This window comes from Elephas maximus, chromosome 20 (genome assembly GCF_024166365.1).
Source record: "Elephas maximus indicus isolate mEleMax1 chromosome 20, mEleMax1 primary haplotype, whole genome shotgun sequence".
Lineage (NCBI taxonomy): Eukaryota > Metazoa > Chordata > Mammalia > Proboscidea > Elephantidae > Elephas > Elephas maximus.
Window position 1 is genome coordinate 18736980 of NC_064838.1, and position 576716 is coordinate 19313695.

Genomic DNA, 576716 nt, shown 5'->3' on the forward strand with positions numbered 1-576716 from the left:
CGCAGGGAAATCACATCAGATGACAAAATGGTAGACGATCATAATGCTGGGAATCATGACCTAGCCAAGCTGACAGATCCTTTAGAGGGTACCCAATGCAACCGTGATATTACTGTTCATTGAAAAGACAAAGAAGAGGGCTTGATGCATAGCAGGCACCTAATAAATATGTACAATGACTAGATGACTCACTATACAGCCAATAAATACAATCATTATAAAGACAATATGGCAAAAATGAAAATGGCTTTGTAAGGAAAAGAGAACAGGATGCAAAGTTATGTGCACGTATTGATTCCAACTACATATTTATTTAAACTTTGCATCCAGAAAAGACTAGAAGGAACTATCCCCAGATGTCTGCTTTGATTATTTGACAACAATGAGAAAATTAGTGATCTTTCCCTCTAGGTATCATTTATCACGAATGAGTTTAAGCAAATTTAATCAAATTTATTGGCCAAAAGAGAGCTAGGCCAAGAGAAGACAGCACAAGTGTTCTTGAAGAAAGATAAATTATGATTGCCATATAGTATTTCTAAACAGGTTTCTCGCCCTCACCTCCAAACTCAGGGTATCCCAAGCTAAACCAGTATTTCACAACCTCTCTCCTGCCCAAGTCTTCCTCAACCTGAGTTTCCCATCTCTGTTAGCACACCTGCACATACTGTGTCAGGTAAGCTCCAAGTTCCAAGTCATTGTTTTCTCTTCTCCATCCCTTGCCTCCCACCTCCAGGCATTGCCCACATCCTCCCAGCCTTCACTACAACCTCTCTGCCCTCTGACCCTGTCCCCTTCCATTCCCAATGTCATCACCCTATCTCATGACCTTTCCTCTCTCCTGTAAGCTGCCCCCATGCCTTCCTACACTGGGGAAGGTAGTCAGTTTCCTGTCACAGATACAGGGCACGCAGCATTCCTATTAAACTGGTTGGGGTGGTTAGGCCTCACTATTAATATTCTCGGTGAAAACGTCAACTGTGATTTTTTTTTTAAAGCAATGGTTAGTATAGAAACTAATTTTGGCTTCGAACATTTCGACCAAAATATCATAACGGCAATGAGGCAAAGGATGAGAAAAGACAGTAAATGTCAACTCACGAGGAAGATAAAGGTCTGACGCACAAACCAAAGGGGCCTGAGTAAGCCAGAAGGATCACTGTAAACATTCAAAATCGCACACCATAGGCCAACGTAAATTTGTCCGTTTCAAATGTAAACATATTGTCTTTTCCCACCAAAACCTCTAAAGAAAAGTGCCCATTCAGGGAGATGTGTCAGAGGTAATTATTCTATGATTCGGTGGGGACCCTGAATGTTGCTTTGAAGGCTTAATGGTATGCACACCCCAGTTTCAGATGCACAGGTATTTCCCTGGGTGGTGCGAGCAGTTAACTGCTTGAATACTAACCCAAAGGCTGGCAGTTTAAACCTATGCAGAGGTGCCTCAGAAGACAGGCCTGGCGATCTGCTTCAAAAAGGGCACAGCCTTGGAAACCCTATGGAGAACAATTCTGCTCCTCACACAGGGGGTCACCATGAGTCAGAATCAACTCAACGGCAATTAATAACAACAACATGACAAAACAGAAGATAAAGTAAAACCTGTGAAAGCCAGAACCTGCGTAAGGCAGAAATCTGTCAAAGAAGGAAAATATTTTCCACTGAAACGAGTGACAGAAAAGTGGGAAGACTGTCAAAGGCAGCAAACTTGCAAGACCCTGAAAAACAAGGCAGTCCCGTCGAGTTTCAGCTCTCACAGGTTTCCCTGTACATATAATCTGATAGCATTCCATGTCAAACATCACTAGCTTGTTAACTGGCTCTTCAACTAGATATGTCAGTATGATGTATGTGTATGTACATATGTATATACACATACATATATATATATATACGAATGACTGAAAGTGGTTTTCTGACAGATTCAAATCCACAAGGGAATATTTATTGCTGACTATTTTCAACAGATAGAATAAATTAATTTGAAAAGCATTCTGCCCATTTACCCTTTACTTTTTTCAATAAATTAGTCAAGTGTTTTATGAATTTGAGCAATGTTTGAACTTCCTTTTAAGAAACAGAATTCTTCAAGATTCCTGATGTTGGAAACATGGAAATGTTATGTTCTGTAACAGCACTGTCTCCAACAGAAATATAAACTGAGCTACATATGTAATCTTAAATTTTCTAATTAGCCACATTAGCAAATGAAAAAGAAGCAGGTGGGATTAATTTTAATGCTATATTTTGTTTAACTCAACATATCCAAAATATTATCCCCTCACCATGCAATCAACATCTCTGAAATTCAAGGTGTATTTTCCACTTAGCCCATCTCAGTCTGGACCATCTAAACTTCATGTGCTCAACAGCCACAGGCTAGTAGCTACATATTGGACAGTGTCTTTCCAGAATATGGTACTGTGATACCTATGGAAAAGAAATTTCCTAAAGAAACGTTTACCTGATTCTGTTTTAGAAAACTATCCATATTGTCTGGGTTGGCTGTGTGTATTTCTACATGCAATGTCTTTATTAGCTCTAGATGGGAAGTGCTAGAGAATTTCTACATGGCTTTCACCCTCCAAAACTATACTCACATCCTTAAATTCTAACACTCGTTAATCAGGTTTTTTGTTTGTTTGTTTGTTTGTTTTTAAATAAAAGCCCCTGTCCTTTGGTCTTATTTACAGTTTAATAATTAAGTGATCAGGTCTATGATATTCCCCGTGAACCCTACAACTTTAAGAATTTATTTCATTAAGGAGTCACTTCTTCTGAAAGAAATTTACTGACACATCTCATTTTCCCTCCTGTTCCTGGTAAGAGACACCTATGGTTTTCAAAGGAAAAATTGTTAAAGGGCTTTTATGTATCACTAGAACTTTAAGCCAGCCCTCCAGTTGGTTTCCATCATTTTTCTTCCTGTAGCAACGGGTACACCACGAGAGTGTGACACAGTGCCAGCCAGAGGATCCAACAGAGACAGCACAAAGTAGTGCTCCTCACCCTACCACCCAAATATCAAAGTCCAAGGAACTGTTAGTCTAGACAGTTCCTCAAACTCTGAACACTTAAATTTCTTCTTAGTTCCACCAAATTCTTTCCTTTTCAAGTATGTTTCTAATGAGTGCCCAGAAAATGTAAAACTCTCATAATCAAATGCAATTGAAGCATCATAAAATGAAGTCTGGGGACTGTGTGTAGGCTGCCATGACTTGGCTCATTTTCCTCATTTCCTTAATAAAATCGATTTAAAAATAACTCTCCATTCATATATTTATAGTACAAAGTGAGAGATATAACTTTTTTTGATTCAAATAATTAAACAGGTAACCTCAACAAAAGCTATTTCGACTATACAAAATCTATATAACGAAAAGTTAAAGGACAACTTCTAACCCTCTGATACGATCTCTCTTATAATACTTAGGCTTACAGTCATAGGGCTGGGCTGATTATCAGTGCTACCTCCAAGTCAGGTAACCATGACACCTGCAAAATAGGTACAAGCAATACATATACCTACATCTAAAATCCTCTCAGATTATTCAGGTAACATTGGAGAAGGATATTACAAGGTAATTTTAATATTGAGGATTTGTATCCGTACATAAAGTACCGACTGAAATAGATCTTCAGAATGAAATTTCCTAAAGCGATTAAAAATGTGAAACCTCACAGTTTATACAAGACAAGAAACATTTGGCTGCAAATGGTTTTATAATTTTGCTCATTAAAAATTATCCCATTTTCACTTTGGATTCATCAAAATAACAGAAACAGGAATAACCTTCCCATGCCAGAAACACAAGCAAATGATGAAAGTTCTACTCTCAAAAAAAAAAATCTTTAAAAGTTGGCAAACATTTCATTAGGCTACAAATCAAAATTCGTCTGTCTTTGACATCTCTTTAATGTCTTCCAGATTCTGCATCTACTTTTTTAATCGTGCCCTGAATCACTAAGAAATTAAAACAGGCTAAAATACCACTCATCCTGGGCATCTAGAAAAATCGTCTGATACAACCTTCAGGCCCCTCCACATGAGCGAGAGACACATTATACCACCCACCTGATTTATGTATTCAATATATTTCGCAATGAGAAAAACATATATAATATTCCCAGAATCATGCTGCCTTCGTCATTAAATCTGCTACATGTGAAGAATACAAATAATTACCGAAAAAAGGGCCACTGTGAACTCTCTCACCTGAAGTTTGCCAAGTGGAAATGGGTACAACTGATTAAAAATAAAACCATTATCAAGCTTCCAAGGTGTTGCCAACAAAATATGCTCTAAAAAAAAAGAAGAATGCAAGTGGCAAGGAGGGTGACTGACAAATACTCATTTCTTGGGAAAGCTAACGAAGGCAATGTTTACAGCGCACACTTATTTATTTACGCTTCCCTTCCCTGAGGCCTCCGTGTGCCATGGGAGTCGGTGTGCGTTAATGGCACTGAAAACCAGAGAACCTTCCAACTGCAAGTTGCAGCAGTCACGGTGTCAGTGGAAACAATGAATCACAGATATTCAACCTAGGATGAGTTGTGGCAGCACCTAACATGTGTCACCAATGTGTCATGTGACATGGCTGTTGCCATGGTGAAGCTCCATGTTCAGGAAATGTGTTAAGTCTCTTAGAAGGCACCCAGCCATCCCCCCAGTTACCCGTGCCCATGAATGTACTTGGAGATCTTTCTCGTGCCGGTAACATGGTGATTGGCTTCCATTCTGGGAATCCGGTTTGGGAAAGGGGGGAAGGAAGTCACTTGGGGAAAGCTGAAGTAAATGAAATTCTCTCTCCAAAACGTCTGTGTGTGGGGACTTCTGGCACATTCAGACCAGCAATAACCTTAAAACAATTAGTCTGAATTGTTCCAATGGAGTAAGAGTGGACTTTCCTCCAAAAATGGGGGTAGGGAGGGAATTTTTATGTTACTTGTATAATTTTTAGGTGTTAAAACAAAGGATAAAGCAGAAGAGACCAAAAAACTACACAACTGCTTGTAAAAAACACTTGTGAAAGCAGAAAAATTATACGGATTAAAGATAGGTGGGCAAATCATCAAGGTCATTTTTACCAAAACATCCTCCTCTTCATTTCACTTAGCTTTCCTTACCCGAGTCTCCACTTTCACCCTAGAACTGCTCTGCTCATCTAGAAATAGGAATAAATAGAGTACGACACTCCCAAAGCTGAGGATTAAATGATCTATGGCAACTAAAGGACTGAACACATGGTAGACACATAACAAGCTGCCACTGCAGTTATTCCTGTTGTTTGCTGTCACCCACCTGGACCCCAGCTCAGGGTAACCCCATGCACAACAGAACAAAACACTGCCTAGTCCTGCATCATCCCCATGATCGGTTGCAGATAGGACCGTTATGATCCATAAGGTTTTCACGGAATGATTTTCAAAAGCAGATCACCAGGTCTTTCTCCTTCGTCTTTCTTAATCTGGAAGCTCTGCTGAAACCTGTTCAGCATCACAGCAACACACAAGCCTCCACTGGTGGTGGCCACACATGAGGTGCACTGGCCAGGAATTAAGCCTGCTCTCCCACACGGACAGCGAGAATTCTACTAGCAAATCACCGGCGTCTCACTACACTTACTAGAATGATAGTAATACTAACGCTTCTACACAGTTAGCTGGTTTGGAAGAAAGAGATGCTTATTCCAGCATACCGGGTTTCAAAGGGAGATTTATGATTCTTTCTTAGCAGTTTCTTTGCTTGCCAGCTTCCCAGACTTGGAATTTAGGAAGTGGGGTAAGAAAAGTCAAAATGTCTCCCTTCCAAATGAGAGAAGACAGTTTTGTCAAAAAGAGGGGCCTTTGAGTTATCTATAAATGCACATACATATAGAAAATATGCCTCTATGGCAACACTGCTATAGGAGATGCCCAAAGGGGGCAAACAGGACATTCAAAACCCAAACAAGACAGGAGCAGCTGAAGGAGCACAGGACTTTTAGCCTGGAGGACCTGGTAACTGTCCTCAAATATTTGATGGGCTATCACAGAGATTAATTTACAGAACCACAACAAATTATCAAGTGGAAAGTCCATGGGTGTACGGTTTTAGGCCAGCGTAAGAAAGAACTTCCTAGCACTAAGAGTTGGTCCAAGGTATACTGGACATCTTCAAGGATAAAGTCTTACTATCCACATAAACCCTTTGCCATTGAGTTGATTCCAATTCATAGCAACCCTGTAGGACAGCAGAACTGCCACATAGGGTTTCCAAGGCTGTAACCTTTATAGAAACAGACTGCCACATCTTTCTCCGTCAGAGTTGCTGGTGGGTTCAAACGTCCAAAGTTTTGGTTAGCAGCCAAACGCTTAACCACTGCACCACCAGGGCTCTTTTCACCATCCCCAGAGGTATTCAAATACAGTCTGAACGTCCATGTAGTGGAGCAGTCTCAAACATTTTGGCAGAAGATGCTTGGGGAGCAAGAGATAAGCCTCACTATTTCTCTGAACGCTGAATGCCTAGGAGTCTTTGATTGTGTATAATGTATATCATTAAGATAAGACTGTGTATAATGTATATCACATAAATACATATATACACATAAAATTCATATCTGAGACACTATAGAAAGACAGTGGGAAGTTCACTGTATTGAACACAAACATTTACTATTTAGGGTACACTTTTGGACTGATAAACAAACCCACTGCCGTCAAGTCAATTCCAATTCATAGCAACCCTACAGGACAAAGTAAAACTGCCTCACAGGGTTTCCAAAGGACAGCTGGTGGATTCAAACTGTCAGCCTTTTGGTTAGCAGCTGTAGCTCTTAACCACTGCACGACCAGGGCTCCTTCGGGGTAATAGCTAGCTTTATTTACTGAAGCAAAAATGTCATGTTGAGGACTAAGGTGCACCTGACCCAAGCCATGGCATTCTGAATTGCCTCATATGCGTGCGAAAGCTGGATGATGAATAAGGAAGACCAAAGAAGAATTGATGCCTTTGAATTACAGTCTTGGCAAAGAATACTGGATATCCCAAGGGCTGCAAGAAGAACGAAGTCCATCTGGAAGAAATACAGCCAGAGTACTCCTCGGAAACAAGGATGGTGAGACTTCATCTTACAAACCTTGGACATGTTATCAGGAGGGACCAGTCACTGGAGAAGGACATCATGCTTGGTAAAGCAAAGGATCAGTGAAAGAGATGAAGACACTGAACGACATGGACTTACACAGTGGCTGCAACGACAGCCTCAAGCATAGCAAGGATTGCGAGGATGGCGCAGGACCAGGCAGTATTTTGTTCTGTTGTAACAGGGTCACAATGAGTCGGAACCAAGTCCATGGCAACAAACAACAACATTTACTGAAAATTTACTATGGGCCAACTTTATTCTAATGCCTTATGTGTATTAACTCATTTAATCCCACAATCACCATGCTAGTTAGGCACTATTATTATCATTCCTATTTTAAACATGAAGAAACTGAGGCACAGAGAGATACAATTTACCCAGGATTACAACTGATATGTGCCTGACCCAAGCCATGGTCTTTTTAATTGTCTCATATGCATGCAAAAGCTGGAAAATGAATAAGGAAAACAGAAGAACTGATGCGTTTGAGTTGTTTTGTTGGCAAAGAATATTGAATACATCATGGGCTGCCAAAAGAATGAACAAATCAGCTTTAGAAGAAATATAACCAGAATGCTCTTTAGAAATGAGGATGGTGAGACTTCAACTTGCTTACTTTGGACACATCATCAGGAAAGGCCAGTCGCTAGAAAAGGACATCATGTTTGGTAAAGAGGAGTGTCAGTGAAACTCAGCAAACCCTCAATGAGATGTACTCACGCAATCCTTGCAACGACAGACTCAAACATACCAACAATTATCAAGACAGTGCAGGACAGGGCAACATTTCATTGTGTTTACTTAAGGCTGCCATGAGTCGGAGTCGATTCAAAAGACTCTAACAACAACAGCAAATTTGCAGACTAGAGATTCAAACCCAAGATCCTGCGTTCTCCATCATCACGCTTAGCTGCTTATTACGTTTTAAAGGTTCTACATCTTGGCGCTGGATCCTGGCAGATATTTTTTAGTTAACAAAAACAGATAAACTATCAATGTGCAAGGTTTTCAACTCAATTCTATCTTTTTTATATTCTCTCCCTCACCTCCTATCTTTTTCATTATGATGGACATTTATGTGAAAACATATTTGCTTCGTAGGGAATCATCTTTTCTGGGTGTTTATTTCCCAACCACAATAATACATTAGCTCATGAACTATGGCTTGTTGACAATCAACAACTCTTTCTCATTTACGTACAAGTCAGTTTTATCATGACAGCTGATAAAGAAAAAAAATTTTCTGGATTATTTCTCCTATACCTTTCTTGAAGAATATCCTTTTCATTTCTCTTCCTGGGTCAGGTGTTTCCACCACCCTTTAATGCATGTCTTAAGAATTGTCCCCAGTCACCTTCTTCCTTACACACCTTTATCTCACTTGACTTCTTAGTGCTGTTTTCTCCTGAGGCCTTCATTTTCAAAATGCCCTGTTCTAGGAATTTGCTCTCCCCATGTTTCTCCCCCACTTAACTTCCTCCACCCATTTATAACATAAAAGATTACAAACTTCTGCACACAGAGGAGAAAGGACTGTTTTGAGGCATCTTCTCTCCAGAATGTTCACAATCATTTTTTATCATTCTTGTCCTTCAGAGATTTCTTGAGAGAAAATGAACTGACACACACAATATAACTCCTGGTTTCTTGATAAAGAAACACTCCCCTCATGATAAAATAAAGGATGTTTAGAAGAAGACTTCTCACTTTAATCATTCAATACCACCTCTAAGAATTTTGCTATACCCAAGTACTGCTTGTGCAACAATTCTTATATTTTTCCTCAAGCCTCTCAAATTTTTATTAAATGTTGGGTTTAAGCTCTATTACCTCAAAAACTAAAGACTTGATGTGATAACTATATTTTCTTTAATATACACTGTAAATAATACCTAATTTAATTTTTTTAACATGTTCATTTATATCTTCTAGAAACTCCATCTTGAATTCCACTGTTGAGATTCACAACACATTTAGAAAACACTGGTTTTGAAGAGAATATAAAATCTTACATCACTTTGCAAAGACTACTTTTCTTCTTCAGTTGTTCTCCATTTCACTTCATCTTTTACCGAGCCTCACTTTTACTTCTAGTTATGTGTTTCTCTGGCTTTAAAAAAAGGAAGCGGGTGAACCTCCCTGAATTTTACTCTAAGTCAGTACATAATTCAATTAAACAGCACAACATATATCAAGATGAGAATTAAACAATAACTGATGACATTTTATTATTTCATCATAACCAAAGACCAAATGATCAAGCTAAAACGTCAGAGAGTTAGAACAAAGAGCTGAATCCTTGCCATTGCTTCATTCCATACCTTTTCAAACCAGGAGTAGCCCCACTGGCCAAATCTAACCTAATGCCTGTAAGCCAAGAATAGCTGGAAAAAAATGAAAATAATATTATTCAGTGATGTGAAATTCTCATTTCTGTGTCCATAAATCAATGTTATCAGAACATAGCTATGCCATCGGTTTACCGCGTTCCCATTACAATTGCAGAGTTGAATAGTTGGCCTGAAAAGTCTAAAATATTTACTATCTGGCCGTTTACAGAAAAATTTTGCTGACCCCACTGTACACAGAATAGCAAGACTGGACTCTGCTCAACACACACATACCCAAACCAATTTTTTTTAATTATGAAAGCTTTCAAAAAACACATTAGTGGAAACAATGTCATAAGGAGCCTCCATATACCCAGCATCAGGCCCACATAAAAAGGTGTTCTGTAACCAGGGCACTGGCTAGAAGCATGGATACCCAATTATCAGTTCCACTTTCAGGCCTCTAATACATCCACCTGAGTTTTAGTCCCCCTAATTCTCATGGAAGGAGTCCCCACCTCCCCATGGTTAAGCACTCAGGTGCTAACTGAAAGATCAGTGGTTCAAACCCACCAGCCGCTCCTTGGAAGAAAAGGTGCAGCAATCTACTCCTGCAAAGATTGTTGTTGTTAGGTGCCATCGAGTCAGTACCAACTCATAGTGACCCTATGTACAACAGAACGAAACACTGCTCGGCCCTGTGCCATCGTGCCATCCTTACAATTCCTGTGTTTGAGCCCATCGTTGCAGCCATTGTTGTCAGTCCATCTCGTTGCACTGACCTTCTACTTTACCAAGCATGATGTCCTTCTCCAGGGACTGGTCCCTTCCGATAACACGTCTAAAGTATGTGAGACCAAGTCTTGGCATCGTCACTTCTAAGTAACATTCTGTCTGTTCTTCCAAGGCAGATTTGTTTGTTCTTCTGGCAGTCCATCATATATTCAATATTCTCCGCAAGGATTACAGCCTTAGAAACCCCATGGGGCAGTTCTACTCTGTCCTACAGGGTCACTATGAGACAGAATCGACTTGATGGTTACGGGTTAACTCTCATGCAATCACGAAGACTATGAACCATCACATGAGCAAACTATCCTGATATCTTTTTAAAGCAGCAATATTATTAACAATTAGAAAACCTCCACCGCACATGCACAATAACTCTCTTATATTTTAATATGCATATCCATAGTCTGATTATAACTGCTTTGAGAGATTGACAGGACAAGACTGAGTGTAATGGTTCCAAAGGAGACACTACAGTTGATCAGTAAACAATGCACGTTTTTTGAAACTGTCTAACTGCATATTTACACTTGTCAACTCTAGTACACTTTGGTGACAGAATTCCTTTTCAAACATCTATGTAAAAACTCTAATACCAACCAAAAAAAAAAATATTTTCAATAACCACAAAAACACTTGTAGAATGTACCATAAGGTTTAAATTATATCCACCAAAGACTGCCACCTGGAGTATTAACTGCCACATCTTCAATACTCCCAGTTATGTTAGAGTATTTGCAAATGTCTCAAAAAGGTGAAAATACAGTAGCTAGTAACATATATCTGGCACTTACAAGGTGCCAAGCACTATATTAAGGACTCTTCACATCCAAGAAGGAGATCCAATCATTCCCCCCATTCAGCAAATGACAAAACTGAGGTTTAATGAGGAGATGTGTACTTGGCCAAAGTTATACCATCAGTGAGGCCTCGGACTAGGACCTGAAGCTACAATTCTGACTTCAGAGACCAAGCTTTCCCTCCTCAAGCATAGGGCTGTGCCTAGGCTTGGGCCTACAATATTGCATGTTAACACGCATCCCAGGCATTCTTTGTATCAAACTTTGAAAAACTCATCCCCAATATTGAATATACCATGGATCGCCAGCAGAATGAACAAATCTGTGTTCAGAGAAGTAGAGTCAGAATGCTCCTTAGAGGCAAGGATGTTGAGACTTCATCTCACATACTTTTGATATGTTAACTAGGAGGGAGCAGTCCCTGGAGAAGGACATCATGCCTGGTAAAGTAGAGGGTCAGCTGAACAGAGGAAGACCCTCAACGAGATGGACTTACACAGTGGCTGCAACAATGGACTCAAACATAGCAACAATGGTGAGGATGGAGCAGGACCAGGCAATGTTTCCTTCTATTATACATAACTCAGCATGAGGGGACTTCCAACCAATGTGGTGCCATAGACAGAAGCACCACGCCATCGTTCCACAGCAAAGACCTGAAAAACTCAGTAAAACAGAGTGGAACCTGGAGTGTCAAATGAAGAGATAAAGAACTCAGCCAAACACCAAACGGAACAAGAAACTGACAGAGGACAGAGAACAAGGGGAGATACATGTGGAGGTCCCCTATCAGCTAACACACCACAGATTCACCATCCTGGAATCCTGTCAGGGATCAGCAGTCAGGGAGCATGGGAAAGCAGCTTCATACAGCTCCCAGCAGGAGAGAGAGCATCCGGTAACCAGCAATACACGCTTTCCAACCCCCCTATCCTCTCCCCGCTACTCTACCTCTGCACTTCCTGGCTGGCTCCAGTGGCTCTGCCAGTCAGGAAGTGCAGCATCCATGCTGCCTGGATTCGACCCACCCACACCGGAGATCAGCGGACCGGGAGTACAGGAAAGCAGCTTCATGAAGTTCCCAGAAGCAAACAGAGCACGTGGTAACGAGTGATATATACTTTCCTAACCCCCTTCAGCCTCCTCTGCTTCCCGCCAGCCACAGTCATTTGACCAAGAGGCAACTGCTTTAGACCTGGGCCACTTGAATTTGCCCCACCCACACTAGCTGGCTCTCTGAGCTGGTGTTGCTACTTTCCGTTTCTCTTGGTTTCTTCCCTGCCTCCCACCACCTCCCCCTTCTTTCTCTCGAACACCTGGCTCCGTGTGCCATCTTTGCTTCTTCTTGAAAGGTTTTGAAGCCACACTCAACTGGGGACCACTACCCCGGCTCGCAACCCCATGTTGGTGGGATCCCTTGGGCTTTTTCTTTTTTTGTTTTCTTTTTCTTTTCCAGGCTTGGCAGCCACTTCTAGACGGGCTGCATTGCATGGCTTAGGAGCCACTCACCAATCTGCACAGCCTCGTAGGTGGGATTCCTGGGGGAATTTCTTTTATTTTTTTCTCTCTTTTTCCCTTTATGTCTGTCTTCATTTCTCAGCTCTCGTCTCCCTATACTTACCTTATTTTCTTATCTCCTGAATAGCTGGTGCTGTTCAGCTCCCTCTAGTCAGGCTATACTGACCAGGCTGGGAGCCACTTCCCCTTTCTTCATAGCCACACTGGTGGGAACCCTGTGGGTTTTCTTTTCTTTTCCAAATTTTTACCTAGTAATTTTTTTCCTTCCCCCCCTTTTTTTTTTTTTTTTTGCTTTTCTCCATTTCTCAGTTTCTCATCACTCCACTCCAAATGGCAAGCTCCCTTAGCACTCTTTTTTTTTTTCCTTTGTTTGTTTGCTTGTTTGTTTTTGTCTCCTGTTTCTCTCTCCTCTCTCTCATACCCATATTACCTTCATACATCACAACCTCACCCTTCTTTCCTGCCTACCTGCACCATACGCTGACCATCACGACCCCCAAGCAGCACAGGCACGACTGAACGGAACCTTCCCAGCACTGATTCCAGGCCCTTCCTGTCAGTCCTAGTATGTGCCACAAACAACTCACCCCAGCCCCTCCCCTTCAGCTGGACCTCCCCTGCTGCACCATACCTGAGTAACTGGCCTTCGCCATTGGACAAGGAGGTGAAAAATATAGTGACTACAGACAAGCAAACAACGAAGAATGCACAGCCCACCTACTCAGAAATAACCAAATAAAACAAAAAAGCAGGATAAAAGAAACAAATCCACAATCAAGAAAATAACTATTCAATATCCCGAAGATAGCAGACAATATCAAAGCATATAAAAAAACAGAACAAGATTGTACCAGTAGACCTCCAAAATAAAACACCAGATGACTTTCCCCTAGAAGAAAAGGCACTAGAATTACCTGACAAAGAATTCAAATCTCTACTATTCAGAACTATCCAAGACTTGACGCAAAAAGCAGAAAAAAATGAAGAAAAAATAGACAAATTCATGGAAATACAGGCAAAAAAATGGAAGAAGTTCATAAAAATAATACAGGAACAAGATGCCAAAATAAATTCACAACTAGAAATCATACAAAAACGACAATTAGAAATCCAAAAGATAAATAAGATTTCAGAAATAGTGTCATAGACGGGCTGAGGAGCAGGTTTAAAATGACAGAAGACAGGATCAGGGAAATTAAAGACAAATATGTGGATACAACTCTGTTTCAGGAAAAATCAGAAAAAAAGAATAAAGAAAAATGAAGAAACCCTGAGATTTATCTGGGATACAATTAAAAGTAAAAATATGCAAGTGACCAGAGTTCCAGAACAGGGAGATAAACAGAAAACACAGAGAGGATTATTGAAGAACTGCCATCAGAAAACTTCCCTAATACCATGAATGATGAAAAGCTGACCATCCAAGAAGTGCAGGGAACCCTATATATGATAGACCCCAAAAGGAAAACACCAAAGCATACCATAATCACACTCGCTAAACCCAAAGACAGAGAAAAAATCCTGTGAGCAGCTCAAGAAAAACAAAAAGTCACATGTAGAGAAACAAAAAGGCTAAGCTCTGATTATTTGGCAGAAACCCTTCAGGCAAGAAGGCGATGGGATGACATACAGAAAACTTTGAAAGAAAAAAATTTGCCGACCAAGAATAATATATCCTGCAAAACTTTCATTCAAATATGATGGTGAAATTAGGACATTTCTAGATAAACAGAAATTAAGGGAATATGTAAAAACCAAACCACACTTCAAGAATTATTATGGGGAGTCCTTCAGTCTGAGAACAAACATCATCAGACCACAGCCTGAATCCAGGATACAAGATTGTACCAGCCAGATACCAACCTAGGAAATGAACTCTCAAGGACTATCCAAAACCAAAAGAATTGCAACAGGGAACCAGAGAGGTAAATCTGTAAATGACAACGTCAGAACAATAAAAGAGGGAATAAACAGTGTAGGTATAGAACTTTCTAAAGAAGAGGAAGGCAAGGCGATATCAAGTAATGATACACTGGTTCAAACCTGGGAAGGTAAGGGTTAATTTCAAGGTAACCACAAAGAAAGCTAACAAACCTACTCATCAAAATGAAGAAAAACAAAGTCTCAATAAAAACCCAATCTACAAAAACAAAAGAAATGAAAAAAACAATCCACAAACAAAAGGAATTCAGCACAGGAGAGTAAGAGGAACAAAGAAAATGTTAGCACCACAAAAGAAGCATTACAAAACGACAGCAATAAACTCACACCTAACAATAATTACAGTGAATGTAAATGGCATAAATGCACCCATAAAGAGACAGAGAATGACAGAATGGATTAAAAAAAAAAAAAAAAGGATCCATCAATATGCTGTCTACAGAGACACACCTTAGAAACAAAGATGTGAATTTATCAAAAATCAAATGATGGAAAAAATATATCAACCAAATAACTACCAAAAAAGGGCAGGAGTGGCAATACTAATCTCAGATAAAATAGACTTTAAAACAAAATCCACCATAAAAGTCAAAGAAGGGCACTATATAATGATTAAAGGAACGATCTATCATGAAGACTTAACCATAATAAACATCTACGCACCCAATGACAGGGCTCCAAAATACGTTTAAAAAAAAAAAAACTCTAGCAGCACTGAAAAGGGAAACTGATGCTTCCACAATAATAGTAGAAGGCTTTAACATACCACTCTTGATAAAGGACAGAACATCTAAAAAGAAACTTAACAAAGATACAGAAGAGCTAAAAGAGCACAATCACCCAACTTGGCCTCACAGACATATATAGAACACTCCACTCAACAGCTGCAAAGTATACATTCTTTTCCAACGCACATGGAACGTTCTCCAGAACAGACCACATCTTAGGCCACAGAGCGACCCTCAAAAAAATCCAACACGTTCGAGATGATACAAAGTATCTTCTCTGACCACAACACCATCAAAGTAGAAATTAACAACAAAAAGAGTAAGAAAAAAAATCAACTACATGGAAACTGAATAACACCCTGCTTGAAAACCACTGGGTAATAGAAGGAATCAAAACATTCCTAGAACCGAACAAGAATGAAAACACATCATACCAAAACCTTTGGGACACAGCAAAGACAGTCCCACGAGGTCAACTTATAGCAATAGATGCACACATCAAAAAAGGAGAAAGGGGCAAAATCAAAACATTAGCTACACAATTAGAACAAACAGAAAGAGAAAAGCAAAAGCAGCCCACACCCACCAGAAGAAAGGACATAATAAAGATCAGAGCAGAAATAAATGAAATAGAGAATACAAAAACAGCACAAAGAATCAATAAAACGAAAAGTTGGTTCTTTGAAAGGACCAACAAAATCGACAAACCACTGGCAAAACTGACAAAAGAAAAACACAAGAGGATATAAATAACCCAAATAAGAAATTAAATGGGGGATATCACAACAGGCCTAAATGAAAGAAAAAGGATCATAACAGAGTATCATGAAAAACTATTCTCCAACAAATTTGAAAACCTAGAGGAAATGGACAAACTTCTAGAGACATACTACCTACCCAAACTAACACAAAATGATGCTGAAAATCTGAACAGACCCATAACAACAGAAGAGATTGAAAAGGTAATTAAAAAAAAGACTCCCAACACAAAAAAAGCCCTGGCCCAGATGGCTTCACTGGAGAATTCTACCAAACATTCAGAGAAGAGCTTATACCAGTACTACTCAAACTATTTCAGAACATGGAAAAGGAAGGGATACTTCCAAATTCATTCTATGAAGGTAGCATAACCCTGATACCAAAACCAGGAAAAGACACGACAAAAAAAAAAAAAAAATTGCACAGCAATAGCTCTCATGAATATAGATGCAAATTATCAACAAAATTCTAGCCAACAGAATTCAGCATCATATCAAAAAAATAATATACCATGACCAATTAGGATTCATACCAGGTATGCAAGGATGGTTGAACATTAGAAAAACAATCAACGTAATCTACCACATAAATAAAAGGAAAGAATCACATGACCATCTCATTCGATGCAGAAAAGGCATTCGACAAAGTCCAACACCCATTCCTGATAAAAACTCTCAATAAAATAGGTATAGAAGGGAGATCTCTCAACATAATGCAGGGCATCTATGCAAAACCAACAACCAACGTCGTTCTTAATGGAGAGAGGCTAAAAACATTCCCCTTGAGAACAGAACAAGACAAGGATGCCCTTTATCACCACTCCTATTTAACACTGTGCTTGAAGTCCTAGCTAGAGCAATAAGGCAAGAAACAGAAATAAAGGTCATCCAAACTGGTAATGAAGAAGTTAAACTGTCCCTATTTGCAGATGATGTGATACTATACATAGAAAACCCAAAAGACTCCCCAAGAAAACTACTGGAACTAGTAGAAAGATTCAGCAGATTAACAGGATACAAGATAAACATAGAAAAATCAGTTAGATTCCCATACACCAATAAAGAGAACGATGAAAAGAAAATCATGAAAATAATACCATTTGTAATGGCCCCTAAAAAAATAAAATTCTTGGGAATAAATCTAACCAGGGATGTAAAAGACCTATACAAAGAAAAGTACAAAACACTACTGCAAGAAACCAAAAGAGATTTACATAAATGGATAGGTAGACCCGATATTGTGAAAATGACAATTATACCCAAATTATACCCAAAGCGATCTACAAATACAAAGCAATAGCAATCCAAATACCAACAGCATTCTTTAAAGAGATGGAAAAACTTATCATTAACTTTATATGGAAAGGGAAGAGCCCCGGATAAGTAAACCACTATTGAAGAAGAAGAAAAAAGAATAAAGAAGCATGATGTCCTTCTCCAGGGACTGGTCCCTTCTGATAACATGTCCAAAATATATGAAATGAAGTCTCACCTTCATCGCTTCCAAGGAGCACTCTAGTTGTACTTCTTCCAAGACATATTGTTCGTTCTTCTGGCAGTCCCGTGTGCTATTTAATATTCCTCTATACCAAAACCCACTGCTGTAGAGTCAATTCCAGCTCATAAAATATTCCTCTATAGTCTTCCTTATTCAGCATCCAGCTTTCGTATGCATTTGAGGCAACTGAAAACATCATGGATCGGGTCAGGTGCACCTTAGTCCTCAAAGTGACATCCTTGCTTTTCGACACTTTAAAGAGGTCTTTTGCAGTAGATTTGCCCAACGTAATACGTTGTTTGAATTACCGACTACAGTTTCCACGGGCGTTAGTCGTAGATTCAAGTAAAATGAAATCCTTGACAACTGCAATATTTTCTCTGTTTATCATGATGTTGCTTATTGGTTCAGTTGTGAGGATTTTTATTTTCTTTATATTGAGGTGTAATTCATATTTTTTTACCACAATAAAAGTAAATACAGAGAGAAAAGCCACTTTAAAAATGATTAACTGCTTGTTTTGTTAAAAAAAAAAAATTCCATAGGCCGACTTGAAACTAACCTTGTGACAATCCTGCTGGAAGTCCGTCCTGGAAGAGGAGAAGTCCCTGAAGTCCACAGACAAGGACCTGGCAAAATAGCAGGACTTGGCCTCTCTATGGCCTCACCCTCACCCTCAGACGCTAGTCCAGTTAGCCAAGGCTTCCCCTTCCCAGCGCGCATTCTCTGGAGCAGCTGGCTTGCTTGCCCTATGTGATTCTATCCCTGAGGTTAAGGAAGAAGACTCATCTGTTCAGGGTCAGGGGCTCAGGCAGCTGCCTCCACGAGGAGCATCTCGCTTTAGAGGAGGGTGAAGAAAGCATGCAATGCAGAGTCCAGTGGTATCAGGCAGTGAGATTTTTAGACTAAGGGAAAAGCCAGCAGGTGAGTAACACTTATGAAAGAAAGTATTCCGTTTTATAGCACTGGCACTATAAAAATCCTGTCTGTAGATTCAACTGCAGTTTTTAGATGAACTGAATTCCATTTCTTTCAAAAAGACAATGGATGCTTAAATGAAATAAAAGGATCTTAAAGAACCAAGGAATCTACCAAGATGAGGAGGTAGCATGTCTGGGTGGTTAAGACATAGGGTTTGAAATTGGTCTGACTTGGGATCAAACACCACGTGATGGTTAATTTTATGTGTCAACTCAGCTAGGATATGGTATCCAGTTGCATGGTCAAACACTAGTCTAGATGTTGCTGTGAAGGTATTCTGGAGACGTGATTAACATTTAAAATGAGTTGCCTCTAAGTAGATTGCCCTACGTAGTGTGGGTGGGCCTCATCCAATCAGTTGAAAGCCTTAGGAACAAAAACTGAGGTTTCCAAGAGAAGAAGAAATTCTGCTTCAAGACCGTGCCACAGAAATCCTGCTGGAGTTTCCAGAGTCTCCAACCTACCAGCTGCCCTGTGGATTTTGAACTTGGTAGCTCCCACAATCACAATACTTAAATCTCTCTCTCTCTCTCTCCGTGAGTATGTATATATACGTATGTATGTATGCGTATGTATGAATATACGTACATATACACACAACACACACACATATATACATATGTTGTTGCTAGTTGTTGTTGAATTGATTCCGACGCATGGCGACTCCATGTGTGCAGAGTAGAATTGCCCCATAAGGTTTCCAAGCCTGTGACCGTTCAGAAGCTGACCACCAATCCTGTCTTCTGAGGCGTCTCTGGGTGGGTTTGAAACTCCAACCTTTTGGCTAGCAGATGAGCGCTTAACCGTTTCCACTAACCAGCGACTCCATGTATATATTGTGTTGGTTCTGTTTCTCTGAAGAACTCAGACAAATATATCCCACTTCTAACACTTGTTATATGATCGTGAGGAGATGACTTAAGCTCTGAGCCTTGGAGCCTGTCTTCTCAATAAAACAGAAATAATAATAATAACCAAAGCAGAGAGATGCTGTTAGCATTAAATGAGTTAACTAACATGATACCTAAACCAGTGTGGGGAGCATAAGTGCCTAATGAATGGCTTCTATGATTATTTATTACAGTCATTATTAAAGTTTCACAGAACCCAAGGAAGGTTGAAAAAAGGTTTCATCTCATGGGCCACCTCCAGTCACCTGGTAGTGTCGACATGAAACAGTCCTGCACAGAGAAGATCCACAGGCACCATTGGAATAGGCTGGGATTGGGGCCGCTGGTTTCCACATTTTTGGCCAAGATCAACCATATCATTCTATGAACATGGGTCCCAAGGAATGAGCAATTCACATGTTCACCCACAATCACTTTCCAGAACCCTCCTCCTTGTTCCCTCTGGTTAACAAGATCAACACCAAAAACCCAACCTAACCAGCTGCCGTCAAGTCGATTCAAACTCCTAGCAACCCTACAGGACAGAGAAGAACTGCCCCACAGGGTTTCCATGGAGTGGCTGGTGGATTCGAACTGCCTACCTATTGGTTAGCAGCCAAACGCTTAACCACTGCGCCACTAGGGCTCCAAAGATCAACACAAATAATAATAAATTAAACTACACATTAAAATGAACCCAAAATGTACGTTAACTAAACGGTAGCTTAAATGCGCTAATTGCTCATTTTTCTTTAAGGAGAAATTAAAGTGATGGCAATTCTAAACATGGTAGCTCAGCAGGCTGCACGTGAACTGAAAGGAGATTTCCTTCTCTGAGCCTCTGTGAATTACTTGAACCAAGAGAAGAGAGAACAGCATATTTTCAAAAACAACACGCAATGTAGTTTAAGTTCTTAGAATTTTACATCACGGATGGTATCACTTCAAATATAATAGCTGAATGTCTTCCTCCCTGGTACAGCTTGCTTCTTCAGTGTATTGATGAAAACAAAGATTAATATGCAAAAGAAAATTGTAAGAAATTTGCCCTGCATGGGTCAGTACCTGGTACACCCATGTGCCCCTCCCTTTTAGAAAGAAAAGGCACCCAGAGAGTGAAAGTCTGGGTCTGAGCTCTCACCCCACCACTTCCTTGCCATCTTAGAGCCCTGGCTGACGTGAAGGTAAGAAGAGGGAGAGAACAGTCTCTTTGTCTTTCCCAAAGTCAAAACCAAAAAAACCAAACCAGTTGCCATCAAGTCAATTCCAATTCACGGTAATCCCATGACCTCATGTGTGTCAGCGCACACTGCACTCCATAAGGTTTTCAAGGCTGTCATCTTTTCAGAAGTAGATTGCCAGGCCTTTCTTCCAAGGTGCCTCTGAGTGAGCTTGATCCTCCAACCTTTCAGTTAGTAGATCACACCACCAGGGACTCATAAATTGAAACGAACACTACACAACTACAATGTTTCACACACATAACACCAAAACCAAAGGAAGGCTAGAAAATAAACTACCTTACAAATCATATAAATACTCTGTGTACACATCATCAAAAATCCAATTGCTTACACATCCAGTTAATTACCAGATTTTGCTCATGTGTGTGATTCTTTCATCCATGGAACAAACACATACTGATTAAATACTGTGTGCCAGGCACTGAGGTGAGTGCTAGGTACACAAACTACAAAGGCTGGTTAAAGGCCACTTGCCTTCCATGTTATTTTGTTCTTATTCATGTAAACGGTGATTTTATAAGCTTGCCTACAAGAATTTAAGTGGAATGAGACAAAAAAAAACTTTCAACCTCATAGGTCAACTAATAGTGACATACCGGAGCGTTATGTCAGGAATGATTCTGAAGTCACATCTGTGTTCAGCAGGACAGAGTGTGATCAATTAGTTATGTCTGCAAGGGGCACAGGAATAGGGGGAAGGGGGATGTCTGTAAGATTAAAAGCGTGCCAAGAATGCTTGCCACCACTGATTTAGGTTAATTTTGTAGAGATGCCATGTGAACAAAAGCCTGGCCTACACATTAAACTTCCCTTTGTGGTGAATCTGTATGTCCAGAAAAAAGTATGTATGATCCTATAAGGGGCTTAGGGAGGAATGGAAAATACCTGCAATATAAATGCAGATTACTTTTATTACAAAGTTGGATCATATTCTAATTCCTAGACTAATTTCCTATATCATAAAACCTATATTCGATTTTATAAACAGCATACACCAAGAATCATAAATTCAGTTAATGTAGAAATTTAACAGTTTTTTTTTTTTTTTTTTCCTAAATAGAAGTGAGAAAAGGCTGTTTAAGAACAAGAATCTGAAAGGACAGAGAGGGCTCTTTCTTTGAAGATAAGTTTTTTTTTTCCCTCTGACTCTATCTCCTTGGGGACAAAACTAGAGAAGAAATAAATTTCACAGCTAATATATATAAAGTAACATGTTTAACATTATCCAATAAAGTTATATCTACCTACACCACATAAATTTATCTCACGTTAACCGTCATCTCCAACAGAACTCATTAAAATAATGTTAAGAGTGCCCACATTAAATGCAATCTTCTAATTGAAATTTAATCTTACAATAGTAGTTGGTGGGTTTTCTTTTTTAATTGACAGAGTAATCTATTAGTTTGTCTTCCAGTTTTGTCTGAAGGTTTTAAAAGTAAATTTGACCTACAGATGAGCTGGCTACTGCTGTGAGGTGTTGGGTATCGGGGTGGGAGTGGGGGGTCTTCTTTTGTCATCTTCAGAACTCCTCTTGTTGCTGATAGCCAGACAAGGATGGACACTCTCTCACCACCCTGAGTTACTACATTACTAATACATTCCATTACCTCCACGTAAATGTCATGTTAATTTCTGATCTTCATCAAGCCAGACAATGGTTTCCACCCTGGCCCCTAGCCAATTAGCTATGTGGAAAATATTCAGTCAATTACATTACTTATATTAGGTTAAGGACTAGAGAGAAGGCAAAATAAACGCCTCGAAAATACTTCGGAGATAAAATGTAAGCTGACACTGTCTTCACGAGCTCGGGCCTAGGTTATACAATCTGATAGGCAGCTGCCAGCACTCATAAGTGCTTATTAAATCTGGTCTCTCTTTATGGCAGGAGCGCAGATCTGTATTTTACCAATATTAGGTTCATCCTGTTATGAAAGGGACCAAAATACTTATGATCACTCACTCCAGCTTATAAAACATATTATGTAGTTTATTAAATTGTTAAAATTACTTTTCAAAGTCAAAATTTCAGGGGCTGGGAGCTGAAGCACAACAAGGTGGCCTGGCCCACTGACAGTGTGCAAAGCAAGGAAGCCTGGAGAAGGAGTCCAGCAGCTGGTTTTCCTGACCCCAATCACCTGCCACCTCCCCCACCTCCCCCTGGGAGCTGCACTGCTAAATCCTCACCCCCAAAACTGACAACAAATATCCCAAATCTCAAGTTTTATAAAAAATGAAGGAATTCCCAGCCAAAAAGTACCCACTAGCAAGTCTAAAGCGAGAAGGATGGATTTATCTTTTTTTTTTTAACCTCTTCCTAGGTGTCCCTGGATGGTGCAAATGGTTAACAGGCTCAGCTGCTAACCAGAAGGCTGGAAGTTCACATCCATCCAGGGGTACCTCAGAAGAAAGGCCTGGCAATCTGCACCTGGGGAATCAGCACTGAAAACCCTGTGGAGCACAGTTCTACTCTGACACATGGGGTTGCCATGAGTCAGCGTCAATTCAATGACAACTGACTTACTACCTCCTCCTAGTACATCCAAAACTAGGAATTTGATCTTGAGCAAGATCAAAAGAGGAACAGTGGGCAAATAAAGTAAAACAACTGGAACCCAAACAATGTCAGGTGAGACACGATTACATCAGACCACGAGCAAGGGTAGGGACAGTACAATGCCAAGGCAGAGAATGACAAACTAGTATATTTGCCATCTCTCTCTAGTCAACGATTCTCCGGAAAACACTATGCAAATCCAAGCTATTATTATCACATTTATTAATAACATTGTGGCTAACTGCCTATTAAATATGCACTAGACTTAGTCGCTCTTCACTCTTTAAGTCTTGTAATATGCATCATATAGGCACCAATATGAACTAAAACTTCACACCAGGGAAACAGGAGCCAACTCTGACTCCCTGCTGGTGAGAGGGGCATTAAAGAGCCACATCACAGAGACAGCCCTGAAGTGTTCAGCCCTTCTTTCTCTCTGTCCTGCCCTTAGGTCAATTTATTATGTAGGCATGGCTATTACCAGCAAAAATCCAGTACATTACCCATATTCTGACCGTACAAATTTGCCATAAGGATCTATTCATGCAAACCTTTTATCTTACAGTTTTCTTCCCTTGCATTTGAGTGAGACAACTTGTTGTTCTACCTGCCTGCCTACCCTTGTGACTATGAACCCCAGTCTATCATGAGGAGGCTTGCCATGAAACACTTCACTCAGAATTAGTTTATTTCAGGCCTAAAGACTCCACATCATCAGCTTTAACAATTAATTGGCATTCCTCTTGGTTACTCAATAAACTGTAAAGTTCTAAAAGGCCACAGGACTGGGAATGAGTTTTTGACACTAGAACTACTAGCTATCAGATGCATAATGCATGGAAGGCCAAGTTATTGCATCAGGGAGGAAGAGAATGACTCCTCTGAGCAAACCCTGTAGGTGCACCCTAAGGAAAAACAGGGAGGAGGTTAGGCAACCAAACACAGGCACCAGCTCATGAGATTTTGTGTATCTCTACTTCCTACTAAAAATATAGTGAAAGTAAATTTATTACGATCTGATAAATACAAAACACTTCCTTATTTAGCAGAAACTGGTATGCAACTGGGCCTAACACGACGTTCTATCAATTTAAAAAAGATACCATTTCCATTACAGTTCTTCAGATTCAGTTTTCAAATAATGGGGCTTACCCAATTGAAATTAATGAATAAAATGAGTTTAGTGAATCGACTCTACGGCACTGGGTTTAGTCTTCAATAAATCCATTCATGTGGTTTTGTTAAATTTCATACATCAATTTTATGATAGTGAGATTAAGTCAGACTTTCTCAATACCGGAGACAGAGATGACAGGTAACCTAAAATCCAAGTTCGTTGTGAGTTCAATACCTTCAGAATTCCAACTGTTTGAATTTTCATGTGTATATGAGATAGACCCAGGCTTTGCTTTCAAAACTACCTGGTACCCGAAAGATAAAATTTTCTTAATACATGCAACCTGCTCAAAAATTTATAGATTATTCACAAAAGTCTACCGTAGGTTTGCAACAATGGAAAAAGGTCACAAACCTTCATAGGTGAGGAAACCAAAGGAATTTCCAAAGATCACCCAGTAGGATGATCAGAGATCTCTAATAGCTCTAAAATTCCATGACTTCATGAACCATTTCTTTTCACTGGGGACATCCTTGCCTTTTTTGCTCTGCTGTTCACTATTTGTCTTATTTCTTGATGATGAAAGAAAGAATACTGTAAGATTTTTTAATTTTTATTTTTCCTTTACCTCTGGGTCCATCAGAGTGCGATTTCAAGTACAAGTAGTCAGATAACGAACTAAGCTCCGTGGAAGTGAATTTGAACGCATACAGGCTCTTTGAGGAGCATTTGGTCTCTAATGCTGGGCTAATTGCTTCTTTAGGCTCATTTTTCTTCTCCATGAAATGGGAGGGACTTGTTGAAATGATTTTTAGCTGTGAGATCTTTAAACATCTGGTCCAAAGAGCTAAATGAATAGTGATGTCCTAAAGAAAACACTTCGCATTAGAACAGGTTTGCTAAACTGAAGAGGCTGGATGTTCTAATCCTTGCAAATGAAATATGCTAGAAAGAGCCACTGATTATGAGCCAATAAACTGGGGTCCAGCCCTGACCAAACCCAGCGACTGAGATCAAGTAGACTCCATGACCTTAGCTGCCCCATTCGTAAAATGCGCGGATTTAAAGAGACAGCTTCTAGGGTCTTATTAGCATGAACAGGACAGAATTCTCTAACCTACCTGCTTTGTTTTAAATACATAGGAAATCAAGGCACAGAGAGATGAACTTGCACCGTGTCAGTGAACTAGTAGGTCTTCCATCTCCCAATACAGTGCTCTTTCTGCTTCACTACACTTCCCCCTATTAAATAAAATCTATTTCTATTACAACTCCACTAAGGCAAATGAGATGAATTTATGCCAGAGGCTCTTACAATTAAATACCATCCAATACAAAATCTGAAACCAAATGGCTCCCCGAAAAGTTAACTTCATTGGACAACAAAAGTACCATAGAATGATGTCAGAGTTTTTACCAAAATGCTCATCTCAGTCAATTATTGGTTGCTGATAATGCAAGTCGCAATTATTTATCTGTTCCTAAAGAGGGATCAAACCTTGGTGGTGTAGTGGTTAAGTGCCACATCTGCTAACCAAAAAGTTGGCAGTTCAAGTCTGCCAGGCACTTCTTGGAAACTCTATGGGGCAGTTCTATTCTGACCTACAGGGTCACTATGAGTCGGAATTGACTCGACGGCAACAGGTTTGGTTTGGTTTGGTTTTGGGTTAAAGGGGGATCATCGGTTTCTGGGAACATGACAGACACTAGTAAATACGGAAAATACACATAACAGGAAAAGATGGTCATGTCCCTTCTCCCTAAAAATTATGATGAATAACCTGATGAGGTAAATTCTGTTAGAAAAAATATGCCCAGAGTCTTTCAGAAAACCTTTGATGGTACAAAGTTTCCAACAACTTTGGCTTTCTGCAGAGCTGTAACAATGTGAAAGGCTTAGGGTGGGATCTTCTCAATGAACAAAACCGCCTTAAATTTCCCCAGAAACTCAAGATGAGGTCATTATGGCCTTATTTCATGGCAGTACATTTCATCACCAAGTTGTAAAGGAACCAAAAAAGCAATTACTCATTCAATTTTGCATGTGGTCCATTTGGATAGTCCAGCCTTCAGTGTCTAATAAACAAACCAAAAAACAAAGTTCTTCTGGGTCACATTACATCTTTTATAAATCCTCAGATCACTGTATGAGTTGTCTGAAAAGGTTATACCAGAAAACAATGACAGAGTTTGTCCCTTCTTTCCAAATGAGAGACTCTCTCATCCTCAGGGTGCAATTGTCCTGATGGGCTTAGAATTTTTATCAGTTTCCTGCACTCTGTAGGACGCTTTCAGCAGATTTTTGCCCGCTGACTTTTCAGACGAACAATCATAAACATGCACTCACCCTTTCAGCTGGCAGGCATCACATCCATCCATTCATGGTTGACAGCAGAACCAAGAAGGGATCGAAGCCCTCACCATTGCCCAAATGGTTGGTTCGGAAACTGGAATTGTCAGCAAAAGCTCCTGGGACACTGCAACACAAAAATATTTTTTAAACGTAACTAAGATGTAACTTCTAAAACCACCACTTCCTTGAACTTGAAAACAGCAAGACAGACATACAGTCTAGATGGGGGAAAACACCTTCCCAATGAGGGTATGTCACTGTATCAAGTGTGATGCTGTCAAGTATCAACCAGAAACACCGTTTTGAAAGGTATGTTTACCAACTACTTCAACACATACACCGAAACGCGGCCATTTATTGAAAACCATGTACCACTTTAATTATTTTAGCATTACAAAAAAAAAAAAAAAAACACCTCCTATTATAAAGTATTCAAATAACAATAAACTATTTTAACTCAAATCTTAAAGGGATAAATGCACCATTTCTTTTCAAGTAATGATCTTTTCCAAAGAATGAAGAAACACATGAAAACATTAAGTAATAATTATTCAAAATGTCCTGTACTGCATGCACTGCTGTGGTTTTTAAAACAATAACAATGAACATTGAAGTTAGTAGAAGTAACTAGAATAATGTTTTTCTCTATAAATAGTTCTATTTTATTCTCAAAATGGTTATGAATTACCTAAGTGTTATGAATTGAACTGTGTTCTCCAAAAAGATATGCTGAAGTTCTAAGTCCTATCTCTGAAAGGGCAACCTTGTTTGGAAAAAGAGTTTTTCTTTTGTTATTAAGTTAAACAAGGTCATTATCAGAGTAGGTTGGGTGCTAACCCCTTCTGAGTGGTGTCTTATAAAAGCGAAGAACAGACTCAGACACAGTTGCACAAAGGGGAAGGATGCTATGTGTAGATACGTCTACCAATTAAGGACACCAAAAAACTCCTGTGACTACCAGAAACTAGAAGAGATCAGGAAGAAGCAAACAGAGCACGGTCCTGCTGACGCCCTGAATTCAGACTCCTAGCCTTCAGAACTGTGAGACCATGCATATTTGTTCTTTAAGGCCCCTCACTTTGTGATACTTTGTCAAGGCAGCTCTAGGAAACTAACACAACAACACTTGTAGAGATATTTCCATCAAGAGAAAACATACTGTGCAACGTCCACACCTCCAAGTCAAGAAGCCTGAATCCTGGACCAAGTACGTCAGCCATCAGCTATGTGACCCCAGGAGAGCCACTGGATGTTGCAGGGCTCCAGTCTCTCGGTCTGTAAGGTCAAGGCATTAGCTGACAATCTCCAAGCCTCTTCCAGCTCTAAGCGTCTGTCTTTTTTGATAAAGCATGCTTATCCTAAATAACTTATATTAGCTTCTCTTTTAACCTTCCTGGTTAAAAAAAAAGATTTTTACCACAAATTGCTCTTATGCAGAACAGCTATCAGCACCAAAGATTTGCTGTGGGCAGAGGGCTTTACTTAGGAGAAGCCTCACCTGGGTACCAGTACCCATCCCTGGCGAGCCAGCACCCACAGCAGCTGATGCATCTCCTGGGTGCCCACACCAGACTTCCACTGCTCTCCAGAGAGCACAGCTCCAACTCCTGAGGAAATCTGTTCTCATGCATCCTAGATCAGTGCTTCTCAAACTTTAGCGCACCTAAGAATCATGTGGCCAGCTTTTTAAAAGGCAGATCTCTGGGCCCCACCCCCAAAGATTCTGATTCCGTAGGTCAGGAGCGGGGCCTGAGATCCTGCACTTCTAACAAGCACCCAGGGGAGTCTGATGCTGCTGAACACCAGTGACATTTTCAGTCCAAATGAGGACACTCCATTCTTCAAACCACAAGCAGCCTTGAGACCCAAGAAGCATTCCCAAGGCTTGAAGAGGTTCCACAAAGCTCTGGGGTCTATAATGCATAGTGAAATAGAAGTGGACTGAGGTTGTCTACCATATTTAGTATAAAATCCAAACTTCTTTCCATTGCCCAGAAGGTCTTACATAATCTGGTGCATAATCTGGTCACTTGCATCTGTCTAATGTCACCTCAAGCCACCAACCGACTCCCTAGCTACACTGCAGATAAGGTGGCCTTACTTCTGTTTCTGGAAAGCCAAGTGTTTCTGCCTCAGGGCTGGTTCACTTACTATTCCAGCTACCCAGAATACTAGTAGCCTATTCCTACACTAAGGAGTCCTGCTGGCACAATGGTCAAGCCTTGGAAATCCTATGGAGCAGTTCTGCACATCAGAGACATCGAGTCTTTCAAGGACAGATACTTATTCGAGAGTTCTACCACTTTTACAAGGAGCCATGGTGAGGCAATGGGTAAACTGCTCTGTCCTACAGGGTTGCTATAAGTCAGAACTGACTCAATGGCACACAACAACAACATTCTTACACTACTTGCTCCTTCTCATCAGTGAGTCTTAGGGACAAAAGCCACTTCAAAAGGCCTGCCCTGTGTACCTACTTAAGCTAGGTCCCACAGCTACTCTCAGCTGCTTCACCTTATTCGCTTACTTCATAGCTCATCATAACTCATAATTTCTTTTTCTTGTGTCTCAGTCATCTAGTGCTGCTATAACAGAAACACCACAAGTGGATGGCTTTAACAAAGAGAAGTTTATTCTCTCACAGTGCAGTAGGCTAGAGTCTGAACTCAGGGGCACTGGCTCCAGGGATAGGCTGTCTCTCTCTGTTGGCTCTGGAGGAAGGTCCTCATCATCAGTCTTCCCCTGCTCTGGGAATACCTCAGCGCAGGAACCTCAGGTCCAAAGGACGTGCTCTGCTCCCAGCACTGCTTTCTTGGTGGCATGAGGTCCCCCTGTCTCTCTGCACAATTCTCTCTTCTGTATCTTAAAGAGAATGGCTTAAGACACTATCTAATCCTATATATCTCATCAATATAACTGCCACTAACCCATCTCATTTCATCATAGTGCCAGGATTTACAACACATAGGGAAATCACACAATGCTGGGACTCATGGCCCAGCTAAGCTGACAGATATTTGGGGGGGACACAATTCATTCCATGATATCTTGTTTATTCACTTGTCTTCCCCACTAAAATATAAGCTCCATGAGATAAAGGAATTTCTCTGTTTTGTTTATCACTGTACCCCAAAACTTCAGGAAAAATGCCTGGCTCATAGGAGTCACTCAGTCTTATTTATTAACAAACAAATCAATGATTGAAAGAATTAAATCGTCAACATTCTGTAAAATAATATATTTGCCATTTATCGAAAACTCACTGTGTGTCAAATAGTGTTTTAAATATTTTACAACAGTTATTTCATTTACTTCTATCTTTGCAACAAAGCCCCTGGCAGATTAGCACAATGTGCAGATAAGAAAACTGAGGCACAGAGAGTTTTAGTAACTTGCCCAAGATCCCCCAGTAGCAGAGGCTTGACTCTGTAAAGCTTATGCTGTATATTTTTCAGGCTGATACACTAATATAAAAATTCTGAGTGCCTGCCTTGCACTAGACACCCTCTGACTCAAGCTTGCTCCACTGAGTTCTGGCTGTGAGACCTGGTAACGGAAGTTATTAAGCTTCCTGAAGCTGAGCTTCCATGGCACACAGGGCACAGGCTGGACTAAGGCAGCTACGACAACCTCAGATGCCCACAGTCACCAGGCAGATCATACAAGTGTGTGAGACAGGCCAGGCAGAAGCTAAAAGGGAGAGGCCTGCGTGTTCCCCACTAAAGGGGCAAATACTGCACTGCCCAGGCTTCGAGAGTTTTCCATTTGACAAACAAAGGCAGTCACTGAGATTACCATTTTCTGAAATTTCAGAATTTTTCAATAATTTTTTGATTGTTGTTGTTGTTAGTTGCCTTCAAGTTGACTGTGACTCAAGGCGACCCCATGTGTGCAGAGGAGAACTGCTCCACAGGGTTTTCAAGGCTGTGACCCTTCAGAAGCAGATCACCAGGCCTGTCTTTCCAGGTGCGCCTCTGGGTGGGTTCCAACCACCAAAACTTCAGCTAGTAGTGCTTAACCATCTGTGCCCATCCAGCAACTCCCAAGTTTTTTATACATAAAAAATAAAATAAAAACTTGCAGCCCCTGCCACCAAATGATTGCTATTGTGTGCCACCAAGTCGATTCCAACCCTATATAACAGAGTAGAACTGCCTCAGAGGGTTTCCCTAGGCTGCAAGTTAACGGATGGGGATCGTCAAGTCTCTTCTCCCACAGAGCAGCTGGTAGGTTTAGCAGCCAAGCTCTTAACCTTTGCGCCACCAGGACTCCAGGCACAAAAAGACTGCTGAGGTCATACCATGTCTCCAGTTCTACGATTCTAGAGCAGTTCGAAGGACTGAGGGGCCCTTAGAGCAAACAGAGAAACACATGGTAGGTGGGTGGGTGGATTATCTTGAGCAGATTTTCTAAGGAATTGGAAGACCAGGTGGAAAATACATTCCATAAAATCAGAATAGCATATTCAAAGACTTTGGGGGTGAGCAGAGCCCTGGGGGCACAGTAATTAAGAGCTCGGGCTGCTAACCAAAAGGTCAGCCCTTCAAATCTACCAGCCGCTCCTTGGAAACCCTATGGGACAGTTCTACTCTGTCCTATATGGCCACTATAAGTCAGAGTCTATTCGATAGCAATGGGTTTCGGTTTTTGTTTTTTGGTTTGGGGTGAGCATAGGCGTATCACTAGCAAAAAACACCCACTTAGGAAGGGAGCTGGTGGGGGGTTTCACAGGGCAGTTTAATTTTTATTCAGGATTTAGAGTAGTGACAGGTTTCATAGTTAAGACATAATTTGGTCAAACAAAGCTCTAAGAGTATAATCATTACTACTGTTGTCTTGCTTGATTTCCTGATACAGTAAAGTAACCAGGTATATCCAAAAGTAAAGGAAGACCCACCACTATGGTTTATGCAGATTGTTTTGTTTGTATGTGTGTGTTCTGTTAAAAGTCCAAGAGATTCAGGGCTGAATTCCATCTCCACCAAGCTCTATTAACTTTGACCAAAGTCCTTAAGCCCTGTGAGCTCTAGAAATGAAAAATACAGCAATTGAAATAAAAAACACAACAGGAAGATGAAACACACCAGAAGAGAAGATAGATATCTAAATAAATTATCCAGAACACAGCCCAGAGGCAAAAACTGTCCACCTAGAATTGTATACCCAGAAAAATTATCTTTCAAAAATGAGGGTGAAATCAAGATCTTTTCACACAAACAGAAGTTGATCACCTCTCTCTAAAGGGCATTTTGAAAGATGGATTTCAGGCCAAAGAAAAGTGATTTCAGAAAGAAGATTCTCCCTGTTTAAGGCGAGTTAAGTGGGAGCTAAAATAACGGTGAACTTGTGAGCAAATGAAAGTAAATGTGTTAGCAAAACAATGCGCAGGTTTCTAAATTAAAAAAAAAAGTCTGACAGCACCAAGGAGCCCTGGCAGTGCAATGGTTAAGCACTTGGCTGCTAACAGAAAGGCTGGCAGTTCAAACCCACCCAGTGGCTCTACAGGAGACAAAGCCTGGTGATCTGCTCCTGTAAAGATTACAACATACATTAGCACCACTCTGGGGCCTCTGGTAAAGGGCCAGAAAGTAAATATTTTAGGTTCTGTGGGCCACAGGGTTTCCATGGCAACTACTCAACCCCACCACTGTGGAATTAAAGTAGCTATAGGCAATATATTCATGACTGTGCATGGCTGTGTTCCAATAAAACTTTCTTGGTTAACACTGTAAAAAACAAAAAAGCTTATAGCCCAGATAACCTGATGGAACACCTCTACTCTGTCACATGGGGTCGCTATGAGTCAGAATCGACTGGAAGGCACCAAATAACAACAATAACTGACAGCGCTGCCATTACTTGCTTTCTAAAGCAGTTCCCTCATTATTAATACTGTGGCCTGACCCGGAAACCCCGGTGGTGTAATGGTTAAGACCTACGGCTGCTAATCAAAAGGTAGGCAGTTCGAATCCACCAGGTCCTCACTGGAAACTCTAAGGGGCAGTCCTACTCTGTCCTATAGGGAGCTATTCTGTCCTATAGGGTCGGAATCGACTCGACGGCCATGGGTTTGGTTTTTGGTTTTGGTGGCCTGACCAGTCACCAACACCATGGATCTCAAACATAAGTATGCAACTGAGCACTTGCTTGAAAGGCAGATTCCCGGACTCCACAGTTCAGAGATTCTCAATCAGGTCCTAACAATCTGCATTTCTAACAGGTACCCCAGGAAATTCTGATGAAGGCCGGCCCTTGTCTGTACTCTGAAGATCTGACCACTTTACAGCAAGGAGTTCAGTGAGCTACCCAAGGGCTAAGCCCCCAAGAGGTTAGGCTGAAAGCACCACCCAGCCTTTGTTCTTCTCCACTTTACCAGAGCCCCAGAAGGCACCTTGACCTAGCAGGTCAGCAGTATCCAGGCCTCAACCCTGCTAATCAAGAGCTGCAATAAATTAAAAGCCCATTAAAATATTTTGGAGAAATGCCTAGAAGCACTGAAACATTAATTGTGCCATATTCAATCTGTTTTCCTAGAAATCTGAAAAGCCAGATTATCATCTTGGGGGTCATTAGAAAGGATGAAGCTTTCTCCCTTTTCAATTTACATATTTAAAAATGCATGTATGCTGTCCATGGCTAAGGCCCAAGCTTTCTAAGTCCCATGGCTACTACAAACGCCACAGTCTAGCCAGGGAATAAGAAGTCTGGGATGCCATGGGGCCTGTCTTGTTTTTCAAAGCCAGGAAACCAAACGCTCAGGTTCTGTCATTGCAAAACAGCTCCGGGAAAATAGGTAGAGGTTGCAACAAAACAACAGCGATGTTTTCTTGTTTTGTTCTCCCCTGTTTATTTTTCCCTGAAGCCATCCTTGCTCTGTACAAAAGTCTACAGGGAGAGGGAAAGAGCAGCTGTGGTTCCCTGAGGCCAAGACCCAGCAATCAAGTTGTTTACCAAACACTGCCAGGCACCAGGAAAACAACAACAGCACAGGCAGCCTTTGCATCTGTTTTTCAAAAACAATCTCCCAAAGTCTGGGGCCTGCTTGGAACTTCCCTGCAAAGCTGAGAGGAGAATTTGGAAACCAAGAGGATGAAATGCAAGTGGGATTGGCCCCCACGGCCTGAATGTAACCCATTACTCCATCTCTTTTAAGGAGTGCCTGCCCAAAAAAGGGAAGGTTTGGGGTCTGCAGCTTTAAGAATTTCCAGCAGTGGCTCGATATGGACAATGTGCATTTCCAAGCTTGCAGTGGCCATCTTAGCAAACTGGTTTCATCTACTGAGCCTCCAACGCCTCACAGACATCTAGTAGCACTTCTCAAACTCAAGCCAGCACCAGAATCTCCAGGAGGGCTTATAAAACGCAGACTGTTAGGTCCCTCTCCCAGAGTTGCTGATTACATAGGTCCAGGATGGGGCTCGAGAATTTCTAATAATTTTCCAGGTAACACTGGTGCTATTGGCTCAAGGACCAAACTGTGAAAGCCTCTGTTCTCTAGCTAGATGTTTCCTAGCCATGCTGAGGGTCTGGAAGCTTGTTTCTTACCCTGCCCTCTCCCATGGACTGTCTGGGTGAGGGTGGCAGTGCAACACCCAAAGGAGTGAATGAAACACACAAGTTTTCCATGTGCTTCTCCAGAGCCTCTGTCCTCCCTGGGTGCACAACATCCAACAGGTGCCCTGCCCCTTGGCTTCCACTAGAGTTCAACCAATGGGAGGTCTCAGGAGCACAGAGAAAATGGAGTATTTATTCTCCTGGCGCTCTCTCACCAAGGCACTGTGAGTTAACTGCCCCCCTCTACGAAAGGCCACAGCTCCTGCCAGGCAGCCCTCTGCACACATCTTCTGTCTGCAGGTTCCAGCTGCCACTACCCGCCTCTTGTCCATTTTGGCCTACAAGGGGTAAACACCGTCTACTTCCTGCAGGGACTGACTGATACGAAGTCAAAACCAATGTGCTGCCCAATGGATCTCCCTTGGTCTTATAATGCTTAATCTGGAATTTTATGCACATATACTATCTATCTACACACACAAAACCAAAAACCAAATTCACTGCCGTCGAGTCGATTCCGACTCATAGCGGCCCTATAGGACAGAGTAAAACTGCCCCACAGAGTTTCCAAGGAGCGCCTGGAGGATTTGAACTGCTGACCTGTTGGTTAGCAGCCATAGATAGCCCTTTACCACTTCGCCACCAGGGTTTCACTCTACACACACATGTGTATGTTATTATTGTTGTTGGGTGTCTTCAAATTGACTCTGACTCCTAGCAACCCCATGTGACAGAGTAGAACTGCCTGTCATAGACTGAATTATGTCCCTAAAAAACATGTGTGAACTTGGCTAGGCCCTGATTCCCAATATTGTGTGACTGTCCTCGATTCTCTGATCTGATGTAATTATTCTCCATCTTGTGATGTGTTGTAAATCCTAACTTCTATATGTTAATGGAAGCCCTGGTAGTGCAGTGGCTAAGTGTTTGGCTGCTAACCAAAAGGTAGACAGTTTGAATCCACCAGCTGCTCACTGCAAACCCTACTGGGCAGTTTCTACTCTGTCCTATTGGGTCGCTAGGAGTTGGAATCGGCTCAACAGCAAGGGGTTTTATTTATATATTTTTTCCATATATATTTTTTGTATATATTTTCATATATATTCATATATGTATAGTCACATATATATTCATATATATACATATGTACAAGAAAAATCAAACACATTGCCATCAAGTCAATTTCGACTCATGGTGCCCCCATATGTTACAGAGTGGAACTGCTTCATTGGGGTTTTTTTTGGCTGTAATAGTTATAGATGCAGGCTGCCAGACTTTTTTTCTGTGCTGCTACTGGATGGGTGCAAATTGCCAAGCTTCAGGTTAGCAGTCAAGCTCAAACTGTTTGTGTCAATATGTACACACACACACACACACACACACACACGTACATATATATATATATATATAAGCACAATATACATACATATCTTTTTTATTTATTAAGAATAATGCAGCTAAATCAGATTGGTCAGAAGGCCTGGCAGACCACAGCGAAGGCCATTTCACGTGGTTCGCACAAGTTCTCCTTTGGGTCCCACATGCCACAAAGAACAGTGGGGCCACTTTGTTTAATTAGTTACACAACCTGATAGGAAGGAACACATTTGCGAGAGCTTCAATCCTTCTCTAATTTACTAACTTAGTTTCCTTTGTTGAAAACGGTACCAAAATAGAAAGGGAACAGAAGTGGGTGGAGCAGGCTCCATCACCAACCCCTGTGAATAACTTTCTGACAATGCTGAACCCTGTTCAAAAAGCTCATCGGCTGCAAAATCCTCCTAAGAAAGGTGTGTGTTGTCAGCTCATAAATAAAATGCCAATCTGCCTCAATTATTAATGCTCAGTAAAGAACAAATAATACATTGCTTTTAAAATAATAATAACTCAAATGTACCCTAATTAAACATCTGTCTGAACAGCTAAGTTCTAAAGTTTTAGTCAAAATGGCCACCCAAATTTAACCCAATGGTTCACTACATCAATGCCCAGGGCCTCAGCAAACCCACCCTAGCTCATTTCAGTTAAGTTTCCCAGAATTAATCACTACACCCACCTCTCACTTATTGACATGGTTAAGATCCAAAGACCAGGTCATTATGTGAAAACAAGCATTATGTGAAAATGGAGGATGACCACATCAGATCACAAAATGGAAAATGACTACATCGTTACATAACTGCCAAATCACATCATTATATACCTGCCAAACCACTGAGAAACACAGCCCAGCCAAGCTGACACATAACCTTAACCATCACAGCCAGCATTACTCTTGCCTCACACCTTGGCGTACATTATTGCCAGATGTGTGACGTTAATGCATGAAATAGTTGGATAGGAGGTTTTTTACTACTGTCATAAATACGAAATGTGGCATACAAGACGGTCGGTAAGTGAGGAGTAGGTGTAGTACTTTTACTAAACTTTCACTAGTGAGACTTCTTTCAACTCCCCAGAGGATTCTTTGGTATCTACGCTCAAAAACAAGTTTTTAAGTGAACCCACCAGGTTAATTAGACACATGGGAAACACGGTTTATATGTAATTACTTTTCTGCCTCACTGATGCTCAACCAGAAACCTCTTGTTTGTTTGTTTGTTGATTGCTTTCCTTCACTAAAAATCTTCTTAACATTTCATTTGAAACTTGAGGGCTGAGGAGTTCTTCCTGCTGCCTGTCTGTTCTACCCCTCTCTCTCTTCCCAGTCAGAAGCCCAGCTTATGCCTGAACTCTTGTATAGAAAAAGACTGATTAAACTATGGGCCCCCACCTTCTATTTGCCTTCTTAAGGAAGAGATGCACACCATCCAGCCCCCTCCAGGACATTCCAGAACCCCTCTTCTGTGTTCAAGAAGCTCCATTCATCCCTGCACAATGGCTCCAATATTCACGTCTTCCCACTGTTCTCAGAGACAGATATCTTAATGAATTCAGAGACTTGGCTTTTTCCCTAAAGCTGCTCCTCTCCTGGCAATGTTTTCCAGAAGCCACTCAACTCCACACAACTTAGGGCAAATAAAGAGGGAAGAAGTGGCCCGTCTTTAGTGCCTTCTGATAGAGCCAGGGTATCGCTCTGCTATCAGCCCACCTGGCCAGGCACCTATCACCAAAGAGAACACTAGCGTACTTCTTCTCCACTGTGATTCCTAGATCCTTCAAAACTCTTCCTTTAGTGACCACATGTCAGGGAACCATTGCTCCCAGCCCAGCCACATGGCTTTTACTTCTAAATGCCAAGGATACTCTTCTACACCTTTCTTAGATATTTCAGTATCTGGTTCACAATTTCTGTCTAGTTCCCTTCTGGGTGATCACGTCTACCAATCTCAATATCTATGAAGATGGTCCTTCAACAGCTTGGCCAAGGTGTACAGCAAGGCCTGGTACAGAGAAGGCACTCAAAAAGATACTTGCTGAATGAATGAATACATGACTGGTTATCCTAACTTTCTTAACCTGAAAAGCTTCTAGTTCACTCAAGGAGCAGTATAGTAGGGTAGATGAGAGAACAGACACGGAATCTGATGGGCTAGATCTGATCCAAGCTCTGCCGCTTGCTAGCTGTGACCTTCGGCAAGTTCCTCTGTACCTAAAAATCTGGGTTACTGTTTGTTCACACACAGTACAGGCTTACTGAATGCCAGTTAACTGCTACTACTTTATCTACACCTGATGCATACCCAAAGGTAGATCTCAACATCCCTTAGAACTGCTCCACCTCTAAGACTTTGAATTCTGAAATTCTCCATTGACTACAACTTCCTGTCATGCCATCTCTTGGCCGGGGGTCCTTTCTCTTGAAGTTGGCCCTGGAACAGGTGAAACATGCCACCACCACAGAAGTCCATAGCTCCTCCTCACATGCACAATTCATCTTCCCCTTCCGGAACTGCCTCTCTTTTATGCCACCTCAAACTCAGTCCATGGCAATCGGCGTCCTGAAAACCCCTGTATCACCCCGGATGGCCTCATCTTTTCTATCAACTTCCTGTTCAAGTTTTGGTTCCTTCACCAGAATGAGCTTGGTGAGGTCAGCACGGGGTGGGACTCGTGTTGTTTTGTTTGCATATATCCTGGATGCCTATACTACCATACTTAGGACATGGAAGGTCCTTACACGTGCTATTAACCTGGAGTTCCTCTGGGGTGCCCGGAAGAACCCTCATAAGCCTACTTGGCACTTAATCTGTAACAATGTGCTGTTTAAGAATTATGGGATCTCTAAGTTCAGTTTTATGAATACCTTCCACTCATGGCTCAGTTCAGTGGCACAAAATACAAACCTTCCATTCCCACTGGCAAACTGGGTTAAGCTAAATTAGCAGGGCTTATGCAAGGCGGGGCACCTGCTGGCAGGGTGAGTGGTTTCCCTGTCCCTGAGGCCCAGGGGAGCCTAGGTAGCTCCCTGGAAGGACAGTCAAGTGAACAGATAGCTGGCTGCCATCTGGGCTCTTGAAAAGTCTTTGTGGTAAACATGTTTACTTTCTTTTCATTGGCTAAGCTTATCACAATCTCAAGTATTTTGTTTTGAGTCCTTCCCTATAAACATGTTTACTTTGAGATGATGCCTTTTTTGATAGCTAGCACACTTGTTTTTCACATTTTTAAATTCAAAACATATTTTTCACAGCCTGTGATAAACAACTCAAGATGGTAAACAAATTATATTATCTCACCTTCACACTAGAGAGGTGATCCCTAAGTATCTGTTTAAATGTTTGCACCAGGTTGTGGGTAACCAAGGCTCTCTACTGGATAAGAACAAGACTCATATTCATATTCATGACGTTACTAACAAGAAAAAACTACAATGAAGGATACTGCAGAAGGTGGAGGGTAGCAAACCTAAGCCCCAGTTTCCCCAGTGGTAACAATCAATGGGAAGCTGACCACAGTGGCACTAGAGGTTGACTTGTTAGCTGATGGGACGCATATCCTCTGTGAAAAGTTACAGCTACATAACAGCTGACATGGAAGAAAAATAAGACAAGTTCTCAAAGACTCAAGAAACTAACTAGGTCACAATGTTAGCTACGATGTATTTTGAGGCTGGTTTTCTGTGATGATTTTTGCCAGCCTTTCAATTAGGAAAAAGTAACAGCTTCAAATGTGAAAGGAGGAGAAAGTCTTCCATTACTGAAAAGGGAAAAAAGAAATTTAAAAAAAAGGCCGGGGGGGGGAGTAATTTTCAAGAAAACCAACGGTCCTTGAAAGTAAGATTTAAAAGTGCCATTTAGGATTTAGGAAAAGTCATTGGAAGAGTCAGTCTGGGGGTCCAACATGTGAAGTCCCATCACAGTTGGTAAAATCTCCCTTCTAGAGACTTCTCCAAGCACCAATATTCCAACTAGAAACAAATCCATCTAACTACAGCCTTCAAGGTTAATTACAAACTACTTAAAGGAACAGAAACATAGAGGCCAAAATCTTAGTTAAGCTAAATAATACCCTCCCTCCCACTTACTCTTCATCCCAAATTATCTTCTAAGTTCATGCCCAAGGTAAAGAATTTTAAAAACAACAACAAAATGTTAAGGTCGCAGTACCATAATATGACCAAAATCCTTAATTAGTAACCATTATTACTTCATCACGTACGGCAGTATAAAAAAGCCACAGTTGGCATCTAACGAATTCTGACTCAGCAACCTCACGTGTGTCAGAACAGAACTGTGCTTCACAGGGCTTTCGATGGCTGATTTTTCAGAAGTAGATTGCCAGGCCTTTTTTCTGAGGTGCCTCTGGGTGGGCTCAAACCTCTGGCCTTTCAGTTAAAAGCCAAGTATGTTCACCAATTCCACACCCAGGGCCTCCATATGATAGTACGGGAGGAGATAACACTACAAGGCATAGCAATCCCATCACGGCACCTTACCCACCATTCAAGATGGATAATCTACAGAACACAAAGACATCAGAGTGTAGAGGTACTAAACAGACCTGTTTTTCAAAAATATAACAGGCTTTGGGGGCCCATCAAGTCTGGAGGAGGAACCAAGGGCATTTTGAGGCAGCTACCATCTCTGACGTTCAGGAAGGAGGACCAAGATATAGTAGCCTCCTGGGTGGTGTCAGCAGAAGAGCAACAAGGTCCAGGGACAGGGCACTGCATGACGACTTAGTAGGAAGACCACATGTTGTCTCAGCTTTGCCAACAACTATTTTAGACTTGTGCAGGTCAGTGAGTTTCTCAGAGCCTGGGTTTCCCTTCCTATTAGGTGACGGCATTGAATCACACCTATGTGAACAATACCATGTCACAATTTTATCTCTCTGCCTAGGTTAGGGTAGATCTCTCTTCTAGCAAATTATCTGTGTACCAATATTACAACTAGAAAATCGAGAACACAGCTTCAGGGGACAACCCGAGAATTCCACGTGGTATAATCCCATCAATACAATACTTGGAATGCTTTCGAACCACCCACGAGAGCACCTAAGCTCCCACAGCTTAGAAGGCGCAGAAATGAGACTTCAAATTACCGTGACACTTGCTAGTGACTAATCACCAAGCACACTTCAGCTTTCAGGTGCCTGAACAGACAGCTTGACTCAGTGGAGAAAGGGTTCCTCAGTCAGCCATGCCCATCTGACCCACTGTCTCAGAGAAATTTTTCCTCAGTGTTAAAAACTAAAACAGTTAAATAACAACAACAAAAAAAAATCACTTGTGAAGCCCTTCCAGCCAATGCTTACAAAGTTGAAAGGGAAAAAATAAATAAATAAATAAGCACAACAGTAAGCAGACAGAAGAAAACGACTAGGCTTAAAGTTATCCAAAGTATGATGGCTGCACCTCCTTTCAAGAAAAGAGGCGCACACATTCCAGGGTGTGGAATGATGTGGTCTGGAACAGACTCAGGAGAGCAGGAGAAGCACTGAAGATGAGGACAGCTGAAGTGGTGAAATGGCTGCCATAAATGTAAGAAAGAGAAAGAACACATTAGTTTTTCACACTGGGGTTCAACGGAATGGTACAACTTTTCAATATTCTCCTGAAAACACCCAGTTCTAAGGCCAGCTAATATTTATGGAGTCCTCAGTCTATGCTGGAGGCCAGGGTGGTGCAGTTTACTTGCACAGCTGCTAACCAGAAAGTTGTGGTTTGAGTCCATCCAGAAGTACTTTGGAAGAAAAGCCTGGCTATCTACTTCTGAAAAATCAGCCACTGAAAACCGATGGAGCGCAGTTCTACTCTGACACGTATGGAGGTACGATGAGTCAGACCTGACTCGGGACAGCTGGCTTGGTTGGTTTTTTTTTTTTTGGTAATGTATGTCAGGCAGAGTGTACTAAGTCTTCTCATACATTGTCTTACTAATCCTTGCAACAGTGACCCAAGCAAGTATTCTCATCTTCTAGGTGAGGAAACCAAGGTTCAGAGAAGTTAAGTCCTTTACCCAAGGTGACGGCTAGAAAGTGACAGAGCCATGTCTATCTGAAACTCAACTCTGCTCTCTTAACCAGGACTGACTACTACTGAACACGACTCTTCCAAGAGTTCAAACAGGAAATGTGAGAACATTTGGAAAGGCTCTAAAGGAAAAGCTGAACTGGGAATACAAGGGTTATAATTCTACCCTGATCTCCGCACTGCCTCCGATAGTTTAAATCCCTGGGCCTTCTTGGTGTGCACAGTCAGGAGAATCCTGGGAAGTAAGGAAAAAAACGAGCCAAGGCAGCCCTGGGAATGGAGCTTAGAAGCCGCGGTGGACATCTCCATCTAGAAAGGAGACAAGGCGAAGGGGTTTGTACAGATGAACCATGCACCCGCTCATTCCCTGCAACAGGCTTTCTGCTCAGTCTCCTCTCTGGCCTCCCTCTTCCTTCAGAGTCACAACTATGGGCACTGTCCCTGCTTCCCCTCCCACCCCTCCTCTCCACCAATGTCTCCTGTCTAAAGCCTAAAGGATGAGATTATCACTTCCACCCGGAAGCCTCTCAAACGAAACTAAATCAAACATTTATTGAGCCCACTCTGATTAACTGTGGTACATGTGTTGGGGAGCAGAGGGGACACCCAGGCGCAGTCTTCTTAGCAGCACAAGAAGTTAAGTAACAATATGCAATTTAAATAACTTTCCAGGCAACAATGAGAGCTGTGTCATGGGGAGTACATGATTAATTGCCAGATGAATTCTACAGACAATAACTGCTACAAAGTTCAAAAGGAGGGAGAGATCTCTTCCAGCAAATATATTCCAGGTTGTAATCACTCCCCTGAGTTCTAGTTCCCAATCGGCTTCGACCCAGAGCATTTGGCTCTGGCTGCCTGGGGTTCAATCCTAGCTGTGCCACTGATAGGTCAAGTTATTCAAGCTCTCTGAGCCTCAGTTTTGTCAGCTGTAAAATGGAGGTAATGACAGTTTCAGTGTCATGGGATAGCTTGAGAATTAAATAGGAACAATGCATGTAAGCCTTACAGCAGGGTCAGACCAAAAAAACCAAACCAGTTGCCATCACGTCGATTCTGACTCATGACAACCCCACGTGTGTAGAGTACAGCTGTGCTCCATAGGGTTTTCCAGGCTGTGACCTTTTGGAAGTGGAACTTCAGGCCTTTTTTCTCAGGTGCCTCTGGGTGGTCAAGCACTTAACAATGTACATCCCCCAGGGACTCCTAAAACACGGTTAAAACAAAAAAACACCTGTTGCCATCGAGCCAATTCTGACTCAAAGCAACTCTGTAGGACAGAGTAGAACTGCCCCATAGGGTTTCCAAGGCTGTAATCTTAACAGGAGTGGATTGCCAGGTCTTTTCTCCCATGGAGCAGCTAGTAGGTCTGAACTACCAACGTTTGTTTCAGTTAGCAGCTAAGCACTTAAATCACTGCACACCAGGGCTCCTGAGAGCATGGTAAGTGGTGTTATTATCATCTCCTCAAAGATCTCTGGCCCTTGCCTCCATGGACTCATACCTACCACATGAGTTCTCAAGCTCTCCAGAACTGGCTCCCCTTTCCCTGTGTCTGCCAATGCCCCGTCTTCTAATATAACAAGCCAGAAGCCTTGTTAGGTCGTTCCACTCTGCCCTTCATCTCAATACCTATCGGCCACCACATTCATATATGACTTTGTCTCCATATTGGCTCTTTGTCCACTTCCAATATTCTAGGACAAGAGCAGGAATCAGGGAGTCAGGGTGCCTGTATTCCACTCCCACCTCTGTGACTGAGCAGCACTGTGATTTTGGACAAATTACGTAACTTCTCCAAACCTCAGTTTCTGCATCTTTAAAATGGAGTTAGTGGGAGTCCCCACTGCAAAGTGTTGCTGTGAAAGATTACATTACACGGGTGCAAAGATTAAACTTGCACAGGGTCTGGCCCGCAGTGAGAGCTCAGCACACGAGAGCTGGTCTTCTCACCTTCCTTGGACCACACAATTGAACCTGGGTGTCTCCCACTGGTCTCTCCTCATCCTTCTTCATCAGTAACTGCTATGGACTGTGTTCCCCCAAAATATATGTGTTGAAACCCTAACTCCTGTACCTGTAAATATAATTTGCTTTGGAAATAGGGGTTTTCTTTCGTTACGTTCATGAGGCCATGCTAGTGTATAAACCAAAAACAGCAAACCCACTGCCATCGATTCAACTCCAACTCACAGTGGCCCAACAGATAAGAGTAGAACTGCCCCATAGGGTTTTCCAGATCATAATCTTTACAGAAGTAGACTGCCACATCTTTCTTCCATAGAGCAGCTGGTGGGTCCAAACTACTGACCTTTCACTTAGTAGCCAAGCGCTTAACCTCTGTACCACCAGAGATCCTTCTACTAGTGTATGGTGGACCCTAAACTTCATCATTTCTGAGTTATAAAAAGACCAGAATAGACACAGAGACACACACAGGGAGAAGACAGACACCAAAGAACATCCTAGAATGCCAAGGATCGCCAGCAGACACCAGAAATTAAGACAGCGGCTCACAGAAGGAACCAACATGGCCAAGACCCTAATCCTTGGCTTCCAGAACTGCAGGAAAATGAAGTTCTGTTCTTTGAAGCCACCCAGTTTTCTACTTACGTTATATTTTATGGCAGCACTAGGAGACTAAGACAGTGACCCATATAGCATAATTATGGCTCATTTTTCTTCTGTGCCCATCCATCTAATACGGTTTCACAAATGGAAGAGAGCCACTCTAATATACGGCGAGGGACAGAGTAAAGTGGCACAACCGTTCCAGGGGGTGACTTGATACAGCTTCCACAGCCTGAACACCAGGTATTCCTGGTCACTGGCTGTTCTCTGGAATTGATTCTAATGAAAGAGCACTCACTGGGAAAAATTCAGCTGCAAGGATACAAACAAGTACATCACAGCATTGTCTATGTTATATATAAAAAATACATATAAACAGTCAATTAAAAATTAAGTTCATTATGATTCATACTTATGATGAAATACTACACAGCTATTAAAAGTGCTGTAAAAATAAACAAGGACAGAGAAGGGAATATGATCCCAAAGTCATACCAAAATCACCAAATGTTTGCTGAAGGAAGTGTTGCTAAGTAACAAAAAGTAATAAAAACGTGTTACAAACATTGATTCCTTTTAGAGTTTCAGTATTTACTGATGTGTGCTGACTGCAACAAATGAGCACATTATATACAGTAGGTGACTGCACAACCAAGGGGCCCTGGTGGTGCACTGGTTAAGTGCTCAGCTGCTAACCAAAAGGTTGGTACTTCAAACCCACCAGCCACTCTATGGGTGAAGTACCTGGTGATCTACACCCGTAAAGATTACAGCCTAGGAAACTACTCTGCCATATAGACTCACTATGAGCTGGTATCAACAACAAATTCCAAAACCATTTTAAAGACATAAAATGGGGACACAGAGAAATTACATAAGTACCTTGTCCGAAGTCACAGAGCTAGTAAAGGAAAAACTAGGGTTTAAACTCTTATTCCAAAACCTTGCTCTTTTCTAACTGTTGCTGCTGCTCATGAAAGTACTAGTATATTTATAGCTACATTAAGTATATTTCCATAGAAAAAGAGCCTTGAAAGGCAGAAAGAAAAACACTAGCTGTAATTCTCTAGGGGGAGGGATTATACATAATTTTTATTTATTTTCTTTGGTTTGGTTTTTAAATTCTTTATGTTAATCATAAATCACTGTTACAAGAAGAAAAAGAGAACAACATTTTTTCCTGTTTTAAAAAACTCAGATATCAGTCCATCCTCTTCCCCAGCCCTGTGATGGATGCAGTTGCTGGCTGGGCTAGAGTGGAAAGGCGGTGTGGCTCAGCGGTTGGGGTTCAGGGGCTAGAGGTAGATCTCTGGAGTGTGGATTCTCTGTAGCTTTGGCAAGGCTGTTAGGGCTACTGTGAGGACGGAACAGTGCATGCAAAGGGCTTTGAGCAGGGTTCGCACATACTAGTTTGCAAATATTACTAGTTGCCATCGAGTTGACTCCAACTCACAGCGACCCCATGTGTATCAGAGCAGAACTGTGCTCCATAGGGTTTTCAGAAGTAGGTCACCAGGCCTTTCTTCTGAGGTGCCTCTGAGATGACGTGAAACTCCAGCCTTTTGGTTAGCAGCTGAGCATGTTAACCACTTGCACCACCCAGGTTATCTCTGTAAATATTAGCAATTAATACTGCTAGTGTCATTCTCACCATACTCAATGCATTTAACAGCCTCCCTCTGGAGATGGTGAAAAAGCCAAAAACTTGGTCTAATTCAGTGTGTGCCAACCTCTTTTAACCCATGTCTCCTTTTGATAATCATGAGATCTTACAGCCACCCCTCCTTGGCCCCTGATCTCCCTGTGTTGGCCAAACCAACAATGTGGACAGGTCTACAGCGTGACTGTCTGGCTCTGAACCCCAGCTCCTACGCTTGCTGGCTCTGAAATCTCACGGATATCGCTTACTCTCTCTGGCTCAGTTTCCTCACGGGGTTGTCGTGAGGAAAGAAGGGGGTACTGTATGCAAGGCCATCAGCCCTGAGGCCAGCCACACTAAGTTCTCAGTAACATTACCTATAATTATTACTTCAGCATCTGCTCACACGTCTCTACTCTCCAAGTGGATTTCATCAATCTTTACTCTCAATAAAGGTTTTCTTCCCATGATTTTCCATAGAAACCCTGATGTCATAGTGGTTAAGAGCAACCGCTGCTAACCAAAAGGTCGGCAGTTCGAATCTACCAGATGCTCCTTGGAAATCCTATGGGGCAGTTCTACTGTCTTTTAGGCTTGCTATGAGTCAGAATTGACTCGATGGCAATGGGTATTTTTTGGTTTTATTATAATATGAAACCAATTTTTTCAAATGACACACGCCCTCCTGGAGACTCTGATTTCCTCCCCAGCCCGTGGAAGAACAGGGAGTAGTCTCCAAATTAAGAATCCATAGGGCTTTGGCAGTCTGAGCCTGTACTGGTCCTGCAGAAGATGTAGGCACACAGGTATGGCGAGATAGCAGGGTTTCTCTCCTCCCCTAAACGCCCAGGTGCACTTTCCTCCACAGAGTTCTCAGTTACCGTCAGTCTCCTAGCGCTACTGTAACACAAATACCAGACACGGTGGCTTTAAAGAATAGAAATTTATTTTCTCACAGTCCTGAAGACTAAAAGTCTTAATCAGGGTCTATCCCTTCCTTGTCAGTAGGCCTGGGTGTTCCCTGGCTCTTTGGTTTGCATACAATTTTCACATGGTGTCTGTCTTCCCCCATATGTCTCTGTGTCCATTCCAGCCTTTTATACCTCATAAGGGATTAGGTTTAGGACCCACCTCAAAGTTCCTAGGTGGCACAAATGGTTTGTGCTCGACTGCTAATCTAAAGGTTGTGTTACAGGAAGAAGGTTCTTGCCTCTCATTGGTCAAGAATGCGCAGGTAAGGCATGTAGTTTTCCACATGAGCAAAGCTTTATTGAAGAGGCTTGCAAGCAGAGATGAGGAGGGCCTAGAGCAATGCATACCCTCATCTCACAGAACAAAAGACAGGCCAAGTTTTTAAAAGTTCTTGGGCAGGAAAAGATTCATGTTTATTCATAGGCACAGGCGTGGATATGTTAACTGAGGTGCCCATGCAGCAGCTTTCCAAGATGGCTCCTGTCCTGGAGGCCTCTGGGATTCGCAGGACTTATTATGGGGTGTCACGCCTGCGCAGTCTCCCGCTCCCTGGGGCTCAATTCCCTGGCTGGGGCTGTAGCCCCTCACTGCCCCTGGTGGAAGGTCACACAGCGGTCACAGGTGAATGTTCTGCACATGTCCCTGGGCCTGGTCTTCTCCAACTGATTCTGAAAGGCAACTTTAAAGAAGTTTGTGGGCGATTTTTAGATACCCTGCCCCCCTGTTCTGGGGAATGGTTTTGTTTCTGTGTCCTGGCCCATTTCTTGTTATTTTGTTTGCAGATTTGGGGTCCCTTCTGTTCTTTGTCTTAGTAAGTCTCTAGGTTCCACACTCAACCCCCTATTACCCCCCTTTCAGTATAGTCTATTTCTCTTTTACTTGCTTTTCCTCTAACCACAGCAGTCTCTTCACTGTTTCTCAAGCAGGCACCCTTCGATCTCAGGGCCTTTGCTCCCTGTCTTAGTTGGTGGTTCAAATCCATCCAGTGGTACCGTGGAAGAAAAGGCCTAGTGATCTGCTTCTATTAAGGTAACAGCCAAGAAAATTCTATGGAGCAGTTCTACTCTGTAACACCTGGGGTCACCATGAGTCGGAATCAGCTCAAAGGCAATTAAGAACCACCACCACACTGGTATGACCTCATTCCTATAGCAAAAGAAACACCCAATTCCAGACAGGATCATATCCACAGGTACAGAGGCCAGGATTTTGATACACATTTTGGGGACACAATTCAATCCCTAATACTGTGGCACTCCTCACAGTCCCCAGATCTACAGAGCAAGCCAATGCCCTGTGAAATGTTCAACAAAGATCCCAGCCCAGAAGCCAAACTTTGGCCAATCCAGTCAGCAGGCCCAGCTATCGTTCACATCTGTTTGCAAAAAAGGCAGGAGAGAAAATGTTCATTCCTGGCATGGACTCCCCATTCTGGGCTCACGAAATAAACATTAATCAAAGTTGAAGGTCATTTTTAAAAATCACTTCGTACTTCATTAAACCAAAGGAAAAAAAAAAAACCAACAAAAAACAAAATGGAGTTTCTTGAACCACAGCATATAATTTACAAAGTGCAAATATCTAAGATACGTGTGCTAAATTTAAAGAAACAACTATTATTAAACATCCCATTATGTAAGGCAGTGAAATATATTTGCACTCGTACATCCATTATATTTCAACTGAGCCTCGCAATGTTTGGCAGTTGTTTCCTCCGGTGATAATAAAAGGCTTTTCTTTCCATTAAATATCTAAATGAAGTCAAATAGTGTATGTTAAATAAGTCCATAAGTCCTTCTGTATGATGCAATGAAGTCCTGAAATGCTTATCTGCTGAGCACTCTAACTCAAAGGCCGGTGGTTTATGTCCCCTGCGGAGCCCCGGGACCCTGCTGGCTTGGCCAGACTGTGAAAATAAGCTTCAAATGACCAAACGCAACTGCAACTTTAAAAGTAGGAACCAGACCAGACACAACAAACCACAGTGTAGTCAGCCGAGCTTGTCATAATTCATGTATGTGGAATTCAACTGTAAAAGCGTTCACAGAGCGCTAAATTTCCTCCATGGGGCATTCCATGCGGAATGGCAGATTCTGAAATGCTGCCGATAAACGACTCCTGATTACAAGTCTACAAGTTGTAGCATTAATCAAAGAAATATTTATCCTGACCTTAGAACAGCTTGGTCTGTGCTACCAAACCCTTAACAATCAGGCAAATGCCAATATTTTCCAGTATCCAGGTTATAAAACTATGGACATTACTAGCCGCCCCATATTAACATTGGGCTGGTTGTGTGTTTTTTTCTTTTGAATTTTATTTCTACATTATTCTCCATTTCGATGGCCTATATAATGATCATTTATAGCAATTCTTAAAAAAAAAAAAAAAATCTCATCATGGTTCAATGACTCAAAAATATAATTCTTGCAGATTTTTAAAAGAGAAACTTAAACTGAATGGATAAATATACACATGAGTAGATTTCAAAGCCATGCATGTATATATAGATGTAAATGCATGAAAATGTAATAATCCAATTAGCACATCTTTTCTGCAAAGTAAATTAATCTTAACAAAACTGGCCTACACCTCAGGTAGGAGTTGGGGGAACTGCCAGTGAAGATGATGGTAACAGCTGACATTCACTCAACATTTACCGTGTGCCACGCGTAGTGTTCAGCCTTTGACATGCATTTTCTCATTTGGGCCTCCTCACAACAACATTCTGATGGAGGAACGTATATTTTACCAATGAGGAAACTATGGATCAGAGATGTTGAGTCACCTGCCAAGGTCACACAGCAATTAAGTGAAGGAACTAGGATTTGAATCTAGTCAAATTGTGCTATATTGCCTCCTAGTGGTGCTTTGGAGGCAGGATATGGGGCCTGGCTAAGGGTAAGGCCCCAAACCAAACACTTATAAGACCTCTTATTCTGGCTGGGGACAGGCAGCACAGCGTAGCCCCAGCTCAGGTCAGGAGAAGATCCAAAGAGCAGACACACTCTGCAAGAAGGTGAAAAGCCAAAAGGGGTATATCCTGCCTCTCCTGGAGACACAGACAGGCAAAATCCCCACCCCAAAATGAATCCCTTCCCAAATATTACTTTATTGCTTTGTTACCAAAAGCATATGAATGTTCCTGAAGGGACTAACTCCAGGCAAGGAACACTCAACTAGCACGTATTCAACACAGAAGAGTTAGGCTGCTGTATGCTGTCGAGTCACTTCCGACTCAGAGCGACCCTACGGGACAGAGTAGAATTGCCCCATGAATTTCCAAGGAGCGGCTGATGGATTCAAACTGTCAGCCTTTTAATTAGCAGCCAAGATCTTAACCACCACGCAACCAGGTCTCCAGAAGAGCTATAGCACTACTCTTTTGTCTAGAAAGCAATCCAACTTTTCCTGGGTGATAAAAGATTGATAAAGGGATGAAAGAAGCAGAAGAGTTTCACTGTCCATTTTCCAAACGCTTCTTCCTACAGTAGCTAGTGACTGCCCAGGAGGCAGTAAGAGACCTGAATGGGAGGCAGCAGCCTTGGATTTCAGTTTCCACTCTGCCCCACATCCTGGTGTGGGGTCTCCTCCTCCCACAGTGAGGGGGGAAGGAAAGATCCTCTCCAATCCATGTTTATCTCAGGCTTTCTGTGACTCTGAGAGCTCCATGATTGCATGGAACCAGCACTCCACTCCAGCAAAGTACAAGAACTAATAGCTAGTAGCAAGGGAACATCATCTTTAAGAGCTAAATGGACAAGATTCTTGACAGGGGCCAGCTGGGACTAGGAGCACACAGGAGAATCCCAGAATAACCAATAAGTCAGTTTTAGGATAACATGAAAACAATTGCCAGGCATCCCCAATTACCCAGCTCCCACATCTAGCCCAGACCACATTTTTCAGCTCGACATAGGACTCTATCTGCCACCACCTCATGTCCCCCTGAGACATCATCTCAGACTCAACATGTCCAGGACTTGATCTTCCCCTAAAACAGGCTTCACCCACATCCTTCTCTATCACAGGTAATAGCAACTATATCCTTCTACTCACGCTCAGGTCAGTAATCTTTGAGTCAATATTGACTCACATCTTTCTCTCAAATCCTGCATCTATTCCATTAGCAAGTCCTATGGAATCTGCCTTCAAGATTGATCTAATATCTAACCACTTCTCCCCACCTTCGCTGCCAACTTCCTGGTCACAGCTTGGTCACCTCCCATGGGTTACTGTAAAAGCTTCCTGTGAGGTCTCCCTGCTTCTTGCCTTGTCTCCCTATGGCCTGTTCTCAACATGGCAGCAAAAAGGATCCTGTTAAAATTTAAATCCAATCAAAGCCTCCAATTATGTCAGGAAACTCAAAATGAAAGTCAAGTCCTTTAAGAGTGTGGCCCCAGTTTGCTCTAGGTGCCCATCTCACACCACCCAGCCACAGGAGCCTCTTTGTCACCATCATTAGGCACCCTAGAGTTGATTTTTGATTCATAGAGACCTACAAGACAGAGTAGAACTGCCTCACAGGGTTTATTAGGCTGTAATCTTTAGGTGAGCAGATGGCTAGATCTTTCTTCTGTGGAGCGCCTGGGGAGTTCGAACAGCCAACCTTTTTCGTTAGTGGCCAAGCGCTTAACCATTGTAGAACCAGGACTCCTTGAAGCAGCTTTAATAAAACAAAACAAAACCCGTTGCCCTCCAACTCATAGAGACCCTATAGCAGCTTTACTGCCCCTCCAACATGCCTGGCATGCTCCCAACCCAAAAGCCCTTTGCATTAACTGTTCGCTCTGCCCAGAATGTCCGACATGACTAACTCCATCACTTTATTCAAGAATTTGCTCAAACAGCACCTTTAACGAGGCCTACCTGGCCACATCATCTGAGTCTACACCCTACTTCCCCTCTATAGCACTGCCATCCCCATTACCCTGCTGCATTGTCCTACCTTCCACACACCTTCTCAGATATAATAAGTAAATTACATAGTGTCTGTCTGTCTCCATCCCCTCTCTTTCTCCCCGGAATATGAAAACCAAGAGGGCTGTGGTCCTTGTTTTGTTCAGTGATTCATCCCAAATGCCTAGAAGAGTACCAGATACAAAGTGAGCACTTAATAAACATCTGATGAATGAATAACTGAATGGATGAATGGATCCCCAGAAGGAGTGGGCCATCTGAGGAGGTTCTCTTCCCAGGACGGAACAGCATGTCGTCTTTGCCTCCCCAGATGCTAAGGAGGGAAAACAGATAAATCTACACTGAGGAAATACCCGGCACATCTACAGCAGCTCCCCAGCCTGCACCCAGAGCAGGCCCCGCAGAGCAGGTCAGGTCACTCACCCGCCAGGCTCCACCACAGCCTCAGAATTCATTTCAATTAACCCACTCCCAGTAAGGGAGTCCCTGGGTGGCACGGTTAAGTCCTTGGCTGCTAACTGAAAGGTTGGCTGTTCAAATCCACCCAGAGGCACCTCAGAAGAAAGGTCTAGTAATCTATTTCAAAAAAATCAGCCATTGAAAATCCTACAGGCAGTTCTACTCTACATACATGGTGTGGACATGAGTTGGAATCAACTCATCGGTGACTGGTAGTAAGAAACTATAGAAGCCTGTCCTCTACCTCTCCTCTTCCTATGCGTCTTTCCACTTGATAACAAGACACCCAATACTATGACTAGAAGAATGCAGTTCAAACATGTAAAAATATTACTGAATAAAAATCAACTAGACTGACAATGTTAGAGCAGGCAATTTCAAATGGAAAACATAAAAATTACTATTTTTTCTAGAAATCAAAATTTTTAATTCAACAGCATGAAGAGAATCAAGTGATCTACTTTCAAGTTTTATTTTAACTCCAAATGCTCAGTCCATGAATTTTAAGGCAAAGCACCATCTCCTTGGTACAAGCCGATATTTTTAGACCCTCTTGTAATCACATTGGGCCTGTGATCCTGTATAGTATGTAAGTAGAGCTTTAATATTCCATATCCCAAGTCCCTGGATGGCACCAATGGTTAAGTGCTTGACTATTAACCAAAAAGGTTGGCAATTCAAACCCACCCAGTGGTACCTTGGAAGACGGGTCTGGTGATCTGCTTCCAAAGGTCACAGCCTTGAAAATCCTATACAGCAGTTCTATTCTGCACACATGGCGTCGCCATGAGTCAGAATCAACTTGGCAACAACTCTTTTGGTTTGGGGTTTACATTTCATACCTTTTATGTCTAACCAAAGTGCTCTGCATTACTTGGGACAGAAAGCTGCTTCGTGGCCCAACACCTCTGTTCTTTGCGAATTTTAAGCTCACGTTTCCAATGCCATTTTATTGTTGTTTTACACTCAGACGTGATCAAGTTTAAAAGAAACGTTCCACTAAATGGTACACGCGTTTCCCTTTGATCGGAATTTACACAGCACAAAACCCTGCATATTTGTACAGCTGAGCTCGCTGCAAAGTCATTGGAATTGCACTTGCAGGGAAACAGTCATTTTCAAGCTTTTATTAGTTAATATAATGATCGGAGACAGGGGTCATCAAAATGCCTTTGCCAGAGCCAACCTAACATTACTGCAAAATCCCGTTATGAAATTAAAGCGGTCTGCGCGGGGGGGCAGGGAGGAGAGAGGAAGACTTTCCAGTGGTGTGGCTACAGAGGAGAAAACAGTAACACTGTTGCTGGGGTGCTGTGACAACTACGGCACTTAACATAAGTTATATCTAATTCAGCTTCACCAGTTCAACATAAGGAAAACTATTTCTGCTACCAAGGTAATACAGGAATATATTATTCAGGAAATCAGCAAAACACACATACACACATTTTTAAGGAAAGAATGAAGGGTCAAAATACGCATCGTCTCCAACATTTACAAACTATTCTGTCTAGAGCCAAGAGAACGGACTAGAAGGATGGCCAATGGAGTTCCTTTGAGACCCTGTAAAAGATTTTGTTTAATCAAAAGCTCATTAAATACAAACTTATAAAAGAGACTTGAGAACTAAATGCAGTGTATGATCCTAGATGGATCCTTGGCTGGGCAAAATAACAACTACATCAGGCTCTGCTGGGACACTGACAAAATTAGATCGCTGCCTTGTATCAACGTTGAACCTCCTGATTTAGAGCACGGTGCTGAAGTTATGTAAGAGAATGGGCTTATCCTTAGGAAATGCACAATGAAGAATGTTACACTTAAAAGGTGCCTGAGGTTTCAAACCTGCTCTCAAATGCTTCAGGAAAATTATATGCAAATGTACAAAAAAAGTCAGTGCATGCAAAACATAAAATAAATGAATAAATAAATGGCTGCCGCGGCGTCAACCCCTGACTCATGGCTACAACATGTGTGTCAGCACAGAACTGCCACACTGGGTTTTCAATGGCTGGTTTTTCAGTAGGTCACCAGGCCTTCCTTCTGAGGCATCTCTGGGTAGGCTCTAACCTCCAACCTTTCAGTTAGCAGCCGGGTGCGTTAACTGTTTGTACCACCCAGGTACTCCACATGTACTTACATATTAAGCAGGATCACATATACATATACATACACATACACATACACGTACACATACACATACACATGGAGCCCTGGTGGCACAGCGGTTAAGAGTTCAGCTGCTATCCAAAAGGTCAGCAATTCAAATCCAGCAGCTGCTCCTTGGAAACCCTATAAGGCAGTTCTACTCTGTCCCATAGGATTGCTATGAGTCGGAATCGACTCAACGACAACAGGTTTGGTTTTCTGGTTTTATATATATATATACACATGAGACCCTACGAGGTGCAAACGGTTAAGTGCTCAACTGTTAGCAAAATGGTTGGCAGTTCAAACCTACCCAGAGGTGCCTTGGAAGACAGGCCTGGTGATCTGCTTCGAAAAGGTCACAGCCTTGAAAACTCTATGAAGCACAGTTCTATTTTGCACACATGCAGTCACAAGTCAGAATCAACTCAATTTGCTAATAACAAAAACAACATTATACATATATGAGAAAGAACGATGAACAGAGCCAAGTGTGAACAATTAGCAAGCCTGGCTAAAGGGTATACAGAAACTCTTTGTATCATCTCAGCAGCTTTTGTGTAAATATAAATTGTATCAGGAGAAAATCAAGCTCATACTTTGTATTCTAATCTCAGTCCTGTAAAACACAACCTTGGTTATATTCTAGAAAATGAAATAAATAAACTTGATTAAGACGCATTCTTCTCTTCACTCATTCATTTAGTCATGCAACAAATATTTATGAAGCACCTACCCAGTGCCAGGCTGTCTCACCTCTCAGAGCTGACTGTGTGCTTTGCTTTACCCCCTCTCCTCTCCCACCCACCATGTATTTCAAATACCTGCATTATACACACGAGAAAAACATGGCTTCTCATTTTAGAAATGAAGTCAGCCACACTAGGCGGTACCAAGAAAACAACCCATTCTTTAATAAAGCGCTCTAAGTAGTCAGAACGCAGGATCAGAATATTATGTCTCACTTTCACTAGAAATATGAATCTCCACTGAAGGTGATCTACCCCCCTCTCTCCACACACAAAAAAAAAATTAGACATGCCATGCAAAACACAGATGACAAGCACAACACATCTGCAAGTCTATGTCCATACAGACTCACAGCATCAAAGAGAGGACAACAAACAAATGCTTTCAAAGGATGAAAATGCTGTCTAGTCATGTGTGACATGAGTTAAATAAGTAACAATGCAAGAATGTATTTGTCTACCATTGCCCAGGGGTTTCTTGGGTTGAGCAGCCAAACTGGCAACGGGGATTATATTATCAAGTAGTATTCTATACCACTTTATTAACTGTCAGGGAAATGTCTATTATAATAATCGTCAGTGAAATCATGTTAGTTTACTACCACCAGAGCAACCTGGCCAATCAAATTGAGATTTTTTTGGTCCAATCATTCCCAGGCAACCAACATTCCATGAATGCTGAGCTGATAATACCACTTCTCCTTTACCTTAAGTCTAACATTCAAATCCAAGAGAAGAAAAGGCATTCTTCTTTACTCCATACCGGCTCAGTAAGCTGCCTGAGTTCAAATTCCACCTCCTCCACTTGCTTAGCTACATTACCTTAGCCAAACTACTTGGCCTTTCTAAGCCTCAGTATCCTCAACTGTAAAATGGGAAAATAACTTCACTGGGTTGTTGAGAGGATAAAAAGAAATAATTAGGTTATGTGTTCGGATCCACTGTGACCTGCACTGAATATTTGCTTCATCTTACCTAATTCATATTTCTCCGGCGTGTAAGTACCTGGATTAGCCCTCTCCTAGAAATACACCACGTACACTAGATAGCACCTCAAATTTTTAAGTCCATGCAGTAACTGCAGCTGCTTAGGAAATGGCACAATGGTAAATGAGAGTAATAAAACCTTCCCAGTCAAATACTCTCAATGTACCTACCCTCTTTGGAAACCCAGGTGGCTTAGTGGTTAAGAGCTATGGCTGCTAAAAAAAAAAAAGAAAGAAAGGTCAGCAGTTTGAATGCACCAGGCGCTCTTTGGAAACCATATGCAGGCTGTTCTACTCTGTCCTGCAGGGTCGCTATGAGTCAGAATCAACTTGATGGCAACAGTTTGTTTCCCTCCCCTCCCCCGCTTAATGAAGAACTGTGATGGTGTCACCTTGGTAGGTTGTTTGGTCAGATACTAGTCTAGATGTTGCAATGAAGGTATTCTGTAGAATGATATTTATAATCAGCTGACTTTATGCAATTACCCTTAATAATGTGGCTGGGCTTTATCTTATCAGTTGGAAGGCCTTAAGAGCAAAAACTCAGACTTGCTGAAGAAGAAGGAATTCTGCCTCAAGACTGTAACATAGAAATTATGCTGGAGTTTCCAGCCTGCTGGCCTGCCCTACGAATTCCAGACTTGCCAGCCCCCACAATCAAGTAAGCCAACTCCTTAAAGTCAATCAATCAATCAACCTCTCTACATACACAGACACACACACACACACACACACACACATCTAGTTCTCACTTCTTGACACGGTTAAGTTCCAAAGACCAGGTCATTATGCAAAAATTGGCATTATGTGAGAATGGATGAGTATTTTTTTTTTTCTGTTTTCAGACCATCCACTTGTCTGATTTTTTTTTTTTTAATATGACCATGGAAACAGTAACAGCTAAAATTTACTGATATGCTCATCACTGTGACGAGTCCAGTTTTGGATTATTCCACTGCAAAGAAGGGAGGCTTGGAGGCAACAAAGCTGGATAAAGCCGGGCTGTGTGACTGGAGAGTAGGCTCCGCTCCCACCCCTGCAAGCCCGGCATTCCTGATCCCGGAGCCTACTCTGCCCTCTGGGGCTGGTGAGTCATGGAGGCTCAGGCTTCCTGTGATGGCACTCCCAGCGAAGCAGAGACTCCAGGCCCAGATCCACTCACTTTGGGATGTCATTAAACACAAACATTTCTTCCAAACACCCTCTCCAATGCCTCTTTCTTTCCTCCCTTTTCTCCCCACAGCAATTTTGAGCTGCAGGGCCATAGGCCGCATAGGAGCTGTGAATCCAGAACAGGTGCCCACTGGCTCAGTGTTGTCTGCATGGAGGAAGCCAGCCCCACGGCGGCTGGACCTAGCACTCAGCTTCCCAGAGGCCACCTGGAGACCATCCTTGAGGGAGGGGGTGCCCCACAGCCATTGCCGCTATGCCCGCTGCCTCGTTAATGTACAAAATATTTAGATAGATTTTTTACTGTTGTCATTAAGTGCAAAATGTTGATAACAAGATTGTTGATAAACGAGGAGTAGGTATGTATATATATATATATGCATATATACACACACACAAACACACACATAAACCCACTGCCGTCCTATCGATTCTGACCCACAGAGACCCTACAGGACACAGTAGAACTGCTCCATAGGGTTTTCAATGAGCTGCTGGTGAATTTGAACAGCTGACCTTTTGGTTAGGAGCCATATCACTTAACCACTGTGCAACCAGGGCTCCATATAGATATACAGACACACACATATGTATCACACCCATGTATGTGTATGTATGCATATTTATGCATATTTATGTATGTACGTATCTATTGGTACTGTTTTTCTGAAGACCCCTGACTGCTAAAAACTGCTTGGGGAAACCACAGAGAATCTTGCTGAATATTCTACAGTATGCTTTGTATTTTATCAAAGTACACGGGATCCAAGAACTCTAGGAAACTTAATACAGTCAACTGGACTTGATGAGCTCACCAAATCATCATCAGCAATTAGGACTACCCAACTCCAAATTTCTATCCCGTTAGATAAACAGAAATCTTATACAGATGGGAAAACTCAAGTTCAAGGTCAGTCAACCATAAACCTTCCCACTTTTATTATGTGCTCAGGAACATGACAAACGGCATGAAAGATAAGACTATATATGGAAAACACTACCCCTGCCCTCTAGGTAATTACAATCCAGTTCCATTTGGAAATGTAAATTTATAAATGATTTGGACCCCTTTTTTCCTCTTTGGCAATCTTTTCACCTGTTTTGAAATATATACATACACATAGGAACTGTAAATTGTATTGCTAGATTATGATTTGGCTGATTTCCACTTGCTGCCTTCAGTTCAGTGTCTTTAATCTCTTTCTCAATTTGTCTTTCAAATTTTCATAAAATGGAAATTAGATATTTCAGCAATCTACTTTTGAAAAAAACAATTACTGTGCCATAAACCTCACAGTTCTCCACCTCAAGAACCAGATTATAATCTCATCCATCTAGCCAACAAAGCTATTCAGAAATTTGAAGAGTTATTTCCTTCCTATATGTATATTTGTTCCCTCTGAATCTTAATAATTGCGTTTTGACACCTTTTATTATCACACTTTCATTACTATCACTCTGGGTGTACAGTGATATACTACACTCCCTGTAGTAGAGGCAGCTTGCCTACCACAAATCCTTTTCATTATCCTGAGCACACAGGTAGACTACATTTCCCAGCTTCCCTTGTGGGTAGATGTGGCCACTGACTGAGCCAACGAAATATTCGCAGAAGTGATATATACTACTTATAGTCCTAGTTCATAAAAACCGCCCTCATGTGACACTCCCAAGCTGGTGATCTTGGAAACCGCATACAGGAGATGGCAGAGCCATAAAATGGAAGGAGAAAGGGTGCCTGAATCAACACTTGGAAGAGAGAACCTGCCAGTCAAGAGAAATATATCTATTTGTTCTGAGTCATTAAACATTTGTGGATTTATTTGTTACAGCAGCTAGCATTCCATTAGCTATTATACCATCCCCCTGTGGCGTTACAATCAATTCTACAAACATTTGTTGCGCTTCTACTAAAGGCCAGGGTCTGTGCAAATCATCAGGGGATACAATGTGGTGAGAGAACTGGCAGAGTTTCTACATATATAAAGTTGGCTCTGTAATGTGGGATAAAAGAATGAAGTGGGTGGAACAGGGTGAAGTGTGTAGAGACCTATCAGCACAGTAACAGGCAGAACTTGTTCCTGAAGGGGCCTTCTATAGTGCAGCGTCACAGAAAAGTTTTGTATCTTAGATGTCATGTTTGAAGCTTTATTCTCTGTCATGAAGATCAAGTGCCCCTAACCTCTTTAAATCTCCTATTGCAAATGTAAAAGCACACGGCCTCCTAACTTTCCAACAACTATGTTAGAATTCTCTTGGGACATCATGGATCTCTTTGTAATGCTCCATCTCTACCCACTCATCCCTTCTTCCCAGGTTATCCATCATCATTTTCCCAGTTTCTCTGCTTCCAGGCAACAGATACCTATCTTTACTTAATTTGGGGTTGCTTTAACTCTATTGTTTGGCTTAAAAATAAATGAAAGACTTAATGTTTAGGATGCATGAAAGAAGCCAAAAGTCCAATCCTTCCACAACTTGCAAAGCCAAGAACGATACTGGGGCAGAAGTGCTTTAAATTACAAAATGTTCATTTGCTGTTCAGTCTCTGTGAGGGTGCTACCCAGCCCCACTGGGATTTAAGTAAATGCTTTGTCCTCTCCAGAGTCTGAAATGCTTACCCATAAGCATGGTGGCCAGGCTCTGCTGAAGGCCGTATCTACTATAAAGAGGCCTGTGCTAAATAAGACAAACATATATCAAAACATTCTAAGAACAAAATTTTTCAACTAAGAACCAAGTAGATCACCAGATAATCTTTTAACATTAAAATTATATAAAAATCTACCATCAAGTAGAGAAAACAAGCCAAATAAAAAAGGCGAAAAGAAAGGCAAAGACAGGCAGGCAGACAGATGAAAAGAAAGGAGGAACACACACCCACACATGCATCTCTCCCTATTAACTCCATACGTCTACCCAATTATCTTGGGACATTTCTTCATCTTATTAGGAGTGTCTAAAGTACAGAGCGTGTTCTCCTTTAGCCTATAACTGAGCCACCCATAGACTTCTGTTTGCCTCATCAATTTCTACACCTTTTTGAAAAAGAGATCATTTTACATTCCTTTCCAGTGATGGAAACGGGTTCACATTTTTGAGAAACATATATCCATTTCTTAGCATATGTGCAGAGTGACTTCCCAGCATGAAGCTGGCTGACCCCCTTAAATGCTCTCGTTCCAAACACAGGGGAAAGCCCATTCCGTGTGAGTCCACAGGAATCCTTGCAGAATATCAGATGTGAACCTCTTGGCGGCTCATTAGAAACAGTCCTTTTCTATAACTGAGGTTAGATATGAGGACATATGTACAAGGATATAAGGAGGCCTTTCCCTCACATGGAAAACCTGGTAGCGTAGTGGTTAAGAGCTACGGCTGCTGAACAGAAGGTCAGTAGTTCGAATCCACCAGGCACTCCTTGGAAACCCTATGGGGCAGTTCTACTCCATCCTTTAGGGTCACTATGAGCCAGAATCAACTCTATGGCGACGGGTTTAGTTTGGTTTTTGGTTCCCCCACATTTCCCATAACAGCAACAAAATGCAATTCCAGTTGCCCTAAAAATGTCAACGTGTGACTGCCCTCAAGAAAATGGACTCATATCTGAAACATTCAGGCAAAAGAATGGGTAAGTCAGGTAGGCCCAAAATTCTGAGAAAAGTGTTTATCAGAAACCTGTAGGTCTCGGGTCCCTGCTTAGTCTCTAGATGCCAAAACGGGTTGGCAGTGACAAGTTAATTGAGATTTCTACGACTTCTTTTTCTCTCTAAAGCAACTCAGGTAAAGTTGCAAAGGCATAATCAACAATGACAGTGCCATCTGAGAGAAAAAGGGTGACCTCTCTGCCACCCACACCAAGCAGAGCATATGCAAATAAGAACAGAAAGAAAAACACACCAGGTAAGAAATGAGGACCATGACCAGTCCCCGTCGACTTCTACCCGATGTCCAGTCGGCAGTCATTCATGATGGTGAACGCGCCACAGTCCGGGGGGCTGACTGAGAAGTAGGAAGACAGTTAAATACAGGGAAATGAGTGTTCAGTCAGGGATTGTCCCAGGGCACCCACCACAGCAGGACGTAAGGGCTCCTAATTTAGACTGAAGGGGTTGTTGTTGTTGTTCGTTGCCATTGGGTCAGCTCTGACTCGTGGCGACTGTATGAATAACAGAGTTAGACCGAGAATATCAAGGCTACTTGATAAGCGATATTTAAACTGCAACCTGAAATGACAAAAGTTAGTGGTGGAGGGTAGTGGCTCGGAGGAAAGAAGCTCCATGTTCCAGGCCTAGAACTGCAAATCAACAGCCTTTGGGTCAAACATAGTCCAAAGATGAGTCAAACGTAGTCCAAAGATGAGTTTTATTTGGCAAGACTAGATGGACTTTGCTTTTCTTTGACTTCTAACATTTAGTAATCTATTTATTTATTTATTTATTTTAAGTTTTCTGGTTTCTTTGGAAGATACAAGGAGATCTGGCTGCATGGCACTAATATTTCCCCCATAGCAAAAAGGGGATGAGGCTGAACACTCCAACTGACCCATTTGGTCATCTGCTCAGCCCCTGTAGGCTTTTCAGTTTGTATCCCCTCCTTCTAAAAAAAACAGTGCTAATTGCACATGCAAAGGCCCAGGGAACATTTTACCACATCACCAGTGGCCCCAAAAAGCTCGGCCTTGGCTCCAAGACACCACACTTCTTAGAAAACCCTCTGACTTGGTACATTGTCAAATCTCTTTTCTTGAAAGCCATAAAACATCTGAGCAGCAAGAAGCGATGCCAGAGTTACTACTACAAAGGGCAGATAACAAAACCAAAACACAAACAGCCACCCACAAACATCTAAAACACCACACACCAGCATTTGTAAAGCAAACCCTTGAATCTGGCAGAGAGGCACTGGCACCAGAAACACTGAGCTCCGGTGGGCAGCGGGCCAATGGCAGAGGCAAGGGTCCCTGGGCTCGTCTGTCCTGCTGGCACAGCCAATCTAGAGAAACCTCTCTTTTCATAATATTCCTATTTCTCTGGGTAAACTCTACTCCGCTTAAAAAGAGAGACAGACAAGCCCAAAAGACAGGAAATACCACCAGACTCCTTTTCCTGTGATGGTGTTTTCCGAGAGACGCTAGGAAATTGGGGGTGCTTATTCAGTCAGAGACAGAGAGAGACAGAAAGAAAACAGGCTCTGGCTCTGAAAGGCCTGAGTTTCAATCCCAAATGAGCTACATGACCTTGAACGAGGGAACTGACCTTCCTGATTCTCAGCATCCTCATCGCTAAGACAGAAAAAGCACTGGCCACCTCCCACTTTGGCTGTGAGGGTTGAATACAATTTATATAAAGTGCCTCTAATATAGCAGGTGGCACTAGAGAGGTTTAAGACTGCTACCATAACCCCAAGTCTTTCTGGGCCAATGCTACCTTCTGTCAATCATCCCATGTACTGGAGTATAAATTCATCAAAACACTGTGCACTGGCGTCATGTGGAAACAAAGACATAGAACTCGTGACTTGGGGCCATCGACTTTTCTAGATTATCAGTGCATCTTGGTCGCACATTTGCACAAGTTAGGGATACAGTGGTCTGAAGCCTGAAAGGGCCTTCCACAAAGTCAAATTTCTCATAATTTTTTCTTCAAATTCCCATAAGGTTGCATCCTGCTCCATGATATTCTAAGGAGTCACAACACTTCCACATTTAACCATGTGAGCTGGACAAATAGAAAAAAAAGAGGGAAGTGATACGTAGTGAGTTCAGAAGGGCCACTGCACCACCCTGAGAGTCATACCTGTCCTCTATGGGACGATTCCATTGCTGACCATGGCCTTTCTTCTTCCCACTGCTGCCAAGGGCAGAAGGGGTGTAACAAAGAGGATGACAGGGTATCCTGCACCCGCTGCCTTGACACAGTAAGTCCAGAGTCAGCTGACGGTGCAGTAGGCAGATAACCTCGACCGTAGGTGTTTCTACTAAGGCGATGAACAGCTTGAATAGAATGAACAGGAAAGAGAGCAAAAGCTGATGTTCGGGTACCGTGACTACGTAAATCTGTGAGAGGAACTCAACAAAATATCCCAAACCGGATTCTATTTTCCACCAAAACCAAATTTCATTTAAAAATATAAATTAATTAATTTTTCAGAAGAAATAAAAAAGACTAGAACTATAGCAGACAAGGTGTTCCAGATTCTGGCTCTTGTCCCTTTCTGTACTTGGGTTCAATGAGACACCCCTTATTCTTAAAATAAATGCCCTCTTTCTTTTTAATTTTTATTAGCTGATTCTGGCTTCTGGTACTAACAAGCCAAAAACCAAACAAAGAAAAATCACCAAAATATTAACAATGGAATATCTCTGGGTGGCAAGAATCAAGGACAGTTTTTTTTCTCCATTTAGCTTATTTACGTTTCCTAAATTGTCTACAGTGACCTTTTTTGTTTATATATATATACATATATATATATATTTCTCGCATCCATACCAGAGATCCACGAATCTTCTCGGTTTACAACACTCAGTGCTTTAGCAATTTTTTCATGGCAGCCTCCTTATGTCAATGAAATACCTAACCAAATTAAGTAACCAAAACCAAATTGGTTGTCATGGAGTCAACTCTAACTCCTGGCGACCACGTGTGTGTCAGAGTAGAACTGGGCTCCATAGGGTTTTCATGACTAGCATCTTTCAGAAGTAGATCACCAGGCCATTATTCCAAGGTGCCTTTGGATGGACTCAAACTTGTAACCTTTCAGTTAGTGGCTGAGTGCTTAATCATTTGTGCCACTCGAGGACTCCATTTATTAAGTAGTAAGGTCCCAACAATTTAATAAATACATAGTCCTTACAACTTAGAAGCTATTTGGGGAAAAAAAATTGAAAGAAAAAATATTTTTATTCCATTCTTACACAACAATACTTACTAATGGAACATATGTGCCTACTGCACACTGCACAACATCTCAAAGCTTGAAATCAGATTGGACATTACCACCCTTGTTTTCTGTCCCACATTAATTTTTTACTTGCTTTTTTATCACAGAAACCCAGCTTCGCAAATATATGACACTATCACCGGGGATGTTAACACAGTCTAACATGGAAACTGAGTAACCTAGTAGTTTGCAAGTATCACTGTGTTTCGTGCCAACAGCCCTGTGAGCTTGCTGTGATGGCCCAGGGCGCCTTGGCGCAGAGTTTGGGAACTGCCTGTCCTGCCTGTATGCATTCATGTAGGTATGTGTACATATAGATATCTTCACAAGTTTACTAACCCTTTGCACACTAGCAAAATAAACTTTTTCATATTTAGCCAAGAAGGGCATACTTTTTTGACAAATCATCCACCGTATCTGTCTGGCTTTTGATGATACTACCCTTAATTGACCAAAGAATCAAACTCATTGCCATCGAGTTGATTCTAATTCACACAAGCCTACAGCACAGAGCAGAACTGCTGAACAGGGTTTTTCAAGGCTGTAATCTTTACAGAAGCAGACTGCCACATCTTTCTCCTACGGAGCAGCTGGTGAGCTCTAACCAGGGAACCACCAGTGCTCCTTCATAACAGAACTGCCCCTGAAAAAGTGTAAACCCAATAGCAGAGATAACTGCAACTCAGAAACATGCGATTCATCTATCTTTAAGATAAGCAATAGCCTAAAGATTTTTTTAGCCATTAAAGCCTTCTCTCCTAAGCCAAACTGTGAGCAAATATTTTAACCTTAGATCAATAAAAAGAAGCCAAAGACACCAGTATATTATTTGGAGAAATAAATCCAAGACAGCAGAAAGAGTCACTTCTTTTTCCCCCCATAGGATAAGTACTCCAGGGTGACATCCAAGTCACCTTAGGTGACATCGTATGTTCACTACTTTGTCAGTTTTTCTAACTGCATATTGCATGGTTTCCTCTGTGTGTGTGTGTGTTTTCTTCCTAATTTTACTTTTTCACATAAGCATCCATAGATAACCCATTGAGTCCATGGCTGAAGAGCAAGATGAAGGGACAGGCATGAATATACTGATGGTGGGTCCCCAGATGACTCAGCTGTGACTGGAGTGTGAATTCAAACTAGACCAGATCGCTTTTCAAGCTCCATCTCCCCCATCCCGTTTTATGAGTCTTGCTAAATGGGGGGGAGGGGCACAGCAGCAAGGATCACCCACAAAGCTGAGACACATGTAGCCAGTTTGGGTTACTTATTTCAACATGGAAATAGGGGAATGTGTTCATGTTAACTTTTTTGCGGGGGGGAATCATTATGTTACCTTACTATCAAATGCCAACACAAAATTAACATTGAGCCATGAAATACCAAATGTAAAAAGCTAAAAGTAGGAAATCATCTCAACTCAGTGAGTGATTGGGCAGAAACTTTTCTGGAAAGCGAAGCAAGCACAGGCCCCACTGCCTAGCTGGAAATAAATCTTTAAGAGAATGAGCAATCCACTTCCTAGGCACTAGGATTAAAAACTCAAATCAAATTTTAAATCTGGGGGAGCCCTGAGGCCTGGGCTGCACTGCCCTGTTTTGCTGGGTTTCTTCAGGAGTTAATTTTAACTTCCTGGCAGATGCAAATACATTGGGAGAAAAAAAAAAAGGCAAGCCAATTAAGACACAAGTGTTTAAAGACACAAGGAGTAATTACAAATGTATTATTCATACCTAATTTACAAGATGAACTTCTTTCTGTAAAATATTAAACTGTTTACATGCAGGCAGGGAAGACAATTTTCAAACCGTTCGTGTTCCACGACAAGGCAATGTCTATTAACAACACAACAGCTTCTGGTCAGCTTACAGTGGGGACAAGGCAGTAATCAGAAAATGTTTGACCTCAAGATATCTACTTGACCCCACAGAAATGCAGACTAGCCTGCTATAAAATCCTAAACAATGGGGCAGACAAGGTCACAGGGTCAAAGCGAGTATTAACAGGTCACTGTGCGGCCCTCTTGGGAGCAATTACTTCCAGTCATGGCTAAGTGGACACTTGATTGAATACCACTAAGACAGCTCACATCCCACGGATAACAATCCTCACAGCGATTAAGAATTAAAGCCCCCATGATTCAGCCTTTATTACTCAAATGAACCTAACTCTTCCATAAAAAACTCTTGGTATATGCCTGATGCAAGGTCTAAATTGAAATGCCACCTCATTAAACAATAATATCTAATTTTATCTAAATGAATTTTCATGAAAGTGCGCCACACAGCTCAGGAATTTTTAAAATGAATTATCACGAGTGATACATAATTTCACCAAAACTGGGACGGGGAAAAAAAAAAATTAGCTTTCAGGATAGACGGAAACATCAATGTTGAATGAAGCGCTTGGCCCTCCATGCCTAGAGAGAGCAACAGCGCCTATGAGCTGGCACAAAACATTGGTAACCTATTTTAAGAAAATCCCTAATTTTTGCTAATGTCAGATAAAAACAACAACAAAAAAGACAGTGGTTCCCTCAAATCGGCCAATCCCCAGTGGAACTTTAAAATAAAAACACAAATTTCAGGTCCTCATTCAAAATCAACTGTATGTGGTCCCGGGAAGTCTACTGTTTTAATTAAATCTCTCAGGTGATTCTGATACACAGCCACCTTTGAGCGTCTTGGTACGTACCCTGTAGACAAAGGCCTCTCAACAAGGTCATGAAACGGCAGTGGGGGAACCAGGAAGAGCTCAGAATCTTCCTTCTTCCGCCCTTCACAGCCTAACTGACTGAGGCCCTTATATTTATTTTTACCATCACCTTTTACTTATGGCAGGCGATTCGTTCTCTAATTACATTAATACCTGTAAAATTTCTTTTCAACCTAAAATGACTTACGTTTTAAGAAGGTAATATTAAGAAATATTACTTAAAAAATAGTACTGGTGGTATTTGATGTCGGTCAACACAATGATCAAAACCAGGGTGGGACTGACACGTGATGATCTAAGAACTAGAGGGGCAGCATAAAGTAAGAATCCAGAGTTCGAGACCAAATCGGTCCCTTAGCTGATAAGATGGGCACTCTCTGACAGAGAATGCTGAAAATTAGGATACAGGTACAGATGACCTCTACTGATTCGCACCCACCCGCTGCCTTCCAGTCGATTCCAACTCATAGCGACCCCATAGGGTTTCCAAGGCTGTAAATCTCTACAAAAGCAGACCGCCACATCTTTCTCCCATGAAGCCGCTGGTGGTTTCCAATCACCCGCCTTTTGGTTAGCAGTCGAGTGCTTGAACCACTGGGCAACCAGGGCTCCTTGCTGAAATGAACAGTTGGTCATAATCTAAATACGAACATATCCACAAAAATACACATCTTGTAGAGACCTATAAGGAATAAGAACTTGAGGAAAAAATTATTACAGGAAAGGGTTTTTAACCAAAGCAAAAACGGGGTTCTAAGGAGTAAATAAATCATTTTAGGGTCTTACATTTTAATCCATGTTTATTTTAAAATCCTCTTTGAACATGGCACTGGGCCGGTATACTACATCACCTACCAAGCCTCAGCCATTCCATCCATGGGTTTAAGTGAGTTAGAAAAAAGCCTCTCTCTCCCCACTTCCCCCCCCCCCCCCCCCCAGGGATACAGTCCTGCATGGCTTGGTGAGCAGAGGGCATTATATTTAAACACTTTTTAAAAGACCCCCATCCTGCAGGCTGATGCCACCAGGGCCAGGGCCCAGGGCCCAATAAGAAAAACACAGCCTAGAATTCAGCCCTTCAGCCAGGCACACTTACGCCGTGAACAAACCAAATTTCACAGCACCAGAGCAGTCGGCCAGAACAGCAACAGGTGGTTATGGCTGTTGAACAACTCCAGGGCAAGAAGGGGCAAGGATTTATTAATGATGGCTGATGACTCTCTCAAGCATCAGCAGGAAAATCAACTAGTTCAAAATTAGGAAAGACACAGTCCCTGCTCTCCAGGAGCTCACTCTCAAAAGCAGACTAGAAAGAATCCTGTTTGAAAATCTGCTCCCAAGCTAAGTGACCATCATGAAGGCCTTAACCTCTCACGAATTCAATGTCCATGTCCCAACCCAGAGGTTCGATTAGATGATCTCTCGGGTTCTCTTTAGCTCTAACCCTGTTCTATTAAATAACTAGGGGAAAAAAAAACACCCACACACACATTATCCTGCAAACTACGGAGCCCTGGTGGCACAGTGGTAAGAGCTTACGGTGGCAAACCAAAAGGTCGGCAGTTCAAATCCACCAGCCTCTCCTTGGAAACCCTATGGGTCACTGTGAGTTGGAACTGACTCGACGGCAACGGGCTTTCTGTTTATAAGCAAAAGGCAAAGCAGTTAAGAGCCCAAACTCTAGATAGACCTGGGTTCAAATTCAACTCCATCAACTGTAATCTGTGACTCACGAAAGTGGCGAAGGTACCTAGAATCCAGGTCACTTTGCTCCTCTTCCTTGAGGCTGAGGGAGAAAAAATCCTCACGAGAGTATACTTAAATAGGTATATTTCTATTTGCTCTCCCCCGCCTCCAAAGAGAGGACAGTCATGCAGCGGGGGTGAAAAACAAACAAGGGCAAAAAAATACATTTGTGTGATGTCATTTTTGACAAAGGATCTAAAATGGAAACGCCAAGGGAAAGTATGCTATTTAAGACTCAGAAACTCGCCTGACTTTTAAGGAGTTCATTCTGTACTCTCTATGCTTTGATTCCAAATGCATTAGTTTCTTCTTAAATTACAGTTTGCCGTATTTATTTGCTCAGGATCATATTTTTTCTTAATTTATCAATGGCAATGCTTCAATAATGATACAAGGTCTGGGTCACTCAAAGAGAAGGTCAATGGTGTTTTCAGGACATGAAGATGCCAGAAAAAAGCGAAAGGATTTTGTGCATAATTTGTTTTTTTTTAATACTCACACATCTAAAAATGCAGACCGACCCCCAACAGTGCAGGCTCTATTGTGGTTTCTTTTCTGTTCTCTTTATAAAAACATGTTTGTGCTTACACCTCCAGGCACTTGTGCAGTGTTAAATAAAAACAACCCCAGTAAATTGCTGACAAACAGGTAATACAAGTAGAAAGAATTCCCTAACTTTCAAACTTTCAACTCAGGGGAAAAGCAAAAGCCGAAGTAAAAAGATATCCCCAAAGTCATCTGGTAAACATGCTTTCCCAAAGAGAATGTGAAATGCATAGCAAAACAGACACTTAACTAATTTTAAACGCCTAATTATATACCGCCTAAACAGAATTATCAAGAGACTTGATTGACTTCTACAGAGCTGTGATTGCCATCAAGCAAACTCAGAGAAATAATAAATAATGCTTGACCTTCTGACGTCCTCAAAAATTATTCATAATATCCAAGTATGTGGGCCATTGGCATTCCAATCCAATATTGAGAGGGACACAAAGGTCGCTGATTAATTTAAAGTTAGTGATTCATGCAGGTATAAAAACGTGTGGTATTTAAGATAGCTTACCAAACCCCCGACCACTCCCCTCCACTGCAGAGGGGGCAGCGGGGAAGGAGTAGATAGTTTCACAGAACTTAAAAAGTCAAAACTTTGTCTGGAAGGTAGGAGGTAGGGGTAGAAGGGAGAAGACAAAGGGGTACTCTTTCCAAGCGGTTTTCTAAGGAAGTCTTCAAGTCTTGAGTATCTTCAACAAATGGTGATTATGAAATGCTGAGCTGGGAGTCATGCTAAGCTAAGAAACATTTCTGTCTGGAGACAGAATGCCATACAAGATGAAACTTTGCCCCAAGAGGTAAGATATGTCTGCAATTATAAGACATAACTGAGATTTCAATACAAAAGGCATTTCTGTGATTGATAAAAAGAAAATCCAAAGACCAAACCTTCCAACATCAGATTCAACAACTCAGGTGGGTTGAAAAGTCAGCACTTTTTCCTGTCAAGTTAAGCATTTTGGTTGTGTGCTAACATGATGTTACATAAAGTTTTCAGTTTGAAAATCAAATTATGGTTTTTATCTTTAATCTACTGGAGCCTGTTAAAAACAAACAAAAAAAATATGCTGCCGTCAAGTCAACCCTGACTCATGGCAACTCCATGTGTTACAGAGAAGAACTACTCCATAGGGTTTTCTGGGCTGTGATCTATGGAACCAGTTAGCCAGGCCTTTCTTCCACAGTACCACTGGCAGGGTTAGAACCACCAACATTTAGGTTAGTAGCCGACTGCAAACTGCCTGCACCACCCAAAGACCTGGAACCTGTTAGTATGCGTCAAATATTTCGTGCACGTATTAGTCAAAACAATATTCTCTTCACATTTATATTTAAATTAAATCAAAGACTGAAAGAAAATATGAATTTGCAGTTACCTTATCCAAGTCTCTCTTACCCTCTGGAAAACTGCATCGAACTCTCGATCTGAAGGGGGGCTATCAGATAGAAGCATTATCTAAAAAGTAATTTCTCCCAATATCAGTACTTCTTATGTTCCACTCACCATGCTACACACTTTATTAGCACTATCTCATTTAACTATTACCACAACAACCATACAAGGCAGGTGCAATTATTCTAATTTTACAAATGGAAAACTGAAATTAAGCAATTTAGCTAAAACATGCTGCACGTTAGCACAATCAGGATTTGAACCCAGGACCATATGACCCCATGTATTTTTTTTTTTATGTAAAGGTGAGTCAAACACTCAATGAAGGCCTGCCATCGTGGAAGAGAGGAAGGAGGAAAAAGAGCAGAGCTACCTTACACTGATTTTACCATCCTGCCCCCAAAAGTCCTCACTGTGGAAATGAAAGTAGATTGTGACTTTTTATCTAGAGTGTTCCTACATACAGTGCAGTACGACCAGACCAGAACAGCACAGCACAGCTACAGCCTTCTCCTCACTTCCTCATGTGTAAATCTCAGGTCAGGTGTGAATAAAACCTTTGTTCTTTATTTCCACTATCTCTACCAGAGAGGAGGGACACATAAATAAATATAATTGCTTCCTGGCCCAGGGCTTAGTGCATTGCTTGAGTAAAGCAGGAGTTAGTTCAAGTTAGGCTTAGGATTCAATTCCTGGACCCTGATGAGATGGATTTACAAAGCTATCCTCTCTCAGGTTCGCTTGGGTTCCAGGTGAGCAGCTCTGAGGAAGAGCCCACTCAGCTCCAGTTATGTATAAAAACGACTACTATTCTCAAGGAAGAAACTGAAACCCTCAGCCCAAAAAGATCTCAGAGCAAGACATTTCCATTCTCACATCTCCCCTGGTTTAAACAGGGGAGTTCTGTTTGAGCAACAAATTGGCCAGAAAGAAAGAAAAAGGAACAAAAGAAACTAATAAAAGGAAACAAAGAAAAAAACCCTGCTTTGTTAGGACAGAGAGAAGAATGAGTAACAAACAGCCAATGTTCTCATGACCATCTCTTTTTTCTTTTGCCTCCTTAACTAACTGCAGGATTATCACTGGTGTGATCGTTTAGAAGGGGATGATTTATCAGCTCTGACTAGGTAAAGGTAACACTCTTCAAGCCAGGGGTGTCTGGGATGGGCCAACAAGTTGAAACCCACATGGAGAGGGCACGACTGGGAATGTATGTGTGTGTGGGTGGACAGATCTTTCCACCATGGTGTTCTCTAAACCCAATATAATATATGGTTCTACCTCATTCTGTACGTGAATGGAGGAGGACACATGAAATTTATAGCCCAACTCTGTGTGCTCTAATGTTTCAGAAAACTATAAAGAGATGGTTGTTTATATGACTTCCGCATACTCAATTCTACCTTCAACTTTTACTTATTTATCTGTGCTGTATCAGCTCCTACAGGGATTCAAGAAATGATAAGGCAGCCTTGTTTATGTCCTCTCTTGCAAAAGTTTCTCTCCCACCCACACCTGGCACGGTAAAGAAGCTATTAATGCAGAAACCCAAACAGCAAAAAAGTGGATAGCCTCACAAACCAAATACACTTCCAGGTGGCTGTCATCTTGCCTTCATTTTTTTTACCCCAAACCATTGGCAAGGTGTTGAATGATTTTTTTTTAAATTCATTCGGTATTAGCCTGCGCTTTCTGAAGTAAGAAATCTAAAAGTACATCTACAAAAATGACTTGCTTATTAAAACTCTCAAAGGCGCCAAAATCTCCTCCCCATCCATGCCCCACTGTGCAGAGAGGAGATGAAGTAAAAAAGGTGGGGCGCTTTTGTACTGAATTTGGCAGGATAAGTAAAGGGAAGCTTCTCTTCCCAGTTCCCCACCTGCCCCACCCTGCTCTTCCACAGAGAGAGAACAGAAAGTGCCTTAAGCAACAACTAAGTTTATACTGGCCACTCCACATATCTAGCAATAATTTCGTGATGTGTTTTTAAGCATAAATTTTTGAGGGGGAGGGGAGGCAGGATCTACTGAGGTACACACACTTCATCCTTGAAGGAAACAAGAATGAGTCATATTTAAACAATTCAAAACATAGCACACAGGACCCTGGTGATACATCTTTCTGGAATAACCAGAAATAAAGATATTAGAATCTACTAGAAGGGAAGGTTATCTATCATACCAGTTTTAAGAAATACTTTAACAGCAGCCAGTGAGAACTTGATTGCAACAAAATATTTTCAATTTTTGTAATACCAAAAAAAAAAAAAACCCATTGCCATCAAGTTGATTCTAACTTATAGCGACCCTACAGGACAGAGTAGAACTGCCCCATAGAGTTTCCGAGGAGTGCCTGGTGGATTTGAACTGCTGACCCTTTGGTTAGCAGCCACAGCACTTAACTACAAGGCCACCACGGTTTTCATTTTCATAATAGGAAATAGAATTACAACAGTGCTTCAACATTTCCCAACTGTTAATTAGGCAAGGTATACACACTCTCTTTGAGCGCTTCTAAATCTATGCCTGTCCCTCCGCTACCAATTCTTAAATTCTTCAGAACAATGATTTTGACTTTTTTAAGGGATTGAGAGAGTTGAGAGGTTCAAGGGTGATGCAATCTGAGATGCTAACTGAAGGGTTGGTGGTTCGAACCCAACCCAGCAGGGCTGCCTCAGAAAGGCCTGGCAATCTGCTTGCATAAAGGCTGTAGCCAAAAAAAAAACCCATGAAGCAGTTTTACTCTGTGCCACGTGGGAATGCCAAGAGTCAGAGTCAACTCAGCAGCAATAGCTTTAGTTTGGTTTGGTTTAGGATGGGTTGAGAAGCTATGCGAAAGACAAATTTTAGGCTCAGACTTATTCTTTTTTAATGAGCAATAGAAGTCTTGGCTAATATTTAAAGACTCCTCCAGAGATAACCAAGAAATACGAGAAACAACAACAGAATTCAAAATCTGTTTATTTAGAACCCACCTTGTTCCAAAAAGGAAACCCTGGTGGCATAGTGGTTAAGAGCCATGGCTGCTAACCAAAAGGTCAGCAGTTCAAATCCACCAGTTGCTCCTTGGAAACTGTATGGGGCAGTTCTACTCTGTCCCATACGGTCACTATGAGTCAGAATCGACTTGATGGCAACGGGTTTGTTTGGGGTTTTTTGTTGTTGTTGTTTTTGATCCAAAATGGATTTAAGATGGCTATAACCAACAATGAATACAGAGAAACCCAACCTTGCAAGAAAGAGGGGTGTGATTTATATCTAGGATTAGAAATCTTTTTCTCTAAGGGTAGTTGGAACAGCCCAATTATCTTTCCCTTAGAGCAGCAGTTCTCAGAATTCACTGTGGATAAAGTTACCTCCAGAACCACCTCCCCCCCCCACAAAAAGTTACCTAGTCTACTTAAAAATATAGATTCCTGGCTCCACCTTTGGGAAATCAGAGAATCTGCAATTCAACAATCTGAAGCAGACACTGTGCTAAAGGTCCCCAGAGCCAAGGGGCCAGATTCCAACTGCCACTCTTGTAGGATGTTGTTTCATTTGTCTCGTTCCCGTTATTTGTTCCAAGTCTTTTATTGGCAAACCTAAATTGAAAGCGTGAACGTTTCCTCAATGTAGCAGACAGCTCTGCGCCAGAGCTGACTGGGCCAGGAGCATACACATAGCTTGAGCTGGGGCAAACTCTTCACATTCTTCCCTAGGAACTGGGACTGTGATATCATGAAATCACATTGTATTCAAACTTACTAACACAAATGCAACTCCTGGTGCTTGGAGAAGGAGTAGGAGGGAGGGAGGGAGAGAGTATTTGCTATTAGTGCAAATTATGAGCAAATGCCCTGGAGCCAAAGGAGTGGAATAGCCAATATTCCTTTAGTAGATCTCCAGTCCCACAGGCCCCACCGAGTGTGAGCATCTGACCTCACTTAGGAGTGATTTCCAGGACTTTCAAAGGAAATTTTAACTATAAGCAATTTTCATCTGACAAGCTGACTGCAGGACCTGACCTCCAGGTAAGACGCAATTTCACTAGACCAGAACACAACAGGTCCACTCAGGACACAGAGGAAGCAGGCTGTGTCATGGGACTGCAGGAACCAAGGGGAGACTGCAGAGAGAACAGCACAAAGCAGATGCACAGTGAGAGCCAGAGGGGAGGAGAGAGCACCGCCTGAGCTCCTGGTGATTCTACTTCCTGAGGTATGGCTGCACCCTAGGGTTCTGAAGATAGCCCACATCCTCTCAACAACGACCACTGCCACCCCATTTCTTTTCCCTCACACGCTTGGCTTGTCTCTTTACTAAGGCTCCTACAAAGGACACTTAGTATACAAAGTGCATGAATAAGAATCCTCCTCCTCAAAGTCTATGGGTTAAGGGTGACCCTCAGGGGCAGTCATGGTGGACCATTTGTAGACTAACAGCCAAGGAGGCAGTCTGCAGAGAGACGGGAAAACAAAGCACATCTGAGACACAATGAGACACAAGAAGAGTGACACACAGAGAGAAGATGCCTTATTTCCAGAAGGATTCCAGCTCCCGATTTTCCCCATAAATTCTATGACACAGCTCTGCATCATTCCAACGCCTTCACCTCTGTTCCTTATCATCAAAAAGTCCCTCAAATTATTATTTTAAAAATATTTTAGACCAAAGAAGAAAAGTTTCTGCGGTTGCAGTAATTCACTTGTGAATCAAGAATTTGGAAGAATGCAATTCACACATTCCCCACACCCAGCCACTCTTACCACCCCTTACCCAACTGATGACATGGCCAATGTCTTCACCTCCTCACTAGTCACCCTCGTCAGCTACTGGCGAAGTCCTCCTTGATACACTCTGACTATTAACACTTAACACTGTCCAAACTACTTGCAATGGAAACTGAAGTTGGAGGGACTCTTTTCTCAACCACATTTATTTATGAGTCATAAATAAAGGAGACTGCATGAATCACTTAAGCACTTCTAAACAATTTCCATTCCCTATCTATCTCTGTCTCTCTCTTCTTTTGTATTTGTGTCTTGTAGCTATGTCCTGGAAGAGCACAGGAAACATAACTTCCAGAGGAAAATCCTTGCATCTAAAGCTGAAACATGCATGAGTGTTGAAAACAATGAACTGAATCCTAGCAGAGGCAGAACAAAGCTTGCTGCCACCATATGGGAGAAGTTCTACAGTCCCACCTAACACCTTCTTGATGTGCCGCGATCTTAACCCACCATGATGATGGTTTGTCTATGGGGGTAACAGGGAGTGACGTGGGGAGGTGATGCCTACACACAATGTGTCATTTTCCTCAATGGCAACACATGCTAAGCGCAATGGCCATGCAGAGACTTAAAAGTGACTTACCTCCCCACTGTTTCTCGCCCACCTGAGCCATCGAGGGAAGGTCTGGCGAGCATCCAAGGAAGTGACACAGAGAGCGGGAAAGGCAAACAGAGCACTTAGTCTGCACAAGCAGGAGGTTTATAAATGGAATGAACCACCGGTATTTTAACCTCCCTGAAGGTCCTAACCAAGTTCGGGGCACTAAATTAAACAAAGAAGCTCGAAAAAATAGTCGCTGCAGAGGGTTTTGATGGTGGACAGCCAATAGCCTGCCGAAAGACAGATGATAACGGGAGTGCAGAGCAGCCAGCGAGGCGGACTCGGTTCCAGCTGAATTTAGGGTCAAAAGGTGGCTGAAGCATCCCTTCCCAGAAAAAGTGAGTCACGAGGAAAGTCTGAAAGGAGGCAAGGTGGTGGATTTGTTTTTCCCCGGGCTGGATGTGGGTATTGGCTTAGCAATATGGAAAAGAGTACTAGAAGAGAAAAAAGGAGTGGCCATTCCAGAATGACTGGGGGATGCAAGGTTAGTGAAGGCACCAGTCAGGGACGGAGGCAAGTCAGGGAAGCATGAAGGGACTACACAACTAGAAGGGTCTAAGCTGCCTGGGTGGATCCGGATGGGTCAGGCAGGCACGATGGTTCACAGCGGTTTAACAGTGAGGGTTCTGGAACCAAACCAGGTCAGGATCCAGCCCTGGCAACTACTATTGGCATCACTTGCTTCTGCCTCTGAAATTCTCAAATGCCTCACAGGGAAAATAGGAACAAAAGCTGGTACCTCCCTCATGATGTTACTAAATGTATTTGGAGCTGTTAGCACTGTAGTGTACTCCCTGGGTGTACAAGCAGTTAAGCACCTGGCTGCTAACTGAAAGGTTTACGGTTTGAGTCCACCCAGAGGTACCTTGGAATAAAGGCCTGGTGATCTACTTTCAAAAAATCAGCCACTGAACACCCTCTAGAGCACAGTTCTATTCTCACACGCACGGGGTTGCCATGAATCAAAGTCACCTTTACAGCGACTGGTACTGGCACCACCGCAGTAGCACAGGAGTGGGTAAACCACAGGCCCGAGAGCCAAGTCTGCCGACCACCTGTTTTTTTCACAACCTGTGAACTAAGAATAGTTTCTACGTGCTTAAGTGATGGGGAGAAAAAATGAAAATGATACTACATAGTGACATGTGAAAATTTCAGTGTCCTATACGCAAAATCTTACTGGAACACAGGCACTCCCATTCATTTACGTGCTGCCCATGGCTGCTTTTGGGTTACATCAGCAGGAATGAGAGACCTGAGAGACTGTATGGCCATCAAAGCCTAAAATATTTACTCTGTGGCCCTTCACAGAAGCAAACACCAACCCCTGTATTAGCTCACAGAAAGCATTCAGTTAAGGAAACTGAGATGAAAATCCTTTTTATGTTTTTTGAGATAAAGTTCACATATCACAAAATTCACTCTATGAAAGCATACCACTGAATGGTTTTCAGTATATTCAAATTGTGAAAATCTTCTCACAACGTGAGTTGAGAACATTTTTACCATCCCCAAAAGAAACCCCATGCCATTAGCAGTCACTTCCCATTTCATCTCATCTCTAGCCTCTTCCAACCACTTTCTGTCTCCGTGTGTTTGCTTACTCTAGACATTACATATAAATGGAATCATGTAATATTTAGTCTTTTGTTTGGCTTCTGTCACTTAGCAAAATATTTTCAAGGTTCATCCACGTTGCAGCACAAATCAGTACTTCATTCTTTTTCATGGCTGAATAATGTTCTATCGTATTGATATACCATGTTTGGTTTATCCATTCATCAGTCAATGGACATTTGGGCTTTTCCACTTTTTGGCTATTATGAATAATGCCGCAATGGACATTCATGCACAAGTTTTTGTGTCAACATTTGTTTTCATTTATATTTAGGAGAGGGACTGCTGGGTCACATGGTAATTCTGTTTAATCATTCAAGAACTGCCAAGCTGTTTAACAAAGAGGCTGAACCATTTTACCTTCCCACCAGCAATACGCGAGGGTTCAAATTTCTCCATGTCATTGCCAACACTGGTTGTTGTCTGTTTTTTGTTGTTGTTGTTGTTTGTTTATAGAATAGCCATCGTGGTGAATACAGAGTGGTATTTCATTGTGGTTTTAATTGTACTTCCCTAAATGACAACAACGTTGAATATCTTTTCATGTGTTTATTGACCATTTGTGAATCTTCTTTGGAGAAATGTCCATTCCAATCCTTTGCTCCTTTTTTAATTCCACTGTCTTTTTATTTTTATTAAGAGCTCTTTATATATTTTGGATACCAGACCCTTATCAGATATATGACTTGCAAATATTTTCTTCCATTCTACAGGCTTTCTTTTTACTTTCTTGGCAGTATTCTTAGAAGCACAACAGATTTTAATTTTGTGAAGTTCAATTTATCCTCCCGTCTGTCTTGGCTACTTTTGCTTTTGGTATCATGTCCATAAAACCATCCCCAAATCCACAGTCACGAAGATTTGCTCCTACGATTTCTTCTAGGAGGTTTATAGTTTTAGCGCTTACATTTAAGTACGGGTATACCCCACTTCTCAAAAGTTCACTCTACGCCACTTCACTTTTACAGAAGACCTATTTGGAAGCCCTGGTGGCGTAGTGGTTAAGTGCTACAGCAGCTACCCGAAGGGTCGGCAGTTCGAATCCACCAGGCACTCCTCGGAAACTCTATGGGGCAGTTCTACTCTGTCGTATAGGGTCGCTATGAGTTGGAATCGACTCGATGGCACTGGGTTATATTAGTACCTGTTTCCGTTAACTGCAAGAAATCTGAAGAGGATTTTCGCTTTTATGAAAAAAGGCAAAAAGCAGAAACAGTGTTCAGCATTTGTTTTGCAGCAAGCCGTTAAAGAGGCAGCGCACACCCCAAGCAGGCTGTGTACTTATTATATCATTCCTGCTTTTATTATATGTTAGTGTTATTTTAGGTTTTGTGTGTTATTTGGTATGATTTGGTAGGTTATTTTTTGGGTCTGGGAACACTCAAAAAATTTTCCCGTAGAAATTATAAGTTAATGGTAATTGCTTCTTCACTTTACGCCATCTGGCTTATGAAAGGTTTCATGGGAATGCCGTACTTTCGGACAGCGGGTGAAACATGTATTTGATTCATTTTGAGTTAATTTTTATAAATGTTGTGAAGTACGGGTCCAACGTCATTCTTTTGTATGTGGATATCCAGTTGTCCCAGTACCATTTACTGAAAAGACTATTCTTTCCCCAGTTAAATGGTGTTAGTGCCCTTGTTGAAAACCAATTGACCATAAATACTAGGGGTTGCCACTGGACTCTCAACCCCCACCTCTTAACAAGCTCTCCTTCAGTGTTTTCAGCTAAAAAGTTTGAGAAAATGTCACTAGACAAGGAGGAGAATGAGGGTAAGATGGAGAGAAAGTACCTGAGCATTTTGCAACCACCGCTGGTTCTCTGGACAACGAAGTAAACAACATATAATGACACCCAAAGGTAAAACAAGGAATCCTGCCGAAGGTGCTAGATGGGTAACAGAGGGAAGAAGGAGAGGGAGGGCGGGAAGCGAAAACTCTGCAGAAGGAAAAGTTAAAACCCATGGCCAAATGTGGCATTTATCACTCCTGTAGCTTTCCTCTGTTGTAAGGATAATGGATCACCAATTAAAATAATAAACATTCACTAAGGACAAGCATACTATGTGCCAATATCATACTAAATGTGTCATTTCTACGGTTGTCCCCATTTTGGAGCAGAGAGAACAGATACTTGGGAATGTTACAGCAACTTATCCCAGGCCTCACATTTGGGAATCACCACAGGTGGTATTTAAACCCAGGTCATCTGACTCCAAAATTTATTTGTTAACCACTATGCTTTGTTGTTGCTATTAGGTGCTGTCAAGACTATTTTAACCCATAGTGACCCCATGTAACAGCACAGAACTTTCCCATAGGGTTTTCGAAGCTGTAATTTTTATGGGAACAGATCTCCAGGTCCTTCTCCCATGGATCTGCTGCACCACTATGGATGAGTATGTATAAATACAGAGGTATAAGCACATATTGTATACATTTATTCACAAGCGCAGTAAATAATCTCATATGTTGACACAGTGCTAAATGTGTTTTTGATTCCAAACACAAATCAGAGTTTGGAAGGAGACAGTTGTCCTTATGGTTTTTAGGCTAACAAGTTAAAAGGTTAGGAAACACACAACAAAAAGTTGCAAATATTTTGCCATTAAAAGCACACACACCATGAAGCCTGAGTTTAGGTCGTTTCTTGCAGCCACTGGGACAATGCTGGGTTTGAGTCCTGGATCTGTCTCCAAACTGATACGCAACTTTAGATGACCCCCTTGTCTTCATAATTGCCCTGCTGTTTTCATGAGTCTGAATCAACTCAACAGCAAGGGGCTTTTTTTTTTTTTGAATCTGGAAGGCTATGCCAATTCAATGATTCTGCCAAACGATTCTTCTTCATCTATGCTGTCAATTATTAGGTAATCAGCTTTCATTGCATGCATATTTACACCTTTATCAAACCCCCTGGCCAATAAGAGAAACGCCGGTGGTGTAGTGGTTAAGTGCTATGGCTTCTAACCAAAGGGTCGGCAGTTCAAATCCACCAGGCATTCCTTGTAAACTCTATGGGGCAGTCCTACTCTGTCCTACAGGGTCACTATGAGTCGAAATTGGTTTTATTTTCGGGCCAGTAAGAGTTTTCCACCCAGATTAAGTGGGAAGAAGAAGTGGGCATATTTAGAAGTGCCCTTGCTGAGAAAACCATTTTTAAGAAGGGAAAAAAAGCAGGGTGTGGGGGGTTGGGTAGCGAGATTTGTCTTGATAAAGTACATCTTGAGCCCTTCCTCCCTGGCTGGTCCATATTTTAAATCACTTCCTTGCTTTCACACAGTAAATCTTCTGCTAGATGTCTAGATTTGCTGCAGATCAGGTTACGGTGTGAAGGACGAAAGATAAAAACAATCTGCATACTTCCATCTGGCTCTTCAGAACAAAGTCTCGAGACTTGAAATGTGAGGAGAGAAGCATGCTACTCTGGCTGTACAACAGATACAGCAAAATGTCACAGAAACAAATCTTTCAAGAGAATCAGAGATGCTGGAATGCGTCACGAACCGAAATTTACTCTGAGAGCATTGAAAACAAAAAAAGAGTAAGACCCAGGATATACTGAACACAATGCTGTCTGTAGTACAAGCAGAAGAAAAGTTGAGAAGAGATTGACATATTGATGTATTACCAAGTCCACATTGTACATGTGTGCATGTGTATACGTGTGTGTATATATAATGTATATACGCTATTGTCAGTAAACGACCTGGAGTTTAAAAAAAAAAAAAAAAAAGGCTTCCATATGATATAAACAAAATCTTGCCTAGTTTTTAGGACTCAAAAATCAACACTCGATATTTGACTCTTGTCAAACTATTCCTTCACCACATGGCACTGGCCACATGAGATGGATTTTCAATATGAAAGAAACCAGAAGTTCCAATACAAACGCGGGCTTTCCAATATATAAAAATTTAAGAAAAGCCAGGGTCTGTGCAGAAAACCTTAAACTGGTTTATATATCAAAATCACGAGGTTGAAGCAGAAATGCCGCATTAAAATAATTGACAAAATGGCTGGACGATGAACATTTTCCTCCATGAAAAAACAACACCCTTAATGCTTTTCATATGGCACATAAATTTTACAATACCTGCAGGAATATTTTCATTGGTTAAACCAACACCATAGGTCTTTTTAGCTCTTAAGCATATTATGATGCTTGCCTCTTTATAGCGTTTTTGTTGTTGTTTGCACCCAATGTAATAAGCTTTGCAGAACAAGAAACAAACCACAGTAAAAAAGAAAAAGGGACTACCCTTTGTAACTGTAACTTTCATGAGAGGGGTGTGTGTCAGGGGGGAGCGATCCAAATCTCGTTTTTATGGCTGCTATCTTGATGCAATTAGTGTAAAATAATTGTCTGCACAGGCCAAAGTCGAGGCCAAGTTGAGGCACTTGAATGCATTCCCGAAAATTATTTCCCTGCCGCTCCCTTCAGCCTGCTGCAGCAGATGTTGGCTGTTAAGCCGCGCAGACGACACAGTTCATGGCTTTCGAAGACGGCTGTGTGCCACATCTGCAGTTGATGAAACGGAGAGCAGAAGTGTGGCAGACACACAGAGTGTGAGCGAGGCAGGCAGGCGCGGGCTGGGCCAGAGGCACTGTCTTGAAGGCTGGCCTAAAAATAGACACACACTCACGCTCCTCCACCCTCCGCATCCAACCTCATAAAACCAGGCCTGCCTGTCCTATTATGGAGTCGGCCTATGGCAGACACTTCCTGCGTCCAACTTGGGCTGCGGATACCGCGAGAGCATCGAGGCTGGAGAGGAGGGAAGCAGGCTGTGCAGCATCCCCCAACTGTAGTGCGGCTCGCCGAGCCTCGGTAGAACTGGGCTGCGGTCCAAGTTCAGCTGGGCCCCCAGAGAAAGGCAATGCTTGTGTTTAGCCCGCACAATACTGACATAACATTAACAGATTTACATATGCAAAACTGTGAAGCAACAGGCATTCCCCCTCAATTGACCCACAGCTTGTAGTGTCTGCCGAGTTATTCCCCGCTTCGGCTCTGTAACCAAGTGGGCGGCATGTGAATACCATCTGGGTACCACTTATTGAAAACTGGCAGTCGCTCTGTAATAGGCAAGCTGGCAATAAGAGGGAAGGGAATAAATTGCATCATTTAGTTAACATCCACTTGCTTTGCGGCTGTTAAAAACCCATGACTGAATAATAATTTGGTTATTTCTTTTGCCAGAAACTGCTGTCAGCCAAATTGTACTACGCAGGCTGCAGAAGTCGACTTGCAAAATTTCCACTTGAAAAGGGATTGAGAAGGAGCAGGCAAAAGAGGCATCCGTATCCGGTTGTGAGCAGAGGCACCTCCTGCAGCGTGGGGTCTCCCTGTCCTGCAAGTGTTCCCACTATCCCACACGGTCACCCTGACCATGGCACCAAGCTGTGGTGTACAGTGATGCCCTGAAAAAGCTCAGACTCAAGGTTGTATGTGACCAGTGGACATTCAGCTGGCTCTCAGCTGGCAATGGGGACAGAGAGGGCCAGGCAAAACTGTCCTGGAATTGACATCCCCCAGTCCTGCCTCAAAAGCAAGGGGTGAACAGACCCCAGGAAACACAAGGAAAAGTCCCCAATCCCTTCAGTAGTAAGACTGTATCATTTCTTTCTGGTTTACTCAAAATGCTTTCAAACAAGATTCACAAAGAAAGTGACAGAAATCTTTTACCATCTAATAAAGGTAGAAGCATATCTCTGGTAAAGACCCATGTATTTGAAGTGATTCTCTTTGGCTATATTTGTAAAAACATGAAATTGTCTTATTTACTATATAGTTTCTGTGTGTGTGTGTGTGTGTGTGTGTACAGTCAGGTGCCCCATAACATTCATTCTGGCAACGTCCAACTACGTATACTTCTGTGGTCCTGTAGGTTAAAATAGACTCAGAAACCCCAACTGGAGAACGGGATGTATTGTCACATGTGACAATCACGCCGATACTCAAAAACAAAGAAAAAAAATTCTCCAAACTGTTAAAACTATTAGCTCCATTGAAAGCTATAAGACTAATGAAAATGACCTATATCAGATATGGAGAATGAGGACCAAAATCAACGTGAACCCCTCTCAGCATGTTGACGATCACTGCTAAGGCCCTCAAGTTTGTTTGAGATGCTTAAAGTACAAGCAGGACCAGACTATGATACCTAGTTTAGCGTTAGCTCTGAGTGGTTCAAGCCCTTCAAACAACATTTTTGCTGCGAAGTGTAAAAGTGAGGGGTGAGTCTGCGTGTGCTGATGCGAAGGGAGCAGGAGGCTTTGCCAAAACCTTAGGTAAACTAATTGTAGAGGGAGGTTATTCGCCCCAGCAAATTTTTAATATGGATGAAACCTCCTTGTTCTAGAAGCGAATGCCTGGAAGGACCTTTATCTATAACACGGTATTTGCACAAAGTCCAGATTATGTAACGTCCAATGTCACAGAATGCCTCGTGGACGTTAAGCAACGCGTGACTGTATATACGTGTGTATGTGTGTGTGTGCTTTTGTGGCTGGTTTTTTAGAAGTAGATCACTGGGCCTTTCTTGAAGGTGCCTCTGGGTGGACTTGAACCTCTGACTTTTCAATTAGAAGCCAAGCACATTAACCATTTCCACCACCCAAGGACTTCATACAGATCTAAATGTCTATATTTGTATTTATTCAAATAAATATTGGTATTTTTTGTATGTACTTATCTTTTTTTAAAAGATATATAGGATATCTGCTATAGAATTGGTTACTTACACATATTTCAGCCTTGATTTTCCTAAAAGACATAGAAAAAGATGGAAGGTAAGGCAGTCTCTGCTGATAATGGAAAAACTTCAAGTGAACAAAGTTTGCCTGATCAAATGACAACTGGGACACAAGAAGAGCATTTGCAGTAATGTCAATGGCAAAACCGCACGTGTACAAAATTCAAGCTTAGGCTCTCTTTACTTCCGTACTTGGGAAGGAAAGGCTGAACAATCTTTCAAAGCCCAGAACATATTAAAAGCCACTCGATTTTATAAATGCAGAGGTCTTTCTGAAAATAACATAGCTGACTGCTCATACATTAAAACAGGCAGAGTATGGACTATGAAGACAGAGGAGGAAAAAAAAAAAAAACACAAGACCAAATTGTTATGTATTTTACAAACTACAATGCTTGTAAGTTACCACATGTTTAAGTGAAACTCCAGTAATAGTTCTTTTCAGGGGAACAACACGAATCAAGAAAGATAATAAGGCTTTTTTTTTTTTTTCTAGATTTAGCTTATGATTATAATCTTACCTTGCTCTAAACAGCTTACAAGGCAAAGAAAAGACTAAATAAATCCTATATCTAGAGATATCAAAAGATATTTGGGCTGTAAAGCAATGGAATGAATTTGATTCTGGAATGAATAAGACAGAAAATGATATTTCCAAGTCACTGAGCTTATAATCAGTTTGTTAAAGGAAAGTATAATAGTTATTTTATCCACATAGACACACACACAATAAAATTAACATGCTGTCATGGAAATATCACAAAGCAAAGATGTCACTCTGAGGACTAAGGAGCACCTGACCCAAGCCATGATATTTTCTATTCCCTCACATGCAGTCGAAAGCTGGACAATGAATAAGAAAGACTGAACAAGAATTGAGGCCTCTGAATTACGAGGCTGGTGAAGAATATTGAATATACTATGGACTGCCAGAAGAACAAACAGGTCTGTCTGGGAAGAAGTTCAGCCAGAGTGCTCCTTGGAAGTGAAGATGTCAAGATTTCATCTCATGTACTTTGGACATGTCATCAGGAGAGACCAGTCCCTGAGAAGGACATCATGCTTGGTAAGGCAGAGGGTCAGCGAAAAAGCAGAACACCCTCAATGAGATGGACTAACACAGTGGCTGCAACATAACAATGACTGTGAGGATGATGCAGGACTGGGCGCGTTTCATTTTGCTGTACACACGGTCGCTATGAGTCGGAGCTGACTCGAGACGGCACCTAACAAGAACAAGCATGAGAAGTGGTTTTCACCAAGATGCTGCCATTTTCTAGGTGTGTGACCTTGGGCAAGTCACAGTTTCTCTTGGCCCAATTTCCTTTCTTGAGAAATAATGACACATAACAAGGCAGTGTTAGAATTCCCTAAGTTCAAACAAAATAGGAGCCTTTGTGGCACAATGGTTAAGCACTTGGCTGCTAAATGAAATGCTGGCAGTTTCAACCCACCCAGCTGCTCTATGAGAGAAAGGCTTGGCGTTCTGCTCCCATAAAGATTACAGCCTAGGAAACTCTACGGAGCAGCTCTACTGTGTCTCATGGGGTCGCTGTAAGTTGAAAATTACCTCAAACAGCACCTAACAACAACAAACAAGATAATGGTTTTCCTAACAGTTTCCTATTGCACATTTATCATTATAAAATGTGAATTCTCCCAATGAAAACAAATGAATAGGTTATGTAGAATTTCAAAATTACTCTCATTTTACTTTGCAAATTAGACATAGGGTAAATATTAGTAGGTTTCTTGTTTGTTTTTAAAAATACACATGTTGAAGGACTGAACTGCCTTTTATAAATATTTATCTTCCAGAGCATCGTATCTTCCTCAGCATTTGTTTAAAATCTAGAAAATTTCCAGGAACTACAAAATTTCCCGTTTAATATGTAACTTTTCAATTTTATAATCCAAAATTAACTCATATAGGCAATCATTATTGCAACACACAGAAACCATGAATAAAAGTCTAAAGAACCTGCAACTCAAATACAGTTTGCTCCATTCTAAGATTCTGGAAAATACTGCCTTCCTAGAGAACATTTTTAAGCTACTACCACGTCCAATTTCATTACTGCATTTTCAAAAAGTAATCACGCTCTCCTAGTGGCTTCCACTGTTTTATTCACTCTAAGCTTTTCTACCAGTGAACCTTGGCACAGTTTTCCCCAAATTGGTTTAAATGTTGCATATGTTCTGGCGAAAGTCCAAAATTCCAGCCAACATCAGCATTTTCTAGTTAACTTTAGTCAACTGTGTTGTCTTTCAAAAGTGGAGACAATGCAACTGACCCTTGGTCAGAGGAGTTTGTGTGAGGGTTTTCCCCAGGACTAGTTATGGGTTTGTGCTAATCCACACCGCACCTTGACACCTTCCACCTCCAACATCCAATTGCAGCCGTTCGCCAGCCAGCTGGCTAAGGCTAGTGCTTGGTGGCCAGGAAAGAGAGGGAAGGGAACTGGTCCATGAGAGTCAAGAATTCCTACTTCACCCTCATTAGCAACAGCGCTAAGCAGCCAAAGTCGAAACTTAACATTAGCCAAATACACCTGACTAACCTTGTAAAGAGTAGAGATTTGCTCATTAACTGGGCTTAGAAAGGTGTGACCTACAAACCTTAAGAGCTATTTTCAGGTCCTTCAAAAAAACCAAACCCACTGCCGATGAGACAATTCCAACTCATAGCAACTCTATAGGACACAGCAGAACTGCCCCATAGGGTTTCCAAAGAGCAGCTGGTGGATTTATACTGCTCACCTTTTGGTTAGCAGCCTGAGCTCTTAACCGCTGCACCACCAGGGCTCCTTTCACGTCCTTAATGGTACTAATTTTGTGACCAAGTTGCAAATTCCTTGTGGTTCTTCTAAGGTCTCTTTAAAAACCTGTTTTGATGTTGGACAGTTGCAACTTTGGCCATATCACACACACGCATGCACATGCACACGCGCACACGCACGCACACACACACACACCACTTCCATCATGGAGGCCTCCGAGAGCTTAACAAAGACCATCCAGCAAAATAAAAGGTCACCTTCTAGCCAAGGTGCAAGTTACCCAAACACCCACATGCTACTGATGGGCCACCACCAAGAGCACTCCCCACATACACAACTCCCCGAAGGGCACTAGCACCAATGCTACCCCCTGCTTCCCCAGCATGGTGAGCAGAAGCTCCTGGATGGCAACAGCTCACTCTGATCAGGCAATGATTCAATGATGGCAACTTATCCTGCCAGGACTACCTAGAATCACTCATGGAGCCAAGCACCGGCTTGTTCTATAGTTTCCTTCTGAAAATGAAACTTAAGGATCCATTTTCACTAAGAACTCTGGAACAGAAAATAAAGAGAGAGGAAGGGAGAGAGAGAGGAATCGACGGAGAGAAGAAGGAAGGAAAGAAGGCAGGGAGGGAGAAAAGACAGAAGGAGGGAGGGATAAAGAAAGGGAGAGAAAGGAAGGAGGGAGGGAGGAAGGGAGAGAAAAGAAGCAAGAAGGGAGGAAGGGAGATGGAGAAATTTTCTTGCTATGAAGACAAAACAAATTGCAAAATCTAGAAACAAATAATCATGGCTCAATTACAACACAACTGTCTTTGCTGTCAGTTTTAGGAAACAACTCTCATCAAAGGGAAAAAAAGGTTCAAGGGAATTCACTATGTCTGGGCTTTACATGAACTAAAAATTACAGGCTTCTGTAGCCATTAGGATTAGGCAACACTCTTCTCTCAGGCAGTTCAGGCTTTTGCCCCTTTTCTTCCTTCACTCTGACACTGTGAGGATTCTGACTGTGGCTACCAAAAAGTAACCAGCGCAGCCTTCCACTACCAGATCAGGGAACAACCAGTGCAGACAGCAAGCAGGTTTGTGGAAGCACAAGGAAAAGGTTCTTTGTCTGAGGAAAGGAGAGCCTGGCAGGTAGACAACATGTCAGGCCTCATCCAGGTATATGGTTGGGGTGGTGCCGGGGTGGGACCCAGACAGTCTCCACAGGCCACTGCACTTCTGTGTTCCCAGTTCAACATCTTTTTAAACGGCTTGGAATGCTACTGAGAAGCTCACCTTACACAGCAAGGGCCACTCAGAGTCCCAACCAAGGGGCTATACTTGTATTTTCTTCCCTCTGTATCATTCAAAGACAAGTTGCCACACTCGGGGCTGGACTCAGAGATGAGGGTGAGTTAATGACACAAGAAGTTTTTGTGGAGAATACTTATTTCTGACACAATTACCTAACACCCTATTCAAACACACACCTGGCTGGCTGCTTATCAGTGACAACTCTTAAACATTCTAGCATATTCCAGGAAGGCCCAGAGAAAGAGACAGCTGCTGGATTTTTCTACCTTTTGTTGGCCATCAGCACCTCCCATATTTAAGAGGTCTTTTGGCAATACGGTTTGAGCTCTGATTGTTTACATCTACACTGACTGGAATGAAAGGTCTTCCTCAAATCAGAAAAGGCCTCTCACACCAAAAAGACTTAGCTGGCCCCAGTGGAGGGGTGAGTACAAACAGCCAATTTCGTAACAGGCCAAAGGGCTGGCTTGGAAAAGAAGGGAACAGGGAGAGAGGATGAAGCAACTTTGCAGTTCCTCTTCTGCTGGGGCCTCCCAATGGTGCTCACTCTTTGTGTTGAAGAGATATAAACTTCCATACGGAGGGCCCAGCTGGGGCTTAAGTACACGTTTGAAAATGTGAGTGACTTACAGGTTATCCTAGCCACTGATCATCATTAGTGTAAACCTGCTGCTATTGGGTTGATCCCGACTCATAACGACCCTATCGGTGTATGTTTTAAAAAACTGGCCCTATTAAATTAATACAGTCCGTCAGTGTGACGGCTTGCATGTTGCTATGATGCTGGAAGCTGTGCCACAGGTATTTTAAATGCCAGCTGGGTTACTCATGTGAACAGATTTCAGTGGAGCTTCCAGACTATGAAGAAAGGCTTGGCAATCTACCTACGAAAATTGGCCAACGAAAACCTTATGGATCACAACAGAATCCTGTCCAATACCATGCTGGAAGATGAGCCCCCTAGGTTAGAAGGAACTCAAAATATACAGTGGCCACAATAACAGACTCAAGCATACGCACAATCAGAAAGATGGTGCAGGACGGGGCAACATTTCGCTCTGTTGTACGGGGGGTCACCATGAGTTTGGAGCCAACTCAACGGCAACTAACGATGACAATACTGAATTAAAGGTTAATGTAAGTGGATGCTGGAAAAACAATGAGACAAGACCTCACCTGTAGGTTCAAACTTGAAAAATATATGTCTTCATGTCGTTACGGATTGAAATGTGTCTCCCCAAAATGTGCTGTAAATCCTAGCCTCTATGCTGTGGTTGGAGCGCTGCTGGCGCAGTGGCTAAGAGTTCAGCTGCGAACCAAGAAGGTCAACAGTTCCATTCTACCAGCTGCTCCTTGGGAACCGTATGGGGCAGTTCTACTCTGTCCTATAGAGCCGCTATGAAGTGGAATTGACTGAAAAGCAACAGATTTGTTTTTTGTTTTGGTATGCCTGTGGTTATAATCCTATTTGGGAATGGGTTATCTGTGCTATGTTAATTAGGCAGGATTAGTACAGGGCGTGTCTTAAGTCAATCTCTTTTGCTATATAAAAGATTAAACAAGGGAGCAGAAGAGAGACAGGGGAACACAGATGCCAAGCCACATGAAGAATGCCCAGGAGCAGAAGCTCAGAAGTGACAAGGACCTTCCTCCAGAGCCTACGGAGAGAGAAAGCTTTCCCTTAGAGCCAGCACCCTGAATTCCAACTTGCAGCCTCCTCAACTGTGAGAAAATAAATTTGTTTGTTAAAGCCATCTACTTGTGGTATTTGTTATAGCAGCACTAGATAACTGAGACATATGTTAAGAACAGAAAATTAATTTTCTCCCAAACAGCACCACGAAGATAACTGGTTATCTATTTGCCCCCCCTCCCCCAATTCTCTTATTTATTCCTTCCTCTATATTCCCTACCTCCCTCAAACTAGGCTTGGCCTTTACTGCCCACCCCAAGAAATGTGACTAAAGTCAAAATAAAAAGTCAAAACAAGTGCTAATAATAATCATTAACATTTAATCAGCACTTGCTATGTAAAAAGTATTAAACACTTTATGTGTATTGTTCTGATTTATTTACTCAAAACAAGAGCCTGATGAAGTAAATATTCCCATTGTACAGATGTAGAAACCAAAGCAGAGCGTTTAAGTTAACATATTCGAGATCACTCAGCAAGCAAGAGACAGGTAGGATTCAAACCCAGGCATGTTAACCTCAAAGAAGCATTAATCAAAGAAGTTAATTTTTACCCTTTGAGCTAGTAGGGCTCCCACAAGCTTGTTATACATTGGATTTTCAAGGTTAATTTTAACTCCATTAGATTCATGCATGGATTTTATATATGATGCAACCCAACTCTAAGTGACATAAAAAAAAAAAAAAAACTACGTTTATATCACTCACCACTAATAACTGTAAGAACGACAAGTTATTTCACCTATCTTCCCTCCTACCTAGCGTTTCCTCCACAGCAACAACTCAGTCACTGGTTGTTTGCCTCTTTTCAACTTCCGTACTAACTAAAAATGTATTTTTTCGATTCTAAAACAAATATATTTTAATAATTGATTTCCAGAAAATTGGATTTCACAAGTTAGATATAACAATGGGAATTAAACATTTTCTCAATTATGGTAACTTTTTTTTTTTCCCCAAGTTGTGCTGACTTCTCCAGTATATGACCATAACTTTTAATTTTTGGAAAAACTGAGATTTGCTGAAAGACCCTAAAGATGACAGAAAAGGTAAGTTATATTTTAAAATACTCCAATTGGAGAATGTGCTCCTAAAAAAATACTATCTGGTTAACTTTTAATGTTTTTTTCTCTCTTCTGATTTAAACCATATCTTTCTAAGATGTGAAGCTAAGCATATGTCCAAAGTTTTTTTTGAAAGAACTTTTATTTTTAAAACCATAACTATAAATTTAATACAAGTTCATTGTATAAAAACATCTCAAATGATATGGCACATATAAATCGAAGCAAGAGTTCTCTCCTTCCTTACCCTCTCACTTCCAGCCCTACCACGGGTTATCCTTCAGCGATGGTACAAAGAGGGTGGGTTGGGGTCTTGGAGAGCCTTAATGCTCCCTAATCTCCATTACCACCTTCCCCCTCCAAGAAAAGTGATTATAAATCACCTAGCAAGATGGTTAAGAGCACAAACCCTTGAGCAAGGCTGTCTGGGTTCGAATCCGATCTACTCCACTTACCAGCTATTTGACCTTAGGCTAATAAATTACTTAACCTCTCTGTGCCTTGGTTTCCACATCTGTAACGTGACAATAACTGTAGTACTTACCTCACTGAATCATGGTGAGGGCTAAATAAATTACATGAGCTAATAGTTATAAAACAGAACAATGCCTGGCACAGGAGCTCTATTTAGGAGTCTATTAAATACGTTTTTAAAATAAAATAATGCCAAGTGAATAAAGAAAAAAGCCAGAGAAGCATGTGCCTACAGGTCCTCAGTAAACTTAATCTGTGGAAAAAGAAAACCATTAGGAAAAGAAACCAAACCTGTCGCCATCGAGCCGATTCCAACTCACAGCAACCCTACAGGACGGATTAGAACTGCTGCAAAGGGTTTCCAAGGCTGTCATCTGTACAGAAGCAGGCTGCCACATCCTTCTTCTACAAAGCGGCTGGTGGGTTCAAACCGCTTTCCGTTAGCAGCCGAGCACTTTAACCACTGCACCACCAGGGCTCCTAAATTTTGCTCCTATAAACTCGGCTAAGTATCCCACTTACATGAACAGAGCCTCTATTTTTTCTAATCCATTTTGGTTTTTGGTTCAGTTTATGCCACCAGCTCATAGATTCAGGTACCAGATAAAGAAGTGAGTTTTTTCTAGCTATCTGTATTCCCCATATTTTTACCTCTCTATGGCATGCAAATGAGGTAAAGGCAGCAAGCCGGCTGCACGACCACAGCTTGAAGACTCCCCTGCAAACAGAAGGCGCTCCCTCTGCCCCTGCTGACGAGACAACGAGAAGCTGCCATTGTCAGAGTGTTCCCCTCGCCTCGACTTCGGAGGGTTGGGTTTTTCTCAAGAGACAAATTATATAACTGGAGAAGCAAAAACTCATGTTCACTTCGGAGGTATTACCAACAAACACTGAGAAAACTGTTCACTCTAATATTTATGCACTTCAGAATGAGATTCTGAGGAGAATAATGCCTGAAATGGATAGCTTGAGTGTTGATTTTGGCGAACATGTTCTAGCTTAAATTCTCAAAGGAGTAAATATAAATTTTTCCAAAGGAAGCAATTCCTACAGCGTAAAACGATCAAGGCTCCATCCACAAAAACATTCTATAAAACGTCAAGACATTTATAAGAGTAAAGTGTGCTATAAAACAAAATGACATAAATTACAGGATATTTTTATTTGTTGACTCAGAACACAACAATATATAACTATCTTGCCCCAAAAAATACTCCTGGGAGTACTCAAATAGAGGGTAGAACATAGAGAAGGCACATTTTCTTCTTCGGTGAGTAGTTGGCGTTTGGTTGGTCAAGAGAAAACCTTGGACATTTACAAAAACCAAAATAATAACTGTGGCAATGGCTTGGACAGACAGATGACAAAGGTTACAACCACATTTGACATGCCTAATGTTTCCAGGCTTCTCAAGTTACCGTCTATGTTCAATGTATACATTTCTCACACACAAATAACATTCTATCTTTAGTGCCTTGTTTTTAAGGGAATTTTGCATCTCGGCTCTAAAACCAATTATAATTTTTTGGGGGGGGAGGGGCAATGTAGAAAAATAAAGGAGGAATCATTGCTAGGTATGTGGACCTGATTATACACTGTGATGCAATGAAATGACCTCAGAGAGAAAGCTGTAAATCTTTTCACCTCCATCATCCATTACTGGGCTTCTAGTATAATTCAGACCAAAAGAATGTAAAGGATGGGATACACTATTAAAACAAATCCCCTTAAGTTTTTCCATATTATTGAATTTCATCAGATGCTTCATCTCTAAGCATTCCATCTAGGCGAGCATTTAGTACTTTTATTTTATTCTAACTTTCTGCCACAATATTCTGCCACACACACTTTCATCCTTTACAAAAGGCCTATCTTTGCGTAAACACCATCTGGAGACAGATAAATAAGAAAGTCCCGCCCTTGAGAGCTTTACTCTAGCTCAAAAGAGAACTGCATAAAGAACTACCTACCTCCACTGCTAGTATAATACTGTTCCGAGGACCTTTCTTTGACACATATCTTTACAAGACAAAACACATTAAATACATGCTTCTAGTCAGCAAGAGCCAATGTAATAAAGCAGGAAAATGAAATATGGAAATAGAAGATACCTAGATGAGATGTCAAATGTCCTTGCTTTCTAGAAATATAATGATGACAACGACAAAACATAAGCCCTAATGAAAGTTCAACAAGAAGGTCAAATATAAAATATGTAAGAATACAGACATTCTACACACCAAAAAAAAAAATCAATAATAAAATATGAATGGGATATATCTTTCTTACCTAGATACAGACACAGAACTACAAAATTTTCATGATAAGCAAAAAGAAATGCTTAAATAAGAGGATAATTAAACTTCTGAATGGACAGATTCATACAGAAAAAATGTCAGTTCCTCTGAGGTAACTTAATTACTTCAAGTTTCAATCAAAATGCAAAAGGAAATTACATTTAGGTCAACAAGAAAGTCACATGTCAGTTTTGAAAAAAATATTTAAACAATAAAAATTAAAACTAAATTAAAATATAATTTTTAATGTTTAATGGAGATTAAGAAATATTTAATATTAAACACAAACCTGAAAAATTGCAATGGCATAGAACTAGCAAAGAATTAAGCAGACAAATCAAAGAAAATACAGTAACAATATTGATGATAGTTACAATGAAAGCTTACTGCAGTGAAACCTGTGAGAGCTGGCACTCGATGGGACTGCCTTGTTTTCCTGGGTCTGGCAAATTTTCCACCTTCGACAGAGTTTTCTTTTGTCTTACCACTTTTCTATTGCTCGTTTTGGTGGCAAATATTTGAGTTTTCCTTCTCTGACAGGTTTCTGCCTTACACAGACAGCTCCACCTTTCACAGGTTTTATTGTATATGCTAATTGCTTTATTGTTAGGGTTACCAAGTAATTTTCACCTTAACTTACATTCTTTCAAAATTAATTACCTTAAAATTAATAACAGCATAAATAAAATACTGTTCTTAGTGCATATTCTTCTACTTTAACCCGTTTTAATCAGTTTAAAATAAAATCAGTTTAATTAACCACACCTGTCTCTATTACCACATCACCAATAATTTTCTGGAAGGTGTTAAGAAAAATATTGGCGTTATCATTTATATTATTTTCATAAAATTACCTGAAATCTTCTTCAAATTCGTATTTTACGCTCAATAAATACGAATTGCTAACACTTTCAATTGTCAGTATCTCTGGTCCATAAGTGAAGAAATACTCTCTCTACAGGTGTTTAGGTACCTGTTACCTACAACAAACTCCCCTAAATTGAGAATATTCTCAATTTTACTATTTTGTATTGAAACATATAAATATTTTAACCTGAATATTTTCATCAGTCATCTTTTTAGCTCCATTCTAAGTATCTTTCTTTGAGAAAATATTTACAAGACAAAACACATTAAACTGCTTTATGATTCTTTAGAAAATCTGGCAAAAATTAGATGGTACAAAATTGTAGGCCTTGTCAATTTCATTCCATTTCTCTATGGCATTCACATTTACCTGATTAAAAATAGGAGCTCCATCAAAAAATCCTCCACACAAGGTGAGATACTTTAAAGTACAGGAACAGAATTTAGAAACGAAAACCTCTTCATACTTTCTGAGTTCTCATTATCTCATTTATTCAGTTCTTCCCCTGCTTTTGCAGGGATAAAAACTACAATGTCGTTTAGTTTGAAACTTTTTTTCCCCCAGTAACTGTGATCTGCTAACAGCTTCTAAGGAAAGTCACCAGTGTGAGTGTGCTTGTGGTCCATTCTTTGAATATTAAGATTTCCAACTCTTTTTGAATAAAATGCAACCAAAATTTGAAGTACACATTTACAAAAGTTAATACCATCAAGAAATGCTTAGACTGATTAACAAAATTACTTCTCAAAATTGCAAACATTTCTAATATTCAATTAATGGCCAAAATATTTGTTTGTATTCAACATCAATGAAAATACAAAACTGTGTAGTATGGTTATCTGTGTATATATATTAAAATACTTATAAATATTGTTAAGTATAGCTTTTACTCAAGCGATGATACTGCAGTTTGGATGTAATTATGAAATATGTGTTCACCACACAATCACTTACAAATGTATATTTGGCCCACAGTTTTCTTAATCTAGTAAAAAATAGCTCTTACCACTAATATGTTCCACACCAAAATTCGTATCTGTATCATTACCACAAAATCAAATTACTTTATCTTTAATGCTAAAATTTTAATGAAATTTACAAAAGAACAGAATGAAATTCCAAGAAATTTACTGTGATCCCACAAATGGCTGGGGGAAAAATTCAAACTATCATTGGAAACATCGAATCATATTGATGTACAAATGGCATCATCTACTGTGTGTAAATTAGTTCTCTAAATTGTGCAATACATTAACAGCTATCAATTTACTTTCAATAGTGTTCAATAATCCAAGACAAGTGAAATTAATTCAGTAAAAGTCATTTGATCTAAATGAAAAGTCATGCTGCACAGAATAAAACACAAGTGACAAGTGTAGCTCCTGCAGCTCTGTGTGGGCACAGTTTTCTTAAAATAGTTACTAAATTTTGAAAAAGATGTGGATATTTCTTCAGCAAATGGGTCTCGTAATTTTTCCGCATTCAGTGATTTCACTATGACCCTCTCTCCCTCCTCCCCCCATGGATGGTAAATGTAAAAAACATTTTATGGAAGTTAATACTCATGGTCAACTTTTTTGAAAAATGGGGGAAGAGGGGTGGGAATCCCATAATATTTTCTTAAACAAGCTCTGATTTTTTAAAACTCATTGTTATCAAATGGTTTTACAAAATATTTTTATAAACTTAATCAAATAATAAAAATAATTATAAATGCACACTATTGAATAAATAACAAAACCATAAAGCCTACTATAATAAGAACATTCAGGCTACTTTCTTACACTCTGCAGTGTGACTCCTCAGGTTCTATTCCCTGTATATTTCATATAAAATAACCTGAAATTCCTCAGGCTTCCCCTAACCTCACTGACCAGATAGTTATTGGTTCCTAGACACTCAAAGCAGAGCACACTTTCCTATTAACAGAAGTGATAATTATGGTGTGCCTAGAATGAATTAAAGAGAAATCAATTATTGTTGGACAGCTTGAAGAAGTCACTACACGGGCATCGCACACTACAAAGTCAACTATGCAGTAGACATCTACTTACAATAATAATTTGTTATAAAATGAAAAATGTGAGACAAATGCTAAACCAGATAGGATTCTACGCCCAGAGGTTTACAACCAGGCCTGCCCAAACTGACAAATACATGATCATATACATGATCTCATTTACTCCCCACAGCATTCCCATCGGATGGGTCAAGCATCACTCCCATTTTCGATGAAGAAATAATGGCTTAGAGTTGTATAGTAACTTGTCCAAGGTGACAAAGCATACGTTGGTGGAGCCTGACACCAGACTCCAAGCAGTTTTCATTCTCTATGAAACAGAATAGAAAGCACAGAAACAAACTCTATTGTACATGAAAACTTAGTGTATATAAATGATTTTAGATGAATAATGGAAAAGTACTACTTAATAAATAATTACAGAACTACAAGTTACCAATTTTTTACAATACAAATCAATCCCTTTCCTCACACCATACACTGAAATAAACTCAAGATGGATTGAGAGTTAAACACTTCATAAGAGAAAGAGAACAAAAGAGAGAGAGAAGAGGAAGAAGAGGGAGCAAAAGAGAAGAAAACATAAAGCAATTATAAGAAAAAAAGTCTGAAGGCAAAAATGAAAAGATGAAGAATGCCCAAAACATATAACTATGTAAAAATCATTATATACAACATTAAAAAGAATTTTTGAAAAATATTAAAATTCTTAATGTAAAAAAATATCACATTATTAATTATAATGCAATCACTATATTTTTTAACTCTCTATATAACACAAATAAGTAAATCCCAAAAGTACTGCAAATGGCCAAATTCAAAGAGTGTGGAAGGTAAAACTTCATTAGTTATTAAATAATAGTATTTCACCACAATTCTGTATCATATTCCATGGAGACAACTGTCAATAAGAAAAGGGGGGAGAAGTATTCAGCACTGGCCATAGTGCAATGAAGTGAATTCTACGATCGTCTCTTATGGAAAATAAGCTAGTGACATAATCAAGAGTATTTCAATGTTCACCATCCTTTGACCCAGTAAATCCACTTTTAGAATTTATCCTGGGGAAGTAATTGGAGATGCAAATAGGTGTATGTATTAGAATGTTCACTGCTACATTATTTATAATTGCAACAGACTGGAAACAATGTAAATATCCAACAAAAAGCGACTGCTTAAATAAGTTGTAGTACACTATAAGCAAGGAGCCCCGGTGATACAGTGGTTAAGTGATAAGCTTGCTAACCAAAAGGTCAGTGGTTTGAGCCCACCAGCCACTCCTAGGAAGCAAGATGTGGCAATCTGCTTCTGTAAAGATTTATAGCCTTGGAAACCCTATGGGGCAATTGTACTCTGTTCTATAAGGTCGCTGTGAGTGGGAGTTTGACTTGACGGCAATGGGTTTGCTTTTGGGTATCACAAATGCGTACTTTTAAGAGCTAATTTTTGATGAATGCTTACCATATGCCAGACTCTATAATAAGTGTGCAGGGGCCCTGGTGGTACAGTGGTTAAAGCGCTCGCTGCTAACCAAAAAGTTGGCAGTTCAAAACCCTCAGCCTCTTTACTGGAGAAAGATGTAGCAGTCTGCTTCCGAGAGTACAGCCTTGGAAACCCTATCGGGCAATTCTACTCTGCCCTACAGGGTTGCTATGAGTCAGAATCGACTTAACAGCAAAGGTTTGGTTTTTGATTTCTTACACTATAAACACGATAGATTTGTAGCAGTCTTTAAAAAGATGCCTACAGAGAATATTTAACAAATCGAAAAAACATTCATGATATAATATTAAATGAAAATAAGCAGGAAATAAAATTGTTTAATCTCACTTGCATGTGCTTGTTCCTAAGAAGAGGAGAAAAGACTAGATTTAAATATGCCAAAGCAGTTAGTAACTTTCTTTTTAACAAACCACAGTTCTAAAAGCTGGGCATATCACAGAGATCTCTTTCTGAACAAATAATAGGGAAATTATTAGCTTACTACATGGATGAGAGAGGAACAATGTCAAAATTCCTAAAATGTGTGTGTTTGGAGGGGAAATAATTAAATGATAGAATACCTCCATATATCTTCTACATCTTAAATGGCCGACTCAGAACTTTCCCTGAAAAGATATCTGATTTAACAAGTCTATTGTGTCCCCAGATTATGGCACACAGCACAAAATAATGACCATTGTGCAAAAGTGTCCTTAAGAACCCACTCTCTTCATGGTTAACCAGAGCCATCCATGAAAAATAAAATGAATCCTTCTTCTTGGCTTATTCTGTTGATGTGAGACACACAGTAGGGAGGTAACTTGAGGCTGACTGGTTACTTTCAACTGTCTACCCCCCCCCACTAAAAAAAAAGTGAAGGGCAGAGAAAAGGCAACTGGAAAATTCCAGTGTCAGTCTTGCCTTTGACCTTCTGCTCCTTGAGTTCTTTATCCAAACAATACAAGAAGACCTTCAATACCATATTACCTTCACTGTTACAACAATGCTGGGGAAACTGGCTTTACCCATGCTCTTTTCTTAGCCTGAAATGTCAGTGTCCCACGCCCACAGTGTCTCCCTTGAAACCCTATATTTCTTTAAAGGCAATGCAAGTATGACCTCCTTGGAGAATGTTTCTTTACTCCCCCATGGGCTTCCACCACCCATCTCCAGTTGCGGGCATTGCTCACTGGATTCCCAACCTCCATTCCCATATTCCTCCTTCTTAATGGAGCTCCGACCTGATTCAGGCATGTACCCTTCTCCCACAAAACCAAAGAGCCTCAGGGAAAGCTGGTCCTACTCCCATCCCCAGAGTTGAGCCTGACTGGTGGTTATGATTAGCTTAGAAACCCAGGCTAAGCCAATCATGGAATGACAGCCACCTAGTCATGGGAATGGGCAATTCAGGCTAAGAAGGTAGAATGGAAGTTGGGGTGGGGGAGAGGCAGGATCCTGAGAAGCAGGTTTCTCGCTCTTAAGAGCAAATGAACCAGACAGTCTCTCTCTTACTCTGGAAAGAGTGGACTCAAGGGGATCACTGAGAACTCAGTCACTGGATTCAGTGACTAAAGGCCACCCCATCCCTGAACTTCTACTCTACTTTAATGAACTAATGTAGGCCCACTAAACAGTAAGTTTGGCCAGTGTGAGTTAAGATTTCAGTAACATGTGAACGAAAGCCCTCAAACTGGTAGAGTAGACAACTGCTGTTTTTGCCATCTAAACATCATTTCTTATTCTTTTATAAACAGAATTTTATTTTCCCTTTGGGAATCATCCCAACCCATTCTTAATCCCTGTGGTCTGGGTGGACTGACCCCCTCTACCCCTTAAACTCCAGTCAGAGCATTACATATCTTCCACATGGTGACTGGTTGAAAGACCATTATATTAACCTACTGGGCCAGTGAGAGACCTATGCAGAATTCCTACTAGAGCTATGGGGAGAGAGAAGCTCCTTTTCCGCTGGACATGCTCAGGTGGTAGCATAGAAAGACAGACCTACCGATAGTCATCTTAGCATAAAAAGAAATGAGATGCTTATGACTGAAGGAGACAACAAGAAAGCAAGGACAAGAAATGCCAGCCTACTGACAACACTGTTTTAGCGCTTGGATCCATCTGTTCCCAAAGCTAATCACCACCAAACTTTGTTACGTGAGCCATTAAATAATCTTCTGTTTCTTAAGAGAGGTTGAGGTGAGTTTCTGCTACAAGTGCTCCCATTACACCTTGCCACCATTACGGCAACCAGCACCATGGGCTGTGACTATGTTTTTGACTCCCCCACAGACAGTGGGCTCCTGCAATACAAAGATCATGTTTTACATCCTTGTATCTTCAGGGCCTAGAAAAGAACCTACGCATACAAGCAGGTTTGGTACTTGAAACGAATCATTAAACTCTTCTTGGTCCCAGTTTCCTCATTTCAAAAAGACCAGTTAATCATAAAGACAGGTAACAAGAGTTAGCAAGGATATGGAGAGGCTGGAACCCTCATACATTGCTGGTGGGAATATAAAATGGTACAGGCACTTGGGAAAATCACCTAGCAGTTCCTCAAAAGGTTAAACCATGTGATCTAGCCGTTTCACTCCTAGTTCAGGCCAAGAGAACTGAAACATACACCAACACAAAAACTTATACACAAATGCTCACAACAGCTTTATTCACAATAGCCAAAGAGTGGAAACATCCCAAATGTCAACCTACTGATGAGTGGATAAACAAAACAAGGCATATCCATAGCTGAAACCAAACCAGACCCGCTGCCGTCAAGTCGATTTTGATTCATGGTGACCCCATGTGTTACAGAGTAGGACTGAGCTCCACAGGCTTTCCTTGGCTATAATCTTTACAGATTATAAAGACGTCCCTGAAGACTAAGGCGCGCCTGACCCAAGCCATATTTTCAACAGCATCACATGCACGTGAAAGCTGGACAATAAATGAGGACCAAAGAAGACTTGACACTTTTGAATTATGGTGTTGGCGAAGAATATTGAATATACCATGGACTGCCAAAAGAACAAACAAATCTGTCTTAAAGAAGTACAACCAGAATGTTCCTTGGAAGCATGGATGGTGGGACTGTGTCTTTTATATTTTGGACACCTGTCAGGAGGGATCAGTCCCTGGAGAAGGACATCGTGCTTGGTAAAGTACAGGGTCAACAGAGAAGAAGAAGGCCCTCAAAGAGATGGATTCACACGGTGGCTACAACAATGGGCTCAAGCATAACAACGACTGTGAGCATGGCGTAGGACTGCACAGTGCTTTGTTCTGTGGTACACAGGGTCCCTATGAGTCAGAACCAACGCAATGGCACCTAACAACAACAATCTCTACAGAAGCACATCACCAGGTCTTTCTTCCGCAGTGTCACTTGGTGGGTTCAAACCACCAATCTTTAGGTTAGGAGCTAAGCAAAACCATTTGAGCCACCCAGGGAACTTTATATCCATACAGTGGAGTTTTATTCAATCATAAAAAAGAATAAAGTACTGATACATGCTGCAACATAGATGAATCTTAAAACCGTTAACAAGATGGAAAACACTAATCATTAACTTTATATGGAAAGGAAGAGGCCCTGGGTAAGGAAAGCACTATTGAAGAAAAGCAATAAAGTAGGAGGACTTGCTCTACCTGACCTGAAAATCTACTATACAGCTACCGTAGTCAAGACAGCCTGGTACTGGTACAACAACGGGCACACTGACCAATGGAACAGAATCGAGAACCCAGGTGTAAATCCATCCATCTATGGTCACCGTATTTTCAACAAGGGCCCAAAGTCCATCAAACAGAGAAAAGACATTCTTCTTAACAAACTTAACAAAACTGGATGTCCATTTGTAAAAAAATGAACAGGACCCACACCTCCCAACACACATAAAAACTAATTCCTAAAGGATCAAAGATCTAAACATAAAACCAAAAACTATAAAGATCACAGAAGAAAAAAAAATGGATCAGCACTAGAAGCCCTAATACACAGCATAAATAGGATACAAACCATGACTATCAATACATATATATCGGAAGATAGGCTAGATAACTGGGATCCTCTAAAAATTAAACACTTATACTCACCAAAAGGCTTCACCAAAAGAGCAAAAAGAGAACCTACAGACTGGGAAAAAGATTTTTTGGTTGTAACAACCCTGAAAAAGGTCTAACCTCTAAAATCTATAGGAAAATCCAACACCTCTACAACAAAAAGACAAATAATCCAATTAAAAAATGAGCAAAGGATATGAACAGACACTTCATCAAAGAAGATACTCAGGTGGCTAAAAGACGCAGGGGGAAATGCTTGAGATCACTACCCATTAGAGAAATGCAAATCAAGTCTACAATGAGATACCATCTCACCCTGACATTACTGGCACAAAACAAAAAAACAAAAAATAACAGGTGTTAGAGAGGCTGCAGGGAGAGAGAAACTCTTATGCACTGATGGTGGGGATGTAAAATAGTACAACCATTTTAGAAAATGATATGACACTTCCATAAAAAGCTAGAAATAGAAATACCATATGATCCAGCAATTCCACTCCTAGGGCTATACCCTAGAGAAATCAGAGCCGGCACACGAATAGACATATGCATAGCCATGTTCACTGTGGCATTATCCACAAAAGCAAAAAGATGAAAACAACCTAAGCGCCATCAACAGATGAATGGAAGAAACATTCTATGGTACATACACACTATGGAGTACTATGCACTGATAAAGAATAATGATGAATCTGCAAAGCATCTCACAACACAGATGAATCTGGAAGGCATTATGCTGAGTGAAATAAGTCAATCACAAAAGGACAAATACTGTATGAGACCACTATCATAAAAACTCATGAAAAGGTTTACACAATACAAAATCTTTGATAGTTATGAGGGAAGGGAGGGGTGGGGAGGGAAAAACACTAACTAGACAACAGATAAGTGGTTAACTTTGGTGAAGGGTAAGACAGAGCACAATACTGGGGACATCAGCACAACCTGACCAAGGCAAGGTCACGGAAACTTCACAGACACATTCAAACTCTCTGAGGCACTGAATTGCTAGGCTGAGGGCTGGGGACCATGGTCGTGGCGGACATCTACTTCAACTGGCATAACACAGTTTACAAAGAAACTAGTCTATGTTCTACTTTGCTGAGTAGCGTCAGGGTCTTAAAAGCTTGTGAGCAGCTGTCTAAGATACTCCACTGGTCCCACCCTGTCTGAAGCAAGGCAGAATGAAAAAAACCAAAGTACAAGGGAAAGATTAGTCCAAAGTACTAACAGACCACAAATAGCACCACCTCCACCAGACTGAGTCCAGCACAACTAGATGGTGTCCAGCTACCACCACCAACTGCTCTGACAGGGATCACAATGGAGGGTCCCAAGCAGAGCTGGAGAAAAAAAAAAAAAAAAATGTAGAACAAAATTCTAACTCACAAAAAGTGACCAGACTTACTGATCTGACAGAGACTGGAGAAACCCTAAGAGTATGGCCCCTGGACACCCTTTGGACTCAGTACTGAAGTCACTCCTGAAGTTTACCCTTCAGCCAAAGATCGGAGAGGCCCATAAAACAAAAAGAGACTAAAGAGGCATCCGAGCCCAGGGGCAAGGATGAGAAGGCAGGAGGGGGACAGGAAAGCTGGTAACGGGGAACTCAAGGTCAAGAAGGGGAGAATGTTGACACGTCGTGGGGTTGGCAACCAATGTCAGAAAAATGGGAAACTAATTTGCTCCGTAAACCTTCATCTAAAGCTCCCATCCAAAAAAAAAAAAAAAATTATGCTGAGTGAAAGAGGCCAGACACAAAAGGTCATATATATGATTCCATATATATAAAATATCAGAATAGGCAAATACATAGAGACAGAAAGCAGATTAGTGGTTGCCTAGGGCTGGATGGGGGTGGTTTACGAGAAAATGGGGGAGAAGGAGGGAGTAACTGCTAGATTTGGGGTTTTTTTTAAAGAAAATGTTCTAAAATTTATGGTGGTATGGTTGCTCAACTGTCTGAATATACTTAAAACCACTGAAACGTAGGCTTTAAATTGGCGTATATATATGTATGTGAATTATATTATAGTAAAGCTATTACCAAAAAAATTTTTAAAAGATGGTTGAACCAGATAGTAGCAAATTATCTCTTGCCACCATAACGTGTATGATTTTCTACAGTATTTTAGATGAAACAGGAACAAGCCCTTTGCCTCTCTGTTCCTCATAAGGCTGTCATGAGGATGGAATGAATTAGCACACAGAAAGCATTACAACAGCACCTATACACACGAAGCATTTTATAAGTATTATTGTTATGAACCCTGGTGGCACAGTGGTTAAATGCTCAGCTGCTAACCAAAAGGTTGGCGGTTCGAACCCACCAGCTGCTCTGTGGAAGCAGTCTGCTTCTGTAAAGAAGACAGCCTTGTCCTCCACTAGAATGAGTCCAGTAAAACTAGATGGTGCCTGGCTACCACCACTGACTTCTCTGACAGGGATCACAATAGAGGGTCCCAGACAAAGCTGGAGAAACATGAAGAACAAAATTCTAACTCAAAAAGAAAAGACGAGACTTGCTGACGTGGCAGAGACTGGAGAAACCCTGAGAGTATGACCCCCAGACACCCTTCCAGCTCAGTAATGAGGTCACTCCTGAGGTTCACCCTTCAGCCAAAGATTGGACAGGCCCATAGGACAAAAGAAGACTAAAGGGGTGCACCAGCCATGGGGCAAGGACTGGAAAACAGGAGGGAACAGGAAAGCTGGTAACAGGGAACCCAGGGTCGAGAAGGGAGAGTATTGATATGTCATGGGGTTGTTAACCAATGTCATACAACAATGTGTGTACTAATTGTTTGATGAGAAACTAGTTTGTTCTGTAAACCTTCATTTAAAGCACAATAAAAATAAAGAACAAACGTCAAAGACACAAGGCAATTTTGAGCCCAGGAGACAGAACAGGCCACATAAACCAGAGACTACATCAGCTCGAGACCAGAAGAACTAGATGGTACCCAGCTACAACCAACGACTGCCCTGACAGGGAACACAACAGAGAATCCCTGAGGGAGCAGGAGAGCAGTAGGATGCAGACCTCAAATTCTCATAAAAAGACCAGACTTAATGGTCTGACTGAGACTAGAAGGGCCCTGGAGGTCATGGTCCCCAGACTATCTGTTAGCCCAAGACAGGAACCATTCCCAAAGCCAACACTTCAGACAGGGATTGGACTGGACTATGGGACAGAAAATGATACTGGTGAGGAGTGAGCTTCTTGGGTCAAGTAGACACATGAGACTATGTGGGCAGCTCTTGTCTGGAGGGGAGATGAGAGGGCAGAGAGTGTCAGAAGCTGGCCGAATGGACACAAAAATAGACAGCAGAGAGAAAGAGTATGCTGTCTCATTAGGGGGCGAGCACCTAGGAGTACATAGCAAGGTGTATATAAATTTTTGTATGCGAGAATGACTTGATTTGTAAACTTCCACTTAAAGCGCAATGAAAATTAAGTAAATAAATAAATAAAAAGAAGATGCCTTGGAAACCCTACAGGGGCAGTTCTACTCTGCCATATAGCGTCACTGTGAGTCAGAACTGACTTGACAGCAACAAGTTTGTGGGTATTTTTCCCAAACAGACTCAGTATAAATCAAATTCCATTGAATGGTAAATCATCATCATCAGGTACTAATGTGTTCCTTTGCAGTGTATTTTCATTCACAACCCCACTAACACAGGAAATGACAAAATATATTCCCACTGTAGTTTCCTTTTTTTTCTTTCCCTGGGGAATGAATGAAGAAAATGTAAGAAAGTTACGGCAAGTAGCAAGTAAATGTTTTTCATCTTCCACTTGCAAAGCCAAGCCCTGATACCCGTCGGCTACAAACTACTTCCATGTGTCTGCATCTCAGGCAAAGGGGAAAAAGGGCCAAATGTTCAGGCCTGATGATAGGACTTTGGGTTAAAAATCAACACTCCCCAACCAGTTCCCAGGCTTGGGCTTTTGCCCCCCAAAAGCTGTCAAGATACGGAATGATTTTAAAGAGTTCTACATGAATTCTCTCAGTGGCTGTTTCTACCTGGATAGAGAAGTAGTAATGACTGTAAGCATAATCAGGACACCTACAGTAGCACCTACAATTTAGCCAGGACTCCCTACACCCTAGGCCCTCTGTCCTATTCTAAGTGAATAACATGCATTCGATAACTTAATTCTCACCACCAACCTTATGCAACAGGTACTATTACACCATCCTGCGGATAAGGAAACTGAGGAACAGAAAGGTTTAATTGCTTATTCGGTCACATGGCTCAGAACCAGCAACGCCGGGAATCTGAGTCAGACCATGTAGATCCCTGTTCACATGGTTTATCCCCACACTATGCGCTGCAATAGATTCTTGGCAAGGCACAAAGAAACTGCTTTCTCTAGGCTTTAGAATAAGGAGCTAATAATACCTATCTTTTTTTGAAGGCTTAGGGTGTGCCAGATACTGGGTGTTACATAAATTATGCTCACAACATCCCTAGTTAGGTTCCTAGTATCATCACCAAACCATCCTACAGAAGAACAAACTGAGACTATGCAACCTGTCCAAGGTCACCCAGACACTAAGCAGCCAAACTGGAGCCCAATCCTATTCCCTCCAATTCAGAGACCATGGATGTCAGTGATGGAATAATTTGATTTTTCTATTAGCGGCACTGGGTTTTCTTGCAGTCTCCCTCAAATAGGAAGTTGAACAATGATTAGCGTGTGACTTATGGGCCCCATAGATATGGGTTCTGGATCTTCTGGGCCTGTTCCTTAGTCTTCATTTCTCCTCTTTTCATTTAGTATTTCCTCCTACCCAGCTCCCCATCCCACTCCTACCTTCCAATGGCTTTCTTTAACAGCAATGGGAAGGGAAGAATTACTCCTTTGGCAAATATGGGATGGAAACATGGAAATTATGGAATATGAGCCTAATGAAGTTGGGGAGATGAATGAAGGAGCCAGGTGGCCATGCAAGGTGAGACAGAACACAGGGAGGTGGGTGAACAGGGCCAGAGAACAGCTGGGATGACGCAAGCTAAAGAAGAAGGGACACAATGTCCAGGCCAAGTGGAGGGCTGGGGGATAGATGCAGAGGCTCGGGCTGCTCTAAGGGGTCAGGCAAGGTGTTTGAGATGCTCTCTTACCAAGCGGAGGATATGACGACTCAGTTTCATGGGCAACTTACCCAGATGTGCATGGCCCACTTTTCAGTTCAACAAAGAAGCACATACGGAGGCCTCTCCAGGATGGTGGGTCAACCTGGACAAATGTGATTCAATTTAACGTATCTTTGAAGGCCCACCACATGCAAAGATCAGCATATGGCCAGAACGAGGAGAGACTTTACTTGCCACAGAGGAGTCCATGGGGGATGCAGATGGTTAACACACTCGGCTGCTAGCTAAAAGGTTGGCAGTTTGAGTCTACCCAGAGAAACCTCAGAAGAAAGGGCCTGATGATCTACTTCCCAAAACTCTGCCACTGAAAACTCTGGGGAGCACAGTTCTACTCCGACACTCATGGGGCCACCATGAGCTGGAGTCCACTCGTCAGCAACTGGTACCTGCCACACAGCCAAGGCCACCATGGCCCCTGTCTAACCTGTTCAGGACAGACAACCAAAATCAGCCCTAAGGACCAGGCTTTGTTTAGACAAAACCCTTCCAGCTATCCAAGTACTTGAACGTTTGGAGTGCTTGGCGCTTTAGCCGTGGGTCTTGAATTTTCAAATTTTCCACATTTCAATGGAATAGAGGGAAACATCTAATGCAGTCTCAAGCACAGACTAAACTTTGTAACTCCAGAAACATGGTGCTGATTCATTTATTAAAGACACTTTCCTGACACCCAACAGGGGCAGCCTCAATGACAATGTGAAATGCAAACGACTAGACAGCAATAATGAAATAGTGATCCCATGCCTCCTTACTAGCGAAGCTGGGCTTGAACACCACCTCCAGGCACGAGGGTTTTCCTCCATCTCACCCTTCCTGAAGCAGAGCAAGTTGGTGCCAAACTGCCGTATGACTTCACTCCCTGTAATTCGCACGGCACGCGTGAACACCCACAGTACGCCAGATTATCGGTAAGGTGATAACACTTGTATATTATACCTCTTTGGCACAATTTGAATGAGGCTCCCTCAGGCTGCCAAAGGTTTCATTTCCTGTTCTCTGCACCTGCACCAATTTCAGAAGCAATAAAAACACCCAAGAAAACCATATTATAGAGGCTTATTCAAAAGCGCAGAGACGAAACCAAAGCAAGTCAATACAAACCCCAAAACAAAGCCTGCCGGGGCAACATAACAACAATGAACCAGAGGTCCCTCCTCTCACGGGAGGCATATGCGGTGTGCCTCTTTCAGTTTTAGAGTCATCAATGCAAAGGTGCTCATCTTTTATCTGCCTGGGATATTGAATATGACTTTTAACCAAATAAACATGGAATAGTAACTGTAAAAACTAACATCTCTAAAGCTCCTATTTTTGCCAGGTACCGTGCATCACATTCTACACGGATGATCTCATTTAATCCATAGATCAAACTTATAAGTTTTGTCATTATACCCCTTTTTATACACACACACACGGGCATTGGTGGTTCAGTGGTAAAACTCTCAGCTTCCACGCAGGACACCCAGGTTTGATTTCCGACCAATGCACCTTGTACGCATCCACCACCCGTCTGTCAGCGGAGGCTTGTATGTTGCCATGACACTGAACAGGTTTCAGCAGACCTCGCAGACCAAGGCAGACCAGGAAGAAAGTCCTCGTGACCTAATTCGGAAAATCAGGCAATAAAAACCCCATGGATGACAATGCACTGATCTGCAACTGATCATGGGGATGGCATAGGACCAAGCGGTGTTTCATTCCATTGTGCGTGCGGTCACCATGAGTTGGGGTCTGACTTGACAGTAGCTAATAACATAACACACACACATAGAAGATGAAGGTAATTTAGAAAAGTCGATAGGCTTTAAGTCACAAAACAAGGGTTAAAAAGCCTCTTTAAACCCAATTCTGCTTAATTCCAGAGCTGTGATCTGCGCACACACGCAGTGTGACCTGCACACACGCACTGTGACCTGCACACACAGTTATACAGGATTGGATCAGGTTTCACCTTCAACCTGCGTCACAGGCTTATGTGGCATTTTCAGCCCTGAGACACATTTTATTAGTGAAGGGAAAAGACTTTTGCAGAGTTTTGTTTTGTTTTAATTTCTGAGTGGGAGCTTATACTTTGGTGAACGAGCAAACAGTGCTTTTCAGAAGTTAGTTCCATGCAGTGTTTGAAGGATGAAAATTAAAAGGAGGGAAGGGAAGAAATCAAGTCATTCATTGAGGGGACAGGGCCTGTGGACACCAGTGTCTTCTTTCATTCTGTCCCTGACAGGGCATAAGAAGAATGGGAAACGATGGCTTCATGGATTTCAGACTGCCAGTTGGCGTCACTTGATGGGCCAGCTTTCAGTGGAGATACAGGACTACAGTGGGCATTAAAGCAATTCTATATCAGGACCTTTTTAACGTGAACTTATCATTAGGATATTTTATTTGGGTTTTTACCAATTTGTTGTGTAAAATTCACTGTATCAAAGAGAGTCTTCGATGGATTGAACTGGACAATGGGTTGGAGAGAGATGCTGATGAGGAGTAAGCTACTTGGTTCAGGTGGACACTTGAGACTATGTTGGCATCTCCTGTCTGGAGGGGAGATGGGAGAGTAGAGGGGGTTAGAAACTGGCAAAATGGTCACGAAAGGAGAGACTGGAAGGAGGGAGTAGGCTGACTCATTAGGGGGAGAGTAAGTGGGAGTATGTAGTAAGGTGTATATAAGTTTATATGTGAGACTGACTTGATTTGTAAACTTTCACTAAAGCACAATAAAAATTATTTCAAAAAAAGAGAGTCTTTGCTAAATATACATATTGGGGGTGGAGCTAAATAGACTTAATAAGAATTCAAACCAAGAACTGCTCAAGATGACAACTGTCTTCTGGTCTAATGGAAAAATCAATCTGTCAGGTCATAATTAAGTGCTCAGGCTAGAAAGCAAAAAAGGTGCTTATACTTGGTATAAAATCCACTGACGTGAAGTCGATTCCGACACATAGCAACCCTACCTGACAGAGTAGAAGTGCCCCGTGGGGTTTCCAAGGAGTGCCTGGTGAATTCAAACCGCTGACCTTTTGGTTAGCAGTGGTAGCTCTTAACCACTATGCCACCAGGGTTTCCATACTTGGTATAGTACATAGTATATTATTGGTAGTCAGAATGTAACTGAACACCCTATTTGTTACAGACATGGTAACTATGCCCAAAGATGATTCACTGGGTGCTGAGCAGCCAGATATTTAGGTAAATAAACCTGTTGCTGTTGAGTCAATTCTGATTCACAGCCACCCTACAGGACAGAGTAGAACTGCCCCCACAGGGTTTCCAAGGAGTAGCTGGTGGATTCGAACTGTTGGCCTTGTGGTTAGCAGCATAACTCTTAACCAATGCACCACCAGGGATAAAAGGCAGAAAAAGAAGAAACTCATAAGCTTGTTGACAAAGGCCCCCGTGAATAATAACGTTGGATAGGATGTGTAAGTGATGTTGTGTTAGAACGCCTAAATGGAGATGTTCAAAAAGAACCTGGAGGTGTGGAAAGGCTCATGGTGGTTTTATTTACTAAGGTATTCCCACAGCACCTAGCAATGCTTCCTAGCTCATAGCATCAAAGCTGGGTCAACAAACGATAAATTAACAAATGCCTGAAAGAGTGAACAAAGGAGTCAATGAGTGAAGATGTGAACACCACACACCTTGCCAGGGAAAAATAATACAGACAGACTACATAAACACATTCAAATCCCAAACCTGACTATAAAGCCCTTGTGTAGTCTAACGTCTGACCCAACTAAAGTATCATTTCCAGTCCCTGGAGTGCAAAAATTAAGGTGGTTGTGGAAAGGCAATTCAAGAGGCAATCTGGTAAATAGCTGGATGGAAGGGCGCTGATGTTCAAAACCCACGACTGTCTGCTGGAGAGAAGCTCGACAGGGGACCAATCATAGCCACTTATTTTTCCTTCCTTTCCTCGCTGCGTACCAGACCCGTGGGTGGGGAAGGCAACTAATTCTGAAGAAGCCTCGCCACCAGTGGGTGGACACTGGTGCCAACCTGTTTGTTGCAATCTTTTGCTTCATCGAAATGGTCACAGGGACATGAAAAGCCCCCTCCCCCGGCCTGGCCCCTGAGGTGCTCCTAACAAGCTCATCATGCCTCCTCCCCAGAAGAACACATACCACACCTTCTCTCTGGGCTCTCAGAAACGGCCTCTATGTCAGCTCAAAAAGCAACCCCTCCCAGTACTCCCAGCTCCCTCAAAACCGGCTCATGCCATTTTGTCAGGAAGAGCTATGGTGCTGGATGGAAAAGAGCAGGAGAGGAGGCGGCGGTGAAAAAGATGTCGGCAAAGTTGGAAGAAAGCCAGAAAAGCATGGGAGATGCGTTTTTAACCTTCCCAACTTTGACTGAGCCAACGGTCTCAAGAAAAAGAAAGGAATGAACCACCAATCCCTTGTTCTCATAAACCAAACTGGGGCATCAGAAATAATTCCCATTGATAATAAACAGCCACCAAGAATCAAATGTTGATGCTGAGCCAACCACTGTTAATTGTTTTGCATACATTTGCTCAATTATGCCTCGTGTCAACCCTAACATAACACTATTACTGCCACTAAGATAAACTGAGACTCAAAGACGATCACTTGCTTAAATAGATGTCAAAGCTACTGAGTGGCAGAGAAACAGTGCATATTACAAGAGAGGAAAAAAAACTATTTGGCCCAGGGGGAACACTCCAGAATGATCCAATTACGTTAAAATTCTAAAATTTGGTACGACCAAAAAAAAAAAAAAAATCCATGCTTGGCTTCCAATCCAGTTAGGGAAGTTCACTTTATTTTCACCAGTGAGGGTGCCCGAACAGTCCAACACAGAGGTACGGCATCACCATAAAATGACTTCTGCATCTAGGGTGGCATCTGTCAACCACGTCTCCCAGGTGTGGCTAGTCTGTGACTTCAGAAGGCAGTAAATCAAATCGTGCCCCTCCAGATAGTCTGTCTGCTTAATAATTAACAGTAGGGGATAAAAGGAGGAAAGGAACAGCTCTTTTCTGAGGTTGCCTTAAACGTTAGGTCCAGCACGTATCCCAGAATGAAGCTGTGAGTGGCTGACAATGAAGAGCAATGAAAGTGACAAGGACAGAAAGTTCAGTCACGGTGGTAAGGTCAAGGTAAAAGGGCTGAGTGAGGGAGCCTGAGCACGAATAACCTCACTTGCTGTTAGCTGCTGTGGGGTCAACCCCCGACTCCTGGCATCCCGATGCACAATGAGATCAGACCATTGTGATCCATAGGGTTCTCACCAGCTAATTTTCAGAAGCAGATCGTGGGTCTTTCTTTCTAGTCCATCTTAGTCTGGGAGCTCCACTGAAACCTGTTTAGCAGCATAGCAACATGCAAGCCTCCACTGACAGATGGACGGTGTCTGTGCTTCTGATGCAGTGGCTAGCAATCGAACCCTGGTCACTCACATGGAAGGTGAGAATTCCACCACTGAACCACCATTGCCCCAACCTCACTCATTAAAAGAAAAAAAAAAAAAAAACTATTGCTGTCGAATCAATTCCAACTCTTAGCAACCCTATAGGACAGAGTAGAACTGCCCCACAGGGTTTCCAAGGAGCACCTGGTGGATTCGAACTATGCAGCCGTAGCTCTTAACCACTATGCCAATAGGGCAGCTCTATAGGGTCGCTATGGGTAGGAAATGACTCGATAGCAATGGATAACTTCACTCATAGGACCCTGCAAAGCCTGTAGATAACACCCAGTCAAGGACATGACAGAGAAGTTGGATTCAATGGCTATCTTGCAACTCAGGAGACATGTGTGTTCTCAAAGGGATTTGCAACCCAGTCTGGATTCAGGAAGAGAGAGCCAAGATTGATGAGTGCTGTCTGCCAGGGGCCCATGGCAGTGGCACAAGAGGGCCTCAGATTGCCATGCCTGTCCCAATCCAGTCCTTCTCTTTTACATGTGAAGACACAACTGGGCAGAAAAGCAAAGCCCTTTAAGCAAGCTGATGAATCCTAGGCAGGGCCAGTTTCATGGGTGTGTGACCTGTGCAGTCATACAGAGCCTCATAATTAGAAGGGCCCCATTTGGTTTAATGCTCTGCTATTGTTCTTGATCTTGAGGAGCTAGTGGCAGTGGTTAAGAGCTCAGCTGCTAACCAAAAGGTTGGTAGTTCGAATTCACCAGCTGCTCCTTGGAAACCCTATAGGGTAATTCTACTCTGTCCTATAGGGTCACTATGAGTCAGAATCAACTTGACGGCAATGTGTTTGGGTTCGTTTTTGTTTGTTTGTTTTGGTTTATTATTCTTGAAATTCTTAATTTTTTAACAAGGGGTCTCACATTTTCATTTTGTATTAGGCACTGCAAATTATGCAGCTGGTCCTCCCCCCACTTTTGGTTTGTCCTCTGAACTTTCAAAAGCCTCTGAAGTTTTGAACTTTTCTTCTATCTTTCTACAAACATTTGTTTCACGGGCCATTTACAGTCTTAGTGTGAGACCTGGCTTGATTGTTCTAGATTTTCAGAAATTTAAATAGATATTTAACGCAGAAAGCAAACTTTTTTTTCCCACCTCCTGTCTAATACATGCTCTGACCGGTGAACCAAAATGTGCTCAATATAACTTCTGGAGCCCAAGGAAGAGTAAGACACAGATGTCACTAATGGGATTAATGGGAGTGAGGGGGACAGAGTGCTTTTTCAACCCCAAGATGCTTAAGAATCTGAACCACTCACTAAAATCAGTTCCAGATACTCAACCTTATCCTATTTTATCCACAGCAAATGTACACCTCCCAAATACACGCACGTGCGTGTGCGCGCGCACACACACACACAAAGGTATATAGCACGTGTATCCAGAGAAAAAACTTGCAGCTCTACAGGCCTATTATCTCCTTGCTCCCATGCAGATTACAAACATCAGAAAAGACAATTTGGTCCTTATGTTACTGCTCTCAAAAGGGGTTTCCTAGCAGAGAGAGAAAATCAAATATAAATGCATACACTGGAAGACCATGTAGCTACTGACAATTATAAAAGAACACTGTTTTATGATACAGGTAACATTCTTGATACAGTGTGGAATAAAAGTAATAATAAAGTACATGAAACAAAGCTGTAACATTTTATTTTAAATTATATATATATATACCTACATACATGTATATTATTTTAAATAAAACATACATATACATATACGTTATTTGGAGCCCTGATGTCACAGTGGTTAAAAGTTACAGCTGCTAAGCAAAAGGTCAGCTGTTCAAATCCACCAGCTGCTCCTTAGAAACCCTATGGGGCAGTTCTACTCTGTCCTTTAGGGTCACTCTGAGTGGGAAATCAACTCAACAGCAACAGGTCTTTTGGGTTTGTATATATTATTTAAAATAAAATACATGATCATGCTCTTTCTCTCTTTATGTATATATATACATACACACACACACACATACATACACACACACACACAAGGAGCCCTGCTGGCACCATGGTTAAGCACTTGGCTACTAACCCAAAGGCTGATGCTTTCAACCCACCCCATGGCTCCACAAGAGAAAGACCTCGTGACCTGCTCCCATAAAAATTACAGCCTAGAAAACTCTATGGAGCAGTTTTACTCCACCATACTAGGTCACTGTGAGTCAAAATCGACTCAATGGCACCTATTAACAACTATACATATATGCATACGTATACGTATTATATACGTACATATATACATACACACATACATATACACGTATCGGCATGTGTGTATACACAAATACACACACACAGTCAAGTGCGGCATAACGTCCATTCAGGCAATGTCTGACTCCATACCAGAGTAAACAGAGGTAGTCATACATGTAAAAGCCTGAAAAGTCAGAATGATAGGTGGAGATTCATGGTATTTTTTTAGATATGCACTTTTAAATACTGTGGATAGGTCAAACAATATGAAAAATGCATCCATCTGTTACGTTTACTGACAGTGACCATGCACATCTTGGCATCTGCTATTTTCTAGTCTCTCCTTTATAGTGTAAATTACCCCAGAAGATGAGAGGAGCTGGGATTTAGAGCACAGGTGAAGAAACTGGCCTAGGGCAGGAGGAATTGCATCTCTTTCACTGTCACTAGAGGAAATTTATGCCAATTGTTGGTTTCATGGCTTTACATACTCTGAGAAGTGGAAGAGAGCTAAAAATGGAAAATTTGAGGAGCGTGGCGGTTTGAAATTTCCATGAAGAAATTTGCACTAGCAAGAAGCAAAGGAGAAGTATTGACACGGAAGCAAAATAAAAGGTTTACAAACAACACGGAGGTGTAAAATCAGTGAATGCTATTGCTCGCGACCTGGGCATGCTCACACAACATCCAAATCACATGATGTCCTATTTCACAGAATGTATCGTGGATGTTAAATGACACGTGACTGTATATGTATATACAAATATATATATACTTAAACGTATATACCCACATAAATGTGTCAATGTAGATAGCTACATTCACATATGTACATAAATAGAAATATGGATATTACTGTGGGGAACAAGGCTGGATCTAATCCCAATGGACAGCTAACTTGGTGAAAATCACATCCCCTCTCTGAGCCATAGTCTTCTCATGGACAAAGGCAGTGCCTGGACCAGACCATTTCTGACGTCCTCTGCCATCTCTGACTGGTCACAACTTCCTGATACCCAACTCTGGGGTCAAGGCAGCCAATAAACTCCTCTGTTAATACCCCAAGTCTCGAAAGCAAATTGGTCCTAGCCTGCCTCCTTGTTCTATAAAGAAACTTCAGAGGTTACTTGGCATGACTAAAGGGAAAGAAACACTATATACGTATATATTTTTTTTAAGATACAGATATGGGTATAGATAATGGTTATGGATATCTTACAACCCAGGCATATTTAAAAAAAAAATATTCTGAGGCATTCATTATAAGATTCTTCTCAACTCAAGGACTGAAGACATTTTTAAGCTGAACAATGGAAGTTGGAGGGAAACCGCTTCATCCTCTTTAAGCCTCTGCTCCCTCACACTGGGGCACGGTCAGGTTCCTTGGGATTTTCCCTTTCTGAAAGAGAAGCTGTTTGGCGAGGCAGGCTCTGTGACCACCCATGATCTGAATTACACACAGGTGTTTGAAAATACAGAGGGATCGAGCATAATTAAGAGCATTAAGCAATCATCTCAGCCCAAGGAGGCAGTTGAAGAAAACAGGGAACGGCATTTGTGCAGCACTTTGGGAAATAAATTCCACAGCCTTTCACCAAGCTGAAATCTTGGCCTTGGACACACATAAAAATGAGCCTGGCCTGATCTTAGCTCCCAGTGGACAGCTGCCAGATCACAAAATTTGACCCAATTGGCCTGCCTTACCATAGTGACGGTCCCTGCTGGAACAGTGGATGGTATTGCTGATAAGAGCCAACATGCACTGGCTGGACAGCAGACAGGAAAATGGCAGAACATGGCTGGCCAAGGGAGGGTGGGAATTTTAGTTTTCAAGACAATCATTTTTACAGTGCAATTTTTTTTTAAATATTATCGTAGTGGCCTTCAATCTGGTTTTTTTGTAAAATTCAATCGTTCTTTCTTTACATCCTATAAAACATAGCTAATTATTCTCTTATTTTCTCTCTTGTCACTTGGTGCTGTTCTAAAACAACTGCTGAGCTCTGTCGAGGGAAGAACATCTTTCATGGAGAATTGCACTAGAAACCCTTTGCTTTTGCTTAGAGGCCACTGAATGTATGTTGATGGTAGTGGGATAATTTGGAAAAAGAGAGCAAGAATTGATTGTACAACATGAATGTAATCAATGTCACTATCGTGTACATGTAGAAATTGATGAAAGGTTGTACACACTCTTGTGTGTATATCACTATAATTAAAAAAAGAAAGAAACCCTTCACAACAGAGATGGTAGTATCTATGTTTTCCACAATGTTTCATGAACCTAGAAAAAGATGCTAAGTTACAAGCATTATTTCTACTTCAATAATCCATTACCAAATATAACTTTGACATGAGAAACTCAATTTTTTAAAAATTAAAGCTGTTATTTAATGGATATCACTGACTCTAATGGTTGCTGTCTAATATACAGCAGTCTTTAAAAAAAATAAATAAATAAGGCATTCTCCAAACATTTTACCTTTGTGTTATTTTTCTCCGTTCTTCAGGGCAACACTATCTACCTTTAGACACATTGTATTTAACATCTCCGGTCATTTATGCTATTTGCCAAGTATCTGATATTCCTAATAAAACGTCAGTACAAATAACCAAGTTGTGTAGAAGGGGGAAAAAAAAGTTCTTCCAAGCTTCCCTGGCTGATCAAGATAAACATTTCTAGATGACCTAAGTCAGTAAGCCACGCTGACACCAATGCCTTTTATCTCTCCTCTTGAATTACGAAAGATTATCATTTTACTCAGCAATCAGCCAGACTAAATTGAAACTCTGTACATCAGAATTAAATATGTTCTGTCTACTCAAAGTGAACAGTGTATTATTTATCACTAATATTTAATGACAAAAAAACTGATAACTTTCTCTGATTATCCCACTGATTTCATCCAGTCACGCATCATCGATTCTTTGGGCCGTTAGCATAAACACAGGGCATCGACTCCGGCTAATGCGGCCAGTTTGATAACAGAGCTGAAAGTAGACACACACTATTTTAAAAACATGCTCCGATTTCCACCTAAGTATATATTTTTTTTATATCTTTATTTATATGGCTTTCTTACCATAAAGATGCCAGTCCTTTAAAATATGCAGAAAGCACTTTCTACTCTGAAGAGCAAGGTGCTATATCATAACAGGGATACAGAAGTATAAAGCGCCTGTTAATTAAACATCGCTTTTTAACTCGCTAGCCTGCATATGTAACTGTTAAGTTCTAAGCCAAGTCTTTAAATAAGAATGAGAAAATGGCTAGGCTCCTTCAAAAGAATGCTTTTTGCCTGCTTGTTGCTTTTCTCCTTCATGTAAGAGATCAGCCAGTCTACATATTATTTTTTTACATCAAATTCTTTGGTAAATGTTTGACTTTGAAGGGTCTCCCCCCCCCCAAAAAAAAACACAGCAGATGAACAAATTATGATGCTCAACTCGGGACTGATGGTTTCATTTTAACCCTAAATTGTTTCCAAATTTATTATATTCCAAATGCTGCTGGGTTTTAGGTCTAAACAGGGAGAACTTGTCTTGGATTAATAGTCACCACTTCTGAACAAGGTTCATGTAGAAAAATGTATAAACTACAGACAGCTACCTGTACTGAACGAATTTTGCCAATTCTACTGAACCAAAAAAAAAAAAAAGCAACTTAGCAAAGAACACACACAGTAGGATGCCATCAGTATAAACCTTGAACAGGCCCAAAAAAAACCTATGTTTTGAGAATACATACATACATGTTAAAAATATAAAGAACTGCAATGGGATGAAAACAGCTGGCTGATGACAGTGCCACCTCCAGGGGAGAAGCACAGAGGTCAGATGAAGAAGGGACATGCCAGGAGCCTGTTACAGCCTGGATCAGCAACATGTTCTGTCTTAGCCTGAGCTGCAGGTACATGGGTACCCCCTGAATTATTCTTTATTCCTTTCTGGTGTCTTAGGTTAGCGCGTAGTAAAAATTGAAAGATGTAAGCACACCGTTTTAGGATAAATAGCTTTATAAGTAACCACCAAATTTCTTTCCTCAAAAGTTGTCCTTAGCTTTAAGATCAAAGTGCTCGAGGCCAAGACATTCCATTTTAGTCAAGACTCAGGGCGTGGGTTACAAATGTAAAAACCCCGCACCCTAGGATAAAATCCATTTCTGCTGTTTTCAAAAGTATTTATGACTGTCTTGTATTTAAAGAATTCTCACCTCAGCACTCTGCTATGAGAACTCATCTCAGATGCTGAAATACTCCCTACAGTTTATGAAACTGACCCCTTTGCTTGCTAGCAGAAACAAACTATAACAAATGCAGAAACGAGATCCCTCTTTAAGCACCTTTTTCATTTTGAGCCAAGGTGAACACACAAACAAGGAAGAAGCAGCTAGAAGCATACCTTGTGTGTGATTTCGGGATAAAGGAGCATAGGGGAAAGGTGAACTTTAGCCAGGTGAGAAGCTTTCTTCCTGACGCCCCGTTTCCATCCAGGAATACTTAAACCTTGCACTGCAGTTGCCATAAAGACAGAGAGACAAAAGAGAGAAGCACCCCCAGTCAACGGCCAAAAAAGGTAGACTTGCTTCTACAAGCATAAGAATTTGTTGTAAGCTTACCAAAGTTATGGCTGAGCGTTTACTATCAACAGGCATCGTACTGCAACAAAAGCCATTATTTAGAAAATAAGATGAACACATTTAAGCAGTTGAACCCTTCTTAAACCCCAAGAAAGCATTCAAAAGAGCTGGTCTGCAACGACATGCCTGGTGAAGGCCACGGAGGAGAACCCAGAACGGGACGATTGCGTATTTTAATAGAGAATGTTTTCCAAAATTATTACAGTTGCACGCGGACAGCGATAGGCTCTGAAGATGCCCCAACCCCCTCTTCAAAAGGTCCAACCAGTTTCTTTCCACAAAGGAAACGCAGCAAACTCCGTATTAGAGAATTTCTATAATACATCACTGAAAAAGGTCCCTCATTGATTCCCTAACAATGTATCAGTTAATTACTTAACCTTTCTTAATGAAATGATTCACATCCTTTCAACAAAAAAGGTGGTAAGATTTAACATCACACTGTAGATTTCATCAGTCAGTGACACTAATAATACTACGTGTCCTCTGCCCTTGCATCTTCTATTTTTTCAATCAGCTCTGTGTTTCACCTTTTATAGAAACCCTTTATTCGGTGCTAGAAATACTCTAGTTTCAAAACTTGCCCCATCAGATTATTATTATTTGTGTGTGTGTGCACGTGATTCAGGTTCTGAATAGAAATAAAACAACTTTCTACTACAAGAATTACTCTAAATGCCACCTGAACCAGAAGTCAAAGCAACCGTGAAGTTTCTAAACATAAAAACAATTGCCAACTTTTGGGTACCTATTAAAATAAAACCACACCCGAAATCAAAAATGGAAATTTAAAAAAAAAAAAATTTTTTTTTTTTTCAGGTGAAGGCATTTTGGACCACTACTCTATTGCTGGGCAACTTCAAAAGGTGTGTTCCTAATGCAGACAAAAAAACGATGTATCTTACAACTTTCATTTAAATAACTCTTTTGATCTTAGCAGTTAGATCTTTAGCTGAAGCCCTGAATACTGAAACAAGCCTTCTTAGCATTTTATCTTCCTTTATCTCATAATCTTGTAGGATGCATTGTTTTTAGAATTCTGCTTTATTTGTGTGGCATCCTTGGCCAGGCTATTTCCATCAATATCCGTGCATGTCTCGTCACATAAAACTAGAGAATTTTCCAAGATGCATAGGGAAATTGACATAGTTGTGCTAGCACGGTTAATCTAATGAGTAAACATTTCAGATTTTAAAATTAAGATGGAATACTCAGAGAGGGGGGGAAAAAAAAAACCAGAAAGCCATTTGACACTAATTGGTAGCTACAACATGACAATGCCCATTGGGAAACACGGATGCAAGCAAGGCATAATTTGAAAGGAAATGCCTGATACTTGGTAAAAACGACCCATGCTCCAGGTTGTTCCTGTCCTCTTTCTGAACTGTGAGGTTCTTGTTCTGCCTGCTGTTTTTCTTTTTGCTTGATTCTGAAAAAGGAGCCCATAACCCTCTCTTAAGTTTCACAACACCCAAGCAGTTAAAAAGGGTCACTGGTCTTCATCCAGCCTTCTCACAGCCGAAGAGTCCAGTTCTCCCACTTCGGTGGGCATCAGAATCACCTGCAAATGTTGACCCCATACCAGGTATGGCACCTGCAAGAGTGGCACAACTATGTCTGCGACTGGAACAATGGCTGTGCTGTGATTCTAACGCTCGTGTATAAGAGCCACCTGTCCCGGCTCTTAACAAAAATGCAAAATACATTACAAATAACATAGGGTAGGCCTCAAGGTAAGACAAAACAAAAATCAGTAAAATCCAAGTGAGATAAAGATTTCAGTTCCAGAATTTAGCAGCATAAATCACTAGGCCCCTGGGTCTCTGTTTTCATCTGCATTACCTGGGGAAGTCTGCTAAAAATGCACCCTTTTACGTCAACTAGCAAAAATTCTGTTCCAGAATCTGTATTTTAATGATCTTCTTCCACCCCCCACTGCCACCCCCCCACACACAATGATTTGGATGCAGGTCATCAAGGAACCTCACTTTGAAAAATCCTGAATTAAGACCAAAGGCAACCTCCTTCTACTTCATACATGAGCATCCACTTTCTTCTCTGTGCTCATCTGTCTTTAGAAGGAGAACCTGCCAGCATCTCTGGTCAGGTGTCCCCAGCTCAGTGGAGAGAGACCAGGCAGGAGAACTCAAGTCTGAAGAATAACAAAGCACCAAGCCTTTCAATCAGTAAGCTCAAAGGATGTACTTTAAAATACTACCCCCTAACTCACAAAGGGGGAGCCTGGAGCAGAGAGGTTAATGGTTTGCCAAAAGTCACATTAAGACTCAACTGCAGGGCTGGGAAGGAGACAAACACTCCTCAGGAACTGAGGTTTTGAGTGTGATGCTAGAAACATTATTGTACTGGTGTCCCAGTAAATACAACTCATCACAAAGTAAACTAAAACCAGAGAATCTGGTACAATCTGGATGACTATAAATTAGTATGTGGCCAAATCTAAAATTCAGGAGAAAGTCTTTGTTCCATCCTAAGTCAATCTATTCTATTGATTTTTTTTTTTCTAGTGCCATCATATAGAGACCCAATAATGCCCCATTCAGACCCATTTTTTTTCTTTCAGCAAATGGTCCCATAACACATTAGCCTCTAATATCTTCAAACTATTGAAACCAAAAGGAATGACATGAGTTTTCTATTCATTGATTCCTCCCATTTCAGCAGTTTGACTGAATTAGCAGCAGTTTGACGAAATAAACCCATCACAGGATGCTCCTGAATACAGAGAACTAAATCGTATACAGAATTTTTAAACACAATTTTATATATACTCACATCCTTTAAAAAAAAAAAAAACTATTTTATTAAAGTGTGATTTGGAAAGTGCAATTAGCTTTGCACAGGCATTGCTGAGATGTTCCCGAACACACCAGACGTATGTAAATATTTCGTGATAACAGTTCCATTTGAGTAGATCTGTCAAGATATTTACAGGGCTTGACAGTACTTCTGTCTTTAATTAAATTTTTGCCCAGATACTTTAATGTAATTTAAATAGATTATTAGTTGTCAGGATCTAATATAAATTTTGTTTACGATTTAGTTACTCTAAGTACTCAGATTGAAGAAACTCATTTAACCTCATGACTGAGCAGCTTTAAGCGTCAAGTCGAGACCACTAAAAAGCTTCCACTGCCCTCTGCACCCTCCCAATAATCTTAAATTAAAAATTACTATGACTTAATTGCAATTTCCAGGCACTAAATTGAGTCTTTTTTTTTTTTTTTTTTAAAACAAAACAGCTTGGGGAGGGTCCCAAAGAAAAACCCACTTACACCTGTCCAGGTACCACGTTCTTTCTTTAAAACAGCTCCTTCCCCCAGTGGCTGGCTGGGTAGGAAATGTTTTTCTCATGTTAAGTCGCCGTAAAATAACTACCAAACAAACACCTGTTGTGCACAAGGCAGGCCATATATTAAAAACTGGCGTCGGGGGATTTCAAAAAGAAAAACAAGCCTTGTCGAGACATCCACCAGCCAATCTGGTCAATAGATTTTATGGCTGGGTAAAACAACACAGCAAGGAAACGGACTCACAGCTTCTAGCACAACTTTCTCCTGAATGGGAGCTGGCTTCTACATAAAGCTTGAAAAACGCCTTTGCACAAACTGACTGTAATTAATAAGAATTATTTATTAAAGAAACAAAGAACGCGGTCTAATTTTCTTCCCTGATTGCCAAGCACTTTACTCCACTTCCTCTTCAGAGAACACCAGCCTTGTAGCCCTAACTGCAAGAACATTTATCTGGGGGATACAAAACCAAAGCACTTCTTGAAATCAAACGTTTCTTACAACATTTATTTTTAGGCTGGCTATCCAAGCCAAATCTGTTTCATTTCTACTAACCACATCGTCTCATACACGCCGAAATAAACTATATGTGTCCCAGGGAAAAACAGCTGTCATGCATAAGATATCCCAAATTTGACCTCGTTGGCCCCTATTTCAGGAACTCGCCTCATCTCCTAGTCTGCTGACACTCCGGTTTTTGGCATCTCTACCCTTATTTCATCCAAGCACCATGTAAGAGAATTTTTTTTTTTTTTTAAAATCAGTGGAAGATGGCTCCTTGATGAGCAAACTGGCTTGCAGACCAGTGGAGGAAATCACAAGAAGTACAGAAGCCCAACTGCAAACTTCCTTGACTCACAACCTCAGCGTTACATCACCTGGCTGCATTTACTGCCACCGACTAAAAAATAAATTTAAAAAATTCCCCTGCAAACCGTCAAAGTATATGTTGGCTCACGTATAAAGTTCACCTGTCTATTCAGCAGATGCCTCTCTTGAGGTTGTTTTCTTTAGAAAATTAACCCCTACCTGCTTGAGATCTTTATACACTCTAGGTTCAAAAACACACACACACACAAAAGAGAGAGAGAGAGAAAGGCCAATATTGCTGGCTTAACAAAAATGGCATTGACTATGACTGAATTCTATAAAAGAAGTACGACACCTAACAGGATAAGAAAGGAAAGCAAAGAGCCCTTAATAAAATTAATAATAATAAAAAAAAAAAAACAGAAATACTACTTGTGCAAATCTACATATGCTCCGGAAACCCTTTCTCAGCCACAGAGAAACAGCTCACGCTCAATGCCTTGAAGTTGCAATTAAATTGTAGTAATTTAAGATTATCGGGAGAGCAAAGGGCAGTGGGAGCTATTTGGAGGGCTTCCCTCCCCACTTAATGCCCTTCAGTCAGGGGTTAAATGAGTTTCTTTAACGTAAGTACCTTAAAGTAACTGAATCATAAACAAAATTTATACTATTTTCTGACAGCCTGCAATCTATTTAAATTTTATTAACGTGTGCCTAAAATTATTTTTAAAAGACAGAACTCTTGCTATGCCTTGTAAATATTCTTGGCACACCCACTGAAATGTAATGGGTACTAGAACACATAACACTATCTGGACACACAGGCTTTTTTGTGATGCAGAATCTGACGAGATAACGTTTCAAAAGTGAGCTTGAGTCTTAAGAAAAACATACAAACCAAATAAGCATGCACAATAAGACTGGCTGCAAAGAGGAAGCTGGGTTCAAAAGAAGTTGTGACATCTGCTATATTCTCCCTTCTCTTTCTTAATTCTGGCATTGGGCATGCTGTGGTATAAATATATTTGCTTAGGAAATATCACAAACCTTCTGATAATTCAAACAACTGCTGAAAACAGGTATATCCTTCCTCAGAGCCTAAGAATGCAAATTTACAAGGCCTGGGGTATAGTCTTAAGAGAAACAAGGAGAAACTTATTAGCAAAAAACCATGCCTGGGCTCAACATTATCAGTTAACTTGTGCTATTGCTGGTACAAATGATTTAACTAGAAAACATTTGAAGCTTTTAAAAAACATTACATATTGCAGAAGATTGCCTAACAGCAACCCTGTGTATTCTTAACTCACACTGTTTAATTATACAGTAAAAGGTATATCCAACAAACGCTACAGACTCTGAAACACGTTGGGTAGGATGGTTATGGAACTCTGGCTTATAAAAAAACACAGAGTGCTTAGTACCTGATCCACACTTGTTAATTAAAAACATAATCCTTAAATGACAATTATTTTTATTCTTCTGTCTATGTTTACTTGTCCTATTTCCTACTTTGTTCTACTTAATTGAAAATAACATTTAATTTGGAAATGGTTTATAGCAGGGGGGAAAAAAAAAGTGCTGCTCAGTTTATACTCCAGGATTTAAACATAAACACAAAATCTCACAGGCATCTCCAGCAACACAAGACCCTTAATTTGAGACAGTTAATTTGAATAGTTGATGTTTCTTTCATTATACTTTGATAAACCTGTGAAAACAAAATGCTACAGTAATTACTGTTACTGCTCCCTTTAAAAATGTAAAGCAGTTAAATTTTCCTAGACAACAAGCAAGGACAAGTTACAGGGAACTTGAATGAAAGTAGCAAAGTGGTCATGCTGAACATCAATCTATAAAAGGGGGTTATGCCCTCTCTTGCCTTTTTAAATTCCCAGAGTGGGCTGACACAAAACTTCATCACCAGGAAAAAAAAAAAAAATTTTTTTTTTTTTTTTTTTCAGATTCACATCAGCTTTAAACCCTCACATACAAAACCCTGGCTTCTCTGACAAAGCAGATCTTCTAAACTGGATGTGAGAAAATGTTCTCTAACTCTAGTGTAGGAGTCTAATGTTGGTAAAAAGAATTCAACTGCACTGTTCTGGGCAGCAAGACAGCCTCCGGACCACTTAATATTCTTTCAACACCTTTTTAGATGGAATGTCCTCATAAAGAAGGATGCATTAAAAAAATAACTTGTATAGCAACTCATCATCCATAAGGAACTCAAATGCTGCCTAGAGAGGGGGCTGTCTATTTCGTTCCAAGTGAGCTTTCACTTGCACAACAAAGATCACCATTTGCAATGGTCCACTTCTGCACAAGTGAACATATAGCCTTGCTGCTTGATCGAATAGTCCAGGGCTCTCCATGTAGCAGCTCCTGACAACAACCCAGCAGCAGTTCTTTTTGATCTCTCCTGCTTCCTTAATTTGGGTTGTCAAGGATCAGCAGTTGGAGGCTGTTTACTTTTCCAAAAAAAAAAAAAGTGATTTTTTTTCCCCCTGTCTCTCATACAATGACTAGTCCAAAGTCTAAGGGGGGGGTGGGGGGGGGGCAAGGCAGCCAGTGGCAAGATGGTAAACCTTTTTTTTTTTTCTCCTTTACAAAGAAATTTTAGTTGACACCTTTTGAATGGTAACTACTTGAGTTCCTTTTTATATTTTTTAATGCTGTACAATTACAAGATGTTTCAAATAGAAAGACAGAGAGGAAAAAATCCTTTCCAAATTCCTGAAACTGTGAGCCCAATTTTCTTTTCCTGGACTCAAAAAAGCTGGGTATTTCCAATTTGTGAATCAAAACTCCAGTGGAATTCCAAACGACATTTGATATTATTTCTCTCAGAAACCAAAAATAGCAGGAACTCTTCTGTTTCAATTACGAAGATGACTCCTAGGTAGAAAACACCTGAAGTCTTACCATTTCTTTTCAAATTCCGGTTAAGACATCTCCCCCAAACTGATTCTAACTGTGGAAAAATGGGGGAGGGAGAAAGGGAAGTCACAGTTTTACAACAGTTTTTTAAAATGTATTTTCAGTAGTAGAAAAATTCCTTAAAAATCCTTGAGGTTTTCTCAGCTCAGCTATTGTGTCAACCCTCAATGCTCAAGCATATGAACTAAAGGTTAAGTGCAGGCTCGTTTCAATAGGAATCCAGAAAATCCCTCCAATATTCTTGTTTAAAGAACAGTAACAAAAAAGGAAACGCTAACTTAGAAAATACCTGTGACCGGACATGAGAGCAACCCCAAGCACTCAGAAGTGGACTGAAGAAGCTCAAAAGCAACTAAATGAAATATTTATATTAATTTCATTATTCTGCCCAAGCCTCACAAATGCGGGCTTTGGGTGGGGGAGGGAGGGAAGAGGAAGAAAGAAGTTTCATTTCGGGTTTTCTGGTGGAGCAAAAGGAAAATGAATTAAGAGGAACGCGTAGGATGAGCCCAGACTAAATCAATACACTTTGTAATCAGCCCAGCAGGGGTATTTGAACACAATGACTTGGAAATAATTAATAGTTATAAGGGGAGAGTGAGATGAGAAGGGGGGCGAGGGATGTCACCATATTTTATCGGAGTACTTTACAATCCAAGCTAAACTTTGATCTCCAGATTTTCGAATTTAGGGAAGAAAAAAAAAAAAAAGGAGAAAGTCCAGTATTTGGAAGCACCTACCGGCTCGAAGATGGTCACATTACCGGCTCCGGCCACCTAATCGCTGCGCTCGAGCCGCCCAGGCTGGAGCTTTGGGCACGGAGATCCCCGCGGTGCAGCCCTGGGCTCTCCGGTGTCCCTTGCCCCCACGACCCCGCCCGCGTCTTGCCCCTGGCGTCCGTGGCTGCTGGCCGCCTCGACTTACCCGCCGAGTCCAGGGAGGGAATGGGAGCGCCGTCTTCACGCCCGCGCAGGAGGCGCCGGCAGCACCATGGTCCCCGACACCGCTGCCGCTGCCCCTCGCCCGCTCGCTCTCCGTGCGCTCTGTTCCTCTTACAAAGTTTCGGGTTCTGCGGTCGACAAGAAACCAGGGCGACCCTCAGCAAGTCTTCCCCACGCAGGTTGGGGGGAATTTACGGTGGTGGGACGAGTGAGTGGTCCTGCGGGGCTGGGGGAGGGGGCGAAGACAGGGAGGGCGGCGGGATCGGAGGACCCACGAGCGCGCGTAGAAAGAGAGGATGCGACTCTGGGAATCCCTGCGAGGATCCCGAGACCGAGAAAGAGACCTAAGCCAAAGTCTCAGCACCTTCTCGGCAATCTGTCTTACAAAGTTGCAACAACAAAAGGGGGGGAGAGAAGGGGAATAAGGGGGTGGGATACAGATTCGATCACAGGCGCAAGGTTTGGAATTACAACTGTTTATTTAGCCCTTATTCTCACAGGGGGCGGGAGCTGAGCGAGAACGGGGGGGGCAGCAGGCAGCGATTTCGAAGAGAACACTTGGGAGGGGGGCATGCGACTTTGTTTCTGGGTGCGGAGCTCCCCGGTGCCCGCGTGTGTCACCGCTAGTCTCCGGGGACCGAGGCGGAGCTCACAACAGGTGGGGAGGGGGGCTTACCGAGGGCCAAAAAGGAGAAGGAAACAAAGTTTCCGAGCGCATTGGTGTCTGGGGAGAAGGGGGGCAGGAGGCGGGGGAGAGGGGAGGCGGAGGCAGCTAATGACCGCGACCCCACGGTAACTGGCAACTCCACGACTCCAGCGGTGCTGCCGTTGCAGCGGTCCCTACCGAAGCGCACGCCGCCCCGGCTCGCTGGCTCTGCGGAGTCGCCTACACCAGACAGGAATGGAGCGCCGGGAGCTCGGGAAGAAGGCGGCGTGCTGGCGAGGGACCGAGAGCCTTCAGTCGCCGGGACAGGGCTGGAAGGACGCGGCGACATGCGCGTCGCTGGACGGATCGGGGCTCGGGAGATGCTCCCGCGCCCCCAGCTTAAGAGGGGCGTAAAAACAAAATGCGTTTGGGGGGGGAGGGGAATGGGGGCTCGGCGACTCCCCGCAGGGTGCCCCGCTCCCACCCGCGGGGTTAGCCACGTGTCGCGGGCGCGTAGTCGGGAGGCTGGGGCCAGCCGGGACGAATGCGTGCGGGGATGCTTGTCTGACTGGGGGTGTACGGGTGTGTGTCTTAGTTTTCTGGGCTCTGAGGGGCGACGGGGAAGCACCCCCGCCGCCAGGTTCGGGTAAGGCGCGCGCTGCACCGGGATGCCCCCAGGCGCGGGGCCCTTGATGCGGGTACCCTTAGTCAGTCTGCCCCGGCCCACCGAGCAGCCCAAGGGACACCCAGGGGGCACACACCCGGAGAGAGTGAAGGGAAAAAGTTTGCTCCAAGTCCAAACTTCGGGCTCAGGAGGTGCCTGGCGCACGCCCCCCGCCCGCCACGATCCCGGCCTAGGGCCCCAGTGCTCAGCTGGCACCCCGACGCCAACGCTGAGCACCAAAGTTCCGACAGGCGGCCTGGGCTTATTTATTTCGCTCCCCGCAGCGATCGCAGAGAGTGCAGGGGGAGGCGTGAAGGACCGAGTGGGAGACGATCGCGCCTCCTGGCCGCTGCAGGCTCCCCCCACCCCCACCCCCACCCCCCTTATTTGACTTATGCAAATAGACCCAGGGGTGCGGGGTGCTGCTTGGGGGGCCCCCACCCACCCGCACTCAGGCCTGCAGCCCCCACCCAACCCAAGGCCTGGGTCCCAAGGGGGGGGAGAGAGAGAGGGGAGGGGTGGGGGGAGATGCACGTGGAGCCTAGAGGTGGAAAGTAGTTTTTTTCTTTTTTTCTTTTTTTTTTGTGCTGGTTGTTGTTGTTGTTTAAAGTGGCGGAAACAAGGCAGGAGGCGGCTTGGGAAAAAGTGGAGCAGAAATGGAAAAATACAAACTCACCCGCTGCAAATGGTCTCTCGGTGCAAACTAAGGTGTTTTCGGGCCTTTCCCCGCGCGCGCCCACTCCCGCCCGCGCGCGCACCCCCGCGCACACACTCACTCGCGCACACACGCGCGCACACACACGCACTCCCGGGCGAGGGCCGGGCCGCCGCGAGTACAGCGTGCAACCGCCACACAATAAATAACAATAGATTCCTCCGCTCCGGACTAGCTTCCCGGAGCCGAGCCAGCGCCAGTGGCGGCGGCGGCAGTGGCAGAGGCGCGGACAGCGCTGGGCTGGGGGCGCTCCCCAACTGGCCCCCCAGCCTCTTGCCAGGGCCCCCTCTCTGCCTCATGCGCTCCCAAGGCACCCCCCACCCCAGTGCCCCCAGAGCGCATGCCGCTTCCCAGACCGCTGGGCCGTTTGCGCCCACCCCCCTCCCCTGGGCCTCCCGGAACAAATAAATAAATAAGGCGCGCGAGAGGCCAACACGTCGCGGAGGGAGATGTTGTTATTTTTTGCTGTTGTGCGTCCCTGACGTCACATCCACCTGCTGGGTAAACAACAAGGCTTGCGGGTGGAGGGGGGGAATCGCAATTGCCAAAGCGTTGAGGGGGTGGGGGACACCGAGAGGCACAAGCTGGGGGAAGGGTGACCAGGGAGGTGGGAATGAGGGGCGTCCAGGCTGGACGGGGAAGGGGAGAGGGAGATAGAGCCCCACAGACCAGAGAGAGGAAGGGAACGCCAGAGCAGTCCCTGGCAAAAAAGAGAGATCTGCCAGGAAAGACCTGGAAAATAAGGGCATCATGGGGAGGGGGCGGATTCTTCAGAGGATGGGAAATGGGGGACTCATTCAAACACGGGAAAAACGAGAGAGAGAGCATTAACAGCTAGGGACGAAGATGAGAGTGCGATGGCTATTTGCTTATATTCTGAGCTAAAAATACAGAAGGAAGGGGAGAACACAGGCAAGGATGTGAGTTTCCTCCAGTTAAAAGTGAAAGTGTTTTGCCATCAGTGACAGTTGAAGAAGCGGGAGGTGGGGTGTGTTTTCAGCCCCCTTTCTCCTCCTCTCCCATCCTCCCTCGGTCTCTCCTCATTCTTCCTGCACTTTGTCCAATGAAAGGAGACGAGTTCGGGAGGTGAAAGTTCAACAGAAGGACAAACCCCTGTCTGCAAGGAAACAGAAACCCGCCAGTAAGGGGTTTGTCCCCTGGATCTCGGAATCGGGAGGGAGTGTACTGTGAGACAAGTTTCCCCCCTTCCTGGTCAGTCACTGCAGGAATGTGTCCTTGGGTCCAGTTTGGGGGAAAGTGGCCGCGTTCTTGCCATGGTTCCTCTTAGGAAAACGCCTGGGGGCTAGCATGTCAATCAGTTGTTTAACACAAATTACCTGCTCTACCAGAGATCTGTCACAAGCAAAAAGCTTTGCCAGGTTTTTGAAAAGGTGAGATTTTTTTTCTTTTGGTTATTTTGAAGTTTGATTGAATTTAGAAATTTGAAGGAGTAAGTTAGGAGCTCGAATGAACTATATTTTGAAATATATAAAACAAAAGGCCTTAGTATGTCTTTGACTTTTATGAACACAAATAGAGAATGAACAGATTTATATCTCGAAAATGTGGATTAGACCTCTGTTGACTTTTTGCTGTTTGTATTGTTAATGGAAATGAGTCTTTTAAACCCATCACCCCAGATGCTGCCAAGCTCCAAGCCAGCATTTCCAGCTACTGGCTGGCTGGTGTACCAGGCCAGTTCTTTATGAAGTTAATATATTGAAAACCACTCCTGTGGATTCCTACAAAGTACTTCCCCTTGGGGGGAGGGGAGCAGCTCGCTGTCCCTTTAGTCTTGAGACTTCAGCAGAGTGTAGATTAAAAAATATTCTAGAAAGGTTATTACAAATTCTTTTGGATAACACCTTTTCATAAATATTGTTAAACATTCATTTTCCAGACAAATCTAAACCTCAATTTCAATGATAGCCTGAGACTACCAGTTTAAATTGTATTTGCTTTACAAGTAAGAAATAACAAAGCTATTCACTGGTGCTACAGAGTATAGCCAGAGGAAGAGAGAGTACTCTAAGTAACCCCAACATAGTAGAACTCATGCTTTGCAGGGTTGCATGCTATCCAGACAAGACCTCCGTTGGATCTTTTAGACTAGAATCTAGATAAATACAATGCATTTTTGTTCACGTAGAACATCCTAGCTACTTAGAGAGGCTAGGATTCATGGTGTCTTTGATTCAAGATATTAATGACACACCTGTAATGTTCTAGGCCGTATAGTAGGCACTGAGGATGCAAAAATAAATACAATGCCTGCCCTTGAGGAGCTCACAGTCTGCAGCTGTCAGTAATAACAACTAATATTTATTGAGTAACCACTATGACCTAGGCCCTAATCTAGAAGCTTTAAGTCAAGGCAGTTAATACTCCTAACAGCTCTGACATCACTAGAAATTCCATCTGCTGCACTCACATGGAATTAAATGGAAATCTACTAAGTAGCCAGTCTATTGGGGGAAAAAATCATCCTTGATTTCTAAAATATTTATGCCAGGTATAACGTGTTTATGATATACTAAGTTGTAGAATTATAACTCAGGGGAATTGCAATTTATTTAAAGGTGACAAATCTATTCATAGTCTGGAAAGAGCAATTCTTGCTTGGCTCTTGTTTTTCAGATTGAGCGGTATGTTTTTTAAAAATTATTATTGCCAAACTGGAAAGATCTTGAGACTGCTGCTGACCTTATTCTGCATTTTAACTGCCTTTAAATTCCATATTCACTTGAAAGTGGACGGCAGAGTCAGGTTGGCAACAAGTTTTGCCAACAAAAGGAAATCCCAGTTGCAGGTCCCATGATCTGCTGTACTCAGTTTTGTCTATGATACTGTCTAATGTACCACTTTATTAAGGAATTCCATGTCTGTTTGGTTTACGTTAGAGGGAAACTTAACCGCAGCTTAACATATTGTTCATTTTCAACACTGTCACATTACATTCACAGGGAGCACATTTTAATTTCTTTATCAGTAATCGACTGGAGGTTTCTTTTTGTTAAATTAAAGCAGGAAGGATTTTTAAATAAAGGGCATGGGGGTAGGACGCCACCTTTTGGTGATAAAACAAATAGAAATCCCTTTTTAAACAGATGTCCCTGACATAATTTCATTTTTAATTACACCAAGCCAAAGGTGCTGGTCCTCATTTTGTTATATTTTAAGTAACAGGGGAAAAAAAAAATCATTGTAAATGCACAATTAACAAACTAGAGTTAACTGCAGTTAAAATGTCCCCGAAGATACTAGATGACATTGGTGGCCTGTCTCATAGTGCTATTAACTGTTCATCAAACATGAACTTCCTTCCCCAGATACTGTGTCAAGGAATATATGCACATTATGGGAAACAGAAAGTGGAATGGACATTTACTGCTTAACAAGATACCAAAATTCTATTGTAAGTTTAAAGTTAAATAGAATTTTTTAAATCCCTGGATTCCATTTTTTTTAAAGTGCTGGTACCACCACCTCCTTGATTTGTGCCATATCTATATAACAGTCTCTGAATATATAATATGCTGTACTCATTAGAGTGATTATAGTCATTAGTCCTTTAAATCAACCTACTTTTTATTTACTTTTATATTACTACCTTAAATGGGAAACCAGTATCACCCTTCATAAATTGAAAACAAAGTCACTGATTTCCCTTTATTACAAAGGGAGAGTGGCAAGTGCTGAGAGGCACCGATGATATCATCATCAATGGGGATTTTTGTATTCTTTTTCTGGACAGTCAGAAGGACTGGAAGTGATTGAAAAGAGGATACATTTCTCAATATGTAATTCAATGTTATCTAATTCCATGCTCTCAGGGGCAAGACCCCTATACCTTGAGAGACACGGGCACAATTAAGTGTATCAGTTTAATTTACAGAAGAGGAAGCTGAGGCGAGGCTTAGGGAGGTTAAATTACCGTCTAAAGTCCAAGAGTGGGTTAGTGGCAGGACAAGGATTAGAATCCATAGTTTTCCGACTTGGGTCGTCCTTAGTTGCCATCCAGTCTATTCTGACTTGTGGCAAACCCGTGTGTGCAGAGAATTGCTCTATAGGGTTTTCAAGGCTGTAACTTTTCAGAAACAGATCACCAGGGCTGTCTCCTGAGGAGCCTCTGGGTGGGTTTGAACTGCCAACCTTTTGGCGAGTAGCCCAGCACTAATCAGTTGTGCTACACAGGGACACGGAGCCTATGTTTATTTCCATTTCTCGTTTCTATTTCGCAAGAGTGTTGAGTGACCAGTCCTCAAACACTGTCTCAAAAACAGCCAGCCTGCATATCTCTTTACAGACAGTGGAGAACCTGAAGTCACAGAGGGTCAAGATCAAGTCCAACTACCTATAGGCTCGCCTTCTCCTCTCCCCACAGACGTGGCAGATATCCTGTACCTGAAAACTCAGAGAAGAGGGTAAGGAGAAAAAAGCAGTAATGGGAAGAGAGGGAGGAAGAAGTAAGAGTGGGCCTACTGATCTTTAAATGAAAGCTTAAATTCCTAAGTTTCCTTCCAAGAAGATAAGAATGGCTGATGAAGATCGTGTGTTCACTGTAAGTGGCAAGAGGAACCTATCCTTTATGTTCTGATGTTGCTATATGTCCAGATACGGATGGAATCTGCAGGAAACCTCTTTATGTTAAAGAATACCATATTAACCAGCACTCTCAAACCACATTTGGTAATTGAGTAGCTAGACACCTCTTTAAAAGTGTTCTCCCCACAGCATCTTGTTAAGAGGCTAAAATCTGAGACAATGTTGCATGTTCTGATGTTTTAGCCAAGAAAGGGGCCTTAGTTACAGAGACTGCATTTCCTGCTCTTCTAAGGACACAGTTCCAATAACATAAATAAACAAGGCCCAAAGATAGCTTTATGTCTTTCCAAATTGATCCTTGTGAAAAAAAGGTTGCTGGTAACTGTACAAGAGTGTGCTTTGTCCTGTGGGTCCCAATGGATTGCAATCTCTATAAGCTACAATGTATAATTATAATGAAGTGGCTCAAGCGGTTTGCAATCAACTGCTAACCCAAAGGTTGCTGGTCCCAGCCCACCCAGTGGCTCCACAGAAGAAAGGCCTTGCAGACCGCTGCCGTAAAGATTACAGCCAAGGAAACTCTATGGAACAGTTCTCCTGTGTAACACATGGGGTCGCCCTGAGTCAGGGGCCAACCCCACACCCGCTAACAACAGCAATAACCCTTAAGGGGTCTTGAGCGGTGCAAACAGTTAACACGCTCAGTCGCTAACCAAAAGTTGGTGTTTTAAGTCAATGGCACTGGGTTTTGGGTAGAGGTGCCTCAGAAGAAAGGCCCAGGGATCTACTTCCAAAAAATCAACCACTGGAACCCTGTGGAAAGTTTTACTCTGACACAAATGAGGTGACCATGAGTCAGAATCAACTTTAACCTTTAGGCACTCACAGTGCAACGTGTTGGTGACTTGGTACCCTATTTGACATGGGTACTAGAACAATCTACAGCCTTGGTACTCAAAATGACATGTGCTGACCTGCAGCATGGGCACCAGCCAAAGGTCTGTTCCAAACCCCGTGCCGTCGAGTCGATTCCGACTCATATAGGACAGAGTAGAACTGACCCATAGAGTTTCCATGGAGCACCTGGCGGATTCGAACTGCTGACCTCTTGGTTAGCAGCCGTAGCACTTAACCACTACACCACCAGGGTTTCCAGAAGGTCTGTTAAAATGGAGACTTTCACACTCCAGCCTAAGCATACTGAATCAGAATCTGTATCATAGTAAGACCTCCTAGCTGAGTCACAAGCACCTTCAAGTTTTGTTCTGCAGTACCCACAGCTCCTTCTACAACAGGCCTCATCTCAATACCTTTATAGCATTAAACTACTTGATGGTCCAAAAAACCCAGTGCCATAGCCTTGTAAACTGCCCGCCACACCTGATTCCCCAAACTGGCATCTTCTTTAGACTTTGTTGGCTCATTGTTTTTCAACCACTTGCAAAGTTAAGCCACTAAATCACCTATGTAAACTAGGATTAATTTCCTTGATATTAATCGCAGGGTAACTTCCCTCTCCTGTTACCCGGAAGAGGCTGCTAATTGCCCTCCAATTGTTTACCTTTGTATAGTTTTATGAGTGCTCGAGAAAGATGGAAGACATTCCCCCACCAGGCCAGAAACAAATGCCAGACAGGTTTTGGGAAGTCTGAACACTTGCTATGACTACACCTTGTTAGTTGAAGGGATTTGCTTTCTTTGTTTTGTTTTCTTTTTTATGGAGGGGATGACGCCTCCATAATTATAGATGTTACTGTTTAAAACCTAGAATGTTTTCCAAACCACTGAGGGGCCACGCCTCTAGCAGCCCATGAGCCATGCTGGTTGAATTCTCTTCCCAGCTCTCTACACAGTTCATAAAGGCATGTCCGCACCACTAGATTTACATTAAGTATAATGAGGGGAAAGGGGACCCCATCCAAGTATTGTTGCTTCCTGAATAAACATGAAGCAACCACAGGTAAACCTCACAGCTGATGGTTAATTTGGTGCTGTGGAGTTTTCAAAAAGACTGTAGCTAGTTAGTTCACCTTCTTAACAAGACAACAGGTTAAGCTTGTAACCCCCTCCCCCAAAAATAATTAAAGCTATTGTTTTAATACTACCCTAAGGCAATGTAATTAAGTCTCTGAGTGAGTAATTGTGTATCTGAATTCCAAATAAGATTTCAGATGTAAAGCAAAGTTCTGATTCTAATCTCTGAGAAGTGTCTTGGCTTATATTTAGAATCCACAAATGTCAGGTCAGCATTACAATAGGCATTGTTCAGTAGGGCTGGAGACAAACTGTGATTGTGAGAGAGAAATGAGGCAGGTCAGCCCACCTTCAGGAGGAGTGAGGCTGTATGCTGCAAACTGTAGAGGATTTTAGAAGGTACTAAGAAATTTTTTTTTTTTTTTTTTAAGGCATACTAGGAGTCCCTGGGTGGTGCAAATGGTTAACACGCTTGGTTGGTAACCGAAAGGTTGGTTGTTCTAGCACCCCCAGAGGGCCCTTGGAAGAAAGGCCTGGCAATCTACTTCTGAAAAATCAGCCATTGAAAACCCTATAGCCAAAAACCAAGCCCAGTGCCGTCGAGTCGATCCTGACTCATAGTAACCTTATAGGACAGAGTAGAAGTGCCCCATAGAGTTTCCAAGGACTGCCTGGTGGATTCAAACTGCCAACCCTTTGGTTAGCAGCTGTAGCACTTAACCACTACACCACCAGGGTTTCCGGAAAACCCTATAGAGCACATTTTACTGTGACACACATGGGGTTACCATGAGTCAGAGTTGAAAGCAGCCAACGATAGTGGTGGTGAGGCACACTAAACATGGTGATATGCAATACTTTCATAGATGAAAACATCTTAGCATAAGCATGGAATCTTTAAAAAGTTGTAACATCTATTAAATGAACCTTTCTTTTTTTTCCCCCAATGCTGCCCTTGAGCTATTGTTAAAATCAAAAAGCTATACAAAGATTGAAAATCTGTCACACACTCTGGATTGGAGTCAAAGGTATCCATATGGCCAGTTTTTAAATACATATATTCTCAAATAGATACAAAAATATATGTTTGTGTATTTACAAGTTAGTATTGTTCTTAGTGTTGTGTGCTATCAACTTGATTCTGATGCATAGTGACCCTATAGGACACAGTACAACTGCCACACAGGGTTTCCTAGGCTGTAATCTTTATGGGAGCAGATCACCAGGTCTTTTCTCCCATGGAGCCACTGGTGGGTTCAAACTGCTGACCTTTTGGTTAGCAGCCAGTTGCTTAACCATTGTGCCACCAGGGCTCACTGGTATTTGGAAACCAAGATCTGGGTGCTCATTACTATTAAGATTTAACAGCTGTCAGTGGACAGAGCTAGGAAATACGTGAATGTATACTAACTCATAGCCCTGGGCTGAAGTGGTTAAGAGCTCTGCTGCTAACCAAAAGGTCGGCAGTTGAAATCCATCAGCGGCTCCTTGGAAACCCTATGGGACACTTCTACTCTGTCCTGTAGGGTTGCTATGAGTCAAAATTAACGCCATGGCAATGGGTGTTTTTTTGTTTTTGTTTTTTTTTCTTTTTGTATACTAACTCAATACATATGCTTCCTAGCTCTGTCCATTAAAAGGATCCCTGGTGGCGTAGTGGTCAAGAGCTATGGCTGCCAACCAAAATGTCGGCAATTTGAATCTAACAGCTGCTCCTTGGAAACCCTATGGGGTAGTTCTGCTCTGCCCTATAGGGTCACTTTGAGTCAGAGTTGACTCGATGGCAACAGGTTTGGTTAGGCTGATCCATTAAGAGGGACTACCCAAACCCAAATCCACTGCCATTGAGTCAATTCTGATTTATAGTCACCCCACAGGGTTTCCAAGTCTGTGAATCTCTACAGAAACAGACAGCCACATCTTTCTCCAGCGGAGCCGCTAGCGTTTCCAACAGCTGATGTTTCAGTTAGCAGTCAATTGTTTTAACCACTGCGCCACCAGGGCTCCTTTTTTAAGAGGGACTAAAACCAAACCTATTGCCATCAAGCCCATTCCAACTCATAGCAACCCTTTAGGACAGAGTAGAACTGCCCCATAGGGTTTCCAAGGAGTAGCTGATGGGTTGAACTACTGACCTTTTGATTAGCAGCCAAGCTCTTAATCATTACACCACCAAGGTTTCCCAAAATCTCAATACTAGAAGCAACTAAATCTCAGTAGTAATGAGCACCCAGATCTTGGTTTCTAAATAACATTCCCCAATAAAAGAAATCAGGGCTCCTTGGGGAAGTAACTGATTTCAAAGTGGGCAGGAAAAATATAAGACTGGAGCATCTTATAGTGCCAGAAAGTAAGGAAGTGGTTAAAAAAAGGGGGGGGGGGAAGCATATCAAAAAGGCACAGGAGCTAACCTGAAAGAGCTCCCAATGCCCAAAGTAGAAATATCTCAAGCAAGAAAATGATAGTATTAGATTATAACCCAAATAATGAAATAAATTAATATGAGTCCATATGATATACAGATATAGCTAGAAAACTACAGAAAAAAAATAATAAATGGAGTAGATGTGATAGGTCTTCCTTACAGAGGACTGCTGGGGGTGGGACCCAGCAATCTCTGTTTTAACAAGTCATTCAGGTGATGCTGCTCCCACTGGCCGAGAGAACTCTGTCAGGTAATTTAAATGATTGAAGCTTGTGGAATACAGTAGGGAGAGGTGGGGCCTGTGGCAATTTCAAGCACACTAGCCTGGACCTTTTGGGGGGCAGATGTTGATTGCTGTCATCAAGAAAGTCCAGGGTAGGAAGAGTTTTTCAATTTTCAAGAGAGGGAAGAAATTCAGATTTTTATTTAAATATTCCTCAGTTGTAAAAGTCTAGGTAGGCCAATCAAAACAGAACTAGAAAGTATATCAAGCCACAGGCTGCCCATTTATGACTCTTGTCTTTGAGGAAACTGCGTCAGCTCAGGGTAACAGGGTACATTTCTTAAGCAAGTGGAGTGAAAACAACCAAAAGAGAAGAGAAATTTGGAAAGTCCTCTTTATTCTTAAATTCCTTCACAAGCATTAATAAATTTCCCCCAAACATCCTGGTGAAGAAGGCTTATTGGGGTTCTGAACTGTTCCTGCCTTCCTACATCCTGAATCACTAGTCAGCAAAAACCCACATTTCAAAATACCATAGTCAAATGACATTGTTTAGAAGGTATTGTTTTTTCAGAACGATTCTTTACACCTCCCCAGTAGAGTGAGGTTAAAAGTTTTACTGGGCTATTCAAGGAGAGTCCAGTGCCAGGTTGACCTATACTATCCATCTGGTCTGCTATGAAGAAAGGCATGAAATAGTGAAGTTTGTCTTTATTTTTTATTTTTTCTGTTTCCATCCTTGCCTACACTTTCTGCTCAAATGAGTCCAAAGCCACCTATATTAGAGTCTCTGCCCTCAAGGAACTTGCATTCTAGCTGGTGGAGGACATGTAGTAGTACATCCAAGGTGAACTAAGGTGAACACCTTGAAAGAAGCATAAAGAGCAGGGGAGTGACTAACCACCTTGGACAGGCAGCATCTGGAAAGACTACAGACAAGAGTGGATTTCAGATGGGTCCTGCAAGATGAGATTCCAGCACATGGGACTGGAACCATAGAAGGGCCCAACAGTGAAATTCAGCACCAGACATAGGCCTGGAACCTGCAACACATAGGGTAGGGGTTCCTGAGCTTTGCTGCACATCACAAGCATCTGGACTTCTTTAAAATATGTGATGCCAGTTCCCAGTCCCAGACATTGTGATTTACCTGGTCTGCAGTATGACCTGAGCACTGGGAGTTTTAGAAGCTTACCAGAAGATTCTAACATGAAGCAAAGTTTGGGAACCCCTGACCTGCAGTGAATTTGAAGACAGGAGTAAACATTCCCCTCTGCTAGCGTGACAGATCTAGGGGCCTTTATTCTCCTCAAACACCCTGTCTTTCCACAGTGGCCAGCATCCTTTCCTCAAAGAAAACCCATCAATTAAGCTAATTTCCCAGAAGCGGGGGGAATAGTGTGACCTTCAAAGCCCTTGCATCAGAATCATCTGGAGGGGGTCATTAATGTGAGAATCCCAGGAACCCACTTCTTACCTGCTCAATCAGTGTTTTGGTGAGGGACCATGGAAATGAGCATTTTTAGAAGCTTACTGTCATGGATTGAATTGTGTCCCCCCAAACTTTGTGTCAACTTACATCCAAACTCCCTGAGGGACTGAATTGCTGGACTGAGGGCTGTGGGGACCATGGTCTTGGGGAACATCTAGCTCAATTGCCATAACATAGTCTATAAAGAAAAGGTTCTACATTCTACTTTGGTGAGTAGCATCTGGGGTCTTAAAAGCTTGTGAGCAGCCATCTAAGATACTCCATTGGCCTCACCCCTTCGAGAGCAAGGGAGAATGAAGAAAACTAAAGATACAAGGAAAAGATTAGTCCAAAGGACTAATGGAGCACATCTACCACAGCTTCCATCAGACTGAGTCCAGCACAACTAGATGGTGCCTGGCTACCCACTGACTGCTCTGACAGGGATCACAATAGAGGCTCCCAGACAGAGCTGGAGAAAAATGTAGAACAAAATTTTAACTCAGGAAGAAAGACCAGACTTGCTAACCTGACAGAGACCGGAGAAACCCTGAGAATATGGGCCCCGGACACCCTTTCAGCTCAGTAATGACGACACTCCTGAGGTTCACCCTTCAGCCGAAGATTGAACAGGCCTATGGAACAAAACAAGACTAAAGGGGCACACCAGCCCTGGGGCAGGGACTGGAAGGCAGGAGGGAACAGGAAAGCTGGTAATAGGGAACCCAGGGTTGAGAAGGGAGAGTGTTGACATGTCGTGGGGTTGTTAACCAATGGCATAGAACAACGTGTGTACTAACTGTTTGATGAGAAACTAGTTTATTCTGTAAAGCTTCATCTAAAGTACAATTAAAAAAAACAAAAATTTGTGTCAACTTGGCTAGATTGTGTGACTGTCTACCATTTTGTCATCTGATGTGATTTTCCTGTGTGTTGTGGATCCTACCTCTATGATGCTAATGAGGCAGGATTAGAAGCAGTTATGTTAATGAGGCAGGGCTCCATCTACAAGATTAGATTGTGTTTCGAGCTAATCTCTTTTGAGATATAAAAGAGAATGGAGCAGAGAGACAGGAGGACCTCATACCACCAAGGAACAAGAGCCAGGAGCATAACACAGCCTTTGGATCTGGGGTCCCTGCGCTGAGAAGCTCTTAGTCCAGGGGAAGATTGATGAGAACGCTGACAGAAAGAGAAAGCCTTCCCCTGGAGCTCATGCCCTGAATTTGTACTTCTAGCCTCCTAGACTGTGAGTGAATCAATTTTTCTTTGTTAATCCCATCCACTTGTGGTATTCCTGTTATAGCAGCACTAGGTGGCTAAGATACTTACCAACTGGTTACGAGATAGACTGAGGCTTTGGAATCATCCCATGGGAATTTCCAATTGTAGACTCTTCTGAGTCTCACCATTTTAAAAAGGAGCCTTTAGAAGGAACGAAATCCTTGGGTGGTACAAATGGAAAGGTTGGAGGTTTAAGTCCACCCAGAGGTGCTTTGGAAGAAATGCTTGGTGATCTACGTTTAAAAATTCAGCCTTTGAAAATTCTGTAGAGCACAGTTCTACTCTGATACATGTGGGGTCACCATGAGTAGGAACTGATGTCACACCAACTGTTTTTTTTTTTTTTCCTTAAAGAGGGCAAGACTTAAAGGAACAAATCAGTACATCTTATCCTTGTTAAACGTTCCTAGAGGTCATGGTTTTAACCTCCTCATTTTCCACAGGTGGAGAAAGAGTCACAGAAAGGTTAGCTGCAATGCCTCATAGCTAGATATGGTAATGTCCTGGTTGCTGGCAGAGCCTTGGGCATAAAAAATCCTAGCACCACCGTTTACCAACGTGTCACCTTGGGCAAGTTACAGAACCTTTCCAAGCCTTCCTTTCTCCCCAGTAAAGTGGCAGTAATAATTGTACATATCTTACAGGGTTGCTAGAAGGACCAAATGAGAGAATGCCTAGGGCTTGGCACAGAGTAAGTGCTCAACGAATATACGTTAGCTTGTTCAGAAGTACAGAGCTTGATTCAAAACCCAGGAGCCCTGACTTCAGAAGGCCTTCTTCACATTTGGAAGAATTTAAGGCCTTAGAGCTCAGATGTGGAGGAATGTTTTTAAGCTGGGATTGTCTCATTCCCTTCCAAACCCTTCTTCTTAGGCTACCGACCCTGTCCACTTCTGAAACCAGCTCTGCCTCCCTCGCCTTTGCTAACTGTTGGGGCAAGAATAAGATGGGGATTTTTTTAAAGTCAGAACTGGAAAATAGCAACAGAAGAAATGCCTTCCCAGGCAGGGACACCCTCACGAAGCTGGGCAGGGTCCCTCTAGATCAGGGTTTCCCAACTTGGCATGACTGATGTTTTGGGCCAGGTGGTTCTTTGTTGGGTGGGGGTTGTGCTGTGCGTTACAGGATGTTTAACAGCATCCCTGGTTTCTACCCACTAGATGACAGTAGCACCCCACCCCAGTTGTGGCACCCAAAAATGTCTCCACATGTCCTCTGGGGAGTAAAATCATCCCAGATGAGAATAAATGCCTCCCGGGCAGGCAGCTCTCTCTCTGGGCCACCAATATCCCTCTCCCTGCTACAGGTATTAATCTGATAACCTCCTCTAGAAGGAAGAACAGAAATCAGTCTCATTTCTACTGGTAACTAAGTAACCAAACCATTTCCTTTTCACAACAAAGTGGCCTAAGATAAGGCTGTTTGTAACCTGAGCAAAGCCCTGAGGTTCCAAACCAGTTGCCACCAACGCATTTTCTATTCTAACAAAGCTCTTGCCAGCAAAGCTTATCCCATCATGATTAAGCAAACTTTACCGGAGGGCAGGACTCCGTAAACGTCAGATGTATTATTACCCTCCTAACTCTAAGCCTGCAAACAAAACACAATGAAGGAAGTAGTGATGAATAGAGTCAGAACTTTAGGATGTGGCATCTCAGGATGACGCTGGGCTTTAAAGTAGTCAAAAACCTCATCTGGATGTTCTAACTCACACTCCCCTTTCTCTGGAGGACCCCAGGGCATTTGCATCTCAGGTACAGAGGCAACGAAACTGACTGGACAGTTACCATGTGGAGGGTCAGCTCCCCTCACTAATGCCACCTTCTTACTACTCCAGGACTCCTGAACCACTAATGTAGCTTAGCTTGTCATCATCGTGGTGATTTTATTGATCAGTTATGAGAATGTGTGAATGAGTACTACACTGATAAACCAATCTGAGCAAAAATAAGTTGTTTGTTTCCAAGGCTTTTGCAACCCTTGTCATTTTCGTTGTTTTAGCTTTAACATGATTTCAAAGATTCAGTGTGACTTTGGAAGAACTTTCTTATGAAAAGTAGAAGTGCGCTTCTGCTGGTGCCCCTCACACAAGCAAGTCAATTTCATTCACTCATTCATTTAAATATTCACTGCATGCTACCGTGTACCAGGTACTACTCTGCCCATTAGGGAACAGTAGCAAACAAAGGACAGAAGAAATCCTGGCCATCATGGAACTTACATTCTAGTAAGTTTCTTGGTGAATTATGTATAATTTTTTAATTGAACAATTTTTTTTTTTTTTAAGAAGAAACCAGAAGTGGTAGCCACCAACGTAAACTGACCAGGTCAACAAAGAGGATGTATTTTGTTAAGAGTTATCAGTTAAACAGTAAGAAAATACCAAATAAAACTTCTGTAGATTTTGAGGCAGAGAATAAGAATGAAGAAATAAATGAATAATAATGGTGTAAGAACCAACCACAAACAAGCCTGAAGGTTAATTTACCCATAGTGGAAAAATCAGGCCACTCTGTTGACATTGTCATTAGCTGCTGTTGAGTCGGCCCCTGACTCATGGCAGCCCCAAGTGTTACAGGGTGGAGTTGCTCCATAGGGTTTTCTTGCCTATAATCTTGACAGAAGCAAATCACCAGGCCTTTCCTTCCACAGAGCAGCTGGGTGGGTTCGAACCACCAACCTTTGGGTTGGCGGCGGTTCGCAAACCGCTTGCGCCATCCGGGCCCTTCAAAATCTGGTCACTCTCAAAACACACCTGTGCTCTAAGCTTAGCTAGAGGAAGGACATGGGTCGCAGAAGGATTCAGAACACAGAATAATTCTAAAACATTGTTCTTACGAAGGAGCAGGGAGAAAGAGAGAGAGAGACCGCGAGCACCTCTTTTGATGGCAAGTGAGCTGTGGCGTTGCATTGAAAAGAGCTCTGGCCCCAGAGAGAAATGGCTGGATGAAGATTATGATTCCGGCATCCCTACCAGCCTCCGATTGGCACAACAAAACCAGCATTTCCTCCAGGCAACAGAAAAGAGCCTCTGCTGGATGCTTGTCTTAAAATACAGAGTAGCAGAAGGTAGAAGACGCCCAACCAAATCTTCTTTGGTTGTTCCAGCAGATGCTGGGCCAGCGTGAATCGTTCACTGGAGGGAAACAAACGGTGTGTTTTTTTGGGGAGGGGGTCGGAATTCAGAAGTTAGAATTCTGGAGAAGAGATGATAATGGTCACTGTAATTTACGCTGTCATCCTGAGGCTAAACAGCAGTATCTGTGCTCCAAAAGACTCAGGCCTGGCTGGCCTGCTGTTTGCCCTGATGCATCTTTGTGCTGGCGGAAAGTTCGCATGTTTCTGATTGTTTGGAAGCGTATTATCGAGTTGTTTGTTTGTTTCCATCTTGCCTATAAACATTCCTTCTGGGGAAAAGAAATGATGTGAGCTGAGCAAACACACAGGCTCTCAAAAATGCTCTGCTCCAGGATCCAATAAAGCCAGATTTTTCTAGGGCAAAGAGAATCTTAAAGAGGAAGACCTGGGCTTTTCTCACAGTTTTATCTCACGCTAAGTACTGAATAATATACATTAAAAAAATACATGCGTGGTTTTTTTTTTTTTTTTAATTACAGCAGCTTTGGGTTTTGTGGCAATAATAAAGTTGGTTTCTTCAGTTTATAATGAAATAAAATAGAGTTCAGAATTTCTTCCTGTCTAGCATGCTTTCAGATTCTCTCAAAATAATCTGTTAGGACTGCCTTATTTATGATACAAATATTTTATGTCTTCTATGCTGTGCTGGGGTGCCGGAGTCTTTACCTTGCTGTTCCCTCGATCTGGCCTGCTGTTTTTCCCAAAGCTCCTTGATGCCTACATCTTGCTCACCTTTCAGATCTCACCTTAAACGTCACCTCCTCAGAGAAACTTCTCCTAATCTCTTCCAGGTACATTCCTCTTCTTTTCCTCCTTCAAAATTAATATTACAATTCCGGTTTGTTTCTTCAGTTATTTGTACATAGATGGTCTGTCTCCCTCCCCTAGAAATAAGCTCCATGAGGCCAGAGACCTGTCTGTTTTGCTCACTACAAATTCCTCAGTGGCATAAGATGGGCACTTAAATCTTCCAGTGACTCAATGAACAAAAGTCACGTGACAAGGAAAAGTCACGTGACAAGATCACACTGCCATCAGGAGACACATCTCTTTCAGTGTTTGTTTCCCTCACTATGAAATAAGAATGATACCCAACTCAGAAATGAGAGATTCAAATGGAAAAGAAGGTTCCCTTTACAGGGACTCTAATGATAAGAGAGTGGCCATGCTGTGGAGGAGGTTGTGAAGGCCACCAAGAGACCTGGAAGGGAGTCCCAAGAAAGCAGTCTCCCTGGGGAGGGCCTGGGGAGCCTCTTCAAGGTCACCACCCACCTATGACTCCACCAGCTCCCAATCCTGCATGTCAGAGCTAAAGGGCAAACCTGAAAGATAGCAAAGACAGGCTTTGGTCTCTGGTGATCTCCAGATCTCCTGACTCAACATACGCATTTATTTATGTCCTTTTAGACATAAGGAGTCCCTGAGTGGTACAAACACTGAATGTGATAATCTGCTAACCAAAAGGTTAGAAGCTGGAGTCCACCCTTGGAAGAAAGGCCTAGTGATCCGCTGCCAAAAAACCAACCAGAGGAGAGCATGGTTCTACTCTGACACACATGAAATTGCCATGAGTCAGAGCTGACTGGATGGCAACTGAGTTTTTAGACTTAAACCCTCACCCAAACCTCAAAACCACGAAGACCTTTTAATTATGAACAGGCAGACAGGAGATCTTTCAAAGTTATTGAAAATTGGAAACGTATGCCATAGGGAATAAAGCCAGGCAAATATCATATTCAGAACTGAAACACATGATGATGCATAACTCTAAAATGATGCAAATTAAAACATGCACACACACCTGAATTTATGCTTCTAAATGAGTACAATACACTTCACAGTAGTCACCTTGCCCTCTGAACTTACTCTAACAATGATCCCATTCATCAAACCACACTTGGATCTCCCTTTTTGGTATTCCCATGAGAAAATGAAGACATTGATCAAAACATCGCCTCTTATGGTAAATTCTATCCATGTGGCTGTGTTTGATTTTTGAAAATCACCCAACAAATACACAGCCTGCTGTGGAGGACAATCAAGCTGGTAATTCCTGGTGATTTTCTGAAATAGTGAGGCCTGTTTTCCTTGTCTGGTTCAGAAAGAAGCTTTAAAAGCAATAATCAAACGTGAAATTCAAAAAAAGATATTTCACTGGTAGCATCATTGAAACATATGTTTAAGGTTTCCCCAAAGGTGGGAAACCTTAAAGGACAATGTTCTTTTGGATCTATAACACCTAGTATGTTTACTTAAAAATTCCGTATTATATCTTGCAGAACAACCTTATATGGGAAAATTAGCTTACAAATAGGCAAAATGCCCATTCTCAAATACTAAGTGTTATATTAAGGGGCTGAATGTTTCCATTTTGGTATCTAACATGAAAAATTAAAATATAATTCTTAAAGCACACACACAAAAAAAGAATAATAAAATATAATTCTTATTGCTTTCAATCAGGCATAAGCAGGGTCAAACTAATAGGAGACAGACTATTGTACCACAACTCGTCTGTCAGTTTGTCATACTGTAGTGGCTTGCATGTTGTTGTGATGCTGGAAGCTATGCAACTGGTATTTCAAATATCAGCAGAGTCTCCCAAGGTGGACAGGTTTCAATGGAGCTTCACAAGAGCTGCCTCCTCAAAATAAAGTTAACCTTAATGACATGGATAAAGTTTTTGTGACCTTTATTTGCTAATGTGCCATGACTCAAAATGAGAAGAAACAGCTGCAAACATCAATTAATAAGCAGAACATGAATGTACAAAGTATGAATCTAAGAAAATTGGAAGTCATCAAAAATGAAATGCATAAAGATCGATACCCTAGGCATTTGTTGTTGTTGTTGTTGTTAGGTGCCATCGAGTTGGTTCCAACTCACAGTGGCCCTGTGCACAACAGAACGAAATGCTGCCCGGTCCTGAGCCATCCTTATAATCATTGTTATGCTTGAGCTCATTGTTGCAGCCACTGTGTCAGTCCACCTCGTTGAGGGTCTTCCTCTTTTTTGCTGACCCCGTACTCTGCCAAGCATGATGTCCTTCTCCAGGGATTGATCCCTCCTGATAACATGTCCAAAGTATGTAAGACACAGTGTCACCATCCTTGCTTCTAAGGAGCAATCTGGTTGTACTTCTTCTAAGACAGATTTGTTCGTTCTTTTGGCAGTCCATGGTATATTCGATATTCTTCGCCAACACCACAATTCAAAGGCGTCGATTCTTCTTCAGTCTTCCTTATTCATTGTCCAGCTTCCACATGCGTATGATGCGATTGAAAATACCATGGCTTGGGTCAGGCACACCTTAGTCTTCAAGGTGACATCTTTGTTCTTCAACACTTGAAAGAGGTCCTTTGCAGCAGATTTACCCAATGCAATGCATCTTTTGATTTCTTGACTTCTGCTTCCATGGCTGTTGATTGTGGATCCAAGTAAAATGAAATCCTTGACAACTTCAATCTTTTCTCCATTTACCATGATATTGTTCATTGGTCCAGTTGTGAGGATTTTTGTTTTCTAGGGATTTAGTGAGCTAAAATGGACTGATATTGGCCATGCTGAATGAGACAATCATATATGGTCTACTATGCTGGAAATGACAAATTGAAGAGAAATGGCGTCACTTTCACTGTCAAAAAGAACATTTCAAGATCTATCCTGAAGTACAACGCTGTTGGTGATAGGATAATATCCATATGCCTACGAGGAAGACCAGTTTATACGACTAATAATATTCAAATTAATGCATTAACCACTAATGGCAAAGATGAAAAACTGAAGATTTTTACTAACTTCTGCAGCCTGAAATTGAACTTGGAAACAAAGGTGAATCAGTAGTTGAAAAATATGGCCTTGGTGATAGAAACAACACCAGAGATTTCATGACAGAATTTTGCAAGACCAATGACTTCTTGATTGTAAGTACCTTTTTTCAATAACATAAACAGCAGTCATACAAATGGACCTTGCAGGTTGGAATACACAGGAATCAAATCAACTACATCTATGGAAAGAGATGATGAGAAGCTTGATATCATCAGTCAGAACAAACAAAACAAAGCCAGGGGCTGACTAAGGAAGAGATCATCAATTGCTCATACACATGTTCAAGCTGAAGCTGAAGAAAATTAGAACAGGTCCACGAGAGCAGAAATATGACCTTGAGATTATCTCACCTGAATTTAGAGACCATCTCAAGAATAGATGTGAAACAATGAACACTAATGGTGGGATGTGTTGTGGGATGACATCAAGGATAGCATACATGAAGAAAGCAGAGGGTCATTAAAAAGATAGGAAAGAAAGAAAAGACCAAAATGGATGTCAGAACAGACTCTGAAACTTGCTCTTGAACCTGGAGTAACTAAAGAGAATGGAAGAAATGATGAAGTAGAACTAAACAGAAGATTTCAAAGGGTAGATTGAGAAGACAAAGTATTGTAATGAAATGTAAAAAGAACTGGAGTTAGAAAACCAAAAGGGAAGAACATGCTCAGCACTTCTGAAGCTGAAAGAACTGAAGAAAAGATTCGAGCCTCGAGTTGCCATATTGATGGATTCTATGGGCAAAATACTGAAAGTCGCAGGAAACATCAACAGAAGACGGAAGGAATACACAGTCGCTGTACCAAAAAGAATAGTCAACATTCAGTCATCTCAGGAGGTAGCATATGATCAAGAGCCAATGGTATTGAAGGAAGAAGTCGAAGCTGCACTGAAGGCACTGGCGAAAAACAAGGTTCCAGGAATTGGTGGAATACCAATTGAGCTATTTCAACAAATGGATGTGAGGCTAAAAGTGCTCCCTTGTCTATGCCAAGAAATGTGAAGACAGCTACCTAGCCAACCAACTGTAAGTGATCCATACTTGTGCCCATTCCAAAGAACGCTGATCCAATAGAAGGCGGACATTTTTGAAAAATATCATTAATATCACACACAAGTAAAATTTTGCTGGAGATAATTCAAAAACAGTTGTAGCAGTATATCGACAGAGAACTGCCAGAAATTCAAGCCAAATTCAGAAAGGGATGTAGAATGAGGGATATCATTGCTCATGTCAGGTGGATCTTGGTTGAAATCAGACAATACCAGAAAGATGTTTACCTGTGTTTTATTGAGTATATAATGGCATTCAACTGAATTATAACAAATTATGGGTAACATTGAGAAGAATGGGAATTCCAGAATACTTAATTCTGTTTGCAGAACCTGAACATAGACCAGAGGCAGTCTTTCAAACAGAACAAGGGGATATCACGTGTTTTAAAATCAGAAAAGGTATGTGTCACAGTTGTATCCTATCACCATACTTATTCAATCTATATGCTGAGCAAATAATCCAAGAAGCTGGACCATATGAAGAAGAATGCGGCATCAGGATTGGAAGAAGACTTATTAACAACCTGTGATATGCAGATGACACAACCTTGCTTACTGAAAGGGAAGAGGACTTGAAGTACTTACTGATGAAGATCAAAGACTACAGCTTTCAGTATGGATTACACCTTAATTTAAAGAAAACCAAAATTCTCACAATAAGTAACATCATGATAAATGAAGAAAGCGTTTAAGTTGTAAAGAATTTCATTTTACTTGGCTCCGCAATCAACTCCCATGGAAGCAGCAGTCAAAAAATCAAACGACACATTGCATTGGGCAAATCTGTTGCAAAAGACTTCTTTAAAGTGTTACAAAGCAAAGATGTCACCTTGAGGACTAAGGTGTGCCTGACCTAAGCCATGATATTTTCAGTTGCCTCATATGCATGGAAAACTGGACAATGAATAAGGAAGTTTGAAGAAGAACTGATACCTTTGAATTATAATGTTGGCAAAGAATATTGAATATACCATGGACTTCCTAAAGAACAAACAAGTCTGTCTTGGAAGAAGTACAGCCAGAATGCTCCTTAAAAGCAAGGATGGTGAGACTGTCTCAAATACTTTAGATATGCCCCTGGAGAATGACATCATGCTTGGTAAAGTAGAGAGTCAGCAAAAATGAGGAAGACCCTCAACAAGATGGACTGATGTAGTGGCTGCAACAGTGGGCTCAAACATAGTAGTAATTGTGAAGATGGTTCGAGACCAGGCCATGTTTCATTCTTTTCTACACAGGGTTGCTATGAGTCAGGACAGACTCAATAGCACCTAACAACAGACTATTGTAAACACAATCACTCATTTTATAAAAGTCACAGTACTCTGCATAATTATAACTTGTTTTTTAATACTTTTTAAAATGAATGAATGTGCAAGAAAAAATTTGGAAAACAGTATAAAAATAAGTAGTAAACACTCATAATCCCATCATCTATAAATAATCAAGGTAAACACCTAAGCATATATCCATCCAGGCCTCTCTCTAATGTGTGTATTTGTGTGCACTGTAGACAAAAAACCTGGAATGGACGACCTATTCTGCCACTTACTAACTGTGGGATCTGTGACAAGGTACTTATGTTCTCTGTGCCTCTGTTTCATCATCTGTAAAATGGGAATAATAATGCTTGCCTTGTGCAGTGTACTGATCCAAGGATCATAAAGCTCACAGCACTGTGTCTCACACATAGTAAATACCTACATAAATTATATCAGCAGTATTATTATATGATTTCAAATGCAGCTGTTTTCACTGAAAATTACATCTGAGCATTTTCTATGACATTATTTTAAATTCTATTACAAAAGCATAGGTAAGACTTGGAGTTACTAACGTGTTATTCGAAAGTGTCCATGCAATGATAAATAGATAAAGCCTGGTGGGAAGGCAATGACACCAGAGCCACCTGAAAAAAGTTTTTTTTTTTTTTTAGATATAGATTCCTTGGGGCCCAGCACCAAACCAACATAATTAGGATTTCTGACAATAGGATCAGGCACAAACATATTAAAACAGTTTTAAAAATCAAACCCCTACCTCACACCATATAAAAAATTTAACTCAAAATCAATCAGGGACCTGTAATATGAGTGCTAAAACCATAGAAGTAAAATAAGGGTAAATCTTCATTTGACAATGAATTGTTGGATATGGCATCAAAAGCACAAGAAACAAAAGAAAGAAGAGATTCACTGGACTTCATCAAAATTAAAAACATTTGCACATCAAAGGATCTTATCTCGAAACTGAAAAGACATCCTACAGAGTGGACAAAAATATTTGCAAATCATATCTCTCATAAGGGTTTAATAACCAGAAAATATAAAGAACTCCTACAATTCAATTTACTTGGTCCACAATCAACACCTATGGAAGGAGCAGTCAAGAAATCAAATGATGCATTGCATTGGGCAAATCTGCTGCAAAACACCTCTTTAAAGTGTTAAAAAGCAAAGATGTCATTTTAAGGACTAAGGTACACTTGACCCAAGACATGGTCTTTCCGATCACCTCATATTATGCGAAAGCTGGACAATGAATAAGGAAGACTGAAGAAGAATTGATGCCTTTGAATTATAGTGTTGGCAAAGAGTATGAAATATACCATGGACTGCCAAAAGAATGAACTTATCTGTCTTGGAAGAACTACAGCCAGAATGCTCCTCAGAGGCGAAGATGGTGAGACTTCATCTCTCATACTTTGGACATGTAATCAGGAGGGATCAGTCCCTGGAGGACATCATGCCTGGTAAAGTAGAGGGTCAGTGAAAAAGTGGAAGACCCTCAATGAGTTGGAGTGACACAGTGGTTGCAACAGGGGACTCAAGCATAACAATGATTGTGAAGGTGGCACAGGTCAGGGCAGTGTTTCGTTCTGTTGTACATAGGGTTACTATGAGTTGGAACCAACTCGATGGTACCTAACAAGAACAACACACAACAGCAAAAAGACAACTCAATTTAAAAATAAGGAATGGATTTGAATAGACTTTTCTTCAAAGAAGATATACCAATGGCCAACAAACACATGATAAATGCTCAAAATCAAAACCGCAGTGAGATACCACCTCACACAAACTAGGATGGCTATTATTAAAAATCAAACAGAAAATAACAAGTGTTGACAAAGGTATGGAGAAATTGGGACCCTCCTGCGTTGCTGGTGGGAATGTAAAATGGTGCAGCCGCTGTGAAAAACAGTTTGGTGGTTCCTCAAAAATTGAATCATACCCCAGACACCTTTTTAACTCAGTACCGAAGTCACTACTGAAGTTCACCCTTCAGCCAAAGATTAGACAAGCCTAAAAACCAAACAGTAACACATGTAGTTCAACCATGTATATGAGTCTAAATGGGCACACCAGCCCAAAAGCAAAGACAAAAAGGCAAGATGGGACAGGAAAACTGGACAAATAGAAATGGAGAACCCGAGGTGGAGAAGGGGAGAGTGTTGATACATTGAAGGGTTGGCAGCCAATGTTACAGAACAATTTGTGTATTAATTGTTTACCGAGAAACTAATTTGCTCTGTAAACTTTCACCTAAAGTGCAATAAGAATAAAATAAATTAAAAAAAAAAGAATAAAGGCAAAATGCAGACACTTTCAGACTAAAAAAAAAAATTAGTCATAGAATTAACCTATGACCCAGCAATACCACTCCTAGGTATAAACCCAAAAGAACTGAAAGCAGGGACTCAAACAGATACTTGTATGTCAATGTTCATAGTGGAATTATTCACAATAGACAAAAGGAGGGAATAACCCAAGTGTCTATCCACAGAAGAATGAATAAAGAAAATGGAGTATATACATCCAACAGCATATTATTTAGCCATAAAAAGAAATGAAGTTCTAATACATACTACAGCATGGATGAACCTTGAAAACATGATTGTAAGTGAAATAAGCTAGATACAAAAGGACAATTACTGTATGATTTCACTTACATGAAATATCTAGAAGAAGCAAAGGCATAGAGACAGAAAGTAGATGAGTGGCTACCAGGGGCTGAGGAGAGAGGATAAAAGGAGTTACTGCTCGATGAGTACAAAGTTGTTGTTTAACCAAACCTAACTCACTGCCATTGAGTCGATTCCGACTCATGGTGACGCTATAGCGACCCTACAGAACAGAGTAGAACTGCCCCATAGAGTTTCCAAGGAGCGCACGGTGGATTCGAACTGCCAACTTTTGGTTGGCAGCCGTAGCTCTTAACCACTATGCCACCAGGTTTTCCAGTTGTTGTTTAGGGTGATGAAAATGTTTTGGAAATAGATAGTGGTGATTGTTTTATGACATTGTGAATGTAATTAATGCCACTGAATTGTACACTTTAAAAAAATGGTTAAAATGGCAAATCTTATGATATATATATGGGGTAGTTCTACTCTGTCCTGTAGGGTCGCTATGAGTCAGAATTGACTCGATGGCAATGGGTAATGGGTATATATATTCTTTTTAAAAAACCATATCAAAGAATTTTTAAATCTATGGGTGAATTTGGAGTTAGTACAGTGGTTCTAACTGAGGAGTAACTTTGCCCCCAAGGGACATTTGGCAATGTTTGGAGACATTTTTGGGTGTCACAACTGGGGGAAGGGTGTTACTGGCATCTTGCGGGTAGAGGCCACAGATGCTGCTAAACATCCAACAATGCACAGGATAGCCCCCACAACAAACAATTATCCAGCCCAAAATGTCAACAGGGCTGAGGCTAGAAAACCCAGACTGGTTAAGTGCTTAAGTGGTTAAATGCTATGGCTGCTAACCAAGAGGTTGGCAGTTTGAATCTACCAGGTGCTCCTTGGAAACTCTATGGGGCAGCTCTACTCTGTCCGATAGGGTCGCTATGAGTTGGAATAGACTTGACGGCAATAGGTTTGGTTTTTTGGTTTTTACCGAGGTGAAGCCCTGTGCTAAATTGTTCACATGGATTATCTTGCTTTAACCTTCCCACCAGTTGTATCATCCAGCATCCATACTCTATAGGTGAGGAAACAGGCCTACAGGATTAGTAACTTTGACCCAGATCACACAGCTAATTGTACAGGGCTCAATTTCATTGAGTCCATGCCCTCAACTGACACCCTTCTGCCTTGCTCTGAGCTTCCCCTTGTCTCTAGATATCTTCGGAGGCATATTTTGATCTACACTGGTAAGGAGTCCCTCTCATAGGCCAATCGCATTGGCATTTTAATGACAATCTGGGATACCATGTCAAGAAATTGCATGGATGTAGATGGCTCAACAGATAGAGAGCCATGATGGATTATTAATGTCTGCTTTTTTTTTTTTTTTTTTTATGATGTGGGAGGAAAGAACAGTGATATTCACGCCACATATTTGTCATCACTGGACTTAAGGTCTGTCCAGAGTCAACTACCTTTTTTATCCTCCATGAGCAGCTTCAATTCTTGGCCAAGAGCCACTTGCAGAGTTATGCACATCAAAGAGAATCAAGGACTGTGCAGTCTTCTGCCAGGGCTTTATTCATCACACAGTTTTCCCTGGTTGTAGGGAAACTGCCGAAAACTCTCAGGTCCCAGCCTACGTAAGGCAGAAAACATCAAAGTTTGTGAAAATCACAGCACACCTCCACCCAGAGCCAAAGCCAAGAACAAACAACTTTGGGGGTTGGATTAATTTCATAAAATAATCTGGGTGACTAAAGTGAAAAAAACAGCAATGGCTGTAAACTTTAGGGAGGCCATAAAAGAATCTACTACATTTTTTAAAAATTATGCAATGTTTAGCAAGCTGAAATTACTGGAGAAAAAAAGCAATCACACAAACTTTACTAAACAAAGTCACAAACCAACAAACATTTCAACCACTGGAACCATGATGAGGAGCTGAAGCTTGTTTTTAGTTACAAAGATCTGAGGGATGGGGTGGGAAATAAACAAAAATCCAAGGGGAAAAAAATCATTAATAAGATACTCTGAACTATTTTCCCACAAGTAATCTTTTAAAAAGAGAAGAAAAAAAAAAAAAAGCTGTACTGGATGCTAAAAAAGCTAATCTCCCGCATTCCTGTCCAAATAAAACCTCTTTGTGAGCAGTCAACCAAAAAACTAAAATTCCATTGTCATAACATTATGTCTGTGGGGTATCACTTCAGAAAATCTTTTTTAAAAAAGGGGGGGGAGGGTAATTAATACATAACTCTGTAATGAAGAAGAAAAAATTAACAAAATAAAAGCTACCCAAAAACAAACTACAAGAAAACCTGGATTTATATCTTTTCAGTGTATAATTTCAAGGGCTTCCTGTTTACGAACAATACACACACACAGAGGACACCCACATCATATTTTTCCAGGGAGTTAGATATTTAAATAAAACAACATTGGACTTTCTTTAGTAAAAGGAATGTAATTTCTTCTTAAACCTCCTCTATCATTGATGGATGAACTGGTACAGCTTTTATTACAGGAGTAGAAAACTGATTCTAAGGGATCATATTTCTTCTGCCTGAAAGATTCTAAGACATTATGGAGATCAAACAACATATAATGTATAATTTTTTTGTTAAGAAATAAGTTTTTTTTTTTTTTAAATCAAATCATCTTACAAGTAAGATAATCGATTTCTGCAACATCAAAGCTATTAAGTATTGAAAACTTGATTTAAGTAAGATGAATTTTGCTCATGTCGAAGTTAAGGAAACTCTGGAAGAAATGACAACGTGGTACTAAATTATTTACATTCATGACACCTTAGCTGTGTCTACCAGGCAAGAAAACACTGTGATGAAAAGTAAAATTCAGTTAACTGGCATGATATTTTGTCTAGTCACCAACAGCTGGAATTTCTTTAGTATTTGCTCACACTCGCTCATGCTTACGCGCTCTCAGCGTATTTGGGAGTTCGACAAGAGTGCTCTTCCCACAACTTTTCCCTGTCATCTCACACTCCCCGGGCCTCATGAGCTCCTTGCTATGTAGGCCTTTACACAGCCACTTTTGTTACCAGCAGTTTAGATGGTCCTGGTTTATACGTTGACTGCTAATGGTGGACATGGATAGAACGAAATTCTTACTTCTGGAAATTTTCTGAGTTAAGAAACACTTTTCCTACTAGGTCAAAGACTATGACTCTGCCATGATAATTCTAAAAAAGATTTAAGGGGCGGGGGGAGGGGTATTACCTGGACATCCACACCCTTTCCTTTTTCTCCAAATGCTTCTTGCGTCTTTTTTGGTTTTTGATAATAGATTTGTGTGTGTGTGTGTGTGTGTGTGTGGTAAATATATATAACATAAAATTTGCCATTTTAACCACTTTTAAGTGTACTCTTCAGTGGCATTAATTACACTCACAATATTGTGCAACTATCACCACAATTTCTGAAATTTTTCACCACCTCAAACAGAAACTGTGTTCACATGAAGCAGTAACACCCCATTCCCTCCTCCCAGCCCCTGGTAGCCACTAATCTACTTTCTGTCTCTGAGAATTTATTTACCTATTCTACATATTTCATGGAAGTGGAATCATACGATATTTGCTTTTTGGTGTTCCACTTACTTCACATAGCATAATGTGTCTAAGGTTCATCTCTATTGTATGCAGGATGTATCAGAACTTTGTTCCTTTTTATGGATAAGTAATATTCCATTGTGTGTGTGCCTCACATTTTATTTATCCATTCATCTGATGATGGACACTTGGGTTTTTTCCTGCTCCTTTCATCTAGAGAAATGGAATTTCTTACAAGTGAAGGTTGATCATCTCTCAAGTCCCATATCTTTAAGGGTCAGGAGACAGAGTGAGAGTTCTCCAAACTCCCTTTCACCTCTCCTCAAACCTTCCTTCCATCCTCCTTTGGAGTTCCCACTTGCACTGAGGCCACCACCTCCCCATCCTCTATGGCCCAGGGAGTGGCAGGAGAGCATGTTTATGATGAGCTGGACTTAAAAAATCACTCAACCTTGGGAATTAATCCTAGTTCAGTCAATTATGATTTGTGAGACCTCAGGCAGGTTACTTCCCCTCTCTGATCTTCGGTTTCCATGTTTTTCAAATGGATGTAATGATAGTATGCTTTATTTAAAGATTGTGTTAGTTTAGGTCCTTTGAGAAGTCGACATCCAGACAGATTACACGTGCAAGAGATTTGTTGGGGGAAATGCCCATGAAGGGAGATGGGGATTTGGAGGAGGCTAAAAGAGCTGCCAGGCCCAAAACACATATAAACCCCATGTGGGGGAAAGAGGGAAACAAGTAAGGTAGTGGAAAGTGGGAAGGAAAAGTCTTAGATTGCAGTACACTTCTAAGAAAGGTTCAGCAAGGTTGATAAGAAGTCCTGGAGCCAAATTTGCTTGAATCTCATGGTAGCAGGCCTGTGTGAGCATCCCTGCTGCACTTGGTCACTGGTTGGGAGAAGGCTATGGAATGTGTGCTCATTGCAAATATGATAGTGAATTTAGAGTGGGACCATCAGCCAATCATGCTCCCTTCAGTGGAAGATTGGGGAGGAGCTTTTTTCATAGCCACCATAAGAATTAAATTCAGGAGAGGCGAGGCCAAGATGGCAGAGTAGTCAGACATTTCCTGCGGTTCCTCTTACAACAAAGGCCCGAAAATACAAGTCAATTGATTATATATGACAATCTAGGAGCCCTGAACATCAAAAGCAAAGTTGAGAAATCAGACTGAGTGGCAGGGGGAGGGAGAGATGGTTCAGAAGCAGCAAGGAGTTGCCAAACCTGACCAGGCAGGAACCAGCACCCTGCAGGCCAGGATCAGCTGGTACCAGTGGTAAGGCGAGCAGTGGAATTCAGAGATGCATTTTCTACATCGAGAGAGACTGAGCAGTGGAGAATCTACTTATGCCTCCAGAATCAGTAAAAAGCAGGGGTGCTCAATCAGCAAAAGATAAGTATCTGTGTCTAACCTATTGCGTGGATCAAAAAACACCCCTTTGGAAAAAACTCTCTCCCACTTACCCATCATAAGTCCTGAGCCATTCTCCCAGTCTTGGAGAGGAAACAAATTAACAAATGGGGAAAAAATAATCTGCCAGCTCCCCTAAGCTGGGAACTCAGAGCAGAGACAGCTCCTTTGCATAGGCACAGGGATAAGGGATCCACAGACTTTGAATGCCTCTGACCCCTGCATAAACCTGTGTGGGCACATTTCAACAGTGTAGGCCCTCATTACCACAGTACAACAGGGTATATACCTGAAGTCTAACTTCAACTGTTTCAGCTATCTGGTTCGTGACATCTGGCACAGCACTGCCTACTAAGCAGGGTCCTCACCTACCCACATCAGGGGCCTGAGGACTGGTGGCTCCACCCAAGCCACCTAGATACCTGCAACAGGGGTACAAGAATAGTGGTGCCTCCCAGGCCTTGCAGCCAACAGCATTGGGTACCCATAGTCTGGCTGCAAAACCCACCCACCTACGCGTTCTAGGGAGCAGGGGCATGCTTTCTGCACAGACACTCAGGGGCAGTCGTCAGCCCCCTGCCTTGCTCAGCACATGACCCCCTACTGCAGCAAGATACCTGTGCCTACATCAATCACCACTGCTTGTCTAGGACTCTAGGAGAGAACCTGCACCACGCACTTAGTGACCAACTACCTGGGCACCTAAGTTGAATCCATACAAGAAAAGTAAACAGATTTATGGGCTCACACACCTAGTAATGGCTCTCCTGGTGACAGGATATTAGAGCTTTGAAGGCGTCAATAATCAAATTGGCTCACTCAAGCAATTTGGACATATCAAAACAAGAAGCTAGGACACAGTAAGCCAACATAAAATAAATGAATACGATAATTTATTGATAGCTCAGAGACAACAATCAATATCAAATCACAGAAAGAGGCAGACCATGATGGCTTCAGCAAGCTCACAAAACAAAGAATCAGGAAATCTTCCAGATAAAGATAACTTCCTGGGAATACCAAGGTAGAATATGAAAGATTAATATACAGAACTCTTCAAGGGATCAGGAAGGAGATCATGCAAAATGCAGAACAAGCCAAAGAGTACACAGATAAAGCAATAGAGAAGCTTAAAAAGATTAGAGAAGACCATAATGACAAATTTGATAGGCTGCAAGAATCCACAGAGAGATAGCAAACAGAAATCCAGAAGATTAACAATGAAGTTTCAGAATTAGACAACTCAAAAGAAAGTCATAGGAGCAGAATGGAGGGAATGGAAGTCAGAATTAGTGAGATTAAAGATAAAGCACTTGACATCAACATATTTGTGGGAAAATCAGATAAAAGAATTACAAAAAAATGAAGAAATCCTAAGAGTTATGAGGCACTCTATCAAGAGGAATAACCTACGAGTGATTAGAGTACCAGACACAGGGGACAACAGAAAATACAGAGAAAATTGTTGAAGATTTGTTGGCAGAAAACTTCCCTGATACCATGAAAGATGAGATGCTAGCTATCCAAGATGGCATCAAACCCCACACAAGGTACATCCCCAAAGAAAGTCATCAAGATATATTATAATCAAAATTGCCAAAACCAAAGATAAAGAGAGAATTTTAAGGGTGGCTAGGGATAAACGAAAAGTCACCTACAAAGGAGAATCAATAAGACTAAGCTCGAACTGCTGAGCAGAAACTACGCAGGCAAGAAGGCAATAGGATGACATATATAAAGCCTTGAAGGAAAAAAACTGCCAGTCAAGAATTACATATCCAGCAAAACTGTCTCTCAAATATGATGGCAAAACTAGGACATTTCCAAATAAACAGAAGTTTAGGGAACTTGGAAAAACCAAACCAAAATTACAAGAAATACTAAAAGGAGTCTTCCGGCTAGAAAATCAATAACATCAGGTAACAACCCAAGACTAGTACACAGGACAGAGCAACTAGATATCAACCCAGATAGGGAAATCACAAAATAAAATCAAAGCTGAAATGCTCCAAATGGGGAAACAGAGATGTCTTTATGTAAAAGATGACAAGTTAAAACAAAAAAGAGGGACAAAAAATGTAGTCATACGTCTTTCATATGGAGAGGAAATCAAGGCAATATAAAGAAATAAAATTTTGGTTTAAACTCAGAAAGATACCCAAAAAACCCAGTGCCATCAAGTCGATTCTGACTCATAGCAACCCTATGCAAATCCACCAGCCACTCCTCAGAAACCCTATGTGGCAGTTCTACTATGTCCTATAGGGTCGCTATGAGTTGGAATAGAATCCATGGCAACAGGTTTTTTTTTTTTTCCCCATGAGTCAGAAAGATAGGGGTAAATATTAAGGTAACCACAAAGGAAACTAACAATCCTACACATCGAAGTAAAAAATAAGAAAAACATAAAGACTCAGCAAATACAAAATCAACAACAATGAAAAAGAGGAAAAGAAAATATATAAAGAAAAATGACTCAGCACAGAAAATTAAGCAGAACAAAGAAACTGTCAACAACACAAAAAGAAGAAATCAAAATGACAGCACTAAACTCATATCTATCAATAATTATGCTGAATGTAAATGGACTAAATGAACCAATAAAGAGACAGAAAGGGGCAGAATGGATTAAAAAACACGATCTGTCTATATGCTGCCTGCAAGAGACACACCTTAGACTTAAAGACACAAACAAGCTAAAACTCAAAGGATAGAAAAAAATATATATGAAGCAAACAACAACCAAAAAAAGAACAAAAATGGCAATATTAATAGACTTTAAAGGAAAATCCACCACAAAGGATAAGGAAGGACACTATATAATAATTAAAGGGTCAATACACCAGGAGGATATAACCATAAAAAATATTTACACACCCAACAACAGGGCTCCAAAATACATAAAACAAACACTAACAGCACTGAAAAGAGGGATAGACAGCTCCACGATAATAGTAGGAGACTTCAACACACACTTTCAGTGAAGGACAGAACATTCAGAAAAAAGCTCAATAAAGTCACGGAAGATCTAAATGCCACCATCAATCAACTTGACCTCATAGACATATACAGAACACTCCACCCAACAGCAGCCAAGTACACTTTCTTTTCCAATGCATATGGAACCCCATATTAGGCCATAAAGCAAGCCTTGACAGAATTCAAATCATCGAAATATTACAAAGCATCTTTTCTGACTGTAAAGCCATAAAAGTATAAATTAATAACAGAAAAAGGAAAAAAATCAAACACATAGAAACTAGACAACACCTTGCTCAAAAACTACTAGGTTATAGAAGAAATTAAGGACGAAATAAAGAAATTCATAGAACCCAATGAGAATGGAAACACATCCGACCATAACCTTTGGGACACAGCAAAAGCAGTGCTCAAAGGTCAATTTGTAGCAATAAATGCACACATCCAAAAAGAAGAAAGGGCCAAAATGAAAGAATTAACCCCACAACTCAAATTGAAAGAGAGCAGGAAAAGGAGACTTCAGCACTAGAAGAAAGCAGCTAATAAAAATGGGAGCAGAATTAAATGAAATAGAAAATAGAAAAACAATTTAAAGAGTTAGCAAGATCAAAAACTGGTTCTCTGAAAGATCAATAAAATCAATAAACCATTGGCCAAACTGAGAAAAGAAAAACAGGAGAGGAAGGAAATAACCCGAATAATGAATGAGACAGGCAATATCACAAAGATCCAAGTGAAATTAAAAAAATCGTAACAGAATACTATGAAAAACTGTACTTGAACAAACTTGAAAACCTAGAGGAAATGGACATATTTCTAGAAACACACTACCTACCGAAACTAACACAAACAGAGGTAGAAAAACTACATAAACCTATAACAAAAGAAGAGATTTAAAAGGTAATTTAAAAACTCCAAACAACAACAAAAAAACAGTCCTGGCCCTGACAGCTTTACTAGAGAATTCTACCAAACTTTCAGAGACGAGTTAATACCACTACTACTAAAGGTATTTCAGAACACAGAAAAAGATGGAATACTCCCAAACTCATTTTATGAAGCTAGCATAACCCTGATACAAAAACAGGTACAGACACCACAAAAAAAGAAAATTACAGGCCGTTATCCCTCATGAACTTAGATGCAAAAAAGCCTCAATAGAATTCAATAACATATCAAAAAAATAATTCACCATGAATTATTCATACCAGGTATGCAGGGATGGTTCAACATTGAAAAATAATCAATGTAATACATCACATAAATAAAACAAAAGCAAGAACCACATGATTTTATCAATTGATGCAGAAAAGGCATTTAACAAAGTCCAACACCCATTCATGATAAAAACTCTCAGCAAAATAGGAAGAGAAGGGAAATTCCTCAACATAATAAAGGCCAGTAATACAAAGCCAACAGACAATATCATCCTAAATGGAGAGAGTCTGAAAGCATTGCCCTTGAGAACAGGAACCAGACAAGGATGTCCTTTATCACCACTCTTATTCAACATCCTGCTGGAGGCCCTAGCCAGAACAATTAGGGTATATAAAGAAATAAAGGGCGTGCAAACTGGTAAGGAAGAAGTAAAAGTATCTCTACTTGCAGATGATATGATCTTATACATAGAAAACCCTAAAGAATCCACAAGAAGACTACTGGAACTAATAGAAGAGTTCAGCAAAGAATCAGGATAAAAGATAAACATACAAAAATCAGTTGGATCCCTCTACACCGACAAAGAGAACTTCGAAAATGAAATCACCAAATCGATACCATTTAAAAGAGCCCCCCAAAAGATAAAATACTTAAGAATAAATCTAATCAGAGATGTAAAATACCTATGCAAAGAAAACTATAAGACGCTACTGCAAGAAACCAAGAGACCTACATAAGTGTAAAAATATACCTTGTTCATGGATAGAAAGACCCAACATTGTGAAAATGTCTATTCTGTCCAAAGCCATCTATAGATACAATGCAATCCCAATCTAAATTCCAATGGCATTTTTTAATGAGATGGAGAAACAAATCATATGGAAAGGGAAGAGGTCCCGAATAAGTAAAAGATTAGTGAAGAAGAAGAACAAAGTGGAGGCCTCACACTACCTGATTTTAGAAACTATTAGGCCGCCATGGTAGTCAAAACTGCCCGGTACTGGTACAACAACAGATACATAGACCAATGGAACAGAACTGAGAATCCAGATGTAATTTCATCCTCTTATGAGCAGCTGATATTTGACAAAGGCCCAAATGCCATAAATTGGAGATAAACAGTCTCTTTAACAAATGGTGCTGGCATAACTGGATATCCATCTTCAAAAAAATGAAACAAGATCCAAACCTCACACCATGCACAAAAACTAACTCATAATGGATCAAAGACCTAAATATAAAATCTAAAATGATAAAGATCATGGAAGAAAAAATAAGGACAATGCTAGGAGCCCTACTACATGGCATAAACAGTATAGAAAACATTACTAACAATGCACAAACACCAGAAGAGAAACTAGATAACTGGGAGCTCCTAAAAATCAAACACTTACGCTCATCCAAAGACTTCACCAAAAGAGTAAAAAGAGACCCTACAGACTGGGAAAAATTTTTTGGCTACGACAAATCTGATCAGCATCTAATCTCTAAAATCTGCAAGATACTGCAAAACCTCAACAACAACAAAAAAATATAACCCAATTAAAAAATAGGTAAAGGGTATGAACAGGCACTTCACCAAAGAAAACATTCAGGTGGTTAACAGATGCATGAGAAAATGTTCAGGATCATTAGCCATTAGAGAAATACAAGTCAAAACTACTATGAGATACCTTCTCACCCCAGCAAGGCTGGCATTAATCCAAAAATCACAAAATGATAAATGTTGGAGAGGTTGTGGAGAGACTGGAACACTTATACGCTGCTGGTGAGGATCTAAAATGGTACAACTGCTTTGGAAATCAATTTGGCATTTCCTTGAAAAGCTAGAAATAGAACTACCATACAATTCAGCAGCCTCACTCCTTGGAATATATCCCAGAGAAACAAGAGCCCTCACATGAATAGATATATGCACACTCATGTGCATTGCTGCACTGTATACAAAAGTAAAAAGATGGAAACAACCCAGGTGCCCATCGATGGATGAATGGATAAACAAATTATGGTATATTCACACAATGAAATACTACACAATGATAAAGAACAAGGATGAATCTGTGAAACATCTCATAACATGGATGAATCTGGAAGACATTATGCTGAGTGAAATTAGTCAGTTGCAAAAGGACAAATATTGTAGGAGACCACTATGATAAGAACTTGAGAAAAGGTTTAAATACAGAAGAAAACATTCTTTCATGGTTACAAGGGTGGGAAGGGAGGGAGAGAGGTATTCACTAACTAGATAGTAGACAAGAACTATCTTAAGTGAGGGGAAGAACAACACACAATACAAGGAAAGTCAGCACAACTGGACTAAACCAAAAGCTAAGAAGTTTCCTGAATACAGCCAAACACTTCGAAGGACGAAGTAGCAGGGGTAGGGATCTGGGGACCACGGTTTCAGGGAACATCTAGGTCTGTTGGCATAACAAAGTTTATCAAGAAAATGTTCTGCATCCCACTTTGGTAAGTGGTGTCTGGGGTATTAAAAGTTAGCAAGCAGCCATCTAAGACGCATCAATTTGTCCCAACCCACCTGGAGCAAAGGGGAATGAAGAACACCAAAGACATGAGGAAAATATGAGCCCAAGAGACAGAAAGGGCCACATAAACCAGAGACTCCATCAGCCTGAGAGTGGAAGAACAAGATGGTGCCTGGCTACCAGCAGTCACTACCGTGACAGGGAACACAACAGAGAGCCCCCGATGGAACATGAAGAAAGTGTGATAACGAACTCAGATTCTAGTAAACAGACCAGACTTAATAGTCTGGCTGAGACTGGAGGGACCCCAGATGACATGGTCCCTGGACTCTCTGTTAGCCCAAAATTAAAACCATTCCCTAAGCCAACTCTTTAGATAAAGATTAAACTGAGACTATGAAACATAAAAGGATACTGGTGAGGAGTGTGCTTCTTAGCTCAAGTAGATACATGAGACTAAGTACGCAGCTCCTGTCTGGATGTGAGATGACAAGGCAGAGGTGGACAGGAGCTGGTTGAATGGACAAGGGAAATATAGGGTGGAGCAGAGGCATGTGTGCTGTCATGTTATAGGGAGAACACCTAGGGTCACATAACAATGTGTGTGTCAGTTTTTGTATGAGAAACTGACTTGAATTTCCTAAAATTTCACTTAAAGCCCAATGGAAAAAAAAAATTAAATTCAGTAATGTACATGAAGTTCCAATCCCCCGCTCAGAGTAAGAGCTCTCTAAACAGTAATGATGCTGATGATGACAATGATGGTGACATCACTTTTCCAACTCTACTGAGGTTGTTGGAATCTGACTCACAGCTTTCATCCACTCATACCCTCCCATCATGCTCAGAGGCTACAAAATCCTTGTTGGTGAGCTAGCATTAACCTGGGGTGTCCTTGTGCTCCTATACTCAATTGACTTCCCCTTCCAATTACTTCAGCAAACACCTACTGAGAAATACCCTGTATTTTCTCATCACCCAGCCAAGCAAGGTGAATTCTATGATTATACCAGTTTACTGTCTGGAGAAATATTCCAGGCTACAGGAAGGGGAAACAGAAGTGAGCCTGGCAGACTCCCTGGGTTGGAGGGACAGAGCTGGGAGTCCTGAAAGGCCAAGGTGGCTAGAGTCTGCAGGGCAGAATACCAAAACCAAAAAAACCAAACCCAGTGCCATCGAGTCGATTCCGACTCATAGTGACCCTATAGGACAGAGTACAACTGCCCCATAGAGTTTCCAAGGAGTGCCTGGTGGATTTGAACTGCCAACCCTTTGGTTAGCAGCCATAGCACTTAACCACTACACCACCAGGGTTTCTGGCAGAATATCAGAGATGAAAAAACTACAGGAAGAGGGGACTCCAGAGATCTGCAGAGCTCCCTTTGTTACCCAGCTGAGAACTGATCGGCCAGCGATGCATGTTGTTATGGATTGAACGGTGTCATGCAAAAACATGTGTTGTAAAACCTAACCTCTATTCCTGGTGTTATAGTCCCATTTGGGAATGGGTTGTCTTTGTTATGTTAATGAAGCAGGATTAGTGTAGGGTATGTCTTCAGTTTTATGTTTATGTCTTCAGTTAATCTCTTTTGAGATATAAAAGAGATTAAACAAGCGAGTGAGCAGAGATGGGGAAAGATAGATGCCAAGACATGTGGAAATCTCCAAGGAACCAGAGCCAACAGAGAGAAAGCCTTCCCCTAGAGCCGGCACCCTGAATTTGGTTCTAGTCTCCTAAACTGTGAGAAAATAAATTTCTGTTTGTTAAAGCCACTCACTTGTGGTATTTCTGTTACAGCAGCACTAGATAACTAAGACACATATGAAGAAACAATCCAAAACCTGGGGAAGGGGGCGGGGAGGAAACAGCCAAAGAATTAGAAGAAACAATCCCTAGTGCTCACACAGGACTATAAATAGCTGATAATCCCAAGAATCGACTAGAAAACCTCATAATTCACTGGGCTTCAGGTAAAATATTCAGAAAGATTTTGCTTCACGAGGGGGTAATAATTAGCCCTAGACTAAATGATGATGTGGTTCCATCCAATAAAGCTTAAAAGCAAGAACCAAGAGGAACAAACTGTTTGCAAGTAACTTAACCTTGCCCCAGAACAAAGCTCAAAAATATTTATAGAACAATCCAGCACCTGAGAAAGTAAAATTCACAGTGTCTGGCATCCAATCACAAATTACCAGGCATAAAGACAAACAGAAAAGCAGGACACATAAAGAGGAGAAAAATCATTCAAAACCAACCCAGAGCTGACGCAGATGTTAGAATTACCAAAGACAGTAGAAGTTATTATAACTGTGTCTCCCAAAGGAAATCAGAAAATATTTTGAATTCGATGAAAATAAAATACAACAGAGAAATTTGTAAGATACAGTTACTGCAGTGCTTGGAGGAAAATCTATAGCATTATATACTTGCTAAAAAGAAAAAGTCTCAAGACAATAATTTTAGCTTCCCACGTAGGAAGCAACAAATACAAAGCAAATAAATCCCAGACAATTGGAACAAAGCCTAATAAATACATTAGGGAATTAAATTAGGTAATTAAATAAAAAACTGAAAAATAATAGGAAAAAAAATCAATGAAACAAAAGTCTAGTTCTTTGATAAGATCAGCAAAACTGATAAATCACTAGCCAGACTGCCAAAGAAAAACAGTGAGAAGACACAAATTACCAATATCAGGAATGAAAGTGGGGATATCACTACAGATGCCACAGACTTTGGAAAGATAAAGAGGGAATATTACTAAAAATAAATTTAAAAACTGAGGAAAACTTACCAATTTCTTAAAAGCAGTAAACTATTAAAATTTATCCAAGAAGAAATACATAACCTGAATAATAGTAATCTATTTTTAGAAATTGAATTCATAGTTGAAAATCTTACCCCGAAACATCCATCCAGTCTCAGATAATTTCAATGCCAAATTCTACCAATATTAAAGATGAAATTACACCAATTTTAAACAATCTTTCCCAGAAAACAGAAGAGGAGGAAATACTTCCCAACTCATTTTATGAGGTCATCATTACCCTGCTACCAAGACCAGATAAAGACAATAAAGAAAACTATGGACCAATATCCCTCATGGACATAGCTGCAAAAATTCTTAACAAAATATTAGCAAATCAAGTCCAACAACATATTACACTACTATTAAATAGCCTTGCATTACCAGGATAAACCCCATTGGGTTGTGATGTAATGCATATACCCAACATCACAACGTAATGGGATTTATCCTGGGAATGCAAGATTATTTAATATTAAAAAATCACTGTAATCTGAAATAGCCAAGAAGAAACAGCACATGACCACATAATTGATGGAGAACAAATCTGATAAAATTCAATATTCATTATAAAAACGTACAACAAACTTGAAATAGAAGGGAACTTCATTAACTTGATAAAAAACATTATGCTTAATGCTGAATTGGCAAGATGCCAATTTCACTACTCCTACTCAGTATTGTACTGGAAGTTCTAGACGGTGCAATAAAGCAAAAAGTAAAAATAAAAGACATCAAGATCAGAAAGGAAGATATTAAATTGTGCCTATTCACAGATGACATAGTTATATATACAGAAAATCCCAAGAAATCTACAACAACAAAAAAGCTTTCAGAAATAATAAGTGAGATTAGTATGGTCATAAGCATTAAGGTCAGCATACAAAAATCAATTATATTTCTATAAACTACTAACAAACAATTGGAATCCATTTTTTTTTTTTTAATCCCATTTAAAATAACTCCAATCTAAGGAAACCAAAGACTCAAAGAAGAAACTAGTCTCGAGGACTAATAGTAGTCTGCATGAACCATGGCCTCATCTACCTTGACCAGAAGAACTAGATGATTCTTAGCTACCACAATGGACAGTTCTGATCAGGGCCACAATAGATGGATCCTGATAGAATGGGATAAAAATGTGGAACAGGATATCAAATTCTTCAAAAAATGCAGGACCTCCGGTCAACAACGTACCATAGACAGGAGCACCATGCCGTCCCTTCACAGCAAAGGCCTGAGAAACTAAGTAAAACAGACACAAACGTCAATCCAGGACCCAAAGTGTCAAATGAAGAGATACGGAACTCAGCGAAGCACTGAATGGAATAAGAAACTGACAGAGAACGGAGAGCTAGGAGAGAGACGCGCAGAGGTTCCCTATTAGCTAACCCAGCACGGATTTGCCATCTTGGACTCCTGTTGGAGATCGGTGGACAGGAAGCAAGGGAGACCAGCTTCATGGAGCTCCCAGCAGGAGACAGGGCACCTAGTAACCATTGACACATGCTTTTCCACTCCCCATCCTCTCCCCACTGCTCTACCGTGACGCTTAGCTGGCTGCAGTGGCTTGGCCGCTAGGAAGTGCAGTGTCCTTGATGCTTGAATTCACCCTGCCCACATCAGAGGTCTGTGGATGGGGAGTAGAGAAAATCAGCTTCACGAAGTTCGAAGCAGGAGACAGAGCACCAGGTAACCAGCTTTGCACACTTTCCTAACTCCCACCTTTCTCCCCCCCAAACCAATCAGGCTCCTCTGCTTCCCATCAGCCACAATCTCTTGGCCAAGAGGCAACTTCTTTGGCCCTGGGCCACTTGGATTCACCATGCCCACACCGGCTGGCTCCCTGAGTGCCATTTGTCTGTTGCTAATGTTTTTCCATTTCTTTTAGTTTCTTCCGCGCCTCCCACCACCTCCCCCTCCTTTCTTTTGAATACCTGGCTCCATGTGTCATTTTTGCTTCTCCTTGAAAGGCTGTGAAGCACTGCTCTACTAGGGAACCACACCCCCAGCCTGTGACACCATGCTGGTGGGATCCCTAGGGGTTTCCCTTTTTTTTTTTTTGCTTTTGTTCGTTTGCTTTCTTTTTCTTTTTGCAGCTTGGGAGCCCCTTCTAGCCAGGCTGCACTGAACGGCTCAGGAGGCCTTCCCCACTCTGTGCAAACACATTAGTGGGATCCCTGGGGGCAGTTCCTTTTTCATTCTTTTTTTTCCCGCTCTTTTTTGTTTTCTGTCTTTCTTCATTTCTCAGTTCTTGTCTCTCTATACTTACCTTCTTTCCCTGTCTCCTGAATATGTGGTACTGTGTGATATTTATACATCCTCTAGCCAGGCTATACTTTGCAGCCTGGCAGCCACTTCCCCAGTCTTTTCAAATGCACCAGTGGGACCACTGAGGGCTTTTCTTTGTTTCTTTTTTTCCCCAAATTTTTGTCTGGTTATTATTTTTTCTTTTTCTTTCTGTTTTCTCCATTTCTGGGTTCCACATCTCATCACTCCAATGGGTTGCTCTCTTAGCACTTTTTGTTTTTTGTTTGTTTTTGGCTCCTGTTTCTCTCTCTCCTCTCTCCAATATCCATATTGGCTCCACACATCACAACCTCCCCCCTCCTTCCTGCCTACTTGTACTGTGTGCTGAACATCAAACCTCCGAGTGGCACAGGCAAGGCCTATTACAACCTGCCCGGCACTGATTTCTGGCCCACCCTGTTGGTTCTAGTGTGTGCCAAAAACAACCCATCCCAGCCCCTCCCCTTCAGCTGGACCTGCCCTGCTGCACCATAGTTGAGTGACTGGCCCTGCCCATTGAACAAGGAGATGAAAGGAACCATGACCACAGACAAGCAAACAACAAAGAACGCACAGCCCGTCTGCTCAGATATAACCAAATAAAACAAAAAAAAAAAAGCAGGACTAAACAAACAGATCTACAATCAATAAATGAAGAAAATAATTACTGAATGTCCTGAAGATAACAGACAATATCAAAACATATTTTAAAAAAAGACAGGATGGTTCCAGTAAGCACCCAAAATAGAACACCAGATGACTTTCCAGCAGAGGAAAAGACACTAGAAGTACCTGACAGGGAATTCAAATCTCTAATATTCAGAGCGATTCAAGAGTTGAAGCAAAAAAGCAGACAAAAATGAGGAAAAAATAGTCAAATTCATGGAAAAGGCAGACAAATTCATGGAAAATACAGACAAAAAATGGAAGAATTCATGAAAATAATACAGGAAAAAATGCCAAAATAAATTCACAACTAGAAATCATACAAAAACAACAATTAGAAATCCAAAAGATAAACTAGATTTCAGAAATGGACAGTGTCATAGAAGGGCTGAGAGGCAGGTATGAAATAGTGGAAGACAGGATCAGTGAAATTAAAGACAAACATTTGGATACAACACTGTTTGAAGAAAAATCAGAAAGAAGGAAGAAAGAAAAATGAAGAAACCCTGAGAATGATGTCAGATAGAATCAAAAACAAAAAATTTCGAGTGATCAGAGTTCAAGAACAAATGGAGAAAATGGAAAACACAAAGAGGATCATTGAAGAATTGCTGACAGAAAACTTCCCTAATATCATGAAAGATGAAAAGCTGACCACCCAAGAAGCTCAACAAAACCCGTATAGGATAGACCCTAAAATAAAATCACCAAGGCATATCATAATCACACTCGCTGAAACCAAAGACAAAGAAACAATCCTGAGAGCAACTCTAGGAAAACAAAAAAGCATATACGGAGGAGAACCGATAAGGCTAAACTCTGATTATTTGGCAGAAACCATGCAGGCAAGAAGGCAATGGGATGACATATACAAAACCTTGAAAGAAAAAAACTGCCAACCAAGAATAATATGTTCTGCAAAGCTCTTGTTCAAATATGATGGTGAAATTAGGATATTTCCAGATAGACAAAAATTAAGGGAATCTGTAAAAACCAAACCAAACTTACATGAATTATTAAAGGAAGTCCTTCGGTCTGAGAACAGACAACATCGGACCACAACCTGAATCTAGGATGCAAGATTGTACCAGGTATATACCAACCTAGGAAATGAACTCTTAAGGACTATCCAAAACCAAAAGAAGTGTAACAGGGAACCAGAGAGGTTAATCTATAAATGACAACAATGTCAGAACAATAAAAAAGGGAATAAACGGTGTAGGTATAGAACTTTCTAAAAGAGAAGAAGGCAAGGCGATATCAAGTAATAATACACTGGTTCAAACCTAGAAAGATAAGGGTAAATTTCAAGGTAACCACAAAGAAAGCTAACAAACCTACTCATCAAAATGAAGAAGAAAAATATGAAGCCTCAATAAAAACAAAATCTACAAAAACTAAAGAAATGAAAATGAATCCACAAACAAAAGGAATTCAGCACAGGGGAGTAAAAGGAACAAAGAAAATGTTAGCACCACAAAAAAAGCACTACAAAATGACAGCAATAAACCCACACCTATCAATAATTACAATGAATATAAATGGCCTAAATGCACCCAGACACAGAGAATGACAGAATGGATTTAAAAAAAAAAAATAGGATCCATCAATCTGCTGTCTACAGAGACACACCTTAGAAACAAAAACGTAAATTTATTAGAAATCAAAGGATGGAAAAAATACATCAAGCAAATAACTACCAAAAAAGAGCAGGAGTGGCAATACTAATCTTAGATAAAATAGACATCAAAACAAAATCCATCATAAAAGGCAAAGAAGGGCACTATATAATGATTAAAGGGGTGATCCATCAGGAAGACTTAACCATAATAAACATCTATGCACCCAATGACAGGGCTCCAAAATACATAAAACAAACTCTAACAGCATTGAAAAGAGAAATTGACAGTTCCACAATAATTGTAGGAGATTTCAACACCTCACTCTTGGTAAAGGACAGAACATCTAGAAGGAAACTCGACAAAGATACAGAAAAGCTACAGGGCACAATCAGCCAACCTGACCTCGTAGACTTACACAGAACACTCCACCCAACAGCTGCAAAGTATACATGCTTTTCAAATGCACATGGAATATTCTCCAGAACAGACCACATCTTAAGTCACAGAGCAACCCGCAACAAAATTGAAAATATTGAGACAATACAAAGTATCTTCTCTGACCACAATACCGTCAAGGTAGACATTAACAACAGGAAGAACAAGGAAAAAAAAATCAATTACATGGAAACTGAATAACACTTTGCTTAAAAACCACTGGGTAATAGAAGAAATTAGAGATGGAATTAAAAAATTCCCAGAATCAAATGAGAATGAAAACATGTCATATCAAAACCTTTGGGACACAGAAAAGGCAGCGCTCAGAGATCAATTTATAGCAATAGATGCACAAGTCAAAAAGAAAAAAGGAACAAAATCAAAACATTGGCTACACAACTTGAATAGAAAGAGAACAGCAAAAGAAGCCCACAGCCACCAGAAGAAAGGAAATGAAAAGGATCCAAGCAGAAATGAATTAAATGCAGAATAGAAAAACAATGGAAAGAATCAACAAAACCAAGTTTGTTCTTTGAAAAGATCAACAAAATCGACAAATGGCAAAATTGACAAAAGGAAAATATGAGAGTACTAAATAACCCAAATGAGAAATGAAATGGGGGACATTACAACAGACCCAACTGAAATAAAAAGGATCATAACGGTATTATGAAAAACTATACTCCAACAAATTTGAAAACCTAGAGGAAATGCACAAATTTCTAGAAACACACTACCTACCCAACCTAACACAAAATGATGTTGAAAATCTGAATGGACACATAACAAGAGATTGAATAGGTAATCAAAAAAAAATTTTTTTTCCCAAACAAAAAAAAAGCCCTGATCCAGATGGCTTCACTGGAGAATTCTACCAAACATTCAGAGAAGAGCTTATGCCAGTACTACTGAAACTATTTCAGAACATAGAAAAGGAAATGATACTTCCAAATTTATTCTATGAAGCCAGTATAACGCTGATACAAAAACCAGGCCAAGACACTACACAAAAAGAAAATAACAGACCAATATCTCTCATAAATATAGATGCAAAAATCCTCAACAAAATTCTAGCCATAGAATTCAGCATCACATCAAAAAAAAAAAAAAAAAAAAACACCACAACCAAGTAGGATTCATACCAGTTATGCAAGGGTGGTACAACATTAGAAAATCAATCAACATAATCTATCACATAAATAAAAGGAAAGAAAAGAATCACAAAATCATCTCAATCGATGCAGAAAAGGCATTCGACAAAGTCCAACACCCATCTCTGATAAAAACTCTCAAAAAAATAGGTATAGAAGGGAAATTTCTCAACATAATAAAGGGCATCTATACAAAATCAACAGCCAACATCATTCTCAAAGGAAAGAGTGTGAAAACATTCCCTTTGGGAACAAGAACAGGACAAGGATGCCCTTTATCACCACTCCTATTTAACATTGTGCTGGATGTCCTAGCTAGAGCAATAAAGCAAGAAAAAGAAATAAACGACATCCAAATTGGTAATGAAGAGGTTAAACTGTCCCTATTTGTGGATGATATTTTTTTATGATACTATACATAGAAAATCCAAAAGACTCCATGAGAAAACTACTGGCACTAATAGAAAGATTCAGCAGGTTAGTAGGATTCAAGATAAACATACAAAAATCGGTTAGCTTCCTACATACCAATAAAAAGAATGATGAAAAGTAAATCAGGAAAACAGTACCATTCAGAATAGCCCCTAAAAGAATAAAATACTTAGGAATAAATCTAACCAGAGGTGTAAAGGACCTATACAGAGAAAACTACAAAACACTACTTCAAGAAACCAAAAGAAATCTACATAAATGGAAAAACATACTGCGCTCATGGATAGGTAGACTTGACATTGTGAAAATGACAATTCTACCCAAAGTGATTTACAAATACAATGCAATCCCAATCCAAACACCAACAACATTCTTTAAAGAGATGGAGAAACTTATCACTAACTTTATATGGAAAGGGAAGAAGCCCTGGATATGTAATGCACTATTTAAGAAGTAGTAGGACTCGCACTACCTGACCTCAGAACCTACCATACAGCTACAATAGTCAAAAGAGCCTGGTACTGGTACAACAACAGATACACTGACCAATGGAACAGAATTGAGAACCCAGATGTAAATCCATCCACCTCTGGTCACCTGATCTTCGACAGGGGCCCAAAGTCCATCAAAAGGGGAAAGACACTCTTTTTAACAAATGGTGCTGGCAGAACTGGATATCCATATGCAGAAAAATGAAACAGGACCCATACCTCACACCATACACAAAAAGTAATTCAAAATGGTCAAAGACCTAAATATAAAGCCAAAAACTATGAAGGTCATAAAAGAAAAAATAGGATCAATGCTAGAGGCCCTAATACATGGCATTGACAGGATGCAAACCAAACCACACCCAACAACACACAAACTCCAGAAGATAAGCTAGATAACTGGGATTTTCTAAAAATTAAACACTTATGCTCATCAAAAGACTTCATGAAAAGAGTAAAAAGAGAACCTACAGACTGGGAAAAAAAATTTGGCTATTAAAAATCAGACAAAGGTCGAATTTCTAAAATTTATAAGAAAATCCAAAACGTCTACAACAAAAAGACAAATAATCCAATTAAAAAATGGGCAAAGGAAATGAACAGACACTTCACCAAAGAAGACATTCAAGCAGCCAACAGACACATGAGGAAGTGCTTGCAATCACTAGCCATTAGAGAAATGCAAATCAAAACCACAATGAGATACCATCTCACTCCGACATTAATGACACAAATAAAAAATCAGGGAATAACAAATGTTGGAGAGGCTGCGAGGAGATCAGAGCTCTTCTGCACTGCTGGTGGGAATGAAAAATGATACAACCATTTTGGAAATCGATATGGCACTTCCTTAGAAACCTAGAAATAGAGGTACTATATGATCCAGCAATCCCACTCTTAGGAATATATCCTAGAGAAATAAGAGTCATCATACGTATAGACACGTGCACACCCATGTTCCCTGCAGCATTGTTCACAATAGCAAAAAGATGGAAACAGCCTAGATGCCCATTAACAGATGAATGTATAAACTGTGGGACATACACACAATGGAGTATTATGCAACCGTAAAGAACAACAATGAATCTGTGAAGCATCTCATGACATGGATGAATCTGGAGGTCATTATGCTGAATGAAATGAGGCGATCGCAGAAGGACAAATATCGTATGAGACCGTTACTGCAAAAATTCATGAAAAGGTTTACACACAAAAAGAAAATTTTTGATGGTTACAAGAGGGGGTAGTGGAAAAACACTAAATAGACAATAGATAAGTGGTAACTTTGGTGAAGGATAAGATAAGACAGTGCACAATCCTGGGGAAGCCAGCACAATTTTTACAAGGAAAGGTCATGGAAGCTCCATAGACACATCCAAACTCCCTGAATGACCAAATTGCTGGGCTGAAGGCTGTGGGAACCATGGTCTAGGGGAACACCTAGCTCAACGGCCATAATACAGTTTCTAAAGAAAATGTTCTACATTCTACTTTGGTGAGTAGTGTCTGGGGTCTTAAAAGCCTGTGAGCGGCCATCTGAGATACAACACTGGTCTCATCCCTTCGGGAGCAAGGGAGAATGAAGACAACTAAAGATAAAAGGGAAAGATTAGTCCAAATGACTAATGGACCACATCTACCACAGCCTCCACCAGACTCAGACTGAGTCCAGTACAAGTAGATGGTGCCTGGCTACCACCAGGGACTGCTCTGACAGGGATCACATTAGAGGATCCCAAACAGAGCAGGAGGAAAATATGGAACAAAATTCTAACTCAGAAAAAAAGACCAGACTTAATGGTCTGACAGAGACTGGAGAAACACAGAGAGTATGACTCCCAGACACCTTTTTAACTCAGTAATGAAGTTACTCCTGAGGTTCACCCTTCAGCCAAAGACTAGATGGGCCCATAAAACAAAACAAGACTAAAGGGTCACACTGGCCCAGGGGCAAGGACTAGAAGACAGGAGAGAACAGGAAAGCTGGTAAAAGGGAACCCAGGTTTGAGAAGGGAGAGTGTTGACATGTTGTGGGGTTGTTACCAACCCTTGTTAAACAATGTTATGAAACAGTATGTGTACTAACTGTTGAATGAGAAACTAGTTTGTTCTATAAACCTTTTTTTAAAGTACAATAGAAAAAAAAAAAGAAAAAACAATATGCGTATAAAGTTTTGTGTGAGAAAGTAACTTGAGTATCCATCTTAAGTACAATAAAAAAAATACACAAATCATAAAAATTTACTTCAGTGATGAGGAAGAGTTAGACAACCTTGGCATTTTGTCAACTGCAGTAATAAGTCTACTTGTAGAAGGTTCTGAATTGTCTGGGAGTGGAGATAGGGCTTCTAGTCAGAAAATTAGTGAGAGTTGTCTGTATGGCCCTTTTCTTTTTTTCTTCATGTATTTCTCAGTAACATCTCACTGCTTCCTGAACCTGCCTATTGACTTTAGCAAAGCAATTAGGGTAGGAGTCCATGTTTTCAAGCAACTGAAGCCCCTGATTTTGTTTAGAAAAAACTTCAGCTAATTCTTTTACCAAAAAATTTTATGACAACTTTTGCCTTTCCTCTTCCTCATTATTTCTTTCACCTTCAGTATTTCTTTACTCTTCAAATCTAATGAAATCCTGATCTGACAATTCCCCCTTCTTTGTAATCTATAAGCTATTTCACATCGGTGATACTAAGTTCAAAATTCAGCATTCTTGCCATACGGATGACTTTTCCACTGATCCTTTCATCGCATTATCCTGACCAAATGCTTGGAGGGTGTCCACATAACTCAGCAATTTTCTCCAAATCCCCTACATGCATTTTCCCATAACTTCCTCCCAGGAAAATACAATGTTCCAAATACAATGAAGTATATTATAGTTCTTCTGGAAATCGCATAATGTTACCATACCTCCATTTCTTGCAGCTATTGCCTGAACAAACGTAATCTGAAGGTAGTATGCCTTGTAAGTGGCAAACTGCACCTTGATCCACAGGCTGAATCACGGCTGTTGTATTGGGAAGTAAAGACACCCCTTTCACATCTTAATTTAGATCATCTACGTGAGGTTAGCACAATCATCATCCAGGCCTTGGAGTTACTTCCGTAGTGGACTGCCAGCATATTTTTGTGAACATTTTTGAATGCTCGAGGGGCTTTCAGAACAGTAAACACAAAAAGGTTTTAATTTAAATCCAGCAGCATTTCCTCCAAGCAGCAGTGTGATTCTGTCTTTAAATGCCTTCAAACCAGGCATCGACTTCTCCACTTTGTGAATATAGGTCCATTGTGGCATCCTTTTCCAAAACAAGCCTGTTTCGTCCATGTTGAAAATCTGCTCTGATAGATCTTCTTCATCTCGTTTTATCTTATGGAGCCCATCCTTAAATTTTTCAGCAGCTTCAATATTGGTGTTTCCTGCTTCTCCAGTTATACGCAAATTATGTAAACAAAATCTGCATTTGAAGGGATGAAACCAGCCCTTAGCGGCATTAAAGTACTCAAGGTAGTTTCTTTGCTGTTCTTCAGGTTTTCAGAAAGTCTGCATGCTTTCATTTGAATGGTCAGCATACTCATAGGAAACCTCTTCAGGATTTGCTCTTCTCTCCAAATCAACAACAGCTTCTCCAGCTCATGGATTGGCCCTTGCGTCTTCTTTGTTAAAACTGTCGATTTTATACCAATCGCTCCTTTAACTGCATCCAAAATCCTAGTCTTATCCTTAGTGATTGTCCAAATGGTCAAATGAAACATTCCTTTCTCACACGCTATTTCACCAACTTTCTTTCCATTATCATAGGCCTTAATGATCTTCATCTTTATGTCCATGTCTAGAGGCTTCCTCATCTTCTTTTATGGAGCATAACTGACATGGCATGACTTCTTTTGCTAGATATATCATTGGGGGTCTAAGCAGCACAGGTGTTACAGTGCAAGGAACTTCAACAACTTGGCTTCAAATTAACAACCGATACTTCTGATGGTATGAAATGCTGAGTAAGATCACACTATAGAGGGGCCTTGGTGGTGGAGTGGTTAAGTGTTTGGCTGCTAACCAAAAGGTCAGCAGTTTGAATCTACCAGCCGCTTCTTGGAAACCCTGTGGGGCAGTTCTACTCTGTTCTATAGGTTCGGTATGAGTTGTGAATGACTGGAGGCCAATAGATTTAGGTTTTTATTTATTCTTTTTTTATAGGCCTCGTCTACAATGAAGTCAGTACCAGTGTCTTAACAGTGAAGTCAGAGTTGTACTACCGTACAACTCGTGGGTAGTTCAGCTGTCGAATGTTGTTAGAGTTGAACATTGCCCAACTTTCTATCCATTACGACTCCTAACATCAACACCGACTTCACTGTAGACAAAGCCATTGTCTACTATAGGGCAGTGTTTTGAACAGTAAATCTTAACATTGAACATCTAGGAGTGAATATCTGCAAATGATAACATTGGCAAATTACGTACTGCAACACTGTATGTAGAACATATTACTAAGGATAAGACATACAAAAACAAAACAAAACAAAAAACCAGAACAGACAGGCGTAAGTGTGGTTTCTCGTAACTCGAATACACTGTAAATCAGAGAATACCTGTACTGGGAGAATGAAAAGACAAGCTACCAACTGGGGATAAACATTTGGAAATCACATATCCAATGAAGGGCTTCTATGCAAAATATATAAACTCTGAAAACTCAACACAAAGAAAAAACGACTAATCCCATTTTAAGATGGGCAAAATATTTGAATAGACACTTCACCAAAGAAGATATAAGGATGGCAAAAAAAAAAAACACAAATTAGGGAAATGCAAATTAAAACCACAATGAAATACCACTATACACACCTATTAGAATGGGGGAAAAGACTGTCCTTATTGAGCACTGCCAAGAACATGGAGCAACTGGAATTCTGATACATTGATGATAGGAATGCTAAATGGTGTAACCACTCTGAAAAACAGTTTGGCAGTTTCTTATAAATTTAACCCATGTAGCCCTGCAGTTCACTCCTATGTATTTATCCCTGAAAAAAGGAAACTTAACGTTCACACAAAAACTTACACACGAATGTTTATAATAGCTCTATTCACAATCACTCAAAAACTGAAAATAATCCAGTGAATATGGATAAAGTGGTACACCTATACCATGGAATACTATTCAGCAATAAAAAAGAATGAACTATTGATTCACATAACAACTGGGATGGGTCTCAGAGATATGCTGAGTGAAGGAAATCAATCTCAAAAGGTTACATAATGTATGATTTTATTTATGTGACAATTTGAAGAAGGCAAAATTATAAGGATAGCAAATAGATCATTAATTACCAGGGCCTAGAAAAAAAAAATTTTTTTTTTTTTAGGAGTAGGGGGGAGGATTTGACTATAAAGGGGCAGCACAAGAGAGTTTTGGGGGGTGATGGAACCCTTCTATATCCTGATTGTGGTGATGGTTACATGCACCTACATGAGCTAAAACACATAGAATTGAACACAAAAAAAAAAAGTCAGTTTTATGGTATATAAATTTTACAATAATAATTAAAAAACAAAATAGAAATAAACTGATCATTGTTCTTGGGTAGCACAAATGGTCTGTGCTCAACTACTAACATAAAGACTGGCATTTTGAACTCACCCAGTGGCATCACAGGAGAAAATCCTGGTGACCTGCTTCCACTAAAGATTACAGCCAAGAAAACCCTATGGAGCAGCTTCACTCTGTAACACATACGGTCTCCATGAGTTCGAATCTACCCCATGGCAACAGGCTGATTTATGCTGTAATGATTAATGTAGCACAAATGGATAGCCAACTTTGAAGATTCATTCTTTCCCACCATCTCAGCATAAGAACATCAAGTTGTTGATTTTAGAAGCAGAAGTGTCTGTTGAATTGGTTCTCTCTTTGCTAATCCCACTCTGACTTCACCAGTTCAATACATTCAGAGTTCTGATCCGGATTACTTTTGTTGCCTCCTAAATGGTTTCTAGTGGTTAGGAGCCCTGGTGACACAGTGGTTAAGAGCTCAGCTGCTGACCAAAAGAACAGCAGTTCAAATTCACCAGCTGCTCCTTGGAAACCCTATAGGGCAGTTCTACTCTGTCCTATAGGGTCACTATGAGTGGGAACCCACTTGACGGCATGTACCAACACAAATGGTTTCCCTGCTCCTCGTTTCTATTGGTCCTGAATTTTCAGAAATCTGTGCATGTCAGTCTCTTGCTTAAAACAAAACAAAAAACCTCCAATGATTTGCCATCAGCTCCTGATAAAAGCCCAAACTCTGCCTCCATTTTCTGCTTCCACTAATCTTTTCACAATTCCTCGAGTTAGCCTTGCCTTTTCTCACTTCCCTGCCCTCACCTATGCTGTTCCCTCTTCCTAGCTTTCCTTTTTAATTTGAAAACATTATTTTCATCCTCCAAGACCCCTCATTCAAAAGTCACCTTCCCTGATTTTTTAAGCCTTCCCCCCACCCCACCTGTACTCTCCTGATATTTTTTCTACCCTTCCAGTGGAGACCTCAGCATGTTATGGGACTGTTCTGTTCCTGCCCATTCCCCCCACAAAATGGTCAGCTGCTTGAGGATAGTGGGGTGGTGTCTATTTTCAGTGACAAACGTAGTGTCCGGCACTGAGCAGGGGCTCAATTCACATTTGTTGAACTGAAATTAGAATAACTGATACCAACAGAAAAAAATATCTGCTGAACTTTCACTTTTCACTCCGTGGTCCTGGTGCCCTGTAGAAAACATTCTAGTCATGAGTGTATTTTTTATCAGTTGCTTAGAAGTCCTCATTGAGAGTTTATTCTGTGCAAAGCACCAGAGTTTCTGTAAGAAGTGATAGAGGCATACACTGAAGAAAGCTAATACCATGCAGGCAAGATTAATGCCCCCTAGATCTTGAATCCTTTTAATATTTATTCTAATACCATTTTCCTCTTTAATAGAATATGAAAGTCATTCAGATTTCAATAATTCAGGATATACTCCTGACTCAAATATGGGTTTAGTCCTCTAACCACATTTGCTGTTCTTCTAGAATACTTTCTTGCTTTCTGCTTTGGGTCTTCATGAGTTGTCTCTTTTTTAAAGTAAATCAGTTACTTCCTCCACAATTTTTTCTTCCACTGTACGATTATATTTGTCTTTTTTGAAAATATTTTTGGATTTCCAGTCTAAGAGATGCAATGTTGGATTGGGAAAGACTTTGTTTTTTAAGGCTGTCATTCAAACTTTCAAAAAAAAATCATAAGAGAAAGAGTATTATCCCTGTGCGTCGAAATAAAAGAACCAACCCACACTCCCCACGCCCATTGTCAGGCATTTGGACAACACTTTACAACAGGGAGTGGCAGCATTTAAGAAAGCATTTGCAGAAAAAATTTTCTGACCAGTTTTTCTGTATGCATGTGTTTGTTTTTTTAAGATGGAACTTTTTGTTTGTAAGAGCACTAAAACATTTTCGTTTTCGAGAGATATAATATGATCTTGGATGCCATTAAAAATATATATATATCATACTAAGCAGTGATCTAAGCTTTTTTGACCATGTATGTTATTGTTGTTAAATGCTGTTGAGTTGGTTCCAAATAATAGTGACCCTGTGAACAACAGAATGAAACACCGTCCTGTCCTGCACCATCCTCACAATCGTTGCTACGGTTGAGAGCCCATTGCTGTGGACACTATGTCAATCCATCTCATTGAGGGTCCTCTTCTTTTTCACCGTTCCTCTACCAAGCATGATGTCCTTCTCCAGCCAACATGTATACCTACAGCTAAAATATTTTGAGCCTGCATGAATATATGTAATTTTACTTATTTGTAAATTATATGGAGTCTTTGGGCAATGCAAACAGATAAGGCACTCGGGAGCTAACCAAAAGGTTGGAGGTTCGAGTCCATCCAGAGGTGCCTTAGAAGAGAGGCCTAGCAATCTACTTCTGAAAAAGCACATAGGTTTCTACTCTGACACATGGGGGTCACCATGAGTTGGAGTCAATGACAACTGGTTATAAATTATACATGTATATATTTATATAAACAACCATACTAATCTGCTAATATGTAAATATACAGCTATGCTGATTTGAGCATGATAAACTATACATAAAAATGAATATTTTAAACAATGAGATTAAATGTAAATGATAAACAAGTTCTAATGTTTTCTCTAAACACCAATGTATCCTGTATGCCCCGAGAGATGTATATACTACACTTTGGAGATCATGCATGTAGAGAATGTACCCTTCAGCCCATTTCTAAAGTCTCTGTGGGGTTATGTTAGGAGGTAGATAAATTAGAACTAGTACGAAGACAGTGATAATAAAACACAAACAGGAGGAATATCCAGCTCACAGTTCCCCATTGACCACATCTATACCACTTATGCCCCTTCCAGTCTTCTGATAACCAGCTCTAAACTCCTGGCTGTAAGGCGAAGCCCTCAGGGCAGGCTGGACGCATCATTATCCCTCATCCTTCACGGGCCACAGGGATGGGCCAGGGGTGGTCATGTGGTCGGCCAAACTAATCCGTAGAAGTCACGCTGTAATTAATTTTTAACTGGAGAAATTACCCCTTTTTTCTCCTCTGGATAAAAACTGCAAGAGTTTTTCCGTTTATTTTTGTTTTTTTTTTTTTTTAGAGCTTCTGGCATACATATCCCATATCCCGTGGAGAATGCCCATTCCATTAGTAGGAGCTCATAAATTCCTCATAAAAAAAAAGTAGCCATTGGTCCATTCCTACTCATGGTGACCCCAAGGGTGTCTGAGTAAACTGGGATCCACAGGGTTTTCAGTGGTTGATTTTCTCAGAAGTAAATTACCAGACCCTTCTTTTGAGGCACCTCTGGGTAGACTTCAACTGCCAACCTTTCAGTTAGCAGATGAACATGTTAGCCATTTGCACTACGACCAGGGAGTCCCATGAATTCCTGCTTAAAATTGGAATGAGTTGAGTTTTTGCTGCTTGCAATTAAAAGCAGTTTATAAAAATCAATGAGAAATATCTTGAGGGGGGTGGAATCATTCATTCACTCAACAAATATTTTTTGGCTCCTATCATGTGTCAAGTACTGCTCTAGTTACTAGGAATAAAGCAGTGATCAATCACAAAAAAAAAAAAATCCCTGAACTAATGGAGCTTACATTGTAGTGAGGGTGACATAGAATAAGACAAGTAAATAACATCTATATCATGCTACAAAATAATAGAAGAGAAAAAATAAAGGCTAGAGGAGGGTAGAAACACCTAGCCAGGGTAGTCAGGGAAGGTCTCATTGAAGTAGTCCGGGGCCAAGTAATGAGAATATCTGAGGGAATAATGTTCTTGGCAGAGAGAACAGCAAGTGCAAAGACCCTGAGGCAGGCCTGTTGTGTTTGAGGTACAGCTAGGAGGCAGGTGTGACTGCAGCAGAAGGAGCAAGAAAGAGAGTAGCAGGAGGTAAGAGAAAGGTAAAGGGGCCAGATCACACAGTGCCTTGTGGGCCATAGGAGAACTTTGGCTTTTATACCATGTGAGATGGGTAGGATTTAAGCAACACAGTGACAAGATCTGACAATTTTTGTAACTGTTATCTGAGAAATCTTGAAAGAGCTGGGAATACCTATTTTGAATGCTCTCAGGAGGGCCGGGTACTGCTTTAAGTATCTGAAAAGCAGGTCTACTAGGGGCAATTATACAACTCCGGGGAGAAAAGTGTGAAGCAATAGGAGATCAGTGGAGCCTACAGGGTGTCAGATTTCAGCTCAGGTGAATCTGGCCCATGCTGCACGTTCTGCTGCCCCTGCTCCTGACACCTCTCCCTGCAAGCTGTACATGGCAGAGCTGCAGCTCCTTGGCTCCTAAGCATTAAACCACCACCAGCACCTACAGATTTTGCCTTTGTGCTATCCCTTGAGCCAATGGCTGTCCCAAATAACACACACTAGCCTTGAAAAGAATCCCAAATATAAACTAGCTCTTTGGGGCTATTTCTGCCCAGTTTTTAAGGCTGCTAGGTTGTAATTTCAGAAAGATGCATCTTAATTCTGCTCACCCTGTGGGCATAAGTCCACATGAGTGACACAACCACTTCACTGTGGTATGAGCCTGCCTGAGGTGAGAGATCCCTCTTCTGTGTTCAGCTAAAAGCACTGCCCAGCTATTCCACTCTTAGCTATAGAGCCAAAAGACCTGAAAGGAGCAACATGAACAGACACACGCATGCCAATGTTCACCACACCATTATTCATGATAGCCAAAAGGTGGAAACAACCAAAATGTCCATCACCTGAGGAATGGATAAACGAAATGTGGTATAGGCATACAATGGAATATTACCCAGCCACAAAGAGAAGCAAAGTCCTGATGCATGCCACAACATGGATGAAGACATTATCCTGAGTAAAATAAGTCGGTCACAAAAGGACAAACACTGTATGGTATCACTTATAGGAAATAAGCAAATATATAGAAACCATAATTAATGGTTACCAGGGGTGGGAGGAGGAACCCTGGTGGCACAATGATTAAGAGCTTGGCTGCTAACCAAAAGGTTAACAGTTCGATTCCACCAGCTGCTCCTTGGAAACCTCATGAGGCAGTTCTACTCTGTCCTATAGTAAAATGACTGGACAGCAATGAGTTTGGTTTTTTTTTATTTTGGTTTTTGGCTAGAGGCAGGAGGGAGTGGGAGAGGAGGAGAGGTTTTTGCTTAGAACGCACTGAATGTATGTTAATGGCGGTGGCGTGATTTGGAAAAAGATAGCGAGAACGGTTGCACAACTTGAAGAATGTAATCAATGTCACTAAAGTGTATATGCAAAGATTGATGCAATGTTGTAGGTTTTGTTGTATGTGTTTCACTATAATAATAGTTTCAAAAAAAGCAGCAATGCTCGAACTTCTCCAGTCTCCACAAGGAACCCATGTCCACTGAATATGGTTTCTGCCTATTGAATATTTAATGTGACCCACATACGGTGTTTGAACTTATGGACTGCAAGAGCAGAAAAACCAAAGCCAAACTGAACCAGTTATTGTCAAGTCGATTCCGGCTCATAGTGACCCCATGTGTCTCAGAGTAGAACTGGACTCCACAGGGTTTCAAAGGTTGTGATCAGGGACCTTTGTATTTATCTCATGGCGATAAAATACTGGTTTCACAACTGTCAACTCTGATCAAATGGACTGGTTGCCTGAAGGTCTAAGATGAATAACTTATGGAGTTTACAGGAAAACCAAATGGCTGAGCATTCTCTGCCATGAGTTAGTGATGGGAACTGACAGCACAGATACCTAGAGTCTGTCCTGCCGTATCTAAACTAATCCTTCTACTTTGCAGACCAGGAAACCAAAAGCTTTAACACCCCCACTAGCCAAGGGAAATCTAGACCAACTCCCCAGTTCATATGCCCTGTAATTAAGCTACACCGGTCAAATGTGGCTCTAGGTTTTGACTCAGGCTACTATTTAGGGCCACCTTTATTGGTTTTTTTTTAGGAGGAGGTGACTATAAGTATGGTTTCAGATATTGTGAAAGGCTCCAATACCCCTACCATAAGTTCTATAACCTCCCTCCAAAGCCCCAAATTCTATATCCATTAAACATGAAGTTTCTCCTTTTAATTAAAATGTTAATATCTTTGGATAGAGGCAACAGGAAATGACTTAAATCGTGTCCTTCTTAGTGTGAATGATATTATTATACCGTCCAGTAAGAAATCTCTCTTTAGTGGTGTCATTTAAATTTAGGGAAAGAGCATAAAAAACCAGTTACACCAAAGGTGGATGAATGAGGATTAAGCAGTAGAGACACTGAGATATGAAGGTGGAAAAGAGGGGCGAGGAAAGGGGTGGCTGGAGACGCCTAAAGTCACCTTAACGTACTCAACAATTCTGCCTAGAGTCCACCCTGTTCACACATTTCAGTGTTGAACAGCAAAGTGATTTGCATCCTCCAGTGGAAGTGATGCTGGGTGCAGTTGATCCTTCACTGTCTGTAATGGACAAGTCATTGTACTTTTTAAAAAATCAAGCATAAATTAGAGCCAGATTTTATCACTCTGCCTTTACTTTCCAGGAGAGTTTATGAAAAAAGTCCTTTACCATAAGACAAATGTCTTTATCTCTTTCCATTGGGGCAAGGTTAAAAATGCAAGTGTTCACAGGGACCACCCAGATACGAGCAATGAGAAAATAAAGCTAGGTTAATGATGATCAAGGACGGCAAACATTTAGTCTTGTGTCACGAAAACAATAGAGAAGGGTGAGGGCTGTGGCATGCTGGACAGCCCAGGACCACTTCAAGAAAGCAGCTTTCAAAATCCTTCTCATAGTGAGATTGGGAGTCTAAACACCAGGCTTTCCAGTTTTTCAATAGAGTCAGAAACATTTAGCTCCTTGTATGAAATATCCTGATTTTCAAATGCAGACATTTAACTTTGAAAAATGCTGAACATTGTACAAGGCAATCACATAATCTATGGCTAAGTTTTGCCCATGGGCTGCCACTTTTGCCATCTCTACATTAAGGTGGATTGACAGACTACAGCTCGTGGGCCAAATCCAGTCCACTGCCTGTTTTTATCAAGTTTTATTGAAATATAGCCATTCCCACTCATTTATGTATTATCTATTGTAGCTTTCAAGGTCCCTGGTGGTACAAACAGTTTGTGCTCGGCTGGTAACCAAAAGGTTGGTGGTTCAAACCCACTCAGCGGCACCATAGAAGAAAAGGCTTGGCAATCTGCTTCTGTAAAGATCACAGCCAAGAAAACTCCATGGAGCACATTTCTACTCTGATGCACATGGGGTCACTATGAGTTGGAATCTACTCAATGGCACAATAACAACTGCAGCTTTCACACTATACCAGCAGAGACGAGTAGTCACAATAGAGGCCATATGGCCCACAAAGCTAAAAATATATTCTATTTGGTTCTTTACAGGAAAGATTTGCTGGCTCCTTGGATTAGGGCCTTAAAATTGATAGACTCTTCCAGGACCTTAGATCTTTTCCAATAAGTTGGGGCCACCTTTTTTAAACACAGAAACAAGGAAAAGCCTGAAACAACTTTCATTGGCCTGTCTGTGGTCATTGTATCACATACAGACTGCTAAAAAAAAAAAAAAAAAAAAACCAAAATTGGTTGTGTTGTCATCACAAAACTGAATAATCTGTGTGAATACTAAAAAGCCATGAAATAGCAGAACAGTAGTTTTGAGAGAGACACTGGGCATAGAAGCAGACACACCTGTGTTAGAATCCCACTTCTGCCACCATTAGCTGTGAGGACTTAGGCTATTTGACCTTTCTCAGACTTAGCTTCATCATATAGAAAATGGAAACATTATTAAATGAACACTAATCCTTACCTTGCAGGCTTTATGGTCAGGCCTGGAGATAATGTGTTAAAGCATTTGGCACTTATTATAAGCTCAATAAAAATGTGGCCAGTAGTCTTAATGATGGTAGTTTTAACAGTATCATGTTGATTCAAACTTTGTTACTGAATCATTTTTCTCCTTCTTAGACCTTCTTTAATAAGAAAAATGACTGTAGGTCTCATGGTGTTTCAAAGGAAGGTTCAGGAGAAACAGAATATTCCTTGCTTTAAGAACCAGTTACTTATTACAGGGGCTGGAGAATGAATCTCTTCAATGTTCAGGAAATATGCAGAGTGTTCAAGAAATGTTGGTTCATCTGTATTAATAGGAAGGGTTAAAAATAGAGTCAGAAAAAAATCTTGATGTTGAAGTTTAACATTTTTTCCTTGCACCATTTCTAAAGAAATTGTCACCAAATAGAATTAAATTGGACAAATCCTGACTGTAGAACCCTCTACAGTATGACCGACCCATCATGAAATAAAGGGGCTCCATGGAGGTGTGGGGGGAATATTCTTGATTACAAGAGACTCAGGAGATATAACGCAATGCACAGTCCTTGACTGGATTCTGGTTTGAACAAGGATGGATAGAAAAGAACTTTTGATATATTTGAAAATTTTAAATTTGGACTGTGTATTAAACAATATTAGGAATTTAGATTAAATCTGTTAGGTTTGATAATAAAATTGTGGGTATGTCATTTTCAGGGATACATAATGAAGTACTTAGGGTTAAGATATAATAATGATTCTAATTTATTTTAAAAACACTGTAACCAGAAAAAAATAAATAAAAAGAAAGAAATGAAAAACGAAGGAAGAAGGAGGGGAAGAGAGAGAAAAAAGAAAAGTAACAAATATGGGAAGACGTTCACTGCTGTTAAATCTGGGTGATGGGTATACTAGTTTATATTCCTGTTTGTAATTTTTTTACAGTAAAAAAAATCAATAATAAAAAATCCATGTCTTTGCTGAGTTCTTAAAGATGCTAGATTATATTTATTATCATTGGAAATTGTTTTTAGGGCAAGGTTGCCCTTTGGTCTCACAAGAATAGTAAAGTCATCTTTTCCATTGAAGTCTAGGCATTTTAGTATGAAACAAACAAAAATGTAATATTACTAATAGTATTACTATTAGTTTTCTTCTGCTGGTGTAAATTTAGTGGCTTAAAGCAACATGAATGTGTTATCGTATAGCTCTGTAGGTTAGAAGTCCAGCACAAATCTCACTAGGCTAAAATCAAGGTGCCAGCAGGGTTGTGTTCCTTCTGGAGGCTATAAAGAAGAAACTGTTTCCTTGACTTTTCAAGATTCTAGAGGCAGCCTGCCTTCCTTAGCTCATTGCCCCCTTCCTCCGTCTTCAAAGCCAGCAGCCAAGAATCTCTCTCATCCTTTTTCTAAGGTCACATCTCCCTATCACCATATACAGGAAAGGTTCTCTACCTTTCAGAAACTGTGTCATTAGATTGGACCCACCTGGAAAATACAGGATACTCTCCCCATCTTGAGGGCCATAACCTTAATGACATCTGCAAAGTCCTTTTTGCCATGTAATGTAACATATTCCCAGGTTCCAGAGACTAGGGCATTGATACCTTTTGGGGGCTATCATTCTCTCTACCACAATCAGTATTTAAAAAGTAACATACACAAGATAATATCACCCATAAGTAATGTGCTCCTTTAAAAAGATCACCTATATGAGACCAAATGGTAAACAATTACTTTAAAACAAAGATGAAAATGTAAGGGGCCAGGGAAATCGGAATGGAAATAATGAGAATGTCCATGCGTTGTGAAGAATGCAACCAATCTCACTGAAAAATTTGTGTAGAAATTGTTGATGGGAACCTAAACTGAATGTAAACCTTCACCAAAAACAACAAACTATTATTTAAAAAATAATTATACATGATATCACAAATAGTAGTATTACATATTAATCATACCATCAGCACCAGTATCTCCCATTCCTTCAGCATCTACTGCAAGCCAAGCAATGCTAGGGGCTTTATGTGTATTTGCCCATTTAATCCTCACAAACATGAGGTTCATACTGTTATTGTTCCTACTTTGCAGATAACGAAACTGCAGTTCTAAGAAGTTCAGATATTTGTCAGAATGGGAACTTGAATCCAGGCCAACCTGGCTATAAAATTCTCACAGGGTGACTTCAGTACGACCCAACCACTTTCATATCCCTGATTTCCTACACACCTTCCTATGTCTATACCACACCCAAGACTTAATCTGATATATGTTGCTTACCCACCAATTGGCCAAACTTTGATTATTCATCTTATTTCATCTCCCTCATTTCTTTTTTTAAATAAAAACTTCTGGCTTAGCTCTCTATTAGATTTCTCGTAAAGAAAGCCCTCCCAAATATTTAAGCAAATACTGTCACCAGTTTGAAAGTCATTCACTTATGCAAACTGACCAGGAAAGATATCACTTATAAAGCATTTGATTTGGAAATTCTGTGATTGTTCGTCCAGACATTTTCAAAATCGGGTTTTATCAGGAGATGTGGGTTAAAAGAACTCCTGGAAGGAAATTTGTTAGTAAAGAGTCAGTTTCCCCTGAAATGCACTGAGTGGGCTTGCTGCCTTTGGGGTTTGGCCATGAGGGGAGCACAGAGGTCTCAGACGGTTGATAGATGTAAATTAATGCCTTAGAATCACCACTCATTTAACGTGAACAACCACAGCATCTAGGGACTTTGGCATTCCTGTCCAAACTTCATCCTTCCCTCTGCCATGACAGGAAAGCAAAGCTACTCTGAAGTATCTTTCAAAGCATTTGCAGAGATTACATATTTCAATACTTATGGCATGCCCCCCAAAAAGTATAAAACTAATTTGCACGTGTATGTCTTGATTTCAAAATGATTTATAGTAATTATATTCCTTCAAAGTTGTTCAAATTTTAAAACTATTCTATCTAATAAGCTCTCCAGACCAACCAGCTGCTGCCAAGTTGATTCCAGCTTATGGCAGTCCCATGTGTGCCAGAGTTGAACTGTGCTCCATAGAGTTTTGAAAGGCTGATTTTTTCAGAAGTAGATCACCAGGCCTTTCTTCCAAGGCACCAATGGGTGGGCCCAAACCTCCAATCTTTCAGTTAGCAGAAAAACACATTAACTCTTTGCACCACCCAGGGACTCCTTAGGGAGCTCTCCGTAAGGAACTGAATTTAGTGTATATACTTTAAAAAACATTTTCAACTTTTTTATTATATAAGCCCAAAGGACAAAAGGACCACATGAACCAGAGATTCCACCAGCCTGAGACCAAAAGAACTAGATGGTTCCCACCCCCCCTCAAAAAAAACCCTGTTGCAGTCGAGTCGATTCCTACTCATAGTGACACTGTAGAGCAGAGTAGAACTGCCCCAAAGGGTTTCCAAGAAGCACCTGGTGAATTTGAACTGCTGACCTTTTGGTTAGCAGGCAAACTCTTAACCACTATGCCACCAGGGTTTCCAGAAGGTGTCCAGCTACCACCAATGACCTTCTGAAAGCGAACACAACAGAGAGCTCTGGATAGAGCAGGAGAAAAATGTAGAACTCAAATTCACGTAAAAAGACCAGACTTAATGGTCTGACAGAGACTGGAGGAACCCCCGAAACTATGGCCCCCAGACACACTTTTAAACCCAAACTGAAACCATTCTGGTAGCCCATTCTTCAGACAAAGATTAGATAGGACTATGAAACAAAAAATTAATACATGTGAGGAATGTACTTCTTAGTTCAATCAGATGTATGAGACCAAATGGGGAGCTCCTGTCCAAAAGCAGGATGAAAAGGCAGGAGGGGACAGGAACTGGTCTAACTGATACCAGGAACCTGGAAAAGAAAGGGGGGAGTGTGTTGTCACATTGTGGGGATTGCAACTAATGTCACAAAACAATATATGTATAGTTCTGGCCAACGTGGTGCTGTAGATGGAAGCACCACGCCATCCTCTACAGCAAAGACACAAAAAACAAAGACAAATGTCAACCCTTGAATCCTAAGCATAAAACGAAAAGGTAAAGAAGTCAGCCAAGCACCAAATGGAATAAGAAGCTGACAGAAAACAGCAAGGAGAGATACATGTGGAGGTCCCCTATCAGGTAATGCAGCGTGAATTTGCCATCTTGGACTCCTGTCGGAGATTGATGGACAGGGAGTACGGAAAGCAGCTTCATAGAACTCCCAGCAGGAGAGGGAATACCCGGTAACCAGCGATATGTTTTCCCACCCGCCATCTGTCTCCCCACTGCTCGACCTTCCCTGCTTCATAGCTGGCTGTGGTTGCTCAGCTGGCTGATAAGTGCAGGGTCCATGTCACCTGGATTCACCCTGTCCACATCAAAGATTTGGTGGACAGGAAGTACAGGAAAGCAGTTTACAGGAGCTCTCAGCAGAAGACAGAGCACCTGGTAACCAGTTATATATGCTTTCCCACTCCTCATCCTTCTCCCCCTTGCTGCTCAGCCTCCTTTGCTTCCCAGTGGCTGCAGTCTCTTGGCCAAGACTGGCTTTGACCCCTTGACACTTGGATTCGCATCCCCCACACTGGCCAGCTCCTGGAGTATCTTTTGTTTGTTGTGGATGTTGCTTTTTTCCATTTCTTTTTGTTTCTTCTGTGTCTCTCACCACCTCCCCCTCCTTTCTCTTGAACACTTGGCTCTGTGTGCCATCTTTGCTTCTTGAAAGGCTGTGAAGTGCAACTGAACTTGGGAACAGCTTCCCTGGACAGCTGCCACACTGGTGGGATATCCGGGGCTTCTTTTATTTTGCTTCGTTTGTTTTCTTTTTCTTTTCGAGGCTTGGGAGCCACTTCTAGCCAGGCTGTACTGTGTGGCTTGGGAGCCATTTACTTGGTCTGTGCGGCTGCAATGGTGGGATCCTTGGGGGCATTTCTTTTTTTTTTTTTTTCTTTTTGCCTTTATTTCTCAGCTTCTTGTCTCTCTATACATACCCTCCTTTCCTGTCTCCTGAATACCTGGTGCTGTGTGACATCTCGACCCCTTCTAGACAGGCTGTACTGCGTGGCCTGGGAGCCACTTCCCGGGTCTTCGAAGCTGCACTGGTGGGATCTCTGGAGGCTTTTCTTTCCTTTTTTCCTATTATTTATTTATTATTATTTTTTATCTCTTCCCCTTTTTCTTTTTCTTCCCCTTTTGTTTTTCTTCACTTCTTGGTTTCCCATTTCTCCACCCCAACAGCAAGTTACCTTAGCACTTTTTTTTTTGCTTGTCTGTTTTTCACTTGTTTCTCTCTGCTGTTTCCCATACCCATCATAGCTCCACACATCACAACTGCCCCCCTCCTTCCTGCCTATCTGCACTGTGCGCTGAACATCACAACCCCAAGCAGCATAGGCATGGTCTACTGGAACCTACCGTGCACTAATTCCCAGACTGCTCTCTTGGCAATAACACATGCCACAAACAACCTATCCCAGCCCCTCCCTTCAGCTAGACCTCCCCTGCTGAATCATAGGTGAGCAACTAGCCTTGCCCATTGGACAAGGAGGTGAAAAGTATTGAGCCCACAGACGAGCAAACAACAAAGAATGTACAGCCCACCTGCTCAGAAATAACCAAGTAAAACAAAAAAGCAGGACAAAACAAACATATCTACAATCAATATATGAAGAAAATAACTACTGAATGTCCCAAAGATAGCAGGCAATATCAAAACATATGTAAAAAAAAGGACAGAATGGTTCCAGTAGGTGGATGAATTTCCAGTAGAAGAAAAGGCACAAAAACTACCTGAGAGGGAATTCAAATCTCTAATATTCAGAGTTGAAGCAAAAAGCAGACAAAAATGAGGAAAAAATAGATAAATTCATGGAAAAGGCAGAAAAAAATCATGAAAAATACAGACAAAAAAAGGGAAGAATTCAGGAAAATAATACAGGAACAAAATGCAAAAATAAATTCACAACTAGAAGTCACACAAAAACAACAACTAGAAATCCAGAGGATAAACAAGATTTCAGAAATGGACAGTGTCATAGAAGGGCTGAGGAGCAGATTTCAAATGACGGAAGACAGAATCAGCAAAGTTGAAGACAAACACTTGGATACAACTCTGAGGAAAAGTCAAAAAAAAGAGCAAAGAAAAATAAATGAACCCTGAGAAACTATGTGAGATACAATCAAAAAAAACAAAAATTTGTGAGTGATCGGAGTTCCAGAACAACGGGAGAAAATGCAAAACAGAGAGGATCACTGAAGAATTCCTGTCAGAAAGCTTCCCTAAATAGTATGAAAGATGAAAAGCTGACCATCCAAGAAGCTCAATGAGCTCCATATAAGATAAATCCCAAAAGGAAATCACCAAGGAATATCATAATCACAGTCATTAAAACCAAAGACAAAGAAAGAATCCTGAGAGCACCTCAAGAAAAACGAAAAGTCACATACAAAGGAGAAACAATAAGACCAACCTCTGATTATGTGGCAGAAACCATACAGGCAACAAGGCAATAGGATGACATATATAAAACCTTGAAAGAAAAAAGTTGCCAATGAAGAGTAATACATCCTGTAAAACTATCATTCAAATATGACGGTGAAATCAGGATATTTCCAGATAAACAGAAATTAAGCGAACATATAAAAACCAAACCAAGCTTACAAGAATTACTAAAAGGAGTTCTTTGATCTGAGGACAAACAACATCAGACCACAGCCTGCAGCTACAATACAAGATTGCACAAGTCAGGTACCAACCTAGGAAATGAACTCTGAAGGACTATCCAAAACCAAAAGAATTGCAACAGGGAACCAAAGAGATTAATCTGTAAATGACAACATCAGAACAATCAAAGAGGAAATAAATAATGTAGGTATAAAACTTTCTAAAGGAGAGGCAGGCAAGGCAATACCAAGGCAAAACTGGTTCAAACCTAGGAAGATAAGGGTAAATTTCAAGGTAACCACAAATTAAATGAACAAACCTACTCATCAAAATAAAGAAGAAAAACATAAAGCCTCAGTAAAAACAAAATCTACAAAAAACAAAAGAAATGAAAAAGAAATTCACAAACAAAAGGAATTCAGCACAGAAGAGTAAGAGGAAAAAATAAAACGTCAGCATCACAAAAAAAGCACTGTAAAATGACACCAATAAACTCACACCTATCAATAATTACACTGAATGTAAATGGCCTAAATGCACCCATAAAGGGACAAAGAGTGACAGAATCCATCAATATGCTGTCTACAAGAGACACACCTTAGAAACAAAGACACAAATTTATTAAAAATCAAAGGAAGAAAAAGTATATCAAGAAAACAGCTACCAAAAAACAGTTAGGAGTGGCAATACTAATCTCAGATAAAATAGATTTTAAAACAATATCCACCATAAAAGACAAAGAAGGGCACTATATAATGATCAAAAGGGTAATCCATCATGAAGACATAACCATAATAAACATCTATGCACTCAACGACAGGGCTCTAAAATAAATAAAACAAACTTTAACAGCACTGAAAATAGAAACTGACAGTTCCACAATAATACTAGGAGACTTCTCAAACACACCACTCTTGGTAAAGGGCAGAACATCTAGAAAGAAACTCAACAAATATGCAGAAGAGCTAAAAGGTACAATCAGCCAACTTGACCTCATAGACATAAACAGGACACTCCACCCAACAGCTGCAAAGTACACATGCTTTTCCAATGCACATGGAATGTTTCCCAGAATAGACCACGTTAGGCCACAGAGCAACCCTCAACAAAATCCAAAACAATGAGATAATATGCAGCGTTTTCTCTGATCACAATGCCATCAAAGTAGAGATTAACGAGAGGAGGAGCAAGGAAAAAAAAATCAATTACATGGAAACTGAGTAACACCCTGCTTAAAAAACACTGGGTAATAGAAGAAATCAGAGATGAAATAATAATAAAAAAAAATTCCTAGAATCAAACGAGAATGAAAACACATCATACCAAAACCTGTGGGACACAGCAAAGGCAGTCCTCAGAGGTCAATTTATAGCAATAAATGCACACATCAAAAAAGGAGGGACAAAATCAAAACATTAGTTATACAACTTAAACAAATGGAAGAGAACAACAAAAAAAAGTCCACAGCCACCAGAAGGAAGGAAATAATAAAGATCAGAGTAGAAATAAATGAAATAGGGAATAGAAAAACAATAGAAAGAATCAGCAAAACCAAAAGTTGGTTCTTTGAAAGGACCAACAAAATGGACAAACCACTGGCCAAAGTGACAAAAGAAAACCTGGAGAGGACACAAATAACCTAAATAAGAAATGAAACGGGGGACGTTACAACAGACCCAACTGAAATAAAAAGGATCATAACTGAATATAAAAAAAAACTATACTCCAATAAATTTGAAAACCTAGAGGAAATGGACAAATTTCTAGAAACACACTACCTACCCAAACTAACACAAAATGATGTTGAAAATCTGAACAGACCTATAACAAGGGAAGAGACTGAACAGGTAATAACAAACAAACAAACAAAAAGCTCCCCCACCCCCAATAAATAAATAAAAGCCCCGGCTCAGATGGCTTCACCGGAGAATTCTACCAAACATTCTATGAAGCCAGCAGAACCCTGATCCCAAAACCAGGTAAAGACACCACAAAAAAACAAAAATTACAGACCAATATATCTCATGAATATAGATGTAAAAATTCTCAACAAAATTCTAGATAATACAATTCAGAATCATATCACAAAAATAATACAGCTTGAATGGGTAGAATTCATACCAGGTATGCAAGGATGGCCCAATAGTAGAAAATCAATCAACATAATCCACAACACAAATGAAAGAATCACATGATCATCTCAATTGATGGAAAAAAGGCATTTGAAAAAATCCAACACCCATTCCTGATAAAAACTCTCAATAAAATAGGTATAGAAGGGAAATTTCTCAACATAATAAAGGACATGCATCCAAAACCAACAGTCAACATCATTCTTAATGGAGAGTGGCTGAAAACATTCCACTTGAAAACAGGAACAATACAAGGATACTCTTTATCACCACTTCTATTTAACATTGTATTGGAAGTCCTAGCTGGAGCAATAAAAGGCAAGAAAAAGAAATAAAGGGCATCCAAATTGGTAATGAAGAAGTTAAACTGTCCCTACTTACAGATGATATGGTACTGTACATAGAAAACCCAAAGGACTCCACAAGAAAACTACTGGGACTAATAGAAAGATTCAGCAGGTTAGCAGGATACAAGGTAAACATATAAAAATCAGTTGGATTCCTATAAACCAATAAAGAGAATGAAGAAAAGGAAATCAGGAAAACAATATCATTTATAATAGCCCCCCTCCCCAAATAAAATACTTAGGAATAAATCTAACCAGGGATTTAAAGAATCTATACAAAGAAAACTATAAAACGCTATTTCAAGAAACCAAAAGAGATCTACCTAAATGGAAAACATACCATGCTCATGGATAGGTAGACTCAACACTGTGAAAATGACAATTCTACCCTAAGTGATTTACAAATATAATGCAATCCTGATCCAAATACCAACAACATTCTTCAAAGAGATGGAAAAACCAATCATTAACTTTATATGAAAAGGGAAGAAGCCTTGAATAAGTAAAGCACTACTGAAGCAGAAGAAAAAAGTAGGAAGACTCATACTACCTGACCTCAGAAAGTACTATACAGCTATGGTAGTCAAAACAGCCTGACACTGGTACAAAATATATTGACCAGTGGAAAAGAATTGAGAACCCAGATGTAAATCCAACCATTTTTGGTCACCTGATCTTCAACAACGGCCCAAAGTCCATCAAAAGGGGAAAAGACACTCTGTTTAACAAACGGTACTCGCAAAACTGGATGTCCACCTGCAAAAAAAATGAAAAAGGACCCATACCTCACACCATATACAAAAACTAATTCAAAATGGATCAAAGACCTAAATATAAAGCCAAACAGTATAAAGTTCACAGAAGAAAAAAATAGGATAAACACTAGAGGCCCTAATACATGGCATTAACAGGATACAAACCATAACCAACAACACACAAACTCTAGAAGATAAGCTAGGTAACTGGGATCTTCTAAAAATTAAACACTTATGCTAATCAAAAGACTTCACCAAGAGAGTAAAAACAGAACCTACAGACTGGGAAAAAAGTTTTGGCAATTACAAATCAGACAAAGGTCTAATCTCTAAAATCTGTAAGAAAATCCAACACCTCTACAACCAAAAGACAAAAAATCCAATTAAAAAATGGGCAAAGGAAATGAACAGACACTTATTTCACCAAAGAAGACATTCAAGCGGCCAACGGATACATGAGGAAAGCTGGAGTTCACTAGCCATTAAAAAAAAAAAAAAAAGAGAGAAATGCAAATTAAAATCACAATGAGATGCCATCTCACCCTGGCATTACTGGCCCAAATTAAAAAAAAAAAAAAAAAAGGAAATAACAAATGTTGGAGAGGCTGCAGGAAGATCGGAACTCTTATGCACTGCTGGTGGGAACACAAAATGATACAACCATTTTGGAAAACTATATGGCACTTCCTTAGAAAGCTAGAAATACTATATGATCCGGCAGTCCCACTCCTAGGAAAATATCCTAGAGAAATAAGAGTTGTCACATGAATAGACATATGCACACCCATGTTCATTGCAGCATTGTTCACAATAGCAAAAAGATGGAAACAACCTAGATGCCCATCAACAGCTGAGTGGATAAACAAATTATGGTACATACACACAATGAAGTACTACGCAATGATAAAGATCAATGATGAATGTGTGAAGCATCTCATAACATGGATGAATCTGGAGGGCATTATGCTGAGTGAAATAAGTCAATCACAAAAAGACAGATATTATATGAAACCACTACTGTAAAAACTCATGAAAACGTTTATACCAAAAAGAAACACTCTTTGATGGTTATGAGGGAGGAGAGGGATGGGGATGGAAAAACACTAAATAGACAATAGATAAGTGGTAACTTTGGTGAAGGGTAAGGCAGTACACAATACTGGGGAAGCCAGCACGAATTGTCCAAGGCAAGGTCATGGAAGCTCCATAGGAATATCCAAACTTCCTGAGGGACCAAATTGGTGGGCTGAGGGCTGTGGGGACCATGGTCTCGGGGAACATCTAGCTCAATTGGCATAATATAGTTTATAAAAAAAATGTTCTACATCCTACTTTGGTGAGTAGCGCCTGGGGTCTTAAAAGCCTGTGAGGGGCCATCTAAGATACAACACTGGTCTCACCCCTTCCGGAGCAAGGAAGAATTGAAGAAAACTAAAAATACAAGGGAAAAAGACTAGTCCAAAGGACAAATAGACCACATCTACCACAGCCTCCACCAGACTGAGTCCAGTACAGCTAGATGGTGCCTGGCTACCACCAGCGGCTGCTCTGACAGGGATCACAATAGAGGGTCCCAGACAGAGGTGGAGGAAAATGTAGAATAAAATTCTAGCTCAGGAAAAAAGACCAGACTTGCTGGTCTGACAGAGACTGGAGAAACCCCAAGAGTATGGCCCCCAGATACCCCTTTAGCTCAGTAATGAAGTCACTCCCAAGGTTTACTCTTTAGACAAAGACTAGACAGGCCCATAAAACAAAATAAGACTAAAGGGGCGCACCAGCCCAGGGGCAAGGACTAGAAGACAGGGCAGAAAAGGAAAGCTGATAAAAGGGAACCCAAAGTCGAGAAGGCAGAGTGTTGACATGTTGTGGGGTTGTTAACCAATGTCGTAAACAATATGTCTACTAACTGTTTAATGAAAAGCTAGTTTGTTCTGTAAACCTTAATCTAAAGCACAACAGGAAAAAAAAACCAATATGTGTATAAATTTTTGCATGAGAAAATAACTTGAGCTATGAACTTTCACCTAAAGCACACAGGAAAAAGAAAAAAAACTAAAACAAAAACATTTTGAATATTTACAGAGGCTGAAATTCCAAGGCACTTCTTTTTCTCCACTAGAGAAAATCTCTTTACCTCACACAATCTCTACAAAGAGCATTTAAGCCAATGTCAAGAGATCACCCTCTTTTATGGATGCGAAACTCCTAAATCTGTGGGCCTTGAGATGGGTCGTTTGCAGCCCCAGCCCTCTATAAAATCCTCTAATTGGTTTGCTCCTTTTTTCCTTCGCCAGCATCACAACAGACCTTGTCGAACCAACTCGAGATAAGTGATATGTTACTATTTCATCATCTGGGGAGAGAGGAAAAACTTCGAAAAAGCAAATTGTTTGGTAATATATATGCCATGGTTCCACAGGTACACTGTGTTCATCTCATAAGTGGCATGCATACCTCTCCAGTTGGCCAGTTGGCTCTGAAAAGTTACAGATACGTCTCTGACCTTTTTACCGAACAGGAACAGTGTAACGACGCAATGGTAGCACTTCACATTTCTTTTAGCATCATCTTTCAGGAGCTGAGAGGGCTGCCCAGGGCCTTCACACAGAGCCGCCTCTTTGGTCTCCAACTTGGCTCCTCCAGAGCCATTTTTAGGACCTCCTCCAGAGGCTCAGGCCCAAACAGATGTCCCTCTCGCCCCCACTTCAAAATGGTGTGGCAGGAGGGAACACAAGAGAGAGAAGCAAAAAAGAAAACTTTGGTAACCATGTGTCACAGTATAAAAAGTGGTTCATATATTAAGTGAAACTGTAAAGCCAGAAAATATGCAGATAGTTCATGGGCACCGTGGAAAATAGCTTCCAGCTAAACCAAGGAGGTGTGAGCTTTAGAGGATTAGATTGATGGTAACATGCCAGACCAGTTGGGGTTTTGACAGGGGAAGTGAAACCTGAACACCCAAAGGCAGGGGTTCTCAGCCTCGTACTACTGACATTTTGAATGTTTAGGGGATTGTCCTAAACATTGTAGGGTGCTTAGCAGCATGCCTGGCTTCTGCCCACTAGATAACCATAACACCCCATCTGTGATAACCAAAAATGTCTCTAGACATTGCCAGTAATGAGAATTGCTGACCTGAGACATGTGTTTAGATTACATACGATGCTTCTGGTCATAAATGTCACATATGTTCACATATGATATGTTCAATTGAATAGGCTTTTTGGTGTCCTACAGATGGACTTCTGGTGGCGAAAAGCTCCACTACTAACCAAAAGGTCAGCAATCTAGCAACTGCTCCTTGCAAATCCTTTGGGGCAGTTACACTCTGTCCTACAGGGTCACTATGAGTCGGAATTGGCTCAGTGCCAACAGTTCACAGATGGGCTGACTACATTTTAAAAATTCAACTCTCAGGAAACACCACGAGGAATCCTGTCTCCCAGGCACATCAATGTTATCGATTAGGGAACTGAGGTCTGAGAGAGGGACTGCCTGATCTAAGCACTCGATTTAATGACAGCCACAGGAAGCAAGATGGGTGAGAGAAGGGGACACAAAGGAAGTGATGAAAGGAAAGCGGAAAAGGGAACGAGCAGCTGTGTCTAGGAGGGGTTTGGGGAAACAAACACACGAACTCCAAGGTCTACTGAAAGCAGTAGTTCTCAACCCAATTCACATTTCAGAATTACGTGAGAAGCTTCAAACAAAGAAAACGGAACTCAAACCTGGGCTCCACCTGAGATCAATTGGATATGAATCTCAGAAGAGGGGGCTTGGCTTTGGCAGGTTTTAAAAACTCTGCAGCTCCATCTATAAGCAGCCAGGATTGGGCTAGAGATGGATCTAGAGGGAGATGCCTTCTAGACCATGGCCCTCTGAAGACCTGCTGGTGGTTTCAGAGCCTGTGTGCATGACTTCTAGAACACCTTCAGGAAGAACGCCCACTGTGATGCTTCTTTAACTAAGGATGGTGGCTTCCCCAAGGCAGAAGAAGAGATCATTACCATAAAACAAGTCCTTGGCTCACAAAAATGCCTGGGGATTAAGCGAGGAACGCCCACCCTTCCTTTATCAGGGTACCCTTTAGAAGAAGGACTGGGTGCTCTGCTCCTAAGCACCTAACAACAGCAGACTGGCTGAAATAGAGGACTTATTCATTAGTTGAGCAGATGTGTGTTTGTAGCAACGCTATTTGCATGAGAACAACATTCTGCCTGGAAAACTGGGTATGCAAATTTAACCCTGATTTGGCAACTGCAGGCCTAACTCTGCAGAAATGAATACATCAACTGCTTCCTCTGGCTTTCAGCGCCTAAACCCTGAGAGAAACCAGAGCTCCCACTTCCTGCAGTCCGCCTTGCACTTCCCCAGCTTACTCAGAGGCAGCCTGTATTCCCTCTTTTTGAAGATTCCTTTTAGCAATTGCAAAACCCACCGTGGGCACCTCGGACCTGAGTACAGAAAACAGAATGTAAGGGACTGTGGACACCACCACTGATCCTTAAGCTCTGCAGAACTTTCTACCATCACCATGCATTCCCAATCGTCCTTCTGCCTGGTTTCTCAAAGGTGTCGTAGTGGACATCTGTTGTGTTTGTCTGCTAGGCCCACATTCTGCCGCCTTCTGGTAACAACACCCTGGTTTTCTGTTTTTTTTTTTTTTTCCTAAGGAACCACTCCTCCTCACTCTCAGTCCTCAAGGTCCAGGTGGCCCTGGCTCCACCCACAGCCCCAGGTGAAGCACTGGAACTCAGGCCTGGCTCAGCAGAGCCCTGCCTCCCTCTGGCCACAGTGACTGGTCCGAAGATGGGACCATGAGCCAATCAGGGCCAAGGAGACTGGATCCTGGGAGGACTAATGCTTTCCTTGAAAGAGACTCCTATTGCAGACTTCCCTGAGAAGACGGGGCTCAGCCTGGGGCTGGGATGCCACCTGAGAATGAAACCTGCGGAAGGGAGAAATGAGGCAAGAAATGGAAAAAGAGAGACCCAGCCTGGCTCGAACTTTGGGATCAGGCCTTGTCTTAAGCTTCCACCACTACTCTGGACTCTTTACTGACCATAACCAGTTAATCCCCTTTATGCTTACGCTGGAGACCCTGGGTGGTGCAAATGGTTAAAGTGCTCAGCTGCTAACTAAAAGGTTGGAGATTTGAGTCCATCCAGAGGTGCCTCAGGAGAAAGGCCTGGCAATCTAGTTCCAAAAATTCAGCCACTGAAAACCCAATGGCGCACAGTTCTACTCTGAGACAAATGGGGACGTCAGGAGTTGGAACAGACTCAACAGCAAATGGTTTTATTTTTTATATTTTTTATTGTTGTAAATACATATATATATATATATACACATAACATTTGCCAATATAACATTTTTTGCGTGTACAATTTAGTGGCATCAATTATACTAATCATGTTGTACAATCGTCGATAACGGGTAACTGGTTTTATGCTTAGGCCAATTTGGGGTACACTCCTATCACGGGGAATTGAAACAGTCCTTGTAAGTGTAGGAATTATGGGGCTTCCTCTGGTAATCAAGCTACTTGCAGTTTGCCTAATTCATTGTACTTTTCTGTGATCCTTTCCTTTGGGTCCCTAAAAAGATGGCCACAGGTTCCTACAGCTTCTTATTACCCATTAAGTCCAACCTCCTTGGCATGACATCAAGCTTTCCATAACCTGACTTGAGTCACCTTTACCAACCTTTGCTCCAGTCTTTCCCTTCTGGTATCATACTCTTGCCTACAGATTCCTCAGAATCCCCCTACTGCACCACATCATGGCCTTGTCCATCCTCTCCTCTGTCCTAGGGCCACATAGCCTTGAGTTTTACCTCCATCATCACCCCTCCCATCAAGACTCCCATGACACCATTGGCCAGAAGCCCTGGTTTCCTGGTCTGAGTTCCTGCTGCTTGTTGCTTACAGACTGCTCCACATAGGAAAACATGGAGCACAGAGAAGGCACATGCCAGGTGTCGATAACATCTGAGCTATTATTATGACTTTGGTCTTCATGTGGATTCTACTAAACTGCAAGTTTCTTGAGGGTCCAAGTCCCACTTACCCTTATTTTCCTTGTAATACAAAGAAGATATAGTATAGAATGAAGAAGTGCATGGATGTGTGTATATCTCGTTATTACCTTATTAAATAAAGATAGGAGTTTCTGGGTGATGAAAATGGTTCATGCACTCGGCTGCTAACAGAAAGCTTGGTGGTTCGAGTCTACCCAGAGGCACCTTGGAAGAAAGCCTGGTGATATACTGCCAAAAGAATCAGCCACTGAAAACTCCATGGAGCACAGTTCTACTCTGACACACATGGGGTCACCACAAGTCAGAGTTGACGCAAAAACAACTGCCTATTAAAGATAAGATCTGTTTTCATATTGTCAACAAGGAGACCACGAGATGGAGGCGCAGAAGGAGTTACCAGGAACCACTCGGCCCGTATGTGAGATGATGAAGTGGGAAGCTGGGTAAACGGGATGCAAACATAGCATATAGATGAGGGACACAGGCTTTGGAGTCAGACCAGTCTGGGTTCACAGCCTGGCTTTGCCATTATCGTGCAATCTTGGGCCACTTTTTTAGTCTCCCAAATCACTGCTTTCTCATTGGTAAAATGGTGCAGGGTAATCAGGAGACTTATTATTATTCTAGCATATGTGAAGCATTTAACTCATTGCCTCATGTGTAAAACTTGTTCAAGAAACAGCGGCCAAAGGATGGAAGATCTCTGCAAACCCACAACATGTACAAGAGATATCCTCTTGCACCTTGCCAATTTCCCAGTCCTCCTAGTTGTGAGCACTGTATTATCATTGTTGTTAGTAGCTGTTGGGTTGGTTTCAAATCATGATGACCCATGTACAATAGAAAAAAAATGTTGCACTGTCCGGCACCATTTTCACAATCATTGGTATGTTTGAGTTCACTGTTGCAGCCACTGTGTATTTTGAGTGCCTTCTAACAAATGGGGCTCATCTTCCAGCTCTATATAGGACAGTATTCTGTTGTGATCTATAAGGTTTTCACTGGCTCTGTTGTGGAAACAGATTACCAGACCTTTCTTCTTAGTCTGTCTTAGTCTGGAAAATCTGCTGAAACCTGTCCACTATGCGTGACCTTGTTGGTACTGGAAATACTAGTGTCCAGCATCATAGCAACATGTAAGACACCACACTATTACAAACTGACAGATGGATGTTGGGATTTTATATTGCCATGACTACATCTGTGGAAAGAGACAATGAAGATGCTCAATATCGTTAGTCAGAACAAGGCCAGGGGCTGACTGCCTATCAAACCAATTGCTCATATGCAAGTTCAGGTTGAAACTGACGAAAATTAGAACAAGTTCACGACAGCTAAAATATGACCTTGAGTACATCCCACCTGAATTTAAAGATCACCTCAAGAATAGATTTGACACATTGGACACTAATGACCAAAGACCAGATGAGTTTGGGATGACATCAAGGACATCATACATGAAGAAAGCAAAAGGTCAATAAAAAGACAAGAAGAAAAGAAAAGACCAAAATGGATGTCAGAAGAGATTCTGAAACTTGCTCTTGAACATACAGTAGCTACAGAGAATAGAAGAAATGATGAAGTAAAAGAGCTGAACAGAAGATTTCAAAGGGCAGCTTAGAAGACAAAGTCAAATATTATAAAGAAATGTGTAAAGACATGGAGATAGAAAACCGAAAGGGAAGAACGTGCTCGGCATTTCTCAAGCTAAAAGAACTGGAACAAAAAAAAAAAAAACTCAAGCCTCAAGTTGCAATACTGAAGGTCTCTATGGCCAAAATATTGAACGATGTAGAAAGCATCAAAATAAGATGGAAGGAATATACAGAGTCACTGTATCAAAAAGAATTGGTCAACATTCAACCATTTCAGGTGGTAGCATATGATCAAGAACTGATGGTATTTAAGGAAGAAATGCTCTGAAGGCATTGGTGAAAAACAAGGATTCAAGAATTAATAGAATTCTAACTGAGATGTTTCAACTAAGGGATGGAGCACTGGAGGCGGTTACTCATCTATGTCAAGAAATTTGGAAGACAGCTACCTGACCAACTGACTAGAAGTCCATATTTGTGCCCATTCCAAAGAAAGGTGATCCAACAAAATGTGGAAATTATCAGGCAATATCATTAATATCACACACAAGTAAAATTTGCTGAAGATAATTCAAAATGGTTACAGCAGTATATCAACAGAGAACTGCCAGATACTCAAGGTGGTTTTAGAAGAGGACTTGAAACAAGGGATATCGTTGTTTATGTCAGCTGGATTTTGGCTGAAGCAGAGAATACCAGAAAGATGTTTACCTGTGTTTTATTGACTCAGCAAAGGCATTCAACTGTGTGGATCATCACAAATTATGGATAACACTGTGAAGAATGGGAATTCCAGAACACTTAATTATGTACATAGACCAAGAAGCAGTTATTGAAACAGAACAAGGGGATACCGTGTGGTTTAAAATCAGGAAAAGTGTCCATAAGAGGTGTATCCTTTCACCATATTTCACCATATTTCCTCAATCTGTAGGCTGAGCAAATAATCCAAGAAGCTGGGCTATATGAACAACAGTGCAGTGTCAGGACTGGAGGAAGACTCATTAACAACTTGAAATGTGCAGATGATACAACCTTGCTTACTGGAAATGAGGAACACTTGAAGTACTTACTGATGAAGATCAAAAACTACAGCCTTCAGTATGGATTACACCTCAAACCTAAAGAAAACAAAAATCCTCACAACTGTACCAATAAGCAATGTCACAATAAACAGAGATAATATTGAAGTTGTCAAGGATTTCATTTTACTTAGATCTATAGTCAACACCTACGGAAGCAACAGTCAAGGAATCCTATGACGTATTACATTGGACAAATCTGCTGCAAAAGACCTCTTTCAGGTGTTAAAAAGCAGTCACTTTGAGGACTAAGGTGCACCTGACACAAGCCACGGTATATTCAATCACCTCAAATGCATGCAAAAGCTGGACAATGAATAAGGAAGACCAAAGAAGAATGGATGCGTTTGAATTATGATGTTGGTGAAGAACATTGAATATACAATGTACTGCCAGAAGAACTAACAAATCCATCTTGGAGGAAGTACAGCCAGAATGCTCCTTAGAAGCTATGATGGCAAGACTTCATCTCGTGTACTTTGAACATGTTATCATGAGGGACCAGTCCCTGAAGAAGGACATCATGCTTGATAAAGTAGAGGGTCAGCAAAAGAGAGGAAGAACCTCAACAAAATGGATTGACACAGTAGCTACAATGATGGGCTCAAGCATACCAACGATAATAGATTGTGAGGATGGCCCAGGACCGGGCAGTTTTTCTTTCTGTTGTACATAGGGTCACTATGAGTCAGAACCAACTTGACAACACTTAGTAAATAATAATATTTGTTTTTCATCTTCTAGATCCTGAAATTTCAGTTTTCCATCTCAAGCAAGGTACATTACTCCTTTATGTCTCCCTGAAATTTAATATTTAAAAAATTTATCCATCTTCCCTTTGCTTCCTTTACCTCAAATCACTCACCCTGAGCATGCTGTCCTGGGATACCCAGCTCTCCTCTTTTTTTTTTAATTCATTTCTTGCTAAACCTGGTCATTTTTTAAATATACCCAACTCTACAGGATTTTGGAGAAAGTTCAATAGGATAATATTTGTGATAACCTAGTTATGAGTTGGAAATCGAAGACTATTTCTGTCCTTATTTCTCTTGCTGTAGGTAAGTCAACAAACACTGACCTCTTAATCTTAGTACACAGTGCTGTGCTAGGCACTGGGGATATACAATGAACCAGATAGACATGTTTCTGTCGTCACCCTCTTCAGGTTTTCAGCAGCTTCTTTTCTGAAAATGGAAGGGAAAATGAAGACTGGAACTTAACCAAGGCTCTTTTCCCATGCCTTCTCCGTCGTTATTAAAATTGCAACATAAAAAAAAGAAAAAAACAACGATCCTTCCTACAAGAAGGAACTCATAATCACCTGCCTCTAAAGGTGAATATGTTCGCTGCTTTTTAATTATATTGGCCTTATTGTTTCATAGGAAAATAAAAACAGTCTCAACAGGGAGACTGCGTGGAGTGGAGGAAGCCAAACATAACTTATATACCTTATTAAAAACAATTAGGGATTGTTTGATGAGGCAGACTTGGCTCCAGATGGCCAGCCTCCGTATAACCATGGTTCACATTTCTTCTCACCTTCCCCCAGCCTCTTCTCAAGTTTTGCATCATCAGTTTTCTTAAAATACAAGGATGGGATTGTAAAGGACGCTGTTCCCACATTTGTTCCTTTTTTCTTCTCGGTGACAATCGAGTCATTTCTGCACTAATATTTATTGACTCTGGGTCCTCGGGGCTTTTCCTATCACCATCTTGGTCCCAACTCTCAAGTTGCCACTAGACTGGTTAGGTAAAAGACATTTCATCAGCCTCCTTGGACCTCCAGGTTTCCTTTACTGTTTGAGCAAGTTTTCCTGAGGGGACCTTGAGGACAAAGCATTTACCAGCTTGCAATTTAATTTTCAGCATTAGAGAACCAGGAGAGATACAAAAGGCCACTGTGAGGCAACGCTGGCCATCTCCTCTAGACTCACTTCCTCCTTTCCCACCTCCATCTTTGTGTTTCAATAAAACCAAAAGGTTGGAGGGTCTCCCACACACGCCACACATTTTTCTGTCTCTGTGTCTTTACTTACACTATGCCTTCTGCCTAGATTGCCCTTTTCCTACTTCCTGAATGTGATCGTTAAGGTGATGTGTGTTGGCTAGGCTGTGATTCTCAGTGGTTTGACAGATATTATGTAATCATCCTCCATTTTGTGATCTGATGTGAGCAATCAATCAATTGAAACGGGAGTTTCCTTAGGGGTATGGCCTGCATCCAGTATGTATAGATGTTCTGGCAAAGCTCACCCTCTCTGGATCCTGGATCTGACTTGTCATCCTCTGACCTCTGGTTCTTGGGATGTGAATCAGCAGCCTGCCATTTGACCTGCTGATTTTGGGTTCGTCAGACCCTGCAACCACGTGAGTGAGGAGAAGCCTCTGGCCTGAGCCTGACCCACAGATTAGGGACTTACCAGCCTCCACAACTGCGTGAGCCATTTCCTTGAAATCTCTCTCTTTATGTGTATATGTGTGTTTGTGTGTGTAGTTGTTGTTCTTAGGTGCTGTCGAGTCAGTTCTGACTCACAGTGACCCTATATACAACAGAACAAAACACTGCCCAGTCCTGCGCTATCCTCACAATTATTGTTATGCTTGAGCCCATTGTGGCAACCATTGTGTCAATCCATCTTGTTCAGGGTCTTCCTCTTTTTCGTTGGCCCTCTACGTTACCAAGCATGATGTCCTTCTCCAGGGACTGATCCCTCCTGATGACATGTCCAAAGTATGTGAGATGTAGTCTTGCCATCCTTGCTTCTAAGGAGCATTCTGGTTGTACTTCTTCCAAGACAGATTTGTTCATTCTTTTGGCAGTCCATGGTATATTCAATATTCTTCCCCAACACCAAAACTCAAAAGCGTCAATTCTTCAACCGTCCTTATTCATTATCTAGTTTTTGCATGCATATGAGGTGTTGAAAACACCATGGCTTGGGTCAGGTACACCTTAGCCTTCAAGGTGACTGTTCACGTATACATATATGCTTTACTGGTTTTGCTCCTCTAGAGAACCCAGCATAAAACAACTGGTACCAAGAGCGGGGTCTAACCCAGTCCCTTCGAGTCGATTTCGACTCACAGTGACTCTATAAGATAGAGTGGAAATGCCCCATAGAGTTTCCAAGGAGCACCTGGCGGATTTGAACTGCTGACCCTAAGAGTGGGGTCTAGAGGAACAAAATCACGAGTTTTCTGAATTGGTTCTCAAGTCTGACTAGTGTTACAAGCATTGTTGTCTCTGTCAGTAGTAAAGAGGGCACTGCTAACCCCTGGTGTGAAGTGGCAATAGAAATACTCCAAATATCACCACAAATGAATAAAATATTTGCAAGAAACAAGGCTCTGGGTGATTGCATATTTGATACTTCTTTACAATTTTGTCAGAATGAGGAGTATAGGGAGGCTGGTTGGTTAGCCCTGCTTTTGCTAGACAAAGTTGTGAAGGAAAGGGATGAGCTCAAACCTTCAGAGTCACAGCTCCAGCTCTGCATATAAGGCCTAAAGGTTGTCACTTGTGCCCAGAAAGAAAGCCTTATTTCTTGTAGTAGGAGAGCTGATACTGCTGAAAACCAAACCTAGAGTCTTATCACAAGAGTGGCTGGATTACACCACCAACTTAATTCCCAACCTTGAATAGTATCTGAAGTTAAAGTGAGGACATTGATTGGGAAGAAATGAGATCCTGAAACATAAGATGGGGACATATGGGCAGTGTCATGGATTGAATTGTGTCCCCCCAAAAATATGTGTCAACTTGGTTATACCATGATTCCCAGTATTGTGTGGTTGTTCTCCATTTTGTGATTGTAATTTTATGTTGAGAGGATTAGGGTGGGATTGTAGCACCGCTCTCACTCAGGTTACCTCCCTCATGCAATGTAAAGGGAGTTTCCCTGTGGTGTGCCCTGGACCACCTTTTATCTCTCAAGAGATAAAAGGAAAAGGAAGCAAGCAGAGAGTTGGGAACCTCATATTACCAAGAAAGCAGCACCAGGGCCAGAGCACGTCCTTTGGACCTGGGGTCCCTGTGCCTGAGAATCTCCTCGACCATGGGAAGATTGAGGACAAGGACCTTCTTACAGAGCGGACAAAGAGAGGAAGCCTTCCCCTGGAGCTGACACCCTGATTTGGACTTTTAACCTATTAGACTGCAAGAGAATAAATTTCTCTTTGTTAAAGCCATCCACTTGTGGTATTTCTGTTATAGCAGTACTAGATGACTAAGACAAAAGATAATCAGGAAGCTGGGGACATTGAGCCCCTAAATTCCACTGAATCATTCCTGCCAACAGCATCAGTCCTCTTACTCCCAACTGAACAGACTACTGCTAAGCCACCCTCCTGTGTGAAACCATTATGCTTTCTACCCCCATCTGATGAGATTAACATAGCCGTACCTGAAGTGTCTTTGTCTGAGATATTGCCTGGAGTGGTGACTGGGGTTTTGCTTGGGGCATTGCCTGAGGCAGATGCCTTATAAGACATTGCTAAATGTCTCCAGGATCCATCCCACCACCCATTTTTGCTTCTAGGTCTATAACTAGACTTAAGTCCCAGCAAGCCCAAAGAGGTAAAGTAGAAAGTGTGACTCAGGGGGAGGTACACTACACTTCAAAAAAACTGCTTGATTTTTCTAATATATACAAGCAGAAGCCTAGGGGATCTGTGTGGGAATGGCCACTAAGGGTGGGGTAATGGTGTAAGGAATATAAAGTTGGATCAGTCTGAATTTTTTGATATGGGCCCCCTAAGCACATATTCTTTATTCACTATTTCAGCTCAAGAGGTTACAAAAGGATCTGATAGTTTATTTGGTTGTTTCACTGAAACATGGATTAAGTGGTGGCCTACACTAAGTCAAGGTGAAATGCTAGACCTGCCTTGATATACTGTAGGAGAAGGTATCGAAAGGGTTAGAGAAATTGGCATGTTACAGTGTATTTATCATGTTGGACCTACAGACCCATCCATGAAGTGCCCAGAGAACAGGTCTTTTACCACAATGATGAGAAACAAATTTGTGAAGGCAGAACCAGCACCCCTGAAGACTACTGTGATTGCTATTTTATGTAAGTCATATTTGACAGTGGGAACTTCCCTAACTGAATCAAGACACCTAAATACAATGGGGTTGGTTGGGCACTGTGGTGGGAGGTGCCAAGTGGCAAAACTTTATCACCAAAGGCAAAGTGGGCATGGTTACTGTAATGGATAGCAGAATCAAAGCAGTAATCAGAATTATCTCACTTGTATGGACTTATGGCATTGGCTACCTAGTCATGCTGTCCCTAGGAGTGAAATAGATGGGAAATCTACTAAATATTTACTTGATCTGTACAAGCATAAGAGTTCTAGGTCAAGTGAATGGCAGTCTAACTTGAATTGCCAGAATAGAGTCACGGCCCCTCAATCAATTCTCAGACTTGAGCCAGTTCACAGACTCACAACCCCTTGAATGAAGAGGAGGCCAGGTCCCCTTGAGGAAGGACTTCACTACAAAAATTTATACTGTTAATCTTTCTCATAGCCTTCCTCAAAGTGATTTACAGCCTTTTATAAGAGTGACTGTTCATTGGGAAAAAGAAAATAATCAGACTTTTGGAGGATTGCTAGATACTGGCTCTGAAGCGACACTAATTCCAGGAGATCCAAAATGTCACTATGCCCCACTAGTCAGAACAGGGGCATATGGAGGTTATTAATGGAGTCTTAGCTTAGGTCTGTCTCATAGTGGGGCCAGTAGGTACCTGAACCTATCCTGTAGTGTTTCTTCAATTCCAGAATGCATAATTGGAATATGTACACTCAGGAACTGGCAAGACCCTCCCCCCCAACTGTGTTCTGATATATGGAGTAAGTGCTGTTATGGTAGGAAAAGCCAAGTGGAAGCCATTAGAACTTCCCCTACCTAGGAAAATAGTAAACCAGAAGCAATACTGCAGTCCTGGAGGGACTGCAGAAATTAGTGCCACCATCAAGGACTTGAAAGATGCATGGGTGGTGATTCCCACCACACCCCCATCAAACTCACCTATTTGTCCTGTGCAAAAAACAGATGGACCTTGGAGAATAATGGTGGATTACTGTAAACCTAACCAGGTGGGGACTCCAACTACAGCTGCTGTTCCAGATGTGGTGTCACTGCTTGAGCAAATTAATACATCTCCTGGTACCTGGTATGCAGCTATTGATCTAGTCAATTCCTTTTTTGTCAATTCCAGCTTCAAAGGAACACCAGAAGCAGTTTGATTTCAGCTGGCAAGGCCAGCAATACACTTGCACCGTCCTACCTCAAAGGTATATCAATTCTCCAGTCCTACATCATAATTTAGTCTGTAGGGAACTTGATCACCTTTTTCTTCCACAAGATGTCACAGTGGTCTATTACATTGATGACATTATGCTGATTGGACCTAGTAAGGAGGAAGGTAGTTCTAAATACCAGCTATGACCATGTGACCACTCACAGAAACAAGGACTGTAATTGTTTTTAGTATCCCTTCCTTGTTTTGTTACATGTGTATGAGCACATATATATGTTGTTGTTGTTAGGTGCAGTCGAGCTGCTTCGGAATCATAGTGACCTTATGTACAACAGAAAGAAACACTCTCCAGTCCTGTGCCATCCTCATAATCATTATGTTTGAACCCCTTGTTGAAGCCACTGTGTCAATCCATCTCGTTGAGGGTCTCCCTCTTTTTTGCTAACCCTCCACTTGACTAAGCCTGATGTCCAGTCCCTCCTGATAACATGTCCAAAGTTTGTGAGACGAAGTCTTGCTATCCTTACCTCTAACGAGCATTCCAGCTGTACCTCTTTTAAGACAGATTTGTTTGTTCTTCTGGCAGTCCGTGGTATATTCAATATTCTTCACCAATGCCATAATTCAAAGGCATAAATTGTTCTTCAGTCTTCCTTATTCATTGTCCAGCTTTCACATGCATTTGAGGCAATTGAAAACACCATGGCTTGGGTCAGGCGCACCTTAGTCCTCAAAGTGATATAGATAGATATAGAGATAATCTTTGTTTTCTTCCCTCCCTTATTCCATTTCTTATTATACAATATAAGATGTAAACAGTGCTAGTGCATTTTTGTGGTTGTACACGTTAGTTGTATCATGTTAGGTGTAAGTATGACTTTTTAATTGTATTTATTTAGAGATTACATATGGTTTAAGGAGATGTTGGCAAGGGATGGACTGTGATGGTTAAGGTTATGTGTCAATCCAGCTAGGCCATGAATCTCAGTGGTTTGGCAGATATTACACAATCATCCTCCATTTTGTGATCTGATGTGAGCAGTCAATTAGTTGAAAGGGGAGTTTCCTTGAGAGTGTGGCCTGCATCCAATATGTATAGATGTTCTGGCAAAGCTTGCCCTCTCTGGATCCTGCATCTGACTTGTCATCCTCTGACCTGTTGATTTTGGATTCCTCAGCCCCTGCAACCCTGAGAATCAGGAGAAGCCTCCAGCCTGACATCTGACCCATGGATTAGGGACTTGCCAGCCTCCACAACTGTGTCAGCCATTTCCTTGAAATAAATCTCTCTTTTTTTTATATATATATATACATGGAAACACTGGTGGCGTAGTGGTTAAGTTCTATGGCTGCCAACCAAGAGGTCGGCAATTCGAATCCACCAGGCACTCCATGGAAACTCTGTGGGGCAGTTCTACTTTCTCCTATAAGGTCGCTATGAGTCAGAATTGACTCGATGGCAGTGGTTTTTTTTTGTTGTTGTTGTTTATATATACGTATTTATATGCTTCAGAAATACAGTCAGGATGCATCTTAAAAGTGAGTATGGTAAGACTTCGTCTCCTGTACTTTGGACATGTTATCAGGAATGACCAGTCTCTGGAGGAAGGACATCGTACTTGCTAAAGCAGATCAGTGAAAAAAAGACGGATTGACACAGTGACTACAACAATGGGCTCAAACACAGCAACAATTGTGAGGATGGTACAGGGTCTGGCAGTGTTTCTTTCTGTTGTACGCAGGATCGCTATGAGTTGGAAATGACTTGATGTCACCTAACAACAACACACTTCACTGGTTTTGCATCTTTATGGAACCCACCCTAAGACACTGACTCACTAACTGCTATTTACCTCATAACATTCAACTGAGTTATCACCTTCCTCTCTTGCATCCCCTCTCACTCCTACCACCAGGTTGGACTGATAGCTCTTTAAAAAAAAAGGCTGGTCAAACCTAACTATCCTCAACAGAGGACTGTTAAATAATTATGGTTCATCCATACATTGGAATCTTACACAGCCATTGAAAAGAGTGAGGCAGCTTTGTATGAACAGATATGGATCAATACCCAAAACATATTGCTAACTGAAAAAAAGATATAAAGCAATGTTTGGTGGCCTACCATTTTGTGAAAATACCTGTGTATCTTTATCTATTCATCCACCCATCCACCTACCTTCTACCTAAGTATATATCCATCATCCATCTATTTATCCATCCATTCATCACTTATTCATCCAACCATCCACCCATCCAACCACCCATCCACCCATCCACCCATCTACCCATCCACCCACCCACTCATCCACCCATCCACCCATCCACCCATCTTTAATAGAGGCTCTTTCTGAAAGTATGCCAGAGAAACTGAGAATGAATATGCCTTCTGAGAGAGAGAAGTTGACTGAGTGCGAGGAGAGAAAAAGATATCTATTTTTCACTGCATGGTCTTTTGTCCTTTTTTTACTTTTATATTACATTCACATGCTGCCTATTGAAAATAAGTGATTTTATGATCACTGCAATTTATTTTTTACAGCTTGGGTCAGCTGTACAAATGACTCAAGAGAGTTGCTTAATCCCTCAGAGCCTCAGACTTCTCTTCTGGGAAATGGGAACAATGATAGTAGCTTCCTTACAGACAATGAATGACTTGCTTAAACAGTGCCTGACACAGAAAAGGTCTCAGTAAGTGCTGGCCCTGGCGATGGTTTTTATTTCTCGTATGGAATTAAAGCACTTCAACAACAGTCAATGTCTGAAAAAGGAGTCATAAGTGAAAACCTGGGGAGGCAGAAATAGACTGTGGTGGTAGCAAATGAAGCTTACACAGAATGAAGTATAGTATATGATGCTCAAATTATGTGCTACGCAAAGATTGTCTACAGCAAGATTTATCAACAGCAGTGCTGTGGACATTTTAGACTGGATAATTCTTTATTGTGGGGACTGTCTTGTGCGTTGTAGAGTGTTTGGCAGTGTTATGAAATGAATTGTGTCCCCCTCAAAAGATATTTTGAAGTACTAACCCCTGGTGCCTGTGAACATGACCTTGTTTGGAAATAGGGCCTTTGAAGATATTATCAGTCAATATGAAGTCATACTGGAGTAGGGCAGGACTTAATCCAAGATGAGTGGTGTCCTTATAAAAAGAGGAGAAGAGACACAGACACAGAGAGAAAATGTTTGTGTGAAAAAGAGGCAAAGATTGGAGTGATGCATCTAGAAGTCAAGGGACACTGAAGATTGCCAGAAACCATTAGGAGGAGGCAAGGAAAGATCTTCCTCTGGAGTCTTTGGAAAGAGCACAGTCTTGGCCACACCCTGAAGTTCAGAATTCTAATCTCCAGAACTGCAAGAGAAGAAATTTCTGTGGTTGTAAGCCATCCAGTTTGTGGTACTTTGTTATGGCCATCATATGAAACCAATACAAGCAGCATCCTTGGTCTCTACCCACCGGATGCCGGTAGTCCCCTAAGTTCTGACAACCAAAAATGTCTCCAGACACCGCTAATTGCACCCTAAAAAAAAAAAAAACTTGGGAGCAAAATCACCTCTGGTCTGTAGACCAGTAGCATCAAGATCACCCTAAGCTTACCAGAAATGCAGTGTCTCCACCCCACCTCAGACCTACTAAGTCAAAACTTGCATCTTAACAAGAGCCCTCAGGTGACTGGGTGTGCATTTAATTGTGAGAAGCACTGCCCTACATCAGTGCCCCTTCCCTATACATACACACATACCCACACACACATTCCTCTCCTAATCACAGGAATCACTAGAAATTTTGTTAAAATACAGGCTGTTGGGTCCCACACCAAACCTGCTGAATTAATTCTCTAGGAGAGAGGGATGAGTTGATATTTCAATTCAATTCTTAGGATTAGGAAGGTCTAGGAAACTTCACAGTGTTTCCACAGATGGACAAAATTTAGCAGTTACTTTCAGCTTCTGGCCAACATGGTGCCATAGAGAGAAGCACCACACCATCCCTCCATAGCAAAGACCAAAAAACTAAGTGAAACAGAGACAGACGTCAATCCTGGAACCCAAAGTGTCAAATGAAGAGATAAAGAATTCAGCCAAGCGCCGAATGGAATAAGAAACTGACAGAGAACAGAGAGCAAGGAGAGATATGTGTGGAGGTCCCCTATCAGCTAACGCAGCACAAATCCACCACCTTGGATTCCTGTTGGAGATCAGTGGACAGGGAGCACGGGAAAGCAGCTTCGCGGAACTGCCAGCAGGAGACAGAGCACCCGGTAACCAGCGAGACACACTTTCCCAATCCCCATCCCCTCCCCGCTGCTCTACCTCTGTGCTTCCTGACCGGCAGCGGTGGCTCTGCCAGCCAGGAAGTGCAGCATCTGTGATGCTTAGATTCGCCCTGCCCACATTGGAGATTGATGGACAGGGAGTACAGGAAAGCAGCTTCACGAATTTACCAGCAGGAGACAGAACATCCAGTAACCACCGATACTTCCTAACCCCCACCCCCCACCCACTTGGCCTCCTCTGCTCCCCACAGGCCTCAGTCTCTTGTCTGGGAGGAAACTGCTTCAGCCTAGGGCTGATTGGATTCACCCCGCCCACACTGGCTGGCTCCTTGAGTGCCATTTGTCTGTTGTTGATATTGATTTTTTCCATTTCTTTTGGTTTCTTGCGTGCCTCCCACTACCTCCCTTGCCTTTACCTTGAACACCTAGCTCCATGTGCCATCTTTGCTTCCTCTTGAGAGGCTACGAAGCACCACTCCACTGGGGAACTAATCCCCTGGCCCGTGACACTACCGTGGTGAGATTTCCAGTGTTTTTTTTTTTTTTTTTGCTTTGTTCTGTTTTGTTTTGCTTTCTTTTTCTTTTCACTGCTTGGGAGCCCCTTCTAGCCGGGCTGCACTGCACAGCTTAGAAGCCACTTCCCCAGTCTGTGCAGCTGCATTGGTGGGATCCCTGGGGGCATTTCTTCTTTCTTTCTTTCTCTTTTTTTTCCTTCTCTGTCTTTCTTCATTTCTCAGTTCTCATCTCTCTATGCTTACCTTCTTTTCCTATCTCCTGAATACCGGCACTATGTGACATCTGTATGTCCTCTAGCCATGCTATACTGCACAGCCTGGAAGCCACTTCCCCAGTCTGCACAGTTGCACCAGTGGGGCCTGTGGGAGATTTTCTTTTTTTCCAAATTTTTATTTAGCTCCTATTTTTTCTTTTTCCCATTTTCTTTTTGTTTTTCTACATTTTTTGGTTTCTCATCTCTCCACTCCAAAGGCAACCTCCATTAACACTCTTTCTTTTTTGGTTCCTGTTTCTCTCTCCTTTCTCTCCTCTTTCCTATACCTGTATTAGCTCTACACATCACAACCTCCCCCTTCCTTCCTGCCTACCTGCACCATGTGCTGAACATCACACCCCCAAGCAGCACAGGCAAGACCTACCAGAACCTGCCCAGCTCTGATTCCCAGCCTGCCCTGTTGGCCATAGTACATGCCACAAAGAACCCATCCCCGACCCTCCTCTTCAGCTAGACCTGCCTTGCTAACACCATAGCTGAGCACTTGGCCCTGCTCACTGGACAAGGAGGTGAAAAGTATCATGACCACAGATGAGTAAACAACAAAGAATGCACAGACTGCCTGTGCAGACATAACCAAATAAAACAAAAAAGCAGGATGAAACAAATCTACAATCAATAAATGAATAAAGTAACTACTGAATGTCCTGAACACAGCAGACAATATCAAAACATTTTTTTTAAAAAGGACAAGATGGTTCAGTAGGCATCCAAAATAAACACCAGATGACTTTCCAGTAGAAGAAAAGGCACTGGAACTACCTGATAGGGAATTCAAATCTCTAATATTCAGAGCTGCCCAAGAGTTGAAGCAAAAAGCAGACAAAAATGAGGAAAAAATAGATAAACTCATAGAAAATGCAGCCAAAAAAAAAAAAAAGCAAGAATTCATGAAAATAATACAGGAACAAAATGCCAAGATAAATTCCCAACTAGAAATTGTACAAAAACAATTAGAAATCCAACAGATAAACAACAATATTTCAGAAATGGACAGTGTCACAGAAGGGCTGAGCAACAGATTTGAAATGATGTAAGACAGGATCAGCAAAATCAAAGACAAACACGTGGATACAAATCTGTCTGAGGAGAAATCAGAAAAAACAACAAATAAAAAATGAAGAAATCCTGAGAATTACGTGGGATGCATTCAAAAGCAAAAATCTGCAAGTGAACGAAGTTCCAGAACACAGAATATGCAAAAACCAAACCAAACTTACAGAACTTATTAAAGGGAGTCCTTCAGTCTGAGAACAGACAACATCAGAACACAGCCTGAATCTAGGATGCAAGATTGTAGCAGCCAGATACCAAACTAGGAAATGAACTCTTAAGGACTATCCAAAACCAAAAGAATTAAACAGGGAACCAGACAGGTTAATCTGTAAATGACAACAACATCAGAGCAATAAAAGAGGGAATAAACAATGTACATATAGAACTTTCTAATGGTGAGGAAGGCAAGGCGATACCAAGTGATAAAAGACTGGTTCAAACCTAAGAAGAAGCGTAAATTTCAAGGAAACCACAAAGAAAGTTAACAAACCTACTTACCAAAATGAAGAAGAAAAACATGAAGTCTCAATAAAAACAAAATCTACAAAAACAAAAGAAATGAAAAAGGAATCTACAAACAAAAGGAATTTAGCACAGCAGAGTAAGAGGAACAAAGAAAATATCAGCACTACAAATGCTGGCAATAAACTCACACCTATCAATAATTACACTGAATGTAAATGGCCTAAATGCACCCATAAAGAGAGAGTGAGAGAACGGATTTAAAAAAAAAAACAAAAACAGGATAAGTCAATATGCTGTCTACAAGAGACACACCTTAGAAACAAAGATGTAAATTTATTAAAAATCAAAGGAAGAAAAAAATATATCAAGAAAATAGAAAAAAAAAAAAAAGAGCAAGAGCGGCAATACATTCTCAGATAAAATAGATTTTAAAACAAAATCCACCATAAAAGACAAAGAGGGCACTATATAATGATTAGAGGGATGATCCATCATGAAAACTTAACCATAATAAACATCTATGCACCCAACGACAGGGCTCTAAAATACATAAAACAAAGTCTAACAGCACCGAAAAGAGAAACTGACAGTTTCCCAATAATAGTAGGAGACTGCAACACACCACTCTCAGTAAAGGACAGAACATCTAGAAAGAAACTCAACAAAGACAGAAGAGTTAAAGGGCACAATCAGCCAACTTGACCTCATAGATATGTATAGAACACTCCACCCAACAGCTGCAAAGTACACATTTTTTTCTAATGCACATGCAGCGTTCTCCAAAATAGACCACATCTTAGCCCACAGAGCAACCCACAACAAAATCCAAAACATTGAGATAATACGAAGTATCTTCTCTGACCAAAATGCCATCAAAGTAGAGATTAACAACAGGAAGAGCAAGGAAAAAAAGTCAATTACATGGACCTCAATAACACCCTGCTTAAAAACCACTGGATAATTGAAGAAATCAGAGATAGAATAAAAAAATTCCTAGAATCAAATGAGAATGAAAACACATCATACCAAAACCTTTGGGACACAGCAAAGGCAGTCCTCAGAGGTCAATTTATAGCAATAGATGCACACATCAAAAAAGAAGAAAGGAACAAAATCAAAACATTAGCTATACAACTCGAACAAATAGAAAGAGAGCAGCAAAAGAAGCCCACAGCCACCAGAAGGAAGGAAATGATAAAGATCCGAGCAGAAATAAATTGAACACAGAAGAGAAAAACAACAGAAAGAATCAACAAAACCAAAAGTTGGTTCTCTGAAAGGATCAACAAAATCAACAAACCACTGGCAAAATTTACAAAAGGAAAACATGAGAGGACATAAATAACCCAAATAAGAAATGAAATGGGGGACATTACAACAGACCCAACTGAAATAAAAAGCATCATAACGGTATTATGAAAAACTATACTCCGATAAATTTGAAAACCTAGAGGAAATGGACAAATTTCTAGAAGCACACTACCTACCCAACCTAACACAAAATGATGTTGAAAATCTGAACAGACACATAACAAGAGAAGAGATTGAACAAGTAAAAAAAAAAAAAACCTCCCAACCAAAAAAAGCCCTGACCCAGATGGCTTCACTGGAGAATTCTACCAAACATTTGGAGAAGAGCTAATGCTAGTACTACTCAAATTATTTCAGAACATAGAAAAGGAAGTGATACTTTCAAAGTCATTCTATGAATCCAACATAACCCTGATACGAAAATCAGGCAAAGACACCACAAAAAAAGAAAATTACAGATGGTATCTCTTGTAAATATAGATGCAAAAATTCTAGCCAACAGAATTCAACATCATATCAAAAAAATAATATATCACAACCAAGTAGGGTTCATACTAAGTATGCAAGGATGGTTGAACATTAGAAAGTCAATCAATGTAATCTACCACATAAATAAAAGGAAAGAAAAGAATCACATGATCTTCTCAATTGATGGAGAAAAGGCATTCAACAAAGTTCAACACCTCCTATTCCTTATAAAAACTCTCAATAAAATAGGTATAGAAGGGAAATTTCTCAAAATGATAATGGGCATCTATGCAAATCCAATGGCCAACATCACTCTTAACAGAGAGAGGCTGAAGACATTCCTCTTGAGAACAAGAACAAGACAAGGATGCCCTTTATCACCACTCCTATTTAACATTGTGCTGGAAGTCCTAGCTAGAGCAATAAGGCAAGAAAAAGAAATAAAGGGCATCCAAATTTGCGTTGAAGAAGTTAAACTGTCCCTATTTGCGGATGATATGATACTACATGTAGAAAACCCAAAAGACTACACAAGAAAACTACTGGAACTAATAGAAAGATTCAATAGGTTAGCAGGACACAAGATAGACATACACAAATCAGTTGGATTCCTATACACCAATAAAGAGAATGATGAAAAGAAAATCACAAAAACAATACCATTTACAATAGCCCCCCCCCCCCCAAAAAAAACTTCAGAACCAGCATACAGCTACAGTAGTCAAAACAGCCTGGCACTTGCACAATGACAGATACATTGACCAATGGAATAGAATTGAGAACCCAGATGTAAATCTAGCCACCTATGGTGACCTGATCTTCGACAAGGGTCCAAGGTCCATCAAAGGGGGAAAAGACAGTCTTTTTAACAAATGGTGCTGGCAAAACTGGATGTCCATCTGCAAAAACATGAAACAGGACCAGTACCTCACACCATATACAGAAACTAATTAAAAATGGATCAAAGACCTAAATATAAAGCCAAAAACTATGAAGTTCATAGAAGAAAAAATAGGATCAATGCTAGAGTCCTGAATACATGGCATTAACAGGATAAAAACCACAACCAACAATACACAAACTCCAGACGATAAGCTAGATAACTGGGATCTTCTAAAAATTAAACACTTATGCTCATCAAAAGACTTCACCAAAAGAGTAAAAAGAGAACCTACAGATTGGGAAAAATGTTTTGGCTATTACAAATCAGACAAAGGTCTAATCTCTAAAACCTACAAGAAAATCCAACACCTCTACAACAAAAAATTGCCGTTAAAAAATAGGCAAAGAAAATGAACAGACACTTCACCAAAGAAGACCCTCAAATGGCCAACAGACACATGAGGAAATGCTCACGATCACTAGCCATTAAAAAATGCAAATCAAAACCGCAATGAGATACATCTCACCCCAGCATTACTGGCATGAATCAGAGAAATAGGAAATAATAAATGTTGGAGAGGCTGCAGGGAGATTGGAACTCTTATGCACTGCTGGTGGGAATGCAAAATGATACAACCATTTTGGAAAACAACATGGTGCTTCCTTAGAAAGCTAGAAATAGAAATACCATATGATCCAGCAATCCCACCCCTAGGAATACATCCTAGAGAAATAAGAGTTGTCATATGAATAGACATACGCACACCCATGTTCACTGCAGCATTGTTCACAACAGCAAAAAGATGGAAACAACCTAGATGCCCATCAACAGATGAATGGGTAAACAAACTGAGGGACATACACACAATGGAGTATTACACAATGATAAAGACCAACGGTGAATCTGTAAGGCATCTCATAACATGGAGGAATCTGGAGGGCATTACGCTGAGTGAAGTGAGTCAATCACAAAAGGACAAATGTTGTATGACACCACTACTGTAAAAACTCATGAAACTCATGAAAACGTTTACACACAATCTTTGATGATTACGAGGGAGGGGAAGATTGGGAATGGAAAAACCCTAAAAAGACAATAGATAAGTGGTAACTTTGGTGAAGGGTAAGACAGTACAAAATACTGGGGAAGCCAGCACAACTTGTACAAGGCAAGGTCATGGAAGCTCCACAAACACATCCAAACTCCCTTAGGGACTGAATTGCTGGGCTGAGGGCTATGGGGACCATGGTCTTGGGGAATATCTAGCTAAACTGGCATAACATAGTTTATAAAGAAAATATTCTACATTCTACTTTGGTGAGTAGCATCTGGGCTCTTAAAAGCCTGTGAGTAGCCATTTAGGATACTCCACTGGTCTTACCCCTTCAGGAGCAAGGAAGAATGAAGAAAACTAAAGACACAAGGGATAGGTTAGTCCAAAGGACAAATGGACCACAACTACCATGGCCTCCACCAGACTGAGTCCAGTACAACTAGATGGTTCCCAGCTACCACCACTGACTGCTCTGACAGGGATCACAATAGAGGGCCCTGGACAGAGCTGGAGAAAAATGTTGAAGAAAATTCTAACTCGAAAAGAAAGACCAGACTTGTTGGTCTGACATAGACTGGAGAAGCCCTGAGTATATGGCCCTGGACACGCTTTCAGCACAGTAATGAAGTGACTCCTGAGGTTTACCCTTCGGCCAAAGATTAGATAGTCCCATAAAACAAAACAAGACTAAAGGGGCATACCAGCCCAGGGGCAAGAACTAGAAGGCAGGAGGGGACAGGAATGTTGGTAATAGGGAACCTAAAGTTGAGAAGGGAGAGTGTTGACATGTGGGGTTGTTAAACAATGTTATAAAACAAAAATGTGTACTAACTGTTGAATGAGAAACTAGTTTGTTCTGTAAACCTTCACCTAAAGTACAATTAAAAAGAATATATATATATATATACATACAAACACACACACATATATATACACACACAAAAAAATTTAGCAGTTACTTTCTAGAACTGCCTGAGGAGAGTGTGTCTTAGCTTAAGAACTTGCTCTCTGAATGTTCAACAAATTTTCATTGAGCACTAGGCTAGGAACGAGTGGCTATAAGAGACACTTTCCTTACCAGAATAGAGTTCAGACCCTGAGAATGGACTGAATTGTAAGGAAGCAGAATCTAGGTGATGTTGTTTGAAGTCCTGGATCCAACTGTACCTGAACCCTTTGACTTCCAAGTTACATGAACAAGTAAATACCCTTCTTTGCTTAAACCAGTTTAAGTTTGATTTCTAACCGTTTTTTTTCTGAGTCTCAACTAACACACTACCCTTTAAGATCGTCAGACTAATTTTGCTTGTTATGACCGCACTGATGAAGCAAACTTCTAATCCTAATGTGGTGTTCCATGAAGCTCTGTCCACAGAGAGGGAACATAGAACTCAATGAGCATGAGAATGTGGTGCCTTTTGCAGATGTAGGTAGCATTGTAAATAAATTGAATTCTGGCTTTATACATCAGTCTCTTGTGAGTTTGGTTCTCATGTTTCAGTGCCCAGGGTCTGAACACCTCTGGGTATCATAGCAAACTGAGAGTAGAACTCCCCCCTAGGGTTTCCAAGGAGCAGCTGGTGGATTCGAACTGCCAACCTTTTGGTTAGCAGCAGAACTCTTAACCACTGTGCCACCAGGGTTGCATCTAAGACCACACCCTGGAAGAAAGTGAAACCTACACCCCAGTGGACGACTTCCAGGGCAGACACCCACTGATTTTAGGTAGGACGTCAAATAGCAAAAGTCTTTAAACCCAGTTGATCTGGAGATGATCTCCATTCAATAACATGCAACAGAGTGCTGTAACTTTTCTTTCCTTCTCCTGTTTCTAACTCTGTTTTGTTCGCACCAGGCTGCTCTATTTTAGTTTCTCTTCCTCTACCTCCCAAGACCTATAAAATATCTACAGTTAGTGTCCCTTTTTCATAGCCCTTTACCTAAACCAATAACTCTTTGTAAGATTTTACTTCAGGGTTCTCCCGCTCATCCCAAGTGCTTACACAAAAGGGTGCTTTGAGCTCCTCTATCTGTTGCTCCATTGTATTTCTCTCTACATGCAACTTGCTGAGCTGATACCATTTCTTCCCAACATTCTCAGTTTCACCAAATTATTTGCCGCCATTAACAAGCCATGATCTGATCTTGGTGTTTATTCCTGAATATGTACACCTAACAGCCAGCCTGCATCCCCTCTCCCCACCACCCCTCCACACCTTCCTACTTCCGTCCACTGCCCAACACCTAAGAAATGAGTGTTAGCTGCGTTACACAGAACAGCAACATGAGTCCCACTCACATTCCCTGCGGGTTGGCATTCAAACACATTCAAACTTTTTGGAAGGCAAAGACAATGTGTATAAAGAGCCTAAACTCAACAATGAAAACCCTGGCGGCATAGTGATTAAGAGCTAGGGCTGTTAACCAAAAGGTCAGCAATTAGAATCCACAGACACTCCCTGGAAACCCTATGGGGCAGTTCTACTCTGTCCTATAGGGTCACTATGAGTCAGAATTGACTTGATGGTAACGGGTTTTTTTTTTTTTTTGGTTTAACCCAGCAATGGCACATCCAGGAGTTTATCCTCAAAGAATAGTAAGATAACTACTCAGAGTTGTCTGATAAAAGATATTCTGCAATATCTATAATGTTGGTAATTTGCAAATGACTTCAAGGTCCAACAAGAGAGGATCAATTAAAAAAATGATAGTATGGTAAATACCTACAATCATGGCAATCTGTATATAAAGCAATTTGATTGAGCTCCTCTCCATAACCTGGAGTCAAACCTTGGCGAGCTAAAGTCCTTTTCTTATGTGTTGGGGGAAGGGCAAAGCCAGATGGCAAAAACGTCAAACAATTCTTTCTTGGGAAGAAGAGAGATGGGTAGTGGGTCCCCGTGTCCATGGAATTCTTCTGGCCTAATCACCCCAGATGGGCTGATGCAATGGTGCCAGCTAATTGAAAGATTCTTGTCATCTTTGCAAGTCCCAGAAAGACCGCGGACTCAATCACCCCCACTAATATTTAAGCTGTAATGGCCAGTCACCCTCAAGTGGTGCCAAGCAGAACTGGAACTGGAAGGAGTAAGGTCTTTCAGTTGGACCCCCTCCTCCCCAGAAATCCTGTCCTTCAAACTGCCTAAGTCCACTCTGGTGCGACCTTGGCTAACTTCTCTGCCCTCATTGTGCCCCTGTTCCCTCATCTGGAAAGTTGGGGTAAGAATAGTACTCACTTCATAGGGTTCATACATTTGATGTACTTAAAAGAGCAATTGACACGTGGTTTGAATATGGAAGCATTTGCTCTCATTATTATTGGTACTAAAAGTTATTTATCAGCTCTTTTTTTCTTCTTACTATGCAAAGTTGGGATTCCGAAGTGAACAGCTGCACGGTGTTATCATCTTTCTACGCATTCACACATAACAATTTTAATGATCCATCACAATGAATAATTCGACGTTCCTTAACTCTCCTTACGCTAAGCTGCGGACTGCATCAAGCCCAGCTCAAACAGCGATCCTGCTCGTCCCATCCCTGCAGCGAAGCCATTCATAAATAAAAAACGGCTTGTTTTGTCGGAATCAATTCACAAGATAAATATTTAAATAAAATGGGGCTTCAATTGTGCTCTCTGATGATAATTGCTGGTTCACACTCTGTTTCTATATCAATGTGTTTTATTTTTTCCCCCAAGCTGACTAATGAACAGAGCTGTCAGAAGCCCACTGCTCATGATCTAGTGAGGAACACATTAACAGTTTCACATAAATATAAAAACCATATTCACTGCAGCTAGGGAAATACATGCATAGTGCACAAAGACTCCAAAACACACGGTTACTACCAATAGATAGAGAAGCATGGGTGATAAATGCAATTGGCTAAGTCATCGACATTCTCTTAACACAGGAATCGGCCCTGCGTCACCGCAGCTGTCAATAAAAACATAATCCAAAGGACAAAGTCCTTTGAGCTTAAACCGAAAAAACCCACTGCCGTTGAGTTGATTCCGACTCATACCAACCCTAGAGGACAGAGTAGAACTGCCCCATAGAGTTTCTAAGGAGCACCTGGTGGATTCGAACTGCTGACCTTTTGGTTGGCAGCCATAGCACTTAACCACTATGCCACCAGGGCTTCCCCTTTGAGCTTAGGTGTCCCCTATTTTGGATAGCCCGCAAAATTCTGTACCTGAGAGTCTAAGAAGGAAAAAAGAGCATTTTTACATAATTTGGGGATATCTGCAACCCCTGCACTGCACAAAATCACAGACTCTCGAATTTATACTCTCTTCAAAGTGGGGAGAACCTAGGATTTTTATCCTGAAGACTCCAAATTCTTTTAAATGTCATTTCATTCATATCCTTCCTATCTCTGTGGGCTGTTCTGTTTCAATTTTACAGTTTATTCATTCCATGAAAACATATTGAGCCATGACCACGTGCCTGGCACCGCTTGGGAAGATGGAGTCCAGAAAGACAACTTGCAGGCTTTGACAGCCATCGAAAGAGCCAGAAGCAAGAGGTCACTGGCTCCCAAATCACAGCGCTCACAAGAAGAATTGTAAACTCTCAAACCGCAGTTTGCTGAGATAAATATTTAAATAAAATGTGTTTTCCACTGTACTCTTTGATGACAATTACTGGCTTACCTCCTATAATCGTACCAATGTGTCTTTATCTCCTTGTCTCATGCTGATTAATAACCTCAGGATCCAGAAACACTAACTTGTGATTCTTGGTAGCGCACACAGTTAAGTGCTCAACTGCTAACTGAAAGGTTGGTGGCTTGAACCCACTCAGTGGCGCTGTGGAAAAAAGTCCTGCTGACCTACTTCTGTAAGGGTACAGCCACTGAAAACCCTACACAGCACAGTTCCACTTGGACACACAAGGGGTGACCGTGAGTTGGGATTGACTCAATGGCAACAGGTTTTTTTTTATTTATGTTTTTAATTGATAAAAGAGGAGATACAACTGTTCAAAGCTATGGGGTTCTCTATATATTTTTATACCATCCCTTGCCAAGGCAGGGACAATGGGCAGAAGGAAGTTGCAAGGCCTCCTAAAAGCTCAACCATTGATGCTGACATGAGAAGGCTCAGTGCTCAGAGCAAATGTCCTCTGTGAGGCAGGTCCCTCAGCAATTCCCTGAAATCCCCATCTCCATGCTTCTGAGGAAGCACCCTGGCAGCGTCACCAGTTCTGTCTAATCTACTCTCACCAGTGACCCCAACCAAGTCAACAACACCCTGGCTAAGGCTTGGAAAGTTCAAGAACAACAACAAAAATAATAATAATGCTGCATAACCCAGGAAAGAAATAAGATAGGCACTTCCTTGATTTCTTTTCTCTCTGAGGCCTAATTTTGTGGTAGTTTACTGTTTAAAAATCTTCACTTCCTACCCTATCACCTCTATAATGGAGTGTACTTCCTTTCCTCTTGGTTTGGGCTTGGCCATGTGACCTGCTTTGACCAATGGGATGTAAGCAGATATGGCATGCCCAAAGTCTCAAAAAGCATTTTTGATATTGGGCATGCTCTCTTGTCCTTTTGCCATTGCCCAGAGAAAAGGATGCCCATTATATCCACGGTATCCCACTGATCCCCGGAGGAAGATGAGAGACAAGTGGAGCAGGCCACCCAGCCAAACCTCCCCAGCCAGCCCCAGCCTAGATCATCTAACCCTTAGTCACCCTGCAGATGTGGGAGTTAATTGGTACTTTTTTAAAAAAGCTATCAAGGTTTTGTTACTGGTTGTTACACAGTAATAGCTCACTGACACAACTTATTTTTTATTGTACCCATCCTTTCTTTTGCTCCTGTCTCAGAGAAAGACACTTCCCTTCTGCTTTTCAAAGCCTTTCACGCACTTCGAAACGCAACAAAACATAATTGCTAATTGACTGAAGAGAAACTTCCCCACCCAAATCCTTGATTTCCCCAGGACTTTGATCCACCATTGCCCTCTTTCACTTGTAGTTCCAACATCAGCTTTCTTCTGTTTTGTCTACACCCTTAATCACTTCTCCTCAGCCTCCAGGGCAGGTTCTTTCACCTGCCCTTTAAATGTGGGTGGCCTCTTTGCTTCCTTCCTCATCCCATTTCCCATTCATTCCATAAATATTCGTCAAGTACCGAAAAGGCAGGAGGAAAAGTAGAAGGTGGCAGGGTCATGAAAGGCACATGAAAAGACAGCTTCAAGAAGTTATAATTGGTCACTTATGGCAAACACTGCCATGTGCTCAGTAACAACGGTCACCTCATGCAATTCAATGCTCTCATCTGCCAACGATTATCAACTACAAAGCCACGACCTCTCTCATGAGCCCTGGATCCATATTTGCAACTGCGTGTTGGACATGTTCACCTGGAGATCCTGCAGGGATTCCTACTCAAATTACCCAGGCCTGATCTGTTAGCCTGATCTGTCAGCCATCACCCAGACATTCCCTTCCTGTGGACCTTGTTTTGGTTATTGATATGTGTAGTAGATGCTGGTGGTGTCTTCTCCATATTTCCTTGGGTCTTACTGTTATAACACACTCTGCAGACTTCTAGCTGCCCAAGGGCTTCTCACGGGAGATAAAGCCTATACCAAGCCCTGGTGGCTCAGTGGTTAAGTGTTTGGCTGCTAATCAAAAGGCCAACAGTTCAAATCTACCAGCTGCTCCTTGGAAACCCTATGGAGCAGTTCAACTCTATCCAATAGACTGGATGTGAGTCAGAATCAACTCAACTGGCCAATGGGTTTGGTTTCTGTAGAGCCCATCCTACCCCGCGAGCCAGATGTGCCAGAGAATTAATGCCCCACAATACATAGGCTTTAGCCAAGGACTGTAAGAGATCTGGTCGATAAATACCCCAGCTCTCTCACCCCTCAAGTGGGATCTCTCTGAGGCGTGTGTTCTATTCTGATTCCCAGAGTTCCATAGTGGCAGCTCCAGTTACCCACAAGCTTGATAACTGGCTAACTTCCCTGTCCTGGCTTACTTTTCCACTTCCCTACAGTGTTTTCTGGTATCGTCTTCCAAATAAATTACTTGTACAGGAATCCTTGTCTTGGGACCTACTTCTGGGAGGAACTCAACCTAAGTCAAAATGACTACTCATCTAAGCTAGAAATCTTTGACTTCCTCTCTCTTACCATCCATGTCTAATTGATAACAATAGTACCTTATTTATTCAATCACTCATTCAAAAATATTGCTGAGAATGTAAATAAGGTAGGTGCTAGGGATGCAGCTGTGAACAAGATCGGCAGGGTTCAAACCCTCAAGGAAATTACCCTCTAATGGAGAAAAGAGACAAATACATAAATAATATCATTACTTGTAGAGATAAGTTTTATGAGGGAGTAATGAGACAGGGTAGTGAGACAAAGAAATAGGAAAAGGCCCTTTTTAGGTAAAGAGGTCAGGAAAAGACTCTCGGAGGGGACATTTGAACAGAGGCCTGGAGAACAAGCCAACCATCTGAAGATCTGGGGGTGGAGGAAGAGAATTCCAGGCACAGGGAACAACATAGGCAAGGCCTGAAGGTGGAAAAGAGCATGTGTGTTCAAGGACTGGAAAGGAGGTTGGAGTAGGTGAAGCATGGATAACAATGGAGAGGGTGATTGTTGTGGGTTGAGTTGTGTCCCTCAAAAATGTGTGTCGACTTGGCTGGGCCATGATTTCCAGTATTGTGTGACTGTCCACCACTTTGTCATCTGATGTGATTTTTCCATGTGTTGTAAATCCTATCTCTATGATGTTAATGAGGCAGGATTAGATGCAGTTATGTTAATGAGGCAGGACACAATCTGCAAGATTAGGTCGTGTCTTGAGTCAATCTCTTTTGAGATACAAAAGAGAGAAGCGAGCAGAGAGACAGGGGGACTTCATGCTACCAAGAATGAAGAACTAGGAGGGGAGCCCATCCTTTGGACCTGGGGTCTCTGTGCTGAGAAGTTCCTAGATGAGGGGAAGATTTATGACAAGGACCTTCACCCAGAGCTGACAGAGAGAAAAAGGCTTCCCCAGGAGCTGATGCCCTGAACTCAGACTTCTAGCCTCCTAGGCTGTGAGAGAACAAATTTCTCTTTGTTAAAGCCTTCCACTTGTGGTATTCCTGTTATAGCAGCACTAGATAACTAAGACAGTGGCATAAGATAAATGGGACAGGTGGACAGGGACCAGACTGCATATAGTCTACTGGGCTACGCTTGTTGTTGTTGCTAGCTGTTGACAAGTTGGCCCTGACTCATCGCGATCCCGTGCACAGCAGAAAGAAATGCTGCCCTGATCTGCACCAAACTCCATGATCAGTTGTAGACCAGACAATGTTCTGTTGTGATACACAGGGCTTTCACTGGCTGGTTTTCAGAAGTAGATCACCAGGTCTTTCTTCCTGGTTCATCTTAGTCTAGAAGCGCTGCTAAAACCAGTTCAGCATCACAGCAACATGCAAGCCTCCACTGACAGACAGGTGGTGGCTGCTCATGAGGTGCTCTGGCTAGAAACTGAGCCTGGGTTTCTTGCATGGAAGGTGAGAATACTCTCATTGAACCACGTCTATGATTACCTGTTGCCATTGAGTCAATTCCAACACATAGTGACCCGTTAAGACGGAGTAGAACTGCCCCATATGGTTTCCAAGGAACGCCTGGTGGATTCGAACTGGCCACCTTTTGGTTAGTAGCTGTAGCTCTTAACCACTATGCCACCAGGGTTTCCAAGGCTGTGATTAGGAGTCTGGATTTCATTCTAAGAACCATGAAAAGCCACAGAAAGGATTTAAGCTAGATATGGCATGATATGATTTGAATTTTGAAAAATCACTCTGACTAATGTTATAGGAAGAATATTCTGGAGCCTGCCAGAGTGGTAGCCCAGAAGTTCTTGTAATCTGGTCCCTGTTTCAGACTCAGTGTTTTGGTTCTCACTCTCATCATCTCTTGCCCATACGATTATAAGAGTCTCCAATTTTCCCCTTGAAGGTATGCACTGTGCACACAAATCAACAGAGAACACAGAAAATATGATATATGTCCTTGCAGAGCCTCTAAGTTAATGCCAGATACAAAAAATGTAAATGGTCATGATAAAACAGCACATTGATGGTGGAGGGTGATATGGGAGCACACTGGAGATATATAGATGGAACTCAGGCCTGGTGGTGGTAAGGGAGGGATTTTATTTTTTTAATTTTATTGTGCTTTAGGTGAAAGTTTACAGCTCAAGTAAATTTCTCATTCAAAAATTTATATTGTTTTGTGACACTGGCTGCAATCCCCACAATGTGACAGCATGCTTCCCCTTTCCACCCTGGTTCCCCACGTCCATTCATCCAGTTCTTGTCCCTTCTTGCCTTCTCATCTTGCTTTTGGGCAGAAGTTGCCCATTTGGTCTCGTATATTTGATTGAACTAAGAAGCATGTTCCTCACATGCGTTATCATTTGTTTTATAGGCCTCTCTAATCTTTGCCTGAAAAGTGGGCTTTGGGAGGTGTTTCAGTTCTGAGTTAGCACAGTGTCCAGGGGCCATAGTCTCAGGGGTCCCTCCAGTCTCTGTCAGACCAGTAGAGGGGACTTTTTAAGGGAAGACGTGTCTAAGCTGAGGCCTGAGGGAAGAGTAGGAATTAGCCAGTTACACCAGTTCATGTATAAAGGTCAAAGCCGAAAGAGCATAGTGTGTTTGAGGAACTGAAAAGCTGGATCTGGGAAAAGCATACAGAGTGAGAAGGGAAGTGTTAACAGATGATACTAAGAGGTGCAATCTCTTCAACATTCAAATAATGCTTAGTGAATAAATAAGTGTGTGAGTGAATGGGTGGTGGAAGACACAAGCCAAAAGGACGAAAATTCTAAGCCATGTTTTCTAGTCTTATAGTATTGCCACTCAAGAATTTACACTGTACAGTGGATGATAGCCTGACAAGTGTCATTTATTGAGTACCTATTACTTGCCAAGAGTGCACTAATTAAGCATCATGTATAGAGAGTTTTTTTTTTTTTTTTATAGAGAGATCTGTAGACACAGCCCTTACCCTGGAGAAATTAAAGGGCATTTGAGTTTTGATGGTTGTACAACGACTGTACTTTGACATGTAAATGACTATCACTGAGGTCTAAACAAAGTGGATTTAAGAAAGGGATTATGTATTGGGGTCTATTTTCTGAATACAGACTCTCTCACACTCTCATTCTTACTCTCTCTCCCTCTGTCCTTTCTTCTCTTTCCCTCCCCTCCTCGCTAGTCTATGTGTCTCTGTACCTACCTACCTACCTATCTGTCTGTCCATCTTTTAAAATCTGAATCGTAGGCCTCACTTCTAGCTTTGGTCACCAGAAAGAAAGAAAGGCCCTAGGCCCTTTTGCTATTGAATTATTGAGTCACCCCTAAATAGTGACTAGTCTGAATTGAGATATACTGTAAGCAAAATATAAATATAAAAAAGGAATGTAATATATATCATTAATAAACTTTTATACTGATTACATGTTGAAATGATAATATTGAACATACTGGGTTAAAGAAAATATATTATTAGAATTAATTTCACCTGTTTCTTTTTACTGTTTTTAACGTGGGTACTAGAAAACTTTTAAATGGTATATGCGGCTTGCATCTCGGGCTCATATAATTCAGCCAGTTCTACATGTTTTGAAAACGTGAATTTGTCCCAAAGTGATTGATACATTGAGGAATGATATGAGCATAAGGTGAATTTTGTGTTTGCTTATGAGCAATTTCGTCTGCAAAAACACTAGGTGAATGAAGAAAAGTGCATGCAGCTAAAGTAAGCCACATGCGAATACACGCCATGTGTGTGCACACGTGTTCACACGCGCACATACCTCAGACATCTGCCGGTTACTTCAGTTCACCGAGCCTGTTCTGCACCACACGTGACCATGTCTGGTGTTACAACTTGCCTCCTGCCTTCAGATAATCCTCCTTCTACCGCAATAACTCCTAAGCAGCAACCCTTCCGACACCCACTTCCACAAGCACACTCTAGGTATCTATCAAGGTCAAGAGCAATATATATTATAGTATTTATGTAAAACTTGGCTACTCTCCTTTTTAAAAATGTGTTCCTTGCAACATTTTCGAGCATTGTGTCCCTACCACCCTCCCTTGCTCCCATAAGCTCTGAGGTTTTTATTGCGAGATTTTGTACATCGTTCATACTGGCTGCATGCCTATTGGGCAATACCGCACCACAGACCTTCAGTTCCCAAAGAAATTCCTAGTGTCTCAGTTCTACTGTTTGGCCACCTGCTCAGTAGGACGCTGGATCTTTCTTTAAAATGGTCCTTTATGAATGGATAAACAGGATAAACAAAGTGTGGTGCATAGCACAATAGAATATTACTGAGCCATAAAGAGAAAAGCAGTCCTGCTGCATGCTACAACATGGATACACCTTGAAAACATCACGCTGAGTGTAAGATGTCAGTCACAAAAGGACAGCTATGGTATGGGTCCACTTATATGAAATAGGAAAAGGTACAGAGGCCAAAGCTTATTAGTGGCTACCAGCGGTGGGAGTGACGGGGTAAGGAGGAGTCCCTGCATAGAGGCACTGAGGTTCTGTTAATGGGGGTGGAATAATCTGGAAAAGAAGAGCTGTGATGGCTACACAACATGATGAATGTAATCAGCATCACTAACCTGTATGTGCAAAAGTTGTTGAATCAGCACAAGTTTTGTTATGTGTAATTTTGTTGGTGTTGTTAGTTGCCGTCAACTTGATTCCGACTCATAGCAACCCCCACATATGCAGAGGAGAACTACCTCAGAGGGTTTTTCAAGGCTGTGATCTTTCAGAAGGAGATCGCCAGGCCTGTCTTCTGAGGCACCTCTGGATGGAGTCACACCTCCAACCTTTCAGCTAGTGGTCGAGTGCTTAACCGTCAAATGATCCTTTAAAAAAAAAAAAAAATACGAGAGGAAAAAATAACAAGAAAAAAAACTATGTTTCTAAAGTCCCGTAGGGCCACGAGCCAAATAATCTATATTTATATGCCTAATGATGACTTTGATTTAATAACATTACTGCTAACATTGCTGTAAACCTGAAAACAACTGTTGTGTTTTTATGAGCAGCGCTGGAGGGACTGCAATAAATAAGCGGTGTTGCTGCTTCGAGGAATATAGGTTTGGCTGGTGGATGTGACAGACAGCGTGACTGTGAAGAAGGGCTCCTCCATATAAATCCCAGATGTCATGACTGCTGTGACATCACTGGGGAGGCGCTGTCGCCTGGGATTCCTGCTTCTGAGATGACGATGCTTTATTCTTTTTCTGAAGCCCAGCCTTATCCCCAGTGCTGTTAGAATGGACTCTGGGGGCTTGATTGAAAAACCAGTGCAGAATACGGACTCACTTAAACCAGAGACTTCCTTAAAAGCTTTCGGTTCAATAGGAATGTAAGTCATTTTGATTACTCAATTTCTATATTTATTAGGAATGATAAACCAAAGTACTTGAAAATAATTTCCGTGGCTATGAACCGTGGCGCTTGATCGATGAGGGACACAGCAGTCAATTACCCTTTCGCTTTATTTTGGTCCCCGGCAATCAGTTGGGATCAATACTCTCAATCTCGATTGATAGCAGAGCACAAATCTCAAGCAATTTTTTTAAGTGGGCTGTCACAGTTTGTGCGGGCAGCTTCGAAAGGTCCCAAGCCACCCCCTTCACTTGCACGTGGACAATCTAGACCAGGCATGTGCTTTCAGGTGTCCCTGGGTGGCCCAAAAGGTTAAGCGTTCAACTAACAGCTGAAAGGTCGGTGGTTCAAATCCACCTAATGGTTCCTCGGAAGACAGGCCTGGTGATCCGCCCCCAAACAGTCACAGCCAAGAAAACCCTACGGAGCAGCTCCACTCTGTACATGTGAGGTCGTCACGAGTCTGAATCGACTTGACGACAACTAACAAAACGGCTACAAATGTGCTGTCCATGTTAATGTAGTTAGTTGCCAGGACTTGTGACAAGTGCACACAGAATGAAAGGCTGCTCTGTCCTGAGCCATCTCCGTGATGGGTTGTGGTTTGGATCGTTATGACCCATAAGGTTTTCACGGGCTGATTTTCAGAAGTAGCTGGCCAGGCTTTTTTCCCTAGTCCGTTTTAGTCTGGAAGCTCTGTTGAAACCTGTTCAGCATCATGGCAACATGCAAGTCTCCACAGACAGATGGGTGACAGCTGTGCACGAGGTGCACAGGTGGAACTCTAACCCAGTTTCCCACATGGAAGGCAAGAAGTCTACCCCTGAACTACTATTGCCCCCATCCACGTTAATGTTATTGTTGTTAGGTGCCGTCAAGTCGATTCCAGTTCGGTGACCCTACATAAAACAGAACGAAGCGTTGCCCATTTCTTACAATATTAGATACGTTCAAGCTCATTGTGACAGCCACTGTGTCAATCCATTTCGTTGAGGGTCTTCTTCTTTTTCATCGGACCTCTATTTTATCAGGCATGGTGTCCAGAAACCAGGGACTGGTACCTCCTGATAACATGTCCAAAATATGTGAGACAAAGTCTTGTCATTCTTATTTCTAGGGAGCATTCTGGCCGTACTTCTTTTAAGATGGATTTGTTCATTCTTCTGGCAGTCCCTGGTGTATTCAATACTCTTTGCCAACACCATAATTCAAAAGGTATCAATTCTTCCTCTGTCTTCCTTATTCACTGTCCATCCTTTGCATGCATATGAGGCAACTGAGAAGGCCATGGCTTGGGTCAGGCGAACCTTATTCCTCAAAGTGACACCTTCGCTGTTTAACACTTTAAAGAAGTCTTTTGCAGCAGATTTGCCCAATGCAATACGTGTTTGATCTCTTGACTGCTGTTTCGATGGGCATTGATTGTGGATCCAAGAAAAATGAAATTCTTGACAACTTCAATCTTTTCTCCATTTATCATGATGTTGCTTATTGGTCCAGTTGTTTTCTTTATGTTGAGGTATAATCCGTACTAGAGGCTGTCGTCTTTGATCTTCACCAGTAAGTGCTTCAAGTAGTCTTCACTTTTGGCAAGCAGGGTTGCATCATCTGAGTGTCACAGATTGTCACTGAGTCTTCCTCCAGTCCTGATGCCACATTCTTTTTCCTATAGTTCAGCTTCTTGGCTTATTTGCTCAGCATATAGATTGAATAATCCACATCAATAGTGCCAGCCATTTCCGCATAAGTAGCTGTGAACGACCTGCTCAGTGTAAGCAGATGCGTAGCATCACAACTGCCTCTCATTAAATCCCACTTTATCTTCTTCAAAATTTAGCCACCTGAAATACTCTCAAGTCCAAAACATGGTGAGATCAATTAATAGTGCAAAACGAAAGAACTAGAAGCTAAATCTTGTAAAACTCAACAAGGATAAAGAAGAGAAGGACTACAACCTGGGGAATGATACCCATACATTCTAAAAGTGCTAAACAACAATAAAAAATAAAAAACATGGAAATTTTCATGAAGGTGCAGACTCTGGGCAAAGGCTTCTTAACTCATTCCTCATATGTCCTCTTTGGGGTAGATCAGACTATGTGATCCACTGGATTTTCATCGGCTAATTTTTGGAAGTAGATCACCAGGCCTTCCTACCTAGTCTGTCTCAGTCTAGAAATGCTCCTGAAATCTGTTCAGCATTACACTAACACACAAGCCTCCACTCACAGGCAGGTGGTGGCTGCGTTTGAGGTGTACTGGGCCAGAAATCGAATCTTGATTTCCTACACAGAAGCGAGACGTCTACCACTGAACCACAGAGGCAGAGAAAAAGAAAAAATACAAGATGAGGTCTATGGCCCTAAACAACAGCTGAGAGATATCACAAAAACCCACTGAATAAAGCCTGGCCACAGCCTTACACTCAAGATCTCCTGACAGAGGGGCCACGCTACAGTGGAAATGTCATAAAAGAAAACTGTCATGAAGATGGGAAGAGTCTTCTTTGATATTAGTGCCCTAAGCTCCAAAGTCAAAACTCGCCTTTCTCTCCTGCCCTGTCATGCCCCATGGGAAATCCAGAACTGTGATCTGTATACAAGGGCATCTCTTATAAGACCATGCTGGGTAGTTGTTAACAGAGCCATAGAAAGTGTCACAGGAGTCCCACATTGGACTTGCTTTTTGTGGGCTAGCTTGGGTTAAGTGAGCTCTCAGATGTAATCTGAGATCAGAAAAGCCCTGTTAGAAGCCTGCCATAAGCCAAGTAAGAGGCGAGAGAAAACCAAGCAATTATTAAGAAAGCATCACATAGACAGAAAACATTATTTATTTCATGATAAATATCCATATCACTCTCTTCTACCAATGTTAATAGCTAATGTTTCTCTCAGGAAGTAGCTTCCAGAGTTGACCGTTTTCATGCTATTGTAGTGGAAACTTTCTAGACTATCTGCTCAGCTCACAACCACCCTCCTAACTGCCCATCTCACCCACAGAGGTGAGGGCCAGGTAGCCAGGTTGATCCTACAGCAGTGCTCCTCAGACTTTACCTAACACTGTGTGAAAACAGAGATTCTGATTCAGCAGGTCTGGGGTAGCCCGAGAAGTGGCAATTCTAACCAGCTCCCTAGTGTCGCGGATGCTGATGATGCCAAAACCACACCTTGAATAACAAGGGGGTACATAACCCCGCTCCCTGGCCACAGGTGATCAGACCTGAAGTAAACACCTGACCTGGCTGGGCCAATCAGTTGCCCTCCCAGAAATTTAAACTTAGGAGGAAGAGGTTGGTCTGGTCTGTCAAATGTAGGCAGAACTAAGAACTCAGGAGCTGTTGTCGTTGTTGTGGTTAGTTACTGTCAAGGCAGCTCCGACTATGGCAACCCCAAGTACAACAGAATTGAACATTGCCTGATTCCGCACCATCTTCACAATCATTGGCCTGCTCAAGGGCATTGCTGGGGCTACTGCATTTTGAGTGCTTTTCAGTCTCAGGGGCTCATCTTCCAGCACTGCATTGGACAATATTCTATCGTGATCCATGAGGTTTTCATTGGCTAATTTTTTGGAAGTAGATCACCAGGCCTTTCTTCCTAGTCTATCCACCATTGGTGACCCTGCTGGTATCTGAAATATCGGTGGCATAGCTTCCGGCATCATAGCAATGCACAAGCCACCACAGCCTGACACACTGACAGACGGGTGGTGGCAGGAGCTGTGGGATGACCATCTTCTGCCATGTGGATTGAGAAATGGGGAAGACCAGGAGAGAAGGAAAAAGCTGAGCAGGTATGCAAGAGGAGAGGCACAGAGAGGGCTGCTTGTGTCTGCAGCTGTTAGTTCCTGGGTCCAGATCCTACTTACACCTCTTTAGCTTTCCCTCACTGGGGTTCTATAAGACACCACTTTATCATTATAATAATTTTCTCTTTTTTACTTAGCTTGTTGTAAGTTGCTTTCTGTTACTTGCAGCCAAAGAGTCCTAACTATACAGTATTACAGACTCAACAGTTATTGTGGGCAAACACTGGTCTTTTTCATCTGAGACCTTAGCAAGAGAGCATAGAAGATGCTTCTTAGACACTTGATGACTGAATGCACAGTACACCAGGCTTGGTGCTCTCTACCACTTCTCTGTGCCCAGATTTGGAGAAACTCTGTTACTTCCTGTCTCACTGTCAATCCTAGAAATCCAATTGTGAATGCAACACATTGACTGTCGATTTTTCTATTTATGCCATCTATTCCCTCGGCACGCTAATTTCATTCTTCATATCTGGCAAGGGAAAACGGGACTCAGGGAAGGTGTATTTCCCCTTTAAATACCATGAAAGTTATGAATATATCTTTCCCAAACTGCCAAAATAATTGTTTCATTTACAGAACTGAAATTCTCCAGGGAGCGAGCGTCCCAGTGATGTTCTAAATTGCTAACATCAGATATGCAGAAAACAAATATGGAGCAATCCATATGCTCCCAGTCCTGGATTTAGCATCTCAGCTCAACAAAAACTTGCATCTCAATCACTTTCAGTCAGTTTGGTGTTATGAGTACATTCAGGGGTAGGGTTGGATCCCAGACATTGGCCCAGAACCTTCTGCACAGAAAGGCTCTGTCCGCACAGCCCAAGGCTCTTCCCCAAATTGCCATTTAGAGAGTTCACTTTAAATTAACCCTTATAGGCTGCAGATTCCAGGCAAAGCAGAAACCTGAGAACTCCCTGGCTATCTGATTACAAGAGGGGAAGTTGCCAAATTTTCTCCCTCTTCTTTTTTTTTTCTTTTTATTACTACTCAGAAAGTCCTATCACCTGGGTAATGGGGGTGTTTTGGGTTTGGCTAGGAGTTTGCCACTTTTCAGGGGCTCCATTACGAAAATGAAATAGATGTAAGAAGAAATAATAGATAAGAATTTGATGTAGTGATGATGATAATGTTAATACTAATAGATGACATTTATATAACACTTTCTAAGTCTCTCCTTACATGTATTAACACATTTAATCTTCAAAATAACCCTATGAAGTCTTAAAAGCTTGTGCGTGGCCATCTAAGATACTCCACTTGTCCCACCCCATCTAGAGCAAGGGAGAATAAAGAAAACCAAAGACACAAGGGAAAGATTAGTCCAAAGGACTAATGGACCACAACTACCATCGCCTCCACCAGACTGAGTCCAGCACAATTAGATGGTGCCCAGCTACCATTACCAACTGCTCTGACAGGGATCACAATAGAGGATCCCAGAGAGAGCTAGAGGAAAATGTAGAACAAAATTCAAATTAAAAAAAAAAAAAAAGACCAAACTTACTGGTCTGACAGAGACTAGAGAAACCCCAAGAGTAATGGTCCCCAGACACCCTTTTAACTCAGTAATGAAGTCACTCTTGAGGTTCTCCCTTCAGCCAAAGATTAGACAGGCCCATAAACCAAACAAGACTAAATGGGCACACCGGCCCAAAAGCAAGGATGAGAAGGCAGGAGGGCATAAGATAGCTGGTAATAGGGAATCCCAGGTTGAGAAGGGGGGAGTGTTGACATTTTGCAGGGTTGGCAATCAATGCCGCTAAACAATATGGGTATTAATTGTATAATGAGAAACTAGTTTGCTCTGTAAACCTTCATCTAAAGCACAATAAAAGAAAAACAAAATAACCCTATGAAGTAGCTAGTCCCGCTATCCTCCCCATTTTACAGATGAGGAACCCGAGGCTTAGAAAGATGGACTAACATTATTAACTAGGTGTAGTGGGACAGCTCTGGCTTTTTCCTGCCAGCAGCCATTCCTCCTTTTCTACTGAGAATGCCTCCCTTTCCTACTAAAGAATCACCCTTCCCCTCTACACACTGCTTTGGTGAGAGAATGGTCCTAATTTATACTCTAGGACTATAAGGTCCTCTTGAATTCAGTCATTGTTGGACCATAAGCTACACAAGGGCAAGCACTGATCTTTTTCATTTCAGACTCTAGCACAGGGCACAATTTTGGTGCTTAATAAATATTTTATGCATGAATGCATGAACACCATAATATACTGGCATGATGTTCTCTACAATGTCTGTGTTCTTAGGATGTGTTCTGGTTGGTTGAGCCTGGGTCATGCATCTACGCTAGAACAATCAGGAGTTCTCCTGGGAATTGTAAATAGACTGACACATGGACAGAAGCTTTCTGGAGCTGATTCATCCATACAGTGCTGCCCTGGAGGGGTTGCTACCTGTGACCTGGATCTGATCCTGTCCTGTACTTTCCAGGCCCAGATATTCAGCATTTCCTTCAGCTCTACAAGATACGTCTTATTCCACAAACAAATTCCTTCTAATTACCTGAGCCAGAGTTGGTTTCTGTTGCTTGCAACCAAATCACCCTGACTGATACACTTGTGTTCTAGCTGGCATGTCTATACCATTTGTGATGTGGTTAGACCTGGAAGAGTTAACTCACAGGGGTCACAGGGCAGTGCTGAAGGCCCAAGACCTATCATTAGTCATAGCCCCTGGCATGGAACATTCATTTGCTCAACAAACATCATTCACTGGGCCCTTCTATGAGCCTGGAGCTGTACTAGGTCATTTCCCTAGATTTTTCTCTTTCAATCATCATAATACACTGATGTAGATATTATCATCCCCACTTTGTCAATGAGGAAATTAAGGCTCCAAGAGGTTAAGTAACTGGCCCAAGAATGCAAACATACTAAATGGTATAATCAGGACTGAAAATCATGTCTCCCTGAGACCAAAGCAAGTACTCCTACAATTGTACCACACCACCTCCAGCACTTGGCTCACTTGTAAGGCTGAGAATTACAGCTGCTCGATCTTGGGCAAAGGACAGAGAAGGTCTAAATGGAGACAGAGTTCAATGTGGATTAAACTCATTCAGCGGGTAGGAGCAGGAGGCCAAGTAAGTCATTACACACTCTGTTTAACAACTCTTTCAGATGAATAGAATATTGCCTTGTTTAAGTAGAAACCTTGTCTGAGTCAATGAAAGTCCTAGGAATTGGTTCAATCTTTCAAGTCCCCTGGCTTCCATGCTCCAAGTATGCCAAAACCCCTACCATCATGATCTAACAAGCACATGCAAGTTCTTCTGTCCTAAAGATATCCTCTCAATGCCCTACATCCTGTAGGAATCAATTTACAATCAACCTAAAATCCAATACAACTCATTAAGGGCAGTTGGAAATATTTAAGTCAAAGAACAGTGCATGACGTCACATGATCAAGTAGAATTTCTCTCCCCTTTTTTTGCATACATCGAATAGCGTTTTTTTTTTTTTTTTTTACCTCACAGCATACGCTTCAGCTTCTTTTCATTTCCCTCTGGAGAAACCCCTCCTGGTGCTCAGTCTACGTGTCTGAGTGGGGCTGACCTTGGTTCTTCCACTCTCCTTAGGTACAAGATAGGCATGTAGCTCAGGTCTGCCAAACAAATGCCTTCTATACCCCTGGCTACAGCACTTGGTTGACATTTGGCCATCCAAATGGTTTCATGTGATCCAGTCCTGGGGTTTTTGCTGACTAATGATAATGAGAAGCCTTCCTCCCGCTGGGATTATCAGTGAAGGAGGCTTAAGTCTAGAGCTACCTGGAGAGGGCACAACTGTTGAGAATTGTAGAGGAGAATGAAAACTCATTGTATCATTTGAGCTCCTAGATGCAGCTATACCTGAAGTCTATACATGGGACTTTATAGTTACAAAGTCAACTAGAATCTCCCTTTTGTTCTTAAGCCAGTTGAGTTGGGTCTCTGAATCTTCTAAGCAAAAGAGCCTTTAATAATACCATTGACTCAGCCACGTGTTTTGGAATCACATTTACCCACTCTGAATCACTCCTGCTTTTTTCCAAAATCTCCACCAAGGTGCCTAAGATTTGCCAAATTTTAAAATCTTATTCATTTTTTTTTTTTACTTTGAGCCCGACATTTCTTTCACCTGAAAGTTGAAGGCTTTAGCATAACAAAGGGGACACCCATTCATTCCCATTTGTTAGATAATTCAATTCTCTGTTAATAAACCCAACTAATGTACTAAGAAAGACATTTAGGAAAAAAACACCTAAGATGTTATGTACATTATGTCATATCCACTAAAAACCTACCAAGTTCCAGGCTGCTAGAAGGCAGAAAAAAAAAAAAAATTCCTGTCTTCATGGAACTTATATTCTAGCAGAAGAGAAACAGGCAATAAACACATAAACAAGCAAAGTGGGAAAAAGTAAGAGAAAATGATATAGGAGGTAATGCTGTTTTAGACAGACGGCCAAGAAGATCTTCTCTGATCTGGTGATGTTTGAGCTGATACCAGCGTTAGCTGGGAAGAGTCGCCTAGGCAAAGGGAGAAGGTAGTTTACAGGCCCTGAGGCAGCTGTGTGCTTGGTGTGTTCCAGGAACACCAAGGAAGCCATTGTGGCGGGAGCAAAGTGAGGGAAACAGTGATGGGGGTAATTCAGCCAGGTAGCCAGAGGCAGCTCATCTGGCCCTCTAAGCCAAGAAGGACTTTAGGTTTGATTTTGCCATGCTGGGAAAGATTGGAGTGTTTGGGATAGAAGAATCGCATGACTACATTTATATTTCAAATATGAAACCCTACGGGACTGTTCTATTCTGTCCTATAGAGTCACTATGAGTCAGAATTGACTCAAGGGCACCCAGCAACAGCAACAACCACCTGACATCCAAGTGGAGATACTGAAAGGCAATTAGATACAGTGACTCTGGGGTTCAAGGGCAAGATCTGAACTAGAGACATAAATTTGTGAGTCATCAGCATATGGGGCTGGAGGCACACAATTCCCATTTATTTAATTGAGTGTTGACTTAGCTTCTGCCTGTGTGCAGCCCCAGAAACTGGATATGGTGCCAGACATGGTGTCTGGCATAGAGTAGCCACTCAACAAATATTTGTTTAATTGAATAATTAAACTCTTTGTGGGAACAGCCATTCACTGAACAAGAATTTAAAAAACTACAAGCCTTTAAAATAAATAGCTCTCTTTCTGGAAAAAACAAAATGTCTGAACAAATTTTTAAAAATACACTGGCACTTCTGTTGCAGTTTGCAGAAATAATATTTCATTTGTGATCTCTCTGGCTGATGGTTGCCAAAATCCAGTGCCACTTGACACTATGCTATGGTACATAAACAGAACAGGAGTGACATGACCAGATGTGGTATGTCACAGAGAGGATCAATCCACTTGGAAAACAGGAGAAGATGCTCTGTCTAAAACCAGGCGCTCAGAGTGTATTTCAAAATTGCCAACCTCTATTCAAATTAATTTGGCGGCGTCTGAAGAAAAATGTGGTCACGCGAGGAGGTAAAATTGTGACTACCAACGTGAGATTCAGACAGCTATTTATCTCCAGCCCACAAATGTTTTCTACGCAGAATAATCTGCACATGCCAGATCTTGATAATCTCAGTTACATGCAAGCATTTGGGAGCAGCTGATCCTAAGTGTACAGCAACCCTCTGGCATGTCGGCGTGTGGAATACGTGATAGGGCTGTGGGAGATACAGGAATTTATCTTTGGGTAATAACATTGAAGTGAGCTGCTCCAACCACACAGCCACAAATGCAGAAACTTCGGGATCTCAACTTAGTAAGTGAAGATTTCAAAAGCCTCAGCTGTCTATAACATTCTCTTGACATCTGTTTTCCCATCTTCTTTATGATTAACCATAGGTTATTAATCCACTAGTGCAATGGGTACAGCCTTGAAATTGTGTTGTTGGCCACTATTGAGTAGGCCCCTGACTCATGGGGATCCCATGGACAACGAACAAAATGCTGCCAGGCCCTGTGCTGTCCTCATGATTGGTTGTGGATCCGACCGCTGTGATCTATAAGATTTTCACTGGGTGATTTTCAGCAGTAGATTGTCAGGCCTTTTTTCCTAGTCTGTTTAGTGTGGGAGCTCCAGTAAAACCTTTTCAGAATCATAGCAACATGCAAGTGTTTACTGATGGATGGGTGGTGGCTGCACATGAGGCGTGTTGGCTGGGAATCAAACCCGAGTCTCTTGCATGGGAGGTGAGAATTCTACCACTGAGTAGAGTCTGCAAAAACCCCAAGTAGAGTGGTACGGGATGGGCAAGTCTTCATATTACCCCACAGTCCATGTTTCATTGGGAAGTGAAAACTGTTCACACTAAAGTCAGATTTTGTTTTCCTTCTTAATTCACATTAGTTGTGTCGGTGGATGCTAAAGTATTTGAACTTGATATTAATAACATTTGAAGAAACCAAATAGTTTCTGGAAGGCATGTGAAAATTTACAGTTGTTTGAGTTGGAATTTGGACTTTGAAAGCTAGGATATACTTGCCAACTGTGAAAAAAGATAACTAGTTTTAAAGGCTGATAACCCAACTCAAACGTGCTGGGAGAGGTTAATTTACTTTCTCCCTAAAATTTCATTGTTGGAGGTTGGGCCTTCCTTCTGAGTTCAGAGGAGGAAGGGACCAATATTTCCCCATATTCTTTTTGTTATAATGGAAAAAGATATTCAGAATGGATTCCACAAAAAGCTTTCTTAACCTGGGGCTATGCTGAGTCACCACCCTCCTCCAGATATGAATTTCCTTGGGGTACATGGGTCTCCACCTACCTGCAATGACAACAGGAAAAAAAAATTACTTTCATTGCATTTGTGTCATGAAAAGACTTAAGGACCAAAAAAAAAAACTTCAAATTCCTGCTTCTGAATGCTGGCAAAATACAAGGGACTTGTATGTCTAATAATAGCCAATGAAAAACACTTAACACGTTTCTAATGAGCACCACCACCAGAAGCCAAAAGTATTTTCTAATAATTTTCATGGCAGAACTGAGTGCCAGGAATCTTTTCCGATCGACAGAATAATTTCATTCACCTGGGTTTTAATATATGATGCAACACTGTATTTCAGTAATGTGTCCATTTTTAACTACGTTTAAGTGCTTGTGGCTCTATTAGCCACTGCTGATGACTACTATTAGTAGAAAATTTAACCTTGATGGTCCCTGCTACCACAGTTTGGTGTATGTCATGATCCATTACTAACCTGGAGACTCACAGCCACTCAAATTATTTTTATTTAGCCAAGTCTCATAACTTTTTACCATTTATTTAGGAAATAATTAAGGCAATAGTAAAGATTTTAAATATATATTCAGAGGCCATGAACTCCTCTTCTGCCATTTTATCACTGGGAGTATATATAAGACACAACATGCTGTAGGTAGTCCAACTGGAGATGGTAAAAAGTCTACACTGCATGGTGCTATCCATGAATTTGGTCAGACTATGGAAACTGCATCTTAGTGTTTGGACATTGAAGCAAGCTTTCAATTTAGATAAGAGAGAACATACACAAGGACACGTGATATGAGACAGTTTCAACAGTTAGTCCAGTTTATCAAATCTAGAATGTATACAAATGGGAATAATTGTTGATAGGACTGAAAATATGGTAGGTTGGGGTTACTGATAGCTTGAAAAGCTTCGTAAGGAAAAGCAACTTAACTTGGAAGGCAATGAGGAACTATTGGACAAACACCAACCAGTGAACAACATGGTTGCTGGTGAGTTTTAGGAAATATCTTCTCAAAGGATGGGTTTGAGGGGGAGATGAGAGACTGAGAGTAGAGACAGTAGTAATATGAGTGAAGAAGGCTGTGGCAGTGGGGATGGAAACAAAACCATGAGAGAGATGCACTCCACTGACCTCAGTGACTCTTGGGATGTGAAGGATGTTGGGACAGAAAGGTCAACAATGACTGGTTTCAGGTCACTGACAGGAAAAAGAGCAGGAAGAGGAGCTGGTGTTGAGTGGAGAGAAATATGTATGGTTCTATTTTGAAGATGTTGAGTTGGAAGAGCCTAGAATCTCAGGTCTTTCTCTGAGGCGAAAGATACACATAAAGGTCTAGATTGCAAAATGGCCGGGATGGAGGTAGTGTTTGGGCTCTGTGAGAGGACAAAGGAGCTGGAGTGTAAAGAAGGAGAAAGCTAAGGCCAGAACCTAGGAAAAGGAAAATAGAAGTGTGGTAAACGAAAAGATGGAGAGAGTGGAGAAAACCTAAAGCACATAGTGACAAGAACCCTAAGGAGAGGAAAGTTGTAAACGATGCAAATTCAAGAACAAGACCTAGAAAATCCATATCAAACCAAATCCAAACCCATTGCTGTTGCATTGATTCCAATTCATAGTGGCCCTATAGGACACAGTAGAACCGCCCCATAGGGTTTCCAAGGAGCAGCTGGTGGGTTTGATCCGATTACGTTTTCCTTAGCAGCCAAGCGCTTAACCACTATGCCACCAGGGTTCCAGAACAGCTGAGTCAGATTGAAAGAGGAGAAGCAGAGACGACAACATCCAGACGTGTAATCTGCTGTGGCTCTTTGCAGAGATGTACAGGTGAAGGAAAGGAGAAGATAGGATGGTAGCATGAGGACATCTGGGGACTGAGATATATCACAGCTGATCAGAATGACAGGAATAGTGGAAGGCCAAGGTGGGGCAGACTGATAGTACTGTATCTAATACAAGTTGAAATACCTAGCCATGAGTGTCAGGGTTGGGTAGGAAGGACATCAAAGCCAGAATGGAAATGATAATGCCCAAGGAGAAACTGCTTGGGTAACGCGTGTGTATATGTTGTTGTTAAGTGCCGTCGAGTCGGTTCCAACTCATAGTGACCCCACGCACAACAGAACAAAACACTGCCTGGTCCTGCGCCATCCTTACAATCGTTGTTAGGCTTGAGCTCATTGTTGCAGCCACTGTGTCAATCCACCTCGTTGAGGGTCTTCCTCTTTTCTGCTGACCCTGTACTTTGCCAAGCATGATGTCCTTCTCCAGGGACTGATCCTTCTCCTGACAACATGTCCAAAGTATGTAAGACGCAGTCTCGCCATCGTTGCTTCTAAGGAGCATTCTGGTTGTACTTCTTCCAAGACAGATTTGTTCGTTCTTTTGGCAGTCCATGGTACATTCAATATTCTTCATCAACACCACAATTCAAAGGCATCAATTCTTCTTCAGTCTTCCTTATTCATTGTCCAGCTTTCACATGCATATGATGTGATTGAAAATACCATGGCTTGGGTCAGGTGCACCTTAGTCTTCAAGGTGACATCTTTGCTTTTCAATTCTTTAAAGAGGTCCTTTGCTGCAGATTTGCCCAGTGCAATGCGTCTTTTGATTTCTTGACTGCTGCTTCCATGGCTGTTGATTGTGGATCCAAGTAAAATGAAATCCTTAACAACTTCAATCTTTTCTCCATTTATTATGATGTTGCTTATTGGTCCAGTTGTGAGGATTTTTGTTTTCTTGACGTTGAGGTGTAATCCATACTGAAGGCTGTGGTCTTTGATCTTCATTAGTAAGTGCTTCAAGTCCTCTTCACTTTCAGCAAGCAAGGTTGTGTCATCTGCATAACACAGGTTGTTAATGAGTCTTCCTCCAATCCTGATGCCCCATTCTTCCTCACAGAGTCCAGCTTCTTGGATTATTTGCTGAGCACACAGATTGAATAGTTATGGTGAAAGGATACAACCCTGATGCACAACTTTCCCGACTTTAAACCAATCAGTATCCCCTTGTTCTGTCCAAACAACTGCCTCTTGATCTATGTAAAGGTTCCTCATAAGCACAATTAAGTGTTCTGGAATTCCCATTCTTTGCAATGTTATCCATAGTTTGTCATGATCCACACAGCCAAATGCCTTTGCCTAGTCAATAAAACACAGGTAAACATCCTTCTGGTATTCTCTGCTTTCAGCCAGGATCCATCTGACAACAGCAATGATATCCCTGGTTCTGTGTCCTCTTCTGAATCCAGCCTGAATTGTTGGCCTGATTCAGAAGAGGATGTGTGTGTACATGTATACACGGTTTTGAGTGACTACTGAGTGAAATGGTCATAAAGTGATATGTTTTACATAGAATAAAAAAAATTGAATTAGTTCCTAACATTTAAAAATTGAGAATTCTTCATAAAAATTTGTTTTTAATTTGTCTTGATAAATAGGATGGCAACAGCTTTTTAGCAGTGTGACTTCTCCCTTCCTTGCAACTACTTGGCAGCAGTTCTCAGGAGCTGCCTGGTGATGGCCTCCTTTGGCTAGGGCAAGTGCTCTCCAGGGCCAGAGTCCTCACCATTTCCTGTTGCTAACCAAACCCGTTCCCATCCATTTATATTATCACCCTGGCTCCTCGAAATATGTAAGTTTACAACCCCTATGCTGGAGGCTCTAAATTAGTCAGTGAAAAGGAAAAAGAAAAAAAAAAAAACAGTAATGGATTGTGATCAGAGGCCATTTCAGACAGATCTCAAAGGCTATCTTTTTTATAATACAAAGACTTACAATGCAACTGCTATGATTATCTTCTAAAATATAACTATAACATACATATGTAAATATAGATTCACACTCCCTTATCCACAATTCTGAAATCCAAAGGCTCTAAAAATAGTTTCTGTTTTGTTTTTAATTAACGTAGTGGTGGGAACACCTGAGTTAAGCAGACACTGGGGCTCTTTAGAGAATTTATTTATCCCACTTAATGGAAACATTTACACATTTCATTGTAGAAATAGTAATGTATCAACTATAGGATACATAATATATGGTCTATGCACCATAAAACCAAAAAAGAAAAAAAATCCAAACTCATTGCCATTGAGTCAATTCTGACTCCTAGTGACCCTACAGGACAGAGTAGAACTGCTCCCCAAGGAGAGGCTGATGGATTTGAACTGCCGACCTTCTGGTTAGCAGCTATAGCTGTTAACCACTACACCACCAGGGTTTCCTATGCATGACAGTACCTTTATAAAATCCCCCAAATTCTAAATTCTGGCACCAAAGATTTCAGGTAAGGAATTGGGACCTTCAAATATCAACTTTCCCACACCTCTGAACGAAGGTTAGCTTTTTCCACTTGAGAAAAAAAGTGTTCCTTGTTGGAAAAAAAAAAAAAAACAAAGTGGCATGGGGCAGGGGAGGGCCTAACACTGTATTTTATAAAGACAACAAGCAGAGGTGGAGGGGCAAAGGCGGTATTCTCAAAGAAGCAAGTAGGTGGAGGTGCCAAGCGTGCGAGCATTTCACAACAGGCTTTTAGCCAACAGGAAGCAGGAGGGCGCAAGTTTATTAAAAAGCCAGTCATTTCTCACTGCTCCATCCCCAGACAAACCTTCATTTAATGTTCCGCTCACACTGAGAAACAGACATCTTAATAGGGGAGTGGTTTTACAAGGGGAGGAAAGAATCTGCAATTGCCCCCAAGTCTACTGGCTAGAGGAAGATTGGCTGAGACTCCCTCTCTGTTCCGCAGACTCTCTGGCATAGGCTTGCCAGAGAAACTAGCCAACCCTGTCTTCCAAAAAAAAAAACAACGAGGCTTAACCCACCCGAGAGATAACCCACCAGCTTTTGTGTCAGTTGGAAGTGGGGCTCTGTGCACTTCCAAGACACATTGGCCTGCATGGTTTTCTAGAGCACAACATCCCTTGGAGCATTTCTGATTGGGCTGACCAGTACTGTTAGCTGCCTGATATTCCATCTACTTTCACCACTAGGATGGAGGGGAGGAGAATCATTCAGAAAAGGGGTCCAATGTTCTCACGTAAAGCCAGGCTCCCCGGTGACCTTGTCTTAGCCAAGTGGAGTCATACTGTCTGCAGGGACTCTGAGCACTTCAGAAAACCATCTTGTGGCCGTTCCAGCAGCATCCTGTACTTCCCCCCGCCAAAAAAAAAAAAAAACCAGGCTCTGCCGTGTAGGGCATTGAACAGGGCTGGGATCCCTGCTTGCTAAGCAGAGAAAATCATGTACCTGGTTTTATGCCAAGCCAAAGAGAGTACCCACTTGGTATCACAATAGCCTAAGATCTCCAAGAAACAGATTGGAAAAAAAAAAACAAACTTCTATGAAGCCAGAAAACGCGCCGGCGAGGCTGCTGTTTTCAACTGCACCTGAAGCTACAGAGGCCCTACAAAGGAATTTGGAGGAGCTTGAGCCCCCCTCTTTGCTCTTTAGTTCCTCAGGGACTGCCACTAAACCGGGGCCACACTGGCAGGCGCAGCGCCAACGGAGCCCTTCTCAAACAGAGCATGGCAAAAAGGCTGCCTGCTGCACCAGTATCCCAGAACACTTTTTATTCCCAAAGGCCCATATGTAAAAGGCAATGCTGGCTTTGTGCAAAACAAGGGGATAAATGCACTGGCAGCGGCCTGCAGACTCCACAGCCAGGCCCTGAGGGGTTGGCCACTTTACTGAGAGCATCTCCACCCCCCTCCCATTAAGACAGGGAAGAAAGGAAGACTGAGAAGATGGTTAAACAAGGTTTTCATTTGGTCCTTTGTTAATATCTACCTGAGACCGAACCAAGAATAAAAAATACTTTTCCCATTTTGGCACTTTCAGCCTCAGTCTGATTTCTCTCTTTCTTCCTTACTATGATTTTTTAAAATCTTTTCTTTCAGGTTATATTTGAATTCATTTCCTCTGAAAATGTAAAAAGGCCTGTCTGCATTGAATTCCTAGATAGCTTCTCACTGATTAAAGCCCAATGCGCACACGCTCTTAGCGCATGTCCTAGTTAAGGTATCTCCGTGGGAATGATTCCCGAATGCATACATGCAAACCTGGAGACAGGCTTCGCATTCTCTCCGGCCTTATCCCCTGTAGCTGACTCATTCCATAATTTATGTTACAGTGCCATCTTATGGTAGTTTATGACCACCAGTGAGGGATGGGAAAACTGGGCTGTCTCTGGCGTCTGAAAGAAATCTATGAGTTTAAAAATTATCTTTATTTAATCACACTAGATAAAGGCATCAGATACGGTGGTCTATAAATAAGAAAGCTGTTTGAACGTGGTGCGTGAAAGGCCGAACACTACAAAGAATATCCGAGTAGCCACACTAATCTTAAAGACAACCGATTAATTTTTTTACACGCATTTATGTTCACATCCAGTGACCATTACTGCATAATCCGACATTTAAGCAGCAACATTCTTTGTGAACGCCATGACGTATTTGGGAAGAATATCAGAGGGCGTGTCTGTTCTAAGTGGTGTGGGGCCTGGAATGCTCAGCTCTGAGTTCTCAGCGTGCATCATTTCTCCCTTCTCATCTCCAAGAAAACCCACAAAACTCTCTGGGCCCACATCAGCATGACCCGAGGAAACCCAACCCCACTGTTAAGCCCGATCATTTGTGAATGTATTCCAGTCCTGGGTTTAATTCTAGAAGATTCCTTGGAGAAGCCTCATCCCGGAAGTCTGCCTGCCAATTTCTGGAGGCTTTAAGGCTTGTTTCCTCTCTCCTCTCCAGGTTCCTTTCCACCCACCATTTAACGTTCATCGTGAACGGGCCTGAATTTAATTCCTTCATCAGAACTCGCCAGTTCTGTGGCTGCACTGCCAGTCATTATCAGGAGAGGACCAGCAAGAAGACGGTTTCAATTCCAGGTTTGCATGGACAGGGCCCTGGGTACATGAGGAGCCCTGATGGCACAGTGATTAAGTGCCCAGCTGCTAACCAAAAGGTCAGCAATTCAAATCCACCAATGGCTGCTCCTTGGGAGAAAAGGCCTGGTGATCTGCTCCAATAAAGATTACAGTCTGGGAAACCCTATGGGGCAGTTCTACTCTGTTCTACAGGGTCACTATGAGTCAGAATTGACATAACAACAACAACATGGATAAATGAACTTAGCTCAGGAGATGGTGATCTTGGGATATCTGGGGTATTAGCTCGGGATTTAATAAGGCAAATGTCCTATTTTGTTGACAAAACAATCTATTAGCTAGCAGTGTGATCTACTTCTAACTCCCACATTCAAGAATTCTTCTGTTCCCATTCCATCCCCGCTCCAGATTGCCCCGTTTATTTTCTCATCACACCTATAGCATCAAGATTAAAAGTTTGAGCTGAGGCTGCAAGGCCGGAAGGGCATCTTCAGTCTTCAAACTCTGGACACCCCTTTTCTCTTCACAAAGAAGATGCAGAACGCACAGTGATTCGTTATGAAGCAAGAAAAATTAATATGCATTTAACCAGATGCAAAACAAGAACCCTGGAACAAAGGCAGTTTTTAAAAAGGCATTTGAATGTCAAATATTTCTTGGTTTCTTTCTGCCCTGTCACAATTGAATTGCTTTTCTTTTGAAACGGCTCCATTTTCGATAACTGGAGGAATCTGAGTTTCCAGCGACAAATTCCTAATAAATTGTGGTGGATGTCGTTGGCTTCGTTTCTGCCTCTTTCAATCTCTCCTCGAGTTCCTTTTTCCTCCCCAGCCCCCATCTCTGATCTGCTAGGAACTTACCTTTGCTGACCCCTCTGCCCTCTCCTGCGTGGGGCTGTTCTTGCTTCAGTCCCTGAACTTGAACTGTTCTCTCTTCAACTGTCAGCCCCAAATCAGCAGGGAAGCGTCTGGTACCCACATTTTTTCCATCTTTTGTTGAGTGTGTGTTTGTGTATCTGTCATTGTTTTTCCCCTTTAATCAGAAGAACATTACCAGAGACTCCAACACATTCGGCTCAGAGTCTGAATGGACTGTGCCCATTAGGAATTCTCCAAAGTGCAGGTTGACGCCACAACATGACCCCTTACAGATGCAAACGTGACATCATGGGTTGCCTCACCCCCGCCCCACCTCCCAGCAAGTAAGGCTTTTCATTGCTGTCCCAATTTACATTTCTCAGTTTACCAGTCAAGAGATCATTTTTCCAATATCCATCCTGCGAGCTCCATCTGGGATCCCCCAAACAAGCTGTGGTCCTCTGACTCTCTCGCAGGCATGAATTATAAAAAGGCTGCAGGCGAGCAGACGAGGGGTCAGGCCTTCTTGATCCTGAGCCACCGAGAGCCTTACTGCCTGGAAACGTGCAGGGAAAGAGACCGGGACACAGGAAATAAATGCCTGCCTAGAAGGAATCGCTTCCATCCACTGTAAATTACCTTAGGGAAGCCCGAGTCGCAGTCCTCAAAAAACCACAGCAAAGAGCATCCACTATCACCACAATTATCCTACCATGTTCATTACTATCCTCCCAAGCTTTCGGCCTAGTCCCTTGTGTGAACAGAGAACCAGATGGGAGTTTGGGGGGCTAAAATGGATACACCAATTATTTATAGATTCGGACTAAAAATCATGTGAACTGCCTTCTGTGGAGTTCCATCTTCTGAGAACAGACTGGAAATAGACGCAGTTGTAGAAAGTCTCAGAATCATTTAGAATAATCCTTAACATGATATTGCAAGGAGGGAACGGCGGCGCTAAGCCGGAAGAATTTTAGAAGCTTCTTTGTAAAGAAGGGCATAGTTTTACAACTATCTTTTGGAGATCTCTAGAATGAGACCCTGTGGTTCAACTTTATATCCTGTTGGTTTTAGTAACATTGCCCTTAGCCATTTTTTTTTTTTCAGGCTGGGAAAACCTTTAAAATTCAACATGACTGCTTGTATAACTACGCGTCACCAGCTTAGGAGTAGAAGGAAATTGTTCCAAGAGTCTTTCACGTGATAAAGGATCAACATTTGCTGAAAAGACTAAAGAATAACCGATCTTCTTTATTAATAGTAAGTATTTTATATGGCTAAGAGGAACCCTGGTGGCAGTGACTAAGAACTCAGGTGCTAACCCAGAGGTCAGCAGTTCGAATCCACCAAATGCTCCTTGGAAAACCTATGGGGCAGTTCTACTCTGTCCTATAAGGTCACTATGAGTTGAATTCGACTTGATGGCAATGGGTTTGGTGTTTTGGATATGACTTAGTCGCTATGAGTTGGTGTTGACTCAATGGCAACAGGATTGGTTTTTTTGGTTAAGACCACCACCTTCTGTTTGTCACACTGTGGTGGCTTGCGTGTTGTTGTGATGCTAGAAGCTATGACATCAGAATTTCAAATACCATCAGAGTCACCCATGGTGGACAGGTTTAAGTAGAGCATCCAGATGACGACAGACTGGGAATAAAGACCTGGCGATCTATGTCAGAAAATTAGCCAGTGAAAACTCCACAGATCACAACTGACTATTGTCCAGTACAGTACTGGCAGATGAACCCCCTAGGTTAAGGCACTCTAAATACACGGTGGCCATAACAATGGACACGAGCAGACCAGTGACTGTGAAGATGGCGCAGGACTGGGCAACATTCCTGTCTGTTTTATGCGAGGTCGCCATGAGTTGAAGCCAACTGCGTGGCAGCTAACAACAATAAATATATGACTACATATTGTTAGAGAGAATTTCCTTGGTCTTCACTGTATTTTTTAACTTTGACACCTATTTAAGTTATAGTTCCTTTTGGGGGGGGGTGGGCAGAACAACGTTGTTGAAAGAGTCCTTTCTTAAGGTACTGTACTAAGTACTCCATCTGTGTTGCTTCATTTAAACCTTACAACCTTTTGTATTTTACAATGAAATAATAGCCTGGCTGAGAGAGGTTAACCACCTTGCCCAGGGTCACCCACTCAACTATGGATCCCAAGCTGTGGCAGCTCCCAAGTACTGCCTGTACCACCATAATTCGGAATTGAGAAATGCTGCCTTCTGTTATCACTCGTAAATCTAAAAACCAAAATGGAGGGCATTTTTGGAGAATGGCTGAGGCCATTAACATTGTTTGGGATGCTTACATTTTCATCTCCAAAAACCCACTTAAGGGAATCAGCAAAACATTTGCCTTTTTTTTTTTTTTTTTAATATCTTTAGAAAACAGAGTCTCCTGGAGGTCAAGGACGGGGTGAGGTTCTGCTCTGTCCACGTCTCCTTTCTAATAGCAGACTCGTGTGGTCAGCAAGCTACCTGGAAAGCTTAAAATAAAAGGAAAATTTAGAAAGGAACTTCTATTTGATAACACCAATACCTGAGTTATGATGCTAATTTTAAAGTAAGCTATTTGCACTGATTTAATTTTTATTGATATCCATTTGAACTCACATAACATCACTAAACATGTGGAAAATTAATAACTTTAATTAGCCTTTACTCTTTACTTGCAAACAGTCCTCATTCGTCAAAAAGTGAAGATTTTGCCATTCTATCACACATGCTTGAAATTAAACAAACTTTTATGTTTTCCTGGCTAACTGTAACTCTCAACAAAAAAAGCACTCGGACAGCTTCCCAGGTGAAAAGGGAGCAGCCGTATTGCAGGTCAGGCCCTCACCCCCGGCTTTGTAGTTTTAACTGAACCACGTATGTGAAGCTTAATGAGGCTATTCCAGGCCCTTTGCTTCATGTCGCTTGAATAACGCCAGTTAGAAGAAATACATTTTCTAAACCTTATGAGGAAGCAGGCATTGAGTTATCAATGCTCATTTTCTATGGATGGCAGGGGGCCCTTTCAAGTCAAGGACCTAAAATTAAAGCAGCCCTATTTTTATGACGCTCAGAAAGTTGCAAATACAGAAACAAATCTTTCCCTTTCCCTTTAAATCCCCTTGTTCCAGAATTTAATTTTCCCACTGTCATGGCACAAAGGAACCCTGGATGGCACAAATGGTCTGCAATGGACTGCTAACCAAAAGGCTGGTGGTTCAAACCATCTGCTAAGAACACCCTATAGAGCAGTTCTACTCTGTGACTTATGGGGTCGCCATGAGTTGGAGGGCTGATTCCACTGCGGCTGACAACAACCAGCGTCACGGCACAGAGTGTTGTGGGAATGCGATACTGTGGGTGTGTATTCTCTCTGACTCTTTGTACTTCAGCTGAGCACTACCTTAGATCATCCTTGACAAGAGAGTAAAGGTTATCACTAGCATGTTGAATAATGGATGGGGTCCATTGTATTTTCTTGTTTAGGAAAATAAATCATCCTGAAAACTTTTATTATGTTCTATGTAAAATGGAGGCACATCAGCACTTGTTATGTTTTCTTCTCCTGAGTCGGTTTGGCAGGGCGCCTTCGGCTGGAAAGAACAGCCAGGGGTTGCCAAGCAAGGGCTGGCTTGACTCCGTGCCCATCCCTCTGGGGGATGTAAACATCCTGCACTGAGATACTTCACCAACCTGGTGCTAGAAGCCTCCTGTGCATGACGGTACAGCTGGAAGAACTGGAAACCATGAGTCACGGCAGCAAGTAGGCCCTGCTGGGTAGCCAGGAGGTCAAACATTTAAGCTTCCTCTGCCACTCACCTCCCCAACACGAGGATGGTGGTGGTGGTTGTTATTAGCTGCTGTCGAGTTGATTCCGACTCGTGCTGACCCCACGTGTGCAGAGTAGAATTGTGCTCCATAGGGTTTTCAAGGCTGTGACCTTCAGAAGCAGATCGCCAAGCCTGTCTTCCGAGGCACCCCTAGCTGGATTCGAACTGCCATGCCTTTGACTAATAGTTGACCTCTTACCATTTGCACCACCCAGGGACTCCTAATATGAGAACAGCACTGAAGTTAGTGGAAAAACATATAGAAACAGATAGGAAGAGCAGAGAAGACTAAGCTTTACTGAGTCTGCACCAGCCGCGTACATGCCGGTGCCATATTGGGTACTTTTACACGCAGTATCTTGTGTCATATTGTGTAGGACGGCTCAGAGGTTAGGGTCACAGGCTGCAAAGTCAGACACACCTGAGCCACTCATCATACAACCTTGGGTAATTTGCTTAATCTCTCCAATTCTTAGTATTTTCATCAGCAAAATGGGGATATACCTGTTAAAATCATTTCATACTGAGTGGTGAAGAGCACCATGCTCAGTCCCCAGAGTACAACCTCTCCTGTTGTCTTGGCTGAACCATCCACAATCCAGCAACTAAAGGGAGACTCCTAAGCACAGCAGAGCCTCAAAGGCTTGTTTAGCGGTAAGGGCTGTTTCATTGATCTGTATCTACACCACACCAGTTGTCAAGTAGCTTTAGCAAGCTGTCATAGGGATAAAAGTGGATTCTATAGAGCTTATCACATACCAAGCCCCAAATTAATGATAGTTGCAGTTATGCCCACTTTACAGATGGGGAAAGCTAGCCTAAACAACAGTAAATAACACGCTGACAGTCATATTATGGAAAGAGGGTATGAATCTAAATGAGTTGGATTCTCAAGCCTGCATCTGTTGACCTTGATGGATCAATGGGAGAATCATCAGAGCCCATTTAATGATGGCATAGAAGAGCTTTCCTCCTAGAGAGATGCATTGCATCAGCTAGATTTCAGATGTCCATGTTCATCTTGAAAGTCACTCTTGGGGACTCATCACAATGACAAGTGTAGTCCAGTTGTTGATGGAAATATTTTAATTATAGGACCAGACTTATTGCATGGAAATTGCTTTCCTCCTGCTTAGTGGAATGGGCTGGCCTCAGTGGCAGAATCAAGTTTGACAGGGGCACAGTTAATTTCCTCAGCAACAGGTTGACATGATGCCATTCTTACGTTTGGGCACTCTGAGTGAGCAGTGAGTTGTACCTGTGTGGTTTCTGGTAGTCTTGGGGAGGGGTGCTGTACCATACCTATTGCTATCGAGTTGATTCTTACTCATAGTGACCCCATGTGTTATAGAGCAGAACTGCTCCATGGGGTTTTCTTGGCTGTGATCTTTACGGAAGCAGGTTGCCAGGCCCTTCTTCTGTCGTGCCACTGGATGGGTCCAAACCACCAACCTTTAGGCTAGCAGCCAACAGCAAAGCACTTGTGTCACTCAAGTTGCCAATAAAATGATTTCTTTCAAAGCTGTTTTCAAGGTAGAATATTGCTAGGATATATTAAAAACAGTACGATGGTTCTCCAATCAGAAATGTGATTTTTATGTTGTGGCCATACCTTAGATTCTAGATTCTGTTCTCTAATCCCATATCCTGCTTTTCTATCAGCCATGAGCACTTGAGTATGAAATAGTTATCAGGGGTAGGGTTGGGCGAGTCCACTAGACCATAAAGCAGTTAAGTTTTACTAAGGGAAAAGGGGAGAGATAGGGACATTATCGGGGGGAGGCCAGAGTAGAGATTATTCCAGAGGCAGAGAAGAGGTAATTTAGGACTTTGCTACTCAGAGTGTGGTCTGTGAGCCAACGGCGTCAACATCATTTGGGAGCCTGTCAGAAGTCAGAATCTCAGGCCCACCCCCGCCCTACAGATGAGGCTGTGTCTCAGTCAGATGCCGAGGCGATGCGTATGCACATTGCTATGTGAGAAGCTCTGCTCTAGTAGGGTCCGGCTTCTGCTCACACTCGGTGGACAGGACTTGGTGGGGGATGGTGCCAAGCAGAAAATGAAGTTGTAAGAGACGGGAAGGTGCCCAAGGGTTTGCCTAAGAGGTTATCCTGTCTGAATCGGCTGGAGCAGAAAAAAATCTGTTCTCGGATGACGAGCAGGCAGCGGTTGCAGTTGCACCCAGTGTGATGGCCATCTGTGTCTAAAAAGTGAAGCTGGAAAAAAAAAAAGCAAACCAAAGACACCCCGCACAGGAGTGGGGAGCGGCAACGCAGGCTAAGCACCGCCAGGTGTTTCACTGGGAAAGCCAGTCTTGAAGATCAAAGGCAAGTCAATTGTAAAAGAGAACATCTTGCCCACCAAACCCAGGCCCTCTGAATGTAGAGAGGGCAACATCTGAATAGACCAGATGTTAGCTGCCAAGGGATCTTGGAGCCTAGAATAAACTCACCTAAATAGCTCCATGGCATTAAAACCTCATTATCTGCCAGGCCCGCTGCTAAATACAAACACAGGCTCCATACACAGATGTGAAAGACGTCCTTGAGGCGCCGGGTTGAGGGGGAGGAATTTTCTTTCCCTATCGTAAATGGGGAAACCCTGGTGGCACAGTGGTTAAGAGTTCAGCTTCTAATCAAAATGTTGGCCTTTGGAATCTACCAGCTGCTCCTTGGAAACTCTGTGGGGCAGTTTTACTCTGTCCTATAGGGTCACTATGAGCCAGAATCATGGAAAACTGGGCAGTAATCAATTATAGGCGAGGCGCTGCAGACAAGTGAGTCTAGTTTTTGGAAAGAGTTGTGTGAGCACTTCCCATTAAGCAATCTGGGGCTGCCACAGGTGCCAAGGTGGGGTAGGTAGCTTCTTTCTGTACAGCAGAATGGGGGGTTCTGTCTCTAAGTTCCCACCCCCTGGTGCTGGTACCTCAGTTCCGGCACCACAACGCTATCACTCCACAAGCAACCCTGGGGAATCTTGGGGGAATGGCAGGGAAACCATTGTTTCATCAATGTGTAGATTTTCCACAAGTACAAGCTGGTCTCCTCTTAATTGCCCCCACAGAGATTTTCATAAATACATTTAAATATAATAATTATTATTGCGATTTTACTTTGTTCTCCTGGATGGCACCTTTTCTTCAAGCAGCTCAAAGAACTATTCTGAAATTATCCAATTAATCTTTGCAAAAGTGCTGTGAAGAAGGTGGGTGGCAGTTTCCCTAAGCTTCCAGAGGAGAGAGAGAAGAGACACAGTGAGGTTAAAGGGCCCATAGTAAAATGGGGATGGCTCAGGAATGAAAATTGGGGTCCTGGGACCCTGTTGTCCCAAACAGTGCTTGGTAGTCAACTTTAATGTCATCCTAGGCCAGTACTCTTAAGCCATGGTTCAAGAACTTTTATTGAGATCTCAGTGCCACCCCTTCCTAAGATCATCTTGTGTAAGTCATTTAGCACCCCTGGGCCATGTATTGGAGCCCTGGTGGTACAGTGGTTAAGAGCTCGGCTGCTAATCAAAAGGTCAGCAGTTCGAATCTACCAGCTGCTTCTTGGAAACCCCATGAGGCAGTTCTACCCTGTCCTATAGGGTCACTATGAGTTGGAATCAACTTGATAGCAACAAGTTTTTTTTCCTTTTTTCGGAGCAGGGGCATATACCAAATGCAAGAGATACTTCAATAAGATGTGGTATAGAAGGACTGCTCAGCTGTTCAGGGCAGGGCTCAAAGCAGTTGCTGCAACCCTCTTTCCCAAGCCCTCTTGGGAAAGTCCCTGGGTAGTGCAAATGGTTTGCGCTTGACTACTAACTGAAAGGCTGGTGGTTCGAACCCGCTCAGTGCCACAGAAGAAAAGTCCTGGCAATCTGCTTCTGTAAGTTTACAGCCAAGAAAACCCAATGAAGCTCAATTCTACTTTGCAACACATGGTGTTGCCACGAGTCAGAACTGACTTGAGGGCATGGGGTTGTCTCCTACTGGCCAGCTCAGTCTTTGGAATCCAGTCGCTGATGAGCACTTTGAGAACCACTAGGTGGCTTCATGCACCAGAGTGTGAACAGCACATTTAGCATGGGAAGGAGCGAGAGGGTCCAAAAACGAGTCTGGACACCCTGGTTCAGACCTGGGTTCCAACACTTCCTAAGTCTTACAACTTTGGGCAGGTCACTTAAGCACTGTGAGCCTCTGTTTCCTCATCTGTAAAATGGGGAGGTGGTGATTAAATGAGATGGGGCATATAAAGTGTCTGGCATCGAGTCAGCCCTCAGTAAGTATATAGAGAATGGGTATGAGGAGGAGCCAGGAGTCAGACTGTCTGTACTTGAATCCTGCACACCAATTTCTAGCTAAGTGACCTTGAGCAAGTCACTTAAACTCACTGGATAAGGAAGGCTCCTATGAGGTTTAAGCAAGTTAACACATGCAAATATAACAGAATTTGGCACAGAGTCCATGTCTGACAAATCTCATTACTAATTGTATTATAATCATTGTTTTAATTTCTTGGTGTTTCTTTTTTGTCATATGCATAAGGAGCCCTGGTGGTGCAGTGGTTAAGTGCTCAGCTGGTAACCAAAAGGTTGTGGGTTTGAACCCACCAGCTGCTCCACGGGAAAAAGATATGGCAATCTGCTTCAGTAAAGATTACAGCCTCGGAAACCCTGCGGGGCAGTTCTGCTCTGTCACATGGGGTCGCTATGAGTGTGAATCGACTCGACAGCAATGGGAACCATGAACACTGGCCTCCACCCCCAAGAAAAGATATTGCTTCAAAATTTGAAGGTAATATAGAGGGGGGAATAGCTCAGTAGAGGTCCACTTTCCACCAGCACATTAGAAGAAGTATCTGTCAGCTGCAGTCACAGAGACCTGGAAGGTGCTGCTTACTGACTAAGTGATGCTGAGCAAGTCACTTCACTTTTCTGCATCTGAGGTAAGCGCTCTGAAAACAGGGGCAACCTGCTAACTGCCTGGTTTGTTAGAAAGATTACACAAGCTAACATACACACAGGAGTCCCTGGGTGGTACAAACATTTTAACATACTTGTCTGCTAACCGCAAGGATGCAGGATCAAGTCCACCTAGAGGCACCTTGAAAGAAAGGCCTGGCAATTTACTTCCAAGAAATCACCCACTGATAACCCTGTGGAGCACAGTTCTACTCTGGCAACCTGGGGTCACCACAAATAGAAGTCAACTCAACAGGAAGTCATTTTTTTTTTTTAATGTACACAAACGTACTTTTTAAGCTCTTAAAGGCTACATAAATGAAAAGGGTTATGAATTTAGAAACACACACTTAACACTTTCAAAACATACAAAGAGCTGGATTCCCGTTTGAACAAAGGAAAACTGAACATTTGTTTTTATGTGTGCTTCTATTTTTTGTTACTGCGAATTAAAAAAAAAAATTATTTTTTTTCAAAAGCTCTTTTCTCAGGTAGAAGGATGAAGATATTTTAACTACGGGGGGTGCCAGCACATTGGGTTTGGGCTTCCCCACCGGCTGCTGAGAAACCAAACAATATGTCCACACACCCGGAAGACTCAAAGTAACGGCATTTCTCTTTGCTGAGTGTCCTGTGGATACTTCAAAGACTGGAGACCTTGCAGATGTCTGGGTGGTGATTTCCTTCTAGCAAACACATGAGAAAAACTCTAATAAGAGAGAAATCTTGAAAGGAAATTTGGGGGCACAAGCAGAAGGAAGATGGCTTGACAGCTGAACCCGGTAAGCACCGCTGTCTGATATTCACTTCTCAGATGTACGGCATGCATCTGCAGCCAAGGTCGAATTCTTCAGTTCACCTCCAGCACTTACAGCAAGGAAGCATTTCTATGGTTTTTTAGCCTGTTAACAGTCAAACCTGAACTTGACTGGAAAGACTTATAACAAATACTGCATTCCTGTCAAGACCCTCCCCACAAACCCCTACCCCCGTCAGAAGGTGAGAAGAGTACCCTGCTCCTGTCTGAGGAGTGGGTGGGGCTGGGCAGAGGCAGCTCCAATCACCAGTGGTGTTATGTCCAAATTTGAGTTTCTTTTCCATTTTTGATTCTCCTCCCAAAGCAAATTTCCCTTAACATGTAGTCAGGGAAATTTTTCCCTTCAACATCTTTGAAGCTCTTACACAGAAGGGGAAAGTTCTTTTGTGGATCAAAATCTGCTTCTTTGAATCAAGAAGGAGCTCGTCTTTCAAAATAAGAATTTATTAAAAAACCACAGTGTTGTCTACCAACCGACAGACGAGGAAGGTTAAGAGTCCAAGCAGTCAGCAGCCTACCCTGTAAGGCAGGGCCTGAAGGGTTTTCCCATGCTTGGGATGGGGGCAATGATGTTGGGGGACCAACCACTTTGCGGCCAGTACACTTTCCCTGGCCATCAGTAGAAGGCTTTGCAAGGTGGTGGCCTGGATTTGGGGGTGATGACCACAGATACAGGACTGAATGAAGCCCCCTCACCCATGGGGGCACCAAACCCACAGGGCCAACCAAGCCTGAGAGGTGTCTTGCCTGTCCGCCTACGGTTCACCCCAGTGTTGTGTTATATAACAAAGATCCTTGGAACCCCTGCAATGAGTCAGGCAAGGTGATCGTATGAATGAATATGCATGGTCACTGCTCTCTAGTGAGAGGGACAGACTATCCCAAGGCCATATAATCTGTGCTAAATTTGGAGATCACCACGTCTGTCAGTTTATTGTACTGTGGAGGCTTGCATGTTGCTATGATGCTAGAAGTAGCATATGATCAAGAATCTATGGTACTGAAGGAAGAAGTCCAAGCTGCCCTGAAGGCCTTGGTGAAAAACAAGGCTCCAGAAGTTGACAGAGTACCAATTGAAATGTTTTAACAAATGGATGCAGTGCTGGAGGTGCTCACTTGTCTATGCCAAGAAATATGGAAGACAGCAACCTGGCCAGCCAACTGGAAGAGATTCATTTTTGTGTCCATTCCAAAGAAAAGTGATTGAATAGAATGTGGAATTTACCTAACAATATCATTAATGTCACATGCAAGTAAAATTTTGTTGAAGATAATTCAAAAGTGGTTGCAGCAGTACATCAACACAGAACTGCCAGAAATCCAAGACTGATTCAGAAACGGACGTTGAACTAGCGATATTACTGCTGGATCTTGGCTGAAAGAGAATACCAGAAAAGACGTTTAACCTGTGTCTTTTTGACTATGCCAAGGCATTCAATTGTGTGGATGATAAACGGTGGTTAACAGTGGACCTTGGTATACCAACGATCATGAAGACGGTGCAGGACCCGGCAAGGTTTCACTCTGTTGTACATGAGGTCACCATGAGCTGGAGATAAATTGACCGCAACTGACAACAAATACTGGGGAGGTGCTGGGTTCTGAAAGAATATAAAAGGGGGAACCACCTAGGCTGAGGGGTGGTTCCTGGAGAAGTAACCACTGGTATCAGTAATAGAGTGTGGGGGTATGGACGACACCAGGTGACATTGTCAGAGGGTGATACCAAAATGACTATAAAATTTTTGTGCAGTATTTCAGCAGAAATTTATTATTTTTTATAAAAATATCTCTGTAGTTAGTCAAAACAAGAACATTTTTTTTACAAGCCCAGCTTACATGTATCAGTATACCTACAAGGCTAAAACTCTATGCTAATTTACTTTTTGTGCTTTGTAATGCACCTGCCCCCATGCGTCTGTCAATTTGTCATACCATGGGGGCTTGCGTGTTGCTCCGATGCCGGAAGCTATGCCACCGATATTCAAATACCAGCGGGGTCACCCATAACAGACAGGTTTCAGCTGAGCTTCCAGACTAAGGCAGACTAGGAAGAAGGACCTGGAGGTCTATTGGAAGACAGCTGCCTGGCCAATCAACTGGAAGAAATCCATATTTATGCCTATTCCAGAGAAAGGTGATCCAACTGAATGTGAAAATTATCGAACAATATCATTAATATCACACGCAAGTAAAATTTTGCTGAAGATCATTCAAAAGTAGCTGTCAAGCATAACGATTGTGAAGATGGCACAGGACCGGGCAGTGTCTCATTCAGTTGTACATGGGGTTGCTATGAGTTGGAACCGACTCAACAGACCTAACAACAACGAGCTCTGGTCAATTACAATGACGTTTCGAATCATGTGTTTTTGTCTGCATGGGCTACAAGTAGGCACTGTTGTTTCTATTGCCGCTTGTGTTGCTATAGTTACTGATTCTGTCAAATTTTCTGATGTTTTAGCTACAGTATTGTAGCAATTAGTTTTTGTGAACCTATAACTTTTTTGAGAATGAAGTAGTAACTAAAGGAAAAGAAGGAGTGATATATGGGAATTACAAATTACGAGTAACATTAGTGCAAAAAACATTACTAAGGATTCTGTATGGTCTGGTGTCAGGGACTGAATTGTGTCTCCCCACAATGTGTGTCAATTTGGTTAGGCCATGATTCCCAGTATTGTGATTGTCCACCATTTTGTCATCTGATGTGATTTTCCTGTGTTATAAATCCTGTCTCTATGATGTTAATGAGGTGGGATTAGAGGCAGTTCTGTTAATGAGGTAGGACTCAGTCTACAAGATTAGTTTGTGTCTTAAGCCAATTTCTTTTGAGGTATAAGAGAGAAGGGAGCAGAGAGACATGGGGACCTCTTACTACAAAGGAAGTGGCGCCGGGAGAAGAGCGTGTCCTTTGGACCTGGAATTCTCTGTGCCTGAGAAGCTCCTAGGCCTGTTGAAGATTGATGACAAGGACCTTCCAGAGCTGACACAGAGAGGAAGCCTTCCCCTGGAGCTGAGGCCCTGAATTTGGACATCTAGCCTCCTAGACTGTGAGAGAATAAATATCTCTTTGTTAAAGCCATCCACTCATGGTATTTCTGTTACAGCAGCACTAGATGACTAAGACATCTGGTACGGAAGGAGGTCCCTGGGGGAGGGAGGCTGACACCATGAGTTACCACACTGGATGACACCAATCCTAGTGACATCACGGAGTAACACCCCAACAGAGGCATGGAGGATGAGTAGACAAGTGGGTGGGGGAGGGAGGAGAATGAGAGGAGGGTGCTGCAGGAGGCAGAGCAAAGTGCAACGCCGGAGCTTGAGGGACTCGAAGGGGGGCTTGCTCACTTCTGGAGGGAGGGAGAGATACAAGCAAAGGTCAGAAGGTACAGGCCTTGTGGGAGCCCAGACTTTACCCACAGGGTAACAGGGAGCCACGACATCACTGAGTTCCTTCCCACTGCCTTCCTGGCTTATGCTAATTGCTAAAATGTATTGAGCCTGACATATAAAAAGCTGAGAATATGACACAAAATGAGGGAGTACCATTTTCTTCTCCATTTTGCAGTTGGAAAGACTGAGGCTTTGGGATTCAGGAACCTGGCTAAGCCTATCCAGCTACTGGGTCTTGATGCTGTAGTGGAACTTTTTGAGTTTTGTGACCCAGAATCAATTTCCCCCCTTTTTGGGGAAACAGCTCCATGACTTCACCCCAGTTCTAGGGATAGGTATGGGACTTAAGTCTGGTCTGTCACAGCATTGCCATACCCTATCCACAGTGACTGGCTCAGGAATGAGGTCCAGCTAGAACCAACTGGCACACTATCTTGGAACTTACTGGGACAGCTGAGAGAAAGAGGCCCACTTTGTCTCTTTTGGACCTAACACTGGGAGGACTTAGGTCTAGAGCTGGGTCTGGAGAACGAGGGCAGCACGCAGAAGCCAAGCAAGAGATCAGGTCCTAATGACACAATTTAATCTTCTGAATCAAACTGTGCCTGAAGCCATTAGTCCACAACTTTTACGTCAGTTTTTTTTTTCTTTTTGACAGTCTGAGCTGCTTTTTCTGTAACTTGCGACGAAGTAGCCCTGATGCAATGGCAGATATTCTGACCCTCTCTTATTTTACCCTAATAAACCAGAAACCCTGGTGGTGTACTGCTTAAGTGCTACGGCTGCTAACCAAAAAGGTAGGCAGTTCGAATCCACCAGTTGCTCCTTGGAAACTCTATGGGGCAGTTCTACCCTGTCCTATAGGGTTGCTATGAGTTGGAATCAACTCAATGGGTACGGGTTTGGTTGCTCTTTTTTTTTTTTTTTTTATTATAAGCCACCAAAATTGATTCGGGGTTTTGCTAAATTCTTACATTTAAAAAAATTTTTCTCAGTGAGCATTTAAAGCTTTGGAAAAAATTGAGCTTTGCAAAGAAACACAGAATAGTGAGGATGTGTTAAACAGGTGTAAAATTATAGTTGTGTGGGAAGAAGAGAACTGGATATGAGTGGGGAGAGGGGCTGAGGTGCAGATCCTGCCCTGGGTCTCACCAGCTCTGTGATCTTGGACAAATGACCGTTCCTCTCTAAGCCTCAGTACCTTCAGCGATAAAACAAGTGTCACCCAGAGACCCTCACTCAGGGCCACTGACCTCTTCATAGGCTGGTTTTGAATAATCAAAAGTTGACTCCCACTGACTCCAAAGGTAAATGGAAGGTTATCTTTTTTCCAGAAAGTCCACACTTGTTCATACGTGGCAGGTGTTGCTGACGAAGGCTCATCTTTGAGCTTTTGCTCAGGGAGGTGGAATTATGTAACTGACAGACACAAAAGGATACAACTGGTACCAGACCTTGTAAAGCTCACCTGGGAAGGGGTGGCAGAGAGGGACCGATGAGTGTCCATCTTGGCTGCCAGGATCAGCGGGCAGTACCCCACACCTAGCCAACTGAGAGAGAGGACACTTCCCAGCCTCACTCTCAGCCATTGTGGAGCCTCTCTACAGCAAATCCTTTGCATGAGTTCCCGAGGCTCAGCTGGGCTTGGTTTTCTCTTGATGACTCCAGTCAAGGCACTGGAAGGCAGAGTCGTGATCCCGTGAAAACCACACTTGTTTATAAATGCTGAGACTGACAGGTTACACATGGGTAGTGGCTTTAAAAGACTCATGGGGTGAAAGGTTTACCTATTCCACTAAAAATTAACCTTAACATGTCTACAAGACACCCTTCTACACCTGCTTTGAACATCATACAATGTAGAAAGTGTCTCTTAAGAACAGGAGATGACCTGTCTGGGGGGGTTGGATATGAGAGGGTAGAGGGGGCCAGAAACTGGCCAAAAGCACACGAAAATATAGAGGGAAGGAGTGTGCTGTCTCATTAGGGGGAGAGCAATTAGGAGTATATAGCAAGGTGTATATAAATTTTTGTATGAGAGACTGACTTGATTTGTAAACTGTCACTTAAAGCACAATAAAAACTAATTAAAATAGGAGATGATATAGGGTCTGCCACTGGAACAGGCTCTTGATGGACTCTGCTTATTCTGTTACAGGGAAACACATTTTATTCTCCAGCTGGGCAATCGTCAAGCTAATTTAAGTGTTTGTGCCTGCAACGTGTTCGATTTTAAGTTGTGCTCACAATGAAATCCATGAATGGGTACACAGAATGGCTACTGAGGTTTGATAGAATTAAGGGTATGTCTTCATCAGAAGTCCCAGGATGCCTTTCCACAGACAGGAATCGGCTCCTCAGCCTCCGGAAACACTAGGAATCTCTGTCCCTAACTTCTGAGTCCTGGTGATGTCCTAACTCCTAACACAACTTCGACCTCTGCTTTTTCATTTGAATATATCCTAGAGCTGCTCTGTCGGTAGACTCCACATGGGCAAAGAGACAGGGCAATTTAGCAGGACAAAAAAAAAATCGAAGTAATAGGAGTAATTAACTCCCATTTTTATACTCTTGGAATTTGACACATGCTCAAATTCTGGCAAAATGTCCAGAGGAAACTGCTAACAGTGCATAACTCTTGTCCTGGTGATTATAATTCGGCTATCTAAACACTTTTTTTTTTTTTTTTAAACACACGCACAAGGCATAAACCATTTTGAGGACAAGGCGCAACAACGACAAGGAAAATGATTAAAGTCACAAACCTCTGAAGCTTCTTCAGGGCCAAGAATGTCTGCCCCTAGGCGTGACAATGATGAATACTTGTTGACCGAGGTGAATGGTGACTGACTAGAATGTCAGGGGACTCTTGTGCCCTCAAACTCACTTCTAGGTTAAGTTCTGCAGGTGTTCGACCCACACCAATGAAGCTTATGGGCTCAGTTTCCTTTAGAGAATTTCCTAAACATGGGAGGAAGGTGCTGCTGATAAATTGTTTCTTTAGTACCCCCTGAGATAAGATGGCTGCCGCTTCACAAGGCTCACCTCTCTCTCTCACGCCTCCTTTTCCTTGTTTTCTTACTTCCTTGACATCTCTTTTGCCACCCGCCTTCACCCTGACGGTGGCCCCAACAACCCAACTCTCTTCCATATTTTCTGATAATAAAAATTGCTATATTCTACTAGCATCATTTAGGAATTTAAAAAAATTTGGGGGGGGTAGGTATTACTTGTGTTTGCTAATGTTACTCATGGATTTAGATTTGTGCGTTTTGCTTACATATTAAAGGAAATACCATCAGGGCCTTCTTTTGAAAATTATTTTTATACTGTAAAAAGGGATTTTTGTAAAAATAAAGTTTCTAGACTCCACTTTAGAATGTGATTTTAAAACAACTGGACCAAGTATCCACCTTGACCAGACCACTGTGCTACCATGAGGTATTAATATCAAGACCTTCACGTGAACAGCACTTAACAGTTTGTAAAAGGCCTTCACGTGTATTTTCTCATCGAATCTGCCACATCCTGTGACCTGGGTGTTCATTATTCCTGTTACCCAGACGAGTAAACTGAGGCCCTGAAAAGTCACAGATAATTCACTCAGGGCCACAAAACCAACAAGTTAGGATGTATGAGGGGAAAAGTTTGTCTTCTGACTTAAAACCCAGTGTGCTCTTTCCCACTCCATAAACAATCTCTGAAAATGGAGAATGGGTTTCTTAAGATGGAATCTGTGATGAGCTTACGGAAATTTCACTCCTCCATTCAACGGCCTTTGTGTGACGGGCTCTGTGTGCCGTGGGGTGTGGAAAGGCCTGAGAATTCTCAATTTAGGGCCAGCGATGAGGCCACACTTACAAATGACCATATATGCTGCAGAATGGACTCTGACTCATGGCGACCCCATGTGTGTCAGAACAGAACTGGGCTCCATAGGGCTTTCAATGGCTGGGATCCTTCAGAAGTAGAGTGCCAGGGCTTCTTCCAGGCGCCTCTGGGTGAATTCAAACTGCCAAGCTTTTCGTTAGTAGTGGAGAGCTTAACCACTTAGGCCACTCAGGGAATCCTTAGGGACTATTAAAAAAACAACAACAACAAAAAAAACCTTTTTCCGTCCAGTTGATTCTAACTCACAGCGACCTTGTATGTTACAGGCTAGAACTGTTCCATAGGGTTTTCTTGGCTGTAATCTTTGTTTTTTTTTAATCTTTATGAAGTAGACTGCAGGCCTTTCTTCCACAGTGCTGTCGAGTGGGTCCCAAATGCCTGCCTTTAGGTTACCAACCCATTACAGACGGCTTTCACCACTAAGGGACCCTTCAAGGGCCATGTAGTTGTAAGTTGCCATTGAGTTGATTAGGACTCAAGGGCCATGGTGGTGGTGGGGGGGGGCTAAAAGAAAATTAAAGTGTCTCCTTCTGTATTTCAAAACAGGAGGGGTCCTCTCAAGCTTGAGATATCAGAACAAGCTTCATGGAGTAGGTGGCCTTGGCTCACCCTCAGTCCATCTGGAAAGCATGAGCTGGGAGGGATCTTGGGGATTGGAGAGACAAGGGGCTTGGCTGCCCCGGCTGAGCGCACACATGTCCACATGTCAGAGAAGAGTGGGAGCTGGTGCTGACACCAGTGAACTGGTACCGTGTGAGGGTGGGGGCCGTCACTGTATATTTGGCTATATTGCTGGAATCTAAAATACAGGTTTAAATTATTAAGGGTCCTGGAATGCCACAACCATTTTGAAAACTGCCTGTCAGGATCAGAAAGATACTTGGAGGAAGGATCTTCAAACCAAGTGTCAGAAATGAAAGATGGGCCTGTGTGACCCACCGTCACTCCGCACGTGTATCAAGCATGAATCACTTGGCATTCAACCCACGGTTCAAGCCGGCAGGGTGGCGGCAGGCAGGGCTGCGTGGAAGTAGATGCCACAAACTTATAAAATAGGAGCCCACATTATTTTAAGTTTCTGCATTTTGCCTCCATATTAAAGGAAAATACCATCAGGGCCTTCTATTCAAAATTATGATATAATGGGGTGAACCTTTTTTTGAACTCTTTTGTGAAAAGCATAAAGCACCCCAGAGCAGTCCGGAGACCATATTTTGTGCAACGGCAATTCTTCTAAATATAGAACTGAGAGCAATCACGAGAAGGATGCGAGCGATGTCCTTGGCCGCTCCACAGAACAGGCGGATGAGAAAGCTGCTAAGAGGGTTTTGCATTGAAATCCTGCACTCCCTGATTTAGCAGAAGGCTTACTTGGGCTCTCCTGAGTGGGATGCCAGAACAGACCCAGACATGCATTCTGAAGCCTGTGGCTTCACCTTGGCCGAGGCCTGCCTTCACAGGTACACAAATTCTCTGAACTCTGGGAATTTCTCTTTTTGACCAGGTAGAAGTAAATTGACTTATCCAAATTTGGGCTCTAATATTTGTCAGATAATCACAGGCCGATTTCTTTCTTTTCTTTCTTAACCTCATCTTCACAGAAGAAACATAAAAGAGGAGATCTATAAACATTTCAGATTCGTAATATACTACTTCCTCTAGGTTCTTCTAAGCGGAAACTTTGCTCTTGAGAAAAGGTGAGCATCTACTAAAAAGCAATTTTCTCTGTCAGGAGGGCTCGCCGGGCACTCGGTCGCAGCTGAAATGTGTTTTAATAAGGTCTTTTTCTCCTTTACAAGGCCGGCTCGCTTTCAGCTCCGTCCCACAGCAGAGCGGAGGAAGATGGCTCTCAGATATCCTTTGTTACCCTAATCAGAGCCAGAAGGGCTGTATTGACTTTCAGGCCTTGGGGAGTTGTAGTTCTTTTGTATCCATCTCATCCCAGAAATCAAGTTTGATTAATTTGTCATCAAGGAAAATGTGTGATGCCCTCGGCGCCAGGCCTTTGAAGTGTGAGGATGAACTCGGGCTGCGAAGCCCAGGTCAGCAGGCGAAACAGCAGTGGCGCCGAATCGAACAAGTTCTCCTCCTCAGAGCTGCCTGTTCTCATTTAAAGCTCCCTTTTTTTTTTTTTACCTTTTCCACACAAGGGTTCCGAGCTCGATCGCTCCCCGTGCAGGGTCCCATTTTAACTTTTTTTTTTAATATAATTATCATGGCTACAAAGCAAGCAAGACTCAGAAAACATTCAGCTGCTCCACAAAGCAGAGGAGGTGGAAGGGTTTGACCTCCCGCCAATCTTAAAAGACCACTGAGAGTGGGAGAGCCGAGAAGGCCGAACGTGGCGTCAGCACGTGCTTCCGGAATGAATAATGGCGGAAGGGGTCTCCAGCTGGGTCGCGGGGCAGATGCTCATTTATGATGCTCTGGTCTTGTTAACCTGCACTTAGTGGAGTTCCCAAACTGCTGAAAATGCATAAGATAGTGGCCCCAAGATATTATTTAATCCGAGACTTAGTGTCATATTTCTTGTTCAGATGCTATGTATGCTTTATAAAGAGTTACAGGGCTTTTAAAAATTACAGAGTAAGCAATCTTTATAAATTCCACAGTGTAAGAATCCCCATATTTAACATGCTGGTGCACAGGCCCTTTTATGATTGTTGCCCCTCAGGTATATACATAAAGACACTGAGAATTATCCAGCACAAGTTAAGGGCTCGCTTGGTTTTTAAAAGATGTTTGAAAAGCGCCAACAAATTATAAACAGCCTTTGTGGTTACTGAGTCCAGTGTCAAAACTATAATTAGAGAGTTTTAAAACAATAATGAGATTAGTGAAAACACTCAGCTTCAGAATTCTAGAATTAAAAAAAAAAAAAAACCTGCTTATGACAACATTCAAATATTCCTTCATCCAAGCACGTACTGAGTTTGTACTATGTGCCAGGTATGTGGAACTCAAGGATGTTTAAGACATACTTCTGCCTTTCTTTTTGTTTAGTAGTTCAAAGTTTTAATGATATTTATCAATCCACTAAGTCGTAAGTCCCATGAAGCAGGGATGATGTCTTGTTTATTGGTGTATCCCTAGTACCTAAACACATTGTAGTTGCTCAGTAAATACTTAGTGAATGAATGACTCAATATCATCTATATTGACTCAGCTACACTGACGCCTCTCAGCTTTCTTTTAAGGTAACCAGGATTAAAAATATGTGCATGTAATATAAGGAACTCATGGGAGCTTCCCACAATCCTTCCTCCAATGGCAAGTTTGAGTGCCTATGATCACAGTGACCAATATGGGACTTACGCTTCAACAAGCATTTGCTCAGCCTAAAAAGAAATTTCATCAACTGAAACTCCTTCTTATATTCCTGAGTAATAATTTTTTTTTTTTAATAATGGTAATAATGTCCTTAGAAAATAGAAGATTCATAGAGATCCTAAATTGGTTTCATGACAAACTGATTCAAAAGTCAGGTACAGAGAAGTCAAGTAAGGAGGTATATTTGTTTTTCCCAGAAATAGTATGATGAGATGGAAAGATCAGTGAACAAGCAATTAGGGTACTAGTGGGTTTGACCAGAGTGTTGTTACCAACTACTTGTAGGACCACAAACAAGTTATGCTAGGTCAATACCTCAAGAGCAAAGTAAGTAAGTTCCATTGGATCAGTTCAATCTCCTTAGCGTATGGACAAATTAATACAGCCAACCAACGGAAGTACCATTTGCTAACTCTCTACCACGGGCAGAGAGTTGAGCTGGGTGCTTTATACATGTTCCTTACTTTGAAGAGCTTTACTCTTCTACAGAGCATCTTCCCTTCTACAGATGGTGAAACTGAGGCTCAGAAAATTTGAGTAACTTGTACAAGGCATAAACTAATGGATTTCCACCCAGTAAAGGCAAATACTACACAAAGCTAATCATTCACATTCAAGGCTAAATTGGACTTCCCAGATGCATTCCATCTAGAAAGAACCCCACAATCTCCCTGTAGCTTTAAATGGCGAAGCCACCAAACCTTTTACCAGGACACCTCAAATGCTGGTCAAAGAACCAAATTCTACCCTCTCTGCTCATCTACTTTCCAATTTCTTGTAGAAGGATTTGCAAACACAAATAGTTAAAGGTCACCAGTAAGAAGCAGAAGAGGGATTTTGCATGATCCATCTGTGCTGGGATAATCCAGATTTGGCCGTGAATACATTTAAGGGCCCACACTACACCAGCAATTCCTTTTCACCTGCCATCCACACCAGTCAAATGTGTTATTCTTGTACATTCTTTGCAGTGGGTGTTAGGCATGTGTCTCTACAGATTGGGCACTCAATAAGTGAGACAGGAAAGCAAGCTTCAAATAGAAATTTTTACAATTCCCAGTTAAAATCTTGAGAAAATAAGCAAGTAGATGGTGTGTCCTAGTTGTAAACTGGTTTCAAGACAAATCTGCTCATGTGGGGCCAATGCAAGAGACAGATTTAAAAATGGATAGTTTTCCACATAAGGTATGGACAATGGAAAAATTAGTGGTTTTAACAGCCAGGAAATTTGAGGATGTGGCTTCAACTTTGCCACCAACTGCTTATGAGACCTTAAGCAAATTATTTAAAGTTTCTGGGTCACTCTGTCACTTCTTCATCTGTAAAATGAAAAGGTTCCGCTAGACCATCTACTTTTCAATCTTTTTCTTAAAGCTGTAGATCCCCTTTTTTTTTAATGGACTCTTACAAGGAACCTCAAAATTCTTAGACATCTTGCAGTCTTGTACTCCCATCCAGGCAGCCTAGCATCAGGAGAACTAGCTGCAGCCATAAGGACTTTAGACATATTTCGGCTCTGTGGCTTACTAACTGTGTGAGCTTGAGCAAGTTATTTCACCTCTCTAACCCTCAGTTTCCACATATGGAAAATGGGAACAATAATAATAAAATCAACTTCATAGTTTTTTTTTTTTTGAGAATTAATTCATGTGCTTAGATGTCATGTAACTCCACATGTTAGCTTTTATGATTATTATGGATATTATAGCTATGAACAGAGCTGCTCACTATAGCAAAGGCATGTCAAACTCTGCCCAACCACTAACTTATGGGGGAAGCAAATGATTATAGAATGTCATTTTTCACTTACCATTTAAAGGACTTATAGAAAGCTTTTCTGAGCCCAACTTTTCATAAATAGAAGAGCTTCTATATATAAAAAGATAGAAGAGATGTTTATCACTTGCGTGAATAAAAAAGAAATGCAAGCAAGTGCCTACCGTAAGACAGAATAGCTATGACTTTAGTGGCGAGTGAGGGGGCTACAACTGGGTGATCCATGGGAAGGGGGCTCCTGGGGCAGCTGGCAAAGTCGGATTTCTTGACCTGGATGCTGATATAAGGATGTTCTATTTATAACAATTCACTAAGCTACAGATTTGTTTTGTGTCGTGTTCTGCATCTTTGTTTTATTTTACAATAAAAAAGGTTTTAAAAAGTGACATTTCATAAAAGAAAATAAATGAGTACATAAATTATGCATACTGGCGTCCAAAATGTTAAAATTTGGCCACACAACGCATGTTGAGTGTGGGTGTTACTGTTTTACTACACCTTTTAAAATGCCTTAAAATATAGGAACTTTTGTTTGCAGCATCAAAAAGTATTTCTGCAGAAACAACCTCCTGGAGAACACTCTTTGAAAACTCATGGACCTCTGTTAAATTTTTATTTACGATGCCATGATGTTCGGTTTAAAAAATAGATGCATTCTGAGAATCAAAGTCTTGTTCTTCATAACTTGACTATTTTCTGGAAGCACCAATTATTTCTGCCTTAAAACGGTACCACTCTTTCCATGTATAACCTATATTTCTATCATTTTTCTTTGGTAAGAGTGAGTCATAAAACCCAGAAGTTTCCTAAGACCTGAACCTTTTCTCTTGGTCTACACTTTCTAGAATTCTATCTGGGCAAAAAACAAATGATTTAAGTCTTCTGAGTTAAAGAGGAAATTGGGGAGTAAGGGCTTGCCCACATCTCTGAGCTGGGAGGAGCACACACATGCAGCCACACCATCTGTATAAATGGTACCAGAGTTCAACATGCTTATGATTATAAAAGCTTATGATTTATGCTTGCTAGTTAAATATGCTTATGATTTAAACTTATTTTCTCTGGCAAGAAATAGGCTAGTCAGCACTGCAGCCTAGCTGGCTGATGGGAAGTAGATACATATTTCAATGATACATATTTTAACTTGCTGAGCCTTGTAAACGCTACTGTTTTCTTTTCTTCCAGTAACAAAAGACCTATCATCCCGCAGGATTCCAGAGATTTTTAATACAGTCACTAGTGAAAAGCAGTTTGAAAGTTCTTAAATAGCATTTATCACACTATAAGTCACTGGGAAAGAAAAGACTCATGGTCTCAGCCTTCAAAAACCTAGATTTTAGGTGGGGAGGCAGAGAGTATGCAAACAAAGCAACCAAGAACACATTCCAAACGTGCACTGATGAACACTAGATGATTAAGTACTCACAGACTACCTGGTATTCAGTATTCAGACTCAAACAGGAGAAAGAGGTATCAGGCAATATTAAAGCCTTCAGAGTACCATGCTCGACCCTCAAAGATTTCGTAAAATGCACTGTGTTAAAATTAATCGGGCGTCACATATGTAATCTTGGGCTGCTTACTTCTATGGCGAGAAATGAGGAAAAGCTGCAGATTAATTAAAGAAATAAGTGTCTGCTGGGTTCTTTATTATTTTTTGTCTTTAAAGAGATACATTAGCCAGCCAGAAAGGAAGTGTAAATTCACTTTATATACGTAGCTGTAGAGGGACACTTGAATCTCATGGGCAAACTGGAGGACAAACAGAAATAAAAGTAACTGAATTATTCTAAAACGGAACCATTCTTGGTTAAGGGTAAAGGAATGTAATTAAAATAAGTTAAATGTTATTTTCTAAGAAATCAAGATGTACCCTATTGCCAAATGTATTGAACAAGGGAGTGTAAGAAAGAGAAAGAGCTGCTTCCCATCAGAGTAACACAGAGAGCCTAGTAGGTGTCAGGGGCTTTATACACATTAGAGCGGGTGGGCAGAAAATGTCAATATGTGCTGGAATAAACAGTTATGGTCATGACCATATGCATATGCAGAACCTAATTACGATTGAGCAGCGTGGCTGAGGAAATGACATGAGATTTTAAGCACAGGGAATGCAATAGGTATTTCCATATTATAAGAAGTCAAATACAGAGTGAGAATTAGTGGCAACAGATTAGAAAAGTTCTCAAAGTTTAGGGGAACAAGGGCTTCCAGAAACTAATGAACACCTAAACAAACTCCGTGAAATTATAACTTGAAGATGGATGGAACACGAATTCATAGCAAGAACTTTTCGCATGAATAGTCTCAACATTTGTGCTAAACACATAAATCACTACATTTCCAAGCCAGAAAAGCAGAGTCTCGTCTTACCTTTTTGCTGCAAAAGGCTGGAATAAAGATTACTGACTTATAGAAGCAACTTTCACATGTATCTTAACATCAAACACAACACACAATATAAAATCAAAAATAACTAGAACAGAAAAGTTTTCAGTCTGACCTTAAAAATACTGAGCAAATCACTAGACGAAGCCAGATCAAAAGGAAGGACATTACACCAGCTTGTAGCCAGATGTGGAAGGGTCCCAACCACACAGGGCACAGATGGTATAAAATGGGGGGAGGGGTACAACAGATCCCAAACATAAGGCAAATGGACCTGGTGCAACTTCACAGATAAGACAGTTCTAAAGAATGAGTAACTTTCAATGCAACTGATAAGATTTTAAATTGGGGACAAACAGTACTAGATACCCCAACCTAGGGTCTCCTCACTGGTTTAAGGTCTGAAATTCTTTTGTGTAATCATTTAAAGGAAACCAAACTCGCAGTCAGGAGGCACACAAAGTGATGGTGACTTGTTATTAAACGAATACTGAGAAAATAGTTACAATTTATTTTTAAACCATACAATGGTTGTGAACCACATTAGAGGTCTGAGAAATTTGGGGGGAATTTAATGTATGCTCATAAAATTAATAGCTTTATATGAGAACAGAAACCCTATAATAAGTTGATGAAACTGCTCAAAGTCCTTGTATATTCTCCATTCAATGTAAAGTGCTAAAATGAACATTTTCACCTTCATTAAAAGTTGCTTCTTCAAATTAAAAAGAGGTACGATTATTTTTCTATGGAAAACTTAGAAACACCATATTGACTTCACGCTTATTTCCATAATGCAGTTGCTGGCTTAGGACATCCCAAATAAACCCGTGTTCCAAAGTACAAGTTCAAGAAAAGTTCTCTGACTTCAATATTAGAAGCTGACATTTTCATTCCTTTAAAAATCCTGCATTCCTTTAAATGAGTTGACTTTTTTTTTTTTTTTTTAGGGCAGCAACCAAAACAAAAACGTTGAACACAGATTCCTTCAACATCATGATCTCGGAAGGACACAAGAGCATAGAATATCCAAAAGGCCACTTCACTGGATATTCTAATAAGGTACATTCCACATACACATATACAATGGGACTCTAAATTTTAGTAGCAATGATGGACAAAAAAATATTGACTTCACAATGACTTTTCCTTATCATTCCTGTGGGCTGGGAAATAACTTCTTGGATTTTTTTGGACACTTCTATGTATTCAAGAATCCCTCTGGTTTAGTAACAGCTTTGCTGAGCTACGTTTAGAAGTGACAATTAATTTTAGTGGAAATTCATTCCCAGGCTACTTTGATAGCCATTTGAAGAGTTTTGCGTTATTTTACATGCAATTTTATAGCTCTATAACGTTCATTTAATCTTGTTCAATGATGCTGAACCCTAGATGCCATAAGACATTACAGAAAAGCAGTTAGTGCACATATGGAGTGACTACTTTTTTCTGAACATTAATTTTTCTCTTAACAGGCTGAAATGGTATTTAGAAAAGAAAAAAGCCACTACTCTGTATTAAAGGTTTTTATATTATGGACTTCCAGAGATGGGCTACCTATTACTGCTGTGGTCCTAGCCATAAAGTCCTTATTTATGAGCACCATCTACTCAAGTCTTGGTAATAATGGCTTTCTCCAGCCTTCATAATATTGTTGGTATTATACAGTCAAATCAGGTCACCTGAGAGAGCTTGGGGGCGGTGGGGGAGGGGGGGTAAAGGGAGGAGGGAGTTCCTCATTTGTCATATGAGGGGGTTGGATAATCAGGATTTCTCAAAGTGAGGTCTAAAGACCTCAGCATTAGAATCACTGGAGTGCTTGCTAAAAATGCAGACAAAATTCTTGTGACTGAGAATCTCAGGTTGGGGTACTGGAGACATCCACATATTAAATAAATACCCCAGTTAGCCTTCTCCATGCTTAGGTTTGAGAAGCACTGGTAGATGATCTCAAAGGTTCCTTCCACTCTAGAATTCTACGAGCCTGTGAGTTTTCCTTTGAAAACAGAGCTGTGTCAGTAAGATGGAAGTGTCTCTACCACACAGTAGGGTGACTTTTAGCCTGAATGGCTCAACCTAAATAAGAAGTGTTCTGAGATTTTGATGCAAATGGAAAAATAATAGAAAACAAAAACAGAACAGTATAATCAGATGTGTCCAGAATCTATCTGGGCTTTTTGTTCCTGCGAGAAGTAGACAGGGGAGTCCACTCTACTTGCTATACAGAATAGAATACAGGGTCTCAAATACACTTTTCACCGCACCTCAATCCCTATCTTTTTCCTCTTTATCCTCTGATTCCTCCCAGCTATTGAGGCAATTATCTGGGGTTTTTACAATCCTGAGTCACCAAAGTCGTAAGCAATTTTTAATTGATCAGAATGTATTCTTTTAAGAAATAAACCACATACAGGCAGTCCTCTACTTTCATATGTTAATGAGTGAAATCTTACAAAAATGTATAACGTTGGAACAGTGAACCATAGACTTACATTTTTAAAGGGGGGCTGCATATGCAAAAAGCTAAAAAATATATAAAATTCTAATTTTAGTCCTCCTTTTGGGTACAACATTTGATGAAAATATTTCCAGTATTTCCTACATATTCATTTATTTCGTTCTTTCTCTTCACAACCTGTTGACTTGCTGACAGGCCCAAAGAGAGCCTAAGAGTTGAGATTTTTAGCACACCTGGAGAGTTTTATCCTGGCCTTATTTTTATTAGGTATATGAAACCAAAATTTATTATCGCTTGTATCATTTTTACATTTTCTAATCACATTTTTTATAAAACCCTAAGAACAAAATGCAGTAGGATCTTAAAATAATCACACAAATGTCGCTGGATAAATGCTGATAAAAACTGCTGAGCCAGAACCGTTGGCTGGAAGGCAGCGCCACCATGTGACCGCTCCAAATGCTGTCAGCCTTGTGTAAGCACAAAAGTTGGAAGCCTTGAAGAGTGGAGCATCTAACTGCAAAGGGCCACCCTCTTGTCATAATCAGGTTACTTTCAAACACCACACTCTAATGCCACTTCAGTCACTGACAGCAACTGATGAGCTACAATGAGGGTCTCTGATTAGGTATAGTCAGATCAGTGGCCAGATATTTAGTTGGTGATCGGGGCGACTAGTTGGGGGAGGAAGGGGTGGTTAGGTTGACAGACTGAATATTCTTAGTTTAAGGAGGCTTAGACTGGGATATAACCTACAGACTTCAATGCCTGGCACTGTTGCCTTCTAGTTTTATATCCTTTTAACTAGAGACAGGTTCAGTCAAGGCTTGGCTGGCACACTGTACAGTAAGACCTGTGAAAGCCAGAACCTGTGTAAGGCGGAAACCTGTAAGAGAAGGAAAACTCAAATATTTTCCACCAAAACAAATGACTGAAAAGCAGTAAGACTGACCCTGTCAAAGGCGGAAAACTTAGGAGACCTGGAAAGACAAGGCAGTCCCACTGAGTTCTGGCTCTCACAGGTTTCACTGTATATTGTATCTACCAGACCCAGTTATACCGAAAGTTTCTTTCAACTATGAAGTCTTGTGCTGTGTGGACAGTGTAGACTTGAGCTAAATTCAAGAAGAAGGCTAGAAGTTTAGAGCCAGTCTAAACTTATTCAAAGTCTACTAGAATCGTGTTTTCCTACCCATCAATCGTACCATACATTTAATAGCAATGTACATGTCAAATGTAAATTATACCCTCATTTTAGAAATGTGGAAAAGTGGGAGGAAAAGGAAATGTGAACACTGACTAAGTCAGCACGTCCGAAAGTGCCTATGAAAAAAATCAAAATGTAGACAAGTTATTTTAAACAGGGATTATTCTTCCTTTTTGGCTAAGTGTAACTTTCCTGATGTAAGCAAGCACCTGTGAGATGACAAGCTGGGGAATACTGGGAGAAAGAGCATATTGCTTTCAATCCGATTTCCTGGCACTGTATCACAGACCTGAGGATCACAAAGACAAGCAAGTGAGCGCTCTGGCTTCTGTGTGGCTCTTTGCCGGGAGTACCAGGCTGCACCTGCAAGGACTTGGCTGAAAAGAGCAGACTCTACTGAAAGTTAGTACTGTCCCCAGTACTGGCTGAGGTCGGTAAGCCACCCTAACACAAAAGTCATAAGCCACACAAAATTCTTCCTGGTATCTCAGACAAGCATTAGCTTCTTTAATCTAAGAAGGTAATGAGAGATTTTTAAACTGACTACATCAGCTTTTTACATCAGCTTAGTTCATACAAAGTCTCTTATGAACTAAATATTCAATTAAAACAATTTCCAGAGGAAAATCTGACAAAATCCTCTCTTAAAAGTAATTTAGATGATACATTCTTAACATTAAGCAAATTAAATCTTTCTCACAGTATTTTCCAAAGGGTCAGAAATAGTTGCAGAAGTTTACTGAGACAAGATCAGCTTTATGTGTTGCTCATGTTCCATGATCATTAACAATAGAAACCAGAAAAAAAAAAATCAACGTGAGCCTAACATTCCTATTTATTTTATTTTACTTCAAAGGCTACATACACACAAAAGTTGAACACATCATCACAAATCCTTTAAATAAAGTTCAAAAATAAAAATACGTCAAAACCCATTTACTTCAGGAAATATATGTGACAATTACAGTGAAGATAAAGTCAACTGTATCCTTTTTTCTAATCTATCAGAAAAATACTTATATTATAAAAAAGAATTTTCATGTCCAGAATAATTTTTATAAATCCTTGATGAATAATTTAAAAACCAGTTGGACGTTAGTACAAGGTTTAGAGAAACAAGCCCTGGGCTTTGGAGAAATGGATTGGGTATCATACCTCATTTTGAATTCACTGAAGAAACTCAAGTTTAGAAATAAATTTGTGTGTGTGTGTGTGTGTGTGTGTGTTTTTTTTAAGTCCGATCATCGTTATGGTTGATGTGGTTAGCAGTGAAAGCAAAGGGCACAATTTTTATAGATATTGTTGAAAGTCCTTTAAAATGTGTGAATGGAGAATGTTATTTACAAACACCTGCTGGAGGCTTGAAGTGACCTCATCTCTCTCTGCTGGTCAATATTGCAAGAGGAATTAAGAATCCTGGATACAAGGACAGTCTGGGTGCGTGGCCCTTTGGTGAAATGTATAAGTACATGCTAGCTCCTGGGACTCCAAAAACAAGCCCACAAAAGGAAGCGTCTTCAAAGGGCCCTGCCCTTATGCAGGTAAATGCAGCTGGAGGCTTGGCAGAGTCCAGAGGAAATGGGTGCAGTCTGAGCATGTCTCAGTGCTCCAGAGGGTGGCCAGGTCCTTCCACTAAAACCGGTAATTCTTTGGTAGCATAAAGCAATGCGTATCAACAATTCCAATGAGTTATACAGACAAAAAGCACTCAAAGTTCAACTTTATGAAGGTTCAGAGTCACCCCATAAATGAGATATAACTTTCTACTCCTAAATAAAAAAAAAATGGGGAGGGGGAAGCTGCCCATTTGGAAGACTATCAATTACGGAAACTGCATACAAGGTGAACAGGAAAAGGGGATCATTTTAACAAAATGTGTTAGCATTGATCTGTGAAGCCCTAAGTGGGTTCACACCCCTGAAATTCGGACAATTAAAATTCAAACAATTAAAACATCACCTCTTCTTTAAATCCGAAATACCAGGTTTCCTATTGGGAGGAATCCTTTCTCAGCACTCTAAGCTTTCCTTTGAAAAGGCCAATTGAAATTCTAGTTGAAAATGCTTCCATCCATGGAGGGTCCAAAAACCTAGAGTTTGATTTATATCCTGAGACTGAACTGTGATAATAGTTACCAGCTTGGGGAACCCAACTACTCTTTTTCTTTTATCATTTAAAAAAAAAAGTTTTAAGAAGGAAAAAGAAAAAGCGTGTGTGCTCTCAGTGCAAAATCAGATTAAGAATGGTATTTCTTTTCCCTGGGACAGAAAAAACAATGCCCAGCTCACAGCCTGAAGGAATGTCACAACAAATACTCAGAAGACAGGTTTCATCAAGCTACTATTCCTCCACGTATAGCGTGGTTTTCCAAAGCAATATTGTCACGGTTATGCACAGTCTCATTAACTAGGTATAGGAGAGCTACTTCCAGGGAACCCAATTTCTTGTGCCTCAATGAAAGAGGAGTAAACAATAATTAGACTGAATAAGGAATTAAAAAGGGCAAAAAAAAAAAAATCAGAGTGAAAAGAACAGAGAATTTAGAAAGCCAAAAAATAAAACTAAACCAAGTACCGTGACGGTAGACACCCACGCAGCCGCCCCCGCCCCCCAGCTGCTACTTGAGTGCTAACTGCCCGATCTGCAAGGACAGAAACCACTCTAAATCGACCAGCTTCGAGAGCTTCGGCAAGTCTTCTCTTCACTCTCCCTCCTTTTAAGACCGTTTCCAAAACCAATCAGCAAAGGACAAAGAATTCTGTACAGAGTGCAATTAGTGTTTTCCACGTCCACCTTCAAAAGCATGATGCTCTTCATGGGCTAAAGGACAGAAAAAAACAAAAAAGAAAAAAAGGAAAGAAAACTTTAAGCGAAGGATGGGGCAACCCTTCTCTAGGCATCTTATTCAGTTTCCCCAAATGTTGGCAAGAACTCAAATACCTTTTTGCCTGTAACTGTTAGCTAAGGCGTGCATTTCCTAAGAAACGTAGTAATGAAAATTAAAACAAGGAATAAACAAGCAGTGGGATGCTGCCTGTTTCTTCTCACTGTGCCAAGAGGATGAGTCATCCTGACAAGCTGCCGAAGAGAGGATGTTGGCTGTAGGCAAGCCCTGCAGGGAAAAAAGCACCCCACAGAATGCATGGGGTGGGGCCCTCAAGTTACCCAAGACAGGGCCCTCCAAAAGCCTGTATTTAAAAATAAAAAAAAAAAAGAAAGAAAGAACAGCATAAAAAACCAAACCCACTGCCGTCAAGTCGATTCCGACTCATAACGACCCTATAGGACAGGGTAGAACTACCCCATAGAGTTTCCAAGGAGCACCTGGTAGATTCGAACTGCCAACCTCTTGGTTAGCAGCCATAGCACTTAACCACTACACCACCAGGGTTTCCAGAACAACGTAAGGGGGTAGCAATTATATTATGCCCTCCCCCACCTCTGAACTCCCACTCTGGGAAATGACGTTTCATAAAATTGATGGGTCCTTCCCCCCGCTGCCCCTCATCCTCAGTTGGGTTTTTTTCTTCAGTGGATTTGCAGCCCTATTGTCTGGCTGACAAAATTACTAATTACAGTTAGGAATGCTAGAATTAAAAAATTATGCTACCAAAAATATTTCCACATGCTTGCAGTTTGTTTTAATGTGGAGGGTGGGCAGTGGGAGTATTATTAGGAAATATGTAACATTTCCTCCAAGACAAAAGGCCTAGTCTGAAAATCCACTTTCTTGACCTGGTTAACCATCATGAAGCAAGGTCAGGCCTTGGATCCTCTTCTCTTCAAGTGGAAAAGCTGCTGAGGCTTGGGGTCTGACCAAGCATGGGGTGACTCAGGATCGTGTGTGCTGCACTCCCTACCCATCTCTACCCCCACCCGCCGTGAGTTGTGTCCTCTAGGAGGGCAAAGATGGCAGGGGCCATTTTTACCCCTTAAAAAACCAGCTGCCGTCAAATCAATTCTGACTCATGGCGACCCCACTGCGTCAGAGTAGAACTACGCTCCATGGGGTTTTCAGTGGGTGTTTTTTTCTGAAGTAGATGGCCAGGCCTTTTTCCCGAGGGACCTCTGGGGGGACTTGAACCTCCAGCCTTTTGGTTAGCAGCTAAGTGTATTTGTTCTCCATTCTCTGTTTTTAACATGGACTAAATTCTTCAGGCTATTGCTGGGGGTGGGGGGGGGGTGGGGGTAAAGGATAAATATTTTCCCTTCGAGATCATCCTGGATGTTTATTTACCCCAACCTACCCTTCACGTGGATAAACCACTGTAGGGGAGGGCCACCGTAGAGCCGGAGGGTTACCCCGGGTCTGCCAAATTCCTAGAGTGGCCTGTAATCTGAACTAATTTAAATGAGCACTTCTCACAGCTGTGACTACACAAATGTTTCACTTTTTATGATTTCTTTTTTAAAGAAGGATTTTAGGGCAGACGCTAAATAAAATGTGATTTGCTCTGCAATAAAATATACAGTCCAGCTGGGTCAAGTAGAGGAGCCGCAGAATAACTCTGATGCGAGTCTCTAAATTACAAATCAAGAGACGTGGGCTGTCCAGAGATTTTTATTACTTCTAGGTGTGAGGGACAGTCTGGGGTGGTCACAGGTGAGACACTGAAATACTAGCATTTTGAAAAGTTATGGAGATGGCAGAACAAAACATTCAGAACTGAAAGTATCCTGAGAGATACAGGAAGTTCTGTCAGCCTTTGGTTAGACTTAATAGAAAGGGAATAAAGAAATGCTCGAAGCCAGGGGTCAGCAAACTTCTTCTGCAAAGGGTTGGCTGTAAATATTTAGGCTTTGCAGGCCATATGGTCTCTGCAACAACTATTAACTCCCACTGCAGCATCAAAGCAGCCACAGACAACGTGAAAAAAATGAGCACAGTTGTATGGCAATATAACTTTATCTATGGACACTGAAATGTGAATTTTATATAATTTCTACGTGTTACAAAATATCCTTTTTTGATTCCCCCCCCAACCACTGAAGAAGGTAAAAGCCAGTCTTAGCTGTGGCTGGTACTAAAACAGACAGGTGGGGAAGGGGGGCAGATCTGGCTCTCAGTCTATAGTTTGCCAACTCCAGCTCCAAACAATTCTCACGTCAGAAAACACATTTGTTATTCAGCTGCTCTGAAGAGCTGAACAGAATTTGGGGGGATCTCTGTACAGTGGGAGCTTCTCAGTCAAGTAATTGATGTATATCTAAATCATATGTAATTTCTCAGTCGCCCCATCTTCACCCCCCTGCTGGCGACCTTGACCAAATATGCTTGGGATCTTGCTACACGCAAAATCTACCCTGTCACCTAAAAAAAAAATAGCTCCTGTAAATTTGGGACTTCTTAAACCAAGACCCTGGTCACAATACAAAGTAAAAGCATGGAATTGGCCATTTCTGACTTAGCTCACCCTGAGATCAGTCTTCATCATGCCGTGACTGAGATTTCTGCCCCAACCTCATTTTTCAACATGAATTTTGCAGCACCTGGTGTATTACCCTATTGAGTAAAGGACTGCCTGCTTACAAGAAGTAGAGAATTGCTTGTTTTCCAATCCAAATTTTTATTTGAATAACCTTTGAGCTTTTAAATGTTGATTTATGCCATTAAAACATGGATTTCTACTGAGACCTGTAGTGGTTCTACATGACTCATGAATTTACAATGGCATCTACCTTTAGGGTGTCTATTCAGCTTGATTCAACTGGCCAAACTGCAACTCTTTTTTCCCTTGTTTGGCTTTTTTCTTCCCCCCAGCAATCACAACAGCTAGTTACTAAGCAGTGAATCCTCCTGCCCTTGTTCAGTCTTACCTGATGAACGCCATGGCCCTAAAAACTAGCCTAGCCGCTCTGAGGTCTAATTAGCTAAGAAAACACTCAGGTGAGCCTGCAGCTCACCAACATGTTACCTGGACGTTGAATTATAGAATTTTAAAGCAGAAGGAACCTTGGAGATCATCTAAGACCAACCTCCTCCATAGTCAGATGAGAAAAGTGAAAGGGTGACAAGCTGTGACTTGCTCAAGGTCACTGCTGAAGTGGGACTAAAGTCCAGGGTGCTGGACTTTATTACCCCAAATGTAAATCTAAAATTGCCTTTCTCCTCTTTTGAGTCAACACAATCAGAATGTGGACCCTGTTCAAAGGTGGCAGAGAATGTTTTAGCCCCTTATATAACTGGCAAGGGAACACACCTCCTTTCTGGAGAGTTTCTGCCAGACTTGGTCCTGTGGAGTCAAAAAAAGAGAAAAACCCTTGGTGACCTTTCAATTAATATCTGGTTTGATAGTACAATTAATATTCCCTAAAGGATAGAAATGGCATCTACAGATTTGCAATTTCCACACCGCACAGTCAATAAGTGACTTCTGCAGCGCCGTCTTCCTAGCTCTTTTATCCAAACTTGCATTTAAAATTCAGAAGCTCAGCCCCAGCTGAATATCTGCCTCGCCAGAGCAGCCTGATGGCTTAAAACCGAAATCACGTGACCAGTGATTGTATGATTCCTTACAGGGAGGCCTTGGTTTCAATTTCTCTATCATGCTAGGATGATTCGGAAACAAAATTTAATTTTTTCTCCTTTCTTGGCAAGGGGTTGAGAAAAGTGAAACGATAATGAAAGTGAGAAGAATATCCTCTATTTCAACAATTTTAAGATGTACTCTCCCCACCCACCCCCAAATTTGAAGTGCTCTGAAATCAATAAAAAGTCATAGTTTAATTGGGAGCCTTTTCATTTTCTTTCTTAGTAACACTAAAATAATGGGGCTTCTTATCACGAAGGGCATCTTAGATTCAGAGAAATACAGCAGTTAAAAAAAATGAGTTACTGACTCTTGAACAGCTTAGAAAATAGGAAATTTATCATATATGTGTTGGGCTGTCAATTCTTGTCTATAACTCACTGTTAAAAGCGTAGCCTGCAATTTGATCTACCAAATATTGGTTTAATAGCGCTAAGCTGTTTTCATTATGAAAAAGATGACTTTTTAAAGAGAGTACACAAAAGAAATGAACATGAATCATGATGGAAACAATGGGTCCACACACCTATTCGTAACACCGTTAAGGTTTCACTGCTAGGTGGGAATTCTCTCTCCATTCTGCATCAGAGTCCTCGGTAATGAGGAAGTCTGAGGATTGCTGTAGAACACTCAATCATCCCTGTGCTCAGAACAAGTTCCCTCCCCAAATACAGATGTTCTACTTTACACATTCCTGTTTGCGAAGGGATGATTAAGTATCTACCTGCCAGCTCACATAATAACATTTTTGTTTCAAATAGAATGTGATTTTTTTCTTGCTGAGAATGACAAATTGAAGATCAGGTTTAGATTTTTGAAACAACAAATATAATATATATTCTCCTTTCCTGATCCAGGCAGTTAGGCAAAATAAAGTCTCATTTTCATCTCCAAGACTAAACTTATCTTTTTTTTTTAAACACTTCAGTGTATTTCATTGAATTATATTCTAAATTACAGAATTTCAAGTAATTCTGCCTTCATCTCACTGGCAACACAGTTACTATTTTTGAAAGTATGATGCTAGAAAGTAATAACTGAAAATAGAGCACTTACGTTTATAAAATACTGCTTTAAAAGGTATGTGGGGCAGAAGTTCATAGATCTTTTCTAGAACAGTTGCTTCACCCACTAATGAGGCATTGACATTCCAGATTTGGACGACATCCTCTCGGTCACGAACGCTGACACTAACTCCTATTACTTCGTCATCTGAGGGGAGGGCGGAGGAACAAAGAAATGAGTGATAATTCTAAGTCACCCTGTAGTATGTTTTAAGCACTTATCATTTTATCTGTACATTATGGATAAGATGAAAAAATAAAGCTGGCACAAGAGAAATCATCATAAATACTTGTCTCTAAGGGGAATCTTTGGAAAAAGTTAGTGTATAAAAGCGGAAGCAGTGACATCCCGTTTATCCAGGGACTTCGATAAACAAAGTGTTCCAGCCAAAGACGTCTTCCAGATAAGTCATTTACCCTTTTTAACATCTTACCAAAGCTTTTTGACTTTCCTACCCTGTTTTGACTGAGACTCTTTCTAAAATGGGTTGCATAACCCTTCCCTGCACTCTGAATGCCAAAGTGGACTCAAATGAACTTTTCCTCGATGCCTTGCTGCCTAGACTGAGAACAGTGAGGATTTATCCTGCCACGCTTTCAGAGACCTTTGGTGTGGTTACAGCTATTTGCCCCAACATTAGCTGGACCCAAGCTATGTCTTCTGTAGTTGTGGTTTGCTTGTCTGCTCCTTTCCTATGCATTCTTCCTGCTGTCAGGTGCTTCCCTCTAGCAATCCCCCTTCTGGTTTTGTACTTTTAGCCACAGGCTAAAGAACCAAGCAACACATGTTAGCACTGTGTAGAGAGTAAGAGTAAATATCTTCTGAGTTTGGGTCTGCTATTTTAGTCCTTGGAAGTCCCTGAGTGGAGCAAATGGTTTGCCCTCGACCACTAACCTAAAAGTTGGCGGTGTGAACCCAGCTGGTGGTGCCATGAAAGAAAGGCCTGGCAATCTGCTTCTGTGAAGATTACATATGAAAACCATATGGAGCAGCTCTACTCTGTGACACATGAGGTCGCCATGAGTTGGAACTGACTTCATGGCAATGGGTTTGGTTTTATTATAGTACTTTAGGGAGTGGACATTAAGGTATTATCATTAATTCATGTTGTCTTTTTTAAAACTAAATTCTGGATTTGGGGCTGCCTTTTTTTTTTTTTTGACTTAAGAAAGGAGGAGCCCTGGTGGTGCAGCAGTTAAGCACGAAGCTCCTAACCAGAAGGTCAGTGGTTCGAACTACCAGCCACTCCACTGGAGAAAGACGTGGCAATCTGCTTCCATAAAGATCTACAGCCTCAGAAACCCTATGAGACAGTTCTACCCTGTCCTATAGGGTCACTATGAGTTGGAATCAACCGGACGGCAATGGGTTTGGTTTGGGTTCTGGATTAGATGTAAGAATGGTGGCTTGGTAAGAGAGGTTTGGTTGTACTGTTACATGCTCCCTTGCAGCCACTCTTTCCACGAACTTGCAGTGAGGTGGCAGAAGTAGAGACCATGACTCCTGGCTTTACATTTTCATGACGGAATAAAACAGGGCCAGGCCTCTGTGCCTGCATACTGGGCATCAATAAGGAAATGCAGAAGCTAAGCAGAATCAAAATTAGGGAATTTTGCCTTAGTTAATACGCTTTGCCTAGCTTGCTAACTATGCCTGCCTCTGTAAATCTACATATTTATGTCACCAGTTTGTTCAGTCATCCTCTGAGGGTTAAAACATTCCAGTATTTAGAGGCAATTTAAATAGGGACATGTCCAATTTACTGAAAGAATTCATCTTGAGTAAAATAATTCCTTTCTTTCCTTCTTCCTTCCCTTGTAAATGAATTTGATCCTGGCTAAATGTGTGTAACTTGACACTAAATGGTCCATTTACATAAATGTTCAAAATCAGGCAAAATTAAGCTACGGTGTTAGAAGTTAGATTGGCGGCCGCCTTTGGGGGGAAGGTAGAGCCTGGAAGGGAGACTGAGTGGCGGGTTGTGGGGGGACTGAATACATTCTGCAACTCGATCTGGATGGTAGTTAGAGAACATGTTTACTTTGTGGAAAGTTATCAAGCCATACGTGTATATTTTGTATACTATTCTGTATATGTGTTATATGTGAATAAAAAGTTCCAAATAAATAATAAATAGTACCTGATTACAGCCATCCAAAGAAATTTATTATCCCATCAAGAGGTGTTTTATGTGCATTTCTTATTTTTAATTTATACTTTAAAGATACACTTGCTAGAGCTCTGCATAAATTTTATGTGAAAATAAAGATGGGAGCTTTACAGTCTACCACTTTCAAGAATGACGGTGAAAACCCTAGATCAGTCTTTCAGGGAAAGCATAGCGTTTCCCCATCTTCCGATTTTGTCCATTTCTGCCCTATTGGTCAGAGGACACTGTAACTGATGGATTCTCAATAGGCTGACCTGTGGATATTTCAGTTTGGCTTGGCTTTTGGTAACTAGGTGGTAACTAGGCACAACCAGGGGACCTACTAGCACAGCCCTTTCACAAACTGCATGGTAAGAAGGCTGGAAGTCTTACGCAAAGGCAGACCCCTTAGCAATCATGTTAATATTCATCAGTAGCATCAACCAGCAAAACCTTGATCATTTCAGTGTACTGGCTGCATGAGACTTTACAGCTAGGAGGAGCCTCTGTTTAAACATGAGGGGAGGGCAGTCTAGAGAGGTTAGCTGACTTGTTTAAAGTTGCACAGCTAGTTAATGGAAGAGCTAATGGTTAATAGTTAAAGGTATTCTAGCTTCCTAAGTCAGCCATAGAACAACAGGTCTTCTTTACTTAATACTGGTTACTTATTATTACTTATGGTATTTTCTCTGGTTCTGCAAATGGGAATAATTCATACAGAACACTTCCTCTCCCTGGGATTTATGTATTTATAACTATACACAGGATACATACTGTGAAGTTACTAACTATTCTCTATCAGATAGAGGAAATCTTTTTTTTTTTAAGACAATTTCATTTTGCCCAGGCTTAAGTGAATAAAAAGTGGTGTAAGAAGTAGGCAAAACAAAAGTGGAATTATTGAAATTGATAGTGAGACGAATCTGAGAACTTTCTGTGGGACTGGCAAAGCCTACATGGCTTCCAAAGAAGCCTGGGTGGCACGAGCAGTTTGCAATTGCTACTCAGCTAAAGGTTGGTGGTTCAAACCAACTCAGTGGCTCTGTGGAAGAAAGACTTGGCGAACTGCTTCCAGAAAGAGTCCAAAAACCAACCAAAGCCAATGCCATCGAGTTGATTCAAACCGTATAGAGTATAGCAGCACCGCCCCATGAGGCTGCCACCATATAGAGTACAGCAGCACCGCCCCATAAGGCTTCCAAGGCTGTCATCCTTACGGAAGCAGATTGCCACATCTTTCTGCTGCAGAGTGGCTGGCTGGTGGGTTCGAACCACCGACCTTTCCATCCGCGGCCAAGCACTTTACCGCTGTGCCATCAAGCCTCCTTCCATAAAGGTTACAGCCAAGAAAACCCCATGGAGCAGTGCTACTCTGTAACACACAGGGTCGCCATGAGTTGGGGACCGACTGGACAGCAGCTAACAACAGGGCTTCCAAAGGCAACACCATGTAAGAAGCCTGAGGGAAAATTACTCAACACCATTGAGTTAAAAAACAAAAACAACTTTCTAAACTCAAAGCTGCAGAGGAAAATATTATTCTAAATGTTACCTCAGGAGTATTCAGAAGTAACTACCCAAGAAGAAAACAAAATTTTAAACTAGCAATTAAATTCTCTTCTTTGAGTGATTTCATGATCAAAACAAAACAAAAAGTACTCATTGAGGCTCTTGGAAATTCACTCAATATTTGAAAATGGTTTCTAAAGTGAAGTCGTTAAGGTCTTAGTGTTATAGCTTCAACTGCAGGACCACGGGTAATAATGGTGAGGGCATCCCCGCCTATGCCTGAAACCCCCTTTGAGGCAGGAGACCAAGGCAGTAACAGGAAGAGGGGGAAGGAGTTGAGAGGGCCAGAAAGGGCTGTGCCTACCTCACTGAACACCTCAGGCCCTTCTGGAAGATTTGAAACAAGTAAAGGAAACCTGTTACTAATTGCATTAACAACCCAACTGATGTCAAATTTTTCTTTTCTTTATTCCCATTCATTTTGGACAGATCACTGTGGATACTACTGAGCTGAGCTATGAGGGAAAAATATGATATGTACGTACATATATGTGTATATCATATACATGTATGATATGAAGCAAAGATGTTTTCAAGCCCTGCGTTTCATGATCCGGTATTTTCTCTCTACCTCTAATAGACAGGTTGGTGAATTATAGCCAACAGGCCAAACCCAATCCTCTTCCTGTTTTTGTAACTAAAGTTTTAATGAAACACAGCCACACTCACTCATTTATGTGCCGCCTCTGGCTGTTCTCACGCTGTAATGGCACAGGTGAGTTGCTGCAATAGAGACTGTATGGCCCCCAAAGCCTAAAATATTTAGTATCTGGTCCTTTAGAGAAAATGTTTTGCAACTCTTGCTCTAATATTTTACTCATCTATGTTGATCCATGTGTTTTAGCTGCTCAAGTTTCTGGCTGCTTCATAACTCTGCAGTTTAAAGGGTATTTATTTGTTACACTTTACAGAACTAACTGCTAATTTGATTCAAATATTTAACCACACAACTGCAGTTATAGGGGTAGCAAGAAAGTTTGGGAACATGACTGTATCTCTAGAGCATTCTAGAATTCCAAAAAAGAAGAGTTAAAAAAACAAACTCATCCCCCTCTGTGGTGATCTTTCAGTAGATGCTAAACACACACACACACCACCACCACCACGACCACCACCACCAAACACCAGAGTCACATGAAAAAAAAAAGTAACTTTGTGGTTACAAACAACTTCAAAACATGTGAACAGTGACACATACACACACAGAGACACACACACAACCTTCCACAAGGACCCAGCATGAGGCGCGTGTGCACACACACACGCGCGCGCACACACACGGACACACGGACACAAGGACGCACGTACGGGCAGAGCTGCGTGCTTCTTTACCTGCTGCGGCACAATCTGTGAACTGTTCCCCGATAGTTGCCAACAGCAACTCTTTCCAAACTGTGGACTGATGTGAGAAGAGAGTAAAAAACAAAACAAAACAACACAGACAGAGTTTTAGACTCTGACCTTCAGGAGCTAAACAAGTCACACTTTCTGCAATTTCACCTGCATTTCCCTGCCTGTATCTGGGGCCCACAGACAGCACCCAATCATAGGTGCAAACACAATAATGGCATTTATCTCACTGGTTTACGAACAGCTTTAGAGAGAAAGATACAAGTGATCCAAAGTCTTAAGGACGTTAATCTCTACTGAAACCCCTGATGAAGTTCAGAAGGAACAGGGAAAAATGCATTCAAACGATTTATAATTTCCCAATTTCTTTACCTTTCACCAATTCAAAAAATATCAACTGATTATATTATATTTGAATGACATTAATAAAATCTTTCTCTTCAAAAACATTTATCCCTCTTTCACTCTTTCTTTTTTGGCTTGTAACGTGCTTCAAAAGTCACATAAGTAAAGAAATTAAGGAAATTTCCAGTTTACTGAATACTAAAAAACCCAAAAAACCAAACTGGTTGCTGTTGAGTCAATTCCAACTCATAGTGATCCTACAGGACAGAGTAGAACTGACCCATAGGGTTTCCAAGCAGTGGCTGGTTGATTCAAACTGTCGACCTTTTTGTTAGCAGCCATAGCTCTTAACCACTGCGCTACCAGGGCACCTGTTGAATACTAACTGTTGCAGTCTAGTCAATTCCGATTCACAGTGATCCTATAGGACAGAGTAGAACTGCCCCATAGGGTTTCCAAGGAGTTGCTGGTAGATTCCAACAGCCGACCTTTTGGTTAGCAGCCGTAGCTCTTAACCACTGAGCTGCCAGGGCTTCTACTGAGTCCTAGAGGCTTGTAAATTTGCATTTCTTTTCGGCATTGTTGATAGCAAGTGACAAAACTTTACGTGTGTGTATGCATTTCCCTGGAAGAACCTGTGCATGTTCTGGTTGGCCTCCTACTAGTGAGGAAAAACTGGGGTTCCCTCTACTCAAGCTCTACTAACGCCATCCAATACGCAGCCAGCATCAACCCACAAGTACCTGGAGGGCTAAAAGTTCTTCCATTTATCCCCCTTGGAAAGTTCTTGATCCCAATTACCCTCCTTGTCATACTTCACAGACTCCAAAGTCTCCCAGAGCTGGGTTTGAATCCTGACAGGCTGCCTACTGTCTGTGACCCCCGGTGGGTCATCAACCTCTCTGAGCATCAGCTTCCTTATGTGAATGAGGGATTAATACTAGAGCCAACCTCCCAGGGGTTGCTGTGAGTGTGAAATGAATCAACTGACGCATTCAAAGGGCTGAGCACAGCCCCCTCACCCCTTTTTTTTTGCTTGCAACAAAAGGGCTCAACATTATTCAAGATCCCTCTTCCATAAATACTTGTGTCCCTGCTATAAACCAGGTGCTCAATACGTATTAAGTCTAATCCTAGTGTTTAACATTATGTTCTAATGAACTTAAAGCAGTCCAGCTGAATTTTTAACCAAGGCAATGGCAGTTAACCAGAGAGCTGAAGAGTGAGTGCTCACCCTCAAGGTGGTTTCCTCCCTCTTGCCTTAAGCCTCCTTTCTGGTCTACTTGTCTGGCATCTAGAAACCATTCTTTCCACTTTCCAGCTGTCCCGTGGTCTCCTACATTGTTAGTGATAAGGTGAGGGACGGAGAGAAAGTTAGGGAGGTGAGCACTCACTCTCCTGTTTGAATTCCACTCACTGACCCTGAAGAGTAGGCTGAACTGCTCGGGATGAGGGTCCTTGTATAGACACGAAAGCGTTATTATTTGTGACTGAGTGTGGCCAAGTGGGCTTATAGGGAGAGAGGGGACAAAACTGTCTTTCAGCCACTTTTCAACTGATGTTTTCACCAGAACTCAGGGTCTAGTGTGACTAAATGAGGAGTGTGGAGGGGCAAAATGCATTCTTACTGAAATTAAAAACAAAAAACACTTAAAATTCTCTCACATTCTCTGCTTTCTCTTCTTTTGGGGGGTAAAGGGGTCTTTATACACCTTGCCTGGTGTGTTATTTGCTTCCCTCATGTCTTTTATTACGTATGCCAAATAACACTCAAACTTGGACCTATACATCTTGACTAATGGTTTGCACTTTTAACAAATAAATCTGGTCAGACATTGAGGTATGTGCTTATAGGGAAGGGGCTAGAGCGCGAGAATCTGGTCTCTGGAGACATTTCAACCCTCTGAGTTTACCCACATGAGAGAAAACATGCAAAAATGGACAGGGTGGTATTTGCCCTTTCATCCATTTTCAAAGAGGCTTTTTGGTTTTCTGGGGCTCAGGGTAACAGATTTTAATGTTCGTTTCAGTCAATACAATGAATTAGAGCCCAAGTAGATATGCCAAGGATTAAAAAACACTCCTAGGAAAAGGAGGTGTCTGAGGGGAGGGAGGCTAGGCATAGCCACCCCCGGAAACTCCAAAGAATAGCAAGATGCCAAGGCTCCAGGCACCCCTATCCCATGGCTGCCTGTTCACCCTCAAAACTGCTCCCCGTCAGAACTGCTCATCCCAGTGGAAGAGAGACAAGCTTTGGTGGGAAGGCTCCTGCTTCCCAAAATGTAAAACGAACTTCCACATTTACTTATGGCTGCTGAGGAGATGGCTGCCATAAGGATAACCAGCTTTCTGTAAAGTTTATTGGCTTTTAGCTCTTGCGGATGACATGACACAGGTCACATCACATCATTTCTATAGAGAAACGATGATATGTTTTCAAGATGATGGTGTAAGGCAAACCACCACCCAAATCAGACCAGAATTTCTCACACACCGTCCTGTTCTGAGACCACCGGGCGGGCTGCTAGAAAAGCACAAAATGTTCACCCCTCACAGGCATCCACCACCAACCCCGAGCTCGGCCAGTTCAATAAAGGGGCCAGAACCAACATACCGTGCTGTCCTTGGGAACTTTCATTTTCCACACGCCGCCCTTTGCATTACTTTCCTCCTCCCTGGATCAAAGACAAACGTTTCAAGTTATACTCATGGATCAAGTAGTTCCACAGACCTTTAGATTAAGTATTTCCTCATATATTTAGCTGGACAATAGGTTTAAATGACCTTAAAAACAAAAACAATTGGGTATTCTTCAATAACCTCTCCCCCAGTTCTTCTGTTGGAAACAGAGGCTGGTGGTAGACAAAGGAAGCGAGAGGGATGGAGAGGGGAAGAAGTGGAGTTTGGTAGCCACAGGGTAGGGAGGATGAGGGAACACAAGTCTTCACCCTCCAGGAAGGGGTGTTGGGAGGCTCACTGAATTATCTGGGATTGGAAAGACTAATACACCTGCTTCATATATGTGTGATGTGCTCATGACATGTGTGATGTATTCATGACATTGCCTCATTTGATTCTCATACCAACCTTGTGTCATAGACCTAACCGGGGACTCTGCCACAGCAATGGACATTTGCCTTGTTTGCCTGTTTAATATCTGTTCCCTCTTTTAAGGGCACTCAATTTCCCTTTAGGGAGCCCCTGTTCCCTACCCTTATGTCAGACCAATTCAGAAAGGGCTGACCCCACATTCTGGCCTCAAGGATGGGCTTGTGACCCAGGTTTCCTGGGAGAACCCTGCCTCTTCCTAGTCTTTGTGACTGACCAGGGATGAAAAGATGACCCAAGGTGGACCAATGAGAGTCAGTCCTGGGATTTTGGTGGGGCCAGTGAATGCTGATGTTGCTAAACTTGTAGGGTGGCAGAGTTTATGAAGGTCCTCTTGCCACCACGAACGGGAAGGTCTTCCTGAAAATGAAATCAACACAGAGGGAAGCAAAGCAAATCGATGGAGAGCATCGGGTTCCTAATAACATCTCAGTACCCAGATCTAACACTTCCAGAAATCAGCCCTACCAGTGAACTTTCTAGTTAAAGGGCAAAAATACTCTGTCTTTTCCTTAAATTAGGTTTATGTCATTTGCTACCAAATGAACTGAGATACATTTCCACTTTCTTAATGAGTAAATAACTCAGAAAGATTGAGGGAAGTGGTATAAAATCCTATTACTAATTGTGACTTCAGCCTAGGCAAAATGGCTTACTGCCCTCCTCCAGCCTTATCACTGTTGTTGTTAAGTACTATTGAGCCAGATCCAACTCCTAACAATCCCATGCACAATAGAACAAAACAGTGCCTGGTCCTGCACCACCCAAACAATCATTGCTATGGTTGAGCTCACTGTTGCAGCCACTGTATCATTCCATCTCATTGAGGGTCTTCCTCCTTTTTGACAATCATCTGCTTGACCAAGCATGATGTCCTTCTCCAGGGACTGTTCTCTCCTGATAACATGTCCAAAGTAAGTGAGACAAAGTCTCACCATCTTCGGTTTCTAAGAAACATTCTGGCTGTACTTCTTCCAAGACAGATTTATTTGCTCTTCTGGTATATTCACTCTTCTTTGTCAACACCATAATTCAATTGCACCAATTCTTTTTCAGTCTTCCTTATTCATTATCAGCTTTCGCATGCATATGAGGCAACTGAAAATACCATGGCTTGGGGAAGGTGCATCTTTGCTTTTTAACACTTTAAAGAGGTCTTTTGCAGCAGATTTGCTCAATGCCATACATTGCTTGATTTTTTGACTGCTGCTTCCATTGGTGTTCATTGTGGGTCCAAGTAAAATGAAATCCTTGACAACTTCAATCTTTTCTCCATTCAGCATGATGTTGCTTATTGGTCCAGTTGTGAGAATTTCTGTTTTCTTTATGTTGAGGTATAATCTATACTGATGGCTGTAGTCTTTGATCTTCATCAGTAGATGTTTCAAGTCCTCTTCCCCTTTGGCAAAGGTATGTCATCTGCATATCCCAGGTTGTTAATGAGTCTTCCTCCAATCCTGATGTCACATTCGTCTTCATATAGTCCAGCTTCTAGAATTCCTTGCTCAGCATACAGATTCAGTAAATATGGTGAAAGGATACAACACAGACATATACCTTTCCTGATTTTAAACCATGCAGTATCTTCTAGTTTGAACTACTGTCTCTTGGTCTACGTACAGGTTCCACATGAGCACAATTAAGTGTTCTGGAATTCTCACTCTTTGCAACGTTATCCATTATTTGTTATGGTCTACACAGTGAATGCCTTTGCATACTCAATAGAACATAGGTAAACATCTTGCTGGTGTTCTCTGCTTTCAGCCAAGATCCATCTGACATCAGCCATGATACCCCTCCTCTGAATCCTGCTTGAATTTCTGGCAATTCCCTGTTGATGTACTGCTGCAACCATTTTTGAACTATCTTCAGCAAAATTTTACTTGCATGTGATACTAATGATACTGTGCGGTAATTCCCACATTCCATTAGATCACTGTTATTTGGAATGGGCATGAATATGGATCTTTTCCAGTCGGTTGGCCAGGTAGCTGTCTTCCAAATTACTTGGCATAGATGAGTGAATGCTTCCAGCATTGCATCTGTTTGGTGAAACATTTCAATTGGTATTCCATCAATTCTTGGAGCTGTTTTTCACCAATGTCTTCAATGCAGCTTGGATGTCTTCCTTCAATACCATTGGTTCTTGATCATATGCTACCTCCTGAAATGGCTGAATGTCCACCAATTCTTTTTGGTACAGTGTGTATTCCTTCCAACTTCTTTTGATGCTTCCTACGCCATTCAATTTTTTGCTCATAAAACTCTTCAATACTGCAACTTGAGGCTTGAATTTTTTCTTCAGTTCTTTCAGCTTGAGAAATGTTGAGCATGTTCTTCCCTATTGGTTTTCTAACTCCAGGTCTTTGCACTCTTATCACTACACCAAGTTATTAAGAAGGAAACGACCTTTCGCTAGACCTTGGCCCATGATCAGTGTCACAGACCATCTGTGTCCACGTGAGAGGTGTCTGCAGTGATACGAACTTTTTTTGGCAGTGCAGTAGACCTGAGCACCACATTTACCTCCCTCGCCTCCCCATCAGCCTATAAGCTTTTATACTCCACTGGCCAGGTTATTAATGAATAATTGAAAGAACAAGCCAAAATGGTACCCCATCCCATAAAAAGGACCCTACTGTGCCTTCCGTGTGCTACTAATGACCTATTTATGGTGAAACTGCAATGGGCGGGGGGTGGCCCAGTGGATGAGCACTGAGAGATCTCCTCATCATCCTGGAGCCCAAGTTGAGGGGGCTGGTGGGCAGGGGCTTATTTCACAACTAAGTAATAGCTAAAATTACTTTCCAACATTACTGGGAGACAATTACTTTGGCATTCCAATTTGGCATGAAGTAAATATTTTATGAGGCTCATAACCATTTCCCTCCCACCTTAGCCTCAAATTGCACGTCAGGCACTTACCAAAGTGGTCGCCTCTCTCCTCTCATTAAATGATAACTACATCTCAAAGGCAGGCTAGTCACAGGAGGAATATTATTGTACACACTCCAGAATATCTTTAAAAGAAAAACACTTTGTTTAATATACCCAGTATCGATCTAATACACCACTAGATTTTAAAATTAATGCATTAAAGAAAAAGTTAGATTCTTATTAAGTTCTATTCATTCCAAACAGATTTTTCTCAGTATCCCTTCTAATTTTCTCCTAGAAAATGCAACATAACGTTAAAGAATGTTCCTTGCTGAAGTCAAGCCAAGTTCTACATTTCAGGAAGCTACGGTTATTACGCAAACATTCCTATGTGCGTGTCTGCACATAAAACTGTGAAAGGGTCTTGCTAGTGATTTTTCTGACAGGTAGATGGTATCTAATAAAGCCTGTACTGCAATATATGTACTGAACCGTATTTTCTTATAACACAGGTTCTCTTTTCTTTTTAAGCTGAATAGGATTGGGGTGTGGGAGTGTAGAGGGGGAGGCAAAGAGAACCACCTCAGGCACTCCTTCCTCTTCCCTTTTCCCTCCTAGAAGAACAGGGAACAGCTGAGCTGCTCAAGATACAGGGTGGCCAGTAGGCAGGCAGATTATATAAAAACAATAGAGCAACAGTAATAGTAAGAACAAGGATGACCACTGATACTTATCCAGAATGTTCTGTGTGCCAGGCTTTGTTCTATGAACTGCTACCTCTTATAATGCCAACCTTACGATGAGGTGCAATGATTTTCCTAGTTTTAGAAATAAGGAAACCAAGGCACAGAGACTATTTGGTCCACAGAGACTGTCTGGTATGATTATTAGGAGTAGAACAAGGGTTGAGGCTACAAAGAATAAAACGCTTCCCAGTTTGTTTGAAATAAGCCATAGAATTACTAAGCAAGTGAATGTAAAACATGGTTCTGCTGTGCCAACGTACATAAAGACTTAGTTAAGAGGTGATTGTCTGGGTCTCCTAGTAGGTTTCAGGAAAACGGTACAAATAATAGAGCAACTAGAAAAACGAATCCTAGGGCATTGGAGTTGAGTAGAATGAATCGCATGGAATTTTATCTATGTTAACTGATAATACTGATGGGGTGTTTGATCCTGTCTTGTGGAAAAATTGCAAGGGCAGCAACAATGAATTCTAAGATCAAATGGGAGCCAAAACACAACACGATGGTGGATTTATTAATTTAGAATCCACCTTGGATCTTTTCTACTGAAATGGTGCTAATGGAGGGAACAGCATAGCTGAACACAGATTTGTAGTAACAGTAGCTCCTCAAATAGACATCTGTCCCTATGGAGGTGCACATCCTATAAACACTTTACCATTAGTGTAAATAATAAGATGACTCCAAAATTTCGGTTTCTGTCTGAGATATGAGTGTAAATAAGTAGAGCTGGGATCTGAACCCAGGCAACTTGAATCCCAAACCCATGTTCTTAACCACTAATGCTACTCCCTTTAAAGACAATACTATATGTTTTAGGCACATCTTTCTCCAATCTTGGAAGCCACAGACCAGGACGTGGAGTCACAAGAACAGGGACATCTGTTGAAGATGTTTGCCCACAGGAAAGATGCCCTCGAACCACACTGAACCTAGGTTCCAGTCTAGGACCCCCACTATGACGCAGCAATGAGCTTTGTAGAATATGTGGACAAAATGATGCTAAAATGAAAACCCCTGCCTTAGGTAAAACCAAGAGGACCCTGGTGTAAGCCATCTTCAGATCTGAAAACCAACCGCCACTGAGCTGATTCTGACTCATGGTGACCCCATGTGTGTCAGGGTGGAAATATGCGCCGTAGTTTTTTGGAAGTAAATCATCAGGCCTTTCTTCTGAGGTGCCTCTGGGTGGACTTGAACCTCCAGCTTTTCTGTTAGCAGTTGAGTGTGTTAACCATTTACACCATCCACAGACCCCAAATTTTCTAAAAGGCATCCCAAATCAGAATGTCTGACCTCACACTTCTGCCAAAGCTCTCAAATCCTGTTTACCTAGTGTTTGAAGCACTTTAGGGAAAAAAAAAAAAAAAAAAAAAAACCAACAATATGTTTCTCCTGTTCCAAAAGTAAGAAAAACACTACAAGGATTATGCTGATGATAGTAGTTTTAGAAGCATCTCTTGAAAACAAAAGCATACACCCAGTTTTATGAGTCTTGGCAAACCTGACAGGAAGGGATTACAGCCCAAGAAGACAGAGCAATAGACTTAGCTCTGACTTAACATACTGATGAAAGCACGTACTGGCATGCTTGTGCGTGAACACAAAACGGGAGTAAAATACCTGGTGACACCATTGACAAGAGTCCCATTTTAAAAGTACTTGGCAGATAAGAGCTCTGCGTCCTTGTCGCAAACCTTGTCCAATGTGAGGAATATTTGTTAAGTGTGTGTGATTGCGAAATAGCTAGAGAAAGGAATTCATAGCTCCTGAGAACCCCTTACGCCCCTGTGGAAGTGCAAAGGCTTTATGCCAGAAGCTTGATAACTCATGATTATAATTTTTGATTCTCTGTAATATATTTAAAAAAAAAAACTGAGATGCCAAAATATTACTGTACATAGAGCCTTCCAATAAATTTCAAAAGCCTTCATTTAGGCTTATAATTAATTCCATTTAGTCTGCAAATAGTAGATTGTAGTAAAATTGTAACAGATTATAGATGGTAAGGCGCCATGTTTATTAGTGATGGTTAAGTGTTTAATGATAACCTAAGGACAAAAAGTTGGGCATCATTCATTCAGTCAACATTTGAGGACACCAGTTTGGGACACAGCACTGTGACAAGTCCTTGGGGAACTAAGCTGAATACCTGAGGGGTGGTCTTTGCCCACAGGCAGTCCACTCCTTAGCAGGTAAGTTCACAAGCACCATTCTGGCACCCCTCCTTGAGGAAGTGAGGCAGGTGGAGTGTCTTCCAACGGAGTCGAAGACCTGGATTTAAGAGATGGGTTCTCAAGATAACCTTCATAAGCCACTTAGCCTTGAAACCCAAGATTCCCTGTCTGTGTAATGGATATGACACACCTACTGCATTGGGTAGTTTAATGATTAAATGTGGTGTGAGAGCACTTTTTTAAGTAAGGGAGTGGTAGACTCATTGGACAGTAGTGACCACTTGATAAATCCCCAATCTACTAGCTCTGATTGGAGCAAATATGCCCCACCTGACCATTCTTCTGACAAACAGTTCATAATTCATCACTAGAATTGGCAAATCTCTTCCTCAATTTCCTACAGGAGTGTTCTAGAGGGAAAGAATATACTTCGTCCATTCTGCCACTCTCTGTCTCTTAACTGGTACATTTAATCCATTTACATTCAGTGCAATTAACAACAGGTACGAATTCACTGCTGTCATTTTGTTGTACTTCTTTTTGGTGGCATTAACTGGTTCTTTGCTCCTCTTAATTTTCTGTGAATACTTCTTGTATATGGATTTTCTTTTCCCATCAATTGTTGTTGTTTTTGTTTACTAAGTCTTTTTCATTTTCTTCTTTATTTTGGTGAGTAGATTCATCAATTCTTTGTGATTACCCTGAAGTTTACCTTTACCCTCTTAAATTTAAAACAGTCTGCTGTATCTTGAAATTGCCTTGACTTCCTTTCCATATCTAAGTTCTATAACTACTCCTTTTATTTCCCCTTTTTGTTTGGAAGTTGTCATTGTTTATAGCTTAGTAGTTGGCTTTGTAGCTTTATTTCACTGTTGTGAAATCTTTATCTGAGTTGGAAACCCTGGTGGTGTAGTGGTTAAGTGCTACAACTGCTAACCAAACCGCTGACAGTTTGAATCTGCCAGGGGCAGTTCTACTCTGTCCTATAGGATCACTTCGAGTCGGAATCGATGTGACGGCACTGGGTTTGGTTTTGGGTTTTTTAACGTAGTTGGAATCTGGGTGATGCTGTCATGTGTCTTTATCTCAGGCTGTTGTCTGATGTTATTGATTCTCTATTTGAAGCACTCCCTTTAATATTTCTTATAAGGTTGATCTGATTTTTACAAATTCCTTTAGTTTCTTCTTATCTGGGAATGTCTTAGTTTCTCCATCATTTTTGAAAGACAACTTCGCTGGATATGTGATTGTTGGTTGGCACTTCCTTTCTTTCAGGATTTTATATATGTCGTCTTATTGCCTTCTTGCCTGCATGGTTTCTGACAAAAAAATCAGCACTTAGTCTTATTGGTGCCCCTTCATAAGTGATAGTTCGTTTCTCTTTTTTCACAAACAGAACTCTTTGTCTTTGGTTTCAGAAAGTTTGATTATGATATGTCTTGGTGCATTTCTTCTGAGGTCCCTTCTGCATGGGGTTCGTTGGGCTTCTTGGATGGAAACCTTCTTGTCTTTCATGATATTTGGGAAGTTTTCTGCCAATATAGCTTCAAAAATTCTCTCTGTACTTTTTTCTCCTCTTCTGAAATTCCTATTACATGTAAATTATTCCTCTTGATGGTGTCTCACATGACTCAGGTTTTCCTTCATTCTGGTTTCTTATTGTTCCTCAAACATATTCGTATCAAGGGATTTGACCCGTATTTCACTGATTCTTTCTTTCATTGATTCAATTCTACTTCTGTGTCTGCCCATTGGATTATCTACTTCTGATATTTTATTGTTAATCTTTTGAATTTCTAGTTCTTTTTGTATGGTTTCTGTCTATCGAGTCTGTCATTTTGTTCTTGTATTGTTTTCCTGAATTCTTCTAGGTTGCTTTCTGTGTTCTCCTTGATCTCTTTGAGGATTCTAAATATAAGTCTTTTGAATTCCTTCTCAGGTAGTTCTATTATCATTTGTTCCTAGGAAAGTTTTCTTTCCCTTTATTTTTCTCACTTGTTTGAGCCATCTTATCCTGTTTATTCATATGATCTGTTATCGTCTGTTGTCTCCAAGGCGTTAAAGTTATTTTATTTATATATTTATTGATTGATTATATGCTTGTTTTGTCCTGATTTTTTTGTTTTGTTTTGATATATCAGGTAGGTAGGTGGGCATGTTCTGCTGATCACCAGCCTGGTGGGAAGGGAACACTCCCCACCTATTGCTGGATGGGCAGGGTAGTGGTGGCAGGACAAGGATGGGAGGGGCAGGTGCACTTTGCTGATCACCAGGTGGGTGCGGCAGTGGCAGGGGGCAAGTGGGGCCATGGCAGGCGGCAGGCAAGGCAGGCATGTGCCACTGCCAGTTGTCAGTCCAGTGGTGCAGGAACATGTGCTGCTATTTGTCAGGTAAGTGGAGCAGCAAGGAGGAGGGTGGGCTGGGCAGACACGAGCCACTGCTGGTTGGCACAGAAGCGCAGGCTGCTACTCACCAGAAGGCAGGGTGGCGGGGTGCTGGTGGTGGTAAACGTGCATCATCCATTACATTAGGGCTCGGGGGGGAATGGGGGCTCATACAACAGTTCCCGGGTATGTGGGGCTCACACCACTGGTCACTGGGAGCGTAGGGGAGAGGGGTGGAGCATCTTTCTCTGGTCGTCACCAGGCATGGGTGCCAGGGCATTCTCCATAGGCTGCAGCCAGCAATTGTTACCTGGCCCTGATCAAATGCAAGGTGCAGGGGGCTGCCAAAAGTCTGGTCAGGTGGGGCATCGCCTGCTGACACTCTATGGATCTACTACTCCATGTGCCCCACCTATCCTAATGGTCAGGGACTGCCGTTGGTGAGTGGTCTTCTCTCTGGTTCCTGGCTCCTTCCATGGAGTTCTCATTCGTCTTCCTATATTTTCCCTCCTTAGATCCAGTTCATGTCCTGCTCACCTTGCTTCACTCCGAGTTTGTCTACACAGTTTCTCTGTCTCCTATTAAGAATTTCGTGAAGTTGCCTTTCAGTGCTCCTCACCCAGGGTCACTGCTCACTGCGTCTCAAGATGGGCATACTGTGCCAGGCCAGCTGACAAGGTACCTACAATCCATAACTCTCCTCATTTGCTGTTTTCATTCAGTTTCTCCTTCCAATCAGTGTTCGATCCAGTTCTTCATCCTTGTTTTTTGATGGTGTGGGTTCCAGGATTGCCACTGTATCTGTTTCACTGGGTTTCTTGGGTCTTTGCTATAGGCAGATGGCATGGTGTGTCTGACTAAGCCGTCATCTTGGGCCCTCTCTCAAAAGAATATACTTCAAAATACTTGAGAAGAAAAGAAGCCATGTGTTGATAGGCAACAAAGTAATACTTTTGTTTTATAAAAACAACAAAACAAAACCACGTCCAGAGGAAAAAATCCAGGATTTCCTCCTCAGGTTATAGCATGTGTAACAGCAGAGTATATTTGAAATATTAAACACAAATATTTTCACTCATTAGGTATTTCTAGTTGCCTGGGGCTTCCCACCCACTGGATCAATGGTATTTCTGGCTTTAGAGGGAGGGCAGATAGAGCCTGAGCAAAGAAGGCAACTGAAGAGCTGAGCAGATGTTTTGAACTATGTGTCTGCTATGAGCAGACACAACAGGCTGAAAGCAAAGTTCTTTTGATTTGCAAGAAGAGCTAAGTACTTGCGAGAAAAATGGGTTTTGCTTTGAATCCTAGGGCTTGACCTAACGTGAGAGCTGAAGTCAGGAGGACTGATTATCCAGTCAATAAGAAGAAGGATAGAATGTTAGAGCAATTTCCCACAACACAGAAAGAAGTTAATTTAAAAAAACAACGAAATAAAGCTCTGAGTTGGGGAGTTAAAAGCTTGGGGTGACAGAAGAGTGGGGTTAAAATTCTGACAGAATGGAAGAGAGGCTCCCCAAAAAAGCAGGGCAATGTGTGCCTTGCTTCCTGAGCAGAGACCATGAGGCTACAAGCCTCCTATAGAAGGTTCTCATTCCTTGGTGCTGAGTAATGTGGTGACTGGGTCAGAGAACAGCTGAGGAGGGAGGAGGGGTTACCCCTGGTGGGCCTGCCACAGCCTTAAGAGTCTCCCTCGTTCTGGTGGGTGTGAGGAAGGCAGCCAACATTTCCTAGGTCCCCAAGTTGGAGCAGGAAATTGCCAGAAGGCTTGCAGACAGAAAGAGGCCTGAGGTCTGAATGTGGGTATTCAGAGTAGGGGCCTTCATGACCTGCAGGGTCATGGATGGTGGCCAGGTGGGACCTGTGTATTTCTGCATGTGCCAGCTCATATGGAAAAGGGGAAGAGATCAATCGTTTTCCCTAAAAGAGACTTAAATGGGAAGAGATCAAGTTTTACATTTGAAATGACTAAATAACTTTTAATTTGCAAGGTTAAATCCTTCACTCCCCCCACAGGATCTTTCCATCATCCTCCATTATCAGCCATGGAGTCACCCCTGGCTCATGGTGACCCCGTGCACAATGGGATTGAACTGCTGTGATCCACAGGGTTTTCTTTGGCTGATTTTTGGAAGTAGTCTGTCTTAGCCTAGAAGCCCTGCTGAAACCTGTGCAGCATCACACCAATACGCCAGTCTCCACTGACAGGCTGCAGCTGCGGTCGAGGTGCACTGGCTGGGAATTGAACCAGGTTCCCTGCGTGCAAGGCCAGAATTCTACCACTGCACCACCACTGCCCTCCCCCCCGTTTTAATACTGACCTACAATACCTCTCCCCCCGGGAGGCAGGGGGCGCGGGGGCAGGAAACAGCTGTCAGATCCCATGGATTTGGAAGGCAATCTGATGCCCTAGCTGAATGAGGCAGAACGGCACAAACTTCACAATCTGGCTGCTTCACCTTTTGGTAAGGGATGATGCCTTGATATCATTGGCAGAGTGCACACCACGATTTTAGTGAGTACAGGGGAACATTCTCTTACTTTTTTTATAGTTTGTGTCATGGATTGAATTGTATCCCCCCAAAATATGTGTCAACTTGGTTAGGCCACGATTCCCAGTATTGTGTGATGGGCCTCCATTTTGTGATTGTAATTTCATGTTAAAGAGGATTAGGGTGGGATCCTAACACCCTCATCCAGGTCACATCCCTGATCCAGTGTAAAAGGAGCTTCCCTGGGGTGTGGCCTGTACCACCTTTTATTTCTCAAGAGATAAAAAGGAAAGGGAAGTGAGGGAGGGACCTCATACCACCAAGAAAGCAGTGCAGGGGGCAGAACGTGTGCAGCGAAGCTAATAGCCCAGGGGAGGATTGAAGAGAAGGCTGACAGGGAGAAAGCCTTCCCTGGAGCTGATGCCCTAAATTTGGACTTTTAGCCTACTTTACTGGGAAGAAATAAATCTCTCTTTGTTAAAGCCATCCACTTGTGGTATTTCTGTTATAGCAGCACTAGATAGCTAAGACACTTTGTATGTATTTTCATGAATACTTTTTGTTTATGACAAACAATACCAGATTTCCATTTGCAGAAGAAACATGAAGTTTGGTTTTAAGTAAATTTAAGTGAAAAGTAAGTCAATTTATAGAATATACTGGGTAGAACACAGTACAAGTGGGACATGGTATGCGGCATTCGTGAAGGTGACAACATAACTGTGGTCTGGAACAGAACGCTGTGCAGGAATGAGTTCTTATGAGGGGAATTTTTAGTCTTGTGGCAAGCAGGGCTGAAAGGTATTGGGGCGAGGGAGCTTTCCCTTGCAAATCCCGTGGGCTGGTAGCTCTTCATCCTCCCGCAGGTAAGACTGAGCTTGTTCAGAAGCTGTGCTCCATCCTGTACTGTATCCATTTAGGATATAAAAACACGGGAGAACGTGGAAAATTTGGAAATGTTTACAAAAGAGTAAAAGGAAACCAATACACATCTGGAAAACAAACCTAGATGAAAAATAGAATTTTCCAAGAAAGGCAGGAAAATAGGAAATGAATTTAACTTCAAGCACAAAGAATTATTGCCGGCCCGAGATAAGTGTGTCCTCAGGAGGGGTCATTGGGTCATTTGGGAGCACCAACTCCTCTTCTCAGTCAGGGTGGAGCGGAAGAAAGAGGATTGACTTACGTGTGGGGAGAAAGTTCCAGATCCAGAGACACAGCAGGATGCGCTGTCTGCACTGGAGAGAAACCTCTCAGCCTCAGTTTCCCCCAGATAATAAATAGGGACAGCAATTCCTTCTTCACCCCCAACAATGTCTCCAACTTGCTAAGAGCCTCAAAGTATAAAAAGCCACTTTGTGTCTTTATCTAAATCTATCATTAATAATACACAATTGTTACATGTCATCCAAACCTATGTGGGTGAAAATACAGACGTGATTAGGGCCACAGTTTCTCTTTTGTTTGTTTTTAGTCCTGACAGAGTGAGAAGTAAAGAATCAGTCTATCATCACAGAATAAAAGACAGTGGGAGAAAGGAAGCAGGTCCTCCGATAACTTTAAAACTGGTGTCCAGATTAGTTCGCAAATAACTAGGGAGTATTTTTTATCCATGAGATGGAAACCCTGGTGGCGTAGTGGTTAAGTGCTACCGCTGCTAACCAAAGGGTTGGGAGTTCAAATCTGCCAGGCGCTCCTTGGAAACTCTATGGGAAAGTTCTACTCTGTCCTATAGGGTCTCTACGAGTCGGAATTGATTCGACGGCACTGGGGTTTTTTTTTTTTTTGATCCACGAGATATTAAGGATCTTCAGAAGCTGAAAACCCCTAAGTTACTGATAAATTAAATATGCTTTCATAAGTGGAGGTTTTAAAACCTGCTGCCGTTGAATCAATTCCGATGCATAGTGACCCTACAGTAGAGGTGTTAGTGGTGTGATCCCAGGTATAACTGCTCGGAATAAAGAGCCTAGAAGCAGTGGTCTACAGTGGTCTGACATAAAGTGTGACTGAGGAAAGTACACAAAGATGTCCCAGCAGAAGCAGGCAAAGATGGCAGAAGAGCTTATTATTACTTCCAGGCACTGCCCACATGCTTTTTACTTCATGACCCCATTCCATTCTCATATCAGGATAAAATCAGTCTCATGATGAACCTCATTTTACAGATGACTAAATTGGAAACGCTGGTGGCACAGAGGTTAAGTGCTCTGGCTGCTAACCAAAAGGTCGACAGTTCGAATCTACCAGGCGCTCCTTGGAAACTCTATGGGGCAGTTCTACTCTGTCCTATAGGGTCACTATGAGTCAGAATCGACTCGAAGGGAACGGGTTTGGGTTTTTTTGGTTTTAAATTGAGATACAGAGAGGCTGAATAACTTGCCCAAGCTGGTAAGCAGCATATAGGGGCTACAAACCCAAGCAATGTGACTACCCCAGAGTCCACACCCTGGCCAGTTAACCAATGAAGCCAAAGGGTAGAATCCAACAACACTTCACTAAAAGCTGCCAACGTCTGAGGGCTGGAAACCCTGGTTCCATAGTGGTTAAGTGCTACAGCTGCGAACCAAAGGGTCGGCAGTTCAAATCCACCAGGCGCTCCTTGGAAACTTCATGGGGCAGTTCTACCCTGTCCTATAGGGTCGCTATGAGTCGGAATTGATTCGACGGCACTGGGTTTGGTTTTGTTTGGTTTGGTCTGAGGGCTTACTAAATGGCAAGCGCTGCTAAGAACTATGTATGGTCTCATTTAATCCTCCCTTCATCCCTGGGTGGTGCAAATAGTTAACATGCTCAGCTGCTTACCGAAAGGCTGGCAGTTCCAGCTCAGGTCTTTAAAGAAAGACCTGGCAATCAACTTCGGAAAAACCAGCCATTGAAAACCTGCGGAGCACAGTTCTATTCTGACACACATGGGGTAGATCGACAACAACTGGTAACTGGTCAGTCTAAGGAAGCAGTCACCACGATTCTCTCAATTTTTCAAATGAGGAAACTGAGGGGGACAGCGACATCGGAGGTGGGGAAGGCTTTCTCATCACTTACAGCAGTGCTTCTCAATCTTTTGTCATCATTGTGCCTCTGCGCAGCCCCAAAGGAGTCTTTTTAGGCATTATTTTCTAATCATTCCCCAAGAAATTTTAATATCAGGGAGAGACTGTGTATCTGTTTATGTACTGTATTGTCTGTTTGTACATAAAAAGAGTAAGATTTTTTTTGCCCTACTGAGAACCAATTTTCACCCCCATTGAGAATGCATGACGCAAGCTGTCTGCTGTGACTCAGGACAGGGGTTCATTTCTAAATTCCTTGTTCAATCCATCCACTTCTTTGATATTTACTGAGTGAAGGGAACCAAACACAAAAGAGCTTAGTATGGTACGACTTTACTTATATGAAGTCACGTAATACAAAAAACTAACCCATGGTGCAGAAATCAGAATAGGGGTTGCTTCAAGAGGAAGAGGACTGACTAGAAAGAGGCATGAGGGAACTTTCTGGGGAGATGGAGATTTTTTTTTTATCTTGATTGGATATATGGGTGTATCCATTAGTCAATTTTTATCAAACAATACACTTAGGAAATCTGCATTTACTGTCTATAAATGATATCCCAATAAAGTATACTTGTTAAAAAAAACTATCTTCTAGTATGTGCCAGCCTGGATACTCTCAAGTGGTTCCTGAAGGCCCTGTCTAGTGTGATGCTGGATCCAAAGGCCAAACCAAATGCTCTACGTTATCATGTAGTGTCAGGGAAACCAAAGTGACCCCTTAATCTGCCTTTACTAGTGTCTGCCCTGGCCTCCCATGCACAGCTCTAGTGACCCTCTGGTGTGAGTAGGACATTACAAAGTAGAAAGGCTAATGGGTACCTTGAAGCATCAATAGGATCTAAGAGCTTTCACATGAGGGCAGGCCTTAAAATCAAGCACTCCGAGGTCTATAAAATGACTGAGGCGAAGAGGTCACGGAAGTCCATAAAGTCACAGAAGAGGCAGCAAAGGAGAGCGTTCCCAGGCTCTGAGAACACCTGTCTCTCTGGGCAGTGGCCCATGCACTGCCTTGTGGTGTAGCTTGTACTTGGGCACTGAATGGTTATTCACAGCTGCACTGTTACCTTGCTTTCCACGTATTTATGTCATTCTCCCAACTACATCACAAAAGCCCATGGTGGGGACTGTGTTTACACTGGCTTAGTGCCCTCAAGAGCCAGGCATAGCATGTTACCAATGTTTAAAATCAGATTCCTGTGACAGCATAACAACGAAACACCAAATTTTCTGAACCAAATATTAGGGCCAGGGTCTGAAAATGGATTTTTGTATTACTTCTGCATGTGAGAGGCAGCCTACACAATCTAGATGTCAATCTATTGGAATTTCTAAGGCATTTAAGGATTTAGGGGCACAACAGGAAAACTATTTGATACCCTGCCCTTCCAGAAAATTCAGGAAATACAGTAAATGCAACTATGAAACAACTTCAAAAGTCTTATTCTTTCTGTAACAAAGTATTTAACTGGAAGAGGGGAAAAAGTTTGATAGAATTTGCTTTTGAAGAGAACAGAGATGTGATAAACTAAACAGATCAGTTATTTTTTAATTTTCACCCTAAGAGTTGTAGAGAAAGAACCAATAGAACTAATAGCTTATATTTGTTCAGAATATGCTACGTATTAAGTATATTGCTAAGTACTGTCAATAAGCTAAACATTATCTTATTCAATCCTCACAGCAACCCATGGAGGCAGGTGTTATTACTATATCGACTTTACAAAAGTTACAGTGGGTGATGCTTGTCCAACTTAGGATGATGGAAGCAGAACACGAAGTAGGACGCTGGGCTGAGACCCTCTGTTTTTGTGCTCAACACTATCCTGCTCTCCATACGTGATCCTTAACCTTCAATAAGCCTGTAGGGTGGGTGCCACTGCCTCTCATGGATGGGAAACCGAGGCACAGAGTAGGATTGGCAGCACAGGAGTCTGAGCAAGGATATGGATAGATATCTCCAAACCTTCATTCTTAACCAGCCCCCCAGTCTGCTTCTTTTGTGGGTCTATGGAAGGTTTAGGTAGTGGGTAAAATTTTAACAGGTCACCAAAGGAAAGCAGGCCACCTGGGGCGTGTGCTTGGCTGGCCTCTATGGCAGACTTAATGGAAGGCAGCTGGCCATAATGAAGCTGGGAGCCAAGCCCTGAGCAGAAGCCTGGGCAGGGGCCAGCAGCACAGTTGGCGGTTTCTAAGTTGCATGGTTAAGTGGTCACCATGTGCCCTGTTGACTGCTTTTCTTGACCTTACCTGTACTGTTTGCACCGTGTAGATTTTCTTCAGGTTGGATGCACACTCAGCTGCTGTGGCACCAGGGAGGGATCTAAGCAAATGGAAGAAAAGAACAAGCAAACACGACAGTGAGTAGGCAATGCTAAGGAAATACGCAATACGATTTTGCAGGTCTTAATAAAAAGCAGGTCTAAGACCACAGAATTAGACACTTCTGGGGTGCTACTTAGAATTTTAAATGTGAAATTCCTACTCTGTGAAGTAATGCGTTTGCTTCTTTTACAAACAGGCATATTTATTCTGTGGAAATTTAATCAAAAAAAAAAAAAAGGAAAAGAATGTAAGAAAGGTACTGGAAACCTTAAAATCATATATTACAACATACTAAAATAATCTTGTAATAACCAAGCACTCTGTCTAGGACTTTAAATAAGAAACTGTCCCTTTTGTAGAGATGACAATGAAAATTCAGGGTCTTGACCTGGTTATATGCTTGAGAAAAAAAAACCAAGGGACCATCTACTTTTACTTCCCTTTGGTAAATATCCACGAACCCTTGAGAAAGAGTAGCCTTCTGTTTACCTTAAGGAAACATTATTACTAAAATCAACTTTAGTTCATCTGAATTTGCACACGTTTCTGAAACACTTGCCTTGGAGATACTTTCAGTAATTTTCTCCAGCTGATTTAATTAGCTCTAGAATGCATTAATCTTTCGTTCGCTGTATATTCCACTAGATGGCAACATACCACAGGTTACTCACCAGAAAAACCTTGCACTAGAACTGGCTTTACCATTTCCTGGGAATGAGGGTAAAATTATGTGCTTTCACATCAACCCTTAGAAGTTAAGGCTTCCAGTTCCTGCCCCCTTTTCTTTCTCCCTGTACTGAATTAGCAGTTCCTGCTCAAGAATGCTGGGGTCCAGTTACATCAGGCCTAAGATTAGAATCTACCACACAAATAATGCTCCAATGCCCCGTGCCTGGTGGCTAGACGAAATAAGAGGCTTGCTGAGAGATAAGGAACAAGGAGCTCAAAGACGGCCTTCTAGAATCCCAAATCTACACCAGCAAATACTGCCGGAGACACAGTCCCCAGGGACCCTCGAGACACTACCTGGACAGTCTTTAAAACATTGCACACTAGAGACGTGCAGAAAACTCACAAGAAGGGCTGCACCAGTGTGGGTGACAGCAGGCGTGGCACCGAGGGCCAGGGCTCTACAAGCTACATTCTTGAGCGATGCAGCACCGAACACTCCTAAGTGTTGAACTGAGTATCAAAAATGCATTTCTGAATACAGGTCCACTGTGTGGCTGTCGCTAAAAAGACCCAAACCAAACCAGTTGCCATGGAGTCCATCCTGAGTCATACCAACCCTATAGAACAGAGGAGAACTGCCCCATAGGGTTTCCTAGGCTGTAATCTTTATGGAGAGGAGCTGCGGAGGCACAGTGGGTTAAGCACTCGGCTGATAACCAGAAAGTTGTCAGTTCCAACCCACCAGTGACTCTGTGGAAGAAAGATGTGGCAGTCTGCTTTGTAAAGATTTACAGCCTTGGAAACCCTATGGGGCAGTGCTCCTCTGTCCTCTAGGATCACTGAGTCAGAATGGACTTGACAGCAATGTTTTCCTTCCATGTTTACAGAAGCAGACTGCCACATCTTTCTCCTGCAGAGTGGAGCGCCTGGTGGGTTCCTACGCCCACCGTTCATTTAGCACCTGGGTGGTTAACCACTGTGCCATAGTGGACCTTTGGTGGTCACTAAAGAAGCACAATTATGGACTAGTTTGGGAGCAAACAAGGGACCCCCCATAGGGCTGGTCAAGTCTGATAAATCTAATTAAAACACTGGGTTTACAATTCTTCTTGAGTCGTTTACAAATTTGCTGAACTTTAAAAAAAAAAAAAAAGCAAATCCATAATAGCCAGCATGATTGTATCTTGCTGCCAAACTTGAAGCCTAAAATAACTAGGTTGAACAGTGTAGTGATGAGTGAGATGCTCAACCCACACCTTTGCTAATGACAGTGCCTGGCCTGTGATGAAAGCCATCTGTCTGTATGACTGACCGGGCTTGCGGTTACTTAAGTATTGACTGGGATAAATATTAATTTGCTATTTCACGCAACTTTGTGCCTTTTTTTTGCTTAAAATATAAAAAGATGGAGAAAAGAACTAAAAAATCTTTTTCTGAATAGAGTTTCACGTGAAAAAATGTATTGCTTTAATAAATCTACTGGCATCGCTTTCGATACAGGCTTTTCTTCCTTTGAAAAGTTTAGCTGGCCTCTTGGCCACAATGTGCTCCCCAAAGACTTCTCTGGAGCCCCCAAAGCACACTGGAGAGCATTTACAGGCCCCTTCCCTAGCCTTAGGGGTTTACGGTACCAAGTGAGAAAATGTACTTTGCTTTTTTTTTTTTTTCTGATTTTTAAAGCTGTGTATTTCAGTTGTCAACCAATTTTTAAAGCTTCCCTTCCGTGAATGATGGTTTAGAATGAGCATAATTTGAATATTCACCTTCCACAGCACTATGCCAGTTTAAGCAAATACACATCTTTCTTCCACGGAGTTGCTGGTGGCTTCAAACCCACAACCTTTCAGTTATCAGTGGAGTGCTTAACTCACTGTGCCACCAGGGCTCCTCTCCATAAAGATTACAGCCTAGCAAACCCAGAAAAAAAAAAAAAATCACTGATAAACATTTATCCTGTATGCTTCTTTTTTATTGCCTCAGGCTCCATGCGCTGGTCTTTTACTTATTTTCTAGTGAAGGAGACAATTATACAAAGCCACTTAGTTTCCTGGTTTCACTGTTCAAGTTTTTTTGAAGAAATCTCATTTCCAGAGCCCAAGAACAGCTCCATAATAAACCAAGCAGGAACTTTTCACTAGCGTAAGACAGCAACGTCAAAAGCTAATGTGTGTGTGTTGTGAATGCTTCCTAGTGGGCTAAGCCTTTGCCTCCATTACAGCATTGAATGTTTGCAACTAGACCTAGGCAACTATTCATATTATTTTTCACCATTTTATAGGGGAGCAAGCTGGGGCTAAGAGTGATTTGGTAACTCGCCCAAAACCACAGCAATGTGATTTAAAGACAGATGACCTGGCTGAGGTGTCCTGCTCTTCACCCCTCACTGCTGAGCTCCTAGTCAAGTCACACATAAACTTGACTGCTGGTGTGTTGTTCTCAGCACGGTCACCATTTTGTTGAATCCCATTTTTGATACATGATTGTGTTCATGACTTTCTTAAAGGAAACTCAGTCTTTCCATCAGAGGAGAGCAGGGAACAACACAGGAAAAAACAGGACAGTTCCCAGGTAGGCAGTGTAACACCTCCTGAGGCTGTTGCCTTGGGGTTTGAAAGGAAATATGTTGGGTCCCAAGGAAACTCAGTTCCCTCTCTTCTTAATGGAGGAGGCTGGGATCTGTGATCTTAGAGGTTCCTTCCAGCCTCTAGACAGTTTTTGGAATATGCAGGTTTCAAAGGAACAAATCAGTGACATCAGAACTACTGGTGGTGGCAAGTGCTAGGCTTGGCCAGAGTAAAAAGACATGGTATTCCTCTGCCAGCCAAATCGACTCCAACAATCGCTGAGAAACACCTGTGCCCAAAACTCATGCCTGAACTTAGACATCTTTCACAAGCAAATTTAAGCCACATCGGCAAAATCAATTTCACAAGGACAAACATGCCAAGATTTTTCAAAATTATCTGCCTTGTAAACAGGTCAGTCAGTCCTGGACTTGCTGATTCAAAGTTGAATCAGAAGCTGTGCCATCTGCTGTTACTCCTTCTTAAAGCAGCAGCGCGGGCTGGCTGGTGGCAGAGCTGCAGCTGGGGCAGCAGGCAGACCTCACCCTCTTTCCCTTTAACAGGTGCTTGTAGCAACTGGAAGGTAAATGTTTGTTCCGGTGGAAGAAAACATTTTTGCTGGAATCACATATACAGTACAGGACATTCTCATATCTTTAAAAAATCATTTTACTTCAGTCATGTTACAAACCTAAAACCTGGCGATAGTATGCTAACCACCAAAACCCTCTCTCTGCAGACCTAGAGGGCAATGTTGCCCCCCCCCCCGCCAAGGGGACACTTGGCAATATCTAGAGACTTTTTAATTGTGCTTTAAATGAAAGGTTACAGTTCAAGTTAGTTTCTCATACAAAAATTTATGCACACATTGTTATGTGACCCTAGTTGCTCTCCCTATAATGTGACAGCACACTCCTCCTTTCCACCCCAGATTTCCGGTTCCATTTAACCAGCTTCTGTCCTTTTTTGCCTTCTCGTCTCGCCTCCGGACAGGAGCCGTCCATTTAATCTCATGTATCTACTTAAGCTAAGAAGCACTCTCTTCCTGAGTATTATTTTATGTCTTATAGGCCAGTCTAATCTTTGTCTGAGGAGTTGGCTTCGGGAATGGTTTCAGTTCTGGGCTAACAGAGTCCGGGGCCCATGTCTTCGGGGATCCCTCCAGTCTCAGACAGACTATTAAGTCTGGTCTTTTTAGTAGGATTTGAGTTCTGCACCCCACTTTTCTCCTGCTCTGTCAGGGACTCTCTGTTGCGTTCCCTGTTACGGAGGTCATTGGTGGTAGCTGGGCACCATCTAGTTCTTCTGGTCTCAGGCTTATGGAGTCTCTGGTTTATGTGGCCCTTTCTGTCTTCTAGAGATATATTTTGGTTGTCACAACTCGGGGAGATGCTACTAGCAGAGTACTGGCAGTATAGAGGCCAAGGGTGCTGCTAAACATTCTACAATGCATAGGACACGCCCTATACCAATGAATTATTCAGTCCAAAATGTCAATAGTGCTGAGGCTGCAAAACCCTGCTGTAGACATGTAACAAATAGTTTCAGATGATTTATAACTTATTTAAACAATAAAGATTGATGCGTATGTCTTCTAGCTGTTGGGAAGAGAGCGGTGATCATTCTAGACAAGGCGCTTGCCCCCATGGAATTTATATTCTAGAACTGGCACCCCTGCTCTCTGAATTCCCCAGGCTCCTAAAGGCAAAGAACAATGTTGCGATGTTATCGTTAGGTACTGTCCAGGTGATTCTGACTCATGGTGACCCCACGTGACAGTGTAGGGTTTTCTAGGCTGTAATCGTTTATGGTGCAGATCACCAGGTCTTTTTCCCACAGAGATGCTGGGTGGGTTTGAACCTCAAACCATTCAGTTAGCAGTGGAGTGCTTAACTGTTGCACCACCAGGGCTCCAAGAAACAATGTTTAGATGTGCTTGTATTTGCCTGGGAGGAAGAAGTGGGAGAGAAAGCTGAGATGGATATACACGTTGATTATGACCATGCCTGGGAGGAGATACAGGCAGAACTATGGAAAACCATAGAATCAAGAAAGAAACCAGCATCTACTTTCCCATTCTCTGAATTCCATGTCGCCCTCCCACAGTATACAGCTAGAGCCCAGCATACAACAATGGAACAATAAATGCCCACTAGATGGATCAGGTTAAGGAGCTTGAATTGTTCCAACAGGAGTCTCCACTCTGATTTAATAAAATTAATGGAATCATGGGTTCCTTTCATTGAACATGTATTACTTAAAAGGGTTTTGCACATACTGTCTCTAATCCTTACAGTAACCCTGCCAAGTTGTTATCATTGTCCCCACTTTACAGATTAGGAAACTGAGGCTTAGCAAACTTGTTTTTAAGTGGTAGATCCAGGTTCTTTTCCTGGTGTGTCTGGCTCTGATGCCAAGAGTCTCCCTCTTGGACTAGGCTGCCTCCCAGTAAAAATCAAGCTGTCATTCTCAGCATGGGTGGTCACATACAGCATCTGTTATGGCAAATCTTTTTTTCACCCCTCCTTAAAGTACATTAATCTAATTACCTACTCCTTGCTTACCCACCCATTGCTCCTGCTTATCATTCTTTCTTCCACCACCATCCACCTAGCTACAGACATTATTGGGAGAGGAGCAGAAGCAGATATGCAGAAAAGGGTTTGAGTTGCCAGAAGCCAAAGCAGTAAATAATGATATTCTAAAATGTGATACAAGCAACATAATTCGGGAAGAACACATCCACAGGTCATCATTTTCTGGGACTGGGCATGGGAGGAAGATCATGTACCAGACCTAAGCACAAGGGAGGCAGGAAACTACAGGGGTTAAGCGCGTGAGTTTTAGAATCAACAGATCTAAGTTTGAGTCCCAGCTCTGCCACCTACCAGCTGTGTGATAATCTGACCCTGTCTGACCCTCAGCTTCACCTCTCTGACCTCCAGCTTCCTCTCTAGAAACATCGTCTCTACCTTATCACTTTGCTACTTGGTCTACACGAATGAAGGCGACAAAAGCATTTCATATAGCATCCGGCATTTAATAAGCAATTGCTACTGTCCTCCTTGTCATCAGTGTCATCTCCATCATCATCACCATCACTGAGATGGGCAGAACAGGATGCAAACAACAAAGTCACCAGAACTAAAAAACACTGAGCGTGTGGGGCAGACAGTAGGAACCACAAAAAGTCTGTGTGAGTTACATGTAGAGCTGAGAAACTTCCATCCCTGTCCTGAGAAAGGAAAGCTAATCAGACCACTCTGGGTGTAAGGCCACAGTGACACGAGATTTGCTTCCTCTTAGACTTGTCCAGAATCTGTGATGGCTACGGAAGAAAGATGAAGGGAGCCTTCAAGGTTGACCAGGGAGATGATTTGTGTAAAGATGCCAGGGGAGCTGTTTACATTACTTAAGACCAGAACGCTCAAATCCAGTTTTACATTCCTCCTGTGTGTCTCCAACTCAATGATGGAATAACAGCAAATATATCTTAAGAATTTTTATGTAAAACTGGTTAAAATTCTTTTCATTTGGGGAGTTAAAAGTAGGAAGAAAGTCTGATAAGATTGGACCAAGTGTTTTACTTAAGTGGTTTCCAAGCATTTACATGTAAAAATTTAATGTTAATCACAAATCAGCTAATCATTAAAGCAGGTCCCTGAGAATCTCTACACGATAAAATGTTTTTAGGTTTATTTAAGTCTGAAACACTTGAAAGCATTTTATTCTCTCTCTCCTTCAAAAAATACTTACTAAAAAAAAAAAAATGGACCCCCAATAATGGAAAAGACTGCATATCACGTGCTATTTGCACGCATCATCTCATTTCATCCTCATTAAAACACCATGGCTGATTTTTCAGAAGTAGACCACCAGGTCCTTCTTCCTGGCCCGTCTTAGTCTAGAAGCTTTGCTGAAACCTGTCCACCAGGGGGGACCCTGCTGGTATTTGAAATACCGGTGGCAAGGCTTCCAGTATTACAGCAACACACAAGCCACCACAGTACAACCAACTGACAGATGCATGGTGGTAGTTCCAACCCCACTTTGCAAACTAAGGCAGAGAGAAATAAGGTAATTTGCCCAAAGATACACAGCTGGTTAGTGGCAGAGCGGGGACTTGAACCAAAGGTTGCCTGACAACCTTGCCCTTAGTCACTCATCTAAACTGACCACTTACTATATGACAAGTAACTGCTTGGCACCCTGAGCACAGCTTTGTGCCAAGCGTGGTTCCAACTATACTGCAGCTTACAATCCTTAATTCAGACCTTCCAGGAACTCAAATACGCCTTCCCCATTAAACCCACCCTTACAGATACGGATGCTGCAGTATAAATTCATTAATAACAATCGTGGGGACACCAAAAACCAAAAACCCAGACCCAATGCTGTCATGTTGATTCCGACTCATAGCGACCCCACAGGACAGAGTAGAACTGCCCCATAGAGTTTCCAAGGAGCATCTGGCAGATTTGAACTGCTGACCTCTTGGTTAGCTGCCGTAGTGCTTAACCACTACACCACTAGGGTTTCCCATGGTGACACAGACCTCTGTAAATACCATTACCTGGTTAGCTCTTAGCAGGCCTTAGCACCACTTACCAACCACCTGGATACCTGGAGGGTGCTTTTTTCCCCCAGGGTAGGGGGTGGGGAACTGGAAAGGTTTCCTCAGCCTCTGCCTGTATCCTTGCCTCTCAAACTGTGGTCCATCAGCTAGCAGCATCACCTGGGAGCTTGCTACAGATGCAGAGTCTCAGGCCCTGTCCCTGCTGAATCACAATCAGTTGAAGAAATCCCAGGAGACTGGAAGAGGCATTCAAGTTTGAGACGTGCTGGCCTAAAGTTATCTAAATCAAGGTACTACGGGAAATGCTAACAACCTGGGAAGCAAAAGCTAATGAGCCATAGCATCGCAAGAAAAATGTAAAAGTCACTACTCTCACAAATGCATTTCTGTCCTCACCTAAAAAGAGATGATCAGGAGGGGGTTATCACTGAATGTGACGGACAATCCTATAAAGGCACTCAAATACGCGTTTTCAGAGCTCTCTTCTTTGCTCTGCAAATTTTGAAGCAGGCGTCCTTGGCTCAAGTATCTCCCATGAAACTGGAAGTAAGTGTCCTTATTTGCAAAATTCCAGGTTACCTTTCAGGTCCTGTCCAGCTCTGATATTTTAGGATATGAGATATGGGAGAGCTGTGTCCCATCCATTGTTCATATTCACTGAGAAGTAGTGTTCATCGGGGTTTAGGGCACCAGTGCTCGGTGTCCCAGAGTCCTTTATGTAAATCCTGATTCATTCCTATATTAGCTGTGTGACCTCAGGCAAGTTACTTAACTTCTCTGGGCCTTAATTTTCTCATCTGTAAAATGTTGCTAATATGACCTACTTCAGTAGTGTGAGGATTTTGCTGGTGATTATATACAGCACTCAATACAGTGCCTGGCACACAGCAGTGAATGGTTGTTAATATTTACAGGTTAAAGTGGGAAACAAAGTTTAGAACTTTATATGGTATGATATATCGAAGTACAGTGACACCTGTGAGAGCCGAAACTTGACAGGACTGCCTTGTTTTTCTGGGTCTCAAAAGTTTTCTCCCTTTGACAGGGTGCAGTCTTACCACTTATCTATTGCTCATTTTAGTAGAAAATATTTGAGTTTTCCTTCTCTGACAGGTTTCTGCCTTACACAAGTTCTAGCTTTTATAGGCTTTGCGGTACTAGATATACATGCCCAGTACAAATGCACACAGTAAATGATTGCTGGGGAAAAAAAATGATGACAATATTCCACCATATATGAAATGCAATGTCATTTCAGCCAAGAGAACCATGCCTAACAGAGAAAGGCTTTAAAGCCAGGGCCATGTCACCTGAAGCCAGGCTTCTTGTTGAATTTATTCACATCAGTCTCAACCATCAGAGGGAAACTTTCACAGGCCCAGTTACATGATTAAGTGTGCCCCTTGTGTATCACTCACTCCATTAAAGATGATTTCGTTTTAATCCCTTTTAGATCTGTGGCTTGCGGCTACACCAGCTTCCTCTTTGAGAAAGAGTCATGTAGAAAAATGGTCCAAGGTCTATTACTTAACTGTTACAATGTAGCTACTGGAACTATAGAATCCAAACGTTTTGTTTGCTTATTTGGTTTTGATTTCTCCCTGCTTCCATCTGTTCTCATGTCTAACCTATAAGCTCCTTGAGAGTGGTGACTGGGTCTCTTTCGTCTTAATATATAATTAATCCCTTAGCACCTAGTGGTTTATCCGTCTTACAAAAAGCACAGCCAGAATACTCCTTAGAAGCAAGGACAGCAAGCCTTTCACTTGCTTACTTTGGACATGCCATCAGGAAAGACTCGTTGCTGGAGAAGGACATCATGATTGGTAAAGGAGAGGGTCAGCGAAAATCCGGGAAACCCTCAACAAGATGGACTGAAACAACAGCTGCAAATATACCAAGGATCATGAAGATTGGTGCAGGACTGGGAAATGTTTCACTCTGTTACACATAAGGTCACCATGAGCCAGAGCTGACTTGGTGGGAACAGCCACCACCCAGTGGCTGGGTAAAATAAAAATATAACAGCGTTGGAGTTTACAACCAAGTAGAAAAAAATAAGGCTAAGCGTCTAACCACTATCGTGCCAGGTTACTAACATCTTGTCTGTTGTCTTAAGTTTGGAAATAAGTAAATGGCATCTATAATAAAAACAGGAACATACGTTTTTTGAGCAATACCTGGAGAAGACTAGTACCCTGAGGATGTGGAAGGCCCTCAGGCCTATCTACAACCTGTGACACACAGCTGGAAAGACTGGGAGCACCAAGGTCAAGGCCGTCCCCTGCCAGACCAACCCAGAGGCTCTTTGCACCTTATATAAAGTAAAATTCTGGGCCACTTGGAGAGCCTGCAGGTTCAGAAGGGTAAGAGTGGGGAAAGAAAAAAGACAAGATATCAGCCCCTCTGACAGCCTGTCCACCCAGCTTCCTTGTGTGACCTAATCCCAGTGGGTCACTCTATGAGCAAAGATGACTCTGGGACCCCTTTGTCAAATCTGGGTGATGCAAATGGTTGCACTCAGCTACTAACCAAAAGGTTGGTGGTTCAAAACTACCAGCGGTGCCGTTACAGAAAGGCCTGGAGATCTACTACCGTAAAATCACAACCACTGAAAACCCTAAGGAACAGTTCTACTGACACACACGCAGTTATCATGAGTCAGAGTTGACCTGATGGCAGCAGAGTTTTTTTGCTTTTTTTCCTTTTGCTTATTTTGTCAAACGTGTTCCCCACCTGCCCGTGTCAGATTTGTTGTTATGGACCACATCGCTGGAATGCACTTGAAAGCATCCTGCCCTATAAGGTGGGTCCTTATAGAACTCAGAACCTCTCTAAACTCTTCACTGGTGCTATGGAAGTGCCACACACGCCTGCTGGGAGGGCAGGGGCCATGCTATATTCATCCATTCATCCTCCGAACCTAGAACAGTGACTGGCAATTAAGATGCTCAATTAATACCATCTGTAAATAGAACAGTAATTCGCAAATGTTGATACATGAACACCAGCATCTTTGCGGGAGAAAAATGTGGCAGTCTGCTCCTGTATAGATTTACAGCCTTAGAAACCCTATGGGGTCGCTATGAGTCGGAATCAACTCAGTGGCAGCGGGTTTGGGTTTTTGGTTTTGGGGGGCAGGATTGGAAAGTCTGTATTTTAACAAGCTCAGCCAGGTGATTCTGCTCTAGGTGGCTCAGAGGCCACCCTGGAGAACACCGGCATGGTGGCGCTAAACCCTGAAGCGGTGAGGCTGGCGGGAGATGTATGCAATGGCCCATGTTTCCAGTTGGAAACAGAGGTCTGCATGCCTTCACGGAGTGCCCACCAAGTCCAGGCGCTACAATGTGTGTGCCCTGGAGTCACAGATGCAAGGCAGCTGCAGACAGTCGCACAGGAGGGCAGGGAAGGAATCAGTTACCTCCCACACTAACACTGGTCTACAAAAAGCACTGTGGGAACACAGAGGGGCGCGCTTAATCCTGATGGAGGCAAGGACTCCTTAAGGAAAACCGAGGGCCCAAAGGCCAGACTTTCAGGGAGACATATGGGGGAAGAGCATCCCAAGCAGAAGGTACTTCATGAGACAAGTTTCAGTCTGAAACCAAAAAACCAAAACCAAACCCATTGCCGCCGAGCCAATTCCGACTCATAGCCACCCTACAGGACAGAGTAGAACTGCCCCACAGAGTTTCCAAAGAGCACCTGGCGGATTCGAACTGCCGACCCTTTGGTTAGCAGCCATAGCATTTAACCACTACGCCACCAGGGTTTCCTCCAGTCTGAAAAGTCCATGGTTTATCCAGGAAATGGACCAGTAGGCTGATGTTACTTGAAAGAATCGACAGACTCAGCAGTATTTTGGAGGTGGGAGTGGTAGAGGATGAGGCTAAAGAGGAGGCACGTGGAGGGGGGTTGCTGTGTGTCGTCGAGTCGATTCCCACTCATAGTGACCACCCAATACAATTTCCTAGGCTGTAATCTTTAGGGAGGCAGGTTGCCAGATCTTCTCTCCGGAGGAGCGGCTGGTGAGTTTAAACTGCCAACCTTTTGGTTAGCAGCCAAGCACTTAACCACTGGGCCATCAGGGCTCCTTGGAGGGACGCTACCTAATAAAAATTAAAAAACAAAACAGGAAACAGTTGCCATCAAGTTGATCCTGACACATGGTGACCCTATGTGTGTCAAAGTAGAACTGTGCTCCATAGGGTTTTCAATGGCTGCTTTTTTTTGAAGATCACCAGGCCTTTCTTCTGAGGTGCCTCTGGGCAGATTTGAACCTCCAGCCTTTCAGTTAGCAGCCAAGCACATTAACCATTTGCACTGCTTGTTACTGTTAACTGCCTTCGGATCATTTCTGACTCATGGCAACCCCATGTGTTACAGAGTATAACTGCTCCGTAAGGTTTTCTCGGGTGTAATCTTCTTTTTTAAATTGTACTTTAGATGAAGGTTTACAGAACAAACTAGTTTCTCATTAAACAATTAGTATACATATTGTTTTGTGACATTGGTTACCAACCCCATGACATGTCAACACTTTCCCTTCTTGACCTTGGGTCACCTTTACCAGCCTTCCTGTTCCCTCCTGCCTTCTATTACTTGCCCCTGGGCTGGTATGCCCCTTTGGTCTTATTTTATTTTATGGGCCTGTCTAATCTTTGGCTGAAGGGTGAATCTCAGTAGGGACTTCAGTACTGAGTTAAAAGGGTGTCCAGGGGCCATATTCTCGGGGTTTCTCCAGTCTCTGTCAGGCCAGTAAGTCTGGTCTGTTTTGTGAGTTAGAATTTTGTTCTACACTTTTCTACAGCTCTGTCTGGGACCCTCTATTGTGATACCTGTCAGAGCCGTCAGTGGTGGTAGCTGGGCACCATCTAGTTGTGCTGGACTCAGTCTGGTGGAGGCCATGGCAGCTGTGGTCCATCAGTCCTTTGGACTAATCTTTTCCTTGTATCTTTGGTGTTTTCATTCTCCCTTGATTCCGATGGGGTGAGACCAGTGCAGTATCTTAGATGGCCGCTCACAGGCTCTTAGGACCCTAGAAGCTACTCACCAAAGTAGAATGTAGAACATTTTCTTTATAAACTACGTTATGTCAGTTGAGCTAGATGTTCCCTGAGACCATGGTCCCCGCTTGGCTGTAATCTTAATGGGAGTAGATCCCCAGACCTTTTCTTCTGCGGTACCGCTGGGTAGGTTCGAACCACCAACTTTTAGGTTAGCAGTTGAGTGGAAACCATTTGTGCCACCTAGGGACGTATTAAAAATAACAACATATAAATTTGTACTGTAATCTGTAAGTCTGTGGTTTTCCATTTTTTTAAAAGCTGGGGAATCCTTTCTTCAAGTTAAAGTAGCCCATCTTAAAAAATAATCAGGGCTGCTCTGGTAAGAATAATAGTGGAGATCGGAGAATCCCACTTGTTTAGGCCCCACAACCCCAACGCAGAGATACCCTTAGGGGGTAAAAAAAAAAAAAAAAAAATTTTGGCGGGGGTAAGAGAGTAAAAATCCACTTCTGCAGCAGGAAAGAGGTGCAGGGAGCTTTGGAATGTGAAGATCAGGTGTACGTTTAGAAGGCGAACCACGCCAGCTCAGGTGGGGGATGCCTGAAGAAGGGAGAACTTGGGAACAGGTAGGTAACTAAGCAGGTAGTGCATAACTGGGACAAGGCAGGACCAGAGCACGCACTAGAGAGAGGGACATGGAGAGGAGGGGTGGTTTAGGCTTGGAGCAAGTTTTCCACGGACAAATCTACAGTACAAAGTACAGAATCGGATGGAGTAGGGCACCTGGGATGAAGATTCAAGGGTCAAGTGGAGATTCCACCTCTCAAAAACTGGTAATATGGTGATATTGTTAACCAAAACACAGCAGGTGGACAAAGAAGAGTGAAGGGATACCAGCTAAGCCACTGAATCATTAATACTTGCATTCAGAGTGCCTAGGGGTCTCCTGAGAGCCCTGGTGGTGCAGTGGTTAAGAGCCTGGCTCCTAACCACAAGGTCGGCAGCTCGAGTCCACCAGTCGCTCCTTGGAAACCCTATGGGGCAGTTCGACTCTGTCCTATAGGGTTGCTATGAGTCAGAATGACTCGATGGCAATGGGTTTTGCTATGGGTCTCTTGGGCTTTCAGAAATGTGTCCAGAACTCAGGTGAGAGGTCAGGAGGAGAGATGGAGACTTGGAGAGTTCAACAACATCCTAAATAGTTAATGCGGGGCAGCTAGTACAAGGCTCTGCTCTAGAAACTGAGAACAGAGCAATGGGGCAAGAGGAGAACAAAGGCTTGCCCTCATGTAGCTTGTGTTCTAGTCGGAGAACTTAGACAAATGGTTGTAATACTATGTGAAAAACAAAGCAGGGTCAGGGGCGTGGGAAGTGTATGCCAGGATGTGTGTGCTTTTTTTATATTGGTGGTCAGCGAAGGCCTACTGCAAAGGTGACATTTAAGTAGAGAAAAAAGGACAGGAGAGAGCAGGCTATGCAGACGACTGCGGGAAGAGCGTTTGGGCAGCAGGGAACATTGATGGCAAAGCCCACGTGTGGGATGAGGGAGGGACAGCCAGGGGTCAGTGAGCGGGAAGGGTGTGGGGAGAAGGGAGAGAAATGGGGAGACAGAGGCAGAAAGGCATACTGAGCAGCGGCAGGAAGAGCTGCAGAGTCCTTTGGGCTACTCTAAGAACTTTGGCTTTTGCTCTGAGTGAAACAGGAGCAAAACAGGAGAAGTGACATGGTTTAACTGCTGTATTAAATGGCTGTCATGGAGTCAACTACAACTCGTGGCGCCCCCGTGTGTATCAGAGTAGAACTGCGCTCCATAGGGTTTTCAGTGTCTGATTTTTTAAAGTGGATTGCCAGGCTTTTAGGAGCAGAGAAACAATGTGATTTAAATGCTGTATTAAAAGGATTGCTTTGGCTGCTGTGGCAGGAATGGACTGTAGGGCAGGGGAAAAAGCAGGGAGGACAGTCAGGAAGCTCTTGCAGTGACCCAGGCAAGAGAAACAGTGTGGCCCAGGGTCTAGGATGCAGGCGGTGAGAATTAATTGGATTCTGGACACATTTTGATGGTCCAGAAGCCTGAGGACTGAGCCTGTGTTTAGAACTCAGAGTAAAGGAGATCCCACAGATGAAAACAAAGCAGTCAGAGACACAACTAAGAGTGGCCTCCAAGAATCAAGACAAGATAGGGTTTTAAGTATCCAGAACACAGGAGGAAAGCCCTTCCTCTTACACCCCCAATCCAAAATACCCATCAAATGCTTAAGTTCTTAACCATACAGCCCAATTTTTTTTAACCACGTAAAGATTTATTTGCGTTTATTAATGAAAATGCAAATAACACTACTAAGGAGCTCTCCAACTCCTCCATCGAGGGAAACGAATTTAGGTTGCTGACTTCCTAATACTGAATTCAGGGACTGTTGATGGTGCATGTGTGTGCATGCATATGTGTGTGTAGGGGAGGAGGGTAGGTCATTTGGGAGCATTGTAATAGCGATGTTAATTGTTAACATTTATTAAACACTTACCCTATGCCAAGTACTGTGTTCACTGCTCCCGTTTAATCTTCAAAACAGTCCTATGAGGTATATGTTGTTGTTGTTAGTGGCCATCTAATTGATTCTGACTACTCTGCTCATATAAGGTTGCCATGATTCTATGAGATATATCCTATAATTATCTCCATTTTACAAACAATGAAAGTGAGCCCTGGGGACGTTGGGTCACTTGCCAATCAACACACAGCAGGCTGGCAGGTACGACAGGTCAGGGGGTAGATGCCAAAGGCACTCGTGTTTTAAGTAGCGGGAGGCCTTTGGATGCTGTGGAACTCAAAATTGATGTCACCGGTGGCAGAGCCCAGCTATGCTGGAACAAAGGGCACCTCGGGGCACTCTCCTGAGAACCTTGTCACACTCTAGAATGTTTTTTCTCTGGAAAAAAATTATACCACAAAGTGTTCATAACTCTGGGGCAGCCTACATAAATGTAATGGATTCCCAGAGAAGAGGGAAAAGTTCAGTAAAAACTATGAAATGACTGATCAGGCAAAATGACTCCATACGTGCTAAGTGAGTCGGAACTGAATCGACGGCAACGGGTTTGAACAGGTATGCTAGAATAAGCTGTAATTCCTAAATGAATATAGTCATTTCTATTAAAGATTTAGGCACTGTGGCAATAACATATTTCATTTGATTACTTACTTTCAGAGAGCAAAAATGTGCAAAAATACTAGGAAAAATATAATTTGTGTCTCCATTGAAATTACCTTATTCTTACCTTAAGATATACCAGATAGTCTTCAAGAGTTGTTTACAAATTTATATCATAAACCATTCTGGAGAAGTGTTCCTATATGCGTTCTTCCCATATACCATTATCCATTGCTGTCTCATACATACATACATACATACATATATATGTATGTATATATATTTGTATCTGTTTAAAAAGAAGCTCTTGAATCTGTTTCTACCACTCAACAGAATCTACAATTTATACCACAGGTCCAGGTCTGGGTGTTCAAAATGCAAACCAGGTAGCAACAGTATTGTAACAACACCTTTGAAAACAGACACATATGATTTCATTCTGCTCAAGTTTGCCAAAGCCACTCTGGATATGATATTAAAATGCTCTCTTAGCATCCCATGACAAAAGTACTTGCTTCATCTCACCCATCCCCAATTTCTTTGGGTACCCAGGAAAGACAAAGGCTTCAAGGGTCAACTCTTATAGACAGACACTGATTCCGATAATAATGAGACTGTCTTCACCGAAAAAGATGAAAATCGCTTTTAAAAATCTTGTAGGCATTTTATGCAAAGCCTTGTGTCTACCAAGTAAACTGCACAGAAAACTGTCACACAGCTTTACTCCCAGCACATAACCATAGTAGCTGCACTTTCGTCAACATTTCCATAAGCTCTTGGGACACTCCTGCAGAAGAGGGCCAGCGCCCTGGCATCATGGGACACCCACGGTGTGACAGAAACTGAGAAGGGACATTGCATTCATCCATCTAGTCATTTCTCAAACATTTTTGGTGCTCCTACTATGTGCCAGGCATGGTTCTGGGTACTGGGGAGATAACAAGTGTCAAAACCAAGTCCCTGCTTTCTGGCCTTTAAATGATGGGAAGCATTGAGGAACTGGGGGAAGAGATTATAAATAAACAAATTCATATATAATAGAATACCACAGCATTAAGCATTATGGAAAAACAAACATACAAACCAAAAAAAGGCAGGGCAGGAGAATACGGAACGATAGGAGGAGCTACGATAGTGATAGTCAGGAAGGCCTTTTGGAGGAGAGGTGGTCCCTGAACGGTCCCTGAGAGCTCTAATTGGCTCCACTTTACTGAAAAGGAGAGGAACGCTCCATGAAGGCCGGCCGCGTCCATGTGCACACCATTGAATCCCCAGCGCCTAGCAGACTTACAGCTTCACAGCAAGCGCTCAAGAAAGAATTCAAAGAGGTGTCCACAGCAGCCTCGGGGGCACAGGGTGAAGGCGCTGGCCAGGCAGTACTAACACCGCCACCGCACACTTCCTAGAAGGCTGGTCAACTTTTCCCAAGAACTGTCACAGCCCTGGCGGTGTAGTGGTTAAGTGCTACAGCTGCTAACCAAAAGGTTGGCAGTTCGAATCTGCTAGGCGCTCCTTGGAAACTCTATGGGGCAGCTCTGTGTTCTATAGGGTCACTATGAGTCGGAATCGACTCGACGGCACTGGGTTTTGGTTTTTGGTCACAGCTAAGGTTGTGTTCTGAGCTCCCCCAAAGCCCCATGGGGTACCAGGACAGTGATCACTCTCCCCACTTTACAGCGAGGAACCGCGTGCCCCCGACTCGCCCACCATCTCCCACCCAGGCAGAGCCGGGTGCCAACGCGGGTCCCCACCGCCCAACCCGGACGTCGGCCATGGACATTCACCCCTCAGAGGAAATAAAAGAGGAAAGTGCTACCGAAACTTTTGGGGCTGCGCTTTTCCTCTCCGGGCCGGGGAGGCGAGGCCACCGAACAGCCGCTGGCTCCTGCTCAAAGCTCGGGTTCCAACCCGACTCTCCCGGAGTCCCGGAGCGCGCGCGGGCGGCCAGGCGCTGAGGCGCGGCGGGCCGGACCCTGCGCCATCGCGGAGCGGCCGGGAGCCGGGGCCGGAGCCGGGGGCCGGGCGCTGGCGTGGGGGCCAGGCCGGCCCGAGCGCACGGGGCTCCCGGGCCGCGCGGCGCAGAGACAAAGCGGCCGGCGCAGGCCCGGCGGGGGCACGGCGGCAGCGGCGGGGCCGGGCGGACACTGGGGGCCCGCGCCCGCCCGCGCCCCCTCACCTGTCGAGCCAGAAGGTCCAGGGCGAGTGCAGCGGGACCCCGCCCGGCTCGGGCCGCAGCGCCGACAGCTCCTGCAGGCCGAGCGGCGGCTCCCCGGTGGCGGCGGCGGCGGCGGCAGCGCAGGGCCCCGGCGGCTCCAGGGCCCCGGCGGGGGGCGCGGCGGCCGGGGGCAGCGCCATCTTCTCCGCCCCGCCTGCGAGGCCGGCGGACGGGCGGACGGCGGAGGGGTGGCAGCTGAGTCACCCCGGGCCGCCCCGCCCCGCGCCGCCCGCCCCGCCCGCCGCCCTCCGGGCCTGGGAGCCGCGCCGCGGGGCAGCTGGGGGCACGGCCGGCCGGGCCGCACGACAAAGGCAGACCGTCCCACGGCGCGGTGTGGGGGCCGCTTAGGCAGACACCGGCCCTGTGCGCGGGAACCGACGTCCGGGAGTGGTGGCCGGAGGGAGAGGAGAAAGGTGGCAGGGACGGAGCAGCTGGCTGTGGGGGGTTAGAGGAATGGGCAGGGGGGTTAGAGGAATGGGCAGGGGGCTGGCTCTGCAACCAGACAGGAGGTCGGTGCGATGAATGGACAGGTTACATGCGGACAGACGGATGGATGGATGGACGGACCAGCGGCTGGAGTCTCAGACTCACACAGTGGGAGGGAAAGAGGGACGGTTAGACATACCAGCAGTCTGAAGGATGGATGGGAGAGCTGGCAGATGGTTGGAGGAGGGAAGGATGGATGGATGAGTGGAAGGGCAGATGGAAACACAGTTGGATGTAACAGATAGATGGTGAGGGGAACCGCTGGCCAAATGGATATAGAGTCGAATGCCCAGAAGTGCAGAAAGAAAAGGGCCAGACAGCCACTAGAAACGGAAAACGGGAGAATGCACTGACTGGGCTGTGAGGTTGTAGCAGGTCAGCTTTGCATTCTTCCCGGTGAGAGCACGTTTCCTAACTCACCTGATTTGAAGGGACCAAAGTTTCCATCCTCCCCTCTCTAGGGCCACCATGTGCCCACAGTGAGAGGCCCATGCCTGGCTCAAAGTGTGGCCAATCCCAAAAGAGGACTCCCCGAGTCAGCCAAAGTGCTCCAGGCCTGTCCCAAAACACTGGCAAGGAAGGAGGAAACTGGGCAGGACCCATTCCTGAACACAGAGCCATTTGCTATCTTCACCTCGAATACTTAGGAGGTCCCTTTGACCACAAGATTCCAGTGACCAAAGAGAGGCCACCCCAGCATGGCCTCTGTCACCCTCTTTTTCAAAAGGAAAGCAGAAGCTGTGAGGGCGTGTGAACACACATCTCACGCATGTGACCCGCATGTGCATAGACATCCTCTTTAAGCTTCCATTTCTGGGTAGTCCCTCTCTGGTTTTTAACAGCTGAGGACGTGCAGTTGTGTCTCCTCATAGCTCTTCTACCTGGCCTTGCATACGCTGTGCTTAATTTGAGCACTCACTGGATGGACTAGAAAAGGAACTATAAAACAAGATGGTTTCAAGGGGCTTCACAGGTGTGCCAATAGCCTACCATGAATCCCAGGATGGATGCCCTCCCTGAAAGATATTCAAGGTCATCTAAAAGGACAACAATGAAAACAAGACCTGTGCTTCAAACATAATTTCTATACGACATATGATACCGGAAGCAGTGACATATTTTATAAAGTCCTTCTCTGGTTTTTAACAGCTGAGGAAGTGATACTCTGATACTAGGGGTCCTTTTGGTTAGAAGCATTTTTTGATGTTTAATTTCTACTCAGTTTTTCAAGAAAACATACATGGTATTGTTTACACTGTTCTGAGTACTTGACACTATTCCTCAGAACAGCCTGAGGAAGAAGGTACTATTATGAACCCATTTTACAGATGAGGCATGGAGAAGCTGGGTAACTTCCCCAAGGCCACATAGCTAGTAGGAAGTGGCAGAACTGGAATCTGAACGCAGGTGTTCAGATTTCAGAGTCTAAGTTTTCCACTGCCAGGCTCTACTGACTCTCTATAAACAAGTTCACATTGGAAAAATAAGACAATAGTGTCCCCCTCCCTGCCAAGGCTAACAATCTTCCTGCCCAGAAGAAACCACCGTTAACAGTTTCCTTCCGGAAAAATGTGAGTATGCACACACAAGGATGTAGCTAGACATGTAAACTGTGTACACAGATGTCTATCTTCTTTTATAACAAAAATACAGGCATTCTGTACCACTGCTGTACCTTCTTATTTTACTTAACATTGTATCTTGAAGATCTTTTCCATAAAAAAACATACAGATTAACTTCATTTTCAGGACTGCAGAATAATCACTGTAAAGGAGTAATATAATTTAATTCAGTAGTCCTCAACATGTCCGTGGTTTTTGTTCTTTTATAAATAATGCTACCATAAACATTTTTATATTTATGTCTTAGTTCATCTACCCAAGTTTACCTCAGAGGAGGTTTGAGAAGTAGAATTGTTGGCTGCATTTAAAATTTTGGTGCACATGCCAAACTGCTCTGCAGAATGGTCACATGGATTTATATATAAATGAGTTACAATTAACAGTCGATTCTGAAAATCTATATTTTCTAAGTAGCTTTTATTTTTATAAAGTTCTCCAGCATTGCTACAGGGAGATTTTTGCTCTCTGATGTTCAGAACTAGTCGAACTATCAAGTTTAGCTTCCTCCTCATGCCCTTTAACAGTACGCTCAGCAAAAAAGGGCTATTTGAAAATTTTATCTGCAGTTTCTGTAAAAGAGAGTACGCCACGTGATAAATTCCTTTCAGAATTCAGAACTAGGAACAGTCTGGTACTTTTTCTTTATTGAATAATACTTCCCTCTCTTTTGCTTTGGCTTCCAGGATGCTCAAAATTACATTTGATGCTGACTCACAATATCGATATTAACCAATGAAGAAACATCACTATTTCTATATTATTTATGCCTTTTTTTTTTTGATGGTTAGATAGCCACTTTTTTTTTAAATTTCCTATTTCTATTTTAATGGCCTGATTACACATCTGCATCTCTACTATGAACTCAAAGCTATTTTGGGAGTAGGTGGTATGTAAGTAAATAAAATTGAAATAGCCTTAAGATTAATAAAAGGGAACAGGCAACATGGTTAAGGTGAAATACAATGAGAGAACAGTGGGCACAACTTTCATACCCGTCCTACTGGAAGTATGTAAGAGACTTAACTATTCTCATTGCTCTTCAGAACCATCCTTAGAAGATAACAAATGTGGAAAATTTCCCTCATTTTTTCCCCTTTCCAAGTGGACAGCAGGAACTAGCATAGAGAGGAGAAAGGGAGCTCAGACAGACAGACCCATCATCTTACAAACGAAGAAACTGAGGCCCAGAGAGGTGAAGCGACTTACCCGAGGCCACAACTCTAGGAAATGACAGAGGTGGGACTAGAACATGGGTAGCTTGAGATCCAGGCCAATGTGCTCTCCCGCTGCGTAACGCGTAACGCAGGTGACTTGGGGTGGCAGGAGGGAGGAAGAGAAGGTGACCCCACAGCCCCTAGCAACAAAAACAACAAAAAGGACTTGAGGCACTTATAAATAATTAAGCAATTAGCCGCAGCAGCTACTCCCTTCCCCTCCAGCATCCAGTCACCAAGGCAACTTGGGCAGGGTGCCCGCTGGTTGCCTGGTAACAGTGTGGTCTGCTCCCCTGACAGGCTCCAGGCATCACAGGATTTGAGAGCCGGGGAAGAGCCTTAGACAGGGATCACTTTTCCAACACCTTCATTTTCCAAAAGAGGAAATGGAGGCCCAGAGAAGCGGAGTAAACAGCTCAAGGTCACACAGCTACTCAGAGGCGTAGCCAGGTTCCATTTCCAGTTGCTTTCCATTACACCAGGGCTGCCTTGGGGAGGTTGCAGATGGAGGAGAGGAGGAGATCTCTCCACAGTTCCTAGAAGAATGAGAGAGTGAGCACGAGCGAACCAGAAAGAGACAGAGACCTTGAGCTCTCATATGCAATTAACACGAGCTGGTAATCCCATCAGCCCAACTTTCATCATCACTATGGCAACATGGGTGAGGCGGGTGCTGGTTGCCTAGTAACAAGTGATCTGTGTTCTTCCACTCACATCCGGCTCCTGGGGAGTCACAGGAATAGTAGAATGCTGGAGTTGGAAGGGAAGGCAGGGATCATAACTCAATCCTTCGACTACTGAGAAAACTGAGGTTTGGGGACACTGTCTAAGGTCATACAGCCACAGAACTAGCTAGAGGTAGGGAATCATTGTTGGCTACCCTTTCCCGAATTCCCTGCATTTACTGCACTGTGAGGAGGGAAACTTTCACTCGATAAAGTCAGAACATGGGAGGAGAATGGCTGGTGGTCCCCTGGAGATGCTCTACCACTTGTCCAATGGTGGTGATGCCACACACAGGGCCTGGCACATAGTAGGTGCACACAGGAGGTCCTGTGCACAGTAGCTAAACAAAAGGTTTATAAAATTAGAGAACCTAAGTCAAAATCCTGCTCTTTAGAAACCTGGGTAGCTTCTTACCCTCTGCACCTCAGTCTCCACATTTGCAGAATGAACATCCCGAGGGTCCCTTTCTCTTCAAATCATTGTTAGAATTAAGTGAGAAAATGTGTTAAGTGCCTGGTATGTAGTCAAGATGTAATAAACGTTAGGCATTCATCACTCCATGAGGACTTGCTGCATGTCTGCTCTGCAGCTACCACTGCTCTGGGCTCTTGGGATTTATCAGGGAACAATTAAAAAAAAAAAAAAAAAAAAGCCTTGTCTCATGAAACTTACGTTCCAGTGGAATGAATATACATATACGCTGTTCTTGTCCGCTGCTGCTGAGTTGGCTCTGACTCATGACAACCCCATGCACAATGGAATCAGGTCGTTGTGATCCATAGGGTTTTCGTTGGCTGATTTTCAGTAGATTACCAGACCTTTCCTCCTAGTCTTTCTTAGTCTGGAAGCTCTGCTGAAACCTGTTCAGTATCACGGCAACATTCAAGCCTCTACTGGCAGACAGGTGGCGGCTGCACTTGAGGTGCATTGTCCAGGAACTGAACCTGGGCCTTCTGCATGGAAGGCAAGAATTCTACTACTGAACCACCACTGTTGTTCATTAATATGGGGACAGGTAGACAGATATGTAGACAGACAGAAAAATAGAAAGATAATAGATAGATGGTAGACAGACAAAGAAAAATTCATTGCCGTCGAGTTGATTCTGACTCATAGCAACCCTATGGGACAGAGTGGAACTGCCCCACAGGGTTTCCAAGGAACAGCTGGTGGATTCAAACTGCTGACCTTTTTGTTAGCAGCCAAGCTCTTAACCACTGTGTCACCAGGGCTCCAGATAGACAGATAACCCATTTAGTGTTTGTTGAATGGGAGGTGAAATCATTGGCAATATGCTAGGATTATGTTCTGGGCTCCTTCTCTAAGACTGAGGAGTTTCCTGTTTACAGGGTGTGATGCTATAAATATGCAGGCTTGTCTTCTACGTGTGAACTCCCTTTCCTTTTTTTTTTTTAGAAGCACAGAAGAAAATGGAAGGCAGTGGCCACTAGGTGGCAGACCTCAGCCCCCTAGATACAGGACTTAGGAAGCCAAAAGCCTGGGACACAGGCGATGATTAAAAAAACTTCCAGCAAAGGCAATTGTCACAGGTCAATCCTAGGCTCATGGCTTAGAGGATGCAAGACACTTGAAACTTGGTTGCTTTGGAGTGGGACTGATCCCACTTTAACCGGGACCCTGCCACGGATAAGCTGTGTGACCTTGGGTAAGTTATGAACCTTGCTCAGCTTCAGTTTCCTGATCTGAACATGGAGATAACAAGACTCCCTCATGAGGTGTTCTGAGTTATGTATGAGAAAGCATGTTGAACACATCTTACAAGCTGCACATAGAAAAAGCTCAAAACCTGTTGCCATCTAGTCGATTCCAGCTCATAGCGACCCTATAGGATAGAGAAGAACTGCCCCACAGGGTTCCCAAGGCTGAAATCTTTACAGAAGCAGATTGCCACATCTTTTCTCCCATGCAGCGGCTGGTGGGTTTGAACTGCAGACTTTCAGGTTAGCAGCCGAGTGCTTAACCACTGGCCTAACAGGGCTCCTGAAAAAGCTCAATCAATGATAAATATTTAGAATCTAAACAACCTCTAAAGGTCTTGTTCAGAGTTGCCGAATGGAAGGGGAAGGAATAAAGGAAATAACATTTGTTAAGCATTTGCAATGAGGAGACTGAGGTCCTCCCAGTTACTAAGCCTGGAAAATGTGGCACTGAGGCTGGGTCATGCACTCCACCACTCCATCCATTCATCCATCCACTCCATCAATTCATCCATTCTTCCATCCATCTACTCTGTCCACTCCATCCATCCACCCACCCACCCTCCCCTCCCGTCCACCCATCCACCCGTCCACCCACTCCATCCACTCCATCCATCCATCATCCACAGAGTCCTCATTTGCTTCTTCCTGCACTCCCTGCAATGGGATTCCTTGTTTATTTCCACTGGGACCATCCCCTCCTGGTCCTGAGTTGCAACTAGGTGTGGTGTGGAGAGCCACAACACTCTCCTAACTAGTCCCCTGCTTCCAACACCTGCCACACAGCAACCTGAGTATGGTCCCCAAATACCAACTGGTCATGCCTAAAGCACTTCACCAAGTGCCACGATGATTTTTCCTAGTACTTATTCTACAATTTTTTTCAGAGCTACAGAATACTTAGAGCAGAGGCGCCTTCTTAAATAAAATTTTAAAGCCCATTTATATCTCTTGCAATGGTTGGTTCTCAGAGGCCAGGGGTGTATAACTTATTGGAGATAAGGGGCTTAAAAAGGACTAGTTATGTCTCTGAGTGGTTCAAACTGTTAATGTGCTTGGCTGCTAACCAAGAGGTTTCAGTCCACCCAGAGGCAAAAATAAAGGCCTGGTGATCTACTGCTGAAAACCCAGCCATTAAAAACCCTACAGAGCACAGTTCTACTCTGACACACATGGGGTTGCTATAAGTTGGAATAAACTCAACAGCAATTGGTAGTAGCGTCCTACTGCTTTCAGGATAAAACCCCAGCTCCTTCTGGTGGCCAACAGGGCTCAGTGTCTTTTGGATCCTGCCTGCCTTTCCCACTGTATGGCTACCGATTGCCTCCTTCCTCAAAGCATCTTTGCCATCGTGGGGCATCTGCACACCCTGTGGCCTGTCCTGAGTCGCCAGGGTAAGGGGATGCTGGGGATTGGCAGTCCCTCTGCTCTCCATGGCTGGCCCTCCTGGCCCTCCGTGGCGAGATCTTCCCCAACCTCCATCTCTAAGAGTGTCCTCTCTCCTCCTTGATCATTTACTTCATGGCAGGCATCGCAAGCTGTGCTCATCTACTGTCTGTCTTCCGTGCCAGAATGTGTGGTCCAAGGGGACAGGACAGTGCCTCCTCTGTTCCCCTCTACACCTTTAGTGCCCAGCACGGCAAGCATCAAGTCTCTTAAGGAAATGAGCTGGCCACACGGCAGGTACTGATGCATGGAACAGTCTATGACTTCATCTCCCATTTTCTAGTTGTTCCCCTCTACCAGTCCATCCCTCCCACGGATGGTACACTAGCCTTCCTAAAAAGCACCTTTATCCTATTACGTCCTTGCTCAAAAGTCTTAAATGGCCACCTGTCATTCACTGGCTGAGGTCTGAAATCTGTAGTCAAGTCCTCCACACCCCAACCTACTTTTCTAAATGTATTTGGTTATAGATGTGTGTGTGTCTCTATACACATATACAGATACACACATCTAGATATATACTTGGAAACATACATGTGTATATATGTATGTGGAAACCCTGGTGGCGTAGTGGTTAAGTGCTACGGCTGCTAAGCAAAAGGTCAGCAGTTTGAACCCGCCAGGCACTCCTTGGAAACTCTATGGGGCAGTTCTACTCTGTCCTATAGGGTCGCTATGAGTCGGAATCGACTTGACAGCACTGGGTTTGGTTTTTTTGGTTTATATATATATATATATATATATATATATATATATATATATATATATGCTTTTGGAAACATACATTTGGATCTATATACGTACATATATCCTATACATGTAAATATGTGTATGTGTAAGTATGTATATGTGTTTCCCTTCCAAATACATTTACTCCTGTTCCCCTGGGTGAGTCCTCAGCTCTGCCACAACTTGAGCTCCTGAGGCCAGGCTGCGACCCCATCCTCTGCCACTGCACCCCAGTTCCTAGTACAGTGTCTGGCACATGGGAGATGTTAAGCCAGCTTCACTGAATTCATGATAGGTCTTCTCCCCATTTTGTGAATAAACCATATGCGTTATCCATACCTCCACACTTTTGCCTGAGACTTCTCTGCTCAACCATATTGCTAGCCACCCTTCAAGGGCCAGAGCAAATTCCATCATAGATCATCACCAAGTGCATTCCATAAAGGAACTGGAGACCCATATTGCCCAGAGGAGCCATGGCAAGCAAGTGCCCAAAGTACCTCCCCCAGGGCCCCCCTTGCCCTGGCAAAGGGAATGTGGGAAAGCAACCACGATGTTATTTGGCTAAAAAAAAAAAAGTTCCAATCTCTTCAGGAAAGAGTGGTCCTGTGGCCAGTATAAGGATTTACTTAGGGACCTGTGGTGTGGCTGTACGGTGTTCCACTGACTGGGGGAACACGGACTCATATAACCAACTCCTACTGTTGATAAATGGAGAAAAGATTGAAGTTGTCAAGGATTTCATATTACTTGGATCCACAATCAACAGCCATGGAAGCAGCAGTCAAGAAATCAAAAGACGCATTGCACTGGGTAAATCTGCTGCAAAGGACCTCTTTAAAGTGTTGAAGAGCAAAGGTATCACCTTGAAGACTAAGGTGCGCCTGGCCCAAATCATGGTATTTTCAATCCCATCATATGCATTGTGAAAACTGGACAATGAGTAAGGCAGACCGAAGAAGAATTGACGCCTTTGAATTGTGGTGTTGGCGAAGAATATTGACTACACCATGGACTGCCAAAAGAATGAACAAATCTGTCTTAGAAGAAGTACAGCCAGAATGCTCCTTAGAGCCAAGGATGGCGAGACTTTGGACATGCTGTCAGGAGGGATCAGTCCCTGGAGAAGGACATCATGCTTGGCAGAGTACAGGGTCAGCAGAAAAGAGGAGGACCCTCAACGAAGTGGATTGACACACTGGCTGCAACAATGAGCTCAAGCATAATGATTGTAAGGATGGCTCAGGATTGGGCAGTGTTTCGTTCTGTTGTGCATAGGGTCACTGTGAGTCGGAACCGACTCGACGGCACCTAACAACAACTGTTGGGCGTTTAGACTGTCACCAATGTTTGTCTACATTATGGGCTCCTCTACAATCAACACGCTCTGCCAATCACTGGCTCCTTATCAAAGAGTGGTTGTGAATGCTCCGGTGGCCACCCAGTCAACCAGAGAGGTGGGAATTGCTCAGATCAGAAACCGGGCCTGCAGAGGAAGGCTGGCAGGCCTCAACTTGGTCTTCAGCATTTGTCAAAGGAGAGGAAAAGATGAACAACTGAGTGGCAATGTGGTCAGTGTGTGAGCCCACTGCTTAACAGCTGTGTGATTTGTGATCAATCAACCTCTTTGGGTCTCCTTTTTTCTCAGCTGGAAAATGAGTGTGCTGTAATACCTACTTCACCATGCTCTCCGGAGGATCCAATCAGGAACATTTACTGAACTCTCCACATAAGCCAAAAAATGCCACACAAGTTTTGGTTGATCAACTGTCTGTGTTTTCCTAGCACTGTCCCTATTTGAGCACTGAGAGTTCCATATCCTGGGAAACCCCTGAGTCCCAGGCAAACCGGAATGGTGGTCACATTAGGAGCAAGTCTGGGGTGCACTGCTGTTCCACTCTACTTTCTGCACCCATCATGAAGGCCAAGCAAAGCCTCTAATCCCCATTGCAAGCTGACAACGGCTTGCACATTGGGATAAGTCAGTGGCAAGCTAGTCACTTCTTTACAAATAAGAAGCAGCTTTAGGGATGAGATTTTGTTTTGAGCTTTCAGTTATGGCTCAGAGACCATTTAGGGAAGCATTTTGCAAGCCAATGCTCTGAGGAAGTGCACTATGCTTCCCAAAGCTTTATTTTTAAGCTTAAGTAATCACATCATATGCTGGCATAAGAAAACCTGCTACAGAAAATATAAACCTACTCAGCAAAAAATTAGGAGGTGATAAGTCATGTTACAAAATTACTCCCTCAAAAAAACCCAAAAAACAACAACAACCAAACCCATAGCTATTGAGTTGACTCCAACTCATGGCGACCCCATGTGTCATAGAGTAGAACTGTGCTCCATAGGGCTTTCTTAACTACCATCTTTAAGGAAGCAGATCGCCAGGCCCTTCTTTTGTGGCACTGCTGGGTGGGCTCGATGCTTTAGGTTAGTAGTCGAGTGCAAACCATTTGCATCACCCAGGGACCAGGGACAAAATGACCACCTGTACCTTACTTCCAGCACTGGCCTAAGATCCTCGAGGGTGGGGAGCTTATCTTTGTAGTCCACACAGAATCTTACAAAGTACTGTTCATGTAGTGGATATTCAAGAAAAAAAGTACCTGATAAATTAATCCCTCTCTATGAGTTATGAGTTGGAATCAACTCGACAACAGGTTTTTTGTTTTTCTTTTTTTTATGATTAAAAAACAGTAACTAAAGTCTATGCTCAAATGTTTTATAAGTCATTTACTTCTTAAGGGCTGAGTTATCTAAAACTTGAGAAGCCAGTATAAACTGACAGGCATTTAGAAAAGGAAAAATAAAGCAATTTTTGAAATGATGCCACATTATTTGTTTTCTCTCCCAAAAGTGTAATTGCATGAAATTTTCAGGACTAAAACTACTCTGCAAAGTGTCATGTTAGGAACCATGAAGATAATTTCAAAGAGCATTTTTAGGTCAAGGAAACCCCTGCAGTTGCCTAATCTTTATCCTGTTGCCCATCAGCAGGAACTGCATAAGCCTGATACAGAAAAGCATTGTTAATTTTCTACTTTTTCCTGTTTATTTTCATTTGTTACATATTGTATCCACCACTCATCTGTCAGCTTACTGTACTGTGGTGGCTTGCATGTTGCTGTGATCCTGGAAGCTATGCCACCCATACTTCAAATACCAGCAGCGACATCCATGGTGGATGGGTTTCAGCAGAGCTTCCCGAGTAAGACAGACTAGGAAGAAGGACCTGGTGATGTACTACTAAAACAAAAGGCCAGTAAAAACCTTACGAACAGCAGTGAAACACTGTCTGATATAGTGCCGGAAGATGAGACCCTCAGGTTGGAAGGCACTCAATATACAACTGGAGAAGAGGGGCCTCTTCAAAGTAGAGTCTACCTTAATGACATGGATGGAGTAAAGCTTTCAGGACCTTCATTTGCTGAAGTGGCATGACTCAAAAGGAGAAGAAAAAACTGCAAACATCCATTAATAATCAGAAGGTAGAATGTACTAAGTATGGATCAAGGAAAATTGGAAGTTGTCAAAAATGAAATGGAAGGCTTGAAGACTGATTCCCTAGGCATTAGTGAGCTGAAGTGGACTGGGCTTGGCCATTTTGAATGAGACAACCATATAGCCTACTATGTCAGGAATGACAAATTGAAGAGGAACAGTGTCACATTCACTGTCAAAAAGAACATTTCAAGATCTATCCTGAAGTACAATGCTGTCAGTGATAGGATAATATCTATATGCTTACAAGGAAGTCCAGTGAATACAGCTATTATTCAAATTCACGTACCAACCACTAATGCCAATGATGAAGAAATTTAAGATTTTTACCACTTCTGCAGTCTGAAATTGATCAAACATGCAATCGAGATCCATTGATAATTACCGGTGATGGGAATGTAAAAGTTGGAAACAAAAAAGAAGGACGGTAGTTGGAAAATATGGCCTTGTTGACAGAAAGGACACAAGAGATCATATCATACAATTTTGTAAGACCAATAACTTATTCATTGGAAACATGTTTTTTCAACAACATAAATGGCAACTAAACACGTGGACCTTGCCAGAAGAAATACACAGGAATCAAATAGACTACATCTGTGGAAAGAGACAATGGAAAAGCTCAGTATCATCAGTCAGAACAAGGCCAGAGGCTGACTGCAAAACAGACCATCATTGCTCATATGCAAATTCAAGTTGAAGCTAAAGAAAATTAAAACAAGTCCAGGAGAGCCAAAGTACGACCTTGAGTATATCCCACCTGAATTTAGTGACCATCTCAAGAACAGATTTGATGCATTTAACACTAATGACTGAAAATCAGATGAGTAGTGGGATGACACCAAACACATCATATATGAAGAAAGCGAAAGATCTTTGAAAACACAGGGAAGAAAGAAAAAATGGATGTCAGAAGAAACTCTGAAACTTGCTCTTGAACATAGAGTTGCTAAATGGAATGGAAGAAATGATGAAGTAAAAGAGCTGTACAGAAGATTTCACAGGGTGGCTTGAGAAGACCAAGTAAAGTATTATACTGAAATGTGCAAACATCTGGAGTTAGAAAACCAAAAGGAAAAAACACTGTTGCCATTTCTCAAGCCGAAAGAACTGAAAAAAAATTCAAGCCTCAATTTGCAACACTGAAGAATTCTATGGGGAAAAGATTGAATGATGCAGGGAACATCAAAAGAATATGGAAGGAATACACAGAGTCACTGTACCAGAAAGAATTGGTCACCGTTCAACCATTTTGGGAGGCAGCATATGATCAAGAAGCAATGGTACTGAAGGAAGAAGTCCAAGATGCACTGAAGGCATCGGAGAAAAACAAGGCTCCAGGAGTTGATGGAATACCAATTGAGATGTTTCCACAAACAGTTGCAAGCCTGGAAGTGCTCATTTGTCTATGCTAAGAAATTTGGAAGACAGCTACCTGGCCAACCAACTGGAAGAGATCCATATTTGTGCCCACTGCAAAAAAGGTGATTCAACAGAATGTGGAAAATATCAAATAATATCATTAATACTAAAAACCCATTGCATTCAAGTTGATTCCAGCTCATCATAACCCTATAAGACAAAGTAGAATGGCCCCATAGGTTTTTTTTTTTTAATTGTGCTGTAAATGAAAGTTTACAATTCCAGTCTGTTTCTCATACAAAAACTTATACACACATTGTTATGTGACCTGAGTTGCTCTCCCTATAATGTCACAGCACACTCCTCCTTTCCACCCTGTATTTCCCATGTCCATTCAAACCAGCTCCTCTTCCCCCTCTGCCTTCTCATCTCTCCTCTGGACAGGAAGCGGCCCACTTAATCTCATGTGTCTACTTCAGCTAAGAAGCACACTTTTAGTATCATTTTATGTCTTACAGTCCAGTCTAATCTTTGCCTGAAGAGTTGGCTTCAGGAACGGTTTTAGTTTTGGGCCAACAGAGAGTCCGGGGACCATATCTTCTGGGGTCCCTCCAGTCTCATTCAAACCATTAAGTCTGGTCTTTCTACTAGAATTTGAGTTCTGCACCCCACTTTTCTCCTGCTTCATCAGGGACTCTCTACTGTGTTCCCTGTCAGGGCGGTCACTGGTGGTAGCCTGGCACCATCTAGTTCTTCTGGTCTCATGCTGATGAAGTCTCTAGTTTATGTGTCCCTTTCTGTCTCTTGGGCTCATATTTTCCTTGTATCTTTGGTGTTCTTCATTCTCCTATGTTCCAGGTGCGTTGGGACCAATTGGTGCAACTTAGATGGCCACTTGCTAGCTTTTAAGACCTCAGACACCACTCATCAAAGTGGGATGCCGAACATTTTCTTAATAAACTTTGTTATGCCAATAGACCTAGATGTCGCCTGAAACCATGGCCCTCAGACCCCCACCCCAGCTACTCTGTCCCTGGAAGTGTTTGGTTGTCTTCAGGAAACTTATTAGCTTTCGGTTTCGTCCAGTTGTACAACTTCCACTGTATCATGTGTTGCCCTTCCCTTCACCTAAAATAACTCTTGTCTACTATCTAATTAGTGAATACCCTTCTACCTCCCTCCCCACCCTTGTAACCATCAAAGAATGTTTTCTTCTGTGTTTAAACCTTTTCTGAGTTCTTATAATAGTGGTCTCATACAATACTTGTTCTTTTGTGACTAATTTCACTCAGCATAATGCCTTCCAGATACAACCTATGTTACGTCTCAGCGATTCACCACTGTTATTTATTGTTGTGTAGTATTCTAGTGTGACTATACCATAATTTGTTTATCCTTCTGTTGATGGGCACCTGGGTTGTTTCCATCTTTTTGCTACTGTAAGCAGTGCTGAAATGAACCTGAGTGTGCATATACCTATTCATCTGAGGGCTCTTATTTCTCTAGAATATATTCCAAGTAGTGGGACTGCTGGATCTACTTTCTAGCTTTTTAAGAACCGCCAGAATGATTTCCAAAGTGGTTGTACCATTCTACATTCCCACCAGCAGTGTATAAGTGTCCTTGTCTCTCCACAACCTCTCTAACATTTACTACTTTGTGTTTTTTGGATTAATGCTAACCTTGTTGGGGTGAGATGGTATCTCATTGTAGTTTTGATTTGCATTTCTCTATTGGCTAATGATCATAAGCATTTCCTCACATGGATCTCCTGGCTGCCTGAATGTCTTCTTTGGTGAAGTGCCTGTTCATATCCTTTGTCCGTTTTTTAACTGGGTTGTGTTTTCATTGTTGATGTTTTGCAGTACCTTGCAGATTTTAGAGATTAGATTTGTCATAGCCAAAAATTTTTTCCCAGTCTGTAGGTTCCCTTTTCACTCTTTTGGTGAAGTCTTTGGACAAGCGTAAGTGTTTGATTTTTTAGGAGCTCCCGGTTATCCAGTTTCTCTTCTGGTGTTTGTGCATTGTTAGTAATGTTTTGTATTCTGTTTATGCCATGTATTAGGGCTCCTAGCGTTGCCCCTATTTTTTCTTCCATGATCTTTATCATTTTAGATTTTATATTTAGGTCTTTGATCCATTTTGAGTTTGTTTTTGTGCATGGTGTGAGGTATGGGTCTTGTTTCATTTTTTTGCAGACGGATATCCCGTTATGCCAGCACCATTCGTTAAAGAGACTGTCTTTTCTCCCATTAATGGACTTTGGGCCTTTGTCAAATATCAGCTGCTTATAAGGGGATAAATTTAAGTCTGGATTCTCAATTCTGTTGCATTGGTCTATGCATCTGTCGTTGTACCAGCACCTGGCTGTTTTGACTACTGTGGCAGTATAACAGGTTCTAAAATCAGGTACTGTAAGGCCTTCAACTTTCTTCTTCCTTTTCAATAATGCTTTACTTATACAGGTCCTCTTCCCTTTCCATATGAAGTTGGTAATTTATTTCTCCATCTCATTAAAAAATTCCATTGGAATTTGGATTGGGATTGCATTGTATCTATAGGTCACTTTGGGTAGAACAGACATTTTCGCAGTGTTGAGTCTTCCTATCCATGAGCAAGGTGTGTTTTTCCACTTACACAGGTCTCTGTTGGTTTCTTGCACTAGTGTCTTGTAGTTTTCTTGGTATAGGTCTTTTACATCTCTGGTTAGATTTATTCCTAAGTACTTTATCTTCTTGGGGGTATTGTAAATGGCATTGATTTGGCAATTAACTCTTCGACGTTCTCTTTGTTGGTGCAGAGGAATCCAACTGATTTTTGTATGTTTATCTTGTATCCCAATACTTTGCTGAACTCTTCTATTCCAGTAGTTTTCTTGTGGATTCTTTAGGATTTTCTGTGTATAAGATCATAAAAAAAAAAACTTTTTTTTTAAGATCATCTGCAAATAGACATACTTTTACTTCTTCCTTACAAATTTGGATGCCCTTTATTTCTTTTTCTAGCCTAATTGCTCTGGCTAGGACCTCCAGCACAATGTTGAGTAAGAGTGGTGATAAAGGGCATCCTTATCTGGTTCCCGTTCTCAAGGGGAATGCTTTCAGGCTCTCTCCATTTAGGATGATGCTGCCTGTTGGCTTTTTATAAATGCCCTTTATTATGGTGAGGAATTTCCCTTCTATTTCTATTTTGCTGAGAGTTTTTATCATGAATGGGTGTTGAACTTTGTCTAATGCCTTTTCTGAAACGTGAAAAGATCATGTGGTTCTTGTCTTTTATTTATGTGGTGGATTACATTAATTTTTTTTCTAATGTTGAACCATCCCTGCATACCTGGTATGGACTCCACTTGGTCACAAATTATTTTTTTTGGTATGTTGTTAAAATTCTGTTGGCTAGAATTTTGTTGAGGATTTTTGCATCTATGTTCATGAGGGATATTGGTCTGTAATTTTCTTTTTTCATGGCATCTTTACCTGGTTTTGGTTTCAGGGTTATGCTGGCTTCATAGAATGAGTTTGGGAGTATTCCATCCTTTTCTACACTCTGAAATACCTTTAGTAGGAGTGGTGCTAGCGCTTCTCTGAAAGTTTGGTAGAATTCTCCACTGAAGCCGTCAGGGCCAGGGCTTTTTTTTTGGTTGGGAGTTTTTTAATCACCTGAAAAATTTCTTTTGTTATAGGTTTATTTAGTTATTCTACCTCTGTTGTGTTAGTTTAGGTAGGTAGTGTTTCTCTAGAAATTTGTCCATTTCCGGTAGGTTTTCAAATTTGTTAGAGTACAATTTTTCATAGTATTCTGTTATGACTCTTTTAATTACAGTTTGGATCTGTTATGATATTGCCCATCTCATTTCCTATTCAGGTTACTTGCTTCCTCTTCTGTTTTTGTCAGTTTGGCCAATGGTTTATCGATTTTCTTAATCTTCTCAAAGAACCTGCTTTTGATATTGTTAACTCTTTCAATTGTTTTTCTGTTCTCTATTTCATTTAATTCTGCTCTAATTTTTATTATTTTTTTCTTCTGGTGCCCAAGGGCTTCTTTTGCTGCTCTCTTCAAGTTGTAGGGTTAATGCTTCATTTTGGCCCTCTCTTCTTTATGGATGTGTGCATTTGATGCTATAAATTGGCCTCTAAGCACTATTTCTGCTGTGTCCCAAAGGTTCTGGTAGGATGTGTTTTCATTCTCATTTGACTCTATGAATATCTTTATTCCATCTTTAGTGTCTTCTATAACCCAGTCATTTTTGAGCAAGGTGTTGTTCAGTTTCCATGTGTTTAATTTTTTTCCCTTGTTTTTTCTGCTATTGATTTCTACTTTTATGGCTTTATAGTCAACTCTTTGGATTCTGTTAAGGCTTGCTTTATGGCCTAATATGTGGTCAATTCTGGGGAATGTTCCATGTGCATTGGAAAAGAAAGTATACTTGGCTGCTGCTGGGTGGAGTGTTCTGTATATGTCTATGAGGTCAAGTTGGTTGACTGCAGCATTTAGATCTTCTGTGTCTTTACTGAGCTTCTTTCTAGATATTCTGTCCTTCACCGAAAGGGGTGTGTTGAAGTCTCCTACTATTATTGTGGAGCTATCTCTCTTTTCAATGCCGTTAAGAGTTTGTTTTATGTATTCTGGAGCCCTGTCATTGGGTGTGTAAATATTTAATATGGTTATATCCTCTACTGTCCCTTTAATCTTTATATAGTGTCCTTCCTTATTCTTTGTGGTGGATTTTAAGTCTATTTTGTCAGAAATTAATATTGCCACTTCTGCTCTTTTTTGATTGTTGTTTGCTTGATACGTTTTTCCATCCTTTTTTAGTTTGTTTGTGTCTTTAAGTCTAATGTGTGTCTCTTGTAGGTAGCATATAGACAGATTGTGTTTTCATCCATTCTGCCACTCTCTTAATGGTGCATTTAGTCCATTTACATTCTGCATAATTACTGATAGTTAAAAGTTTAGTGCTGTCATTTTGATGTCTTTTTTTGTGTGTGTTGTTGACAGTTTCTTTGTTCCACTTAATTTTCTGTGCTGTCATTTTTCTTTACATATTTTCTTTTCCTCTTTTTCATTGCTGTTGATTTTATACTTGCTGAGTCTTTACGTTTTTCTTGTTTTTTATTTTGCTGTGTAGGATTGTCAGTCTCCTTTGTGGTTGCCTTAATATTTACCCCTAATTTTCTTAAGTTTAAACCAATCTTCTATGTCACCTTGACTTCCTCTCCATATGAAACATCTATGACTTTTTTCAGTCCCTCTTTTTTGTTTTAATGTTGTCACCCTCTACATAATGACGTCTCTGTTTCCCTGTTTTGGGCATTTTAGCTTTATTTTTGTGATTTCCCTATCTGGGTTTATATCTGGTTGGTCTGTCCTGTGTTCCAGTCTTGGGTTGTTACTGACTTTCTAACTGGAGGACTCCCTTTAGTATTTCTTGTAATTTTGTTTTGGTTTTTGCAAATTCTCTAAACTTCCGTTTATCTGCAAGTGTCCTAATTTCACCATCATATTTGAAAGATAGATTTGCTGGATATATAATTCTTGGCTGGCAATTTTTTTCCTTCAAGGCTTTACATACATCATCCTGTTGCCTTCTTGCTGCATGGTTTCCGCTGAGTAGCCTGAGCTTAGTCTTACTGACTCTCCTTTGTAGGTGATGTTTCGTTTATCCCTAGCTGCTCTTAAAATTCTCTTTATCTTTGGTTTTGGCAAGTTTGATTAAAATATATCTTGGTGTCTTTCTTTTGGGATCTACCTTGTGTGGGGTTCATTGAGCACCTTGAATAGTTATCTTCTCATCTTTCAGGATATCAGGGAAGTTTTCTGCCAAATCTTCAATAATTCTCTCTGTATTTTCTGTTATCCCCCTCTGTTGTGGTACTCCAATCACTTGTAGGTTATTCCTCTTGATAGAGTCCCACATAATTCTTAGAGTTTCATTTTTTTTTAATACTTTTATTTCATTTTTCCTCATATATGTTGGTGTCAAGTGCTTTATCTTCAATCTCACTAATTCCGACTTTCTTTGCCTCAATTCTGCTCCTATGACTTTCTACTGAGTAGTCCAATTCTGAAATTTTATTGTTAATCTTCTGGATTTCTGTTTGCTGTCTCTCTATGGATTCTTGCAGCCTGTTAAATTTGTCATTATGCCCTTCTCTAATCTTCTTAAGTTCTTCTATTATTTTTTCTGTGTGGTCCTTGGCTTGTTCTGCATTTGGCTGATCTCTTTAAGAGTTCTGTATATTATTGTATTCTACCTCTGGTAATTCCAGGAAGTTCTCTTCATCCGGAAGATTTCTTCATTTTTTATTTTGTGAGCTTACTGAAGCCATCATGGTCTGCCTTTTTATGTGATCTGATATTGGCTGTTGTCTCCGAGCCATCAGTAAGTTATTGTATTTATTTATTGTTTGCTTACTGTGTCCTGGCTTCCTGTTTTGTTTTGTTTTGATATGCCCGAATAGGCTGCTCAAGTGAGCTGGTTTGATTATTGGTGCCTCTGAAGCTCTAATGTCCTGTCACCAGGTGGTTAGAGCTGTTACTTGGTATGTGAGCCCAGGAGTCCATTTACTTTTCCTGTATGGATTCAGCTCAGATGTCCATGCAATCGGTCACCAAGTGTGTGGTGCAGTCTCTCTCCTACAGTCCTAGACGAGCAGGGGTGATTGGTGTAGGCACATGTATCTGGCTGCAGTAGGGGGTCATGCACTGAGCAAGGCAGGGGGCTGACAACTGCCCGAGTGTCCGTGTTCCCTAGAGCACACAGGTGGGTGGAAATAGGCCCACACAGGTCTATTCAGGGGTGAAAAGCATTCAAAATCCATGGAACTATTATGCCTGTGCCTAGGCAAAGGAGCTGTTTCTGCCCTTGAGTTCTTGGCTTAGGGGAGCTAGCAGGTTATTTTTTCCCTGTTTGTTAATTTGTTCCTTCTCCAAGGGTGGGAGAATGGCTCAGGACATGTGACAGGTCCTACTTCTGGCCCAGGGGATGCCGCAATCTCTGAAGTTGGCTTAGACCCAGTGCAGAGCAGGAAGGCAGCAGATAACTGGGAGAGAAGTTTTCCCCAAATCAGTGTTTTCTGATCCATGCAGTAGATCAGACACGTGTACTTATCTTTTGGTGACTGAGCACCACCTTTCGCTGATTACGGAGGTGTGAATAGACTCCCCACCACTCAGTCTCTCCAGAGGCAAAAAATGCATCCCAAACACCACTGCTTACCTCACCACTGGTACCAGCTGATCCTGGCCTGCACGGTGCGGTTCCTGCCCGGTCAGGTCTGGCAACTCCTCACTGCTTCTGAACCACTTCTCCCTCCCCCTGCTGCTCAGTATGATTCCTCAACTTTGCCTTTTATGTTCAGGGCTCCTAGATTGTCATATATAATCTATTCACTTGATTTTTCCAGTCTTTGTTGGAAGAGGGACCACAAGGAAGTATCTGACTACTCCATCATCTTGGCCTTGCCTCCCTGCCCCTCCCCCGCCCCCACCACCCAGTTTCCAAGGAGTGGCTGGTGGATTCAAATTGCCAACCTTTTTGGTTAGCAGCCACAGCACACCACAGCTCTTAACTGCTATGCCACCAGGGCTCCTTCATTAATATTATATGCAAGTAAAATTTTGCTGAAGATAATCCAAAAGCAGTTGTTGCAGTACTTGGATAGGGAACTGCCATAAATTCAAGCCAGATTCAGAAGAGGGCATGGAATGAAGGATACCATTGTGATATCAGGTGGATCTTGGCTGAAAGCATAGAATACCGGAAAAATGTTTACCTGTGTTTACTCGATTGTGTGGACCATAACAAATTATGGATAAAATTGTTAAGAATGGGAATTCCAGAACACTAATTGTGCTCATGAGGAACCTGTACATAGACAAAGAGGCAGTCATTTGAGCGAACAAGGGGATACTGTGTGTTTTAAAGTCAGGAAAGGTGTGCTTTAGGGTAATATCCTTTCACCACACTTATTCAATCTGTAGGCTGAGCAAATAATCCGAGAAGGTGGACTATATGAAGAAGAATGTGGCATCAGGATTGGAGGAAGACTTATTAACAACCTGTAATATGCAGATGACACAACCTTGCTTGCTGAAAGTGAAGAGGACTTGAAGCACGTACTGATGAAGATCAAAGACTACAGCCTCCATTATGGATTACACCTCAACATAAAAAAGGAAAACTCCTCACAACTGAACCAATAAGCAACATCATGATAAATGGAGAAAAGACTGACGTTGTCAAGGATTTCACTTTACTTGGATTCACAATCAATGCCCATGAAAGCAGCAGTCAAGAAATCAAATGACGTATTGTATTATGCTGGACAAATCTTCTGCAGAAGACCTCTTTGAAGTGTTGAAAAGCAAGTATGTCACTTTGAGGACTAAGGTGCACCTGACCCAAGCCACGGTGTTTTCAATCACTTAAAATGCGTGCAACAGCTGAACAATGAATAAGGAAGGCTGAAGAAAAACTGATGTATTTGATTTACAGTGATGGTGAAGAATACTGACTATACCATGGGCTGCCAGAAGAATGAACAAAACTGTCCTGGAATACATACAGCAAGAATGCTCCTTAGAAGCAAGGATGGTGAAACTTCATCTCACGTACTTTCAACATGTTATCAGGAGGGACTAGTCCCTGGAGAAGGACATCATGCTTGGTAAAGTAGATGGTTAGCAAAAAAGAGGATGACCCTCAACAAGATGGGCTGACACGATGGCTGCAACAATGGGCTCAACCACAGCAACAACTGTGAAGATTCTGCAGGATCAGGCAATGTTTTATTCTGTTATACACAGTGTCGCTGTGAGTCAGAACAGACTCAAGGACACCTAACAACAACACATATTATATGTGCATAACCTTAAACTGCATAGCTTTTTTTTTTATGTTTTAGTTTTCATGGTAAAGAAGTGTCACACCCACCCTAAAAATAGGCACATATTGATCTGCTCATTACAAAATGTGGTCTCTAATGGAGATTAGTGGGGGCAGTGATGGTTCAGTGGTAGAATTCTCCCTTTTATGTAGGAGACCCAAGTTAGATTCCCGACAAAAGTGCCTCAGTGCAGCTACCACCAATGAAAAGTATGCATTGTTATGATGCTGAACCGGTTTCAATGAAGCTTCCAGAGTAAGACAAACTAGAAAGAAAGGTATGGCCAGCTCCTTGCAAAAATCAGTGAGTGAAAACCCTACGGATCACAACAGTCCAATTCTGTTGTGCATGGGGTCACCATGAGTTGGGGGCCAGTTTGACAACAAATGGAAATTATGATTAACATGGTACCCACAGAGCACTTTGCATGGAGTGTTTTCATGTCACCAATATTTACTGTGATCTTAGAGATAGCCAAGAATCACTTTTGGCCTTTCACAACCATTCCGATTCCTCAGAACTACGCTCTGGATTAGCCTAACACTTGCTGATGACCTATCATTCCTAAAATGCCCAAGGGTCACATTGTCTTGCCTTACTGGACCAAAATATCTTATGTTACTTAAAATATAATCTTGCCAATAAAAATGCAGTACCACTTTTTTCATATTTTGTAAAAGCATAGTTTATAATGCTAATAATTTCCTATAATTCATTCCAAAGGAAAATCATTAATAGAGCCATATTCCTCACAAGATCCAAAATTAAGCAATAAGAGGGCACAAACCATCCATAAAGACAAGATATAAATTAGCAATGGAGAAACAAGCCTAATGATTATAATGTCCAGATGGAAATGAATAACTGAGTCATTGTCAAATCCAAGAGCATCTTAATAAGTTCCTGCATCATCTTTGTTGATTGAATTTGACTGGAAGATATCAGAAAATGATTACTACCCGAAAACATATCTTCATTTCCTATGCTCATTAGCATTTGGCCTGTGAGTTACTCACATTTTATATTGAAAGGGGAATTTATTCCCAAAAAGGTCCTTAGGTTTCTAACCCTCAAAAGTAGCCCATGTTTAAAAAAAAAAAAAAAAAGCCCAAACTGGAATTAACTTATTGGAATTAAAATACTGAGACTCTAGTATTTGGACAAATTTTTTTATCAAAGAAAGAATTCAAACACTTCTTTTACCAGGCAAGCTGGTAACTACAAGTTGTCATGGAAACAGGATGTATTCAAATTATACGAGGAATGACGTTCTTCGTCTAGCTAGGTGCCCATCTCCTGTAAATAGGGAAAAATTACAGCGGAAATCTATTATATTTCTTTCAAATTTGCATTAAAAACAATCATTTCCTTTATTTTATGTAGAAACACATACATACACATACACACACAGCCTCACTCTAATAAACTGGAGAATTAAAATTACTTGCAAAAGGATTGGTGCGTAAATAAAAAGACATAAAATGAAAATGAATCTCATGATATGAATCTATTGACGCACAACGAATGGATGCAAGAGTGGAAATAAGATAATGTAATACCTCCCTCACCTATAACGGCACATATTTTTCTTCAACAGCATTCCAAAAACCCCTTGCTGTCCAGTATAGGACAGAGTAGAACTGCCCCATAGGGTCTCTAAGGCTGTAGTCTTTATGGAAGCAGACTGCCACATCTTTCTCCCGCAGAGTGGGCTAGTGGTTTCAAACTGCCAAGCTTTTAGTTAGCAGCCAGTCATTTTAACCACCGTGCCATCAGGGCTCCTCTCAATAGCATTAGGGACTATATTTATAGAATGTCCAGGTCCAGAACAGTTCTCTGAAGTTGAGGCAACTTGAGAACAGGGGTAGGGTCACCACTGCTGGTTACAGCACAGGATCTTGTTAGTCCACAGATTTCTAAGTGAGACAGTGAGGGGGTGCGGGCAATGTGGTGCTGGGCAGGCACCATTAATTCAGTTAATCAGTAATAAACACATGGCAAAAGCCAATTTTGTAGGGAGAGTATCTGCAATGCGGAGGGCCTACGAAGTCACCATTCTCATTCAAGAGGCAGTCTGGAATTCCTTCTGATCAGGGTAATCCTGTTGTTGTTAGGTGCCATCAAGTCAATTTGGACTCACAGACACCCCATGTAACAGAGCAGAACACCCCATAGGGTTTCCTAGACTGTAATCTTTACAGGAGCAGATTGCCAGGTCTTTTTTCCTGCAGAGTCACTGGATGGGTTTGAATCGGTGACCTTTTGGTTAGCAGCCGAGCACTAACCTAGGAGGAACATATTTTAATTACTTTTTTCAGGTGAAAATAATTCCTCATCTCACTCCAAAAAAAGAAATTTTTTTTTGTGTGTGTGTGTGTGTGTTTTGCAACCTAGAGTGGTGGAGTCTCAATGGAGCTCTTCTCCAAACACTTAGATAATAATTCAAATTAAAATACCAACAGCAACAATAGTGAGAATACTTAACTCTCTGCCATCTTTAATTCCCTCCTCTAATCCTCACACCAACCTTAGGAGGTAGGTAGTATCATTATCCCTATTTCATACATTGGAAGCTCACAGCAGTTAGATAACATTTCCAGTCATAGTCACAGAGTGACAAGCAAAGTGTTCAAACCGAAGTCTACCTGGTGCCAAGCCTGTGCTCTATGTCTGCAAACTCTCCCCCTGAAGACAAGGTTCACCTCCCTGAAGGCATCTGAAAAATCAGGTGGGTTGTTTTTTTTAAGTAATTTTTATTGTGCTTTAAGTGAAAGTTTACAAATCAAGTCAGTCTCTCACATATAAACTTATATACACCATTTACTCTCCCCCCTAATGAGTCAGCCCGCTCCCTCCTTCCAGCCTCTCCTTTCGTGACCATTTTGCCAGTTTCTAACCCCCTCTACTTTCCCATCTTCCCTCCAGACAGGAGATGCCAACATAGTCTCAAGTGTCCACATGGTGCAAGTAGCTCACTCCTCATCAGCATCTCTCTCCAACCCATTGTCCAGTCCAATCCATGTCTGATGAGTTGGCTTCGGGAATGGTTCCTGTCCTGGGCCAACAGAAGATTTGGGGACCCTGACCACCGGGGTCCTTCTAGTCCCAGTCAGACCATTAAGTCTGGTCTTTTTATGAGAATTTGGGGTCTGCATCCCACTGATCTCCTGCTCCCTCAGGGGTTCTCTGTTGTGTTCCCTGTCAGTGCAGTCATCGGTTGTGGCCGGGCACCATCTAGTTCTTCTGGTCTCAGGATGATGTAGTCTCTAGTTCATGTAGCCCTTTCTCAGGTGGATCTTTGACTTAGGTCAAGTATTCAAATCATGCCCCTAAATGTTCAAACCAGAATACTGTGTGGGGAAAAGTACCTGTACATCCAGTATACAAAGCATATGGCTACCTCTCCAAGAGGCAGTGTAGGGCACAGAAAGCATCTGAGTTCAACTACAAATTACCAGCAGTCTAACACTGGCCTTTCATGCAGGAGACCTGGGTTCAAACCCAGGCAATGCACCTTCTGCACAGCCACCACCCATCTGTCAGTGGGGGCCTGCATGCTGCTATGTTGCTGATCAGGTTTCAGCAGAGCTTCCAGACTAAGACAGACTGGGAAGAAAGGCCTGGTGATCTACTTCTGATAATCAGCCAGTGAAAACCCTATGGGCCACGACGGTTCGATTCGCAATGGACCATACGGATGGTACAGGTCTGGGGAATGTTTTCATTCTGTTGTGCGAGGGGCTGCCATGAGTCGGGGGCCAATTCAATGGCAACTAACAACAGCAAAGCACTTGCCATAAGCTTGGCTGAGCCATTGGCTATTGGAGAGGAACCGTGTAAGAGACGTGTTAACTAGGTTCTACTTGATAATTTGAAAAACTTTTTTTTGACAACAGGCCTTAAACGAGGACCGATTTAATTTTGGTTTTCACAAGGATGATATAATAAATATAAAGATTTACTTATAAGTATGTATATAAAATTCTGCTTTTTCAGCAAAATTCTAATTGAAGATGATGTTAGATAATATCCCATGACTTAAATAATCAGATAAATTCCTTTTTTTGTTTAGTGCCAAAAACATTTTCTCTCTAGGAAAATTAGTATGTTTTCTTGTATCTGACAATAGGAACCACAGAGGTAATGTGTTTTCAAACGTAAAATCTGAACGCTTAACTCATTTCTGGCATCTGGTAAAATTTTTCTACCCATCTAGTTGATTTTATAATGATATATTTGAATATTTTATTTTAAATGCCCCATTTTACATATTATTCCACTTTTTTTTTAATTGTACTTTAGATGACGGTTCAAAGATCAAAGCAGTTTTTTTTAAACAGTACGCATATTGTTTCATGACACTGGTTACCTACCACACGACATGTCAACTCTCCCCCTTCTCTGCACTGGGCTCTCTTTTACCAGCTTTCCTATTCCCTCCTGCCCTCCAATGCCTGCCCCCGGGCTGGTGTGCCCCTTTAGTCTTTTTCTGTTTTATGGGCCTGTCCAATCTTTGGCTCAAGGGTGAACCTTGGGAGCGACTTCAGTATTGAGTTAAAAGGGTGTCTGGGGGCCATACTCTCGGGGTTTCTCCAGTTTCTGTCAGACCAGTAAGTCTGATCTTTTTTTGTGAGTTAGAATTTTGTTCTACATTTTCCTCCAGCTCTGTCTGGGACCCTCTGTTGTGATCCCTGCCAGAGCAGTCGGTGGTAGTAGCCGGGCACATTCTAGTTGTGCTGGACTCAGTCTGGCGGAGGCCATGGTACTTATGGTCCTTTAGTCCTTTGGACTATCTTTCCCTTGTGCCTTTGGTTTTTGTTCATTCTCCATTTTTATTAGCCCGATTTTAGAGATGAGTAGAACTGCCCCATAGCATTTCCTAGGCTGTAATCTTTATGGGGCAGTGGTTTGAACAGAACAAGGGGATACCGCATGGTTTAAAATCAGGAAAAATGTGCATTAGGGTTGTATCTTTTCACCATACTTATTGAAACTGTGTGCTGAGCAAATAATCTGAGAAGCTGGGCTATATGATAAAGAATGTGGCATTAAGATTGGAAGAAGACTCATTAACAACCTGTAATATGCAGATGACACAACCTTGCCTGCTGAAAGTGAAGGGGACTTGAAGCACTTACCGATGAAGATCAAAGACTACAGCCTTCAGTATGGATTACACCTCAACATAAAGAAAACAGAAATCCTCACAACTGGACCAATGTGCAACATCATGAGGAACAGAAAAGATTGAAGTTGTCAAGGATTTCATTTTACTTGGATCCACAGTCAACAGCCATGGAAGCAGCAGTCAAGAAATCAAATGACATATTGCACTGGGCACATCTGCTACAAAAGACCTCTTTAAAATGTATAAGAGCAAAGACGTCACTTTGAGGACTAAGGTGCATCTGACCAAAGCCATGCTATTTTCAATTGCCTCATATGCATGTGAAGGATGGACAATGAATAAGAAAGACAGAAAAAGAATTGATGCCTTTGAATTATGGCGATGGCGAAGAATATCGAATATACTGTCAACTGCCAGAAGAATGAACAAATCTGTCTTGGAAGAAGTACAGCCACAACGCTCCTGAGAAGTAAGGGTGGCCAGACTTCGTCTCATGTACTTTGGACATGTTATCAGGAGGGACCAGTCCCTGGAGAAGGATATCACGCTTGGTAAAGTGGAGGGTCAGTGAGAAAGACGAAGACCCTGTACGAGACGGATTGACAGTGGCTGCAGCAAACACAGTAACGACCGTGAGGAATGTGCAGTACCTTCCAGTGCTTCGTTCTGTTGTACACAGGATCTCTATGAGCCAGACCCAACTCGACGCCACCGAACAACAATAACAATGACAATCTTGATGGGAGCAGATCGCCAGGTTTTCCTCCTCAGAGCAGATGGGTGCGTTCGCACTGCCCACCTCTGAGTTAGCAGCTGAGCATTAGCCATTGCACCACCAGGACTCCTCTCGCCTCAGTCCAAAATAATCCATTGCCATTGAGTTGACTCCGACTCATAGCGACCCTACAGGACAGAGTGGAACGCCCAATAGAGTTCTAGCGGACTCACACTGAAACAGGCTGCTCAGCCATATGGAAAACCCCAGTCAATACCCTTGCCCCCCCCCTTTGTCTTGCTAACCACAAGCTTGTTTTGAGCAGGAAGTCGCAGCAGGTAGTGGCTCCGTCCACTGACTAGCCCTAGTTACCCTTGAAGCATGCACAGATTGAAATCACATCCTTCAAATGACCCCCCACCCCCAAATATAGGCATGGGAGGGCTAAAGGCAGAAAATTCCGGGTACCAAACCCAACCCCCTGATGCCACTGGAAACAAAAAGCTCCCCAGCCACCTTAGTCAGCAAGCACGTGGCCTTAAGGTCACTAGACCCCACACGCTCCTTGTATGCGCAGACAATAAACTTGCCACTTTCTGTTTCTGTTGCAGCGTCCGTCTTATTTCAATTGGCTAATAAGACAGGACAAGAACCCGAGTGGCGTTTGGTTACAACACTACAAGAAATGTTAAGAAAGTCTTTTAAGCAGAAGGAAAATGATACCAGAAGGGAATACAGATCTATACAAAGAAAAGAAGAGCACTGAAAATGGTAATCACATGGGTAAATACACGAAAATTTTTCTTATTTCAAAATCTCTTCAAAAGACTGTTTAAACAATAAAATAACAATGAAGTGTGGGGTTTATAACATAAGTAAAATAAAATATATGAAAACAATGCTACAGGTTGGGAGGGAGAAATGAAAGTATTCTATTGTAAAGTTTTTATACTATATGTGAAGTGGCATAATATCACTTGAAGGTTAAGGTAGAGTATGGTAATTTAAAGATGCATACTATAAATCCTAAATAAATGGCTAAAATAACGAAGCAAAGAATTATAGCTAAAAATTTAACAAAACGAGATAAAACTAAATAATAAGAAATGTCTAATTTATCCAAAACTAGGCATAAATATAACAAGACAGTAACAAAGAGCAGGTGGAACAAATAAAAGACAAATATGTAGCAAGATGACACATTTAATTCTTAAAAAAAAAAAATAATATTCATATCAAATGTAAATGCTATAAATAATCTAACTAAAAGGTGAAGATTGTCAGATTGGATAAAAAAGCAAGAATCAATGGTAATGCTGTCTACAAGAAATACACTTTAAATATAAAGCCATAAATTAGTCAAAAGTAATGGCATGGAGTGTCTTTTTCTTTTTGCATGCAGTACAGAAAAACTTGGTTCATTTCCTTAAAAGATTAAATTTATGAAAACATTTTAAGAAACAAAATACAAGTTGCATTTTGAAGTGTAGTATTTCAATTAACAAATATTTACTATGCATCTACTATATGCCAGAAACATAAGAAAAACTGTAAAGGGAACAAAAGAATTCCAAAAATTCATTCAAAACTACACACATACACACATACCTTCAAACCCCACGCTTAGGTGGTGTTATGGATGGAATTGTGTCCCTCAATATCAACTTGGCTAGGCCATGATTCTCAGTACCGTGTGACTGTCCACCATTTTGTCACCTCATATGATTTTCCTCTGTGTTCCTCTATGATATTAATGAGGCAGGATTAGAGATGCAGTTATGTTAATGAGGCAGGACTCAATCTACAAGATCAGATTGTATTTTGAGTCCATCTCTTTTGAGACATAAAACAGAAGCCAGCAGAGAGACACAGGGGGCCTCCTACCACCAAGAATGAAGAACCCAGAGGGGATGGCGTCCCTTGGACACAAAGTCCCTGCCTTGAGAAGCTCCTAGACCAGGGAGGATTGATGACAAGGATCTTCCCCCAGAGCCAACAAAGAGAGAAAGCATTCCCCTGAAGCTGGCACCCTGAATTCGGACTTTTAGGCTCCTAAACTGTGAGAGAATAAATTTCTCTCTGTTAAAGCCATCCACTTACGGTATTTGTGTTATATCAGCACTAGAAAACTAAGACAGGTGGTAAGCAAAATTAGAAGTTATGTTGATTCTTAGCTTGATTTCATTGGCATATCTCTATCATAAAATAATTTTTAATATAAAAAAAGAATGGGAAAAATACACTGTGCTAATTCTAATCAAAAGAAAGCTGGAGTGACTATATTAATACTAAGCTGGAGTGACTATATTAATACTACACAAAGTAAATTCTAGAGCAAAGAAATTATCAGGAATGAAGAAGGTTATTTAATAATGATGTTATTTGTCAAGCGGGCAAAACAATTCTAAACGTTTTTGCACCTGATAACAGAGCTTCAAAATATGTGAAGGAGAAACTCTTAGAAGTGCAAAGAGAAATAGACAAATCCACAATTATAGTCAGAGATATCAATACGCCTCTCTCAATGAATGACAGAACAAGCAGACAGAAAATCAGTAAGGATATGAAAGATTTTAACAAGACTACCACCCAACTTACCTGATTAACATTTGGTTTTTTGGGTTTTTATAAAGTTCTACCCAATAATCTTACAATACACATTTTTTTCAAGTGCACAAAGAATGTTTACCAAGATAGACCATATTCTCAGCCATATAACAAGTCCCAATTTAACAGGATTCAAGTCATATAAAGTATGTTCTCTGATCACAATGGAATTAAACTACTGGAAGTCAGTAACAATGAGATTTATCAGAGTCCCCAAATACTTATAAACTAAATAACATACTTCTGTATAACCCATGGGTCAGAGAAAAAAATCAAAGGGGAAATCAGAAAATATCTTTAAATGATTGAATATGAAAACACAACTTATCAAAATTTGTGGGACAAAAAAAAATGTGTGGGACACCTCTAAAAAAGTACTGAGGGGGAAATTTATAGTACAAATATCTGAATAAAGGTTTCAAATTAATGAACTAAGCTTCCACAATAAGAAACTGGAAAACGAGAGCCAATTAAACTTAAATTAAGTAGAAGAAAGAAAATAATAAAGATCAATGCACAAAAAAACCGGTTAAAAACTAAATAAAGTCAATGAAACAAAAATATTGTCCTTTGAGATGAACAGTAAAATTGATAAACATCTTGCCAGGCTGTTTAGGAAAGAAGATTGAGAAGACACAAATCACCAATATAAGGAATGAGAGAGGTGACATCAGTACAGATTTTATAGATATATAACAGATATCAAGGGCATATTATTAACAACTTTATGCCCTGAACTGATAACATAAATGAGATAGATAACAGAGATGAGACGCCAACTACCAAAGTTCACTCAAGAAGAAGTAGATAACCTGGCTATCCCTGTATCTAATAAAGAAATTGAGAATGTAGTTTAAAACCTTCCTACTAAGAAAACATCACAGTCAGATGGCTTCACTTGTGAATTCTACCAAACATTCATGCAAGAAATAATACCAGTTATACCCAAATGCTTCAAAAAAAACTCAAAAGGAGGGAAAACTTCTTAAATCATTCTCTTAGGCTAGTATCACCCTGAAGCCAAAAGCAGACAAGACAGTACAACTACAGATCAATATCTCTCATGAATATAGATGAAAAAATTCTAAATAAATTTTAGCAAGTCCAATCAAAGAGTACACAAAAAGATAACACATCATGACCAAGTGGTAACCTCCAGGAATACAAGGTTGGTTTAACATTTGAAAGTGAATCAACATAATTCACCATTTAACAAACTAAAAAAGTAAACCCATGTGACCATCTCAACAGATGCAGAAAATGCATTTGATAAAATCCAACATCCATTCTTGATTTAAAAAACAAACAAACAGCAAAGTAAGAATGGAAGAGAGCTTCCTTGTCTACAAGCATCTGTGAAAAATGACAGCTAATATCACACTTAATGATGAAAGGCTGAATGTTCTCCCTCTACTACTGGGAAGAAACCAATAATGTCTGCTCTTATCGCTTTTATTCAACATTGCACCACCAGTTCTAGCTAGCTCAATAAAGGAAAAAAAGAGAGAAAAGAAATTAAAAGGATTCAGATTGAGGAAAAGTAAAATTGTCTTTATTCACAGATGACATGATCATTTATGTAGAAAACCTGATGGAATCTACAAAAAAAAAAGCTAAGAACTAGTAAGTGAGTTTAGCAAAGCAGAAGATACGAGAACAATATGCAAAAATCGGTCATATTTCTATATACTACAATGAACAACTGCAAATTGAAGTTTGTCTTGGGAGAAGTATAGCCAGAATGCTCCTTAGAATTAAGGATGGAGAGACTTCGTCTCACATACTTTGGACACGTTATCAGGAGGGATCAGTCCCTGGAAAAGGACATCATGTTTGGTAGAGGGTCAGTGAAAAAGAGGAAGAGCCTCAATGAAATGGACTGACACAGTGGCTACAATAATGAGCTCAAACACAGCAATGATTGTGAGGATGGTAAAGGACTGGGTAGTGTTCTGTTGTACATACGGTCATTGTGAGTTGGAACCAACTCAATGGCACATAACAGAAAGGCCACATAAACCAGAGACTCCATCAGCCTGAGACCAGAAGAACTAGATAGTTCCTGGCTACTGCCAACCACCATCCTGACAGGGAACACAACAGAGAGTCCCTGACAGAGCAGGAGAAATGTGGGGTGCAGAACTCAAATACTAGTAAAAAGACCACACTTAATGGTCTGACTGAGACTGGAGGGACCCCACAAGACATGGCCCCCAGACTCTCTGTTAGCCCAAAACTAAAACCATTCACAAAGCCAACTCTTCAGACAAAGATTAGACTGGACTATATGACATAAAATGATACTCCTGAAAAGTGTGCTTCTTAGCTCAAGCAGACACATGAGACTAAATGGGCAGCTCCTGTCCAGAGGTGGGAAGAGAAGGCAGAAAGGGACAGGAGCTGGTTGAATGGACATGGGAAATACAGGGTAGAATGGAGAAGTGTGCTGTCACATTGTAGGGAGAGCAACTAGGGTCACATACAATGTCTGTATAAATTTTTGTATGAGAAACTAACTTGAACTGTGACCTTTCACTTAAAGCACAATTAAAAAAAATAAGGACATTTTCAGATATGTAAAATCTTAAATGTTTACCTCCAAAGTACCTTTCTCAGGAAGCTACTGAAGTATGTGTACCACCAAAGTGAAAGAATAACACAAGACAGAGAACGATGTGGGCTCCAGGAAGCAGGAAATGTGACATGAGATGGGAATGAAGAGACCAGCATGACGTTGATGGGGAGTGTCAGGGAAAGGGCTATACAGGATAGCCAGAGAGCATCCAGACCAGATTGAAGTACGAAGCTCAGGAATGACGTCTCCAAGGACAAAATCACAACCAAGGGACTGGATGATGAGTTCGGCTGTATTGAGCAGAACTGCATGGCTCTGTCAGAAAGTTTGAGGTCAAGTGAGTTATCAGCACCTACCACTTTAAACACCACCTGTCTATCAGATTGTCATAGTATAGTGGCTTACATGTTGCTATGATAGTGGAAGCTATGTCACTGATATTGCAAATACATCAGGGGACCCCATGGTAGACAGGTGTTAGCAGAGCTTCCAGACAAAGACAGACTAGGAAAAAGGGCCTGGCTGTCTACTTCCAAAAATTATCCAATGAAAACCATACAGATCACAACAGAACACTGTCCGACTCACTTGCTTTGGACACGTCTTTGGGAGGGATCAACTGCTGGAGAAGGGCATTGCATCTGGTGAAGTAGAAGGCCAAGGACAGTGAGGGAGGCCCTTAGTCAGATGGCTTGGCCCGACAGCCACAACAATGGACTCAAACATGCCGGTGATCATGTGGACGATGCAGGAGCAGGCAACGTTTTGATTTGTTGTACATAAGGTCACCATGAGTTGTAGCTGACTTGACAGCAGCTATCTACCCACCTACCTACCTATACCCCTTAAAAAAAAAAGATAATTACTAGCTCTAAGGAAAACAAAAAAAGTTGTACAATAAAGAAAATGCAGCTGTAATATACTATATGATCCAGCTGTGAACTGTATTACTCAATGTGAAATTTCACAATCCCACACCTCACAGAGGTCAAGCAGACTCTAACGAATTTGCACTCATTAAACTAGTTCTATGCCTGTGAGAAAGCGGTGGACGGGTGGGTGGAGGAGTCACGAGAAATGTTAGCTGTGTGACCAAGATGCCTGTGCCACTTACATCAGACCTCTCCAAGGTTATGTGGATGTCTACAGAGAAACCTGCCAAAGCTGCACCTTTTACGTGACTTGTTTTGCCATAAAAATATGCCTGCCTTGTCTCTAAGGTAAGATTGCATTTTTTATCTTTCAGATACTATCCCCAACAACTGTAGCAATTCTGGCCAATGAAGGAGTCTCTATTTTGTCTAAATCAAAACCCGGCACAAAGCTTGGTGGTAGGAGGGATAGAAAGCATTCATGTAGGAGAAGGTATGTGTATACAAACCCAAACAAAAAAACCCACTGCCCTCAAGTCGATTCCGACTCATAGCGACCCTATAGGATACAGGCAGTGGGTATTGAAATGAGGTATATTTTAATTTTCCATTACAAGAAAGTCATTGGATAATTAGTAAAATAGAAAATTGTGAAAACCAAGAAACAGTGGGTATATCCCTAAAGGTTTCTTTGTGGGTCTCTGTTCCATGGCTTTGAGCATTTGAGAAGGATGATGTCCAAAAAAATCTATACCTTAGAAAGTATATTCTCTGCATTTCTCTAAAATAGAAAGTAACAACAATCAATGCACTATTTGATATTTTGAGTAAATACGAGAGAAGGAAGGGGGAGCAGAGGATTACAGCGGTAGTAGCTTTGATACGCAATGTTCGTAGATGTTCCAATAGACCACCACTCCATACACATGAAAGACCACATAAGGAGTAGGTTTGATTCTATCATCTTCTGCACTCACCTTATTTAGTGCTGTTGTACCAGAGGCCGCACTGAATCTTTAAAAAGCAAAATTCAGGATCACAAGACCTAACCACTAGAGGGAGTTTACACAGCTATTTAATGTAATGGAAGAGAGAGGGGCCAACATACAAGAAGGTGTTTTTTCTCACTTGGAGCCATGGCTATAAATCATTGAAAATTTTATTACAGAAATATCAGCAATGGTATTTTAAATTGTTATGTTAGTTTAGAGTTCCTGTTTGTTTCTTTCCAGCATTGGAAATGTTCACTTGCAGTTAATTAAAATACTGCCTGTACCATGATAAACCCAAAATCAAACCTGTTGCCACTGAATCGATTCCAACTCATAGTGACCACAGGTTTTTCTCAATTCTGTATTAGCAGATACAACCACCAATTTAATATTTATATCTTACTGATAGGTTTTCCCTCTATTATGTATTAGTCAACATAGTTCCTCTTTGCATTTGTTAAGAATTTAGGCTTTCATGACAGGCTGTGCTCAACTACTAGCCAAAAGGAAGGCAGCTCAAGCCCACCCGGAGGCACCTCAGAAGACAGGCCTGGTGATCTGTTTCTGAAAGGCCATGGCCTTGAAAACCATATGGAGCAGTTCTACTCTGCACACATGGGGTCGCCATGAGTTGGAATCGACTTGAACAGCAACTAACAACAACTGCCACTTCGTGCTGTGTGACTGTAGACAATGTAATGAAATGCTCTAAGACTCAAGGTTCCTCATCTGTAAACTGGGGGTGCAGAATTTTGTGGGAGTAAGTGAGATAATCTGCGAGGCGCTCCTTGGAAAATCTATGGGGCAGTTCTGCCCTGTCCTGTAGGGTCGCTATGAATCATGATCGACTGGACGGCAACAGGTTCGTTTTTTTAAGTGAGATAAAGAAAACAAAAACCCTCACAACTAGACCAACAAGCAACATAATGATAAAAGGAGAAATGATTGAAGTTGTCAAAGATTTCATTTTACTTGGATCCACAATCAACACCCATGGATGCAGTGGTCAAGAAATAAAATGACGTATTGCATTGGGCAAATCTGCTGCAAAAGACCTCTTTAAAGTGTTAAAAAGCAAAGGTGTCACCTTGAAATCTAAGGTGTGCCTGACCCAAGCCATGGTGTTTTCAGTCGCCTCATATGCATGTGAAAGCTGGACAATGAATAAGGAAGACCGAAGAAGAACTGATGCATTTGAATTATGGCAATGGCAAAGAATATTGAATATACCATGCTGAAAGGACGAACATAACTGTCTCGGAAGAAGCAGAGCAAAAATGCTTCTTAGAAGCAAGGGTGGCAAGACTACGTCTCATATACTTTGGACATGTTATAAGTAGGGACCAGTCTCTGGAGAAGGGCATCATGCTTGGTAAAGTAGATGGTCAGCAAAAAAGAGGAAGACCTTCAGCGAGACGGACTGACGCTGTGCCTGCAACAGTGGGCTCAAGCATAACAAGGATTTTGAGGATGGCACAGGACTGGGCAGTGTTTTGTTCTGTTGTACACAGAATCACTATAAGCCTGAACCTAACAACATTAGACAGCACCTGACAACAACAACAAATGAGAGAATATATACAAAACAACTTAGTGTATTACTTCATAAAAAAATAACTTCCCTTGTGGATAGCGTAGACACTACAATATAAAGCTACTAACTGCATAAGAAATTCTTAATCCCTCTGCCTAAATTCATCTCAGCATGAAAGCACAAAAGAATGCAGACGCTGGAGCAGATCAAACAAGCAACCCTTATACACATGACCATATGGCAGAGTATGACTAAATTCTGTGGCCAGCCCCAGAGAAAGCTCGAGAAATCACACCTTAAAGGCCTACATTTACTCAGAAAGTGATAACAAGGAATCCACATCACTTTCCAGATCCCTACCCACCTTTCAGCAGTCCCCGGGTGGCATAAGGAAACCCTGGAGGCATAGTGGTTAAGTGCTTGGCTGTTAACCAAAAGGTCCGCAGTTTGAATCTGCCAGGCGCACCTTGGAAACTCTATGGGGCAGTTCTACTCTGTCCTGTAGGGTTGCTATGAGTCGGAATAAACTCGACGGCAGTGGGTTTGGTTTTGGTTTTTTGGGGTGGCACAAACAATTGAGCGCTTGGCTACTAACTGAAAGGTTGACAGTGGCAATGTACTCAGAGGCGCCTTCGAAGACGCGCCTAGTGATCTATTTCCAAAAGATTAACCAAACCAAAAAACACACCCACTGCCGTCGAGTCGATTCCCACTCATAGCAACCCTATAACACAGAGTAGAACTGCCCCCCAGAGTTTCCAAAGAGTGCTTGGCGGATTTGAACTGCCGACCTCTTGGTTAGCAGCTGTAGCACTTAACCACTATGCCATCAGGGTTTCCTCCAAAAGATTACAGTCACTGAAAATCCTACGCAGCAGTCCTACTCTGAAACACATTGGGCTGCCGTGAGCTGGAATGAACTTGACAACAGTTTTGTGTTTTTTTTTTAGCCACTTTTTAATAAGGACTCTTCCAAAGGCCACAGAGGTGAGCTGACCTTAATAGGAAAATTTTTTTAAAAATTTACGCTTTTTAGCACATACACAATGTTGTGTAACCATCACCACTGTGAAATTTTAGAATATTTTCATTACCCCAAAAAGAAACCCTACACCCATTAGCAGTCACTTCAACCCTTCCTGCCCCCCAGCCCCTGGCAACCACTAATCTGCTGTCTCTCTGGATTTGCCTGTTCTGGACATTTCATACAAATGCAATTATATAATGTATGGTTTCTGTGTCTGACTTCTTTCACTTAGCATAATGTTTTCAAGGTTCATCCTTTTCATGGGCAAATAACATTCCATTATATATATGTACCACATATGTGTATCTATTCTCCCATTGATGAACATTTGGGTTACTTCCTCTTTTTGGCTACTATGAATAACACTGCTGTGAACATTTGTGTACAAGTATTTGCATACACATATGTTTTAATTTCTCTCCAGTATATACTTAGGAGTGGAATTGAAAGAAGGCCTATGTTTAACATTTTGAGGAGCTCCTGAACTATTTTCCAAAGAGGTTGTATCTTCCTACATCCCTGCCAGCAACGTATAAAGCTTCCACTTTCTTCACATCGCTACCAACAACTGTTATAATCTAGCTTTTTTACTACAGCATTCTAGTGGGTATGAAGTTGTATCTCATCGTGGTTTGATTTGCATTTTCCTAATGACTAATGATGTTGAGCATCTTTTTCTGTGCTTACTGGCCATTTGGAGCCCTGGTGGTGCAGCGGTTTGAGAGTTCAGCTCCCAACCAATAAGTCAGCAGTTCAAATCCACCAGCCACTCTGGCAGTTCTACCCTGTCCTACAGGGTCACTATGAGTCGGAATCGACTCAACAGCAACGGGTTTAGGTTTTTTTTTGTTTGTTTGACGCTAGCCATTTGTAAATTTTTTAGAGAAACGTATAGTCAATTCCTTTGCCCATTTTTTAAAATTTGGTTTTTGTTTAATTGTTAAATTGTAAGAGTTCTTTTTATATTCTGGGCACAAGTCCTTAGCAGATACGCGATCTGCAAATACTTTCTCCCATTCTGTGGGTTGTCTTTCTTGACAGTGCTCTTTGAAGCACAAGCTTTAAAATTTTAATGAAGTCCAGTATATAAATTTTCTTTTGTCACTTGTGTTTTCAGTGTCATATACAAGAAAGCACTGCCCAATCTAAGGTCACAAAGATTCGCTCCTATGTTTTCTTCTAAGAGGTCTATAGTTTTTACTCTTACATTTAGATCTATGGTCTATTTTGAGTTAATGTTTATATACAGTATGAGACAGGAATTCAGTTTCAATCTTTTACATGTGTACAAATTCACGGTTTTAAAGAGTTTGCACTAAACCCTATTTTGCTTCTGTGAAGTATACAGTATGCCTTATATATACATATAAGAATATTCAGCCATTCATTCAACAAATATATGCAGCTAGGACAAATTTTTGAGACATGAACTGATGAGTTTTCTTTCTCAAATTCCTCCTTTCCTTCTCAATTCAAGCAAGTATCAGGCTCTGAGCTTCCTTGCCTAGGAAAGGTGTATGGCAAGGTGGCTTCTTGGCTTTTATTTTTCCAAACACCTAAATTCTGGGATCACAGATTCTTAGGGGGAATCAACCAATTACTTTGTACAGAAGAACAAGGAAGAACTGGGTTTCCACCACTCCCAGAAGAGATGGGGAAGGAGGAGAGGAGAAAAAGAGGGTACCAGGGGTGGGGGGAGGCTGCATCCAGTTTCCCAGATGCTCCTCTTGAGAGGAATGGCCGTGGATCTATCTAGTATCATACATCCTCTCAGACGAAGTCCTATGCCCTGAGTCTGGCATGAGGAAGCTAAGAGCCACCAAACCATAACAGCTTATAAGGATAGGGACAATATAGCAACCTACGTGGACCACGACCAAGTAGCAGATGGGGTACTCCCCTCACTCCCCACACATACACACTCTCCTGAAGGACCATGCACTGTGGAATTCTGGCACTACCCTGGAATTATGACACACCTCAAAGAAGTAAAGGGCCACGATAAACCCTGAAAAGTGCTGAGGTTACATTATTTTTTTTCCCACCAGCAAGGCAAAATGGCGACTTAAGAGTCAGAAATGAGGCATAGAAAAAGCACCCTTGATTTTTTGGACTGACATTCAGACATGCCACGGGGGTACTGAGAATCTACTACGTACAGGGTATCCTGTTAGGTTAAGTTGGGGTGAAAACTATAAAAATCAATCAAGCCATAGTTAGCCAAGGCATTTATAGTCTGATAAGAACAAACACAAATAACTACAGTAATATCATTTCGTACGTAGGGGCAGTGGTGGTTCTGTGGTACATTCCTTGCCTTCCATGACAGAGACTCAGGTTTGATTTCTGGCCAATGCACTCATGTACAGCCGCCATTCATCTGTCAGTGGAGGCTTGCGTGTTGATATGATGCTGAACAGGTTTCAGCAGAGCTTCCAGTCTAAGACAGACTAGGAAGAAAGGCCTAGTGATCTACTGCCGAAAATCAGCCACTGAATACGGTACTGATCACAACAGTCTGATCCACAACCAATCGTACAGATGGCACAGGACTGGGCAGCATTTCATTCTGTGGTCCATGGGGTTGCTATGATTGGGGGCCAAGTCAATGGTGCTACAACATCATTAATTATGCACCACTTGTATGTCATACCTTGTGCTACGCTCTTTGTAAATGGACCTCATTTAAATGAATCTTCCTCACAACAAGCTTTTGAGGTTTAGAGAAGGCAAGAGTCTTGCCCAAGGATGCACAGCTACTAATTGGTGGATCCTGGATATGAACCCAGATGTATCTAACTCCAAAGCCCATTTTCATCTTGAGGTTAGGACTTCCTCCCATGGAGAGGCCAGCCTGGGTGCTGGCCTCTGAAAAACAAAAATCCATTGGGCAAAGACTTTGCCTCATTGCTTCAAAAAGTGGCGATAGCGTTAACTCTAACTTGGTGTTCAACGTACCCATCATCAGAGGAGTACATCTACACAGACAAGTTGGCCTCCATGATCATGTCACCCATGGACTTCATAGTACCTGTCAAGGCATGCCAACTAGCTCCTCTGAACAATGATGATTTCTAGTACCATTCACTCTGTCTATACAGGCTGCAAAGAAGTGGCATACCTGATCCTGGGGAAATCCCATATATTCTATCTATGCATAAAAGGATATAATTTTGGCTATAAGCAAAACAGAAATTTTTATTACAGGGAAAACTCTCACAGAGCTATTTTGCTTTGAGATGCAACTCAACTGGGTGCCTAAGAAAGTATTTAAAATTCTTGCCTGAAGCTTCCTAGAAACAGTAAAAGTAAAAAAAGTTGATTCTGGCCAATGAAATGTTAATGGTTTTCCCTTAAGTATTAGTCTGCTGAACAAATATTGAGAACGAATGAAGCAGGCATATAAATTCTGCGAGAGAGCCATGAGTTAATATATTTTCTACTGCTGCTTCTGCTATTTGATTCTGGGCAAATGACTAAACCCCATCTCAAAGAGAATCATATTGAGCTATAGATAGAAACAGAAAATACAGAGAAATCTATAAGGAATTAACATCTCATCTTTTGTGTTCTTTTGAAGAACAAATCTCTATCTGTTTGGGACTACATAACCATTTAACATCCATTTACTCATATACAAACTGAACTTCAGAGCTGTGGCCCTGAGCAATCGTTTGACCCAAAGTCCTACTTTGTAAATGGAACATTTGAGATTCCAAGAGTGACTTGCCCAGTGTCATGTGTTCATTAGAACAAATTATATAAAGATTTAAACTAAGTAGAAACGATAATGACCTAGGAGTGAGAAAACCCAGATTCTACTTCCTACTTAGCCATTAATGAATCTGTTTGTAAAATAAAGTGTTAGATTAGATGGTTTTGAAAAATTCTTATCTGTCTGAACCCAAAAACCCAATGCCAAGTTGGTTCCGAATTATAGTGACCCAATTGTTGTTGTTATTAGGTGCTGTCGAGTCAATTCCAACTCACAGGGACCCTATAGGAGTTCTACAGAGTAGAACTGCCCCACAGGGTTTCCAAGGCTGTAAATCTTTATGGAAGCTGACTGCCACATCTTTCTCCTGTGGAGCAACTGGTAGGTTCAAACCATCAACCTTTCGATTAGCAGCTAAGCACTTTAATCTCTGTGCCACCCGGGCTCCTTATACCCATCTGAATGGAACTATAATTCTGTGAACATGAACACTAGTAGTTTTTGTTTGTCTTTATTTTTACAGACTCAATTACTTTCTTTGTAGTTAAAATGATGGGGCAGTATGCATGGTAGTTAAGAGTGTAGGCTCTACTGTCAGACTTTCTGCCTGGGATCCCAGCTCCGGCACTTGCTGGGTGCCATCGAGTCAGTTCCGACTCATAGTGACCCCATGTGATGGAGTAGAACTGCCCCATAGGGTTTCCTTTACAGGAGCAGACCATCAGGTCTTTCTCCTGTGGAAGAGCTGGTGAGTTTGAACCATGAATGTCTCAGTTAGCAGCCAAAGTGCTTAACCACTGCACCACCAAGTCTTCCCAGACACTTACAGGGAAAGCCTGGAACAAATTACTTAACCTCTGTGTGCCTCACATGCAAAAGGGAATTGCAACTGTACCTAATATATATGGCTTTTAGAATGTTTAGATAAAAGGACACATGTCAAGTATTTACCCCAGTGGCTGGCACATAGAGAGTGCTGAGGAAATGGAAGCAGTCATTAATAGTATCATTGATGAGCCAGAAATGACGGCTTTGTGTGGGTTAGAAGGCATCTCCTCTGGCTGAAGTAACCTAAATACCAAGGCCCACATCAGAGCAAGATTTCTGTCCCTACAGCTACGAATGTGACTTAAAAAAAAGAAAGAAGGAAAGAAGCCATTTCCCAGACTTCTTTGCAGACAGTGGTGACCAATGATCTGTAAATGTTTGTTATAATGTAGGGCTTCTAGAAAGCTCTTCAGAGAGGGCATATTTAGATGGCAGGAATACTTTTACCCTTCCCTTCTCCTTACTGCCTGCAATACAGAAACAATGGCTAGAGTCTCGCAGCCTCTTCTGATCACAATGGAAGCAACCACTACCTCCATATTTGTTTCATGAGAAAAATTAACTCGTGTTCCTCTTTTTACTACTATTATCAAAATACAAGTCTAAACAAAGACACCCACCCAAGTCTATTTCTCTTTTCTGTCAACAAATATTTACAGATCTACCTGGTCAGCACCTGTCCTTGGCTACCCAAGAGTCCTAAGTCAGGTCCTCATTGACTGTCACTGAGGCTAATGAACTGTCTTCAAGGACCTTGCTATTCAAAGTGGGGTCTACAGACCAATAGCATCAGTGTCACCTGGGAGCATGTTAGAAATGCAGAAGCTCTGGCCCCAACTCAGACCTACTGGGTCAAAATCTGCATGTTAACAAAATCCCCAGTGATTTCTGTGCACACTCAAGTTTGAGGCTCTGGACTAGATTTCCAGCTTTTTCCCCCATCGCCCCTCTTAAGACACTGCTGCCAGAAGAATCTTTCGGAAGCAGCTCCAATCATGTCACTCTCCTTCTCAAGAACCATCAAAGGTTCTTTACTGCCTAGAGGCTGGTTTAGACTCCTTAGCCTGCAATCAGTGTCCTCCAGGATCTTGTATTGTCCTGGAAACACCCATCATGGTGCCTGCCATTCATTCAGTAGATGCGCAATTAATAATTATCTTCACAGAAGAAAAAAGTGAGTGTACCCAAGAAACAATGCATTCCTTAATTCTGGCTTTATCGCGCTAACCACTGGGGATAGAGTGTGCACAAAAAACACCAGACGTGATCCCCCTGCTTAGAGCTCAGAGTCTAAATGGAAGAAGAGGCTTTAAAAGAGAAAATAAGGTGTAAGGCCAAATTACAAGTGCTAAGAAGGAAATGAACAGAGGGCAGTAGGAGAGGAAGACAAAAGGGTCAGAAGGATGATGGGAAGGATGCTGTGGGGCTGGGCTGAGGCTGAGCTTTCCAGGCAGAAGAAACAGCACGTGCAAAGCCCTGAAAGGAGAACTGGGTGTGTCTGAGGATTGGAAGGTGGCATGGGGCCCACCTTCCAAGCCACTTAAGAGGCTGGATTTCTTTCCCCTGACTTATGTCTTCACTGGTACCACTGGTGAGGCAGAGAGGAGGTCATGCCGTAGTCGCTGTTCGTTCAGCCCAGGACTTTCAGTCCCTTGACCTCCTTGCCTGTTTCCTCAGGTGTAAAGTAGGGTTAAGAATAGAACCAACTTTGTAGTTAGAGTGAACGCTGGGGGAAACAAGGCTTGTAAAGCTCCCCAACACAGTGCCACCCACATAAGTATTCACCAGAATATTAGTGGCTTTATTATGATGATTGTCATTACTATTGTTAATTATTAATTTTTGTTACCCTGTGGGTAGGCTCCCCAAAGCCATGCCTGTCCCTCCACTCCACCGTCTCCCGACCCTGCCATCCCAGGTAACCTCCTCCCACGCATAGCCACCGTGACCCCCAGCACGGGCGCCGCAGGACCCCCGTTTACCTGGGGCCAAATGCGACTTGTCACCACCTTGCGTCCTGGGCCCTGCCTCCCTCCCTGCCGCCTCTCGGTCCCGCAGCTGCTGCGGCGGCGCCCCCAGCCCAGCCCGGCCCGGGTGGCGCCGGATGCCTCGGCGGAGCTGGCGGCGGCGGCCACGCTGCGCGCTCCGGCGGAGGGGAGGGGGCTCCGCGGCGGCGGCGACGGCAGCGGCGGCGGCAGCGGCGGCTGCTGCGGCGGGCCGGGCGGGGGGCAGAGCCAAGAGGCGCGGCGGCGGCGGCGACGGAGGAGGAGAATGCGGGGGGCTGCGGGCGGCGCCGCGGCCCTGTCCGCAGTGAAGCCCGCGGCGCCCTGGGCGCAGGGAGTGGCCGTCGCCTCCTGCGCGCACCATTCCTGAGATGGCGGCGGCGGCGGCGGCGGCGCGGCGGCGTTTCGGGGAGCCGAGGAGGGGCTGGCCCGGCACGGGTTGAGCCCCGCCGGCCTGGGAGCTTGCCTGGGGACCGCAAGGCGGCGGAACCGGGGTCGGGCGGCCTGCGGGAGCAACGAGGCCGAGGGCTGCCCCAGGGCAGAGCGCACGGCCTGGGGAGGCCGCGATGGCGAACGCCAGCGAGCCGGGCGGCGGCGGCGGCGAGGCGGCAGCCCTGGGCCTCAAGCTGGCCACGCTCAGCCTGCTGCTGTGCGTGAGCCTGGCGGGCAACGTGCTGTTCGCGCTGCTCATCGTGCGGGAGCGCAGCCTGCACCGCGCCCCGTACTACCTGCTGCTCGACCTGTGCCTGGCCGACGGGCTGCGCGCGCTCGCCTGCCTCCCGGCCGTCATGCTGGCGGCTCGGCGTGCCGCGGCCGCCGCGGGGGCGCAGCCGGGCGCGCTGGGCTGCAAGCTGCTCGCCTTTCTGGCCGCGCTCTTCTGCTTCCACGCCGCCTTCCTGCTGCTCGGCGTGGGCGTCACCCGCTACCTGGCCATCGCGCACCACCGCTTCTACGCCGAGCGCCTGGCCGGCTGGCCGTGCGCCGCCATGCTGGTGTGCGCCGCCTGGGCGCTGGCTCTGGCCGCGGCCTTCCCGCCTGTGCTGGACGGCGGCGGCGGGGACGACGAGGACGCGCCGTGCGCCCTGGAGCAGCGGCCGGACGGCGCCCCGGGAGCCCTGGGCTTCCTGCTGTTGCTGGCCGTGGTCGTGGGCGCCACACACCTCGTCTACCTCCGCTTGCTCTTCTTCATCCACGACCGCCGCAAGATGCGGCCCGCGCGCCTCGTGCCCGCCGTCAGTCACGATTGGACCTTCCACGGCCCCGGCGCCACCGGCCAGGCGGCCGCCAACTGGACGGCGGGCTTCGGCCGCGGGCCCACGCCTCCGGCGCTCGTGGGCATCCGGCCCGCTGGGCCTGGCCGCGGTGCCCGCCGCCTCCTCGTGCTTGAGGAGTTCAAGACCGAGAAGAGGCTGTGCAAGATGTTCTACGCCGTCACGCTGCTCTTCCTGCTCCTCTGGGGGCCCTACGTCGTGGCCAGTTACCTGCGGGTCTTGGTGCGGCCCGGCGCGGTCCCCCAGGCCTACCTGACGGCCTCCGTGTGGCTGACCTTTGCGCAGGCCGGCATCAACCCTGTCGTGTGCTTCCTCTTCAACAGGGAGCTGAGAGACTGTTTCCGGGCCCAGTTCCCCTGCTGCCAGAGCCCCCAGGCCACCCAGGCGACCCTCCCGTGCGACCTGAAGAGCGTCGGTTTATAAGCGATTCCCTGGCTCTACACACCCTCAACTCAGCCTTTCCCTTTGGCTTGGAGAGTGACGTCGTTTCGCACCTTTCTGCCCCCTTTTTAATTTTCTAAGCTGCCTTCAAAATAACTATCAAAGTGGATAAACACTTGGATAGTACAGATTCCATTTTGGGGGAGAGGGTGGATTTCTATGGTCCTGCCCACCCTGGCTCCGTGCATTCGTCCTCCTCAGTATATTTTCATTCTGACAATAGACCCTGCAGTGTTTTTGTACTTGTACTGCTGTCTTTTATTCCATGTGTTATTATAATTTTTTTTTAAATAAAGGCTAAACTAATTTATTTCATGCAACGTTTCCTAAAGACCATGGCCAGTTTTCTACAGAAGCTATTTTTGACAACCTCAAGTGGCATTACGTTTTGCTGTGACGTATAGGAACCTAGGGGGGGGCTTCACAAGTTAGATTTCTTGAGGGTCTTCTGGGGGAAGCAGGAGAAAGGGCATAAAAAAAGAAAAGAAAAAAGTCTTACTTTCCCTCTGAATTGCCTACCGTGGGGTCAGTTGTGCTGCGCCGGTTTTTAGAAGGGTCAGGAACTTTGTGCAGTGTTGTTATTGAACTTGAGCAGAAATGGGAGTCAGTAGCAAGGCAGTCATTTTTTAAGCAGTAAAAATGACTTGTTTCTTACATCCCTTTTTACTCCTAGACAATACATGTCAGTGACAACCGCTCTGACAACTGCTCTCTGTATTATATGAATCTTGAATGGAGACATTTCTGTAAAATTGTTAACTTTTAAAAGTAAGAGTAAAAAGTGTTTGGGTTAGTGATGGTGTGGAGAAAATAACAGTATTGCATGCTTTTGTATGTACTGCTCAGTGGCTCACCGATCTGGATGGCTCTGAGAAGCAGAGTATTAAAATTGCATTTGGTATTTTTTGCCAAATAAAAATTAAAAGGATTTCATGGAAACAGCTTGTGCTTTGAGAAGCCGCGTTTTTATTCTATATTCTGAAACTAATTTCCATTTTGAAAATTGCTCTTCTGTTGTTCACGGTATAAACGAATGGAATATCATGATACCCTACTTCAGGAGACAAAGCATTTCCTTCAAATGTTTGCTAGGTGATGATGTGCTAGTCTACTGATGGTTATTTGAAATTAATAATGAGAACTATAATTCTAAATAACATTTCTTTGTTAAACACATTGGAATCTTAAATTGAAAGACTGAATTCTGCAAGTACTGTATAATATTTTTGCTTATAATGCTACATTTTTATTAATGTACCTTCCGTTTTGAGGATTTATATCTGTATTTCTCTTTGCATTCTACAAATTGAAATATACCAGTATTTTCATTCTGGAGTGGTGTTTTTTGTTTCGTCTTTTTTTAGGCTCTGACTGGTACTAATACTGGCCTATATGTCTCCCTCAGGTCTTCCTATCTCTTGAGTACATGTTGTTTAGTTTCAGATTTTGTAGTTTGACCATGAGCATGTACAAGACATTTGGAGGCTGTCTTACATGTTTTAATTTATGATTTAAAATGCAAGCTAAAAATCTGCAAAAAAAAAATTTTTTTTTAAGGGAAGAAGCAATAGACATATACACTGCTTTAAGACTTTTCTATAAACATATAAAATGCATGTGAACAAAGTGATCATTTTGATAAAAATAATGAAAACTTTAAAGGAGATGCACTAAATAAATGTATTGCATTTCTCTTTAGTTGGACATAATATAAACTATTAGATGATTGATCCAAGAGGGGTAAGAACAAATGATAACTACAGGTAATAATAAGAGGGTGTGGTCAATTTATCTCTGGTAAATGGGCAACCTTACTTTATTTTGTTTGTGAAGATCAGTTGAGTCTAGGAAGACAGTCTCATATTTGGAAAATGAGAGTAACAAGTGTCCTCTCTCTCCCCAGGTCTTATGTCCAGGAAGACTTCTGTTATCCTGGGCTGTAGATCAGAATCTAAAGACAGAAAGGCCTAGGAAGTGAATCTCTCCTGATCTAGTCCCCCACCGCATGATCCAAGTTAAAAACAAAAACAAAAAACAGAGGTCACCAGGTCTGGGTGATACTCAGAATGTTTAGCCCCTGACATGGCACGGAGCCAACCTATCAGCTGATTCCTGAGCAACTAACTTTCACCGTGGCAGCAGCTCAGCTGCACCAGGGCCCACCTGAGTATTGGCCACCCATGGCCTTGAGTTCACGGGATATTTTTTCATGGGAGAACTCATCTGCGACTGGTTCTCCAAATTTCAATGTACGTAAGAATTAACCTTAAATGCTGACAGCTCCAGAGGTTCGTAATTGGGAGGTGCTGAGGTGGGACCCCAGAAAGGGCATTTTTAACAAATTCCCCAGAGGTTTGGGCACACACCTGCATACCTTCGTTCTGATGTGATTTACTTTCAACACATTCTTTACCGATTTGCTTACCTGCTGTTTTCTGATTTGTTGGGGAAGGCAAGATTTTTGGCAAGAGTAACAAGAAATGATAGCCAACTGGAAAGGGAAAAGAAAGAAATGGAAAGAGGCACAGAAACAAGCTGTGGAGGGAAGGCAGTGTATAGGGGCATAGAGCCCCTCCACCCTGTCGCCTTGGGACTAAGGACTCCATTAACATATACTTTGTTAATTATAGTCGTTAAATATCATCAGGAGAAGGTTGCTTGAGTCCAGCATACTCTGCCCATTGTACCAGGACAGGTACAATGTATTTGAGGCTGAGTTTCATTACAATAGTTTAAAACTATTATGTTTATTTAGGAAGCTAACTTATTGAGCTCAGCTTTTCCCAAACTCAGGATGAGGTAAATGAGTTGTCAGTATCCGGGGGGCAATAGAAAACAGATTTCTTGTACAGAAAGCTTTGCCTGCATGTCTTTGTATGGGATTATTGTATGAAAAATGAGCATTTTTAAGGATTTTGACATTTTATGCCAAAGAGGTTTGCAGAAAGACTACATCTATATATACATTTCCACCTGGCAGGCTCATTCTTTTTTTAAATTATGTATCTCAAAGTAGGGAAGCATATAACAAACCAATAATAATAATAATAATGAATAATATAATAATTTCTGCATCTACTATTCAGTCTTGTTAAATCTGGACAGTTTGGCCAATTTGTTTCCGTTTTTCCTTTCCTCCCTCCCTGTCTTCGTTCCTTGTTCTATTGCTAGAAATAAAATATTACAGAATTATTTCTGCCAAGCATTTGCTCTTACCATTGGCCCTGTACATTCTCAGATACCCTGTCCCCTAAGAGGTAGTGGGGCCCCAGGTCCTAGGGCTGACTCAGGGTTTAAGTTTGCAGGTGGATCATTGGGTTGGCCAGATGGGGTCCGCCCTTTGCCGTCTTCCTAAGGCCTACAGGATCGAGTGGAAACCTCTGCCTACCACAGAAGGCCTCTCATGATTTGGCCCTTCCACCTCCTGGGCTTCATCCTCCTGTTATGTTCCCATCTCTCCCTTCTCTGATTACCATTGTATAAGCTCGCTGGTGTTCCTGGAAAGCCCATCGCACCTTCCCTGTCTGGGAAACCCTCACTCACCCCTCTAGTACAGTGGCAGTATTCACGATATTTAACAACTAGGATGGCATGGGCATATTCAACCTGTACAATTGTAACCCTGGTCCTGACTGAACAGCAGGACTGTGCTGGACTCAGGTCCAAGACTTCTAGAAGCCCTTTTGGCCTAGTCACCTCTCTGACTCCCACAATGCATTGTGTTTACCTCTACGACGTCAGTACCCCTGTTCCTGGTGCACATGGTTGGCTCCTGGCTCACCTCCATCTGCTCCTCTCAGGCCCCACACTCTAGTCACTCCTCGTCACTGGCAGTGCCCTGAACAGCTCATACTGTGCTGCACCACCATGTCTTTATGGGTATTGTTTCTTGCGTCCAAAGTTCCCTACCTCCTCCCCAGCTGCCTGTTAAGCTTTCAGACATAAAGTGTGGACTCAGCCTTTATGAAACTCCTAGCCTTATGCAGAAAGGGGGAGATTGTCCCATTGCAGACACTGCAAGGTTCTCAAGACTCAGAAGAACTCAGTCATTAGATCCAAGTGCCATGCAGCCTGAGTAGAAGACTTATTGTTCTACCGGCATTCTAAATTGTCTCTGTGCACTAAGGTGACTTGTTGTTAAGTGCTGTTGAGTCAGTTCCGACTCATACCGACCCTATGTAGCACACAACGGAACACTGCCCAGTCCTGCGCCATGCCCACAATCATTGTTATGCTTGAGCCCAATGTTGGATCCACTGTGTCAATCCATCTCATTGAGGGTCTTCCTCTTTTCTGCTGACCCTGTCTGTACTTTACCAAGCATGAGGTCCTTCTCCAGGGACTGATTCCTCCTGACAACATGTCCAAAGTATGTAAGACGCAGTTTTGCCATCCTTGCTTCTAAGGAGCATTCCGATTGTGCTTCTTCCAAGACAGACTTGTTTGTTCTTCTGGCAGTCCATGGTGTATTCAATATTCTTCACCAACACCACAATTCAAAGGCATCGATTCTTCTTCGGTGTTCCTTACTCATTGTCAAGTTTTCCCATGCATATGAGGCGACTGAAAATGCCATGACTTGGGTCAGGTGCACCTTAGTCCTCAAGGTGACATCTTTGCTTTTTAACACTTTAAAGAGGTCCTTTTCTGCAGATTTGCCCAATACAATGCATCATTTGATTTCTTTGACTGCTGCTTCCATGGGTGTTGATTGTGGATCCAAGTAAAATGAAATCCTTGACAAATTCAATCTTTTCTTCATTTATCATGATGCCGCTCATTGGTCCAGTTGTGAGGATTTTTGTTTTCTTGATGTAGAGGTGTAATCCATACTGAAGGCTGTGGTCTTTGATCTTCATCAGTAAGTGCTTCAAGTCCTCTTCACTTTCAGCAAGCAAGGTTGTGTCATCTGCATAATGCAGGTTGTTAATGAGTCTTCCTCCAGTTCTGATGCCCTGTTCTTCTTCATAGAGTCCAGCTTCTTGGATCATTTGCTCAGCACACAGATTGAATAGGTATGGTAAAAGGATATAACCCTGACACGCACCTTTCCTGACTTTAAACCATGCAGTATCCTTTCGTTTTTTCTGAACAACTGCCTCTTGATCTATATACAGGTTCCTCATGAGCGTTATTAAGTGTTCTGGAATTCCCATTCTTCACAATGTTAGCATAATTTGTTATGACCCACACAGTTAAATGCCTTTGCATAGTCAATAAAACACAGGTAAACATCCTTCTGGTATTCTCTGCTTTCAGCCAGGATTAATCTGACATCAGCAATGATATCCCTGGTTCCATGTCCTCTTCTGAATTCAGCCTGAATTTCTGGCAGTTCCCTGTTGATATACTGCTGCAGCGCTTTTGAATGATCTTCAGCAAAATTTTGGTTGCATGTGATATTAAGGATATTGTTGGATAATTTCCGCATTCAGTTGAATCACCTTTCTTGGGAATAGGCATAAATATGGATCTCTTCAAGTCAGTTGGCCAGGAAGCTGTCTTCCATATTTACTGGCATAGACGAGTGAGCACCTCCAGCCCTGCATCCATTTGTTGAAACATCCCAAGTAATATTTCGTCAATTCCTGGAGCCTTGTTTTTTTGCCAATGCCTTCAGTGCAGCTTGGACTTCTCCTTCAATATCATTGGTTCCTGATTATATGCTACCTCTTGAAATGGCTGAACATCAACCAGTTCTTTTTGGTATCATGATTCTGTGTCTTCCTTCCATCTTTTTTTTTTTTTTTACTTTAGATGAAGGTTTACAGAACAAACTAGTTTCTCATCAAACAGCATACACATTGTTCTATGACATTGATTAACAATCCCACAACATCTCAACACTCTCCCTTCTCAACGCTGGTTCCCTATTACCAGCTTTCCTGTCCCCTTCTGCCTTCTGGTCCATAACCCAAGGCTAGTGTACCCTTTTAGTCTTGTTTTGTTCCATGGGTCTGTTCAATCTTTGGCTGAAGGGTAAACTTCAGGAGTGACCTCATTACTGAGTTGAAAGGGTATCCAAGGGCCATACTCTCAGGGTTTCTCCAGTCTCTGTCAGGCCAGCAAGTCTGGTCTTTCTTTTTGAGTTAGAATTCTGTTCTACATTTTTCCCCAGCTCTGTCCAGGACCCTCTATTGTGATCCCTGTCAGAGTGGTCAGTGGCGGTAGCTGGGCAACATCTAGTTGTACTGGACTCAGTCTGGTGGAGGCCGTGGTAGATATGGTCCATTAGTCCTTTGGAATAATCTTTCCCTTGCGTCTTTAGTTTTCTTCATTCTTCCTTGCTCCCAAAGGGGTGAGACCTAGATGGCCACTCACAGGCTTTTAAGACCCCAGACGCTACTCAACAAAGTAGACTGTAGAACATATTCTTTATAAACTATGTTATGCCAGTTGAGCCAGATATTCCCCGAGACCATGGTCTCCACAGCCCTCAGCCCAGCGATTTGGTCCCTCAGGGAGTTTGGATGTGTCTATGGAGCTACCATGACCTTACCTTGTACAGGTCCTTCCATCTTCTTTTGATGCTTTCTGTGTCCTTTAATATTTTCCCCATAGAATCCTTCATTATTGCAACTTGATGCTTGAATTTTTTTCTTCAGTGCTTCCAGCTTGAGGAATGCCAAGGGTGTTCTTCCCTTTTGGTTTTCTATCTCCAGCTCTTTGTACATGTCATTATAATATTTTACTTTGTCTTCTCAAGCTGCCCTTTGAAATCTTCTGCTCAGTTCTTTTACTTCGTCATTTCTCCTTTTTTGCTTTAGCTACTCAAATTTCAAGAGCAAGTTTCAGAATCTCTTCTGACATCCATTTCAGTCTTTTTTTTTCTTTCCTGTCTTTTTAATGACTTCTTGTGTTCTTCATGTATGATATCCTTGATGTCATTCCACAACTCACCTGGTTTTCAGTCATTAGTGTTCAGTGCATCAAAAGTATTCTTGAGATGGTCTCTAAATTCAGATGGGATATACTCAAGGTTGACAAGCTGACAGACACGTGGGGGACTGAGGTGGCTAGGGTTATAAAATTCAGCTGACCCAAAATACTGTTCTCCATTTACCTGGCAGATATGTCACTCTGTGTGGGTTGGCAGGACCACTGAACTTCAGGACCCCTTCTGTCAGGAGCAAGAAAGGCAATGGGAAACCGTGTCCACCTACCCACGTTCTACTCCCAAATTGGTATCCTTTGTCCTACTTACTATTTGCTTCAGGAGTAAATCGAAGTAAAAGCAACATTGATATAAGAATTTCTTTATGCTTTTTCCCCAACTTGGACAAGATTTTTGGGGTCTGGCCCAGCCCATCAAGAGATCCCTCTTCCCCTCCCTCGTCCTTCCTTTTGGGGTGTTGTTGGGTGAGGATGTGATGCTTGGATTCACAGCAGTCATCTTGCAATCATGAGGAGAAATACTGTCAATACAGTGAAGATAGCAGAACATAAAGACAAAAAGAGCATGTACCCATTTCAACATTGTTGAGCCACTACACCAGACAAGCAACCTCATACCTGTGGAATTCTAGTTTTGAAATAAAAACCTCTATTGTTTCAGCCATTAACATTCAGCATTCAGAAAGCCTGTTATTGGAAGCAACAAGTAACTGTAACAATACTTAAAACAATATTTAAAACTACTTCAACTCTCCCCTCCCCTTTCAGGCATGCTTGATATCCTGGAATTGTATTCACAAAATTCCCATCTATCAGATGATTCAACCAGCTGATAATCATTAAATTAACCTGGCTCTGGAAAAATAATGAGATTTGATGTGATTTTTTAGATTGACGTAATCTAAAAGATTAAAAAGATACCTCTTACTAGACCGGTTCTTTTTAATTGCACTTTATAATAACACCTTTTTGATTGGTATACATTTAAATCTTTTTGATACATACCATGGTGGCATAGTGGTTAAGAGCTCGGCTGCTAACCAAAGGGTCAGCAGTTTAAATCCACCAGCTGCTTCTTGGAAACCATTTGGGGCAGTTCTACTCCGTCCTGTAGGGTCGCTATGAGTCAGAATCAACTTGAAGGCATTGGATTTGGGTTTTGTTTTTTCTTTTTAATTGATCATAAATCTAATCAAGAAATTATGGGGGAGGGGGGACCAACTGAATGAATCCATCCAATCAATAGATACCGAAAACTAATAAGAAGCTAGTTTCTGTGTTGGGCAGGCTACAGGGGGAAGAAAAGCCCAACATTCTGTTGTTAACTAGTTAGCAAGCTAATTGGGGCTTGGCAAATGCACCAAAAGCCATAAAGCAAGGCGGAGCATGATAGATGCCAAAAGTAGGATCTAGATAAAGAGCCCAGGATAATCAGACATCACAATAGGTTGTCTGGAAAGAGCCCTAGGTATTACAACACTGGTTATCCAACTAAGAAGGAAAAGCCAGAAGACCAGAACAAAAATTTTCCAGGTTCCATTTTCTCTCTCCTCGTGGGTTCTTACATTTCCTCCTGACTCCTCACTCCAAAGCCCGCTTTTAAAATACATTTCTCCAAGTGAAATATAACCACATAGTTCTCTCTTAAAGTTTCCTGTTCTAATTCTATCCAATTTGTCAAATGTCAGTAAGGATTGTGATCATTCTAAGGGAGGAAGTTTGCTATACAGCATCTTGTTGGGAGAAGAACCAGTAAAGACACTGTTGATTAGAAATCTCAGAATTGAATAGAAACCAGACAGGTAGCCCTCAAAAGGTCCACTCCTCTCTCCTCCCAAAAGCGGGGGCAGTAGCAGGTTCACACCTCAGAGAAAGATATTTTTGTGTTTTTGTCCAAGGAAAAGGATGGGGGGAGAACTTAGGTAGGTAACCAGCCACCCTGTATCCTGGTTGCAGAAATTTGAAGTAAACAAACAGTTTGAGATTTATATCTGAAAGCCTGAAGTCACTTCAAATTACACAGAGAAAACATGGAAAAACGTTTTAAGTTGCAATGTCAAGACTAAATGCAGCACTCTGATTTCTCAGTAACATTAAGGAGACAGGTAAATTGAAGCTATTATTATTTGGCTTCTAGAGGAATAATTTAATCATCTAAAAATTCAATTTTAAGTAGCCAGCCTACTCAAGGTTTAAAAGCTGCTTGCAAAGTATATATTTAAAAATTTCCGTGATGCTTTTATACTGCCTGAATTATGCCAGTCTGCATAGCTTTCTAGGATTTGGTATCTGAGAAGCACACATTGTTTTTTGGTTGGAACCTGTGCTGGAATCTGGAGGGGGCAATAAATTGTTTCATTTTCTCGAAGATACAAACACAGTGCAATTTCTAAAGGCTTTGAAAAATTTAGTTTCAATGGTGACATAACGCATGTCTTACTAAAAAAAATCTATATTGTTGTTGTTAGGCACTGTCAGGTGGATTCTGACTCATAGTGATCCTATAGGACAGAGCAGAACTGCCCTCATAGGGTTTCCTAGGCTGTAAACTTCATAGGAGCATATTGCCAGGCCTTTCTCCATCAGAGCAGCTGGGTGGGTTTGAATCGCCCGCCTTTCAGGTAGCAGCTGTTACGGATTGAATTGTGTCCCCCTAGGATGTGTGTCAACGTGGCTAGGCCATGATTCCCAGTATTGTGTGATTGTCCACCATTTCATCATCTGATGTGATTTTCCTATGTGTTGTAAATCCTACCTGTATATTAATGAAGCAGGACTAGAGGCAGTTATATTAATGAGGCAGGACTCAATCTGAAAGATTAAGTTGCATCTTGGGTCAATCTCTTCTGAGATATTAAAGAAAGAAGGGAGCAGAGAGACTGGGGGACCTCGTACCACTAAGAAAGTCGTACTGAGGAGCACAGTGCATCCTTTGGACCTGGGGTCCCTGCACTGAGACCTCCTAGACTTGGGGAAGATTGATGACAAGAACCTTCCTCCAGAGCTGTCAGAGAGAGAAAGCCTTCCGCTGGAGCTGATGCCCTGAATTCAAACTTCTAGCCTTCTAAATTGTGAGAGAATAAACTTCTGTTATAGCAGCACTAGATAGCTAAGATAGCATCCAAACAATTAACTGTTGCCCTACCAGGGCTCCCTGAAAAATTCTATGTTATTGTTGTTGTTGTTAGGTCCTGGTGAGTTGGTTCCAACTCATAGCGATCCTATGTACAACAGAATGAAACACTGCTGGGTCCTGCACCATCCTCACAATTGTTATGCTTGAGCCCACTGCTGCAGCCACTGTGTCAACCCATCTTGTTGACGGTCTTCCTCTTTTCACTGACCCTCTATTTTTTCTATTTTACCAAACATGATGTCCTTCTCCAGGGACTGATCCCTCCTAATAACATGTCCACAATATGTGAAACGAAGTCTCACCATCCTTGCTTCTAAAAAGCATTCCGACTGTACTTCTTTCAAGACAGATTTGTTTGTTCTTTTGGCAGTCCATGGTATATCAGATATTCTTTGATGACACCATAATTCAAAGGCTTCAATTCTTCTTTCGTCTTTCTTATTCACTGTCCAGCTTTCCCATGCATATGAGGCGATTGAAAACATCATAGCTTGGGTCAGGCACCCCTTAGTCTTCAAGGTGACATCTTTGCTTTTTAACACTTTAAAGAGGTCTTTTGCAGTGGATTTGCCCAATGCAATGCGTTGTTTGACTGGAAGCAGCAGTCAGGAAATCAAAAAATTCTATAGGGATCGTTAAATTAAAAATGCTCAAGGAGATGAAATTTTCCTTCATTTAACATAGCCCCCTTTTTTTTTTTTCCTGTTGGCTAGCTCTTTTCCCCCATGTATTTCCTGAGAACAGACCCATGTGCATGGCCATGGCTTAGGCAGAAGAGGGAGATGGAAAAGAGATAGGAAAGAACCTCTGTCAAGGGTTCTCATTCTGCAAAGTGATATAAACGGTATAACTCTACAGTGTGTAATTCTTTTAACCCACAGTCATGATTAGTTTAATTTGCATATCTATCTTGAGGAATTATGGGATACCCAGAGCTATTTCTAGAATTTGATTTGCATAATTGTTCTAATCCTTTGTGAGTATGGTGACACGTGGTCTGACAAAGGAATTTTTTTTTTTTAATTTGTAAGTTACCTTTGAAGTTTTATAAAGATATTAGAATTAAGTACCTTTAGATATGTATTTCATAACCTGCCTCTATTAAAAAGAACACAGTTATAAGAAGACATGATTAGTCTTCTGCTAATGGCATATGACTTTACTTTTGCTAGTTGGAAAAATTGCTTTGTTCACTGAAAGTTTGCTATTTAAAAGTTTATTCTTTTTTTTTTTCTTCTCAGCACCTCTTGGCAAAATTAAAATTCTTTTAAACATCATCAAAAAATTCACAATTTTAACGGACTTTAGTGACTTTCCCTGTCTCCAGAATGTCTTAATCCATGGGTAGGTGATATCTTCATTTCAGAGTTGGGCTACTGGCAGTAAGAAGACGGATTTACACATTTCTTAGGGTTTGAAATATTAATGCTGTCATGGCCAATATATAAGTAAATTTAACCATTTCTGATTTGAAATTCTTGGCCCACTTGGCTATCAGATTGTTATTAAGATAATATCAGAACTGTATACAGAGGCAAACTCCATTTCTGACGATTGACCCATGATGGCTTTCAAGCTCCACCTCTTGCCCTTTCCTTTTTGCTCCACCATCTGGGCAAGCCCATAAGAAAGCCTGAGCGATCTCTCACGTGGCACTGGTGGGAAGTTAAAACCACAACAAGCCCACCAAGAACCCTCACCTTGACTCTGCCTCCTCTACCAAAAAACCAAACCCAGTGCCATTGAGTGGATTTCAACTCATGGAAACCCCACATGTCACAAAGTAGAGCTGCTCCATAGGGTTTTCTTGGCTGTAATTTTTACGAAAGGGGCTCTCTAGGCCTTTCTTCCATAGTGCCAATGGGTGGGTTCAAACTACCAGCCTTTCAGTTAGCAGCCGATTGCATGCTGCTTGTGCCACTCAAGGACCACAATAAAAGCTAAAACCAACCACATTACCACACTATTGCCACCTAGACAGACTTGCTCTGGCCAGAAAATCCCAACGAATAATGAAACTTTTCATAGCCTCGGGTGTGTGCCAGCAGTTCGAACCCATCAGCCACTCTTCTGGAGGAAGATGTGGCAGTCTGCTTCTGTAAAGATCATAGACTTGGAAACCCTGTGGTGCAGTTCTACTCTGTCCTACAGGGTTACTCTGAGTTGCAATCGAGTTGGTGGCAACAAATTTCTGGTTGCAATATCCAAATCAATTTTGGGTGTGGGGGTTGGTCCTGCTCTTTGTGGGGGCAACCACAAAACAAGAACACACAAATAATGATTTAAAGATTCTGGCATAACAAAAGGGAGCACTTCTGAAAATAATGATTCCACTTGTATTCGTTACGGTAGAGGTGGAAGTGCTTTAAGAAAGAGATTCCAGGTTGTTGTTAGGTACCACAGAGTCAGTTTGAGTCATAGTGACCCTATGTACAACAGAAAGAAACACTTCCTGGCCCTGCGCCATCCTCACAATCCTCACAATCATTGCTATGTTTGAGCCCATTACTGCAACCACTGTGTCAGTCCATCTCATTGAGGGTCTTCCTCTTTTCACTGGCCCTCTACTTTACCAAGCATGTCCTTCCCCAGGGACTGGTCCCTCCTGATAACATGTCCAAAGTACACGAGGCGAAGTCTCATCATCTTCACTTCTAAGGAACATTCTGGCTGTACTTCTTCCAAAACAGATTTGTTCGTTCTTCTGGCAGTTCATGGTATATTCAGTATTCTTCACCAACATCATAATTCAAAGGCATCAATTCTTCCATCTTCCTTATTCATTGTCTAGCTACCACATGCATATGAGACAATTGAAAATACCATGACTTAGGTCAGGCACGGAAAACCTGGTGGCATAGTGGTTAAGAGCTATGGCTGCTAACCAAAAGGTCAGCAGTTCAAATCCACCAGGTGCTCCTTGGAAACCCTACTCACCAAAATAAAATACATGGAAAAAATAAAGACTCAGCAAAACCAAAATCAACAACAGCAAATAAGAGAAAAAAACAATATATAAAGTACTCACCACAAAAAATTAAGTGGGAAAAAGAAACTGTCAACAACACACACACACACACAAACACTAAAATGACAGCACTGAACTCATAAAAAAAAAAAAAAAACACTGAACATAAATGGACTAAATGTATCAATAAAGAGAGACTGGCAGAATGGATTAAAAAACATGATCTGTCCATACGCTGCCTACAAGAGACACACCTTAGACTTAGAGACACAAACAAACTCAAAGGATGGAAAAAAAAATATCAAGCAAACAACAATCAAAAAAGAGCAGGAGTGGCAATATTAATTTCTGGCAAAACAGACTTTAAAGTTAAATCCACCACAAAGGATAAGGAAGGACACTATATAATGATTAAAGGGACAATATACCAGTAGGATATAACCATATTAAATATTTATGCACCCAATAACAGGGCTTCAAGATACATAAAACAAATTCTAACAGCATTGAAAAGTGTGATAGACAGCTCCACAATAATAGTAGGAGACTTCAACACACCGCTTTCGGTGAAGGACAGGACATCCAGAAAGAAGCTCGATAAAGACACGGAAGACCTAAATGCCACAATCAACCAACTTGACCTCATAGACATATACAGAACACTCCACCCAACAGCAACTAAGTATACTTTCTTTTCTAGTGCACATAGAACATTCCCTAGAATAGACCACATATTAGGTCATAAAGCAAGCCTTAGCAGAAACCAAAACATTGAAATATTACAAAGCACCTTCTCTGACCATAAGGCCATAAAAGTAGAAATCAATAACAGAAAAAGCAAGGAAGAGAAATGAAATACTTGGAAACTGAACAATACCCTGCTCAAAGAAGACTGGATTATAGAAGACATTAAGGATGGAATAAAGAAATTAATAGAATCCAATAAGAATGAAAACGCTTCCTAACAGAACCTTTGGGACACAGTGAAAGCAGTGCTCAGAGGTCAATTTATATCAAAAAATGCACACATACAAAAAGAAGACAGGGCCAAAATCAAAGAATTATCACTATAACTTGAACGAATAGAAAGACAGCAACAAAGGAAACCCTCAGGCACTGGAAAAAAAAATTTTTTTTTGAAAGCAAATAATAAAATTTAGAGCAGAATTAAATGAATTAGAGAACAGAAAAACAATTTAAAGAGTTAAGACCAAAAGCTGGTTTTTTGAAAAAATTAACAAAACTCATAAACCATTGGCCAAAGTGACAAAGGAAAAACAGGAGAGGAAGCAAATAATATGAATAAGAGATGAGATGGGCAATATCAGAACAGACACAAATGAAATTAAAAGAATCATATCAGATTACTAAGAAAAATTGTACTCTAACAAATCTGAAAACCTAGAAAAAATGGATGAATTTCTAGAAATATACTACCTTCCTAAACTAACACAGAGGTAGAACAACTAAATAAACCCGCAACAAAAGAAGAGATTGAAAAGGTAGTTAAAACACTCTTGTCTTGTAACAAAACAAAAAAAGCCCTGGCCCAGACAGCTTCACTGCAGAGTTCTACCAAACTTTCAGAGAACAGTTAACAAAGTGGGAGGCCTCACACTACCTGATTTTAGAACCTATTATACTGCTACAGTGGTCAAAACAGCCTGGAACTGGTATGACAACAGATACATGGACCAATGGAACAGAATTGAGAATCCAGATATACATCTATCCACATATGAGCAGCCGATATTCGACAAAGGCCCAAAGTCAGTTAAATGGGGGAAAGACAGTCCTTTTAACAAACAGTGCTGGCATAACTGGATATCCATCTGCAAAAAAATGAAACAAGACCCATGCATCACACCATGCACAAAACTAACTCAAAATCTATCAGAGACCTAAATATAAAATCTAAAGCGATAAAGATCATGGAAGAAAAAACAGAGACAACACTAGGAGCCCTAATACATGGCATAAACAGTATACAAAACATAACTAACAATGCAGAAGAGAAACTAGATAACCGGGAGCTCCGAAAAATCACTTTTGTTTGTCCAAAGATTTCACTAAAAGAGTGAAAAGATTACCTAAAGACTGGGAAAAAGTTTTTAGCTATGACATTTCTGATCAGCATCTGATCTCTAAAATCTACATGATAGTGCAAAAACTCAACTACAAAAAGACAAATAACCCAACTAAAAAATGGGCAAAGGATATGAACAGGCACTTCACTAAAGAAGACATTCAGGTAGCTAACAGATACATGAGGAAATGCTCACAATCGTTAGCCATTAGAGAAATGCAAATCGAAATCACAAGAAGATTCTATCTCACTCCAACAAGGCTGGCATTAATCCAAAAAACACAAAATAATAAATGTTGGAGAGGTGGTGGAGAGACTGGAACACTTATACACTGCCAGTGGGAATGTAAAATGGTACAACCACTTCGGAAATCGATTTGGTGCTTCCCTAAAAAGATAGAACTACCATACAATCCAGCATTCACACCCCTTGGAATATATCCTAGAGAAATAAGAGCCTTTACATGAACAGATATATGCATACCTATGTTCATTGCAGCACTGTTTACAATAGCAGAAAGATGAAAGTATGCAAGGTGCCTATCAATGGATGAATGGATAAATAAATTGTGGTATATTCACACAATGAAATACTACACATCAGTGAAGAACAATGATGAATCTGTGAAACATTTCACAATGTGGAAGAATCTGGAAGGCACTCTGCGGAGTGAAATTAGTTGAAAAAGAACAAATATTTATGAGACCACTATTATAAGAACTCAAGAAATAGTTTAAACAGAGAAGAAAATATTCTTTGATGTTTATGAGAGTGGGGAGGGAGGGAGGGAGGGAGAGGGGCATTCACTAATTAGATAGTAGACCAGGACTATTTTAGGTGAAGGGGAAGACAACACACAATACAGGAGAGGTCAGCACAATTGGACTAAACCGAAAGCAGTTTCCTGAATAAACCAAATACTTTGAAGGCCAGCATAGCAGGAGCTGGGCTTTTGGGACCATGGTTTCAAGGGGACATCTAGGTCAATTGGCATAATAAAATATATTACAAAAACATTCTGCATCATACTTTGGAGAGCGGTGTCTGGGATATTAAATGCTAGCAAGCGACCATCTAAGATGTATCAATTGGCCTCAACCCAGCTGGAGCAAAGGAGAATGAAGAATATCAAAGACACAATGTAATTATGAGCCCAAGAGACAGAAAGGGCCACATAAACCAGAGACTCTGTAAGCCTGAGACCAGAAGAACTAGATGGTGCCCGGCTACAACCGAACACTGCCCTGACAGGGAACACAACAGAGAATCCCTGAGGGAACAGCACAGTGGGATGCAGACCTCAAATTCTCATAAAAAGACCAGGCTTAATGGTCTGACTGAGACTAGAGGGACCCCGGAGGTCATGGTCCCCAGACCTTCTGTTAGCCCAAGACAGGAATCATTCCCAAAGCCAACTCTTCAGACAGGGATTGGACTGGAATATAAGATAGAAAATGATACTGGTGAGAAGTGAGCTTCTTGGCTCAAGTGGACACATGACACTATGTGAGCACCTCCTGTCTGGAGGGGAGATGAGAAGACAGAGGGAGACAGAAGTCGGCTGAATGGACTCAGGAATACAGGGTGGAGAGGGGGAGTGTACTGTCTCATCAGGGGGAGAGCAAGTAGGAGCGTACAGCAAGGTGCATATAAATTTTTGTATGAGAGACTGACTTGATTTGTAAACTTTCCCTTAAAGCACAATAAAGAAATTTTAAAAAAGAAAGTGAAGCCCATAACTTGTGTTCATGTTTCGTTGGTAAGAATGTAGTCACATAGCCACATCTAGCCAAGGGCAGCTGCTACGCGCAGTCTCTGAGTAGGTGGGGAAGTAGAAATTGAACAAGATGGACACTTAGATGGTAACTGTTCATGGGATACTGAATGATGGACAGAGGAGGGTTCATTATACAATTTTGTTACTTTCATGTTTAAAAATTTCTGTAATAAAGGTTTTTTTTTTGCTAGTTTTTGAGAATGAACCAAATATGTTCATGCCAGCCTCAGTGTTGTCCACAGGGAATAGTCCGTTCTCAGTCACACTGAGGAAATTCAGTTTATGAAGCTTCTCTGCAATTATTCAACTCTACCTGCTAAAACACAGTTCCCCCAATTCTTGTAAAGCCTTTGAGTTTCTGCAATATCTTTTCATAAATCACACTACATTTTAATTTGGATGATAAAAATTTGGATTTAAACAATGTGGAAATTTGCTTAAAAGTACACTTGAAAGATGTGAAATCACTCATTTATGATTGAATTTATTTTACCTAAGCCTTTGGTTTAAGTTTTAATTTAAAGTGTCTTTTTATAAAAATTTCTTCCTTGAAAACAGTGAACTAAGGAGCTAACATATAATTGATATTTCTTTGATTAAATATGTAAACTGTATCAGATGTTTACCTTTCCACTACTTTGAACGCAAAATGACAGCTCTTCGTTTAAAAACTTGTTTTAGGATATCAGTTTTGCAAAGCACCATTTGGAGATAAAATTTTTTTTTAATACTGTCATTTCAACTTTTGATACTGATATAAAAATTTATCATTAAATAATGTCAAGCAGACACAAAATATCTTAAGACTAAAGCAAGGTTCTCAAAGGGGGCATTTGCTATTGTCTGGAGACATTTTTGATTGTCAGCTTGGGGTGGGGGGTTACTGTTATCTAATGGGTAGTGGCCGGGGATGCTGTTAAACAGCCTATGATGAACGAACAGTACCCCATAACACATTTCCCAAATTTAGGGGTGCCATTTTTTTATTAATATGCCGTAACCCATAATAACCCCTTGCCATCAAGTTGATTCCGACTCATAGCGACCCTATAGGACAGAGTAGAACTGCCCTGTAGAGTTTCCAGGGAGCACCTTGTGGATTTGAACTGCTGACCTTTTGGTTAGCAGCTATAGCTGTTAACCACTATGCCACCAGGGTTTCCAATATTATGATAGGGGGTTAGCAAGTTTTTTTTTTTTTTTTTTAAGGATTATATTAAAAGTCATTTTTGGGATACATTAAAAAAAAACTGGAAAAAAAAAAAATACAGTTCTCCCTAACGAGAGCAGTGGTGGTTCAGTGGTAGAACTCTTGTCTTCCATGAGGGCGAGCAGGTTTCATCCCTGGCCAATATACCTCAAGCACACCTGCCACCTGTCAGAGGAGGCTTGCACGTTGCTGTGATGCTGAACAGGCTTCAGCAGAGCTTCCAGACTAAGACAGAATAGAAGGAAAGCTCAGCTTCTGAAAATCAGCCAGTGGAAACCCTGTGGGTCACGACAGTCCAGTCCCGTTGTGCCTGGGGTTGCTCCAGGCCCAGCAACAACAGAAATGTGAGAGAACTGAGAATTAACAAATTAGACAAAAATTCTTAGAGAATGGAAGAAATATTCATTCTGAGGCTACTACCTCAAGTACATGGCCACAGGGTGAAGACAGGAAGATCACAGAAGGCTGCCAGTTAATTTTAGACAATGATCCTCACTGAATACCAAAAATAGCCTGTTTTTAAAATTAAAATGGTCCCCAACTTTCATCTTCAAAAAATGGAGTTAGATCATCAGACATGAAAGGGACTGGACAGTGCGTAGGAGAGAGATGCTGATGAAGAGTGAGCTATTTATATCAGGTGGACACTTGAGACTGTGCTGGCATCTCCTGTCTGGAGGGGGGATGGGAGGATAGAGAGAGTTGGAAGCTGGAAAAATTGTCACGAAAGGAGAGACTGGAAGGGCTGACTCATTAGGGGGAGAGCAAGTGGGAGTATGGAGTAAGGTGTATATAAACTTATATGTGACAGTCTGACTTGATTTGTAAACGTTCACTTGAAGCTCAATAAAAGTTAAAAAAAAAAACCAAAGAGAAAAAACAAAAAAATGGAGTTAGAAAAGAGTGGGGTGAGATTTGTGATTCTAAAACCACTGAAAGAGGAAAAGTCGTTTCTGAGATCTCTGACTGGACTGACTTAGGGAGGCTCTGACAAGGCTTCTGGAAGCACTTGGAAGGATGGAGATCTGCAGTTAGGTATGAGGGCTTGTAAGGAAATCATTCTGGCATAAACTTTTCTATGTAAAAGAAAAAAAAAGTTGCTTTTTTTAAAAGAGGGTAAAGTCAGAAATGGTCATTTTTGTGAAAGGCAATGTTGGCCAGAAAATCCAAAGGCCTCCTTAAGTTGGATCATTAGGCTTCTGACCACAGAACGGAGAGAATCACAGTCCTCAGCTTCACAATATTTACATCAAAGGAGCTGTGGAGTTAGCTATTCCTGTGTAAATTCTCACCTTACCTTAACTTGTAGAAAATTCCTGCCTTACGGATTCCCAGAGGCAGTGAAAGAACATCCTAGGGACTGGAAGAAACAGCACCACACCTTTCCAGTCCATGGCTTTGTGTACTCTACATGAAATTATTTTAAAGGATCTCCATGAAGCGTAATTACAAGTTTTTTGAAACAATTATTTGAAAGGTACTAATTCTGGAAAAAACATTAAAAAATAATAACCAAATAGGTATACTAGAAAGGGGGGAATTTTATACCATGTATAAATTATTCCTCAGTAAAAACAATAATAAATGAAAAATAAAGTACAAAGTTCTGCCTTTCTTTGGATGGGAGTGAGTCAGTGGGTACAGCTCTAAATTTTCTATACAAACTGTACAAATCTGTTCCCTTGGCTGAGTGTAACGGTTTACTACTTTATGGAGTAACTTTTAAAAATTGGTTTGGAATACAGATAAAAGCAAAATTGATAAGAATTGGCTATGTTTTTGACTTAGATGAAAATGAATGCTTGATCCAATTAGGTTACGATCAGTTTAGAAAAAGCATGTAGCGAACATTGCTTGAAAAATTGCTGAACTGCCTGGTTCTTTACCCATAATTCTACATGCTGAAGTCTCATTTTTTTTTTTTTTCAACAAACTCACTGAGGGATGATTAAACACAAACTAAACTGAACAAAAAATAATACTTCTATGGCCAAGTATGGTAATTAGTACAGCCAAATCCCATACATTTCTGGTACAGGGGAGCCCAAGGGATACAAGTATATACAACGTGCAACTGTGAGCCCGGCTGAGTAAATTACTACAAAATGGACAATTTTTGAGGGGGGGAACTCTTGGTAGGCTGGCATGGTCAAATTTAGTCAGTTAAACACATTTAATAAATTGTTTATTTGCGACATTGAATCCATTTACAATATCTGTGGGATTGTCAAGGCCAGATGGTATTGGCATTGCTGAACGGCTAGCACCTAGCACCCTGCCTGACCACCCCAATAAATGCTCCATAATGGTTTGTTGAATCAACACAGAGAAATCCCACGAGTCCATTCCTGATTACAGTCAGTTCTGCATGTCATGATTTTCTGGATTTACACATTGGTGATTTTTGCACTACCTTAAAATGCATGCAAACAAAACTTTCCTGAATTTAAAATGAAAACGCACATACTATTAGTGCTATTTTACCAACTCTTGTCTTGACCCACTTTAGAATGTGGCCTATGGGGAAATCTGCTTGGAATAAAGACGGACGACAACTGTGACAAAAATAAGGATATAATATTAAAATAAATCAAATGATATACAGTACTGTCATTATTCTGATACAGAATTTTTACACAGCAATATTGATACAGGTACAAACGACAGGATGCCAGGCTATCCATTACAATAGACCTTTTGGTTACAAATAAAGTTCAAATTACAATTTATTACTGATTTTAAAATGAATGTCGTGCCAGATTAAAATCAATACTTCCTCTTCAAGCGGCATTTTCTAGAACATCCTTAACTATGAGACTTAAAAAAAAAATAAACTATAAAAAGAAATAAACATAGTACCATTTTGGAGAAGAAGTCTTTAAAAAAAAAAAAAAAAAAAAAAGCCGAAGCCAAGTCTGGAAATCTAGAAGGAATGAATCTGGCTTTCCATTCTTTCTGCCATCACACCAGCCAAACCAGTCCAAGTGACCTGAAGACCACCTGGATGGGCAGTTAAGGGAAAAATCAAGACGTACATCCAACTCCACTCCACAAGGAGAGTTCAGAGTGTCTAGTTCAGCTCTGCACTCTTTTCACCGTGTAAGCATCAGGCAAACAGCTTGATTCTCATCAATGATTCTGCCAGTGGTACGGCTCCTCCACTTAAAAATGGCAGGAAGTAGGGGAGGGAGATGGAGGAGGATGAGGCCGGGTCTTAAAAAAACTTTGAGGAGAGACAGGAGATCACAGTCTGTGTGTGTGTGTGTGTGTGTGTGCGTGCGTGCGTGAGCGTATGGGGGGAGGTTAGGGAGTTAAGATTCTGTAACAAAATATCCAATTCTTATTCTCCTCATTTTTGTGAAAAGGGCTAAGTTATTGGCATAAAAAAGCCAAACAAAACCAAAACACAAACAGGGAAAGGAGAACTGGTTCCATCATGCCTTGCTTTTTATATTTCTATCCCAAATTAAAATTTACTTTCAATTAAAAAAAAATCATTTAAAAATCAGAGATAAAATTGCTACATGGAAAGGTTGAGGAAGTAAATACTATTTCTTTCTGGCATTTTCTTTGTTTGGCACAATCACAGGTAAAGACTTCACAGACATCATGTGGCTGTTCACAGTTAACGTTTCTACTCTACAGCAATTACTTCCGGGGTAAGCAAATAAATCGGCTAAACGAAGTCCGTAAACAGGACAAGCCCGGCAGACATGGACAAGTGTGATGCATCCTCCGGCCAAAAAATGGGACCTAAAACAAAAAGGAAAACCAATTCAGAGCAAGAAATATCTCAAAAGCAAGTCAAACTATTCTTGAGAAATCTCTTTAAATAAAAACAGGTAATATTTATTGACTGTTAACTGCTTATCAGGCAATATGTTTAACACTTTGTACATATCTTTTTCCATCCTTACAACCGCCTCATGAGGATAATAAGAACTTTAGTTATACCCACTTTACAGATGAGAGACTGAGGCACAGAGGGATTAAGCAACTTGGCCAAGGTCAGATATCTAGAACTTGAAGCTTAGCTGGCAGTTGGACCAGAGAGACCAAACTTTTAGTCACCAAGCTACACTGCCTTTTACTTTTTCTCATTTTAATTATGTTTATAGTACGTTGCTACTGAAACTCCCCAAGAAGAGCATAAATTATGGATACGGCCACATCTATATAAACTGCAACAATGAGCAAATAAATTTCACACATTTGCACACAGGTGCCAGAAGGAGTCAAAGTGTTGGAGGAAAAAACTGAGAAGGAATGAGAGAAAAATTAGGGAGAAGGCAAACTTGATTTGCAGAAATGGAACAAGCCAAACTCCAGCCTAGGAAGACCCTAGTGAAAGGCTGGCTTCATTCTGAGAGTCATTCAACTGCTATTTCTACTTCCAAGAGCCCAGTCTATCCCGTCAGTTAAGTTGGGGTGCGGAGAGTCCACCAGCGTGGTGGCTCTTTGTACCACCTGCAAGTGGAGTACACGCAAAGTATGTACACAGAAAAGAGGCAAAGATAGCAAAAGTCATTCTCCCTCCCCTGGAAATGGTGTCCCCTGGAGATTGTGCCTTGCAAGTTACAGGGAGAAAATTTAACCCCAGGCCTGAAGATGTTTTAGGGTCAATGAAATGGAGGACACCTGACTATGATTCATGGTGATGTGAGGGCAACAGGCTATGTGAGATCATGACTCAGGGGTCCTTCTACAGTTTAAGCATGGAAGAAGAAAGCGTTCTTATTGCTTCCAAACTTAACTGCTTTATTTGATATCTTAGTTTCCTATCCTATTCCACTAAAAGGGGACACACAATACTGATTATTTGCCCTTATGAGAAAGTCTGAGACGCATCTTCTAGATTCCTCCTAAATAGATGTCTTTATGCATAAAGATGGCTGTCTGCAGACAGTGGCAGAACCATTCTACCCTATGTTTGGATTGAAACAACAGGACAGATGGCACAACATACATAAAGACCGACTATTCTGGGCCCGTCTTTGGTTGGCACCATGCTCAGCTTCTCTTACCTCCTTTTTCCTTTTTCTTCTCTTCCTCTTTCTTCTTTCCTGCCTTCCATTTCCCAATTGGTTCTGGAAGGGCCAGGGAGATGACTGACATCAATACATGCAGAAAGGGAAGTAATAGGAAGGTAGGGCATGTGTGTGGTGAACAGGCAGAACAAGGTCTACCCAAGCCATCCCAGGCTCTTTGTCTTTTTGATACATCGTCGCTTTCAAGGCTCCAACAACAGAGCCTACACAGAGGTACAATGGCCATCAGCACAACAGAGACTTGTGCTCAGAATGGTTCTGTCACTGTGTGCCAAAGGGTACTCTGATGGTTGGCTCATTTGCTGCCACTGAGAATATGTTAGATGAGGTGGGTGTAGCTGGAATGGCTCCAAAAATTTCAAGTGGGCAATATAAGAAGACATAATCTGTGACCTGTATAACCTGTTCTGACCCAGAGACTTTGAGAGCTTCCTTCTCACCAAGCCTAAAACCACTGCATAGGCCAGTGGGTCTCAACCAAGGGTGACTCTGTGCCCCAGAGGACATGTGACGATGTCTAGAGATATTTTTGGTTATCACAACTTGGGGGCATGCTACTATCAAGTGGGTAGAGGTCAAGGATACTGCTGAACATCCTACAATGCACAGGGCAGCCCCCTACAAGACGGAATCATCTGGCCCCAGATGTCAATAGTGCCAAGGTTGAGAAACCCTGGCACAGACAGCAATATTCAAGAGAAGTGAGCCTGAAGTAATTGAGATATAATTATAATCCACATGTCAAACTGATGGAAAACACCAAGCATATTTCTTTTATTCATTCATTCAACAGGTATTTAGTGAGTGTCTCCTTCACACAAGGCCCTATTTTAGGTGCTGAGGTTACAATGATAAACAAAGCAGGATGATGAGAGACAGATGACCAGCCAGATGGATGAGCTACTAATATGTGCCTGTGTGGTGCTTACAGTCTTGTGCTTTGTGCATCACACAACACTGCGATCGCTCTCTGGCCTGTCACATGGGCGGCTGCCAGCGCCTTGAAAGCAGCAGAAAAGAAAAAACAGCAGTGATGGCCTTCCATGGGCTACCTCATGAGACACCTTGTGAAAGCTTCACATCAAGCCTGTGTGTGAGATTTTCACCGTGTTTTGAGGCGAGGTAAGTGGCTTCCCTAGAGGTGAAATAACTTGCCTGAGGTGACCCAGCTAAAGTGGAAAAGTGCTCACAGTCAAACCCAGTCCCATTTTCTTCCAAATACGGCTCTCTTCTCAAATACCACCATGACCAGACTCTTTGAAGAAGGGGGCTGTGCCTGTTTTTTTTATGAGCATATAACACTTAGCCTGGTACATAAGAGATGCTCAAGCAAGTATCTGTTAAATGCTTATCACCACTCCTGCCCTTTGCATAGTCTGTGAACCCCCGAGGGCAGAGGGACGACTGTTCAGGTTGTGTGGCTGCCCCTCACCCTGCACGTGCCCAGCATAGACCAGCCCCGAGTGATTAAGAAAGATTTACTGTGAAGCCAAAGATGCTAACACCCCTCATTGCATGGGCACCTCCATGGTCTAGGAGGGGTCGTGGAAATGTATTGACACATCATATGTTTTTGTAAAGCTTTCAAAAGTAAGATCTCTTTGCTTTCTTTTTCTTATCAAGGGCACCAAAACTGTATCAGCACCCACCTGAATCTGCCTGACTGACCTGAACATAAAGCTTACACCTGGAGGTCTTTATACCTCATTCAAACCCAGGTGCCTTTTTCAAGATCCAGTTTGTGCTTCACCCTTGGTCCCCCAGAGTCCTTAGCTGCATCAGTCCTTGGGGGGTTTCCCTTTCCCTCTTATATCTGTGAGCCCCTAATGTCCAAGGCCACTAGATACTCGTGAATTCCTTGACTGGCCCATCCACCTCTAGATCTATATACATTGTGTGACAACCTAATAGGCATCTAATAGTCACCACTGCATGAGAAAGAGTTCACAGATGAGGCACATTCAGATGTACAAATCCAGCCAAGAAGCTAACGATTCAGCCCAAACTGGATGGTTTACTTTAGAATTAACTGTACACTCAATCCAGAATTTCTAATAGCCTAGAATTCCAAACAACAAATCCCAGAAGTTACCAAGGCAGAACAACCAGCACTTTGCAGAAAGCAAGATTCTTAACCATTTGCAGCACTTTTAAAGAGAGAACAGTACTGATGCAAAACAGAAGCACTGTTTGGGTTTTCTCTCAAAACAGAGTCAATTACGTTAAAGAAGGAAATGTAATGTTTAACTTATGTTAGAGAAGGAAACGTGAAGAAAAGCCTAGTTATGTGACACAGGAAGCTCTGATGCTATTATCTTTTTATTTGTAATGATACCTAGGTTTGTGATAACTTTTTTCACTGAAAGCACATAGTTTAAAAAAAATTCAGACTGTATAGAAACATATGAAACAAAAACTAAAAATCCTATACTCCCAGAGTTTTTGGTTTTAATAATTACAAAGACTGCATTGTATCTTAATTTGGTAACTTAAAATTTTTTTTTTTTTGCTGTAGATATATATATTCATACAATTTTAAATAATGTAATTATTTATCTATTTTCCTTTTGTGAATAGGAGGTTAACACCGGGACTGGGCTGCCGTGAGAATGGCTGGGGCCTCCCATTGCACTGTGTCCTTGGCAAAGAATGGCGGTCAATGGGAGAGGTGTGTTGGCCTCACTGGTTGTGTAGAATTGCACTTGGGTTGGGCAGCTGCTGGCATGCAGGTCTTGGGCCCGTGACTAGGGGGTATAAAAGATTGGTGAGGAATACGGGCAGCAGCTTCTGTGAGTCAAGGTGGCCCCTGCACACCTTGGCTTTCATCTGTGGTGGCCACATGTGCTCAAAACTGTGACTTGGGTAGCTCCTGAGCTCCCAGTGAGGATGCTGTGATCTCCTACATGGTGCCCTGTAAAGCTAAGTCGAAGTAGTGTTAGACCAGTTTGCTCAACTGGGGTAATTTCCACCTTCCCACCAGAGGGACATCTGGCAATGTCTGGAGACATTTTTGATTTTCACAACTGGGCAGGAAGCACTACTGGCGTCTAGTGGGTAGAGGCCCTGGAGGCTGCTAAACATACTACAATGCACAGAACAGCCACCCACAACAAAGGATTCATCTGGCCCAAAATGTCAGTAGTGTCAAGGAGAAGAAACCCGGTATTAGATTGAAGCATATTCATGTTTTATGAGTCTCTTTGCCAATTTGAACCTATAATGACAGCTGTGATGCTGTCCCTATATAGCAAATCTAAAGAGTGGCTCTTGACACCATGATAGGAAAGATGAGGAAATTAGTCTATTATGCTTTCTCCTACCTAAAAAAAAGCCACACCTGTTGCTGTCAAGTTTATTCCGACTCATAGTGACCCTATAGGACAGAGCAGAAGTACCCCATAGGGTTTCCAAGGACAGGCTGGTGGATTCAAATCGCTGACCTTTTGGTTAGCAGCCATAGCACTTAACTACAGTTAAGTACAGTTAACTACTTAACACAACCAGGGCTCTTTCTTCTGCCTATCTCTCATTAAACTTTTTAGTTATATTTTTAAAAATTTATACTCGATTTTGAAATTGTAAGTATATTTACAGTGCTTTGTTACAGGTTGATTCTAAAGTAGAAACCACTAATAATTTTAAAATCTTCAATTCATTTTAAACAAACAAGATGCAGGTTTTTATTCAAAAAATTTTCCAAAAAGAAAATGTATTTGTCAAGTTTTAAAGTGTGGTTAAAACACAAAACAAAGCAAACAAACAAAAAAAAAAAACCAAGCTGGTACTAAAAACGTTCCCATAGAAAGTAAAAAAAAAGATTATTTGAAGGAAACAAAATAGTTTAAGTGGAAAAAAATTCATAAAATAATAAGCAATAAAAGTATTAAACACATAATTATAAACTACCAAAACCAAACGTTAATCAGAATGGGAGAGAAATGGCTAACTTACTATGTAAATTTTGAATAGTTATAAAATATATTACAAGTATTTTTTTTTTAAACAGCAAGGTATTACCTGTAGACACATAATCCAGTAACTCCTCCTTAGCTCTTAAACAAAAATTAATTGTTAAAAATGAACACCTATTAAAACTAACATTTGCTTTAAAATGTGTTATCGAAATATATATCCTATTCTTTCTATACGGATTTGTATTTTATTCTATCTTTTTCTTATAAAAATATAAAGTTGAAGATTATATAATTATTATAGTCTATCAGTGACCATGAACTCTTCAAGTTAACAATGCATCTGAAATAAAATAGGAAACTGAGCAGATTCCATACAGAACTCAGTGGTTATCAATTCCTGTCTGATTCTGTTCCCTATTTGAGTCATCAAATACTGTTAACTTTACCCAGATAAACAGAATTTTGAGGTTAATGACCAAGGTAAACCAAAATGGAAAGTTTAAAATCTGTACAGGTATGGTCTTTATTCACAGACTTGTGCTTTTTTAAAACACCAATCTCTTGTGGACCACACCAGTTAATCCATTAAATAAAAAAATAGTGAACACAACACATTAAAATAAATTTTGCTAGCATCACCATTTTTTCCACCTACAAATTTTTACCATTTACAAATGAACCATTAAATTTCAGAAGAGTTGAGTACTTCATACAATGTTAACCAGGATATATTTATGAAAAAAAATTCATGAGCTGCTTCAAATAGAATATATTTGAGAGATATTCTGGGAGAAACTATTTACTGGAATAGGGTTAATTTCACCTAGAACAAGTACCAACTCTGGGGCCTAGTCTAAAAATAGGTAATTGAAGTGATCTATGAAAATGTATTTTTAAGACAGAAAAATAACCAACAGGAAAGGTTGTAAAACTGAGTTCTAGAAACATATTTCACAAGTGGGTATCTGAATAGGGAGAAAATTAAAACATGACATGAAACTATTTTTTAAATACTTTTGTCCTTCTATCACTTAATTTAACTATGAAAACCATATTAAAGATTTCATTATTAAAACTGTGATAAAAACAAAACCATAGAAATGCATCCAGATTTATGGAAGGAGATTGATTTTGTTTACTTCCAGAACTAGCCATGCACTAAATCTCAGCTAGAAGTTACTAGGCATCTGGGAAACTGAGTTCGGTTCTCTTTAAAGCACCTCAGATTTGGAAAACTCATCTGAGGTATGGGATGAAACAAAGTCTCATTTTGGGCTATCATCACTCACCCAAGTCAACATCTTGCCTCTCTTTACCCACACAAACCAGCTTTGGTTCAACTGGGCTAAAAAGTGTTCAAACTAAAGGCAGCCACTGCCTTCACGGAGGCAGGAGAGTGCAGTGATGAAGACCCATGGCAGTGGAGTGTCAGAGGGCTGGGAAGTCCAGTGTCTGTTCTCTCAGTACCACCTCTGCGACCTCGCCTGGTCAGTCAGCCCCTGAGGCTTAATGCTGTCATATGCAGATACTGACAAGAATAAATCTACTTCTCAGGCTTGTTTTGAGTACTAAAGAAGAAATACATAGATAGCATTTAGCACAGAGTTTCTGCTCCATCACAGCTTTGGACAAATAGCAACTATTATTGTTATTAAAACAGAAATAGTTCCACAGGCTGAGTCATCCTCTCAGTAGTTGTTTTAGCGAACAGGCTCCGTGATGTTAGGTTACACGGTTGTTAGCTGCTGTCAGGTTGGCTCCCTTACTCACGGCGATCCTACGCACGACGGGATTAGACCCTCGTGATCCATAGGGTTTTCACTGGCTAATTTTTGGAGCTACATTGCCAGGCCTTTCTTCCTAGTCTGTCTTAGTCAGGAAGCTCTGCTGAAACCTGTTCAACATCATACCAACAGGCAAGCCTCCACTGACAGATGGGTGGTGGCTGTGCCCGAGGTGGACTGGCTGGGAACCCATCCTGGGTTTCCTACCTGGAAGGTGAGACTTCCACCTCTGAAGCACTGCTGCTCTCTAAGGTTATACCAACACTGTATAAAAACGACTTCAGAGACAGCTGCTCAGAGTACAAAAGATGATTCATTCGATAAGGACGATGAAAAAATGGACAGCAGTGCCAAAGGCAGTGGGGCCAGCTACACTGCCTTGTGGGAAGTTTGGCATTGACACAGGCAGATAATGTTTTAAAACTTTTTGTCTTAAAATGTCCAAGAATAAAAGGTCCATATCATTATGCTGGAGCCCTGGTGGCACAGTGGTTAAGAAATTGGCTGCGAACTACAAGGCTGGTAGTTTGAAACCACGAGCTGCTCCTTGGAAACCCTATGCAGCAGCTCCACTCTGTCCTACAGGGTTGCTACGAGTTAGGATCGACCCGACAGCAATGGGTTTCTATCATTAGGCTAGCAGGAAGAGCTATTTTTAAATGGCAGTATAGTCTCCCTTGGTAAAGCCATAAGGAAGAACGGCTTAAGCATAACAATTATTTCTCAAGGAGACCACAGGAAATCCAAAAGCAAATTCAGACAGGCACAGACAACTGGAATCTATATTCTATCTCATAGACCTAAACCTAAAGTCACAATTTATTTCATTACCTTCATTCCAAGAATGTCAAATATTAACTGCTATCTGGGACCATGGACTTCAGTGAAGATGTTTGGCTCTATTACAATTTTAAACCCTAAACCACATGTGGAAAAAAAGGTACAAGGTGGAATTCAGGCTGCTTTGAAAATATTCTATTTTAACATGGGAGAACACCATGTGGAGCAAGAACATGGCAAAGAGACTGAGCTGACTCTCGCAAGCTTCCTGGCATAGGGCCAATCTTTGGAAGCCTCCAGACTACACTTCACTGATGGGTAAAACAAGAAGATGGTACTAGAGTAAGGCACTGCAAGCTGTCATCTCTAGGGGTTTTGATGGGACCACACAGTGATTCAAAATGTTTTAATCTGAAGGGCAAGGACTCTCCAGCCCCACACACTTCTCTGCTCCCCGGTCTCCCGCGCCCTGCCTTCCTGATACAGTGTCAACCCGCCTGGACTCTGTAGACAGGCAAGTCTGTAACCTCTGCAGATACAGCCTCAAAAGCCCCGTACAGCCCTGCCATCCGGTGGTCCTGTCTCTTGTCAGCAACTTTTCAGAAGTGTTGCTCTGCTAACTGTGACACTGAGCTGATAGATGATAAATTGGGTAATTAAATACCACCAATCTCTAAGGCTGTGAGCAATGCACCCTGGAGATACAGAGTCAAAATATTCAACTTTTAAACTAAGATCCAGGAGTAACTGTATTATCTGTGACTTTCTGAGACAAAAACATGAAGCTTAGTCACCTCTTACTTGTGCCTTATCGCTGGGTCTGATATTAAAAGTCTCTTCCAGAACATCTACACCCTGGTTTCTGCAACGAAGCTTCATAGAGTGTAATACGTACTCTTTGTCCCAAATAATCTTTAGGCAAATTTATGTGTTCATTTTTATAAAAGGTTTCTAACGCCATGGGAGCAATGGCATGAAAAGCATCACTAAAATCAGGATGACAGAGGATAATTTTTTTTTTTTTTAAATGTAAGGGGCAAGGAGAGAGGGTGGGTTTTCACTGTCATCATCTCTAACTTTCAATTTCAAGCACATTACCCAGCCTTCATGTCATACAGGCCTTGCTGAGTTAAGTTACGGAGAGATAAGAGAATCACCATGAAAACACACACACATACTAACTTTTCGAGTCAGCGGATGGCAGATGTCTCCCACTTTGCCCATAGGTGTACAAATCCTTATGCTCTTAACCCAGATGCTAACAGCACAGCACATGCCTCCACCACACTGGGGATCCTTGTCGCAGGCCTGAAATGCAATGAACAAACAGATAAATATAGATAGCGGGAAAGACTTAAGCTAAAAAAAAAAAAAATCTAAAATTAGCAGTAAGAATGCTCTTCAAACACCCAAACACTATGATTTTAATAATCACATATATGAAAAAGGGACTGTAATCTGCATTTGCTTGCACATATTTACAATAGAATCTGATAGATTTTCCCAGTTTTTCAAAAATGGGCTAAACAATACCCCTGAATTATGAAAATCTTAAGTACACATAAGACTTAAAAAAAAAAAAGCATTCTTTTTATAGGTGAGCTGGCTTTGACCTTGAAGAATGGGTCTATATTAGCTTTGTATTATACATGGCCATTAGGAACTACACAAATCACAAGATTGTGTGACTATTAAGTGCAGAATACATTGGGCCCAATTTTCAAAAGGGATTTAAATGGTCTCTAAATCTGACATGAAATGCTCTAGGCCCATAAAGGCACTGATGTAAATTTTAGAAGTGTTCATTTTCCTTTTAAAATTATTTGCATTTTGGTTCATGAACTTGACGTTTCTCACACCATTGACTTGATTTTCACCATTGCCTCTTTAAAGAGAGAAATCTCATAGGTTGAGAATGGACAGACCAAAACTTTTGCTTTATGTTACTTTTCAGGTGAGTAACCTGCAAAAAGAAAATTATTGACTTAGAATATATGTATCTGTGTATGTCCTTCATGTAACCAGCTGGCCTGTCTTCTAAAATCCATCAGATTAAGAAGTACTAGTGACAGCTGCAATTATAAATGGTGATTACTAGGACACCAGCTCCCAGTACAAAAATTAAGTATATATCAAAGAATCATCTACAGAGGTATTTTTATACTCTTCTAAATAATGACAGACTAAATTCATTTGCATGAAAATGGATCTAAGGAACTATTGTTATTTCCTAAAACCAATACAAAATAGGGTGCTTTGTTTGAACAGTGTGCAGTAATATGTTCTGTTGGCAATAAGGTAAAAAGAGTCTACTATTTATGGAGGAAACTACAAAGTCTGTAATTTAGACACAAATTTCAATGTACACTCATTGGGAATAACGACAACAGTACTTCAAAGTTCTCAGTTTTGGGAACAGACATAACTCCTCAAAACATAAATATATGGAAGCAATCTTATCATTATTTTTCATTACACATGATCAACTTTCTTGCTTTAGAGTGCATTTACTTCCCCTATTTGAATTTATTAGTGTATTGAAAACAAGAATCTGGATTTTAACAGCTACGATTTTCACCTTGGGGTGTGTAGTCTTTTATAAGGCCATATCTAAACATTTCATTTTCCCATTTTATGTGTACGTCAGAAGTCATGTATATGTGACTCGTTCAGTCAATGGCCTTTTCCAGTATGGTTTTAACAAATTTCTATGGACATATAAATCAATTTCAAAGTACGGACAAATACACACAAAAAGTAAATACTTAAGGTGGAGGTTTCAGCCAGTATTTTATCTCAATAGATGTTGAAGACCCTGAATTATAAAGCCCCACTAGCCCTTTTTTATAAGAAAATCAAAATCCAGCCAAAACCTTTTAAAATTAAATCACTTAAATATTTAACATCCTCTAGATAACACATCTGGGTAAGTTATGGAGTTTTTCATCAGTATTATGGTAGTCCCTGTCACGGAGACAAGAACTAGATTTCTTCATTGCCATGTTTCTGTAGAAATTTTTTTTTAAAATTCTTTGCTTGTAACAATGAGTTAAAATAACAACAACAATACACAAAAACAACACAGGACTACATAATAAGCCTGGACTAAGCCTCTCAAACAGATAAACATCCAATATGATAAAATTTCACTGTGTAACAAAAAGCGTCACTTCTTGGAAATATTTACTAAGAACTGCCTAGGTTTATATATATTTAATTAGGCAGCTGTTTCCTTATGCCTTTCATTCTTAACCCATTGCAGGTCTATTCAAATAGTGTCGTCCTGTGAAGGGAACAAAAAGATACTTATATTGCAAAGAAATTTTGAGCTCAGAGGATTAGGAGAAATTTGAAATAAACCAGCAGGGGAAGAGGAGGAAAAAAAAAAAATCATGTTTCAATTCTCTTGAATTAGAAAGCCCTTTAAAAAACTTTCTTTCAACCAGATTGGCTACTAACAAAGCTGCTCAAAGAATTTTTTTAATTGCTAAACTATTCTAATAAAGATCACAAAGAATATAATTAAATATCTGTCGGGTAAAACCAAATACTTTTATAGCACAGGGCTTTCAATCTGCTACAAACCTATTAACTCACATAGAGACAATGGAGCTGTATTTTCTCAAGACAATGACATTTCTCTTAAAGGCTATTTCATTACCGATGTATCATCATTTCAAACAGAGCTGTTTTATATAAATCCTGTAACATGCACTCAGATACTGGAAGTAACTTAATGAAAATATAAATTAATTCCACCTTTGAAAAAAAAAAAAGAGTAATGCAGTTGACCAACCAGGAAATGGTTGCAGTTTTGTATTACTGATATAAACTAGACTTAAGACTTTTTAAATTTTTTTTACGGTAAACTCATCCTTCAGATCCACACAAAGAAAACTGTCGGTGCGAATAGGGAAAAATTAAACTAGTCCCTACTTCCAAAGACGCCTTCTCTAAGTTGAAACATCTACGCAGCAACCTACTCCATAATGACACCGGAGCACTGGAAGTGCCGTATTAGGGATTGGAAATGGAAAACTGTTACAGGGAGAACCTCAAGAAGCTGAAAAAAGCCCGGAATCCAGAAGGAAGGGCCCACAACTGCTTTTCAAAGCGCATACACGGCCCTGCACCAAGTTATTTCAAAGGGTTTCTGCGGAGGGCGCATTTGGAGCCAACTCCTTGACTAAGACTCCCGGGATTTGGGGCATTCGTCTTGCCCTATGGCGTTTCAGGAAGGAACCCTCAAATGTTAAGGTCCGAGGCTAGTGCGCCACGAGACAACTTCTTTCAGCTTAACACGAAAACAAACCAGAGAGAGGTTGTGGGTGTCGCAGAGGAGGTCAGTGGGAGAAGGTGGTGGGGTGACGCTTTTGTCACTTTTCTTCAGGGCGCTCCCAATGTCCCGGGCCATCTGCTGCTTTTGGAGCAGGGCAGGCACTTTCCCAAGTGCGCCAAGGGGCGACGGAAGCAGGTGTCTCCGCCCTGGGTGTCCCTCCCCGCCCTTTCCCCGGGCCCCCTGGGCGCGCCCGGGGCGACCTGTGCCGGGTGGACAGGTGCGCCGGGCCGCTTACCCCGGTGATCACGGCGGCGTCTCCGGCGGGGGGCGTGAGCAGCAGCGGCGGCAGCAGCAGCAGCAGGAGCAGCAGCGGGGCGCAGCGCGGATTCCTCATGGCGCCCTCGGACTGGGCGGCGGTTGGGGGCCGTTGGGGGCGCGGGGCCGGGTGCGCTCTGTGGAGCGCGGAACGGCGGGCGGGCGCGGCGGCTCCGCGAGCCTCCGGGCCGTTATAAAGGCGAGCCCCGCCGTGACTCACGCCGGCGCCCGCCGGGCAGCACGCGCAGGGGGCACGGCGCGGGCACACACCCTGTGCCCCCGCGCGCACACGCGCGCCCACCCCGGCCGGGCCAGCCTCCGAGACGACCACGTGCCGGCGCGGCTCCCTCGGTCCCCGCCTCGGGCGCCACGCAGGCAGCGCCTCCCGCGGGGCGCCCCGCTCCCTGCCATTCTCTCGCCTCTCGCGCGCGGCTGCCTTTCGCACGCGCCTGAATCGCTTTTGTGGTCTGAGACGCACTCGTTTGCTGTCCTGGTTTCCAAAGCTCCACGTGCTCGGCGCCGAAACTTGCAGCTCATTTGCTCTACAGATGTTTAGGGAGCGCCTACTATGTGTCAGGCGCCATGGAAAAATTGGGGGTAAGGGGTAGTCGAACAAAAAACCAGGCCCATTTGTTCAGCAAGTGTTTTACCAAGCGCCCGCTGTATGCCAGGTACTTGGCGGTGAACCAGGCAGCCACCAAGTCTGTGCTTATGGTCGACTAACTTGGAAAAAAGGGACATCAAACAAACCAACTGAAAACGTGGACGGCACGGAAAAAGAACAAAGGGAGAACAAAAGCACCCCTAATCCCACATCCCTGACAACGTTTAGGGGTCCGTTCTTCCAGCTGTGGGAGTCCTATTTATTTCTTTCAAGTGTCTTCTCTTTATGCTCACATCTGTTTCCGACCCTCTTCTCTCTGGTTTTCCTCACAGGCATTCCCTCACTTCTTCAGCGTCACGCCAGCTTCAGGCAGAACAGTTCAGGATGATGCCAAAGGGAAATGAGAACGCATGGTTTCATGGGCCAACCCTGGGCCCCTTAGACCTTAGGTAGGGAGGTCTCTCTTCGTTTAGTTTCTAGTCCAGGAAAAACACCGCTCAGTCTTGTAAGATGCAATATGGCGTTACTGTGATTGGTTCATTCTTGTAAACATGAACTGAGTGTCTCCTGGGTTCTAGGCACAGCCTGAGAGGACAACTGACAAACTTGCCCTCGGTCTCTGACGGCCTCGCTCCAACATCTCAGCCTTTTTTTCCTCTATGAAAATGATTACAAGAGGACCTGGGTGTGACCATGCCAAACTTGCTTGTGGGAAAGAAGCCCAACTTTCCTCCTGAATCGTCAGAGCCTCTGGGCTCTCGCCCTGTCCCGTAAGGGCCACGAATTGTTGAAAAGCAGATGCGTCTCTCAGCCTCTTAAATAAATGTCGTGAGGAGAGTCAAAGTTACTTTCAGACTGTGGCGCTCCCCCATGCCAAAGCATTCAGACTCAATGTGGAAAAAAAAAAAAAAAAGAACTGGCAATTATCTCAATGTTAAACAGCTGAATATTTGGATACCCAAATCTTTGATTTTTAAAACCTCTTTACAAGTGTTTTCATGTTTGAGAAACGTCCTGAAACAGTAAACAAAAAGGGAGTCAAACTCTTTTTTAACTTTTAAAAAATTATTAAAATTGGACACACAGTCGAATAAGTGGAAACAGTAGCAAGTGACAGACTCCTGGAAAATTTCGTTTTCCAGTCTCCATGCCAACGCTAGCATGGGAATCCTGCCAGGTAAATGTGAAAACCAGTCAACATGGATTTTACCATTCCTGTAAGTTTTTTTTTTTTTAATGGTCTATTTCATATTTGCTACTATTGGAAGCCAGCTTGGGTATTCCCTGGTTCTCCAAGCACAGAAATCAGGATGTGTCTACTACATAGGAAAAAATCAGATTTCAAAAGTGGTTGGCTTCATACACACCTGTTTGGAAAACAATCGTCAGAAGGTTGTTTTGAAACAAGGTTGGAAACACTTAAAAATAGGGTCGGTTTGGTTTCACACTGCTTCTTTTGGGACTTTTACTTATTTTAATGCTTTCAGGAGGATGATATGACAAGTCTTTGTAGCCAAGTTAGAAAGTTGAAGTCTGGAAGTTAGTTCCGTCTTATGAAGAGAAAGATGAAAGAATGCGTTTGGATTAGTCTAGAAACATACTAAGTAGGAAAGCCAACTGACCAGCAATGACGTAGAAACTGAACAATAGTTTCTATTTTATTGCTGCAACCTGTTAATATATTGCCGCATGATCAGTTCAGCCCAGGGAAGACTGTAGGAGGGGAACCAAACTTTGTGCGGTTCAGAGTATAGACTATCATATTCTAGAAAACCATCAAGGCTCAGCTGAATTGAGGGGCAGTATAGTAGAGTTCATAGAGTTTCCAAGGAGCGCCTGGCGGATTTGAACTGCCACCCTTTGGTTAGCAGCTGTAGCGCTTAACCACTAGTTGGAATTGACTTGACGGCAACAGGTGTGGTCTTTTGGTTTTTTACAGTAGCATCTACAGGACCCCATCCATGTTTGTGAGTCAGACCAGCATGGATTGGAATCCTGTGTAACCACGAGCAATTCACTTAACCTTTCTAAACATCAGTTTTCCTCATGTGTAAAATGGGTATAAGACATCTCTGGAAGTTAGTTCCATCTTATAAAACTTGTAAAATGGGTATAAGACAACCTCATGAGGCTGTGGTGAGACTTAAAGGGGATAATAACTGTAAAGTGCTTAGTACAGTACCTGGACCAGAATGGGAACCCGGTTAGGGTTACCTTTTATCAAGTCTTATTATTTGGTCTCCCCTGGCAATTTCAGCCAACCGTGATACATTTCACTTCTATCTTGCCCACCAAATTATATTGTACACTCCTTGTCATTAGGACCCTTGCGTCTAATTCCCCACATATACCCCTTGGCACATAGCACAATGATAGACATATAACAGGCACTCAGTAAATATCTGAACATACCAGGTCATAAGAAAATGAAATATGTTGTTGTTGTTAGGTGCCTTCAAGTTGCTTCCAACTCATAACGACCCTATAGGACAGAGCAGAACTGCCCCATAGGGTTTCCAAGGAGCAGTTGGTGGATTTGAACTGCCGGCCGTCTGGTTAGCAGCTGCACTCTTAACTGCTACACCACCAGAGCTCCAAAAAAAAAAAAAAAAAAAAAATGGTATAGACACATTTAATTTATAAAAATCAATTAAATGTCATCAGCAAAAAGCAAAAGGGATACTTTACCTGGAGTAGGTGATACAGCCTGCCACTCTGCTCAGTGGACACATGACCTGAAATGACTTCAGAGTCATCCTTGACCCTCTCTTTCTCCCATACCATATGTCCAATCCATCTGGAAGTCTTAAAAACTTTGTCTTCAGAATATAGCTAGAATATGACCACCTTGCATTCTGTCACCGACACCCTTTTTGTTCTGAGCCACTATCTTCTCTAGCCTAGATTACCACCACCTCCTGACTGGCCTCCTAGTTTTCACCCTTGCCTTCTACATACTATCATCAACGCAGCTGCCTCGACTTTTTTTTTTAATTATTATTGCAAAAATATAGATAGCACCACATTTGCCAATTCAACATTTTTCAAATATACAGTTCAGTAAGATCAACTATATCAATCATGCTGTGCAACCCTCACCAATGTCCTTTGCCAAATTTTCCGTTCCCATAAACAAAAATTTAATGCTTCCCAAGCAATAATTCTCCTATCCTCTCTCCCTCCTGCCCCTGGTAACCACTTTCAGACTCTGATCTCTATATATTTACCTATTCTATGTACTTCATATTACTGGTATCATACAATATTTGTCCTTTTGAGGTTGACTGCTTTCATTCAGTATAATGTTTTCAAGGTTCATCCACGTTGTGGCATATATCAGGACTTCATTTATCTTTACAGCAGAGTAATATTCCATTATATATATATGTATCACAAGTATTTCTTTTTAAATGTAAATCAGACCCTTTGCCTAAAACCCTGCAGTGGCTCGTTTCTCACAGAGACCTTCAGATCTTTGGTTGATTCTCTAGTGGTCATCTTCCTGCTGGTTCTGCTCCAGCCACACCGGCCTTCTTGCTGTTTCTATAACACACAAGCCATGCTTCCATCTGGGGAACTTTGTCCTGGATCTTCTCTTTGTCAGGATTGCTCTTCCACCAAATAGACAGCCACATCACTGACTCGTCTCCTCCAAGTGTTTGCTCAAATTTAACCTTCTCGGGAGGCCTATCCTGATCACGCTAACTAAATATGCAACTGCCCCAGCACTCCAAATGCCCTCAATCTACTGCTCTTCGTATTTCACTTTTTCCTAAAGCACTTAATACCTTCTAACATACTCTGTTAATTGCTTATTATCATTATTGTTTCCACCACCTGTCTGTCCACTACCAGTTAGTTTGTTGTACTGTGGTGGCTTGCGTGTTGCTGTGACACTGGTAGCTATGCCGCCAGTATTGCAAACACTGGTCACCCATGGTGGACAGGTTTCAGTGGAGCTTCCAGACTTAGATAAACTAGGAAGAAAGGCCTGGCAATCTGCTTCCCAAAATTAGCCACTGAAAACCTTATGGTTCACAACAGAACACTGTCTCGCTTGCTTTGGGCACATCATCAGGAAGGATCAGTTGCTAGAAGACATCATGTTTGGTGACGTAGAGGGCCAGTGAGGGTGAAGGAGACACTTGGTGAGGTGGATAGGCACAATATACAAAGATGAACTTAAACATGCCAGTGATCATAAGGATGACACAGGACTGGGCAATGTTTCGTTCTGTTCTATGTGAGGTCATCAAGAGCCAAGATGATTGGAGAGTAGCTATCTATCTACATACCTATCATTATCGTTTATTGTCTTGCCACATCTACCCTACACATTCTTGTTATTGTTAGGTGCTGTTGAGTCAGTTCCAACTCATAGCGACCCTGTGTACAATAGAACAAAACACTGCCTGGTCCTGTGCCATCCTCACAATCATTGCTATGTTTGAGGCCATTGTTGCAGCCACTATGTCAAGACCCTCGTTGAGGGTCTTCCTCTTTTTTGCTGACCCTATACTTTACCAAGCATGATGTCCTTCTCCAGGGACTGGCCCCTCCCGATAACATGTCCAAAGTACCTAAGATGAAGTCTCTCCATCTTCGCTTCTAAAGAGCATTCTGGCTGTACTTTTTCGAAGACAGATTTGTTCATTCTTCTGGCAGTCGATTCAGAGTTCTTTGCCAACACCATAATTTCAAGGCATCAATTCTTCTCAAGCCTTCCTTATTCATTGTCGAGCTTTTGCTTGCATACGAGATGATTGAAAATACCATGGCTTGGGTTAGGCACACCTTAGTTCTCAAAGTGACATCTTTGCTTTTCAATACTTTAAAGAGGTCTTTTGCAGCAGATTTGCCCAATACGATATGTCATTTGATATCTTGACTACTGCTTCCAGGGGTGTTGATTGTGGATCCAAGTAAAAATGAAATCCTTGACAACTTCAATATTTTCTCCGTTTATCATGATGTTGTTTATTGTTTGAGTTGTGAGGATTTTTGTTTTCTTTACGTTGAGGTGTAATCCATACTGAAAGTTGTATTCTTTGATCTTCATCAGTAAGTGCTTCAAGTCCTCTTCACTTTCAGCAAGCAAAGTTGTGTCGTCTGCATATCATAGGTTGTTAGTGAGTCTTCTCCAATCCTGATGCCTCATTCTTCTTCATATAGCCCAGTTTCTTGGATTATTTGCTCAGCATACAAATTGAATAAGTATGGTGAAAGGATACAGCCCTGACGCACACCTTTCCTGATTTTAAACCATGTAGTATTCTCTTGTCTTGTTTGAATGACTGCCTTTTAGCTATATACAGGTTCCACATGAGCACAATTAAGGGTTCTGGAATTCCCATTCTTCGCAATGTTATCCATAATTTGTTATCCATACGGTCAGTTGGATGCCTTTGCATAGTCAATAAAACATAGGTAAACATCTTTCTGATATTCTCTGCTTTCAGCAAAGACCCATCTGACATTAACGATGATATCCCTCATACCACATCCTCTTCTGAATCTAGCTTGAATTTCTGACAGTTCCCTATTGATGTACTGCTGCAACCATTTTTGAATTATCCTCAGCACAATTTTACTTACGTGTGATATTAATGTAATTTCCTCATTCTCTTGGATTACCTTTCTTTGGAACGGGCACAAATATGGATCTCTCAGTTGGTTGGCCAGGTAGTTGTCTTCCAGATTTCTTGGCATAGATGAATGAGCGCTTCCAGCCTTTGCATCCATTTGTTGAAACATCTCAGTTGGTATTCTGTCAATTCCTGGAGCCTTGTTTTTTGCTAGTGCTTTCAGTGTAGCTTGGATTTCTTCCTTCAATATCATCAGTTCTTGATCATATACTACCTCCTTATGTGGTTGAACGTCGAGCAATTCTTTTCGGTGTAGTGTCTCTGTGTATTCCTTCCATCATCTTTTGATGCTTTCTGCATCATTCAATATTTTGCCCATAGAATCCTTCAATATTGCAACTCGAGGCTTGAATTTTTTCTTCATTTCTTACAGCTTGAGAAATGCCAAGGGTGTTCTTCCCTTTTGGTTTTCTAACTCCAGGTCTTTGCACATTTCATTATAATACTTTGTCTTCTCGAGCTGCTCTTTGGAATCTGTCCAACTCTTCTATTTCATCATTTCTTTCATTCACTTTAGCAACTGTAGTTCAAGAGCAAGTTTCATAGTCTCTTCTGACATCCATTTTGGTCTTTTCTTTCTTTTTTTATGACCTTTTTTTTCCTTCACGTATAATGCCCTTGATGTCTTCCCACACTTTGTCTACACATACACCAGAATATAAGCTCCATGAGATGAAAGATTTTAAAATTTTGTTTTGTTCACTGATTTATCTCCAGTGTCTAGAAAAGTACCTCTTACATAACACACACTCAGTAAATCCTCGGTGAACAAATTATTGAAAGTGTAGAGATGGGACTGAAGTTAGGGTAGGGGTGGGTGAAAGCAAGACTGACTGGAAGCTGCTGTAGTCGTCCAGGTGACTTCTGTTAACGTAGAGGGTAGTGAAGAGGGAGAGAATGAACTGATTCACTAAGAAGTAAAACAGGTAGAGCTTGCTATTGGCCTAGACAAAAGATGGAGAAGAAAATGTCAAAATTCATGCCCAGAATTCATCTTGTGTAACTGATAGGCAATGGGGACACTGGGAAATCATCTGGGTGTGGAGAAAGGCAGTCAGATAAACCTAGGGTGTGGAGAAGAGCCTGGGCTGGAGATAAAATGCTTGCCAGGTGGTTTCCCCTTGAAATGTTTATCTATTTCATATAATTTAGTCACGTTGTTCTTGTTGTTGGGTGCCTCTGAGTCGATTTATGACCCCATGTGACAGAGTAGAACTGCCCCATAGAATTTCCTGGGCTGTAATCTTTACAGAAGCAGATCGTCAGATCTTCCTCCCTTGGGGCTGTTGGGTGGGTTTGAACCACCAACCTTTCGGTTAACAGCTTAGTGCTTAACCATTGTGCCATCGGGGCTCCTTAATTTTCGGAATCGACTCGACAGCAGTGGGTTTTTTTTGGCAAAAATTTAGATCAGGGTTTGGCGAACTGTGGCCTACTGCCTGGTTTTGTAAGTTGATTTTTATTGGCACACAGCCACGCTTATTTGCTTAGATATTGTCTGTGGCTGCTTTCACAATACAATGGCAAAGTTGAGTATTTTGAGAGAGACCATATGGCCTGCAAAGCCGAAAGTATTTACTATCAGGACCTTTACAGAGAAGGTGTTCAACTCCTGCTTTAGATAATAAAGAGGAGCCAGGTGTTTCTTTACTGCTCCTTAAGCCAAATTTGTTACCACCTCCTTTCCACAGCCTTTTCCTGGTTCTGTTTTGGGCTGTGCCTTTGATGCTCTGGTTTATACACAGCAGTGTAATCCATATGGTTTCTGATTTACGGTAATTTGCTCAAAGTTCTGACTTGCTAGTTGTCCCCTTGCCTGTTCACCTTGTTGTATTTCCTTTCCTTCCAATTGTCTGTCATATAGTAGGTGCTCAATAAATATTCGTTGGTTGAGTTTGAGGAGGAAGGGCAACAATGCGTGTTTGGTCTGCCATTTTGAACCCGAAGCCTGAAATGATTTTTACAACCTTACAGAAAATACAAGTTTTATTACTTTTTTACATGAAGCTCTAGTTTTTTTTTTTTTAAGTTCAAATAATTCAAATTGGACTTTATTCCTTACATAATGTTAAAAAAAAATTATTCTGTGGTCTAATATTTCTTTCTTATTTTATTTTTTATTGTACTTTAGATGAAGGTTTACAGAGCAAAGTAGTTTCTCCTTAAACAGTTAGTACACATATTCTTATATGACATCAGTTAACAGTTCCACTACATGTCAACACTCTCACTTCTTAACCTTGGCTTCCCTGTTAACATCTTTCTTGTCTTCTCCTGCCTTTTGGTCCTTGCCCCTGGGCTGGTGTGCCGCTTTAGTCTTGTTTTGTTTTATGGGCCGGTCCAATCTTTGGCTGAAGGGTGAACCTTGGGAATGACTTCATTATGGAGCTCAAAGGGTGTCCAGGGGCGTACTCTCAGGGTTTCTTCAGTCTCTGTCAGGCCAGTAAGTCTGGTCTTCTTTTGTGAGTTAGAATTTTGCTCTACATTTTTCTCCGGCTCTGTCCAGGGCCCTTTATTGTGATTTCTGTCAGAGCAGTCAGTGGTGGTAGCCAGGCACCACCTAGTTGTACTGGGCTAGGTCTGATGGAGGCAGTGGTAGATATGGCCCATTAGTCCTCTGGACTAATCTTTCTCTTGTGTCTTTAGTTTTCTTCATCCTCCCTTGCTCCCAAAGGGGTGAGACCAGTGGGTTATCTTAGATGGCCGCTTTCAGGCTTTTAAGACCCTAGACACTACTAACCAAAGTAGAATGTAGAACATTTTCTTTATAAACTCTGTTATGCCAGTTGAGCTAGATGTTCCCTGAGGCTATGCTCCCCACAGCCCTCAGCCCAGCAATTTGATCCTTCAGGGAGTTTGGAGGTGTCTATGGCGCTTCCGTGATCTTGCGCTGGACAAGTTGTGCTGGTGAAGCTCTATTTTTAAAAGTGATTATGGCTTGTTTGAAGACTTACTTTTTATGCCTCTCTTCTTAAGATTCCTAATTATTATAGCATAATAAGTGGGCACCACCATTTATAGCTGGGTGTGTCTTTGTGTAAATATTTGTCATGTAAATGGGTTAAAACAACTAAAATACGCTGCTTGTCTTTTCACCCTTCATCTTCTCTCACTGTACTATCACATGGTTGCTTTTCTTGTTAACAAACCTGAAATCTCAGTCTGAAATATCATTTTAAAAGAACAACCAGGCTTTAAATATGATGTATGAAAATAGAGTTGCTTTTATAATTCTAAATAAGACATCTATTTAAATCGATTTCAATGCTGATGACTTCCCTTTATTTTTAAAAATAAACCACCAAGCTTCAATTTGAAAGCCAATTGTCTGTAGAGACACTAAAAATTATTTGGCCTATTCAAGTGATAATGTACAAGAACGTTTACCTATTTTAAAGGAGTTGAAATATTAACTCAGAAGAAAGAGTTTTCTTAAAGCAATTAGTATGAAATGCATTTGAAATAATGTAAAGAGTCAGGCTGAACGTTGGCTTATAAAAGATTTGGGTTTTATTCATTAAAATGTTGAATGTATTTAATATTTATTTTTAGCATTGAAGGTAGGCCCTAGGCTAAGGCTTATGTATCATGTACTTCATTAAAAGGTTGTTATGCAAATCTGTAGTATATTTGGTAACTTTTAGAAAAAAAAGAAATAGAGAAAGAGCCAACTATATAGTGAAGAATTTTCTTAAGATAAAAACCAGGGCTAGGTAATTATTTCTTTATTATTTTAGATCAACATTTGTCACTCATCCCATATAAATAAACTTTATTTAGCAATTTGTTTTTCTCCCCTAAATTTGGGTCATATTTATTTTTCTACCAAGGAAAAGGACTTAGAAGAAATAATAAGCCATCTGAGTTTAGGATTTATAGACACAAATCAATTAACAGAGCCTCTATTTCCAAATGTAAAGCCTGGCTCTTTCTGGGCTTTGCCAGAAACCTATCAGTAGCTGCCTCATAAATGTCAATATAAAAAAAATACATTATATAAAATTCCCAGTTACCCTGTGGGGTAGCTACTATCAAAATCCCCATTTTACCTATGAGGAAAGTGAGGTTCAGAGAGATTAGCTAGGCCACACAAAATCAAAATAACTTCTAAGTGGTGGAGTGCTGGGTGTTTTTGGTGGAGCTGGGTGTCAGCCCAGGTCAGTATAATGACAAATACTTAAACCCTGGAGCTTCTCCTCAAATCTGTGTACTTTCCTGAAATATCACCATAAAAAATTTAGGTTGCCAATAACCAGAACCAAGTTAGCATTGACTATGGTGTAAATTTTCCTCAATCTTATCTTAACCCCCTCCCCCCGTAACAACTCAGAGATCAAGTCTAATGTGTCCCAACTTAAAAAAAAAAAAAAAAAAGGCAGAGAACAGGTACAATTCTACCCATGTGACTTTTTGTTTTGGGGACTTTTTTTTCAGCTAGATCCCATGAGGTATAGGTTTAGAAGATCCCTTGTTTTCTTGTGAATGAAGCAGGCCATCGACATTCCTGCTCTCCAGGTTTACCTGGCCGATTCTAACAGGTTTACTGGGCCACATTCTAATGGGGCACTTAACACCTTTGCTCTCATAAGGGTAAGTAGCTCATCAAAGGCATCTTACTTGCCATTTGAGGCAGGAGGGATGGCAGCATAAAACGTTAACACTGGAGGCTGGGGCAACCCAGCAGCTGCCAGGATGGGTTTCTTCTTAGAGAAAGATTGAGTTTTGAAATGAAATAGGTAAAAGTTTATATAAAAAAAAATAGCTCAAGTTAATTCCTCATACTAAAATTTATACACATACTGTTACGTGACATTAGTTGCAATCCCTATAATATGACAGCACACTCCCCCTTTCCACCCTGGATTTCTTGTGTCCATTCTACCAGCTCCTGTCCCTTCCTGCCTTCTCATCCTGCCTTCGGACAGGAGCCACCCATTTGGTCTTGTGTATCTGCTTGAACTAAGAAGCACACCCTTCACAAATATTAGTTTATGTTTTATAGTCCAGTCTAATCTTTGTCTGAAGAGTGGGCTTTGGGAATGGTTTTATTTCTGGGTTAACAAAGTGCCCAGGGGCCATGGTTTTAGGGGTTCCTCCAGTCTCAGTCAGACCATTAAGTCTAGTCTTTTTACATGAATTTTAGTTCTGCTCTGCACTTTTCTCCTGCTCCGTCTGGGACTCTCTGTTGTGTTCCTTGTCAGGGCAGTCATTGATGGTAGCCAGGCACCATCTAGTTCTTCTGGTCTCAGGCTGATGGAGTCTCTGGTTTACATGACCCTTTTGTCTCTTGGGTTAATATTTTCCTTGTGTCTTTGGTGTTCTTCATTCTCCTTTGCTCCAAGTAGGTTGGGACCAATTGATGCATGACCACATTCAGTTTTAAGAAAAACAAACCAATCCACTAAGTTTAGAGTAAGTTTTGAATATGTAGCCAATCTTGGATGAGCTCGTCAATCAACTACAAAGAATGTAAGATGATCTAATTAATGTAATTTGATATACAGATGAGGAAACTGAGAATCCAAAAGGTTAAATCTCATAGGAACTAGGAGACAGAGCTGGGATTAGGCCACAAGTCTCTTGCTTCCTAGTTAAAGAGTTTTTCAACTATAAATGCACCTTCTTGAAGTAGCTATACAGCATATACAAAACAGTTACAAACACATTTTCCCAATAGACTTCTTTAGGGAGATTCCTGTCCTACATGTTGAGTCAATGCAATCACAGATTCCACTGCCCCTACAGTGAGAGATGTCTGTTGGGTTGTGGCAGTTTAAAGTGCCCTGATCTCTATCCACTGATATCATTTGCCCTTCAGGCAATTTGGCAGAGTTTGGATTTGCCAGATGTATACATAAGTATCATCAACTTTTGGCCCATTGATATGGAATAAATTTTGTCCCCCTAAAATATGTGTTGGAATCCTAGCCCCTATACTGTGGATATAATCATGTTTGGAAATAGGGTCTCCTTTTGTTAATTAGATCCTGCTGCAGTAGGGTGGGTTCTAAATCTAATTCACTTCTGAGTTACAAAAAGATCAGATCAGACACAGAGATACGCACACACAGGTAAAGACAGACACCTTGTGAGGACTGCCAAGGAACCAAGGAATGCCCGGGGCAACTGACAAGGAAGGAATCCACATGGCTGAGGCCCTGTTTGGACTTTCAGCCTCCAGAACTGTGAGAAAATTAGATTTCTGTTCCCTAAACCCACCCACTTGCAGTATTTCTGTTTACAATAAGCAAAATCCGTTGCCGTTGAGTTGATTCTGACTCATGGCGACCCTATAGGACAGAGTAGAACTGCCCCATAGGATTTTCAAGGAGCAGCTGGTGGGTTTGAACTGCCAAACTTTTGGCTAGCAGCCAAGCTCTTAACCACTGTGCCATCAGGGGCCCTCTGCTACATTAGCACTAGGAAACTAAAACACCTAGGAATTAGCAAAAAGGATGGCACAGGCTTAAGGGGGATGGGGCTCAAAAGTTACTTTTGGTGGGATAAACTTCCACAATTTCCTAAGTAGTAAATTGCAAACTCTTATTTGTTTACTTCCAAAATGTTTTCAAGCTGATAGATGCAATTCACTGTAATGAAAGTATTTCTAAGCCCTGGCCGGTGATCCATCGCAATTGTGCTTTTATGATCTTTTTATAGCATTCTCCCCTCTATTTTCTCTTGTGTTTGTCTGTTTAATAGACACCCGTCATAATAGCTGGAGATGAAGGAGCTGGTCAGAAGATGGGTTTACTGGAGTGCTTTGAATAGAACTGCTGCCCTGGTTGAGTGGCTGAGGGCTCCAGCACTCAGCCTTGATCTGGAGGGCTCACAGTCCTCCTAAGAGCTGGTGGAAATCCCAAAGCCCTATCCCAGTACCAACCGGTGTCAGTTATCTGGTTATTTTGATATGAATTAATTGCCCCTCTGGTTTGTAAGTTGATCTCGTGTACATTCAGTTTCTGTAAACCTGTAGATCTAAAACTTTTTTTTTTAGTGGAACGTTCCCTTTAGTGGAACGTTCCTGTCAGATAACATTCTCTCTCATTTACTCTGTTCTCTGTTTTTTTATGGGCAGCTAGAGCGAGCGGAGAAGTCTAGGGAGAACACAGGCAGTTTGATTCACCAGATACACTGGGTCCCTCATACATGCCTGTAGGCACTCTTCCAAGTGCTGTGAGAATCAGTCTACACTGCCTATTGCTACTAAACAGTGCTTTTTTGAGCAACAATTTCACCCTTAGCCATGTTCTAAATCCTGAACGCATTTCCTAACCTGATAAAACCTGATAGCTCATCTTATTAAGTCTATACCACTCTGAAAAGCACCCGAGGTTCTCTGTGGTGTGGACTCAGTCTCCTGTCTAGCCCTCTCACCTTTGAATTCCCAACATCCGCTGAAGTCAGGCACGTATCCTCCCTGACGTCATACAAACTATACTCCCTGCTTCCGCCCTCACGCCTACAGGACTGCCTTCCTGCCTCACTACTTACTTAGACTCTTCAAGAACTAAGCTACCCAGCGCCTCCTCTCCCAAGGACTGCAGCAGCCTGTACTAAACTTTCTTTTCTGAAATCTGAGAGTGTTTGGACTGCGCCACTCAACCACTTGAGAGACGAATCTGGGTTGAATCAGATTTGAATCTTTCACCTGCTATGTATTACTTCATGTCTCCAAACCTCAGTTCTCTCATTTGCAAAATGAGGATAATGATGGCTCCATCCTCAGAGGGCTGTGAAAACTAAATGAAACCGTATGTGTGAAAACTAAATGCAATAATGAAGAAATATGACCCAGCAACTGCATCAGAGTAAGAGCTCAATAAATGCAAGCTACTGGTATCCTTATATCTACCTAGTAGGCAATAAGCAGGAAATATCTGGCAGGTAATAAAAACAAGGACTGCAATTATTATAAATTAATTTATTCAATGAAATCATTATAAAGTGCTTGGCAGACTGCATGGCATACAGTACAGCCCAACCTTTGTTAGTGATGATGATGATTATACTATGAAGTAAGGACAAAAACCCATTGCAGTCGAGTTGATTCCAACTCATAGTGACCCTACGCGACAGAGTAGAACTGCCCCATAGGGTTTCCAAGGTGCGGCTGGCAGATTCAAACTACCCACCTATTGATTAGCAGCTGAGCTCTAAACCAGTGTGCCACCAGGGCTCCAAGTAAGGACAAGAGCCATGGGTTGAACTGTGTCCCCCCAAAATATCTGTCAACTTGGCTAGGTCATGATTCCTAGTATTGTGTGATTGTCTACTATTTTGTCATCTGATGTGATATCCCTATGTGTTGCAAATCCTATCACTATGATGTAGTGAGATGGATTAGACGCAGTTACATTGATGAGATCTACAAGATTAGATAGTGTCTTAAGCAAATCTCTTTTGAGATATAAAAGATGGAAGTGAACAGAGAGACATGGGGACCTCGTACTTCCAAGAAAGCAGCCCTGGGAGCAGAGCACATCCTTTGGACCTGAGTTCCTGTTCAGAGAAGCTTCTAGGCCATGGGAAGATTGATAAGGACCTTCCTCCAGAGTTGATAGAGAGAAGAAAACCTTCCCCTGGTCCTGGCACCCTGAATTTGGACTTCTAGCCTACTTGACTGTGAGAGAATAAATTTCCCTTTGTTAAAGCTATTTCTGTTATAGCAGCACTAGATGACCGAGATGACAAGCAAGTGGCATATCTAAATAAAGTGCTTAGTACAGGGTCTGCCATATAAGAGTTCCAAAATAAATGTTAGCTGTTATCACTGTATATTCTTTCATATTATTACATACTAACTTCCTACATGCAAATATGTCTTCCAATCTTTATGTAAACTCCAGATATGTACCATATGATTACTCTATTTGCCCTAATATTGGGGGGTGAGATTTGCTCAAATTATAATAAACTATAATATCAAATGATAAACTCTTAAAGCCAAAGAGTACAAAATGTCAGACTACTCTGTAGTACATCTTGTATCTTGAGTGGTATTATTGACCTTTCTTAAGCAGTGAGATAAATGGACTAAAAGTTTGAGCAAATCTTGGGTTTAGCAATGTGTTGCAAGAATGTGAGGACTACAGTGAGCCCCTCCACTGCCCCCACTGGGTCAAGTGAAGGTTTGAAAAGATACCAAAATAGCCCAGAGATATACAATGCTATCTTTAGCAGGCAGAGCAGGTTTTCGGTCTGGCCTGTGAGGTCTGCATGTTCATGTCTTTTCACATTGATTCATATTTGAAAAGCACTGTTCTGAGAAAGTCTTAGTGGAGTCTCTCGCAGCTCTGCTGCTTCCAGCCTGTGTAACTTTGGAAAAGATATTTAAATTGTCAGGGCTTCAGTGATCTTATCTACAAAAAGGAGCTAATCATACTAATACCTGAGGCATAGAGTTGTTATGAGAATTAAATGATAATGTGTCTGACACAGGTCCTGAAGTGGCGTGAATGGTTTGCATTCAGTTATTAACATAAGGGTTGGTAGTTCAAAGCCAGCTGGTGGTACCACAGAAGAAAGTCCGAGAGATCTGTGTTCATAAAGATTACAGCCAAGTAAACCCAATGGAGCATTCTACCCTGTGACATATATGGTCACTATGAGTTGGAATAGACTCAATGGCCACAGATTTGCTTTGTTTTTTGTTGCCTGGCAGTGTAAGGACCCAATGAAACATTTGCTAATATCAAAGAAAATGGGTATTGTGCCAATGTCAATGTCCTGGTTTTGACAATGTCCTCTGGTTATAGAACCTGTTACTACTGGTAGGTAGAACAAGTAACAAGAGCCAAAGTACACATTTGAGTATATCCCACCTGAATTTAGAGACCATCTAAAGAATAGATTTGATGCATTGAACACTAATAACCAAAAATCAGACCAGTTGTGGAATGACATCAAGTATATCATACATGGAAAAAGCAAGAGATCATTAAAAAGACAGGAAAGAAAGGAAAGACCAAAATGGATGTCAGAAGAGACTCTGAAACCTGCTCTTGAACTTCGAATAGCTAAAGCAAAAGCAAGAAATGATGAAGTAAAAGAGTTGAACAGAAGATTTCAAAGGATGGCTCAAGAAGACAAAGTAAAGTATTATAATAATATCTTAGTCATCTAGTGCTGCAATAACAGAAATACCACAAGTGGATGGCTTCAACAAAGGGAAATTTATTTCTTCACAGTAAAGAAGATTGAAAGTCCAAATTCAGGGGGTCAGCTCCAGGGGAAGGCTTTCTTCCTCTGTCGGCCTTCTCATCAATCTTCCCCCAGACTAGAAGATTCTCTGCACAGGGACACCGGGTCCAAAGGGCATGCTCTGTTCCCGGCACTGCTTTCTTGGTGGTATGAAGTCCCCCCTCTCTACTAGCTTCCCTTTCCTTTTATCTCTTGAGAGATAAAAGGTGATGCAGGCCACACCCCAGGGATCAGGGATGTGACCCTGGTAAGGGTGTTATAATCCCACCCTATTTTTTTAATCCTCTTTAACATAAAATTACAATCACAAAGTGGAGGACAACCACAGAATACTGAGAATCATGGCCTAACCAAGTTAGTACATTTGTCATGGATTGAATTATACATGACCCATAATTCAATCCATGACAAATGACGTGTGCAAAGACCTGGAGGTGGAAAACCAAAAGGGAAGAACATGCTCTGTATTTCTCAAGATGAAAGAACTGAAGAGAAAATTCAAGCTTTGAGTTGCAATACTGAAGAATTCTATGAGGAAAATATTAAATGACTCAGGAAGAAGATGGAAGGAATACACAGAGTCACTACACCAAAAAGAATTGGTCAAAATTCAACCATTTCAGGAGGTACCATATGAGCAGCAACCAATGGTACTGAAAAAAGAGGTTCAAGCTACACTGAAGACATTGGTGAAAAATAAGGTTCCAGGAATTGACGGAATACCAACTGAGATGTTTCAACAAACAGATGCAGCACTAGAAGTGCTCACGCGTCTATGCCAAGAAATTTGGAAGACAGCTACCTGGCCAACCGACTGGAAGAGATCTATATTTATGCCTATTCCCAAGAAAGGTGATTTCGCCGAATGTCGAAATGATCAAACAGTATCATTAATATCACATACAAGTAAAATTTTGCTGAAGATCATTCAAAAGTGGCTGCAGCAGTATATTGACAGGGAACTGCCAGAAATTCAAGCTGGATTCAGAAGAGGAACTGGAGCCAGGGATATCAGTGCTGATGTCAGATGGATCCTGGCTAAAAGCAGAGAATACCAGAAAGATGTTTACCTCTGTTTTATTGACTATGCAGAGGTATTTGACTGCGTGGATCATAACAAATTATGGATGACATTGCAAAGAATGAGAATTCCAGAACACTTAATTGTGCTCATGAGGAATCTGTACATAGATCAAGAGGCAGTCATTGGAACAGAACAAGGGGATACTGAGTGGTTTAAAGTCAGAAAAGGTATGTGTCAGGGTTGTATCCTTTCACCATACCTATTCAATCTGTATGCTGAGCAAATAATCTGAGAAGCTGGACTATATGAAGAATGGGGCATCAGGATTGGAGGAAGACTCATTAACAACCTGTGATATGCAAATGACACAAGCTTGCTTGCCGAAAGGGAAGAGGACTTGAAGCACTTATTGATGAAGATCAAAGGCCGCGGCCTTCAGAATGGATTACACCTCAACATAAAGAAAACAAAATTTCTCACAACTGGTCCAATAAGAGACATCAAGATAAACAGGGAAAAGAGTGAAGTTGTCAAGGATTTCATTTTACTTGGATCCACAATTAACACCCATGGAAGCAGCAGTCAAGAAATCAAAAGATGCATTGCATTGGGCAGATCTTCTGCAAAAGACCTCTTTAAAGTATTGAAAAGCAAAGATGTCACGTTGAAGACTAAGCTGCGCCTAACCCAAGCCATGGTGTTTTCAATTGCCTTCTATGCATGTGAAAGCTGGACCATGAATAAGGAAGACTGAAAAAGAATTGATGACTTTGAATTGTGGTGTTGGTGAAGAATATTGAATATACTATGGACTGCCAAAATAATGAACAAATCTGTCTTGGAAGAAGTACAACCAGAATGCTCCTTAGAAGCAAGGATGATGAGACTAAGTCTCACATATTTTGGACATGTTGTCAGGAGGGATCAGTCCCTGGAGAAAGACATCATGCGTGGTAAAGTGGATGGTCAGTGAAAAAGAGGAAGACTCTCAATGAGACAGACTGACATGGTGGCTACAACAATGGGCTTAAGCATAACAACGACTGTGGGCATGGCACAGGACTGGGCAATGTTTCCTTCTGTTGTACATAGGGTCGCTATGAGTTGGAACCGACTCGATGGCACCTAACAACAACATTGGTAAGCTGGGTGAAGGGTACTCAGAAACTCTGCGCTGTTTTGCAATGTCCTGTGAGTCTAAGATTATTTAAAAATAAAGAGCTTAGAAGAAAAAAAAAAAAGGAAAAGGGAAGTCCCACGACTACCACTTGGCAATGCTGACTGCCATCAGGCCTGAGCGGTTCTGGCCCAGGGCATCCTGTCTGGCTCCAGTGACAGGCAGGTGTCTCTTGAGGAACAGTGCCTTGAGACCACATAACCAATCACCTTGTTCTAACTCAGACTGATTTCATCCCTCTGATTATACAATGACTTCCACCAGCCTTGTCTGCAGGAAGAGGCTGTGTGAGCCAGAAGACCAGAATGCTAGTCCTTGGGCAGTGAGTGTGTGAGGGTTCTTGTATTTAATAGATTGGCATGCTAGTTTCAAATACTGACTATACCATGGACTGCCAGAAGAATTAATAAATCTATCCTGGAAGAAGTACAGCCAGAGTGTTCCTTAGAAATGGGGATGGCGAGACTTCTTATGTACTTTGGACCTGTTACCAAGAGGGGCCTTTCCCTGGAGAAGTACATCATGCTTGAGAAAGTAGAGGGTAAGTGAAAAAGAGGAAGACCCTCAATGAGATAGATTGATACAGTGGCTGCAACAATGGGCTCAAACACAGCAATGACTGTGAGGGTGGCGCAGGACCTGGCAGTGTTTTGTTCTGTTGTACTACGTAGGGTCGATATGAATCGGAACTGACTCGATGGCACCTAACAACAGCAACAAAAACATGCTGAATTCATGACCCATCTTGAGGGAGGCGTGGTTATTGCATGTGCTTTACATTCCCTCTGGAGGTATAGACAGGTCAGAGTTGTGAGTCTGCAGGCTGAGGCAGACCTTGGATGACAGTCACTTGCTCAAGGTGAGGCCACCCTGTGAGACCTCTTGGGAGACAGCCCAGAAGCCTTCTCCAGAAAGTGCATCCCCTCTCAGCTCCCCAAATGGAGGGCTCCATGCTTTTCCAGTTTTAACTGCTCCACAGTCCAGCACAGTGTAGGCCAGGAGAACTTTCTGCAGCGATAAATATTCCCTATCTGTACTGCCCGTTACATACCTTGAGCCACAGGTGGCTAGAGAATACTTGCAATGTGGCTAATGTAAATGAGGAATGCAATTTTAAATTAAATTTAATTTTAATTAATTAAAATTTACATGGCTATCGTTTTTTTTATCGTTAGCTGCCTTGTGTGGCTCCCAACTCATGGTAACTCCGTATGCAAGAGAGCAAAACGCTGCCTGGTCCTGCGCCATCACAATAATTGATTGTGGAATGGACAGTTGTGACTCATAAGGATTTCATCAGCTGATTTTCAGAAGTAGATTGCCAGGCCTTTCTTCCTAGTATGTTTTGATCTGGAAGTTCCACTGAAACCTGTTCAGACAGATGATGGCTGTGCATGAGGTGCCTTGGCCTGGAGCTGAAGCTGGGTGTTTCCCCTGCATGGAAGGCGAGAATTCTACCGCTGAACCACCAATGCAGAGTGGCTTCCATGTTGGACAATGCAGGTATAAATTAAATTATTCTGTACTGCTATGAACATGCTTGAGATATAAGTCTAGAGAAGAAAACAAAAGATGTACCAACATCTTTACTTACATCCTGTTTGAACAAAAAGGTCTTATACTGTGAAAACTAGGATGGCGGGGAGAAAAAGCTCCGCCTACAGACAAATAAAATGGATGACTTGCTTCTGTGGAAGATATGTTGGCCAGGAATACAGATTAACCAGGCTTTCTTATAAATTCTGATAAAATAGTAATTGCAAACTTTAAAATAAGTGCCTACTAAATGCCAGGAGTTGCGGTAAAGATTTTATATACATTATCTTATAAAAACCTTCCAACATTTCAAAATAATAATTATTACAACAGCATCTAACATCTATTGAGCATTTGCTATGTGTCAGGCATGATGCTAAATCCTTATAATGCTTTGCCTCATTTAATCCTGACAACCCTAGAAGATAAGTACTAATATTACTCTATTTATAATCTGTGATTTTGTGCTAGTTTCTTAATTTCAGAAAAAATGAAAATATATAACATATACTTAAGAGTATAAAACATATATGTACAGATAATAATAATAATTAAATAAGTACCTATGTGGCCAAAACCCATCTGAAGCATTCCAACACTGCTAGTGTTTCTGAAGTCCCTGTGTGCCCGTCTCCGAACGCATCTCCCTTCACCCCAGAGCTAAGCACTTCCCTGTTTGTTTTTTTTTTCTATTAACCATTTCTTTTTTTTTAGTTTTGCTGGCTATGTACTGATTCCTAGACAACTGTGGATTCTTCTAGTCCATTCCACAAGCATCTGTGAGCCTTTATTCTTCTCAAGGTTCTGTAGAACATACTGAATTCCTCAGGAATTGCAAGTAACAAAACCTAACTCAAACTGGCTGAGCAAAGTAAAGGAATTTATGTCTTCTACAGGCTGAATTTATATCCTCTTCATTGGACTGTGTGGACCATAACAAATTATGGATAACATTGCCAAGAATGGGAATTCCAGAACACTTAATTGTGCTCCTGCAGAAACTGTACACAGACAGGTAGTTGTTCGAACAGAACAAGATGATACTGAGTGGCTTAAAATCAGAAAAGGCGCGTGTCAGGGTTGTATTCTTTCACCACACTTAATCAATTTGTATGCTAAGCAAGCTGGACTATATGAAGAAGAATGTGGTATCAGGATTAGACGAAGACTCATTAGCAACCTGCGATGTGCTGAAACTGAAAAGGCCTTGAAGCACTTACTGATGAATATCAAAGACTACAGCCTTCAGTATGGATAATACCTCAACATAAAGAAAACAAAAATCCTCACAACTGGACCAATAGGCATCACGATAAGCAGAGAAAAGATTGAAGTTGTTAAGGATTTTGATTTATTTGACTCCAAAGTCAACGTCCATGGAAGCAGCTATCAAAAAATCAAACGATGTATTGCATTGGGCAAATCCACTGCAAAAAAATAGTCTTTAAAGTGTTACAAAGTGCAGATGTCACTTTGAGGACTAAGATGTGCCACACCCTGAATTCCAACTTCTAGCCTCTTGAACTGTGAGAAAATAAATTTCTGTTCTTTAAAGCCACCCACTTGTGTCATTTCTGTTACAGCAGCACTAGGAAACAAAGACACCTCCCTTATCCTAAGTTTAAGTGATCTGGAGGGGCCAACCCCATATGCATACCACCCCATCCAATCAGCATAATCCATTCCTGTGGCAATAATGATTGGTTCAGAGATGAACACCTAACCCAGAATGCTCCACTGAGACTCAGTCCTGGGATTTCAAGGTATTTTCAATCACCTCATACCCATGCAAAAGCTGGACAATGAATAAGGAAGACCGAAAAAGAGTTGATGCCTTTGAATTGTGGTATTGGCAAAGAATAGCGAATATACCATGGACTGCCAGAAGAACAAATAAGCCTGTCTTGGAAGAAGTACAGACAGAATGCACCTTAGAAGTGAGGATGGTGAGACTTTGTCTCAGTACTTTGGACATGTTATCAGGAGGCAACAGTCCCTGGAGAAGAACATCACGCTTCGTAAGTAGAGGGTCAGCAAAAAAGAGGAAGACCCTCAAAGAGATGGATTGACACAGTCGCTGTAGCAATGGGCTCAAACATAGCAAAGGCTGTGGGGATGGCACAGGACCAGGCAGTGTTTCATTCTGCTGTCTATAGGGTCACCATGAATCAGAAAAGATTCAGTGATGCCTAACAACAACAACACAACAGACTGAAACAACCAGGGGTAGGTTCAGGCCAGTCCAAGGACCCAAATGGTGTCATCAACCTGTGCTGGGTCAGCCTTCTGCCCAGTAAGGCCTTCTGGATAAGATGGCCCTGGCAGCTCCAGGATGACTCCTCCTTTTTTCTCATTTACTGGAAAGGGGCTTTGTCCCCACTTTATAATTCCAGCATAAATCCCAGGACTGAGTCTCAGTGGAGCATTCTGGGTTAGGTGTTCATTTCTGAACCAATCATTATTGCCACAGGAATGGATTATGCTGACTGGGTGGGATGGTATGCATATGGGGTTGGCCCCTCCAGATCACTTAAGCTTAGGATAAAGGAGGTGTCTTTGTTTCCTAGTGCTGCTGTAACAGAAATGGCACAAGTGGGTGGCTTTAAAGAACAGAAATTTATTTTCTCACAGTTCAGGAGGCTAGAAGTTTGAATTCAGGTTGTGGCTCTTGGGGAAAGCTCTTCTTCTCTATTTCAGTTTCTGCTGTTGTTAGGTGCTGTAGAGTCAATTTTCGACTCATAGAGACCCCACGTCACAGAGTAGAGCTGCCCTGTAGGGTTTTCTAGGCTATGATATTTAAAGGAACGGATTGCCAGTTCTTTCTCTTGTGGAGCCACTTGGTGTGTTCAAACCGTCCGTGTTCTGGTTAGCAGCCAAGTGCACCAAGGTTCCTGTTTCAGTTTCCAATAACCAAGAATCCTTTGAGTTCCCAGACTTGTACATGTATTTGCCTTCAGGGTCGTCATCATCAGATATCATCTATCTTCCTTCTGTGTCTTCATGCCTCTGTGTCTAATCTGTCCTTTTTATAACTCAGAAAACATTAGGTTTATGATCCACCCAACACAGGTATGACCTCAACTGATTGACTGATGATTACATTACATTGCACTATGGAAAGTGATTGCATTATATTACATTAAATTACATCCAAAGGTATAGGGGTTATGATTCCAACACACATTTTGGGAGGACACAATTCAATCCACACCAGGAGAGGTGGTTCGTTTAAGGAAAATGAGGGTGATGTTCACAAAGGTAAAGGGGACAGATAGTGGGCAGCCAAAGGAGAAATGTGTGCCCATTTCTGAGCAAAGGAGCACTTCTCCATACATATCTATCAGCTACAGATGAGTGTTTTATATCCTCCCAAGACACATAACGGCTCATATGAGAAATTTCTCTACCTCTTAGGAAAATACGGTATCTTAAAAAGTACCTATTCTGTTTCACAGGGAAAACATTACCAGTGATTGTATCTTTGGCTTTACATCTTTATATACATACTCTTTGACTCTAAAATTGTACTTTAGATGTTTAAATTGGATAGTTTAGTATCTAACTTCTTACATGATGACTACATATATTCTCTATATACCAGAATGAGGTAAATGAAAAAGAAATTAATGGGTGCTATTTCAGAGATGTACAGCCCAAAGATCAGCAGAAAGAGCCAGAAACAAACAAAAAGCAACCCATGATTACTCATAATAAAGATAACCACTAAACAATGAGGCTTTATGGGGCTAAGATTATGAAATATTTATAGACCAGTTAATTTTGTTTGCTATTGCAAACTAGTTTTCTTTTTTTTACATTTCTTTCTATTCTTCTATTAGAAGCCATGGAAACAACTTCCTTCTCACTCCTCTTTTTTTTTTTTTTTCTTCTTTCTATGCAAATTGGCTCACCTCAGCATCTATGGACCTTTTCTTGGCATATTCTCTTTGACTGTGGCCAGGTCAGTCATTAAAAATTGCAAAAGCCTGATAATGAATGCTTTCAGAAGATAACAACATTGTAAAAACCTACTTTGAATCAATGATTGCACAATTACTTGATAGAATTAAAAAAAATATATATATATCAATGGCAGTTTTCCTACCTTAAAGTAATCATAATCTTCAGCAGACCCTTTGGAAGGGAAAACATAGCATGCCTCTCTTTATAGACATTTTTCTCCCAAATTTGCATGAAAGTCACATTTTTTGCAAACTGAATCATCATTCAAGATCCAATTTTTTGCCATGAATTTTGGAATCATGGAATAACTATAATTTTAAGGGAAAAAATGACTTTGAGCTTTCTTGCATAAGCATCTCCATTTATAGATGTGGAGACAGACATACTGAGAGGTGACTTACCTAAGGTGCACTTGGCAGCTTCTGGCCCCCGTAAAGGGATTGAGCTCAGCTGCTAATTGAAAACCATGGAGCTCAGTTCTATTCTGTAACACAAGGGGTTGTCGTGAGTCAGAATCGACTCAATAGTAGTGGGTTTGGTTTGGTTTGTTTTTAGGGTACACTTACAGTGCATTTCTTCTGTGACTTGTATTAATATTCTGGTTTATTGGTTTGTAATTGCAGATTTTGTTTTCAATGTTTAAATAAAGGAAGGCAGGCCTTGCAATGGTTAAGGTTATGTGTCAACTTGGCTGAGCCATGATTCTCAGTGGTCTGGTGGCAGATATTATATCATTATCCTCCATTTTGTGATCTGATGTGAGCAGCCAATCAGTTGAAAGGGACGTTTCCTTGGGGGTGTGACCTGCATTCAATATATTTAGATGCTATGGCAAAGCTCGCCCTCTCTGGATCCTGCATCTGACTCATCATCCTCTGACCTCTGGTTCTTGGGATGTGAGTCAGCAGTCTGCTGCCTGACCCATTACCACGTAAGTTAGGAGAAGCCTCCAGCCTAATGCCTGACCCATGAAGTTGGGACTTGCCACCTTTTACAACTGCATGAGTCATTTCCTTGAAATAAATCTCTCTCTCTCTATATATACCTATACACTTCACTGGTTTTGCTCCTTTAGAGAACCCAGCCTAAGACAGGCCTATAGGACCAGGCAACCCATTGCTGTCAAGCTGATTCTGGCTCATAGCAACCCTGTAGGACAGAGCAGAACTGCCCCATAGACTTTTTAAGGAGCACCTCGTGGATTTGAACTGCTGACCTTTTGGTGAGCAGTCATAGCTCTTAACCATTATGCAACCACGGTTTCCTATAAGACCAAAAGAAGGTTATTTTTTCACTGCTCCCTTGTAGTTTGGATACAATTTATTCATTAATTGTAGTATTTACAGATAATCAAGATGAAAATGTCTAGATATTCCCTTGGGATAGCTTGTAGCCCACTTGACCTGCTAACACCGGAGTTGAAAGCTCAGCTCCTTTATCTTGAGTTGGAACAAACTCTGAGATGTAATTTACATTCCAGAGCTCCCTGTAGGCTCAGGCTGAGGCTGGGACTTTGCGTGTGATCTCACCCTTACTTGGCTTCTTCCACTTCCCTGCCCTGTTCCCTTGCCAGTTTCTCCTGGGTATGCTGCCTTAATAAATCTTTTTCTGTAGGAATCTTTCTCCCAGAGTCTGCTTCTGAAGAACAAAAAATCAGTAAAACCAATTGCCGCTGAGTTGATTCCAGCTGATGGTGACCCCAGGTGTGTCAGAGTGGAACTCTGTTCTGTAGGGTTTTCAGTGGCTGATTTTTCAGAAGCAGATCACCAGGCCTTTCTCCCGAGGCATCTGTGGGTAAACTCGAACCTCCCAGGGACTTCCTCTGAGGAACAGACTACGTTGCTTTTATTCACTCAGTACCTGACACATTGTGGGTACTTAAGTGAAACGCAAGATTGGTTTAAAAAAACGAAACAAGCAAACAAACAAACAAAAAAAAAACCCATGTTATTAACTTGATCAAACAACTGGTCCTACGGAAAAGATACATTTGAATTAAGTCAAATTCATATAATTCAGTAACAATGAGTAACCCATTAGTTGTATAGGTTTGCTTCTTTATAGGGGAACTTAAAAATAACCTGTTCAAAGTTGAATATTAAAATTTTACTTAAATTTGAGGTCTCAGATGGTTGTACTATGTAGGATGGAGGTATTTTGTTTGTTTTTGTTTTTTTCCCCAAACATGTATCATACTTCTATTGGGTTAGGGCCCCCCTCAGAAGTCTGAAAGTCTCACCCTACTAGAGGCTACAAGACCTCTGTTTGGTAAGCAGACTGGTCATGATGGTACCACAGAAGCAGTTGCAAAGCAATAAAGAACACTGACTTACGTTCTCTGCAAATGATAGCAGGAGGTCTGGGAAGGAGTCCCTCATGTTGAGAGCCTACTTCTCCTGTGCGGATCTCTCCTGGAGCATCTGTGCTCATGAAGTTTGCTCACTACCCTCTGGCTTCTGTGCTTTCCGCCCTTCATTGTCCTGGATGCTCCCAAGTGGTGGCCCTACTACAGACTGTGATGCCTGAGCCCTGGAGCAACATCTTCTGTGAGCCACAGACAGCCCATTCTGGAAAAGCAGAGGCTTGAATGAAGGGAGCCTGGGATTAATTGAATCCAGTGTTGCTGAATTTTAGTTAATATCTCACCTCACATTTATATTATTTCCCTTAGAACCAAATGAACATCTTCCTGTCATAAACCACTGAGTTGAAATCTCGACTCTGCCACATTCAAGCTCTGTGACTTTGGGCAAGTCACTCAATCTCTCTGAGTCTCAGTTTCCTCAATTATAGAACGTAGACCCCACGAGGACAGAAGTTTTGGTCTTTTTTGACTGTTGTTATATTCCCAGTGACTAGAAACAGTGCCTGAAATACGGTAGATGCTGAAAAACTATTTGCTGATTGACTGAATGAAGGTGTTTGTGAAGTTGAAGCAAATAATGAATGTAACAAACTTAACACAGGGTCTGGCACAATGCAATCTCTCAATAAATATCAGCTGTTTGTTAGGGGCCGTTGAGTTGGTTCCGACTCATAGCAACCCTGTGTATAATAGAACGAAACGCTGCCTGGCCCTGTGCCATCCTCACAATCATTGCTATATTAGCTATAAATACATAAAGTAGACATATAAATATATAATTTATGTTCATTTTATTTGCTCCATCTGGTAACAGTTTGTAAGTACAATGCAATGTGTTAGAATCTCTCATCTTGATTAATAGATGTATCTCCATATTTTCAAACAGCAATAGAACTACTGCTGGTTGCTCAATCAGCTTTTATTCACTCATTTTTCTTTCTAAAAGAACCCAGATTTTTGTAGTCAAGTATTTACCATTCCACACATCCTATAGGATTTAGGGGAATGTGACCCAAGGCCAGGCTCTAGGAGTGGATCCTGAGCAGTCTAAGTCAATTGGCTCACGCCATCCTTCCCCTCCTCAGGATTCTGATAGGTCAACTAACTAAGACTGGTCCAATCAAAATGAAGAAAAGATTTACATTTTACGGTTGGGGACGTGTTTTTTCCCTCTCACCATTCGGTTGAGAACACAGAAGAATGTGGCTCCAATTGCCACTAGCAGCCATATTGAAATCATGAGGCATTCCAGAATTAGGCTTAAGCTTTCATAAGAAAGGTGGAGCAGGAGATGGAGAGAGCCAGGTATTTGATGACACCTTTGAGCTACTGATGGTTCTGTTCCTTCCAGCTATGTAAGGTAATAAGTTTCCTTATTATTTAACCATTTGGGATGGGCTTTTATGTCCCAAATATTTAGGAAGTGATACAAAAAGGGCCCTCTTCAGCTAATAATACCAATGATAGTAGTGCTTACTTATCACTTACTATGCTTCAAACCCTGTACCAAACCCTTCAGATATGTTGCTTATTTACTATTCTCAAGAACCCTATGAGGTAGAGACCATTATTAACTTCATTTTTCAGATGAGGAAATCTAGGCCCACGTATAAGTAAAGGTCACACACACACACACAGATGCACACCAGGTGTTACGGATTGAATTGTGTCCCCCTGCTCCCCCCAAAATATGTGTTAACTTGGCTAGGCCATGATTCACAGTATTGTGTGATTGTCTACCATTTTGTCATCTGATATGATTTTCCTATGTGTTGTAAATCCTATCACTATGATGTTAATGAGGCAGAATTACAAGCAGATATGTTAATGAGGCAGGACTCAATCTACAAGATTAGGTTGTATCTTCAGTCAATCTCTTTTCAGATCTGAAAGAGAGCAGAGAGACAGGGGACCTCTTTATCACCAAGCAAGAAGAGCCAGGACTGTGCATCCTTTGGACCCAGGGTCCATGTGCTGAAAAGCTCCTAGACCAGGGGAAGATGGACGACAAGGACCTTCCCCCAGTGCCAACAGAGAAAGGCTTCCCCTGCAGCTGGCACCCTGGATTTGAATTTGGACTTCTAGCCTCCTAAACTGTGAGAGAACAAATTACTGTTTGCTAAAGCCACCATTTGTGGCGTTTCTGTTATAGCAGCACTACATAACTAATCACTAGTTTAGTAGAAGAGCTGGAATTTAAACTGGTAGTCTGGTTCTGGATCCAGACTTATATCTATATACCTAGTCATTAAACCTAACCATTACACTACATGGTATTTACTGTTACGAAGAATCACAAGAAGGAAAAAAAGTCAGGGTGGAATATGTTTCAGTTTTTTAAGAAAGTACACTAAATCTTTCTTAGGAAATAATTGAACACTAGCATAATTTTATTGCTGGTGCACTCTTGTGTGTGTGTGCTTTTGTGGAATTTACCTCCTTTTGAAAACATGTATTCATTTATTCAATCATTCATCAAATATTTATTGGCCCTTACATGTCAGGCATTGTACCAGGTGCTAGAGAAACAGTAGTGAATAAACAGGCAATTATCATGCTGAGTGATAAGCATCCTCACAGGAAAGAGCACAGTGCGCCATGGGAGCATATAAATGTGGCAGCTAAACCAGTTTGGGGCAAGAGTAGTGTGAAGGCATGGTTCCCAGATGTTTAACTAGAATAAAACACAGAAGTTCCCCTGAAGAGGGATGAGAGGACATGTACAAACTCCTGACGGAGAAAAGAGAGAACAGGCCATGCTCATGAGACTAGCAACAATGTGGTAGGTAGGAGAACGCTCAGATAGGTGGTAACAGAGATGAAGTTAAATGAGGTAAGCAGTGGCTAGGAAGCCTGGTCTTTGTCTAAGTTCAGGTCTTCTAGAAAGCAGAGACTGAGGGAAAAATCAAAGTGCTGGCATTTAATTTGGAAGATGCAAGCCCGGAAAAGTGAGTAAGTTAAAAAGGGAAGTAAGGCAAATAAACAAAGGTCGAGGAAACTGTAATACATCATGGTGGTGGCCACCCTGTTGTGATGTGCTAAAAAGACATAGCAGGTAACTCAGCAGGCGAATCTGCGTGGGACATGAGACTTCTCAGGAAAGGTTGTAAGAAGAAACCTCCTTTTGTGTTGTCCATGTAGGTAGAAAGACAGGGAAATTTATCTGCTCTGTTCCCTTCTATCCCTTGTTTCCTCCTCATCAAGGAAACATCCATGGGGGTTAACTTTTCCACACTTCTGGACTGCAGCATCTGGCCCCCTGGAGGTGTTCAGAAAGCCAGATCTCATGCCCCATGGTGTGGCACTCACTTCATTCAGTTCTGGAAGTGGAAAACCAAAGCCAGCCCAGTTGCCATTAGTCAAGTCGATTCAGATGGTGACCCCATGTGTGTCACAGAAGAACTGTGCTCCATAGGGTTGTCAATGGCCGATTTCTTGAAAGTAAATTGCCAGGCCTTTCTTCTGAGGTGCCACCCAGGGACTCCTGGAAGTGGAAGGATGACTCAAAACAGAGCTTAGCACGGGAGGCTTCAACTTGGCAGAACCAAACTTCAGAAAGGAGGATGTCAAAAGAATTGACCAAGATGCCTACTATGTGTCCAATACAGTGTTTCTCTTGAGAGTAGCTACAAAGAGCTTCAAGCCTAGGACAGCCAAAATCAGGTTAGAGTTTAGGAATTTATCCTGGCTGTGGTGTGGGACGTGGGTTAGAATGTCTCAGGGCAGCCTGATCTAATTTAGTGGGAGTGGTGATGAGGCCAGGCGAATTGATTTGAAAAATATTAAGGGAGTCAATTTGATTATACTTTGTCACTAAGTAGATGCGGAGGTTAAGGGAAGAGGAGGACATACCCAGGTTTCTGGCTTTGGAAGCTGAGGACTTAGGTGTTGGTGTCATTGCCCAAGATTGGGAATGGATGCACAGGAGCAGGTTAGAGATGGGGTGGGCTGGGGAGGGAGCAGGTATGGTGACATTGTTTTGAACGTACATCCAAGTACAGGTATCCTAAGGCAGTTGGTGCTACCAGTCTGGAGTTTGGGAGCAATGTCACAGCCGCGACATGAATCTGTGAGACATTGTGGGTGATGATGCAGGCATGGGCATGGATGAGATATATGAGGGAGTATGTGTAAAAAGAGAAGAAAACAGTTTCAAGAGTAGAACCCTCCTTGGCTCCTCAATGCCAATATGTACTGAGTGAATGGTCAGATGGAGGCGAGAATCCAGCAGAAGCTGAGAAAGAATGACTGGACAGATACATTACCAAGCAGGAGAAATTTTCACTAAAATGGGATTAACAGTGTCAGATGCTGCAAAGGAGTTAATTTAGAAAAAGGGTGAAAAGTATTCAAAAGATTTAGAAACAATGAGGTTCTTGCTTTCCTCATTGAGAACAGTGTCAGTGGAGTGGGCTGGATTTGAGGTGGGTAGACGAAAAATATGTATACATCATTGATCTTTTATGCAGAGATTATTTACAATTCAAAGCAGCCACTGTGATTTGTGATGATTCAGAGGTAAAAAAAAAAAAAAATTACATAGCAAAAGAGTGTTCCAGTGGGTTTTATCCCTTTACCCTGCTCTATGTTTTTTCATAGTATATTGTTCAACTTGGAATGATATTATCCCTGCACTTGTATGTTCTCTATCTCCCCTATAAAATGGAAGGACCGAGAAAGCTGGGACTTGGTCTTGCTCTTTCTTGTATCCTCAGTACTGAGTACAAAGTAGCTATTCAATAAATCTTTCTCAAATAAATGATTGGAAGAGTCTGAAGACAATGAGTAAAGAAAAAATAAAATAGAAATATTAAGCTGAGCTATATGGATATAAGGAGCCCTGGTGGCGCAATGGTTAAGTGCTTGGCTGCTAACCGAAAAGTCAGCGGTTGGAACCCAGCAAGGCACAAGGGATCCGATGGCTCCACATCCTTGCCAGGTCTTTTCCCCATGGAAGAAAAGACGTGGTGATTGTTCCTATAAAGATTGACTGCCTAGGAAACCCTATAGGGCAATTCTACTCTGTCCCATAGCATCGCTGTGAACCGGAATGGACTGCATGGCACACAACCACTACCAATGGATATATGTCCAGACTACTTACAAAACAATTGAAGCTGAAGGTGCAAATAGGAAAAGAGTAAGTTGTGAAGATGACTATAGGCTTCAGAACTTGACCTGTAACTTAAATGGGGATTGACAATACTGAAAACTGTGATGCATTTCAAAGACTTTTCCATCTACAACCCTCCTACAGCAATTTTTTTATTGTGGTAAAATATCCATAAGATAAAATTTATCATTTTAATTATTTTTGAGTGTACAATTCAGGGGCATTAAATATATTCAGAGTGTTGTATAATCGTCACTACTATCCCTTTCCAGATCCTTCTCATCATCCCAATCAGAAACCCTAACCCATTAAACAATAGCTCTCCATTGTCCCCTCCTCCCAGCCCTTGGTAAACTTCACTTTCCGTCGCTCTGGATTTGCCTATTCTAAATACCTCATTTAAGTGGAATCATACAGTATTTGTCCTTTTGTGTCTGGCTTATTTCACTTAGTGTAATGCTTTCAAGGTTCATCCATGTTGTAGCACATATCGAAACTTCATTCCTTTTCATGCTCCATAATATTCCCTTGTATGGATACACCACATTTTGTGTCCAGTTTTCCCTTCATGGACATTTGGGTTGCTTCCACTCTTGGTTGCTGTGAATAATGCTGCAATGAACATTGGTGTACAAGTATCTATTTGAGCTTCTGCTTTCAATTCTTTTAGGCATGTGTCTAGGAGAGGACTTGCTGGGTCATAAGATAATTCTATGTTTACCTTTTTGAAGAACTGCCAAGATATTTTCTATAGTGAGTGTACCATTTTCACATTCCCACCAGCAATGCATAAGGGCTCCAATGCCTCCGCATCCTTGCCAGCACTTGTTATTTTCCCTTTTTAATAACAGCTATCCTAGTAGTTGTGAAGTGGTATCTCATTGTGGTTTTGATTTGAATTTCTCTGTGACTAAGGATATTGAGCATCTTTTCCTGTGTTTACTGGCCATTTGTATATCTTCCTTGGAGAAATGCCTAGTCAAGCAATTTGTTCATTTTTTAATTGGGTTGTTTGCTTTTTCCTGTTGAGTTCTACCTACCTCCATGCATCTGTCAGTTTGTTGTGCTGTGGTGGCTTGCATGTTGCTGTGATGCTGGAAGTTATGTGAGCAGTATTTCAAATATCAGCAGGATCACCGTGGTAGACAGTTTCAGCAGAGCTTACAGACTAAGACAGAGTAGGAAAAGGACCTGGCAGTCTACTTCTGAAAAAATTGGCCAGTGAAAACCTTATGGATAGCAGCAGAACATTGTCTGATAGAGTGCCAGAAGATGAGCCCCTCAGGTTGGAAGATGCTCAAAATACGACTGGGGAAGAGCTGCCTCCTCAAAGTAGAGTCGACCTTAATGACATGGTTGGAGTCAAGCTTTCAGTACCTCCATTTGCTGATGTGGCATGATTCAAATGAGAAGAAACAGCTGCAAACGTCCATTAGTAATAGGAACATGGAATGTAAAAAGTATGAATCTAGGAAAATTGGAAGATGTCAAAAATTAAATGGAAGGCATAAAGATCACTATCCTAGGCATTACTGAGCTGAAATGCACTGGGATTAGCCATTTTGAATCAGACAATCATATGTTCTACTATTCTGGGACTGATAAATTGAAGAGGAATGGGATCACATTCACAGTCAAAATGAACATTTCAAGATCTATCCTGAAGTACAACACTGTCAGTGATAGGATAATATCCATATGCCTACAAGGAAGACCAGTTAATACTACTGTTATTCAAATTTACACACAACCACTAATGCAAAAGATGAGGAAATTAAAGATTTCTTACCAATATCTGCAGTCTGAAGTTGATCAAACATACAATCAAGATGCATTGATAATTACCAGTGATTGGAATGTGAAAGCTGGAAACAAAGAAAAAGGATCTGTAGTTAGAAAATATGGCCTAGGTGACAGAAATGATGCCAGAGATTGCATGATAGAATTTTGCAAAACCAATGACATTCATTTCAAATACCATTTTTTAACAACATAAACAGTGACTGTCATCCACCAATGGATGGAAAACATAGGAATCAAATTTACTTCATCTGTGAAAAGACGTGATGGAAAAGTTTGGTATCATCACTCAGCACAAGGCCAGGGGTCGATTGTGAAACAGAACATCCATTGCTCATATCAAGTTTAAGTTGAAGTTGAAGAAAAGTAAAACAAGGCCACGAGAGACAAAGTACGACCTTGAGTATATCCCGCCTAAATTTGGAGACCATCTCAAGAATAGATTTAACACACTGAACACTAATGACCGAAGACCAGATGAGTTGTGGGATGACATCAAGGACATCATACATGAGAAAATCAAAAGGTCATTAAAAAAACAGGAAAGAAAAGACCAAAATGGATGTCACAAGAGACTTTGAAACTTGCTCTTGAATGAAGAGTAGCTAAAGCCAATGGAAGAAATAATGAAGTAAAAGAGCTGAACAGAAGATTTCAAAGGGCAGCTTGAGAAGACAAAGTAAAGTACTATAATGAAATGTGCAAAGACCTGGAGCTAGAGAGCGGAAAGGACAGAATACGCTCAGCATTTCTCAAGCTGAAAGAATTGAAGAAAAAACTCAAGCTTTGAATTGCACTTTCGAAGGATTCTATGGGCAAAATTTTGAATGACGAAGGAAGTATCAAAGAAGATGGAAGGAATACACAGCGTCACTGTACCAAAAAGAATTGGTCCATGTTCAAGCATTTCAGAAGGTAGCATATGATCAAAAACCTATGGTACTGAAGAAAGAAGTCCAAGCTACACTGAAGGCACTGGTGAAAAACAAGGCCCCAGGAATTGATAGAATACTAATTGAGACGTTTCAACAAACGGCTGTAGCACTGGAGTGTTCACTTGTCTATGCCAAGAAATTTGGAAAACAGCTACCTGGCCAACCAACTGAAAGACTTCCCTATGTGTACCCATTGCAAATGAAGGTGATCCAACAGAATGCAGAAATTATCAAAAAATATCATTAATATCACACGCAAGTAAAATTTTGCTGAAGATCATTCAAAAGTGGTTGTAGCAGTACATGGACAGGCAACTGCCAGAAATTCAAGCTAGATTCAGAAGAGGACATGGAACAAGGAATACATTGATGTTAAATGGATCCTGGCTGACAGCAGAGAATACCAGAAAGATGTTTACCTGTGTTTTATTGACTATGCAAAGGCATTCGACTGTGTGGATCATAACAAATTACGGATAACATTGCGCTGAATGGGAATTCCAGGACACTTAACTGTGCTCATGCGGAAACCTGTACATAGACCTGAGGCAGTCGTTCAAACAGAACAAGGGGATACTGAGTGGTTTAAAGTCAGAAAGGTTGTGTGTCAGGGTTGTATCTTTTCACCATGCTTACTCAATCTGTTTGCTGAGCAAATAATCTGAGAAGCTGGACTGTATGAAGAAGAACGTGGCATCGGGATTGGAGGAAGACTCATTAACAACTTGCAATATGCAGATCATATAATCTTGCTTGCTGAAAGTAAAGGGGACTTGAAGCACTCACTGATGAAAATTAAAGACTACAGCATTCAGTATGGATTACACCCCAACATATGGAAAACAAAAATCCTCACAACTGGACCAATAAGCAACATCACAATAAATGGAGAAAATACTGAAGTTGTTAAGATTTCATTTTATTTAGATCCACAATCAACAGCCATGGAAGCAGCAGTCAAGAAATCAAAAGAAGCATTGCATTGGGCAAATCTGCTGCAAAAGATCTCTTTAAAGTGTTGAAAAGCAAAGATGTCACTTTGAGGACTGAGGTGCACCTGACTAAAACCATGGTGTTTTCAATTGCCTCAAGTGCATGCGAAAGCTGGACAGTAAATAAGGAAGATGAAAGAAGACTGCTGCCTTTGAATTATGGTGTCAACAAAGATTATCAAATATACCATGGACTGCCAGATGAATGAACAAGTCTGTTTTGGAAGAAGTACAGCAAGAGTGCTGCTCCTTGAAAGCGAGGATGGTGAGACTTCATCTCACGTATGGACATGTTACCATGAGGGTCCAGTCTCTGGAGAAGGACATCATGCTTGGTAAGGTGGAGGGTCATTGAAAAAGGGGAAGACCCTTGGTGAGATGGATTGACGTAGTGTCTGTAACAACAGGCTAAAACACAACAACTATTGAATGGCTGGTGCAGGACCGCGCAGTTTCGTTCTATTGTACGTAGGGTTGCTAAGAGTTGGAATCAACTCGATGGTAATAACCTAACTACAACAACAACATTGAATTCTAAGAGTTCTTTGTATATTCTATATATATTCTAAATATTAATCCCTTGTCAGATATATGATTTGCAAGTATTTTCTCCCACTCTGTGGATTGCCTTTTCACTCTCTTGATAGTGTCCTTTGATGTACAAAAGTATTTTAATTTAGATAAAGAACAATTTATTTAGTTTTTTCTATTACTGTCTGTACTTTTTGTGTCATATTTAAGAGTGGGTTGCCACATCTAAGATTATGATGTTTTCCCCTATGTTTCATTCTAAAGAGCCCTGGTGGCACACTGGTTGAAGAGCTCTGCTGCTAATGGAAAGGTCAGCCGTTTGAACCTACCAGCAGCTCCGCACAAGAAAGGTGTGGCAGTCTGCTTCTGTAAAGATTACAGCCTTGGAAACCCTATGGGGAAGTTCTAATCTGTTCTGTAGGGTTGCTATGAGTCAGAATTGACTGGATGACAACGGTTTGCTTTTTTGTTGTTGTTGGTTTTCTTCTAAAAGCTTTATAGTTTCAATTATATTTAGGTGTTGATCCATTTCCAGTTGATTTTTTATGAGTTGATTTTTGTGTACTTTTGTGTAAGGTAAGGGTCCAATTTTATTCGTTTGCATGTGGATATCCAATTTTCCCAGCACTGTTTTTTTTTTTTTTGGCTTTAACAAAGAGAAATTTATTTTCTCAGAGTCTAGGAGGCTAGAAATCTGAATTCAGGGTGCCGGCTCCAGGGGAAGGCTTTCTCTCTCTGTCGGCTCTGGAGGAAGGTCCTTGTCATCAGTCTTCCCTGGTTAAGTAGCTTCTCAGCTCAGGGACCCCAGGTCCAAAGGATGCGCTCTTCTCCTGGCTGTTGTTTCTTGGTGGCATGAGATCCCTCTGTCTTTCTGCTTGCTTCTTTTACCTAATCTTGTAGATTGAGTCCTGCCTCATTAATGTAACTGCCTCTAATCCTGCCTCATTAACATCATAGAGGTGGGATTTACTACGCATGGGAAAATCACATCAGATGACAAAATGGTGGACAATCACATAATGCTGAGAATCATGGCCTAGCCAAGTTGACACACATTTTTGGGGGACACAGTTCAATTCCATAACACCCAGTTTTATAGATGAGGAACCGTGGACCCAAACTGATTAGCTGGTTTAATTAAGTCATACAGCTAGGGATTACTTCAAACTCAGCTGTGACCCAAATACCATGTTCCTCTACTCTACTAAGGAAGCTGTGTAGAACTAGTGACCAGGGGCTTGGACTTTGTGATTTGGCAATGTATCTCACCTCCCAGTTTACTCATCTGTAAAATGGAAATCATCATAGCACTGTTGTGAGGAAGGCTTGAGACAGTGCATCTAAAGCGTCCGGCACAGTGCCTGCCCCACAGCAATGACTTGGTAAACATCAGGTATTATTACTGGACTGTCAGCACACCTACTCCTCATTTATCGACATTTTGCACTTACGACAATAGTAAAAACTCAACTATCTGGCTATTTTGCGCATTAACAAGGTGGTGGGCATGGCAGCAATGGTTGCGGAGTGTCTCCTCCCTTGAGGAGGGTCTCCAGGTAGCCTCCGAGAAGCTGGGCCATGCTGCCTCGCACTCTCAGCTCCCTCCTGATGGCGGAGGCTCTGCGTCCAGCTGCTGTGTAAGGCTGGCCTGCTCCAAGGGAGGATGCACAGGCAGCAGTGAGCCAGCAGGCACACAGGCAGCGCTGAGCCAGCGAGCGCCTGTTCTGGGTTCCCAGCTGCTTTGCAGCCTGAGGCCCTGAAGCTCAAAATTGCTGTAGGGAGGAAAGAAAGAGGCATTGGAGAGGGCGTTCGAAAGAAATGCCTGCGAGTTCAATGACATCCCAAAGTGAGCCCAAATGAGCCTGAAGCCTCCGCCTAGGAGGGGCCAGGTGTTTGGCCAGACTCCCAGCACCCTCACAGGAAGCAACAAGCCTGGAGCCTTGGTGGCTCGCCAGGCCAGGAGGGCAGAGCAAGCTCTGGGATCGTGAAAGCAGAGCTTGCAGGGCTGGGAGTGGAACCCTGGAGGTGGACCCATGAGGAAAGCTCTGACCCAGCACAGGAGGACGGTGAAGTGGTTAAGCCATGGGCCCTCTAGTCACAGCCTATCTTTATCCAGCTTTGTCTCCTCCAAGCCTCTTTCTCTGAGAGAAATAATCCATAACTGGACTTGTCACAGTGATGAGCACATCAGTGAATCTGAGCCCAGCACTGTTTTTTGTTTTTTTTTTTAAAAGACTGTCCTTTCCCCATTGAATAGTGTTGGCACAATTGTCGAAAATCAATTGACCATATAGGTAAGGGTTTATTTCTGGTATCTCTATTCCATTAGCCTACATGTCTATCCTTATGCCAGTAACAGGCTGTTTTGATTATTCTAGTTTTGTAATAAATCTTAAAATCAGGATGCATGAATCCTCCAACTTTGTTCTTCTTTTCCAATATTGTTTTGGATATCCAAAGTCCCTTTAAATTCCACATGTATTTTAAGATTTTTTTTCTATTTCTGTGAAAAACAATGTTGGGAATTTTGGTAGGAACTGCACTAAATCTGTAGATCACTTTGGGTAGTATTGTCATCTTAACAATATTAGGTCTTCCAAGTCATGACTATGGGATGTCTTTCCATTTATTTAGGGCTTCTTTAATTTCTTTCAGCAATGTTTTATAGTTTTTAGTGTATTAGTCTTTCACCTCCCTGGTTAAATTTATTCCTAAGTATTTTATTCTCATGATGCTATCGTAATGGAATTGTTTTCTTAATTTTCTTTTCACTTTGCTCATTGCTGATATAACAGAAATCCAACTGATATTTTGTGTGTGTGTGTTGACTTTGGATCCTGAATCTGCTGTCCTATTTCTTGTAAAGAAATTCTTTTACAAATAGATTCTAGATTTCAATGCAATCAGCTTAGGTGAACAAGTGTGTGTGTGTATGTATGTGCATATCTGTGTGTATTCATATTTATATATGTATACATACACACACATCACACATATACACACACATATGTTGTTATTGTTAAGTACTGTTGAGTTGATTTCGACCCATAGTGACCCTAGGTACAACAGAACAAAACACTGCCTGGTCCTGTGCCATCCTCACAATCCTTGCTATGTCTGTTGCAGTCATTGTGTCACTCCATCTTGCCGACGTTCTTTCTTTCTCACTGACCCTCTACCTTACTAAGCCCAATGTCCCTTTCCAGGAACTGGTTCCCCTTGATAACATGTCCAAAGTACACGAGAAGAAGTCTCGCCATCCTGGCTTCCAAGGAGTACTCTGGCTATACTTTCAAGACAGACTTATTTGTTCTCTGGCAGTCCATGGTATATTCAGGTCTTCACTGGCCAACTTTTTCAGAAATAGACCACTAGGTTCTTCTTCTTAGTTTGCCTCAGTCTGGAAGTTCCACTGAAACCTATCTACCATGGGTGACCCTGGTGGTATTTGACATACCAGTATACCGGTGGCATAGCTTCAAGTATCACAGCAACACACAAGCCACCGTAGTACAACAAACTGACAGACTCATGGGGATATGTATATGATTCTTTTTCTTTACTAAAGAGAGAGAAGTGGAGTTTTTACTCTAATTTTGAAACTCGCGTGTTTAGACTCTTGCATATTTTATTCAGAAAAATACAATGAATAACACTCAACCTCTGTGCTAAACACATATTTGGCCATATTGTTTGAAGAGAGATGTGTTTTCTACTGAATCGTTTTTAGGTGATATGAACATCAAAATAAATGATAATCCTAAGAATAACACTTTCCTTTGCCTAATTTGCTTCTATCTGTACTTTCTATAGCTTCCTTTATGCTATCATGCTTTCACATGAATAAATAAATCATGTATTTGTAAATGAAATACTTCATAATTTTACCAAGCTGAGTTGTGTCAGTGATTCAGTATACGAGGTGTGCATTCAATTTAGACAATTGTGAATCTTGGTCTCCAAACCTCCTGGCTTCAGTGATAAGGATGTAAAGTGAACACATGGAATGAAGACTGCCTTTCAAATTTAAAGAACATTATTCTTCATCATTGCAGTTGAATGTAAGAAAGAAAGAGTACTACTTAAAGTATCTTAACAGCATGAGGAGAAAAGTAAAGCTCACAGAATCTGAAAGATTTGGGAGAAATTCCTTTGTCCTTGAATAGGTTTCACAATTATAGGTAAGAAATGGTTAAATAGTAATATTCCAGATTGCCTTGGCTGGCTAATCAGTCAGCTTAGGGTAAACTGGCTGCAGAAACAAATGTACCCCCACACGTCAATTGCTTTAATCCACAGAAGTTTATTTTTAGCTCGCATTATATGCCCATCTCAGAACTGACTTTGGAAAGTTCTACCTCCAGAATAGCAGAGTGGGCCCCTAACAGACTTCCCCTCCTGTACATAACAACTCAGAACTCTGGACAAAGCACAAAAAACAACTGTTTGAAAGCTCTGGAGAGTGGACAAAAGGATGCAGAGTTTGGATGGGAGTTGAAACTTAGAAGAGGGACTATCAAAGCATGTATTTCCCCTTTTGTTTTGTGTGTGTGTGTGTGTGTGTGTGTGTGTGTGACTTCATTCTCAGGGCAGTCTGCAGTTGCAGTAAGAGTGGCTTAAAATCCCATTAAAAAACCTGCTGTCTTTCTGGCCTGAACCAGAGGTACTGGGCAACCACAGCTGCTGGAAAGTGAGGAGGTAATCCCAGAGAGGAAAGAGTCATAGCTGAGGAGCTTCTAATTCTGTGTATAAACTCTGCCCAATCCTGTCAATAACGCATGCATGGGGCAAACCCAGAGCAGTTCGAGGCTAAGGCTAAGAAAACCAAATTGCGATTTTAGTTATTACCCTGTACAGGTGAGACAGAGTTCCCGTTTGAGGCTGTTCAGGTTAATTGTCTGTTAAAACAAAACCCTCAACACGCCTCGTAAGAACATAACATAATCTAGAGTTTCTAAAATATAACCTCAAAGAAAGCAACAAAGGGAAAATAGAAGAAAAATTGTAGAGGAGAAATTAGAAAAAATAATAAAATGATACTACTAAATGAAAACATATTGGTAATTACATTAAATATTAACAGATGAACACTCCCATCTAAAGGCTGACATCACCACACCTGGTTCTTACTCATCGTTCTGTGACCTAGGCTGAAGGAAGAGCCCTTTCTAGAACATTGTTTATATCATGGCAGAGGGAAAGGATTAATGGAGACCACGTTATAGCTCTTAAAGCTCCTTCTCAGATGGGGCAGCCATCATTTCCAACAGCATTTCACTGGCCAAGGCAAGTCATGTGGCCAGGTCTACTTCGGTGGAGTTGGAAACTCTAATTCACTCATAGGGAGGGGTAGGAAATATTTTTTAACAAATAAATACAATTACCACATAAAGTAATGTTTAATATTATGAAAGAATAAATATTACAGGGCCGTTGATGTCAGCATGATGGGAAAATTCTTAGAGAATATGAGCTCTCCTGACAAAATTCGGCATTATCTACGTAACCACAGCTAGCTCTTTAGCCTGTCTGATCCACACCCCTTCTCAGAGATTCTGTCTCCTGCTAAGCGGACCACGCAAACCTACTTCTGTGACCACAGTTCATCGGACCAGGGGTAGATGCCTGCCCCATCTTGGGCCTTTAAGATTTTCAGGTCTGGTCAATCCCATTCAGTGTTTGCGTTCGTTTCCTAGGGCCACCATAACAAAATACCACAAAGTGGGTGGCTTAAAACAACATAAGCTTATGTTGTTCTGGAGGCTAGAAGTCTGAATTCAAGGTGTCAGCAGAGCCCGGCTTTCTCTGAAGGCTGTAGGGGAAGATCTTTCTTTGTGTTTTCCTGGTTTCTAGTGGTTCCTAGCAATTGTTGGCTTACGGATGTATCACTCTAATAACTGCTTCTGTCTTCACATGATCATCGTCCCCAGTGTCTGTGTCTCTTCTCTGTTATAAGGACGCCAATCAGATTGGATTAAGATGGCTCTACTCCCATCTGAGAATTCTTGGGTGGTATAAATGGTTAAATGCTTGAGTGTTAACCAGAGGTGCCTCAGAAGAAAGGCCTGGCTATCTTCTTCTGAAAGGTCACAGCCATGAAAACCCTATAGAGCACTTAAGGTCGGCAGTTCGAACCCACCAGCTGGTCTATGGGAGAAACATATTTGCTATGTTTGAGTCCATTGTTGCAGCCACCGTGTCAATCCAGCTCATGGAGGGTTTCTCTCATTTTTGCTGACCGTCCACTTTGCCAAACATGATGTCCTTTTCTAATGATGTGTCCCAGTAAGTGAGAAGTCTTGCCATCTTTATATATTTGCATGAATTAACTGTTTGGAAACCTGTTCATTCTGTATTACATATTTAGTCACACTCAGTCCGACTTAAATACTTGTTAACTCTCCCCCCGTCCCGTCTATTGAAGAACCCCTTTAGGTGTTATTACAGATAGATATCTGAACCAGGTAACTTATGGTACTCAGAGTGGACTGGTAAAGGGAGAAACCCATTTTACCTAATGGTGCCTTAGTAAGACTTCTTCCTTTCTGGATATGTTACAATTTACACTTGCAATCCTGACAACACACACCATTTATAGTTGCTTGTTAATGCCTTTTATTTCTCTTTTCAAACACGAAAAAGTACAATCCAGTACATATTTTATGTATATCTGTATTTCACTGACTAGTTTATTTCCATGTCTTGTTCCTGAATGGAAATCCCACATCAAATAGCCCTAGCTCTTGGATTTACATTTCAAAACTGCATAAGCGTATCCCTTCTATTAATTTCATTTTGCAAACTTGTCTCCTTAGATAGTGAAATATCTAAATATAAGTCCGTAGCCTCATATATTTTAAGAGTCTTTGCCTTCCTTTGTCACGTAATGTTAAAATCTGCCATATAATCTTATCTCCTACAATTCAAAACAACATTACAAAATGTACAGACGAATGCTCTCCTGCTGTTTTAAACACCATTTAGCAAGTTTTATAGTTGAATGGTTTGCTGACATAACTATTACTTTCTTATTATGGTGAGTATATGAATATTTTTCATAAATCAGAAAAGGGCGCTTCTTCAGCCAGGCACGACATGTACCTTTTACGAGCTAAGCCCAAGTCTCTGGACCTTCAGACCCTTTCAGTACTTTTTTGAAGACTCTGAGTAAACGCTCAATTACCTAAATTTCAGAGAAATTCCCAGCAAAGGAAGTTCCCCAGTCATTCCTAGTTGGCTTTGGATTTCATTTTCATACTTAGAATATGGATGTGAATTTAATTTTTTTTTTTTTTTATGTTATGAAGAGTTTTCTATTCATTTACTATTATGTAGCTATTTTATGGAGTCCCTGAGTGGTGCAAACGTTTAATGTTCTTGGCTATTAACCGAGAGGTTGGTGGTTCAAGCCCACCAAATGCCTGGGGATCTACTTCTGAAAAATCAGACATTGAAAACCTTATGGAGCCCGGATCTACTCTGACATACACATGGGGTCGTTATGAGTGGAAATTGACTCGAAGACAACTGGTTTTGGTTTAGATGTTTTGTGTCTCTGGGGCTAAATAAATTACCTCAGAGGCTCAAATTTTCTTTAGATTATGTCTTCCTCACCAAAAATCTGCTTAGAAAGAAATGAGACTTTGACAATACTTCTTAGTACCTCTTTTTTCATAATGTGCTGGCCTGTTGTCCTGGGCTCAGTTGACAATGACAGCACGATAGAATAAAGCAGATCAGTTGAGAGATGAATTTGACCACCCTTTGCAAAGTTAAAGGCACCATAGCAAGTCAGAGTGCTGTTATTGCCAATAACTAAGAAGACAAAAATCATCAGCTGAGGCTAAACTCAATCTGTTACTCGGTGGAACAGATTGTAAAAATATTCCCTCACAGATCTTTTGAACTCTTAAGCTTTTTTTAGAAACAGCTTTGCACATAAAAGAAAATTATTTGTGCATGCTAGCTAATTTGGTTTTGCCAGTAATTCTAGGACGGTTTTAAATGCCCTTGGTGAACTTCAGCTAAGCTTCATTCAATAATCGGAGATATTTACTCCAAGAAGCCTGATTTGATTTGCAAATTACATAACGTGCTCACTGACATGGAGAAGGACAGGTCTGGAAAGTCCGTTCTCAAACACCTGTCCCTCCCTAACTCAAAAGGGATTTTTTACTTTTACATTCAGTTTTCATGTCTCTTTATTAAAACAGATTTCCCCCTTCAAAAACCCCAGTTAGTATTCTTGAAAGCTTGGTTAATTTCTCTTAGAGATGTTAAGCTTGCTCCCCTGTGCTAGATGGCCCTCTTTGTAAGTAGACGTGGGCTTCTCCATGTTCTCTGCTATCTAGTTGGCCGTTGTCTAGTACACTGGGAACAGCGTCACTGAAGCATTTTTGAAGCTCTATCCAGCAAGAGTTACAATTAGAGGCAGAGGAATTTGGCATTTAGTATTTGAATACTCTCTCAATGGCTTGAAAGGGGTTTTTAAAAAGACACATAAACATGAACTCATTCACATTTTTATGTCACCCAGCATTGTGAGTTTGCTGAAGGGCAAATCAGTCCACTCAGAACCACCAGTTCTAATCTTTTAACTCTAAATTAAATTATAACAGTGTTTACTTTGGGGGAGGGAGAGCTGGGAGAAGGACTTGATGGAATAAGTGATAAGGTGGCAGGAAACCCTGGTGGCACGGTGGTTAAGAGCTGTGGCTGCTAACCAAAAGATGGGCAGTTTGAATCCACCAGGCGCTCCTTGAAAACCCTATGGGGCAGTTCTACAATAGCTACCTGGGTGGCATGAATGGTTGGCACTTTGAACCTACCCAGAGGCTTCTCAGAAGACGGGTCTGGAGATCTGCTTCTAAAAGGTGACAGCCTTGAAAACTCTACGGAGCCTAGTTCTACTCTGTACACACGGGGTCACCGTGGGTCAGAATCAATTTGACAACAACTGTGTGTTATTATTATATCAATGTTAAGAGCACAGATTTTACAGTCAGACAAACTTGGGTTGAATTGTGCCTTTGTCATGTACTAGCTGGATGACTTGGGGCAAATCATTTGCCTCTCTTGGGCCTGGTTTCTTTGTTCATAAAATAGGGATGACACAGCTTTCATAAAGAATAAGTGTGATCATATTTGAAGTGTTAAATTGTGTGCAGGAAAACCAAAAAACCAAACCAGTTGCCATCGAGTCAGAATTGACTCATGGCGACCCCATGTGGCAGAGTAGAGCTGGGCTCCATAGGGTTTTCATGGCTGTGATATTGTGGAAGTAGATTGCCAAGGGGCCTCTGAGTGGGTTCAAATCACCAATCTTTCGCTTAGTGGCTGGGCACTTAACCATTTTTGTGCTGCCCAGGGACGGACTACCCATAAGCAAGGTATGCATTGGCTTACTTGTGCTTACTTACTAGTCTGCAGTACACAATTTCACCACATCAGAGATGTGATGAAGCGATGTAAAATTGGGCACTACAGATTAGTAAGTAAATACAATTAAGCACGTCTAATTTGCTTACTGGTTAATCCACCCCTGAACCACCTACCATTATCCCGCAGTCAGGAGACACAGTGCTTCTTGGATACCAGGCATTGTACTAAGTGCTTTACCTACATTAATGAATTTACCCTTTCACCACAACCTTTGAGGTTGGTACTATTATTATGCCCATTGTACAGATGAGAAAACCAAAGCACAGAGAGGCTAACTAACCTGTCCAGGTGACACAAGCTCTTCACCACTAGGCTAGATCGTCAGCCCCGTGAGAACAGAGACCACATCTGTGTGGCACCTCTGTGCCTACTGCGGGCTGTATTTAATATTTATTAAGTGGATACTCAGGCAAGCTCACTCAGCCAACCTATTGGGTTCCTTCAGGCAATGGAATGTTTCTCTGAATCAAATAGCTGTTTTGTTTTTGTTTCATTCCTGGGGATGAAGCCTCAAAGTGACATTCTTTTCACATCTAAGATACTTGCCAGCAATGAGTGACAATGTGCCAAGTGAATGAAATTAGGCGTGCATGGTGAATGAAGTAATAATGCATATGGATTTTAAAGAGGCAATGTCTCAGTCCCTAAACTGACTTGCTTTCGCCAAGGGAATAACCCAGGCAGGGAGAAAATCTGGGCTTAGGTAAAATAAGTATTAAGTATCAAAATGCCATCAGTGACAACTTGCTGATCAAGCATTCCCAATATATGCACAGTTGTTTATCAATTATATCATGCACTATTGCACTGTTGAGTGAGTACATTATCATGCACGTGCAGAAAGTGAACTTTAAGACGATGAGCAAAGTAATAAATGCTCATAGAAATTCTGCCTTCTTTCATCTCACACCTCAGTGGCACCCCTCGTGACCTCCCACTTTGCTTTTCACTGTCTTAGAGTCTCAGGTAATTGGAAGTTTTCTGCCATATACAGCTTCTTTGGAAATAAATGAAGTGGCTGCTCCCACCAACATCATGTATCCAATGAGATGAAGAGGCTCCACAGAAGAGCCCTGTGAAGAGTAAATGAGATGGTATATGAAAGCCACTAATACAGTACCTGGCACAGGTTTTCATCACAAGAGAAGCAGTGCAAAGTGGTAAAGAACGCTGATTCCAGAGACTGACACCAGGCTTTAAAACGTTCATCCTAGTTCGAACCCCTGCTGAGAATTTGCAGTTCTAACAAATTTCCTACAAAAAAAAAAAACCTCTGGAGGTCTTGTTAAAATGTAGACTGGGAATCAGTATCCTGGCCAGTCCCCAGGTTAGGAATGAAATCCGTTCCTAAGAGTGTCTTTAAGAATTTGTAGCTAAGTTGGAACAGGTACCTATGGTTCTTATTTAGCCCTACTTCAGTGCAAGAAAAGGCTGGAAGCCTTTTCAGTGCTGTAAAGCCTGCACGTGCAGCAAGTGAAGATGATGGTGATGAAGAATTTTTTGGTTTTTAGGGGTCATTCCTGGAGCCCTGGTGGCACAGTGGTTAAGAGCTACAGCTGCTAACCAGAAAGTCGGGAGTTCAAATCCACCACCTGCTCCTTGGAAACCCTATGGGGCAGTTCTACTCTGTTCTATGGGGTCTCTTTGAGTTGGAATCTACTGGACGGCGGTAGGTTTGGTTTTTTGGGGGGTTAGGGGTTGGTTCAATCCTTTCAAAGTGAGGGCAAATTTACGTAATATTAAAGGGCAAGTAGCTTGAGTTCCCTACGTAAGTCTTATCTTTGTAACCCTCAGACTTACTGTATCTGGGGTGGAAATGCAAATTACCAGCAGTGAACCCTGGTTCAAATCCCAGCTCCACCATACATTAGCAGTGACTTGTTAAATAGGGCTGTTATGCGGAGTCAGTGAGTTTAAAAACTGACTGGTAACATCCTTGCAATAGGATCTGCATGTACTCAGCACCACATAGGTGTTATTGGGCACATCACAAAGGTGCAGTAAACGTTACTTGTCTGAGGAAGGCCTGGAATCTACTTCCGAAAACTCAGCCATTGAAAACCCTATGGAACACAGTTCTACTCTGACACACATGGGGTCACCATGAGTTGGAATCGAATCAACGGCAACTGGTTTTTGTTTTGTTATTGATTGTAAAAATCAATGTAATTGCATGTGCTGAGGTCACTATGCCTCCATCTCGATTACTTTGTTCCCCCCCCCATCTACACAATGGAAATGTTGGTGACTTTGAGGTTCTGTTCCAGGGTTTCATTTCTGTAGGTGGCAATCACAACTTCTGCTTCATCTGAATACCACTTGTACTATTATTTACTTAGCATCTGACTTTACATCAAGTTGGGTGACACCGAAATCTACTTCATTACTTTTGTGAGCAGTGATATTGGTAAAATCATGGATTTGACTGGCTTAGTAACATTTATTTTCAAGAAAACACATGACAATAAGTACATAACTACTGAAGCATTTCCTACACTTTGGGAAACACTGTGTTAAGGAATCCTTAAATCGTGAATGTTTTAATTATGGTCATTCAATTTAGTGAGATGGAAGAATACACTGATACATAGTAGGCATTTAACCAGGTTTCCTTCAAAGCACCTGAAGCCCCGGTAAGTTTAGCAAATTGGGATTCCAATCCTTTTTACTTTTTGATGCTTCATTGTTATTTTCGTTTTGGATGAGAAGAATTTCAGTATCCTTCACTCTTTTTCACTTCATTGGGCTGTTCTGTAGCGATCAGATTTTTTTAAAATAAATAAGGCCTAAAAAGTTTGATCATAGTTATCACAGGAGTACTAAAGCACCAAGTAACATCAAATTACACCGAGATTCCCCAGTGTATGCATGGGAGAGACATTAAAACAGGAGAAGTAACTAAAGGAGAGTTCTTCAGTATTGAAATCAAATCTGCCTTTATCAAAAGTGTGAAGCTTCTACCTTGAAAAAAAAATTTTTTTTAAGCAGACCATAAATAATGTTCCCAGCAAATATGACTTAATATGAATCAGAACCTTTTGATCTTATACTCTTTTCTCTCATTCTTGACCCTGGCAATACACCTGTTGGATACTGACTCTCGTCACTTAAATCAGAATCCCAGATTTTTTTTTTTAAACACCTTGAACCAATATGCTAACATCTTGAAACTTATTAGATAATCAGATGCTTTTGGTTTAAAATGGGAAAGATATTTCCATGGAAATAATATAAACACTTGGACAAATTAAAGTCACTTCTCTAATCCATATTTAAGAGATCCATTTTAACCCTCAAATCTTTACAGCAGACACTAATGTCATTATTACTGCACTAGGGAGAAAAGAATTTGAGCCAAGCCCATGCCTTTAGTTTGTCTTGCTCTAAATCTAGGTGACAAGATGGAAAGTTTTCTCATTTAAGAAAATGTTGAATTAAATGGAGCATTCTTTCAATGAGACACACTCGCACAGGTCAGGGGTACTTAATCCCAGCACTACTGACATTTTAGGCCCTCCCACTCCCCAGTTTCGGCAACGAAAAACGTCTTCAAACCTGCTTCAAACCTGTTGCCATTGAGTTAATTCTGACTCATGGCGACCACACATGTGCAGAGTAAAAGCACACTCCATAGGGTTTTCAAGGCTGTGGCCTTTCTCAAGCCGATCACTAGGCCTTTCTTTCAAGGCACCTCTGCCTAGGTGGGTGGATTCAAACCGCTAACCTTTCAGTTAGTAGTCAAATGCTTAATCATTTGCACCACCCAGGGACTCCAAAATTGTCTCTGGGTGTTTGTCAAATGTACCCTGGGGGGCAAAACTGCCCTCTCCCTCTGGGAACCACTGACATAGGTCAAGACAAAAGATTTAGCATTGTTTTTACTAAATGTCACTGCTGTGTTTGGGAGAAAAAAAAGGTTGCTTTCTTGATGTGAGACTTTTTTGTGGCTGTATTACAAATCCGGACTATAAATAACAGAAGTAAGTGAGAAAAGATTGAACATTTATTACCCAAAGCCATATAAATTCAATAACAAATAATGACTCTCTCTAAAATCTGAGAAGTCTTTTTCAAAGTCATTAGTTCTAATCATAAATGAATTTAGCAGCATTTCTTTAAATTTTGCACCTTTGTAATGACCTTTGATAAATTCATGGAATTGGATGTTAAATAAAGAGATAGAAAGGTCTAATTTGCTGGTTCATTAAGCCAGCTTATTTCTAGACATTGTGCATATTGGTTTGAATTTCATACTTCTAAGCAGTGGAGACAATAGAAGTATCCATCTCTAATGTAGTGTGGCAGGCAATTAGGAGCTCAAATGGATTAAATCTCATTTCATCAGAGATAAACACAGTGATTATTATTTTATTGCCAAATACTGTCAGCATTACATTTCTTCAACAGTTACTGTGATACCTGACTCTCATGCTTAAATTTGCATTAAATACTGTGTGGTAACAATGATAATTGGAGTCGTGTTTTCTTACGCGGCATTATTCTGTCCTTTATTATGTGCGTTCACCCAACACGAGTTTTAAGGGTACCAAGTTTTACACATACGTGATTCAGACAGCTGTACCATTGAGGAAAGGGCACAGCTTCAGCGTCAGAAGCATGTTCCAATCCTCATGCTGCCCCTTTCAACCTATGTGACCTTGGGAAGGTCGCTTCGCTTAAAATAGAGCTAGAAGAAAGATGGTTCTCTTTTATTGTTTTAAATATTCTTTGGTAGATTTTTTAAAATTATAAAAATACTGCTTTTTGAAACAAATAAAATTATATATTGATTACCTCTATAGCCCATTTCTCTTCAAGTAACTGTTACTGTATTTTTATGCAAATAAAATGCGCCTTCTATGTTTGTTTGCCAACCATGCCCCACCCCCGGGGTATTTTCGTGAGTACCACTATGCCATTTTTTTTACATGTTGCTGTACAAAAAATTAGTGTAGTGCTCTTATGAAACTACCTCACAGGGTTAAGAGGAAGGACGTAGTTGGCAAACCAACTTAGAAGATGTGTGTTATTTAAGTAAAAATATGGTAATCACTTGGTATATCCTGGTTTCCACCACCAACCTGTAGTTTGTCACACCGTGGTGAACTGCGTGTTGCTGTGATGCTGGAAGCTATGCCACTGGTATTTCAAGTACCAGCAGGGTCACCCATGGTGGACGGGTTTCAGTAGAGCTTCCAGACTAAGACAGATTCGGAAGAAAGCCCTGGTGATCTATTTTCAAAAATTAGCCAGTGAAAACCCTATGGATCACAGCATGTCTAATAGTGTTGACAGATGAGCCCCAGAGGTTGGAGGACACTCAAAATACACAGTGGTTGCAATAAACGACTTGAGCATACCAAGATCCTGAAGATGGTGCAGGACAGGGCAATGTTTTGTTCTATTGTATGTGGGTCACCATAAGTCAGAGCCGACTTGACGGCAACTGACAACAACAACAGGTGTCTGTCTATACCTTTCACTAAGCTCATACAAACATCTATAAGTAATTTTACTCAAATGCAATGTGCTATTTTTTTTTTTAATAAAGTGTAGGATTACATTATACATACTTCTCTCCAACTTGCTTTCTTCCCCCAAATAACAACATATCATGGTGATCCTTCCAAGAGAATAAATTTAAATCTAAGCCATTGTTTTAAATAGCTGCATAATATTTTGTAAGCAATGATGCAGTCAATATCCTTGAACATGGTCTTGGGGATAGAGTCCCCTATGCAGTTGAAAAGTTTTACCAGCTCGACTAACTCCTTTGAGGCTCATTTTCCTCAACTCTATATTGAGGATCACAACATTTGTCCTGTTTCCTTCAAGTGTTGATTTAAGCATGGTCAGAGCCAGCATATGAAAATGACAAGATGGTTCCAGAGCCAGGAGGGCCCTAGATAAAAACCCCACTTGAGCCAAGCTGCAGCCTTTCAAAGCTACCCGCTTTTGTCTGTTTGCACAATTCGATGTAGAGTATGCACCATTTCCATGCGATCCCCAGCTCTCGACCATTTTTTTAGTGGGTATAACCACATGGGGTTGCCATGAGTAGGAAATGCCTCAATGGCAACTGGTGTAACTACTTCTGTTGTTGTTGTTAGGTTGTTGTTAGGTGCCCTGGAGTCTGTTCCGACTCATAGTGACCCTATGTACAACAGAATGAAACACTGCCTGGTCCTGTGCCACCCTCACAATCATTGTTATTGCTTGATCCTATTGTTGCAGCCACCGTATCAGTCCATCTTATCGAGGGTCTTTCTCTCTTTCGATGACCTTCTACTTTACCAAGCATGATGTCTTCTCCAGAGACCAGTCTATCCTAATAACATGTCCAAAGTATGTGAGATGAAGTCTTGCCATCCTCACTCCTAAGGAGCATTCTGGCTGTACTTCTTCCAAGACAGAGTTTTTTGTTCTTCTGGCAGTCTATGGTATATTCAATATTCTTCGCCAACATGGTAATTCGAAGGCGTCAATTCTTCTTTGGTCTTCCTTATTCATTGTCCAGCTTTTGGTACTTTGTCAGTAGGTAATTCCCATTTTCGGTGATTGGTATCTAGTTTATGAAGTGCCATATCAAGTTCTACTCCAATGCAGTCCCTGAATTCTAAGAGCTACTGGTAGACAAAGTGTGTGTGTCTGTGTGTATGTGTGTGTGCGTGTATATGTGCGTGTGTGAAAGAAAGAAAGAGAGAGACAGAAAAAGAAAGAATGAACCAAGTAAATTCACTTAGTGTGAAAGTCATTCAGCAACACGTTCATGAGACTGCACTGGGTGACACTGTCAGAGGGGGTGATACCAAAGCGCTGTCTATAAAAATATCTAAAATTAGTTATAACAACAAAAACATTTTTCGTACTCCCAGCTTACATGTATCAATATACCTACAAGGCTAAAACTCTAAGCTGATTTGTTTTATGAACCTTCTCATTGACTCTCGTCAGAGCTGTTGTTATTACCCAATTACAATGACGCTTCCAATCATGTGGTTTCGTCTGCAGGCGCTACAAGTACACGCTATTGTTTTCATCTTTTCATCATTGCTGGTGTTTTCATAGTCAAATTTTCTGGTGTTTCAGCTACAACATTGTAGTAATTAGTATTTGAGAACCTATGTCAATAACTTTTTTGAGAATAAAGTAGTAAGTAAAGGAAAAGAAGGAGTAATATATGGTAATTAAGATTTTCGAGTAACATTAGTACAAAAAACATTACTGAGAATTCTGTACGGTCTGGTACAGGATGAAGCTCATGGCGGTGGGGGGAGTGACTCCATGAGTTACCGTACTGGGTGACCAGCTTTAGTGACGCCACTGGTGTGGGCTTTGGAAACTGCTCCTATGAGGAAGAAATATCCCATATATTTAATATCTTACCTGGTACCGTAATCACTTTTAATTGTTCTACTAAAGTGTCTAATAATACTCAGTGCAACACCACTCTCTAGAAAAGGTCTAAAAATAAATGCATCCACAGGTATATTGTTTACTCAGGCCACACTCGTGTTAATCAAGCAGGGAATTGTCTGTGTACAACGACTCTATGTTTCACATTCATCTGAGAGGCTGCAAAAGTGTGGCTGATATTCCAGCTCAAGGTTGTGGGTCTAAGCCAGAGGCTTTGAAGCTGTGGGCTGTGACCCATCGGGTGATGAAATGAAATTAGAAATCAAAACTGGCATCTTTTAAAATGAAATAGATTAGGATGGAAATGTCAGAGTACAACACACAAAATAATGATAGTTATTATTTCATAAATCTTTTGTTTCAGAAATATAAGTGGTGTGTGTGTGTGTACTGCATGTCAGTGTTAAATGTTTTCCTCACTGTCGGTAGCTAGCAAAGAGATTTGAAAGTCCCTGTTCTAGTGACACTTAGCTCATGAGATCCACAGACAGTTGCCCGTTTTGCTGTCTGGTATAGCTGCCTCGGTTTGTGTGCTATTAAGGATGTGGCCGGATGGTGATTTCCTCCGTCTCCCCCCCACCCCCGCTTCCCAGTCATCTTTTCTGTCTGTGATATGACAGAGTAAAGAGGCAGGAATTTAAAAATCATAGCCACTGCTATGGGTTGAATTATGTCCCCAAAAATATGTGTTGTAAATTCTAACCTCTATGCCTGTGGCTTTGGAGCGCTGGTGGCACAGTGGTTAAGAGCTCAGCCGCTAATCAAAAGGTTGGCACTTCGAATTCACCAGCTGCTCCTTGGAAATCCTATGGGGCGGTTCTACTCTGTCCTACATAGTCACTATATACCTGCGGTTATAATTCCATGTGGGATTGGGTTGTCTTTGTTATGTTAATGAGGCAAGATTAGTGTAGGGTGTATCTTGAGTCAATCTCTTTTGAGATATAAAAGAGATTAAGCAAGCAAACAGAGCTGTAGGGGGAGAGAGACGCCAAGCCACATGAAGGTCACCCAGGAGCAGAAGCTCAAAAGAGCCAAGGACCTTCCTCTAGAGCCAACCAAGAGTGAAAGCCTTGCCCTAGAGCTGGCACCCTGAATTCAGACTTCCAGCCTCCTAAAGTGTGAGAAAATAAATTTCTGTTTGTTAAAGCCATCCACTTGTGGTATTTCTGTTACAGTAGCACTAGATAACTAAGAAAACCACACACTGATGTTAAACCTCAGAGGCAGCTGTTGTCACTGAGATAAAATTTTATTTGTTTGTACAGGCTTTGCTCTAAAGAATTGGGTGGTGCCTGAAAGACCTCATTTTTTTCCACCCAAGATGGAGCAGGAACCCTGGGAGTGAGGCAGAGGGTAAAGACAGGCAGAGGGCAGATTGCAAGACTCAGAAGGAAGAAGGAACCCAAACAGAGGAGGGACTCTCAGATGCCCATTAGAAGGTAGTGATTTAATGGATAAAGTAATATTCTGTTTCATCTTCTGGGTTCACTGGCGATCCTTCCTTCTGGGACTTCATGATTCTGTGTGCCAGGTTGTCCTCCCTGGGGATACTGCAGTGATCACAAAGGACAAAAGTCCCTGCACGTATAAAATTTACAATCTAGTGTGATGTGGTGGGTGAGATGGATATTAAACAAATGACTAAAGCAGAGAGAATTCTGGAGGGTGGTATACAGCATGAGAAGAATGAAGCAGGGAATGGAATAGGTGAGAGTCGGGTGCAGGCTGGGGCTGAGGGTTGCAGTCTGATGTGGTGTGGTCAGGGGAGAGGAAGTAAACGTTGGAGCTAAGACTGAAGAAACTATAGAAGTAAGCTATCCACATGTCAGGGAAGGAACAGTCCAGGCAGGAATGGGCCTGGTTTGCTGGAGAAACAGAGGCAGGCCTGGGTGACTGAGCAGAGAGAGTGAGAGGGTGTAGAGAAAGCTGAGGTTAGGGAGGGACATGGTGGGTGGGGTGGGGGTGGGGGTCTAGAGTGCATAACACTCTAAAGGCACTTTGGGTTTTGCTCTCAATAAGAAGAGAAGCCGTAGGAAGGTTTTCAGCAGAAGGTGACATGATCTGACTTATACTTTTAAGACGCTCACCATGGCTACTGTGCAGGTGACTGTCCTCAAACGTCCTCTCTTCCACACAGACAGCCCAGTCTTCGGTCTCGCCTCCCACAACATATGCACATTGTCAGAGAACAGCGGTTACACTTGCCTGGGTCCTCACCAGTTGCAGGCCACAGGGTTACAAGAGAAATTATTATCATTAAATATGTGGATCAGTTGTTTGTAAAAAGGGATGTCTCTTGACCATAATGATTAAAAATCTGTAAATACTGAATTGCCTTCCCCAACACAGAAACACCTAATTTTGTTTCACTTAACATAGAAACACTTCTGGAACGTTTAGTTGTGCTCATGTGGAACCTGTACATGGATCAAGGGGCAGCTGTTCAAATACGACAAGGGTGTATTACTTGGTTCGAAATTGGAAAAGATGTGCAGCAGGGTTGTATCCTTTTGCCACACTTATTCAAACTGTATGCTGAACAAATAATCCAAAAAGCTGGTCTATATGAAGAAGAACTCGTCATCAGGATTGGCAGAAGACTCATTAACAACCTGTGATATGCAAATAACACAACCTTGCCTGCCGAACATAAAGACGACTTAAGGCACTTACTGAAGACTACAGCCTTCAGTACAGATTGCAAGTAAACATAAAGAAAACAAAAATGCTTACAACTGGACCAACAGGCAACATAATGTTAAATGGAGAGAAAATTGAAGTTGTAAAGGATTTCATTCTACTTGGATCAACAATCAGTGTCCATGGAATCAACAGTTTGCATTGTGCAAATCTTTTGCAAAAGACCTCTTTAAAGTTCTAAAAAAGAAAAGATGTCACTTTGATGACTAAGGCCAAGCCGTGGTCTTTTCAGACACCTCCTATGCAGGGAAAAGTTGGACAATGAAAAAAGAAGGCAAAAGAATTGATGCATTTGAGTTGTGGCGTTGGCAGAAAATATTGAATATATTATGGACTGTCGTAAGAATGAACAAATCAGTCTTGGAGGAAGTATGGTTAGAATGCTCCATAGAAGTGAGAATAGGGAGACTTCGTCTTGCTTACTATGGACATGTCATCAGGAAGGATCAATCCCTAGAAAAGGATGTAGTGCTTGGTAAAGTAGAGGGTAAGCAAAAATGAGGGCAACCGTCAATGAAATGGATTGACATGATAGCCACAGCAATGGGCTCAATAATCATGAAGATGGCGCAGGGCCAGGTGATGTTTAGTTCTATTATATGTGAGTCCTTGCTTTCAGTTCTTTTGGCTATACACACCTAGGAGTAGAATTGCTGGGTCATATGGTAATTCTATGTCTAAATTCCTAAGGAACCACCAAACTTTTCCATAGGGACCCACTCTCTTCTTAAAAAAAAAAACACTTCTAATATACAGAAAAATACCTACCCTTTAGGCATAGTGACTCTTAATATTTTGCTATTTTTGCTTCAGATTATTTTTTCCTAAAGAAATAAAAACTATAGATTCAGTGGAAGCTTCTTTTGTACTCCTCCCCCTCTTTCCTCAGCGGTAACAAGAGCCTTCAAGCAGGTATTCTTCTCGTCTCTATTTTTATGTTTTACTACATATCTGTGTAACAGTAAGCAACATAAAGATTTTTCATTCTGTTTTGTTTTATTATTGGACATTTAACATGATCAAAATTAGAGAGAATAGTGTACGAGCCCTGCTCGGGTTTTTTGTTTTTTTTTTAACATCTGGGTACCTGGTATCACACTCTATTAAAAAAAAAAACAAAACCAAACCTGTTGTCATTGAGTCGATTCCAACTCATATTGACCTATAGGACAGAGTAGAACTGTCCCATAGGGTTTCCAAAGAGTGCCTTGTGGATTTGAACTGCCGACTTTTTGGTTAGTAGCCATAGCTCTTAACCACTACGCCACTGGGTTTACAATACTCTACATGTCCTCCTGCTATTTGATTTTACACTTACCATCAAGTTTCTGAGGTAGATCTATGTTGACACATGGAGAGCCATTTCATTTATTTTAACTGCCCTAGAGTATTCCATTATGGGATTGAGTCATAATTACTTAATATTCTTCTGATGGTAGATTTTAGATGGTTTCCCATTTTGCCAGGGAGGCTTATATGAAGATCCTTGTACACATTTCCTTGGGCACATACTCAATGGTTTCTTTAGAAGCAGAATTACAGAATGAAATGATATGCATACTTTCAGCTTTACTAGGTATTGCCCAATTGCTCTTCGACATGGTTGCACCAAGTTACATTCAACACAAATAGCCTAGGAAAGTGTTTCCCCACCTTTCACCAACACTTATTATTGTTGGAATTTAAAATTTTACCCATCTTGATGGCTGTCAAAATATGCTGCTGTGATTTTAACTTGTATTTCCTGGATACTTTGAGGTTGAAGGAGCCCTGATGGTGCAGTAGTTAAGCACTTGGCTGCTAACTGAAAGATCAGAGGTTTGAAACTACCAGCTGCTCTGCGGGAGAGAGATGTGGCAGTCTGCTTCTGTAAAGATTACGGCCTTGGAAACCCTATGGGGCAGTTCTACTCGACTCAATGATAGTGGATTTTGGTTTGGAGTGAGGTTAAGCATTTTTTTCAGGATTCCTCTTCTATGATGTACCTAAACACGCCATTTACCATATTCTGTTAGGTTGCTTATGTGTTTCTTCTTAATTTGTTTGACTAGACTCTAATCATAAATGAATACTTTTTCTAGGCACTGTGCTGGGTGCTGTGCATATAAAACAAATACGACATTGTCTCTCTCCTAGATAACTTCTCAGTTCAGTGGGAAGAAGGTTACACGTGTGAACACATATCATACAGTAAAAAAAAGTCCCAAGAGCTATGGAACTACAGAGAAGAGAGATGTAGTAGTCAAGAGTCCTTTGAGTGACAGTGACAGAAATCCGACTCAAACTAACTTAATCAAAAAGAAACTGTATTGCTCTTGTCACCTGGAAGGTATGGCCGTGGCTGGATCTGTGGCTGGGTCCAAAGCACACACAATTGTCCGGATTCTGTCTCTCTCCATTGACCTCGTATCTCTGCTTCTCCTGTGTGTTACCTGATTCTTTTCCTGCAAACAGCTCTCTCTCAGTAGCAGCGTTGGGGAGCTAGGGCTGGTGGTGGTGGGAAGATGACAGCTGACATTCTGAGGCCTATATGCTCACAGTTTATCATCTGAGACAGATGAAAGGGAGAGAGAGAGAGAATGAGAGAGTGACTAAGCTCTTCTTTTACCCAAGTTTGGAAAATTAAATCCTTGGAAAAAATTACAACTGGAGCAATCAGAGGTATAAGTGGCCCAACCTAGCTATTGGACAACCCTGAATGAGGGCGCATAGGAGTGTGGGTGTGCATGTGGGAGGGGGTGATGAGAGCACGTGGGTGACAGCCCTGCCAGAATAACACGGAATGGGGAGGAGTTTCTCATCAGAAGAATACTGGACAGACAAAAGGAAGAGATGTCCATAGCAGAAGGACGCCAGAGAACACCTCCCAGAGGGAGTGTATTTTTGGCCTGATCTAGAGCCCACTGAGATACAGATGCTAGGGACACAGGATTTGGACCTAGAAGATCATGGTGTCCATACCAGCAAAGACATTTACAAGCTACGTGCTCTTGGACAAATTGCCTAAACCACTCTGAGTCTGTTTCTTCATCTGTAAAACGAGTAGTTATATCAACTCCTAGAGCCAAGGCAACGATTGAGGATATGACTATCCTCATACTTTTGCTGACCTCAGGTTTTGCTGCATTCAAGTTGTTCAAAATAAGTGGGGCACTGGCAGCCAACTTCATATCATTATACAAAGATCTTTGTTGCACTGAAGTTGTAAAGCTTTATTCTCCTGCATTAAATATTGAATCACTTGTGCTAAGAACCATATTGAGTGAAAATAGCCTCAAAATATAATGCATATTTGATTGTTATTTCATTCTTGATACATTTCCATCGTATCACCTTTTTTGTAGCTGCAGTCAGTCTTTTTAATAAATATTCATCTTCATTTGAGAGCAAGAGTGGATTCGTTAGATTCCAATAGGATGTTTTTAAAAAGGGCATGTTTTTAAGCACCAGTGAGTTTTTAAAGTCTCTTTTGAACTCTGGAAACATAGTTATTTTCAACTGGAATTAAAGAACATTTCTGACATATTTCAAACAATTTCACCCAACAAGGATGCAAACAAATGTATTACATTAAGGAGAAATACAAGTGGGAAAGTGCCTTTTCGAACAACAGGTAATGATATTTCAAGGACGACGCAAAACTATTCATTTCTCATATTCTCATTACCATTCCCAGCAACAGGCATATACGTCTCTCAATTTCTGTGTAGTTCTGTTAATCTTTCTACACAATATTCAATTTTCTTACAACTATTCAACTGATTTATTATTTCCCTCTTGCGCTTTAACTGCTAAAGATGCAATGTAACCCCATAAATTTGCCTCAGTCTCTCAGCTTCAATACCCAAGGTTGTTAATACCCCCCAAAATATCCCTTGCTTACATCACTCCTTTAAATGTGCTCTTTCTTGCCCAATGAGTTGTTACATAATTACATGGTGCCAGGAATGATATCATCTTGTTTTCACAGCTTTATGATGAATGACATAAAAATGAACTGAATTGAAGAAAATGTTAAAAGATATTTGCAAACTCTAAGAGGTTGCTACCATAGTTTATCTCATATAAATGATAGAGTATGCATAAATTTAAAATCAAATTTTCTTAGTATATGGTTTAAAAGTCTGTTACAGTAAAATGCATTATATTAATGTGTGACCTGATGATTCCATTTACGTAAGTACGTCTTGTATAGTGGAGGGTTAAAATAATTGTGAAGGATTCATTTTTGACACCCTCTCAAGTTATAACCCAAACTTTTCTACTGAGTACTTGCATTTAAAGTTATAATGTTTGAGAAAAGAGAACATCTTTAAAATGGGGCTGACTGCCATATCATACAACTCGCGTCTAGGTTGAAGCGAACTGGGGAGTAGTTAGGATGATCAGTCGTCCCAGTTTGCCGGGACTGAGGGGGTTCCTGGGATGCAGGACTTTCAGTGTTAAAAATGGGAAAAGCCCAGGCAAACTAAGATGAGTTGGTCATAAGGTAGTTTGGCCTCAATTCTCCATCCCCACCCATGGCATCTACATCCTAGCCATAGCCTCTGTGTAGGCAAAGTGTATCTGCCTGCCTCTTGACTTTGGACTTGGCCTTATAACTTGTCTTGGCAAAAACACATGGGTGTAAGGGAGAATACGTTCATTCCAAGCCTCGGCTTTAGGAGGTCTTGAGTGTTTCTGGTTTCTCTCTTGTGTCTCTGCCACAGCAGTGCTCTGCGATAGGCCCTGGCTAGCTCACTGGTCCAAGGAGGATGAGAGACAAATGGAACACAGCCGCCCCAGCTAAACGGACCTGCAGTGAGAAGCAGAGTTGCCCAGCTGAGTCCAGCCTAGATGAACTAAGCCCTAGACAATGTGTGAATCTGTGAGTTTAGTAAATGCTTGCTGGGAAACACCACTGAGATCTTGTGGTTACTTTTTATACAGCATTGTTGCAACAAAAATGACTTGATACAGGTAGGATGGGGAAACGGCAACAAGTACCTCAATGTTTAGAAGTCCTACTTGTGTGTGTGTATGTGAGTTAAGTTCCTGGGTGCCGCAAGCACTGTACGATTGGCTGCTAACCTAAAGGTTGGCGGTTCAAACCCAGCCAGTGGTGCCAGAAGAAACACATGGTGATCTGCTTCCATAAAGATGACAGTCAAGAAAATCCTATGGAGCAGTTCTATTCCATAACACATGGGGTCGCCAGGAGTCAGAACTGACTTGACAACTGGTTTGGTTTTTATTTTTTGACTGTGTTCAGTACTAAGGATGCGACAACAAGCAAGACAGAATTCTTATTATCATGGAAATGATAACAGAGCCCTGGTGACACAGCAGTTAACCCTATGGCTACTAACCAAAAGGTCGGCAGTGCAAATCCACCAGCTGCTCCCTGGGAACCCTGTGGGGTAGTTGTACTCTGTCCTCTGGGGTCACTAAGGGTGCAACAACAAGTGAGAAAGACAGAATTCTTACTGTCATGGGATTTATAGTATGCTGCACTAGTTCTCAGTGTGTGTTCTGCAGAACCTTGGGGGCCCCTGAGACCCTTAGGAGTTCTGCAAGGTCAAAACTATTTTCATAATAATACTAAAACGTTATCTGCCTTTTTTCCTTTCTCATGCCACACAGATGATACGAAGAGAATGGTAGGTAAAACTGCTGCTGCCTCAGCTCTAGTAAAAAATATTGACTTAATTAAATCTTTACCCTTGAGATTAATATCTTTTAAATATTCTGTGTGGTCAAATGGGAAATACACATAAAAGTACTTGTGCTGCACACTGAAATATAATGGAGTAATCAACAAATGGCTGATTGCTGTTTGCCCATTTAGATGCGACAGTCAAATCCCTACCTCACAACATACTCAAAAAGAGATTCTACTCAAAGATTTAAGTACAAAAAACAAAACAAAAATTTGCTTAAAAAAATAGAAAGTTACATATTTTTTAACCTTGACTTGAGATATTTCTTTCTCAGCATTGCACAAAGGCCAGAAACCATAGGGGATTTCAGTATTTTCTTTATATACTTCATTATTGTTTTAATTTTTATGAAGATTTTTTAATAATAAAATTAATAAAGCTAACCCCGTAAGTAAACAAAACAAGTCTCTGCCAGCATTTTCCGTAACACATTGCAACACAAGTTTCGTCGATGTCAGATGAAGAATGAGCAAGCTTTAAGCACAATTATTACACAACTGATCACAGTTTAATGGCGAATCCCGTCAGAAAACAAGTGTGCACCATCCAAGACCCTTCACACCATCTATCATCCAAAGTGAGCACTTGATCCCCTGGAGAGTAATTACTCATTACCTAAATTATATAATTTCCCTAGCTATAAGGCTAGGATTTTTTTTTTATTAACTTTTATTGAGCTTCAAGTGAACGTTTACAAACCAAGTCAGTCTGTCACATATAAGTTTATATACATCTTACTCCTTACTCCCACTTGCTCTCCCCCTAATGAGTCAGCCCTTCCGGTCTCTCCTTTCGTGACAATTTTGCCAGCTTCCAACTCTCTCTATCCTCCCATCCCCCCTCCAGACAGGAGTTGCCAACACAGTCTCAAGTGTCCACCTGATATAATTAGCTCGCTCTTCATCAGCATCTCTCTCCTACCCTCTGTCCAGTCCCTTTCATGTCTGATGAGTTGTCTTTGGGGATGGTTCCTGTCCTGTGCCAACAGAAGGTTTGGGGACCATGACCGCCGGGATTCCTCTAGTCACAGTCAGACCATTAAGTATGGTCTTTTTTTAATGAGAATTTAGGGTCTGCATCCCACTGATCTCCTGCTCCCTCAGGGGTTCTCTGTTGTGCTCCCTGTCAGGGCAGTCATCAATTGTGGCCAGGCACCAACTAGTTCTTCTGGTCTCAGGATGATGTAGGTCTCTGGTTCATGTGGCCCTTTCTGTCTCTTGGGCTCTTAGTTGTCGTGTGACCTTGGTGTTCTTCATTCTCCTTTGCTCCAGGTGGGTTGAGACCAATTGATGCATCTTAGATGGCTGCTTGTTAGCATTTAAGACCCCAGACGCCACATTTCAAAGTGGGATGCAGAATGTTTTCATAATAGAATTATTTTGCCAATTGACTTAGAAGTCCCCGCAAACCATGGTTCCCAAACCCCCACCCTTGCTCCGCTGACCTTTGAAGCATTCATTTTATCCCGGAAACTTTTTTGCTTTTGGTCCAGTCCAATTGAGCTGACCTTCCATGTATTGAGTGTTGTCTTTCCCTTCACCTAAAGCATTTCTTATCTACTGATTAATCAATAAAAAACCCTCTCCCACCCTCCCTCCCTCCCCGCCTCGTAACCACAAAAGTATGTGTTCTTCTCAGTTTATACTATTTCTCAAGATCTTATAATAGTGGTCTTATACAATATTTGTCCTTTTGCCTCTGACTAATTTCGCTCAGCATAATGCTTTCCAGGTTCCTCCATGTTATGAAATGTTTCACAGATTCATCATTGCTCTTTATCGATGGGTAGTATTCCATTGTGTGAATATACCACAATTTATTTACCCATTCATCCGTTGATGGACACCTTGGTTGCTTCCAGCTTTTTGCTATTGTAAACGGAGCTGCAATAAACATGGGTGTGCATATATCTGTTTGTGTGAAGGCTCTTATTTCTCTAGGGTATATTCCGAGGAGTGGGATTTCTGGGTTGTATGGTAGTTCAACTTCTAACTTTTTAAGAAAACGCCAGATAGATTTCCAAAGTGATTGTACCATTTGACATTCCCACCAGCAGTGTATATGAGTTCCAATCTCTCTGCAGCCTCTCCAACATTCATTATTTTGTGCTTTTTGGATTAATGCCAGCCTTGTTGGAGTGAGATGGAATCTCATCGTAGTTTTAATTTGCATTTCTCTTATGGCTAATGAACAAGAGCATTTTCTCATGTATCTGTTAGCTGCCTGAATATCTTCTTTAGTGAAGTGTGTGTTCATATCCTTTGCCCACTTTTTGATTCGGTTGTTCGTCTTTTTGTGGTTGAGTTTTGACAGAATCATGTAGATTTTAGAGATCAGGCGCTGGTCTGAGATGTCATAGCTGAAAATTCTTTCCCAGTCTGTAGGTGGTCTTTTTACTCTTTTGGTGAAGTCTTTAGATGAGCATAGGTGTTTGATTTTTAGGAGCTCCCAGTTATCGGGTTTCTTTTCGTCATTTTTGGTAATGTTTTGTATTCTGTTTATGCCTTGTATTAGGGCTCCTAGGGTTGTCCCTATTTTTTCTTCCATGATCTTTATCGTTTTAGTCTTTATATTTAGGTCTTTGATCCACTTGGAGTTAGTTTTTGTGCTTGGTGTGAGGTATGGGTCCTGTTTCATTTTTTTGCAAATGGATATCCAATTATGCCAGCACCATTTGTTAAAAAGACTATCTTTTCCCCAATTAACTGACCCTGGGCCTTTGTCAAATATCAGCTGCTCATACGTGGATGGATTTATATCTGGGTTCTCAATTCTGTTGCACTGGTCTATGTGCCTGTTGTTGTACTAATACCAGGCTGTTTTGACTACTGTGGCTGTATAATAGCTTCTGAAATCAGGTAGAGTGAGGCCTCCCACTTTCTTCTTTTTCAGTAATGCTTTGCTTATCTGAAGCTTCTTTCCCTTCCATATGAAGTTGGTGAAGGCTAGGATTTTAAAATGTCTATGACATTTCATTAAAACCAAAATCAGAGGGGGTAAGAACAGTCTTACAATGTTCTGGTTGCAACAGTCAATTGTTAACAGCTCCCCTTAATATCTTTCAGGCCTTAAGCATCTTCTTCCTGGAATATGGCACCAAACCCTATGGTCTCAAATTAATTCTTATTAAAGAGCCATGCAACGACTGCTTTTTGAGCGGCAGCCCACATGGGAAGGATAAAAGTCAGGTTCTTAGGTTTTCACAGGGCCTCTGTTGGCACGTGCTGTGCCCTTAAACGAATTAGAAAAAGACACCCCTCCCAGTGGACAAATTAGAAAAAGGTGCCTCTTCTGAGTGGGAGGATTAACAGAAGGCACCCCTTCCTCTGTGTATACAGCATAGCATTAACGGAAATTTCCACCCCTCCTCCTTAGCTCCCAGGGCTGGAAGCCTCTGGGGAAGGGACAGCCTGGCCAGTTGGGTTCTCTTGTTGTTAGTCGCCATTGAGTCGATTCTGACTCGCGGAGACCCCACACGTGCAGAATACAACTGCTCCATAGGGTTTTCGAGGCTGTGGCCTTTCGGAAGCAGATTGCCAGGCCTGTCTTCCGGGGTGGGTTTGAACTGCCAGCTTTTTAGCTGGTAGTCAAGCGTTTAACTGTTTGTGCCACCCAGAGGCTCCTAGTTATGTCCTATAGCCCTATATTTCACAACCTAAACTCTACCTCTTGCTGTCTGGTCATTGAAGTAAAACAAACACCCAGAAACATCTGATTCTCACTCATGGTGACTCCGTGTGTGTCAGTAGAACTGTGCTCCACATTAGTTTCAAGGGCTGATTTTTTGGAAGTAGATCACCAGGCCTTTCTTCAGAGGTGCCTCTTGGTGGACTCAAACCACCAACGTTTCTGTTAGTTGCTGAGCACTTAATCTTCTGTTCATAGAAGTAATGAAGCAATAATAGAGAATATGCACACATGCCGTATAATTCATCCTTGAATTTCTCGTGATACAAGGTTCATTCGGACATCTAGTATTTGAGACAGAAGGATGAAGGAATGTATTCTTAAAGTTCTATCCTCAATTATATTAAGCAAGGGGCTCATAGGTATATCCAGTCCATTGCCAGTTTGTGTAAATAAAGTTTTATTGAAACAGAGCCACACTCATTCATTTACATTTTGTCTATAGCTGCTTTCATGCTGCAATAGCAGTTGAACAGTTGCGACGGAGACCATACAGGCTTGCAAAGCCTAAAATATTTACTACCTCACCTTTTAAAGAAAAAATTTGCTGACCGCTGGATTACATCACCAATAGCATTGTCTGGGCCATACTATGTCAGCGTTTTGTCTGCATGTTCTCAATGAATTGCAATTTAATGCTAACCTCTCAGCATATAAAGATGGCTTATTACTGAATTGTACATGTAGAAATTCTTGAATTGTTGTATGTTCAGCTGTGTATATTCTCAACAACAAAAAGTATATAATAAATTATTTTTTTAAAAAGGATAGCTTATATAACAAATAGCCATGTATATCAAATCTCTATACATGCAAAAAATCTGTCTTTTAAAATGAACATAATTTATACTCACAAATGTAGTTCACCTTCAAGGTTGCCATGAAACCAGTTAAATTTCTACAAGATCCAAGATTACGTAAAGCAATATCTACTTCTTTACCTATTGTCTGCTAATAAAGAACTCAGGCCACAAATTTCTCCACTGATTCATGAAAGGAAAAAAGTTGTCTTTGCAAATGAACTTATTCACTGGCTTTTTGAGACATAAGAACTATGTAAATCAACTCGCTGTTCCTTTTAGACCTGGCTGCTAGGATGCTCAGAGCTAACTTCAGGACCCACCTAAATAATTTAACTCATTCCAATGTAACATCCACTCTCCTGAACTAGTTTTCATTTTGTTTTCATTTTTAATTGCCTTGTTTTTATATTTGTTATATTGCTTCTAATCCTTTTTGAAAGAAGGAAATTTAAAGAAATACAAATTTTATACGATCAAGTAATCTTTTCATTAAAACAATATGGCATAGGAAAAGTACTTGGGCTTTGGTGCCAGCCAGAACTGGGCTCAAATCTAAGCTCTGCCCCTTTGCCTCCGGACACTTTACACAACATCTTCGAGCCTCAGTTTCCTCATCTGTAGAATGGAACAATAATACCTACCTTGCAAGATTGCTGGGAGAAATACAATGATAGACGTAAAGTGCCTTTGAGATATTGTTATACCACAATGTAGCTACTTAATATGCATAATATATAAAGAGTTGATAATTTGTATTTAAAATGTCTACACAAAGTTTGAGGTAGCTTTGCAAGGAGTTCATATAGCCATTCAGATACTCTAGCAGAATGCTTTGTGAGAACTTTCATCTCGTGTCTTCAACGATAAATGGCATCATTTTGCCACACCAAAATTTTACGAAAAATAAAGTTATTCGCATTTACTAACCAAGAATATTTGTAATGTTATTATCTGTGCCATGTTCTAGTGGTGGCTTTGTTGGCTGTCAGAAAGTATGAATCATTGCTCTGCAGAATCGTGTTTATGACCCTAAATTGGTATTTTGTGAATAGAATAAACTTAAAATTCACTCAAAACGTTTTACCATTTAACACTCAATAACTCATCTTTGAAATGGTATTTTTATAACATCCCAGCCTCAATTTGTAACCAAGTGTTCAAATTACATGGAAACCAAATAAAAATGTATCCTATACAAACCGTGACCAAAGTAACAACTATTATTTTAATAACAAGGATTTAGACAGGACTTACCTGAAAAAGGAACAGAACAACACACTCATCAGCTACATGGTGCCTAATATTTCCTGTCCTAAAAATAAAATAGCAAAAATAAAGATAGTATAGAATTAGCATCAAAGACTGATATAGGCAGAAAAAGCATGACAAATAGAAAGAGAAACAGAACATTGCTACCCAGTTTAAACAACAGCTTTCTTTGATCGCAAAAGCTGTGAAATAAAATAAGCCAAACTCAAGTTACATGTTGCTGTCCTTGTCAGGTGCTGTCGTGTCAGCTCCGACTTATCGCGACCCTACATACAACAGAAGGAAACACTGCCCGGTCCTGCACCATCCTCACAATTGTTGTTATGCCTGAGTCCATTGTTGAAGCCACTGTGTCGGTCCATCTTGTTCGGGGTCTTCCTCTTTTTTGCTGACCCTCTACTCTGCCAAGCGGGTGTCCTTCTCCAGAGACTGGTCCCTCTTAATAACATGTCCAAAGTATGTGAGACGCAGTCTCGCCATCCTCATTTCTAATGAGTGTTCTGGCCGCACTTCTTCTAAGAGAGATGTTCAATTTTCTGGTAGTCCACGGTATATTCAATATTCTCCGCCAACACCATGATTCAAAGGCATCGATTCTTCTTTGGTCTTCCTTATTCACTGTACAGCTTTCACATGCATGAGTCAATTGAAAATACAGGCGCACCTTAGTCCTTAAAGTGACATCTTTGCTTTTTAACACTTTAAAGAGATCTTTTGCAGTAGATTTGCCCAATGCAATACATTGATTTCTTGACTGCTGCTTCCATGGGTGTTGATTATAGATCCAAGTAAAATGAAATCCTTGGCAACTTTAATCTTTTCTCAGTTTATTATGATGTCGCTTATTGGTCCAGTTGTGAGGATTTTTGTCTCTTTGTGTTGAGGTGTAATCCATACTGAAGGCTGTGGTCTTTGATCTTCATCAGAAAGTGCTTCAAGTCCTCTTCACTTTCAGGAAGCAATGTTGTGTCATCTGCATATTGCAGGTTGTTAAGGAGTCTTCCGTCAATCCTGATGTCCCTTTCTTCTTCCTATAGTCCAGCTTCTTGGATTATTTGCTCAGCATACAGGCTGAATAAATTACATAGCTGGAAGGAAAGTTATCTTTTCAGATGGTCACACTTTGACCCCACCAAAGAATAGGCTGTATTTTACTACTATTTGCTGCTTATCAATATTAAACATAGAAGTGTATGAAACGTTAACGTATAGGCAGTTGGCTTCTTGTAGTCAGATCTGTGATTTGTGTTGAGTCAGGGTAAGTCCCCGGATGAGGAAATAATTCTGCTTGGGTGGTACCTTGTAGAGGGAGAGCAGGACACAGAGTCCCACATGACCAACCCCTGCCCCTTACCACTTGAGACAGCCAAGTTCTATCTCCATTCTAAGAATATCTGGAGCCTCTCTCTTTCCCTTCAGTTCCTCAGTTTGGCCCTATGATGAAAATAAAACCCACAGCCTCTTGCTGAGGGCACAGAAGCACCCTCAAGCCAGGCCCAGTTTCTGAGACAGAGTTGCCAGATTAAATCCAGTTTACCGACTGAAATTTGAACTTTAGATAAACAACGAAGTCTTTTTTTAGTGTAAGTATGTCCCATGCAGTATTTAGGACATACTTATGCTAAAACATTATTCGTTGCTTATCTGAAATTCAAATTTAACTGGGCATCTTTTACTTGCTAAATTTGGTCTGCCTCGTTATTTGGGACAGTTTTAGGTAACGGCATTATCGTTCTCGCACTAAAACAAAACCCAATGCCTGAAAACAAGAAAAAAACAGAACTTCCTAAGCAGCAAGAAATTTTCTCTAGGGTCAATGCCAATTTCAACAAATGTTGAACTGAGGTCTTTACGGTAAACAACAAAAACCTTGGTCTATGTAGTTGCTTGGAGGGTAAGAAAAATTCAAACTGATCTATTTATTCAGATTTTGAAAAATAAAAACCCTTACATGACTATATTATAATATGCTGTTATCGTTGCTGGCTGCTGAGTCTGCTCCTGGCTCATGTGACCTGATGCGCAATGGGATATGACCTTTGTGATCCATAGGGTTTTCATTGGTGGCTTTTTCAGAAGTAGCCAGGCCTTTCCTCCTAGTCTGTCTTAATCTGGAAACTCCACTGAAACCTGTTCCGTCATTACAACATGCAAGCCTTCACTGACAGACAGCTGTGTCTGAGGTGGGTTGGTCGGAAATCGAACTGGGTCTCCCACATGCAAGGAGAAAATTTCTACTACTGAGCCACAATGACCCTCATTATAATATAGGAACGTTATTTAAGTCTTTATCTAATTTACTTTCTCTCACTGTTTGTCACAGTCTGACAATCTTCAAAAGATTGCCAAAGGGAGGCTTTGTTGTATCTGTACATTAGCAAACTTCCTTTTGTCTGATATTGCAGGGCGAGTCACTTACAGGCTTTCTGCTGGCTGAGTGGCCAAGATGACTTGATCAGAGGTAATAGTTTTAGCGCTGGGTCCGTAAGGTGCTTTACATATACAACTCTGTGAGGTGTGTGTTGATATTTTCATGTCATGAGTGAGAAAACGGAGACCCAGAGAGATGGGCTTAGCCCTGGTGGGTTGTATGGCTATCAAGGCTCCTGATGTTTAAATCCTGGAGAAGATTTACAGTCCTCTCTGCTACCTTTCTTTCTTTCGTCTTTGGGGGTGTTGCAGAGGGTCTTACATGTCAGACAGGGCTAGAGCCATAGAGCCATTTTTTCCTAGCCTCAGGACAGCTCCTCACCCAGCCCGTTTTCTGGAGTTATTTCTTTTCTACCTCAGAATCTCCTTGAAGAGAAAGAGCCATGGCTGGCGAAAAACGGCTAAAACTGGTCCTACTCCCCATCTCGGCACTCCAGATAACCATTAGCCCATTAACTGCCTCATGCTTGGTAAATTCTCTGCCATTGGGTGGAAAGCTAACATCTAATGAACAAAAGTGGTTAACTTCCTCCTGTGCAGGGAATCAAACTCAGGTTTTAGAAAATGCTTATCCATTCTGAAATATTCTGTGCCTGCACTATTTTGTATTCTGAAATTGATCCTGCCTATATATATATATATTTTTATATATATATATATATTTTTATATAAACCAGCCTCAGCAAGCTGCCTGGGAGCAGTCTGGGAAGGCACTTACCCTGGCTGTCTCATTGCCTGGGCAACCAGAAAAGTTGCTCTTCTTTCTCCCCAACTCGGTCTCTGTCTTTTTGGCCCCGGACAGAGTTGCGTCGAGCAGAACCCAGAGTTCTTGACAACACAGGTACACAACCAAATTCTGCCCAACATTTAGACATGGCTGCAAGATGAAAATAAGGCCACTGAGAAGAAAGTGAAACTTCAGGGGAAGAAGAGTTGGGACTGGCACGTGTCCTGCTATTTCCACCCTTATTCATCGTTTACTCATTCCATCAATCATCATTTATTGAGTGCTTCCGTATCAGACCCAATCAGATTTTTTTCTCTCCAGAGTTCTTTGTTCTTCCCTTGAAGGATTTTGTGTTTGTTTATTTAAGGGGTGCTGGGTGGAGCCCTGGCGGCGCAGTGGCTAAGAGATACGGCTGCTAAGCAAAAAGTTCACAGTTTGAATCCACCTGCTGCTCTTTGGAAACCCGGTGGGGCAGATCTACTCTGTCATATAGGGTCACTATGAGTAACATTCAATTAGATGGCAATGTTTTTAGGCGGAGCCCTGGTGGTGCAGTGGTTAAGAGTTTGGCTGATAACCGAAAAAGTGGGCGGTTCGAATCCACCAGCCACTCATTGGAAACCCTATGAGGGAGTTACAGGGTTGCATGAGTCGGAATTGACTCGACAGCAATGGATTTGGTTTTTTTAGGTGACGCAAATAGTTTGTGCTTGACTACTAACCAAAAGGTTGGCAGTTCGAACCTACCCAGTGGTTCCATGGAAGAAAGGCTAGGCGATTTGCTTCTGTAAAGATTACACCCAAGAAAACCCTGTGGAGTATAGTTCTATTCTATAACACGTGGGGTCGCCATGAGTTGGAATTGACTCAATGGCAAAGGGTTTGGGTTTTTTTTTTGTTTGTTTCCCTACAAATGTAAAAGTATTCTCAATTGTCCATGACTGTAATGGAATGCTTCCCTGGACCCACCATTTGACCCTGTCTAATCTCATTTTTTAGAAGTGGGTTTACTGGTACCTACATTAAACAGCTGATCTAGTCCCATTGTTTGAATAATCCTTTTGATTGGCTCACCCTTTTATTGTGTTGAATTCATTTAAGTGCTTCTATTTTATAATTGTGTGGGATTTGGGAGCCATTCATTCAAAGGTGTGTACCCTATAAATAAATCACCCTCCCTTTGCTGCTGATGTTTAACTGGTTCTATTGAAAGAAAGAAAAAAAAAAAAGACAAAAGAAATAGCTTTTGTTAAAGTGAAGAGAAAAAGGATGCCAATTCCTTTTAGAAAAGACTTTTAAAAACTCATAGTGATTATACAAAAGGGAGCAAAAGCATTTTAGGGAGAAATGAAAAAATGGTAAACAGTCATACCTCCAGCATAGAGAATGCGTCATTTCCTCATTGAAAAGAAGGTGCTGGAAGTCAGAAAAACTGGTGTTCATCGTAAGAAGGAGCAGAAGTTGGGCTCTTTTTCCTGTATTTTGCCGCCTTTGTAGAGACTATCTTGTTATTTAGCTATATTCTTAAAAATAACCCTATGAACCAGCTTTTAGAAGTCTGAAAGCTAAGTAAGAGAAGTCTCAGGTCTGTGTGACATGCACACTAAGTAACTGGGCCTGAAACTTTGCTTGTCCAGAGAATATTTACAAGAAGCTTTCTCCTGATACCTTAAGAAGAGCCAATTTCATATCCTTTTAGTATTTAGAAAGTTGTTCTGAATTGTGAATACATGTGTGGGGAAAAAAATGGAATCTATACTTTTCACAGACAATGTTATTTGATGGCGTGCTCATGTATAATTACTTTGGCGTGTTGTTATATTCAAGGGTATAAAAAGCATTTCTGCTGAAATGACACCCAAATATTTCATTGTACCAAAGTGATGAGAATTAATAAACAAGACTAATGCAATTAGGAAAATTAATGGAGCTTCTTTGGGGAGTGACCTATTTATTCCTAATAGAAGAAAAACAAGGAAGAAATGGTGATCCACGGTATTTAGCAATGAGACCCCTTTTAGTTGACTCACCCAATGAGAAAAAGAAATGAGGCATTTTCTGTCCTGCAGTCAAGAAGATAATTAATGAGCCACTCATTTCTAAATGAAGACCTAAGGGAATAAAGCAACCAGACTCGAATTGAAAAACAGAAGAGTGGTTATATGTTTGGAAGAATACCAAGTCAAATTTACACCATTAATGTTTGGAATTTGCGTTCTTGCTCATTTTTAAATGAGCTGTAAACCATGCTAAGTGCGTCTGTGGGTGCTACACAGTCAACTGTAATTACCTTCGTTGGGAAGATAAGGAGAAATGGGAGGACTTTTCCTCTAGGATCCTGTGCCATAAGCTTTCTTTTAGACAAAGACAAATGGATCATAAATGTAGGAGCCCCTCAGGTTCATGCCAGGGCTTCAAGATGGTCATCTGCTCCCATAAAGACTACAGCCAAGGAAACCCTCTGGGGCAGTTCTACCTTGTCACATGGGGTCACCGTGAGTCAGCACACAACAAAAACAACAGTCCCCATCACAAGGGGTTGTGACTGGGATTAAAGAAGCCAATTCAAGTAAAGCAGGCCATTCCTCTCTGCTATGGATTGAATCGTGTCCCCCCTCAAAGTATGTATATTATACGGATCTTAGTCCCTATACCTGTGTTTGTAATCTTGTTTGGGAATAGTGTTTTCTTTCATGTTAATGAGGCCATATCAGTGTAGGGTGTGCCCTAAACCTAAGCATTTCTGAGTTACAACAAGAACAGATTAGACACAAATGCAAGCACATGCTGGGGAAGACAGATGCCACGCGGGGATCACCGAGAACCAAGGGAGGCCCTGGCCTGTGGACAAGGCAGGAATCAACAGGGCCTAGACCCTGATTTGGACTTCTAACCTCCAGCACTGTGAGGAAATAAATTTCCTTATTTTAAAGCCCCCTCTGTGGTATTTGTGTTATAGCAGCACTAGCTAAGACACTATCCCTTAGATTTCGGGCAGACAAAAAGCTGCCTGGCATGAGGAACGGATTCAGAAAGAATGTTAGCAGGACACAGTTGGTCAACAAGCCTTGGATTCCTTACCTGTCAATTCCAGGCACTGGCTTGGTGATCTCTAAGGGCCCTTTGAACATCTAATGATGATAACAGTTAACATTTACTAAGTGCCGAGTACTTTACTTGAATTGGCTCTTTAACCTCTGTCACAACCCCTTGTGATAGGAACTGTTGTTGTCGGTACCGTCAAGTCAATTTTGACTTGTGGTGACCCCAGGTGACAGAGTAGAACTGCCCCATAGGGTTTCCTTGGCTGTAATCTTTATGGGAACCGATGGCCAGGTCTTCCTCCTATGGAGCAGCTAGGTGGGTTCGAATTGCCAACGTTTCTATTAGCAGCTGAGCACTTAGCTGTTGCTCCACCAGGGTTCCTTGGGGACTATTACTACCCCCATTTCACAGATGGAGAAGCTAAAGCTGAGAAAATAAAATTCCCTGCCCAAGATCTCACAGCTGGTATGGGCAAAATCCAAGTCCTTATCTGATGATTCAAAAGCCCAAATTTAAACTCTACTGCTCTCCAACTGTATGTACCAAATCGGGGTTGGAAGGGTCTGCACTGTCATCAGCTGAGTTAAGGGATGCCATTCTGAGTGGTATGCGACACAGTGACAGCCTCGTTCTCGACCCTCCTAGATTCAGAAGGTCAAATCCATCCCCATCCTTCTGGCTAGAGAATATCCAAGGGCCAAAGGCATCATTGTTACTTCTCCACAAAGGGCAAAACTCTCTTCTCAGCTCTGAAACTCACCAAACCTGTATTCTCTCATTCTCTCTGAAGATCGATCTTAACCAGCATTTTTAAATAGAAGAGAGAACTAATGGCTTAAAAAGAAAGAATTAAACACTTGAAAATATTCTGTTTTTAGATTTAATAATTTAGGTCTAATAAACTAAAACCAAACCCATTGCCACTGAGTTGACTCTGACTCCTAGCAACCCTGTAGGGTGGAGTAGAACTGCCCCCATAGAGTTTCCAAGGAGCACCTGGTGGATTTGAACTGCTGACCTTTTGGTTAGCAGCCCAGAGCATTTAACCACTATGCCACCATATAAGACCTTTAAAAATAAGAAGGCTGATTTTATCAGACCAGATTTCATTAGAACTGTTCCCTGATCCTGTGGTGTTAGGGTTAAGTCCCTATTCTTTTGGGACCTTTCCCCACTCCTGGGCTATATGAACTATAAGAAAAGACAAAACTATATCATACACTCATGGAACTCCATTATCTAAACAGCTTCCAGGAAAAAGAACAAAACTTCTGGGTAAACATGCCCTTTCATTTCAAAATGATTGTACCACGAGCATTTCCTTCATCAGTCGTCATCAAATATCCAACCACAGAACAAATCTATTAAATTATAGTAAATTTCTAATTAAATTCAAAGCAGAGAAACGCTAGAATTGGAATGCTCTGGGTTGTTGCTTCACATTTACCATAACTGTGGAAGCAACTAGTAACTACGTGAGTCACTTCTCTCTGTGATCAATTTCCTCATCTATAAAATGAGAATAGTAATGCATTTTCTAACTAATATTCCCAAAGAATTAAAATGATGCAAATAGTTGTGAAACATTTGGGGTAACAATGGGCTAGATAAGTGTAAGGCAGTATTACTTACAGCATTTTTCTTATTTGGCTTCATTAATTTCTACATGGTTTTTGGGTTAATTTCTACAAAAAGTCTGAAAATATACCTACAAGTATTCTCAAAAGAGGAGCCCTGGTGACACAGCAGTTAAACGTTCAGCTGATAAACAAAAAGGTTGGCAGTTTAAACCCACCAGCTGCTCTTCAGGAGAAAGACTTGGCGATCTGCTTCCATAAAGACGGCAGCCTAGAAAGCCCTGTGGGGTCTCTGTGAATCAGAATAGATTTGATAGCACCTAACAACAACAACATTCTCAAAAGAAGCTTCTACGATGCATACTAATTAAAGTTACTTTGATCTATTGTGTTGATCTCTTATGGAAGTAACAATCTTACTACACAAAATAATAATACTGATTTGTTGTTGTTGTTAGGCGCTGTGGAGTCGGTTCCGACTCATAGCGGCCCTGTGTGCAACAGAAGGAAGCACTGCCTGGTCCTGTGCCATCCTCACAGGTGTTGTTATGCTTGAGCCCATTGTTGCAGCCACTGTGTCAATCCATCTCGTTGACGGTTTTCCTCTTTTTTGCTGACCCTCTACTTTACCAAGCATGATGTCCTTCTCCAGGGACTGGTCCCTTCCGATATCATGCCCAAAGTATGAAAGACATAGTCTCACCATCCTTGCTTCTAAGGAACATTCTGGTTAATACTGATTTGGGGTGATGAAAAATTTTTGGAAATGGTGAAAGTAATTAATGTCACTGAAATGTACTTAAAAATGATTGAAATGATAACATTTTGTAATTGTTGTTAGGTGCTGTTGAATTGAGTTTCAACTCATAGGAACCCTGTGTTCAACAGAATGAAACACTGCCTGGTCCTGTGCCATCCTCATATACATTTTACCACAATTAAATTAAAAAAATTTTGATCCCTCAAAAAAAAAAAAAGACAAAAAAAGTACATAAACCCAGATATTTTTCATATATCATTTGTGCTATTTTAGCTGTTCTTCAACAATTTTCTTAAAGACTTATATTCTCTTCCAAATAGCTGAGCAACTATTTTGAAAGCTTTCTGCAATAAAGGCTCTGAAGCCGAACTCCGCTGTCACTCTCAGTTCTAACAACTACATCCTCTCCCACCTTAGACTTAGGTTCCGTATCCTCCAACAGTATCTGAGCTTCCCTTTTTGAAGAAGAAACTCAGCCTCTCATGAAATTCAATTATCATATGCATGGAAATGATGCCCAAAGCTATTTCCCAGGTTTTTTCTCTTTGGATGTTTTGAGACTTAAAATACGGTGTGTGTGCGTGTGTATGTGTGCGTGTCTGTGCATGTGTGCATGTGTGTGTGTTTGTGTATGTTATCTTCTCCCCTCCTCTCACACCCTGTCTTAGTTTCAGTTCCCTCAGAAGTAGATCTGAGGTGAGAATGTGAGTGCACGTTGTCCATCTGGAGATGCTCCCAGGAAGCATGGTGGGGGAACAGGGAAGTGAGATGGGGAAGACGAGGACACCAAGAAAAGGTGTGTAATCAAAACAGGTTAGGAATGTGGGCAACTGGAGCTCAATTCCACTAGGCTCCTCCAGGAGACAGCGTAGAACACACCTCATGAAGTGAGGGAGCTGGAGTATTTATCCGCAAACTCCCACCAGGATTGGTTAATCACCTTTATCAGCGTTGGCTTCATAATCTTAGCCTGGTTTTCAACTCCCCTCTCTCCTTCACTAAGCTACTCTCATCTACTCTCTCAGCAAAGCCCATGGATTCTGACCCTTTGAATGTGTCTCAGCTCCTTCCATGTCCAGACTTCAGAGGCCCTTAGGAAGAGTTCTGCCACTCCGCTGAGCTGGAAGCCCTGATCCCATCCTGAGCCCATTCTGGCCATGTGCTGCTGCTCAGACAGTATTTACAGGATTTTTTTCTGCTCCTCAACTGGTACACTGTTGTTTATTACATTAAAGTCAAACTAATTGGCCCAATATTTCCTTTTTATCCAAAACTTAACCATGGATAATCAAATCTACTTGATGCCCTCTGTGTGATCTCTGCCATCCCTGCCCATTTCTAGCCTCATGCCATGTCATTCTCCCCTTTGTTCTCTGCATTTCAGCCGTATTTGCCTTCTTTCGATTCTTAAGTATGGCGTGCCCTTTCCCACTGCAGGGCCTTTGCGCATGTTGTTCCCTCTTGTCTGCAATACTTGTCCCTGGCCTTACCTAACCCTCCTCCTCCTCCGTCAGCTCAAACAACACTTAGTGAAGCCTTTCCTAACTTCCCCACCCAACTTCACTCCCCATCTCCTGACAAGCCAGGGTGCCCTGTTACATATACTCTTATAACCAAAAAACCCAAACCCATTGCCAATGAGTAGATTCTGACTCATAGTGACCCTAAAAGACAAAGTAGAACTGCCCCAAAGAGTTTCCAAGGAGCACCTAGTGGATTTGAACTGCCAACCTTTTGGTTAGCAGTCGTAGCACTTAACCACTACGCCACCAAGGTTTCCGTACTCTTATAGTGGCTGGTGTTTCTCCTCTATATCACTTCTCGTGAGTGTAATTAAGTAATTGATTAATTACATGATAATTTTTAAAGCTACTGCTCCTACCAGGCTGTAAATTACACGAGTATCTGTATGATTCACCGATGTGTTGCTAACACCTAGCGTGGTGTTTGACACACTGCAGGCACCCAGTGCAGGAAAAATCAGGAATACGTGCAACTTCTACCTTCCAGCTCTGAAGGCCTTGCATTTCTGCTCCTGCGATATCCCCTACCTGCCTCATTTAGAGGATATACTTTAAAAACAACCAAAAAACCAAACCCATTGCCACAGAGTCAATTCCGACTCATAGTGGCCCTATAGGACAGAGTAGAACTGCCCCATAGGGTTTCCAAGGAGTGCCTGGTGGATTTCAACTGCCAACCTTTTGGTTAGCAGCTGTAGCTCTTAACCACTATGCCACCAGGGTTTGTAAACAACAGTGTTCAATAAATACCTGGACAGATTCATGGAGAAGCAACTTGGGAGGGCTCTCTGTTAATACAAAGGTGGAGAGCAAACTGTACAAAATCTTTATTATTTTTTATCTACAACCAAAACAAGGAACTCTGGTGGCACAACGGTTAAGCACTCAGCTGCTAGCAGAAAGGTCGGTGGTTTGATATGAACCCACCCAGCTGCTCTGAGGGAGAAAAGCCTGGCAATCTGCTTCCATTAAGATTACAGCCAAGAAAACCCTAAGAGGCCGTTCTATACTGTTGCATGGGGGTCACTACAGGTCAGCATAGACTCAACAGTGCCCAACAAGAACACAACCAAAACATGATATTATGTATCATTTGCAAATTAACTATAATGAAGCAGTCACATTCTCAAGGACTTGATGTCAATGCTGGCAGTAGGAGACTGTTTAGAAAATAAGATAATTCTGTGAACTTGTTAAAGCTTTTGCTTCTTCTCAAATTTAAGGGAAAATGCGCACAGCATTAATAGAAGTTAGATAGCAGAAGGGTGACTTAATGTTTTGGAAATTTAGGGGATGGGAACAACAGCCTGTTGTACCTCAGAAGAAGCAATTTCAACAAAGACATAAAATATACAAATGGGAAGAAAATTTGATTTCACTTAATTTTATTTGATAGAACTTAACACTTGAACAACTGCTGTTTGCTAGGCTATAAGAGTTTTAAAATTTTCTTTTCTCCCTAATGGATCTCAAAGAGAAATATATCCATTTGTTCCATTGCAAATGTTCAAGTGCAGATTTGGGGGATAATAAAAGCTCTCGCCTTGCTATTTAATTATTCAGTTGACTGCTAGAAAGATGAAGCTACCCAAATGGACTTATAACTCAGAAATGATGCTACATGTTTATTTTAAAAGACAGTCACATCATTCCAAAACAAACTAGTGGCAATCTGGATTTTTATTATGACAATGGCAGTTTGGCAATTATGCAAGAAGTTGTAAAAAAAAAAAAAAAATTGATGGTCATAAATTTGCTTTTTTACTTGGTAGTCTTGAATATGTTTTCCGTAAAAAACATGTTCTTGAAACTTCTACATTGAGCGCCCTCAGTGAATAACTACATAAAAGGTAACAATGAGACATTTACAAATATAATGTTTTTCTATTCAGTGATTATATTTTCTATATGAAGAGTATAATGTATATATTTAATATTAAACCTACTTTAAATATGTACACATCAATAAAGGGAAAGACACATTAAAAGTGAGCCCCGTATTATCAATTTCTGGTAAAACTTTTAAAATGTTGCCATTAATTATAGATGGAGCACTTTTCCTGTGGTACAGTCCTATTTGTTTGACACCTGGCAGGGCCTGCATCAAATTATTCACCTTCTCTGTTACACGGCATTCAGCCCCTGAGGGAAACTAAGCAATATAACCAGAAGCCTGCATGAATCATTCATACTAGAACACTCTAGAACATGCAACCCAATGGCGTATGCTGATTAACTAATCCAAATTGATGACTGAAGCTTCTGTGGCATCACAAGGAAGTGATCCACTCGCCAAGATTAGCTAAGCCCATTCACCAGCTGCTGAGCCTCACAGGGCTCACCATGTCTGCAGCAAGAATTTGTGACATTATCATGATGAAGCATATCCTGAACACACACACACACACACACACACACAGTAAAATAGCTGCTTATCTTTGGCAACGCTGATGGACTTTAGTAATGTCTCTCTCTCTCTTTTATTTTTTAATAGCCCCTTTCCAGGAGGCCACCTGGATGGCACAGATGTTTAAGTGCTCAGCTACTAACCCAAAAGTTAGAGGTTCGAGTCCACCCAGAGGTGCCTCAGAAGAAAGGCCTGGCCATCTCCTTCCAAAAGGTCACAGCTATGGAAAACCCTGTGGAGCACAGCTCTACCCTGACACACACGGGGTCGCCATAAGTCGACAACTGGTTTGGCCTTTTGGCTATTTTTATAGAAGCAGCCATTCACTTTTGTAACAAATTAGAAAACACAGGCAAACTAGTTCACAAGCAAAAAAAAACTCCACCTTCCCGTCACCCAGAATCCCCATGTTTCACACCTCAGTGCATATGTTTCTTGTTCTTTCTATATTTGTATGTATTTACACACACACTTATATTTGTATGTGATTTTCTTGACTGACCTTTTTCAGTCCATGATTTTACCTTGCTACTTTGGTTCATTTTTATGTCATTGTATAGCTAAACCGTATTCAAAGTTCCTCAATTAATCTAAAAATGTCCTTACGGCTGTTTTGTCCTATCCTGGAATCCTATCAAGACGCATACCTGGCTAGCATGTCTCTTCTTCCTCACCAGCATCACAACCCCCTTTTTAGAACATTGTTGAAGCCACTGGGCCAGGGGTCCTGTGAAAGGCCTCACCTTCTGGATTTGTCTGGTTGCTTCTTGCTGTGTCGTTTAGCTTATTCCTATACCCCTCCATCTCTCACAAATTGGAAGTTAGACATAAAGGACTGATGGATTCATGATAAACATTTTTGGCTAGAATATACTGTAGGTGATTCTGTATATCTAGAGGTGTACTGTCCAATATGGTGGGCACCAGCTGCTTATGGGAATTTGAATTTAAACTTCAGCTAATTAAAATAAAAAATTCAGCCTCTTAGTTGCACTAAGCGTGTTTCAAGTGTTCAATAGGCACATGTGATGAGTGGCTACCACATGGACTTGCAGATATAGAACATTGCCAACACCATGAAAAGTCCTATAAGGCGTGCTAGTCAGAGGTTAAGTCCGTTTCCCCAACCCTTGAATCTGGGCTTCACTATATGATGTTCTTTGACCAAGAAGGGATACTAGCAAACATGGGAAAAGCACAGGCTTGAAAAATGTTTGTTGTACATTGGGGATTGCTTTCTTTGCTGCTGAAACCTGGAGACTACCATGTGACCAGCTCAGGCTAGTCTGCTGGCAGATGAGAGACCACGTGGAGTGTCCCCAGCTATCCTAGCTGAGGTCCCAGACGTGTGAATGAATAACAAAGGAAATGCCAAAGATAGTTTGAGAGCTGTTCTAGGCGCTCTATGTATCATTTCATTCAATTGTGACTTGGAGCCCATGAGACAAGTGTTGTTGTCCCTATTTTATAGATTTAAAGAGGGGATGAGGCTTTGAGATGCTTAGGTTGGTCACATAGCTAGTAAGCAGTAGAGCTAGGATTTCAACCTGAGCTGTTCCATTTCTGAATTCATGCCCCAGATCCCTTAAAAAATTGTTTGCAATTTATAGACAATTAAAAGAATAGGCACTTAAAGCAGCCAGAAAATCTCCTATAACATTGTGCTTAGTCAAGAAATATGTCTGTGTGTTTAGAATCTTAGTTTCGTTAATGGCTCATGAAGTTGGAGGCTGTGCTGAGATTCTCCCAGTAGTGCACCATAATGGCTTTCCACCAGATTTTATAACCAAATGCCCAATTTCACTTTGCAGCATTCTTCACGTTGATTTCTTTGAAAACTGCCAGTTGAAACAATTAACGGGGTAGCTGAACAACCAAACCTGGTGGGATAAGGAAGACCAGATTTCCAGGACAATGCGTATTTGCTGAGAGAACATGCTGTTCAGCAGTTTCACGCTCTTGAAGCTAGGGAATTCCCCTCCAGGAAAAATATGAAGAGCATGTTTCAAAATGTGCACCCTCTACCATGTAATGAAGATGATTTCACTACAGCGTTTTACATTGAATTAAATTACTACCCTTTTCTCTTTTTAAAATACGCTTAATAGTAAATAAGTTTAACTGAAGTGATGGTACCATTACAGATGCAGTTTCCCCATTTCTTTATAGAGCCTTTGTAATGAGCACCCCATTAACAAGCGCTAAAACTTTTCTATAGCCTTGCTAAAAAGAAAAGACGACTCTCTCCCATCAATGTATAACTAGAACTTCTCCAGGAAAGATTTTCTTTTTAAGTATAACTATCTTAAAAAGAATCTTGCCTCTGGAAAGTTAATCATGGAGACCCTAAAATAGTATTAACACTCTGATTTATATCTACATGTTTTCAGCCAGTATGCAATAATACTGTGAGTTAGGCACGACTATGACCACCATGTTACAAATAAAGAATGATAGGCTTAGAGAGGTGAAGTAACCTGACCAAAAGCACACAGCTAGTAAGTGAAAAGATGTCAACCTGGACCATGCCAACACTTATTCTTGCAATTTCTACTTTCTCTCATTTAATAAGAATTTACTGAAATCTTGGGAATTACAGAAATACCCCACAGAGGATAACCTACATCTTCTTACAGGCGTGGTTCCCCCAGAACCACTCCTCCAAGTCAGGAATCAACTTAACCCACCCACCAAGGAATCAAGGTCTCCTAGAAAGGGAGACAAGTCTTCCTTACCCTCACGGCCTTCTTACAGCCCCTGGGATGGCTGACACTGACAATATGCACTTCCATAAAGGGAAACCCATCACCACATCGCCTCTTCCAACGGACACTATGGTCTGACCCAAATGGCCAGGACTGGATCCCACAATGGAACTAGCTCATAGTAGGGACTGCTCACTCTGTGTGATGTAACCATCCAGCGGGGGTAGCGCTCTACCAAGCCCAGTCTAGTCTTTTTTCTAATCTGATGTGAAGAAAACCTGCCTTGGCCAACATCCACAATCTTTGTGAGAAACACATCAACTGTTCTCAAGAACAAGCAATATATATATATATATATTTTTTTTTTTCTAGACACAGGACAGCTTCAATCCAGCTTTAAGGGACAAGAAGTTCTCTCACATGGTTCTGATATGTTCTCACGTTATAGGACTAACCAGAACACAGAAGGGCTGCATATCTTCCCACTGGATGACTTCCCAGATTTAGATATTGGCTTCAAAGTCTTGAATAGCAGTGCCCACCAGAAAGGGTTTCCTAGAACAAAGGGTGACTTTGTTCCTAAGACAACCTCTACTCTAGACAGCAAACATTTTTATATCTTGATAATTTTCTAGCTTCATAAATAGCCAACCAACCTTCTGCCTGCCCCCAAAAGCCTGTTCCTTATGGAGCACTGCAGCACAGATATCAGCAGCTGCTCCATGCCAGGCAAAATGGAAAAACCCCAACGGCTGTGTCTGTCACTCATGGGTTATCTTACAGAAACGGAAAGTTGATTCCTAAAACCTAGTGACTTCATGCTGTAGTTCATGAGTATCTTTGGATCAACTGAATGTTCAGTTTTAAGCCAGGGTAGAGCTTAGGTGTCAGAAAGACCCACATTGATGGCTTCCACCTTCCAAAAGTGGGCAGCAATCCCAGGGCTGAAAGTGGTCACTCTTGATCTTCCATGGCACTCCGTCAGGACTTGCAGGGTCCCTGCCCACCTTCGGCCTCAGCCTTCTTTTAGAGCCTTTCAGTAGAGCACAGAGGAAAGAACCAGGCTTTACCGTCTCTGAGACTGGGGTTGAAATTTTCAGTCTGCTTCTCACCAGCTGTGTAATCTTGAGCAAGTAGCTTTAGCATCCAGATCCTCGATTTCCTCATTTGTCAAATGATGAGACTATTATCTATACTTTAGGGCCATGGTGTAGATTAAATGAGATATTTAGAAAATATTCAGCACGTGCCTAGAACATAGTGGCTACCCAAGGAATAAGGGCTATTATTATTATGTCCTCTCTTTAAAACTCAGCTCTTTGAAAGCAGGATTCACATTTTATTTACCCATTCTCTCTTCCCTCAACGGGCGTGAACTTAGCGTGTACGTTCTTGCACTCGGTATGTGGTCAGTCAAGGTTTGCTGAATGACGGATACACCAATAAGTGAATGAATATGAAAACTGGCTGCAATGCCTAGAACACGTTTAGCCAATAATCACATTTTTTGAGTAATGGAGAGCAATGTCTGCTATCTGGCAGATCCCATTATGAGAAATAATACAGAAGCAGAGGGAGTGTGTGAAATGTCAGTGGGACTGTCCACTTGAACAGTTGGCATGTCCGTCAAAGCCACACAGAGCAGACAGCCACCCTGGATTTAGCATCCCCAGGACAGTGATGGAGGCTGACCTTGGAAGCAAGTTTTCCTTCAATTACCTGGCCAGCTGTGCACACTCAACTCACCTCAGTGGGGAGAGGGCTGGGAAAAAGAACTGAAAGACCTAACTCCTGCGCTTGTAAGCTCACAGTCTGCTGGAGAAGACAGCAAGAGAAGAGAGAATCCAGGGAGTGGGCTAAGCAGAGCAGATACGTGATATGATTTGGGGTGTGGCAAGGCTTCCCATTTCTTGGCTATCTGGTGATCATGCCTGGAATCCCCATTCCTCAGACTGGGGCTGGATCAAATTGTGTCTAGTTGCTTCTATGTATAGTCCTTGGCTCCTTACAGCCCAAGCTATGTGAGAATGGTCTCATGGGTCACCCAATTGTCAGGTAAATCTGGAACAAAATGCAGGAAATGTTTCCTTTAAATCAACACCCGTGGTTTCACATTCATTCTTCTTTGGTTATTGAAATGGTCACTGAGGGTCTATTATGTACTGGACACTCAGGATATCCTGTTGCCCAAGGCAGAGACAGGCCAAAACTTTCGGGGCCTATGGTCTGGTGGAACACAACAGACAATTAAATATGCAATTACCCATTAACCTGTTGCCGTCAAGTCGGTTCCAACTCATAGCAACCCTATAGGACAGAGTAGAACTACCGCATAGAGTTTCTATGGAGCACCTGATGGATTCGAACTGCCAGCCTTTTGGTTAGCAGCCGTAGCTTTTAACCACCACACCACTAAGGTTTCCAAGCAATTACAGTAAAGTGTATTGACAACTGTGAGGAAAAACAGAGAACTCTGGGAAGTACAAGGCAGGGGGATCAAACCTAGCTGAAGAGTAGAGAGAGCCTCCTGGGGGAAGTGACAGATCAGAGCTGAGACCATAAGGCTAAATAAGAGTTACTCAGGCAAGAGCGAAGCTCCATATCATAACGGTTAACAGGGCAGGATTTAGAGTCTAATGACTTGGATTCAAATCTTGGGCAAATCAATGAACCCATCTCTGGCTCCATTTCAACATCTGTAAATGGGAATAACGATGCTTACCTCAGAGATTATTGTCCTCATAGCTAAAGATTACCTAAGATTATATATATATGGAGTCCCTGAGTGGTGCGAAGAGTTGAAGCTGTTAACTGAAAGGTTAGAGGTTCGAGTCTACCCAGAGGCACCTCTAAAGAAAGGCCTGGCAAGCTACTTCTCAAAAATCAGCCACTGAAAACCTACGGAGCAGCTCTACTCTGAGACACATTGGGTTGCCATGAGTCAGAATTGACTCCGCAGCAACTGGATATATGTGTGCGTGTGTGTGTGTATAAATAAAATATGTATGTAAACAATATATATATATAAACTGTATATATATAAACAATACATACATGCACACACATATATTTATTAAGTTCTTAGCATAGTATCAAACACAGATGATGTCTTCACAAGGACAATGATTTTTGAGGATGGGGTAGGAACAATAGCAAGTGTGATAGCCTGGAGATAAGGGAAAGAAAAAACATGAGGCTGAGGACTTTGTAAGAAGCTCATCATGTCCATATCTTTCATGAGAGGTCGGCAGTGCCTAGAATTGGTTTTGGAGAAGCAGGGACTGGGGAGTCACCTCTACCATCAGTCCAACTCTGATGCGGGGTCTCTCTTTTGATATCTGAGCTTCTAGCTCATACGAAGATGCCCAATCCCACTACTGGTCCCACAAATGGGCTTCCCTCTTGGTCATTGTTCACAAGTTTTTATGGTAGTCACTTCTTGGTACTCCAGTTCCTTCTTAGGCCTGTGTATTAGTTAGAAATCATTTGGTTGCAAGGGAAGGAAACTGACTCCAAATGAAAAAAAAAAAAGAGGAGAAATTATGGCTCACAGAACTGAAGGATCTAGAGGCAGTTATGGCTGGGTCCAGGTATTCAAAGATGGTACTTGGTAATATTTCTCCATTCTCGTGGTTCTGCTTTCCTTTATATTGGCTTCATTCTAAGCCATTCTTATTTCTAAGGAAGCAAGATGGCCATTAACAACAGCAAGATGGACATTAGCTACTCTAAGCTCATTTCCTACAAGCCTAGCAACCCCAGGAGAAAGAAGCTTCCTCTTTCCCAGTAGCTATAACAAAAGTTCCAGGGCTCACTCTCATTGGACCAGCTTGGGTCCCCTTCCCATTGCTGAGCCAATCACTATAGCCAGCATGATAGGATACACTGATTGGCCATGCCTTGGTCACATGTCCAATGCCCACTCCTGGAGCCAAAGATCAAGGCCACCTCCACCAGAATCATATGGACTGGGTAGGGAACAGGGAGAGATGGTTCCTGGGCTAGTCGTTTACCTACTTGTCCTCAGATCAGCTCTCCATCCCTTTCCCTGCTCTGCTCTGCATCACAGAGAACTATATCTGGATCCCCTTGCCTTCTGGTTCCCAGGGAGATTTTGACAATTGGAGGCACTGACAGAAGGTTAGAGGACAGGAGGTGGGAGAAGCCATAGTATTTATCCTCTTCTCCCTCTAATTCAGGCTGTGCGCAGACAATGGCTGTGTGTCCCCTGGGTCTCTGGATGTACCTAGACAGCGCCTTCCTCTGTGGTCATTGTACCCACTGATCAGGCCCGCCATAGTTCTGGTTTTAACCAGCTGGTCCTGAGCCCTGGCAACACTGCCTCCTCCCTTTGGGAGAAGTTTCCTGCTGTTCCTAACTGCCAGGTTGGGGCTCACCATCCCTTGTCTGACCCCTCTAGTCCCTGTACCTACCTGTACACATATATGCCTGTATACCCACATATATGACCATGTACTAGTTTTTTGGTTATTGTTGGTGTTGTTGCCAAATTATTTATGTCATATGCTTTAGCACAAATACCCTTTCCTCATGTGTGAGTCTTAGTGGCAACATTTACTTCGTTCAAGTTGTACTCCCTACAGATTAAATTCTGATTGGTTCTTGCTAGTTCCTCTCCCAGAAACTGAAGTTTTGTCTCTTAATCTCAGCCTGTGTCTGTCTTAGTACTGAAGGTAAATATCACTCTTAGATGCTGTTATGGATCGAATTGTGTCTCCCCAAAATATGTGCTGACCCCTATCCATGTGGATATAATTCTACTTGGAAATAGGGTTTTATTTGTTATGTTGATGAGGCTATACCAGGGAAGGGTGTGTCTGAAAACGAATCTCTTCTGAGTGGTATAAAGAACAGCTTAGGCACAAAGAAGGAGCCCTGGTGACGCGACGCAATGGCTAAGTGCTTGGCTGCTAACTGAAAGGTTGGAGGTTCAAACCCACCTAGTGACAGTGAGTTCAGCCAGCAGCTGCTCAGCCATCATCAAGTGAGACCTACTCCACCTGACCACTGTCCTCAAGACTCTGAATGGGCTGCCTGTAACTTAGTTTCTGCCTTAAGCCAGTCAAAACCAGTTTACTAGCCTCAAAAGTGTTCTAAATTAACCTAAGCCTCATTAAGATCTAATTGAATATTAAGATCCCTGCCCCAGGTGGAGCTCAGCCACCATTTTCTATACATACTAAAGGAAAACATGCAATTTGTCTTACTGTGCCCATGATGTTTGTATGTACACCCTTGTGAGGGAAAGTTTAAAAGGTTCTGCCTGCCTTTGTTTGAAGAGCTGGGTTTGAGGCGTACACCTACTAGCTCCTTGCCTGCATGCTTGCAGTAAACACCCATTTCCTCAGCTCGGTGTACTTGCATTGACTCAAAGCGGCACCGGGCAGAACCGACATTTATGTAGCACTAGCAGTTTCGCGGGAGAAAAGACCTGGCAATCTACTCCCATAAAGATTTCAGCCTAGGAAACCCTATTCTGGTATCAGAGTATTCTGGTCTCTATATGATAAAGTAGAACTGTCCCATAGGGTTTCCTAGTCGGAAGTGACTCGACAACACACAACAACATCAGACACAGGGACAAGCAAGCTCAAGTGGAGGAAGACAGACACCACATGAAGATTGCCAAGGAACCGAAGAACAGAAGCTGAAAGAGACAAAGCTCTTCCCCCTGAGCCCGCAGAGACAGGCCTCCCCTCTAGCCAGCGCCCTGAATTTGGACTTCTAGTCTTCTCTACTGTGAGAAGATTAATTTCTGTTGGTTAAAGCCACCTCCCTGTGGCATTTTCGCTACAGCAGCATGAGGTAACTAAGGCAGATGCTGTCTTCCAGGAGTCCTACAGAAACAGCAGCAGCAGCAAGCATGCTATGCCTGGCACTGGTCTAAATGTTTTACATATGTTAACTCATCAATTTGCAGAACAACGCTCTGAAGCAGTACTAGCACATCTGTTTTACAGATGAGGAAACCAAAGTCACAGAGCTGTCCGTAGTCAAGCCAGGATTTGAACCTGGCATTCTGGCTTCAGAGCCTGCCTCTTTACTCAGACACCTGACCACCTCTCAACAAGGGAGGGGTCAGCCGAGTCTGCAGAAATTCACTTTCCACATTATTATTTAGATAAAGGTGGAAATTCCTCTATTCCGAGGGACAGACGCCCCTGATCTGGAGTAGCCAGTGTCCAATCCCCACTGCACATACTGCGGGGGAGACTTCCTAGGCAGAGAGGCCCTGAAATGCTGTTTTGGGGTCTCCTCCCAGCAGCTGCCAGCTGTGGAGCACAGCTTGACTATGCCTAACAAACACTGTTTTATAAAAAGGCATTAAAACTCTATCTGCAAAAAGCATTTGTGGCACAAGCCAGTCCCCATGCTCCCAAGAAATGTGGCGAAAGATTCTGTGAAAATTGCACCAAACCCTTGCCAAGCCCTCACTCAGTATTCCAGCCAGTAGAATCTGAGTGAAATGAGGAAATAATCACAGAGCTAAGATGATGCCTAATTAAAGCTAAATTTAGCCAACTCCGGTTTTTCAGAGTTGTTATGAAATCTATTTCAACTCAGACAATAATAATGGCAAGCCAAGATAATGACGAAAGGGATATACGTTAAAGGTGGAATGTCATTGATATAATAATTAGATAAACGCACACATGTAGGGGCTAAATGAGACGGACAGCTCTTCGGTTGACATTTTCAGTGATTTCAGTTTAGTTTCGTGGCTTTCTGGCTTGCCCTCCCCCCCAAAAAAAGTGGGGGGAAACAGGAAGGAGAATATCAGGCAATACTGTTATTTTCCTGCCATTTTCAGTGGCTCTAAATGAAGCTGGAGTCTCTCTGCAACATGGCTGAGATGATGGACGAGGACCAGGCCTTAATTACAAGGCGGATGGATTCTAGAGCTGCCCTTCCTGACAATTCCATTCAGGCTCTGAGAGTGACACTGCAGGCCTGGCTCTAAATTCAATTGTGAGGAAAGGGGAAAAGGCTACTCAGGGAGTGGGAAGGCCGTACCCAGTTAGCGCGTTAGACCCAAGCTGTCTTTCCCCTAGAAGGCTTTGCTTTCTCTTCAGTTAATGTATGTCACTGAGAAATAATCAAGAAGTGCCAGCGAAGCTTTCAGTCTCATGAAATGCAAGCAGCTAGAGGGAAGTGAGGTGACGGGTGAGGAAATGGTTGAGAAAATCTCACAGCCAACATCCTCCTACACGTGTGCGCATACACACACACAAACACACGCACACACAAGGATTTTGGCTTCAGCTGAACTTCTGCTTTCCCTCAGCCCTCAGAGGCAGAAAAGGAACACAAGCATTTGAAGGCTGATTATGTAGGTGCCTACCCGCCCTCTGCAGGGAGAACAGAATGAGCATAGAGCTGAAATTCTCTTATAATCCCCCGATACCCAATCTATTACTTCCTAGGTACCAGGCACTTTAATTGTCTCATTCAGTCTGCATTACAATGCTAAAGAGTGAGTATCACTACCCCATTTTACAGATTAAGAAACCAAGACTCCGAGAAGTTATGCAATTTTCCCCAAATCACAGAACAGTAAGTGGCACGTTTGGGATTCAATCCAAAGACAGCCAGACCACAGTACAACACTGCCTCCTAGCTACTCTATTCAGCTGAGCGTTCGCCCGTCCCCTCACACCGAGTACCTTCATTGTCTGCGTTTAAAACAGCAAACCATTAGATTTCAGCTTTAAAAACATCCAAGTTATGGACAAAAGTGGCTTTCCCAATCAATCCTGAGCTTCATCACAATTACTCAAAGTGTAGCATAAATTAGAATGCTCTCTTGGAGGGAAGTGATGCCACACGTGAAATGTGTCCAAGGGTTTTCAAAATACCTGTGAATTAGATCCACTAAGAAAAGGGATAAACTTTGCATGTATAGGTGTGGTTATAATCAACTTTAATATTCAACTAAGAATGTTCATAGTTTTTCCCCTTGACCTCTAAAGAGCATTTACTCTGCTAATTGTGTCAACCCTGCTCCTGGGCTCTATAGTAAAAAAAGTTCTCAAAGTATGGTCCAGGGAGAAAGGCTCTGTGGGCAGGGTAAGGGTGATATATGCGTAAAATAATAAATCCCTCCCTTCATATTGTTCGTAAGACAATCTAACTGAAGCAATTTAAATAATTTAAAGTGATATCAGAAAATAATGTGACCCAGTACAGATGCTGTTATATATATTTAATATTGTTATATTAAATATTATTTAATATTGCTTTATTAAATAATATTTAATATCATTAATATTATATTATTAAATATATTTAATATTAGTAAGTCTTGGGTACACAAAATAATTCTATCACTTCAATGCTCTGGCAGACTGTATTTTCCTAAGCTGGCTGCAGCAATATCTCCCTTCCTACACGCTCTTCTTACAATGTGACTCTGACCCTCCTCCCATTGACAAGTGTGGTCTGAGTTCCCTACACTTGAATTTGAGCAAGAATGTGATTATGATGGAGATGATGTGATGTGACTTAGGAGGCTTGGCTATGGAAGGCAACAAAGCTTCTGTCTAGTTGTCTTGGAACCCAGCTACCATTCTGTGAGGAAGCCCAAGCAGCCACATGGAGAGACCAAGTACAGGTTTACCAGCAGACAACCACAGTTGAGGTCCCTGCCCACTGTCAGCATCAACTGACAGACAAATGGGTGAGTGAGTCTCCAGATGATTCCACACCTCAGCCACCAAGTCTCCTCCAGCCTTTGGATCTTCTTGAAGTCTTCCAGATGTTGTGGCATAGAAACAAGCTGACCTCTCTAGAACCCTTTTCAAATTCCTGACCCACAGAATCTGTGAGCATAATAAAATGGTTGTTATTTTACGCCACAGGTTTGGGGTAATTTGTTATGCAATACAGGCAGTCCTCAATTACAAATGAGTTCCGTTCCTATGTCTACCTTTAAGTTGAATTTGTATGTAAGTTGGAACAACTGGGTATAGTTCATATCTAACGTTAGTTAGTCAAATGTTTGTCTTAGTATGTGGTATACCTTTCTATCATGAAAAAAAGAAACCCTTCCAGATACACTAAAATGTCTTTAACGTAGTAATAACGATAATAATGTTTTAATACGCAGCACAAACTAGCACCCATTTGTTATTACAAACCACTATATGTACCCGGAATTTTTAATCTAACAGGCTTTCCAGGGGTTGGTTCATAACTACAGGTTGTATGTAAGTCAGACAGTTGTAATCCGGACACCGCCTTTAATAGCAACTAAAGCAAATGTCTTTCCCGCTACCTTTCTTCTTACCTTTTAAGATGTAACTCTACCTCAGTGCTCCAGTTTATATCCGCCTTTATTAAAGCAAATATCGCTTTATTCTACCACTAATTACATGTCTGTCTTCCCGTTAGCTTCTGAGCTTTGTGAGGACAGGAACCTCTGCTTATTTATTTCTAGTCCCCCAACGCACTTATATGAATGAGTAAATGAATGAATGAATGATCTAAATAAGAGAGAGAAAACAAACACTACTGACCTCAATCTCATCTCATCTTTCCAAACATAGGGAAAACTTGATCTAAGTTATAAAGCCATTACATTTGTGAAAAGTCATTACTTTAGGAACAAATACACATTATTCACTACATGAAATAATGGTAAACTAGAGGCACGAGAATCAAAAGCAAGAATACTCCCAGTTCCCGTGGCAGATGCTGTCTGTGCCCCACCCATATCTCCTTGATACAGCTCCAGCACACGCCTACCATGTCCTGTGGCAGGTGCCTACAGCACTTCACCTCTTCACGTGAAGGCTTTCCCCCTGCCCCTGTGCAGGGCAGGCCAGAAGTACTTGAGGGAGATAAAGCCCTGGGAACAACTTTATGATGTTAAATGATGAATGTGAGTTGGAGGCATGTTCTACACCATCTCCCAAAATTCCCCAACAGGACTGAGCACCAGTAACCCTCTGTGGTAATCTCAATAATCCATCCTTGTTTTCCTGCTTTTAATTTCCCACTCTCCTACCAATCCTTCTAGGGTTCCCCTTTGAAATAAACTTTTGACACACAAATTCTCTACTCAGGGTCTGCTTTCGGGGGATCTCAAACAGAAAACTCTAAACAACACTGAACAATCTCACTGAAAATAACAAAAAATGGGTATAGACAGATAAAATTCAACCACCAAGTTACAGTTCCTTCCAATAGATTTTGACAAGTAATGCGAATACAAACTTCCATGTGTTGTTGATTAAAGATAATCAACTCAAGACACAGGCCACGATGAAATATAATAGACAAAGGGTTGATTTTTGCATCAGTTAAGACACTTTTGGCTGCAAATGACAGAAACCTAATACAGACTGGCTCAAGCGAAGTAGGGATTTACTAGTTTGTGTAACTGAAATGCCACAGAGAGAGGAAAGACTTCAATCATTGGTGGGCCCATACAAATGTTATCACAAATCTGTGTCTCCATTGTTCAGCTTTGCTTTTCTCTTGGTTGTATTTAACGCTAGGCAAGCTTTTCCAAAGAAGTGGGAAGATGTAACTCAGTTTTATATTTCATTCACTTTGTAAAACCAGCAGAAACAGAGCTGCTCTTTCCCAGTAGTTCCAGAAAGTCTTGGGCTTGGCTCTCATTCTTGAACTGATGACTATGGCCAGGGGCTAGACTCTGCTGTTTGGACGTACAGCTCCTCTATAGTGAGGGATGATGGTACTGGTGAGTCCCACCCAAACCCTACAGGATGGAAGTGGGTGGGGAGTAGTTCTTTGAAGGAAATTCAGAGAGAGAAGGGGAAGAGACGGTACACAGAGAAGCCCAGCAGAATAGATTTATTATTTTTTTAAAAAAGAGAGAATACAGATAAACAAACGAACAAACAAAAAAACAAGCTGAACTTTGCAGTTACTCAAGGCAATAAAAAACTCTTTCTTTTGGGTAAGGCAGTTTCTCTGATTTGTAACTGAAAAAGTTCTGGCTGGTAAACTTATGTTTAAAAAATAAAAAGAAATGAAGTAAGCACGCTCCACTCTGTCTCTCCCACTGAATGTAGCTATAAAACCTGAGGAGAATGTCGGAGCAGCTACTTGAGGACTCTGAAAAATAAACAGTAGCAGACAGGTTGGAGGAGAAGAAGACCAGAATTTGAAGTACCATCAAACCAGCAGTGAGTTTACCATTCCCCCCCAACCAGTATCCACCACTAATGCCTAAGATATTGATAATCCTAAGCATTAGTAAGCTAAAATGGACTAGAATTGTCCATTTTGAACTGGACAAACATATGGTCTACTATGCCGGGAATGACAAAAGGAAGAGGAATGGTGTCACATTCATCATCAAAAGAACATTTCAAGCTCTACCCTGAAGTACAATGCTGTACTGATAGGATAATATCCACATGCCTACGAGGAAGACCAATTAATATGACCACTATTCAAATTTACCCACCAACAACTAAGGCCAAGGAGGAAGAAATAGAATATTTTTACCAACTTCTGCAGTCTGAAATTGACCAAACATGCAATCAAGATGCATTGATAATTACTGGTGATTGGAATGTGAAAGTTGGAAACAAAGAAGAAGGATAAGTAGTTGGAAAATACAGCCTTGGTGACAGAAACAACGCTGGAGATCACATGATAGAATTTTGCAAGACCAATGACCTATTCACAGCAAATATTTTTTTCAACAACATACATGTGGACCTTGCTGGATGGAATATACAGGAATCAAATCGACTATACCTGTGGGAACAGACGATGGAGAACCTCAATATCACCAGTTAGAACAAGTCCAGGGGCCGACTGTGGAACAGACCATCAATAGATAATAGGCAAGTTCAAGTTGAAGTTGAAGAAAATTAAAACAAGTTCACAAGAGCCAAGGTATGACCTTGAGTATATCCCACTTGAATTTAGAGACCATCTTAAGAATAGATTTGATGCACTGAACATTAATGACTGAAGACCAGATGAGTTGTGCAAGGACATCATTCATGAAGGCAAGAGGTTGTTAAAAAGACAGGAAAGAGAGAAAGACCAAAATGGATGTCAGAAGAGACTCTGAAACTTACTCTTGAATGTAGAGTAGCTAAAATGAAAGGAAGAAATGATGAAGTAAAAGAGCTGAACAGAAGATTTCAAAGGGCAGCTCAAAAAGAGAAAGTATAATGACATGTGCAAAGACCTGGAGATAGAAAACCAAAAAGGAAGAACACTTGGCATTTTTCAAGCTGAAAGAACCAAAGAAAAAGTTCAAGCCCAGAGTTGTAACACTGAAGGATTCTGCAGGGGAAATATTGAATGACGCAGAAAGCATCAAAACAAGATGGAAGGAAGACACAGAGTCACTGCACCAAAAATAATTAGTTGACAGTCAACCGTTTCAGGAGGTAATACATGACCTAGAATGATGGTGGTAAAGAAAGAAGTCTAAGTTGCACTGAAGGGATTGACAAAAAACAAGCCTCCAGGAATTGATAGAATACCAACTGAGATGATTCAACAAACAGATGCAGCACTGGAGGTGCTCAGTTGTCTATGCCAAGAAATTTGAAAGACAGCTATGTGGCCAATCAACTGTAAGAGATACATTTGTGCCCATTCCAAAGAAAGGTGATCCAAGAGGATACAGAAATTATTGAACAGATCGTTAATATCACATGAAAGTAAAATTTTGCTGAAGATCACTCAAAAGTGGTTGCAGAAGTACATGAACAGTGAACTGTCAGATATTCAAGACAGATTCAGAAAAGGACACGAAATGAGAGCTATCACTGCTGATGTCAGATGGATCATGGCTGAAAGCAGAGAATACCAGAAAGATATTTACCCGTATTTTATTGACTATGCAAAGGCATTGGGCTGTGTGGATCATAACTAATTATGGATAACACTGCAAAGAATGAGAATTCCAGAACACTTAATTGTACTCATGTGGAGCCTGTACCTAGACCAAGAGGCAGTCGTTCGAACAGAACAAGGGGATACTAGGTGGTTTAAAGTCAGGAAAATTGTGTGTCAGTGTTGTATCCTTTCACCATACTTTTTCGATCTGCATGCTGAGCAAATAATCTGAGAAGCTGGATGATATGAAGAAGAACATGGCATCAGGATTGGAGGAAGACTCATTAAGAACCTGTGATATGCAGATAACACAACCTTGCTTGCTGAAAGTGAAGAGGACTTGAAGTCACTTACTGATGAAGATCAAAGACTACAGCCTTCAGTATGGATTACACCTCAACATAAAGAAAACAAAAATCCTCACAACTGGACCAATAAGCATATGCTGCATAATGATAAATGGAGAAAATATTGAAGTTATCAAGAATTTCATTTTACTTGGATCCACAATCAGCGCCCATGGAAGCAGCAGTCAGGAAGTCAAATGACATATTGCATTGGGCAAAACTTCTACAAAAGACCTTTAAAGTGTTAAAAAGCAAAGATATCACTTTGAGGACTAAGGTGTGCCTGACCCAAGTCATAGTATTTTCAATTGCTTCTTTTTCTTTTTTTTTCATATGCATCCGAAAGCTGGACAATGAATAAGGAAGACTGAAAAAGAATTGACACCTTCGAATTAAGGTGTTGGTGAAGAATATTGAATACGCCATGGGCTGCCCAAAGAACTAGCAAATCTGTCTTGGAAGAAGTACAGCCAGGATGCTTCTTAGAGGCAAGGATGGTTGAGACTTTGTCTCACGTACTTTGGACATGTTATCAGGAGGGAGCAGTGCCTAGAGAAGGACATTATGCTTGGTAAAGTAGAGGGTCAGTGACAAAGAGGAAGGCCTTCAATGAGACGGATTGACTCAGTGGCTGCAACAGTGGGCTCAAGCATAACAACGATTGTGAGGATGGCAGAGGACCAGGCAGTATTTTGTTCTATTATACACAGGGCTGCTATGAGTCAGCCTATTCGACAACACCTAACAGCAATTGTAACAGTATCCACCAATCTTAATGCAGTCTGAAAACTGGAAGACAGCATCAGTGCAGACACAGAGAGTGCTAGGAGAAGCTCTCTAGTTCTGGCTTGAGGAGAGGGAAAGGGGACTCCTAACGCTAAGAGTTGTTGTTGTTTGTTGCTATTGAGTCGGGCCTGATTCATAGCAACCCAGGGTATAACAGAACAAAATGTTGCCTGGTCCTTCACCATCTTCATAATCATTGGTACGCTTGAGTCCATTGTTGTGGCCGCTGCATATTTTGAGTGCCTTCCAACCTAGGGGGCTCATCTTCCACATTGTATTAGACAGTGTTCCATTATGACCCATAAGGTTTTTATTGGTTTATTTTTAGAAGTAGATTGTCAAAGGAGCCCTGGTGATGCACTGGTTAAGTGTTTGGCTGCTAATTGAAAGGTGTGTCGTTCGAACCCACCAGCTGCTCTGCAGGAGAAAGATGTGGCAGTCTGCTTCCGTAAAGATTTGTGACTAAAACCCCATGGGGCAGTTCTACCCTGTCCTACAGGGTTGGTATGAGTCAGAATGAACTCGATGGCAGTGGATAGAATGCCAAGCCTTTCTTCCTATGCTGTGTTGTCTGGAAGGTCTGCTGAAACCTGTCCACCATGGGTGACTTTGCTGGTGTTTGAAATACCAGTGGCATAGCCTTCAGCATCACAGCAACACACAAGCCACTAGAGTAGAACAAACTGACAGACAGGTGGTAGAGCACTGAGAGAGGGTGGGGAAATTCCTTTTTTGTCTTTTCTCCATTCTCTTACACCTGAGCCCTCAAGAAATATTGTCATGATGGTGGGAATGGTGACAGAGGCAGCAACAGAGACTCACAGGAGCTTACAATTTTGAGGGAGAGGAACTTTTCTGTCTAATAGGAGGAACTGTGTTCCTGAGAGGGTGGTGCAAATCCTATTTTTTTTTTTTTTACTCTTTCCATCCTTCTAACATTTGGCCCCAGATGTGGACAAAGATATGTGACACATATGGCAGAATGGAGTAAATAAAGCCCAGTTTTCTGGTCGAATGAACAAAAAAGGGAGCTCAGAGAATAGAAAAATATCAGAGAAGCCCCAGAGAGAGAGAGAGAAGGGTTGGGGGAACAACTTTTTTTAAGTTGTTTATGAACTCATGGGATCACTCTGAGCTACTCATGCATGGTTATGACCCTAAAACATCATACACAGACTTCAGAACTGAATGATGGACTAGGTCACTGCCCAAGTCCCAGACTGGGCAATTAGTGGTGATAACTGGAACAGACCTGAAAAGTACTGCAAGGCTTTGATAATTGAGCTAATTCTGAAACCACAACCCAAAGAAGGCTGGTTGGAAATCACTTGGGTTGACTGCCTGCTAAAACAAAAATATATCAACACTCTCAATAGGATTTAAACAAGACCCAAAGTTTCATAACATAGTATTAAAAATAAGTAGGATACAAACCAAAATTACTCAGCATATGAAGAACTAGGGAAATCTCAACTCCATGGGAAAAGATGCCAATTAGTGGATAGAACGGATGTTGGAATTATCTGACAAAGACTTTGAAGCAGCTATTAATCAAATGTTCCAACAAGAAATCATGAACACTCCTGAATAAATGAAAAAATAGAAAGTCTCAGAAGAGAAGCAGAAGATATAAAGAAGAACCAAATAGTAATTTTAGGACAGAAAAACATAATAGTTTTTTAAAAAAACTCACTAGATGAGCTCACTAGCAGAAGGGTGATGACAGAGGAAAGTAAGTGAATTTGAAGAAAGATCAGTAGAAAGTTACAATCTGAGCAACAGAGAGAAGAAAAATTTAAAAACTGAACAAAACCCAAGGGACCTGTGGGATAATACCAAAAGGTTTAACATTTGTATCCGTGAAGTTTCAGAAGGGAAAGAGTGCAGCACAGAAAAAAAAAAAAAAAAAAAACTACAGAAATAATGATTATAAATTTGGAAAAAGACATAAATTTGGCAAAAAGACATAAACTTACAGAGGTAAAAGTCCAGAAAAACAAAACAAACAAACAAACTGTTGCTGCGGAGTCATTTCCAACCACGTGTGTCAAAGTAGCCCAGCAAACCCCAAACAGTATAAACTCAAAGAAATCCACACATACGCATATTGCACTAAAACTGTTGAAAACTAAAGACAAAGAAAGAATTTCGAATGCAACCAGAGAACAACTGACACATTACTTTTAGGAGAACAACAGTTCAATGACAATGAATTATTATCAGAAGGAAGTAGAACAATATTTTGAAGTGCTGAAAGAAAAGAACTGTCAACTCAGAATTTTATTCTAGTGAAAATTTCCTTCAGGAATAAGGTGAAATAAGGACATCCTCATATGAAGGAAAAACTAAAAGAATCCATTACCAGAAGACAGGCTCTAAAAGAATTTCTAAGGAAGCTCTTCAGGCAGAGGGAAATGATATTAGAAGAAAACCTGGAACATCAAGAATGAGGAAAGAGAAATTGAAATGGCAAATTTCTGGGTAAATAAAATAGACTATTCTTCTATTGAGTTCCTTAATAAATAATTGATGGTTGAAACAAAAATTAGAACAGCATATGTACATAAAATATATAAAACAATTACAACATAAAGAATGGCGGGTACAGAGACCTATGAGGTGTTGTTGTTGTTGTGTGCCGTCAAGTTGATCTAACTCCTAGCAACTCTAGATGACAGAGTAGAACTACTCCATAGGGTTTCCTAGGCTGTAATCATCATGTGAACAGATTCCCAGGTCTTTTCTCCCATGGAGATGCTGGTGGGTTCAAAATGCCAACCTTTTGGTTAGTAGCCAAGCGCTTAACCTTTGTACTACCAGGGTCCTTTACAGGGTGATAAGGTTTCTATACACCACTTGAAATGGTAAAATACTGAAAAGTGAAAAATTAAATGTGTATGCTGTAGTCCCCATAGCAAGCACTAAAAGTACTATACAAAGAGATGCAGTCATAATCACAGAGTAGATAAATGAAAAGGGAATATTAAAAAATGTCCAAATAACCAAACTCCCCCATCTCCCTTCCCCCCTCATCGAGGAATAGGGGCAGGAAAAGGAAGTCAGGAACAGACAAGCAAACATACCAAAACAAACAAACAAAAAAAAACCTCAGAGGGAAAAAACAGAAGACAAATAATAAGGTAGGCCTAAGTCTAAACATACAATAACTATGCTAAATATAAATGGACCAAACACGTCAAATAAAAAACAGAGATTTCGGGATGCATAAGAAAGCATGATCCAACTATATGCTGTTTATATGAAACTCATCTCAAATATAATGACATAAATAGATTAGAAATAAAAGAATTAAAAACATGTACCATGATAAAGCTAATCAAAAGAAAGCTAAAGTGGCCAAAGTAGATTTCAAAGCAAATTACCAGAGATAAAGAAGGAATTAAATAATGATAAAAAGGTTAGTTCACCAAGGAGAAATAATATTTTTATTGTCTACATAATAACAACAGAGTTTATAAATCCACAAAGCAAAAACTGAGAGAACAGCAAGGAAAAATAGACAAATCCATAAGGCAATACACTCTTTTCGTAGTAATTGATAGAACTAATACGTAGAACACCTGCAAGGATATAAAAGAACTGAATAATACTATCAAACAACTCTATCTAACATTTATAGAACACTCCACCCAGTAATAGCAGAGTATACATTCTTTTCAAAAGCACATGAAACCTTTACCGAGACAGACTATATCCTGCGGCATAAAACAAACCTTAACAAATTTGAATACACTGAAATCATATAAAGTGTGTTCTCTGACCATAATGGAATTATATTAGAAATCAATAAGAGAAAAACAACAGGAAAATCTTCAAACACTCAGAAATTAAACAATACACTTCTAAATAACCCATGGAGTAAAGACACAATCTCAAAGGAAATTAGAAAATATTATGAAATGAACGAAAATAAAAATACAACACATCAAAATTTGTGAGCTGCAGCTAAAGCTGTGCATAGAAGGAAATTCCTGGTATTAAATACTTGCATTAGAAGAGTCTCATGTCAATAAGCTTCTACCTTAAGAATCTAAAAATAAAAAAAGAAGAGCAAAATAAACCCAAATCAAGCAAAAGAAAGGAAATAGTAAACATGAGAACAGAAATCAATTAAGTTTAAAACAGAAAGACAATAAAGAAAATCAATGAAGCTAAAATTTGATTCTTTGAAAAGATCAATAAAATTTATAAACCTTTAACAAGATTGAAAATGAAAAAAGGAGAGAAGACACACAAACTATCAATATCAGGAAGGAAAGATGGGATATTTACCACAGGTCTCACAGACTATGAAAACTTACCCAAAGTGAAGTAGGTAAAACCTGAAGAGTGTTGTAACTATTAAAGAACTTAATTTCATAATTAAAAATCTTTTGAAAACAGTCTAGATGTTTTCTCTGGAAAATTCTACCAAACATCTAAAGATTAAGTAGAAATTCTATGCAACCTTTTCCAGAAAAGAGAGGAGGAGGAAACATTTCCCAACTCATTTAATAAGGCCAGCATTATCCTGATACTGAAACAAAGACAGTACAAGAAAAGAAACTATAGACTAACATTTCTCATGCAAAAAAATGCAAAAACTGTTAAAAGAATTTTAGCAATTTGAATTCAGTAATGTACAAAGAGAATAGTACATTGCAGACAAGTGGGATTTAGCCTGGGTTATGCCAGGCTGGTTCGATATTTGAAAATCAATCAACGTAATACTAACAGTCAAAGGAAGAAAAACCACATGATCACATCAATTAATAGGATAAAAGCATCTCAAAAAAGTCAACATCCGCTCATTATAAAAATCCTCAGAAAACCAGGAAAAGACCAGACCTTTGCCAACCTCATAAGAGCATCTTTTAAAAACCTACAGGTAACATCATACTTGATGAAAGAGTGAATGTTTCCTCCCTATGAATGGGAACAAGGGAAGGACTTCCACTTTCATCTATCCTAAAAAAAAAGCCCAGTGCTACGCGTCATTGTACCAGATTTTCTGGCCAGTATGATCAGGGAAGAAAATAAACAAAAGATACACAGATTGGAAAGGAAGAAATAAAACTGTCTCTATTCCCAAATGAAATGACTGTTTACATGGTAAGTCCCAAGGAAAACACAAGATGACACACACGCACATGCACATACATCCCAGAACTAAGTGAATTTAGCAAAATTTCAGTAAAGGATCAATAAAAATCAATTGTATTTCTATATACTAGCAATAAGGATTTGGGAGACAAAATTTTTTTTTAAATAAATGTTATTTAAGATAATCACAAAACTGAAATGGTTAAGTATAAATCTAATAAAATATGTATAGATTCTGTATGCTGAAAACTACAAAATGTTGATGAAAGTAATAAAAGCCCAAATAAATGGAGAAACATACTGTTCATAGATTTGAAGACTCAACACTATAAAGATATCAATTTTCCCCAAATTGATCTATAGATTTAACATATCCCAATCTAAAACCCAGCAGGATATTTTATAAATAGACATAAGATGATTCTAAAATTCATTTGGAAAGGAAAAGGCAAAAGAATAGCCAATACAAATTTGACAAAGAAGCATAAAGTTTGAGGAATCACACATACTATCTGATTTTAAGTCTTCTATGGAGGAAACCCTGGTGGCTTAGTGGTTAAGTGCTACAGCTGCGAACCAAAAGGTCAGCAGTTTGAATCCGCCAGGCGCTCCTTGGAAACTCTATGGGGCAACTCTACTCTGTCCTATAGGGTTGCTATGAGTCGGAATCGACTCGACGGCACTGGGTTTGGTTTTTCTTTATGGAGACCTGGTGGTACAGTGGTTAAGAGCTATGGCTGCTAATCAAAAAATCAGCAGTTTGAATCCACCAGCTGCTCCTTGGAAACCTAGGGGGCAGTTCTCCTCTGTCCTGTAGGGTCACTATGAGTCGGAATCAACTCCATGGCAGTGGTAGGTATCATACTTCTATTAGGTTAGGCCCCTACTCAGAAGTCAGAAAGTCTCGCCCTACTAGATGCTACAAGGCCTCTTTTGGGTAAGGAGGCTGGTCACAACGGTAGCACAGAAGCAGTTGCAGAGCAACAGGGAACTTTGACAGCAATGGGTTTGACTTTTTTTTGAATAAAGGTACAGTTTCAAGACAGCATGGTATTGGCAAAGGGATAGACATATCTATCAATGGAAGAGAATGAAGACTCCAGAAATAGGCACACATGGTTATGGCTAACTGATTACATTTTAATTGAGGTGTAATTCGCATCCAGTGAAATGCACAGATCTAAAGTGTGCAGTTTGATGGGTTTTAACAAATGCATATATCCATGTAATCCATAGCCTGTACAGAAGATTTCCATTGCTAGAGAGTTTCCTTGTCCTCCCCCCTCCCCCGCCCCGAAGTCAATACCTACCCCTACAGGCAACCATTGACTGTTTACCAAATGTGTTTTTGATAAAGGTGCAGAGGCAATCCAGTAGATGAAAGATGGTCTTTTCAACAAATGGTGTTGAAACATTTGGGCATTCATATGCAAGAAAATAAACCTTGACCTAAATCTTAAAGCAAAATTAACTCAAAATGAATCATAGATCTAAATGTAAAATATAAAACTATAAACGTTTTAGAAGATAAATGAATTTGCTCTGTAAACTTTCATCTAAAGTACAATAAAAAAATTAATTAAAGAATTTTTTTTAGAAGAAAACATAGGGAAAGATCTTCATGACCTGGGATCTGGTAAAGCATCCCTAGATATGACATCAAAAGCATGATTCACAACAGAAAAAAAAAAAAAAATTGATAAAATGGACTTCATCAAAATGAAAAAATGTGGTGTGTAAAAGACATCGCTTAAAGAATGAAAAGCCAAGCTATAGATTACCAAAAACAAAACCCATTGCCGTCAAGTCGATTCTGACTCATAGTGAGCCTATAGGACAGAGTAGAACTGCCCTGTAGAGTTTCAAAGGAGCTCTTGGTGGCTTAGAACTGCCAACCTTTTGGTTAGCAGCTATAGCTCTTAACCACTATGTCACTAGGGTTTCCAGCTACTGATTAGGAAAAGGTATTTACCAATCACATATCCAACAGAAGACTCATGCCCAGAATATATAAAGAGCTCTCAAAGCTCAACAGTAAGACAACGACTCCATTTTTAAAATGAGCAAAATACTCAGACATTTCACCAAAAAGGGTTTACAAACGGCAAACAAACACATGGAAAGATGTTTAGCATCATTAGCCATTAGGGAAACGCAAATTAAAAGCACCATGAAATACACTAAATACCTGTCAGAATGGCTGGAAAAAAAAGTACTACAATCCCAAGCGTCGATGAAGATGTGAAGCAACTGGAACTCTCATTTGGATATCACTGGTGGAAATGCAAAATGGCATAGCCCTCCGGTAACAGTGCGACAGTTTCTCATAAAGTTAAAGGTAACTGCCAGGTGACCCAGCAATCCCGCACCTCGGTATTTGCCCTAACCAAAAACCAAACCCACTGCCATTGAGTCAATTCCAACTCATAGTGACCCTATAGACAGAGTAGAACTGCCCGAGTTTCCAAGGAGTGCCTGGCGGCTTCGAACTGCTGACCTCTTGGTTAGCAGCTGTAGCGCTTAACCACTACGCCACCAGGGTTTCTGGTATTTGCCCTAGGTACGTGAAAACTTAGATTTGCCCAAAAACCTGTACGTGAATTTTTATAGCAGCTGTACTCATAACCGTTGAAATCTCGAAGTAACCAACGTTCTTCAGTGGGTGAAGGAATAAACAGCTATATTCGTACAAAGGAACACTGCTCAACAAAAAGAAGAAGTGGACTGCTGATACACGCAACAACTTGGATGAATATCAAAGACATTATGCTGAGTGAAAGAAGCCAGTCTCAAAAGGTTATATATATTCCATGTACATGACGTTCCGGAAAAGACAGAACTGTAGGGATGGATAACAGACCAGTGGTCTCCAGGGTTGGCTTTGGCAGGAGGGTAGGGCCACACAGGGATATACAAGGAAGTTTTTGGGTGTGATGGAACAGTTTTGTACTCTGGTTGTGGTGGTGGTTACCTGAATCTACACATGTGTTAAAATTAGTAGTACTGTATACACACACACTTTAAAAAAGTCAATCTTACTATATGTTGATCTAAAAAGAAACATTTAAAGAAAATCAAAGAAAAGAGTTCAAATGTTTTTAAACGAGACAGTCAAACATGACAGGAAGAAGAAACTTGTCCGGAATTTGTCATTTTATAGGTGAAACTGAGGTGGAAAAAGAATAAATAAAAAGAGAAAATAAGTATTGCCTTCAGTAATGATTCTCAGACTTCAGCCTATATAAGAATTTTCTGGCACATCTGTTAAAATTGTTTTCTTTTCTGGGCCTCATCCCAGCCCGCCTGCCTTGCCCCCTTTGAGGAACACTTGGCTGGAGAGACAAGCAGAAAAGATATTAGCTGTTAAGTTACCTCAGCTACATAGGTGTAGACACATGCTTTAAAATGCCAGATTAAAACCAAACTGGACTTGCTCCAACAAATCAAAGCAGATGCTTCTGGATTCAGTTAAGTAATTAGGACAAAATTTTCCTTCAGAGAGTTTACATTTGCAGTGCTCAGGCTTGTAAAATGAGATCATAAGCCCTCCTCATACCAGGAGAACGAAAGCTTTTTTCTCTTCACTGTTTTAAGCAGTTCAGGTAAGATTGCCTGAGTTCTCCTAGGCAGTCACCAAAGAGCATGAGCCTTAAAAACAGTCTGGCAATTAAATAATTTGCTGTAAGTTATTGGTGGCGCATTAAGGTTTTTTTTTTTTTTGTATTTGTATTTGTATTTGTTGTTGTCTGGGAGGGGAAAAGAGACTCAATTGCATAGAAGCCCTCAAACTTGGAATTTTGGATTCTGGAATGTAATGTCAAAAATACAATAGAAAGGTCTCTTCCTTTCCTAGAGTTGCAGTTTGAAGTTAGCCTAATTTAAACAAACAAAAAACAAATGTTTTTAAAGTAACTTTAATTTTTCATGGCTTTTTTAAAAAGAGAGAAGTAAAGTGAATTAAAGTCATAGCTTGCCTCAGAGCGCCATTATCTCCAGAACGTTCTACCTGCTCTAAGTTTTGGGATGATGCAAACCAAGCTGCCATCTGACCTGTCGATATTTTAGAAAGAGTGGAGAGTGAAAAGGAGCCAGGAGCTTGGATTCCAGTGGCCTCGGTTTCACGAGGGCTTCTTGAATGTAGGCCCCAAAAGCGCCGACAACAAAGCAAAGCTGTGTTTCTCCAGTCCACACGCCTGCACTGAAGCCACGACCTCTGGACCAGAAGGCACAGGTTGCCCTGAGAGGCTGGCCCCTTCCACCCATCCAAAGGAGATACCTTGGGGATTTCAAATAACCAGATCTGCCCGCAGCATCATACCTTGTCTAAATGGGTCCCTCTTTGTAAGATGAAAGAAAAAACCAAACCAGTTACCATGGAGACAACGCTGACTCAGGGCGACCCCATGTCTGTCAGAGTAGAACTGTGCTCCACAGGGTTTTCGATGACTGACTTTTCAGAAGTAGATTACGAGGCCTTTCTTCTGAGGCACCTCTGGGTGGACTTGAACTTCCAATCTTTCGGTTAGCAGCTGAATGCATTAACCGTTTGTACCATCCAGGAGGAAGGAAAATTTCCCCTCTTTTCACCTTTCAGCAGGGAAAGTGGGTTTGGCTGAGCAAGGGGGCAGGATGTAGACAGGAAGGGAGGAGTCTGCAGGCCTGTCCCCTATTGGCCCTATCACCCTAAAGAATGGGAAACCCAGGCCATCAGGCCGTTATAAAGAGCAATGCTCAAAATCTCAAAACATGTCAGGGAGCTCTAGAAATGGTCAGAGCTGTGAATGCTCTTCAGTGTCTCCAGGCCCCATTGCACCATTTTGTTCATTTGGGTTGGCTTCCCTGAGGGCTAGCAGCCCTGAGTTTTCTCAGTTCTGAAGAAGTCCAAGCCCTGCCTGCCTGAGATGTTCATTCCTAGGTGTTGCTTGACTTTGCCAATTTCACCAAAGTCACCAACTGTAATAGGCAAACTGACTGTGTAAAGAATATTTTCAGGCTTCCTTTCCAGGTTCCCCCATAAAGCAGAGGCCTTGAGCCTATGTGTCTCCAAACCACAACTTCCCAATCTATAAAACAGGAGTGATGACACAATGTATCTTTACAGCTGTTTTCATTCAACCCATATTTACCGCGTTCCTACTTGGTGCCCTGGTGGCCAGTCGGTAAGAGCTCACGCTGCTAACCAAAAGGTTGGCAGTTTAAATCACCAGCCGCCCCATAGAAACCTTATAGGGCAGTTCTGCTTTGTCCTATAGGGTATCTGTGAGTTGGAATTGACTTGATGGCAATGGGTTTTTTTTTTTTTTTTTTTTGCCCTGTCCCAGGCACTGTTCTAGACTAGGGATACTGTTGTGAACAAAAGAGACAAAAATGTCTGCCCTTATAGGGCTTCCATTCTCAAGAACATACTAAGTACGCATCAACCAGGAACAACCATAACCAGTCTAGACCAGCCCCAAGTGCTTCCACCTAAAAGCCTTACTTAACTGGTATTTTCCAAACCCACGTTCTCGTGAGACTTCATCATGGTAGAGCCAAGAACCCTTGCATCTATTACAAATGAAAGAAAAGACACATAGTCCAATCACGGTTTTGATGCTCACCCACCCCGTTGAAAAGACCTGCCTTTTGCTTAAATTACAACTTTCCAGAACCTATCCCTTTTTTCCCCCAACTTCCTCAAAGGTTCCTATAAAAAGAGACTGCTATCCTTCTCAAATTGGGTTCCTTAGTATCTCCTCTTGAGAGCCAGTCTTCCTTACTGCAGCAATTTGGTTTACTCTCAAATAAAATCTTTCTTAAAATTTTTATAACTCGACTCCAGAATCTGTCATTTAACATAAGAAGTTCCCTGGAAGTTCTTAGCATAGTGTTTGGCCCATGTTGGGTGCCCAATAAGTACCAGCAATGGCATAGGCGAAGCCCACTGCCTTCATTAGAACAAAAACTGTGGTTCAGGGCTGGGGAGAAAATGCCTGTGCAAACGCCATAAATGCCATCCTGGGGTCGGCTGCAGAGTCGCCAAGCTCCAGCAGATGGCAGCAGCTGCAGACACATCCATGAATGCCGTGAGTGTGCTGGGCCAAAGGGAGGAGGGATGGGCTGAATGGGAAGCTTAGACTCTTATCCTCTGGATCACAACAAAAGCCTGTTCCTTCCCAGCAGTGTCTCCTGAAAACAGAGCTGCTTATCTTATCACATCACTTCTTGCTTTGTCCTTTCAAAAGCGGCCACTTAACCCCCTGTAGCAGGGAGACAAGCCCTTCCCCGCCCTGCGAGGCAAACCTGAGGTTGCAACTGCTGAATTTTAGAGCCAAAGGGACCTTCGAATTACTTGAATTCACAGGATTACAAAGTCCAAAGCCTACAATTAATGTACAAGCAGGAAGGAAGGGGGAGAATTGTAGGGAAACTGCAGACCCGAAAGTCTGACGCCCTCCAAAGGTCTTCTTGGCTCCAACAGACCAAGGTGCACAAGTCACCCCAAATATCAGAAGAAGCCAGACAGATGCATTTTAAAGTGACATGGCCCACTTTCAAAGCACAATGGCACCCCTGAGAACTTATCGCCCTGAATTTGGCCTGAGCCCTTTCCGTTGTGAACCCTGATAGTTCACGTCAGTGTATTGCAGATAAATTCCAAGTCCTTGTTGAGGCCCAGAGGAGGGTAGTAACTTGCCTGAGGCATTCCAGAGAGTTAGGCACAGCCCAGAGCTGAACTGATGATGCCTCTCCTAGTTGTCAGCTGCGTCCCAATGCCTAAAAATGACCACATGTGTGTATGTGCATGTGTATGTGTGTGTGCTGAAAAGCCAAGTGGTTAAAATATGGAATGTAGCCTGAGATTACTGCAACTGGTATTATTATTCCTTAGCTATATATAATAACCACTGTTTATGTTGTTGAAAAAAAAGGTATTTCCAATGGTCATTTGTCTTGCAAAATTCTATCATGGGATCTCCGGTGTCATTTCTATCTCCAAGGCCATATTTTCCAACTACTGATTCTTATTCCTTGTTTTCAATTTTCGCACTGCAAAAAAAAAAAAAAAAAAATTTTTTTTTTTATCACCGGTAATTATCAATCATCCTGATTGTATGTTTGATCAATTTCAGACTGCAGAAGTTGGAAAAAAAAATATTCAACTTCTTAATCTTTGGCAATAGTGCTTGGTGTGTAAATTTGAATAATAGTCGTATTAACTGGGCCTTTCTTGTAGGCATATGGATATTAGCCTATCAGTGACAGCAGCTGCACATGTGGACTTAGCCAGATGGAATACACAGGAATCAAATCAACTATACCTGTGGAAAGAGACGATGAAAGTTCAATATCATCAGTCAGAACAAGGCCAGGGGCCAACTGTGGAACAGACTATCAATTGCTCATATACAAGTTCAAGTTTAAGCTGAAGAAAATTAAAACAAGTTCAAGAGAGCCAAAGTACGACCTTGAGTATATCCCACCTGAATTTGGAGACCATGTCAAGAAAAGACTTGAAGCATTGCACACTAATGACAAAAGACCATACAAGTTGTAGGATGACATCAACGACAGCATACATGAAGAAAGCAAAACGTCATTAAAAAGATAGGAAAGAAAGAAAAGACCAAAATGTATGTCAGAAGAGACTCTGAAACTTGTTCTTTGAATGCAGAGGAGCTAAAGCGAAAGGAAGGAATGATGACATAAAAGAGCTAAACAGGATTTGAAAGGGTGGCTTGAGAAGACAAAGTATTATAATAGTATGTGGAAAGACCTGAAGTTAGAGAACCAAAAGGGAAGAACACGCTTGGCACTTCTCAAGCTGAAAGAAGTGAAGAAAAAATTCAAGGCTCAAATTGCAATATTGAAGGACTCTATGGGGGAAATATTGAACTATGCAGGAAGCATCAAAAGAAGATGGAAGGAATACACAGAATCACTGTACCAAGAAGAATTGGTTGATGTTCAACCATTTCAGGAGGCAGCATATGCTCAAGAGCTGATGGTATTGCAGGAAAAAGACCAAGCTGCACTTGAAGGACTTGGAAAACAAGGCTCCAGGAATTGACAGAATACCAATTGAGATGTTTCAACAAATGGCGGTTGCTCTGGTGGTGCTCACTTGCACATGCCAAGAAATTTGGAAGACAACTACCTGGCCAATTGACTGGAAGAGATCCATACTAGTATCCATTCCAAAGAAAGGTGATCCAACAGAAGGTGAAAATTATCAAACAACACCATTAATATCACACATAAACAAAAATTTGCTGAAGATCACTCAAAAGTAGTTGTAGCAGTATATGGATAAGTAACAGCCAGAGATTCAGGCCAGACACCGAGTGGTTTAAAGTCAGGAAAGATGTGCGTCAGGGTTGTGTGCTTTCACCATACTCATTCAATCTGCATGCTGAGCCAATAATCCGAGAAGCCAGACTATATGAAGAAGAATGGGGCATCAGGATTAGAGGAAGGCTCATTAACAACCTGCGTTATGCAGATGACACAACCTTGCTTGTGAAAAATAAAGGGGACTTGAAGCCCTTACTGATGATGATCAAAGAATACAGCCTTCACTATGGATTACACCTCAATATAAAGAAAACAAAAATCCTCACAACTGGACTAATAAGCAACATTATGGTAAGCGGAGAAAATATTGAAGCTGTAGAAGATCTCATTTTACTTGGATCCACAATCAACACCCAGGGAAGCAGCAGTCAAGAAATCAAATGATGCATTTCATTGGGCAAATCTGCTGTAAAAGACTCTTTCAAGTGTTAAATAGAAATGATAACACCTTGAGGACTAAGATGTACCTGCCCCAAGCTATGGTATTTTTAATCACCTCTTATGCATGTGAAAGCTGGACAAAATAAGGAAGACTGAAGAAGAACTGATGTGTTTTTGAATTATGGTGTTGGCAAAGGATATTAACATACCATGGACTGCCAGAGAGTGAACAAATTTGTCTTGGAAGAAGTACAACCAGAACGCTCCTTGGAAGCGAGAGTGGTGAGACTTTGTCTCACGTACTTGGGACATGTTACCAGTAGCAACCAGTGCCTGGAGAAGGACATCACGCTTGGTAAAGTAGAGGGTCAGCGAAAAAGAGGAAGACCTTCAATGAGATGGATTGACACAGTGGCTGCAACCATGGGCTCAAACAATGAGGATGGCGCAGGACCAGGCAGTGTTTCGTTCTGTTGCACACAGGGGCACTGTAAGTTGGAACCAACTCAATGGCACCTAACAACAACAACAATATATAACAGCACCACCAAGAGTAGCTAACATTGATGGAACGTTTTCTACATGCCCGGCATTGTACTAAGCAAGCACTTGCCATGGATTAACCCATTTAATACTCACCACTACCTGTTCGGGCAGATATTACCAACATCCTCAGATTACACATGTGGAAATTAAGGGCACTGAGCAACTTGCTCAGAGTCGTAAGTTGCAGAACAGTAATCCTTTCTTTGCTTTGTGAAGGAAGGTGGTCAAAGGAGGTCTCATGCCGACTTTTGTCCTAACTTGTCAGCCAGGGCAGGAGGAGGCCAGAGAGATGGTCCCCAGAGATGCAGGGGAGCCAGGACCCCATTCTGCAGGGGTTCTGAGTGACAGGCCCCTCCTCACCTGGCCTGCAGACCTCACAGCATGACAACTTTTCTCACCTGTCTGCATTTCCAGGTTCCTTCATGAAGGAGGTGACACATGACCCAGAAAGCAGCTATAGGCCTAGACCAGGAAAACTGTGAGAGGCAGAATCAGAAACTAACTCCAGGTTCTTGGTGGGTGCTCAGCCTAAATGTGCCCTGGAGACCCCTGGGGTGCAGCAGGGTCCTTGAGGGCAGCTGCAAGCCTGCTGGAAGTGGTATGGGAACCTTCTGGCCTGCTGGCCACTGGGGACATTTCGTGTGAGCTTGGAGCAGGAGGCATACAGCCACAGCTCCTTTCTTCCTGTCCCTCCACTCCCCCTTCTTTGAATACTATCTGCTCACAGTAACTCTCTTTCCCCTCTCTTACCTCACACTCAGACACCAGCTAAATATGCAGTGCCTTCCTGGTGTTTTCCAGTGCCTCACAGCTGTGATGCTGTATCTGGGCTATCCCTTCACAGCATTTATTATTTGGTAACTCAGGCAAGTCACCAACCTCCCCGAACCTCAGTCTCCTAATCTCTAAAGTGGGGATGATGGTGCTTATCTCACCAGCTATGGTGAACTTTAGAGATCACGTAGTACAGCAGTTGGCATGGTGTTGATGCTCAATACATTGTACCAGCTACTCTTCTGCTCCCTCAGGACACAGTCCCTGAAAAGAAAAAAACACCCCCCCCACCCCCGACTCTCCGGGTGGACTTTTTCCATGAATCCAAACCAATCATGAAAACTAATTTGCCAAAAAAAAAAAAGTTTAAATGGAAAATAGTGGTTCAGTATGTTTCCCTCCAGGGTAAGATGTGCATTTTAACAGAATTTTTCAATGCCTTAAGTTAGAGAGCAATTAATGGAGGGGGCTTTAGGCAGAAGTCAGGTTGCTGGTATACCCATATAGCTAAAGGGGCCTGTAGTTCTGACGTGGGGAAAACTCTGAAGCAGAGGATGTGACACTGTAATTCGAAATCACTTTCTTCTCTCCTCCATCTTCTACACACACAAGCACGCATGCACGGACACACACACACGCACATACACCGAGCAATCAACCAGAGTTAGAGATACCTTGAGACAAAACAAACCCCCAAAGACAGAGCTCTGCTTTTCCTGTTTCCTCAGGTGTAAAATGGCATAGTACTAGTAATGGCTGCCTTAGGAATGAGTGGATACATGTACAACTCTTACAACAGTGCCTGACCCTAGGGAAGTACTATATAAGCATTCGTTGTATTACTACCAGGTTGGCCTTAATTCTATGAAAAACCAAAAAAAAAAAAAAACTGCTGTTGAGTTGATTTCGACTTACGATGACCCCATAGGTGTCAGAGTAGAACTGTGCTCCGTAGGGTTTTCAACAGTTGGTTTTTCAGAAGTACATCGCCAGGGCTTCCTTTCAAGGTGCCTCTGGGTAGACTTGAACCTCCAACTTTTCATTAGTAGTTAAGCGCATTAACTATTTGCCCTACCCAGGGACTCCTACAACTATGACACATTAGCGAATGTTATTCTTTCTGTTCAAACCTGCCTTCGAAGAAATTCATGCCACATTTCTTGAAATCTTGAAGGCCTTTCAAATGCCATTCCCATTTGGATTTGGGGAGGTGGGTACTATACTTAATTTGTTCTGTATAGCTCAGCATAAAGCAGCTCGATGTAATGGGAAGGACACAGTATCAGAGACGATTCAGTGCTTGCCAATCTTGGAGCTATGTGACCTTGGACAAGGTCAGACTTCTAGAAACAGGAAACATTTACAAAGTCCTTTAAGGATCAAGTGACATCATATTGAAAGCTATTAATACTACCACTACTAAATGGGCTTCTTGGAAATGGGATCACGGAGTCTATGACCATAGCATGAATTTCCTCCCTCTGTCCAGCTAGCGGCCCCCAAGCTCAACATCTCATGCTTCAGTAAATGCCGGTGGGGTGACTAGCTTCTGGCAACACGCGGCTGCCTGAAGCTGGTCTACAGGGGTGTTTTGCCTTAAGAATCACAGCGAAGGGTCACATGCAGGCTGACTTGCTTCTTGCTGAGAAAGGAAGGTGGCAGCTTTATTCTTGTTCTTTCATACCTGGCCTTCTGGTACAACTGTACCTCAATGGGCGGGGGTGGGGGGGGTGTGTCTCTTCACAGGAATAGGTGTCTCTTAGCAAATCATGTCTTTACTTCATTTTGTGGAACAATCTAACATCTTTGCACTCTGTGTTTTCATCCGCAAAATGAGGGTAATAACGTTACACATCTCACGGGGTCCTGGGGCTGCTAAAAGCAATGGTGTTTGTAATGTTTAGCAGGGCACTGGACATAGTCCATGACAAGGAAATGGCAGCTGTGAACCTAAGGCATTTTCAAAAGAACATTACGTGTTTTGTTACAGGGCTAAGACTCATAAGAGTTTAATTTGAGTCTGGCTCTGAGTTCTTGGGCAAGGCACTTAGGCTTCTCGGTTTCCCCTTCTACAAAAAAGGCGGATAGGACCAAACCAGAATTTCTTATAAAGTGTGTGCTGCTAAGTGTTCATTCCTTTAGGTATCTCATTTAAAAAAAAAAGTTCTGTGGCCAAGAAGTTTGGGGAGAAGCTCCATTTTCTCTGTCTCTGAGAGTCCCAACCACAGGTGTTCTGAGCTGGCTCGTACCAGCTTGCAAGAGCTGATTAGTACAATTTCAGGAATTCGGCAAGCTGGTGTATAAACGCAGAGCCATCACTAAAAATTAAACTATATAAACTAACAAATTATGTTCAAAAATGAAGACTCAAAACATCGCTTTCTAATTATTTTGCTGCATTTTATGGTTATTGATGCTCTTGAGGTTATTTACATCAGTTCCACCCATATGGTGGAAATACTACGTGGCAGAGCGCTACTCCACCTTTCTTCCACTCTGTGTTCAGTGACATCATCCTCATAGCCTGAAATCAGCCATGGCAGAAATATTTATACTCTGGAAATAGGCCAAGCTTACAAATCAAGGCTATTTTTTCTCAGAAAGCTGGTTGTTAAACATGTACAAGTACAATGTTGGTCCCAACACATAATAACTTATTAAAGACTCCAAGTCCAGCAATAAACTTGCTTAGCTGGGTGTTTCCCAAACACTTTAAACCAAAGAATCACCTCGTTGACAGCATTCAGAAAACATTTTCGGGAATGGAGCCCTAGGTGATTTTTTTCTTTTTAAACGAATGTATTGTTGCTGAAAATATACACAGCAGAACATACACCAATTCAGCAATTTCTACATGTACAGTTCAATGGCACCGATGAGATTTTTCAAATTGAGCACCATTCTCGCCCTCCTTTTCCGAGTCACTCCTCTCCTGCCATGCCCCTTACATTCTGCTGTTCTCCCGAAAAGACACAACGATGGAATTACTGCGTTGGGAGGCACACCTGCTTGCCTGGCAGTTGAGTTCAGTGCCCACTTTCACCACTTACTGACGAGGCAGTAACCTTTCATAGCTCCAGGGGATTTTCTAGACTTCTGCGTTTGCCAACGGACCTTCTTGCATTCTTCATGTGTGTGACGTGTAACAGCTGCCACAGATTTTTGCAGGTAATATTCCCGCTGCTTAAGCACCACCCCCTTCTAGTTAATGCCTCTTGATGCTTAAGACCTCACTTCAAACATCACTTTTTGGGGGCAGAACTTTTCTAGAGCTTTCAGTCAATTCAGATTCCGCAGATAGACCCCCACTCCCATTTTTTCCTCAGGGCACTTGTCTTAGTTTGTAATTACACATTTGAATAGGTGGTGTGGTAGCTGAAATATGACCATAAATTCTTTGCAGCTCTTCCCTGTGGCCTACTTCCCCACCCCTTGAGTCTGGGCTGACCCTGTAACATAATGTGACCCACAGAACGTGGAGGAATGCTGCCCTGAGACAACCATGCTTCTACTCAGGAGCAACGGACAGAGGACAGAAAAGCACTGTGGTGATGTTGGTTTCTGAGGGCAGTGATGGTTCAGTGGTAGAATTCTCACCTTTCTTGTGGAAGAACTAGGTTCCATCCCCGGGCAATGCTTTTTTACCACTTGTCTGTCAGTGGGGGTTTGAGTGTTGCTGTTGATGCTGAATAGGTTTCAGTGAAGCTTCCAGACTTAGATGGGCTAGGGAGAAAGCCCTGATGACCTGCTTTCAAAAATCAGCCAGTGAAAACCCTGGATCACAATGGTTCAATCCCACTGTGCACAGGGTCACCATGAGTTGGGAGCTGACTCAACGGCAACTAACAATGGCAGTGTTGGTTTCTAAGGTGAAAAATCAGATCCTGAAGGGAGACATAGCCTTGGAAGCCAGTTTATCATTGTGAGAGGGTATTTCTTACATTCTTTTCTCCCCATTAGTACATCAGCAATTGATTCTAGAGAACAGTGATTCTAGATTTTTCTCATGCCAGTTCTATGTTATGGATAAAGGATGTATGGGAACTTTAAATACTCAGCACAATGTGATATTTTGTATGTGTTAGTTTAAGCTGCATGCTAGGGGCAGTCAATTGCTCAAATTAGGAATTTATACACCAGAGGCAGTCAACTTGCTTTTAATCAGAAGAAACCCAATTTCAGAGGTACTGACTCTCCTTAAATGCAATCCAGAGTCTTTGACAATTAACAAAATTAACATTAGAAATGCTTTTTCACTGGTAAAATTGTTGTTGTTGTTGATAGGTGCCACTGAGTCAATTCCGACTCATAGCAACCCTATGAACAGAATGAAACACTGCCCGGTCCTGTGCCATCCTCACAACTATTGTTGCTGCCGCTGTGTCAATCCGTCTTGTTGAGGGTCTTCCTCTTTTTTCACTGACCTTCTACTTTACCAAGCATGATGTCCTTCTCCAGGGACTGATCCTTCCTGACAACACGTCCACAGTATGTGAGACATAGTCTCACCACCGTTGCTTCTAAGAAGCATTCGCGTTGTACTTTTTCCAAGACATTTTTTCTTTCTCTCCAATGCCACGATTCAAAGGCTTCGATTCTTCTTCAGTCTTCTTTATTCATCTCCAGCTTGCACATGAATATTAGGTGATTGAAAACACCAAGGCTAGGGTCTGGCGCACCTGGTAAAATTAGGGGTTTTTAAATGAAGATAACGGATGCTACAAATGGACTTTCATTTATTAAATTAGCAATATTTAGGAATATGTGACTTGGCCAGAATACTGTAGAGACATTCCCCTGCCTGTTCACTGATAGAAAATAAAGACTAGTGAGCCCTTAGCATGTACTCTTAGGGATGATACCAGAGACACAGTCTTGGTTTCCTTGCTGCTACTAGGTTAGTATCACACCTGCCTCTTTTGAACCTTCCATGAAAGGGAGATTAGACCACTTAAAGGGACAGACACTCAAGACTTCATTCACTTTGCAAAAACATTTTGTATAAACCATTTCATGCCCACATTGATTGTTAATACTTTTTAATAATATGTCTAATATGTGTGGCATAACTTGGTTGGAGACTTGCTTTCATTGTCACCTGGCCACAAATACTTAAGGAAATACTTAAGCCCTCCTTCTTCTAAGTTTTGGCAGCTACCACTATCAAAAACCTTAACATTAGATCATGACCAAATTGCCAAGAGAAAAAAAAGAAAAGTAGTGATTATGGCCATAATGGAATTGTGAGAAAGAGTAGGTGGGGAGAGGAGTGACGCAGCCAGGCATGAACCCTGATTTCCTGCTCCCTGTGCTTCAGCATGGAGCCCTGGTGGTGCGATGGTTAAGAGCTTGGCTGCTAACCGAAGGGTCGGCAGTTTGAATCTACCTGCCGTTCATTGCAAACCCTATGGAGCATTTCTACTCTGCCCTGTAGGGTTGCTATGAGCCGCAATTGACTTGATGGCAATGGGTTTGTTTTTGTTTGTTTGTTTTTTGGTGCTTCAGCATAGCAAGAGAAGTTGTGTTAGATAAGTGAAAATAGTGCTGAGACCACAGAGAAGACTCACAACCCCATCCTTCATTAAGGACTCTGACAAAAGATGGCTTTGTAGGCTGCTCCCACACCAACCTGGGGCAAGGTCAGGACAACTTGGCAGGAGGATCAGTCAGGATAGCCAAGGTTATGCTGCAGTAACAAATAATCCAAAAAATCCCAGTGGCTCAAACCAATAAATGTTTATTTGCTGCACCTATGTTCACATTTCATTGCCCAAATCAAACATGAACACACCTAACTCCAAATGGGTAAGGAAGTTAATCCTACTGATTTTCCATTTCTCTCAGACTCCAATATAGCTTGGCCTGGCACTGTTGCTGATTTGGTAGTTATTTAAAATTTTTATACTTTGTTCATAGTGAATTTTTTCTATTAATTTTGATTTTATAAATAGTGCATTAAAATATTATTTAATTACTGAGTTTCTTGATGCTCCCTTAAATACTGTGATAAGTTAACTAACAAACAATGCATATCATAAATCCTATAATTTTTTTTAAATCCGCTAAATAAAAGCATTTGTTGAATGAATAAGATTTATTTAAAAAAAAAAAAAAAAAAACCTGTTGCTGTTGAGTTGATTCTGACTCATAGCGACCCTATAAAAAAAAAAAAAATTTTTTTTTTTTTTGGACCCTTAGGACAAGTAAAACTGCCCCATAGAGCTTCCAAGGAGTGCCTGGTGGATTCGAACCGCCAAGCTTTTGGTTAGCAGCCATAGCACTTAACCAATATTCCGCCAGGGTTTCCAGATTTATTCTAGGTATTTAAAAAAAACCTCCTCTTTTTTGGAAATGCTGATTGACTTCGTTCGATGTGACATTTGTTTTCTCCTGAATATTTTTATTCAGCAAGATAAAACTGTGGGTAATTTTCACAAGGGCAAAGGAAGGGTGAATGGGGATCAGGAAAGGGTGAATTTTCTGCTTCACTGTGCCTAATACAATGCTCCAATTGTTAGAATGTCAAATCAGATTTAACCTGACAGTACTGTAAATTCCAAAGGAAACAAAATATTCCAGGAAAGTCGTCCAGCCAAGACCTGAGCTGGCCTCCTGTGGTGATATTCCTTTAAACGGTATTCCAACTTACATTTTCTGAAAGGATTAGAATTAACACAGTGTCTTACCTGTTAATATGAATATTTGAAAAGAAGATCAAAAATACTTAGAATGTAACTTTTCCTTCACTTTGATTGTCTTTTGAGGGTCCAACTCTTACATTTTTCTCTGTTTATCTGGATCTTGATGTTTATTCCGCACGTTTTATAGGTACTGTGCAGCAGATTCAAGAAATTACATTTTGGGGGCCAAATACTGATACTGTTGGGCAAAGAGAACCCAAGCTTTCTTGGTTGTGGACAGGATAAAGTCTGTTACTAGGTGAAGTTTCTATTCATAGTATAGCCCACAAAGGGAATATAATCAAAGAACTGGTATATTTTTACAAAGCATTAGCTACTCCTCCTTTTCACTGGAGGATAGATTAGCTAGGTTACAGAGAGACTAGGGATGGGGGTGGATCCGCAGTAGAATGGCTTTGAAAGGCAGGAGTTGAATGACGTCCTCCCTCTTCCTTCTTTCTTAAAGCTTCTCCGCCCTTTTCTCCCATCTTCTGAATAGAACTCCATGGTGGGTTGTTTGGAATCAGTAGAACAGTGTGTGTAATTATAATAATCATTTTGCATTGCATGTAGCTCTTTTCTTCCAAAAAACTGAAGGGCAATGTTAAAAGAAAAACACAGCTCACAGAATCTTGGTCAGTTTATACAGCAGGATTCCTCAATAGGGGGTCTGAGGCCAAGCTTAACTTTCAGGGTATCTTCGCATTGCTTGAGACTGTTTGGAGAATGCACATGGATGCATTTTTCCCAAGAAGAGGGTCCTTAGATTTATCATGGGCGAGGAGAAAGACAGAGTGTCCAAAAAAAAAAAGATTAATCCGTTGTGGTAAAAGATTCCTCTTTGAAAAATGAAGAAGCAGCAAAAAATATGTATCGTTTAATCCTGTAGTGGAGAGAGAGGAAAAACTAACATTTACTGAGTGTCTGCTACATTCAGTGTACTAAGTTCTCAAATCTATGGGTTAAATATTTTATACCTGTTTTATAGAAATCATTTAAGCGCAGAGAATGTGCATGGTTTGCTGAAAGCAAAAATGGCGGTAAGAGTTCAAAAGAGGATTCAGACCAAAATATTTCGGTTGCTGAAGTCCTAATTCTTTCCATTGTCTTTTCCTGCTGTCAGAAACGAACAGTCTACATCATAAAGCCCATCTCTGTACTTGTACACTGGATTCCGTCTCCTCTCGCCTACTCAAGGACATCGTTCTAGCAATCCTCACCTCTATCTCCTACACCAGAGACCAGCAAACTATGGCCTGGAGGCCAAATCCAGCTAGCCATCTGTTTTTGTATGGCCCACAAGCTAAGAATGATTTTTACATTTTTAAATGGTCAGGGAAAATTTTTAAAGAATAATATTTTGTGACACACGAAAATTAAACGATATTCATGGTTTCATGCTATATCAACAGAGTTGAGAAGTTGTGATAGTATGGTCTGTATGTGATAGTATGACCGTATGGCCCACAGAGCCTAAAATATTTACTATCTGCCCTTTTCAAAAACAAACGAACAAAACCCTATGCCAGCCCCATCCTTCCCCATCAATTATTTGTTTCCTGTTTGAGGTGGGATAAATGGTAGCCCCAAAGATATGTCCATGTCCTAATCATGGAAACTGTAAATGTGACCTGATTTGGAAAAAGGTCTTTGCAGATGTGATGTTAAGGGTTTTGAGATGAGGAGATAATCCTGAATTAGCTGGTGGGTCCTAAAGGCTATCATAGGATCCTTATAAGGAAAAGGCAGAGGGAGACCTGATAGGCACACACACAGGGAAGGCCATGTGCAGAGGCAGAGACTGGAGTGATGCAGCCACAAGCCAAGGAATGCCAGCAGCCCCCTGAAGCCGCAGAGGCAAGGAACAGATTGTGGCTGGTGCCTCCAGAGGGAGGGTGGCCCTGTTGATATCTTGAAAGTGATATTGAACTTATGGCTTCTAGAACTGCGAGAGAATAATTTTTTGTTGTTTTAAGCCATCAAGTTTGTGATCATTTGTTATGGCAGCCCCAGGAAACCAATATTTGGGGATCATGTGTATCCCATCAGAAACCACCATTCCATTATTTCTTCCACTAAGAATGTTCTCTGATTCTACCTCCCCTGCTGGCTAATGCCTGATTTCTTTGATCCCCTTTACAGGAAAATACCTTATAATAGTTGCCAACATGTGCTCTCTGGAGTTCTCCTTCTCCCATTCACCATTAAACCATTCCAATCAAGTTTTTGTTGCATCACTATGTGGGGGTTCAGTGGCAGAACTCTTGCCTTGTATGAGTGAGACCTCATGTGCAGCCACCACCAGCTGTCACTGGAGGCTTGGGTGTTGCTGTGAGGCTGAACAGATTTCAGAGGAGCTTCCAGACCGAGAGAAATGAGGAAGAAAGTCCTGGCAACCTACTTCTAAAAATCAGCTCCCCTCAAAAAACCGCATGGATGGGGGGAGTAGGGGCATTCACTCTCGAGATTGTAGGTACTTGTTATTTTTGGTGATGGGAAAAGTGGCACAGAATGTGGGTGTAAAAACCACAACTTAACAGAAAGTTAACAATGCCACTAGGAAGTACACAGAGAAAACGATCTTTGTGCTAAAAAATATGACACATATAAGTTAACAAGGACAGCAACAATAACCAAAAAATGAGTGTATGGTCACATATGCAGGTGTATAGGCTTATATTTGTATGGGTAGGTACAGGTGAGTACATATGAGTGCACAGAAGCGTCTATATGTACATATATGTACAGATATGTGTGTGCATTCATATATATGCATAAAGGACACAGTTACAGATATTTCTCAGATATAAGCAAATGCCTTGTGAGAATACTTTTCTGGATTTGAAGGCTTAGGTCCTTAGTCTCATGGGACAACTCAGTAAATTGGCCCCACAAAGTTCATGTTCTGCATCCTAGTGAGGGGAGTAGCATCTGGCATCTTAAAAGCTTGAGAGCAGCCATCTAACATACAACTATTGGTCTCTACTTGTCTGGAGCAAAAGAGAAAAAAGGAAACCAGAGTCTCGGAAGAAACTAGTCTACAGGGCTAGTAGCCTACATGAACCACAGCCGCATCTACCCTGAGACCAGAAGAACTAGATAGTGCCTGACTACCACTACTGACCGTTCTGATCAAGGCCACAATAGGGGGACCCTTACAGAACTGGAGAAAATGCAGAACAGAACTCAAATTCTTAAAAAAGTCCAGACTTGCTGGACCAGTTAAGACTAGAGGACTCCCTGAGAAGATTGATCTGAGATACTCTTTAAACCTTCAACCGAAACTATCCCCTGAGGTCACTTCTTAGTGAAATAACAGATTGGCACACAAAATAAAGGATATTACCCATAAGTATGGGGTTTCAGTGAAAAATCATCTATATGAGACCAAAAGGTCAACAATTACTCTAAAGAAAAGATGAGAACGCAAGGGGTGTGTGTGGGGGGGGGGGGTGGAGGGGGTGGAAGAGGGACAGGGAAACTAGAGGACTGGAAATGGAACAGCCAGAACACAATTAATGAGAATAGTGATACATTATGAAAAATTTAACCAACGTTACTGAACAAGTTGTCTAGAAACTGTCAAATGAGACTTTAACTTGCTGTGTAAACTTTCACTGAAAACACAATATTATTTAAAAAAAAAAACAAACCCTATAGATCACAATTTTTTTTCAGATCTTTGTTGGGAGAATGTATTCATAGGTTATATTCGATCATGGGGATGGCGCAGCACTAGACAGTGTTTTGTTCCATTGTGCACTGGGTTGCCATGATTTGCGAACAGCCTAATGGCAGCCAACAACAACAATGCTATACCGAAACTGCCCTCAGCAAGGTCACTAGTGACCTTCACGTTGTTAATTTCCATCAGCAGCACTGGACACATTTGATGTTCCTTCCTCCATGACACAATTTCTTCTTTTGGCTTCCAGGACATCCCATACGCTTGGTTTTCCTCTTACCTCACTGGCTGCTTTTTCTCAGTCTCCTTTGCTAATTTCTTCTCCTCTCCCCAGCGTTGTAGCTTCTAGCTTCTCTCTCCAAGATACCTTTGCTAGAAATCTCAGCCAGTCTTATGACTTTTATACCATGTACTCCCAAATTGATATTTCTAGGTATCCAGACCTCTCATCTACCCACTTAAGAACTCCATGTAAAACACCTAATAGACATATCAGATACAACATGGCTAATCTACCCAACCTCAGGTTAGCCCATCAACAGATTTCCCTGTCTCTGTTGCTGTCAGCTGCTTCCTTCCAGTTTCTCAGGCCAAAGACCTCAGAATGGTCCCTGACTCCTCTCTTCCTCTCACAACACACATTCAATCCATGAGGAGATCCTGTTGACTGTACCTCTGAAACAGATCAAAATCTGACTCTCAGCACATCCACTGCTGCCACCCTGGCTCAATCCACTGTCCTCTTTTGCCTGGATCATTTCAATTCATCTTAATAGATTTCCTGATTCTACTTTTGCTTCCTTCCACTGAGTCTCGCTACAGATACAGCGTAATGGAAATCAGGTCATTTAGCTCTTTGCTTAAAAACCTGTAATAGCACTGTTATTCCTGACCAAAAGAAACAGATAATAAATGCTTGTTTTTTTAACCACTAAGTTTGGACTGATTTGTTACATAGCGATAGATAACACACATACACACACATATACACCCCAGTCTGTGTATTTTCTCTGGCACCACATATATGTACAATACAAATCCAAAAATACCAGACCCATTGGTGTGGAGTTGATTCCAACTCATAGTGACCCTGTAGCACAGAGTAGAACTGCCCCATTGGGTTTCCAAGGAGCAGCTGGTGGAGTCAAAAGGCCAACCTTTTGGTTAGCAGCCATAGCTCTTAACCACTGTTACACCAGGGCTCCATATGTAGAATAAATGCATAGAAAAGAGTTGGAAAGATGCACACAAAAATGATGGTGGCTACCACAGGGATGGTGTTATGGATTCAATTATGTCCCCCCAAAATGTGTCTCAACTTGGCTAGGACATGATTCCCAGTATTGTGTGATTGTGCACCATTTTGTCATCTGATATGATTTTCCTACGTGTTGTAAATCCTGCCTCTATGATGTTAATGAGGCAGGATTAGAGGCAGTTATGTGAATGAGGTAGGACTCAATCTACAAGATGAGGCTGTATCTTAAATTAATCTCTTTTTTTTTTTAATTTGAATTTTTTCCTAAGCTTTACCGAGTTATGTGTTAACATACCATAAGTGTCTCCCTTTTAAGTGTACAATTGGATCAGTTTTGGCACTTATATATAGTCACATCACCACAACCACAATGCAGATGTAAAATGTTCTCATTTCACCAAAGAGTTCAAACTCTTTGTACTCCCCCCTCATTCCCAGTCCCTGGCAACCATCGATCTGATTTCTATTCCTACAGTCTTGCCTTTTCTAGAATTTCATATGAATAGAATCATATGGCAGGACCCTTTTGGATCTGGTGTCTTTCGCTCACCACAATGTTTTTGAGATTGATCTGTGTTGTTGTGTCTATGGTAGTTCATTCCTTTTAACTGCTGTGTAGCATTGCGTTGTATGGATGTGCTATAATTAATTCCCTATTTACTAACTGATGGGCATTTAGGCTGTTGGCAGTTTTTGGCTATTATTTAAAAAGCTGCCATGAACTCTCATACAGAAGTCTTTGTGTGGACATCTGTTTTTATTGCTCTAGAATTGAGGTTGCTGGTTTGTGTGTAAGTTTGTGTGTGTGTGTTGTGTGTGTGTGTGAAAATATACACAACAAAACATATACCCATGCAATAGTTTTTACATGTCCAGTTCAATGGCCAAAGTTGTATGTACCACATTGTTGAGTCAATCTGTGATAAAAAAGAGAAAAGCGAGCAGAGAGATGGGGGACCTCATGCCACCAAGAATGCAGAACCAGGAGGGGAGCATGTCCTTTGGACTCAGGGTCCCTGTACTGAGAAGCTCCTAGACAAGGGGAAGATTGATGACAAGGACCTTCCCCCAGAGCTCACAGAGAGAGAAAGCCTTCCCCGGAGCTGGCACCCTGAATTTGGACTTCTAGCCTCCTAGACTGTGAGAGAATAAACTTCTGTTTGTTAGAGCCTTCCACGTGTGGTATTTCTGTTATAGCAACACCAGATGACTAAGACTGATGGCATGGGTATTTATGTAGGTCTGGTTTTTGGGGGGAGTAGTCAAGGATCTTTGGCTTTATGCTAAAATTTTAAAGCTATACAGTTGCAGATTTTTACCAGGAGAATATGTTCGTAGGTCAGTGGTATAATTAAAAATTAATAGGAAAAGATGTAAAAAGTTGTGGGTTTCCTTGCAAAAGGCAGCCAGTTTTTGGTTGCTGTGCAATGCAAGCAAGAATGAGTGTTGGTGGTTCCTACAGAATGATGTGAAGAGCCTTTCACTTGCTCGTCTTCTCCTGGTGAAACATTTATGAGCAAGTTCTATTTCTGGTTCACGGCCAACTTTGTCATTATATTCCACGCCACAGTCCAGAACCATTTGGGAAAAGTGGGTTGAGGAGAGAAGTGGAGGTCAAATGAATGCAGAGAAAATGTTCTCTTGGGGAATAGGAAGATGGTTGCAGAGATGGCCCTGAAGTTTGAAGAGTTTGTGTGATTTCTCCTATCGTTGCAGTATCACAACAAATTATAAGCAGTCAAACTTCCTAGAGTCCTATAATGCCAGCCAGGAAAAGGCAATTACTTCAACTGAGGTCCAAAGAAGGGAGCTCTTTACTCAGTTCATTGGGAAAGAGCCAGAAGTAGGTAGACTAAAAAGCCCCAGCTTCTGGTTACCATCAAGAACAGCATCGTAACATTCACTGAACTTATACTATGTGCCAGATGTGTGCACTTGACTCAACCCTCTCAACTCAATGTTATAAGATTGATACTATTATCACCCACCACTCTTTAGAGTAGGAAATTGAAGAGCAGACAAATTAGATAAGTTGTCCAAGGTCACACAGCCAGAAATAGGAGAAGCTAGGATCCCCATGCAGGTGGCTGAACACCAGAATTCAGGCTTTTAATGACTATTAGTGTTTTGCACCCTCTGCCGCTCTGTCTTTTCTATGGCTTGTGGCCTTCCCACATCATCAACTTCCAGGGTAAATGTGGCAGTTTTAAAATATTATCTGCAAATTCGTTGAACTCCACCTGAGAGCTCATATCTGTATTTCCTCCCTTGAATCTGGAAGGGCCTCTATGATAAACATAATTCTATTCGACTTGTGGGACTAAGTTATGAAAGGAAATACAGATTTTTTCATGGCTTTCTAGGTACACTTGGCTTTTGAACCCAGCTGCCGTGCTGTGAGGAAGTCCAGGCCACGTGGACAAGCCATGTGTAGGTGTTCTGGCCCACAACTGCAAATGAGGTCAAGGCAGGCAACCAGTATCAACCACTAGACATCTGAATGAGAAAGCCTTAGGGGTGACTCCAGTCCCAGCTATTACCTAACTACCATTGCATGAGAGACCCCGAACGAGAGACCAGACAATCCTCAAAAACATAAGAAAATAATAAAATATAACTGTTTGTTAAAGTCTCTAAGTTTGGGGGTGATTAGTTACACCCATCTAGTGTTGTCGAGTCAATTCCAACTCATGGTGACCCCACAGGGTTTCCAAGGCTGTAAATCTCTATGAAAGCAGACAGTCACATCTTTCTCCTGTGCAGCTGCTGGTGGTTTTGAACCACTGACTTTTGGTTAGCAGTCTAGCACCTTAACCACTGCGCAACCAGGGCTCCTTGATTAGTCACACAGCAATAGATAACCAGGTTCACAGATTTACCAGAGCTAGAATTGGGCATAGTCTATGCATGGTGAAGGATATCTGATACAACAAGGAAATTAGTAAAAGATAATCTCTGTTGACCTTATCAATCTTCTGGGCCACTGTCCAGAGGTGAAACTGGAAGCCCAGCTTAGCCAAGTACCTACAAACATTTGAAGAACAGCGGCCTTTCACTGAGAGAGTCTGGTGCGTACGTGCTTTATAGGTGTACTCTTATTTAATCTTCACAGCTATGCTATGAAGGACATGTAATTATCCCTATTCCTTGGGGAATCTGAAGCAGAGAAGGGTTAAGCAAGTTGTCTCAGAGTTACATAGGTAGTAAGAAGGATTATTAGTGAGGGCAGGCTAAGGAGCTATAACAAAAACCCCAAGGTACCTTGACTTAAATGAGGCAGAGGTTTACTTCTCTCACCAATCAGCCCAGAGGGAGGCAGTGAGGCTGGCAGGGCATTCACACCTTCTTAATTCATGGCTTCCATCTCTGGTTCCACGAAGGTTGTTACCCTGGCCTCAGCTTCTCCCCAGCCTACAGGACAGTGAGTGGGCCAAGGGAGGAGCTACATACTGCTTTTAAGGACTTACTCCAGAATTAGCATGCCATTTCTGCTTATATCCCATTGGCCAGAACTAGTTCACAAGGAAACCACATCAGGGCTGAGGGTCAAAGAATTAATCAGTCTCAAATCATGACATTGCCTAGTGTAGCAGTCAGCTTTTGCTGGGTAATAAACCATTCTAAGACTTTGTGACTTAAAATGACAAACCTTTGTTATTTCTCATACTTTTGGGGTCACCTGGGTGGCTCTCCTGGTCTGGGTTGGTTTGGCTGAATTCAGAGGTCAGTGGGCAGCTCAGGTGGGAATGGACGGTCCATGATAGCCTTCCTCACAGGTCTGGTGACTGGCAGACTGGCTGGCCTAGGGACTCTCAGCTGAAGGCAGAGAGGCTGCTATGAGGTCTCTCATCCTCTTATCCTCTTGTAGGCTCTCCTGGGCTTCTTCACATGGTGGTTTCAGGGTTCTAAAGAGGATAAAGAGAGGGCAAGGCCCAAGCCATAAGTACTGCTGCATCACATTAGTTACAAAGCAGTCACACAGCCAGCCCAGAGTCAGTGAGGGAGGGATCTATCTCAGGGCCTGGGTGCAGGACAGTATGATCAAATTGGGGGCCATCACTGCAAAAATCTACCATGTCTAGCATGGCCCTGGGGATCTGTGCCATTCCAGAGTATTTATGTGGGATGGTTACAGGCATGGTAGGTAGCTCAATATTTTGAAGATTTGGGTCCTGAGCATCTCACAGCCTCTTTCCACCTTGGACTCTTAATTAGCAAATAGCATGAGGTGAGATGCAGGCAGTGAAGGAAGACCCCTGTTGAGTATGTCTGCTTTGACAGCTTGTACTCACCTCTTATGAACACATGACTTGGGAGGTCTCAGATCACAGACGTGTACTCTACTCCAGTCATGCAGTAAAAGAGAAAAAAAAAAAGTGGTGTGGGGGTACCTTTAGTGACAAACATTGGTGTTTTATTGTTGTTGCTGGGTGCTGTCAAGTTGATTCCAACTCATAGAGACCCCATGTGACAGAGTAGAACTGCCCCATAGGGTTTTCTAGGCTATAATCTTTATGGAAGTAGATCACTTGGAGCTGCTGGGTGGGTTCGAACTGCCAACCTTTTAGTTGCCAGCTGAGTGCATAACTGTTTACGCCACCTGGACTCCTTTAGTGTACATCCGCCCCTACTCAGGAATCCCCATCCAGAGAGTGGTACCGGGGGAGGTGGCAGGTCGAATAGCAGTGAGCAGGAGCAGTAGTGTGGAACCGGAACTTGCGGGTGTGAGGCCACCAGAGTCTTACTGTGATGCTTCCACCCAGAACTGCTGAAGGGGTTTCATAAATTAGGGTAGGGGTTCTCAATTCTAGCTGCACATTAAAACCACTTGGGGAGCTTTTCTAAAAAGATACAGTTACACCAGACCAAGGGAATAGGAACCCTTAGAGAGAGGCCCAGAAATTTTTTTTTTTTAATTTTTATTGTGCTTTAAGTGAATGTTTACAAATCAAGTCAGTCTCTCATACAAAAATTTATATACATCTTGCTATATACTCCTAGTTGCTCTCCCCCTAATGAGACAGCACACTCTTTCTCTCTACCCTCTATTTCCGCGTCCATTCAATCAGCTCCTGTCCCCCTCTGCCTTCTCATCTCTCCTCCAGACAGGAGTCACCCACGTAGTCTCATGCATCTACTTGATCCAAGAAGCTTACTCCTCACCAGTATCATTTTCTATCCTATAGTCTAGTCCAATCCCTGTCTGAAGAGTTGGCTTTGGGAATGGTTCCTGTCTTGAGCTAACAGAAGGTCTGGGGACCACGACCTCCAGGGTCCTTCTAGTCTCAGTCAGACAATTAAGTCTGGTCTTTTTAAGAGAATTTGAGGTCTGCATCCCAATGCTCTTTTGCTCCCTCAGGGGTTCTCTGTTGTGTTCCCTGTCAGGGCAGTCATTGGTTGTAGCTTGGGAACCGTCTAGTTCTTCTGGTCTCAGGCTTATGGAGTCTCTGGTTTATGTGGTCCTTTCTGTCTCTTGGGCTCATAATTACCTTGTGTCTTTGGTATTCTTCATTTTCCTTTGCTCCAGGTGGGTTGAGACCAATTGATGCATCTTAGATGGTCGCTTGCTAGCATTTAAGACCCCAGACACCACTCTCCAAAGTGGGATGCAGAATATTTTCTTAATAGATTTTATTATGGAGAGGCACATTTTGTTTTGTTTTATCTAGAAGCTATGATTCTTATGTGCTGCCACTGCAGCCATGGAATAAGGGTATCCCCCACTCTCAGAGTTAGGAGGCTGCCCTTACTCACTCATCCTGCCCGCCAGTGAGACAGCTGCAACAGGAGGCGGGAGACACGAATGGTGGCACGGTAGTGGCCCTCTGGGGGACCTAACCGAGGTAACACGGGCACACCGAATTAGAAACAGGCCTTTCCAGCTACTCAGCAAGAAATATGCCATTCTTGGATCACTGCCAATAATGTGGAAGCAGGAAAGCAGTACTCCTAGCTAGCAGTGTCTCAGACAGAGTGTCTAATGAACAAGTCCTTTCTTTGGTCAAGAGAAAAGAAAAAGGGAGTCTGGCATGAGTGCCATTGGAGGGATGGCAATAAAATGGTGGTCCATTGCCATCCTGTTGCCAACAGCAGCACCAGCCTCTGAGATGCGCACTGGTACCAGTGCTGTAAGGGCTCTGGGTACAGTAGTCAGGCTGCAGCGTTGGCCAACCCACAGTAGTGTCTGTGGTCCTGGGCCAAGGTGTGATGGCAGGAAGCCTGTCCCCAAGTGCTCTCCATCTGCTTCAGACTCCGTGTGGCTCTACACATGTACCCGGTTCTCCCAGCTGCTATTTTCCCACCTGTCACAGGCCTTCCCACTCCTGGTACCCCCTTTACTCAGCTCTCTCTCCACTTACTCCTGCACAGCAAGTTAACCATCTTGTGCTTCTTTCTCACAGATACCCCTATTGACGTGAAAAGAAAAGGCCTTTGGAGTCAAGAGTTCCTGTGCTCATATCACATCTAGGCTACTTCCTAAGCTCTAAGACCCTCGACAAGTCATTTGACCTCACTGAGCATTGGACTATGTGGTCATGGCAACCCTGCATGACAGAACGCCAGGTGACATAATGTTTGAGAAGCACCATGAGTAGGACTCAACACGTGGTAGCTTTGGGTTGGTTCAGATTTAATGTAAAGACTTCATGGCTAATCAAAATATGCCTTTTCTCCTCCAAAACGTTTTCATTTTAAAAGGAAAGAGTTCATGTGAAATCTTTACAGGCTGGGCAATTAGAGGTAGTATAAGTCTTAACTTTGGACTTCCTGCTGGTGGAAATGGAATTTTATTGAAAGAAGGGAGCCCTCTGGAGGCCCTCAAATCATACCACTTGGCTGATGTTTCACCAAGTACAGACTGTCAACAATCTGTTTTAGATTCTCATCAGTGGGCGGCCGAGGGGCCAGGAAAACAGAACTTTATCCAATTCTGGCAATGAATCTGATGCAGAGTATGTCTGAGAAGGTCCCCTGCTTGTCCTGGGCCTACGACAGGGGATTCTGTTTAAACAAATCAGATTTTGCCTCATGAATCCATTTGATAAAGCCAAAACGATTTCCCAAATTTTTCACACGTGTGAAATATTTCTTGGTGTCAGCCGAGGCCTTGCAAAGCTGGTTTCTCACACGCTGGGTAAATGTTCAGAGCCGCGCCATCTTGACTGGGACAGAGAGGAACAGAAAACAGTTTCAGAGAGTATTACTATGCGTCATGCCTCCAAAAACAGCCCTTTATTTCCTTACCCAATGATGAAAGGTTAAAAACAATTGAAAAGCAAAGAGCTGAGAAACTCAGGCTTTAACATTGGGGATACACGTAAAAGGGAAGCTTCAACCATTTCTAGATCTTTTCTCTTCTCTTTCTGGGTATTTCAGTGCAGTTCTCAAAAGTTAAGTTCATGTTTTCCAGGCCATCTTGTCTCTTGCCTAGGACATTTGCCTTTACTATGGCTGAAGGTCGTGTCACTGAGCCAGCGTTAACCAGAGATTGGTTTGCTGATTTACCAGTACCAACTGCCATTAAGCTGACTCCTACTCATGGCGACCCCATCTGCCTCAGAGTAGTATTGTTCTCCACAGGGTCTTCAATGGTTGATTTTTCAAAAGTAGATCACCAGGCACCTACATTCTTCCAAGACGCCTCTGGGTGGACTCAAACCTCCTATCTTTGGGTTAGCAGCCTAGCGCGTTAACTGCACCACTTAGGGACTCTTTGTTGGTTTAGTTCAGGGGTATCCCGCACTAAACCAGAGCTGTTCCTGGGGTTCGCTTTGCATAGGTGGCCCTGTTCCTTCTGGGGAAGCCTTGGAAGAGGAGCTGGCAGCCTGTCATGGATTGAATTATGTCCCCCCAAAACATCTGTCAACTTGGCTAGGCCATGATTCCCAGTATTGCGTGATTTCCACCATTTTGTCCTCTGACGTGATTTTCCTATGTGTTGTAAATTCTACCTCTATGATGTCGATAAGGCAGGATTAGCAGCAGTTATGTTAATGAGGCAGCAGTCTATGTACAAGATTAGGTTTTATCTTAAACCAATCTCTTTTGAGATATAAAAGAGAGAAGCAAGCAGAGAGATGTGGGGACCTCATACCACCAAGGAACGAGAGCCAGGAGAATAATGCATCCTTTGGACCCGGGATCCCTGTGCTGAGGAACTCCTCAACCAAGGGAATTTTGATGACAATGACCTTCCTCCAGGGCTGACAGAGAGAAAGCCTTCACCTGGAGCTGGCACCCGGAATTCGGACTTCTAGCCTCCTAAACTGTGAGAGGATAAATTTCTCTTTGTTAAAGCCACCCACTTGTGATATTTCTGTTATAGCAGCACTAGATAACGAAGATACAGCTGTTGCTAAGTACCATGGATGCCTGAGTGTGAATTCTGCTTGGGAGATGTCATGGTCTCCGTTGGGCAACCTCTAGGAAGGGCACTTGGAGGGGTGTATCAGTCAGGACTTGCTGAGTAAGGAAACATCCCTAACTCAAATTGGTATAGGCAAAAAAGGAAGGTGTTGGCTCAGGTAGCTGGAAAAGATACTGGGACAGCCCACAGCATCCAAAGCAGATGTGTAGGAGCCAGGACCTCAGAGTGAGAGCCACAGCTCCTTGTCTCTAGGCTCCTTCTCGCTCATCACCAGCTGCCTCTGCTTCCTTCATTCTCTTGGGCTGCTGTTTCAAAAGGCTTTTTCCATGCAGCCAGAAGATGGCTATCACTGCTCCTGGCTGCTTGTCATCCTTTATTCTCACAGCATCTGTATTTCATTACGGGGAAGGACTCTGATTGATCCTACCTAGCTGTTGTCACCACACCTTGGACCAATTACACTGCTGGTTGGATAGGGTACTAGGATGAGCCAGGCCCGAGTCACGTGCTCACTTCTGGTCCAGGGGGTTGGTCTGGAGGAAAGGAATTGTCAATACTTGCCAGACTGGAGATAAGCAAAGGCTAGGACAGTCCACTACAGGGGGCATGAGAGCTTACCTGGAACCAAGGGAAGGTGCCTCAGGACACAGCGAGAGAGGGCAGCTGAGGGGCGGCTGGGAGTAGATGCTGCCTGGCCTCCTATGACTGCTCAGTTTTAGAAAGACTTTTTAATATAACTGTCCATGACATGACTGCCACAAGGGGGCTTGAAGGGTAATCAAAGAGAGGGTGAGCTGGAGCTGGGAGATTTATGACTGAGCCCTGCGTGTTACTCTTAACAGGAAAAATATGAAAATAACCTAAATATCCAACAATGGAAGAATGACTAAGTAGATTATAATACATACTCGCAAAAGACCACCAAGAAGAGGTTTTAATTGCAGAGCAAATGGTTATATGATACTGTTAAAAATGAAAGACAGAACACAAAAATTTATTTGTTCTGTAGGTTTAACCATGTACCCCCACCAAAAAACAAAAAAAAAGAATAAACAGAAAAATATGACTGTTAGCCATGGTTGTCTGGGTTATAGAACTGTATTCCCTGCCCTCCTTGTTTTGTCTTTTTTACTATATTTTTTCAACAGTGAGATGTCTTCCTTTAGTAATTAGAACCCAAAACAAGACTGAATTGTATATATTGAAGAATCATAAGTTGAAAAAAAAAAAATTCCAGGAATCCTAGGAGACCAACTCCTAAGAGCAGGTGGGAGAATTGGTGACAGAGGTGAAGGAGAGAAGAGAGAATGCTGGGCAACCAAAATCCTTTTCTCTCTTTTGAAATTAATATTTTCTGAGTAGCTTTACATGGATTATCTCCTTCCAACATTTATGCCAAGTCCAAGACATCAGTACAATAACCCCATTTTTCAGATGAGGAAACTGAGGTTCGGTGAGGTTAACTAACTTGTCCAAACTCACATAGCTGGCAAATGGCAGAGCTGGGATTTGGACCTTGCCCTTTTAACTACATTGCAGCCAAAAGAAGCTTGGGAAGGGATTTTGTTTCTTAGATGTCCCACTGGAGATCTTAAGTGGAGGGCCAGACATTGTTGATCTTCTAAAATTTTTTCTTTCCCAGAGGAGAAAGAATGATAATTTGCCTCCAACAAACTTGTAAAGATTTGAGGGGCCCCAAAACCACTGTGAGAATGTGAACCAACTGCAGAGGCCTGGAAACAGAGTTCAGATTCCTAGAGAAGGGTGTGATTCAAGGCAGATAAGATAGGCATGCAGAATTTGAGTTTTAGATCAAAAAGACAACTGGAACGGCATCATGTCCAGCTTCCCTGTTTTACAGAGGAGGCAACTGAAGCCCAGAGATGGTAAGTTACATGTCCAGGGCCACACAGCAAGCGAGTGCTGGTGCTGAGCACAATCACAGCTTGTAACTGGCAGGTCAGTGCTCTTTGGGGGCCATCATGTGGCCAAGCATCATCTGCTATAAAAAGAAGCAGAAATCTCAGTTGGAAGGAAAAGAAGCAGACATCTCAGTTGGAAGGAAGCATCAGCGCCTGTCTCCTAGAAACATGTGTCGTTGAGACAGACCTTGAGCTATGAGGCATAGATTTGATAAGGACTTTGTGATACGGTGGAAAATCAGCTATGTTGAATTGCTATTCAAAAACCATATAAAACTTAAAGACTTTCTTATGAAAAAGAAACGTCTTTGCATATTTTTTGTATACACATATTTTTTAATGTATTTTGTTTCTGTTACACTGGGCCTTAGGTTGTCAAGGAGACAGTTATCAGCAGAATCAAGCTCTTGGTGAATAATTGTCTGTTTTTGTCTTCAGCTAGGCTGGAAGGAGAACTTTATATAATGTTTATATAGGGTTTAGGCAAGGTTTGCCTGAACAAGAAGAGGTGTCAGGGAGCTGGTGAGTTACCCACATAAGAGGTGGGTATGCAAGATCTGTCTCTGGGTAGTGTAAACAATTTGTGCTCACCTGTTTACCTAAAGGTTGGTAGTTTGAACCCACTCGGCAGCACCATGGAACAAAAGGCCCAGCGATCTGCTTCCGTAAATACTGCAGCCATAAAAACCCTATGGAGCAGATCTAGTCTGTAACACATGGTGTTGCCATGAATTGGAATTGGTTCAATGGCAATGGATTGAGTGCAAGATGAAGCCATCCCCCAAACAAGAGTAAGAGTCAGTAGCAGCCACAGGTGGTGTACATCCACACACCTCATGTCTGACCATTGCAGGAAACCTGCGAGCCTTCCTTTGCCACCCTTTGCATTCTTGCCTGACAGTCTGAGACTTCTCTGCTTGCCCATGGCCTGCCAGAAGTTCCAAAGAAAGATTGGGAGCAGCGCTTAACCAGTGAGTGATGGAAGAATAACACCAAGGTAAGTTCTCCACTGGCACCCAACATCCCCAGGAGGATTCAGCTCCCCTTACCCACAGGGGTCACTGCTGTCTTCAATTCTTAGGGCTGCCGTAACAAAATATCACAAATGAGTAGCTTTAAAGAACAGGAATTTATTGTTTCAGAGTTCTAGAAGCTTTTTTTCCAGAACCAACTGTCCAGTTAATTTCAATTGTCCAGTTGATTTCAACTCATGGAAACTCCACGTGCATCAGAGTGGAACTGCGCTCTACAGGGTTGTCAATGCTGAATTTTTCAGAAGGAGGCTGCCAAGCCTTTGTTCCGAGGCACCTCTGGGTGGGCTTGAACTGCTAAGTTTTCGTTAGCAGCTAAGCACTTAATTGTTTCAACAGAACCGTGCTCTCTCTGTCTGTTTTAGGGGAAGACTCTTCAGCTTCTGAAGCCACAGGCGTTCCTTGGCTTGTATATGGATCCTCACGTGCTATCTTCCCCTGTGTGTGACTCTCTGTATCTGCCCTTCTCTTTTATAAAACATCACTCAGAAGGGAAAAGGATTAGGACCTACCCTACTGTGGTAGGACTTTGTTAATTTAACTGATTTAACATCTGCAAAGAAAAATCCAATTTCCTCAAACAAGGTGACATTCATTGGTGCTGAGGTTAAGACTTCAACCTACCTTTTGGGGGACACAGCTCAATTTATAACACCTACTGATGGACCCTTTATTGGCTTCCTTCTCTTCCCTGGCTGACCTCTCTATCCCCCTACCAGTGCTTCCTGGAATCATTTCCCAGACAAACTCCTTGCTCTCAGATCCTGGTCTCATGGTCTTTTCCTGGTAGACACAAACTAAGATGGCTGTGTTATGAGGCAAGACGTGGTGGGTAAGCAGGAGCTGGGGGCTGTGTTTCCCATCCACTGTTCCATCCTCCCTCGTGTAAAAAGGAATATTCTGTAAAATGCAACGTCCCAAGCTCTCCCTCTTTTGTGTATGTTAGAGATCAGAATGACTCCAACTCAAACAGCTGCATGCTCTGAGCCTGTAACAATTAATGTCCAAATTATTTAAGATAGGCCTATTCTCAAAGCACAGCAGATAAAGCATAGCCTCAGAAGGGTTGGAAGCTATCTAATAGCATGATTGGCATGATATTAGAACTCAATGGCTCTTATCACCTCATATTTTCTAAATTAAGTTTTCAGGCCAAACACTCAACACAAGAGTCAATTCGAGAAAGTCCTGTGGTATCTAATTTCTAGACATCATTACGTTGCCCACTTAACTCCTTTACTGAAAAAAGAATCCTCTTTGCTGTGTGTTCTTTTTTACAGGGTTACACCCCCAGCCCAGGCTAAGGTGGGGATAAAAAATGGAAGATGATACCTCCCCTACTCTCAGAGTCTTACCAGAGAAGCCATTTTAAATGCCCACAATATTAGATTACCACTTGGAGATAAGAGGGGCTTGGGGACTAATGCGCAGTTCACTAGAAGTAGCCTCTCCCACAATACTTCTCATGAATATGAAATCTTAAAATATAAACTTTAACTCTCTAAAAATTACCTATGATGGTGAAGAAGCAAGTTAGTGGAAAATGCTAAGTGTATGTTGGGGATGAGATGAGGAAACCTCACTGATCATTACCTTGGGTGCCTGAGTAGAATCCACCTGTCAAGGCGGGGAACCAGAGTACAGAGAGGATGGGGGGGGGCTAAGACCCCCATAGCTGGGACTGACGGTTCAGGCTTCTGCTCATCGTCTTAACGTCATTGCTGTTAGCTGCCATCAAGTCAGCCCTGAGTTATGGTGACCCCATGCACAACAGAATAAAACGCTGCCTGGTCCTGCACTGTCCCCATGATCCGGTGAGGCCTGGACAGTTCTGATCCGTAGGGCATTCACTGGCTGGTTTTCGGAACCAACCAGGCCTTTCTTCCTAGTCCATTTTAGTCTGGAAGCTCCACTAAAACATGTTCAGCATCTTAGCAACACACAAGCCTACACCGACAGACGGGTGGTGGGCGCACAAAAGTGCCTTGCCCGAAACTGGCACTCATGCATGGAAAGTAAGAATTTTGGCACTGAACCACCAATGACTCATTTTATCATCATAAACAAATAAAAACCAACAAAAACCAAACTCATCGCCCTCTAGTTGATTCTCATTCTAGTTCCCACGTGTTACAGGCTGGAACTGTTCCATAGGGTTTTCTCCCCTGTAATCCTTACAGAAACAGACTGCCAGTATTTTCTTCTGCAGCTCTGCTCGGTAGGTTCTGTGTGAAAGTTCCAAAACTGAGGTGCCTGACTCATGTCAGAATGATTGGCCTAGGTCTGAGCCCTGACTCCATCTTCACTTTTGTTCATTTCCCCTGTAACCGTCAAAACCTTAGTCAGACTTAAGTACATAACAAAGCAAACATTTTTTTCCTCTGTTGTTATACTAAAGATATAGAAAGAACATTCCTAAGGGAGGGCCTTGTCACAAGACCCTTAATAGGAATCCCCTCAGCAGACCTCAGGAAATGTTTTAACATAATTACGTTGTGACCACACTGTGAACCCCCCCCTTAGTCCTGTATTTAAACTAACCTTCATCCAAATAGCCCACATTCGTGTTTCCAACGAGTCACTGTAAAGCCTCCCCTTGAGTTGACCTACTTCTTGCTTACCTAATCTTGCAACTTCCAAACGGAATGTTGCATTTTACCTCATAAAAATGCCTCTGTAACTCCACCATTTTGGAGTGTTTGGTTTCACTTTGTGAGATCAGGTGTGTCCCCAGTTTGAAGTGTCTCGAACCTTCACTAAATCTCCTTGCTTTTGTTTGTAACAAGGTACGTGTTCTTACTCATTGACAGTTTAAACTGCCAAGCTTTAGTAGTAAGGTGCAAACTGTTTGCTCCACTTAGGGACCTTTTTTATTATTATAACTACACTCAAATAACTGCTTAAAACTTTGAGGAAGCTATTCTAAAATCGAGTAACTTCCTGGGTCCTGTTTTTAAAATTTCATGAGGGGTAACCTTACTGTCCTCCAGAACTCAAAAAGCTACTTAAACCTATTGCATAACCCCTGAAGGGGTATATTCTTAAAAGAGGTAGATTTCTACCTTATTTGCTCCATCCCCATCTTTCTTCTTTTTGATCACCTTATATGTGGTGGTGGGAAGGGGAGAAGCTGGGCAGTAAGTACCAAAAAAAACAAAACAAAAAAAAAACACCTCTTCTCATCTTTGTTATCTGGTATGCCCCTAAACAGCTCTGGGGTAAAATTACCTGCCACCAAGCAAAGACAAGAACCTGTTACTAGGGCTTTAAAATTATAACATTTGGAATCTGGAAAACCCAAGACCCAAGGCTTTCTACTAAGAAAGGGATAAACCCACTGATAACAGAAAAGTCTAGAACACAAGCAGTTCAGCTTCAGCCTGGGCTTCTTTGGCTCCTCTAGCCAACTGTTTAGAGAATTGAGTAGAGAAGGAAAAGCCTCCTAACCTTCTAGGTTCTTCTGTCTAGACCTTTCCAGATAAATGTCCTCTGATTTAAAGAGTTGCAAATCACAGGCGGGACATATAATCAAATATCCATTTGATTCATTAAACAATCATCATCTTCCATGTGCTCAACCAATAGGCTTGGTTCTGCGGAAATGAACTTTGGGTTACAAGCGCCTCTTACCCCCCTTTATGCAAAGGAACAGTCTCTTAAACAGTTCCTAGAAGGGACGGATCCTCTAAAACCTTCATCAGTGAGTGAAAACCAGCAGGTTAGCAAAGCCAACTACCCCACCCTCCTCACACACACAAATTGTCCTCTTTCCCTGGAAACCCTCAGTCCATTCTACTCCATGAAACCAATGTCCGTAGTGCTGGAACTCAAGCTTTTGTTCCTCATCAGTTCACTTCAAAATCTGTTACTGAGCTGCCAGGAGAAAATTTTGTCCCTTGTCACAAAAGTTGTACATCGTAGACAATAACACAGTTATGTGACAATTGCACTTAGAGAGTTTCTTTGCCAGCCCTCTAAAAATGCCCCAACCTTCCCGTGTTATTAAAACGAAGACTCTTCTCCCTTCTCACTGCCCAAAGCCTCCTAGTGTATGAGCTGTGTATAGCCTAATGAGAGGAATTGTATTGTGGCTCGCTTAGTTCTTCTGCAGGGAGGGACAAAGAGGCAGTTTTCTCAGCTTCCAGATTAATCTGTACAAAATCACCAAGGTTAAGCAAATATAACAGAGCAAGGAGTCTATGCTTTGATTAGAAATTTAACAGAGCAGGGAGTTTATGCTTTCATTAGAATGATTCATCTGAGTTACTGAATGTTACATAATACAACTTCTGGGTGTATGGTCAGAAAGCCGTAAAAGCTAAGAGCACAGGCAGAGACCTGAATTCAAATTTGAACTTCTCTGCTCACTAGCAGAAGGCTCTTAGGTGAGCTATGTTGCCACTCTGTGCTTCTGTTTCCTTATAGAGTTATTGTGGGATTAAAAGAAGACAGTCTGTCTCACTCTCTATATGTATATAGTTATATACAGGAAACCCTGGTGCGGTAGTGGTTAAGAGCTACAGCTGCTAATCAAAAGGTTGGTAGTTTGAATCCACCAGACACTCTTTGGAAACCCTATGGGGGCAGCTCTACTCTGTCCTATAGGGTCACTTTGAGTCGGAATATGTATATATATATATATATAGTTGTATATACGGTTATACGTAGAGTTATATATAACCCAGACCACCCAGTGCCGTCAAGTCGATTCCGATATAGTTGTACACATAGTTATATATATACTTGTTAGTTGCCATTATGACTCGTGGTAAGCCCATGTGTGTGGAGTAGAACAGTACTCCACAAGGTTTTCAAGGCTGTGACCTTTCAGAAGCAGATTGTCACCAGGCTTGTCTTCTGAGATGCCTCTGGGTGGGTTTGAACCTCCAATCCTTTGGCTAGTAGTCAAGCACTTAACTATTCGTGCCACCCAGGTATGTGTGCGTGTGTGCATATATATGTATATACATACATAAATATATATACTAAACCTCTTGCCATTGAGTCAATTCCAAATCATAGCAACCCTATAGGACAGAATAGAACTGCCCCATAGGGTTTCCAAGGAGCGGCTGTGTTTATATGTGTGTGTATATATGTATATAACTATTACCTGTTACCATTGCTGTCAAGTCCATTCCAACTCATAGTGACCCTATAGGACAGGGTAGAACTGCTCAATAATGCTTTCTTTGCTGCAATCTTTATAGAAGCAGATCACCAGGTCTTTTCTCCTGCAAAGCTGCTAATGGGTTCGAACCGCCGACGTTTTGGTTAGCAGCTGAGTGCTTAGCTATTGCACCACCAGGGTTTCTCATATATACGTATGTATGTACATATGTGTGTGTATGTGTGTGTGTACGTGGTCATATATACGTAACTAAACCAAACTCATTGCCGTTGAGTCAATTCTGACTCATGCGGACCCTATAGGACAGAGTAGAACTGCCCCATAGGGTTTCCAAGGCTGTAATCTTTACAGAAGCAGACTGCCACATCTTTCTCCCTTGAGATATAAATGTGTGTATATATATATACACACACACACAACAAAATGTACCATATTTGTATATATTAAAACATATTTTAAAAAACCATCACCTGTTTGTCAGTTTGTTGTACTGCGGTGTGTTGCATGTTGCTATGATGCTAGAAGCTATGTCACTAGTATTTCAAATACCAGCAGGGTCATCCATGGTGGACAGGCTTCAGCAGAGCTGCCAGCTTACGAGGACCCCTGGTGGCACAGTGGTTAAGCGCTTGGCTGCTAACCAAAAGGTAGGCAGTTGGAACCCTCCAGGCTCTCCACGGGAGAAAGACATGGCAGCTTGCTTTTGTAAAGATTACAGCCAAGCAAACCCTGTGGGGTAGTTCTGCTCTGTCCTATGGGGTCACACAGTCGGAATTGAGTTGATGGCAATGAGCTTGGTTTTTTGGTTTCAGCCAGATTAAGACAGACTAGGAGGAAAGGCCTAGTAATTTACTTCTGAAAATTAGCCAGTGAAAGTCTTATGAATCAAACAGAATATTGTCTGATATAGTGCTAGAAGATAAGTCCCAAGAATGGACTCAAATATACCAGTGTTCGTAAAGATCCCACAGGACCTGGAAACGTTTTGTTCTGTTGTACACGAGGTCGCCATGAGTTGGAGCCAACTTGATAGCAACAAACTAACAGCAACAATATATAAAGAGTGCTAAGCAAAGCACCTGGACACAGTAATCACTGCCTAAAGATGGAGTATTTCTCATTTAATACTCTTGCATTCAACGCAGCCCACCGGAACAAGAGAGCAGGGAGGGTTGTTGTGGACCTCTGCTTTTGCCTGCCTGTCACTCTTTCTCCCTCTTTGTGGGGACCACATTATTTTTTCCCAATGGATAACCTTTCATATTTGTTGGTGAGGTGCACCAGCTCCTTCCTCCAGCCACAAGGGTGGGAATGAAACTCAGGCTTTTCTAATCACATTGTTTTATACGCCTCCCACCTTGCCCACCACAACGGTAGGTGCAGAAATGGGCACATGAATCAAGCTGCATCCATTCTGAGACCTCCTGGGGCTTTTTTTTTTTCAGATCAGAGATAAAATTAAGACCCTTTCTTTCAGTGCTAAGCTTGGAGGGTGTGAGTTTTATGCTTATGGTGTTCTTTCCTGCTCTCAGTTAGGGCTCGCTCAGAAAAGCAGAGCCTTTAGAAGATAGATATTCTATTGCAGGGGTCTGGCCTTTTGCAATTTTAAGAGCTGGTTACATAGCCTAGGTGCAACTGCCTTTTCTGCATCTGGAGCTGAAACGTGAAACCTGCAGGTTGAGAAGGAAAGATGGACATGAAGCGAGGAAGCAAGGAGAGACTGAAATCTGCAAGGATGGAATCCACAAGGGCAGGCTGGGATCCACACTGGTCTCTCCCCACCTCCAAGGCACCCACTTTGGTATGTTGGAGGTAGGCTGGAGGAGAAGCTGGCACCCTTTGGGGGTGGAGCTAAACATATACCTGCCCAGGAATAAGGGAAGGCAAAGGAGAATCCAGCAGGAGGTGGAGGGCCCGTGGGCCTGACCACTGCCCACACCAACAAGGTAAGCGAACAGAAAAAGCGACAACATCTGTGAGCCGCGACAGCACTGCGTGCCCTACACTGACCTCCCAAGAAACACAGCTTGGGCTTCCCTTCTGCCTTCCAAATCTCACACAGAATGTCTCCTGTGGTCCATGTGCCGTGTGCCGTGTGCGAGCCGCCGCTGAGTTGGTTCCGACTCAGGGAGACCACATGAGTATCAGAGCAGAACTGGTTCCATAGAGTCTTCACAGCTGTGATCCTTCAACGGCAGATCACCAGGCCTTTCTTCTGAGGTGCCTCTGGACGGGTTCAAACTGCCAACCCTTCAGTTAGCAGCTGAGCACTTAACTGTTTGCATCACCCAGAGACTCACTCCCCTTACAAATAGGCTTCTTAAAAATTAGATTTTGAAAGAAATTCCTTCCTTCTCCCTCTTCTAAGTCTTTTGGGGGATAAATAAGTGCATACCACACCGTCCTTTCCTCAAGTCCCTCAAAGACTTACCCTCTCCATTCTAGACACTATTTTTTAAATTTTGTAACCCAAAATTCCATTCCTTTTGTGGAAAGTCATCTCCCACTACAGAGGTTACCATCTTCCAAAGCCCCCCCACATTTTTTATCCTCTTCCAAATACGTTAAGCCATCTCGTCCCCATTTTTTCTTTGGTGAATTTTTTTTTAAAAAAGTTATTTTCTCCCTCTAGTTTCAAAAGTAATAAATGCAGCATGCAGAAAATTTAGGAAACTATGCAAAAAAGAAAAAAAAAATTCTTATTACCAGTTTTATTCTCCGAGAGTGACTTTCTCAAAGCTAGGAAAGCCCTGGTCTACTAACTGTAGTATGAACAGTATGCTGGGTGGATGGGATGTATCTCAAATCCATCCACTGCTCTCTGTGTCTGCTCCTTCCCCCCAGTACGAGCCACCTTCATCTGTCACTGGGCCACTACAGCAGCTTTGGAACTGGTCTTGGAACTGAGAGCTGTGCCTGGTCCATAATAAGCACTGTATAGGCATTGGCTGCCTGGTCAGGGCTGTATCTCCAGCTTCAACAACCAAGAGACCAATAAATATTTGTTGACTGACTCCTTTCTACTCTCAGTAATGTTCCTCATAAAGATCTCAGGCCAAAGGTGTTCAGCCCTAAAAGCCTTAGACATCTCTTAACCCCTCAGTCATACCATACAAGCAGTTCCCAACAAACAGCTGATCCTGACATGATATCTAATTATAAAAAAAAGGCACACTTAATGGGCAAGGGGATAATCTAAGCTCTCCTCAAATGCCACCACAGATGTGTGCCATTTCTCTCTCTCTGCTGCAGTAGTCAGCGTGCTATCTGAAGCAGCATCCTTGCACAGCCCAAGCAGCAACACAAAATGGGCTCAGGTAGGTGAATGCATCTAGAATCCAAAGGGAGCAAAGTAGACTCCCTTTCCCTTTGCCTCTTTTGTGGTCTCCAAACTATCTCAGAAAGTGCCACATTGCCCTGGAGCTGAGTAACCCTAATTTCACTCCACTAATATGCAACATCAAAAACTAGGCAGTGGTGGTTCCATGGTAGAATTCTCCGCTTCCACGCAGGCGACCTGGGTTTGATTCCCAGCCGATGCACCTCATTCACAGCCACACCTTATCTGTCAACGGAGGCTTGCGTGTTGCTCTGATGCTGAACAGATTGCAGTGAAGTTCCAGGCTAAGAGGGACTAGGAGGAAAAGCCTGGTTATCTACTTCCACAAATCAGTCAATGAAAGCCCTATGGATCACAATGGTCTGATTTGCAACTGATTATAGGGATGGCGCTGGACTGGGCAGTGATTCATTCCATTGTACACGGGGTTGCCATGAGTTGAGGGCCAACTCAAAAGCAGCTAACGACAAGGAACTATAAACCTTTTTAAAACCTGAAGGTGAAAAGCTAACCCCCCCAGCTGTGTTTCTATAGAAATATACTCACATGGTATTTCAGAGTTAATGAGAGCTTAAGGGGGAGAAAAATGGAATTAGGAAGCAGTCACACAACAAGGTAGCTCAAATCATGTAAGTTAGCTCCATGGGTGGCTTGCTTATGAAGCCATATATAAGCTTCTAATTAAAGGAATATTAGAAGAATACGTCCATAAATTTCAGAGCCCAGCTTAATTTTCTTGTTTGAAAACTGCCAGGGAAGAGTAGATGGCAAATATATGAAATATGAGAAAATGAGACTTAATGAATTCTGAGTTTATTCACTGAAGTATTTAACTATCCAAGCCATCAAGTGGGGATAATAAATTTGAGAGTGTCATAGGACGGGCCCACTTTAATTCACATTCATAAGATGAGCTATAAATAAAGGGCCTGGTTCAGTGCTTAATTTTTAGAGACACATTAACTCATAATGCCTGTGCCTCCCCGAAGCCAAACACTGGACCGAGAATGAAAAGTCCTTCAATGATCAGGATGCTGGTAACTACCCAGATGCTGGTACCAGACGGCAGAGGACTGGCCTGCGATGACTCAGCATCTGTCATTAGTACAGTTGCCTCCTGCCTTGTCATAAAAGTCAAGTTAAAACCTGAGTCAGGCAACTGGGAGGGAAGAGATGGCCCATTCAAAGGGGCGATTAAGGAGCATTTAGTGAGGAGGACTGTTTACGAAGAGAAGGGCAGGGGTAAAGGAAATCAACGCGAGCTGGTGAAGATGACCTCCGGGGCCACTGCCACTCCTAGGTTTAAAGACGGAGGGGAGGAGTGGTTACCAGAAACCAGAGAACTAGAGCTACAAGAGTGGGCAGCTGCTGCCAATGGTGGTCCGACAAGTAGGGGCTGAGGTGGGAAGCACTCAGACGTCTCTCCTCGCATGTGATTTCTTGCTGGTGCTTACCATTGGCAAAACCCAGCCAGAAGCCAGGAGGCAAGAGGATCCCCACTATATGCTCCATAAAGGTCAGCCTCCTAGGGTATAGAGAGGGAGAAGGCTGGAGGATAGAGCAAACCAAAAAGCCAAACGAGCTGCCATGGAGTAGACTCTGATTCATGGGACCCCATGGGTGTCAGAGTAGAACTGTGCTCCACAGAGTTTTCAGTGGCTGATGCTTCAGAAGTAGGTCAACAGGCCTTTCTTCTCAGGCACCTCTAGGTAGACTCAACCCCCTAAGCTTTTGGCTAGCAGCTGAAGGCTTAACTGTTTGTGCCACCCAGGGACTCCAGACACTAGATCAGGAGGGGCAAAAAGGGAATGTTCAGCAAAGGTCCCAAAGTCATCTGTAGAATTATAGGATGGAAGAGAGCATCTTGTACAGGCCACATACTCAGATGTCAACTGGAGATAGGTGGGTAAGTAAACACGTGACACGGACTTGGTATAAAGTGATAAATGCCAACTGATGTTTACCACAATATAATGGCTCCTCCGGAAAGTGTTGAGGATTATGGCAAAGGCATCCCTCCAAAGAGGGTGGTACCACTCGTCCTTAGTTACTGCCGTGTAAGAACATTTTAAGAACATTAGCCCAGTATTGCCAGATCTTGAATTTTCAAGATAATCTAGAAACACGAATTTTTATGTGAATTATCAATTTTATTTTTTTGATAATGGATCTGAATTTAAAACATGGTGTGACCCATCAGTTGTAATTGGTAGCTGCCATTGAGTTGGCTCTGACTCAGGGTGACCCCATACACAACTGGAACACTGCCTAGTCCTGCGCCGTTCCCACGGTCGGTTGTGGATTAGGCTGTTGCAATCCATAGGATTTTCAGTGGCTGATTTTTGGAAGTACATCAACCAGAACTTTCTTTCCACTTCATCTTAGTCTGAAAGGTCCGCTGAAACTTGTTCAGCACTATAGCAACATGCAATGTGTCACTGCCAGACAGGTGGTGGCTGTGCAAACCCAGGCAGGTAAGAATTCTACCACTGAACCACTGCCTTAGGCTGGGTGCTCTAGAGAAGCAAAACCAGGGCAGCATATGTATATATCTATCTATACATACACATACATACATACACATATATATGTAGAGAGAGACTTATCTCAAGGTAATGGCTCACAAAGTTGTAGAGGCTGGCAAATCCCAAGTCTGTGGGTCAGGCATCAGGCTGGAGGCTTCTCTTGACTCAAGTAGCTGCAGGGGCCACCGAACCCAAGATCCATAGGTTAGACAGCAGGCTGCTGGCTCATGGCTGCAAAGGCTGATGAATCCAAGATCAGTAGGTAAGGCAGCAGGCTGCTGGCCCAGTTGCCAAGAAATGGAAGTCAGATGCTGACGAGTTGAATGCAGGATCCAGAGCAGAGCAAATCCAGCAAGCTTTGCCAGAAAGTCCGCATACACTGGGTGCAGGCAACACCTCCAAGGAAACTCCCTTTCAACTGATTGGCTACTCACAGCAGATCCCATCATGGAGGTGATGACATTACATCAGATCTCATCATAGAGGTGATTACATCATTACATGACTGCCAAACCACAGCTGTAATGATCACAACCACCAATTCTCCTCTCTTTCCCCTTGTTTCTTACAGATGAAGAAACAGACTCCACGAGGTGACTGTCTTGGCAGAGGTCAGAGGTTGAGGCAATGGCAGGACAGACTCAAGGTTTCCTGAGCTCTTATCAAGGGTCTTTCCCACTACGCCACGTTGCCTTTTGTAGAAGCCTAGAATTTGTTTTCTCCCCAAAGAAACCTTGAAGGCTTCATCAGATCTGCTGGAACGAAAAGGTGAACTACTCAGTGAACGATAGTTGAAAAGTGATCCCATTTAAGAAAACCAAAAACACAAAGAAAATATTAGCCAAAGGACTAAAGGACCATATGAACCACAGCCTCCACCAGCCCGAGCCTAGAAGGACTAGATGGTGTCTGACTACCACCAGCGACTGCTCTGACAGGGGTCACAAGAGAGTTTTGAAGAGAGCAGGAGAAACATGTATAACAGAATTCAAATTCACATACAAAAAAGACCAGACTTACTGGTCTGAAGAAGATTGGAGGAACTCCCAAGACTATGGCCCCCTCAAGACGCACTGCTAACTCAGAAGTGAGGCCACTCCCAAAGCTTGCTTTGCAGGCAAAGATTAGACAGGCCTAGAAAATAAACAATAACACACATGAAGAATGTACTCCTTAGTTCAATCAACTATACGAGACCAACTGGGCAACACCTGCCCAAAACCAAGACAAGAAGGCAGGAAGGCATAGGAAAACTGGATGAATGGACACGGGGAACCCAGGGTGGAAAGGGAAAGGGGGAGAGTGTTGAGATGGTGATTGCAGCCAATGTCAGAAAACAATTTGTATATACATTTTTGAACGAGAAACTAATTTGCACTGTAAACTTTCACCTAAAGCACAATAAAGTAATAAATAAAGGAAAGCAAAACGATGGTTTAAAGAAAAGTAATGCGTCCTGACTCCACCAAGAGAACAAGGGACACTCCACATCTGGGACCCTCCTAGATTCTGTTTTACGTGTTTCTTCCTCTGGGTGATCTTCATCTGTAACCATCCCTTTCCTGAAATAAACCGTAACTACGAGTTAAAAAAAGTGATCCCATTCGAGAAGGAAATATAGCCAAAATAGTTATTTGGGGATTTGAGGACGCAGAGTAATCAACAAAATTTTCTGACTCTGCTGCTACATTTTCCAAATTTCCTATCATGATCAAGAATATGTTTTAAAATAAAACATACAATTATTCTTTAAAAGAAAAGAAAAGCCTTAATGCATGTCTGCACCAGGTCTCCTTTTCAAGCAGGACCAATACGAATTTCCTGGCAGATGCGTCATGGCTGGCATTCCAAAAAGAAAAGCATAAAGCCAGCAGTTTTAGAATTTGAGGAACTTCTAACTCTATATTTTGAAATGACATGTCTAACTTCCGGCTCCTACAGAACTCCAGTCTTTACTTCCTGCACCCCAACCCTCAACCTCAGCTTCGTGTACCACCACATAATCCCTAGCCAAGGTAACCCAAGGATCCTTATATCTGTATCTTTGTTGGTTTAGTATTAGCTTAGTAGTGCTGCCTGGTTTTGGAGTCAATCATGTACTGGAGCTAGTAACTAAGTTACTCAGTAACAGACTCCACGGTCCCCCACCTCTCCACCCTTCCCGCACTTGCTCAACCCAATTGATTTCTCCAGGACCTGTGCTCTACCTGACCCATTCGTTCATTCTATCAACATCTCTTTAGCTCCTACCATGTACATTTACTGTGAGAGGCATTGGGGATGCCAAGGTGAAAATGACATGGTCCTGGCCTTCAAAGGATTCACAGATTCATTGTCAACTCTTCTGAAATAATATAATGTACATTTTACACGGCATTAAAGCACAGTGGTTAAGGGTCTGGGCTGCCTGTGTTCAAATCCTGGCTTCACCTCTTACCGACCATATGACTTTGGGCACTTTGATGAATTTTTCTAAACCTCAACTGTAAATTACAAAGGACAATGATAACAGTAGAAATAGCTACCATTCATTGTGTCTTTACTAGGTGCCAAGTGCTGGGCTGTGCCAATTGGATTGTCTCCTTTAATTGTTTCCAAGGCCTGAGAAGTAGTTACTTTTATGGTCCCCACTTTAGATATAAGGAAACTTAGGTTTAGGAATGTTATGTTACCTGCCGCGTGGTGCATCGGTGGTTCAGTTGTAGAATTCTTGCCTTCTACCCAGGTTTGATTCCAGGCCAATACTCTTCGTGCCCAGACTCCACACATCTGTCAGTGGAGGCTTGCATGTCGCTATGATGCTGAACAGGCTTCAGTGAAACTTCCAGATAAAGACAGACTCGGAAGAAATGCCTGGTGATCTACTTTTGAAAATCAGCCAATGAAACCGCTATGGACACAACAGTGTGATTTACAACACATCTTGGAGATGGCGCGGGATCAGACAGCATTTCATTCCACTGTGTGTGGGGTTGCCATGAGTTGGGGACCGATTCGATGGCGGCTAACAACAAGTTACTCGCTGGCAAAGGGCATAGTGGTAAGGGACTGGTGAGGACATATGTGTGCTATGTTTGACTAGTCCTGTGCCCATCTAACCGCGCCCACTGGGTAGCATCCCACCTGATTCATGGCTCTGAGCTCCAGGAGGTACACTGAGAGCCCTCCACCAACTGCATCCCAGAAACCTGGTGTCCAGTGTATGTAAATTAAACACACACATCCTGCCTTGGGGAATGACAAGCTCCCCGTAATTACTGCGCTGTGAAAAATGCTAGCCTCCGAACAGCTTCCCCCCTTCCTATTCTGATAACACTCATGCAGAGTCTATTAGCAGGCTTCCCAAGGATGCTGGCAAGGCCCTGAAAGGAGCCCACTCCCCCAGAAAGACGGCCATGTTTTTAGCTCTAGGGTGCTGGCACTCACCTCGTGCCCAAGTTCCCTGTCACCAGATTTATTGCTCCTGAATATGTAGACTCCGAAACCTGTCCTGAGATGCTAACATTGACAGACACGTATTTCAGAGAGAAAAATATGGACTGCTACTAAATGGAGATGGGGGCAGTGGTGGTTCGGTGGTGGTGGAATTCTTGCCTTCCATGTAGGGGTCCCGAGTGCAATTCCTGGCCGATGCACTTCATGCGCAGCCACCACCCATCTGTCTGTGGAGGCTTGTGTGTTGCTATGATGCTGAACACATTTCAGCAGAGCTTCCAGACTAAGGTGGACTAGGAAGAAACGCCTGGTGATCTACTTCTGCAAGTCAGTGAAAACCCCCAAATCCTGTGGAACACAGTGGTCTGAGATGGCACAGGGCTGGACAGCATTTTGTCCCATTGTGCGTGGGGTCAGCACGAATCAGGCATCAGCTTGAAGGCAGCTAACAACTACAACACAATGGGAAGAGAGAGAGAAGAGATAAGAGAGAGGAAAGGAGGGAGGGATGAAAGGGAGAAAAGAAGAGGGGAGAGGGAGTGGAGAAGAGAGAGGAAAGAACAAGAGAAATAGATGGAGAGGAGAGAGAGGCCGCAGAAGATCAGAAGCCAAAAGGCTGTAAAAGGGTCTGCCGAATCCCTGAGCCTTTGAAAGTAGGAACCACTTGCTGACCTAGACTATTAAACCTCATCATTTCAGAGTTTCCCGTTTGGTCAAAGGAGGACAGTGGGCTTGCAGACACAGTGTCGCTCCTGCAGGGGCTGTGATGGGGGCAAAAGGAAGTAGAGACAGTGTGGTTGGTATAAAGGAGCCAGAATTCTACAAAGCAAGACCGGCTTCTCCTTTGCCTGCAAAAACAATTCCCACGTGGCCACTCTTCCGCAGAGGGCAGCACTCCAAACTCCACGGGCGCAGTGCCCTTCAAAGTATGCTTGCTGCTGGCCTCAGAATTGTTAGAATAAAAGGTAAGTACAAAACTAGGAGGACTCGATTAGAAACTTTATAGCAATTTAACACTGCAGAGACATCTCAGCGTGGGATCAGCGGTCCCATCTCATTGAACATGAAACAGACCAGTTTGGGTGTAGTTGAACTTGCTGGGTGAGTTGCAGGTGGCCTGAGCTGTGTGTTACTTATGTAGAGTCACACCACATATTGGACTGTGAGAGTTTGAGAAGCACCATTGTGGAGGTTACTAATACATCTCCAGGGTGACTAAAAGGATCTGGTGGCATAGTGGTTAAAGTGCTCAGTTGCTAACTAAATGGTAGGTGGTTTGAACTCACCAGCTGCTCTGTGGGAGGAAGATTTGGCAGTCTGCTTCCATAAAGATTTATAGCTTTGTGCACTCTACAGGGCAGTTCTACTCTGTCCTATAGGGTTGCTATGAGTTGCAATTGACTTGGCAGCGGTGGGTTTGGCTTTTTTGGTTACAGTTACTGACCACCATTCATCTGTCAGTTTGTTGCACTGTGGAGATAGGTGTTGCTGTGACACTGGAAGCTATGCCACTGGTGTTTCAAATGCCAGCAGGGTCACTCCTGGTGGACAAGTTTTAGCGGAGCCTCCAGACTAGGACAGACTAGGAGAAAGGTCTGGAGATCTACTTATGAAAATTGGCCAGTGAAACTCTTATGGATCACTGGATAGAATATTGTCCGATATAGTGCCGCAAGATGAGTCTCTAGGTTGGAAGGCACTCAAAACACACAGTGGCCACAATGGGCTCAAACAGACCAACAATCCTGAAGATGGCACAGGACCGGGCAGTGTTTCATTCTGTCGTGCATGGGATCACCATGAATTGGAGCCGATTCGATGACAACTAACGGTAACAATGATCACTGATCACTGAGTCACTGCACCTCTCCAAGCCTCAGTTTCCCTGTTTGTCAGATGATGATAAATTACCTACCTCATAAGGATCTCTGTGGAAACCTTGATGGCATAGTGGTTAAGAGCTATGGCTGCTGAACAAAGGGTTGACAGTTCAAATCCACAGGTGCTCCTTGGAAACCCTATGGGGCAGGTCTACTTCTGTCCTATAGGGTCGCTGTGAGTTGGAATCAACTTGACAGCAGTGGGTTTGGTTTTTTGGTTTTATAGGGATCTCTGTAAAATTCAGTGAGGTGCTAGGATGAAGAGTTTAGTATAGCAGCTAGCTGCCACGGAGTGCACACTCGATAAAATTTAGCTCTTGTCATTTGGACATGGTGAATAGCCAGAACTTTCAACTTGGCTCAGTGCAACATTTCTCCTTACCACAGATGTCTTAGGAAGCAAGCCCAGACTCCCAGACTTGACCCAGAGCAAGCCAGGGATCTCCACATACAAGACAGAGGGGCTGGTCACCAGCCAGGGGATGAAGATGGGAAGGCTCATCCCCTTAGCTGGGAACAAGTGGATCAATGGTGAAGGGAAGCCTCAAGTCCTCGAGTGCTCTAAAAGCCAATAATAAAATTTAAAATCAATGGGAAGCTGACAGCAAACCGATGGTGGGGCCAGAGACTAGTATTGATGTGTCTGTGTGCTGGGAGCAGGCGGACGGCCCGGGTGGCAGGCTTCCAGCTGGAGTCCCCAGAACAAGCGTGCGGAGCATCCCGGGAAGGCACCTCATGGGTTCGTGTGGGTGGCACCAGTGGGAAAGGAGGCTATGCAAGGATCAAACCCGGTGCCCCAGCACTGGCTCTTCTGTTCGTCTAGCTTTCAGAGGAACACAGCCAACCCCCGGGAAATCATATTTTATGGTACTGATTTCAGCTGCATTTTTTTTTTTTTTTAAATGGACAATGTGGGCTGACACAGAGATTCAAAGGGTTTCTCAGCTGAGGGGTTATACAGATTCATTTCTCTGTGCAAACACTGCTGAGCTCCTAGAAGTGCCAGAGACTATGGTGAAGTAGGACAGTAAAGAACTTAAGTTTCTGTTTACAGTGAGGTGATGGGCTGGCAGGGAAGACAAAGCAAACAACTACGATCCACTGTGGCAGGTATGACAGCAACTTTGCGGAGGCCCAGAGGAGGGCATGGGCAGCTCTGTGGCAGGGGCCTTGCTCCCCACACCCCATCCTAAGGACGCACTTGGTCATGGAGTGAAACTCTAACTCTTAGTCCCCACTAAGTAGATTCTTGACAGCTCCTGCCACGTTGTGCCTCAAAGAGGAAGACAGGCTAATCAGACTCATTTAGGAATTTTAAGAAGTTAGTGTGGGAATGAAAACTCCTCAGGTATATTTCCCCCATGTGTCTGTCAGTTTGTCGTACTGTGGGGGCTTGTGTGTTGCTATGATGTTGGAAGCTACGCCACCGGTATTCAGATACCAGCAGGGTCACCCATGGAGGACAGGCTTCAGCTGAGCTTCCAGACTAAGACAGATTGGGAAGAAGGACCCGGAAGTCTACTTCTGAAAAGCATTAGCCAATGAAAACCTTCTGAATAGCAGTGGAACACTGTCTGATATAGCGCTGGAAGATGAGCCCCCCCCAGGTTGGAACGCACTCAAAAGATGACTGGGGAAGAGCTACCTCCTCAAAGTATAAAAAGTATAGCCGACCTTAATGACATGGACGGAGTAAAGCCTTTGGGACCTTCATTTGCTGATGTGGCAGGACTCAAAATGAGAAGAAACAGCTACAAACATCCATTAATCATTGGAACATGGAATGTACGAAGTATGAATCTAAGAAAATTGGAAATCATCAAAAATGAAATGGAATGCATAAACATCGATATCCTACGCATTAGTGAGCTGAAATGGACTGGTATTGGCCATTTTGAATTGGACAATCATATCGTCTACTATGCTGGGAATGACAACTTGAAGAGGAACAGTGTTGCATTCATCGTCAAAAATAACGTTTCAAGACCTATCCTGAAGTACAACGCTGTCAGTGATAGGATAATATCCATACGCCTACAAGGAAGACCAGTTAATACGACTATTATTCAAAGTTACGCACCAACCACTAGGGCCAAAGATGAAGAAATAGAAGATTTTTATCAGCTGCTGCAGTCTGAAATTGATCGAACATGCAGTCAAGATGCATTGATAATTCCTGGTGATTGGAATGCAAAAGTTGGAAACAAAGAAGGATCAGTAGTTGGAAAATATGGCCTTGGTGATAGAAACAATGCCGGACATCGAATGATAGAATTTTGCAAGACCAACGACTTCTTCACTGCAAATACCTTCTTTCACCAACATAAACAGTGAGTATACATATAGACCTCGCCAGATGGAACACACAGAAATCAAATTGACTACATCTGTGGAAAGAGACGATGGAAAAGCTCAATATCATCGGTCAGAACAAGGCCAGGGGCCGACTATGGAACAGACCATCAATTGCTCATATGCAAGTTCAAGCTGAAACTGAAGAAAATCAGAGCAAGTCCACGAGAGCAAAAACATGACCTTAAGTATATCCCACCTGAATTTAGAGACCATCTGAAGAACAGATTTGACACATTGAACACTAGTGACCGAAGACTAGACGAGTTGTGGAATGACATCAAGTACATCATCCATGAAGAAAGCAAGAGGTCATTAAAAAGACAGGAAAGAAAGAAAAGACCAAGATGGATGTCAAGGGAGACTCTGAAACTTGCTCTTGAGCATCAAGCAGCTAAAGCAAAAGGAAGAATTTGTGAAGTAAAAGAACTGAACAGAAGATTTCAAAGGGCATCTCCAGAAGAGAAAGTAAAGTATTATAATGACATGTGCAAAGAGCTGGAGAAAACCAAAAGAGAAGAACACGCTCAGCGTTTCTCAAGCTGAAAGAACTAAAGAAAAAATTCAAGCCTTGGGTTGCAATAGTGAAGGATTCCACAGGGAAATATTAAATGACGCAGGAAGCATCAAAAGAATATGGAAGGAATACACAGAGTCATTATACCGAAAAGAATTAGTTGATATTTAACCATTTCAAGAGGTGGCATATGATCAGGAACCGATGGTACTGAAGGAAGAAGTCCAAGCTACTTTGAAGGCATTGGCGAAAAACAAGGCTCCAGGAATTGATGGAATATCAATTGAGATGTTTCAACAAACAGATGCAGCGCTGGAGGTGCTCACTCGTCTATGCCAAGGAATATGAAGACAGCTTCCTGGCCAACTGACTGGAAGACATCCATATTTATGCCTATTCCCAAGAAAGGTTATCCAACCGAATGTGGAAATTATAGAACAATATCATTAATATCACATGCAAGCAAAATTTTGCTGAAGATCATTCAAAAACGGCTGCAGCAGTATATCAACAGGGAACTGCCAGAAATTCAGGCCGGTTTCAGAAGAGGACGTGGAACCAGGGATATCATTGCTGATGTCAGATGGATCCTGGCTGAAAGCAGAGAATACCAGAAGGATGTTTACCTGTGTTTTATTGACTATGTAAAGGCACGTGACTGTGTGGATCATAACAAACTACGGATAACATTGTGAAGAATGGGAATTCCAGAACACTTAATTGTGCTCATGAGGAACCTTTACATAGATCAAGTGGCAGTTGTTCGGACAGAACGAGGGGATACTGAGTGGTTTAAAGTCAGGAAAGGTGTGCGTCAGGGATGTATTCTTTCACCATACCTATTTAATCTGTATGCTGAACAAATAATCTGAGAAGCTGGACTATATGAAGAATGGGGCATCAGGATTGGAGGACGACTCATTAAGAACCTGTGCTATGCAGATGACACAACCTTACTTGCGAAAGTGAAGAGGACTTGAAGCACTTACTAACGAAGATCGAAGACCACAGCCTTCAGTATGGATTGCACCTCAACATAAAGAAAACAAAAATCCTCACAACTGGACCAATGAGCAACATCATGATAAACAGAGAAAAGATTGAAGTTGTCACGTATTTCATTTTACTTGGATCCACAACCAACAGCCATGGAAGCAGCAGTCAAGAAATAAAAAGAAGCATTGCATTGGGTAAATCTGCTGCAAAGGACCTCTTCAAAGTGTTGAAGAGCAAAGATGTCACCCTGAAGACTAAGGTGCATCTGACCCAAAAGCCGTGGTATTTTCAATCACATCATATGCATGTGAAAGCTGGACAGTGAATAAGGAAGACCAAAGAAGAGCTGACGCCTTTGAATTGTGGTGTTGGCGAAGAATATTGAATATACCATGGACTGCCAAAAGAACGAACAAATCTGTCTTGGAAGAAGTGCGGCCAGAATGCTCCTTAGAGACAAGGATGGTGAGACTGTGTCTTACATACTTTGGACAGGTTGTCAGGAGGGATCAGTCCCTGGAGAAGGACATCATGCTTGGCAAAGCGGAAAAGAGGAAGACCCTCAATGAGGTGGATTGACACAGTGGCTGCAACAATGAGCTCAAGCATAACAAGGACTGTAAGGATGGCACGGGACCGGGCAGTGGTTCGTTCTGTTGTGCATAGGGTTGCTGAGTCGGAACCGACTTGGCAGCACCTAACAACAACAGGTATACTTGGGATCTGATAAACCTCATGAGGCCATGAAGGAATCCCTGGGTGGTGCAAACTGTTAACGTGCTCAGCTGCTAACTAAGAGGATGGCGGTTCAAACCCACGCAGGGGCACCTCGGAAGAAAGACCTAGCAGTCTACTTCAGAAAAATCAGCCACTGAAAACCTTAGGGAGCACAGTTCTACTCTGACGCACATGGGGTCGCTGTGAGTTGGAGCTGACACTAACACAAGCGGTTTGGTATTTTTTTTTTTTTTTGGTTTGGGCCATGAAGACTGAAGAGAGAAGAGAACAGAGGGAAGGTTCAGAAAGAAGGAGAAAGAAAAAGGCTGAGAGAATGAATATGTATGTGTATGTGTATGTGTATGTGTATGTGTATGTGTATGTGTATGTGTATGTGTATGTGTATGTGTATGTGTATGTGTATGTGTATGTGTATGTGTATATGTGAGAGACAGAGGGAGAGAGACAGAGAGAGGCCTTGATTTTGAAAACTTTCCAGACCCAGTTTTGTTCTCTTGGGGCCTGACTATATTTGGTTGCTAGCTTTGAATTTCCACAAGTTTCCACCAGGATTCCTCAGAATAAGCAACCTTTATTAGAACTAGCGCGAGTGACTCTTTTGCCAACAACCCAGAGTCCAAACTAAACTCTGGGAGTGATCTGGGAAGGCCACATTTACTCGCACAAATTCAACTGTCCTGTCTTGGCCAAACAAAGAGAAAAAAAAGACAAATAACTATTTGAATGTTGCTGCGGATGTCACCATAGCACTTGAGCACAGCCCTGGCATGAGAGTGAGATGGGAGATGTGCCCCTGCCTGTCCCTTGGTGGGCCTCAGTTTCCATAAGCCTCGTGTAGTGTGAGCCCCTCACTGTGCTGAGGGTGACTGCTCTGTCAGTGATTGTAATTTTGGGGACCAGAGGAAGAGAGTGGAAAAGAGAGATTAGTAAGCGAGCTAACGAGCATCCTGTTTACATTTCCATTGCCAAGGCTAATCATTTAGTTCAGCTAAGGTGAATTAAAGCCACATGTACGTTAAGTGTTTTGATTTCATGCTCTAACTCTTTAGAGTAAAAACACCCAGATGCAGCCTATGATTTGAAGAACCGAAACCAGTAATTAACTCATAAAGCCTTAGGCTAACAAATGGCTTCCTTTACAAGTGGAGTGTCAGTCGAACCCTGATTCATGAAGTCACTAACTGGTCTTCCTGGCTTCACACTGTCCAGACCAGAGCCATCAGATAAATAAAAATACCTTACATTAAATATCTGAATTGCCTGGTTTTCAAAGATGAATGACAGAAGAGCAGATTAAAATCAAAACCCAATACAGCGTTACTGGACTGGTGGAGAATGGGTAGAAAGACAAAAATAACATTCAGAAACGAGAAGGGCCTAAGGGTACCCAGATGAATCAGCCCACTGGAATGGTAGAGAGGGGACAATCAGTTGGTCAGGTGCATCCTTTTATCCTTTTTAAAGTCTCTAAATGAAACACTTGTGAATGGTTGTCTTAGGAGCTAGGCAGCGTCCACAATTTAACTGGAGAGCTGGGAACTCAGCCCTAACGGAGACAATCTTCTCAAGTAATTGCTCAGATTCAGCCCCTAGAGAATCTGAACAAGGCTTCACTGGAACAGATGGACATTTCAGCTCTGACCAAGGCTCTGGAGCTGCCAAGAAAGTACCACGCACACTCCCCACTCCACCCCACTGAGCATATAAAAGCTAAGCAGATACCAGCAGCATACACACTTATCCCAAAAGAATATACGGTACTAACAAATTTCAAGACTGTAATCAAAATCACCCTAAATTATCCTCATCTGTTAAATTAGCAGTCAAGCAAAAAATATTAATTTTCCTGTCACAGTGTTAACCTCGAAACTTAAGAGGTGCTTACTTAAGAAGTTAAGCATAAAAGGAGCCTCTACCTATCAGGAGCTGTGAAAGCAAGAAAAGTCCTAGAGAAGATACCAGCCTGTGTTCATAAGAATGGTGAATATTTTTAAAGACTGGTAATATCAAGGATGGCATGAATATGGCAAAATGGGTATTCTTGAACTCTTGGTGTGCATGTAAATTTGGTGAAACTTTTTTGGAAGGCAATTTGCTTAATTCTATCAAACCTGAATATGTGAAAACCTTTTTGATCCAGCAATTCCACTTCTAGGACGTTATCTAAAGATGTGTTTGCATACACGTATAAAGTGTATATGTAAGAATATTTATGGCAGCATTGTTTTTATAGCAACCCACTGGGAACCCCCCAAATACCCAATGACAGAGGAGTGGATAAAAGGAGTCAGCAGAAAGAATATCCTGCTGTGGAAAAGATTTCCAGGATACTTGGGATGCTTAGAAAACAAGTCACAGAGGTAGACAAGGATTTCTTAAGTAGATCACAATAAAGCATGATCCATAAAAGAAAAGATTCATGAATTAGATTCATTAAAATAAAGAACTTCCATTCATTAAAAGACAATAAAACAACCCACATACCCATGAATATGATGGATGGATAAACACCACCACTGGCTGCAAATCCTCCCCTCCACCCCCTACCCCCCAACTTACATGCTAAGGGGGAGTGGCAGATTCATAACATTGGACACTGCCCTGCCCATTAAGCAGGGTCCTCAACTTTTTTTTTTTTTCACCTACCCACATCAGGCACCTGAGGACTGGTGGTTCCACCTACTCCACCTAGCCACCCACAACAAGGGTCTGAGAATTAATGGTGCCTCCCAGTCCTTAAAGCCAACACCACTGGCTGCAAATCCTCCCCCACCCCCACCCCCCACCCCCCCCCCACTTACATGCTTTAGAGGACAGAGACAGGCCTTTCACCCAGGCACTCAGGGGTAGCCATCAGGGCCTACCTTGCTCAGCGCATAACCTCCTACTACAGCCAGATACCTGGGTCTGCTCCAACCCACATGCCCATGAATGTGATGGATGGATAAACAAAATGTAGAATAGCTATACAATGGAATATTATTCATACATAAATAAAAGATGCCAACCACAAAAGGCCACATAGTGGAGGTAGGGCCAAGATGGCAGAATAGTCAGATGCTTCCTGTGGTCCTTCTGATAACAAAGATCCAAAAAATCTAGTGACTCGATTATATATGACAATCTAGGAGCCTTGAAAATCAAAGGCAAAGTTGAGGAGTCGGACAGAGTGGCAGGGAGAGAGAGAGGCAGTTCAGAAGCAGCGAGGATGTACCAGATCTGACCTGGCTGGCACACACAGGTGAGGCAAGCAGTAGCACTCTGGACGTGTTTTCCACATTGGGAGAAACTGAGCAGTAGAGTCTGCATAATCCTCTGGAGCCAGGGGGAAGCAGTGCTGAATCTGTGAAAGATAATTGCAAGCATCTAACCTGCCATGTGTGATAAAAATAAACCTTTCCCCTCTGGGAAGTGCCTCTCTTCCCCTCACCCATACCCTCCCTGCTTTGCTCCAGTCCCAGTCCAGCAGTGTTCAGTGACTGCCATACCCCCAAGGGCAAAAGTGGGGCCCTTCATGCCTGAGCCAGTCTCTTGGCTTTGGGAAGGAAACAACTAACAAATGAACAAACAGGAAAAAAGAAAGAGCCAGCTCCCCTAAGCCAGGGACTCAGGACAGGCACTGCCTTCGAATGACTCTCACCCCGCCAAGACCTGTGTGGGCGCATTTCAACAGCATAGGCCCTCATTAGCATAGTACGACAGGGTATATACCTGAAGCCTATTTTCAACTGCAACAGCTAAGGGGGAGTGGCAGATTCATAACATTGGACACTGCCCTGCCCATTAAGCAGGGTCTTCACCTACCCACATCAGGCACCTGAGGACTGGTGGTTCCACCTACTCCACCTAGCCACCCATGACAAGGGTCTGAGAATCAGTGGTGCCTTCCAGTCCTTACAGCCAACACCACTGGCTGCAAATCCTCCCCCCACCCCCACCCCCCACTTACATGCTTTAGAGGACAGAGACAGGTCTTTCACCCAGGCACTCAGGGGTAGCCATCAGGGCCTATCTTGCTCAGTACATAACCTCCTACTACCAGCCAGATACCTGGGCCTGCTCCAATCACCCCTACATAGCCCAGCCCCTCTAGGACTGTAGGTGAGAGCCTGCACCACACACTTGGTGACTGATGACCTGGACACCTGAGCTGAATCCACACAAGAAAAGTAACTGGACTCCTGTTACTTTTACTTAGCAAAAGTAGCTACTTAGTAGCAGCTCTAACCACCTGATGACAGGAAGTGAGAGCTCCCAAAAACCAATAATCAAAGTAGCTCACATGACCAGTCTATTTGGGCATATCAAAAGAAGTAGGACAAAGTAAGCAAACATAAAATAAATAAACATAACAACTTATTGATGGCTCAGAGACGACAGTCAATATCAAATCACATAATGAGGCAGACCATGATGGCTTCAGCAAGCGACCAAAACAAAGAACCAGGAAACCTCTTAGAGAAAGAGAAATTCTTTGAATTACTGGAGGCAGAATTCAAAAGATCAACATACAGAGCTCTTCAAGAGATCAGGAAGGAGGTCAGGCAAAACACAGGCCAAGCCAAGGAACACACAGACAAAGCAAGAGAGGAATTTAGGAAGGCTATACAAGCAAAATGACAAATTGAACAGGCTGCAAGAATCCATGGGGAGACAACAAATAGAAATCCAAAAGATTAACAATAAATTGCAGGATTAGATAACTCAATAGAAAGTCATAGGAGCAGAAGTGAGGCAATGGAAGTCACAATTAGTGAGATTGAAGATGATGCACTTGACTTCAACTTATTTGAGGAAAAATCAGATAAAAGAATTAAAAAAAATGAAGAAACCCTAAGAATTATGTGGGACTCTATCAAGAGGAATAACCTGCGAGTGATCCGAGTACCAGAACAGGGGGGATAACAGAGAATACAGAGAGAATTGTTGAAGATTTGTTGACAGAAAACTTCCCTGATATTGTGAAAGATGAGAAGATATCTACCTAAGATGCTCACTGAACCCCACACAAGGTAGATCCCAAAAGAAAGCCACCAAGACATATTATAATCAAACTTGCCAAAACCAAAGATAAAAAGAGAATTTTAAGAGTGGCTAGGGATAAACAAAAAGTCATCTACAAAGGAAAGTCAATGAGACTAAGTTCGGACTACTCAGTAGAAACCATGGAGGCAAGAAGGCAATGGGATGACATATATAAAACCTTGAAGGAAAAAATATGCCAGCTAAGAATTGCATATCCAGCAAAACTGTCTCTCAAATACAAATGCAAACTTAGGGCATTTCCAGATAAACAAAAGTTAAGGGAATTTATAAAAACCAAACCAAAATTACAAGAAATACTAAAGGGAGTCCTCTGGTTAGAGAATCAATAATATCAGATAACAACCCAAGACTAGAACACAGGACAGAACAAGATATCAACCCAGATAGGGAAGTCACAAAAATAAGTCAAAGCTAAAACACTGAAAATAGGGAAACAGATGTTAATATGTAAAACATGACAATATTAAAAAAAAAAAAGAGGGACTAACTAGTGTAGTCACAGAACTTTCATATGGAGGGGAAGTTAAGGTGATATCAAGAAATAAAAGATTGGTTGAAACTTAGAAAATAGAGGTAAATTTCCACAAAGGAAAGTAACACACCTAAACAAGAAGAAAAATATAAAGACTCAGCAAATACAAAATCAACAATGAAAAAGATTAAAAGAAAATACATAAAGAAAAATGGCTCAGCACAAAAAATTAAGTGTAACAGAGAAACCGTCAACACCACAAAAAAATACTTCAAAATGACAGCACTAAACTCATGCCTATCAATAATTACACTGAATATAAATGGAATAAACGCACCAATAAAGAGACAGAGAGTGGCAGAATGGATACAAAAACACAATCCGTCTATATGCTGCCTACAAGAGACACACCTTAGACTCAAAGACACAGACAAACTAGAGCTCAAAGGATGGAAAACATACATAAAGCAAACGACAATCAAAAAAGGGCAGGAGTGGCCATTATTATCTCTGACAAAACAGACTTTAAAATAAAATATACCCCAAAGGATAAGGAATGATGCTATATAATGATTAAAGGGTCAATATAACCGATGGTACTGAAGGAATAAGTCCAAGCTGCACTGAAAGCATTGGCGAAAAACGAGGCTCCAGGAATTGATGGAATATCAATTGAGATGTTTCAGCAAACAGATGCAGCGCTGGAGGTGCTCACTCATCTATGTATGCCAAGAAATATGGAAGACAGCTTCCTTGCCAACTGCCTGGAAGACATCCATATTTATGCCTATTCCCAAGAAAGGTGATCCAACCGAATGTGGAAATTAAAGAACAATATCATTAATATCACACGCAAGCAAAATTTTGTTGAAGATCATTCAAAAATGGCTGCAGCAGTATATTGCCATGGAACTGCCAGAAATTCAGGCCAGTTTCAGAAGAGGACGTGGAACCAGGGATATCATTGCTGATGTCAGATGGATCCTGGCTGAAAGCAGAGAATACCAGAAGGATGTTTGCCTGTGTTTTATTGACTATGCAAAGGCATTCAACTGTGTGGGTCATAACAAATTGTGGATAACATTGCAAAGAATGGGAATTCCAGAACACTTAATTGTGCCCATGAGGAACCTTTACATAGATCAAGTGGCAGTTGTTCAGACAGAAAGAGGGGATACTGATTGGTTTAAAGTCAGGAAAGGCGTGCATCAGGGTTGTATTCTTTCACCATACCTATTTAATCTGTATGCTGAGCAAATAATCTGAGAAGCTGGACTATATGAAGAATGGGGCATCAGGATTGGAGGAAGACTCATTAAGAACCTGTGCTATGCAGATGACACAACCTTGCTTGCTGAAAGTGAAGAGGACTTGAAGCACTTACTAATGAAGATCAAAGACCACAGCCTTCAGTATGGATTGCACCTCAACATAAAGAAAACAAAAATCCTCACAACTGGACCAATGAGCAACATCATGATAAACAGAGAAAAGATTGACGTTGTCAAGGATTTCATTTTACTCGGATCCACAATCAACAGACATGGAAGCAGCAGTCAAGAAATCAAAAGACTCAATGTATTGGGTAAATCTGCTGCAAAGGACCTCTTCAAAGTGTTGAAGAGCAAAGATGTCACCTTGAAGACTAAGGTGCGCCTGACCCAAGCCATGGTATTTTCAATCGCATCACATGCATGTGAAAGCTGGACAATGAATAAGGAAGACTGAGGAAGAACTGATGCCTTTGAATTGTGGTGTTGGCGAAGAATATTGAATATACCATGGACTGCCAAAAGAACGAACGAATCTATCTTAGAAAGTACAGCCAGAATGCTCCTTAGAGGCAAGGATGGCAAAACTGCGTCTTACATACTTTGGACATGTTGTCAGGAGGATTGTGAGGATGGCTCAGAACCACGCAATGTTTCGTTCTGTTGTGCATAGGATCGCTACGAGTCGGAACCAACTCGACGGCACCTAACCACAACACCAGGAGGACATAACCATAATAAATATTTACACACCCAAAGACAAGTCTCCAAAATACATAAAACAAACTCTAATGGCACTGAAAAGAGAAATAGACAGCTCCGCAATAGTAGTCGGAGACTTCAACACACCACCTTCGGTGAAGGATAGAACATCTAGAAAGAAGCTCAGTAAAGACACGGAAGATCTAAAGGCCACAATTAACCAACTTGACCTCATGGACATATACAGAACACTCCAGTCAACAGCAACCAAGTATACTTTCTTTTCTAAAGCACAAGGAAAATTCTCCAGAATAGACCACATATTAGGCCACAAAGCAAGCCTTAACAGAATCGAAAGCATCAAAATATTACAAAGCGTCTTTTCTGACCATAAAGCCATAAAAGTAGAAATCAGTAACAGAAAAAGCAAGTCAAATACCTGGAAACTGAACAACGCCTTGCTTAAAAACTACTGAGTTATAGAAGAAATCAAGGAAGGAATAAAGAAATTCATAGAATCAAATGAGAATGAAAACACACCCTACCATAACCTTTGGGACACAGCAAAAACAGGGCTCAGAGGTCAATTTATAGTAATAAATACACATATCTAAAAAGAAGAAAGGGCCAAAATCAAAACATTAACCCTACAACTTGAACAAATAGAAACAGAGCAGCCAAAGAAGCCCTCAGGCACCAGAAGAAAGAAAAAATTAGAGCAGAAATAAATGAAATAGAGAATAGAAAAACAACTGAAAGAGTTAACAAGACCAAAAGCTGGTTCTGTGAAAAGATCAACAAAATCAATAAACCATTGGCCAAACTGACAGAAGAAAAACAAGAGAGGAAGCAAATAACCCAAGTAAGAAATGAAATGGGCGATATCACAACAGAAATTAAAAGAATAGTAACTAATACTATGAAAAACTGTGCTCCAACAAATTTGAAAACCTAGAGGAAATGGACAAATTTCTAGAAACAGACTACTTACCTAAACTAACAAAAGCTGAGGCAGAAAAACTAAATAAACCTATAATAAAATAAGAGATTAAGGAGGTAATTAAAAAAACTCCTCCCCCCCCCAAAAAAAAGCCCTGGCCCTGAGGGCTTCACTGGAGAATTCTACCAAACTTCCAGGGAAAAGTTAATACCACTACTGCTAAAGGAATTTCAAAGCAAAGGATGGAATACTCCCAAACTCATTCTATGAAGCCAGCATAACCCTGATACCAAAACCAGGTAAAGACACCACAAAAAAAGAAAACTACAGACCTACATCCCTCATGAACATAGATGCAAAAATCCTCAACAAAATTCTAGCCAATAGAATTCAACAACATATCAAAAAAATAATTCACTGTGAACAAGTAGGATTCATATCAGGTATGCAGAGATGGTTTAACATTAGAAAAACAATCAATGTAATATACCACATAAATAAAACAAAAGATAAGAAGTACATGATCTTATCAATTGATGCAGAAAAGGTATTTAACTAAGTCCAATACTCATTCATGATAAAAACTCTCAGCAAATTAGGAATAGAAGGGAAATTCCTTGACATAATAAAGGGCATTTATACAAAGCCAACAGCCAACAT

General features: G+C 41.7%; 3 protein-coding genes across 6 annotated transcripts; 1 reads left to right on the forward strand and 2 right to left on the reverse strand.

The window, feature by feature from the left end:
* Positions 1-26673: 26673 nt before the first annotated feature.
* Positions 26674-333105, reverse strand: EIF4E3 (eukaryotic translation initiation factor 4E family member 3). 3 transcript variants are annotated; one of them, XR_007514459.1, is made up of 8 exons: positions 327431-327835; positions 314706-314778; positions 301655-301749; positions 298236-298296; positions 295259-295325; positions 290200-290355; positions 127804-127948; positions 26674-26764 (listed from the first exon to the last, which is right to left on the reverse strand). XR_007514459.1 is itself a non-coding variant. In XM_049862999.1 (7 exons), exons 1-7 carry the CDS (start codon positions 333103-333105, stop codon positions 285387-285389), a joined length of 678 nt encoding a protein of 225 aa, XP_049718956.1. In that variant the 3' UTR covers positions 283363-285386. The 3 variants fall into 3 exon arrangements, 2 of the variants coding, with proteins under 2 accessions (XP_049718956.1, XP_049718955.1); XM_049862999.1 differs by lacking the exons at positions 26674-26764; positions 127804-127948; positions 327431-327835 and adding exons at positions 283363-285433; positions 332927-333105; XM_049862998.1 differs by lacking the exons at positions 26674-26764; positions 127804-127948 and adding an exon at positions 285440-288846 and having other exon boundaries at positions 327431-327843.
* A 44031-nt stretch (positions 333106-377136) lies between these two features.
* GPR27 (G protein-coupled receptor 27) lies at positions 377137-379629 on the forward strand. Its single transcript, XM_049862997.1, has one exon. It carries the CDS (start codon positions 377224-377226, stop codon positions 378349-378351), a length of 1128 nt encoding a protein of 375 aa, XP_049718954.1. The 5' UTR covers positions 377137-377223; the 3' UTR covers positions 378352-379629.
* A 20460-nt stretch (positions 379630-400089) lies between these two features.
* On the reverse strand, positions 400090-412640 carry PROK2 (prokineticin 2). Of its 2 annotated transcripts, XM_049863000.1 has the most exons (4): positions 412542-412640; positions 409150-409275; positions 401466-401528; positions 400090-400194 (listed from the first exon to the last, which is right to left on the reverse strand). In XM_049863000.1, the coding sequence occupies exons 1-4, from the start codon at positions 412638-412640 to the stop codon at positions 400090-400092; spliced, it is 393 nt and encodes a 130-aa protein (XP_049718957.1). The 2 variants fall into 2 exon arrangements, with proteins under 2 accessions (XP_049718957.1, XP_049718958.1); XM_049863001.1 differs by lacking the exon at positions 401466-401528.
* Positions 412641-576716: the final 164076 nt, after the last annotated feature.

What these genes read in the sequence shown, in the direction of transcription:
- GPR27 (XM_049862997.1), top strand. Translation starts at nt 377,224, where the DNA reads ATGGCGAACGCCAGCGAGCCGGGCGGCGGCGGCGGCGAGGCGGCAGCC.
- PROK2 (XM_049863000.1), bottom strand. Translation starts at nt 412,640, where the DNA reads ATGAGGAATCCGCGCTGCGCCCCGCTGCTGCTCCTGCTGCTGCTGCTG. An exon ending in ACGCCGCCGTGATCACCGGG is followed by an intron (nt 409,276 to 412,541) that starts GTAAGCGGCCCG and finishes ATTGCATTTCAG; the next exon opens with GCCTGCGACAAGGATCCCCA. An exon ending in GCCATCCGCTGACTCGAAAA is followed by an intron (nt 401,529 to 409,149) that starts GTTAGTATGTGT and finishes TGGCCCTTCCAG; the next exon opens with AACCAATTGGGAAATGGAAG.
- EIF4E3 (XM_049862998.1), bottom strand. Translation starts at nt 327,516, where the DNA reads ATGGACCACAGCTGCCATGGCCTCCACCAGACTGAGTCCAGCACAACT. An exon ending in CACAGATTGTGCCGCAGCAG is followed by an intron (nt 290,356 to 295,258) that starts GTAAAGAAGCAC and finishes CCCTCCCCTCAG; the next exon opens with ATGACGAAGTAATAGGAGTT. An exon ending in TAAAGCAGTATTTTATAAAC is followed by an intron (nt 288,847 to 290,199) that starts GTAAGTGCTCTA and finishes TTGACTCCACAG; the next exon opens with GACCAAGTCTGGCAGAAACT.